The following is a 557,681-nucleotide window of genomic DNA, read 5'->3' as shown; positions in this document are numbered from 1 at the left end:
CAAGTCATCCTGAAGAGCAACTATGAAGGCGTCTTATGACTTCACTACTGAAATTATTGCATTTTATTACTTTCCTCATCTTGCTGTCGTTAAATATGGTTGTAAACTATTTCTACACTCACATTTTGTTGTGCTTTCTTGCTGCCGCATGCTCCTCCTGAGCAGTGTCATACAGAGACTCCCATTCAAGGCCAGTCTAATGCAAGTCAAATGCTTTCTGTCTGAAAATAGCACTTCGTAGACAGTGTAATTGTCTACTTACATATGACTTGGGTTTGTGGAAGCAAGAAACTAAATAAATACACAGAATTGCACTTCACTAAGAGCTTTAGTATCTCTTACTTTGCGTTTATTTCCTTGTCGTCTTTTTGTTCTAGAAATGACTCAAGTGACTTTATCAGCCACTGCTGTCCTCTCAATACCAAGCAAGGTAACAACTAAAAATAAAGCAACATTATTTTTCTACCCAGGTCTCCTCTATCTGCTCGTTTGATACGGTTTTAGTAAGTGTTTGGATTGTAACGGAACACCATGTGTGTGCTGACCCGGCCTGATCTTCCCACAGCAGTGTCTGGATGAGGCCAAGCGATGTGCTCAGAAACGCAGGACCAAAACAAAACAAACGAGTCTAAGGGAACAAGTCTGTGGATCCTGGGTTCAGCACAGCCACACAGGGCTCAGGGAGGACTCCTATCTAGATGGAGAAAGAGCCACATTCCCCTGAAATGAGCTTCTATGGGATGAAAGCCTTGTGTGAGCTCCCCAGATGACCCACGACCTCGTCTGTATTTGTGCAGGGGGGAGCCCTGATCCTGGACTCTCTGCCTCCCTGCCAGGATCCTGGGGAGTCGGGTTGGGGTGGCCAGACAAGCCCACCATTCTGCCCTCGGGTGTTTTGCTTTTGGGGTAAAGAGAGACCCTCAGATGAGCCGACACTGTCACAGCAGTAACCTTTCACCCAAGGAGTTTCAGAGGTGGACCGTAGGAGGCTGTTCCTGGAGCGTCGTGCTATCCTGTGTCAGAGTTTTCACCACGCTAATATTTCAATAAATCTTCAGATCTGCTCTCACTGTTTTGATTCAAAACACAGTTTGAGATTTTAATATTGGCTGAAAATCATATGTATCTGATTTCAAATCAGTTATGTAATTTTAGCATATTGCAGGCAGCATGATGTCCACGTCGTGTACTTGCCAGTAGCTGAGGAGAGCCTGGCATGTCTCGGCAAAATGGAGGCCAGCCCTAGAAAATGAAATCACTGCGAGGAGGCGAGGAAAGAAGCTGTCAACGGAAACCTGTTTGCTCCTTTTATCTCCGCCAGTGACAGAGTGCTGACATCTTCACACCCAACAGGATTTTGAATACTCGTCCAAGGGATAAGAGGAGAAGAGAAGCAGGTTCAAAGATCAGAAGAAGTCACTTTTCCACCCAAACTTGTTGGTAATACCTTTCAAAACTAAGGGATGCTCAAAGTTCAACGACAGCAGGACTTTTTAGACATGGGTCCAAAAACTGTCCGTTGATGCACCGGGGTGCTCACTGGGGCTGTGATGACTAACCTCTGCCCTACCCCTTAGGCTTTTCAGGATGTTAGACTCAGCCCCAAACATACCCAATTACAAACAAACACAGATGCCCGAAATTCCACTTTCACTTGAAACAGTTGGCTGACCCCCTTTTCCCCTCTGTTCAGGTTACCTCTACTCACTCACTCCCTCAGGCCAACATTAATCCAATAGAGAGCTGCCTTGAAAGGAGGTTGAATAGGAAGATAATGTGGGTGACTGTGTAACTAACCCAGTCACCTCCCCCTCCTCCCCCACCAGCCTGTGGATGTTCAAGGGGAGACACAAGGACAGAGTGCATCTTCACCCAATCATCTTTACAAGTAAACATCTAGTTTAAAAGCCTTTTCATAAATGGGACACGTGACATTGCCGGCTTCATCTGTTGAAGTGAAAGCATTCTGCGGTCACTTTTTCATTAATGTTCCTCATGGTTTCATTTAGATGTACCCACTAAAGTGACGAGAGAGTCACATTACATGCAAGGATTGGGCAACACATTAAGGTTCAAGAAGCTACTAATAAAACACTAAGCAACAAATGATAGCAAGCTTATCAATCTGCTACGCCTTTAGCCATGCTGCCTCCTAAATGAGCCAACACTTCTGTCAGCACAGATGCTTCACGCTGACTTTTATTTCATTACTGAGGGACTAAGACCTTTCACAGCTAAGGATTACAACATTTTTTATATTTCCATTAAAGCCAATTTCTGTTTGCGACCTTTATTTGTTGCGCCTCAGAGAGGAAGGAGGTGCAGATCGAGTCTCGCTGTCGGGAGCTGAAAACAGTTAGAGACAGGAAATGGGTTCAATAGATTTGCATACAGTTGGATGGGGCTGGACAGGATGTACGAATGCATGTTTCTTCACTTCAGACAGGTGAAATGTCACATACAGTAACAGTTGATAGCTGCAGTTAAACCATTTGTTGTATAATGGGTATAAGTTCTGAACTCGTCAGTTGTCAGGCAAATAACTGTGAAAGTCTCATGTTTATGAAAGTCAGAATAGTTTAGTCATGTCAAGTGTTATTTAAGAGACATTTTTTAGTTTCACTTTCTCACAAAATATTTGCTGCATTAGCCAAATTATTGAGTATGACCTCCCCAGTTAATAGAGTAACTACCACCAGCATGTTGCTCATCTAATGTGTGTGTCTATCCAGTAATCTGACTACATGTAGTACAGACTTGTACCGTGACGAAAGTGATGTAAAAATATTACAAAGACCAACCAAATCTGGCTTACCGGATGTAGGATGCGACAATAAGCCTCCCACTTCACACAGCTTTCTCCTCTCCTTCCGCTATCTACATGTTATTGTTCAAAATGTAATTTGCCACCAAAAACGATTACTTCCATGCAGCAACCTACACAATGAAAATATTCGAGGTTTTGTTGAGGATTTGTGCATGTCTGAAAGCGACTTAGAAGTCTACATTCCTGCTAGTCTGACTTATTGGATGTAGACAGTAGGCATAAATCTGTCATTTCCACTGTGCCTTTCCTGTAGTATTCTCCTCTCCTTCAGCTATCTGCATGCTACCGTTTTCAAAGTACCCTACACTATGAGAAACAACCGCCTCAACAAGCTCCATGCTTCAACCTAAATGCTTAAAATGGCAAGTTTTGATAAAAATGTAAATCGTGCAATAGAGCAGCTCTGCTCGGCTTTCAATCTCAGATTTGTTACTTCAATGTTCGTGCTCACCTCCCTGCATGCAAATGTTCTCTATCGCTGCTTTGTAGAGGCACTGTCACTGCATACTGGGCTTACAACAACCTAACTAACAACTGTGATTGGTTTAAAGAAGTACCAACAAACCAGAACTTTAATTATCCCTCCTTTGACAGAGTGATAATGACCTTTCTCCAGCCCTGACAGCACTGTGGACTCACTCTGCAAGACTACATTTGACAACTTTGTGAGCTTGTGTTTAGGAATAGCCAAGAGCTAAAGCTGGTGTTGGCATGCTAGCATTCCCGCAATGATAATGTTAGGCTCTGGTTTTGCAGGTTTAATGTTTACCATCTTCATCATTGTAGTTTTTCTTGTTACCATTAGAATTTTTGCATATAAGCCGGTACGGTTTTGACTGATGTTGCAAATCAAATTTTATGCCATTCCATTTCACTGGAAACCAAAAACAAACTTCATGTTGGCACTAGAGACAAAGTCAGAGTTTTAACAAAATCATCAGGATTCATTCTTCGGGGACCAAGAACATCTGCATGAACAGCTTTACAAGCTTTTAAGAAATCCGTCAAGTGATTGAGATATTTCAGTCTGATCCAGAGTGGTGAACAGGCAGACTGTCATTGCCATCTGTATAAGGTCATGTTGCTTGCATGGCTCAACGGGAGATGTGTTGCCTAATTGTGATCTAAAGAATATTGATGACTTGCTTTGAATGTGCTCCATTAATTTCTCATTTCCTCATAAATTTCCATTTTGAAAGAACCACTGCCCTCCAGTTCTACGTTGGGCCCACAACATTTTTATTAGGTTGTATGTCTTCTTTGTTTTTGCCTTCTTCATTTTCTCTTTTTTTCCCCCATCTGGAAAGAAACTTAATTTTTCTCAACTCAAGCCACTGTTATTTTCTCAGACTTTTTTCTTTTGACACTTCATTGTTCTCATTCTTTCTCTTACTTCTATTTCCAGAGTTCGGCATTTTGGTTTTATGGCTGTACCATAAAGTATCCAAACCAAATGACATTCTTGTTTATGCTCTCATTGGCTCTAAAGCTGAGCATTAGACTTCTATGTCTACTTGTATTGAAAGCTGTATTGGCTCAGTCAATATTTCTATCACAAGGAAGCAAAAAATTAAAATACACAAAGTTTCTTCCAGTCAGAAGCAGTCTTCTCTGAAGCTCATCATTTGTAACTAGTATCAACAATACTAAAAATATTTGTTGTTTTAATTGTAACTGTTTGCTATTTGTGATTGGTAACCTGATTTAGCTCTGCTAGTGGCTCCTCACCTGCCATTTGTTAATGCTGGCACTGCAGATGCATCACATGGTCTCTGTGACTCCCAGGTAGTGTCTGACCCAACAGACAAGGTTGCCTCCGAGAGACAAACAGAGCTGTACTCATCCTCCTAATTGTCAGGAATGTTCTCATTGAGAAGAGAAAGAGGCTCTTTCACATGGAGTCTAATCAGAGTCATGCTCCCTGTATTTAATTTTGGAGGACACTTGTTGAACAACTGCCTTGTCCTCTTTCAAACGGCTGCAGAGACTTGGAGTCCGACCCACGCCTGCAAGACCACCACAGAACAATGTTAGTTCACAGCCTGGCCCATGTCACCATTCCTCTGAGTGCCACATCCGTTCAGTGACACTTTAAAAAATGCATCACCTTTTTCTGTTGTGCTGCTTTATGTCTGGGGAAAAACTCATGGAGAACTTACAGATCTGCAAGAATAACTTAATCAGGGTTGCGCTGGGGCTAAAATCGTGGCCATATGTTGGCAAACTGATTGTGGAATTTGCACCCAATCTATTAATTCATTTATTGGAGATTCATAAAATTGACGTTTTGTGTTGTTGTTGTTTTTTACAGTATTTCTTGTGTACAGTTTTGAAAATTATTAGACCACTTATTTTCTTTACAAAACTGACACAACAAGGCATGAACATTAATCATTTAGTTAGAATTTTATCGTAGTGGTTAAATAATTACAGCATCTTCTGTAGGATGCGAAAAATTCTTAGAGCAGTCTTAAAAAAATGTAGTGTGGCTCCACTAAGAACCACACATGAAAAGGTATAAAACAGTGGTCAGCAGGGTCTTTATTGTATAACTGAAATGGTGTTGTTTTAGCAATCATTTTTGAAAAAACACACCCTTAAAGGTAGAGTATGCAATTCTAATCCAATACAGTTATGGTCAAACTGAGAGAGTATCTCCTCACGGTTTACTTGCTATGTGCTTCTAAAAAAATCGGCACTGGTACACAGGCTTTGCAAATGCAAAGAAAGTGGCTCAGACTGATCCACACAAAACTATTCCATCATTTCCTGTGCACATTAAAGCTGGTGCACATTTATGCCTGTGCAGGGGGAAGCAAGAGGGATGCCACACCTGACATAAGCTAACAAGCTAAGTAACAATCCTTTTTCAAAATAGTAGACAGCACCTCTAGATTTGACGCATAGAAGAATCCACAATTTGCGTCGGGGAATTAAGAATGTATTTAAAAGAGAGTCCCTTATTTAACAAGAGAACTAATATAACGTTAATATCGGAGTGTCAATTGCAGCATAATTTTCCTTTTGCTCATACAAACACACCGCATGATTTAACTGTGATTTGTGGGTTCAGATGTGATCCGAGTCAGCTGCAGTAGTCATCATCGCATCCAGGAGTCTGTAACAATTATAGTAACAAAGCTTTACAACATATAACTTGGGCCTCTGGCTGCCCCGCAGGCCTCTGCTCTCACTATTGTGCCGCAGGGTATTACTGTAAATCTGTGGGCCTTCTTGGCACAAGCCAAGAGTGTGCAGTCTATCTTTAACAATATGACAGTTGGCATGTGGGCTGATCAAGCATTAAAGACACATGTTGGATAATACACTTGTCTGCGCACACATTTGCCAAGATTGCTTCCACAAGTCAGCTTCTCAAATGGTGGCGAGAATTTTCTGACATTTCTACAATCCTGGATTTAAAATTAACATTTTCTTTTATATTTTATAACCAGTCTTGGCTTTCTAATCCCACTGAGGGCTCGTGTCCCTTTGGTTTAGTAATGAGCCATATTTTACAGACTTCAGCTCCTCTGGGGACTTTGATTTACTCTGAGAATTAGCAGACTTGAGGTAATTTATGGAACTATTTTACTGCATCATAGCAAAGCTTTGGAATGGGCCGTTTTCATTTTCTTTCTTATAATGCCAGCCATTTCCTGCCAAATTTGCATGAGCCGGTGCAGATTGACAGTAAACAGCTGTGCGAACGTGGGGATAATGGGTCCACATGCAGGGGTAATATTTCAAGCTGGGATGAGTTGTCACAATTCAGAGTAATTTCACAATCTTGTGTTACTGATGTTTTCTGAATTTAAAGCTTTCTTCTTTCATTTGTTGAAAACCGTCAAGTCGATGTGCTTAGCGTGATGCCTTTGGATTGAATGTTGGCCATCAGAGTTAGCCGATGGTATACATTCCTGTAACTTGATGTATAACAGCAAAGGGATTGTGGAGATTCTGCTGATAGATGGTAATAATTGGGAGTTTTTATTGTCATTGATTCTCGTCTAAAGATAGTGACTCACATGGCAAACACAAGACATGGGAAGTCTAAGAACTAAACCTGTAAACTGCGTGGTTACTGAAATTGGTGGCCGAGAAAATTAAAGTGAAGGGGTCGACACAGGGATGCTGGCCAGAGGCCGAAAAGGCCGCGTGATTCACCCTGAAAGGTAGCAGAGATGACGAAGGATCATGGACAAAGGGGCCTCTCACCAGTTGCTCTTTTGCTTTACGCCTCAAACTCACGCGCCCTGCCCTTCGATTGCTTATTGAATTACATCTAATCACTCAATTAAAGTCACATGGAGGAGCAGCGTACATTGTCTGAACTGAATGGTGGATAACAGGCGCTGTGTTGTTGTTCGTGGGAAGTTTCAAAACAAAATGTCTGAAATGTTAGCGCTATGACCGGCGTCTAAATCCTAGGCTTCAGCTTGGGAAAGCACCGTCATGAGTCCGGATCAAACCCTGTCATTTTCCTCATCCCGTTAATTCAAAAGCTTAAAGTTCACATTGTACACACTGGCATACATGGTTAGAGATTTTTTTAATCTGTAAATGCTGATGAATGTTACAGTAGATACAGAAGTGTGCAGAAGACTCCTATTAGATAAGATGAAGTTTCACTGATAAGCTGTAAACTAAACTGAAGAATTTGAGAATCTTTTGTGGCCAATAAATCAAATGTTTCTGTTGCAACATGAAGATCAGAAGGATTAGAGGTTGGCATGAACAACATAATATGGATTAACTCAGTATATCCTCATCACCTTATTGAATCCATCCCTCACAGAGCTCTGCTTGTTTCAAACTAACAGGAGACCTGACATGATTTACTACATAAAGCTACATGGACACTTAGAGCACATGTGCAAGTCGTATTAACTATTCCCTGATAAATTAGCATGATAAATTAAATGTGTCTATTTAAATTATGACTACTTCAACAATCATTTTAAGTATTTTTCATTGTTTGGTCTGATAAAGAAAAGTTAAGATTGCTTGTGACAGTTTTAACAGCATATGTTGACATATTCAGAGTCTTGCTTTGTCCAATTAACAATGCAAAAGCAATGTTGCTATATATAAAAACAAGAAAATGCACATTTTATATTTAAGATGTATGAGTTAATGATTTTTTTCTTATTTTTACAAAAAAAATGATTGTATGTGTCTTGTCAGCTAATGAATGAATAAGCTAATTCATTAATTACAAGCAGTCAATAAATTGAATATAGGCAATTTCAACTTAAATTTGAAGTATCATAAATCAAGCATGTGAAATTACTCTCCGTGTTGGGTTATCTACAGAATCTGGTCATTTTTCTTGATCAAACCAAAACTTCTTAATCATACTGCGTGCTGCATTGTCAAATGACACAATTGCAGCAAAGTGAATGGCTTCATTTTTCAAAGAAATTAGGTGTTAGCCTCAACTGACGTGGTTCCCCATGTGTATCTAAGGCCTTAAGCAGGGTCACTTCCAAGGTTTTCTCAATCTATTCAAGTTCCATGTGGAGATCTGCCGTGGCTGCAGCGGGCAGGGTGTTGAGAGGCAGCAGTGAGTGAGGAGGAAATGGGGTCTGGCATGTTGACTCAGGAGTAAATCCCCCCGGACTTCTCAAAAGGCTGCTATTAGAGTTTAATCACCCTGCGATCCTGGACACACTCTGTAGCTGAGAGGGAAGACTGATGAGCAGGCAGCATACAAACTGTAGGCATCAACTCATCCAGAAGCTGCAATCAACGCTTTGGATGGATGAGTGCGATTCAATGATGAGGAAACAGAAAAGGCTCAGAAGAAAGTAACATTACACTCTTGCCTCCACTTTTCACGCTTCCTACTTTATTAAAGAATCAGTCTCTTTCCAGCGTTTGAACAATTGGTGTGTGAAACCACTAGATTATACTTGTAAATGATACTTGGATGGCTTGCGCAAGTTATTTGTCCTCCTAGTTATATTTCCTTACCTCAGATTTCTCAAGGCCTTCACAGCAGTGTTCTCAATTTCTCAACAAGCGGGGCTCTTCGTTTTCATTATGCACTGCTTATTTTTAGACAAAGGGACCATTCTGTTGTCTGCAGAAGAAAAAAGCAGCGCACCAGTGAATTGTTTCAAGGAAATTTGCATAATCCTTAGTGACGGAGTCTCTATTTTAAGCTGAATTTTTTCCAGACATGGCTGTTAGCGCTACCAGAGAAAAGAGAAAAGAACAAGTGTGGAGAGAAATGGACTATCAAAGGAAGGAACTGAGCTTTCATGTTAGGACACTTTGATTGTGTTACAGATTGGTTCCAGGTGAGGCAGCTCTGGAAGAGAAGAAATCCGAGGGAAGAGAGAATTTTTTAACTAAGGATGGCATTGCCAGGATTTAGGCATTAGGCTAAGATGTAGAACAGCAGGTGTAGAGAATGAAGGAGGATCAAATATTCTATATTGTGGTGGGTGGCATCACTGTGGAGAATCTCAACTGCTGGGGAAAATGCAATTTTCAGAAATGAAAGCCAGTGATGGAAGTAAGTGCATACATTTACTAAAGCACATATTTAACATATTTCTTCTGTACTTGAGACATGTGCTGTTTTTACTTCTATACTAACATTTCAGAGTGAAACAGTTTGCATTTTTCCCCACAACATTTATTTGGAACCTACTTTGGAAATTACAAGTGTTGGGAGTAAAATTTTAATCAACTTTAAAACTGCAGCTTGTTTTCATAATTAATTAGTCATTTGGCCTTTGAAAAATCCAAATAGCCTCTAACATAGGATAATCACAGGTTAATAAATTATTTTATTTAGTCCAACCAAACACATTAATGCCAAAATATTCAGTTTAATATAATCACAAACCAAGAAACAAAGCCAATAGTTGTATTTGACAGTTGAAACTGTCAGATATTTGGCATGTTGTCTTGTAATTTTCTTAAAGGATTAATTAATCTGAAAATACTTAGAGTAATTATGAATTATAGGAATCTATTAATCATTGTGCCTCTTATCAGCTTGTAAAATATGAAGCATTATGAAGCTTCCCAGAATACAAAAGAGGTAAAATTGGCCACATCTTGACCAACTACAACACATAGATGATGCTTACAGACACATCTACATGCATTCATTTACATATTTCTGACAATACTGTACTTTCAGTAAAGGTAAAATCTGAATGCACAGCTTTTACTTAAAGTGGTTCATTCTTACTTTGCTCACAACTGGCAAAAGCAGCCCAAAGTCTGTTAAAAGTGTAATTTAAAATCCCTACCCATTCATTTTATTGTTCTTCACAATCGGTCCAGCTGTGGTAAACCGTCTTGCCAATGTGCCTGCCTGTGCTGGCTCTCTGCAGTGATTGGAAGCAGGCATTGCGTGGGAAGTCCAATTAGAGACGGAAATTGCACTGAGGCCGGCGCTGTGTAGCCAAGGATTGCCGCATGTTCACTTACCTGCACATCTGCAGTGATTTTTTTAAAAGCAGTAGCCACCTTTTTCCACCACCTTAATTGGAGTTTCCATCGCTGATTGCTTGAAAGAGAAATACACTGCCACGGTCTGCTTCCTGGTAACGGTCTGGCTTTTCACTGATGTCTGATGAGAAGGAGGTGTGTGTCAGATTTAGATTTATACCAGGAGGTCTTTTTTATGCTCATCGAAATAGAGCTAGTCTAAACTTATGGGGTCCCCGCAATGTGTGGTGCAAGAGGTCACCTACTGTCACTGGAATAATGTGTCTTTATGAAATATTACATGCCTGATGGTGTTGCCTTTTAATGAGAAAATGGAGCTAGTTGGCTGAATGAAAAGAACCCGCAGCAATCAATCACTAGAATGTTAATAACTGTGAGATTACCTACGTATTCACATGTAAAAGAGAATAAATCACACATGTTATATGAGATTCTTAGTAATTAAAATCATTTTTCTTCTTTACGCGACATGTTTACTCTTTTTTTAACATCCAGCCTCTCTGTGTGCAGCACAGACCACAGGCCACCATTGACCTGTGTCACTGTGCCCGCTCACTCATTGTCATACTGAACCCTCGAGAACGTTTTCATCTGTCACGTCGGTTCATTTTCTTGACTATTCATCCGTGAAAACACAAGTCAGTGGTTTTGCAGTTATAAAGCACGTAATTCCTATGGCTGTAGTTTCTAATCCTCATTATGTGGTCTCAACATGCAGCTACATTTATTATTCTACAATATCGCTGCTTGTCCATCACAATCGAGCTGGACTTTCCCCACAGCATGTTTGATGCACGTTTTGGGACATAGCTGGTTCATCAGAAGCCAGGAACGTTGCTCAACATATGGGGATCATTGTCGGGGGAAAAATGACTTATGGCCAAAGAAACATATGTAAAAAACATACGGTAGATTGTCTCGAAACAGATTTACTATCCCTTCATCACATATTTCTGCAGATCAAAAGAATTTTGGCCATGATAAACTTCAAATTGAGTCTGTGGGACATCTCAGTCAAATCAATAAGATTCGAAAAAGGAAAACATTTGGACAAAACCGAGGTAGCTGTTTCCCACGGGTTGCAGTTTTTGTGCAAAGCTGTGCTAACCAGCTGCGAGATAGCTTTGTTTTTAATGTACAGACATAAGAGTGGGACTGGTCTTGTCATGTCACTGTCGCAAAAATACAAATTAACATTGTTTTCCCAAATCTTAAACTTTTCCTTTGCTAATAAATTAGAGGTATTATTCTTGAGAACTGTCATTTTGTGCTACTTCACACTTTGACTAGAGTTCAGGGGTAAATCCTGTACCTTTTGTATGGATACAAAACATCAGAAAATCTTTAAAAATATATAGATGCTACCTTCGACTTAAAAAAAAATTCATAAGTAATATTTGTCATTTAAGAGACACCATTTGTTTTTTGCACTGAGTACTTTGACTTTTGATAAGTTCAGTTCATTTTGCTGTTTATGCCTACATTGTACTTGAATAATGTTTTGAATGCAGGACGTACTTATGTTACTGTGCTGTGGTGCTTGACTTGATTTGCCTGACTTGAAGGCCTCCAGACCGAAGCAGTAAACATCATAATAATCAGAATCCATCACGTCACACGTCCATACACATGGCTGGCTGAGAGGACAATGAAGGGGAGGAAAGCTTGAAAGACCCTCGTACTACTGGGAGTAAAAATGGATGGGAAGGTAGATGAGAACAGGTGAAACGGATTGTGTAAGGTAAACTAGAGAGAACATATAAGGTGGGAGAAAAGTCAAGATGGAGGCAGCACAGTTGAGGAGTTTTCTGGGGCCTCAGAGGTTTTCTACTCAATAAATCCTCAACACATATTTAATCCAGTCGGAGGGATATGCCCGACGAGAGTTAAAAGATGCACGCTTATTACTTACCTTTCCAATTCTGAATGTGCTGCCATACCAAACATCCACAACCCCACCCCCAAACTGTACTCCCACAGCCTGTCCTCCGTCCAGACTGCAGGCGCTACGAGCTATCAGACAATCGGAGCAGGAATGTGACTCCTGACAGACACATCTCTCAGGACCTCAGACTGAATATGTTCTCAATTAGCTCCATCTGATAAAGTGTGAGTGCAAGTGAAACCCAAGGCGGGCATGATCAATAGCACTTGACTCATTTTGTCAGATGGGCTTGACATTGACAGGCCGCACTGTGATTAATCGCCACGGTGCAGCAGATAATTGTCCGACCACATCTTCCTTTGTAGGTGTCGCTGAACTCTCAGTCATGTCCACGGTGCTTTAAATATGGTTCGTCACTTTCAGTTCATTTCCAATTAATCTCCTCTTGAGCTGGCATCCATATGAAAGCCAGCTTTCCCCGTAATCTGCCTGTCAGTTATTTCACACATCACGCTCACCCAGAAATTTCTCTCATGCATCGCCCAAGGTCCATGTATCTGGACAAGAAGTGCCATCTGCTGTTCACACTGCACAGTGCACCAGAGTGAGGTCGATGTGTGGCGGTTTGCTTCAGTGGGGTGAGCTGTTTGATAAAAACAAGCTGCAAGCCGCTGCGGTTTCATCCTCAGAAAGTCTCCTTGGTTTCCATGCGCGCACAGCTGGATGTTTTTAGGTTTACCCGTATGGGACTGCTGTGACATGGGCACTGGAGATGAAACAGGCCTCTCTCGGCACACAAACACGGCACTACACTCCCGGCCTTGTGTACAGCTGGTAGGGATGACACAAGAGGCACAGGGCTTTATTGAGTCCTGCTGAGGCTGCTGTGCAAGTCAGCGCAGTGCTCTGGCAAAGCTCAGCCTGCAGGGCAACAGAGGAGAGTGGGCCGATGGAACGCAGGCCGCTTGGCCGACGCTGAGGGTCTCTGTAGGCCAGTGTGCTGTGTGTGAATGCTGTGAGATGAGACCTGCCGCCCTCTCGGCTCCAGTCTTAGTACACTCTGTGAACCGTCCTTAGAACAACAGACAAAGAGTACAACACCTTTATTTGATCCCAATGTTCTATTTAGGATGCTGAAAACTCGCTTGCATTTTTCAGTCCACAAAATACTTTATTTGATCACCTTCGTATGTGATCCATTCCGATTTCAACACTTTTCTCACTAAGAGGTAGTTAAAGGGTATTCAATAGAGGCTCTATATACCTAAACAAATATACTATGAACTGTGCTTATCTTTGACCTGTTAAACTCTATTATTGCTTTTGCTATATGACCACCATATAAACCCTGATGGCCCCGATTCCATAAGAGAAGTATTACTTTACAGGTTGGTCTCAATAGGCTTGAAGGGGAGTTAAAGGAATCAATCCATATTACAGGCAATAGACTTTTCAACAGAGAATTCAGTGAGAAGATCAACACTACTCTCAAATCTGCACACTAAACATGCTTCTAGATTGGAAAAAATGGGAAATAATGTAGCCAACCTCTGACTGACTGCTTTAAAAGACAGCTTTCCAGCAATTCTGAAATCATCCAGATGCCAAAGTGTAAAAATGACAATTCACCATTTCACTGGGAGTGTTTTGCCACGTCATTTTGTGGCTGGGAGCAGCAGCCCAGCCACCAGAGAGGTTCCAACAACTTACTGCCCCAGTAGCTAAACTAACGAGCTGCTAGACTGTATGTAAAGATGGACAAATCATTCATGGCATCACACATAGATGTCCTAAACAGCAGTTTTAAAAAACAGTGCGGTGACAACAATTTCAAACTAATTAACAAATGAGCAAAGAGTGGAGTTGAGGCAGGACTGTCCTACGAAGCACCCAAAGCTGTCACACTCTTAATTATGCAAACTTTTAAGAGTTAATACAATTTAAATGAAAGAGTAAAAAAGAAAATAAATAAATCCACCCTTGCATAGTTCTCATGAACAGGGAAATTAGCTAAGGAGACCAAAGGCGTGTCTTGTAGCAGGCTGTAAATATGTTTATTTTGGTTGTAAGGTTGTTCATTTTTAACATGGAGGGCTATGCGGACTGTTTCACTTTTAGAGCCACCCCCAAGTGGTTGTTGGAAGAACTGCAGTTTTTGACACTTGTGTATTGGCTTCATTTTTTCAGCCCCAGAGGTTGTAGCTCACTGTTCACACTAAGAACAACTTTACAAATTCCACTCTGGCTAAATTATATGAATGCATTTGTTCATCTTTTGCCCAAATAACATAAACACATAATTTCCTTATGCCAGGCCCGGGGTGGCTAATCGGAAGGACCGGGACAATTCCCGGTGAGCCGGTCTGATGTTTGGGTCGCGAGGGCCGGTGTTCAATCATGGCACTGGGTTGATCTTTATGCTGCTACCGCTGTTCCTGGGCCGCCTCCACTGACAGCTTTTTTTTTTTTTGCAGACGCACTGTGACGTAGCAAGTCTGTGCACACGGTCAGAGGTGTTTGAAAGATGAAAACAGGAAGAGCAAGGGTGATTGTTTTCTCCAATAACTCATTTCTTGTTTTGGTTTATAAAATGTCAAACCCAAATATATTCAGTTTACTCTCATAAAAACCAAAAAGATTTATATTCATGATGCAGGAGTCAGGCAGTTTTTCACTTTTTATCTTAGTTTAGTCAGAAAGATAGTTGATAATGTGTGAACTGTTGCAGCTTGAGAGCCATAAAAAGTTTTAATCTTTGGGGCCGAGTGTCAGAAAACAAACATCAACAAAACACTCAACAAAGCTTTGAACATCATTAAAGGGAAATCCAACTTTTGCATGACAATGTCTAATAAAAGGACATTTATTTCCAAAGTAAATGTGTGATATTCATCCTCTGGAGCTTCTCTTCACATCGTTTTCCACCTGGACTGGTTTGGTCGGGAGCATGTGCAACAAACGTGAAAAACTGCACTTTAACATCAATGAATGACACTGAAGTTTAATCTCTACATAAATGAGACTGAGTCTGGATGCTCAAGAGATCCACAAGTTGGAGAGAGTTAGCTTTAGCTGAGCCAAAGAAGATGTGGGACGCTAACCTAGCAAACATTTCAGACTTTTCTCTGTGAATTCTGAGAAATAATTTTCCTATTTAATGACAGAGCTACATATCATTAAAACAGACTCTAAGTCATTCATCCATATTAAAGTGCAGTTACCCAAAATGTTTGTTGCATGAGCTCCAACAAAACCTGTCCAGGTGGAAGGCCACTTTGACAAACAGGAAGTGGAAGATTCCAAGCAGATTTATATAGACCCTCCAGAAAAACGTGGGCAAAAATCCTTGCTTATGCAGGCTAAAATCCTTGATCATGCGAATAAATATGCAGGGTTTTTATGCCATTTTATGCGGGGAAATTGCGGAAAGTTGCAAAGCATGCGAATAGATGTGAAATATGCAAAAATATGCGCAATTCATCTGCCGTCTGGCCGCGGAGGGATGTTTCCTCTAATTAGACACTGGGACTGCTGCGGGGTTACTGGACTGACAGCCAGCACCTGCTGAACCTGGCAATAGCCAGATTAATAATTGTGTAGTACTTGATAGTACTCCACAATATCAATCTGGGACCGCTCCATGGAAATCCGTTCGGAGGAAAGAGGCACGGATTGGACAATGCAACAGTATGTCCCGCCTCTGACAGGTTTGTTTTTAGCCAGTCGCGGGATCTTCACAACGAGCGGAGCCAATTGTAGATTAAACTCTTACCAAAACCCGTAGGTAAAAAAGCACAAACATCTTTACCATCCAGAAATGCGCAAAGCACCTCTCGTTGTTCTTCCTTCAAAGAAACGATAGGAGATTCAGCTAAAACTGACTTAATAGCAGCATCTACACGATCGTTGTCCTCCATTGCCATGTTTGTTTTGATCTACTGGCGCTTGGTGTTGTCGTCACACCCGGATATCCCGCCCCACACACGAATACTGCTGCGTGATTGGCCCGTGCCAACTTGGCTCTGTATGAACAGTGAATGCGGGAGCGGTGCAAGATGGTTTCTTGAGAGATTTGTGAACTCACAAATATTGCGAGAAATCCACTTGCTGGCAAGGTTAGCACCTGCTGCTTGTTGAGGACAGTAACTGCAGAACGATCCGAGTTTTCATATCAGACTCCAAAACGGCAGAAAAGTCGCTAGATTTGTGGCGAGTCGTTTTTGACAAAAATGTCGCTAGGACGCTTTGGAAAGTTGCTAGATTTAGCGAGAAAGTCGCTAAGTTGGCAACACTGGCGCCGCGCTCCACATCAGCTCGTGCTTCTAGTGTGTGTGTGTGAATGCGCGAACGGATGACGTCAGGCCGGGCGTCACATAAAAAGTCACTCACAACTCCATTTATATTGGTTATAGTTTTCTCATTTTATGCGGAAATTGTGAAATCAAGCGGGACCCGCATATTTCTCTTTTTTTTCGTGTAAATGTGAGATTCTTGCGGGAATTATGCGCTGTTTTGCAGGGATTATGCGGCCTTTTGGGAAATAATTGACCCCCGCATAATCAGCGGCATTTTGGTGATTAATGCGGGAATTCATGCAATCGCATAATCGTGTTTTTCTGGAGGGTCTATTTATCCCTATAAGGTGCAGTCAATTCCAGCCATTTTCAGTACAAAAAATCGCTAATATTTTATTTGTAAATAAAAATATGACAAGAAATACAGGGAATATTGGACGCGCATCGCGAGGTGCATTTCCTCGAAAATGACCTATTCGTGGAGTATATACCAACTTCAAGACATGTTTTGGACAAAATATTTTACTGGCTTGTTTCGTCTGGATGTCCAAGGTTGGATTATGGCCATTTTTTTGTGGAATATTTTCATCTGTGTGTAATAATGAACCCGCAAATGTGAGTCGCGCTGTGTACGTTAAAGCCGTGTATAGAGAACGGATGGATGGATATTCGTTGTTTGTTGGACAAATGTGTTTATATTACCCGCTGTGGTAATCACATCTGAAAGTGGTTTATACCGGCAGATTCATGAGAATCTAAGCTTTCCATTAGGGATGTGCGGACTAGTCGTTTAATCGTTTAACCGCCTACTCATTTATTAAACATTTAGTATTTTACTAGTCGGTTAAACGCCGAAAAAGTTTAAAATATCCAATAAATTTCGTTCCACTTCACGATTGTGTCCCACTTGTTGTTGATTCTTGACAAAAAATTACAATTTTATATCTTTATGTTTGAAGCCTGAAATGTGGCAAAAGGTTGAAAAGTTCAAGGGGGACGAATACTTTCACAAGGCACTGTATATTTTATGCTATACTATTATGTTTGTTTCCTCCTCTGCTGTTTTCTGGATTGTACTCAGCTGCATACCTTCGTCCACCCGGCCTCCGTTGACTCGTCCCGCCTGCCGTCTCTGGAGCTGAAGCTAGTTTGGATCAGACCAAAGTACTGTCCAATCATGATGCCAGCTACCTCTCAAAAGGCTCCTTCATCTGGCAGCACTTCTTCTGAAGGGAAGCTGAGCTTCAGCAGAACTTTGGAGATGTGTTCCAGTGGTTGGTGGATGTGTGGGGAGATAGAGAGGGACCTTTGAACTGTTCAGAAAGGAAAACAGTGAACCAATTGGTAATTTTAGTTTAGGGTGGCGTGTTTTGGGGTTTTAAGAGGTGAACAGGAAGAGTTTTTTTCATATTGATGATCTTTTACTTTGTTCCTGGTTGGAATGCCCATCAATGTCAACGTGAAGTTCACTTTTAGTTCTGTTTATTTTTATTTTACTACCACCGATTTGCTTTTAACCCCCTCACGTGTTGTGTTGTTGTAAACTTACTATTTCAAATAAGTACTCGTCTAACCCTCTGGAAACTAGCGTTTGGACTGTCTTTGTGTTGCTCCTCATCTACTTCAGACAGCTGGGACAGAACAACGTTTTGTGGACCAAAGGCTAAACTGACATTTTTAGAGCGACATGGTACACTATAGGCTTTTTTAATTGACATATTACTATGACGTTTTTTTGTTTTAGTTTTTTTGGTATTTTCGCAACATATAAGAATTTGAACAGTTTTAAAAATGACTATACTTTTACTTGTGTAATGAAATATTATTCTATGGCATTTTTTAGACCACATATTATACTCTGATGTTTTCTTGAATAACATACTATTTTGACAATATACTGCACTATGACATTTTTTGAATCACATATCATACATGACAATTTTTGGCAACATCCAAACTTTTTGTGCTTTTTGAACCACATAATAATTATGTTTGTTTGTTTTTTTGCCGACATGCTATACTATGACCTACAGGCCATACTATGTTATTCTTGAAAAGTATACTATACTTTGACATTTTCTGAACTACATCCTATACTATGGCGTTATACACAGAGTGCTTTGGTTACATGTTGATTTATAATCTAGGTTTTTTTCTGTTTTGTTTTTTGACAGGATTACCACGGACCTGACTGTCAACACCATTGACACCCACCTGAGGGAGACGCTGCCTAAGATCTTCAGGCTGCTTGGTCGTGGTTTTTCTGGCTGTGCTGGAGAACGCCTTCATCAACTACATCTTCTTTTGAAGAGGCCCTCAGATGCTGCAATCTCAGACTTTAAGGAGGAACTGCTACTTTCACTCTGTAACGAGACGGTGGTTATTTTAAAGACCCAGCTCCTGGCGGCTTTGAGTGAAAATTGAACATCCATCAAAACAGAACTACAGACAGTTAAATCTGAGCTGTCGGTCAGTATTTCAAACATCAAATCCGACCCGGGTGCCCTACACCATCTAAGGAATGCTGAGTGCATCTTTCCAAAGACAAAAACCTTTTAGGGTGAACATATCTTCTCTGATTGGCCTCAAACCTGTTGAACCCTTAGGTAACTCTTCCATAATTAAGCTTAGCTACAAAGATACAAGCAAATAAAATGAAAAAAAGTTTGCATTTCTGGAAATTTAAGGATCACAGAGGGCTAACAAGTAGAGAACTTTATTGTCCAGTTGAACCTCTGCTGGTTTACACATCCAATGACTCTACTTTTAACATGAAGAAACACCTTGGGGTATGTTTTGTTTTTGTGTGGCTAAAGGGAAATGCTTGCAGGTCTAGTAGGGAGCTACCTACTAAGCCAAACTGCCAGCTGACTGCAGATCAGCCTGTTAGCGTTAGCGGCATTGTAGCTTGCTTGCAAAGGAGGGCTAACCAACAAACCAGTGGAAAGTTTCGAATATAACTTTAACTGCTGTGGAAATTGAAGGAAAAAAACTGGTGTTTACTGTTGTTGCCAAACAAACTATCACTTTGCTTTTGTCTTTACACAGAATTACAACTTGCATCTCTTTTGCAGTTAATATGTTTAGAGTGTTTAGAGTGAGTTCATTGTACCTTCAGTAGAAGTATTGTGTGAATGCAAAATCCATTCACTCTGCATGCATTTATAATGTAATCCAAAATGTTCAAAATAGGTGGCATGCTTTGATTATTTTAACAGAATATGTTGCAAATTAAAGTGCAATCTGCAGTGAAATGCATTTTAAAACTGTTCATAATAATACACTAGGTTTGAGTTCTTTTGTTCAGACAAATAAAGATTAGATAGATGTTGATTACCTTGCTTGACAGTTTCCGCGAGCACTGTCACCTTCCTGAGAAGCATCTCGCCAGCAGCCCGTGACGTGTCAGCCGGCAGATTTCGACAGCCGGCATCTGCGGCACGCCCAGCAGAGTCGCCAGATCCCAGATCCCCCGTAGTGCTCTCCCGCACTGGGGACACCTGACGGCGAGACGCTTCTGAGGAAGGTGACAGTGCTCGCAGAAACTGTCAAGCAAGGTAATCAACATCTATCTAATTGTGAGAATATAAGTAAATGGAAATAAGAAAACTACAACCTAGTGTATTAATTATGGACAGTTTTAAAATATGATGGTAAAGAAAATGTGTTACTGCAGTAAAGAATCCACTGAATTATTATTACACTCTGTGTAGATATGCCTGGATGTAATCTGAAGTAACTGGAGCTCATAATTAATAAAAAAACATTTGTCTTTCCAAGAACACTTAGTGATACACACACACACTGTTATAAGATCATTACAGTAACAAATGCAACAACAAGAGATGATAAATCCTATTGAACTAAATAAAATCTGTTGCTTTACTTCTGACCTTTCTACACCTATGTTCTGCTTCTCCTGCCATTATGTTGTGATTTTAGATGAACATACACTGACAATAATGGTAGTTATATTTATAGGTATTTATATTGCTGAAAACATATCTTGGGGGATATTTGGTAACTAATCGATCACCAAATCTCCTTGTTTTACAGATAAACAAAAAAGCAACTCGTAGGAAGCTCTGCTCTGACATTCAGCCGTGTCATCTGCTTTGAACAAAATCAAAGAAAAACAAACATGAAGAAGCTAATCGAATGGATCGAAGTAATCATGCTGGGCTGGATTCAACATCGTCACACTCCAAAGCAGAGCACCTGTCTGCTGAACAAAGAATAATAAACTGCTGAAACAGTTGGGCTGAATCCCAAACCGCCCCCTACACACTATCCCTACACACTACCCCTCCGTTTGCGCGTTCCCGTGGAGGGTCCTCCATATTAAGGGCCATCCCAAACCGCGTAGTGCGGAGGGGGAGTGGACTGTTCAGCCCTTAAATAGCGAGTCTGCATTGATGCTCACTCCGGACAACTTTTTCAGGAAGTGCAACGTCGAAATGGAGGAGGAAACAAACATATCGATGTAAGTTCCATATACGTTTATTTCTCCCACGCCTTTTTCACACTGACAGAACATCACAAAGAGTGGTGTAAAAAGATAAAACAAAAGAAAAAAAATCTTCTTCTCTGCTGACGTTTGATTTAATTGTGCACCCCCTGACACCTTAAAATTTGAACACAACTGACAGAATTCATTTGTTGGATCTGAAATGCCAGATAATAGGATTGGAAAAAATGTGAGTGAAAAAAGTGGGATGCTTTCGGCTTCTGGAAGCAGCAGCGATCCTTGTTAGTTGCAACCTGTGCCACAGCACTACAGCCATGCACAGTAGGCGTCTTTCTGTTACCATGGCGATGACGTCTTCCGTTTTCCGGTGAGGCAACAGGGCGTCCCATTCCTGCCGATCGTATTTATACCCTCCCCCTTCAGTAATAGGTGCCCTCCACAGCTGCGAGTGTGACTTCTTTTGGAGTGACACTCGGTAGTGGAGGGGGAGTGTGTAGGGGGCGGTTTGGGATTCAGCCTCGGTCTGTCCTTCTGTAAGTGAAAGGTAAACAGGAAGTGATTCACTGACGATGTCATCCATTCAGTCTCCTCCTTCACATCCAGATGAGGTTTTCCTTCTGTTGGCTCCACTCAGAAGATCCTCGCAGTGAACATGACACCTGAGATGAAGACAGACGTCACAGCATCAGTATCAACAGCAGAGGTTCATTTTAAAGTATCCCTGGAAAGATTTCCTCTGTCATATAGTATTCCAAGCACTGAAAGACAGAAAGGCCTGTAGTCAGTTTAGCTTTAGAGGAGAGGATTTTATTATCCATATTATCTGTGGTGCAATTTAAATGTAATAACTGTAGCGTTCATCATTACTTTGGTCACATTCTGGGAGGTTATTTTTCCAATCTACACTGCAGGAATACGTACTACAACATGTGAATCAGTCAATGAACAATGTTAACGACTAGAGAGTAGATTTACTGTTTTCTCCGCTTTAACTTCAGAGTCTCAGCAGATATTCAGGACTACTGACAACACAGAACCTTAACCTTACTGTTTTAATCACATTTAGGTTTTCTAAATGTTACATTAATGTAAATCAGCGTCTCCACTGACAGTTTTATTAACTAAATGCACCACATTACACAAACACAACACACTTCAGCTGTTTACATGAAACAACACAAACATCGTTAGCTTAATGCTACATTAGCTTTAATCAGGTTACGACTGAGCAGCCAGCTCAGTTAGCATCGCTAACATTAAAGCTAATATTTACTGGATGCTAACTTTCTTCTCTGGTCAACACACACGGAAATAAACTCCACCAACATCTGGAGTACACAGCACACATTATATCTGACACTACAGTTGTATATAAAGTGCATTAAAAGCGGCACCAATAAGAAAATAAACACCGACCAATCAGAGTCCTTTCAGTGTCTGCTGGTAGAATTGGACGAAGGTAGAAAACTGGTTAAAACAAGCCAACAGGCAGAAAAACTGTTTGTGGAAGATGTTCTGCTGCTCTACCGATAAATAAACCAACAGTTATTATAGTAGAATTGATCCATACAAGGAGAACAGAGTCTGGGCTGTCTCCTCCATAGGGCCTGTCAATTGACCCTACGCTAAGCCCCGCCCCCCTTGGTTACTGTTGCTACGCCTGTCAAGCTGTCCCCCCCGGCATGAAATATGGAGTTTTTAGCGGTACCGGTGAGTGATATTTCTCAGGAGATATGTGCAAATTTCTGGACATATTCTACAGCGATATCAGAGAGAAGCAGACAGAAGGGTCTCCAATATGCTTTTGAAAACAACATTCACCAAATTAAATGTTGGCGGAGTGAAAATGAAGAGGATGTTAAAATGGAGGGAAAAGCGCACAGATCTCGAGAGACAGCAGGTCCGATTTGTGGCACTGGCAGCGAGCAGTGACACTTTTTGTGGCACCGCCGCAGTGCCACGGTTAATGCCACTGTGCAGTGACACTTTTTGTGGCACCGCTGCAGTGCCACGGTTAATGCCACTGTGCAGTAACACTTTTTGTGGCACCGCCGCGGTGCCACGGTTAATGCCACTGTTTGGGCGAGATGCCACTGCCACAGCGGCATTTCCAGAAACTCGCGTGGTCGGCTGCTGCCGGGCATTTCCGCGTTTGCGCTACTGGTACCAGCCAGATTTCACTGAGCAACAGTGTGTGCAAAACGTGTGTGTGTCTCGGGAGTCATTTTTAATACATCTGTGATAAGAATTGAGTCGTGTGTCCCAAGCAGCAGCGATCAGCTGTAGAAGCTCCGCTGCTCGCGGTATCGCCCCCCGCTCGCGGAATCGGAGCGTACCCCCTCGTAGGTTGGCCCGCTGTTCGATTGTTTGCAAACATTTTGTCCCAAGCCACATCTACTTGCCGACCTCTGCCCTAAACAGTGACATTAACCGTGGCACCTCTGCTGGCATCTCCAGAGGCCACTGGAAATGCCGCTGCGGCAGTGGCATCTCGCCCAAACAGTGGCATTAACCGTGGCACGGCAGCGGTGCCACAAAAAGTGTCACTGCTGGCTGCCAGTGCCACAATCGGTCTTGCCCCTACTGTGGCATTAACCGTGGCACGGCAGCGGTGCCACATAAAGTGTCACTGCACAGTGGCATTAACCGTGGCACCGCGGCGGTGCCATAAAAAGTGTCATTGCACAGTGGCATTAACCGTGGCACCGCGGCGGTGCCATAAAAAGTGTCACTGCTAGCTGCCAGTGCCACAAATCGGTCTTGCCCCTACTGTGGCATTAACTGTGGCACTGCGGCGGTGCCACAAAAAGTGTCACTGCACAGTGGCATTAACCGTGGCACTGCGGCGGTGCCACAAAAAGTGTCACTGCTAGCTGCCAGTGCCACAAATCGGTCTTGCCCCTACTGGAGATCTCAGTGTAAGCGCCAAACACCCCATGTATTGTCACTTCACGTCAAAAATAATCATATAGAAGAACAACAATGTTCTTGTACAGCAGGGTAAGCCGATATGTATTATATACATTTAAATTAATGTTATGTCAACTGTCATTATCATGTGTCTGCCTATTTCGTGCTAAGCTAAATTTGTGTTTGTTTACAGCGTGCCAGGACATTGCTCACATATAGTGGGGCTGATCTACACACGTGGACAAAATTGTTGGTACCCCTCAGTTAAAGAAGGAAAAACCCACAATTCTCACTGAAATCACTTGAAACTCACAAAAGTAACAATAAATAAAAATTTATTGAAAATTAAATAATCAAAAACAGCCATTACTTTTGAATTGTTGATTAACATCATTATTTAAAAAAACAAACTAATGAAACAGGCCTGGACAAAAATGATGGTACCTCTATAAAAGATTGAAAACTATTTGACCAGAGTGACATGATTAACTCAGGTGTGTCATTTAATTGACATCACAGGTGTTTCCAAACTCATAATCAGTCAGTCTGCCTATTTAAAGGGAGACAAGTAGTCACCCTGCTGTTTGGTGAAAAGGTGTGTACCACACTGAACATGGACAACAGAAAACGGAGAGAATTGTCCCAGGACATCCGAAAAAAAATTATAGACAAACATCTTAAAGGTAAAGGCTATAAGACCATCTCTAAACAGCTTGAAGTTCCTGTGACAACAGTGGCTCATATTATTCAGAAGTTCAAGACCCACGGGACAGTAGCCAACCTCCCTGGACGTGGCCGCAAGAGGAAAATTGATGACAAATTGAAGAGACGTTAAGGCACAGCAAAGCCCAGCAATATCTTGCACAAGTTTGCCACAACAGTGGCACAAACCAAGGGGTTACAACATTAATGGTGTACCGATCTCATCTGTTGTCGCCAAAGCCAGACGCGTAGGCAGGGACCCATAGCTAGTATATATATGCTATACCAGTATGTCAAAACTTGTCTCTCTATATCACCAGTATTTATTTTGCTCAAATAATACACAGTAGCTCAAGTTTTAAGAGAAGTAACCTTCCATTGAGATGTCATTCTTTGCTAATGTTATCTGACCTAACACACAGAGCTACGGTTAGCTAATGTTAGCTAGCAACTTACCTTAGAACAGACGTATGTGTTCTTATTGATTTTGGAGGGATTCAGCTGATCATGCGGTCTCCCACACTGCTTAATTCACACGCGGCATCTTTCTTCTTGTGTCTTTGGCTTGGGGATGCAAAAAACTCAACACCACCCTCCAAGCTTTGCGGATAACGAGTATCGGACTTGCAAGTACCGTAGGCACACCGCTTCGACATATTGTCTTCTGCTGAAAGCTTGACAGACCTCTCGTGCCTAGTTACAGTTGCTAAGGTAGGATTGGACAGTAGCCATTTGTGGGAGGGACTTAGCAAAGGGTCAATTATTCCAGACCAGATTGTCAAATCAAGTAGCCCCGCCCCCTAGCTTTGCAAAAACTAACGCTGTATAAAAAATTCAATATTGATTTATTTTAAGATCGGCCACCTGATCTCTCATTTTGACCATGAAAACTAACAGCAAAAAATTATATCCAGTCTATGCACTGTACTCTGTTTGGCTCCACACTTGCTGATGACCGCTTCCAGTCTCAGAAAATGAAAAAACAGACCTTTATTTGTTTCTGCCTCTTACTGATTTTATTCTCTTGTTATTGTAAATATAAAATGAAAATCAAATCATTTTTAAAATTTCATTAGGAAGTTATGTTATACTGTGAATAACAAACTTGCAGACAACAGTGCAATCATTATTCTTTATTCATGAGGATTAGATATCTGTGAACACTAATTGCTTGATATTTGATATTGCAAAAAAGGACATTGTGATGTTGTAAAGAAAAGTGTTGGAGATTAGCTCTTTAACTGATGTTCTCATATTTGTGAAATTTAAGTTGTGATGGAACTGTTTCCTTGCAGAGGATAAAGAGATGATAGTGTTATTAGAAAGTGCAACACATTTTATTTTATTTTATTTTTATTTTATATTTTTATTTCTTCTTTTATTTAATTTTTAAGGTTTGGATATCCTTGAACACAATATAGATTCTGATACTGTTGTAAAGAACAATGTTGGAGATGTGCACTCATGTTGGAATAAATCCTCATTGTGAAGCAACCCTTACTTGCACTGAATTGCAAATATTTTAGAAAAACACGCTGAATTACAAGACAAGGCTAGAATTACATGACTTATTAGTAATGGGTAAGGCCGGTCTGAGGCATGAAAGTCCAGGGCTGAAAATGGGTCCCACTCCGGCCCTGCCTTATGCTGTATATATATATGTTGCTTTTTGGTCATCACTGTGTTTTGTCACCTTCAGCAAACATGTAAGTTGAGTTAAGTAGTAAAGGGCTATCACCTCAGTGTTTTCCTATATGTTAAGTTTTGAAGCAATCAGAATGACAGATTTGAATACAAGAAGGAAAAAATGGCTGGTTTTGCAATTCGCATTGTTTTTATGCACACAGTTTTGAGGTTGATTGCACATTTCAACAAAACAGAAGGGTTAAGTGTCCCATGTCACCAGGACTGTAGATATTTTAGTCTACTCAGCTGCTGCCAAATTCTATTTGCTCATGTAGTTAAAATGTTATTTATCCACACATATCTTAAGCCTGGTGTTCAATATGGAGCTGATTTGTTGGTGAGACCACCGCATAGTAGTTTTTTGTTTTTTCTTCTATACCGCCATTCCTCAAGCATTGCTTAATGCCACACTGAAGATTCTGAAGACCTCCAAATGAGCACAGGCCCAGTATCCCTCTGTGTGCCTATACAGTATATTCCCATCTCTGTTGTGGGAAAACTCGTTAGTTTCCCCCACAAGTATCTCTTTCAGCAGGAACATAATCTCAGCCTGGGTGGGTTTTGTCTGTTTCTTCATTCCTCCCTTGTCTATGAATAAACTCCTGTCACACTCAGCTAATCATGCTGCAGCTTCTGTGCCCTGCCCTTTCCCTTTACCCACCTCTCCCTTTTTTTCCTTCTTCTTTGTCTTTGCTGTAAATTGTTTCCCGATCACGTTTTTCAACTACTTCTTAAAGTTAAAGCTGTTCCTCTCACTTGCTAATGTGGTCAGGCGCCTTCATTCCCGACCTCAGAGGCAAGAGCTGCTCATGGACTCAATTAATGACGTTACGCCTGTAAAGATAACTGGGGATGGCAGGAGGTTGTTGGATGGCACTGGAGGAGCACGCATCGTGGCCAGTTCAGAGTAACTTGACAGCTGGCAGTCATGAAGAAGAGAGCAGAAACACTCTGTGTCAGCTTTGAAGACAGACAGTGAAGGGAAAAAGAGACAGTGAATGTTACAGGCCAAACATCATGACTTTATTAACAACTTCTGCTGTTTCTGTTGCTAGGATTTATTCTCACAAGACTCTTTTGTAAGGAGCAGCATCCCATAAAAGATAATAAATCGAGTTCTCATTTTACTGCTCTTCTTCTCCTGGCAAAACTTTACTGAGTTGTCTTTCACTGAATGGTTGGAATTTATAGAGCTTTTAGTGACCTCTTGTGGCTAAAAACAGGCCTTTATTCTCCCTCTTTTTTTACTGCCACTCAGAAGCTTATGAATAAAACCTATTTATTCCATTTATTGGAATTTTGATATTGCAGTTTAAGTGAATTGTTTGCATTTGATTTAATGATTTAAAACAATATTTGGTATCTTTACCATGTTATTGTATTCATCAAGGATACAAGCTGCACAAAAAATTGGGAAGTGATTTTGTTTGCAGCCATTCTCTATGGATCATCACTGTCTGCACCATTTATGTGCACAGTTTTCCTTATGATTTCACTGATACATATGACAGCAATAGAATGTATTTTCTGTAGTTTCCTGTAGTTTTCTTATTTCCATTTACTTACTTATATTCTCACAAATTATAGTGTGTAGTGTGTGTGTGTGTGTACGTGTTTATCTATACCGGTGGGGACTTGGTGGGGACTTTGACCTGACTCCACACTATCTCGGTGGTGACTCACGTCATGGTGGGGACCAAAAATGAGGTCCCCACGGGGGGAAACAGTGTTTTCTTGGCCATGTTGTTGTTACTGAAAAAAGTAAAAGTGCAAAAAAAATTTCTTTAGTGTAAGGCATTGTTTTGGTGTTGGTTAAGGTTAGGGTAAGGGTTAGGAGTTAGGTATGAATGGGAGTCAATGGTAAGTCCCCACAGGGATATAAGAACCGTGTGTGTGTGTGTGTGTGTGTGTGTGTGTGTGTGTGTGTGTGTGTGTGTGTGTGTGTGTGTGTGTGTGTGTGTGTGTGTGTGTGTGTGTGTGTGTGTGTGTGTGTGTGTGTGTGTGTGTGTGTGTGTGTGTGTGTGTGTGTGTGTGTGTGTGTGTGTGTGTGTGTGTATACACTTGTTTCTGCTATACCGGTGGGGACTTTGACCTGACTATTTGCTATAAAGGTGGGGACTTGTCTTACGGTGGGGACCTAAAATGAGGTCCCCACGGGTGGCAACACCGTTTTCTTGGCCATATTGTTTGTTTAGGGTTAGGCATTGATTTGGTGATGGTTAGGGTTAGGGTAAGGGTTAGGAGTTAGATATGAATGGGAGTCAATGGTAAGTCCCCACCGGTATAGAAAAACAAACATGTGTGTGTGTGTGTGTGTGTGTGCTATTGTTAATTTGTAAAACAAACAAAACAAAAAAAACACTTCCACATTACTTTCTCTAAACCATACATGATTATTTTTGAACAGGCTTCATGACTTTTTCTTTGTGACTCCCAAGAAGACACTCATGCCAAAGATTGTCAGTGTTTCTCTAAATTGTCATTTATTAAATAAACTTACAAGCAAATATCCAAAAAGTGTTGGGTGCATGTCCAAAGAGTTGTTAAAATGACATGAAACACTGAAAACTTCTTCAAAGTCAGTCAAATAAGTATTGCATGGGTTCAATCCACTAGAGGGCGCCACCAGTTCAACCTGGCAATACAGAGCAATCATTCTGATGATGACTTTTCAAAATGGATATTGTATTCCATTTATGATATGACAATATGGAAATGTTCCATTTACAGGTTCATAGTTTCCTAATAAATTCTTTCCCAGAGAAGTTTCATGGATAAGTAAGCAGGATATAGAGGCAGGTAAACATCTCATTAATAAATTCCAAGTAATTCCCAACTTAAGAACACAGTCTTTAAGTCAGCAGGTCAACTGAACATTAAAATGTGAGACTTGTTCGCAGGCAATAACACTTGAACATACAGAAAACATTTCCAGTAATTAATAAAGAACGCATTACTATTAAGATATAAATTGATCGGCTGCAAAGTTCTCATTTGTTCATAATTAATAATAAGAAAATATCAGGAAATTACACACACGCATAACTGTATAGTTGCTGATCTTATTGAACATTTTAGAGCAGACTGAAGTGATGCAGCAATGTTTGACTACAATAAAATTCACAAAGATTTAGTTTTTGATCATTTCTAATATTCCAGTGTATAACAAATGACTAATACTGCATGTATTTTCAGTATTTAAGAATTTTTTGCTTTTAGAATGAAGCCTTAGATAAAAATCTCTGTTATTGCTGGTATAGTCTTCATTAGTCTCCAGCAGGGACAACTGCAGAGATCAAGCCTGTCCTTTTATGTTAAAATCCTTCCATATGAATTTTAGATGTATAATGATGCCTGCACAGGCATTACAAACTGTCTATCAGTGGTCCGTTCCCTTTCAAGGAAGAGGAAAAAGGCAGCTCCATTGTGTTGAGCAAGAGATCCTCCTAAACCATATTGTTATTGTTGATCTTGGTCCACTCAAAGATGTCCTGCTCACACACAATATCTGAGTTGATGAGAAGGTAGCGATCACCCACACAGAAGTGCTTCTGGCAGGCAGCACACTTGAAGCACTCTAGATGGTAAACCTTGTCTCGCACACGCATTGTCATCTCAAACGCCCGGATCCTCTTCTCACAGGAAGCGCAGAGACCGTCCTGACCAAACAGCCTGAGTGGATGAGAGAGCATCAGCATGTTACTGAGAGCAACATGGAAAACATTTACCTACTCATAATAGCATCAAAACGGAGAGCACAATCACCACCATCTCTATTACACAACTCTAAAGCTTTCCTCTTACCCTTTTAACCTCCCTTCCAACTTCTGCAATAACTGTTAATTTCCCCAAGGTTCCGGTGTTACAGTTGGATTAGAGTGGGTACATTATTAATTAAAGTAATAACTGGCTTTAAAGTTCCTCTCCAGTCATTGATTTAACCCGTAAAAATTCATCTCTGCATATCCAAGTTTGTTTTTCATCAGAATAATCCCTTTGTGTCTTAACCGTCCTGTTCACGGGCACCAAAAAATGTTGTTACCTTGTCTGAAAAAAATCAAAAAATTCAGCAAAAAAATCTCCAAATTTCTGAAAAATTGCAAAACCTTCAGGAAGAAAATTCCAATAATTCATTAAAAGTTTCCCTTAAAAATTTTACATCAAAAAAATCCCCCAAAATTTGGCGAGAAAATTCTTGTCACTATTTTCAAAAAAACATGAGCAAAAATCTTCCCAAAAAAATCCTAAAAATATCTAAAGTGATTACATATATATCAGTAAAACTTCCAATGTTTTCTTTAAGAATGTTCAGAAAAAAAATCTACATTTTTTCTGAATGTTTTTAAAGAAACATTTTTTTAACATTTCTTTTTTTTCCCACCAAGAGCTTTAACATTTTGACAGTGTTGATAAGTGTAGTTTAGCAGAGTAGATCTTCTACTGAATCCATTTATCTTTATGTTCACTGATTATATAACAAAAATGTCCAAACCGTGTCCACTTGTCCCTTTAAAACATGAAAATGCGCTTGTTCATTAAATAATTTCAAATCCAGCATGAGAAAAGTTTGTCAAAATTATATGCACGATTCTGTATTTCCTTTATTGTCGCCAAAATCATGAAAAAGCCCCAAACCGATCATGTGTTCATCTCTCAATCCTTCTTTTACCTGTCTGTAGCACTCACTAAGTTTAATTTAAAGAGAGTGCAAAATAATTTAGTAGAAGAGGTTTGCAGTGTAGTTTTTAACAAAGGTCCCTCAAACAGAAGTTAATGGTGCAGTTGTTAGGAACCATTTCAACTGAGGACTGACATTCTTTCAGAGCAGTGCTTTTCCCATATACAGTTATGACACCTAAACATGTTGACCAGTGTTTTCTGACGAGATGAGGGACCAATCTGCTTGATTAAATCAGGATGTACCAACATCACACCACCAGACCGACCTGAGGTAATCTCTCCGACACAATTTTCTTCCCAGCTTGTAGTAGAGCCGGCGGCCCACCTCCCCCAGCCGGCAGCCACACAGGTCGCAGCTCAGACAGTCCTCGTGCCAGTACTGCTCGATGGCCTTCAGGAAGAATCTGTCTCCGATGCTCTGCTGACAGCCGCCACATGTCAGCAGAGACGGCGGCATCTGGAGGACCTCATCCACCGGCTCCCTGAAGAGGAAAACACAACAGTTGCCGGTGTTTTGATCAGCTGTTTGGTGCATAAGATGCCTGACAGTGGTGACCCCGAGTGGCATCTTTGATTGAATTATTTTTTCCAACCAACACAGCTTGTTTTCCTTATTTTTCTTTTGAACTTCATTTTCTGTTGAGAGACTTTTCACATATTTGACTAATAAATACTAATAAAGTCTAGATTTCCAAAATGACTGGCTAGCATTTGGTGATCTATGTGTGTAGCTCGTCTGTCAGGTTCTGATGCTCCTGTTTCTTGCAGCTTTTTATGAATTATGATTGTTTTTGCCTTCTTTTTAGTTCTAACACTTTTTCATCTGTCTTTGATGCATTGCTACAATATGTTATGTTCCTGTCCACCTGAGGGAGCCTTTGGATATTGTTAAATACAGCACTGGATGAACAAAACAGAAAGGCTACTTTATTTAAGTGAAATATCACATACTCTATGTGACACTAGAGACTAGTGAGTTAGTGAGTTTAATTACACTTGGACAGCTTTACCTACGTGTCACTTCAATTGTTTAAGAAAAAAAATACTTTTTCCTGTCAAGTGCAATTTCTACATTAAAATAAAACTCCACTCTTGGTGATAAACTTGAATATTTTTCTGCTTCACAGCAGGGGACTTCTGGCTATCAGTTACATGCAGTTGTTTCACATGGGACGGTTTGGCTCAATCATGCTGCGTCCTTCCCTGTCTTAGAAATAACATAATTTCAAGTTTATAAGTCATGTACTCACTCATTGGCTTCCAGTGTCTTCCTCTCTATAGTGGATGTCATTCTTCTAATATGAAGTCCAGATCAGATATGAGAGTCCAGAGCCAGCAGATCAGCGGATACCTGTGAAGCTGCCTGCACCTGCTTCAACAGCATCCAACCTGCCGCTTACAGTCTTTGTGTGTGTGTTAAATCAAAAAAAGGCAACTGAGTCCAGTCGAAATGGCCGCAAGACGAGAACTGTGCGCTCTGAGCAGCTAAGCGATGATGGAGGACACTGTCATCATTTCCTGAGGCAACGACCCGAGGTGACACTTCCATGTGTGCATTCTCTCATCCCGTAGCCACTTTACCCACTGTCCGCTGCTTTATTCGGTCCGGACACCATCCAGCCGATCAGAAGGTCACTGGCGTGGATCTGCGTGTCCGTGCGTCCCTGTCAAAGTGCGCTCCTCTCCTCCACACGAAGCCGTTATTGTGCGGCAGCATCGTGTTTAAATACGTCGGGCCCCCTCGGTGTCTGCTTTCGTTTCCCTCTTCCTGCTCACGACTGTTTGACAATGGGGGGAAATCGGTCTTAAAGCGACAGCTAAACACCGCACAGCTCCTCGGCCGGGCGCGCAGCTCCGTCGTGACAGAGACTAATGAGTTCATTATTTGCTGCGCTTGGCCAAAGTGCCGATTGGACCAAAGATAAAGAGTGGCGCGATATAATTAGCTCATGAGTTGCGTGTTTGCTCTGATAATTAGGCGACAGCAGGCTCATTAGACCCTGTATGAAAAGAGAGTGTTTAAATGTGTTGTATCGTGACTTCTGTAGGGGTTTTGGAACCACTAGTTGTGAACAGTGACCTAATTAACGGTCAATGAAGCATTTACTAGTGTTGTACAGGTCAATTATAAGACATCAGTCCAAATCTGTTATTAAAAGTTATGAAAAACATCTCATTCTTGTTAACAGTTGTGCATTTAACTAAAGTAGCCAACTCAATAATGCAACTTTTGGAGATCTTGCATCTGAATATTAGATTAGATTAGATTAGATTAGATTAGATTAGATTAGATTCAACTTTAATGTCACTGCACAGACTACAAGTAGTATGGCAACAAAATGCATTTTAGCATCTCACCAGAAGTTCCAAACAATCAGTTAAAGTGCACGACAATGTAAAATGTCTAAGTGGAATAAATTTAATTGCAGTATGGCCATCCAGACATATAATGGTTAAGAAGTATTAACAGTCTAAACAGTGCATGTAAGAATGCAAAATATTGAATATGCAAGATGCATAAGTTATATATATATATATATATATATATATATATATATATATATATATATATATATATATGTATATATATATATATATATATATATATATATATATATATATATATATATATACAGAGACACAGTATGTGTGCATACAGTAAGATATTTCTTATTATTGCTACGTTATGCTTCTTTCCAAGTATAATAGAGAGATAAATATTGTGTTTTCCTCTAATTTTATTGCATTTATTTGTCATACTACCTACTTTGTTTCATTTTACTTCCAAATGCATTATTGTTATTTAAATGCTTTTCATACCCACACAGGTGCCTTAAGTCAGGTGGTTAGGTCTTTTCAGACTAACAGAAACCCCTCCAAAGATACATCAAAACTATTGTATAATATTTTGCTGTATAAGATCCTAATCTGTGAGCACAAAATACTATGTTACACATGAGAGATTAAAGAACCTTGATAATGCACAATCACCTCTTTCACCCTGTCAGATTTTGGTATTAATTTAAAATATGTTTTTGAACACAAAATATTTATTTTAAATACTATTTTAGCACCATACAATATACTGTAAGCTTTAACATTGCATTTCAAACTGATCATATGCTGAATCTCCTCCATTAGAAATGATAGTTTTCAGACAAATGTAGTGAAATCAAGTGTACTGCACGTCCCTCAGAGATTTCATCGACTACAGGGTGAAACTACGAAGGAAATACTTCGAGTTTCTCCTACATACATATTTGTCTTCGGTACTGAGTCCCTGGATAAGTTGCTACACTAAGACATATTTCAAAGTAAGTTCCTTTGAAGGTTGTCTCCGTGAGGAATGAATGCAATGATATTTCTACATAGTTGGTGTCTTCACAGCCTTTCCTTTTCAAACCGGAGCTGCTATGGGCCCTTCTCTTATCTGCTGCCAGTGCTTCAGGGCTGCCTGCAGGAGGGAGGGACGCAGACAGCAGTTGGACTGGGCAGCGAGATAAAGCACCTCAACTCCGGCAGCCAGAGTCAGCTCCTCCGCCAGATGTAGCGGAGGAAGATCGCAGGCAAGCTGTAGATGTAGGCTGAAAGCGTCCCTGGGCTACACAATTGTTGGACTGTGTAGATACCAAGCAGAGCAGGCCCAGGAGCAAGGTGAGCATGGCACTGCTGTGTGCCAGCTACACAGAAAGCAGAGCAGCTTGACAGAGATAAAACTCAAGCTGAAAATCCATCAAATGGAAACCATTTTCAGCATGAGATTTCTGCCTACTGCCTTTGTACAACGCAGCGGCATACAGTAGCTTAGTTAGTCTTCACTGAATAGGAATGTCACACATTTTAACCCTAATAATCACATTTATTATCCTTCAGGTATGTTGTAAAAACAATCTCAGCACCACAACAGCCGATCTGCAGCTTCTCATCATATCATATTAAAAGTTAGCTCGGTTGTTTTGTAAATGTAGATGTTCACGTTGCTATTATTTAAGCACATTAATGACTTCACATGCACAGTCTGTCAGGGCAGCACACCACAAAGTAACACATTACTAAAATTACATACATTTGTCTGTCTGTATTGTAAATTTCTTCACTGAGTATTCACGCTACAAATACTAATCAATGACACTCACTGCTTCTTTTCTTTTGAGTCAACACAGCCACCTGACAGAGCCAGCTTAATTCTCTTAGACACGCAGCTGAACCTTGCTCTTGCCATGGCGTGTTTGTGTGAGATGCTCTTTGGGCAAGTTTTCACCAACATTGCTGTTGGATTTTAGGTAACACCTTACTAAAGAACATCAAAGAAAGATCTTGTTTATTTCTTACTTATAAGGATTGGGATTTGTGCTGATTTGTGGAGAAATGGATGGTTTATTGTTATATTATTCACTGGCAATTACATGACACTGCATCTCAGGCAAAGTTGCAAAGTAATGCAAAAGTAATTTAACAAGTATTGTAAAAAAAAATAAAAATGCAGGGAGGAAACTGCGCTTCGGCTTCCCCCCACAGTCCAAAGACATGCTGAGGTTAACTGATGATTCTAAATTGTCTGTAGGTGTGAATGTGAGAGTGCTTGCTTGACTGTCTCACTGTGTAGCCCTGTGAGACTGATGACCTGTCCAAGGTGAACTCTGCCTTAAACCCAAGTCAACTGGGGTATGCTCCAGCCCCCCACTCTGACCCTATAGAGGCTAAAGTGGTTTATAGATAATAGATGGATGAGTTATGTGTGATCATTTACTTTTTTGAAATCATGGTTTGAACACCCATGATAATCTCCCCATGTGGTCCATTCAGTAGCTGCTCTGGAGGTTTCAGTTGTAACACTTAACCCATAAGAACCCACAGTGACACCAGTGTAACAAGCACTTTGAGTGCCCCAGTCTCTTCCTTGTAAAGCTTTATGTCTGACCTTAACTCGTTAAGTCCTTTAAGGAAAAATGGGTCTGGGTTCTTATGGGTTAATGCAACATAGATGAGATGTAAGCCAAAATATTTCTATGATAAATTCCATCTGCTGAGGCTCTGGTGGTGCGAATCATTGTAAAGAGCTTTTTCCAAGGTCAGTGATGAACTTTAGATTTCAAGTAGTTACAAAATCTGGTACATGTTTTCTTTGATATTCAGTCCGATATATTTGGCATGATTAAAATGTTGAACAGAAATAACAGGAGAACCCAACCCAAGGTTTTGAGGATCTTAATCGATACTGCACATAGATATACATACAAAACAACATATGGCAGATGAGACACAGGCAGAGAGAAAGTCATTACTGACATTGCACAAATCATCTACTTCTTCCTGTGGAGTTGACTGAAAAGGCCCAGAGGATGTGCAACTGGCAAGCAGACATGGAGCTTTCCTGGTGGGGGTTGGTGCACGTTGCATTCACTTCCTACCCCCTCCACGTATGATGGCACCCTGCTCATGGCTTCTTAGATAGACAGGTTGACTCCAGATGGTTCAGCATGATACAAGAAACAAGGCCCACAGCGCAAAGTGAAAACTCTAGCATGCTGTCATTAGGCAGTGAAACCCTTATCAGTGCTTTTAAAGCTTCCTAAATGTCAGCAGAAAGGAGACGCACTCAACTGTAGGCATGACATCAGCTTGTCTGTCTAATGGAAATGGACTGAGGAGTTTCAAGCTTCATGTTATGATTTAAATTTTACAGCATTTTGCGTTATCTAAATTTTCCATGCAACATTGGGTTCTACATTTTCAGCTTTCACTCTTGTCTAAGGTTGAATTTGGGGAGCAAACAGTTAAAAAGCATTGAAAACCTTGAAGGAAGTGGTGTTACTCATGTCCAGCTTCCTGTTTTGCCTGTTTGGTACTGAGAGCATTATGGAGCTGAAAGCTGTTTGGAATTTCAGGGCAGTTGGAAAAATCGTCAGCACTGAGCAAGCAATTTAACAAACAATATGAGTTTAGAACTATTTCCATTACCAAAAGGCAAAAATGTTGGCTATTGCAAGGCTATTGCAGGACATGCGACTAATATACCAATTTAACCTCAACTTACAATATAATGAGAGGTTTTCTTCTAGTTACTGTATAAGTGGAACAACAACGGTTATCCACACATCACCAATAGACACATGCTTGCAGACCTATTTCCTGGAATAAGGGGCTCCGGACATTGTGTTGACTCTGTGATAGCACCAACTCAAAATTCACCATTTCCTGCCCAATCTGAAGTGAACTGGTTGCTGTTTTAGAGCTGTCCTCCTGAACTGCCACTGGTCTAGAAATGTTGTATTGTTCTGTAAAAGCTGAAGAGCGTGGCTTTTAACCTTAAAGATTTTGCTGTAAAGGTCAAAGGTCAGATGAAGACCCACCCTGGAATTTTTCCTTGAAAATGGCTGTTGCTTGACTGAAACACAGCAGGCTGCGGAAATGAGTCACTCGTTGAAAGGGAGCTTCACTTACCCTTGGGATCCTCCCATAATCAGTATTATCCTGAAAAGAAAACACGTTCAGTGGAACAGTGCAATCAAAGAGCTGTGCAGCCATGTTAACTGCTTCCTGTATTTGGCAAAACAAAAGAAAGCTGGTTACACATTCTTTCGAGCAGTTCTGTGGTCAGTTTGTTCCCCTTTAGATACTGATGCAAACTGTGGTCAAGGGTGAAGTAAAAACAGAAGAACATAGAAGAGCAGTTCTTGGGTCTCAGAACAGTTTGCTAATCAAACAGTCCACTTGTGTTCCATCAGAGTTGGTCACTTTTTTTTTGCCATTTATTATCATACATAATAAGAAATAGTTATAGTTTTAAAAGTTAAGTTTTGTACATTTGTTTAAAACAGGTCTACATATTTCTAAGTCAGAGTAAACTCATTAAGGGAACTCTTTTTTTGTCAAGCCAGTCATCAGCCAGTATTTTGTTGCTGCTCTTCCTGCTGAGCTTTACTGCCATCTACTGATGTAAATTACACAAACCATGTTGGGTTGAAGCAATAACATGAGCTCTGGAACCCATGTTATACTTGCACATGTGAATCTTTACATTTACTTAAGTTCTGGTAAAGCTTATTATATGCTAGAATTATTTAACAAATTGTGAACATGGGGAACATTAGAAATGCAATACTAAATAATCTGATATTATAGAAATGATAAAAATTTGACAAGTTGTACGTCAAAGCAACAGGGATGCTTGAGAGGCAGATGGGTTGGTGGTTGTAAAACTGCCAGACTGAAATTTGATGTGTTCTAAATTAGAAAAAATACTACGATTATGTTTTTGGAAATATAATGCAAACACATTCTACATATTTCAATGGCAACTGTCTACTTGCTGGATTGACAAAGACGTCAAATCAGGCAGATGAGCCAGAAAATGTGGTGGAACCCTGTTTTTAATGCTAAGTATAAGTATATATAATATGTTTTCAACATATACATACATATATGTTTTACTGCAATTGTTATAGATGTGGTCTGTGTTACTCTAGTACATATTAGAGGGGTTGTGACATATCACTAATGATAAATGTGGTAATAAAAATACAGTTTTGATTATAAATAACACACATATGACCATAATGAACAATTTGGCAGCTGTCTTGTTAACACTTTAATGTAATCGGTGATCTCAGCCAACATGGTCTTGATTGCAGATGTTTGGCCTTCATAATCTTTTGTTTATCAGCTCATGTCGTTGCCTTTTCACTATCCATTAATTCTAATTGTTCTTTTTATATGCTTTTCTACAGTTGTGATTACTAACCCTCTCTTTCTCTCTCTGTGCCGCTGCACTTGTACTTTGAATGTAAATCATTTACTAAGAAAGAGATAAAACACAATAGACAAAGCTGAAGATCTGAAGATAAATTTCAGTGACGGCATGTTTTTCCCCCAGTTTTCCTGTTGAAATCACAATAATACTGTCACTAGGAATTCTTTTGGCCATCAGAATCATGTAATAAAAATCTAATTCATAACTGCTATGGTACATATGCCATGTGTATGTATTAGCATGTTCACTTTCACAGCTCTGACAGAGATTTACAAGGTGGAGTTTTTATCTTTCCATCTCGTAGACTTGCCACCTTTTCTCTTTGAGAAAGACAGAAAGAGCTTATCTGTTCAATTGCTAATTAGGTTTTCACATACAAAGCTTTTGACTTGGTGTTTGGTATGTATGTAACAGTAAGCACAGTGTAAATCATGAGTCTTTGGCCATGTTGATGAGGCCAGTTGCTGTTAGGAAAAAGCTGATCAGGTGGCATAAGTTCTGGTTGTTTATCTTAGTTTAGAGGAAAAGAATGCATTTCACCAATCAGATTCGATCACATGAGAAGCACTCAACAAGATGTGTTATTTAAAAAAATGAAATACTAAAACGTCCGAAAATGACCTTTGCCAACTCAATCCTTAGACCATGGGAGGTGGTTAAAAGCCTTGAAAAAGACTTGTTTACTTTTAACACAAACTAATTTAGCTGTAGAATAAACATTATTATTGTCGTTTTTGTTTTTCCTGTTGTCATTGTTTTATTGTAAAACATTTCATATTTTTGTAAAGTGAAATATGAATATAAGTTCAACTTAATTGAATTTCTAAAGGTCCCACAATCTAGTAAGTCATCTCAGCTATTTTTAAATACCTACTTCCACATTGAACTTGAACTTCAAACTGCTGCAAAAGATTGCAGTCATATATTGCCATGCGTGATGGGTTGTGTGATGACACAGGTGTGATCCAACACATGGCAGGGTTACAGTGAGATGGGACAGCTGCAGAAACACACTGTATATGGCAGAGGGACAGAGAGACAGGATAGCCTAATCAAAGCTAATGATTGTGCAGATTTTCTGCCAAGAAGCTTTGCACATTTATGCCTGAGCATAAATAGTAAGTTTAAAAGTTTGAATTGCGGAAAGATTCTTTAGGTGCTAAGCAATCGTAATAGTATTTTTGAGTGGTGGATGTAAATTTTGCTATATTTACAAAAATTATTAATTATGGTCTGTTTCTGTAGTTTATTTATGCAGGCATATTTTGGGACAGCTAAAAACGGACCTTCGCCTTTATAAAGAGTTTCTCCGTCTTTCGAACCGTCTCAGTTGTCGGTGAGGCCGGCGGGGCGGATCCCACACTAGAGTGAAAGAGAAAATAAAGCAACACAACAATAATAACAACTCGGCCTTTTCGTACATTTCGCTAGCAAGCTCCCCTGTGGATATATCACATCAAGGTGGGTGAATCCGGAGTTGTGCTGTCCAGGTAACGGGTCTCCCGGCCGGCTGTTGGCTCGCACGCGTCGGTGTAGCTATCAGACAGGCAAGCTAGCAGTACGCGAGGATGCTAAGTCAACGGTCTGTGCTAACGGTAGTGTGGCCAAGGCCATTTTACCAAACCGAGAGACACACCGGCGAACCGGTCGCATTGCTGGGCCAAGCCCGGGCCACAGACCTGGTAGCGGGAGGTACAGATTTATAGTTTGAGTAACAGCGGAAACAATTTGGCGAGTAGGGAATGTCGGGTCCAAAAACGTCCTCCCTTCGGTTCGCACTCAGTTTGAACTAAAGTTAGCCAGATTATTTGAAAGAATAGTTTTATGGCTCATAGATGTGGTCTGACTGACACAGATATTGTATAAGCAAATTGTTACTGCACCATGTTTCCGCATTGTGTACACCTCATTAGCACCTGTGCTACATAGCCGCACTGTTTTTCTTGTACTAGCAAATCACAACTCAGCCGCGTACACCTCTGTTGTTATTTCATATGCCACTAGCTACAGGTTTTTCTTTTGTGAAGTAAAATATGTGACTGTGAAAAGTCAGCTATATTTCTACAGCTCCAAGTCGCTTTGCAGTCTGTACAGCAGACCCACTGTAGCGTGTAACCTGATGATATGCCAGATAGAGATAAGTTATTAGATTCATTTGGTTTGTCAGCTGAGACTTCCAGAAACAGTTTTGGTAGACACATCGTGTGAGTCTTTATTGAAGCTATGGTGGGAAATTGACAGCAAACTGTCAATGTTTGGGCCGTAGTTTTGTTTTTTTTTTTTTTTGGATCATTTCCATATTGAGACTGAGTACACTTTGCTTCTAGAAATGTATCTGAATTACTTTTACATAAGGTAACATGAGGCCAGGGAACGCTGTGGCAGTAATAGCTGAGTCAGGGACCTGCTGTGGTTGAATTAGTGTAATATGTAATGGCGCTGATGTGGAAACTTTATCTGTACTGACACTGATTCAAGAATCTAATCAGCGCATTTTCCCACAGATTATTGTCAAAATGATTAATTTGACCCAGATAATTGACTTAACATAATTAGTAATTAATAATGAAGAGAAGCATTAGCTGCAGCCCCGATCTAATGGCACAGACCCCAGTGGTCACCATGTAGCAGTTATTGGCTTTTTATAGTCTGAGTTGGTTTCAGCACATGCTGATGAGCGATTTTCAAATACTCCTTTTGATTATGTACTTGTATTACTTTCATTGATTAAAGGATCTCTTTACGGTCACCAAAAGTTAAACTTTTCCACTTTGATTTCTAGATGCCCTCAGCAATGAATGCAAATAGGACAGTGCAATCTGCCAGCCCAGATGTGGGATCCGCTCCAGGGTCAATGGGCAATTTTTCACTCTGTGGACACTCTGAAGTCTTGAAGCAAGTGCTGTGTGTTATTGACAAGAAGGTCCGCAACATGGAAAAGAAAAAGGTGAAGACTTTAAACAACCATTTCTTCCAGATCTTTTTCCCCATTAATAACATGCAGCTAAACCTCATACTTCAAAGCAGTTGATACTTGAAGTGTCCTAAGTAAACTGGAGCCAGGACAAGAAGATGTCGTGTCAAAATTTAGAGCTGTTTTTTTTAAATGTTCTATTACAGAGCAAACTGGATGATTATCAAGTCAGGAAGAACAAAGGGGAGGGTCTCAACCAGGACCAGCTGGTGGGTGCACATACGTATTCATGATTCTGCACACATAATTCTGTAATTCTTAGAAAGACTTTGCAACTTACCAATGTGTAAAATATCTGTTTCTTCTTCATCTTTTTAGGAAGCACTCGCCAAATACCAGGAAGTCATGAATAACTTGGAGTTTGCCCGAGAATTGCAGAAGACGTTTATTGCTTTGGGACAAGATGTAAGAATGACTTTGGTTTTGTAGAAATGTTCACTCAGATTTGCGTCCACCTTGGCCTGTGCTAACCTGCCTTAATGTTGTTCGTCTATCCCATCATCAGATCCAGAAGGTGGTGAAGAAGTCTGCACGGCGGGAGCAGCTGCAGCGGGAGGAGGCAGAGCAGAGGAGGTTGAAGACAGTCCTGGAACTACAGTTCCTCCTGGACCGGCTGGGCGAAGACACTGTGAGACAGGACCTGAAGCAGGGAGTCGCCGGCATACCGCTGCTGACAGACGGAGACCTCGCAGCTTTTGATGAGTTCTACAAGTTAGTGGGGCCAGACCGTGACCAAAACGTCAGGTTAGTCTAAGCTGATATCTGAATCAATTACAGATGCAGAAAAGCCTCTTTTATCGCTTTTTAACAACAGGATCCCAAAACTTTATTGTTGCACACACAGGTTGACTGACCAGTATGAAGATGCATCTGTGCACCTCTGGGACCTGCTAGAAGGGAAGGACATGGTTGTGGTTGGAACAACATGTAAGTCAAATTTAAATTCTTGATGATTTCAAGCTGTAGAAATCAACAGAGGATCTGTGAATGTATCTCTTTGCTTTGGCTAATTGTCGTCAGTAAAAGCTTACCAAGGTTAGATGTTGAAATCATTAGTCACTCAACAGAAAAATAATGTACTTTATTTGATTATTAGTTCAACATTTAAGTTATTTTTTATCAAATACGTTCTGAAAATTCACCATTCCCTCCTAGAAAATTGTGAATCTTTGAAATTATTAATGATACTTAGCATATCATTCAGTTTCTGATGTTTGCCCTTTAAAACAAGAAACTTGTAGACATTACTTTGGGCTATGTGAAACAGTGATTTTCGTTTGTTGCTATTTAACCTTTTTTTTTTTTTTTTAGACAAACTGCAGTAAAACATTTCATGGAGAAAGTAACTGGTGAAATAATCAATACTGAAAATAGCTGTTAGCTACAACTGTTCTGCAGTTTACAGCAAATTAAAGTTTAGATACAAGGCGATTCATTATTCAACCCAAACTGGCTTTATTTAGATGCCCAGCTGGTGGTGAAAATTGTTGGCAGGACATTTTATCAGATGGTTGGTGACACAGCAGTCATCAGCAAGCTTTGTGTCATGTTGAAGCTGGCCATAAGTAATCTGTCACATTCTTTTGATTAGTCTAAAGGCAAGGTAGATCGACATGACAGAAGTTCTAAACAGTACCTTCTGGTCAAAAGGTGCTGCTTCCTTTGGCCAGTCTTAATATGTTAATGTAAAACGTGCATTGTGTTTTGTTAACGCAGCATGCATGCAGTGCTGTGATGTGAATAATCAGGGCTTGGGGATATTGGAGTACTGCATTCTCAGCGGTCTGGCCTCGGGCTTTGCGCTGCTGCATTCTGCTCGGGGGCTGAGAGCTGTGGGCTTATCCTGACTCAGCAGTGAGGCAGGGTGCCAGTGGCCCTGTCGCCTGTGGTTCCACTGGTCAGAATTTCTGGAGCCACATTAGGATACTGGTGACCCAGTTCACTGCTGTGATACCAGTCAACCCTTTCACCTCAGTAAGAAGGTCTCATTTTGGGAATCACAGTGATATTTATTCAGGCAGCAGCAGACCTTTTGACCTGAGGCATAAGGAAATGAAGGAAATAACATTGAGCTGCTTTGTCTGTACAGCCAGAAGTGTAAATGCATGAGCTATCCTGCGGGCTTTTCTCCTGAATTACATGTCATGATTGTGACATTAGCAGATTTAAATCTATTTAAACTTTAGCTGCAGTCTGTGCTTGGGTTTGTCAAATCATGTTTTAATGCCCACATTACTGTAGTTTTCAGTTCTTCCTGTAGCTGTTACAGTGAGGCAGTTTGACGTTTAAGGGACCAAATTGTTCTGCCAGATGAGATTTCTGTGTTGTTTTTTCTTAGAAGACAAAATGCATATTTTAGTGTATTGAATAGGCTTAAACAACATTTGAAATAGAAAGTGTTGATAGTTGTGGGCTTCCTTCTTTATGTTTTCTTCTAAATCTGGTCAAACTACAAACCAAAGATTTTTTTTTGTGCTGAACAGTGGCTTACACATTGTGGAGTTAAATGAAGAATTGACTTTTGCATTTTTTTAAGGTGGACGTTTAAATTTGGTGCATCACAGGCATGTTGAGTTCAGAACCAAAAAAACTTCTGCAGAAGATGCAGCAAGTATTGATATTTTAGAGGCTATAATCAGTATGTTTTTGGCTTTTGTTGCTTAGGAGATTACTTAAATGACAGATTAATAAAATCATTGTCAACATTGGTGTATTTCACAGCAGTCCAAAAATACCAGCAGAGATTTTAGTTTGATTATAAGGATGGTATGATTGTTTGAGTATTTTAACACCCAAGGATTTTACAAGTTAAATTGTAAAATCCTTGTTCAGTGCATCAGAGGTTTTCCACACTGGATGATCTGCAAACATTCACTGCTCACTCATGATTGTTTGATAATTGTGACCTTGTCAATATGATGGCCGAATGTGTGCTTTCTTGACTTTCCACTGATATGCTGACCATGTTATTCCTCTGCTAGACAAGGCACTGAAAGAGACTTTGGACCAGGTTCTGCTGAGCGGGTACTTTGACCGGATTCCATCTCACCAAAATGGAGTGTGCGAGGACGAAGAAGAGGAAGAGCCAACCGCAGCAGCAGCAGTAGCTGAATCGTCAGAAGCAGAAGAGCAGACTGTTGATCCAGGTTCTGGCTGTTTTCCGTGGTCATGCTGCATGAAACTTGCTATTTTAAAAATGCTAATGTAATCAAACGATAAATAAATAAGCCCTGTATTCTCTCTCAATTGTGTTTTCTCTTTACAGAAACTGAAATAATTGAGGAATTCACAGAACCCATTGCGGTGGAAACAACAGAGGTGAGCGGAATGTATCCCTTGCCAGCAAAATCGTTGCATCTTGGCATTCTGTTATTTTTTTTTTAGCTTTGTGCTGATGTTTGCTTTGTTCCTTCCAGTTTGTAAACAGACAGTTCATTCCAGACGGCACATATAGCGGCAGTGAGAAGGAGCAGGGGGATGAGTGGACCAGGGAAGCAGAGGTATGCTGCAGGGATGTTCAGATGAACTTCTCCTTTTTTATGCTGCTGATTATTTGCCATTTTTTTCTGACTTGATGTTTTTTTTGTTGTTGTTTTTAATTTTACTGCATCCTAAAGGCAGCCTATCCTTGAGAACCCCTTTGAGTCCAGAACTAGCTGGTTTGGACATGAATCTGTATTATTTTCAAGGAAAGTTTACTCTAATCTACCAAGAAATAATCCAAGACGGTTTCATATCATGGAATACTGTGCAAAATATCCAGTCAGATCCTTTTCTTGTGTGACTTGGTCATATGATAGATTTGGAGTTTAGTGAGACACAGAGCATGTCTCTATGATGCATAAGATGGTGTGGTTAACAAATTATGTGATCTATTAATTGAAACCATTTGGAACATGAGTGCAAGTGGAACACTTCTCTTTCCCAGACAATATTTGCTGTATGTAAAATACTTTTTGTTTCTGTAAACGCTGCCACAACAATATGAAAGAAGCCGTGAATGCACTTTGTCAAAAAAAGCAGTGCATAGCTGAGTGACTGCTGCTGCCATCATATCACACCTGTTTCTTCTCTCTGTCATGTGAAAACTGCCGATGTGATATTCAGATTAGATTTGTCAGTGCATGATTGGATTTTGCCTTTGTTTGATAGCGACAGCAGAGACAAATATTTTCAAGGCGGCCGAGTGTTACTTACAATCGTTTTGGCACAGTCCTGTGATGGCAGCAGCCAAATGATCAGCAAGCGGCTAAGGCTATGAAGTCCCTGAAAGAAATGCACTGCATGCTGTTTTATAGTGCACACAGTACGCAACTAACGTTAGATAAAATTGGGAACATTTGATGGCAACAGTGGCACCATGCATTGTCAACATTTACATTTATTTCTTGGATCACACACTTTGGTTTTTGTGTGCTCATCCTGCAGCCAGTAGCTCATTTCTTCTCTCACTGTTGTGATCATTGTCAGCATTAAATATTCAGCTGCCCATTGCGAAAGATGATATATTCAGCTATTGTGATTCAAAGTTTCAAAACAAACATAGAAAAAAAAAAGTAAAAGTCCTTCAGGGACTGGTGAATGCAATTTACAGGCAGGTTACAGGATATACAGGCTCCTTCTCTGGTGAGGGCTGTCAGGCAGATGTCTGAGCACCACACTGCAATGGTATGGTTCCATGTGATAACTGCAGCATATGATCTGCTCCGACTAGTGCAGGTTTTTGTGCCGAGCATGTTCTCTCTGTCATACTGTTCAGACTGTTACTCATAATAATAAATTTAATTTGTAATGCACTTTCCATTATGCAAAATGTCAGAGTGCTAATATTATGCTAAACAGTTAGTCATTAATACCAACTATCGCTAGCGCAAGATTTAGCATGCACATTCTGGCACGGAAGACAGACAAGCTGAACTAATTCTCACCAAGTTTAAATATTGCTGTTTAGATGTAAGCCAGCCAAGTTGGACCAAAGCTAAGCCGCTAGCTATCTCTCATATGTCTCATTTCCAGTGCTAGCATCCATGAATGCAAAATGTGCCACCTCCAAAAATTGAGACTAAATGTTTGAATGATTATTCTTTCTGACCTAGATCATGCTAAATTTGACCTTCTGTCCATCCACTTGTTCTGCCCTTTTTCCACTCTCAGGCCGTTGGTGCCTTGCAGCAGCAGCAGCAGCAGCAGCAGGCGGTGCAGCCTGCAGCTCCCCCCGTCGCCCTGGAAACCCACCCCATGAACCTAACGTCTCCTGCACCACCTACTGACCCCATGGTCAGGAAGCAGGTGGTGCAGGACTTAATGGCACAGATGCAGGGAACTTACAACTTCATGCAGGTGAGTGCGGATGTTAGAGGTGTGAATGGACTCGTTTAAGATGAACTAGGGTCTGAGCAGAATCTTTCACCAGCGCTTGATGCACAATGCATGCCTGTTAGGTTTGTGTCTGACTTGATCCTGACTCATTCTGGCGTCTTGCAAACATAGACACTGATAATCTCACAAGATCATGGAGGCTGCGGCTTCTGGAGCCAGGTGCCACAGTTGCTTTCCACAGACAGCATGGCCTCAGGGCACGTTGGGAAATTCTTTACACTCACTAGGCTAACAGCTGATTGATTCAGATATTGGCTCAGCAATCTAATTGTTTGTTAGGATGCCCTAATTTGAAGGTTTGTTTTGTTGAGGAAGACGTGTGGTTCATGGTGACTTTTATCAGTCAAGGAGGCTGAAAACATTCATGTTACAGATCACAAGCTGCACCCAGTATATCGCAGTTCTAGAAAAGTGTATCTTAGCTTGGACTGATTTCATTCATGAAGTATTTAACAACACAAACCTTTCTTGTATGGGAATGTGAGCATTGTTAAAATAGTGTTTTTACAGATGGTCTGATTGCATTAGTAATAACAGCTGTTGTCTTTGTATTTGTTTCTATTTGCCTATTAAGGTTTTCAGTGTATGTTTATGTAGTTGAAGGACAAGTCTGCTCTGTTGATTTATATGAGAAAGCATGTCAGAAGAAGGTTGAATCCTGAAGAGAGATCACAAGTCTAACTTGTATAGCTCTTTAATAGACTAACCTGTCATAATGATATATAGGCCTGAATGCATTTTATTACATCAGAATCAGATCTAGCAGGATGTGAGCTGTAAGTTCTTGTAGAGAATGAAGGCTGCTGGAAACAGTCCGACTTTACTGCAGCTTTTTGGCTCTGCAGCCCCACTGCTGCCGCCTGCTTTCGCCCGCTTTCCAGGCGAGGCACAGTTCATCTCAAGCGAGCCAAATGACTGTTTTCTATAGATTTTGCAGCATGATACTAATTATTTCTGTTCTCAGGACTCCATGTTGGAGTTTGATGGACAGGCCATTGATCCAGCAATTGTATCAGCGCAGCCCATGAAACCTGCTCAGAGCATGGACGTACCGCAGATGGTGTGTTCTCCAGGTAAGTTTTACAAGGACAAGCACTCCTCTAATGTCATTTGATGTGCAAATATGACAGTTACCAGACTTCAAGGAGAATTTTGCTTGACTGATGTGCAATGCTTACATTTTTTTTAAGTTCTCCCTGAGTCCCGGTTATCGCAACCCAACTCCGTTCCTGTCCAGCCTGAGCCCACACAAGTGAGTATTTATTCATGATCAGACAATACTGATGGTGTAGACACCAGTAAGAAATCACTTGGAGGATGTGTTTAACTTCTGCTCTCTACATTTACAGGTCCCCATCGTCTCCCCGACACCGCCCCCCATGTATCAGACCTCACACACGCCAGACCCTCGACCGTCAACAGAACCCATTGACACTATTCAGGTAGACATACTGTGCTTTTTGTCTGGAGATTTCTTTTTTTTTTCCGATGAAACTATAAATATTAATTATCAATACAAACAACATGAGTTGCAGATCTTTTTTTTTTTAAACTTGCACTAATTGTTAGTTTGTATTCAGGATTATGTATTACAAGCTAGCAGAAAGTAATCAAATTGCTATCAGCATACGTGGCATTTATTTAAGGACTTGCTTCTTTTAATCTTGCCAATAAAACTTACAGTTGTGTCAATGCAACTTGTGTCTTCCCTCTTCAACAGACCTCCATGTCCTTGTCGTCAGAACAGCCTCCTCCCTCCACAGCTCTCCCTCCTGCCTCTCAGACGCAGGTTTTCCAGCCAGTTTCCAAAGCTCCTCACAGCAGTGGCATCAATGTCAACGCAGCACCATTCCAGTCAATGCAGACAGTAAGGCTCTGATGGCAGCGATTTAAAAAAAAATTCCTGTTTTTTTTCAATTGGACTGATTAACGCTTTAAACCCCGAGCAGTATCTGGATGTTTTTGTGTCTCACTATTTAACTTACCGTGGGTCATTTTTCACTGCAATATAAAATCCTGCACCTTAATGAAACACTACCATGCCTAGAAGCACAGAGAAGTCAAAAGTGTCTCTGTGCACTATAACAAAGTTGGAAATTATTGAATGGCTGTAGTTGAATTTCTTTAGGTTGTTTTAATTTCTGCAACAATTGAGAAATGTAATCAGCATGTGCATCACTTTTTGAAATGCCTGGAAAAAAAATACACACTAGATGTTTTACTACTTACTGTTTCCCTCTTTGTCTCCTACCAGCTCTGTGTAAACACATCCAGCAGCTCAGATTGATTCTTTTGGTTTTTCCATTTTCTTCTTATCACAAATGTTGAAATTTTATTGATTTTTATATTGTTTATTTTTTTTTTTGTGATTTAAAAATTGCCCTACCTGCAAAGCTGCAGTGGGTTTTAGGTTTCAGAGAGTTAAACAGTTTCTTTAATGAGAAGATAAACCTGTTAATCAATAACTGCTAACTCATGGTGTCCTCATCTGTGTCTGACTTGGCTAACTGTATGCTCTATAAGTATTCTACTGTGCATTTGCAGGAAAAGTAAACCGGATGCTTGTTTTCGCCATTGTACACTAATGCTGTATTCACTATTTCTGGTCCAATTGAAGTTTTCATACACATCGTTTCCTACTGGTGTCAAAAGTCCGACATGTTTACTAGCATTCATGTGAGAAACATATTTGCATAGTCATCATTGCAGTATTCAGACTGCTGTATAGATGAAACAGCTGTTTGCAGCACACAGTGTGCATCTCTGCCAGTGGAGTGCAAGCAGAATTGCATTAATGACTTCAATTAGGAATTTCTGGTTAGGTCCTCTCACATTGCAGTCGTGTGGATTTGTAGTAGAGAGGCTGTATCCAGGAAATAGTGCGTAATGGACTTTACTACTAATGAGCATGTGACCTTTCCTCTGGTTTTGCCTTCATCACAATGTGGCCTTTGTTCGTCCCTCAGGTGTTCAACCTTAATGCCCCAGTCCCGCCGGCTAATGAGACCGAGGCTTTGAACCCGGCCAGCCAGTACCAGAACAGCTACAACCAGGCCTTCAGCGGCCAGTCACAGCATCCTGTGGAGCAGACGGAGATGCAGTCAGAACAACTGCAGTCTGGTGGGCACATTTTCAATATTTCTGCATTGCTTACTGGATTCAGTGTTTCTGCTTTGTTTTCTGGAAGCTGCGCTCTTATTAAACTCCACTTTTATAAATGCAGTATGATTTTGACTGGAGATTGACTTGTCTGTTTTGGGGCACTCTACCTCATCTTTTTTAGTGGTTGGTGCCTTCCATTCCCAAGACCCATCGGGAGGCCATCAGCAGCCTTCCCAGCAGGGCCCAGGGTTTGGCAGGCAGACTCAGTCCTTCTATAACAGCAGAGGCATGTCTCGTGGTGGACCTCGCAACGCCAGGGGCATGATCAATGGCTACAGAGGCTCGTCGAATGGATTCAGAGGTACACTGTTCATTATTTTTAGTGGTGGGACGTGATTAAAAAAAAAATCTAATTAATTACAGGCTTTGTAATTAATTAATTGCAATTAGTCGCACTTTTGTCAAATAGCAATATTTGACACAATAAGTGAAGTTTTTCAATTCAAATAAAATTGTGGGTGACAGTTGAGTCAATGAATGGACATATATGGCTTTACAATTTAAAATTTATAAAAATTGTAAAATGGGGGGGGGGAGTGGTTTTGATTATTTAAAGCCTGGATTTAGTTTTTTTTTTTCCCACTGTATGGCACATAGCATCAGCATAAGTAGTTCAAAAAGTCAAAAATTCAGAAATTCATTCTGTTTTCATAGTTTCTGGATCTGACAATTGGTGTCATTTTGATGTTTTTTGTTTTTTTTAGGAATATAAATTTTTATTTATGTAATTTTTTTACAAACAAAAAGTTTATAATTAAGTTATTAAAAGACAGATGTTTATGTTATTACTCCTTCAAAGAGGCAGAGCCTCAATGGAGTAAAAACTAAAACAACAAAATTGTTTTATTTATATTTATTTATCTGCATTTTTCATCCGTCTACTACATTCACAGATTACTGCAAAATCAAAGTGCATTTATAGCGATTATATTCAACATTTTAAAACTTTTTGTAAACTCAAGCACTGTCTTGAAAGGTGGGCTACGATGGGATGGCTACATGTTAGCCATTAGTAGGACTGTTGAAGCTAACGTTAGCTTTGGTGCTAACACCAACATGTTCTACCGTTGGCTTGAAGTGCTGCAGTGATCAGAAAACTCATTGTTGCACAATTTGCACATAACCACGCTTTAATCTGGCCAAGCTCAGTCTCATCTTCCTTCACTGTTCACCAGTGCACTGAAGTCACTCAGTGCTTCCTATGTTTCTTCATCGCAGCTGGCAGACAGACTTTAGGTTCGTTACCGCCACCTACTGACTGGAGTGTTAGTCAGTGTTACTGGTGTGCCAGAAATTAGGGAACTGAGAAAGGTGCGATTAAATGCGTTGTTATTTAACGCGTTATTTTAGGTGTAATTAATTAATCAGAATTAACGCATTAAAGTCCCAGCCCTATTATTTTTATTTAATCCCGTTTCGAACATTGAATATGTAACATTACTGGATTTATCAGTCTCTTATAGTGCTGTTTTTAGTTATGTTAATATCTGGACAGGACAGAATGCTTTTACAGAAAAGTCCAACATGGTTGCACAATATTTATTAATGTTTGTCAGTGCACAAGTTGTTGTCCATCAGCTTTAGCATACCAGCAGGGTTAGCTATGAAAGCTGCTCATTGTGGCAGTATTTAATTGAACTTCATTTGATGTGTTAACTTGCACTACATGTTGAGTTTGAGCTTTAGTCTGCCTTCCTGCACAACCAGGACCTGCAGCTTCTCTGCTCACACTGTAATTCAGGATGTACCGTTTCAAGTGTAATATTTAGTATCTGATATGTAAAGGGAGTGTGTGTTGAGTTGGAGAAGTGTTTGAAATTGAGGAAGGAAAGTTTTTCTGTTGTCACAGAGGAACCAGATGTCATGTTGGGATGCAGTTCTTTTTTGTTTCACGCTGAATGTAAAGCATTTTCGAGAGTTTGTAATATCGCACAAGTTGTGTTGCAGAGCTAGAAAAGGGGACAAAGTAAAAATGAATTGGACATGGGAAGAATTACTCTGCAATTTAATTGATGAAATAGGTTTGTTTTTGTCCTATAAAAAAATGAATTTGGCATGTACTGCATCATTCTCCCTCGACAGTGAAATGAGATGTAATCCTGTACATCTAGCATAGGCGGTGCAGTACAATATTTATTTATTCATATGTTATTTTGTCTTACCTGTTATCGTTTTATCCCACAAAGGAGAGGCATCCAAAATTTTGTTGTACATGTCAGTGACAATAAAGGCATTTGATTTGATTTGATGATGATTTCATCTTTTTTTTTTTTTTTGCATATTTTACCTCAGTTTAGACTTGTTGCTTTGGAAGTGTTGGAAACATGCTGTGCTTGTTGATGCATAGAATTGCTTTCACATTTACAGAATATGTTGCAGCCTTAAACAGGCCTCTGAGTTTATTTTAGTGTTTCCCTGAGGAAGACCATTCCAAGTTTAAATCTTTGTATTTCCAGGTGGCTATGAGGGTTATCGTCCTCCTTTCGCCAACACTTCAAACTCTGGATATGGACAAACTCAGTTCAACACACCTCGGGATTATTCAAACGGGAACTACCAGAGGGTATGACAGAAGCATTCAGACTCCCCACTGGATTTGTTGATGTAATTTTTGCCGTTTGTCAAAATAGTTTCTCAATTGTCTTTGTTTTCTCTGTTGCTTAAGGACGGTTACCAACAGAACTACAAGCGCGGTGCTGGCCAGGGCCCCAGAGGAGTGTCAAGAGGCAGCACTCAAGCAATGCGATCCTGAAAAGGCCTTTCATAATGACTGTGACTGATTTACTTGCACCACACGGAAAATTCAAGAATGCATTTGCCCCTGCTCACTCATGCTCTCTTTTGTTTGTTCTTCATCAGTGGTATTTTTCCAGTCTCTTCAATCAAAGTAATGCTTGCTTTGATAATTGGAAATATTGAATCATTTAAAGTTTAAAACACAAGCTAAGCTGTACATCCAATCATTGATTACACAAGCCATGTGTTTCAATATTCCTGTAAACTTGAAAGATTTCATAAGTTATTTTTTTGTATAAAAAAAATGCACCTGCCACTGCTGGTCCAATCCTTGGGAGTTTTTTTCCCCCTTTCTCAGTTCTTTTCTGTCATTTTGGTTCTAAAAAACGTTTTATGTTCGACGAGCTCCCGTTTCCTTGTTTGTAAATTGATGTTGCTTCAAGAGTTTCAATAAAGTTGTGTTGCATACCCGTGTTTCAGCCTGGAGTTTTTGCTGTACAGTTAAGTGTTATTCTCAAGGCAGAACATGTGAACCGTTACTTGCTGTACAGTTTTAAACAGTTTACTGTTGTGTTTAATTTACTGTTGTCACTGTGCTTTGAAATTCAGTTATGTTTCTAGAAGGCCTTGTGAGAGTGTTTAGGTTTTGCCACGCAGCCACTATTGAATAGGTCAAAGAACTATTCTCCAAATATCAACATTTCATGATGGTTACAAAGCCACATCTTTTTCACCATAAAGCAGTCGTTCTTTATCTGTGACCAAAGTTTAAGTAGATCTGATCAGAGTACAGATGGATCAAATAATTACAATATTCTTACAATTTTCTGGTGTAGGAATTGTGCAAAAAAAAAATGCTGTTCTTAGTTAAAGCTTGTTTTGTTTGTCATCATGGTCCATTTGTGTTGCTTTTAAGCATAATTTATCAGTTACAAAACTTTGTTTAAAAGTTAATAACTGACAAACATGCTGATTTGGAATACACTAAATTAAAGTGTTATATGTAGTGCACAAATCGGAACAGCAGTGAATGCTTTTGCTTTCCGAGGCTGACTCTTACAGCTGGGATTATCAGTCCTAAAACATACATCTCCATTTGTTTACCAGGAGGAGTAAAGAACTGCATCTTACGTTAACTTTCACTGTTAATTCTCTCATTTTCAAAAAAATTACTGTATCTTCAAAATGATATTTCCCATCACACTTTTCAGTTTCATCTAAAGGTTCAAACCCCAATGGTACAATTATAAGATTGAAATTGTTTACAATGACAAAACAGTTTTAAATGACCCAAACAATAAGCGTAACTAAAAAGTCCCATTATTTTTCTCTCCATTTTGGATTGTTGTGGAGTTTGGGGAGACTGAGAAGAACAAACCGGTTTCCATGCGAGAAACTTTTTGCGGCTCGTCGCACAGTGTTGACGTCAACAGGGGTCCTCCATGAACTGCAGTCTCCACGTGAGTATCAACAGCGTGATGGCTGGCGTGTAAACTCAACACTGAAGTTGTTGGGTTTTCACCAAGATTTAATACTACGCGGTTTATTTGTAACAGAAGGTAACCGGAAGATTTACGTTTTTGATTCTGTAGTTTGTTTTGTGCTGTGCCAAAATAAGCAATTTGTTGTTGTGAGTTAGCTCCACTGACAGAACCGTTTTTGTCGCACTGTATCACTGATTTTCGCTATCTTGCTATGGTGGTTCTGATATCTTTCAGTAATACAAAGACGATGGCAACCGTCCGCAAGAAGGTAGATAACCGGATCCGGGTCCAAATCGAGAATGGAGTCGCTTTGCAGCATCGGACCATGTTTGTGGTGGTGGGGGATCGTGGAAGAGATCAGGTAAATCCACAAGTTCCTGTTAACTGAAGCACATGATATGTGGCAGCAACCATAGGCTTGTTTTTAATGTTTCATGTCACTCCCCTGTTCATCTCCCTTCACTGGCTTCCAGTTGCAGCCAGAATCAAATTCAAAACTCTCCTCCTGGCTTACAAAACATTTACAAGAACGGCCCAGCCTACCTGGATTCCGTGATCCAGGTCTACTCCCCTTCACGCCCACTTCGCTCTGCGTGTGAGAGACGCCTGGTGCTTCCAGCCCAGCACTGCTCGAAATCTCGAGCCAGACTCTTCTCCTCTGTTGTTCTCAAATGGTGGAACAAACTACCAAACTCTGTGCGTTCTGCTAAGTCCCTTTCTAGTTTTAAGAGACAATTGAAGACTCAATTGTTCAGAGAACACCTAGGCACTTAATCCGACTCCACCTTATGGGTAGAATAAGTCAGGTGGTCCAAAACCCAGCACTTCTTTAGTGCTGACAAAGTTGCAACAAAAAAAAAAAAGGGGGGGGGGGGGGGGGGGCAATTCTTCTGCAGCTTGATGGCAACACCTTTGACCAATCGCACTTGAAGTACTTTTGCACTTACTACAGGTTTTTCCTTATGTCTGAATTCTTGCTTGTGTTGTACGTCCCTTTGGACAAAAGCGTCTGCTAAATGAAATTGTAGAATTGTTTTTACTGCAGCGGTCTGTCACAAGAATGTCTTTGCATCTAGCATCAAAACAATTAAATCTGTCTCTGATCCAGGTTGTCATCCTACATCATATGTTGTCTAAAGCTGCTGTCAGAGCTCGACCCTCTGTTCTCTGGTGCTACAAAAAAGACCTGGGATTCAGTAGGTACGTATCTTTTATTGTATCAGAAAGGAGAAGAGGGGATATGCTTGTAGATTTGTCTTTTGTGTTAGTTTAAAATGCATATTCTCCAGCTTTGGGAGTAGTTATTAGACCCCCCTGCTGTTTTGTTTGCAAAGTCAACACAACAAACCACTGACTTATGATTTAGATTAAATTTCATGACAGTGGTTTATTTACGATAGCGTTCTTTAAAGCACATGAGAAAATAAAATATAATTCAATACATGCAATAAATTATGTTTAATATGTATTGACACAAAATTTAAAATTTGTATGCAATAGCTTTTGTGCAAAAACTCTCAGGATTAAAGAACTATCTACACTCAACAAAAATATAAATGCAAAACTTTTGTTTTTGCTCCCATTTTTTATGAGATGAACTCAAAGATCTAGAACTTTTTCCACATACACAATATCACCATTTCTCTCAAATATTGTTCACAAATCTGTCTAAATCTGTGATAGTGAGCACTTCTTTGCTGAGATAATCCATCCCACCTCACAGGTGTGCCATATCAAGATGCTGATTAGACACCATGATTAGTACACAGGTGTGCCTTAGACTGCCCACAATAAAAGGACACTCTGAAAGGTGCAGTTTTATCTCACAGCACAATGCCACAGATGTGGCAAGATTTGAGGGAGCGTGCAATTGGCATGCTGACAGCAGGAATGTCAACCAGAGCTGTTGCTGGTGTATTGAATGTTCACTTCTCTACCATAAGCCGTCTCCAAAGGTGTTTCAGAGAATTTGGCAGTACATCCAACCAGTCTCACAACCACAGACCACGTGTAACCACACCAGCCCAGGACCTCCACATCCAGCATGTTCACCTCCAAGATGGTCTGAGACCAGCCACTCGGACAGCTGCTGAAACAATCGGTTTGCAAAACCAAAGAATTTCTGCAGAAACAGTCTCAGGGAAGCTCATCTGCATGCTCGTCGTCCTCATCGGGGTCTCAGCCTGACTCCAGTTTGTCGTCGTAACAGACTTGAGCGGGCAAATGCTCACATTTGATGGCGTCTGGCACGTTGGAGAGGTGTTCTCTTCACGGATGAATCCCAGTTTACACTGTTCAGGGCAGATGGCAGACAGTGTGTGTGGCATCGTGTGGGTGAGCGGTTTTCTGATGTCAGTGTTGTGGATGGAGTGGTCCATGGTGGTGGTGGGGTTATGGTATGGGCAGGCGTCTGTTATGGACGAAGAACACAGGTGCATTTTATTGATGGCATTTTGAATGCACAGAGCTACCGTGACAAGATCCTGAGGCCCATTGTTGTGCCATACATCCAAGAACATCACCTCATGTTGCAGCAGGATAATGCACGGCCCCATGTTGCAAGAATCTGTACACAGTTCTTGGAAGCTGAAAACGTCCCAGTTCTTGCTTGGCCAGCGTACTCACCGGACATGTCACCCATGGAGCATGTTTGGGATGCTCTGGATCGGCGTATACGACAGCGTGTACCAGTATCCAGCAACTTCGCACAGCCATTGAAGAGGAGTGGACCCCCCCCCCAAAACAAAACTGCACCTTTCAGAGTGTCCTTTTATTGTGGGCAGTCTAAGGCACACCTGTGCACTAATCATGGTGTCTAATCAGCATCTTGATATGACACACCTGTGAGGTGGGATGGATTATCTCAGCAAAGGAGAAGTGCTCACTATCACAGATTTAGACAGATTTGTGAACAATATTTGAGAGAAATGGTGATATTGTGTATGTGGAAAAAGTTTTAGATCTTTGAGTTCATCTCATAAAAATGGGAGCAAAAACAAAAGTGTTACGTTTATATTTTTGTTGAGTGTATCTATCTATAGTGCAAAATCGAATTGAAAATGAATAAAATTTGTCAACTATGTCTGAAACAGCAATCGGAAGAAGCGCATGAGACAACTGCAGAAGAAGATTAAAACTGGCACACTGAACCTGAATCAGGACGACCCGTTTGAGCTCTTCATTGCTGCAACCAACATCCGCTACTGTTACTACAACGAGACACACAAGATTCTGGGAAACACCTACGGCATGTGTGTCTTACAGGTGAGCGGCAGAAAGTGTGTGCACATAGAATGTCTCAAAAATGTATCTTCTGTCTAATGTCTGTATACCAGGCAGGGTTTTTCTTGCATTACTATACACAACAGTGTATACACTGAAGTCATAGATAAACATATAGTTGAGTTCACTAGAATAGGTGTATTCAGGCTTTGTTTCTGCCACTTTTCATGCAGGATTTTGAAGCTCTCACTCCCAACCTGTTAGCAAGAACTGTTGAGACGGTAGAAGGAGGTGGTATTGTGGTCATACTGCTGAGGACAATGAACTCTCTCAAGCAGCTGTACACTATGACTATGGTAGGTCTTAACCCTTTTCATCCCTTACACATTAGATACACTTGGTCAGATGATGGAGGACCGTTGTGACTTGTTCTCTTCCAGGACGTTCACTCTCGATACAGGACTGAGGCCCACCAGGATGTGGTGGGAAGGTTCAACGAGAGGTTGGTGCTTCTCAGATATTCACTGAGTTTGGAATATATTTGGTCAATGGAATGGAATTTAGAAATTTAATTTTAATATGGAGTTTGTTGTTTCAGGTTCATTCTGTCTCTTGCATCCTGCAAAAACTGTGTTGCCATTGACGACCAGCTCAACATCCTGCCGATCTCCAGCCACATGGCAAACATCAAGCCCATCCCCCCAAAGACTCAGGTAACTAGTTAGAGTAGAAAACAATCTGTTGATTAAGTACTCAGCAAATTAACAGAAAATAACTCAGAAATAACTTTTATAATGGAGTATGAGTCTAAAGCAATTAATGAGCTGAAATAAGGTTCTGAAAATATTCTGCTTTTGTAAATAATATAATTTTAAAATTACTTTTGGTGGGATAAAAACAGCATCTGAGGAAGAAGAAGGTCAATTCACAGCTTACTTATTTTTTTTCTCTGCTGGCTCCCTATTCTTTTTAGGTTGATGCTAAGGGAAAGTGCCGTATCCGTAGGCCACAGGCTACGGGTACGGGTCCGTATCTGTAGACACTACCTTCTTTTTATGATTGATTTAAAACCTATACTCTTATCATATCAGCCATAGGCACACATTAACCCTTTAAGCTTCAGTCAATTCCAGCCGTTTTCAGTACAAAAAATCGCTAATATTCTATTTTTAAATTTAAAAAAATTACGAAAAATACGGGGAATATTGGACGGGCATCGCGAGGTGCATTTCCTTGAAAATGACCGATTCGGGGATTTTATACCGACTTCAGGACATGTTTTGTACAAAATAGTTTACTGGCTTGTGTCATCTGGATGTAAAAGGTTGGATTATGGCCGTTTTTTGTGGAATCTTTTTTTTTGTGTGTAATAATAAACCCGGAAATGTGAGTCGCGCTGTGTACGTTGAAGCCGTGTATAGAGAACGGATGGATGGATATTCGTTTTTGTCGGACAAATGTGTTTATATTACCCGCTGTGGTAATCGCATCTGAAAGTGGTTTATACCGGCGGATTCATGAGAATCTAAGCTTTCCATCGGCGTGTAGTGTTTGTATAATCGTGTTTGCAGCCGTCGGACATTCTTGAAATTCCTATGCAAATTAGTAGGTGTACCGCCGGCGGTACACTGAAGCTTAAGGGGTGAAATGTACCCTAATTTCATAACTTATTAGTTTGCACTTTGACTGCTGTTTTGAATTCATTGTCGTATTGTCTAAATAATGTTTGCTTGCTTGCTTGTGGGCTAAATGCTCCCATCTGACCGTGTGCCATCCTCTGCAGGAGGACGGGTTGTCTCCTCGAGAACAGGAGCTAAAGGACCTGAAGGAGTCTCTCCAGGACACTCAGCCAGTCGGTGTGTTGGTGGATTCCTGCAGGACCATGGACCAGGTCGGGTCCTTTGAAATGACACAGACAACAGTCACATCTGATGTTTTGTGAATGCACCAGTTACATGAATCCTCGCAAGTCACCTAAACTTTAAAGTGCAAAGATTATGACACCGTCCTGCAAATACCACATTATTAGGCATCCCCGATTTTTAAACCTGTGCTGTCTCGTAGGCTAAAGCAGTGCTGAAGTTTATTGAAGCGATCTCAGAGAAGACCCTGAGGAGCACCGTGGCTCTGACTGCTGCCCGAGGTCGAGGCAAGTCTGCTGCTCTGGGGCTGGCAGTCGCTGGAGCTGTGGCTTTCGGGTACAGATTGCTTTTCTAATGTCATAAAAGTATCAGCTTTGTCTCTTATTTTTTGTTTGCTGTTACTAATCACTGTCTGACTTTTTTCACAGCTACTCCAACATCTTTGTCACCTCACCGAGCCCAGACAACCTTCACACCATGTTTGAATTCATCTTCAAAGGCTTCGATGCTCTGCAGTACCAGGTAGACTGTGTTAGCGTCTTCTCTGTATCGATGATTATTATGTTCGTGCTGTGAGAACAAATCGCTTCATGTTCCCGTTTGCATGTGTAGGAGCATCTTGACTATGAGATCATCCAGTCTTTGAATCCAGAGTTCAACAAAGCCGTGGTGCGGGTGAACATTTTCAAAGAGCATCGGCAGACGATTCAGGTACGAAACATTGGAATACTTGTCTTTATTAACTGTCATTTACAATAAAAAGCAGCAGATGTTTGTCTGACCTCCGTTCCTGTGACCAACAGTACATCCACCCAGGTGATGCAGTGAAGCTGGGTCAGGCTGAGCTGCTGGTCATCGATGAGGCTGCAGCCATCCCTCTGCCTCTAGTTAAGAACCTGCTGGGGCCTTATCTGGTCTTCATGGCCTCCACCATCAACGGGTCAGTAATAAAACCGAACGACATTCATGTTATCAAATGCCACATTAAATTTGTGTGAAAATCGTTACACACACAGAGAGACATTATAAGAGACAGTTTGAGTAATATGGCTTTAATGACAACTAAAGTTTAAAAAAAATGTAATGGATATCATTTGTAGCTCTGAAATGTGGGATTTTTGTTATTGATTACTTAGTAGAGTCTTCAAATTATTGTTCTGTACATAAAATATCCCCCCCCAAAAATCACATGAAATATACCTGTAGTAGGTAAATCTCTATACAGTGATCCCTTGCCATATCGCGGTTCACTTGTCGCAGTCTCACTGTATCGCAGATTTTTAAATTACATTTGGTATTGTGGATTTTTTGCTACATCGTGGGACTTTGTGGTGTATAGGCATTTATATATATTTATTATTGTGGAGAACTGTGTTTAAGACCAACACTAGAGAAAGGATATCTGCATTTTATGCACGCTGCAACTTGCCGATGCTTTTATTTTGATGCACCCAACAAACAGTGCCATTGTGGCAGGAAGTGCCAGATGACACTTCACACTCACGGTCCTACGGAGCCCCTCTGGTGACATGGTAAAAAAAAAAAAAATGTGGCTACGATATAGCTATAATACTATTTAGTTTCCTCGAAATATTAATTTGTGGCCACGAATTAGGTACAACCTGCACACGAAATACTAACTAATACTATTAATATCATTCCTGGACAGCTGGGTAAGCAAATCGAGCGCACCTTCTCTACATCCTGCAATAATCTGTGTAAAGTAAAATACTAGATTGTTCAAACATATCAGTGTTGAAATTGAACTTATTTTTCTTCAGAAACTCCAGGTTTTTCATCATGTTTTGCAAAAAGATAAGCTCTTAAATGTGAACATTTTCAGAATGTGCTGTTTTGCACTAAAACAAAGGAGAAATTTGGAGTTGTGGTGATTTCTAAGTTAATATTCTGTGATTTTGCTGCTGCAGTCCACTTGAGATCAAATTGGGCTGAATGTGGCCCCAGAATTAAAATGAATTTGACTGACAAAATTCATTAAGAATATGCAGATTTATCACTGTTTCCCTCCATCTGCGCAGGTACGAAGGCACCGGACGCTCTCTTTCCCTCAAACTGATCCAGCAGTTGAGGCAGCAGAGTGCAGACAGTCAGCAGAGCACGTCAGCTGAGAACAGGACCACCAACACGGCGAGACTAGCAGCAGGTCGGTATCTCACTCTTTTACGACGTGCATGTTGAGTGTCTATCGTCTGACTGCTTTCCTCTCTCCGTGCACAGCTCGCTCTCTCCATGAGGTTTCCCTGCACGAGTCCATTCGATACGCTCCAGGAGACGCCGTGGAGAAATGGCTGAATGAGCTGCTCTGTCTCGACTGTCTCAACATTCCCAGGCTCATCTCTGGCTGCCCACTTCCACAGAGCTGCGACCTGTATCCTTCATTTTATTCAAGCTTTTTTTCGTTTCTTTCTGCAGCATCGTAATGTAGCATCCAACGCTACACGTGTGATTTAGGTGAGCGAGTATCAAGCCGATACACACAGCAACACTGGCTAAAGCAGAGTTTCTATTTTTCTGAAATGGTTTTTGATCATAAAATATCAGAGCACCGAATTTTTGTCTGTTATAAATTCTTTCACATCTTCAGATCTCACATTTGGACCAGCCAGCATTCCAAAAGTTAAACATAACTATTTCACTGTCACGTAACTCAACAGAAATCAGCAAATCTGCACATATTAGATGCTGCACCTGAAGAAACTTCATTTTTGCTTCAGCTTAAAGTCTTTATTTAAGCTTGTGTGGGTGGACAAACCTGTATTGATGTGGTTGAAAGCTATTTTAAAGTCAAATATGCATCAACATTGATACAGAATCATTGGTCCAAGCCTTGTGAAAAATGCCTGAAAGTCAACATAACTTTCATAAATATTTAGGATCATGGCCCAGATAGCAAAATATGGGTGAATCAATGTTGAATCTATGTTGAGACCTAAAGTAGAAATTATACAGAAAGCGCAAGGTTGATAAAATGTTGAGTCAACGTTTGCTTTTCAACCATAAATCACACTTTACCTAGATAGCAAAATATGTTAAATCAGTGTTGAATTAGGGTTAAGAAGGTTGAATTTTGGTTATGGTTGAAGACTGATGGTTGGATCAACGTTGATTCAACAACATTTTGTCAACATTGAAGTTTGTGTTTAAAAGATGCCATTGAATCTACATTGTATTTTGGTTTAATTACAATGTTTGACAGGTCAATGTTTAATTAATGTTGAATCTATGTTTGCAAACATGTAATCTATGTAAGCAAACGTTGACTCAACATTTTATCAACCTTGTGCTTTCTGTATAATTTCTACTTTAGGTCTCAACATAGATTCAACATTGATTCACCCATAGTTTGCTATCTGGGGCATGATCCTAAATATTTATGAAAGTTGACCTTGGGGATCGCCCAGAATGTTTTCAGCCTCTGAATTCTGTCAGATCAGAACAAGTTTTAACTGCAGCATCTCAGATTCTTTACTGTAATAAATCTAATGATTATGTTTCTCTCACCACCATTTGTCTGCTCCGTTTAATTCTCGAGCCTGAGGGGAAACAAGTTCTCAGTTTTGTCCTTAACTCACACTGTGCAGATACTATGTGAACAGAGACACGCTCTTCTGCTACCATAAGGCATCTGAGGCTTTCCTGCAGAGGCTGATGGCTCTCTATGTGGCATCACACTACAAGGTAATATTAGTTTATCGTCACTCAACTTCACATGTCATACACACAGTGTTGTGGTGTTTGTTTGTTTTTTTTTTCCCTTTTTGTTGACTCTTCGTCGTCTTTGGCACCAGAATTCGCCGAACGACCTGCAGATGTTGTCCGATGCTCCGGCTCACCACCTCTTCTGCCTGTTGCCGCCTGTTCCTCCGACACAGAACTCGCTGCCTGAGGTCCTTGCCGTGGTGCAGGTATTCTAAGAAGCTCAGGACGCCATTAAATAGTTGCCGTTTCTTGTATAAGAAAGAAATCTGTTCCATGACATCTTAAGTTGCACTAAATTCTTTGTCTGTCATTCATTTCAATCATAAACACACATAAACTCCAGCCCATCACTTCGAGTTTGTTTGATCTTTGGTTTGACTCATGCAGCTTTTTGTTCCTCAGGTTTGTCTAGAGGGGGAAATCTCAAGACAGTCGATCCTCAACAGTCTGTCCAGAGGGAAGAAGGCGTCCGGTGACCTCATCCCCTGGACTGTGTCAGAACAGGTACACACAGCTTTCCACAAAACCCAGTACAGCTCACCTCTTTACAATACAATGAGGATTTAATTTCTTTTCTCATCACAGTTCCAAGACCCAGAGTTTGGCGGCCTCTCGGGAGGAAGAGTGGTGCGAATAGCTGTCAATCCAGACTACCAAGGGGTGAGAACAAGCAGAGGTTTTAGAATGTTTGTCCCCGTTTCGTCCCAGGAACAGAAACACAAGTCTTTTTAGGAATCCTACTAATGTTTCTACTGGAGGAACAAGAGTCTAAATTAAGTTTTGTGGAGATGGTTTTTATGGTGATTGAATACTGAAGCTTTGAGGACTTGAAGCGCTTTGTTGTTGACGTATAAGTACACGTTTCAGTAGCATTGTTTTACACTGCATTTTTTTTACTAATTATAAGGAGGTTTTGATACATCAGCTGACCAATTTGCTTAACATCCACAGCTTTGTCCCTGCTGTGGAAATGGAAATGTGAAATATTTACCCATAGCAAACTTTCTAAACATTAGTTCGTGGGAAGTCTGTGGAACTTTTGGTTTAGTAGCATCGCGTGTAATTGTTGAACCTGTCCAACAGATGGGTTATGGCTCCAGAGCTCTCCAGCTGCTCCAGATGTACTATGAAGGCAAGTTTCCCACCATGGATGAGAGCACAAACTCCAACCACAATGAAATCACTTCCATCAGCAGTGAGGTAAGACATAAACTGTTTTCAGCAACATCTGATTGACATTATTTCCCCACTCGAAGTGTAACTAGAATAGGAATTCAAGTCTTTGCCAAGTAAACACAGATCTGTTGTTTGTCGCTTTTTTTTTTTGTCCAGGCTGTCGGTCTGCTGGAGGAGGTGATCACTCCTCGGAAAGAGCTCCCTCCTCTGCTGCTGAAGCTGAGCGAGAGGAGAGCAGAGAGGCTGGACTATTTAGGAGTTTCTTATGGCCTTACTGCACAACTGCTCAAGTGAGTTCAATATAGAGCAGCTTTGAAACGCTCCTGTTGTCTTCACTTACGGGCACCCACAAAAATATTGTTTTTGTCTGAAAAAAATCCAAAAATTCAGCAAAAAAGAAAAATCACCAAATTTCTGAAAATTTGCAAAACCTTCAGGAAGAAACATGTCTGAAGGTTCTCATTCATCCAGGTCATCTTAAGGTGAAGGGTTTAGTTCAAGCAACTGGGCTTACTTTTGTGGTGTTGAAGACACCTCTCATCAGTTCTTCTTCAGGAAGAAAATTCAAATAATTCCTTAAAAGTTTTCCTTAAAAGTTTTATTTTTTAAAAATCCCCCAAATTTGGCAAGAAAACTCTTACAAATATTTTCAAAAAATGAGCAAAAATCTTCCAAAAATATCCTAAAAATATCTAAAGTGATACTTTCTTTCAGAACATTCACATAAAAATCGAGCGAAATTTGCTGGATTTTGGTTGATTTTTTTTTAATTTTTTTGATTTTAACATTTTTAACATTTCTTTTTTCCACCAAAAAATGTTCCAAAATCTCCCAAAAATGGTGAAAATGTGGACATCAGAAGTTTCACTGTGAAAATATATTTTGTTTCCCCACATTTTCAAACTTTAAAACCGGTCACTTTAGACCCGCAGGACAACACGAGGGTTGAATGTTTTTAATTTGTTTGGGAAACTTGAGGTGTCAAAAACTGTTTATAACCCGACAGATTCTGGAAGAAAGCGGGTTATACTCCAGTCTACTTGAGACAAACTCCTGTAAGTAAAATAATTTTCTCACTTCTGTGTTTTTAAGTTTGTTTTTTCTGCTGTCAGCTTCTGTAATAAGTGCTGTGTGTGGTTGTGTCTAGAATGACCTGACGGGAGAGCACTCCTGTGTGATGCTGAAGGAGCTGAATACAGATGAAGCCCCGGAGCAGAGCCAGTGGCTGTCTGCCTTCTGGAAAGGTGAACCTGCCTGCAACACCTCAGGAGAACTCGCTTGTTTAATCCCATTACGCTGCCTCGTTACGCTCTTTTTGTTTTTCGTCAGATTTCCGCCGGCGCTTCCTGTCTCTGCTCTCCTATCAGTTCAGCAGCTTCCATCCGAGCCTGGCTCTCAACATTTTGCAGAATAAAAAGTCAAAGGAGGAGACGAGCAGTAAGTACCTACACATTGATCAGATTTCTCCCGTCTGTTACCAAACCTAAGCTGACTTGTTTCTTGTCTCAACAGCTCTCAGTAACTCCGAGCTGGCTGCTCACTTCAGCCCTTACGACCTCAAACGTCTGGAGTTGTATTCACGTAGCATGGTGGACTATCACCTCATCATGGACCTGATCCCATCCGTGGCGCGCATGTTCTTCCTCAAGCAGCTCGGTGACGTCTCCCTTTCAGCAGCCCAGTGTGTAAGTGTCCTCCGAGTTTTTCTTAATCACTGATGCTCCTTCACTGAGGCTGTGCTGTTGCTGATTAGCTGATGACTGTTCTTTTGTAGGCGCTACTGCTGGGAATAGGATTGCAGCACAAGTCTGTGGACAAGCTGGAAAAGGAAATCGATCTCCCAAGCTCGCAGCTCATGGGCCTCTTCAACCGTCTTATCCGTAAATTTGTGCAAGTGAGTTGAAAAAGCGTGAATAAAGATGTTGGACAGCCTCCAGTTAAAACGGCTTCGATAATACTTCTGTTGTGTTCACCCTCTTATCAGGTCTTCACCAGCGTCCAAGAAAAAGCGATTGAAGCACAGATGGTAACTACAAAAGAGGTTTCCATGGAGCCAACGGTCAAGAGCCTTAATGAAGATCTGGTAGGTGCACTTGATTATATGTAACGCTGTGGCAATTGGTCAACTCATTGCTTCTTTGATTACCAGTAGTTTTGATAAATAAAGATGTAGATTTTTACTTTGACAGTTTCAGCAAGCTTTTTTTTTTTTTTTTTTTAGCTAAAAATGCCAAACATTCATCTCTCAAGTCTGAAAACATGCTCATCTTTTCTGTTTTATATAATTTCAATTTGATTTGTTTCTAATTAGGAGTGTTGGTTAAAATAGAGTTTTATGAGATTGTGGCAAGCATTTTTCACCGTTTCCGACTTGCATATTTTATAGAACATTACTAAAAGTAGAAAATGTGTCTGTAAGAATGGATCTGTTTTAAAACAAAAGCCCATTGTTTTTCTATTCACAGACTGAAGCAGCTAAAGAGTTTGAAGAGAGGCACAAGCAGGACTTGGAGAAAGTAAAGGCAATGGACCTGGAGGAGTAAGTGTCAGATAAAGAGGGTGGCTTTGGTCATTGTTTTTCGGTTTTTCTTTTTAAATTAGGGTGATATTTATTGTAGTTGTAATAGTTTCCTTTGAATTTTCAGGTACAAGATTCGTGGAGATGATGAGGAGTGGGACCAGGTGTTGAAGAAAGCAGGGAGCACAGCTGTTGTCAGCATCAAAAGGTGCAGTGACACCCAGGATCGTTGTGGAGGGAAAGAACGCAGTGTTTGGTTGTTATAGAAACGTGATTCTAATGACGTCCTTCTTTCGACAGTGACAAGAAGAGGAAATGGGAAGGGGGAAACGCAATAGCAAGCAACGGGGCTCCGCAGCACGGGAAACTAAAAAAGAAGGAAATGCAACATGGAAAATTCAAGAAGAACAAGGACAAGCATGGGAAATTTGGAAAGAAGGCATGACCGCAAAGAGAAGACCTTGAACAGGACTGTTTGTGTAATTTAGAGAAGTCTGGGTATGTTGGACTGATTGGAACCAGCTGATGTGTGCCCACAAGACTGGATGTCCATTGTTTTTCCTATTCGTCATTCAATTCACTGGCATTCTGCATGTCAAAACAGGTTTGTTCCTATGTGTGTAACTGCATACTGTAAATCAGCAGGAAATAACACACTTTAGCCTCATGTGCTAAATAAGTATAATTTACTTATGTCAAACAATTCACTTTTAGAGTTCAGTTTGTCATTCTTTTTATAAATACTTTAAAAAGCTTCATGTAAACTGATTCTTTTTATGAAATAAAAACCTGAGGTATATGACAGACTTCAAGCTTCACTGCACAGATCACTTAAACACCTGAGGATATAACTCCTTCCACTTGTGTTTGAGCTGCTGTTTCACATCCTCTGGTGCGAAGATGCAGTCTATGGCCTGCTGGGATAGCTTCCATATGTCTTCCTTACTGAGACCAAATGTGGAAGCTGCCAGCTGATACTCTTGAGACAAATCCGTACAAAAGACTCCTTTATCGTCGGTCTGTAAAGTGCAAACAACAAAAATCAGAGTTGATATTTGATTTTGTCACAGGTCTTCATAGAACCGTTTCACACGTAAACATCAGTTTATTTATCCGTCAGTAATTGTACCTGACAGAAAACCTGAGATATAATAGGAGCATTTAACAGGCAGGGTGGGTCTAATAATAGATACTGAGTTGCGTCATGGGAGTTCTAAGATACTTGAAAGTGCCTGATTGAAGGCACAGTTTCATGACGTATTAACCCTTTCAACCCGAAGTAGTTTCTGGGAGAGGCTACAGTTGTGTCACATTTTTACTGCAATATAACTTCCTGCTCTACTATGGAAACAGCACAACCACAACTACAAGCAGAGTGAACTCAAAAATGTCTTTTGTGAAGTATAACTAAGGCCTAATGCCGTAAATCATAAAAAAAGAGATTAATGTAGGTTGTTCCTTGATTATTTTAAAGAAAACTGAACATTTTAGAAATTTTTTTTAAATCATCCTTTTAAACTCTGGGGTTCAGAGGATAAAGACAAGATTAAGTGGTTCAACAAACAAACAAAAAAAATCATTCTTCATACAAAGATACCAAACAAGTTATATTTTTGGCACCAGTGCTTATATTCTTATCATACTGACATGCAAACGTTTTAAATGCTACTCAGCCCCAATTAAAAATGTGTCTCAGCTTTAAAAGCTCTATTGGCTGTGAGGAACACAAAGAGGAAACTTACACAAATTACACTCGGGTGTCCCAGCTGGTACCAGTAGTTGAAGTGATGTTGGGAGTAACAAGGCACAGTTTGTCCTTTGACATTTGATGTCAGGCACAGCTCTACAAAAAAAGTAAAAACAAAAGATTAGCAAGTCAGAACTATGCCAGCTCGGTAATGCTCACGCCACACAATGTTTATTTGACCAAAGTCTTACCCAGAGGTATGTTGTTTTTCACCACTTTGTCAACAAGGCTTTGAGATCCACCAACTTCAGGATGTAAAAAGGTGCCGTGACCAATTCGGTCTGGAGGAAGATTCAACAGCAAATCTGACTCCTCCAGCTGGGATGGAACCTGTAACACGTGTCATTGTACTGACATTGCATTTGGGCATATTGTGACTAAAATCATATTTTAAAAAATGTGATGGTCATACTTCTGAAAGGTGCAGTGACAACTTCAGTCCACAGTTTTTGCCCTTCTCTAGGGCAGGTAGGAGGTATTTGCCATTGCCCACCTTAAAATAAAAGTTACATCAACATATGAAATATTATTACAAAATAAAACAACACATTACACTTCCTCTGTGACATTTCCATTTAGACAGATAATCATTGATGTTGGATTTGAAAAGCACAAACTGCACTGGAGTTCTCCATATGTCTATCAAAATGGCCAAAAATACATTAGGATAATAAGATATTTTCTTTTTTAGCTACTTTGAAAACAAACAGAACATCCTTTTTGAGATAAGTTGCAAGTTTTGCCCCAAAACCTTTGAAATTAAATGTAAAAACGTGTTTTACATTCAAAGTGATACATGAATAAAAAGTAATAGCCAAACAGCTGTACAGAAAATATGACCAATACTCAAGAAAACCTCCAAAAATACTCAAGAAATGTGCCAGAACTGTGTAATGGCATATTAGTACAAGACCAAATAGAATATTATTTGTCACTTTCACCTCAGCACCAAACTGTCTGACTAACCGTTGGATCTCCACTGAGGTCGAGTCCCACCACCAAACCATCAGACGAAAGCATAAAGTCCTCTGCCAACTTCACCGTCTCCATGGCAACTTCAGTCCCATTCCTACGGTCAATTGCCACCAGAAACCTTCAGGGTAAATGACATTCAGGATCATGTTGCGACCAGCCATGAAGTTGCTGTATCATTACAGTAAAAATATTTTGCACAATGTTGATGACTTGATGATCAGAAGCCAAACGCTGCAAAGACATTCCTGTGGTTGTTGTACACTATGGCAATAAAAACTTATGCCTACCTGACATCAATGTCCACTCCCTCATTTTTACACTGCTGAATGGCTTTAATGACCGTTTCAATATAATTCTTCTTTGTCAATCCTGACAAAAAGATAATAAAAGATAATTAAAAGTCTAATTGATCCTGACAGGACAATGTGCCACCAAAATATTAGGCTCTATTACATCCTTACCTGTGTCTTTCTCTTCCCTTGGTGTACTTCTTAGCTCTAAATATTTGACACCATCAGCTGCAAACTCCTTGATAACATCTGTAGCCACCTGGAAAATTAAAAAACACTGTTGCTGCAATGCTTCAAAAGAAGGCAACTGACTATCTCTTTATTGGTTCTTGAAAACATTTCACTTCTCATCCAAGGGGCTTATTCACTTTTTCAGCTCTAACTGACTGGTGAGGAGTCACTTATCTCCCCACCTAGTTATGTTGCATTGACTTTCAGTGATACAAAACTTCATATTTGTAAAAGGTTTTAATCTGAAAAAATAATTATTTTGTCACCAGTCCTCTTGTGATGTCAGTCATAAACTGGGCACAGGCTAAATGCTTAACATCTGCTTATCGACAAATACTACATTTTACTGATGTTCTCTAAACGCCTCACATGTGGTTAAGAGGGCGAACTATAAACAGGATGACATGTCACAGATGCAGGTTCTTTGCTGCATTCCTGTCTTCCTCTCTACTTACCTATTGAGAAAACAACAACAAAAGCGCTCAAAAAACAACTTAAAATAAAACGTCATAGTTTAGTATGTCGTCCAAAATGTGGAAAAAACGTCATAGTTTAGTACGTCATACAAAATGCCACTAAAACGTCAAGTTTAGTACGTTATCCAAAATGTGACCAAAACGTCATACTTTAGTATGTCGTCCAAAATGTCACTAAAACGTCATAGTTTAGTATGTTGTCCAAATTATGACCAAAAACGTCATATGTCGTCCAAACTGGGGTAAAAATGTCACAGTTTAGAATCTCTTCCAAAATGCGAAAAAAAACAACATAATTTAGTATGTCGTTCAAAATGTCACTAAAACGTCATAGTTTAGTATGTTGTCCAAAATATGACCAAAAACGTCATAGTTTAGTATGTCTTCCAAAATATGACCAAAAACCTCATAGTTTACTATGTCTTCCAAAATATGACCAAAAACGTCATAGTTTAGTATGTCGTCCAAAATATGACCCAAAACGTCATAGTTTAGTATGTCGTCCAAAATGTCACTAAAACGTCATAGTTTAGTATGTCTTCCAAAATATGACCAAAAACCTCATAGTTTAGTATGTCTTCCAAAATATGACCAAAAATGTCATAGTTTAGTATGTCGTTCAAAATGTGAAAAAAAGATAATTTAGTATGTCGTCCAAAATGTGACAAAAACGTCATAGTTTAGTATTTTGTCCAAAATGGGGTAAAAATGTCATAGTTTAGTATGTCGTCCAAAATGTCACTGAGACGTCATAGTTTAGTATGTCGTTCAAAATATGACCCAAAACGTCATAGTTTAGTATGTCGTCCAAAATGTCACTAAAACGTCATAGTTTAGTATGTCGTCCAAACTGGGGTAAAAATGTCACAGTTTGGTATCTCGTCCAAAATGTGACCAAAACGTCATAGGTATGTCGTCCAACGTCATATTTTAGTATGTCATCCGAAATGTCACTAAAACGTCATAGTTTAGTATGTCGTCCAAAATGTGGAAAAACATCATATTTTAGTATGTCGTCCAAAATGTAAAAAAAAGTCATAGTTTAGTATGTCTTCCAAAATATGACCAAAAAACTCATAGTTTAGTATGTCTTCCAAAATACGACCAAAAACGTCATAGTTGAGTATGTTGTCCAAAATGTCACTAAAACGTCATAGTTTAGTATGTTGTCCAAAATATGACCAAAAATGTCATAGTTTAGTATGTTGTCCAAAATGTCACTAAAACGTCATAGTTTAGTATGTCTTCCAAAATATGACCAAAAACCTCATAGTTTAGTATGTCTTCCAAAATATGACCAAAAACGTCATAGTTTAGTATGTCTTCCAAAATATGACCAAAAACGTCATAGTTGAGTATGTTGTCCAAAATGTCACTAAAACGTCATAGTTTAGTATGTTGTCCAAAATATGACCAAAAATGTCATAGTTTAGTATGTTGTCCAAAATGTCACTAAAACGTCATAGTTTAGTATGTCTTCCAAAATATGACCAAAAACCTCATAGTTTAGTATGTCTTCCAAAATATGACCAAAAACGTCATAGTTTAGTATGTCTTCCAAAATATGACCAAAAATGTCATAGTTTAGTATGTCTTCCAAAATATGACCAAAAACGTCATAGTTTAGTATGTCTTCCAAAATATGACCAAAAATGTCATAGTTTAGTATGTCGTTCAAAATGTGAAAAAAAGATAATTTAGTATGTCGTCCAAAATGTGACAAAAACGTCATAGTTTAGTATTTTGTCCAAAATGGGGTAAAAATGTCATAGTTTAGTATGTCGACCAAAATGTCACTGAGACGTCATAGTTTAGTATGTCGTTCAAAATATGACCCAAAACGTCATAGTTTAGTATGTCGTCCAAAATGTCACTAAAACGTCATAGTTTAGTATGTCGTCCAAACTGGGGTAAAAATGTCACAGTTTGGTATCTCGTCAAAAATGTGACCAAAACGTCATAGGTATGTCGTCCAACGTCATATTTTAGTATGTCATCCGAAATGTCACTAAAACGTCATAGTTTAGTATGTCGTCCAAAATGTGGAAAAACATCATATTTTAGTATGTCGTCCAAAATGTAAAAAAAAGTCATAGTTTAGTATGTCTTCCAAAATATGACCAAAAACCTCATAGTTTAGTATGTCTTCCAAAATATGACCAAAAACCTCATAGTTTAGTATGTCTTCCAAAATATGACCAAAAATGTCATAGTTTAGTATGTCGTTCAAAATGTGAAAAAAAGATAATTTAGTATGTCGTCCAAAATGTGACAAAAACGTCATAGTTTAGTATTTTGTCCAAAATGGGGTAAAAATGTCATAGTTTAGTATGTCGTCCAAAATGTCACTGAGACGTCATAGTTTAGTATGTCGTTCAAAATATGACCCAAAACGTCATAGTTTAGTATGTCGTCCAAAATGTCACTAAAACGTCATAGTTTAGTATGTCGTCCAAACTGGGGTAAAAATGTCACAGTTTGGTATCTCGTCCAAAATGTGACCAAAACGTCATAGGTGTGTCGTCCAACGTCATATTTTAGTATGTCATCCGAAATGTCACTAAAACCTCATAGTTTAGTATGTTGTCCAAAATATGACCAAAAATGTCATAGTTTAGTATGTCGTCCAAACTGGAGTAAAAATGTCAGTTTCGTATCTCGTCCATAATGTGACCAAAACGTCATAGTTTCGTATGTCGTCCAACATGTGAAAAAAACATCATACTTTAGTATGTTGTCCAAAATGTCACTAAAACGTCATAGTATGTCATCCAAAATGTGACCAAAAGTCATAGTTTAGTATGTCGTTCAAAATGTAAAAAAAAACATTATAATTTAGTATGTCGTCCAAAATGTCACTGAGACGTCATAGTTTAGTATGTCGTTCAAAATATGACCCAAAACGTCATAGTTTAGTATGTCGTCCAAAATGTCACTAAAACGTCATAGTTTAGTATGTCGTCCAAACTGGGGTAAAAATGTCACAGTTTGGTATCTCGTCCAAAATGTGACCAAAACGTCATAGGTGTGTCGTCCAACGTCATATTTTAGTATGTCATCCGAAATGTCACTAAAACCTCATAGTTTAGTATGTTGTCCAAAATATGACCAAAAATGTCATAGTTTAGTATGTCGTCCAAACTGGAGTAAAAATGTCAGTTTCGTATCTCGTCCATAATGTGACCAAAACGTCATAGTTTCGTATGTCGTCCAACATGTGAAAAAAACATCATACTTTAGTATGTTGTCCAAAATGTCACTAAAACGTCATAGTATGTCATCCAAAATGTGACCAAAAGTCTTTGTTTAGTATGTCGTTCAAAATGTAAAAAAAAACATTATAATTTAGTATGTCGTCCAAAATGTCACTGAGACGTCATAGTTTAGTATGTCGTTCAAAATATGACCCAAAACGTCATAGTTTAGTATGTCGTCCAAAATGTCACTAAAACGTCATAGTTTAGTATGTCGTCCAAACTGGGGTAAAAATGTCACAGTTTGGTATCTCGTTCAAAATGTGACCAAAACGTCATAGGTGTGTCGTCCAACGTCATATTTTAGTATGTCATCCGAAATGTCACTAAAACGTCATAGTTTAGTATGTCGTCCAAAATGTGGAAAAACATCATATTTTAGTATGTTGTCCAAAATGTAAAAAAAAGTCATAGTTTAGTATGTCATCCAAAATGTGACCAAAACGTCATAGTTTAGTATGTCGTTCAAAATGTGAAAAAAACATAATTTAGTATTTCGTCCAAAATGTGACAAAAACGTCATAGTTTAATATTTTGTCCAAAATGGGGTAAAAATGTCATAGTTTAGTATGTCTTCCAAAATATGACCAAAAATGTCATAGTTTAGTATGTCGTTCAAAATGTGAAAAAAACGTCATAGTTTAGTATGTCTTCCAAAATATGACCAAAAATGTCATAGTTTAGTATGTCGTCCAAAATGTGACAAAAACGTCATAGTTTAGTATTTTGTCCAAAATGGGGTAAAAATGTCATAGTTTAGTATGTCGTCCAAAATGTCACTGAGACGTCATAGTTTAGTATGTCTTCCAAAATATGACCAAAAATGTCATAGTTTAGTATGTCGTTCAAAATGTGAAAAAAAGATAATTTAGTATGTCGTCCAAAATGTGACAAAAACGTCATAGTTTAGTATTTTGTCCAAAATGGGGTAAAAATGTCATAGTTTAGTATGTCGTCCAAAATGTCACTGAGACGTCATAGTTTAGTATGTCGTTCAAAATATGACCCAAAACGTCATAGTTTAGTATGTCGTCCAAAATGTCACTAAAACGTCATAGTTTAGTATGTCGTCCAAACTGGGGTAAAAATGTCACAGTTTGGTATCTCGTCCAAAATGTGACCAAAACGTCATAGGTGTGTCGTCCAACGTCATATTTTAGTATGTCATCCGAAATGTCACTAAAACCTCATAGTTTAGTATGTTGTCCAAAATATGACCAAAAATGTCATAGTTTAGTATGTCGTCCAAACTGGAGTAAAAATGTCAGTTTCGTATCTCGTCCATAATGTGACCAAAACGTCATAGTTTCGTATGTCGTCCAACATGTGAAAAAAACATCATACTTTAGTATGTTGTCCAAAATGTCACTAAAACGTCATAGTATGTCATCCAAAATGTGACCAAAAGTCATAGTTTAGTATGTCGTTCAAAATGTAAAAAAAAACATTATAATTTAGTATGTCGTCCAAAATGTCACTGAGACGTCATAGTTTAGTATGTCGTTCAAAATATGACCCAAAACGTCATAGTTTAGTATGTCGTCCAAAATGTCACTAAAACGTCATAGTTTAGTATGTCGTCCAAACTGGGGTAAAAATGTCACAGTTTGGTATCTCGTCCAAAATGTGACCAAAACGTCATAGGTGTGTCGTCCAACGTCATATTTTAGTATGTCATCCGAAATGTCACTAAAACCTCATAGTTTAGTATGTTGTCCAAAATATGACCAAAAATGTCATAGTTTAGTATGTCGTCCAAACTGGAGTAAAAATGTCAGTTTCGTATCTCGTCCATAATGTGACCAAAACGTCATAGTTTCGTATGTCGTCCAACATGTGAAAAAAACATCATACTTTAGTATGTTGTCCAAAATGTCACTAAAACGTCATAGTATGTCATCCAAAATGTGACCAAAAGTCATAGTTTAGTATGTCGTTCAAAATGTAAAAAAAACATTATAATTTAGTATGTCGTCCAAAATGTCACTGAGACGTCATAGTTTAGTATGTCGTTCAAAATATGACCCAAAACGTCATAGTTTAGTATGTCGTCCAAAATGTCACTAAAACGTCATAGTTTAGTATGTCGTCCAAACTGGGGTAAAAATGTCACAGTTTGGTATCTCGTTCAAAATGTGACCAAAACGTCATAGGTGTGTCGTCCAACGTCATATTTTAGTATGTCATCCGAAATGTCACTAAAACGTCATAGTTTAGTATGTCGTCCAAAATGTGGAAAAACATCATATTTTAGTATGTTGTCCAAAATGTAAAAAAAAGTCATAGTTTAGTATGTCATCCAAAATGTGACCAAAACGTCATAGTTTAGTATGTCGTTCAAAATGTGAAAAAAACATAATTTAGTATTTCGTCCAAAATGTGACAAAAACGTCATAGTTTAATATTTTGTCCAAAATGGGGTAAAAATGTCATACTTTAGTATGTCTTCCAAAATGTCACTAAAACGTCATAGTATGTCGTCCAAAGTGTGAAAAAAGGTCATAGTTTAGTATGTCATCCAAAATTTGACCAAAACATCATAGTTTAGTATGTTGTTCAAAAAAATCACTAAAACATCATAGTTTAGTATGTCGTCCAAAATGTTAAAAAAAAGTCATACTTTAGTATGTCGTCCAAAATGGGGTAAAAATGGCATAGTTTAGTACGCTGACAGTCATTAAAAACTTTGAAACCATATTTTTCAACATAATTTTTATTTTGAAGCCCGAAACCGGATTTTCTTCATATGAATCATTTGTTTAGCATATTGCCATACAGAAACAAACATCTAAAGTTTCAAGAATGATTTAAAAATTAAGAATTTCACAAAAGAAAACGGCACCTGCCAAACACAAAGTCACAACAGTCAATACCGAGTATGGCCTCCATTTGCTTCGATGCAGGCAGCAATCCGTCGGCGCATGCTTTGGACCAGGATTCTGATTGTGGGTTGGGAATATCCCATACGCCTGGCTACATCACTGTAGCTCAAACCGGCCTCCACCATACCCAGTGCCCGGAGATGTTGTTCATGTGATAGACACGGCCTGATGCTGTTCACTGGACTAACAATGGTGGCCTTTTTTGGGCCTTTATATAGGCCTTCAAAACCCATTCTCAAATTGTGCAGATACTCACTGAGTATTGCTTGGTGTGTATTTGGTTCACTTTTGCAAAGTGACCAACCCATGGGCAATGAATCATGACAAAATGACAACTCATCATTATCTCAACTACTAAGGCACTAGATCATCAGTAAATCCACAATGAATAATTACAACCCCCCTACAAGTAGAATTCTGCGTACATTTCTACCTCGAGGTTTCTATTGACTGTCAGTATATGTCATCCAAAATGGGGTAAAAGATAAGATAAGATAAGATAAGATAAGATAAGATAAGATAAGATAATCCTTTATTACTCCCTGTGTCCGGGGAAATTTCCCATGTTACAGCAGCATACATCATACAGTATAACAACAATAGCAAGAGTAAAAGACAATATAATGATAATCATAATCACAATATGTCCAGGAGTGTCATAGTTTAGTATGTCGTCCAAAATGTGAAAAAAAAAATCATTGTTTAGTATGTCGTCCAAAATGTCACTAAAACGTCATAGTTTAGTATGTCGTCCAAAATGTGGAAAAAATGTCACAGTTCAGTATGTCGTCCAAAATGGGGTAAAAAAAATCATACTTTAGCATGTCATCCAAAAATCACTAAAATGTCATAGTTTAGTATGTTGTCCAAAATGTCACGAAAACGTCATATTTTAGTATGTCATCCAAAATGTCACTAAAATGTCATAGTTTAGTATGTCGTCCAAAATGTCACTAAAATGTCATAGTTTAGTATGTCTTCCAAAATGTCACTAAAACTTCAGTTTAGTATGTCATCCAAAATGTGAAAAAAACATCATATTTTAGTATGTCATCCAAAATGGGGTAAAAACATCATAGTTTAGTATGTCGTTAAAAATGTCACTAAAACGCCATAGTTTAGTACGTTGTCCAAAATGTGGTAAAAATGGCATAGTTTAGTATGTCCTCCAAAATGTCATTAAAACGTCATAGTTTAGTATGTCATCTAAAATGGGGTAAAAACGTCATAGTTTAGTATGTCGTCCAAAGCGGAACAAAAACGTCATAGTATAGTATGTCGTCCAAAATGTCACCAAAACGTGATAGTTTAGTATGTTGTCGAAAATATGATCAAAAATGTCATAGTTTAGTATGTGTTACAAAATGCCACTAAAACGTCATAGTTTAGTATGTCGTCCAAAATGTCACTAAAATGCCATAGTTTAGTATGTCATCCAAAGCGGAACAAAAACATCATAGTTCAGTATGTCATTCAAAATGTCACTAAAACATCATAGTTTAGTATGTCGTCCAAAATGTGAAAAAACTTCATATTTGAGAATGTCATCCCAAAAAAAAAAATCACGAAGACGTTATAATTTAATGTGTCGTCGAAATGTCACTTAAACATCATAGTTTAGTATGTCATCCAAAATGTCACTAAAATGCCATAGTTTAGTATGTCGTCCAAAATGGGGTAAAAACATAGGCGTCAGTTTAGGGGGGAACCACTTTTTGTCAGGGGTCATTTTGTCTCCAACACGTTCAAATTCTTCACATGTAAGCCGTTGTAAACCCAGTTATTTTCAGCAGTATAGAAAATTCCGACGCTCCTGAACGCACCATCCGCACTCGGCTGAGAGTTGCACAGACATGCAGCACACCTTCGTGAGGTTAAAAAAAAACGTGCAGATGCTAAATTTGCGCCCGTGCCAAGTGGAAGCTCGGACCAGAGGCGTGCAGGGACAAAATTTCGGCCCGGGAGAATTAGTATTATAGCAGCCCACAGACCTTTCTACCTGTATGTACCGATAGCTCAACAGGTTGAGCCTCCACTTTTGGTGCGGTGGTTGTGAGTTCGAGCCCAGCTTGTAGCATTTTGCCGCCGTTCTTCGACATTTTCTCAAAGTGCTGTGGTCTCCATCCCCCCACTTTTAAAAACAAACTGACGCCCTTGGGTAAAAATATCATACTTTAGTATGTCATTCAAAGAAAATTAAAATCACTAAAACTTCATAGTTTAGTATGTCGTCCAAAATGTGAAAAAAATTACAGTTTAGTATATCGTCCAAAGTGAGACAAAATAACATCATAGTTTAGTACTTTTTCCAAAATGGGGTAAAAACATCATAGTTTAGTATTTCATCCAAAACTCTCATATAATTACTCTAAAATTCCAGGAAATTTCCATAAAAATTTCATAAGAATTTCCACAAAATTCCAGAAAATTTTCATAAAATTCCAGGATTTTTTTGTATAAATTTCCAGGAAAATGTTGTAGAATTTCTGGAAATTTTTCACAAAATTTCCATAAAATTCCCACAAAATTGAAGGAAAATTCCCATAAAATGGAAGCAAAATTCCTGAAAAACTACCGTAAAATTTCAGTAAAATTTCCATAAAATTTCAGGAAAACTTAACCAAAATTCCAGGAAATTTTCCAATAAAATTCCTGTAAAATTCCCAGAAAACTGCTCTAGAATTCCTGAAAATTTTAGGAGAAATCCTGTAGAATTCCTGGAAATTTGGCACAAAAATCCAGGAAGATTTCCATAAAATTCCATGAAAATTGAGACCTGCCTTCTTTATCTAGGATGTGGACTTGTTGTTAGAGGAGTGCCCCTTTGAGATACAGGTGGACTGCTGAGTCATGTCCTAAGGAAGTGACACTCCTGAGCTGTGTCATGTGTGGACATATATTTTGATTTGGGGATGACATGATGAGACTCCACATCAGATAGTTAAAACAGAATAAACCTCTTGAATGACAGGCTAGACATCTTAAAGAACCAAGAAGAAGTCCAGGATTACTATGACCTGGATGACAAGGAATCTACAAAGACATATCTGGTGCTAATATTCAGGGAAACACAGACCTAAAAACATGCACTTTATAACAGTAAGTTAGTCCTTACCATCAGGATATCTTCCTCTGTGTCCACCAACTTGTGGATAACCTTAAAGACCTCAAAACACCTGTGGACATGCAAACCATGTTGTAATGTTGAGTTTCCTTCATTAATCTCTACTTCTGTCTACTTAAATCAAGACAATTTGCTTTCCATAGAACATATAGCAACAATATTTTCCGATAGTTTAAGGAATTGTTTCAATATTACTAAAGTAAAAAAAAAAAATCAAATAAATTCAATTAATGAACACTTTGACACCTGTAGGATTTCTAATTACATTTTGAAAGAATTCAAATATACCTCCTACATAGTTGTATCAATCCAATAAAAATATATCACACATATCTCCTAAGTCCACAGACATCAAAGGTACATTGTTTCACTGCATTTGGCAGTGTAGAAAGACCAAAGTATTTTTGGAAGAGGTCAGACTAACGTGTGAGAAAGGGAAAATTAATTTGTGCTTGCACTGATCCAACAGAAGCTATGACAAAATGAACAAATACTGACGGACCTCAGTTTTCTAAATGACAATAATTTGCAAGCCCACAGATCAACTATTACATACTGATTAAGACAAATGATGACAAACCTTCCATTAGAAAGAGTAACTTCAGTATTGAAAGATAAACAAAACATATCTGAAGCTTGAGGAACCTTTATGAACTATGTGAAAGATCAGGATGCATGAGAAAAGTCAACAGAAGAATAACTGTTTGATTGATTATTAAATTAGTTTTTATTTTTTTAATAATAAAACTACTTTTATTAACAATATTTTGTTATTTATACTAAATGTCTTTCCACCCCTTCTTTCTATATATCATTGTAGGAAATAGTAGGCTTTAAAGACATATTAAGGATAACAGATTTGGATTACAATGTTTTAGTTAAAAGAAGCAATTGGCTTTTCATTTCTTCTTCATATCTGTACAAGTTTTTTTTTATTCCTACTGATTGTTATGTACAGTATACACTGGTTGAGCCGCTACGTGCTCTCTGGCTGTACAGGGCCAAAAATGTGGTGAGCTATAGTCAGGTTGTTATACAATAAACAAAGTGTTGACATTAAATACTGAGTGAATGAATGACAGAGTTACACGTACTCGTCCAGAGTCCTCCTCTGTCCTTTGCCGATGGCCGTCATGCTGTGTTCAATGTTTAGTTGCGGTTTCCGGCTGATGAGCTTCTCGATGGTTTGGAAGCTGACAGAGCCGTTGAGGTGAGCATGAAGCTCCTGGTGACAGTAAAACGCTGACGTTAGCATGTAGTTAGCTAATACAAACTCTAACTTCATTTATATATAAACCCTATAAACTTCACAGTGTTTATCTTCTAAATATTCGTCATTAAAGTTCCTCTCCCGACTCACCACTTTCGGCAGCTCCTGGTAAAAAACAGCCGCATGATCCATCACAAAGTAAAAGAAAAGTCTGAGCTGGTCTGTGAGTCCTGCTCTGTTTCTGCCCTAAAACTCGCCTTTGTGTTCAGTCCACATATTCGTGCAGCACCAGAAAGTGCAACAAAATTTAAGCTCCTCTGCTGCAGAGGGTTCCCGCGGTGAGGTTCCGCTACGCTACAACTTTTGTTACTACATGATAAAACAGCGACATTTATGTATTAACTTTCTTATTTATTTCTTTTCAGAAAAAAATTCTAATTAACAAATTAACAAAAACATACATTGTTATATTTATCTAACACCTCCCCCCCCATGATAAAAAAACATTTATGTTGTTTTAAAATGTGTTTTGTTGCCTTGTTTTGATCAACGTTAGTTTTATAACTTTTAAAGGGAGACATTAAAGGTGAATAGGATAAAAAAAATTGATTGATTGATTGATAGCAGATTGCTTGCAGTTTGATAATGCCATTTTTCTTACAAATTTTGAACAAACAAGGTATTACGCATCTAAAAGCATTACATTATTTCCAGACACAAAATTGTACACTTGATTAAACCAGCTTCAAAATTTTTGCTTCCTCTCTCTGAAATATTAGTGTCAAAGGTTTGTACAGAAGGAATTTTATCTTTTTTTTTTACTAATCCATAAATCAGAAAATACTGTCAGTGGCAAGAGAAAAAAAATGCATAATAGGTATTATCTCAAATATGCTTCAGTTTGCATGAATCGGCAATAAAAAAGGAAAATTAGTAAGAAAATAAACATCTAAATGCATGTATGGAGACAACGTATGGAATCAAAATGTCATAAAATTGTAAAATTGACTCATATTAAATACAAAAGACAAGTCCATGAAAGTGTATATAAAGTATTCAGATCCTAAAAGTAGTAATAGGAAATGATAAAAGCGAAAGGGAAATTCGTACATTTAAATTTTCACTGTAAGAAACAGTATTGCTACATAAAGGTGATCTGCAAATACGCAGAATAAAAACTAAAGCGTACAGTGTCATTTGTAACAATTAAGTACAGTATTTGTATAATATTATAGGCTTCTTCTTTTAGGTACTATGGAAAAAAAAAGTCCTTTATGGATGGCAAAATGTTAACTCACAAAAATCAGATGTCAAAAAGGATGCTTAAAAAATGACTCTTGAAGCAAAACATTTTCAAAATATTTTTATTGTCAAAAATGGCAGCACACTACATTTATTAACATTCTCTTTTTCTCCTGCATACAAAATTCCCCATAGTTTGATTAGATCAAAAGATTTGCATTGCAAGACACTTTATGATGGTTGGGAAAAGTTTGGCCATGAAAATTCCATCTACCAAATTGAACAGTGTTGTTATAACAGTACTGGTGGTTCCTTGTTTACTTACAGAGGGATAAGAGAGTAGGAATTACACATTTAATATTATTCAACGATGAAAAATAAAGTTGCATAATTACAGTTATTTTAATTTAGTCTTTTCAACAAAATAATCCCACATTCATGCAAAAAGGTGTACCTGGAAACTTTAAAAAAACTAAAAAAAAAATAACAGCGAGCAATGACGTATCAAAACTGTATTCCTACTTTTGAAGCATCTTTCCTGTTTAAACGGATACTGTGGATTCAGTCAGCTGAGTCAAATGATGGTACTTTATACAAGTTTCTAAAATTAAAGGATGTACTCAATATGACAAAAGATATCAGTGTAAAGGACATAAAAGATATGGAAACCTGTCAAGGCACTACGGCTCTGAGGCAGCACTGTGTCTAAGGAAAGACGCGTCGATATGACAGTTAATCATTCACTCTTAATAACAGAGTGCAGGAAGACACGATGAACCTGATGCCCATTAAGAGTGGCTGCCGTGTGAACAGCCTGACGTGAAGGACGTCACTAAGAAGGATACAGTTGATGAAAATACTATTTGTTGTGAAATTTGCCAAATAATACAGATCTTGAGACTTTTTTTTTTTCCATCCCAGACGATGGTCCCAGTGGTCAAAATGAAGGAAGAGGAAAGTCACTCTCGTTGTCTGTTCTGTCAGATCTCTCATTGTTTTTTCCCCATCCCTTGGCTGATGTGCTGTAGCCACTCCTTCAGCATTTGAAAGCTCGGTCGAGCAGCGGGATCCAGGTTCCAGCACTGTTTCATGATGTTATACACGACTTCAGGGCAGCCATCTGGACAGTCCATTTTGTAGCCTTTCTCCACTCGAGGCACTACATCTTTTAATGGCTGCAGAAAAAAGCAAAGTATTCACACACTGATGACACAGACCATAGCTAAATTTGATCACAGAATGTGAAACTGTTCTTTGTCTAACATTTTGCAATGTCAGGAAAACTGTGAAACTGGTTGAACAGTAATTTAATATGTTAAAGAATAGCTTATTTAACTTTTTTTTAAAAAAATAAAAGGACTAAAGTTTTTCTTGTCAAAAACATACAGTAACCAAGAAATTATCTGTCAGGTATGTACATTATGAAAAATGTAAAAAATAACTAAAAACTCTTACACCATATACACAATGTACATTAGAATCTTCTAGAAAGTCAGAAAGCCATAGTACTATTAGTCCATTAGTATCTTAAAGATTAGTGAGAATGCATTGCTTTTCAATAATTCTTTCCCTTTATTCAGGGTGCTTCATATTATTTACTACATGCCACTGTCCTGAAAAACATTGATACTTACAATTCTTGGGTAGGGGACTCGGCCAAAGGAGTAGATTTCCCAAAGCAAAATACCGTAGCTCCAAACGTCTGATTTGGTGGAAAATTTCTATTGATAAAGAAGGAAAAAAAGGTCAGAGTATCTTTCACATATACAGGGCAGCTCTTGCTGCTCAAAATAGTCCTACATCTGTGTACCTTTTCTCTCAGGGCTTCAGGTGATGTCCACTTCACAGGCAGCTTGGCTGTATCCTGAGTGGATGACGCCTCTTTGGTCAAACCAAAGTCACTGACTTTGGCGATGTTGTCCTCTGACACGAGAACGTTTCGGGCTGCTAAGTCTCGGTGCACGAAGTTATTTGCCTCCAGATACGCCATGGCTTCACAGACGTCTCTGTTAAAGAGAAGTAATGTGGATGAGCTCAGGTATGTGAAGAACACATTCTTTGGTGATGCTGCTGCTAAACATGGGTATTTTATAGCTGTATTGTAAAGCTGTCTTTCAAAAAAGAACGTTTAGTGGTTCTCTTAAATGTGTTCATCCTGCAAACAGGCCGAACACATTTCCAGCTTCTTGAGGTATGCACCAACTGGTTTCCTTTGTAATTTTTCCTTAATTTACTGGTTTACTGCTGCTTTTTGGGCTGCAAAATCAGCACCAATCAATGTGTGGACTAGCAAGAAACTGAAAAATATCCTGCTGCTTGTCTTGACATGCGTCTTGTTTAAATATGGTCATTTTTAGCTTAATCAATGAAAATGTTAAGATTTAATACATAAATACATAATAAGCTGAGCATGGAAGTGGGAAGCCAACTCAATTTAAGTCACTGATCTGTAGATTCATAAGACAAAACATGAAAACAATATTTTGCAGAGTCATCATGCTGTAGCTGTATGTACAGAAACCTAACAGCAGGATTTATTTTTTCTGCAGATATAAGAGAATCTCGTCATGCCCATCCTAATGAGCATGCTGATACAGCAGAAAATGCTCATGATTTATTGCTCCACAGCATCACTGCATGTACTACACAGTGTAAAAGTACACATTACAGACCACTGCAGAAATACCCACAATGCAAAATTTAGGAGAGCGTCTCCACCAAGTACTGTCCGGCCTCTGGAACGTAAGTAGTCAACCAGACAACCCTATAAACAAAAAACATGCATGTTATATATTCATGACAGTATTCTGGATGTTACAAATGATCAGGCAGTCAGAAGCCTACCTTGGCCATATACTCAGTAACTATAAACAGACTCCCGTTCTCCTCCACAATCACACCAAGCAGCTGTACCAGGTTATCATGTCGTAGTTGTCTAAAGAAGAACAGCAGTCAGACCGGTTAGTTTGGATGCATTTGTGTTTCTAAAAAGCAAGGACAAGATATTTCATTTGCTTACGTCATGACGGAAGCCTCTGCAATAAAAGCCTGTGCTGTGGCATCATTTTTGATGCACTTCACAGCTACTTTGGTCCCTCTGTAGTCTCCCACCATCACATCTGGAAGGATCACAAACAGTGAACCCATTAGGAACTATTAGTGAAGCTGCATTTACATGATCATGAGCTGAAAACACGAAGAATGCAGCAGGTACAACACATAATAGCAAGTCCAGTTAAATGTCAACAGTTAACTGTCAATTTTTTGTGCTTACATTAAAAAAAAACCTGTATTTATACTAAACGGGACCTTCCAATGTAAAGATTTTACTAAACAAGGTTCATCAGACAAAAATTTGACTACAGCTCTTTATATATATTTTTTAAACTCCAACATCCACAATAGATCCCGCCTCTGATTTCTGCCATAAACAACCTTTACAATGCAGTGTAAACACACTTGCCTCCAAATTCTCCTTTTCCAATAACCTGCTGCAGCTTGAGGTCCTTTCTGTTCATTGACCAGCCACCTGTTGGTTATTTAAAGGGAATATAAGAAGGTGAGGAAAATTCATGTTTATGATAAACCAAAAAATTAAAAAAAAAAAAAAAATGCAGTGTTGAAGCTGCATAGAAACAGAAAGAACTGACTCACCTTTGGAAAACTCATCCTGAGCTGCCACTGTTCCCTCCTCCAGCTTTGGCTTGATTAGTTTGGTGCACAGACCATCAGCGTCTTTGGTGTAGTGCTAAAAACAATGAAAGAGACAAGACACCAGGGCTGAATAATTTGGAGATAATATATCATTACAAAACAGCTATTTTGATTTCAGCATATTTTACAAACTTCAATATTTATTATGTAATACATTAAAAATATGTGATACATTTTTACCACATAAGAAAGCATCACAATCAGAAATAGATTTCTTCAAGCACAGGCACAGGAGAAAGAGCAATTATGGTCAAAACTGTGACTGCGGTAAGATAAATAAAGTATTCGCAACAAAAATAAATAAATAATTCTGCTTGTTCAGCCCTGCAAAACACATGAAAATACAGTGGAAAGATCGCATTTGCATCCCTTTGACGGTGTCCAATGTTGTTTACTGCTAACGGCCTTACAAAAGATTTTAAAAGTGACACTGCAGCACCAGAAACCCCCAGAACCACATTCAGAACATCATTATCTAAATGCCCTGTCACATATTTAGGCAATCTGAAGATTTTATTGAAATCTGGTCCCCCTTTACTGCTTCATGGAAAGAAGCGGATAAATAATCTTTACTTTTTATTGGACATCTGTCAGAGGATCAGTCTTGCGTGTCTAAAGGCTGTGGTTTTATTTTTGTTTTGTTCTCGTTTTCTTCCTTTTGATTTTCTGCTTGGTCTGTCAACTTGATGTTCTGGCTTTAATTTAAAGAAAGACCTTTGTGAACAATAAAAAAGTTTCAGTCAAAATACATGTCAAGAAACACATCAGCCTTAAATAAAACTGAGTACGCAGTACTTCACGGTGGCCAACAGAGGGCTGTCTGGTCAAACTGAGCATAACGTGTTGTAAAATGGATGACTGACAAACTTCAGTAGGTCATTCTGAACTTCTTCACACAAATGGACTTTCTTCTAAACAATATGTAATACACTGCAGCTCAAAATAAGCATTTCATACTGGAATAGTAGTCACTTTCGGAGTAGCGGCTGGGTGTCTTTTTGAGGTTAGAACTCTGAACCTCAGCATACTGTTCGCTTCCTCTTTGGCACTTCCTGTTCATTACATGTTCCAGGAACTGTACGTCGACTCTGCAGCGGCGCAGTTACATGAGGACTTTATTAATTACTAGTTAATTTCATCCTCTTCTGCTCACAATATGGACGAATATGATCTGTTACCCATATGGTTGTAATACTCCCTTTATATGACTCTTTGTGTTTACACTGTAATATGAATAAGTTGTTGTTTCCATTTTGTGTTATTCTCTATGACCATTCTCAGTAAACACCCTGTACAACCTCTTTGTGTTAAATAAAAGGGAAAAAAAAGTTACACGAGGACTCTGAAACTCAGCGCCCACAGTAGGCCGATGCTCCATGCAGCAGATGTTCAAAAGTTCGTCTGATGTTTTACCTCGACCAGCTGCATGAGGTTTTCAAAGTAGCCCTCCTCATCGATGGTGAGCTTGCCGTTGTGGTAGATGATGCGGTAGTGCTCCACCTTACCATCGCAGCTCACACACAGCGTGTAGTCGCCGGGGAAGTTGGTGCTCTCTCGCACCAAGAACATACCCGTCTCTGGGGGGTTCAGCAGCCGCTCTGCCTGATCCCGAGTTATCTTCCCATGAAACCATCTGCAAGCAGAAGAGCCACTGATCAGGACAAAAAACAGACCAGTAAAACATTTCATATTTACACGTTAAGCTATAGGAAACTCATGAAATCACTGTGAATGAAACACAGTATGAATGGCGATGATACATGGGCCCAGAAGAGGTTTCTGCTGACTCTAGCAGAACATTTATGCTATTAGGTCATTTTACTTCCTACTGTTTTACCCAGTTCTTTCTATATTTCATTGATGATTATTGACTCATTTTCATTCTTACTTACTCTTGTCACTTTTTCAGTTTTTATGTTGTAGTGCAACTTTGGTCTTAAAAATCCCTGCTTATATAATAAGTGCTATGTAATCTTACCATTGTATCGTGCTTAATGGAAGCTGGTCTCCTGGCAAAAAGGAGGACACTTTGTGATCTTAAAGTCCAATTTTCACGTTGTCCAATCTTCAAGTTGTCCTACCTTGACTGTTTATATATTTTCCTTTCTTGTCATTTTTTAATTCTTGCAAGTTTCTGTGAGAGTGTGTGCTGGATGGATTTTTGCTCTATTTATTGTCAGTTTGAGAGGTAAGGTTTTTCTGTGCTGATTTTACTAATTACTGTAACACTTCATGGTTCGTTCTTTAGATAATATTTGTTAAATCTCCTGTTTGGGCAATTTCTGACCTGCTTGACATTTTTGTAGCATAGAACATGAACATTTAGATATTTGTGAAATTTTACTTAATATATTAAAAACTTTCAGAGATAACTGCCCATGAACCCACATTCAAGATGTTTTCACACATTGAACCTCTAGTCTGTGTTTGAACAACAAAATCTTACGAACTAATGAAGACAAAAGCATGAAAGTTTCACCGCTATTTCTCACAATATCACTGATTTAGAATGTGCAATATTGAACAAGTAGATCAAATAATCTGCGATACTGGGTGAAGTCGAAATATTTTAAATGATAAATAAATAAATCAAGCCAACATGAAAAGTTTCATGTTTGAGCACAAATTAACAGAAAAATTAATGACGCGTAAGCCAACAGATGACCAGGACTAATCCTAGTATAACGAAGTTCTGGAGTCTTAAAATTGTTCTTCAAGCACAGTAAAGAAAATGATTTCTTTAAAAAATGGGCATATTTTTCATTTTTGGATCTCACTTTGTAGACATACACCTTGGCTTGGAGAAGATTTGTTTTGTGGTTTTGTGTTGGGATATTTTTAAACGGGAAATTTTTATGCTTTGACACATATTCATTGGTACTGTGACGTAATTATGTGAACAAGACTTTAGTGGTCAGTTTATTGTCATGATCATTAGGGAAACTGTTTGATTGGATCCAAATAGATTCTTTTGCTTTTTGTTCTGCTGGAAATAAACTTGATTTTTAAGATCTAAGTCACAAGTAAACACGGTACAGAAAGTCAAAGTGTGAGTACGTGTATGTTCTTAAAAACTGCGTAAGACTTTACCTACAAGAATCTCTTCCAATATGTAGCAGAGTCATGCTTTTGGCTGGATATGTGATGTCTGAAGTGACTGAACACTTTGTTATATGCTCGTATTCAAAATCATTTTCTTAGTATATATATAAATGTTATGAAGCTTTAGAACTCTGTTTGGACTAGATTAGCAACCAGTACTTTTGCTTTTGTCTTACAACCTGCCATACCTGCGCAATCAGTTAAGAAAGTTCAGCGAAAAACAGTCTTTAAAATTTTTGTATTTTATCTGTTTATATAATATTGCAGATTCTAAATCAAAAGCACAATAAGACATAACTGTGAAAAACATGGCCTCAAATTCCAACAAGTGAAAAAACATGCTGGAAGTAGAGCACCAAACATTTTTTGAAACTATATTGGTATGTATATATATATATATATATATATATATATACACACACACACACATATATGATATATCAAGCCAGGATTTCACAAATATCTTTACACATACCCAGATTTTATGTTCAAAAAAGTTTCATGTAAATCGGAGATGATCGAGCAGAGATAGTTTGGGATGGAACAACCCTTTTATTCTAAAATTATGCAGCTAATATTTAACGCTTTCTGGAAGCTCATTGTATGAACAACTGCTTTTAAGTTTTACTTTGTAATGTGGGAAGAAATGATTCTTGTTTCTTGGTTCCAAGAAATGACCAGTTTTACTGTGTGTGCATATATGTATGCGCAGCATTAGCGTCATTTTTGTATGAAATGCAAAGTTATTTGATAGAATTATCTTCACAATGCTGAAGCTAAACAAACCGCCTGTAAAGATATTCTATTACTTTTTTAGACCATCACAGCTTCTAGATTTGATTAGGAATTTCAACAGTAGCAAACACTATACTTTCATTGTTGGAGATTTATCATCAGCCTTTACTAGAGGTTGTCATTCCATATTTGTCCAAAGATAATCCCCTGGAAGCTTTGGAAGAAAGAGCTACACCTGTTTTAGGGGCTATGAGTCTAGCTAACGGTTCCTAATGGTTCATAAAAGTTTACTGCCAAATTGGACTTGTGTGGCTGATTTGTGTCTGTAAGTCTTTTCATCTTCATTAATCACCCCTGTGTGTTATCATAGCCCTTTAATAGGCCTCGAATGGAAATAAAACAAATACTGTGTTCAGCACCCAGGTATATGTATTACACTGATTTGCATATCCACTGTGACCAGTTTTATTATTGAAAAGGTCACATATTTAAATGTAGCTTCAGAATGTGCAGAAAATGCATTTGCATGTGGCTCCATAAATATGATTTAAATATCGCACAGAAAAACCTTGTTGGAAAGCTGAGACAAGAAACAAAAGCAGCTTCCCTCTTAACTGTAAGAGGAGTACTGTTGAAGGGGTTTCCTTTTTGGTTTTCTATTATGGGATGTCATTTTGCAGACATAAAGCTGCCTGTTCCATGAAGCCCCTAGATGCCCTTAAAAATTTGGCTCTCGTATTCTTTACTGGTGACATTTACCGTACTGAGAACTGCATGTGATGTGATAAAATCAGTTTCTTCAACTTGCAACTGTTCTTTTAATGTTTTTCTTGAAGTTAAACTGTAAAAAAGTTCTTACTATACATGAGGAACTTGCTCAGCCACGTTTTTCTGTATCTATAAATCAGACACCATATGTCTATAAACATACATACACACATGAAGTTAGATTGTGCTGCAGGTAGCTCATGCAGCGCTGCACTAGGTCCCTATAGGATATGTTTTGTCATATCCTGAAAGAACCCAGTGTCACGTCATTCATTTTTTTTGTATGAACTGTGTGCCTGTGTTTTTGTCACTGGCTGTGGGTATTTTTGCCCCCATGAAGTCATTCAGGACTAAATTTTGTGATCATGTGCACTAAAAATAAACACATCATTCACACGTATGCGCGAACCCGGAAACTGATCACGTGGACAAACGGTGAGATTTTTGAGATTACTTCAGTCTGAAATAGAAAAGAAACAACAGGAAACAGTGCAGAGTACATGCAAAGCTGAGGTGGAAGCAGACACAACTGCACTGCAATTACAACACAGACCGACCAAACTGTGGTCTCCATTCAGACAACTACAGCGCCACTGCCACGACAAATAGGCCATCTGCCCTCTGTGACCACATAGCCATAGGAAAAGGGCGAAGTCAGGCTATTTTAGCCGTCGCTGCAAACACCATACAAAGCTGGTGTGGTGCAGGAGATTTACACAGCAGATACATTAGCCTAATCCTGATCGCTTTGAAAAGAAAAGACTACAATAGCTATAAGGACGACATAAACCGTGATAATCTGTGTACTCACGGCATTAGACTCAGCTTGCCTCCAGATTTCACACCTTCCCTTTTCTGAACATAGTTGGCTGGAATTGTTCCCTCACGACCAGCAGCATTTTTAGCTTTGTACCAGTTTGGATCCTGAAATAAAATATAAATAACATAGTAACTCGGTCCGTCTGTACTTTGTCCTCACCAGAAATAATACAGAAATGTAACATATAAGGCAATACCTTTGTGACAACAATGATAGTCAGCAGATCTCCTTTATTAAACGGCAGGTCCTGCTCTGATGTGCCTTTGAAGTTGTACCTGGCAACACACTCGGTGCCCTGCGGCCACGGAATCTACAGCCCAGTGGACAGATCACACATTAGCAAAAGAAAATAATTTTTGTTGGTGTATCCAAATTAGAAACTGCACCACTGGTCAGTCTTACCTGGACCTCTGTCATGGTGAGGTGGTTGGATCCTCTCACAGGCGAGGTTTTCTAGCTGCTACCATTAGAGCTGGTAAACACACACGCATGTACAGCACAGTACCTATGAAGAGAAACAGAGTAAGTGAGTAGGAAGCTCTGACTTCAAAAACATTCACTTCACCACAAACAAATTCTCAGGAAAGACAATGCATTAATGGTTTTCACTGTGCAGAGGTGCATAGCAAACAGACCAGCCATCATCAGAGCGCACTAGAGTAGACTCAGCACAGTCAGTGATGGTAAAAATAACTCCCTCATACAGAAAGCAGAAATAACAAGTCTTCTTTTTTTAATCACACTTTCACAACTGGTGCAGAAGGTTTCCATGACGTAGGGCAACTGTATTTATGAAGAGAAACTTTCAGTGTCTTAACAAATCAAGAGCATCAGATGCAAAGTTAGAAATCTGAATTTTGAAATAAGACAATCAATAAAAAGAGGAAACCTTAATGTACTTTGCATTTCTTATTGAAATCTGCTTCATTTTGAACTAAAAAAGCCACATACTGGTTCTCCATCTTAGCCCCAGCGATGGGGCCTTGTAGGAATCAAGATAGCTCTCTTCCAACGCTGGAATGCAAACTTGTGGTGAGATCTGACCAGGCCCAAGGGACTCATCCAGCCCAGAGTTTCTTTATGTCAATAAAGCAGCCACTGCGACAGTAACCGTAGGATTGAGTCACCCTGGGGACTCTGTTTCCATAATACATTCACAATAGATGCGAGCAGAGGCGTCATAGTTAAATGATGACCTGTGGATTAAGTCATGCTCAACATCTCCGCTCCCTCCACCCCCAGAAAACCCCACTTCCTCTCGTCCTCTATCAGTTCCCAGGGAGAAGTGGCAGGGCTCAGTGGTCAGAGCTCAGGGAAAATCCTGGCTCTGATAAACTCACTTTACATGAGGTCACATCCTTCGACATGTGCAGTCAACTTCCTATACGACATCCCAGATTTAGAATATTCCAACGTTAGGGCGGGGCGCTTTCAAACATGAGAGACACAACACATTCTCTGCTTTTAACCTTTAAAAAAAGCAGCTGTCTTCATTCAAAAACATAATCTGACATTCTATGCCTTTTCACAGAGAGCAAATGTGAGACTCTAATGTGTCCCAGAGAGAACTCTCGTCACCGAGTATGATGAGGATGTGACCGATGTCGTCCCCTACAGAGCACTGCAGCTGTCCTCTGCATCGAGGGACAAAATTATCTGGACACATTTCTCACAGCCATCAGCCCAGCAAGAGCAGTCCCTCTCTGCTCATCCCAGCCCTTCTCCTCTATGTTACATTTCACATGGTGCAGGGGGTCAAGAAGAAAAACAAGAACACAAGTCCACAGCAGCCTTCTGAGACTGTAGAAAATACTGGAAAGAAAATCTAACTGGATACACCAGAGTAATTCTGGCTTGTGGCATGAGTAGCTCCAGGAAAGTGAGTCCTGAAAGTCTAAGACTATCCAGTACTACACAAGAAAAAACAGTATGCAAAGAAATCTGAAAAAAATCAAAAACATTTTGTGTAGATATAATATTTTTAGCCATGCCAGAGGTGTGGCTCTGAGGATGGCTCTTTTGGTTTGTTGGTCAGGCCATCGCATTCAGACTGACATAACTTAACTAACCATTGCACGTGTTGCTATGTAATATTGTACATGTGTTCATGGTGCCCGGAGGGTGATTTCTGAACAGATATGGTGACCCCCTGATTTTCCCTTTAACGTCACCGTCAAGAAAAACTTTCTTTCGGTCCAATACTGTGGTTGACAACTAAATACCCACGAAGCAAATGACACTCCCTTCAGCTTCTGCTATACATGGTTCAGTGCTGGTTTGTTTTCAGTGTCGTCTGTCAGCCTGACTATTTGTCTGAATACAAGATTATGCAAAAATGCTCTGGCTAAATTTCATGAAACGTGGTGAAGAGGTGGCGTATGCTCAAACAAAGAATCCATTTCATCCATTCATACATTTTGGTGCTGATCTGGATCATCTTCTTCAGCAATGTGACACGAGGAATTGACCTCAGAGGACTGTGCTCCTCGACTGCTCTTCTGGTTAGCATGTAAACTATCCGAACTATACATTCTTAGCATTGGAATGCTGCAAGTGTGACTAAATTTCACAAAAGAATCCAATGTCCAGTGTTGAGACATTTCACTAAAAATGTAAATCTGCTGGTGGCACTAGAAGTGAAGTCCCAGGTTCACTAAAGTCAGAAAGATTCATTGTTTGTAGACCATGAAAATCTGAATAAAAGTTCCTCACAAAAGCATCTAATAGCTGATGAGATCCAGCCCAGACTGAGATGTTTTCTTCTTTGGGCTCTGTGCTTCATCACACTCAAATTAAAATAGAATGATGGCTGTTACATTAAAGTGCCAAATGTCTGTGTTAATGTGAGTGGTTTACATCATCGTAGAGAGCTGTGTATAAGATATATATCTTTTCACAAATAGTGCCAAAAATGAAAGAGGTCAAAAGTGATTGGACATTTTTGGCTACTAAATGAGTTCAAAGCAGCTTTGTTTTCTTTTAATGTTATTTCATGCACAAAAGAGCCCATAAGTGCCTCAGGATGAATGCCATTAAATACAGAGGGATTCTGTGAGCCCAGATTCAGTCAAACACATCAAAATTCACTGGACCACATTCCATCTTTCAGCAGGACAATGATCCTGAACATACAGCCAGATCAACTAAAGGCTTTTCAAAGTGAGGAGGTGAAATATCCTGGGCTGCCGGATTCAATCGCCTAATCTCAATATGATTGGCCAACAAGCACGAGCTGAAGGTGGCTGCAGTGAAGACCTGAAAGAGCATCACCAGAGAAGACATAAAGCATCTTCTGATGTCAGTGGGCTGCAGCCTTCAGTCAGTTACTGGAAAGGATTTTCCACAATGTATCAGATGTAAGGATTTTTTGACTTTTCATTTCAAGTCTGGACACTGTGTTTAAGCCAAAAATGACATGCCTACAGTCATGTTGCTACTTGCTACAAATACGACTGACATTTCATCTACGTCAGTGTGAGTTACACCTTGAAACAGGAAAGCCTGCTCATGATATTCTGCAACTAGCAAAGCCATCAGAATTTGCTGATTGTGACAGAATATGTCAGAGGCCCTGGTGAAAGATCTCACCAAGAGAGGAATGGATCAGCGGGGCCAAAGCTGCCACACAAGAGCACTTCCAAATTAATCTGTGCTGGGACACTGAATGCATCTCAGCAACAGGCCACCGGCAGCCGAGTGAACGGGACTGAACTCAGTCTGTCAAAGAGTCACACTGCCATTTCCAGAGAGCTCCACATGGAACCACAGCTTGCTCTTTTCAGGAAGCACACAAGGACTGTCATTGTGAGTCGGTCAAGTTTCTACTGACCTCGGTCTCACTGAGAAGTCCATCATCATCAGTCTGCTCAGTGAGCAGCTTTAAGGGCAGCGATGGCTCGATTCAGCTCAAAGTGTGAATTTTACTCTCCAAGTTCTGCACAGTCAACTTGTTTTTACTGCTCCATTATCACCAAGTGAATTCTACTTTGAATATGGATAAACAAAACCTCACAAATACTTAACAATGGCATGACTGTGTGCACGCAAAGCACAAATTAGTACATCCGAGTGAGAGATAGTGTCTGTTAGAGAAGTGATGCAGGAAATTAACTCCTGAAAGCAACAGGAAACCAACAAACTCACTGACACAATGAACCTAAATGGAGTCAGGAAAGAGCACAAACAGCACAATCTATTAGTCCAAACTTAAAAGCTGATAAGGACTGACAAATCACTTCAAAGTTCTCACAGCTACGACAGTATAATCCTACATATTTTAGTCTGCCATAACAATACCATTGTTCAAACCAAACCTGTTGATCCACAGCTGACTCTTGTCTTATGCAAGTCAGTCGCAGTCTGAACAACACAAAGCAAGATGGGACAGGAATGCAGAAATATCTTCTCTGGCCTTGTTTGAATCTGCCACTCCCTCCTCTACCTGCAGACAGGATCTGTGAAAGCACAGTGCTGCAAAAGTCATACAATCAAGTGACGTTTTCCACCTCAAAACAACCATCATGTGCGATTTTGATACTTGAACAACAACAAAGATAGACAGACCGCCATAGATATCCTCTGTGGTGGAAAGTATTGTACTTTACTTAGGTTTTGGGAATGTAAACCTTGGAAAATTGTTTCTTTTTATGCGACATGTCCATCATTTTAACGTGTAGTCTTTTTGCATTACTGTACTCTCAATTTTCCCAAAGTAAAGGATCTGAATATACTACTTAGCCCTTGTGTCGTCCTGCGGGTCAAAATTGATACATTTTAAAGTTTGAAAATGTGGGGAAAAATATATATATATTTTTGCAGTGAAACTTCTGATGTCCACATTTTCAACATTTTTGGGAAATCTTTGAACTTTATTTGGTGGAATAAAGAAATGTTAAAAATGCTTCTTAAGAACATTCATTAAAAAAATCAACCAAAATCCAGCAAAATCTGCTGGATTTTGGTTGATTTTTTGTGTGAATCTCCTTAAAGAAAATATTAGAAGTTTTACTGATATATATGTAATCCCTTTAGATAATTTTGGAAGACTTTTACTCATTTTTTGAAAATATTTAAAAGAATTTTCTTGCCAAATTTGGGGGATTTTTAAAAATAAAACTTTTAAGGGAAACTTTTAAGGAATTATTGTCATTTTCTCCCTGAAGGTTTTGCAAATTTTCAAAAATTTGGGGTATTTTTTTGCTGAATTTTTGGATTTTTTTCAGGCAAGGAAACAATATTTTTTGGTGCCCGTAAATGAGGACAAGAGGAAGGTTAAACCAGTGAGCGACACACTGAGCATTGTGTGTCTGTTTCTGTGCTCCGGTTCCTTCAGTACATGCAGCAGGATGATCCGGGCCTCATCCTGACCCTCCAGCCTCAGGATACCGAGTAGCTGCTTTGATGCTGCTGCCCTGTTATCACCACTATTACAGCAGCAGGGTGGCAGAACAAGGGGACAGACGAGGAAATGACGATTTCTGTCCATATCCACTGAGCTTTCATCTCGCAGGTACACAAACAGACACAATGAGTGGCAAGAATGGAAGGACAGCGAGAAGGCGTGCATGCCAACAGTTCCCCCAGCTGGGCCCTACAGCCGGCAGATGTTTTCCTCAGAGAAGGAAATCACCTCTGCCTCCAGGACAACAGCTGGACTCCGGTGCAACAGTGCGGTTCACTGAAACAACTGTCTGCAGAATCTGAGAGAGGAAGTACAAGTCCAGTGGTTGGCCCTGCAATACAAGCTATCATTGTATCACTTTAATGACTGACACTTTTTTCCAGCAAGACTCTGTAATACAGGCATGAAAACAAATTACACGGTCCACCTAAAATAGCACCTGTTTATCATAAATAAACACAAAGCTTAACTCTGTGAAACAAAGTTGTTTTCAGAGCAGCAGGAAGAGAAAAATCAATGACTGCTAGTCAGGGCAATCCCCTTTAATTTGGCATCCAGCCATCACAGTGAACTTTGAATTTTACTGCCAACCAAAGTTCAAATGACGCCATGAGCCTCCTCACACTGATGGTACTTTTGAGAGTGTTGCTTTTATGGAGTAAACACACAAAAAAGGCACCATATAAGTCAAAGCTGCTGTGTGTGAGCAGCAGACAGACGGACACTTCCTTGCAGCAGAACTATGCACACTATGCAGTGCAAAGCTGCTCTGCTGATGCAGCCACGCATGACACATTACAGAGAAGCTGCTACGCTTTGCTGTGGTTTCACTAGCTCTCTTCACCTCGTTTCTGCAGCTTTCTTCACAGTTTTGTCACACTGTAAGAGAAAAATCCTTGGTGGGAAAAGCTCTATGGCTGTGCAGCTTTTTCAGAAAAGGAGGGAAGTCCTGTTTCATCCAGAGGGGCATCACCCTGAAGAAGACCCTGGAGGTTCCTGGGTTTCTCCCTAGCTGCTTTAGTGGATTTTTTTTCTGTTTGGCACTTTCTTTTAATGCACTGGTTGCTTTGGCAGATTTAACAATGTCTACCGAAAATAATAGAGTAAATAAGGAGCGGCATTATCATTTAATAACACCACTCTGCTGCAATTGTGCACATTTCTGTAGGGGCAGATGGCATTAGAAAGCCAGCAGCAGCTTCAAATATTGAGCGTAAAGGTCCCAAACTCCATGACATCTGTGATTAATGCTCCCCAAGCAGATAAGCTTCATTATCAGCACCTTTATCTAGCATGTTCTGACAGAACAATGTTTTTTGGAGCTGCATGATGCAGCTTCTTCACCCCAGGAAGTCAGAGGCAGTAGCAGAAACTTGAAGGAGGAGGAAGGCCTTGTCTGTCTAGAAATCACCCAATCTGTGTTAGCTTTCCTGTGAATAAATTTGAGATGCAACCACTGGATGAAATTTTGTCTGGATAGATCAGTATGTACCTCGCACTCCAGTGCATTCTGATAAAAGTTATCTTCATCAGAGCTGTCATTCTGGTTAAAATAACAAAAACTGATCCCGCTGATTGGCCCATATGTTATATGTTAGACAGATTTACTTCATGGCACATTGTCAAACTCCAGATCTTACCTGTTCGCAGGTAAAAACAAGCGATTTGAGGCGATAACAGGTGATCCAGCTACTTCCCGACGTCTGCTTTCATCTGAACCACTGCACGCAAAGTCCCATTCACGGAATAAAACACCGACAGTCGAGGCTGAGAAACATCAAATCCTGATGAGTAGGAAGTGAAACGTGTCTCAGGTGAAGCTTCAGAAGTCCAAAAGCAGATCAACACAACCAGCTGAGACTGTCTGCTGGTGCGTCTCCTTTCAGCATTATTTACAAAGCAGACTGATAAATGGAATAAGAAGCTCAGTGCAGGTTTGTCTCTGCCGCCTCGATGATGGTTCAGCTTCAAGAGGAGAATCAAACAAACTTTCAGCTACAAAATGATTCGCAGCGGTTCACTAAAAGCGCCTCAGACTGATTTGAGTCTGCTCCAGGCTGCTCTGCTCCTTTTCCCCGTCAGAAACATTCAAGTTTCTTTGCCCCACCTTGATTTCGCATTGCACATGCGCGTTAATGACAGTCCGGCTAAAAATAGGCGATCAAACGATCCATTTCAACCAAGTTGAAGGAATATGATCATCAATCAGGCAAAGTTTACAAAAATTCCACAAAAGGGGACAAACAGTGGTGATTGTTCTTTTTTATTATTATTATTGGTTCAATCTGCAGATATAACACATGAGGACTGCACAGTATTTTTTGCACAAGAACCCTGACAGTGAACTTCGATCCCAAAACAAAGAGCCGTCCTGTGGAGACTAAACCTCACAGAGTTTATTTACTGGCATTTTTCTGAACTGTAAAGTGATGGTGCAAAGACTTGACACCCACTTGCAGAAACACTGAACATGTAAACTAATTTAATCCATCTGAAGTGGCATTAGTGACTTTTAAAGAGCAGGTGTTTCCCTGCCAAAAAGTCAAATCCAACCCTGCCTCCTGACTGTTCACATTCTGGAAAGTTAGAACACCATTATTTCAGAAAACAGCGTCAAGTACACATAGCTACCGTTGCAGCAGAATAAGGAAGAGCCACCAAACTCTTGATTTCGTTGCCTCCTGGTGGCCAAACACGAACAAAACTCGCTTTATTCACATTCAGTAACACTGGCTGATGTTTCCAAGCCAGACTTGTCTCAACAGATGTGACATTACACATCAGGCCAGAGGAATGTTGGAGAAAGGACAAAACCATTGTGCATGAAAGCAAGTTTCACTGAATCAGTGAGTGGACCCTGCGCAGATTCATGTGCACAGAGGAAATACAGAAAATGTATTGAAGGTTTTAATCCTCAGATGTTAACATGTGGACCAAACACATGGAATAAAGAGTGCTTCACTTTCAGTTAAGTGCTTGAATTTAGCCTTTTCAGGACAACACTGACTTAACAATGCACAATCTATCTTCAAATTAAGGATGTGTTGGTGAGGAAAAAAAAAAATCCATTGACGTTTGCTGTACTCGAAAAACAATATGGTCCCAGTTGTGGATACATATTAAAGTAGCGTGATCCGAAAGCAGAATGTTTGACTTCTTCAAACAGCAGCACAACATGAGCAGCTCTTCTTGAGTTGTATTTTACAGTCCATGCTGTACTGGGAAATACCAGCAAAACATCCAAAAAGAAACCCACAGGAACAGAATAGATTGTCATTTCAGAATCGTTTTCAGCACTTTCTCAACAACCAAATCTTATTGGTAGGAACACAGTGCATCTTGTGTGGAGACTAGAGCAAATCAACACGTATTTGAACTCCACATAGAAACTGCTCACCCTATTTCCGTCGGTTATGACTTTCCTTTACAAAAAAAAAAGACATTTTAACCTGCATGGTTAAAATGTGTAAACACGAAGGGTCATATCAGTGTTTTTAGGTCATATCACTAATATTTTACCTCACTGTTGGGTGCATTCTGTCAACTTTTCAGGCTTCTATTAACTTCTGTACAACAGAAAAAAAAACTGTTTACTGCAAAATGTGTTTCCGCTCTAGTTGTGTAATCAAGCCCACGTCAAGTCTGCATCACTTCTTGGTAATGTAATGCAACACAGGCTTCTGAACAGTTTAAGCTGCACTACCAAGCAACAATGATGCAACATGGTTAAAAACTAACAGACTTGATGTTCCTGTGAGAGATTACACAACGCAACTGATTGAGTGCTAATTAATTTTTATGTTTTACAGAAATGAATGAAAAACAATGTCGATATAGAACTGTAGGAAAATCTACAACCTGCATCCTGTAAGGCTACATATTTTTGAATGAGCTGTACTTCACTTTCAAACACACTGGTGTGACCCTTCCTCTGGCAGCACTGAACCAAAAAGAAGTGAGCAAAGTTATCTTGCACCAAAATATCACTGAACAATAAGATGCAGTAGATGTTACATGCTGTGCCATATTATGAGAGCCCTTATCACAGCCTAGTTCACCACAGTTGTCTGGATCTCCATCCAGTAGCTGCCCCATTCAACAAAGATTTAACTTGAAGACCTATTATGTTTATAAATGACAAATTCTTCACATTAGCTTAGATATATTTTTTCTTTTTTTCAAAAAACATCAGACAACAGTAACTGAGTGCTGCAAAGTATGGCAGGCTATAAACAAAGACATTAGCAATGGAAACACCAGTGTAAACTGGATTTCTGCATGTGCCTGTATTATATGGCGGATCTGTTACTTTACCTGATGGCTTTGAAACTCAATTAGATTTGAAAGATATTTAGAACTTTTCTGTTACAAGTCAGAGATTGTCCTACTCAATTTAAAACTGAATTTTATATCACATAATCTTTGACACTTCAGTTGTACATTTCAATAACTGATTTTAATCTATCTACACTATCTGCTATTGCCTCCAGTAATCAAGACATCCGTCTTTCAATAAAGATTTGAGATCTTCTCCATCAACATGCACGAAATCCTTGTACAATGAATTTACCAAACAGTGGTGCTGCAGTATGAAGGAAAAGTCCCATTCAGATGCTGAGTTAGAAACTGAAAAACAGCTGATGCTGTGGAATATAAGGCATCAAAACCCAAAAGGTTGAGGAGGGTGAAAGATTTGATCTGCCATGACGACCAGTGGACCCTTTACGCAGAGTGCAGGGGGATGACGAATTTGCAGCCAAAGGGAGAATGGTATTTGATTCCAACTTCCTGGAACACCTGGCGAGGAACACCTATGTCACACAGGTAAACCCTGCCAGCCCCCTCAGCCAGAGGGAGCGGGAGGCAAAGTGAGAGGGACCATTTGGCCTCGACTGCCTGCCCCTGTCCACTAACAGGAGGGTCTAAGCTGAGCACCGGCGCTCTGTTCTGGTTAGCCCAGTCTGCAGCGGCCCGGTACCAAGGTTGATCCATCAGGAATGTGTTCTCATGGCAGTCCAGACAATTAATGATTAGATCCACTGGGGTGTCCGGGAGGTCTGGTGAGTCAGAGGAGGGGAAAAAGTCAGGGTATTGAGTAACCAACTGCAAAATACGCATAAGTCAAAAACAACAAGTTGAAATCAATCAAATAACAAAGCAAACCCACCTTTGATACTGGACACCTGTTTGCCACTTGTCTTGTTAAACAGTGTGAGCTCACTGGTCACAGAGTCAAGCATCTTGACAAAGTTTGGCAGAAATAAGATGACCTCCACCTCATGATTGGCCAGGTGGCGACCACAGCTGATGCCCTGAGCGCCCTGAACATGAGGGCCGCACAGCAGCGCCACTGTGGGACGCTGGTGTAAATTTTTTGGAGTGAATCTGGAAGAAATATGAATAAAGAAAGTTGAATTTTGTGCTCTTCACATAAAAAATGGCTTAGGTTGATCAGTTTGGAAATGAAATGAATGAGACATTAATTATCACATGATTAAATATTGACAAAATATGTAAGATAATTACAAAGTTGTGAAATTATGTCATATCTCAGCTTCATTTATCCATCACTTTGGTAACGTTATTTGACATTTGAAGCCTGAGCATAAAACCATCACTACATGTTTACCTGTTGGGCCCTCCTAGCAGTGTAAGTGCCATCTGACTGGCACAAACTCCAGTCATCTCAAGTCTTCTCTCCAGTGAGAGACCGTAACGCTCAGCAACAGACAACAGACGCTTGTGCAGTTCGTAGGATATACTCGGTACAACAAGTCCAGAGTCTGTATGGAGTCAAAGAGCACAAGTATAAACAATTCTGCATCGATTCTTCTGCTTTGTGTATTCATTACAAAGTTAAACACTCACCAGTGCAGTATTCTTTGGCCCCAGGCTGTGGTACAGTAATCTGTCTATACACAATAGGTTTGGCCTCCAGGATGTTTTCATCGTGACGGTACCGTGAAGGAGTCTGCTCTTGAGGAGTCCCACGTGACCTCGCACCATTACGGCGCTCTGATATGTCGATTTCTGAGAAAACTGCTGCTTTATCAAAAAGAGCAAGGTTTCCTTCAAAATCAAAGTCTGTATCAAGGCCATCATCCACGCCGTCTCCAAAACACTCATCGTCTCTGTGCTTCATCTGACCATTCTTCACCCCATTCTTCTTCGGTGTCACTTGGTTTGGCCCTTTACTACTAGATGACCCTGATGTGACAATAAAAACATTGGTAATTGGAATGCCACTGCAATCAGCAGTTATGTTTTGCTTTATTCTTATAAAATAAACAGTACTGTTCTTACAGGAGTTATGTCTTCGACGAAATCCTTTAGGCTGGCCAGGTACATCCAGATGACGATCTCCATAACTTTTAGAGCAGTGCTGTGGAGAGTTCAGTTTTTCCACAGACCTGGGGTCACCTTTTGGGACAGCAACTGGCACACTGTTTATCTTTGTAGATGCAGTAGAGCTTGTCCTACCATTGCCATTTCTGATGTCTAGAATCTTTAGCTCCTTTATGTCAATGGCACTGCAGAAAAAAAAAGTTAAAATGATTTTAAATAACTATAACAAACAGTCACTTTGTATATTAACAATAGCAAGAAAAACAACAAGTATAATAATAAAGAGCAATCTTTATTTATAGAGCATTTAAAAAATCAAAGCTACAAATTGCCTCACAAGGCAGCAAAATAAATCAGAAAATCATCACAATATAAAATGAAAGATAAAAAAGCAAAAGTTAACAAACCAACAGTGTTTCAAAAGGTAAAAATATGAAAAGACAAAAGAAAGGTGAAAGGAAATGAATAAAATATCAGGAAAGACTATGGGACAAAAGTATGTTTTAAGAAATTATTTAAAAAAAGATCACTGCACTGACTGCAAACAAACTATCCCCCTTAATTTTTACCCCAGCTCTGATTGCCACCCAAGGATTTCTAAGAGCGTAATGCTGCTTAAGGTACTAAGAAGTCTGGGTATAGCTGGGAAAAACACCATGAAGGCCCTTAAAAGTAAAATCCTGGCACCCTAAAGGTTGAAAATCCTAAATACTATGACAAACATACTAGCAGCCAGTATACAGAGGCTGAAACAGGACTGATGTAATCACTTCCTCGTTCTGGTTGAAAGCCTGGAAGATGAGTTCCGTAAATATTGAAGTCAATCACTACCTTCGTTATTCAGTCAGGTAAAAACATTACCATGTATAAATGCCCCTTCGTACGAGAAGCAACAACAGCCTATGAGAAGCAACCTACCACTTTGACAAATTGACGTTTTGCAGTGGCTTTTGCAGTACTAGTAGTGTTTTGCCAATGAATTATTCATTTTACCGGCAGCGCTCACCTTCCTGTGAGCACGTGTTGCATCAAAACAATTCCCCCATCACTATTTAGAGAGGACACCATTCACTTTAGTCAGCTGCGCCCAACACGACTGTGATTTGCTAGAAATAATTTAAACGAGCCGGGTTTTTCCCCCCTATAGCAGACTGAACATGAGGAGCAGACATACCATACAGGGCTGCCGAAAGATGTGACTTTACGAGACTTACCTGAATGTGACCTCAGGGACGGGACACTTGACTCCGTTATGGAAAGGCTGTTTTAGGGAGATGGTCTGGCTGGACTGATCCACGGATGAGACTTCTCCTTGATAGACTCCCAGTGTTGGCCCACAGTTAATAGACACCAAACTACCCAACCAATCAGTGGCCATGTCTATCAAAGAACACAGTTTTACATGACTGATTGTTAGAGAAGATTAGTAGCAACTGCAAACTTCGTGTCAAACCAATAAACCAACTTTCTGACAACAGGACAACAGAAACTCAAACGGTCTGGCGTTAAGCTTAGCGAATACTAAGAAGCGTTAGCTTCGGCCTGCTGTCAAGCTAAGTTACTATCAAGTGGTAATTTAAAAGCAAAAATGCTTGACGTAAAGACCTGACGTAAAAAAAATGGTACCTTTCGGAATTAATGTGATGTAGAACTCTTGAAGAACACAAGTAAATAACTGTAATGTTAAGTGCTGAGAGGAAAATCGTTCTTCTCTCCAACTGTTAGCTCTTTAGCTTTTTGAACCGTCTGCTGCTACTTCAAGATTACCACTTCCGGTTCTCTTCTTCTTCGGCTGTTTCATTAGCGTTTGGCCAATCAGTTTAATAGCGCAATACCGCTACCTACTGGTTGGAGTGTGAATCAGAACGTCTAGCATTTATTAAGCATTTAAAAAACGAAAAACTCATATTCCCGCCATAGAATTAGTTTGTCGAAGATACTGAGACATGGTTTGATACCCTGCATTTCTTAGGTTCTTTGGTAGAAAGTTATTATAGAATAGAAAAATATTTTATTAGTCCCAAATTCATATCAAAATGTTCTTATTCATTCTACACTTTTTGTCTTTCAGTGCATCATAACATGCTCTACTGTTTATTGTTCCCCACAGCAGTCACATGTTGTGCCTGTGTTGTGTTTCCTTACTTTCAATAATCTACTTTTAAATCCTTTGTGTCTAATTTTAAGTTGATGTCATTAATCTGTCTCCTGTCCAGCCTGCACACCTCATTTGTCTTCCTTCCATCCTTCACTTTTGTCTCCTTTCCTATAGTCTCAGCTTAATAGGGCTCTTTATTTCTGTTCTGCTGAAGGTAACTTCCAAGTCAGTGTGTGTACTTTTGTGGGTTTCTGTATAGTCTTTTCAATTTTCGTTAATTCCATTATGTGCCATTATCCACGAAAATGTTACTTTAGGACCCATCTTTGAATTCTGCGTCATGTTCGGTGTGTTTGTCTGGACTGCTATCTGAGTGGCTGTCATGTAAACTGACTAGTGATGAGCTTGAAACTGGAGAAATTATTGTTTTCAATTATCTTCAGTCTTTTACCTACTGTACTGCTATTACTGGTATTATATTCGGTGATAATCCCTTCCAGCTACTTTTAAATACTTTTAGTTGAAGTACTTTAAGCTTAATCTTTAGAACAATAAATGTTGCTTTGATTGAATTATACAGACTTGTTGGTGCATCTCTGACTTGAATGTAGCTCAGCTAACTAACAATATATGCCTGTACGGTATGTGGGTTAGAATTAAACTCTTTATCCTTGTTCTTCTTTTCTAATCACGTAAAATCTACTGTGGCATCAGGAAGTATCCATAGTTACACTGCTGGTAATCAGATGTTCTGAATTGGTCTCAGCTCACGACAATTTGAGTTTTCATTGGTATGTACAATATTTATTAAAAGACAGAGCACTGCTGCTGAATAATGGTCTGACTTGCTGACGCAGAGAAAGGACATTAGATTTAATCAGTAACATGCAATATTTCACACCAATCTGCAGAGGCCTACTTAGGATTTTGAAAAGTCGAGGACTTAGACCAGGCCAAAACCTGAAACTTGCACCATTTTCAAGTTACAGCTCATACGTTTTAAGTCAAGTTGCAAAATAAGTAAAGTGTGAGACACCGTGCGGTAGGCTAAGAAAGGTCATCCCAGTTTCCTTCCATAATTTGCCCATGTTCCACTTTAATACTAGCCTAGCTGCGCTAGACCCAGCTCTTAAGACACAAGGGTCTAGGAATGCTCGACAGGGAGGGAGGCGGGCTAAAAGGTTGTCTTTCAAATCACTCTGCAGCAGTTGGGTAGGTATACAACCAATCAGAGCAACGGATAGGCTGACGTAGTTCCGAGAACGCCGGATTGTGGCTAAGTCCTATTAGCTTCTCAACCAGCGGAGCCAACTGGTATGTTAAGGATTTGCCATATCCCGATTGGCATAAGTCCAAATACGTCTTTCTTCTCAATTAAACACTTCAGTGCCGTCCTTTGTTTATCTTTCAAGTTGAATTTTAGCTTCAAATCTTTAAGGGCTGTGGCCAAAGCAGAGTCGAAAGATAACTGTTTATTGTGCGCCGGTTGTTTCTGTCAGCATCGTCGCGCCTCTGTCGTCACTTAGTTACGCCCGCCTTCTGACTCTACACTTCATGGTGATTCGTCCGGCCAGTTTTAGGAGCATCCAACCTTGAGCCTTATGGAGGGTAACTAGACCCACCCTGGCAGAGAATTAAATTCATTGCCGCGGGTTGTCTAGTGCGGCTAGGCTACTTTAATACCACAATGAGTGCAAAAACTACTGGTGATTAAACTGTGTGCCTTAAAATTAGTCTGATTTATGATGATTTACGGCTATAATCTATGTAATCATATAATGATACATGCCTTGTGACAATGACTATTGACTATTGAGCAAGAACAGGGTTGCTATTTTTTTAGCTACTGGAGTAAGAAGGATATATATGTTATTATTAATGTTGATTTCAAATTTTAATGAAACATTTTAATCAGAATAACTTGGGTGAACAACAATTAAGAAAGTCCAGGACAACAGCTGCAGGTGCTGGTGAGGGGAAAAAAAAGTTAAACAATAAAGTTTAATTTAAAAAAAAAAACAGAACAGGTAGCAGCAAAATATTCACAGCTTATCTGTGTGACATTAGCCTCAAACTGCTTATCCCCTGAGCCAAAATATAATCCTAAAAAAACACCTATCTAAGAACATCAAATATTTCTTTCTCTCTCTGTGCTTAAGGCAATCCAGATCAATTCTGACACATTTACTGTCTTAAATAATTATTCAGAGGAAAACTATGTGTATATCATCGCGGTTGGGGAGAGGTTCTTAACAACTCATGTCAACAAACAGCCCCGTCAGCAGGCTGAGTGAGATCATGTGGAGACAATCCCTGGAGTGTTGTACTTCCAATGCTGACCTAACTGTGTGTTGTGTATAGAGGTTACCATGGATAGCCAGTTCAAGGGCTGTATGATGAAAAGCTTGTGATCAAAGCTGTGTGAAGCTGACAAGCAGAGGAGGTGTTCAGTGTCAGTGGACAGAGGAGGATCTCTGAAATAGGTACTGTCAGTGAAAGTGTACTTAGTGCAGGCTACAAAAATCTGTTATTTGTTGTTGTCTCTCATTATGACGCATTTCGACCAGGCGTACCAGAAGAATGTGACAAACAAATCAATAATAAACCATCATTCCATCTAATGACCCTGCAGTGTTAAAATTAGTTGTTGACCATCAAGCAAGCAGTGGAAATATCAAGACACACGATCCAGGAATAGCTGCACGCTTCCAGCTGCCACCTTTGTGTGAAAATCTGTCCTGGACACATGAGCAGCCGTGTAGGGAGATGAGATCTGCAGCCTCTCCCATACAGAGGGAAGAGATAGCTGGGATCTACAAGGACATTCCAGGATGTGTAGTCCTTCTTGCAGAAGTTCGAGTCCATTCTCTCTCACAGACCTCGACATGTGGGACGCCAAATCTCGCATCACAGCCCAGGTAAGACACAGATAATCATTTTTTGTAAACTTTTTTGTCAGCTTTGTGGGCTTTTTCCTCACGCTTGCTGTTGTTATTTTAATCTCCACACCATTAGTGACAGTGCTGCCATGAGCCGGGGCCGATAAACCATCTGGCCGGGCTCCTGAAACAGATAGCAGTCTCTTAATGGAGCGAAAAAGTAAAAGCAATTAAAGCTGCAAGCAGCATTGGACGGGTTCTCGCATCCTTGCTGGTCGGCGATTCCATGCATGTCCAGCAGGTGGCGTTTTGACCGAGAGTGTATGTCGGCCTGTGTTTGTCATCAGGATTGGACTCCGATCACACATGTTAAATTTCAGACAAATTGGAGCATGTACAGGCTAGTCATAGAGCTTTTCCTATCCATCCACCAGGTGGCGCTGCGACCGAGAGTGTATTTTGGCCTATGGATGTGATCAGGATTGGTCTCTGATCACACATGTACAGTTTCAAGCAGATCGGAGCATGTACAGGCTAGTTTTAGAGCATTTCCTTCCATCCAGCAGGCCGCACTATGACTATGGCTTTAAATCAGCATGTGAATGTGATCAGGGCAGGACATTGATCATACATGTAAAGTTTGAGACAGATTGGAGCATGTTCAAGGCAGTTACACAGCATTTCCTGGTTCATGGCAAATTGTAAATTTCCAGGGGTCGCCATTTCTACGCCCTCTGACTTTTGCGGAGCATTTTGATAGCTTTTGATCAGCCATGCCTGCTGTACATCCTGGCCAAATTTCAGCTCTCTCAGTGTTATCCTGTTTAGAATATAGCTTTTGAAAATATGTAAAAATGACCGAAAATCGTCGAAAATATGACACATAATTCAAAATGACCGACTTCCTGTTGGTTTTTGGGCATGGGTGTCACAATTACATTTTTGTGTCACTTGACCAGTTACATATGCCTACCAAATTTCATAACTCTGGACATGTACTGGCCGTAGTAAATGTTTGAAATGTTCCAGGTGGCGCTGTGGAGCCATTTTGCCACAATCAGGTGAAATTCCCCTAAAACATGAAATGGTTTACCTATCCAGATGTGTGTTAATTTTGGAGAGCTTTTGAGCATTTTTAACCTGTCAAAAAGTACTTTGTTTGTCACGGCAACAGCGTTTTATAAATTGTCAAACTCTTCACAGGTGTGAACACAGAGCTGTCAACTTTCTAGAATGATATGACAAAGTATCGGGCAATAGCATGTGCAAATGTAATGACAAGAACTCCCTGTTGCCAGTAGGTGGCGCTATGAGTATTTCTAAATTCATGAGTGTGGATGTGTTCTGACCCGGACTGATGTCCATCATATGAAGTTTGGTCCAGATTGGACCACGTGCAGCTGAGATATAAATAATTCGATTTTCATGGCAAAACATCGAAATTTGCCGCGCTGCCACAGATACGCCCTTTGATGACGAGTCACCATTTTCTCTGGGAATCATCATCAACGTGTTTAGGCTTCACCAAATTTAAGGTGAATCTATCAAAATGCTGACAATAGTACATCAAAGTGTAAAAACATGTGTATTTCCTGATAACACAAGGTGGCGCTATGACTGTGAATGTCTATAACTACATGGATGTTGTCAGGGCAGGACTCTGATCATACATGTAAAATTTCAGGCAGATTGGAGCATGTTCAGGCAAGTTAGACAACACTGCCTGTTTGACGGCAAAGGATCAATATTTTGGGGGGTAGCCATGACCACACCCTTTGACTTCTGCGGAGCATTTTGATAACTTTTCATCAGGAAGGACTGTTACATATACTGGCCAAATTTGAGATCTGTCGGACTTACCCCCGATGATGTTTTAGGGAAAAAATTTACAGCTAATTTAAAATGGCTGACTTCCTATTGGGATTCTGATGTACTGCATATGCACCCCAAATATTGTAGCTGTAGATGAAACGTCGTTGCAGTTGGCCTAATGACCACATTTTCAATTTTACAGGGGGCGCTATGGAGCCATTTTTCCACACGTGCACAACTCCCATCAAATATCAAATTTTTCACCAGTCCTGATGTGCATGCAAAGTTTGACGTGCTTTTGGGTATGATAAAGCCGCCAAAGTGGAGTTTGAAAAGACGAGAAAAAGAGAAGAAGAAGAAAAAGAAACCCTAGGGTTTCAATAGGGTCCTTCGGCACCGTTGGTGCTCGGACCCCAATAATAAAATGTATGTTTTTCTTTTCAGACATCAGCATGGTGCGGTATGGCAACTGTGTCTGGATCAGGGTTTATGTCCAAAGTGAACACAAGGTGAGGGGAAATGTCATTTTTAATCAGCAGAGACATAGTAAGAGTTAATATAAAGTGTATTCTGGTTATTGTTTGTGTTTCTATGCATCCAGTAGCACTGGTGGCTTTAGATCGAACGAGCTGGGTCTACGGAGGTGGCAGTCGTTGTCCCACCTGGCTCCTGAGAGTCCACGATCCTTTCCTCCACTGGGGGCTGAATTAAGAGCTGCCCGAGGTGAAAGCAGCTTTAGACAGGCTGAAGCAGCGGAATGGCTGCAGGGTGCTCATGAGCGAATAGACACTCATCTAGACAGGCTGAAGACCAGAGACACACAGCTGAGCTACAACATCAGTACTGCACAGCTGCTTGGCATGAAACACAAGGTCAGGAGATTTTACAGGAAGTTTTAAATGTCAAAAATGTAGGATATGGTATTTTTGTTTTGTAGGTGTTGCATTTATCTTTCTCTGTACTTGGTGGTTTTGGTTTGTTTTCCTGCTCTGTACAGGTTTTTGGTATGTGTTTCACTTACACTCAGCGTCCTCTCACATCTACTAATGTGTCACACAGCAGCTCTCAGAGGTGATGAGCACTCTTGAGCAGGAGAAGGAGGCAGCTGAATTACCCCGGTTTGAAAAGAGCCAACAGTATGGAGGGCTCCATGAGAAGTAAGTGCAGCAAGAGACTATAAAGGAAAATGTGAATGATCAAAGAAACATCTGGCATTCCTCAATTAATATTCTATCTCAAGGGTCCTAAAGCTGGAGAAGGACCTGCTGCAAATGAGGTCTAGTTTGAACAACAACCAGCCAACTGAACGAGCTCCTGGCTCCAGCAGAGGATTACCAGTGGGTCAAGACTCTAACAGGCAGGTGTGTATTATATCATGAAAATACATTCATGTTGTAAATATTGTATACATTTGCATTTCTGTTGGCCAAACTTTTAAGCAGACAGTTGACCCAGAACTTTACAAGCTGAGAGAAGCTCTGAGAGAGGCTGAGACAAGAGCAAAGGCACAAGAAGAAGAGAGAAGTAAGGCACTCCAACATCTCCAGACTTCTACAGAGGTGAGTTTTAACATATGTAAGAGAATTGCGGTCTGTTGTACTGCTATACTCATCTCTCTTCATATCTAGAACCTTAGTATTCTTTCTCTGTGTGTCTAGACACAGAAGACGCTACTTAATCAAATAGAGGAGATGAACAAGAAGCTTTGCCAGACTGTACAGAATCACTCTGAAGTGCAAGAACAGCTGAGCGAAGCCAACAACAAGATCAGTCAAGCCTGTCTGGTCAGTTCTCTGCCTGGGATTCAATAGTTTATTATACAACACGTGCAATAACTGTTGATTTTGATCTGCTGGTCTATATTAGCTCATTGCAGGTATATAAATAAAGCTGTGTTTGAGAGTTAGAGTCTCTTCTCTTAGAGTAGAGAAAAGTTTATTTTTCAGCTGTATAATATTCAATGCAGCACATTTCTTGTTACTATCAAAACTGCTTAGTTTAGTTGTTATGGGTTGTGTGAAGACAGTTTACCCTTGCAGACATCTCTATCAGATTTTTTTAAAATACAGCATTGGTTAGTGTATATTCCACTGTCCTACAGATACACACAATAATTAATACTTCTCATTCTGCTCAGGACAAAGCCATCTTATCAACCCAAGTGTTAAAGCAAGAGGACAACATAAAGGAACTGAAAGCCAAACTGACAGCAGCTCTGTCTGACAAAGATCGCCTGATTCAGGTATTATATATAGTTTTTAATGATATTTTTATTTATATCTGAGGCATCTAAAATATTGTGTTTTAGAATTGTGACAAATTTTCACGTGTGTGTTCTTGTGTAGGAGAAAGCAGATCTTCTCCAGAAGGCTCAGCTGCTGGAGATGCAGCTGAAGAGGACTCAACATGGTTCATGTTCGCTTCATGACCATCTGACTAATGAAGAGCCTCCCAACAATAATCAGGACAAAAACTGTGTCCTAATGAATGAAGAGTCAAGAACTCTCAGAGAGGTTGGAAGCTTTTCGTGAACATCTTTTTAATAAGGTGAGTTGTGGGTTCTGAATTAATACATCCCTGTTATATCATTGCTTTAGGTTAATGAGAAGCTGAGAGGAGAGCTTGAAATGATCAAGCAGATGCTGGAGATATCAAAGCATCAGCTACGGGAGCTAACAGAAGAGAAAATCCTGAACAACAAACAGATCACAGATCTGGAGGCAGAAGAGGAACGAACAAAGTTGAAGGAGAAGTACTGCCAGAGCAGGTGAGACAGTGATCAGGCACCTTCTACTACAGGTGGATGTGATTTTTTTTTTAAATCAGTTTTGCATTGATACAATTAACTGTCTCTTCACTAAAATTCTCAAATTACTTCTCCAGGGAATCTGCCAAAGTGTTGGAATTAGAAAACCAGAAACTACAGGATCAGTGCCTGCGATTGGAGGCTGAGGTGCTTGAGAAGGAGAAGATGCTTCACCTGCAGGATGAAGAGTATTGTAAACAAGATGTAGTGAGAGTCCAGAGCATCGAGGAGCTGAAAGCCATGACGTCACACTGGACTGAAAAATGGCAAAAGGCAGCTTTGACCCTGCAGTCCACACAAGAGGAGTTAGAGGAGTTAAAGAAGAGCAGCTCCAGAAATGAAGTAAGACTGTCCCTTTAGCTCTGACTTAAAGATGTTTTTCAATACATTTTTTGTCAATCAGCTATTTCTCAGATCTGCTTCTTCTAATTTGGCAAAAAAAATCTAAACTCTATGAATATACAAAGATTATTCAGCTCATTCATTGTTCAACTATTAGACACAGCTTCAGCTTTTAAGTCAGTTTCCTGTGAATGTGCACTGGAGGTTTCAGGTTTCCTCACTGCAGCTGTGTAAGTCGCCCACTGAACCACAACTGGCTTCCAGACTAGTTGTCATGTCAGACAATTCTGCTTGTACACACACGTCTTCAAGTCAAACTGAGTGCAGAGAAACTTTGCCTACAGATGAACTCTGTACATACATCATTCTGTACAGGGAACACACAAAGTGAACATCCAAGTAATGTTTGTCATGTTTTAAAAAAAACTCTTTAAGAGAAGGGAGTCTTCTGACATTGCATTTAGATGCATCTAAATTTAAAATGAGCAAATATAATTTTAGCTCAATGCAACTGAAAAAACTACAAATCAATACACAGTACATACAGCTATTTTTTAATGACTGTATCCTGTCTAATTAATCACTGTCTATGTCACACATTTAGTTTTGAATATTTTCTCATTTAAAAGAGAAACTGTGAATCTGCTGCAGCACAAAGATAATATATAATGATAATACTGACAGATCCAGAACAGTGTAAAAAGAACTAGTGCTATAGAGCCGTTTGTTTTAGGAACTGAGATGATGTAGTTGTCAAAGATGTCGTGGATATATAGGTATGTAACTAAATGCTTACATCATGCAGAAGGAATGTGACTCACTGCTGATGGAAGAGCTTGATGCCTGTAAACAGGAGCTGCAGCTGGAAAGAAGCAGGATCCAGGCACTGCTACATAAATATGAGGACAAAGGTAAAGACAAATGTGCTTCTCAATAGTCTGTGGCAGCTGAAAATATTCTTAAAAAGTTCACTGTTCAAGTATCCAACTTTCATGAATGAGTGTTGTTTTAATGATTAATCACAAGGGGGCATAAAAATGCAGCGACTCTGTGTTTGTAGGTGGTGACGCTGTGCAGACTCAGGATAAACAGACAGGGACAGAGTGAGTGGATTTTGATGAGATTTTCATTTTCGAAATGCAATGTCAACAAACGCTCAAAATGAAATTCTGTGGCCTGCCTCTTCGCCCTGGTCTCTGTTTATCAGCTTATCAGAATCCTCTTTGTCATGGGAGTCACCATGGGACACCCAGACGAGCCAGAACACGTCCCCTCAGGTAACAGGATGAATAGAGAAGGGGCAAAGCATGCAGTGAAGTAGTTTTTAAGCAAAAATGCATGTCAAGTAAGTATTTGAAGCATTGAATATTGGCTGCTTGTCTGTTATGAATGCTTGATAGGCATGTATACAAAACAGAGAGGTTCAAAGGCTGAAGCAAAAACTTGCAGACAGAGAGAAGGACCTCAGCGAAAAGTAAGATTTATTTCTTATGAGAATGATGAACAGAGACTTGCTTCAAAGGCTGTAACAGGTTTCTGCTTGTTGTTGTAGAGAACATGCTTTAAAGACTCTGGAGAGGCTGAGAGAGATGGAAAAAACCGAGGCTCATGCCAAGATTTCTGCTCTGGAGCACAAGATACAGGCACTAAAACATGATCACATTATGAATCAACACATATTTAAGCACATGTGGCCTGGCAGATACGCTCTCCTGACTTTATCATTTCTGTTTCCCATCACAGCTCATGAAAAAGATCTCTGAAGATGGAGACGTAGATGTGAGCCTCCAAGCTGACATCTCGAACACTGACTCTCTATGTGTCCAGCCAATTGGTATGAACCTGCCTTTAGAGGAAGGTACTGAGGATAACACATCTTTACAGCTCTGTTTTTTTTGCATAATGTTTGCAGAGAGCAGGAGAACAGAGAAGCAGCTGCAGCAGGAGGAATCGCTGGCAGTCCAGAAGCTTCAAGCACTCAGGCAGCTTTACTCGGTACAGCTCATAAAAGCAACACACTGCAAAGCCTCCTGTGTTGTAGAATAGAAATGACACACACAGTTTGTCTGCAGGTTAAAGATGAGAAACCATCTGTTGAAGACAGGAAGGATAAAGCTGTCTGTCCGGTTAATCTAGAGGCGGATCAGCAAAGGAGAATGGTCACTGAGCAGGTACTGTATGATGCCAACATGATTTCAGTTTCCTTTTTGTACACTGTACAGTATGTCTGTATGATTTTAACCCTCGTGTCGTCCTGCGGGTCAAAATTGACCCATTTTAAAGTTTGAAAATGTGTGTGTGTGTGTGTGTGTGTGTGTGTGTGTGTGTGTGTGTGTGTGTGTGTGTGTGTGTGTGTGTGTGTTTGTGTTTGTGTGTTTGTGTGTGTGTGGGGGGGGGGGGGGGAGTATTTTCACAGTGAAACTTCTGATGCCCACATTTTCAATATTCTTGGGAAATCTTTGAACATTTTTTGGTGGAAAAAAAGAAATGTTAAAAGTGTTTCTTAAGAACATTGACAAAAAAATCAACCAAAATCCAGCGAATTTCGCTGGATTTTGGTTGATTTTTTGTGAATGTTCTTAAAGAAAATATTAGAAATTTTATTAATATACATGGAATCCCTTTAGATATTTTTAAGACTTTTTTTTGGAAGATTTTTAATTGTTGTTTGAAAATATTTCCAAGAATTTGGGGGATTTTTTTCAAAATAAAACTTTTAAAGGAAGCTTTTAAGGAATTATTGGAACTTTCTTCCTAAAGGTTTTGCAAATTTTCTGAAATTTTGGTGATTTTTTTTGCTGAATTTTTGGATTTTTTCACACAAAGAAACAGTGTTGTTTTGGGTGCACAAAAATGAAGACAACAGGAGGATTACACAGACTTTCATAGTTCACACACAATGAATCCTGCAGTTGACTTTTGAGCTGACATTTGTGATTTTAAGTACAATTTTTCAACAAATGTTGGCATGAAATTTTGTGCAGTTTGACAGTGAATTAACTGTAACAACTTCAAGATTTTAATTCATCCAGTACTTAAGCTTATGATTAACTATGACATTTCCATGAACATCCTAACAAAATGTTGTGTTTTGTGCTAATGAACAAATGCTGGCATGTTCACACATTAAACTAAGAAGGTGACAAAGGTGGACATCACATTATGAACATCCTCATATTACTATTGTCAGTGTGAGCATGTTAGCTTTCTGATGACAGCATTTAGCTATAAGCTCCACGGAGACTAATTACAGCCTCGTAAGATTTGTAAATGACAACAAGCCTAATTGGCCGAATACCTCACTGTGTCTGTAGTTAAAGAGCTTGTTTAAGGAGCGTGAAGGAAAGGAGGGAGGAAAGGTTGGCAACACATCAGCAGCAGCTCAGACTGGAGCCTCCTCACCTCAAGACAGAGCTTCCACCTCTAAGGCTGTTAGGGTAAGAGGTCATAGCAATTAAAAATAACAAGAATCCAGACTGACATTACGCTCCTAACCATGGATAATGCGGAAACAACTCAGCATGTGTTGTATGTTTTCGTTCAGCCTGCAGCGAACAGGAGAACCTGGCCGCAGTGCTCGGGTTTGATGCCCGTGTTCGAGGAGGATGAAGAGACCAGCGACGGTACAGGAGACGAGGAGGCAACAGAAGAGACCGATGAAGAGGAAAGCCTCCCCAACTAGAGACACCAGGTTATAAATGCTTTAAAGTCTGACCAAAGTCCATAAAAGATCACCCTAAACATGCATGCTGGAGTCTGGTTTGTCCACATCAACTGTTGTCTATCAGTCTTATTGATAGGAACACAAAGACTTCAGTCAACTCAGAAGATCATCTTCCCTGTATAATGGCCAAGCTCTATCATAAACGACAGATTAGAATCTGCAACTGATTCAGCTGAATATGATTAGCAGTGTAATTGTGACATGTAGGCTATCTCATGAAATTAAGAGAACTAACCCTGCTTTCATTCCATGTACACACACATATGTGCAGACTGCACTAATCCCAGCTTCTGCTTTAATCAAAGAGCATCCAGTAGATGAGGAGGGGTGTCAGTCTGGCTGTGTAACCGTTTTAATGTCTATGTGAAACGCATTTCAGCAATAGTCTTAAATATGACTTTGTAACTAATCGGATATGAAACTGAGAAGAGAAGCGCTTTGTTGGACACATCTGACTCAGCCGTAAGAGAACAGGAATGAGTTATAGTATGTTACTGTTATACTAAAGGTTTTTGACTGCAGCAATATCACAAGAGAAACCAATAGCCAGTAATCAGTAGCATTACTGTAGCATTTGAATTTAAAATGACATTAATGTTGTGCTATTGCTGCTGGTAGGAAGGATAGGCAAAACTGAACTAAGATAGTACAGGTACAAAACTACAGTACTATATGTCTGAGACCTACAGCACGCAGTAGCAAATATGAAGTCAGAGATCTGAAGCTGTTCTCTCCTCTGTCAGATGTCAGCTATGACTGTAGAAATCAGCAATCTGAACGAAACAAAAGACAGTCTGCTGCAAGGTGAATTTCAAAAGAGTGTCATCAGTAGTGTAGATCTGTCTGTGCTGTGAGTTGTGGTTATAGTTTGAGAAGACTCTGGGGTTGCTTTCTTTCTCTTAGATAAGGACATTTCCACAAATGGTGATGCCTTAACAGACTAACAGATATGGAGCATGTTATTTGACCCTCATGTTGTCCTGCAGGTCAAATTGACCTGTTATAAAGTTTAAAAATGTGGGAAAAAATATACATTTTCACAGTGAAACTTCTGATGTCCACATTTTAAACATTTAGGGGAAATTTTTGAACATTTTTTGGTGGAAAAAAGAAATGCTAAAAAAAATTTCTTTAGAACATTCACAAAAAAAAAATCAACCAAAATCCAGCAAATTTCACTGGATTTTGGTTGATTTTTTTAATGAATGTTCTTAAAGAAAATATTAGAAATTTTACTGATATATATATGTAATCACTCTAGATATTTTAAAGATTTTTTTGAGATTTTTATAAATTTTTTTGAAAATATTTACAAGAATTTTCTTGTCAAATTTGGGGATTTTTTTTTAATTTTTAAGGAAAACTTTTAAGGAATTACTGGAATTTTCTTCCTTAAAGTTTTGCAAATTTTTAAAAATTTGGGGAATTTCTTTTGCTTTTTTTTTTTTTTTTTTTTTTTTTTCAGACAAGCAAACTATATTTTTTGGTGCCCGTAAATGAAAACAATAGGAGGGTTAATAAAAATAGCAAGCTACTTTAATACTGATAATCATCATGGAAGGAGAAATCCCTGGTTTGATTCATTTTTCCTTCTGAATCTTTATTTGCTTCCTATCTTCAGTATGTGTAGTGCACTTGATAGATTTCCCATTTGGAAATGTCATCAGTGTTCTAATTGTCTTTGTTCGTCTTGATGAAGCTTTAAGGTTTAAGCAGCCAATCCAGAACACTGCAGAAAAAGCAGCAAAGTCTTCTTCCTATTCAGATGAGTGTGACCTGCAGTGGAGGCAGATACCTCCCCTCTATCCTGATGGTCTATTCCTGGCTGAGGTTGTTGATATCTGCAGCCCTGATGAAGATGAAGAGGAGGTCAGGGTGTTAAATGCTGAGTTGTGTAAAGACCTCTGAACTGGCTATAAATAAATCTTGACATGAACTGGTCATTACACAGAGCTGCACCTGCCAGATGTGTGACTGTTAGTTTATAACGTGCTTTTTCACTCAAATGAATCACAATGACTAATTTACTTGCCTATGCTTTGACCCTTGAATAAAAAGCCTGTGATGTTTTGGAAGTCAATCTAACAGAAAATTATTAAATGAAGTAAAGTCAAGCACAACAGCAGCAATTTATACTTCAAACATGATATTAATAAATGCCACCAAGCTACCCGAGGCAAAACTGTGTTTCATTTATATAAATATTATGATTCCTCACATCATTTAAAAGAACAAGATATTTTAAGTGTATCCCTTGAGAACTGTGAAATTAATTGCATTTTTGTGTGCAGCACATTGCTCACTCATTAAATGAATGGCAAAGGATATTTTAGTCACAATAACTGAGTAACTTCTCAGTATTTCTAGATTAAGACCTCGTGTTCAGTTCAGTTCAGTCACCTTCATGCTTATACTTTTTTATTTTACTAAAATACCAAATAGATACAAGAGATGATTGATAATTCCTTCAGTCATTTAAAAAGTCATTTGGTGCACGTTCAATAGAGAAATTCAGTGGCTGTTACACTGCAATAAGGCCATGTTTAAAGATTTGATTTCTCGTACAATCATTTCATGTATCTCAACATCACTTTCACATCACACCTTATTCTAGACGCCTCAGTGAGTTCAACAGTACATCTGGTCCACTGTTAGTGGTTTTGAGGCTGTATGTCAGATCTCTACAGTAGTTCTGGTTGAACAGTGTGCCAGCGAGCTTGCTCCACCTTCCGGCTGCACACGTCCCTCCAGTGAGCTCGTCCTGCATCTGCAGTCGCTGCTCCGATGAGGACTCGACCGACAACTTTGCGCTCTGACAGGACCGGAACCTGTGCCATTGCAAAAGAGAGGAACTGTTGAGTTACGTTGTATTTGCTTCACATGGTAGTTAAAGTCCAAATAAAATGCAGTTACTCGTGTTTGTTTACATGACTAATAATCAGGAAATAAAATCCTGATCCGGTATTGTAGCTCCCACAGCAGTAGCTACCTGCATGATGAGGAACTCGAGCAATAAGGGCAGCTGACTGATGTCTCCTGGAGGCAGATCAAACAGGAAAGAAGCATTCCACACAGTGCTGGACTCTTCTTTAGTTTCTCTGCTGCTGATCAAAACTCCGTCATTGTGCAAATTAATCACCACCTGGTAATCTGAATACAGATATGCAAGCATTATTATGTATGAAAAAACCCTTCAAATTAAGAATTAAACATGAAGACTAAGATTGAAATTGGAACTGGGAAGAAAATTCCTTTCACAGTTCTTAGAGATTGATAGAATTAGAAACAATAATTACCAGGAAACATTATGTGACCATATGACAATGTCAAACCTTACTTGAGCAGACGCCACACAAAGACAAAAACATTTTTTTTGGTTGTTTTTCCGTTTCAAATCTTTCTTTTCCTGCTGTTTAAGTACACTCAGTCCCACTGCCATTAACAAATCAGATGTATTTTTATGATTTATGTCTAAAAGTTGCCTAGCAAAGGTTGTAATCATTTCATAAATTTGATAACACAAATCTGATAGAACACAAACCACTCAGCTGTTGCATATTGTCTCAGTATTCGTGAGGAAATACTTTCAGGATCGGATATAAAACAAAAAGAGATTATCCAAGTCATGCTTATGTGACATACTGTCCATGAAACAGATATCATAAAATCTAATGGCTCCACATACAGGATGTGCTTGTCTGCAATAAAAGTAATGCCTAGACAGGCTAATGCAAACAAAGATTAGATCTGTCAGATCAGAGCTGCAGTGGAGATTGGAACATTTTCCTGAGGATTGTGAATAGTGAAGGATTAAACCACAATGTCATTAAAAACAGGGATGATCTCCTGCTGCATTCGGGCTCTGTAAGACATCATTTAATCCCCTAAACATTAAAAGCAAACATAGGGAATTACTTTACCTCTGCCCCTGAAAGGCAAAAGATAGTTCTAACCACGCATGCTTACATAAGGCAGCCATGTATGTCAAACACACGTTCTGTCAATTTCAAGTGTCATCAGGCTCTACCTGCAGCTGTGGGCATGGGAGCGAGGCTGTCGAGGTTATCACCTCTGAGGACTGTAGCCTTGACCTGGTGAGTCAGAGACTGATACTGGAGCAAAATGAAGACCTGCGGAGGACAGCTAAGCCCCTTACATGTCAGTACATCCTGGGAGATCAGACTCTGCAGCAAAAGGGTAAAAGTTCACAGAGCAGAGAGGGAAATCACATTCAGCAGGAAACACACCATGCACAGCATAAATCAAACATCATCAGACAAAACAAATACTCAAAGTACGGCTAACTTTCTCCCAAAAAATAACTTAAACTGATCAATAACCTCTAGATTTTCTGCATATTATTATATTATAAATAACGCTCAGATGTTGATTCTTCACTTTGGAATCTTCATTTTTCATGTTGAAAGTGCTGAAGAGAGAAGAAGTTAAAGTGAACCCAAGGTCTTCCTTTAAAAATAAGTGTGGCCAGATGTCAAACATATACATATACTCCACTACCTGATTTATTTTCTCTTTGTTTGGATGAAGCTCTTTGGTGAAGTGAAATGGATGCTCTGGCCTCCAGTCTCTTCCTTCACACTCGGCCTGCACTTCACCCAGAGCGGTGCCTCTTAGGCTCTGCGGCTCCCGTGCATAAACAGCTATTCTCAGGACACATTTCTGGAGCTCCTTCACAGACCTCACCTTGAGCAGCAGCACCAGGCTGTGGGCTTCAGGGCTGAAGCTGCTCTGGACAGAGGCCTGTATGGGGCCGGGGTACAGAGGCGGCAGACAGCCCAGCAAAGAAACATCCTCCAGCCTGTAAGGTGTCCCAGTGAGGTTGAGTACAGTGACTGCTAGGACTTGCTGCTCTGAAGAAAAGGCCATAGTGAAATGGAGATAAGGTTTTGATAATATTGGCTCCTTGCAGCTTGCACTTGAGCCATAGTTCAGCAGAGCCAGCGGGATTGGTCTTTCAGGCAGAGAAGGAGAAACAGCACCAGGGCTGGTGAGTCTGCTGTGTTCACTGTAGGATACGGTATCACCAGTCATAGTGCAGCGCCTCTGCAGAGCCTTACGTGTTCGGGTAAACAACCCCAGTTTGGGAAATGAAGGCAGGGAAGCATGGCCAGGGTCTATGGGCTTATAAAGAGGTGACGTTAGCAGTGGGGTGCTGAGGCGACGAAAAGAAAAAATGGACTTTGGTTGCTCCCTTTGCTCAGAGGCAGCTTGATTAGATAATGGCAGAGAGGTAAATTCACCCTGTGAAGGGGCAGGACTGGTGAACGTGGACGGGTACTCCAACACATCTCCATCCAGCTCCTCGTACTGCTGCCTGGATGACGCTGCTGCTGAGGCAGGTTGGTTCTGGGACAAGGTCACAGGTTCAGCAGGAGCTTCTGACGTCACAGGAGCTTTGTCTGCCGGTAGGCAAAGGTTACTGCTCCTCCAACACATAATACATCCCAGGACTAAACTCAGACAGAAAACAATCAGTCCAACCAAAAGAAGAATCTGGAGATGAACTGTAGACATAAGAGAAAAGAATAAGTTCAATCAGATAACATAACACAGTTCATGTACTTTGACCCATTTGCAAGTAAACATGGGCCAAATGTCTCATATTAAAGTAGGAAAAAATGACTGGATTGTATTGTAAGACAACACTGATTTACCCATGTGTATACTCAGGAAAAAATGGTGACTGAAATCATTCCTCCTGTCAATATTGATCATAAAGATGTATCTTCCTAATCTGATGTCAAAAAGGGTAGATGTATAATTCTTGATCTTGGAAAAAATGCAGCATAAACCGAGTCAGGAGTTGAATTTAGTCAAAACAAGGGATCATCTTCCAGATTAATTCCCTGTTTTACCCTGAATGTCTTTGCTAAGCTGGTGAGGAGTGATAGCAACACAAAGAGTGACTACTGTACTAGAATTACAATACTCAGGATGTAATGAAGTTACACTGATGACACATGGTATTAGCTTTAGTTGCATGCATTTTTGAACAGAGAAAAGACAAGGGAATGTCAGGATAAGATTGCTGGATGAGTGTTTACAACAACCAGCAACTCTTAATATAGATTTCTAAACATCAGAAAGAATGGATTCCTTTACCTTCTAATTGTTTGGTGAAGAGGACCTGCACCAGGAGCCACAAGAAGAGGATGACCATGATGACCTCAATCATTCCCTTGCAGCAGAAGAGCAGCACAGACTGCCAGAGAGGCTGGCCTGGGTACTCCTCATCGTGGTAAGGCATGGTGTCAACTGTATGTTGAAGGTTTGTTAGAGGCTATTTTAAATCATTCACAAGTAGAAGCCAAAGGTCCCAGTCCAGATCATCATTTGCTTGATTTATGAAAAAGCATTTCTGTTTTCAGTCCTGGAAGTATCTACCCGCATATGTCTGCTTCAGAGGATCAACCAAAACCATTATTTTGGAGTTCATAAGCCACAAAAGCATTCACAGTGTTCTGCATTAAAACATCTTGGTTATTCAGGATTACATGATTTTGGTGTGAGGCACAAGAAATGTTTAAAAAAAAAAAAGTCCCTTGCATAGGATGGGGTTTGTTTCAGAAGTTGTTATTCAGCAGTTCTCTGCAGCTGTGGATCTATTTTCCTGTTCAACGCTGTAAAATCCTCATTCTCTTCAGACTGTCTTCATACAGAACAATCCGGTCCCGGGACGGTGATCCCCTCATCTGCTGAGTGACTTCACCAGTGTTACTACTCACTAGTGGGTGGGGACTGTGGGCGGAGATATCCAGCTCATAATACCTCTGTAGCATCTTTCTTCTTCAGTGTTCCAGATGCCACTATAGGATAACTATCCAACACTAAATCCTGCAGCCCATCCCCCACCCTCATCCCCTGACCTATGAGCTCGTGTCTCCATCAGTACTGACACCGTTATAGGTCTGCTGCAGAGTTAAGGAATAATCGCTTCAGCCAGACTCTTTCTGCACTTTCTCCTCCATATGCAATATATAGATTTTGACTTAATGAACCCTGTCTGATGATACATATCATAAAAAAAGACAATACATGAATCTGGTTTGTGAAAATGCAACAATTAGAAATTCTAAAGTGTGATTTTTTTTCAACTGGCACAAATAAGCTATTACTCACTTAAATGCCACTCTATTTGTGTGATGTAAGAGTTACAATAACAGAATCATTAAAATACAAGTAATAATCTTGAAAATATTAATTAAGAAATATGTGTGAGTATTATTGGCAAAATCTACTTAAATTCCCTCCATCAGTAACTAAAGTTTTTCTGTGAAAATAATCCCTTCCTGCCATACAACGGCTGAGACAATTTTCCACAGTTGTTTCCTCTAGAATCCACAGATATATTGCTTGACTGTTTTTAACCGACTCATCACAAACTTATCTGGTGCTGAACAGGGAGGTTTTTTGTTGTGCCTGCTGCAGCCAAGAACAACTATATCTACTGATGACATAAGATATGGACCAGATGGCAAAACAGTGAGCTGAAACCCAGTTCAAATAATATACGCATGCAGGATGAATCTAAGAGCAGCTTCTGTCAACTGCCTTATCACCATAAATGCAACAGCAGTTAGTTCAAAAACAAACCACTGATTTTATGTTTAAAAAAAAAGATAAAAGACCAGAGTCTTTCCAGCACACAGGATTATTTAATTCCTTATGGCTACATATCCAAGCAATACGTTAACACACAGACCAGAACAGACCCAAACGTCGCCTCATTATCAACCGTTCCATTTGTTAAGTTCACAGTGGCATTTGTTTTCAGTGACATGTCTACTTGATTGTCCACATACAGACTGATATTAGCTGATGACCAGCTGAACACATGCTGCAGTAAGCATTGCATATTTTTATAGCAGAGTGAGGTAGCACAGAGAGTTCATCAATGACACATTCTCTGCATTTATACAAATATAACAGCAATATATTATGAGATATAGTCTAACAGTAGTAAGTCCAGAGGACATTCCTGAGTCCAAAAGTAAGAAGTCTGAGAAACTTACCGCCGTGGGAAGTCAATTGAGGTAAATGTTGCATCACTTCAGCTGTACATATGGCTCCCAGCAGAAACAAAATGTCGCCTCTCAAATTCTGCCTTTGATTCACAGCTGACATTAAATAAATGTGTAATTTTGAGGCCAAGCCAAATGACACAAAAACATGAAAAAGCAATATAAAGCACAACAATAAACAATTCCAACAAATATGTGTCCAGTTTCGATTAAATTCCAATTGATTCTTTAGGAGACGTAACGTTTCTGTGGAAACTGATGGCATCCACACTCCCTGAAAGCTGCTATTTAAAGTATAACCAAATGTTTACCAAAGGAAATACAAAATGGCTTCAGCAAACGGTTACAGACAGTAGCTACGACACTGCACTAAGGCTTTTTGGTCTTCATTAGCTGCACTTCAGAAACTACATTGTTCTACTGATGACTACTGAAAGGCAGCTATATATTGGATGATTAGCTGTAAATGTAACTGACGCCTACAGAGGAGCAGCACTGATTCTCATCATGCACTTTTCTGTTCTAAAGACACTTCTGAACAAACCCGGTAAAGCCCTTTAGACAAGAACACCACTACATTTAAAAAGTCTTCTAACAGGCACTATGGTAAACTGTGATCTGAATCTATGTTGTGGTCGGTGTGGAAGCTTTGAGGTCAAACATCATTTCAAGCACAAAAATCATTTCAAGCACATTAAAGTAACAGAAGGACGATGCTCAAGAAATTACGTAGCTTCAGTTTTGCAGCAGATTTTCCCTTGAGTTGATACAATTCTTGTCTGACAAGAGAGGTATATTGTGTGTCATTCTTTTAACCAGATTTAAAAGCCAGTGAACCTTAATTTGGTCCTTTTGAGGATGAGGAAGATGAAGACGAGGGGCTGTGTGAGGAGGAAAGGCCACCGAAACCACTTGTTCCTGCTCGAGTCACGGTTTGTGACGGCACAGGAGCAGATGACTTCTGGGCAAGCAGAGTTCCTGCAACGGAGAAACCAGAGAAGAAGAAATTAAACAGAAATAAGAAACCGACTTTCTCTATATATCTCTGTCTCTCATGAAAAATCCCATCTGCGAGCATACTTTAAAAAAACATGATAACGCAGAAGTCAGCTAGCGATATTTACACACACAGTAACACAATGCAAAATGTAGAATGCTTTTCAATATGAAATAGCAGGTCACAAAAATGAAAAAGTTATTTTTCAACTTTACTAACTGAGCAGGTATGACAAGCTGTACCACAAAAACAAATATTGCTGGACATCCAAGTAGAACAGAATTTCAAAATGGTTCTCAAAATATAACCAAGAAGACTTTTTTTTTTTTTTTTTACTATGGGTGTACATTTGTATTGCTGGACCCCATTTTGTAGGCTGCAGGAACAGAGCAGACAATCATGTATCTTAAAATATGGTGGCAATATCTGAAAAAATGATGGCTCTACATACTATGAATATTTTACTACTTACATTTTTACTTTGTTTGAATGTTTATCATGCAACTGTTGATCACAGCCGAGTCACTAATGGTTTCCTGGTTATGTGGTTTGTTTATAAGAAAGAATTTAGTTAGTGCAAAATGTTTTAAAAATTAGACATTATGGTAATTTAAGCAATTTTGATCAAATATCCAGTTTTCTGCTTTGAATTAGTTGAGTTTTCTGACTGAATGATATGACAAAGTAGTAGTTTAGGGACTCTACTATTGGCTCTAATAAACGTTTTTTCTAAAAGATATCATACCTTTTAAACCCACTAGAGAAAATGAACTACTGTCACAAGAAACAATATGGTTCATCTAATAAATAATGATGTGCACCAGTTCTTCCAATTGAATATTCACCAAAAAAACCCCAAAACAAAACACAATAAAGTCAAAAACAGGCTTTCCTTTCCAAATTTCACATCTCACCTGAGTAAATGGTGCCATTGACCTCCACAGAAACGCTGATACTGGCAGGTCCGTTAGTAGAGATGTTCAATGATAAATCCTGTTTGTTTTCTGTGAGAGACAAGAAAAAGCCACAATTAAAGGGCATTTCTTTTTTTAAAAGTAGTTTTTTGCCCTTTTGCTGGCTTTGTTGAATAGATAAGTAGAGAGGTAGACAGTAAAGCAGGGAGAAGAATGGTGAAAGGACCGGCAGCAAAGTGCCATGAGCTGGAATCGAACTCAGGCCTCTGCATCAGGGAATATAGCCCCTGTTCATGGGTCACCCACTCAATCTGTTGAGCTATCTGGGTGCCCATTAATGGACATTTCTACATTTACCATCCCATAATGTCATGTAATGGTAAGGTATCATAGAACAGAAGCAACCCACCGTGCCCATTCTTAAGTTTGAGGTTCATGGGGTTAAAGTGTGAGGCCATAGCCAGGAGGTTCTGCTGAAGAGCCTGCTGCATGAGGCGCTGCTGCTCCTCTGCCAGTCGCATCATTTTCTTGTCTGGACCGTCAGCTGAAGCTGCAGCTGCTCCTCGCTCCAGTCTCTCTCTGAGATGCTCCAGTGTGGCAGCTTGTGCCAGCTGCTGCTGCTGCTGCTGCTGCCCCAGTGCCAGAGCCATCGGCAGCCGGGGAAGTCCAGGGCTGGAGGTCTCCTCTGAACAGAAAAAAAAAATCTAAGTGAAATTCATTTTAATACACTATAATAGTTTTTTTTTTGTTGTTTGTTTGTTTTTTAAAAAAAGCACCCAGAGAAAGAGACAAAAAATCTGCAAAATTAAAAATTCCTCTTAGATGAAATGGTGGACATTTATATTATATCCAAAAAGTAATGACGTCTGTTTAACCTTCAGTTATACTAGGAGAAAGTCAATGCCCTTATGAAGCTGCTAAATGTGTGGAAATATCAAAACTACTTGATGTTACACTTATCCTGCAAAGTCAAGTACTTTGTTTATGACTATTTATGTGATTAAATCATAAATGGCCGTGGTCATGTTTCATTATTTTTTAGTTAGGAGGATGAATGGTACCAATCGCCACTCAAACTTAAACAAATTTAAAGCACAACAATCCTGTAAGTATCACTTGTGGCCACAGAGGCTGCTGTTGCCTCTGCTCAGAAAAAGTTGCATAGTGTTGCTTAAAACAGCAAAATAGGTCAAAACTGTCACAACATGCTTTAAGAATCAAGTCCTTTAATAGACTGGTATGAATCAATATAGAATCCAAGCTGGATCAAAGTGATTTTTATCGAATCGTGCCAAATTAGTGGCACTTTTATTACAAATACAACACATAAGACAGTCTGGTATACCTGCACTTCTCTTTAAGTTTGGACTAGCGGATGTATTCAGGCCGTTGTGTGTGGTTGGGGTGGTTTGCATCGTGGGTGAAGACAGCAGTGCACGCGGAGCAGAGCTCGGGGAGGAAGAGTAGCGGTACAGGCTGTTAGCGTAACCGGGACGACGACCTTCTCTGCGGTTGCTGTCGACGGCTGCCTGCAGCTCACCTGGAGAACTCAGACCTTTCTTCTCACACTCAAACGGGTACAAGTACTTCATGTACCTACAAGGAGAGTTTCTAGTGAGTCAGTAACCAAAACATGCAAATCAGTAAAACCTTTCTTGAAAAAAAAATGCCCAGAGCTCTTGTTTTCTGGCTTCAACAGACTGTTAAAGTGACACCATTCTGTCAGACAGATGTGACTTTCCCATTAATAGTAAGTGATATTTGTCATTCACACAAGTTTAGACGATACACCAAGTGAAGTGTAATATGTAATAATAACAAAAAGAAGACTAAATCTAAACTAGTAGCAGCTTGTCAAAGTGTCGAAATAGCCAACAGCCAGGGTTATTTATGATTAAACAGAATAAGTGAAAGCTCAGCACTGAGAATGACCCTGATTTAACTTCAGCTCATCTGAGGTGAAGGGAAGTTCACAGTGTGATCTGCTGTTAGATCCTGATCCATCTTGTCTCAGTTATAACTATTTAATGAAGCTAGCGTCTTTTTCAATGCGTAAATGCGTGCATCTCCTTTGCTATGGAGCCACTTGTGTATCCTACTGTTGACTGATACTGTAGTTCTCAATACACTCAGAAAATAGAACTAGAAATAGCTGATTCAAAGATACGTACTAGATCCTGTCTGGACTGATGTGCTCTCTATGTCAGAGATCATTTTTAATCATGGGAATTTATTAAAGTTACCAGTACCGTTGTTCAAATAAACTCAAATGTACTCCGCTCTCTTGCTTTAGAGATGCACGCATAAACTCTGCTGCTGGTTGATGTTGCAGGTGTTAAACAAACTCAGAGGAAAACTCTTTCAAGCAACTTCAGCTCTTGTAAACGTCTTGTGGGAGAAAACTGATTCAATTCATCATTAGTCAGCATCATTAATCTAACATGCTGGTCTGTGTTTAAATGTTTAAATTGTTGGAAAATGTAATGATTTTTGACATTTATTTTATAGCCTAATAGATTTGAAATTGTAAAGACAAGTGTGTTGTGATTTTGGCACATAAACTGTCTTTTGCTCTCTGAGGTGTTTTTGGATGATTACTGATGCTGAAATTTGCAAAAATCCTTTTCTAAATCACTTTACACAACAAAGTCGTGCATGTTCACCCATTACCACGATGGTGCAGTTCAGACTTACGCTGTGTTCAAAGTGATGCAGAAATGTTTCTACGTCTGACTCAGTAAGACTGTTGGCACAACACCTATTAGCTGGTAAACTATCATTTCATTTAAGCTTCATTATAACCTCTGTGTTAAGGGGCTGTTTAAGCATGTTTTTCTGAATATCTTCAAATTACAACTGATCAATCTGGGCAACGTTCAGGTTAAAATCCCAAAATATTTTAGTTATGGTGCAGATGTGGGAATGTACCAGTGCATAGTAGGTCGGCATCTCTCTGGTAAATTGCATTTTATTTACAGAAACCTGCTTGACAACCTCATTAAACAGCTATTCCACTATCAGCTACTCCACATCCTCATACTGGAACTCATTTTGGTCTCTCTTTCAGGGCTATAACTTTTTTTTGATCGTCTTAGTTATAAGAAAGGCACCTACTGGGTACGGAGGGTGAAGGCTGCGCTGGTGATGGATGTGGGGAGATTGAGACCTTTGGTGATCTCCCTCCAGATCTTCTTGTTAATAACCTCCACCAGGCCTCCTTTCTCTGTCACAAGCTTGAAAAGCCGGTACAAGTCCAGCACCTGTTTTGCCATGATGGGGATGCGGTTCACAGGAGTTCCTGCATGAATAAATGCAACACAAAGTGAACTCCTTTATTGTGCACTGCTACAAAGCAAGAGGGGACCTGTTGATGCACTACTACAGGAGGAAGGGGAGGATGAGAACATATTCTGAGGGCTATAGGTTAAGGTCGGATAAATGGCTTAGCATGCATAATCTGTGTGGACGGATGTTTCCAATGAAGCTCATTTCAGATGGCGGGGGGGTGGGGATAATTCTACAGCCACAGCTTCATTTCTGCACTGATCGAGGGGGAGGGGTGATTTTAGAGCCAGCAGCGTCTGCCAATCACAGCATTGACAACTAACCCTTCCAATCCTGATTTGGAGAAAAGCCAATTAATGAAGGAGGTCAAAAAGCAGTTGCAGAAATAAGATTAGTTTGCGCTTAAGATGAACGTATGCCACAGACACACTTTTTCCGTCGCCATGACGCTCGCCCACACAGATAAAGATTGGAGATGATGTCCAGTTGCATCTCCTTCACTTGGGATTGGGATTTGTTGTCATTGGGCCAAACTACGTTGCAAGAGTGTCTTCAACATACAGCACTAATAAGATTTGGGGGTTTGTTGTTGGATGCTAATTGTTGGACTACGAGTCCAAAATTTTAAACCAACTAGACAACTAATTGGCTTTGAGATCCAACTTTAATTTGCCCTTATAACCTTCCTGTGCACTTTATCGCCCAGCATCCAGACAAAGCGTCCTACCACGCTATCAATGCTAAAAGCAAGTATTGCTTTCACTATAATAATAATAATAATGTGTCCCCTGTTTTAAATAAACATCTCATCATGGAAACAAACAAAACATTTTAATTTGAAAACATTTCCTTTCTTTGTTAGCAACATTTTAACTCTTTATTTCTTTAATGTTTGCCACCAATTAATCAGCTTCAGTAATTGGTATCAGATCAGTCACTGCATTTAGAGCCAGAAACTATAACAAAAACCGTCAGATTTTCAACTTTCTGATGGTCCTTGAACTACTCATCTATGAGGCACCATTCCATCAGAATAAAATTGCATTTTTCACCAAAATAAGTTTCTATCCGTTCTACGTGTGTCTTTAAAAAAAAAAAAAAGTGTTTGCTCAAACCAGATTCTGTAAAATACAAATAATTTGGTGTTTCTTGGCCCCACTTTGAAGTATTTAGCAACTCAGCTGCAACCAACAGTCACACAACAAAAACTCAAGAACTTTAAGGCTGAACTGTCAGCTGCGGATACATGAAGCACATCAGAGACCAGAAAGGAAATAAAAGAAAAAATGCAAGTAGTAAAATATATATAGTATGTAGAGCAAGCATTTTTTCGAACATTTGTAACATGTGGAGAACTGTTGAACATTTTAGTTGCACTTTTTAAAATCTTTGTAAAAAATTTTAAAAAAATCTGAGAAATTCAAGTTTTGCCAATTCTCTTTTTCATAATTCACAGAACTATAATTTTGCTCTACTGCAAGGAGGACATTTTTGAGTTCTCTCTACTGCAAGCCTTCATTATTCTGTTGCTACTGAGGTGCTGGACTTCATATACATATAATCATACCTCGTTTTTGCATAAAGACAAAGAGTTCATCAAGAAATTCCTTCCGCTGTGGGTCATTATCCAGTTCATAAAGCTGTAAAGTGAAAAAAAAAACTGAACATCAGCAACAAACCAGTAAACTGTTACGCTGTAGTAATTTCAGACATTGTTCATGTTTACGTTGAACACATGGACTGACCTTGGCAAAGTCTCTGGAAGGTTCTCCTCTGACTTTTCCTCCGTCACTCTCGTCGGCCCAGACTGCACCTCCTCTCTACAAGAGTGTGTCAACAACAAAGAAAACATTACACTAGGAGTTCACTTGGGTTGCTGCAGATTAAAAACAAGAAAAGAACTCGGAGAGCGCAGTACTCCGCCAAAGCTGCTCAGTCGTGTGATTTTCTACCGGTGAAATTCTGAAAAAATCTGTGGCAGATACGACACTGTCAAATGTGGCTGTTTAATATCAATCAATCAATTTATTCTCGGAAGGACATTGAGGTTTCCCTCATTTCCAATGCCGTCAAGATTACAGACACATTAAAACCACAGCGCAATAAAACAAGCACAGAATAATCACTGTGAACAATAATCTCATTGGCGACAAGGTAGATAAAATAGAATACATTTTCTTCATTCTTGTATATATGGTACATATTATTGTTATGATAGTTATCATTACTGTACAAATGGTGCTGCTCTGAAATCTGTTTGCTGCTGTCACACTGGAAATTTCCCCTGACGTAGGGAATAATAAAGGATCATCTTATTTTTTTCACATTTTCTTACAGGTTTCTGGACCTCTTGCTATTCATTTTCAGCTACTAATCCTGCTTTTCCCTCAAGCCCAGCATCACCATGTCCTGCTTTAAACAGCTGGTAATTGCCAACACCTGGCTGCCTGTACGGCTTTCTCACATATTTATGTATATAGCAGCATATTTTTTTTAAAAGTTAAGCATATTTTTAAAAAGAAGATAAAAGTAACTTAATGCCACATGTTATTCCTTCATTGCCTCCCTCAACATGACAGTTTAAGGTTAAAAATGTGAGTGGAGTACCGTGTTTGTGCTACAGCGTGGAAGAGCCTGCTGTGAGCTTATTGTCCTACTAAGGCGCACTCAGAGCTGCATAATGACGCAAGTATGAAAATTAAACCTTATTAGTAGGGAACAGCCTAGAGAATTGTCTCTTTACATTTACATTCATTTGAATATGTTTTCCCCCCCATTATCCCTGCTGACAGACTTTCTACATCATTTATTTTAATACCATTGCTGGCTAAATGCCATTACACGTTTGTTTTCTGTTGACTACTGCAGGCTCGTGTTACACATTAACATGTTTTAGATTAAAACAAGCCTGTGTGTTTTAGACAACAAAGCACATTACTGTATTTAACAAGATCAAATGCTTCAATTATCATGGTGGTGGTTCATCAAAATAATGTTTTAGTTTTTGCTTTATCTCAAATTGACTTTAGTTCATATCTGTGTGTCATTTATAATAACATTTCACCTTTTGGGAACCAATAATCAGTTGGCTTCTGTTCCAACAATAACTCTCCTTGTGTTTACAGTAAAAACATCAAACTGCAAATGCTAACACATTATCAGTGGCTGTGTGAAAGTAGAAGGCAGCGGCTCCCTTTGTTTTGAGATAAACGCTTACAGCTCTGATTTTGAACAGGACATTATTCAATACTGTACTAAATGGGATATTGTCATAGAACTACATTTTAAACACTTAAAGGCTAAATGTTAGATCATTTTGTATGAGCCCTACCCGCATTAAACACTGAACAGTTAGATAATTTATTCACTACTTGCAGCTTTGGGATCACATATCAGTTATTTCAACTCTTATCTATTGACTATTTAGCAAAATCTTGCAATAAACTACAGCCATCATTCATCCTTTACCTTCAGCCCACTGTTTATCCAGTTATTTTATTGCAGCATTTTAATCATTAATCCATTACTTTAAGCAAAAACATTTATTCTAACCATTCTTCTATTACAGTCATTCCATTGCTTTTACACACACTGAAGCTGATTCAAATTGAAGATCCATATTTCTAAAATCTAACTGAAACTTCCATTTTTTTCACCTTCGTCGAACTACAGAAGTGAAATAGACCTTGGAGATGGTAATCCGGCCTTTTAAATGTCAACCCATCCGCTGGTTCACCATTTTGTAATTCTCATTCCCCAAATTGTCTCTCGTGGCAGCAGAGCTGTTGACACATCAAATAGCTTCAGCTTAGAATTTCCAATAAAGCACCTCTTCTCCTCCAGCAGAAAGCCTGTTGAAGGTAAGTAAACGTCACAGTCTTTTCACCATCAGATCGAAATAAAACCCTTCCCCCCTTATTGCTGAGCAACTGAGACCTACTGTGGATCTATTAACAAAGAGCTTTCAATTAATTGCTCACAGAGCTTTCACACATCCAGGCCTGGGGATCCTGATAGTATTCAGTATGTAGGTCAGGAAAAGGTTTCTATTGTTTTGCTAAAAAGGCTACTTTTTTTTTCTCCAAGGTTTTATGTCATTTTATATATTTAAACTGCATATTATCAAGTTAATGCATCTAGCTACAAAGCGTTATTTAAAGTTTCTCCTCAACTATTCATGATAAAAATTACATTAAACTTTAAAATATTTGTGTTTATACTAACCAATTACCCCCTGTAATGAGCTTTATAAGGAGGGCAAAAGTGACAATAGAACCGTGTCCTGATTTCACTGGTAACCGCAGGGGGGGGACCAAAGTTTTAATCCAAATCAATCTATTAGGCTTAGCAAGTCAAGATCATTTATCTGACCCCTCACTGTGCTGTGAGCTTGAGTGAACAGGGGCTCCTTATCCCTCGCTCATGGTGCATTTAAGCGCTTACAGTGAGACCGCACACAAGCAGCAAAGAACAGCTGTCCAGCATGGTGAGGCCCGAAGAGCACGTCAAGATGTTTCATTATTTAAACAAACAAAAAGGAGACTAAGGAAGTTATGGGCAGGGAAGCAAATTTAGGATGAAAAGAGCAACCATTTCAACCATAACTTCCCAAAGTCCTCATTTCCAACCCTTTTACATGCATGTTAGGTGACATAGCTTCAGACAAAGTAGAAATCATTTGTAGCTGCATATATGGCTGCATTCCTCCTGTGTTCACATATGAGGACGCTCACAAACCCAGACACAAATGGGTCACAGCAAATGCCTCATTTTGGTTTCTTTTAATTATCAATTAGGATTCTGAGACATTTCTTCTGCCTCAAGCAATAGAAAAACACCAACCAACCCAATTCACAGACACGCAATTAAGTTGTTTCCACAACAGTCTGTCTTCCCTAATTACTGTGCTTTAATTAAAAGAGAAATGTGCTTCGTTGCTCCAGGTTCAGCGAGCTGCTCTGTAGAAAGGAAACACATTCTCACTGCAGTGGCCATATAATGTATTGATTGCTTGGAATGGAATTAAGCTGCCATTTAGTGTTGCCAAGCGACGGCTAAATTATGCAAAGCTATCCACCGAGCTACAGTAACGTCAGCGCTGAGACCTCTGGGCTTCTCCACATTTGAATGCACGTTTAACTTTGTAAATAATCAGAGATTGTTCATGTAGGAAGACAACCACAATCAGTCTTTACAAAAAAAATTGGCAAAGTGGGGGGAGAGAAGTGCAAGAAAATCAAAAAATCTAATCAAAAACTAAATAATTCCAAAAAGGTGTGTAAAACCCACTGATAACCAAACAAAAGCCCATTCTGCTACAATGAAACTACTTTTAAGTAAACTTTACTGGTAGCTGTTTGCATGCTGTGAGGCACGAACCCAGCTGTCCCTCTACCCACAGGCCTCATTAATCACAATGTATTATATTGACATGGGGCCTTTTCAAAGGAAACGCACACAGAAGAACCAATCAGATCGGCCCCCATAAAGAAGCAAAGAAATCCATAAGGAGATCCTTGTTCCTTAGGCACCGTCCCCTAGAAAGCATACACATAAACACTATCTTTGGATCTCCTATTTAATACAATCCTTATTCAGGTTTTAAAGGAAACCTGGATGGTACAGATTTACAGTAGTTAACCCTTGCAGCCAACCCTTTCCATAAATACACACTTGAGGCTATTTCGTTAATCCTCTGCTCTCATTTCGGCTCCATCTTCTCAGGCCTGAACTGCCCTCAGTCAGGACAAGATTGGACCGCAGCCAAGACCAATTAGCTCGGCCAGTGACAAGCACTTCTTTTTTTTTCCCCTTCCAAAGTGTGAGACATGAAGTGAAATATGGCAGAAGGAAAGATGTCTGACTCGACCACTAATTAAACACTGTCAAGTCTGGGCACCTTGCCAGAGTAATGTGAGAAAATAGGAGGCAGAGCGGGCAGCAGAGCCCCGCTCTCAGTGGGAAGAAGTCAGCGATTCATAACAAGTAGCTGACCCCAACACAAATTAAAAGAGATGTAGGTTTTCTCTCTGTGGGGACTAAATAATGTCCTGACACCTTTAAAAATAAGTCTAGGAATCAAAGGAGATATTAAAATGGATTCACAAATACTCCAAAATTCACCCTAGAAAAAGCACCATACCTGTTTGAAATGCTCATCATAGCTCCAGTCAGCAAAGTCACCGGGTGATGTGACGCCATGCTGGCCTGCACGAGACATCAGGTTCTTCTCCTCGCGCTCCTCCTTTATCGCTGAAGGTGGAAATTCAGGCATTCGCTCCACAGCAGCTGTTGGAGACGTAGAAGAACGCTGGAGGGGGAAGCCTGAACTCTGCTGCAGTTTAGGCCTTTTTGCCTGCTCCTCATCCTCTTCCTCTTTGTTGTCTTGGGGGTCTAACAACTCCTCGTCTGAGTCTTCATTATCTTCGTCCTCCTCTGGATCCATTCTGCTCAGATGATTGGCCAAAGCTTGTTGGGCTTTCCCAAACAACGCCGAGTCCTGTCTGGATCCGGAGGCTCTCGCTGCAGCGGCGGCTTGTTGAGCAAACAGCAGCTGAGCTTGAAGCAGATGTTTCTCCTGCAGGTTCATCTCCATCTTGGCTTCTTGTTGTCTCTGCAGATGCTCCATCACCGCCTCCAGCTTCACCCCAGCAGCACTGGACGGTGGACATCCGGCTGCCTCCTCTGATAGGCTGGACTATAGACCAAGCACAGAAAATCACAATCAGTGTTTGGAAATTTTAATACACCACTGAGGTTTTTTTTTCACATGCAGCAGCAAATAAACCAAAGGTGACAACAGTGGAAACTGTATTCAACATGAAAAGAAAGATGAAGGCATGAAAATTAAACTTTTATCGGTTATTTAAATACAGGTCTGAATAAAGTTAGATGCATTTATTCTTGGGTCCAAAGAATTCTCGATAACGTGAATTTAAAGATCGATTCAGGGAGTATTTGAGATGGATTAAACAAAGTGGGATTATTCAAAACACAAAATAAAACAACTGAAGGGACAAGTAATTCGCAGCATGATCCACATAGGATAGAGAATTAACTTCACAGAGGAGGTAAATGCAAACACAAATGTTGCATCAAAACACACCTTCACCGAAAACTTCACTGTAACCGAGCAAATGCGTTTAGAAACGTCTCCATTAATCATCGTTTGCTTTGTTACTGTAACGGACACGAGTGGAAACGCCACCAAACAGTCGTCGACACTCACCATTTGTCCCTTCAAGTAATTCATCATCGCCAACAGGTCTTATCTAGTTTCCCTTCGATCCTCCAGCAGAAACAAATCGCATCTCATGTCCAGTTTTCTGTCTTTTTTGTTTCTTGCAGAAAAGATTCTTCTTTGTGAATCAAAACAAACAAACAAAACAAAAAAACACCCCTGCACCCTGGAGGTCGTGGTGATCGGAGCTGGAGGAAGAGGGGTAATTACGCTCCGTGCTTTACCTTCCTGGTCACTGCGCATGGAAACTCAAACATCTTTGATTGTCTAAGTGGCCCACATTTAATGAATGAAAGGCCCGCCCCGTGCGTAAAGCTGGTAAAGTGTTTTGCAGCTCAGTGGAATTTCCCACCCACTCCGCGAGGAAATCCCACCCCAAAGCACAGCCCACTGCTGTTGTCCTCTACGGTTACTGAGGGACGTGACCTCTTCTGTAAAAAAAATAATAACACAAGAAAAGCACATCTAGGGCTGTTTTTACGATGCCTATTGTAAAATACACAATCCATAACCATTATATGAAATATTTGTTATTATTATATTATCTTATTTTATATATAATCTTTCATTTTATTTTCTCTTAATTTTCTTGGGACCTAAATGAAACAATCAGTTTTTTTAAATCAAACAAAATTTTAATACATTGTAAATAACAGAAGTGAGTACATCCCTGTGCAATTTCACTTAAATGTTAAATAATTAAAAAGCAGATCACCTCTCAACAACTGCATCGTTTCTAAATCGACAAGTAGAACATTTCTTAATATGAGCAATCAAAAACAAATATTTTCAGAAAGACAACATTGGAAGTACAGGCTTTAAAGTAGAAACTCTGTGCAATAAACATCCATCCATCCATCCATCCATTCATTTTCTATGCACCGCTTTATCTTCACTAGTGTCGCGGGGGGTGCTGGAGCCTATCCCAGCTGACTCGGGCGAAGGCAGGGGACACCCTGGACAGGTCGCCAGTCTGTCACAGGGCCACATATACAGACAAACAATCACTCTCTCATTCATACCTACGGGCAATTTGGAGTAACCAATTAACCTCAGCATATTTTTGGACTGTGGGAGGAAGCCAGAGTGCCCGGAGAAAACCCACGCATGCACAGGGAGAACATGCAAAATCCATGCAGAAAGATCCCAGGCCCAGGCTGGGATTTGAACCGAGGATCTTCTTGCCGCTAGGCGAAAGTGCTAACCACTATTACACTGTGCAGCCCTAGAGTAATCCTGAAGACATCAAAACTATTTTGACAAAATAGATACAGAATTATGATAATCTGAAGTGTTAATCTTCAGTATTAATCTACAAGGTAGAAAATAATACAAATAAAAACCACTGAATGAGAAGGTGTGTCCAAACTTTTGACTGGTGGAATAAGTCAGAAAACCTGAGATCACTGAAGCAAAATGATGAGTTCCTGTGAGCCTAATTGCACCGACATGGTGTAAAAATATTCTGTCAGAATCATAGTAATTTTCTTAGTTTCATCCTTTGAACGGTGTCCGTCTGCATCGTAGTTCTACATGTAAAGAAATTTCCAACGGAACTGAAAAAAATCTTTACAAAAGTCTTTACAAAGAAGAAAGGATACAGGAAGATGAACTAAAAACCAACTAAAACGTAGAAACACAGACAAACAGCAAGCATTGAATCAGAATCAGCTTCACTCTTTGAGCATGTGAACACGTACAAGTAACTTGACTCCAGCGTTGACTTTGCTCTCAAAGTGCTTACACAAAATAAAACATGGGTGCATTTAAAAAGAAGCAACAGGTTACAGAAGGAAAATGAGTGCTGGGCACAACTACAGGTATGTGAAAAAGAACCAGAGTTTCAGCGAAAAATTAAAGTGATCCAAAGAGCTGAACAAGCTGTAGTAACATCAAATATCTGTCCCTCCTAAAATGGCTCCACAACCAGTGTTTGCACTATTTACCTCTAAAAACACAAGGACAAGACCTTCAGACTTGGCATGGGGGTTAGTAAAAGAAATCAGAGTTTTTGTGGCTAGTGTAGACAGTACAGAGGATGGGTTTTTTCACATAAAACTCCAAGATTAACCTTTCCTAAAGGAGATACAGGTGCATGGTCAATATGTGGAATGTATTCTTTGGTCAGATGACACCAAGATAAAGTGACTCAGATGGGGTCCTGCATGATTAGCATGAGCCTGGCCAGGAGAACCGCAGTGCATAGTCCTGACAATGAGGCACTGTGATGATATGGGTGTTGTGGAGATAATTTACAAATGGCGCCGTGAATGCCTGTGGAAACACCAAAACACTGGCTGAAAAGATGACTCCCCGTCTTCAGAAGCAGAAGATAAGATCAGAGTCTATTAATCATAGCATAAACCGACAGAACTAAGAAACGCATTGCCTAAAAAGTATAAAATCAATAAAGTGTAAGTAAAATCAAATATTAAAACAAAACAAGTGAGAAAAAAATAAAAAAAATAATGCTGGAAATAATGGATAATGATTCGCACACTGCCAAAATCACACGAGTTTCTAAAGAAGAATACGGTGAAAACTACAGGGTGGGCTATAAGTTTCCATAAAAAAAGGTACAATGCATATGTTTTTATGTTTCAGATACCCTAGAAGATGCGTTTGATGCTATCTTTGGGGGCACTTGAAGGCCATGGTGTATCAGGTGAAGACACGAGACAGTAATCATCTCAAGGAACGAATCACCAACACCATTACAAACATAACATAAACTGTGCTAATGCAACTTCATCAGCAGTGGGAAACGTGTATTAATATGAATTTTCAAAACAATGGTAATCATATAGAGCACATTACAGAAATAAAAAGTTGTCCAAAATAAAATGTTTATTTTTCCTATGTATGGAAACCTATGGCCCATCCTGTATAACCTGGACGAGTAAATCCCCCAACATCCCCTGTAGAACACCTTTGAAGGTTTTTTTAAACAGAACAGGAGAGAAACACAATCCCTTTAGCAAGAGCAGCTGAAGAAAAAAATCTCCCAAAAATGACAGAATGTCAACAGAAATCTGGCATCTTCCATTTTGAGGAGGATTGAGACCCTCATCAAAAATAAATGTGGGCATATTAAGTGTTAAAGAAATTGGATTTGCAGTATTGAAAAGTGTACTGACTTCAGCTGGAGTGCATCTGTAATTTTAATATAATAAATTTAAAGTGCAGTTCAGTTTTCAATTGTACATAAAAGGGAACAAAACCCTACTGTTCAATGTGGAAGTAACGATTTACTGTAAACTTGTACAGTCTGGAATAATTTCACATTCAGGCAGAGTATTACAAACATGCCATTTTGCAAGAACTAGCATAAAGCAGTTTCCAGTGAACTTAGCTTAACAGTTATTTGTCAACAAGGATGGGGACTAAAGAAATTGGTTTGTTCTGACAACTTGTCTGCCAATGAGCCGACATTAACTACAGCTTCAGCTCCTGAGTTTACATCTGATGTGCTCTATTCTCATCAGCAGCATCCTACATGTGGTAGCTCTGCTCGCTTGGGAATCTGTGCTTATAGTTCCTCCCACCAATCTATAAAAAGCCCACGGAAGATGCTGCTGACATGAGCTGATTGATTCCAGGATACAAGGACAAATCTGTCATGAATTTGCACTCTCACAATCCAGCAGTCACCTCCAAGCATACAGAAGGTGTTTGACTTTAAATCCAGAACAAGAGATTAAAGGTACAGTTCTTTGCAGTATGTTCTTGTTGGTATTTGGATTGCAGGCTGCAACATTAAGAGGCTCGCTATGGTAGTAAATCAGTAATTTCATGTTCTTAGAAAAATTCCTGTGCTAGATTCTCTAAAATCTGATGTGCTCACACAGATACAGTTCAACCTTTATCAGATATCAGCAGTCACTTAATTTTGCCTTGTAAACCACAAATTTACTCGTTTGGAAGGTATCTTCTTTATGTTTTAAGCCGTCTGAGAGTCCCAGGAATCATCAAAACTAGGAAGACCCAATTCTAAAAAGTCATTTTTCAAATATTTTATAAAACCACCATTTCATAAAGGGCACGTTTGGTTATCTCTTTTCTCAAAGTAACACATCAAAATATCCTGAAAAAAGCACAGCAGAGAAATGACACCTCCAATGCCTTTAAAAGTTTAATAAAGACCCTGAAATGCATTTGACTTGTTGCTACACCTGTAACTTCTCTGCACTATCCATCTAACATCTAAAAATGACGGAGGGGTGCATTAAGTCACAGCATTTAACTGTTTAAGGGAGGGGGAAAAAAATCAATCTGTGACCATTTTGAAACGTTATAACCATTTCTTAAAGCTACAGTAGTCTCATTTGAATGTCTTATATTGGCACACTGGAGGTATTTAGTATTTACATTAGCAATAATGCTAGAAGTCACTGCAAACGACTGATAACATACAGGTATTGGACTACTTGAAAATGATCATATTGGACCCACAACAATTAAGTTTTTCTTAGAAGGTCCATGGACTGTAACAGTCTCATACACCAGTCCCTAAAAAATAGTCATCCTGCCTACTTTGGTAATAATATATAATGATTGAAGTCAACTGTCTGTTCATAATGACTTTAGACCATTTGCCATTTGGACAAGTTTATTTAACCAGCAAGTAAATTCTCCCTGAAATGAAAGCAGATGCATTGCCGATTGAATACAGTAGGATGATTTTTACATTCAAGTGAAAACGCTGCTCCCTTGTGGCCAAACGTGACTCTTACAAGAATGTCTGCACACACAACTTGTACCAGCTTGAGATGCTCCCTATCAAAGCAATTTGTCATGAAATACTGCGCCAATAAGCACTTGTACTATTAAAAATATCCCAATATACTTGTGACACTCAAAGATAAATTCTCCTTTATTATGTTCATGAATATTTTACAAGCAAAAGAACATAATAAAGGCCAAATTAAATATCACACACAGTAAATGAGGCAAACATTTAAGTACAAGGGTTCTGTGTCCTGGGTAGATTCACTGTCGTTGGATCTGAAACACAAAAGCAAAATGTCGGTTAGATTGGCATCTTTTACACACCTAGGAGGAGGAAAAAAAATCACAAATGATGAGAGAACTTTAGCACCTGCTCAGCTAGATTTTGTCGATGCCGAGCTCTTCGGGTGTAGAGATGCCGAGCTCGTTTAATGTTGGCCGCAGCTCCTGGATCAGGTAGGGGTAGATATCTTTATGAGGGCCGGCTTTATCCTGAGGAAATAAATAGTAAAACTCATTAATCATTAACTCAGGACAAACACCTACAAAGATGCCGGCTGGCAACATTCCCTGACGTTTTTCTTCTCTCACCTTCACGGCTTCCAAAATTCGGATAGCGCTGGCCAAGTCGTTTAACCTCCGACAGGCTCTCAGTGCCGCCTCAAGAATCTTTGGCTCAGGTACCAGATCATACCCGATCAACGTGTTCATCCCTGAAACATGGAATCAACACTTTAATTGGAGAACAGAGTGAGAATCAGCGTTTTTAGAATCAACCACATTTCATAGGTTCTTTTACTTTATTTCATTAAACATGAAAACCTAAAATGAAGCAATCCCACGAAAATGCACTTTGTCGCCAAAGTCTAATATATTGTATCGTATCCCTCTGTAACAAAGACCTCTCTAAATCAGACAGGATACATTTCCCTTTGTTACAGTTAATGAGACCATAGCAGTCTATTCTGAGTTGCCACACATACCATCTTGCAGCTAAAAATACCCCCTAGTGCATCAAATGTTTATTAATCCACTGCTGAAAACAGTCCCCAATAATTGCATTATTCACTTGAGCAATGTCTGCTAAAACTGTTTAACTTACCTCTTTATAAATTTGAAACTAAATATTTGTGAATTGTCTCTTCTTAAAGATTCAGATCTTTACCAGAAGCCAGTGGATCTAGGAGACATTTACAGTGTAGGAGAATCGCATAATAATGAGAGATGGATTAAAACAAGTGATCATTTAGTCTTTTCTTTGTTGAAATAAAATAAAAAAGCAAAGCAACAATCCAACTGTGTCACGTATACAAGACGAGTTTACAAACATTTTTGTTAAAACTGCAAGCCACATTTGCAAAACGAGGCCAAGATTCAACCACAAGAACTGCTGACTGAGCCACTTCCTGAGTTCTGGTCTTATCAGTTCTCACCTGATAAAGAGCCTTTCTCTACTTTCCTGCCACTCAAAACACCTCCTGTTACAACCAATTTATACTTCCGTATAGAATCTGTGCATAAGCATAAATCAACAAGTAGCCTACACTGTCGTCAGCATTTATATTTGTGCACTGGTGTGTCGGCGTCACGCAAACACACCAAAACACTCATTAGCAAGAGAGTTACTCCACCACTGTGTTGAGTTTCTTTGTGTTCTTCACACAATAGTGACTGAAATTGAGCTGATCATGTTGGAGATTAAGCTAATAAATGTTGAATAACAGTTATTTTTACCAGAAATGACTGCAACAGAGAAAAGACAACACATCAGAGAAAGCAATGTGCAAAACCACTGAACTGATTCAGTCTCTGCAGATGGACAGAATGAGAAAAACAAAGATATGGCTGCACTGGCACATTAATGGCTCTTGCTTTTGCATTATGAGCTAATACAGTCACAACCTGTTTCATATCAGTATTCCATGTTTACACAGACCAAGCACACCAGTCACAGCTATGGAGGTCTGTGCCATTGCAACATGCAGTTACATCTCTGTCAGGCTACACATATGATGTTTTAGTTACCAATGACCTGATAAAACAACAAACCCAAAAATATGCATAATAGCCTAAGGCGGAATTCTGTTATTCTAGAAAGTTACCATATTTGGTCACGATTGCATCTTCTGTACCAATAATATTGGCCTAAACTAGAAACACAGTATTCAGGTTACAAATTTATTACCAGGAATTTGCTCTTGCACATGTTTAATTGGTGGTGTGTGCGTTTCTGTTGCTGCTGTGCTGTCCTGCAGTAATGTTGAGCTATGTCAACTGCATCAACCAAGTGTTCCCAATCAAATGACTGAAGAGGCAACACTTATTCAAAATGACTGTTTTTTGCCTCAGTCTCTCTGAGCGAATCCTTCAGGTGAGAAGGTGCATGAACTCTGGCTCAGTATCAAATCTCAATGGTTTTTGGAAATGCCTACAAAGTACTATAAGCTGAATGGTGACCCAGACTGATATTACTGCATACTTATTCTTTGAATAATGGCACAGGGAAGCTGAAGTTTGACCTTTTGTCATCACTTTATCACTTTGTCCTATTAGACCTCTATGTAAGGTTTGGTCATAACTAGTGTGTGAATTCTTGTGTAATGGCATAGAGCATGTTCAGAGAGCTTTGACCATCAAATTCTAACCACTCCAAGTGAATGTTTGTGTCAAATTTAAAGAAATTCCCTCAAGGCTCTCCTACGATATTACGTTCTTTAGAATGGGAAACACAGATGATCAACCAAAGACATAATATAAACAATAGGAACATGCCTTAAATCCTTAAAATAAAATAATAAAAGGATTGTTTTGCTATTTTCTCTTGAAATTCTGGACGTCTCAGGTGACAAATTAGCACTAGCATTGAAAATTTGGCCTTATCATTACACAATATGTACATAGATGGTGTTAGTCAAAATTGTAAAAACAAAAATCATCTTGGAAATGGTGTAAAATTTCTGTAGAACCCGTTAAGTGGCTCTATCAAACATGCCACGTACAGTGAAATATGCTTATTTGTTCTAAACATATTGTTCTGTTTACACCTTTGCAATCTTTATAGCAAATTCTGTGCATGTTTAATAAATTCTTGAGAATAAATGACAAATCAAACCATTTCATCAGAGTATTGTATCGACCCTTAAACCAAAACTGTTCTAGTTTCTCATCACAACTATGGTGAAACCTCAGGTAAGGCCAAAACTATGACATGTAATAAACAACTATTTATAATCCAAAATGACCCATAAGTTTAGGTGATTCAGCATCAGCATCTTTCATAAACATACCTTTTCTCAGCTCCCATGCGTCAATGTCTGGCTTGTTAAAATAGGTGACCCAGCGAGCATCAAACTCCTCATCTGTCTCCTGCTTCCCATGTGAATAGCACCTTGAGGCCAAAAGAACTGCACAATAAAAACACAATGTATTTCTGCAGTCTCTCACCAGTGCAATAAAGCATCTGAAGTGGCATGTAGTGTCAGGTAAGGTGGAAGAGCAGACACAGTCAAGGACATTCACACTGAGGGAAGTATAAAAGCAGAAATGCTGTCTAGTAATGTAATGCAGCTGGGTTACTGCCAAAGTCCTGATATGAACTCTGGCACGTACGGAGCGGGTACACACTGGCATAACGTAATGGAAACGTCTGTTATATAGTGCATATGCTGTATTTAAGTCCGTGTGAAAATTAAACAATATTCATACACTTAATGTTAACACTAAACACATGTAAGTAAATCTGTATCTGTTGTATTTACATTTCCTGCAGCTAAAGACCTAGTTACTGCAGCAGCATTTTAGCTTCACCATCTTTACTGAGTAGTTTGGTTTCCTTGGTTGTCAGAGTCAAATCATGCCTTGATGGTAACTACTTGTGACTAGCTGAGCACGGCTACAGTCGACTAACCTAGTTAGCATGTTAGCAACGAGCATCAGCGGCACAATCACAGGGCCCCACGCCAAGCCTTCAAACCGGGTCATGGCAAGGACACCGACACCACCGAATTGAGCACCGGGATATTTTTAGAGCAGCAAACCCTTAGATAATGAGGGTAATGGTTGTATTAAACGAAATCCTGCATAACTTAACTGAAACGTTAGCTCGTACTACTGTGCGGACTGTATTAATGAGTGATAGTTACACCGGCTTAGCTAACAGCAGCGAGCTAGCTTAGCTTTGCGGGTACCGCAATGTGCCGACAGTCACACTTGGTTTCCGCTAAACTTCGCCTTAACAGTTTCACATGCGACCGCATTTAAACATTAATATTCAGAGATGATAGAAGAATGAGCAAATACCTTGGCATTGTGGTTGCGTACGGGTTAAACTCCGTACACCGGAGACCGAGAGTCGGACGGCGGCTCTGAACATGATGCGGGACAGCCAGTTACACGGACCGGTCAGGTTTGGCAGGAGGAAGCTAATGCTAACTGGGTTAGCCCGGCACGTATACCAGTTCCTGCTGCGCATGCGCAAACTGTACCTGATTGATAATATTTTATAACCTTGACCTGAATTCATTTTTGCTTTATTGTAATGAATATCATGTTAACAGTATTAATAAAGCATCTGTTACAGTGTAATCAAAAAAGAAAAAATATGAAAGTATGATAAGTGGACTAAAGAAATTGAATAAAACAATAAATATTAGAAGAAAGAAAAGAAAAAAGAAGAATATACACATCTTGTACAACTGGGTCTCTACTCTCTCCTAATGCAATCTATTGTTTTCCATTGTTTTATGGTTTTGTGATGCTTAGGATTAACAAGTTAAAGTTTTGAAAGTATTCCTGTTTTATATCAATCAGTGACTCTCACTGTAAGAGGAAGTTCGTCTGTCTCACCCTCATATGCCAGGCTCTGACCACAGACTCTTTCTGCTGTTGATATGTGCCTTCTTGTGTTGTCCTTTCTCTGTGGATAGACTGTGATCACCAAGTCTGTGTTTTATCAGGCTCTGTCTCTGCTATGCAGCTCTGACAGTGAATAGATTTTCTGTCAGTTTATGTTCATGGATTAGGGTCAGATAGCATTTTTTTAAAAAAATTGTGGTTTGAATGTTCCAGATCAGCATCTTTTGCTTGTGAAATAATTTAATTGACTCTGATCAGTGGTTGGAGAGCAGTGCTGGTCTATGGTCTGTTGATTAGTATTATCTGTCATCTGATCTGGAAGTCTCAGGACCAGCTGACAGAAGGGACGTTTTGTGGGCTTCAGTTTTTATGGGTTGCTTGAAATATCAGTCTGTCTTGGGAGATTGATTCGATATTTCATCACTTTGTTTTAATGGTATTAATCAACAGGTAATAGCCTAGTATTGCCTTGCATGCCCTGGGTGGTGTCTTTCCTTGGATGTTTAACATGGACCTGCAGAATTCTGAATGCAGAACCTCTAAACTTGTTCCATCTTGTGTCATCAAATATTCTATCTCACTATTTCTATTTATTTCACTTCAAAGTGGTGCAGTTATAGCATTCAAATCTAAATACTTTACTGGAATAAAATTTATGTACTTGGGATTTTGTTTGTCTGATAAGGTCGCTCATGTGGCCTTCATGAAAATAGAGGTTTGTATAGAATGAAATTCCAGTATTAGAAGTTTAAACTACTTCTCCTCTGTAAGACTATTTCTGCTTTTCTTCAACTGAAATGGACGTGTATACTCTTCTTCACAGCTGAAAACAGCAAAGTTGAAATGCATTTCCAAAATAATATGTTGCAGTGATGTTATATTCTTAAAAAAGAAGGACAACATCATCATGAAAGTCAAACAATGGCCCAAACTTTATGGTTTTATGATCTATTATCATGTATGCAAAAGTGAAGATAACAGAATAAAGCTTACTGGCACAGACTCTGTTTATAATTACAATGAGTGCGACCAACATTGTGTACTTTTGCAGTGCTTCGTTGACATTTTGCATCAGAATAAGCTCCAGTATAACCAATATGTAACTACTAATGTGACTATTTATATTTCTGATGATAAAAGTCTATGTACATGTATTTCTTTGCATATAACAGAGTTACAAAGTGTTGCAGAAGAGAATACCTCGACATGCAGTAATTTTGCTCCAAGTTATTTTTACCTTCCTATGTGCAGTTTACCTGTATACTGATACAACATAGATGATTATTGATTGAGAAAGTAATATTGTTTTCAGCCATCAGAGTCAGAGACAATTCTTCACTTGTGGTAAACTGTGTCACATAAACTGAAATGCAGAGGATCTACTTTCTTTATAAAACATGCTAGAGTAATTTCTTGTCAAGCTACCTGCAAATGTTCATTTTCTGATATTTCTCATAATGTTTCAGATCAGGGAGGACCTACGCTCCAGTCATTCAGACAGAGTCTCTTGGCCATCTGCTGTGAGGTGGGACTCTGAGCCGTCCTCAGCAGACCTCCACGTCTCTCTGCGTCCTCTGTGGATGGACTGAGAGTTTGTGGGGGTTGGTATCCAGGCTCCCGGGGATCCAGAGGGTCTTTAGAGAGCAGGATGCAGATGGCAGGGACTGTCCTCTCCATGGTTATGCCTGGTGCTCCCTGTTGTGGACTCTCCCAAACCTCATTTACTGTCTTGTAGTAGAGTTTGGACACTTGATGCAGGCCTCCCACTTTACGTTTCATGATCTCCACACAGGTGATGGTCTTGGTTACTCCCCTACCTGAACCACTGAAGACCACTTGTCTCAGTGATGTCCCATTGCTGCCTCTTGCCTCTGCTTGCATGCGAGCCGTTGCAAACCGAAGTAAATTTCGGATCTTGCTTCCCTCTTTTACTCGCATGTGCAGGATGTCTGCTGCGAGGCCGGGAATCGGAAAGGGGCTGCAGTCCTCTGTGCGGCTGATCCTCCTGAAGTTGCTCTGAGCAGGTTTTGGAGATGAAGACGATAAAGGGACAGAAGGACTGAATGAAGTGGATTGATTCTCCATTGCTGTGTGCAGCATTTGAACTCTTCGTGTGACCCTGGGGTTAAGCCATTTTCTAGACAGCTACAAAACAACAGGCAGGATGCTGTTTCTGTTTCTGTGCCTGCAGCTTCGGATTATTGGCATATCTCCCTTGAGATCTGAAGCACGTTTCTTGTTCATTTAAGAAACTAAAAGCTGATCAGCTTTGTAATCCAAACTTGTCACTTAAATTGCTGTTCTCTCAGTCCCGTGTCCATGCTGCATTTCCATTCTGTCTTGTGAGCACCGAGATGACAGCCAGCAGAATGAAGAGGGCATTTCTTCCTCTAATCCCATTGACGTGAAGGAAAAGATGTCCTTGCTCTATTCAGCTCTGAGGACAGCTGATGCCAACAAACACATATGAGGCTCAGAGAGAGACATGTAGAGTGGGACATAGTGCTCTTAAAGGCACACGCTACATTTTGCCTCATTTAATAATGTCTGTCACATTCTAGTTAGTTGGGGTTTTTGTTAAAGGCTTAAGGGCTCAGAGATTTTATTTGTCTGTGTGGTTGCTTTAATTATATGGATGAATACACATGAGTTAATGAGATTTAACAAGGCATGTAGTTGAAACAATTCTTTGTTTAACTGAATTGCACTTGATTTTGCCATTTTGTTAACATTCTTATTGTGCAGTTCTGCAGATATTGCATCCAACTACAATCTCACTGAGATAAAGATATGAAGCAATATTAGCAACAGTTATTTGAACATACAGTAAATTCTGGTTTTCAAAGCAATTTTTCCCTCTGCATTATTATCACAGAGCCATATGGACCTCGAGAAATGCCTTCCTTTGGGCTATTACAACAACTTCACAGTTGTCCTCCCTTCAGTCCATCGCCTGCTGGGTTGACCCAGAAAATGCTTGCTGCACAAGTTGTGCCCCGTTTTGAACTAAATGACAAGTACATGTACAATCATACCTTGGAGCAGCTTCTTTTTGCCAAAGCTGCAGGAAACCATAAAACCAGAAATCATAAAAAAAAAAAAAAATTCACATGACAACAGAGGGCTTTTTCAGAGCTGTTCTCTTTAGCGATGTGAGGCAGGAGGTCAGGAGGCAGCTGCTGGGCTCATATGGAACCAATATACTGTTATAATGGTGTTATAATGCCTCGCAGGATGGTATGCATCCCATATTATCCACTGACAATGAGCACAAACAAATTATGATTCGCTGCCGTGAGGATGATCCACTGTCCATGACTGACAATTAACTATCCATCTGTGAATACTGTATATTCCCATCCTGAGAATATTAGCTAAACATTTGGATAATAGTTCTTTGGAACCACTACAGGCATAATAGAAGCTCTCTCTGTGTGAGCTTTTTCTTCAATATGTGGTCAAGTGATGATTGCTTGTGTTTCTCCAGTGATACATGTGGTGTGATGAGTGTTTCTGATAGGAGACAAGCTCATATTACACATTACGCATGTCCCACCAATATAATCCAATTTGAAAATGTAACTGTCTCCAATTATAAGCATCTGGTTTATGATTGTCATGAGGTAATAGTTACTTGGTTTTATTGGCTCTGTGTTAAAACTGAGAATGCCCTCAGAGTAGTTATTGGTTCCACTGCCATCTTGTGGTAGGACACACATATTACACAAATAATAAGCAAATACAGTAAGACTAAAGGTTGAAGGAAATCTGGATTAGCAGGAAAGACACACACATCATTTGTACAAATTTATTTAAAATGTATGCTTATAAATAGTTATAAAATGACATTTATAAAATATATCCTTACAGTACAGACTTATGACGCTGGACAGACATAAATTAAGATTACAAAAGACTGCAAGATAGGATATAAGGCACAAAGCTTTTACATGATAAAGGAAACACGTTTTATGATTCTGCTGATGATGATAGAAAGACGCTCTGTTCAGTTTGGGGGTGATCTTTTTTTCTTTTCAGCGAGTTTGTTTTTCACTCAAACAAAAGCTGATGAATTTAATATTAAGCAGCTCATTGTTTCATGTTCACCTTTAAAACCAGTAAAAATATGTTTCATCACCAATAAGCAAGCAGAGACTGATTCTCAGTCAGTGCTTTTTCATGTTAAATAGTAAAATAAATGTGTGAATCTACTGTATGCGTATGAATCCTGGTTTTCTCAGCTTGGCTTTGAAGCAATTACTTGTAAAATTTCCCTCTGGATTGTGGCTTCCTGAGTGTTGATGTGGACGTCTCCTATCTGACCATTTTCATACCTGTGAAAGGCAAAAGCAGGCAGTGATGAAAAACAAAATATAGCCTGGTAACGTGTGGTTGAACTGACAAGCAGAAAGGTGTTTCCACGGTTGCTTCTCTGCTGTTTTACTCACACAAAGAGGAAACGTGTGCAGACATGGTCGGGTATTGGACAAACCCAAATGTTCCCGTGTTTTTGAAGGTCTTTTGAAGTTATCACTGTTAACACATGTAGACAAATTCTTATGAAACGTCACAAATGTCACATCTTACTTTTAAAATAATCTTCTGCTTTCTCATATTTACCTTCACAGAGTGCAATACAGTTTAGGTTACTGCTTTGCAGAAACCTGTTTTCTCTGAGCGGCTCCTAAAACACGCACAGAGAACAGAGGATGAGATACTAAAAACAAGAGATGTTCTTGTGCAGAGTGAATCTATACAGAGCTTAGATGAATGTGAGCCTGACCTGTTTGATTTTATTTATTCGGTTGTATTTCTCTAGGAGTTCTTCTTTGGTTGGCATTTTGTGTTGACCTTTACCCATCTCTGGATAAAGAAGAGCGATATATTCAAAAATAGAATCAATATGCACAGGTAATTTACACGGTTATTATGTAGTTTTTTTATACATAAAATGTGTGTATTCTTACCAGAATATCCAAAAGATATGCTTGAAATGGGACTCAAATAGATGCCTTTTCCATAAGCAGCTCCATGAAGCTGAAAAAGAAGAGTACAAAATATGTCTCAAATAGGTTTTAGTGCTCGAAATGTACACATAATACATTTATGTACAAAAAATGTACTTTACTATCTAATTTCTTATATAAAAGAGTTCAGAAATATGTATAAAAATGTATGAGAGCTTTAGTATTCTCATATTCTACCTGCAGTTTGGTATAAGAGGCATTAACCAGCCCGTTTCTTAAAATAGAGTGCCAGTTTTCGATGTGGGAACCACTGAAAGAAGAGAAAATAGGGTCTAAGAATATGAAGCTCGGATTGTGTTCTACATGTAAATGATGATATGGCAGTTTTGTATTAAATTTTATTGGATTTTACTCACTGGAAAGCAAAAGTGCTGCCATAAAATTTCCTGGCAGTTTGAAAGCGAGCCTCTTTGGATGGAGGGCTGCTGATCAGCAGGAACTGATGAGGCGTGTGCATGAACTTCAGTTGCTATCGAGCATCAAGCAGCAACAATAAATAGGACAGCAAAAGAAGGAAAACATAAAGACCAGCATGTAGTTTCTAACGATTACTGCTTTAACACTTGCAAACACACGGTTAAGAAATCAGACTCTGACAGTGAACTGCTCTTGCACACCTTATTCAGTGGAAGCTTGACAAGATGAGATCTGTTGCTCGCTAAAATCCTGTCAAACACACAAACACACACCTGGATATGAATCTCAACACGCTTAGATTTGTGACAGTTTATAAAACAGAACAGAACTCTAAGTGTGATGCTAGTTTGGACTGAGTCTCTCACCACTGCAGTAGTGGATGAGCGAGAGGGTCAGCCTTGTCCATCTGCTTCTTTATCTCAGAATAAGAACCCTGAATATGACAAAACACAATTTCATCATCTATCTGACTTAATGCAGCTGTCAGTGAAACATTCATCAGCTTTTATGTTATTCTCAGGCAAAAGAATCAGATTTGAATCCTAAAAATGGGATCAGGAAAGTGTTTTGAGACGGGTCACCTGTGCCATCCTTCTGATTAACAAGACGCTGTCCAGAGCTTTCTGCAGTCTGTCATAGCTCTTCCTCTGTTGCAAAAGAATACACAATTTATTTAATTAAAAATGAAACACCATACCGAATAGGCCGTTACAAATCAGGCCAGTAATAGCTGTATTTCCATGGATACCTTTGGGCTGAAGGCCAGAGTTTTGGGGTTGTACGGATCAACAACAGAAGGGTACGGCTGAAATATGATGCTCTTGCGTGAAGACTGAAGAGCAGCTTTGCACATGGCTACCAACAGGTCGATCACCTGCAAGAGCAGAGATTGCTGGAACACTGACCTATATCACTCACACTATACAGAATGTAAGCATGTCACCAACCTCTGCACCGGTGGCAACCTCCTCTGTAGCTCCAGACATAACTCCCAGCGTATGAAAGGAGAACACGCACAGCTCTCTGGTGCAAACTGCAGGCTGAAAACACACAAAGCAGACATGTATTTACAGTCATGTGTTTTTCAATTTTTAATCCACTCATAAGCCACTGAACTGTGCACTAATTTCTTTGTAAGAGCTTGTACCTTAAGCATAGGGCCGTTTTGAAACACATGCCGCTCATCACAGACAACACAGTATTCATTCAGGTTTGGGATTCTCTGCTCAGCGTACCTCATTACCTGTGTACACATGGAAAAACAAATGAAACCAAATACTTGCATTCTGTCATACAAGCTACTTCATGTGAGCCAAACTAAATAGTAAATTTAAAACTGATGGATTTATCTAGACGTCGTTCAATACTGAAAATATTTGTTCCATTAGACGTCTCCTTCAAAAGCTATGTGAAATTCTTTGTAGTTCATGACCCTTAGAAGAATGAATTTTTTCAAGTATTTTTACAGAAAAACACATTTTAGTTTCCTCATCATATCAGGACAAGGCCTTACCTGTACTAAGAAGCCGTGCTGCAGGCTTGGTGTGTTCTTACAGTGACCAATGGCGTTGGAGGTGAAGAGCAGCTCTATCAGCTGTTTGGTGCTGAGCTGAGCAGATGATTTGACCGCTGAGACCACCACCCTCTGTAGAGGAAGAAACACAAACTACACTCTTGGAACTAATAATGGAGGAGACATAAAACCTTGGAAAGATTATTGCAAACACGGCCGACGCGATAAACTATTTACACCGAAATGTATTTTGAAGTATATCTGATTTAACTGAGAGGGAGTCCTCACCTTTCCACTGGGCGTGTAGGTGAAGAGTTCTCCAGTTGGATTCTTGATGGTGTAGGAATTTGGACGATTTGTGAAACGGTTCAGCTTTATTGCTGGTAAAATGATTTTACTCCTTACAGTTGATTCCTGGAGCCCATTTGATCTGTTCATAGTAAAGAAAAGGTGAATGGATACATCCGAGGACAGATTCAGTCATCGGTGAAACATGTTATTAAACTGCCTCATACTTTGACTGTGGTAACCAGACGTTGAACCTCGCACGAAACTTCTTGATGGTTCCACTCGGCTTGAACCAGCTGTGTCTGCTCTTCTGTCGGACTACGATGCTCTCATTCGTCAAGTGCTTCCACTCTTGAGATATGAAGACTGTGAGAATACTGCGGGACACAACTGCATTTTTGGTCTTTACAGAATCAGCAGATGCACCACGAGTCACACAAACTGTGCAGATCTCACAGCATGCAGTGGGCGATCTAATTATCACTGATGTAAAAGTTAAAGTGTGAATACTCACTTCTGCAGCTGTTTCCCGACACTGAAACGATCAGGGCTTGATGGCTGAAAGACCTCCACTGTAGGTGCTGTGGTGAGAAACATCACTTATTATTCAGGGGCCACATGGATTCAGAGTAAATTCTGTTTGCAGAAGTTGTTTGTTGGTTCCTCACCAGGTCCATCCAGATACTGAGACACAGAGAAGTGAAGACGGATAACAATGGGCTCTGATGGATTTACTCTCCAGGCTTTGGCGGCTTCTGCCTGTGGACACCAAATGATGAATATTATACTCAACAGGTCCAGAAGTCATGACAGCAAATGTACAAGAAATGCTTCTAAAGTTGTGGTCAGAAATTTAGAAATAGGACGTGCAGCAAATGTATTTTTTAAAAACTTACATATTGAGAACACAGATATTAAAAAAAAAGTCTAAACTTAATGATATTGCCACCTAACTTTATGCCAGTTGACTATGATTTACTGCACTCAGTCACTTCTCTGTGCCTGATAAAGAGAGCTTGTTTGACAGCATGTACCGGACGGATTTGGCAACAATGGCAAGAAGTATGTTTGAGAATACAGGACAGTCAACTATGGTGCTGCTGGTATCACAGTGACAAAGGTAAATTACCTCAGAAGTCTTCAGGTCAACATCAAAATACCAGCTTGAGAGTTAAATCTTGGACGTAACAATGTGCATCAGCAGGATAACAACACAAAACAGATCAGAAGTGGAAAATTTAAGCTAAAATGAAGTGCTTAGGATGGCCGTTCCAAAGTCCAGACCTCAAGTGTGCTTAAATTTATGTGGTCTTCCCTTACAAGAGTTGATGTGAGATAACTGCACCATTTCTGCCAAGAATTGTTGTCAAAGTTCCAACATGAAATCTGGCAGAATCTGATTGTTAATGTGGCTGATTTAGATGAAAAGAGCGAAAGGAGATCTGATTACACACTAGCTGTCCTCTGTTTGTAGTTTTGACTCATCATCTTGTTCCGTTTTCACAAGAGATACACTTAATTAGATAAATAAAGCAAATTGGTGAATGTGTTTTTGAAAAATGAAAACTATAGCCCCAATACAGACATTATATATTCTGTCAGTGATTTGCACAAATATAACCACCAATTTGACTCAAATGTGAGTAATGTAAATTGAACTTACATCCAAAAAGTTGGCATTAATGTTTAAGTCAACATCCACGTCGTCAATGGATCCGTACTCCCTGCCAGAACAAAACGTCAGACAACCTGACAATGCAGAAAAGCTAACAGAGATCGCTTCATTTTAAGGCCACGAATAAGAGAAGACTTCAGACGTTCACCTGACAGAGACTGCAGAGTCTGAAAACAAAGTCCTGGCTGCCTCGATGTCTGTTCCCAGCTGGGGGTGGTGGTGTAGGTCAGTGGCGCAGCTCTCCTGCAGAGACAAACACTAATACACTTAGCTTCTGCTCAAAACAGCTCAACACCGGCTGCAGGGGGCTGAAGGATTAAAGCTCTCACCAAATTTCTATGACAACAGCTGAGAAAAGGACTATTATTCTCAAGGTAACAGCCACTAGAAGGTTTTAAGATATAAAGTACAGATAACACTTTATTGCGCTCTATCTCACATCAATAAACAGTATGCAAAATATATATAAAGGCTTTCTAACTTACTATAACACACTGCAGTGAAGCTGCAAAGGCGTGTGTATTAATGTGTTTATCAACTCTATTTGCATGACTCTCCATGTGAAGCATCCTACTTTTCCAACATTCACAAAAATGACATCCGATATTTTGTGTTTTTATATCCTAATTACTTATGCAACAATTTCTACAGTTGTCTTTACTGTGTTGCTGAAATATGATTTAAAACACAGCCAAGTCTCATAAGGAGACACTGAAGTGGATGTTTACTTGGATTCCACACAGGATATCATCGGTGTCGCTGTCCTCGTCCCCGTTGCTCTCCGTCCACTGCTGGCACTCTGTCTCCTGTCGAGTTAATGGGAGAAGCTGTCAGTCAAAAGATCCTCTTATTTACACTGTTAATTTGACCCGTCTGTTCACCCAAACAAAGTCAGACAACATGATGCAAAGACTATCACTGATGTCAACACATTTGTAGGCCATTTGTAGGTAAGATGCCACATTTTTTCATGATAGAAGATAACTGCTATGACGGTGGCTCCAAAAAAGAATAGGACTGCTTAATCTGCTAATTACATCCTGAGAAAGATGTCCGTCACAGTTACAAAGAGGACAAGGTGGCAGAGTTCACTGCGTAAAAGCTTAAATTCCTGTAAAAGATATCCGTTATACTGAAAATTGTACAGTAATCAGAGAAGAGAGAAATCTGGAGCTTTTAGACTCACCATGTGTTGAATTCGTTGGCTCTTATTCACCAGCATTCAACAATGTGTTTGCTCCACTGTGGCAGACACAATTAAGCATTATGTTGGAAAAACACATGCAGCTTAATTAGTTCAGCTACGCCTGCCACATACAGACATTAACAGACTGCTGTCAGTATTTTCTTCACATTTTAAAGTATAGTTCCATCACACATTTCATTTTATCACTGTGATAAAAGCTATGTTTGTCTCAATGTAATTTGTCATGTTAATGTTATCCCTGACACAAAATGAAGTTCTTACCTTTCCTTAAGCAGAAAAACAAAGAGTTCCCACATATTTCAAGTGAGCAAATAATCTTAAAGTGATCACATTTTTAAAACAATTCCTCATCTGTGACCCTGACACGAGCAAAACCAAAGAATATTCCTGTATGATGGCTGGACTGGCTGTCTGGGCTTGGTCGTCCTCACACCCTCTGCTCTGAACAGCAGGAAGTCCCACATGTTCAGCTTGACTTCTGGGTCACATGACTGGCTGCAGCTACTGATCAGCTGAACCGGGTCCAGGTCGAGGAGAGGCGGAGGACGAGACCCGTGCAGCCCCAGGGTTTTTGCTGCACGACTTGTTTGCACATTTAGTATCTCTGTACAAATACCATCCATCACTTTTTATTATGTTTTCTGTTATAAAATGACAGAGGTAAAAAAAAATTTAAAAAGAAGAAACCCAGTCCATGTATCACACTGTACTCCAGGCTCATGAATCAGCTTCAAGCTCGTGATGAGAACAAAGCTCCCTGGTGGCTTATTTGAAGGATGACTATACAGGTGATGTTTGGCATTTATTAGTCTTCCTGTCTGTCTGCTGTGGAGCAGCCTGACCTTAATCGGCAGTTACCCTTGTTAGCAGTCACCTGCTGCTCTGCAGTCTAGCCAGATTAGACACTTGTAGGACTGCATACATCTGTGCAGATCTTCTCTCAACAAGTGCTTTTCTCAGGGTAATCCACTTAGACGTGAGTGGGTGTTTGTAGGGGAAGGCCACAATATCATGAATCCCCGTACTTTATACTATACGCTGCCATTTTTAAGGCCAAAAAGCAATCAGAGACGACTCAGAAAGAGTCGACAAACCTTTATTATCTGCACAAAGGCGGGAGGACTATTGATTTATATTGTGCTATATAGTGCAGTTTTCATGTTGTGTTATCCCCCACCCCCATCTAATTTTACACACCTCCTGTTGTATCATAACTTCCAGGTCTTATCTGTCAGCCCCACAAGGTAGATGACCAACAGGGTCACAGTGAAAATCTAATTTCCACTGCAAACTATTCTATTCAATTTCTACTGCATCTGTTGTAGAGACCAAACATTCAACATGGAGAGTTAATAAAGGAAATATAAAGTTGGTGAATTCCATCCATCCTCTATACACCACTTTATCCTCACTAGGGTCGCTGGAGCCTATCCCAGCTGACTCGGGCGAAGGCAGGGGACACCCTGGACAGGTTGCCAGTCTGTCGCAGGGCTACATACATCGGTGAACAATCACACTCACATTCACACCTACGGACAATTTAGAGTAACCAATTAGCCTCAGCATGTTTGTGGACTGTGGGAGGAAGCCGGAGTGCCCGGAGGAAACCCACGCATGCACAGGGAGAACATGCAAACTCCATGCAGAAAGATCCCAGGCCCACCCCGGGATTCGAACCAGGGAGCTTCTTGCTGCAAGGCAAAAGTGCTAACCACTATTCCACTGAGCAGCCAAGTCGGTGAATTAACTGTCTCTTTTTAGACCTTGTCTTTTTGAGTGTATAATAACAAATGTGATGGAGAAGGAAAAATAAGAGAGAGTAGAAGGAAAACGTGTGCATGATGCATGAAAAAGGTCACAAATTAAACTTGACCCAGGGGCAGTGGAGTAATACAATGAGTTTAAACACCTTAACACTGCAGAGAGCCAGACCTCTTTACATGTACAGTATAAAATCACACTGACAAACATAGTTTACAGACACAACATCCAAATTACACAGAATAAAAATATAAACACAGCAAGAAAAGGTTTTTAAAAATCTAATTTCTATTGTTGTGGTTATAAAAGGCTTCAGTTGTCCAGTTGTATTCTCAAGCACTGAATTAATTCACCGCCTAGTCAGGTGTAGCTTTAAAGGACAATGATCAGAGAGTGTGACCAGTACACAGACACTCCTTTGATCAGTAACTATAAAAAAATACACCTTAAAATACAGCTTCACTTAAGACTAGAATGAGCCGTTAACATGCTGAATGCTGGATGTCAGCCAGGGCTTTAGCCAGAAACTTGAATGTCCACAACTCCAACATTTATCTTCTCAAGACAGCATGATACAGCAGACAATCAGCCACATGATGCTCTAGATGTCTGCACCTTTTAGGTGTTCTGCTAGTCAACACTTCATCCAACAGACATGTGAAAAAAAGATTTTTAAAAAAGCTCAAGATAATTCAGCCGGTCGTCCACAAGAGAGAGCTGCTGCAGAGCTGTTGAGAGTCAGAGAACCACAGTGCCCTAAATCCATACTTTACTCTGCCTGTAAGCACACAGTCTGTGCAAAATGCTAAAATCTAACTGCAGTTTGTTACTGCTCTGCAGATATGGTTTCTATGAATGAAAAACACTTTTTTGAGGAAACTTAGTTTTATTTTGCAGTGTGACACACTTGCAAGATATGTCCAAAAATATGTAGTATGGATTTTGGACACCAAGAGGGTTTTGACACACAGAAATATTCAGTAGATGTAATGAATGCACAAATTACTTTGTTAAAATCATCAAAAATACGAAAGGAGACAATTATGGCTTGCATTATATCAAAATCTGCTGAACTGTTTCACAATGTCAAGCTCAGGCTCAGTTTGTTAATTTTGATGTCAAATCAGCACAGTTACTTACAGTTTGTGTTACTTTGGTTTTTAGTGTTGCAAAAAGTCTAAAAAAAACACATGCAGGCTGCTGAAATCAAGCAGAATGAAGAGCTGTGATGACAACATTGGATGTCAGTACAACATTTTTATTATTTTATCTCAAGCTTTTAATCTGTCTTTAAACAATGAATTATTACTACTGCAGATATTTTGGCTCCACTTGCTTCAAGCCTTACATAGACAGGATGCCGGTGAAAGTTTGGAGTCAGATTTCTCCATGTTTAAGTTATACAGCTTTTACATGTTGCATGTTGTGAGAATATGTTGGGGTCATAAGTGACAAAAATGTTCACAGGCACTATTCTTACCTTCTACAAATTTACATGATTTTATGATGTGTGTGAAGTCATTTCAGCTCTCGTGACTTACTACAGATTTCTGCTCAGTTTAAAGTCGTCTTTTTGTTTTTTGTTGTTTTTTTTTCATTGTAACTTTAAAATGATTAGCCAACAAGTTAAGAGTGAAACTTTGTGGCTACTTCAGAGCTTTATAAAATGTAATTGTAACAAAAAATAAAATGAAGAAATACAATAAATGAGCAAACCTAAACCATCCCATTCAATCTGTACAAAGCAACAAATACTTTTTCTCAATTAGTGGCATAAAGATGGCAGCTAAGAACGGAAGAACGTAAAAATTATATGCATGTCTAAACAAATGACACACCCACATCCTAAAGGGAAGAACCTTTTTCAGGAAATAGAAATGGTTGTAATACTGAGCAGGGCTAAGACAGCGTACCTGGACTGTATTAAATAACATTGAACATATATGTTGAACACCACATGGGTTCGATTTTTATGGTGTGAAACACTGTGTACCTATTCACAAGACATCAAACATGGCTATATTATATATATATATATATATATATATATATATATATATATACACACACACACACACTCACACACTAAACATACTTTACTCTGACAGATTGACATCCAGATATATGGTGGGGTTGCACCTAAAATTTGTCCGCTGCACTCTATTTCTGGTAAAGCTGCATCATGTGTTACTGACTGAGAGTAAGACATGCATTTGTGCTGTTCTGTAAAAAATGGAAACAGCCTGATTTGAAGTTTTCACATCTGCAGGCATCTGCTGGTGCGTTTCACTCCATCAGCTGTTATAATCTTCATGGTGTGTAATTGTAAGCGTGGTATCGCCGTTCCTATCATGTTGCTGTTGCCAGTGCATGTGAAGCTCTCAAGTGGATGCAGTGGGAGTATGATATAGCATTGTGTTGTAGGAATGTCGATGCTCCTGCTCGCATAATAAGAGCCTGAATAAAGAAATTCAGAAGTGAGTAAAGTGAATGATTCAAAATGAGAGGTGATGGTGCATCATCATTAATGACAGGGTTATTATAAGTTGTCACATATGAGGAACTCGGCTTAGTGTTTTGGTGCATAACAGTAAACGCTGAAGTACAGAAAAATTTGAAGAAGTATCAATAATTAATCAAATGCATGTGCAAGTGTTGCAAGTCAAATAAGCAGTAAATACTGCAAGACAAAAAAAATGAGACAGCTGTACAGATTGTGCAGGAATGTTCAAACAATTAACAAGGAAATGTGCAAAATCTCACAGCAAGCGGTGTAAAAAAATAATCAAAAGTGAAAAAATAAGAAGTGTTGACATACAGTGCACAAACCCACCTACAAGCCTTATTTAATGTTCAGTGTGGGACAGTATGTATTTGAATACATTGCAGAGAGATATCAGAGAGCCATCTGAAGCTTTCTGTGTTTCCAAATGTAGGAGTGATTACATATATGCCAGTATACTCATATAAGAAGCTCAAACAGATTTAGAGATTTTACTTAGAGTTAAAAGTAAAGAGTAAAAAAGTAGGACCAGACTTTTGCATTATAATTATGTTAAAGCTCATGTAGCATGAATTCTGGTGGTCAATGGTCAAAAGTCATAAGAAGCTCAATGCCATTGTTAGAAAACAAAAGAAATAAAAGAGACAAGAGCAAAAAAAAAATACTAAAAAATAGAGGTAAAAGAACAGAAGATAGAGGGTGAATCATGAAGAATAAACATCTATCAAGGCAGCACAGTTTAAATTCACAACCTGATAGCTTCCTGAAATGCATCCTAACGCTATTAAATATGAACTAATGAATAACTACTATAAGTGATTGATGATTTAATCTTGATCTGATGACAGGCTCATGTTTAATATTGGTTCACACCTGCGCTCGACACCTGACCAACTTCTGCGCTTTAATTTGAAAATTTGACGCTAAAACTACTTAGTTTGAGTAGAATGAGTAGAAAACTGCCTGCTTGTTAAAAGTACTCATAGAACTGGCTGTCCAAACTGTGATTTTTACCCGCCCTATATCGTGTGGCGGCGGGTGTTGCTCCCACAGCAAAGTAGTTCCGGTCAGTGGGGCTAATATAAGCGGCGGGTCCACCAGCTTCTGTGGCGTCTTTGGTCCCTGCAAAGTTCACCCAGGAGGTGAGTAACAACAGCACGTCGGTCAGACTGTGTGTCACAGAGAAGAGAGGGGATTTAAAATGCACAGATATGCTACTTCTGCTGTCTCACTTTTATGTGCAACATCAAGGAGCTGCGCACACGTAGTTCCTTTATGCACCCTGGACAAACTCAGGTGTCAACTTCGGGTTGTTGTTTTTTTAATTGCATGCACTTAATCTGATTATTGTTGCTTCATTGGGATCGATAAAGCCGTATTTTATCTTACATCAGTAACACCATAAGAAGTCAGTGGGTGTCCTGAGAAGATAATTAGGTGTATAAATAAGTGGGCAAATTCATTTTCTACTGTTTCAAGAAAGCTTTTTTCTTATAATCAACTAAATAACACATCACTAATCACTCTAATCTGTGTGATCTCAGTCATTTATTGCACTGTAGCAAGTATGCAACCATTACATTCATTTATTTTTAGTGTTGAGCCTTTGCACACTGTGTTATTCACATTATAATATATAGCACATATATTTATATACCGGTATATATAAAAATCTGTTCAATTTTCTGTGATCAAATGTGATGTCATGTTTCTGTTTCTTTATAAATACCCCCAGCTGTCATTTTAGTTGAATACTCAGAGCATGACACACACACCATACATCCATGCACTGACTGACAACACATATCTGTCATGCATGTTGAATTCCTCCATTGTTACCAAGCTGGATCGTAACACTAAGTCCCTTTACTTTGTCCTCTTTGGATTTCCAACCAGCATTGCATTTGAGGCAGTATAAATAACATTTTTCAGCTCCATCCTCTAGTCCAGGAGTTATTTTTTTGTGTCCACGAATCACTTTTAGCTTCTGTCAGAACGGCCAGCTCCTCTTCTTCAGCTGCACATAAAGTCCAGCTGGAATGTGGGAGAGCTCACATACTCCCCATTCAGCCTCATACTGTTGTTGTGGCCTTCAGCGCCGCTTACAGACACTCAGCGCTGCAAGAGACTTGAAGTAATCCACAGCGAGGTCTCACTTTTATGATATCTTCATATTTCTATTCAGATAGTTAATACATTTTTATTCTCTCCTTCTTCTTAGCTGCTGATTTGGTTTCCACGCTCTTCTCTTGATATTTTGCTGTCAGTGTAGCTTGTTCCCTATCTTTTTGGTTGTATGTGTGGAAGCTCTTTAGCTTTACTTGGACTCTTTATTGCCCAAGAGAAAGAGTATTCCAATATAACGTGTAACAAATGTCATAGATGGAGTAATAAAGGCACTAATTGAGCATCTCTCTTTTTCTTCCTCTGTCCCTGTAGGATTGTACCTGCAGACACAGATCCAGCCATGTCGAAGGCAAAGGATAGCGGCTCTAGCATCATCCACACCCAGCAGATGCATGCTGCCATGGCCGACACCTTCATTGAGCACATGTGCCTTCTGGACATCGACTCTGAACCTGCCGTGTCTCGCAACACTGGCATCATCTGCACAATCGGTCAGACTGGTTGAATTATTCTGGTTACATGAATATTTAAATGACTATCTGAATGTATCTGGGTCTGAAACTGTGTTCACTGACTGCCCCGATGCAGGACCTGCCTCCCGATCTGTGGATATGGCCAAGGAAATGGTCAAGGCTGGGATGAACATTGCAAGAATGAACTTCTCTCATGGCACACATGAGGTGAGCGCAGGATGAGAACTACTTTATGTGTCTGCCTTTGAGCTCCTATTTGCATTCACTAAAGCTTCACTTAGATTTCTAACCTGCTGAAGTTCTGATTCTTTAATCCTAAATGATCATGTCACGACAGATGCGTCAGCAGCCGATATTAAATGCAAAACACCTGCTGTAACATCACCGATGAGGACATTTTCTATAACGCAACACATTTAAGAGCTTGAATCCAGACAGAGCAGTGCAGCAGCAGTTTCATTGCCCTCTGCAAGCGATTCAGTGAGGATTTACCCTTTACAGCTGCGGCAGTCAGTGTGACATTACTCTTGTGGCCTGGTAACCGTCTGTAATGTGATCTATGAGCTTGTACTTGCCCCTTCAGATCCGTGGCTGTGTTGTAGCTTGCAAGCCAACTGTATCACAGCCAACTCTTTGGCCGACCTTATACTACTGACCCCTCGCCTTTAAAAGCCATGCCTCCTTCACTTTTTCCCTGTCGTCTGAGTGGATGAGCCATCAAATATCACCGGAGTTAATATTTGGATCTTGAAAGGTTAAGTGTAGTGTTTTTTTTTTTCAATGTAACTCAAGTCTCAGCTGCAAGTGCAACACGGTTGTAAGTCAGCACTGGTAAATAAATGAAATGAAGCAATTTTAGCTCATAACTCGAGAAAATCACAATAAAGTGATCATTTGATTTACTATGAGAAGGGCAAAATAAATTTGACCGCTGTCTCATTGGTGTGTCAGTTGTCGGTACAGCTATAAATAGGAACCCCCCTCACAGCAACAGTGTGAGCAGAAGGCATGTAGACAAGCCACAGCGAGGCGTCACTATTGACCCAGGACTGTAGCCACTATTGATATTGGAGTTTTAATATCTGAGTTAGGATTTTCTCTATTACTTTATTACATGTGATATGCGTGTGCTCCATCTGTGTATATTTCAGGCAGCTTTACTGATATGGGAAGTTCAATAGAAAATGAATTTTGCTTTTATTTTATTTCTTGAGGCACCCTGATGTACAGGCTGCAGCTCAAATGATTTGGAAAGTAGTCATGTAATACCTGATAATCTGGGTTGGTTATTTATATACAGTGAAACTGAACAATGTCATGTGTTGCCTCTATGTTTATACATGTTTATGTAACCAGTGGCTTGCTGTGTTTGTGATAAAGTTTGTCCACTTGTTGGGGTTCTGACTCCATTTTACATTTTGGAGATAATCCTTCATCTGCTCGATTAAAACAAGGCATCATGACTAAGTGCTAACTACCTGGTGTAATTCACTTCTATCAATCTATGTGCTGTGCTGGATTTACAGAGACATTTAGAGTATGGCAACATTTGTTTATTTTACAGTACCATGCTGAGACCATCAAGAATATCCGTGAGGCAGCTGAGAGCTTTGGACAAGGATCTGTCGAGTATAGACCAGTGGCCATCGCTTTGGACACCAAGGGACCAGAAATCAGGACCGGACTCATCAAGGGAGTGAGTTCATGCTAAATTACCGAGCGTCAGATGAGGCCATTTTTCATTTACAGAGAACAAATAGCTGTATGAAAGTTTCCTGGAGCAGCTCTCCTGTCTTCTTTTTTTAGAGTGGCACCGCTGAGGTTGAGCTGAAGAAAGGTGAGACCATCAAGCTCACCCTCGACGACCAGTACCAGGAGAATTGTGATGAGAAAGTTCTGTGGCTCGACTACAAGAACATCACCAAGGTTGTGCAGAGTGGAAGCCACGTCTTCATTGATGATGGTCTGATTTCCCTGAAGGTCAAGGAAATCGGTAAACAAACTGTCACCTGTTTGTTCCATGTTGTCTGTCTGTCTTTCTTTCTTGTTGCCCATTCATGGAAGTATCTCTCTGCTTTTTTGTGTCTCCAAAGGCAACGACTACCTGATGTGTGAGATTGAGAATGGTGGTATGCTGGGCAGCAAGAAGGGTGTCAACCTGCCTGGAGCTGCTGTCGACCTGCCTGCCCTGTCTGAGAAAGACATTCAGGACCTGCAGTTTGGTGTGGAGCAGGGTGTCGACATGGTCTTCGCTTCTTTCATCCGTAAGGCTGCTGATGTTCAGGCTGTCAGGAAGGCGCTGGGCGAGAAGGGCAAGGACATCAAGATCATCAGCAAGCTGGAGAACCACGAGGGTGTGCGCAGGTGGGTGGACTCCCAGCTATCACATTTAAACCTACATGTATTTGAGTGTTTATAATTGTTTAGCGTGCCTATATGTATACTATTTGCTCTGCTAGATTTGATGAGATCCTGGAGGCCAGCGATGGCATCATGGTTGCCCGTGGAGACCTGGGTATTGAAATCCCAACAGAGAAGGTCTTCATCGCCCAGAAGATGATGACCGGCAAGTGCAACAGGATCGGCAAGCCCGTCATCTGCGCCACACAGGTCTGTGACGCCATACATGTGCCTTCTTTCACAGAGAAAAGTGTTTCTGCAGATGCAAAATGACACAGTGTGCTATATTGTTCACATTAAGATGCTGGAGAGTATGACCAAGAAGCCTCGCCCTACTCGCGCTGAGGCCAGCGATGTTGCCAATGCCGTGCTGGACGGCAATGACTGCATCATGCTGAGTGGGGAGACTGCCAAGGGAGATTACCCCCTGGAGGCTGTGCGCACCCAGCACATGGTAAGACTGCCTCTCTCCCCTTGGAGCTGTATCAGATTCAATGTAGACATATTTAACAGCAATTCTACCAAGACCGCTGCAGTGTTTTTGCATGTTTTGTCATGTTGATGTGAGAAGTGCTAATGTGGGTTTTGATGCAACTGCAGCAGCGTTGTTAAGTCAAATCTGTCAGTGTGCTCTGTGAGGAAGCCTTCAGTATTGGTCACGAAGCCTCCAACACTTGGGCATTTAACATGTCAGTGCCGAGAGAATGAAGGCTACCACATTCAAATGATCAAGGCTTGTTGCACTTACGTTAGTGTAAAAATCCTTCTGAAGAGGAATTCTGCTCTTGTATTTGTTATATCAGTCTTATTTTATTGAGTTTTGATAATGAAACCTACGCAAAACACATGGCTTTCACAAGAGCTGTGCATCTTAATGTGTCCTGCAATCCAGAACCTTCATTATTGATCCCAACAGATCACAGGTTCCATAATGGAGCATCATCAGTTTACTGATTATCAATAAACAAACATGAATATACATATTGTGTGTGAATATGTGGAAAAATATGACAAATTACTTGCAGCAGCAGATATGAATACTTCGGTTGAAGATAGTAGTTCCTTTGTTTTGTGAGCTCCATTTTCAGGATCATGTAGAATGAAGAGAAAATGAGCTTCCTCACTGTGAGCACATCCCTGGTATCAGACCGGGTTTTATTAACAGCTTGTTTTGTATTTGTTCAACTTGCTTTGTGTCTCCCTGTTGCACCAGTCCTCCCTCCATCCATCTGCTACCAAACAACATCCCTCCTTATATTCTGCTTCTTGCTTGAACTGTGTGGTGATGTTGTTTAATTAGCATGTGTCTGAGAATCTGCAGTGCACAGCGTCAGTCCCTGGAGATCGCGGCCGCTGCTGTTGTTTAGCTTCATGTCTCAGTGTGCTCTCAGGTATGAAGAACTTTGCATTAAAGTTAGCTGCTCATTTCTGTTGTCTTTTAAAATACAAACTAACTTGTGCCGTTAAAAGTAGCCATGTGACCGCGGCCTGACACCACTGTCATCTGTTTTCTATTGTCACATGCTCAGATTGCCCGTGAAGCCGAGGCAGCCATGTTCCACAGGCAGATGTTCGAGGAGCTGCGTCGCACCTCTCATCTGACCCGTGACCCCACAGAGTCCGTCGCTATCGGTGCTGTTGAGACTTCCTTCAAGTGCTGCGCCAGCGCCATCATTGTGCTAACCAAGTCTGGCAGGTGAGCCTCCAGAAACTTGCCCTTCCTGTAAATCTCCTCGGTAAAGCTCTGAGTCATATTATCCTCCATGGCGCCCACTGCGAGCAAAGAAACTGCTGCATTATAATATCTCTCTGCTCCTTCACTTACACAAGCCCCCAGCTTGCATGAAGTGTGCCAACTTTCACTGTACTCGCAATCTGTGCTCCACTAGCGACCTTTCCAAATATGAACCCTGACATTTTAGAAGTTAATTTTAACTCCCTGTTCGTTCCTCTCTATTTAGCAGTTCATCCTCACAACACATGACACAGAACACATGCCACTGTCAGCTGGGCTGGTTGCATAATCATAATGACTTCAAAAAAGTAACTAGAATGAATATTTCCATAAAATCAGTGTGTCACTAGACTACCTGTATGCAAAAGGAGGCTCAGTGGCTCAGTCTGTTGTTGATGTCAGCTCTCTGAAGCTTTGTAGCCTGTTGTCGCTCACTGTTGTCATTTTGTCACTTTGTGCTTCAGTCTCACTGATTTATCAATTCTTGTTTTTGGCCACAGCAGGCAGCAATGTTCACAGGACACAACCTGCCAACACCAGACAGACACAGTTAGTAACTATCAGGTGAAGACGGGAGCATTTAACAACTAAAGAGCCAAATATTTTCATCAGGAGTTGATGGAGACCAAAGAAGTTATTAGGAGAGTGAATGTTAGATTCATCAGGTTCATGCAAGCACAACTTCAAATGAATGACAATATTATTCCATAGCTGCTAAAGTTTACTGTAAATAACCAGCTGTTGTATTATTTTCAAATGTTGCTGTTCTGCATCTCAGTCCTACGTCTTTTTAATAGCTCGTCTCCGTTACCTGCAGGTCTGCTCACATGCTGTCAAGGTACAGGCCCCGTGCTCCCATCATCGCCGTGACCCGCTGTGGTCAGACCGCCCGCCAGGCTCACCTGTACCGCGGCATCTACCCCGTTCTCTACACCAAGCCCGCCAACGATGTCTGGGCTGAGGACGTTGACCTGCGTGTGAACTTTGCCCTGGAAGTTGGTAAGTGGCCATGTTTTGTTTTTTTTGTTAAATTTAGTCTCAATTAAGAGGATTTTATGACAGTTGAGCAAAAGTTTTAGGGCAGTGAGAGGTTTTTACTCATTGCCAGGGGTCAAAAGGTTTAATTATTTTATTCCACTAACACTTCTCCTGTCTCACCACTCTGCACTATTCATAGGCAAGCACCATAAATTCTTCAAGTCTGGTGACATGGCCATCGTTGTGACTGGCTGGCGCCCAGGCACCGGTTACACCAACACCATGAGGGTTGTGTTGGTACCTTGAACTTCATCAAAGGACATTAGTAACTGCTCCCCCTCCCCTCTTTTGTAACACGCCTTTCCTCCGTATTGGACTCTGACGGTCGTCATAACAGAGTCACAACCAGGCTGCTCCCTCAAAGGACTTTTGATGGTGTTGGCCACAGACTGTAACTCCATTATTCCAGTCATCATTATATCCAGTTTATTGTCTAAATCCTGCTGCCAGAGACTGAACTTGATTCAAAACATTTTAGTGGCAACCCCTCTGTTATGTGAGCGCCTGACTCTGCATGGGGAACAAAGTGGAGATCAGAGTTCCTCTACATATACTGTAAAATAAATTCATGCAATTTGTTATTTCCTCGGTTTTCAGTTCTTTAGCTGTCCAGGGATAAACACAAATATATGCTGTTGTTAACCTGTCCCCTGTTTCATGCTGACAGTTGGCACCATGTGGCTTTGTAAAGTGAACTTGCATAACTGACTTTCCATTAAAAGAACCTTTGGATCAACTCTCATCATCACTATCACTGTGTCAATTCAAATAAAAACCAAAGGAGACAATGAACTGCAACAACCTTTCCCTCAATAAATATGCTTATAAGGCACCCAGATAGCTCAGGTGATTGAGTGGGCGACCCATAAACGGGCTAGTCCGGGTTCGATTCCAGCTCACGGGCCTTCCCCCTTTTCTTCTTTCTACTTTCATGTCTGCCTCTCTACTAACCTGTCTAAGAAGGCCAAGAAATAACTTATAAACACACTTATTTTCATGCAGTAAGCTTATGTTAGAAGGCTCAAATCCAAGGGCGATGAGTGCAACACAAAGCCTTGTGCTACAAAGTAAAAGCTCCTAGCAACAGTAATAAATATTCTATAAATAAGATGATGTGAAATCTTATGAAAAATACAGAGAAATGGGGTAAAATTAAGTTGAAATTTAAAAATACCTCTTGCAATTTCATGATAGCAACAATAAGAATTTACTGCAGGTTGATTTTATTTCATTCTAGCAGTTTTTATTTGTAAAACTGATGTGATGTCTTTTGAAATCTAAAAAAGTCCATGCATGTCAGTCGCCTTCTGTCTCTTCACCGTTCCCGTCAAACAATACTAAAAAGCCACAAAAAGTAAAATAAATCTTATTTTACATCTTTAAAAGTCCATTCTCAATTTACAGCACTTTCCAGTAAATCTAGCATCAGAGCCAAAGACATAAGTGGCATTTTCTTGCATATTTTGCAAAAAGGATAGGTTAATATAAAAGCTTCTGGAACTACATATGAAATAACCACAGAGTACAATAGAATTACAACAGCTATATTTCTTATTTAATTACTTAATAATGCCCAAACTATAGGCCTCCAGAGAAAAGTCAGACATCCAGAAATCTTCAGTGACTTGTCTTTTCACTGTTTTAAACCTCTGATTATAAGTCCTTGATGTGCATCGAAATATTTAGAAAATTAGACTTTAAAATGTAGATGTAGACTCTAAATGTAGGTCATTATTATATCACAGTCGACTTAATTTTCCAAGTTGCCAGTGATATAACAATGCTATCCTCAAAAACCTCGCTCTTCTAGTGGAACATTACGGAACATCAGGTTTGTCCTGGACGACCTGCAAGTTTTGTCTGCTGTGAATCGACCTGGCAGCTTCATCTCAAAAGAAAAAAAGAAGCTTATCTTAATCAAACTTTGCACAAGCACTGAATTAAATGTCTATATTTGCTCACTAATCCAGCAGTTATCACTCTGTGAACACGGCAGATAATTTTCTTTGTATTGAATATCTGGCAGATTATAATCCTGGCTATTTTGAATGTTGGCACCAAACAACACCACGCAGTCCTCAATTTATAATCCGGCTTAAAGTCTGAAACTTCACCATCATTTTTTTTTTTTATCAGATTCCCCTTCATGCCACAGTGTGCTCTTGAAAAGAAAGCAACATCTTGGACCAGCTTCATTGATCATATGTTATTTTATTGCATTGAATTCAGTAGCTAAAATAAAATATGCCTATAACATACAGGTGATTAAATCATCAGATTTGGTGGCAAAAAGGCAGCAAAATGAGAAATAAATATATAAATAGATGAATGACTGACACCTTGTCTCCTGCACACACCTTCAAGTTGAATGCACTCAAAGTAACCTTAAACTCAGTCTGAGCAGATGCCGCTGGCAGGTGGTCGGAGCAGAATAGCAATGAAGGATTGATCGAGCCCATTGGCAGTGACTGGCTAGTGACTGATCATATCTCGCTTCCTCGGGGTGTTCGGAGTCACGGCCGAGCTCAGGTTCAGTAACCAGGCAGCTAAAGCCACTGGACAGGATCCTCGGATGGTTTTGACCTGCTGACCGGCTAGCTGCTCACGGTTTGTCGCCGGCTACAGGTCCGGAAAGAGAGATGTATCGTCAAAACACATGGACGTATTAACAAGTAGAAGGATTCAAGAGTCCGGTTTTAAAAAGCAGGTCAGTGATACACGTCTTATTGATTCAGCATAGCATCACAAAGCAGCAATTGTTCAACAACGGATGTCAAATTTTACAATCAAATATTGTACAATGAAAGAGGTAAATATGCAGCAATATGACCCATCAGGGTTTCTTGTTAATCGTGTGTCCAAGTAACTGCTTTTAGCCCTTTGACTGGTGCAAGACACATTCACATCAATCTTAGTGCATCGCTGGTTTCAGGATGTTTGATTATCCACAATTGCTTTTTTTTAAATTCAGTTTCCTTGTTTTAATAACTAAAATCAGAAACTCATTCATTGACACAAGTGCTTCGATTCACAGTACCTTTGTATAGCCATAAAAAAACAGATTATTGCATACTATGCTAGTAGCACACCAACCTTGGCTCAGCTGGATGTTCTGTACCAAAGTTACCGCCAGACTGAAGCGAGTTGGCGTCTGTTGTGTGGCTTGCCTGGTTATTCTACAGAAAACCATCATCACCTTCATGTTCAACACATTCAAACTGAGTCCCACTCCTCCCACTCAGACAAACATTACATTCATTACTTCATGTGAACTGATTTGTGTGACCCATTTGGGTGTGCAATATTGCTGAAAAGCTATCTTGGAAGACATGCCAACGCTAAACCTTTACGTTAGGTGATCTCTGAAATGAGCAAAGTGCACAGTCTGTCTCTCTTCACATCTTTTTAGGGGGAACCCTGCATTCACACGATACTCTCAGCAGTGGGAAAGGATATAAACAGAGGAGAGCAATTTTTGGTTTCAGTCAGAACTGAATACAGTTGTGGACAATTCTCCAACTAAACAGGTGAAGCTAAAAGGTTACACAAAATTGCCTGGACAATGAGGGTTTTAAACAAATACAACAAATCACAGAGTGTGGCTAGAATATAATACACAGAACAGTTGATATTTTCATGAGGTGTTATATATACTCATCAGTACATGTTCGGTTTATTACCATATTCAAAGACGCAATAACCTGTAGAAAAAAATGATCCGTCATTGTCCATTATCATCCATTTTCCATTCACTCTGATTAAAAATGAAACCACTGAACTCCAATCTGATTAAAATAACACACCCTCCTACCGTAAAATTTGACAAAGTAGTGGTTAAAACGATGCCAAGAAGGAGATGACATCTCCTTTTGTTCAGGCATTCAAGGAGGGTGTGTCTGAACCTCACAAGTTGGAGGGAAGTTTGGACTGTTTGTGTTCGTTCTCTAGCGTTTTAGGAGATCTAGTGGGAGGAGGCTGAACACCGACGGGCTGGTTCTGTGGTTCTGGTCCTGAATGTGTCCGACTGACAGGAGTGGCTTGACCGGGGATGGGGGTGTAGGGTTTATTGACAGCCATGGGGGAGGAGAAGGGGCTCAGCGCCCCTGCTACCCTTTCAGAGGAGCCGCTAATGGCCAAAGGCCTTTCCTGGTGTATAGAGCTGTGAGAGCCTGAGATAGTCTTTATTTCCTGGGTAAAGAGCTCCACCGAGGACTCGGCCCTCTCTTTGAGGGTACAAGCCACCCTGGCAGGGCATGAGGTCTGAGGGGTGACAGGGCTGTGAGAGCTCTTGGTGCTGGGGAGCTCGCTGCGGTGAACTGTCCTTCCCCTCGCAGGGCTCTGTATACTCGGACTGTGGACTGGAGGCGTGTAGCAAGGCGAGGCCTCCGCAGACCCATACTGGGCCAGGGAGGCAAGGGCAGAGTGTTCAGGGAGAACCTGGGGAAGGAAAACAGACTGGAGTCCTGCCAGGCTGTGCTGGGCCAGAGAGGCTGCAGCCCCGGCTCCGACTGCAGACACCGGCTGAATAAACCCAGAGGAGGAGTGAGTGTTGGTGATGAAGGGGAAATGTGGCAGACTCAGACCGCTGGATGTCCTGCCGACTCTTTCATGACTGGACCCCATCTGCTGCATGGTGGCGTGAGGGGTCTGCTGCAGCTGGCTTAGTATTGGACTGACTGAGCTGGAGATCAGAGGGCTTATGGCGGAGACTGAGGGGGCTGGGAATCTCCCAGCTAGCCTCCCTGGCGCCCCCTGTTGGAGTAAACCTAACGGAAGTGGTGGGGTGGTCATAGCACCGTGGAAGGGCTGAGAGTGGAGCTGAGCGGAGCAGGTGTAGGAGACAGTGGCCTGGCTGATGGGGAACACTGAGGCGATGCCAGAGTGGGGAGGATGGGGCAGAGGCTGGTGGGCGGGCAGAGGGGCCAGGGGCTGCAGGCTGCTGGTGAAGATGGGCTGTGATGACAGTGCGGGGGACATGGGGACCGTGGAGAGATGCTGGGGCTTGGAGAACATCAGAGTGGGAATCTCAATCCCAGATCCGAGCTTGGCAGAGATGGCAGGAGAAACGGGCCCCGACCCACAGCTACTGGAGGTGTTCGCTCCAACGTGGACTCGCTTTAGATGGCTGGCGGGGTCCTTCCCAGAGCCAGAGGTTTGTGGCGCCAGAGGATGGTGGAAGAGGATGGGAGGCAGCTGAGAGTGGTGGGCCAAGGCCAGAGCCAGCGGGGTGGTGGCAGCAGCAGCCTGGAGCGGAGCCTGAACCAGCGGGGCCCAGATGACTGGGGTGGGCGACGGAGGAGCAGCAGGAGTGTTTATATTTTGTGCAGCGCTGCTCTGGATCAGCTGTGTGCACTGGGCCATGTCACGGTCATGCTGCACTATTCTTTGGATGATCTCACTCTCATGAATATTTAGAGTTCCAGAACTTTGGTGATGCTGGACTTTATGCTGAAGAACAGAGTTCCTCTTCCCTGTTAAGAAAAGAGAAATAAAGCCCTGCTATTTTCACCAAACTGACATTTTTTTCCACAACTGAGCATGTCTACTTATGAGAGCAGGTGTCTAACAACCCAGAGCAACGCAAACACGAAAGACATCAGCTTCAAAAATCTTAATGTTTCTTATTCCGCACACGCAGCTCCTGTTGTAGATGAAAGCAGATGGCTTCATTAACTATCACCTATCAAGTCACTTTTCACTGCAAAAAACTAATTCTATAAAAAGACAGATTATATTCTAGAAATCTATGATAGTATAGTATATTATGGATAAATTAGAAGTTTTCTTGTTGAGTTTTACCTTAAACTAGTGGTGTTGTGACCGTTACTTAAAAATGAATAACTGATGTCATGTTAACGATTCACAAACGATAATATCACAAATAATCTGGTGTCACTAACAATCTGGCTGACATTCCAACGGGAACAACACACAGTACAGTTATATGCACAGATTGTGCATCTCCCTACACTCTTAAAAGGCTAAAAACAAAGTCAAAGATGAATCTGACAGCATTATTTTTCTATATATGTCCCTATATTATAGTGACTTCTTTTGGACAAGATAATAGCGTACTGAAAACATGACATTGTGACAGCCCCACACCTTGATTCCCCAATTATGCTGCAATTCGAAATCAGAGCTGCATGATACTGCAAGAAACTGGGACTACAACATTTTTGTTGTATCTGCACGTATTGTGATATTAAAGCAGACTGGAATTTGTACCACATGACTTGAAAAACTCTGTTTGGGAAGAGCTATTAATTCTAAAACGATGTGGTGATTTGTAGGATAATGCATCTGCAGAGAAAATTTAAAAAAAAAAGATTTTTTTTTAAAAGCTGTAAGGAACCTTTCGCTTATGGTGCAACACTGGCAAAACCATTCAAAAATAGCCTTCCGCTTTGGATGGCACTCACAAAGAGCTTTCTGGTGCTACTTGACACAAAACTAGTTGTGCTTCCTTGTGTGTCGGCAACAATTTGCAAGACAGGTACCTGTTGTTGGCCAGCATCAGGTACTAGCTGATGTTACGTTTCTTTTGCAACCAAATCTTTCATTTCAGTGTCTCTCACTAGCTCCTCATTTATTTTGCTGTGCATCCAAGAACCTTTAAATCAGACTCAGTTATGTTCTATCAGAAAAATAAAAAAATCTTGTCCATTAGTCATGCAAAATGAGAACTGTGCAAGTTTTCTTTTTCTATCAAGCAGCAAAGAAAGTGAACATGGCGTGTTTGAGTTCATGTGTGCACACTGCAGCACAGATGCTCAAACAATACATTGTGCAGTCCTACTCCAGAATAGACAATAAGGAACTTTTACCCTCTCATATTTTATCACTGGCTTATAATGTGGATTTCTTCACACACACTCAAATAACTACATCACACTACAGATTCCAGCTTATTACTGCGCACCTGCAACCTGGAATTACCTGCAGAACAGTCCAAAGCCGACTCGACTTTTATCCTTTGGGTGTTTAATTTCATCTTATTTCACTTCTAGCTGCACTTACTTGTGTTAATTTATTAGTTTCTTACTTGTTGTGATTATTATATTGATTATTTTAGCAACTTTGACTTTTAGTAATTTATTGTCATTGTTCTCCAAGATTCTTATATGTGTGCCTGGATTCACTGTACATTATAAATGAGGCCTCCATACCTTCACGTATTCCAAGTTTACAAAAATGTTGAATGGACTGCAAAACCATTAAAATGCCACACTTTTGTTTTGCCACCTTATTAAGTTTATCAATAATCAAGTGAGTTAATATTTCACGTATTTCTTGACGTGTACATAAATGATCTTGACTTGCATTCATATGAGATTCCGATGTTCAATAAAGTCAGAGGAAGCTCCGATTTGATCTGATTTGCTTCGCATCATTTAATGGGAGTGCTCCGATTTGTAATAGTTACTTTTTATTCCCTGGGAAAAAAAAAACATCCATTCATCCTTGTTTGTTGCTACTAAATTGTTGGAATGGCTTTGCTGGATGCTGTGCTTAAATATGTGTCAGTCAGTCAGTGCTGCTACCATCACTGGAGTTTTGTTTCCCTCCACCAGTAGCACTTATTTATGAAACCGCTACGGGTGAAATAACCACTGATTTGAATTCAGTATGAGTTGATTGAAAGCAAAAATATAATTAAGTGTAAAAATCTAAGGAATTAAAATGGGTCCTGCAAACAGATTTTATTTTTTCAATAATTACTCACCGATGCGGTCCAGGCGGTCCAGGGCCACAGTCTCAAACGCCCTCCTCATCATGGGATACTCCTCCAGCACCTCGTTGAAGTTGTCCACGGACAGAGAGTAAAGCCGGCAGTAGTTATCAGCTCGCACGCTGGCTGTCCTCCTGCCCCGGGTCAGAAGGCAGATCTCTGCAGGGAGAAAGGCAAAAAAAAGTTCAACTGTTGGCTCATCTACTTTAAAGGACTCCCTGCAGAGTCCAAGACAGGTATTAACACCCCAGATTAAAAAAATGGGTCACAGTTATTTCGTCTTATATAATGACTTCCTTCCTTCTTACACAAGTTTTATGATGCACCAAAACAGAAATCGTATCTTCTTTAGATCCATTCACAAAAGAAAAGTCTAAAATAGTATTATTAATGTGAGACGATAACGCACGAAAAGACCGATGCCTCTGAAGCTCACAGATGGAGCACTTAATGCAATTTCTGCAGCTTACAGTTCGTTCTGACCTCGTCTGCCGTGCCAGATCAAAAAAATAAAATAATGCGCCATTAAAAGAGAGAGAGAGAGAGAGAGAAAAAAAAAAAAAGAGTAGACATATTTTTCAGGACAGACATATTGAGGATATAGACACAAGCACACACACAGACTCACACGCTCGCTTTCCTGTCCCGTTTATCGATTTAATCCATTTATTACACATGACAAAACAGGATTTCTGACATATTCATCTTGTGTGTTGGTTTGGACGTTTTCTGTCCTCATTTACCATTTTCACATCTGTTTGTATTTGGCTGTGCTAAATAAATTCATGTTTCAGGATTAATACAATGATATTTTTACCTGCTGTGTGAATAAATATTAAAATGCGGTCAGAAATAACCTCTACCCTTGGTTTCTGAGGTTGGGCGTTGACACTTTCACTTAAAAATGCAAACTAATTTATATATTTATACTTCCTAGTTGACATTTGATGACATTTCACTTTGCTGCACACCTAGATACAAACGACCGGTTGGGCTGACGTAAGCAAGGAGGCAACAAATAGAAAGTTCTGGATTTTAGCTTTAAATATGGTGCTAACAAAGGGGAAAACCCCACAGATGGAATCAAAGATCACAAAGCTTTGCTCCTCTTAGTCCGGAGCCCTTTTAAGAAGATGATGTGGACAATTTTTCCCAGCTGCAATAGTCAGGGAAGTTAATCTGCTGAGTGCCTGAACAAAATAAATCAAAACAAATCATACAATCACTACTCCTTTACACACATTCAGCTGACCCACTCCATGCTGCAGGATACATTAGCATGCAGTGCAGCAGGCTGTGTGCACATTTTACCTCCAAAGTAAGAGCCGTCGGACAGCTTGGTGTCTTTGCTGCTCTTGGTCAGGACACTGACGACCCCGTGCTGGATGAAATACATTTTCTTGCCGATGGTTCCTTCTCTGATGATGTAGTCGCCCGGTTGGAAGACCTCAAAGCGCAGTTTGGTCAGCATGGACGTGACAAAGTTGGGATCGGCGTTGGCGAACAGGGGCATGGAGGCCACCAGTTTACGACAGTTAAAGTTAATGATCTCCTGCAGAAGACATGGTGGGTAAAAAAAAAAAAAAACGTGTTTTAATGTTCTGCTGAGGCCTTCCCGTCGCTGCGCACGGGGCTGTGTTGCTACATGTGTACATTTCAATCATTATAAAAGCAGGGTGGTTAACAGCTTAGTGCTCTGTTAATGAGGTTCTCTGTCCTCTTACAGTCTACAGCCATTACTAATCAGATTACATGACTATTAACATTATCGTGCAAACTAAGACAGCCATATTAGATGAAATCAATAATACACTGCACTCCATTTAGAATAAGGATGCTCCCTTAATTTATTCACATCTGTATGACTGAGAGCCTGACTAACACTTCAGACATATTCAGAAACATTCTACCTTAAATCTCGCTTCTAACAGTATAATGCAGCTGTAAATATTAGCATAGTCTTTGTTTATTTAGACGCAGCGTTTGGAAAAAAAATTAAAATTCTCCTATGAAAAATTATGTATAATATATAACTGTGCTTTCCTATATTGTCATTATCTTTTTGACACTGGCAAAGATGTTCACAAATACATCATGAACATACATCTACGACCGTGTTTGCATCCTTAAAGAGTCGTCTACTTATTCTTTTCTTGTGAAAATGTGAAGACAACACGACGAATAATCAGAGTCGTTATAAATCACACAGCAGCATCAACGGGGATGACAGCTGACCTCTCGCAGCGGTTCGTTGAGCTCCTCCAAAATGCTCTCCTCGTCAAACATCTTGCCCTGGTAGCGGTGCTCGTAGTAGTCGTGGATCCTCTGGCGCATGTCGGCAGGGAGCTTGTGGAAGGACATGTACTGCTCCACTTGTTTGTACTGCAACAACGGTGCAGTTAATGAAAATGACAAAATTAATGATGTTAATTAATTAGCGAAACACTGCGATCAACCTTCAAGAAAGCACTCGTGACTGCAGCTGCAACGTAGCTGCATTTGCATCCAAGACATGCAAAGTCATGTCAAAATGGATATATTAAAGTGATTGATGTGTTGGCTCAGAGGTGGACTATAATGTGTCTCATTATGTTAACAGTCAACTGTCAGGCCATCTGTGAAACCTGCCCACAGTGCAATGTTGTGACTCTGCCCCATCTGACAATTAGAGTTGCGCTCTGCAGGCTACGGCTAATAACATTAACTACTGTGCCCTTCAGCAGTGTACTCTAACGGCAACGCATCAGAAATGGTCAGCGGAATCAGAACATGTATGTATGACATTTTGTGCTGCTTCACTCCTATTAGCTCTCTATTTATGTGTCAGAAAGTAACCATGACTTTTTCTGTTTCTCTCTCTTTTCCCACTTACCAACACTCTCAGATCACTTTATGTGCACTGTTAAGATTTATGTCGGGGTGTGAAAGATGTTTTTTGCAAACAAAAAGGTGGATTTACTTGTTGCTTCATTATTGGATTAAAATTTGGCATTTTTCAACATTTAAACCTGTGGCTAAAACAAGTAACTCAATACTTAAATGGAAGAACTTGTAAATATTGTTCTAATACTATATAACATTATAATATCATGCATTATACTATTGAATTTTTAATACGAATCCATTAATATGAGTAACATCTCACTATTGTATTTTCTCTTTCTTTAATATCACATCATATTCCATAAACTGATTGTGTGTTTTGTATATAATCATAATCTGTAAAGTAACAATTAAAGCTGCTAAACAGTATTCCTTTCTGAAAGGTAGAGGAATAGAAGTGAAATGTGGCATAAAATATTCATAAAGTGCAACTAAAGTTAATCAAAAATACCTCAAAACTGTACAGTACTTATGTGAATGCTTTATCCTTAGTTATATTCCACAGCTGACTTCTCCCTTGGATCTAAAAAAAATGTTGATTTTCTAGGACAACTATGAGTCATGCCTGGAACAAACACCCACCTTTTCCTGGTACTGCCTCCTGGAGGAGTCCAGAGACTGAATGAGTGCAGTCGCATGCCCCACAAACATGGCAAAGCAGGTAGCGCCCACGATCATGCTGAGGATGGTGAGCCACACGTCAGCCATGCCGATGGGGGGATACAGGCCGTAGCCGATGCACAGCATGTGACTCATGGCCTTGAACAGGGCATAGGAGTACTGCTGACCCCAAGTGTCGTTCTGTGAGGGACGTGGAGGAGGAAAGAGAAAGTTTATCAAGATCTCCACAGCATTAATGCTGCATCATGCCTGTGTGAGTTTATGTTCATGAACACCGATGATGACCTTTATTCTCCAGGTTTGTCTGCTATCTTAACATGTTTGCTCCTATTCTTATAGAGTCGGTGTAATTTTTGGGAATTCTATTTCAGTTTCAGCTCTAAGTAGTGACACTTTTTCATATATATGCAGCACATAACCAAAAAATACATTGTTTAAAATCAAAGTATGAGCAAGTATGAGGATGTTTTAGGTACTTATTGATATACAATCTGTCCAGTTATTACAATGTCATGTTTTTGTAATGTTTTATATGTCACAGTATATTGGCATTCATTTTCTGTTTATATACCAGGATCCAAATATGGATTCTTCACACAAGGAGTTACAATAAACTCTTAATAAAGTCTTATATCTATGAAAAAGTTGAGTGTCTGTAGCTGCAAGATAACTTTGCTGCAATCTATATGGTCAAGCTAGTAACTACTGAAACTTAAACATAAAGATGGTGAAATGATCCCCATGTGCTTTTGACAGGAATACATTTGGATGCTGTCTGACTCATAAATAATCCACCTACCACCATCTTGTTTCTGGTGACCCAGCAGTCAGCAGGGAAGTCTTGCAGCATTGGAACCAGGAACTGCAGACATCCGTCCCAGTGACACAGCAGCAGCATCATACCAATCAGGTTCATGATTCGCACCATGGCGCTGGCCAGGTCATACGTCATGTGGAAAATCTATGACACAGAGTGTCAGCATTAAGTGAAATGAAACAATGAAACGCACGTCTCTTTGTAAATAAATCTATGGAATTTCAACTCTCCCTCTTGCAATCAGAGGATTTGAGCTATACAGTAGGTGCGTTGTGTGTCCAATACCAGACCGCACTTAATCTTCTAGAGACCACCAGAGGCTGTTTCAGTGTTGAGCAACCATCTGCAACATTCATGCCCAGTGGGGATGGAATTATAAAAATAAGATAATGCATTCAAATATCTGTTATTAAGAAAGTTGCTTGTGTTTGAGTGAGTGCGTCTTAAAGGCAGGTGAAAAAATTAACTCGACGGCAGGATCATGTGATTTTTTCTTGGTATAGAAAGTTGAAAGGTATTTGCACAGGCTGGGTCATGATCTAAGAGAAGTCTGCCAGTATGAGAGAAATCTAAAGCAACAAAAGAATTACAGAATAAAACTGCAGCTAACCATCTACATTAGCAACTAATCTGCTCGAAATAATAGGAAAAATTCACATATTCTCACAGAAACTATTGTAAAAGACTTCAAATGTTCACATTAACAGACAGAAGAAAAGGATTTGGGGAAAAAAAAAAGCTAAAATGATCATGAAGCTTTTTGCAATTAATTTTCTGTAGACTAATTGCTTCAGTTCTTTCTTCAGACTCTCCTAAAACACTTTAATCATCCAAGCAGCTGTTCACAGTTAGCGGGTATGACATCTTAAATGAAGCTCTAAAGTGCCTGTCCTCGTCTACCTCTTCCCACTGGTGGATGTAGCGGATGAGTCTGGAGAGTCGCAGCAGCCGCAGCAGACTAAGGATCTTTGTGAATCGGACGATTCTCAAGGCTCTGGCCGTCTTGTAAAAGTCCGAGTCGATGCGCGTCTCTACGATAAGAAAGATGTAGTCCACGGGTATGGAGGAGACGAAGTCCACCACGAACCAGCTCTTCAGGTACTTGACCTTGATCTGATGCGGGTCCAGGATGATCTCCGTGTTGTCCTCCTTCACGATGCCTGTGCGGAAGTTGAGCACCAGGTCCAGTAGGAAGAAGGTGTCCGACACCACGTTGAAGACGATCCAGGGCGGCGTGTGCTCGTCCTTGAAGAAGGTGATGCCCACAGGGATGATGATGAGGTTCCCCACCATCAGCAGCAGCATAGTCAGATCCCAGTAGAACCTGAAACACACAGAGATGGAGACAACTCAGTCAGCTAGGCTCAGAAATGGGCTCTCGATGTTTTTTTTTTTGCGTTTGTGACACAATAAAAGAAAGAACACACGTCTACATAATGTCAACAACACAATAAATCAGACACTTATTTCCAGACAGCACTGATGCGTGCCAAATACAGCAAAAGAACATACAATATAGCTGAGAACATGAGCCAGCACTTCAAAGTTTCCCCTAAGCTACATTCTAATTTTTTAAAACTGATTTGGCTACTTTTTTTATATATATGAAAAGTTAAGGTGTTTCTGGCACAAATGAATCAAAAGACACAAACATTCACATTAGTATTGAACCTCAGCATTTTCAGCAACAGACTCATAACTTCACTCACACATTTGACAAAATAACCGAGTCGAACACTTTGTGTCAGTTTGCATTAGTGACCTCCATGAGACTGCAGGCATCACTGCACCTCCAGTCGCACAAATGTTTTGAAGTAATTTGTTTTGTCACTTCTGTGCCTTCATTAGAAGTTTGAAGTGCAGGGATTAAGAGAAATGAGGGTGGAGAGAAATTGGGAAATGTGCAATAAAGGTCGATATCAAGCCTGCAGCTAAGGATTATTTTTATTCTCTATTAATCCTTTTCTTGATTTCTAGAATATGGTGAAAATGTTGATGAGACAAAATGATGCTCTCAAATCAAAGATGTTCAGCTTAAGAAGTGAACAATATCGAAAATATTTACATTTAAGAGGCTGGAATGAAAGAATTTCAGCTTTTTTCTTTTAAAAATCCTCATGCTATTAAACAATTATCAAAAGAGCTACAATTAATTTAGTAGCCAACAACTAATTGATGAATCATGTCAGGGCCACGGTGGTCACCACAAAACAAACCGCTGAGGGGCCCGGTTAGCAGCTGGTTTTGTAATTAATTAATCATTATTTTTTCACAAAAATGTCAAAAGTTTGCTGGTTTCAGCTTCTGAAATATGCGACACTAATGTTTTCTTTATCAGACAGTTCAATAAATACCTCTTGGTGTTGGACTATGAGCCAGTGAATAAAACTAATAAGATCATGTCACGTTTGATTCCAGGAATATTTACAGATTTTATGTCAATTAAGAAAATAATGAGCCAATGAATTAATAATGAAATACTTGCATCCCTTTTAAAAGCACTGGGTTTTAACTTTTTGCTCTGTTGTCTTTAAGAGAAGTTATAAAAAAAACAAAAAGAGACACTGGAACAGATCATGAATAGAAAACAAATTTTATCAAAGGCTGCTGTTCGGTTCACACAACACTTTAAAAGCAAGAGTCTGACTCGGCTGTGTCCGTGCGCATACTGAGTGTGTGCTGCATATTCAAAGCAAATCCGGACGTGTAGAAACTTCAAATGGAAATTAATCTCTGTGCAACTCGCAGTCTCACGCTGTAACTCAAAACCCAGTAGATTTATGTTCAAATGAGCGGAAACACTCCAAACAAACTCACTGAGCACAAACACGCACAAAGCAAGAAATGGGGTGACTCTAGACAATAACAGTGGCTCTCTAATTCAGCTCAATATCAGACCTCAGGCCACAGGGAGAAAGAAGAAAATGGGTTATTGGAATTCATCTGAATTGCTCATGAGGAAATATTGATTTTCACAAGTTTCAGAAGCACTGTGGTCAATTCCATTTATAGTCGAATGATAAAAGCGGCTGCTATTAGTTGTTTACAGTAAAATTGGCACTTTAAGTGCACTCAAAACTATTTTTGATCAAATTTATAGTCTCATTAGGTATATGACTAATAAGAGCCCCATTTTAGGTTGAAATGCAGTCGCATAATCTGACACCATCTCCAGCTCTTTACATTTCACTTCTTACTGTTGGATATTGTAGCTATTTGAAACCTTTATCCCCTTGATTTCACATACTGACGGCATTATCTGAATTCTATAAAGCACCACAGGAGACATACAGTCCTGTACAGCTCATTCACACAGTGCATAAGATGTGTTTGTTTTCCAAATGTGTATGTGAATGCAGGAACAGAAAACTTGTGTGTGTGATTACAGGTCTGATCAATTTCAGTGACCTAATTATCAGTTGATCGATTCAACAGGAGCATGACACACCTAAAGGGTCAGGAAAGCTCCACAAGGATCCACACATTACAACACTTCAGGCTACTTGTGTGATGGATACACTTCAAGAGAAGAGATGGAAAATCATGTCATCAACAGGTATGGTTCCAAACTTTAGACTGAGAGAGGAAGGTGAAGTATCTGCATGCGATGACGGTGTTTATGGGTGTTGCAAACTATAGTAGCATTTGATAGAGAAACAGCTCGGAGCCACAGAGAGCAGCTCTCTGTTACTGACATCGTAACACTTGCTGGGCGTGCATGAGTCATATGTACAAGACAGCGCAAAGAGGCTAGTTAACACTTCAACATTCACCCCTTTTCCATTTCAAAAATGCTAAAAGCTTGAAAGAATATTGTTGGTTGAACCGTTAGAGAGGAAAGTTGGCAGCACAGAGTGACTTAAGTATGTGGCCCCAGAGAATGAAAGTGTGAACTCTCATTACAAATTTAGGAAATATTATTGCTGCAGTATTAGCATCTTAAAAATCACAGTCTGAATCGTGACTCTTTGTGCTTCCGAACGTTCAGAAATATGCAGAAGTGACCAGGCGATCTTCCACTTCTACCATTCAGAGTTTACTTAGACCCAACCTTCACAGGAGAACATCACAAAAAGCAGCAACCAGCGAGAACAGGGTGGCCATTTGTTCTAATCAGCTTTCTGTTGTTCTCTGCCAAACAAAGCATTTGCATTTCGCTCTGCATCTGCCCGTTGTCTCTACAGTGACACACTGGTCCTAATTGCACTTCCCCTCTCAGGCTAAATCCACCGTTATCTCCTGGGAATCCATGTCATCTCCAGAAGTCAGCTCCCATCAGCCAGATGTTGAGTAGTTAGCATTACTGCTCGGCACACGTCACAGTGCTGCAGAACACTGGAACAGCTGGATAAAAAATAAATAAATTAGAAAAAATAAAAGGTCTGCAGAGGACAGTACATTACTGCCATCCCCTGCAGACCACCCTGTTGGCTCATCAGCTGACTGTGCACGCAGCATTCTGCCCAACATCTTGCTGGAGTAATCTGGTGTTACCATCAAACTAAAGCTGACAGTCATGGGGTCTGTGGACCTAGACTGTTGCAAAGAGGAATCTTGCACTATTTGGGTCAGAGTGCAAATACGTTAAAGAGCATGAGAACACAAAGAGAGGGGAGTTATGAGCCAAGTGAACACAAAAAGGCTTAAAATTGTGAAAGGAGCTTAGATCAATCAGGACAGCTGAAAAAGGGATCACATTTGTACTAGAGATACTTATCTCTTGTTGCCAGAGCACAGCTGAAGCACAACAGCCTGCATGCAGCTCAGTGGCTTAACACACACCTGTACTGTGGCTCAGGCCCACCAGCAATCATATTAACCATATTTACGCAGCGTGCCAGTTCAGTGTGTCTGCTGCTGTATCCACAGACGGCTGTAATTAAGGACAGCAGTTACTGATGGCATAAATACCAGAGACTGTATTTCTAAAAAGATACAAGGCGAGAACATGGGTTATAGTATAAGGAGCTGATGCACAGTGGTCATGGAAACACTCAGCATGGTAGCTTAGACATCAGGGAGCGGAGTCGCCCGTTTGCAGGATCAAAACCTGTAATGCTGGATTCGGCAGCGCCACAAAATCCTGGAATAATCTTTAGTGCTGCAAAGGTTCACATCTGTAACTTCAAATGCGATCTGCAGGATGAAGCATTCACCTTTAGAGGCCCGAACCACGCAGCAAAACCCAAAGTGTGGCCCAAACCGAGCAGGAAGTAATGACACCTCATAGCTCCAACAGAGTCAACAGCTGGGTGTCCTGATTCCTCGCAACATCATTTTCATTTCAATATCTCTTTCTGTCTCGCTCTCTCTGCTCCGTGTGTGTTTTGTGGTGTGTCCCCTCCCCGTCCACACCATCTCCGCTCCATTAGACTAATTGTACTGTAATAATCTCCACTGATGTGTGCTTCTAATATCTTGAATGGTCATGTTACCCTATTTTGATTACCCCATTTCCAAGCCCCTGCTGCACTCTCTGTAATCCACTGCCCTCGCTAAATGATAAAAAAAAAAAAAAAAAGTGTAATTCAGATGAGTGGAAAAAAAACTGCAGTAAAACACATCGGCATACAACTGACCAGTGAAAATATGATGACAGCGAGCCTCAAGGTTAAATGTCAGGAAAATCTCGACGGTGGCGATGAACAGAATTCTGCTTTGCATGCAGGGAGATGGTACAGCGTGGAAGGCAAATTAGGACATTACAGGCTGGCTTAGTTTGGTGCGCAAAATAAATTAACAGAAAACTACACAGAAATGTGGTTAGACAATTATATAGGCTGTTTCTGTGGGAATTTAACTGCACACACACACACACACACACACACACACACACACACACACACATCTGTAGGCCACACAAAAGCTGGGCCTATATCCTGCATATGTATAATATAAATCACAATGACGGCTAAATTATAAGAGGATTTTTAGATGCCAGTCAAGTTCTTTATGCTGCATCAAATGTTCCCTTGAAAGAATGACTTAAAACGATTATTTTCAGAAGTTAAGCCATTTATCTATTGAAGGTGCAGCTTAGGATACAACCTATCCTTCACTCATGATTGTCATGTTATTATCATCACAGTAAATAAAGGAAAACACTCATGATATTCTTTGTCTCACCAAGTTTCCAATCTCAGAATGATGTTTCTCTACCTCTGTAGGCCCAAAGAGCCTGAAACGTGTGACAGGATCACTGCAGCAGTAGGTACAGCCTGCAAAGAAAGGTTTTTGTGCACATCAATTACCTAAAATCACTGTAGGGGTGGATTATCCAGAAGCCTGCAGACTTTACTCGCTCCCTCTCATGCTCCACGGCCCTCTCACTCCCCAACATCCGCACGGAGAACTTGTTGACTCCCGGCTGGAGCATCGCTCCGAACTGCCGGTGCATGAAGCCGGCTTGGTACAGCCGGTCATCCTCGGGGATGATCTGCTCGGTGCCCTCCAACTTGATGAAACTTGACTGGTCAAACAGTGACGGTTGCCCGGCTGCGCAAATCAGTCCACCGGTTGCCGGCTGTTGGGCCCCGGGGCCGTACACGTCGGAGAAACTCTCGTTGACTCCGGCATCAGCCTCGGGGATGAGGCGCCGCTGCTCCGCCACATCTGACTCCGGAGGATGCCGCCCGGTGATGGAAGAGATGCTCCCCCTGAAAAAGCGACAGTCCCCGTTCAAGTTGGTCCTCACAGTAACGTCCCTGTCCAAGTCTTCGCTCCTGGCCTCGTCAATGCTCTTGCAACTGCTGGTAGGAGACGGAGAGGACAAATGTTTTAGCCGAATACTTTTCCTCTTAGTGTCCTTGTCGCCGCTGTCTCCTTCGTCAATCACAAAGGGTTTTTGCCCAATGTTTTGCGGCAAGCTGTAGAGCCGTTTGCGCATGGAAGACTGGAATCTTTCCATTTTTGTGCGGGAGAAGGAGAGGTGCGCTCTAAGGACAGCCCGTGAAAACACAGGGATGAATCATGAATCTCGTACACTTGGGGTGCCGCTGGAGGCAAAACAGTGACGGCGCATCCGCAGGACAGGTCGTATCTTATCTGACACTTGGGACGTGCCGCTCTCCACCGGTTCAAACATTGAGATGCGTCAACGAAACGCGGCCGCTTCCATCAGACAGTCATGTGAAAGCGGCGGACGAGAAAATGCATGTAAATCCAGGTAAGCTCAGTGAGTGCAGACGGGAGCGCATCAGGATGCAGCATGCTGAGCGTCGGACGTGCCGGAGTGGGAGAATGCTGCTGCTGCTGCTGAGCTCCTCAATGACAAAGCATGATCTCCACCTCCCCGAAATGTCTGAGCTCTCCCTCAGTGCAAGGTGAACACACGCGCACACGCACGGAGCTGGCACCAGCGTCCAAACAGCGCTCACATCACTGATCCATCAGCCTGCCGCTTTCTAATAACGTGAATATCGATGGGGCTAATCTATCGGGTTGCCATAGAAGCCAGGATGGCACATGCGCTCACCCCGCCCAGTCAGGACAACTGGAGAGGATGATTCAAGGATGCCATCCAGCCTTGGAGTTGATAGTTTAACTCTAGTTGAGAGACAGAGGAGAGATGTGTTGGGCTGAGCTGTGTTGAGCCTTAATGGATCAGGCCTGTTACTGGTGAACTACACTGATGTGGTGCCAAAATAATGAAGAAGTGACGCTTGCAACTTAAAGACTCATCTATGAACAACAGTTTGCTTACCTGCAGAATGTGTTTGCATGACAGATTATGATAGTATATTAAAGCAACAACCAAGACAACACAGGCTGCTAAAAGATGCAGAGAAAATGCCCAAGTCTGATTCCCACCATGCAGTCACAAAACAGACAAAAAGGTCACGCACCAACATGTCAATGTGCATTTGCAGCATCCATACAGCATTAGATATGGATACTGTAAGTTTACCAAGCTGCAAAATGTGCAAAAATCTTTCCAATAATACCTGTAATCCAGCTCCCCTCACCAATAGAAGCTGATGTACCACACTGAAATTGTGTTTTACATTTTCTGATCAACCTTAAACCCACAGCTTCACATGGTGGAGAAATTTTGCGTGTATAATACTCAATAATTCCCCTTCTAATGCTGGATTTATTGAATGTTACATACCTGCTGCAGGATTCACAACTAATATATTACACTGAGCTTCAACCTGTTTGGTCACCTATTCCCTGTCCCGCTGCAGTGTTTCATTTTAATGAACTCAAGACACTTTCACTCATACAGAAATGAAGGGACACTTTCCTCACACAGAACAACACGGCAAATTCATTTGGTGAAAGGTTGCTGACAGCTGATTGCATTGCGGTTGTGTGATTCAACGCAAATGTCACTAAATTGATTTAAACCATACAGCAGTTTCATATGGCGCACAGCCAGCTGACAAGGAGAACCGAACAGTTTGTTTCTGCCAAAATATTTCCTCGTGAGACAGTGACAAACTAATCCAAATGTTCATTTATCAGAGTTCAGCGCTGACAATGCACTACTTATACAACAGAGATGACTGTTCCTTCCCTTCAATCATTTCTTTTAATTTTCCTCATCAATGGTCAGATCGGGATGGAAAATAGCATGAATTAAACATAATACAAACAAGAAAAACAAAACTTTTTTTTCAGATTACCCTGTTGTATTTATTGCTGATTGTTATTTGTGGTTATTTCTTTCTGTAACCATTCTACACAGCCCTAAAACGGTGTGTTCTGGCATCCGCACTTCAACTTCGCAGCCTTTCAGATCAGGACTCCACCCTCTGGGCCTTATTTAGTCCACTCCAATAGTCACTCTTTGCTGACTGACTGTGTTATTTCTATCTCTTGCAACTTTGACACCATGGACTGACTTTAACTTGACTTTTTGGTCTGATCTTTAACAGGTGATTCAATTAGCTTTCACTGTTCCAGGTTTTCACGGCACAACTGTCATGACCACATGACTTCACAACAGTATATTTGTGACACTTATGTTTTTAAAGTAGAAATAAAAGAAAAAATAATAATTAAATAGCTTTTACTTTGTTGATTGCATGTTTTGTCTATTTTTTTAAAGATGAATTACACTAACAACACAACATGTATGTGGAGAGAGTCCATAACTGTATACGTTGAAGTGTCAGCTCGACAAATACTGATTCTGGATTATTCATAACATTTTTAAATGTCACAATTATGGTCAATACTGACTATATCACAACAACCCTTGCCTTAATATAACTACATTCATTTGAACACTACAGCAGATTACAACTTTAAGGAGCTTGTGTACTTTGGCAACTTTTAAAATGTGACTTTCTATTTAAGTCAGATGTGGTCATAGTTGGAAGCTACACTAGAGGGGAAAAAAACACCTAAAATGAATGTGAATTCTCTTTACTAACTAAAAAGTTACTGCTTTTGTGACTATTTGCGGTTTGCAGCCAAGATTGATTTCTGTCAGATAATGGCTTCTTCCCATATGTTGCATAAGGTTGATTTTCATGTTAAATGTATGTCATGTTGTGCTAAAATAGTTGCTTGATTGTGATTTGAAACATTATGCATCCTTTTTTAAGTTTATCTGTGGGGTATTGCATGTGTCACTTTTTTTTTTTACTGCTGTTATCAACTGTCAAATTTAAATGAATTTAGCACCTCATTGGAAAACAGTCACATAACATGAAATAAGAAGCAGATAAATATGTAAACACATGACAAACATTTTTCTGTCATTTTGATTAAACAGATTAGATTTTTAAGTTGATATGCACCTTGAGTCAGGCCATAGAAAAAAGGAGGATTTAAAATACAAGCTCATCTTTGAATAGCTTTTTTCTAACGGACAGCAATATGACATTTTGACAGTGTTCTCATAATTCTGATAATCACTTCTTGAGAAACATGGTCTGATCCTAATTTAAAGATCTTAAATTTAAAGTATTATCAGTATTGGATTTTGTGGTTGATGCAAACACCGATTTTAAGGGAATAAGAAATTTCAATATCAATATACATGTCAGAAAGAACAGTTACGAGGTCATTGTTTATTACCTTTGATAGAAATGTAGTCGAGACACTGATGGACTCCACAGCACCATCTGCTCAGCTGTGATATGGACTCAGCTACATGTGCTGCAGACAGTGGACAAACTGTATAATAACATCATTTCTAAATCGTCTCAACTGTTAAAAACACATTTTTTTCATATCAATAGATATCTGATGAGCCAATCTGACAGCATAATCTGACAAATATATCAGTTGGGCTCTAACTGAAATGCCTTAAAAACGCATTTCTGTAAAATAATCAGCTACTGAGGTAACAGTCTGACCTAAAAGAAAACTTGATTGGCTTATAAATGTATCAGAAATTTTTCAAATTGAAGTTTCAACTTTGTATTTTATTCATTCTCAAAGCTGACTCTCTTCTAAGAAGCACATACAGCATGAACTTTAGTTTCTCATTGGTTTGTCACGAGTCTCAGTAATAAAAAATAAAGGAAACTCTGTCTGTTTGACTCGGTCTGTAATTTGAAGTACTGACTGTGACATCTCCTTTTGCCTGTCACCTTATGCATGGCACTAGTTTTGCTCGTTTTTCTTTCATTTCACTGAGTTCTAGTTATTATCTGAAGCGGTACTGAATACGAACAATATGAATACACACTTTTAGGCAAAGAATAGGAGGGAAAGTGAAAACTACCTAAATCACTTCAAGATTTTAACACATTTTTCAGAAAGTTTCCACATTGCTTTAGTTTTCACTGACTGAAACAAAGTCATCAGTGCATAAATTACATATTCTATTTTTCCTTTCCATCGCTTAATCTTCCCATGATGTAAACATGTCATGAATCCCTAATACATCTATTTAACTTTCTATGTAGCTGTGGAGGTGATGTTCCTCGTGCGATGGTACATCAAAAGCTGAACAAATGCAGAGGAAACACTGTGGCTATAATTAGCACATAGCTATACTTTCCTAGCTATATTTAAATTCGTTTTACATTCATTATAAATATATGGTGCAATGGTTATCACTGTTTGCTCATGGCAAGAAGGTTTTTAATTCAAACCTGTCAGAGCTTTTCTGTGTGTATGTTCTCCTTGTGTCACATGCATTAATGGTGGGTTAACTGACTGTGAGCTTGAATGTTTGTCTGTTTGTAATAGCCAAGCGATGGACTGGAGACTCTGCCTCTGGGATTTTCTCTTATTTATCTATTCATTCATCCATAAGGTTGCTAAGGAGAACAATCAGAGAAGTCTATTAGCACAGCAACAGAACCCTGCTTCCCTTGTGTTATCCTCAAACTGGACAGGACAATTTGTCTTCGATTGATTTATTCTTTACCTCCTTATTTCTCCAAAGAACGAAGTTCAAAAGAAACAAGTCCACATTTAGCAGTTTCCAAATAATTTAGATAATTTAGGTCTGATGAGACAAAATGCTTCTGAGCTACAAAATCTTCCACTGGAACATGGTGGATAAAATTGCTTACTAAATGCCATTAAATCCTTCACATCTGACAGATCACAGACCCACACTGCATTTCCATGGTGTTTATTGCACTAATCTTCAGCATCACATGTTTTGTTACAGCTAAAGTCCAAAATAGGCTACTGAGTAAAATTACAACATAAATCTCTCCATTAATTTCCGAGAAACCTTTAGATATGTTATTAAAACACCCCACTGCCCTGTTTTTGAACTAGTCCATCAGGGTGATTTAAATTTCACCTGACATCAGAGATTAACCCACAGAGAGAGAACAACAAATCATTTTGTCAAAAGTTGTGTTCTTTCCTTTCAGCAGTTTAGCTTTTTTTTAGGCTTCACAAAGTCACAGATGTCTCTTTTCTCTACAAGTGGACAGATTTTAGTACTGTTGAATCCTGCTGACAAATTAATCCCGAACACGGCATTATTATATCACCCTGAATTAGGTCCAAGCAATTAATACACCACTTTAAAAGGTAAAAACACACAAACATTGCAAAAGTTCATTATTCTCCAGCTGGTGATAGTTAGAAAATGCTGCAGAACCCATCAGCATCACTCTGACCTGGACTCAAACCAAACCTAAAATAAAACAGCGCCCTCCTCTGCTGTGATGCAGCAACTTCCTCAAATAATCTGCCAAATTTGCTGCCCACTAGTGTTAAGAGGAGGGAAATATACAGTGAGCTGAATCAACACTAGAACCACTGACAGGTGAAGTGAATAACATTGATATTGTGATCAAAATCCAAAGTTCTGCTGGTAAACTTTCGGTTGTGGCATTCATGTGGATGTCACTTCATCACCACCTAAACACAAACCAGATCAATGGTGGCCCCTCCACGCAATTCATTCACCCAAAGGATTCACTGCTGACATCCTAGTACCCAGAACCCCCAAGAGTTTCCATGTTTGTGGCCCAACAGAGCTGCTTGATTGCAAAAAATGGGGCAAAAACAATTTTAAACAGGTGGTTTCAAAGTCCCCCCACAACCCACTAAAAATCCAGTTCACCTTATTAACATGTCCATGTAGTGTCTTCTACATGCTAGAAGACAACTAAGTAAAACTGGCAGTTAACACCATTTATGAGCATTTCCGGTCTCAAAAATACAGATTCAGACCTCCAGGGTTTCACATACAACGCAAGTAAGAAACCATTTCTGTCAGCTTGGTGAGTGGGCTTTTTTCAGAATTATTTCCCTTTCATCGAGTCCAATTCTGATTGGAACATGTAGGACTGAATTACTACAATGTTACCATTTGCTTTTGTGTAGTGCAGAGTAGCACAGTCACAGGTGAGCTGGTGAGCAAGAGTTGCAGCGATTGGGGAGGTAGAGGCAGGGACTGGTGCAGAATTAAAACTAAGCTTCTTTAAGGCAGGAAAGGATTATTTTCAAGACAAAAATCAAAGTATTCAACTTTGACACACGGAGCTAAGGTTTTCTGGGTAAGAGCAATGGCTGGAGAGGAGCTGTAATGTTGTGGCTGATTGGTTTAAATAGTGTGTGTGTGTGTGTGTGTGTGTGTGTGTGTGTGTGTGTGTGTGTGTGTGTGTGTGTGTGTGTGTGTGTGTGTGTGTGTGTAGTAACTGCAAAGAAAATCCACTTCCTCTCCTCATATTTAGGAGTGGCGCAATGACATGGCTTCCTGTCTTTGCTGAGGAGATTAAGAACTTCTCATCTGTTCTCTGATAGTATGAAAAGACACAGCTGTAAATGGAAGTGCTGTAGATCAGCCACCATAAATAACTGAGGTTATGCCAATGATGCCTGTACCAGAGTTAAACATAAAAGCCTCTGATGGTTTTGTTGATAGGTAGGTTTATCACTTTGTGGTGGAGACCAGATGGTAGACGATTCCCCAGTGCAACCCCAAACATCAATAAACTGTTAAGTCGCCACCCAAAAAAAAAACCCATCAAGAATCCCCCCCCCCCCCCCCGCCCAACAGGTTGTATATTGATTATTGTACAATGGTGTAACGCTCTAATTCAAAGTATGTATTCAGCAAATTTTGCTTTCCCAACACATTTGTAAGAAGCTAAGTCAAAGCCTCCGCATAATGCCAAAAAAAGGGAGAATTATATCACTGTATTTTCATGTAGGTTTGTGTAAGAAAAAGATTAAATTACAGAATGGATTCTAAAATTAGGCTCTGTAAATATCTGAATGGTGCTGAAAAACTTTCAAATACAAAAAAGAAGAGCATATAGCCTCAGGGTCTTCATTAGTGTTGTTTAATATTCTCACTTATTAAAAGTTGTACCAATAAATTACCTTTCATCTGATGTATTTTTTAATGCTCACTTGTCTCATCTGAAGTTTGAAGCTCACAAAGGACAAAGAAAAAAAAATGTGGACAGCATCTGTAGAGTGATTCTTTTTGTTTTCCCTTGAGCTACTCTTAAATGGAGGCATGTGGTTTTTGAATATTATACTACTCTGTGTACAGAAATCACAGCTTAATTGATGTGGTCCACCTTGTAGGTTATTTTTGTATACATTTTGACTTTTGGTTTGCTGCTGCTTCATCTTCTGACCTGAACTTCATCATCATGTTCTCCTTTCTGCTGCCAGCCTCTGAAAATCTCACAAGATGGTGCTGTTCTCCTCAAGCTCTCATTTCTCTGCATCCCTGCAGGCCCTGTGCTGTGCATCGTCACTGCTGCAGATTAATGCGTTTTGCAAAGAAGCCAACTCGACAGACACAGTTTTCTTTTTTGAGATATTTATTCTTAAAAATGACTCGAGATCTTGGAATTGCTTCACATGTGTCAGCTCTGACGTGGGCTTTTCTTTCAACCGCCTCCCACGTAGCAGTAGAGAATTCATGCAGCTGTGTGGTATGCCATCAACGCTCTACGGTGATCCTACTAGTTTAAAGCTTTGTCACAGAGAAATCAAAAGCTGCAATGACTTTTCAATATATTGATATGGATAATAATTGCATAGGATAATAGCCATGCTGTACAATACACATAATTATAAAATATGTTAGAATGATTAGTACAGATTTCCTAAAGTAGGTTTATACAGTTTTTCATTATTGTCAACATTTAAGTGCATCATATAATATGAATAGTCTTTATATTAATGGTGATCTGATACATAGTTATAGTGATTTAATACATACAGTACATACAGTAAAGTAAATCTTAATCAAATTTAGAGGGACATTGCAAAGCCCTTAAAATGTAATAGATATAATCTGATAAAATGAATAAATGGTATGCAGCGGAATGATGAAACTGTACACACCTGTCATACCAGATTATGGTGATATTTTCTTTTACATTGCCGAGTTTTGTTTTTCCTCTAGAACACACAGTACAGATTTATCTACATGAAGCCACTCTCAGAAAAGAACAAAAAAAAAGCCATTTCTGTGTCAAACAGAAGGTCAACATCTTGCATGCATTACTTCAGAAGTAGTAAAAATGTTAAATTAGTGGATAAGAGGGGAAAAAAATCAGAAACGTCAACAACTGCATGCAGCAACAATGGATATAATGTTAACAATTCCATAATGATTCGAGTACCTCCTGACCTCACACCCTCACCAATAAAATCATAAGGCATGCCTCATCTAATTCCTCCACAACCATACTTTTAATGGCAGATACATCATGTTAACAACTGGTATGAAGTCCCTTCCTTTTTACCTTCATATGGTCAATACATGTGTAGTGAGACCTGAAAATAAAGAGAAAATTCAGCTCATTAACCCAGTTTGACAGTAGGCTCACGACATGCAGGTTTATTCTGGAGGACAAGAGCTTTCAGTGGCAATTTCATACAGCAGATGATCTTGTGCTTGTGGCCACAGGGTTGTAATACATATTTATTGTCAGGCTTCTTCTTAATAATTTAATACTTACTCAGCAGACAGGCTGCTCAGTTTGTATTCCTCTGGCGCAGATTCTTGTCTTTGTGGTTGTTGGTTGAATTAGTTTTCCTTTAGCAGGGAGAAAATGACACAATTAGTTCACATCTCAACTGTTGATTTACAAGAGCAGAGAGAGTTAATGCATTTAAATCGCCGATTAGTTGAAATAATCAGATTCCAATTAGTGTTAAATTATTATAACCATTTATCAAATAAAAACAAGTTTGTCTTTCTGTTTCATGACATTTTATTGCAAACACATCTGGCAGCTGATCAAGACAATTACCCAGTTTGAAGAAACCTTTTAGTATCTGCACTTTTGTGACGTAAAATGTTTTACTTTAAATGAAAGACTAATTCAATTTGAAAACACGAAGCGCAGTAGTTGATTGATGCCCTCATTACTGCGTCACGGTTACTGCTGAACAATCCATTAAATCAGTTATGAAAACAATATTAGTGTGCATTAAGCGGCTGATTGTATGTGCAAACATTTTGTATTATTATTGTGGAAGACCACAATACACTCGGGTCAACTTTAAAAATAGTTTTACTCGTTTTACTATAAGCTGCCTTTGTAGCAATCCTAAACATATCACAAATAATCAACACAGAATAATGTAGTTATATGCAGATATAAGGACATTATTGCTGTTTTTACTACTTGTCTTGTGAAGACATCTTATGATGACCAACATTTACTTTACTATCTGTATAGACAGCAGAGTTACAATTATTTACAAATACACAAATTTAAAAAAAAAAAAACTGCTTACAACTATAGTGTTCTAAACTATTTCTTCAAAGATTAAACAGTGCTCATAACTGTGAAATAGAAGGGCTAAAAGTAAGTGTGTTAGAACATCATGAGCAGAGCTTTCCTACTCAGAACAATGCAGCAGCCTGTCAGTCACAGCAGGAATGTCCTAACTTGACTTTTGGATATTTTTCTACGATGAATCTGACATCTAAACACTGCAGCACGACACTCACAGTTCTTGAGATTTGGGGACTAGCCCACAGTGAGTCCCACAGACTGTCAGGAGTAGATACAGCATCATAATCTACGACAAAACACTTTACCAACCTAAACAAAAAGAAGGTAGCGAAGCTGAAATATTACTTACATTGGTCCAGCTAGGTCATCATCTGAGGCAGCAAGGGAAAATATGGAGAAATGAAGACCAAAAAATAAAACAATCGCAAGGAAGTTGCACACGTTGATGAAGTGACAAGTGTTTAGGTGTAGCTGTGACTAACACATGGTACACTTGGCCATGAGGGTTTCTATGGTTCATCTGTATTATATGTGCAGACTGTAATGGAATGAAAACGCAGCCTGGATGAGGTAATAGTGAATAGGCTGCCATGCCGAAGGAAAACCACCTCATGAGATAACTCACAAACACACGGGATGCAGTTTAACATCACATTAAAAAGGCATGAACAAGTGAGAACACTTACAGGCAAAATTGAAATCTAAAAAATACTGTTGTCATGCACAGACAAGCAGCGCTCACAAAGAACATCTGTCCACTTAAAGAAATTACTGAGAAGCATCGTAATTAGCTCTCAACTGTGGGAAACAATTCAGTGAAGCAGTGTGTAACAGTAACAGTGAGGAAAGACTGATTAACACAACATTTTTAAGTCTTCACAGTGACTTGCATGCCAATCACTGCCGCTGTAACTATTAATGTGATGCAGTTACGTGGAGTTATTGTTTTGTAAAAGAAAACCATTAAAAAAACATTCTGGACTGCACTTGCACATGTTGAACATAGAGGGAAGCTTAAACAGAACTGTTTACTGAGCTGTGAACTGGAAGGAGATGAAGCTGAATGCTTATTGAAATTCACGAGACATGCAAAGTCTTACCACTTACCACAAACATGGTTTGGGTTATGCAATTTGGAAAAAGGGGAGGATGGGAGATATTACAACAAGCTGTTAAAATATTAAATAACCAAAGCTAACCCATTTCATAGAAACGCATATATATATATATATATATATATATATAATATGAATTATTAACAATGCACGCAAGCATTTGCTGTGTGAGTCACACAATCTACAGTCATTTAAATTGCATCTGAAATACTAAGAAGATTCTCAAGGTGACTTTAAACACCCTCGGATTCTGCAACAGTGCATTTCTGACAAAGTAATGAACCATAATGACATTATATTCCTGTACAGTGACTAAGTGTCGGTGAAAGTCACTGACGGCTCTGAGCTGTCAGTCATTCACTGCATGCTGCATCTAATCAGCGTGTGACGACATCAAAATTCTGTTTGAAAGGAAAAGGTTGCCCAAATACCATTAATGCATGATTTATGATAGAAGCTTGATTCTGGAAAATGAAGCACTCAGTAGTATCAGGAAATCGCAGGATAGCAAAACCCAGGTTGTGTCTCTAAATAACGGGTCTCATGGTTAAGCTTGCAGGAGCTCGGGGACGCCACAAGGTCCCTAGAAAGTCATTAATAATTGAAATTATTCACCTCCGCAACACTGCAGCATCATATTTCTCATTAATATTAAATGCATGAGACTGTCCTGACAAGGTGCGACCTCCTGCAACAGTGTCCGCCAATTGGGTCGACCTCCCCAGACTGAATTATTGAACGCAGGCACAGCACAGTGTCTGGTGACCCTGCTGGTGTTTCTGGTGAAGGAACTGTGCCTCCTTTGACATTCGGTGCCCAACTCCACACTAATTAGGGCTTTTTGGGTACAAAATGCAGGAATTTGTACAAAATCTTAAACCAATGCCTCCCTAAATAAATCAAAAGCAGTGGACTAATGAGGCAGTCATTGAACCATCGCTGGTGACTCACCGTCTTGTAAATCTTCGGGCTTCTTGCGCTTCTCATAAATGACGATGATGACAACCAGGATGATGATCTCAGCCAAAACCCCCAGCAGAGGCCACAGGGGGGCCAAGTGGCTGCGGACCCTCAACACGATCTTCTCGTCGCGGCTGCCGAGCATGTTGGTGGCGTTGCAGTGGTACTCGCCTGGATCCAAGCTGATGTCCAGGTTGGCGATGTGGAGCTCGGTGTAGTTGTCTCTGCTGCTGACGAAGAAGCGCCCGGTCGAGTTGTCGATTTCCTATCGGGAGAGGACAGACAAATCACTAAAATTATGCGGAAGACTTCACGGTGTAGCAGCGGTTACATGGACAGAGTGGCTCATGAAGTTTGAAAGCATCAGCATATAACATAGTTTAATATATAGGTCAAGCACTTTAACAGCTTATCTCTATTGTTTTGTTTTTTTTGCATATTTCACTGTTTTTTCAGTGTTTTCATTCTCTCTACTTAGGGTTTAACCTCATTTTAAACATTCAAAGCTGGTTGAAATATAGCACAGTCCATGCAAGATTTTAAATTTGGTGCAATCATGCAGGCGTAAAGAAATTTTCTGTTTGAGTTTGAGTATCTACAGTTAGTCAGCTTAAGTAAGGAATTGCAAAGGATCCCCAAGAACACACTGTGCATTACAATTACTGCTGTTAGATGTCAGCTTAAGCCAAAGTGGATTTTCACCTCTTTACCGTCGGTGCTCTCAACGTCTCCCTTCTGCTTTAGGCAGCTAGTGAATGAACTAGTAGATGGACCGAGATGAAATTTACTCATCAATGACCAGCTACTGTACATATCATCCTATTATGGTGAGATCAGACCCCTAAAGTTTTAACATTTTTCAACAGAATTCATGATATTTGAACAGCCAGAATAATGGTGAATGCAGTTTTGTATATCACAAAATTAGGTCAGCTTGTCTCACAGCGACTGCATCCCAAGGAGAAAACTTGTGAATATTAAACTGATAAAAAAAATCATACCCTAAAATTGCCATTGTCGAATTTGCGCCAGGTCCAGACAGGGTGAGGATAGCCGACAGACTTGCAGTAGAGTAAAGCACGCTGGCCCTCGTTCTTATTCTCACTGCGCTTGTGGCCTATAATCTCAGGAGCAGCTATAAAGAAAGAAGACATCAAAGATCCAGTGTTGAAATAGAAAGAAAAAGGTCTGTGCTAATTACTCAATATGACCTTTTCATTTTCAAGGAGTTTGCACAATAAAAGATGAAACTATAAATAAGCAAAGAACAAAAGAGCACAGTAACATGGAAATGCAACAGACTGGGGGTACCATTTCACTTATTGTATTTGAATACCGTCCCTTGTACAGCAGGTTAAGTCCTTCATCATTAATGTCAAATGCAGTTTTGACTTTCACATTGTCAGAAAACTGCATTTTAATTTTAACTAAGACTTAAATATTGCTGCCTTCAATGTAAAATAAAGCATACATTGTTACTAACAGTTTCCAAATGTAAACTCAAATTAACTTATATTTGAGAGCAGGTTCTGACTATGAAAACTAAATATAAAAAAAACAGCTTTTCCATTTTCTTTATATACTCACAGAACTCCCATAGTGGTATGCGTTTGCAGACTGGATTATTGCGTATACATTTGTGGAAAACGTTTGGAATTACATTTTAAAATTTACACCATCATATCATTTCAATATAGTCCCCTGCAGGCTTCCATGTAATACAGCACAGTGGATATATAAAAGAACTAAAGTCACAGTAAAAGAGCGAAACATACATAGAATTTTGTGCCTTTTTTGTGCCTATCCAATCCAAAAAATATGTGTTAGTAATACTGAGTAAAATCGGTGTGAACAGAAGTGAAAATGTGAACATCAAGTATTTATTCCAATCTATCAGGATGATGTGTTTCAATACAACATCAGGCTTTATGGATCATTCAGTGTATTTTTTATATGACAAAACCGCCTGTAACAGGAATAGATTGAAACGCTCCATAAAGTAAAAATCCAATTTGCCTCCATAGCTTTGCATGTGTGACAGCAGAAAAGGCTGACCAGATTTTACCGTTGAGACATAATCCCTTGCCATCACACAAACAAGACACCATCTGCTGCCACTGAGCCAGGCACTGGCTACATGGAGGTGTCAAGGGCGCCGGCTGCCCCTGAGCAGCCAGCAGAGCCGTTTGAAATCACAGGTCCTCACATGACAGGGATGCTACAGCTCAAGGCCGTTTTTATTGGTGGCGTCTCTAATGTGGCCTTGACACAGCAAACATGCCTGCAGCTCACAAATCAACACCTACATTTAACCTCGATGGTGGCGTTGGCCGGAGGAGCCACGTCGAAGGTGTAGACACACATGTACACACCAGCGTCATCTCCTCTTGGTCTGTGTAGCCTGCGGATCAGAAACACACCTCAAGTGAACCCATTCCAGGCTGCCAAGCTGCCACTCACTCACACACAAGTTGCACAGTTTTGCTGCTGCAGCTACGTACTTGTACTCGGTGTTCCTGTTGGTGCTGCGTGTCTCCGAGATCTCCTCCCCGTTCTTCATCCAGAAGCTCTCCTGGTGGGCACTGTGGGCGCTGGTCAGGTTGCACTGCAGCATGAGACTATCACCTTCCACAGGAAGCGTGGCGTGTTCAGAGGCAGTGATTGACGGCTCTGTAACAGAGACGTACCTTAGCTACAACTGAAGTAATGCTCGCCGGGTGTCGTGGGTGAGGGTGTGCTGGAAGATGTAAACAACAATTTGCAAAAGGTTCAGCCAGACATCACAGCCAACCACTCTTTATACAATATAACAGGAATAGAGTTGGAAAGTGGGTGGAACTATTTTGGGCATTCTGAAGAAGAAGTCCATTCATTTTCTGGCTCCGATGGACCAGAAACGCTCTCAATTTAGTTACAAATATAAAAGGTTTTATAATGCAACATGCAGATTAAATGAAGTAATTTACAGATGATTTCTGAAATCAGTATTGCGTTTTGTCTCAGATGGAACAATTTTGTGTTCTCAGTTTCCTGCACCTCTTCTCAGCATCTTTGGACTCCATTGTTCATGTTTACTGCTCTAATTAGAGCCACGCTGACTGGAGAAAAAAAAAAAAAAAAAAAAAAGATTTCTGAAACCAGAGTTGAATAATGTTCATAACACAAATTAATGGTTTGGGTACTTTAGCTGATGTTTTTCTGTTCAGGAACACTGAGGATTCTCCTTTTATTAAAAAAAGAGCCTCTGAATACAGTAAAATTAAAATGTTAACATTTCTATCACAGCCTCGCTTTACAATTATTTTTTCCCCCCCAATTAGTTTTCATAAAGCACATTAATTCAATTTATGCTAAACTCAATCTTCAAACTGTATTTTTACAGCAAAGAACAATAGAACTGATTTAAGTCAAGGTCCATCCTTGGCTCTCTTATAATTAAAGGAAACAAAATAGAGCAGAATGTGCTTGAGGTTGAAATGTAACCATATGTTTCACTTGAATTAGCTTTTAAATAATGCAGACCTTAATTGGAGAGCAGATACACGGTTTAATCCTGATTATCTACATCTTCTTTGCACATGTAGACATCAATGTGAACCTTTTAATCTGTAGTCACAGCCTTAAACACTGATTTGCCTAACACACATATACAGCTAAGTGTCCTATTTTTCTAATAATACAGGTGATACTGGCTCATGAGTTGGCCAAATATAAATAGTTTGACACCTTATGATAATGTTGTATAGTCAGCTTTATGAGTACATTATCCAAAATATCACCTAATTGGGCAAAATTTTTATCATAAATATGAATTTGGTCTTAACATAAGCAAGCACTAATATTACCAAACATCCGATGGCAGCTTTTGATACTCTGCTCCGTGCTGCAGAAACATTTGGTCAGAACTAACCAAAATATTAAGATTCAACACCCAAGCTCATTAGCAACAGGTTTGCATTTCCATTCAGATTCTTTACATTTCAGGTTCTTATTTGTAATAAATGATACACCTGTGTTGTAAGAACTCTGTGTCAAAAAGCACACACACAGGATTGTTTAGTTCTGGTGTGCAAGACGCAAATAAAGTCAGCACTGATATGAAATAATGATACAATATATTGACTATTAATTGAGGCGATACTGAATACTGGAAAACTTTCTGTAGGTTAGTGCAACTAGTGTGCAAAACTAAACATCTTAAAACACATGACAAAAAAAAGCTTATGACAAGAAGAAGAGAAATATTAAAATGAAACATTATGATTAATTCAGGGAAATGATAAGAAAAGGAAAAGAGAAATAAAATACAGAGGAAATGATGGAAACCTGGACTCTAAAAGGCGCTACAGCTCGAAGGATGCACTGAGCTAAGGGATGCCAAATACTACTCTGCCTGCAAAAGATAACATGAGGGCGAGATGATGGTGCGTTTCTTCATTTTCCAGGTCTGCAGGGGAGGATGGCACCTACGGAGGAAGCTAGCGGTCCTCTGGAGAGGTTTGGAGGGAGGCTGAATCACACTGGGGGAGGGACGCTCTACACCGACCACTCACTCTGCAGCACCGTTATAGTGGCCTGAGCACGGATCCAGGTGGTGGCCGGATTTTGGTGGAGGTCGTTGCGTCGCGGGTCATTGCTGGCTCTGCACTCGTAGGTCCCGGCATCGTCCAGTGTGAGGTACGACACCCCCAACACGCTCACCGCGTTCAGGCCGTACGCCGTGCTGATGGCCACCCGCCGCTTACGGGCGCCGTCCCACAGCTGCCTGAAAGAGTCGGCCCGGTTGATCTCAGAGTACCACCACTGGATCTCTGGCGTGGGGGTACCCACCACGTCACAGTACAGCTCAAAGGTGTCGCCTGTGAGTTTAGTCTCGGAAAGAGGCGACTTCACAAAACCCGCTGGTGGTGGTTTAAGAGGGCAGCACGTCCAGAGGCAAGAAGGGAAAAAAAAAGAAAGGAAAAGAGGTGCAGGATGGAAAGGCAAGAAAATAGCAGGTTAAATTAAAAAGGGAGCAGGATAGGAAAAGAAAAAAAACATTATGCAAAACAATGTAGACAGACAAATTATATTGAAATAAAACAAAAAGATGAAGCATCGATTCACCAATTGCTTATTTTTCGGTTAATTACGTTTTTGATCATTAAAAGATGTACTCAAGTTGACATATTCAAATTATGGCTGCAAATAATTAATATTTTATATCCTTAATTACTGCTGCAATAATTAATCAATTAGTTGCACTACTAGACAATTATTTGTCTAATTAATTGGTTTGGCAATGCTTTTTAAAAAGCAGCAATTCTCTGATTATAGCTTCTTCAATTTGAATATCTTCTTGTTTCTTTACTCCTCTCTGGCAGTAATTTGAATATCTTTGGGTTGAAGACTAAACAAGACATTTGAGGATATCATATCTGGCTTTGGGAAACACCGATCAACATTTTTTACCGTTTTCAGACAGATCATAGCTCAAAAAAAGAATTAAATAAGAGAATAATCTGGTTGCAGCCCTATTTTTATATACTGTACCATTTCTCAATTAATAGGCTGTTTTGGAATTTTTTTTTTTTTTTTTTTTTTTTTTAAACAATGTCCCAGAGCAAAATGTGTTGTCTTGAAATTGTCTGTCCAACCAACCTGCTGAAGAAGAAAGAAAGCAAGCAACAGATGTTCACAGGTGAGTAGCGTTAACTGGCAAATGACAACTGTCAACAGCTGCAGATGATATATATATATTTTTTGATTGGCATTTCACTTAATTGTCTAATCATTTCAGCTCTAATACACGACACAAAACCGTCTTATGTTGCATGATGTAAAACAAAAAAATGCTGAAATGAACACCAAACTGTGAGGAGCGATCTGATCGGTGATTTGGTGGGAGAAAGACGACCTCAGATCTGCCGGAGCCATTATTGCTGCTATTCCTGGGAAGCTTTAATTCAATTCTTCCGGGACGTCCCTGCAAGGCTGCTCTCACTTGGTTTTGTCCAATTAATGACATTCTATAAATTTGTGTCTGGCTCGTACAGCGATACCATCCAGAAGTCCTCCACGTGACCTTGTCATTCTCAGGATGTCTTTGTCTGTATAATGAAAACATCAATGTTGCTCGGAAAAGCTTGTTCACATAATGATTCAATAACGGGACAGCCGTGAAGTCTGCTGTTAATTTTCCCCGACTGAAATGTCTCCCTTTCTGAAATAAGTGGATGTGAAACAATTGATCATGGCGGCAGCGAGAGAGGCGGAGGAGGAGGACGGAGGGCTGTAGTCATAAGCGTGGTCTATAGGCACTGTGGAGAGCATGAGATCGAGGAGATTTATAGAAGCTGCAGCTCTGGTCTCTGGGGAGCGTGTGGGCGCATGGTGATAGACCCCCTCCGTTTCCATAGAAGCACTCCACGACAACAAAGTAGGAAGAGGAAGAGTCGGCCAACCAGATCAGGCAGACCACCACAACACAGACAATCACGTTTCTTTTATTTTTTCTTCTTAGCTGAGATCATAAATCCCTGCTGCTGTACAGCCCACAACCGACTCCTCATGATCAGCTCATACACGGTGGGAACATATAGATTCCTGCGCGCATAAGAACCAGTAAATAATATTACCGAAAACCAACACCTCAGCTTTTACCACAGAACTGCTGAGAGACAGAGCCTGCCACCTCCGGTACTCTGAATGCGTCCAAAGTGCTGAGCCACTGAAATGAACATGTCTGAACGACGTCATCCACGTCAAGCTGATGTTCAGTTTAGTCCTGGCATGTGGGGATGTGTGGCTCAAGGAGAAGAGGGATCTTAGAACAGTTTTTCTTTCAATTAATCATTTGGTCAGTGCCTGGTATGGTGACATAAAACATAAAGTGACATCTTTAAACTACGTGTTTGGTCAAAAAAATCCAAAGATATTCAGTTTATTAGAATAAAAGCAAATTCAATTTATTTATTTTATTTTCTGGTTTATTTAGTCGGGACAGTGCATACTAATGGACAGTACATACATGATGTAATGTAAATATGCCGGAATTAGCATGCATGCTAAATCATTTTAGCATCTGGACGGATACTGATTATAATTTTTTCTTTCCTTGACATTTTCTTTTGATGAACTATTCAATTAACTGAGTTCAGTTCTACAATCAGTGCTACACTTTTTCATTAATAATCAGTGCAGATCGTTAAACATATTCTGAATCTGAGCCATAAATAACAGCTATTTTCATCAACAGTGAATCATTTTTTATTAATAATTTTTAAAAACACAGCGTACATGCAGTATTAACCAATCTCTTGATTCATTCTCTATTAATGTGCCAACAGACCCCATTTAAAAGAAATAAAATCCTGCTCTTCTTATGATGATTGGGAATATTTGTAGTTTCTTATGACAGCATTTCCTCAGAATCTGAACACTTGGTTCATATTATGCAATCTTTCTGTTTCAAGTCTAAATATCTGTAAAGCCCCAGTTTGTTTTTCCTTGTTTTGTTTGTTTAAAGTTTTACCCCAGATCTGATCTGTGTGCTTTAGTTGTTTTCCTGGTAAATATGAGGGAAACTGTGCCATATGCAGGCCGTTTATCACTGAATAAAACCACACCAGTACGATACTGCATTTGAAATGTTCTGTGTAAATAGATCAGTCTTTTTCTATAATCAAACGATTATTTGGCGTCTAAAATATCAGAATACAATGAAACAACACACAAACAACGCATGTTTAAGCTCACAAACAGGCCAGGAGTAAGGGATGAGAGGCTAAATCTAGAACATTTTAACCACATAATTATAGTAAATAGGTAAACATCAACACTGCTGCTCCAGAATCACAGACTGCAACTTTAATCAGTCATCAGAACAGCTGGTGATCCATCATCCCTGCTCCAATGCGACCTTTTTTTAAAGTCCAATATGTCAGAAAGCTTCATCTAAAAGAAAAATGACTGTATAACTGCATCCTCATTTTAAAGTCTACATTTCTTTACTATCACGCCTCAAAGTTTCAGTGAGGCCCGTTCAGCATCCGCTTTTCACTCGCATCCTGTCAGAGCAGCTAACGTGATGTTTAAACCACAAAATGGAAAGTAAACGTGTCATTTCTAAAACCTCAGCAGTCCACTTTATAACACCACTGGAGGACCGATTCAAAATGTATGCCAATTTCTGGCTGATTAGTCAAACCGCACATCCAACAGCACAACCTGACAACAGATGGCCTCGAACAGTCATGAGTGTTTCCTTGCAGATATTTTCTCTGGATCTTCTGATGAATCCGTTTAAAATGAAGTAATTCTGGCCACGGTCCCAGTTAATGTACCAACACGTATAAAGCAGCTAGCGGGATGGTAAATTAATATTCAGAAAGCAGGAGAACAAGTACAGAAAGTCCACACAGCTCACATTTACACAAACAAAAAGGTTTCAGTATTTTAACACTCACAAGTTTAGCGATATTTTCACAAATTCATGTATTAAAATGAGTCAATCAATTCCTTCCCTGCAGTCAGATACATAAAAAATTATTTTATGAATTGATTTAAAAGACTGATTGTTCCAGGGGTTTGATGTTTTACATGCAGGTCACCTGGGAGCTTCAGGAAGAGCTGAGCGATAACGAATGACACTACTTTTACAAGAACAATTCCCAGCAGAGACCGTCTTTGATGTTAAATATAACCGAAATGCAAATTAGAGCGGGCATGATTTATCCATTAAATAACTGACAGAAAATAATGTGGATAATCAATCCTTTGTTTTATGTGCTCCTTAGCTCAATATCTTTGGGTTTTAGGGTTGTTTTCAAACACAATAAGCAACACAAGGATGTCATCTTGGGCCCTAGGAAACTGCGAAGAGCATTTTCTTTTCCTTTGAACCTTTTTCTGACCAAACAATGAATGACCAAACTGAGAAAATGGTTTTCAGTGCTGAACACAGCAATTAAAATCATTCATATTTATAGCCCTGCTGAAATTACACAGCCAAGATGATATTTAAAGCTCATTTCAAGCTTTATGTGTTTAATATGTCTCACTGGATGAACACCGACTGTATTACTTGCAATAAAATTCCCCAATACACATCTTTCCTTACCGTTCAATTTTACATACTGCGCTCAGTAAATCTTGAAACCTCTTTTCTGACAGATCTACAGTCTTGTCACTGTCAGTCTGTCAAACTAACCTAGCTGGGCAAAGAAATCAGAACAACCAGATGATATAATATACACACTAATCCAACGGCACACTATAGCGTCCTCTGAAACAGTCACTGAAAACCAGCAAAGGAAATAAGATCACACTTCATGCCTCCCTGTCAGATAAAAAGCCATTACTTCTAACCAAAACTCTGAGCTTTATTTGCTATAGCCGTGACTGAGGGAGAGCTGCTGTGAGTGGGTGTATAGGAGGAGACGTGTAATGCAGTCCTACACATGGTCCACTCCAGGGAAGGCCGGAGCTGAATACATTCTCACACAACGCTCGCAGGGATGCACAGTTGCAGTACCCACCAGCAGAAACAGCTGACGGAGGGGGGTCTAATCTGTGTCGGTGGGAGACCAGATTTATGAGCCGGGGGTCATCTGGACTAGTAGAAACTGGCGCTGAGGAATCAATGCCACTCTGCAGTGCGGTGCAGCACATCTCCAGCAAGGAGTTAACAGATCCAGTGTTGCAGGAGGAGGACAGTGAAGCCATGGTTCCCAGTGCAGCATCCCCGCTCTAAAAATAGAAGCATGCAGCAAAATGGACTGATGCTATTTACAGAGCCGCACTTCTGAGGTCCTACATCTAATTACACAGGCCTACATGTCTCCTGCAGGGAGAGCTCAGCCTCTAGGAGAGGAGCTGGAGATGCACTGCTGGATTCCTCAACCGGATCCTCACATATCTGAGCAGACCCGAGCGTGACAGCAGGTTGAGTGACTGAGTGTGTGTGTGTGGGCATCTCAGAGGAAAACACAGCACATTCTGAACTGAAATTTATGCATATTTCTGCCCGTCCTTGCCGACTGCGAGGCTCATGTTGCGACTCAGTATTCAGCTCCACACTTCAAAGGACATTTTAGGGACGTCGCACAGGCTCTCCGTGTGGCCCACTTCAGCTACACCGGCTGGAGCTTGTTAATAAACTGCTGAACCTTCATTTCCAAACGCTCTGCAAACAAATAAAACAGCTTCATTCGACGAGCAGGCGTCTCTAGTTACACTGAGGGATTATCTAATGAGGTTTGACTGCTGGAGAGCCACGGCGCTCTTAATAACACACGAGTCCTCAAATGTTTCATTTAAAAATGTCCCCAAATGCTTCAATTTAAAACCGCATTCTCTCTATGATGGTGTGTTTTTCTGTAAGGAGAGCCGCTGTTTCCTACCGTATTGGGAAGACACCGACTGCAGCATCAGCGCCCCGAGTATCGCCACCGAGAAGGACATGACTGCAGCTCTTCGTTTGCCAGGTATCATCTTCGGAGACGCCGGACGGAAAATGCCGGTGGGCGACGGCTAATGTGACCTGAGCGGGTTATGGTGGTGCTGCGGGGCGGATTGGCCGAGGCTGGCACCTCCAGACGCTCCGGTCGAGTCGCAGAGAGGCGGGGAAGTGTCGCTAGGTGGACCAGCGGGAGCCGACAGCGCTACTGCTGGATACCTGTACAGCTCTGCCGTCAGCCCGGTGCAGCGGGGGAACCACCTTTTTTTTTAACCATCAGTTCGCTCCCAAATCCCGCGAGATCTTGGAGGAGCTCAGCGACAAGCCGGCACATCAAACGGCGTCCAATCACAAAGTGGAGCACGAACCAATTATATGGAAACAATGGACAAGATGGACGCTATTAATTTTGTGAGGCAGGTTTTGTCAAAGACATTTAGAATTAGTATTGATTTACACCTAAATTAACCCATGGTTCAGGGACATAATTAAAAAAATATTGTATTGCTATACTGGGAGGGCACAAGTATTGGAATGCGCCCACCTCCCCAAAATATATTAACATCCATCCATCCATTATCTCCCATCTCCTCTGCAACATTTTCCACCTCCTGGGGATCCCTTGTTGTTCGAAGGCCAGATGAGATATCTAATCCTTTTCTAGCTCCCCTGTTCTAGTTTCCCTCCACTGGCTCCCTGTCCCTTTTAGAATTCATTTTAAGATTTTAGTGATTACTTTTAAAGCTTGTCAGGGCCTTGCCCCTGGCTATATTTTAGACATGCTAAGCCTGTACAGCCTTAGATTCTCAGGTGGGTCCCTGCTAGTTGTTCCAAAGTCGAGGCTTAAATCCAAGGGAGACCAGGCCTTCTCCATCAGCGCCCCTCGGCTTTGGAACGACCTGCCAAAGGAGATAAGGCTAATCAGTAGATTCTTTTAAATCACTTCTTAAAACCCACTATGTTTTACCAGTCAAAGCACTTTGTGAATGTTCTTCTGAAATGTGCTACACAAATAAAGTCATCATCATTATTATTATTATTATTATTATTATTATTGCATCTTCATGGTCTACCCTGGGGTGTTCCCCAAAAACCTCCAAAGACAGGCACTCAGGAGCCCATCTTTATCAGATACCTGAATCACCTCACCTCTAGTCACCATTTTGATGGGAAGTAGAACTGGACAGCTCAGGCATCCATAATGAGCTCCTCCTGGACATGCCACAGGGGAAACACATTTCATTTACCTTCATTCATTACCAAGAGCTCATGACTGTAGGTGAAGGTTGGAATGTAGATCAACTGGTAAATGTAACAGTCTACATTTAAATATACTGATAAAATATCAATCTTTTTTTTTTTAAATTGCCCAGTCACAACAAGTAACCACACACTGCCGTCCCAGATAATCCTTAGTCAATATTAAAATCATACCTAAAGAGAAATAAGTGTCGTTTTTATCACTGCAGGTTTCTGCGTGTGGTCTGTCCAGGTGGGGTTGAAAACCTGCAGAAACTGCTGCAGGTCATGTCAGTAACACCTCCAGGTTTATATTTCAGGGTAACAAAACCAGACTCCTATGAATGGAGAAAGAGCACCATTAGTGAAATGGAGATTATCCATTACAAAGCACCACAAAGCAGTGAATGTGTCACAAGGGATTGTAACATAAAGATACATGTATCTGGAAGGTCCAGTCACTTGTGAATCAATACTCTTGGCGATTACTTCACCACGAAAACAAAAGAGCACTGCAAGAGCTCTGTAGAACAAAACACAGAAAGTACTTTTATGCTAAATTACTGCAAGAGATTTGATTAGTGAACATTAATTAGCAAATTGACGATACCATCTAAACTTATTCCTCTTTGTAGCTTTGTGTAGAGAATGTGAAAAAAAAACCAAACATAGTAAAGTATTATAATACACAAGAATGTTGATCACATGTTAGTGAATTTTTTAAAATTTCAGAAAACTAAAATGCTGACTCCATCACTATAGCCGTGCTATGGCTAACCAATAAAGAATAAACCAACAGTTTTTGGTTATATATTCCAACATTATACTACTTAAACTGCCTAACAACAGACATGCTCAGAAAATAATAAAGCATTCAGATATATATAACAGCTGAAATGGATGAAGAACACAACTAGCTGCTGTAGATGTGAACAGGACATGGATGTGTGGTAGACATACAGTAACTGTGCTACTGTGACTTGTAGGTGTGAGCCTGCCATTAACCTATCTAAGTTCAAAGAGAATTAGGATTAAAAGTCTTCTTAAAGCCCCGAGTGCTTTTAAGGTCAGAGCTTAGTCAGCCTGAATGACAAACTGCATGACCCATGACACAAATAATGCCGGGCTCACAGAGAAGGATTCTGTGTCAGTACCTGAGAAACGCTCATTTCTGATTAGTTAGCAGATGTCAATTTAAAATGGTCCAAATGGTTCAAAGTTTTATCTGCCATTCCTATTTTGCTTCCTGGTCCTGAAATAACCCTCAGAACACGCTACTGCTTCACGACTTTGTCACTAATCAAAAAATAGGGAACTGAAGAATGCAACTGCTACTCCTCAACTGGATTTTATTTTGTGTGTCCTAGTCCGCTGGTTGTTCAAATGTGCTTTACTTTGTCTTCTGGCACTTGTGTCATGTTCAGTTTAATTACGTTTTAATTACGTTTATAACTTTACAGAGTTATGCCGACTTGTTCCACCAAAAATACATTTCAATTTCAAGAGACTTTATGGTTAAATAGAAGTTAAATAAATTTAAAAATAAGTCGGTACATTTTAAGTAACGATAGAAACAATAGTCAGTCTTACCATACAGTAACTAGCGTAATACAAAGCCAAACCTCTGTAAAGGACATCAGGACATTGTTTACAATTGTTCATTAAGACAGAAAAAAAAACAAGGAAAAAAAGGGAGCACAAAAAACTTTTTAGCTTAGTATGTTGCTCTAAGCTGTTAAACTTAAAATACTACATTTTTGGTTCATGTCCAATACTGTAAGGTGAAATTTACTTTTGTGGAGATTTGTTTTGAAGTTTATTTTGAAAGTGGTGTCATGTTTTACATGATTTTCATAGTGGTTCACTATTTATTAAATACAGCTTTCTTTTATATACAGTGTAATACAAGTTTGTTGTCAATGTTTTGGTAATTACAGCTGATGTGTGGTTTTAGTACAGACTTCCAATAAAATTTAAGACATTCCCAAGCTGAAGTTGTCCCTACACTGTTACTGACCCATGACCTGTGATAGATCCTGTAAAGTCATAGCTAATGCTGACAAATTGCAGGATTACAATTCCTTTCCAAAAATGATTTATTTTCTTGGACACACACATTTACACTCAACAAAAATAGAAACGCAACACTTTTGTTTTTGCTCCCATTTTTTATGACATGAACTCAAAGATCTAAAACTTTTTCCACATACACAATATCACCATTTCTCTCAAATATTGTTCACAAATCTGTCTAAATCTGTGATAGTGAGCACTTCCCCTTTGCTGAGATAATCCATCCCACCTCACAGGTGTGCCATATCAAGATGCTGATTAGACACCATGATTAGTGCACAGGTGTGCCTTAGACTGCCCACAGTAAAAGGCCACTCTGAAAGGTGCAGTTTTATCACAGCACAATGCCACAGATGTGGCAAGATTTGAGGGAGCGTGCAATTGGCATGCTGACAGCAGGAATGTCAACCAGAGCTGTTGCTGGTGTATTGAATGTTCACTTCTCTACCATAAGCCGTCTCCAAAGGTGTTTCAGAGAATTTGGCAGTACATCCAAGCAGCCTCACAACCGCAGACCACGTGTAACCACACCAGCCCAGGACCTCCACATCCAGTATGTTCACCTCCAAGATCGTCTGAGACCAGCCACTCGGACAGCTGCTGAAACAATCGGTTTGCATAACCAAAGAATTTCTGCACAAACTGTCAGAAACCGTCTCAGGGAAGCTCATCTGCATGCTCGTCGTCCTCATCGGGGTCTCGACCCGACTCCAGTTTGTCATCGTAACCGACTTGACTGGGCAAATGCTCACATTGGATGGCGTCTGGCACGTTGGAGAGGTGTTCTCTTCACGGATGAATCCCGGTTTACACTGTTCAGGGCAGATGGCAGACAGTGTGTGTAGCATCGTGTGGGTGAGCGGTTTTCTGATGTCAGTGTTGTGGATGGAGTGGCCCATGGTGGCGGTGGGGTTATGGTATGGTCAGGCATCTGTTATGGACAAAGAACACAGGTGTATTATATTGATGGCATTTTGAATGCACAGAGATACCGTGACGAGATCCTGAGGCCCATTGTTGTGCCATACATCCAAGAACATCACCTCATGTTGCAGCAGGATAATGCACAGCCCCATGTTACAAGGATCTGTACATAGTTCTTGGAAGCTGAAAACGTCCCAGTTCTTGCATGGCCAGCATACTCACCGGACATGTCACCCATGGAGCATGTTTGGGATGCTCTGGATCGGCGTATATGACAGTGTGTACCAGTTCCCGCCAATATCCAGCAACTTCACACAGTCATTGAAGAGGACAGGACTGGACCACCCCCCGCCCCAATAAAACAAAACTGCACATTTCAGAGTGGTCTTTTATTGTGGGCAGTCTAAGGCACACCTGTGCACTAATCATGGTGTCTAATCAGCATCTTGATATGGCACACCTGTGAGGTCGGATGGATTATCTCAACAAAGGAGAAGTGCTCACTGTCACAGATTTAGACAGACTTTTGAACAATATTTGAGAGAAATGGTGATATTGTGTATGTGAAAAAAGTTTTATATCTTTGAGTTCATCTCATAAAAAATGGGAGCAAAAACAAAAGTGTAGCGTTTATATTTTTGTTGAGTGTATTTATTTGTAGCATGTTTGTCTCCATGTGTAGCCCTGTGATAGAGTGGTGACCTGTCCAGGGTGTCCCCTGCCTTCACCCCAAGTCAACTGGGATATGCTCCAGCCCCCCACAACCCTAATAAGGATTATGCAGAGTAAAGAGGATGGATGGATGTTTGTTTTAACATAAACACATAACATAAATCAAAATTTTGGTGAGGATTAGCAGAGATTTTACTGAGTAAAAATCAACTTATCAATGTTCTCGAGGGAACAAGCCAAGTGAGAAAAATTACATGTCTAATTGAGGTTTTAAATCCTGTTTGAATTTCATTAATACTGTTTGGACATCTTTTATACTGATATATCAGCAATAAGTTCATGTGGATGGATAGATATATATATTGTATCAGCCCTGGCAGTTTTGGGCTTTAATCATCCTGCACTGGTTGCTAATTTATACAGCTTTTGGATTTGTCCTCTAATTTACAAATTTACATGTGTTCCACAGAAGATATAAATCTTCAGTGTGAAAACAGGGGAAAGGACTTGATTATACTGTGTAATGTTGACAATATAATGCTGATTAAATAAAGATTTTCCTCTAAATTAGGCAAATTAATAAACCTTAGACACCTCACTCACATGCTTTGATGAGACTCAGTTTAGTTATGCAGGTAGCAATCGGAATATCATACTCCTCCTCCTCAAAAAAAAAAAAATTCTAGGTGAACTCAAAGATTAAACCTTCACATAGTTTTACTTCAATACATTTTCTGACTGCCAAGCATTTGTGTAGAGCTCTTCACAGTCAGAGGATGTTACACAAGTGCAGCAGATAAATCAAATAAGAGAACATATTCACACTGTGCTCTCAGTCAAGTACAGGAAATACCTCATCAGACTCACTTCCAGCCATGTACACCTCAGATAGTTTTCACAGGTTGTGAAACTACTTTGTTAGCAAAAGACACTTCAAAAGAACCAAACCGCTGTTCTAACCAGCTACATCCAATGGTGTGGCTCGGGTCAGTTAATTAATCGATACGATTAACCAGTCAATACTAAAGTAACTACTTGCAACCACTCACAAAAAGCCCCATTTTATTTTTTAACTATAGTTAATGTGCCTTTGCCAATCAGTCAAGTTTACATTAGTATCTTCCCAGATTCACGTGATGAAAATTTTGAAGTGTGTAAGTTCACTGAGTCAGATTCTTTGACTGTGTTCACCTGTTCGGCCAAATAGACCTCAGCGTTGTAGCCATGACAACAGGCTTCACATATGGATGCTGCAAAGAAGCTACAAATGATAACACATATATACTTTACACCAACCCTAAGCCAAGTCTAGCAGCACAGAAGATCTACACAATCACCACAGTTTCATGGTAACACCCAAAATTTGTGTCATTAACTCACAAATCTTCAATATGGTCACACACTCCTCTTCTACTCCTGTGTTTTGTGTTAATAACATCCAGAAAAGTATTTTTACTGAACATTATGATGTCACTGAGAAGTTGACCTTCATCCTTTTGGATATAAGATGTCATCACTTCATCACAAGATCGTGTTCGACATTTGTGTCACAACCAATTAGCATCTTGTTGTAACAAGTGCTTTGGATCCTATTAGAGCCAAAAATGTGTCTTCTGAGGTCACAGAGCCTTTGATCACTGAATTTGAGTTCATCCTAGAGTTCAAGTGAACATTTGTGCCAAATTTGAAGGTAATCCTGAGATATAATTTTGATGAGATTTGGACTGATGCAACGTCACAGTGACTTTGACCTCTGACAACCAGTTTTCACTACATACACCGAGCTGGGAAACCTTGGATCCTACAGACGTTACTTACCACCTACCTAAGCATTGTTGCCATGTACAACCTTTCATGGAAACAATATTTCCTGATGACTGTGGCCTCTTTCAGCAGCACAAAGTAAAAATGGTTTAAAAATGGTTTGAAGAGCACAACAACAAGTTTGAGGTTTGGAGGGTAAGTCAACCCTTCAAATCCCCCAGATCTCAATCCAATCCAGCATCTGTGGGATGTGCTGGAAAACAGGTCTGGTCCATGGAGGCCTCACCTCGCAACTTCCAGGATTTAAAGGATCTGCTGCTAACATCTTGGTGCCAGATACCACAGCACACCTTCAAGGGTCTAGTAGAGTCCATGCTTCGACGGGTTAGGGCTGTTTTGGCAGCAAAGAAGGAACCAAGATAATGTTAGGGAGGTGGTCATAATGTTTTGAATGTTTTGTGTATATTACATGAGTCTGAGCAGACATGGACGTAAACGTTAACTGTGGTTGCTCGTCAGTTTGTGAGCCATAAAACTTCAAGGTGGTCATACTCGATGAAAACTCTGACATCAAGGGCTTGGTGTTTGCTACTGACGTGTGAAGTGCCATCATGCCAAGATCCAAAATGCTCCCCATGGCCACAAGAAAAAGGGCCTTGTCTATGAGTCCAGCAAGCAGTTCAAAAAGACTTTCAAATGATTTCGAAATCAGACATTTAAGGAACATCATCTACTGCAAGTAGTGTGGATTGCAAACAACTGTCAGTTTGCCTCCGAGTCCAGGAGTCCAGGAGCAGAATGTCTGATGCAACAAGAAGTCTCTTAGAACCCCAAAATTACAGGATTTGCAGGTAACTCTTGAAATTGATGGTATCAAAAAGCTGCCTACAGTGAGAAAGAGATGCCACAAATTTGACCTGCTTGGGAAGAATGCAAGGAAAAGCCTTAGCTGTCCAAAAACAAAATATGAGCAAAGCTACATGTTGTCAGTGGACATGCAGGCAAAGATCAGAACCTTTTGATTTATTGTGCTCTGGACAGAAAAATCAATGACAAAGTTGTCTGGCCACAGTAACAACAGATATGTTAGATGGAGACCAAAGACAGTTTTTCAGGAGAAGAAGCTCATTCAAACGATGAAGCATGGTGGTGGAAATGTTATGGTTTGGGGTTGTTTGGACTGGGCACCTTCCAGTCATTGATCCAATTTTGAATTCTGCATCATATCAAAGAGTGCTGGAAGATAAACATGCTGAAATTTTGAGAGGGAATTTGAAACTGGCAACGCATGCAAAAACCTCTATTGATATTTTACCTTGCCCTTGTGTACAAATATATCACTTTTATCTGTCACTACTATTTTAAAGAGAATGAATTATTTGTTTGACAAAGTATAACAAAAAAATAATTTTCATCCAGTGTATGCTGTTTTTTTTTTCATACATATATGTAGCAAGTATTATATCAACACCTGGTCGTATAGGGTAACTAAATAATACATTAACACAAGAATTGGACTAGTGTTCAGAAGATCTAAGAACGGCTACTGGAGAGCGGAAAACAGTAAATACAAGACACAAAGTAAGTTTTAAAGTGATGGTACCATATATTAAGGTGAATAGTTGATAACAGAAACAAAAAGAATAACCCAATTGTACAGTGAATATTTACATTAAAAATACACGCACTAATTCCAAATGTTCAACTTAAAATGAACAAACCAAAACCCAAAGTCCTTTTGTTGTAGTTTTTCCAGTTACACACGACAGTCCATTTAGGCACCGCAAAATGTTCAATAATTGTTATTAGGTTTCGGGGATTATGGAAAAAGCGCAATTGTCCAAAGGAAGGTGAGTAGTGGAGCGGGGCAAATGGAAGGTGAGTAAGGGGAGGGAGAGAGCAGGCTGCACCAGCCTCCTACCCGACAGGTGTTACAGAGACGGACTGAGGGTTCTTCTGGCTCCTGGCCGTGGATCACTAGCTCGCCATCGAATTAACCCATAAAGGGTAAAGGTACCTGGCCTGTAAAACAAGGCCAAAATGAAAACTCATAAAACCAGAGTTCAAGTTCCATAACTTAGTGTACACTATCCAAACCTTTTAAAATCACTAATACCATGGTGTATTTATTCAATTCATTCAAATAAATTCATTCCAATAAAACAGACTCAAAAACCAAAAGTCTGAAAAATGCTAAATGCTAAACTAATGTTAGCATTTAAGAACAATAGGCTAAACACATAGAAATCTATAATAGATCTTGGCCTAAGGCCTAGGACACCTGGGTTAGCATGTTAGCATTAGCTGCTAATGCTACCGCATGGCCCAGCAGAGCTAACTCATTGTTCACACAAAACAAGACATCAAACAATTCACACTCACCAATTCCAATGATCAGATTTGCACAAAATGGCATTGGGTCCCACCAATCCTCACATCCCAGAGTAAAGCTCTGTAATTTGGCATTTTATGTATTAGTTTAAACCAAAATGTTTCTTTTTGACTGTGTTTGTTTGGGAACTGACCTGTACAGCTGCTTCCTCAGCTCCTCTCCCCACACAACTGACTGGAGAGGAAGTGAGGCAGCATATATATTCCCTCCAAAACATGGGATTGGCTGGAGAAGCCAGGTGATCACTCAGGTGAATGTGATGCATTCAGGGACTTGAAAAAGGGGTGGGAATTTTAAATTCTTAACTAAAAGTGTGTTTAACCCAGGGTTACACCCTCCCCCCTTTAATCTATGCACGTCCCGTTGCATACTACGGTTGAGCTAATTAATTTATGTGCCCAAAGCGTCGGACAAACTGTGTAACAAAGTCTGGATGACTGAAATCAAGGGATTTCCAAATGAAACATAGTTTAGTCTCTTAGGTGGTTGTCTAGAACGATTTGAGCGTCTAAGACTGGGCTCAATCGGTTGGTCATTTATGCTTTCTTTATCATTATCAGGTAAGTCGTTTATGCTTTCAAGATTTGTCGGGTTTGCCAAATTAGATTCAAGATTGTTAACTTCTTCAGGTTCTTCTTCCACAGGTGCATTGGCAACATTTGGACCTTCAGAACTAGGTAAGTCAACAGATAGCATTTCAGGTAAGGTTTCCTCTACAGGATCAAAATCAACTGCAGGTAAGACATTTTCAGTAAAAGGTAAGGTTTTAGGTAAATCTCCTTCAGGGTCAGGTAAGGATTCAGGTGAGTTTATTTCCGGAATAGCTTCAGAAACCGGGAAGGTTACATTCTCTGGAGCTTGGAATTTCTCCACTGAAAACTGCACTGGACTCGGAATCAGATAGACAGATGTTTCCTCCAGTTGCTCTGCGTCCTCCTCAGACTCTTTAGAGTGGAGCAGGGCTCGAGTTTTCTGACGAGTTATTCTGGGTTCTACAACAGGAAGTAAGTCAGGACTTGCATCCAGATCTGCTTCCGGGAGAAAACCACATGGCAACAACAAATCACGATGTAAAGTACGTGTTGCACCATCTTTCCCTTCAGGTTTTACAGTATACACAGGTAAGTCTCCAGCTCTTTTCTCAACGATGTAGACATCTGGTTCCCATTTGTCACTGAGTTTGTGCTTCCCTCTTATCCGGACATTGCGAACGAGCACTCTGTCACCAACTTCAAGCTGAGACGGTCTGACATTTTTATCGAATCGAACCTTATTTCGGTCGTTGCTTTTTGCAACGTTTTTGGAGGCAATTTTGTAGCTTTCTTCAAGTCTTGACTTAAGGTCTTGTACATACTGAGTGTGTGGTTGGTACTTCTTTTTGTGCACAGGTAATCCGAAGGCCAGATCCACAGGAAGGCGAGGGGACCTCCCGAACATTAACTCATAGGGAGTGAATCCGGTAACTTCATTTCTCGTGCAGTTATAGGCATGCACCAACGGTTTGACAAACTCACGCCACTTGGATTTTTGTTTAGTCTCCAGAGTCCCCAGCATGTTTAACAAAGTCCTGTTAAATCTCTCAACAGGATTGCCTCGAGGATGGTAAGGTGTTGTTCGACACTTCTGAATTCCAACAACAGTACAAAGTTCATGAATCAACTTAGACTCAAAGTCTGGGCCTTGATCGGTATGTAACCTTTCCGGAATACCGTAGTAGATGATGAAATTGTCCATGAGGCATTTGGCCACAGTCTTCGCCTTCTGATTGGCTGTTGGAATTGCCACAGCGAACTTTGTAAAATGATCGGTAAGTACCAGAACATCTTTGGTGTTACTTGTGTCCGGTTCTATACTGAGGAAATCCATGCAAAGAAGTTCCAATGGGCGGGATGTTCGAATGCTGACAAGAGGGGCTGCTTTTTCTGGTAATGCCTTCCGACGCACACAACGTCCACAGGTCTTGACTTTACGCTCAACATCAGCGGCCATTTTGGGCCAGTAAAACCGGGTTCGAGCCAGATCGAGAGTACGCTCTATCCCCATGTGGCCCATATGGTCATGCAGGCTCTGGAGAACAGTTGAACGGAGTTCTTCAGGCAGAACAAGTTGGTAAGATGGCTGCTCATTGTCTTGCCGTTTGCGATATAAGATGCCATCGAGAATTTCTAACTTACTCAGTTCTCTCAGGAGAAATGAAAGCTCAGGCAACTCTTCTCTAGCTGTTGGAGGAATGTTCTCACCAGTTTCCAATTGATGGATTACCTCCCGAATGCTTGGATCAGCCCTTTGCTTATCTCGGAGTTCAGGGTGAGATAGTGCAGGGGCAACTGGAAGGCCTTGAAAATCTTCCGAAAAAGCATCAGAAACTGATTCAGCCATGATAGAAAGAGATTCGACCAGTGACGTGTCAGCCTGAGTTCGGAAAAGACTGCTCTGGCACACTGCTTCCACAACTTCAGGTGAGATGTTCTCATCACTATCTGGAAGATGTTGCTTGGTAAACTGGTGAAGGAGCTCGTCATCCTTTTGTACCGTCTCTGGACTGAGACTGCTGTGAGGCCTGCGGGAAAGCGCATCCGCATCCAAATTCTGCTTCCCAGCTCTGTACTGGATCTTAAATGAAAACGTCGATAGAGCAGCCAGCCAACGATGACTAGTGGCATCAAGCTTTGCGGATGTTAAGAGGTAAGTAAGAGGATTACTATCAGTAACTACCGTAAAGTTTGCTCCATATAGGTAATCCTGAAACTTTTCTGTTACGCTCCATTTAAGGGCCAGAAATTCCAGCTTGTGTGCTGGATAGCGACTTTCGCTTTGTGACAACCCTCTGCTGGCGAAGGCAATCACTCTCAGGGCTCCTTCCTGTTCCTGGTAAAGGGCTGCTCCAAGACCAGTCGTGCTAGCGTCTGTATGAAGAATGTATGGCAACGACGGATTAGCGAATCCCAATACAGGAGCAGTGGTGAGTTTATCGATGAGAGTGGTAAAGGCCTGCTGGCATTGAGGACTCCATCGAGCGCCGAAAGACTGTTTCGGATCGAAGAGTGGTTTAAAGGCGTTGTTCTTAGTAGACTTCCGAACAGGTGGGTAACCTCGGGTCAGGTTGTTGAGTGGCTTCACAATGGCAGCATAACCTTTTATGAAGCGCCGGTAATATCCTGCGAAGCCCAAGAATGAGCGCAAGGTTTTGAGATTGTATGGAATTGGCCAGGATTTCAGGGCGGCAACCTTGGCAGGATCCGTCTCAACACCTTTTTCGGAAACCACATGACCCAAGTACCGTACTGATGTCTGTAGAAACTTGCACTTATCTGGTGAGAGTTTGAGTCCGTACTCTTTGAGCCTGTCAAGCACTCGCAGTAAGCGGCGTTCATGCTCCTCAAGGGTGTCAGCAAAGATTATTAGATCGTCAATAAATACCAGAACCTCCTTCAAATGCATACTTCCCATGCACTTTTCCATCAGGCGTTGAAATGTTGAAGGCGCGTTGGTAACACCCTGGGGCATTCGATTGAATTCCCAAAACCCCAGGGGAGTGACAAAGGCGGTTTTAGCCTTATCTTCTTCACACATTTCAATCTGGTAATAGCCTGACTTGAGGTCAAGGACTGAGAACCATTTAGCGCCATTCAGCGCGGAAAAAGACTCTTCCAAATTTGGTAAGGGATAGGCATCTTTAATAGTTTGTAAATTCAATTTCCGGTAATCAATACACAACCGAATTTCTCCATTCTTCTTTTTCACAACTACAATAGGAGATGAAAATGAAGATTCAGATTCCCTTATCACACCAGCATTAAGAAGCTCTTGTAGATGTTTCCGTACTGCTTCAATGTCATTTGGGTGAATAGGGCGTGCACGATGCTTGAAAGGGGTATTATCATGGAGGTTAATGTGGTGTTTAACATGGCTGGTACACCCGAAGTCGAGATTATGATGTGCAAACACCTCCGGCATGGCATTCAATTTAGCAGTGATACGTTCTCGCCACTCAGCGGAGACTGGACTGTCACCAAAGTTGAAAGTCAATAGAGTCGATTGACTCTGTAATGGTTTATTGACTACATGGTGGTCAGAGATGGTACATTCATAAGTGTCAAGATCTGCAATCACGGAAGATGGAGGAATGCAGACATCTTGCTCAGACTCATTGGTCACCACAACCGGAACTTTGTGTGGTAAGTGAGAAGACAAGGAAACCAAGCAGCTGCTAACGCACAAGCCACCCGGCAGGCCTGAATCCGGGTGCTGAACGATTGCGGACTGACTGGTTGTAGGAGTTGACACCTTTGCTAAGCCTTCGAGTACCATTGTGCGACCAGCTGGAATGAACACAGGAGCCTTGCTACCCAGAATGACAAGTCCAATGTGATCTTCAACATTGCTTTGGTGCTTTAGCTGCAGAGTTTGTAAAACAACTTTGTAGCCTTGTGAACTTGGCTGGAAGGCGTGAGAATCACTGCTGCAAAACTGGTCGTAAAGGACTTCAAGAGTGTTCATGCCAATTAACACTGAATTCGGGAAACCGGGTCTAATATCTGGAACCACAAGTGCGAGTGTCTGAATGTCAAAATTTGTTCCAAGAAAATCTTCTGGAAATGTTATGGTTGTCTCAACATATCCAAGGTATGGAACATTCTGACCCGCTGCACCTTCGATATGGAGTAGCTCATTAAGTGAATAAATAGGCTGATCAAACAAATGTTCATTGTAGAATGACACGGGAATGGTGGTTACTTGCGAACCAGTATCGAGGAGACACAAGCAAGTTTGACCAGCGACAGTAATGTCCGCAGTACATCGGGAACCGACCAATCCTTTTGGCAATCTTCTCTTTGCTTTCATGTTTGACTGCATTTCAACACACTGGACAGTTTCTTTGCTTTCTTTGTTACGGGACAGGGTTGGTCCTGCACAGCTCCTGATAGTCCCTCAGCAGGAGCTGAAATTAGTTTAAATGCCCAGACTTGCTTGGTTTCTGCCACTTTTGTTGTTGTTTGCTGTTGAACTGTCTCCTTTTGGCATTCACAAGGGATGAATTTGGAACATTGTCACATTGTGGCTTAATGTGGCCATCTTCCCCGCAGCGGAAACAAAACCCTGGCTTTGGAGAAGATGACTTTGGATTGCCAGGCTTTGATTTATCAAATGTCTTTATGGTGGTATCTGGAGCAGTTCTGGTCTGACTTGCCGTGAGAATTGCAAGTTGCTTCTGAATGGCAGACATTTGTTCAGTAAGCTGCTTAGTGAATAAAGAGATTGTAGAACACAAATTGGGTTCCTCTTCAGCCCGTACAAGTTGTGCTTGATTTGAGATTTTATGTTTTGTCACGCCCAGATGCTGCTTCATTCTCATCGTCTTTGTTGCATCTTGATCTTCCTCTGTGCGAAGGAGTAGTAAAAGTTCTGCAAATGGAGGTGGGTCATTTTTCCGCTGCTTTAGCTGTAGTTCCACAATAAGATTATTGTCCCAACAACCTCTGCAGAATTGGGTTAACAGACGCTTATCAACATCTCTTGCAGGAACTCCTCCTCTCCTCACCGCATGCTGCAACGCCACCTGAAGACGCTGTAAGTAAGTAGATGGTTTTTCACCCACATCCTGGTAAGTATCGAGAAATTTTGCGTACAGTTCATCTCCATCTTGCACAGTTCCATATGCAGATTCGAGCTGTTGTAAGTACACCCCTGGCAAAGTGTCTGGACTGAGATGTTTAACAATATCAGCAGCAGGAGGCAACAGACTATCCCTGATCAGTCTGGTACGTTGCAGATCCGAAATGGCTGGATCTCTCAGGACTAATTCAACTCCAGACCTCCAGGTATCATAGTCTGTCTCATGCGCTGGCCTTGGCACCTTCCCAGAGAATGTCCGGAATCGATGGGATGAATGTGCACCATCTCCACTCCTCACAACATGTTCCACAACATAACGCTGCACCTCAGGAGGGGTGAGATCACTGGCAGCCATGTTTAGAGTGGATCGCCTTTCTCCCCTCTGGTTACTATCATCTGGAGGAACAAAACTGGACCTAGAGGCAGACGGGAAGTTGGTAACAGGAGAATCTGATTGCTTTACTGAAACAGGAGGGGTTAACTGCTCTTCTTCAGCATTGACATCTGCGGCAGGACGATTCAGCTCGACAATGGATTTGTTAATTTGTGACATCATTTCTTGAAGTATTTCTCCATATTCCTTTCCAGACAATTTAGCCATAGTCTTCACATCCATCATCAAATTTTCAGTTTTTGAAGCACAACCTTTTGAAGCATAAACCTCAGACAAACTTTCAATATAAAATTTGTTACCTTCATCTGAAGTGTAAGTATATGGCAAAGTTGGTAAAAGCCCAATAGCAGAACCAGACTTAAATTCAACAACATATCGGCCTACAAATTCAGAACTTATATCATTAACTGTGAAATTCTGATTTATTCCACCTATTGATTCAAAGTATCTGATAATATCTTCTCGCAAATCAGAATCTGTGGCCCCATTGATCAAAACAGCATTTGGAATTTTCACTCCAAGAGATTCAAAGAACTCCATGTTTATACTCAAGGACTGGTGAGTGTGAATGAACAAGTTGAAATTATTAAATTACTCAATTATTACTGTGCCTTCCACTCTCCTGGCTAGCTCGCCAAAATGTAGCAAGTATTATATCAACACCTGGTCGTATAGGGTAACTAAATAATACATTAACACAAGAATTGGACTAGTGTTCAGAAGATCTAAGAACGGCTACTGGAGAGCGGAAAACAGTAAATACAAGACACAAAGTAAGTTTTAAAGTGATGGTACCATATATTAAGGTGAATAGTTGATAACAGAAACAAAAAGAATAACCCAATTGTACAGTGAATATTTACATTAAAAATACACGCACTAATTCCAAATGTTCAACTTAAAATGAACAAACCAAAACCCAAAGTCCTTTTGTTGTAGTTTTTCCAGTTACACACGACAGTCCATTTAGGCACCGCAAAATGTTCAATAATTGTTATTAGGTTTCGGGGATTATGGAAAAAGCGCAATTGTCCAAAGGAAGGTGAGTAGTGGAGCGGGGCAAATGGAAGGTGAGTAAGGGGAGGGAGAGAGCAGGCTGCACCAGCCTCCTACCCGACAGGTGTTACAGAGACGGACTGAGGGTTCTTCTGGCTCCTGGCCGTGGATCACTAGCTCGCCATCGAATTAACCCATAAAGGGTAAAGGTACCTGGCCTGTAAAACAAGGCCAAAATGAAAACTCATAAAACCAGAGTTCAAGTTCCATAACTTAGTGTACACTATCCAAACCTTTTAAAATCACTAATACCATGGTGTATTTATTCAATTCATTCAAATAAATTCATTCCAATAAAACAGACTCAAAAACCAAAAGTCTGAAAAATGCTAAATGCTAAACTAATGTTAGCATTTAAGAACAATAGGCTAAACACATAGAAATCTATAATAGATCTTGGCCTAAGGCCTAGGACACCTGGGTTAGCATGTTAGCATTAGCTGCTAATGCTACCGCATGGCCCAGCAGAGCTAACTCATTGTTCACACAAAACAAGACATCAAACAATTCACACTCACCAATTCCAATGATCAGATTTGCACAAAATGGCATTGGGTCCCACCAATCCTCACATCCCAGAGTAAAGCTCTGTAATTTGGCATTTTATGTATTAGTTTAAACCAAAATGTTTCTTTTTGACTGTGTTTGTTTGGGAACTGACCTGTACAGCTGCTTCCTCAGCTCCTCTCCCCACACAACTGACTGGAGAGGAAGTGAGGCAGCATATATATTCCCTCCAAAACATGGGATTGGCTGGAGAAGCCAGGTGATCACTCAGGTGAATGTGATGCATTCAGGGACTTGAAAAAGGGGTGGGAATTTTAAATTCTTAACTAAAAGTGTGTTTAACCCAGGGTTACATATATATGCATGTTTTTAAAATATGAATATTTTATTGAAAATAAAGCTAAAGTTTGATTTGTCATTTGTCCCCCTGCAGATGTTTTTCATTATTTTGGCCACAAAGTGTTTAACTGTGTCTCAATTCATACGCTGAGTGTTAGGTGTGAATACACTGAATAGAAACAGAAGAAGTAAGGAGAATGTTTCTGTTTGTCATGAATGAGCCATGCTGTTTTAGTAGAATGTGATGCTTTTTATGTTTAATGGGGGAGTCACCAAAAATATGGACATAATATTATTTGACAACAATTCATGGTACAGAGTTACAGAGAAGATAATGTGCAACTGCAATGATAGCTGTAACAGTGTTGGGGGACAAGGCACTGGAGGCAGACAAAAGTCCAAAATCCCAAACTTTAATTTCAAGCTTAAATTCACATACATGAGGGCAGTAGACAGAACACACAGCACAAATGTGGAGCAGACAAAAGGGCAAAAAATATAAATGAACAGTTAAATATCCCAAAACACACAGAACAGACTTAATATAAATCTAGGAAACAAGCAAAAGGTCATTCAGTAGAAAATAAACTAGAGCCAGGAAAATATGGGGAATAAAAGAAAGAGCTGAGAGGATTTACTGCAAGAGGACAATAAAGCATTTTTCAGTTTTGCTGTTTATTCTTCTGTGCTTTAAAGTGTATGAATCCAGTAATTGAATATAATGTATTTGTGTGACATTGCTAGATGGTTTCTTTCCAGTTCTTGAGATTTTATGCAAAAAAAAGGATCTACTTCTTCCAAGACTGATGTGTAGTTTATTAAAACAAACCTGAGAATGTATGAAGTTATTTATGTTGTTTCTTGTCCGTACTCTGGGACAGTTTATTGTCACTTCAAGCTTTTTAAAGAACTTTTCTCAACAGAACTGACAGATATGGGCAACAGGAGCTGTCAATTGCCGAAACCACTTCCTCCACTTTTCTCTTTCTCCACAAGACTACATGAAGTGCATTTCCAGATAGTTAAAGAGTGACACTCGTACTAATACAAACCAGAATTCACACTTAACAAATGAGACATATTTACCTCAGCTTCTCAGGCATAATAACAGGACACCCTGTTTAGGTACAGTCTATCTTACTTACATTGCCATCTAGTGTCAAGTCAGTGAATGCAACAGTAAATGCTTTAGGAGTGCTAAACAGAGCAGCCCATACTGTTCTTCACTAAAATGTTTCTGTGAAATTGTAAGTAGAAAAGCCTTAAAGCCCACTATTTTAAAAAGCTAAACAGTAATGATCATTTTTACTTAAAAATCTAACGTCAAATATAAGTCCAATAACTGGAAAAGGTTACAATTGGTAGAAATGATCAGTTCCAGTAATAAATGTGTATTGTGCTTTCTTGCTAGAGACATCACTGTTTCAGCTGGTATAGGGTCATAGTATGTTTGTGTCATAGAATTAGCATCTCAATTTTACTAAAAACAAAAGTGAAAGTGCTATCTCTCCCAGTTTGAAAGGACAAATTGCATAATATATAATACAATAGTTAATATATTAATTACAGAACACATCGATTTTTTTGTAATTTAAAAAAAATACTGATGGTATCTGAGGGTTCTAATACTTCATCATGTTGACAAGCTACTTTTCAAACAAGAAACTGTCACTGCTTCACAGTTTTTATGTTTTCCTCTTCACACAGCATCATACAAAGCCATGTTGGGAAAACAAACATTTTATTCTTATGTCATTCATGTTTAACTTTTTCCCTCCTAAATATTATTCTCCAGAAGAATCTCAGAATGGAAACGCAGATGAATGTCGCAAGCAAAACAGCAATCAGCAAGACTGCGATGACATCAAGAGAGTTGTAAACAAACCAGGACATTTTGTGCGATTGAGACCGCAGATGAGGGGCTCCTTTGTGCCTCATCACATATTCTATCCAAAACACTGCCTGATCCAGGGGCTTCATGGGCTGATCTCGGTGCAGCCTCGAGAGCATCTGCATTTTTTCCCTGTAAGTTGAATTGTAAAGAACCGCCATCAGTGCCTCTTCAAAGATTTGTCTGTTGAGTGTGGCGATGTCCACAATCACAGCTGCTCCCTTTGCTCTGACTCTGGAGAGATTGTCAGGCTGATCAAAGAACAAGGGAAGTCCAACTACTGGAATCCCGTGGTAAATCGCTTCCTGAACTCCATTGGTGCCTCCATGGGTCACGAACACTCTGGTTTTGGGATGTCCTAAGAGGTCGTTCTGTGGCAGCCAGCTGACCAGTAATGTGTTGTTGCCCAGGTTGCTTGGCCTTTGTCCCATGTACCTCCAAATAACCTTTTGAGGCAGCTGAGCAAAGGCTGCGGCAATTTCTTCAGAGACAACTTGAGGAAGTTTCCCAAGTAAAGTTCCTAGAGTCATTATAACAACCCCATGATCTCCAGAACTCTGGACAAACTTCTCCAGGTCATCAGGGAGCGACTTTGAAGCCTTGCACTGAAATCCACCCATGTAGACTATATTTGGCATTGTTGGACGTGGGAATTCAAAAATAAAATCATTTCTCATGAGCCATATATCAGCATCCAGAAAAAAAGTAGAGTAGTCCACATCAGGGCCAAAGTACCGTTGAACTACTGGTTTGTAATGAGGTTCTGTGATCGTTGAATGTACGTACATACCAGCATTATACCTCAAAAAATTCTGTACTCTTTGAAGGAAAGTCATCTTATCAGTAAACTCTGTTGCAGTAAAAGGAATGTATGCCAGCGGTGAGGGAGCCAAGAGGAAGTGAGCTTCACCTTGAATGGTCCATCTGACGTTGTTAACAAGTGGAATTTGGAGCCAACGTGCCAGCATTGCCCCTCCGCCGATGCCAGGGTCAGTCAAAACCACATCATATTTGGCAGCATGGAGAGATTCCATCAGATTCTTATCTTCAAACATCTGAATAACTAGTTCACTCACTGCCTTATGAAACTTAAAGAACAGATCTAAAACCAACTTATCTACCTGACGCTGACCCCAGAAGCGAGACCAAAATGACTGAGGGTTACTCTGAAGTCGGATCTCCAACAGTTGAGGCAAATACACGTCAAAGTGGTCCTCAAATCCTCCAGGGTAGGGGATAGTTATGGAAGTGTAGACGGGAGATGCCTCGCTGATGTACCAGCTGTCGGACGCCCGAACCACAGTGACCTGGTGGCCTTTGGCATGCAGTTCCTCTATGAGTACTTTCATGTTCACCCAATGGCTTCCATCCAGGGGGAACACCAGAATTTTGCCCCCAGATGCAGAGGATAGCTGACTTAAGAGTAAAATAAAGACCAACCAAGACAAACTGGACATCTTCATGATGAGGCACCTGAAAAAAAATTTAAAAGTGAGTTTGTGCTATCTATTGTTTTTGTTATTGTCTGTGATTGGTACTCTGTGATACGATTGTTGTTGACTTGCTCTGCTGGCTGTATAGTGATTTGCCCCATGGGGACAATAAACATTCCTTGAACCTTGAACCTTGCAGGTGTTTGTGTACATATAACATGAAATGCACAGGTGGAAATGACTCTGGTGCGCTACGTAAATACAATCACTGCACTTGATACCACTTTGTACCTTTACCCCACTGTATTTTGAAGGCAAACATTGTACTGTTTACTCCCCTACGTTTTGTGACAACTGTTTACTTTTACCTCATTAGAGAAAAACATTTTGAAAATCATTGGGGTCCCTTGTCAGCAGTTCATTCACAGAGACATTTGTCCTTAATTGGTTTAACTAAAATAATTAAGGCCAAAATATGTCCAATTAGCAAACAATTTTAAAAGATAGAAGGCTCAAGTAAAAGCATATATATATATATATATCTTTGCTTTTCTCTCCCATTAATCATCTGACACCCCCTCAGATTTATCACGTATGTCATAGCTGTATTGAGAGTGGCAGATGCAATTGCAAAACACTGTTTACTTACACCATTTTGTCAGTCACAGGAAACATTTTACTGCTGTATGATAAGTGTTATGTAAGTATTGTCAAGCACCAAAAGTAAAAATACTTATAAAATACTTAACAATACCTATTATCTGATGCCTCACCAAGCAGGATTTTGTGTACAGGACTTTTAAAGAGCATTTTTATATAATTTTACTAGCACGTTTGCTGAAATAAATCATCTGAATACTTCTGTCACTGGTTATCAAATTGGACTGCAAATAACGCACTAGCTATGTAAAATCATTGATCCAAATGTAAACAGTGGAGTCACCCAAACATCAGAATTCAAACCACATCATTTTGTCATATCCAATATGATATAGTGGATCTTTAATCTAGCACAAACTGACAAAAACTATTTCATATTTTAATAGTATTCTAAAGTATGGACTGATTTCTGTTAACAACCTTTACAATCTCATTAACTCAAATAAAACACTTTAACACTGAGACTTGCACAGAAAACAGAATTTTTTAAAACAATATTTCAACATAAATTGTGCTTTTTAGATGGGTTTCATGTATCTGTGTTCATAAAAAGTCTGTATAATTTTTTTTGCTTGTTTGTTCTAAGTATTTTTCATTCTTACCTCAATCTGGTGCTTCAGGAAACACAACTTTTACGACTGCAGTTGAAGTGAACCTGTTGCTCAATGAGGCTTTGTGCTGCATTTAATCCACCTCCTGGTACGTCACGGCAATCTACACGAGATACGAGTCCTGTTGTAAAATGTGTGCCCTCCCCAATGAACTTTGGAAGCAAGAATTCATTTTTAGTTGTAAACAGATGATTTTTATCCACTGTGCCATCTGGTATCAAAAGAAGTCATAAATATAAATGTCTTTTGATTGTTTTCCCAAACTGGGCAACAACTGCTCCATACAATTTCTCACCTGTTGTACCTATGCCTTTAAGAAAGACTCAATTTCCCAAGAAGGTCTTAAAAATCTTATTTTTTATGTGCAAACATTATTGTGAAATTTTGTCCTGCAAAGCCTTATTGAAGAATAAAACAGCACTTCAGAGGTTATTGACTATTTCATCATTCAGTTTGTACTCCCTCAGTACAAACTGAATGCGTGTTGCCTTCACATGACACTTTAACCAAGTGTCTCGTCTTTATGACTTGTAAATACTTCAGGTTACACCGGATAGCATGTTTGTTTGCACTTAAATGAGCAGGGAGTTCACCACTAGCAGGACTTTGAACAATGGCCCTGAGAGTTCAACTTGTGAAAAAGTGCACAGTAAGACAAAACACAACAACACTAAAGGATATTAACCATTTGGCAGAACCTGTGCAGCAATAAAGAATGGGATGTTGGAAATGTTAGCAGTCACAACTTCGTGAAACAGCTTCAAAAAAACACCTTTAGAATTGCAGGCTCATTGCGCTGGATGAATTATACTGTGCATGTGTTGCTGCTAGAACTGTGAGCTCCTAATGTTAAAACAGGGACTTTATTTACAACCAGCATAGCATTCATCCAGGAGACTCACCTTATAATGCATGAGCACTGAATATGAAGGATAGAAGGACAAATTTATCCCTCTTCCTTCAGCTTTAAGCCGAGATAAGTTGCTATTTCAATAAACAGAAATGTTCACATTAACATTCAGGAAACATTCACTAACCCCTGAAGCTGTTTTGTGTTAACAATTGCCAGTTTTTTCTCACAACATTGGACATTTTTTAATCTATATGCTCCTAATTATGGCAACATCTCTTTTCTCACCCAGCACTGACATCAACACATGTTCACAGATTTAATTTCATCTTAGAACCTGTTCTGTAGCATCTACGACTAACAGCCAACCTCAAGCCATCCGACTGTTTGGAGATATTTGCAAGCAAAAAATACGCAACCGAATCAAGGACTTCTCCATTTACTCAAGTCATTAACATTCTCGACAGACTGGTGACCTGTCCAGGGTGTCCCCTGCCTTCGCCCGAGTCAGCTGAGATAGGCTCCAGCACTCCCAGCAACCCTAGTGAGGATAAAGCGGTGTATAGAGAGAATGGATGGATGGATGGATGGATGGATGGATGGATGGATGAACATTCTCCTACCAAACCTGTTCTTATTGTCAACACAAATAATCCAAGAATTATTATAGTCTGAATATTAGCCAAGGACACTTTGATCTTTCATCACTTGCCCTGTTCTTTCTAATAACTGAGAATGACTGTACACGTGACAACTGAATACACAAATTGACCTCAAGCATCATAACCACTAGGACTGATAATCATGTTTTAATACAAATATTAAAATATAGTATGAACGAGACTAGAGGTTCTGTCACACTTTAATACAGAATTAATTCATATCCAAGATTCAGAACAACAATATTCTGGAAATGTGGCTCCAGAAAGGAATTCGTTGTCTCTAAAACACTGCAATTAGAAAGGATCCTTGCAAAAACTGTATTTCTTACCCTTAACTAAGATCCTTAAACCCACTCTGGGATCTAAAATGACTGCACCTGATGATGAAAAGCTGTTTCATGAGAGTAATGTATTTGGAAAAAAGTGGTTAAAGATAGCATAATGCATTGCCAGGAAGCGTACAGCGACAACTAGAAAGTCTGATTATCCATCTACTCATAACTAGACAGCTTTGAAAATGAAAAGTTGCAAAAAAAGTTTTTAAATCACATATCCTCTGAGAAATGGATACAAGACTTTTCTAAAGCTATCTAATGGACACTTTGTCTGCACTTGTATTGATATTGGATTTGCAGAACTGATACACTACCAGTCGTCTTTATAAGCACAGACTGTTTACATTGACTGTTTGCATTGTATTAATCACACATGCATGCAAAGGATGATTATATATATTTAGTTTGCTTTTATTTGCCTTTTTTTTTTTTACCAGTACCTGCTCCATTTGTTTGAAATTTTTTTTGAAATCCTGTGTATATTCTGTATGCTTTAAATTTAGAATTTCAAAATAAAATGTTTCTTTAAAAAACAGGAGATTAAATTGATGTGAAAAAAACAACTTTCAATTCAAGAAATTATTTGGATTATCCACCAGGTCAAATATTTGCAGTTGGGTGTCTGTTTCCTGCAAGTATCCATCAGATACAGACAGCACACTGGTAGTCTTATTAAACTTTACACAAAGTCCTAGAAATCAACCAATTGAATATTAGCCCAGGTTTGTTGCATGTAGTTTACTTTAAGTCTTTTTATGATACACAACTTTATATCAGGTGATGTAAGGATAAGGTGATATTGTTCTTTTGTGGTGCAAACATCTCCCAACATTGGTTGCAATTAATTAGTTGACATTGTGACTTTTTGGGCCCCTGGAGGTCTCGTAGTAACTCAGTCCTCATTTGCTTTATCTTGAGTTAAATTATATATAAAAAAACACAACAATTGTAGATTATATCTAGCTCAATATTATATATTATGTATTCTATTTTTTAGGTTCCTGTAGTGACCACACCACTATTAGTGCCAAAAATAAATAAAAGTAAGATGACATAAAATGAGAGCAGTGTGGTGTACTAGCTGTTAACCGCCACCGGCTGTGTATACCATATATAGGTTTATATAAAGCTGTTCTCCAGCCCTTTGTTGTTGTTCTCACGCTAACATGCGAGATCCGTAGAGCCGACTCCACTGCGCGGTCGCATTCCGCCCCGACTTCCCCTCTGCCAGCGGCCTGGTGGTTTGAGATGAGTAGAAGATGTCGGTTTCGGGGCTGAAGGCCGAACTGAAGTTTTTGGAGTCAATTTTTGACCCAAATCACGAACGATTCAGAATAATAGATTGGAAACCCGATGAACTTAGTTGCCAGTTCAACGTGACGGGAGAGAAGCTGCTGATCATTCACTGCAACATCACGGTGAGTCCAGGCCAGCTCTGCGCACAAGCTAACCCAGCCACTGACTATCGACTGAAACCAAATCAGTCCGCGGAAGGCACCGTGTTTACAAATCAACTACGAATAAAGTGTCCGCATTCATTTTCATTAGGTGTTTAGCCATCAAGATTTTCGTCGCCCCTTATATTAAAGTAAGCAACACACGTCCAGTGTGAAATCCACTTTAGAAAAGTGTACGACAAAACGTCGATTAGTAACGACGCTGCGGTAGCTTTTGCTAGCCTGTTAACTGAAAGTAACGTTAGCTTGTTTTGTTAGCCAAAATAACTGCGTTACTGTCCGCAGGACTACATCTGCTAACTTTGTAACTACTGAACTGTATCCAGAATATTCCAAACGTCATTTACTTAGATATTTGGGGACTTTCACATCGTCACAGCTGCTTTTAAACAGTGTTTCAATGAATACGTTGTTCTAAATAGACGCGGTGGTTCACGTCTTTAACGTTAAAGAGAGGCGGTTTAATGGAATGTTGTTACACTGTTTTCTGCCTTTTCAGTAAATAGACTGATCCCTCTGACGAACTTAACTGACATGTACTGAAGCGGTGACGCCAGTGGCCCTTTTATCTGGACACCTGAACCGGTCAAAAGCCTACACATGAAATAGTCTGCACTGTACATCAGTTAGCGTTGTTTCTTTTGCAACCAACTAATAACGTGAGCTCAGCTGTAGAGGTACATATTTAGGTAACGTTGATGGGCCTGGTATTTGTATGCAGTTTAACACCAAATTCTCGACTCATGTTATTACATTTTTGTGAATTATTAGTGATGTAAAGTGATTTCCAAACATTGGTGAAACACACAGTCTTTACCATCACAACAGGAAGGTGAATGGTGTTCACATCTTGGGCTCGCTCTTCTGAAACACTTGTTTTTGTGCAGTTCAGGTGGCCCAGATGATCAACCTTCCTGACATCCTGACCACATCCTCCTCTCAGCAGAAGCTTGCATGCACGCAGTTCCACATATGCTCGGTTTTGGAGACACAGACGGGCCTGTTAATGTTCTGAACACTATGTCGTATTGAGACTGGAGCTGAGTCAGACTGCATCTCCTTTGAGTCAGTTTCCAACAAGCCAGAGTACACTCACACACATCCCAATCTAATTGCTGGAGTATGAGAGATGAGTTGGAAAATGCTGTTCTACCCAGAGATTTTTTATAAAAGACGAACTAGTGAAGCGAGACATCACTGATTGGTTTGATGCAAACCCCCCAGGAACAGTGCAGGGCTATGCTATGGTTTTGGCATAATGAACAAACTGTATGACATTCATCACGTGATGCACGCTGGACCAAATAGAAGTTCTGCATTCACAATCACTGGTAAAGAAGCAACTGTATAGCAGTGAAAAAAAATTGTGAGCATAATAACTGAATTTGATCCAACAACAATTGGAAAATGTAGAAGCAGCTCTAAGATGATCTAATTCTATGCAAGTGTGTCAATAGGAAGTTAGTCAATTTGGCTGGCAGATGCTTTGCTTTCAGTTTGTTTGATTCTATGTTTCTAGTAATGCAGAACCCCTCTAAAACATGGCATATGCTTTTTACTGTGTGTGCCAGTGAGCAACTTTCATTGGATTGAATTGGGCTTCATCTTTAAATTTGATGTCCAGTTCATCGATGGTTTGAGTAGCAGTGTATGGTTGGCGCCATCTTTTTGTGTTTACACAAACCCTCCTGTTGTCCTCATTTACTGGCACCAAAAAATGTTGTTCCTTCGTCTGAAAAAAATTCAGGAAAACAATTCCCAAAAAATTGCAAAATCTTCAGGAAGAAATTTCCCCAAAAATCCTTAAAAAATTCCCTTAAAAGTTTAATTAAAAAAAAAATAAAAAATTTGGCAAGAAATAATTTTTTTTAAAATTGTAAATATTTTCAAAAAATCATAAAAATCTTCCAAAAAATCCTATAAATATCTAAAATGATTACATATACAGTGAAAGTTCTTTAAAATGTGTCAGTTTGACCCACAGGACAACATGAGGGTTACACAAAAGCTTCAAAAGTCTGAGATGCTGCAAGTTCAGGTATCAGGGAGAGTAGCACACAAATGAACTGTCAATGAACAGTCAATACAGCATATCAGTCTTCAATAATTCTTCAGATGTTATTAGCAGAGCAAAAATTCCCAGATGAATACAAGTACACTTATTGAAGGCCAGAATTTATGTGATGAGTAAAAAAGTCATTTGGTATTGCTACAGAGAAGTTGATGCTTTTTAAATGGGAGTCAGTTGTAGCCACAGATTGTTTTGTAGCTAACATCTGGCAGCAGCTGGAGGTGTTGTACTTTAAGGTACTTTGACACTGACTTTAGCCTCACGATGTGATCGTTGCCACTTTGTCCCTTGGTATCAGATCCTAAAGAGTTGCTGCTTGTAACGGTGTTTTCATTCTTGATTAATTTGATGACTGTTTTCTTTAATCGTTCAATTAGTTGTTTTTCATATGTCCAGCACAGCTTCCTTGACTTTAAGGTGACTTCATGCCGACCAACACTCCAAAACCCACAGATATTCAGGTTGTAAAGACAAGCACCATAAATTCCTCGCCACGGAGGAGCATGAACAAGCACACTGATAGTATTTGTGCTTAAAATATGAATTCATTTAGTAACTAACTAATCACATCAGCTCTAGTATGGAGATAACTGAAATGCTGAGTGACAGCTTTGTTCCAGAATGCAAATTTTAGTGGCTCACACCACGTTCAGATGATATTGGAGTTACCATAATTGCAAGTTTGACTTGTAAAAAGCAGCCATGTCAACATCAAAGTTGTAGTTATGGTTAGGGAACTCCTACGTTTTTACAGCTGTGATATGTCCAGCTTAGTGCTGTGTATAGCACTGCTACAGTGCAGTATGCATTAGTATGCAGCACATTCATTCACCTATGTTATATTTCCCCTTTTAACATAAATGCAGTGTCATCATTGCTGTATAGAAGCGTGCAGTATTTTGTTTTGGTTACCTGGCTGCTCTACAGAACAGTTCAGGATGGTATATTTTAGCTATTTAGTTGAGACTTGTCTCTTGCATCTTCAGTTATGTAAACTGAAGTTCACTCATAATTTACTAGCTGTATTAAGACCTAATTGCAGACTAAGAGCAGCACTCATCACTTCTGCTCAGGATGCTCTTGTTCTACAGCTGGCAGAAGACAAATCATTTTGTTCAGTGGGTGGCTGTGTGGGCTCAGATATTTCCTTTGAAATTACTTGTAGCTCCGGAATAAACTTTGAACTTTTTATGTAAATGAGATTTCCAACCATAGGCAACATTTTGGTCTCTTTAATGCAGTAGCCTTGTCTGTTATGTGCTATGGAGACAACAAAGCCAGTAACACACAAGCATGAAGGGCTAAATTTCCTCCTTTTATTGTTACCTCTGTTGCAGGAATCCTATCCCTCCACATCACCAATATGGTTTGTTGACTCTGATGATCCTAGTCTGGCTGAAGTGTTGGAGCGTTTAGAGGATGTGAGAAAAGGCAGCACGTTGGTAAGTTTGCTGATATGGATTCACAGAGGATTGCACAAAATGATAATCTAACATACAGTCTGTGGACCATTTATTTGCTACATTTGTGCAGTCTATTGTAGTCTAATACGACAGCCCTGCTGCAACATCTGTTTTGACAAAAGCTTATAGTGTTCAGTTTTAGATGAAATGATTTGAAATGTGGAAATTTCAGTTACTGAAGTCATCGTCACAGATGGTGTTTTAGTTGACTAAATTATATTCAGAGGCATTTCAAAGTTTTTGTCTGTCGTTCTTACGTTGGTTTTTCATGTAGGTGCAGCACCCATAATTTTAACATACACAGTGGTATTTTCTTAACACATTATGTAAATGATTGCCAACAGGAACAAACATGCAGATAATGTTTTGTACATTTAACTCATTTATTCTCATAAGGATGGTCTGGGTCTTACATTTTTGGTTCTGTTTTTAGCAGTACTGAATTTTATTGTCATTTCTGACTCCTCACTGCTTTGTTTGCTGCTACCTGGCACTAAAATGCTTCAGGGACCAGCCATGCATCTGTTACAATGGAAAAAAGACAGTTTCTAGGAGACGTTGTGCGTTTTTAATGTTTTAGTTTTGAACTTCAATGCATAATGTTGCCTGTTATTGCAGTGTTTCCCATAGAATAAGAGTTAACTTCTGGTGCTGGCTGGTTAGACCGATGTTTATGCAGTGTCATGCAGTTTAGATGGGGAGGGTTTATAACTCAAGCTGTTTACTCTAGCTACTATTTTAAGTGTCTTCTAAACTCATCACATTCAATCTGTTGTAAGTGCTATAGTTTACCAATGTTCCCTGGATGGTCTTAGTGGACTGTAGTCAGGTGGGCACAGAGAAGCCTCTAGTCTAGTCTCTAGTCTGTGCTTAGTTGCTGTCATGTGCAACTCAGACAGGTATGTGACAGTGTGAGACTGAATGATTTTATCTACCTGGGCAGACCTGGTCAATGTCAGACACAACCAGGCGTGAACTAACCGTGATGTCACCCGATGGTTTCAACGCCAAGAAAATGAAGCCCGGATTTTGCTACTTCTTGGTGGCCATTTTGGATTTTTTGGAGCCAGTGATGTAAAAAGCGTCATCAAACAGGCTGGACCGGAGAGCAACTAGGGGCAGGCCCAGTCTATGGGCGGGCCAGAGTGAGAGCTGAAGACTCTCTTATCCCCACCACATTTTACTGCAGAGGCTTCTGTTGCTGCTTTCGGCATCATAGACTGGATATAAAGACGTCGGCTGAAGCTAGCACTCGGCGGATAGCTAGCGTAATTAGCAAGGTGCATCGATGCCAAATGTCTCTTTTTTTTTTTAGGCCACAACACCTCAGAAAAAAGACCAATTTTTGGGGTACACTGTAAGCATCATATTTAACGGTAAAATTGCATATGAAACATTTACTTACCGGAAAAACTGGATAACGGCATGCTTTGAGGGTCTGTTAGTGCAATTAACGGAGGAACAAGCCATGGCTACAGTGAACGACAACTAGTAATAACAAGTCAACAAACCGGAAACCTGTGGAAAATAACAATAATTAGAGGACAACTTAATCTAAATGTGGATGAAAGCCAAGTTCCACGGAATAAGCCTGCTGAAAGCCTCGCCCTAAAGGATCTGTCAATCATCCCAGACAAGACTGTCTATCAAGTATAGCCACGCCCCCTGGCTCCGCCAACTTTAATGATTTATTTAAAATTCAGTATTGATTTATTTTAAGATCGGCCACCTGATCTCTCATTTTGACCATGAAAACTAACGGGGAAAAAATCCTGAGCTGTAGAAAATCAGTCTATCAAATTTTATTTTTTCCGGTGATGAATTGGGGTCTATGGAGCAAAAGCTTTTTGAAGTCAACCCTAGCGGACGGCGTGATATTTGAAGTTTTTGACACTTCCGGGTGGGCTTCATTTTTGGAGCCAGATGCTACGTCCATCTTTATATACAGTCTATGGGCACAACCAATAAAAATGTTCAGTTCAGCCTGACTGATTATTGGTCACATTTACAGCCAACGACCGCAGTGTTTAAACAAAGTATTTAACACATTTTTGTCAACAGAAACTGAATATTATGAGGATCACAAAAGCAGACTTTACAGCCAAACATTTGTTGCATAATAAGCTAATAAAGAGGACACTTAGTGTATTTAGTGCTAGAACAGAGTAAACTGATGTATTGCTAGTATTTGCTTTTTCTCTTTATTGACATTTTATTCCCTTGATGTTGCTTAAAGCTTCTTCAGCAGCTGAAGCGCCTCATTTGCGATCTCTGCCGGCTTTACAACCTGCCACAACATCCAGATGTGGAAATGCTGGACCAGCCTCTCCCTGCTGGCCCAATTACCCAAGACCGAAAGGTATGCACAGTAAACAAGAGTAAAGCTCACTGTCTTTATACTGAATTCAGAAAACCATTCGTTTTCAACTTGCAACGTATCACCCCACTGCAGCATGGGCCATCAGATGAGGTGACATCTGAAGAGGAGGAGGAGGAAGAAATGGGAGAGGTACCTGTTTATGTATATTCCTGACAGTCCAGTGGATTGATATGATCAGTAACATCCAGCTTTTCTACATCCTGTCTCTAAACATAATTTATGCCCTGTGGCAGCAGGACATTGATCTGGACCAAGACCTGGACCATTATGACATGAAAGAAGAGGAGCCAGCGAGTGGGAAAAAGTCCGAAGATGATGGGATAGAAAAAGAAAATCTGGCCATCCTGGAGAAAATCCGTAAAAACCAGAGACAAGATCATTTGAATGTAAGTGCTCGCAGCATTCATGGTTCTCTTTACAGAGATTAGTGACTGTAATAGACTGGAAACGTTGAGGAGCTGCTTACCCCTATTATTCAACACAGAAGCTTGGATTTCTCTATGGTAGGATTGTTGTTCACAGCCTTGAAAACCTCTGGTGCGCTCTATCATCCTATTAATTTCTGCGTATTGCACCATTTTGTGATTTGTGTTTCAGGGTGCAGTCTCTGGCTCAGTGCAAGCCTCAGACCGCCTAATGAAGGAACTCAGGGAGATCTACAGGTCACAGAGTTACAAGACAGGTGATTACAAGGATACTTTTCTCTAGGGTTATTACTTTGATTCTTATATTCCATCAGCATATTAAAGTAAAACTCTGTTACTTATTTCACAGGTATTTATTCAGTCGAACTAGTCAATGACAGCCTTTATGAATGGCATGTCAAGTTAAGGACGTAAGTACTTGTGTTGAGTTGCTTTTACAGTTTTCCAGCTTTTACAGCATTGTGTGTTCTGTTATATCTGACTTGTGGTTCTTTGTAACAGGGTAGACCCAGATAGTCCATTACATAGCGACTTGCAGGTCTTAAAAGAAAAAGAAGGAGTGGACTACATTCTGCTCAATTTCTCTTATAAAGTGAGTCCTTTTGTTTTTATTTGTTGTTTTTTTGGGTGAAGAGTTTGCAGAACAATCACATTTCTTTTACCTCTGTTTGACAGGATAATTTTCCTTTCGACCCACCTTTTGTACGGGTCGTCTCACCTGTGCTCTCCGGAGGGTAAGTGTATAGTGGTGTCCCTATGCCCAGTTTATATATAAGGTATTTCAAAGTAGGACTGAAATGATTCCTCGAGGTATTCGATTACTAAAATTCCTCGAGGCAATATTCTCTGCATCAAGTCTTCGTTTAATCCACTACATATCTGACCCCAGGTCCTTAACTATTTGACGGGACGCTTCTAATTTAAGGGACGCAGCTTTTCTACTGTTTACGGCGTTGGTTTAGCAGATCAGAGCGCTGAACTGCGAAGACAGTTTAACATAGTCAGGCTTTCTTTGTGTGAGTCAGCCCCACAAAAACTAAAACCTCAGAGTTAACGGGTATGAAGGTTATTTTCAACTTTCTTTAACTTTCTGCTTCAAACTCGTCCACATAAACAGGAGAGTTTCATGCTTTATTTCACTCATTTTCCACACAAAATGAACCAATCACGAACAGGTTGTTTTAATGGAGAACAATGAGGAATCTAAAAATTTATGACGGTAAAAAGCGACTGGAAATCATGTCAGACAGGAATGCTAGTAGAAAACCGTTAAATGTGTGTAATATAATTGTTTTGCTGATCCATGCGGCTGATTATTTCTAACAGGCAGCTGCACAATAAAACTGTCAAACTTCATATGTTCAAACATAATCTGATCTGGCACTGTCTCATAATGAAGGAAATCACTTTAATTTGTGGCTAATTTTCAGTGAAACTAATTTTACTGACTGAATATTCTCAGTAATAAATACTGATAAACTAGTCAGTTTTCTTATTCGTGTTCCATCAGCTGCAGTACCAGCAGTTTAAATAGACCAAACATATTTACGCAATTTCTGCATTACCAACTCAATACATGTCGGGTTCCCATGGCTTTGAGTTTTAGTTGAAAACTAAAGTACACCACACCGCAGATGTTTCACCAGGACACCAAGCACGGAATCCGATTAATTACCAGAATATTCTATTCCTAAAATAATCGATAGCTGCATCCTTATTCCAAAGAAATCACAGTGACTTGGTCCACATTTGTTGTTCACACACTTTTTAAATAGATGTTACACTTTCTTGGAAGAGATTTACTCTCAGTATTATTTAGTTTCATTTTGTGAGGTGGAATAAAAGTATTAACTGCTCTCTTCAGGATGACTTTCACACCATACTTAGTGCTTGCAGCTGTTGCAAATGTGCTGATAATTTGCTAGCGTACAAGCAGATGTCTGATCATTTAATGAAAAGCTGTATGATTTTTAGGGCGCAGGGTTAATTTAGTTACATGCTACGTGACTGCTGCATAGTACAGTCTGCGTGGTTTGTTTAAGACCAGCTGCAGTTGGATCATTTGTCAAATATTACAAATATTCTGTCAAACAGTCTGATGTTGTGACAGCTAATTCAAAGCTTAAGCAAATCATAGATACTTTAAGGGATCTGATGAATTGAAAAATTATATGCCTCTAAATTACTATTTAAACTTACTGGTACCTTTTGAAATGTAAAAATTCTGATTTTACAACAGTCAAAAAACTCACTCTTGCACACGGCAAACAAACATATTTAGGTTGAATTATAGCAAATTTGCAAAAAGTGTCAGGTGAACACTATTTGCACCAAGCAGTCCTTCATATACTGTTTTTTTATTTCAGTTATGTTCTAGGGGGAGGAGCCTTGTGCATGGAACTTCTCACAAAACAGGTTGGTAAATAGCTTTGATACATCCCATGATATTCTTTCGTTCACCTCAGAAAATCAAGTAACTGGACTTGTTTTGTGTTTGTGTGTTTTCAGGGCTGGAGCAGTGCCTATTCCATAGAATCTGTCATTATGCAGATAAATGCAACTCTGGTGAAAGGAAAAGCCAGAGTGCAGTTTGGAGCCAATAAGGTAACAGATGTCATTATGTTCTGATGAATTGTTAATGTCTCATTCTGCTCAAAACAAACACGGTCATTCAGAAGGGGAATAGTTCCAGCTGCATAACAAACACCTCTGTTAATTAACAGAATATCTTTTTCTTTCAGAACCAGTACAATCTTGCCAGAGCACAACAGTCATACAAATCCCTGGTGCAGATACACGAAAAGAACGGTAAGTCAATATTTATGAATGACATGGACTCAGTAAAGACACAGTAGTATGAATCTGTTGGCAAAGGAGTTTCTCTCTGTGTTCTCCAGGCTGGTACACACCACCTAAAGAAGACGGATAAGGAGCTACTACCACTATGCACTGGGAACATGTCTTTGGGTCATCTTGTTTTCTTTGGAATATTTTCCCCTCTCTGACTCACTGGGAATTTATCAGCTTTCTCGCGGAAACCATCTCGTTGGCTCATCTGACAAGTATTCCTTCACCCCACTCCGGGAAAAGACTTTATTCTGGTCTCACTTTGCTTCTCCCCTTCAGTGTTTTAGTGAGGAGGAGGAGGAGGATGTGAGGGTATCACTAGTCCTGTTTTCTAAATATGCTCATTTGTCTTTTGAAAAAAAAAAAACAACAAAAAAAACTTTTCTCCCTTTAAATGTGGGGAAATGCTTTTTCTTTAGCTGCTTTGACAAAGTGGGCTTCACAGTCAGTTACCCCTCCTTAAAATGGAGATTTCAAAAGAAGATTGATACCGAAGGTCTTGAAGTGGCACTTCATCACGTTTTTATTGACTGCGACTTTGTTTCTTTTTTTGGAAATTAACTGGTACATAAAAGCAAATATTGTCTTTAGAAATATTATTTGGCTATTGTTTTTTCTTATTCGAGCATCCTAGACAATAAATGAGCCGATTTCACGTTTTGGAAACTTAAAATTAAGGTTACCTGCTACTCGGTATCTTTTAGCGCTTACTTTGTAAAATGTGTGACGAATATTGGGCCAAGCAGAATCAAAATGCTGCAGTGTTGTTGAACTAAGATCAGCTGTTGTTGAACAAATCCGACAGCGGTCAAAAAGAAAAGAAGGCCAATGGTTACATCTCAGAATCTGCACATTGTATATCTTAGGAAGAGGATATAAGATATATTTTTGCCAGAAGATGAGTGTTATGACATTTTGGAGGCCTAACAATGAAGCTGAAGGGCTCTTTTTGCCTTATTTCTGTTCACGGCCCTGCAACTGATTATCGCTGTAGAGGTTGACTGCTAGTTTGATGCTTGTGCAAAGTTAACAGCATGTTGTACAGGAGCCTCATCTCAACCGCCATTATAAAACAATAGTTGGACTTGATTGCAGTCACTTTGTTGAGCAGAAGTGCTGGGACGGGCTTTACAGGGGAAATAAATTGAGGTTCTCTTGGATGTTTGATCTTTCGTCATTCTGCCCATTTTTACAGCAGATTTGTTGCATCTTCCTGACACCGATCCATTTGCAGTGGTTTGCCCCTCCCCCCCCCCCCCCCCCCGCCCACCCGTTTAAAACTGCTGCCCTGTTACTTGACATCACTTGTAGGGCTTCCTTTGCCGCCACAGTCTACCACAGATGTGTTCCGACGTTGCTTTTGGAGACGGATCATTTTTAAGTGTGATGAAAACTGAACCTGGAACTCAGAATACCTGTATGAAACTGTATATTTTAACTTTGACCATGCAATATACTGTAGTACACAACCAGTACTGCTGTTCCCCATTCTACAGGACACACACTGTATCTATCAATCCGTCGGCTCTTTTGCAGTTTATTTGTTAACACTGTCTGCAAAAGTATGTTTGAATGGCAACTCAGGTAACAAACAATACTTATGAGGGGGATTTTTACATGGACATGCTGAGTTATGTGTGACTTTATGGGATTAATTAGCGCTCTGAACCACTGATGTTTTCGCTCTTTCGCCCACTGATCTTATGTCAGAAACAGGAAATGAAATAAGCTTTACAAATATGGGTCACATGGTTTTGTAATTAAAGCGATGAAAATTGGAGGACTGCAGTAGCGTGATGACCACCCTGTGTAATGATTCATCAATACCTGCTGTAGTACACATGGGATTTTGGTTTGTCTTCAAATTTTCCTGATTAAAAATGTTTGCACAACTGGTGACAGCATGCCTGGAGAGGTGTTGCAACAACAAAAAACGTGAGCTGAATGCTTTCAAATCAGGATAAATAGTTTTTTTTCTCAGCTCCACATCCTGTTGTTACATGTCTGAAGTATCTGAGGGGGGAGGAATTATCGACCTCTGACGGGGCTTCGCTGTCTGGTGGCACAGAGAAGTTACACCACAAACCTTCAGAAGTTTTAACTACGGTCTCTGCTACAGAGCCTTTACCCAGCCGTGTGAACGCCTCCATCCAAAATGCCAAAACTCTGGTCACAGAAGACATTAAGTGGTGAAGTTTGACAGTCATGCTGTGGTGGTTGGGACTTGCACGCTTCTCTAACTGGACTGTGTGTTGAAAAGATTCACTTATCTCAATTGTCAGTTCATTTTCCGGCACCAACGGGCTGATGATAGTCTGGCTCTGTTGGCTCGCTATGGTTTTCTTTTTTTCATTTTCCATTTGAAAAAAATTTTGACCATGTACAGTAATTTGTAAACTTGCATCAAGTTTATGAATAAAGAATTTTAAGATTATTGCGGTTTCTCTGTCTGTTATTGAAGTAACTGGATAGCAAAATAGTTTTATAATGTTACTAATGTCTTTAGTGTCAGTCAGGATTGCTGATATATTAAATTTATTATGCTGTTGATTTTATGATATAATAAATGTTAAGTAATTTTGTTTATTGCTGATACAACTTTCATTTGTTTGTTGCTCTGGATAAAAGAATCCAGAGCAACAAACAAGACAGCATCCTGGGAGATGAGAGAATTACCTGCAATTTGATCGTAATTTAACCTATTATATAGAATTTATGTACAATGTAAACTTCGCTGCAGAGAACAGTGTAATCTGGTACAAACTAGATGGAAAATAAGAATTTCTTTGAAGTGAATACTCAGTTTAATGATAACACTGGGGAACACTCATTTTTGTTGCATCTAAAAAAAGACTTTTCTACAGTCAATTTGAGTGTGCTGATTTCAAATCTGAAGTCGGTTTTTGTCTGCAAGCTACAGATTTTATGCAATTTGACATTTTTATTTATTTTTTTAATGTAAAAGAACACACTTTAGACGGTGTTTTGAACTCTCTAAAAAGAGTCTCCATTCAGCAGGACTATAGTAAGGTGCACCCAGTTCTTTGAGAAGCCCTGGGAAGTCATGGCAGTAAACAAACTGTTTGTCTTCTGAAAAGAAGGTCACAAAAAGCTGGTCACGCTTTCTGAAATATGATACTTTAACAGAGTGATCAACAAGATTTCTGCCTTGTAATCTTGATGCCAAAAACTCTGCTGCTTTCTTTGAAAGACCTAAATCCCGCACTAAATCATTCAGTTCAGCCTGGGGAAGAGGTTTACGCAAGTTCACATTTGTACAATTTCATTAACCTCAAACTGCATACAAACTAGAGCTTGTAGAGAAAAACTAATTTCAGATTTGAAATCAGCGCCTAAAACTCCTTCAGAATCAGTTAAAATATCCAATGCAATTCAAAGTTGCTGAAAAAGTGTTCCCCTGTGTAATCAAAATATAATTTGTTACTGTACATAATTTTCTTTGTTCACTGACCTCTAGCGTGAGTAGATTTGTGAGCATTGTTTGAAAACTGGTTTTAAATTGTTCACAATAACACTGTTCTACTTGTAAATTCTAAACTAGTATTTTAAATTCTTGCTTTTAAAAAGTAAAAGATTGGAAATATTACATTGAAATCTACAAAAAAAATGTAAATATTCCAATTGTGATGTCAAACAAATCTATTTGCATTGAAAGTAAAAGTTTAAATACTCATTCCACAAAGCAAAATTATTATTTTCAGAGACATCCAACTCTATTAGAGAGCTGAAAATGTTTCCAGTTAAATATAATCTGCATATTAACTCTTGTACAAGGACCTTAGCTGCACCTAATTACAGCATTGTGAGCAAATGTCATGAGTTCATGGCTACATGTTGTCAAACACACGGTGGCATTAAACATCCCTTTGGACTAAGGCATCAAAAGATTAATTACAAATCCATCAGATTCAGTTTGAGGAGAAATGTTCCAAGAATTTCAAAACTCATTGATCTTTCCTCAGAAAAGGGTTGATGTGTTTTTGAAGTGATTTACCTTGTTAAAAAAACACATTAGCATTCATGAAGAGTAGAAGCTGCTCTGTTCTGATTCAGCAGCTTACAATAAATGGATTTTCTGTGGGTTTTAACCAAGGGCAAAAAATGAATAATTTAAATTTTGCTGAAGGGCAGATGAATCTTGGAAACTTTGTTTTTTTAAACACAGGACAGCGTAAAGGTTAAGTGCCAATGAAAACTACAGCCTGTATCAACATTTCATGAAAACAGCCTTCTTTCATGCTTTGGTACCGTCCATTACTTAGTTAATTGAAAATGTTTTCACTGTTTTCTAACTAACTTCTTTCAAGTTATCCAAAAACTGTGTAGGAGAGATACTGGCATATGTGGAGAAATGCATAAAATAACAAAACAAGATGCAACAAGAACTATTTAATATCTATTATTGTAAGACCAAATAATACAAAAGTAATACACAAAAAATTCCTCGTTTACTCATGGAGACACAGCCCCCTCAAACGTTTCATTCCCCTAATTAGAGCACGTTCCTATTGAATGTGTTTATCCATGGCAAATATTTACCTCACCTCAAGTAGTTATATATATATATTCATATCTACTTATGATATAGTACAAGATAATACATTTCAAACAACATACAGTATGTGTGGGGGGCAGGGGGAGGTAATGGGAAATGGCTTTCAGAAGCTTTCATACAGCAACATGAAATGCAAATTATTTTGTCCGACGCGCTGCAGTTCCTGCTACACAATAACTACACAGCTGTAATTTCCATAATCCCATGAACTGTGCTGTATGTACATGTGGCAGAAAGTTTGGACTGATCCCAAAATTCACCAGGAGAACTCACTACACACACATAGGGAAGTAGCTTTAGTTTGTTCATTTTTGTGCAAAACTTCACAATTTATAGAAATGACCAGCTGTGCATTTACTAACAGATGAGCGGCTGTATAGTACAGTTTAGAGGGTTATACTTCATAACTACTGTCTGTGCATCTGCTGGTGAAAATGTTACGCGATTGTAAAATCATACTAGTGGTGTCCAGCTTGAGATCAGGCTCATTTTTCATTTCGTAACACTATATGTTGTTAATATTTGAAGCCTGCACAACAGGAAACCATTGGATTCTAATAACTCTACTGTTGAACATATATATGTTAGTATTGCTCCACTGTAAATTCACTGTGAATTTAGTTTGCACCGGTGTCAACCAGCACAAACGTTACTTAAAATATTCCCCAAAAAAATCATAATTAAAAAAACACTACCCACAGCCATGGAAAGACACAACGAACATGTGCTTCATACTCATCCACACATCATCCAGAATACACAGAAATAAAGAGGTCGGTACAAATAATAAATAACTAAAAAGTCAAACAACATACAGCCTATTGAATACCACATCGTCACAATCAGACAAGACGACTCACAGGTTTTGAAATAACGAGCATTCAGATACGTATCTTCACATCTGTTTCAAGTCTAATACTGTATTAAGGTAAATAACCATCTACTGAATGTTGAAGTTTTCAAAGAAGACTCGAAGTGACACGAGGCATTTTCACTGAAATCAACAGGACACCGTCTCTGACTCGAACACGTCCGGCCTCACTGGCGCTACACACAAATATCCTCTGGTGAAATTTCACTCCATACAGAAATAATTGGCTTGAATTTAATATTCTATTTTCTTTGTTATAAACATCATATTACACCGACTCATGGAATAACACCGACGGCCACAAAATTACACACTAAGGCCTGAAATCCAGAACTTCAGAAACAAGAAGTCATTGAAGCATTTACATGTAGGGGTAAGTGGGAGAATTTGCCAAAAGGGAGAAAACATCCATCACTCCATACAATGCTATGACCACCTACGACAATTATTACTTTTATTTACTGTACGTCTGACCTCCAAGTGTTTTGGTTTTCTTTCACTTTTAACCTGTACAACATTGATTTGGAATGTTTATCCAATAAATCCTTAAATACTATGTGTGCTTCACTTTAGCATGTAGTAAAAACTCATTAAGCTGATATCAGCCGGCTCAACGCAAAACCAGTAAGTAATGACACAACCAAAGTTTCTGAATGGTTTAAAAAGGAGACAAAAGCCCAACATGTTGACACTTTATGGGCTTTTACAGGTAGCATTTAAAAACAGCTAGCGCACCTTTCCTGAGAATGTAAAGATGTTAATCTAAACTGAATCATCAATTATTAATAAGGAGAAAAAAACTAAACAGGTCACCAAAACTAAAACTATCTTTGTATTCGATAGCTGAGAATTTAGGCAAGTTTATAACACAATTTTTTTTGACCAGTATTAAAGACAAACAAATGCCTAAATTTTAAGAAATACTTCGACATTTGCTTTCTGAATAAGAGTTAAAGGAGGACAATAACACCACTGTCATGTCTGTATGGCAAGTAGAAGCTAACAGCAGCCAGTTAGCTTCGCTTAGCTTAGCAAAAAGAATGGAGAAAATGGGGAAAAGCAGCTAGCGTAACTCTGTACAAACTTTAAAGTCTGCCTCAAACAACCTCTCAAGTGTAATATAACATGTTGGTTTGAGAAACAGAAGTACCAGAAGGTGTATTTTGGTATCTTTGGACACAGCTATGCTAACTGCTTCACCCCGTTTCCAGTATTCAGGCTAAGCGAAGCTAACTGGTGGCTAGTGGCAGCATTACACTTATTATACAAACATGAGAATGTTAATATATTCTTTGTGAGCTCAGGTAAAAGAAAGCAAATGAGTGTATTTCCCAAAAATGTCAAACTACTCCTTTTAATGGAAATCATTCTTCATTAAAGTTTTCTTCACATTTTTATGTAAAGTGTGTTAGCTAAACAGCTACCACAGTACATCTACTGAATAAAGGTTTTAGCATTTGGTGACCTCCAAGACTAAAAGAAATAAGTAAACATGATTAACAATATAGTTTTTACAGTACCTCAAAGAACGCATTAAAGGTTTAAAATTAAAGTGTGACACAGGCGGAGGCAGAGAAGTGGCTCTGAGCAAACCTACCTGAAGGAACTGATGAAGCTCAGGGGATTGGTTTTAGCTATGTGTCTCCGTTGAAAAGCAACATACACATTGACCAGCTAAAATTGAGCAGCATAAAACAACAGCAACAACAGTTGTTTTTTTAAAATAACCGTTTGTTGATTTATATGTGAACTGACTAAAATCATGAAATCCCATGTGTCCAAATTCAATAACATTTCCACTGAAAACATGACTTTTTTTCTCTACATTGTTCTGTTTGAATTCAGCTTGTACAGTGTTATAATGAAGGGCACCTAATTCTGAATTGTGTTCTTAATTGATCCCCTTTTTAGCTCTCCCACTCGGCGGCCCGGCCCCCTTGTCTGTCCTACATCGGGTCGTCGTAGTTGTAAGTGGGCGCTGCCGAGTACTGGTTCTGCTGCATGGCTCCCTGTGCAGCCCCCATGGCCGCCTGCTGGGCCGCCTGCTGGACATGGGGGTTCTTCCAGGCCCCTGTAGCCCACTCCTCCTGGGCTTTACCCAGGCTGCCTCCACTGCCGCGGTAGAAGTTATGAACCTGCAACAGACATTACAGTTGGGATTAAAAAGGCTTTTTATCACTGTGTTTCAAGAACAAACACATGTAATTTTTGCTCAGATATCTGTGCAGTTATAAACGCCACATACATGACTTTGACGTTTCTTTTGATTCTTATATGTATTTAGTCAGAGTTGACCGGACTACATTAGTGTCTTCTGGGTGGCATAATTCTTTCTTGTCACTAGCTGCAATTTGATTTGTGCAAGATCCATGCGAGGGCCACAACCAGTAAGTAGTCTGGCACTTCACCTCACCTATCAAACACATTAACCAGCCAGGTGAATGATGTTAGTCACTGCGTCCCATCTGTGATGTGAGCATTTCATATTTAACTCAATGACTGCGATGCCATGTCTATTGGCAATATAGGATAGAGGGTAGCCATGGCAACACAGAGCACTGGAATTACTAAGCACCTCTCATGTTTACTCCGCCAAGGAACACAGCAGAGTTATGTGACAATCGGCGTACGTGAATCCGTGAATCCATCCATCCATCCTTCATTCCTTCCTTCTGTTAGCCGCATTACTCAACAGCTGACCAACGGATTTGGATGACATTTTTAGGGAAGGTCAGAAATGGCACAAGGACCAAGTGATTAGATTTTGGCAGTGATGCAGCTTATAGTCTGGATCCACAGATTTGTTAAGGATTTCCCATTGCAACATAGCGGTCATCACAGCATCACTGTAACCATGACAACAAGCGAGCTCTACCTCAGCTGCCTGCTGACATGATTGCGATCCTACCACTGATTTATTGGGACTTATTTGTCGGAAATTATACAAGAAACAGTTGATTAAATTGCGGGGATGTTTCTGAGTGTAACCGTTTTCCTTCTATCCTTGCATTAATTTTTTCGGCAGTCTTCCTCATGTCAAGAAATCGCTTCTTAGATAAATACTTCCTGTGCCGCTGGAATGGTGTCAAAAATAAAAGCCCATAACATTAAAAGAACACCTTCAAAATAAAAATATGGAGGGAACGGTTGTTTTAACACGAGCAAAACAAAGCCTTGGAAAAAGTGACTAACTTTTCAACAAACCTTTATAAGAGTAATTTACACGTTTAGGTCACGCGATTCGACATCCGTACATAATGTACACATGCATAACACATGCCTGTCCTCACCGTAAGGTCATTTCATTTTGGTTGTGGGTACATTTAAATTAAATGGCCACATTCTACAGGGCGTGATTTCTGATCGTCAGTAACAATAATAATGGTAATGGTGCATTTATATAAAAATATGCTGCATTTCTGACAATGCCATACGGGGGAATGAACAGCCTTGGCAGAGTACTGTGCTCTCTGAGAGCTTGTTGCGTTTGTCTCATTCACGTCATGCTTCACAACTGCACAGCTATCACAAACTGAAATGTACAAATACAACTTCAACAATGACTATGAAGGTGAGTCGGGTCAGATTAACGACACCCACCAGCATAAAATGTAATCCAGGTTTTCATAAAATTTTAAGAGGAGCTGAAGTTCAGTTTGATGCTTCCAGTTCTTGGTAGGAATCTTTCCTCTGAGTTAATTAAATACCTGCAGCATCATCCATGGAAACGTCTCCAAAGAGAGAGAGTTGCACGCCTTTATGCATGTGACATTACAGCAGTAACTTCATTAATTACTTAGAATTACAAAACATCCCCAACATGGAGAAAGAGTCATCTAACAGTAAATGATGCTGAGTGCTTTTCTTCACTTCAAACAGGTGAGCTGTCACACACAGAGTCACAGTTTCTATCTACAGTTAAATCTGTCCTGGATCCTGGGCTGCATCTCACCTGGAAACTGTTTTACCGTGAAAGATCTAAAGTCTAAAATACTCACTTGCAGCAATGACATTGTAATTAATGTGTTACTGAATGGGACCTTGCTAATAATAATGTAAATACAAAACACATTTTTCATACTATGAGTTGCTGCAGTTTAACTAATGGTTAGTAGTTAAATTATTATCACACATGGAACAAATTTTTGGTGTTTAAATGATAAATAAATCATGAATGACATCGCTTATGGGTGAGCCTCTTTCCCCTGAAATACACTCCAGCATCTCTTCTCCAAAATTCAAACTGTACTAGTATTAGTCTATGCACATCAGCTTATAAGTAATATTATCTGTAAAGTATGAAATAACAAGACGACATGGTCATCAATATCCCCCGCCACATGTGATGTCTATGAGTCCATATCCAAAATAGTGATCAAGGGCCATAACTCTGTTAAATATTATCGCAAAGGTCTCATTTTCGATCAAGGTGTCCTTGGTGTGAAGCTACACTCTAAATTTTGTAATCCTAGCTGTAATAGTTTCCGAGAAAAGCTGTCCTCTTCATCTCGGACGGACGCACGGAGGCCAAACCTATATCCCCCTTTTCCACTTCGTGGAGGCGGGGGATAATAATATATAGAACATATGTATCATACTAGCAGCTTAGATTATTTCAAAATAGAATTCCTGAAATTGAATTATGGCTTTTGATTTCTGTCTGCCACCCTAAGACTTTTAGTGGCCCCATCTGGCCTGACTATGAAAAATGACTGGAAATGCTAGATGCTAGCTCCACAAATATGTGACTCCAGTATACTCCCAGCCTAAAAGCATCTCACTTCTCTCATTAAATACTACATTATTAAAGTAATTTAGATGGCATTAGCTGAATTCACACTGATCAGTGTGGTGGTAACTATTTTCAAAATACTTAATTAGTTCATTTCCCGGTGATCTCGAGTTACTTGCTCGATATTTGGAATCAGCGGTAATATAATGGTTGTTATTTAGTTCTTTAGTGTCGGTGGAGAACACTGTCTATCCCTCACACAGGATAATAGGACAGTTCTGCTGTTTGTAGTTAATCTGTTTTTGATTTACTGTAATTGCTTTAAAAATTTTGGTTAATTGAACTAACAGACCTGTGAAGGGATTCTGACATGGCTGTGTTTATTTTCTTGATGTTTTTAACTTTAATGCTTTTCCTATGCATGTTTATAATATGTACAAAGAATCCTGACCGTTAGCTAACACACCGTTGATACTGTACAGATTAATTATATGCTCTGATCAGGTTTAAAGTGTTGATCCCCTGTTCCACCCTGGCTCCAAAAAGAAAAGACTGCAATAAAGTAATTCTCTCAATTACCAGTTCAGCTCCATCTGTTTTTTTGATATGTTGATGTGATGTCAGAAATGTTTTCTATCACTATATCTAGATTACAGTAACATGAAATACACCACAGATCGAGAAAGAAGAAGCTGAGAAATCAACAGAGGTAGAAATTTCTGGGTCACCTTTGTGAGGGCGATGAAGGAGAGCACAGCCACCGCAGTGAACATGACGGTGGGAATCAGCATGACCACAGCTGAGCCGATGTTGGTGCTGAAGAAGGTGATGGTAGCCAGCCAGCCACTGAGGGGAACAACAGAAGAGTTCAAGAGATATGATACAATAAAGTGTCTAACAGCACCTTGCCCTTCTAACGAACATTACTTTCACTGTATAGCTTATATTTGTAACTGACTTTTTTGGAAACTTTGGCACATCATCATACCATAGAGTTCATGTTGTTGGCAAACATTTGCCTGTTTTTTGATTTTGAGTTGTGTTAGTGTCCATCTGATGAGTCCAATACTCTCTCTTCTGTATCCTCTTGTAACTCTGCGTCGCTGGCCTATACTTGTTTGATGTGACTGATTCTTAGTAAGAGTGAACCAAAACAATAAAGTCACAAGCCAGAGAACCAAAACTACGACTTCCATCACATTACACAGCCTTTATTCATTTATGTGTATTATTAGTTGAGCCTTTTCTTTCTGTTGCATTTTGCTATTGTTACATCTTTTTGTATAAATGTAAATGGACATATTGGTGTATATTTATTATAAATCATGTTCAGTATTATTATTGTTATTACTATTTTTATTGTTTGTAAATGATAGTATTTTGGAGAAGCAGGAAGGATAGATTTAAAGTCATGTGTGTAAGGAGAAGGGGTGGAATTAGATAAGCTTCTTCCCACTCCTTTTTGAGCAAATTTTTCATTTTCTTTTGCTGTTTTCTTTTTATCTTGAAATGTTCAGAATAAACTTTCAAAAATAAAAAAAAAAAATCTGTAATTTACTCTATTGATTATTTTTAAAATGATATAAAATACTTAAGGCAAAAACCTATTCTGGATATGTGGCTTTTATATTATTATTTCACTCCAGTATGTATAAATTATATAGAGGTTGCTGCAGTGAGAGTGCTGAAGGGAATTATGAACAGAGATTATATTTCTCCCACATTAGTTTCTTTTCTTTGGCTCCCTGTAAGATTCAGAATAGAATATAAAGTCCTTCCCAAAGCTCTTAACAACCAACCTCTACCTTATCTTAAAGACCTCGTAGCACATCATTATCCAGTTGGAGTGCTGCAGGTTTACTTGTGGTTCCTCCTGGAGTTTCCAAAAGCAGAATGAGAGGCAGAGCTTTCACCTATCAGGTTACTCTGCTGTGGAATCAGCTCCCAGTCTGGGTTTGGCCGGCAGACGCCCTCTCTGCTTTAAAGACTAAACTTCAAACTTTCCTTTTTGATAAAAAGTATAATTACAGCTGCTTAGGTGACCCTGAGCCGTTTCTTAGTTATGCATCTGTAGGCCTCGACTACTGCTGCCTCCACTCGTCTCTCTTTCACTCTCCATACATTTATATGCCACCACTGCATGTCATTATCTCTTTTATATTTCATAGTTGGAGCTTTTTCCCCTCCGTTTTCCATTTCCCTGTGAAGTTCTGCAAACATCCTTTGCTCTGGAGCTGCATATTTCTGATCTGAGGTTGCTCAGCTCACCACCCTGCCTGTACATATTTATATTGCTTGTCGTTTCTCGCTGCTCATATCTTCTCACTCCACTTTCCCCTCATCACAACCTGTCAAGGCAGATGGCCACCCTGCCTGAGCCTGGTTCTACCGGAGGTTTCTTCAGGCTAAAGGAGAGTGTTTTCTGTTGCCATAGTGCCCTCTATAATATAATATTGTAAGGTCTTGATCCTTCTATGTGAAGTGCCTTGAGATTACTGTATAAATAATACTGAATTGAGCTGATATTGGATGTAGTACACGACAGTACACTGAGGTGATAGAAAAATATATTCATGTGGGTAAAAATGTTGAAACTATGATATGTAAATGAGTGCAGAAAAACACCAAATGGAGAGGCTAGCATGTGTGAGTTGTAGGCTTCACACTCATCAGATCACAATCCAATTAAACACATATGGAGGAATTTAGACTGAGCTCTTCACCATCATTAAAACACCAAATGAGAGAATATGATGTTTTTGAACAAGGCTGTTCAGCGCTCCAATGAAACCTCTGTGAACCTTTGCCAACAGGCATCAATTCAGTCTAACTGAGACATGTTAGGTAGCTTTATCTTTCCATTTTTCACCCATTAATAAACATATTGCATACACTGGCAGGTGGATAACTCAGTGACTAGCACACCTGACTTTAGCACAGGAGGTTGGTGGTTCAAATCCTGGTCCAGGTGCAGCTGTCCACTGAGGACCGCAGGACCCCTACCTACCTTGTATCTACTCTCAGATATATGTTGCTTTGGATAAAAGTGTCTGCTAAATGAAATTGTATACTACCATTTAAAACTTTGGGATCACTTAGAAATGTCCTTATCTTTGAAAGAAAATCAGTTTCAAAGAAGATAACACCAAATTAATCGGAAATACTTTCTAGACATTGTTAATGTGGTAAATTACTATTCTAGCTGGATTTTTCTATTGGAATATCTATATAGAGGAAGATTTCCAGCAACCATCACTCCTGTCTTCTAATGCTACATTGTGTTAGCTAATGGTGCTGAAAGGCTAACTGATGATTAGAAAACCCTTGTGCAATTATGTTAGCACATGAATACAAGTGAATTTTCATGGAAAACATTAAATTGCCTGGATGACCCCAAACTTTTGAACGGTAGCGCACATTATATTTAATCAGCAACTGGAAGCTCTTACCACACTCCCCAGCCTGGAATACCAACGGTCTGGATAATACTGATCACCACCTGGGCCATGAAGACGAAGAAGAAAGCCATGAAGTTGAAGGAGCTGTCAGTCCTGCACGGAGAAAAACAATCGGTATCAGAAATGATCTGATTCAGCAGATAAAGATTTGTTCTGTTTGCTCGGGGGGAACCTGCTTACTTGAAGGCCTTGTAGATGGGCCTGAACCAGCACACGTAGGAACAAGGGGTAAAGAGGATGAGCCACAGGATGGCCATGCCAAAGTTGGTCGCTCCGCCGCCTCCACACATCCATGCCAGGCAGCCAATCAGATTTACGGCTAGTGTGGCAGTATTCACTGTCACAGAGAAGGGGCAAAGGATGACCAAAGGATGAAAGACGGAAGATGAAAACCTCTGTGGCACATATCCCACAGACTGCATTACTCATAAAGCAGCAGGATTTAGTCACTATGAATCCCTACTGTATACCATGTTTTTATTTCTACATTATAGCTACAATATTATATGAAGCCGACTGGAGCTACGGTTTGTTTAACACACACTGCACGCAATCTATACTCTACAAGTTCTAAACATTGTGTTTAGACTAAACAACTTCTTCACCAGACTTACATTCTTGTGTTCAAATGGCAGAACCTATGTGATAATGAAAAACATACCATGATGCTCATGAGAAAAAAACATTTTGACACGTTACTAACATCTACTTTAACAACTTGGAAATAAACTAACGATTATTTCTACTCTATACATCATAATATTAGTAGTATGTTATAGTATATGATTGTAAAAAATGTTAAAAACACAGGCATCACAGTTTCCTGGAGTCTAAGATGTTTTCAAATGCTTTGATTTGCAGACTATTTTGAATTTTGCTTGAAAAACATCTGGACTTCTGAATCAATAATCAAATAATTGCATAATTTTCTGCCAATCAGCTTGATTAACATCAGCCTGATTGTTTTGTTAGTCAAAGCAAATTACAAAATGTTCTACCCAAATATACTTCACAGTAAAAAAATATGCACAAGAAAATAGAAACGAGCAATAATTGAGCTCCGTGCCATGCAATCAGACCGGTCAGTCCGGTTGCCCAGCTGTACCGGAGCGCCTGTGGGGTTTGAATCTCATAATATTTAGGGTAAAACAAAACGACATGGCATAAGGAGGAGTGGAGAGCTTAACTGTTCTGCGATACACAAGTTTTCTCAGCAGAGACACTCACAGATCCAGAGGTAGTAGAGCCTCTTGCACATGGTCCGCCGCTGGTCTGGGATCTCATTGAAGTCTTGGTAAAAACACGGCTTGAGGGGGATGAACCGAGGCAGGGGAGGGAAGTTGTTTTCTAGGATGCAAAGACACACATCAAACTCTTGAAGGAACCAAACTGAGACAGCTGCATGACGGATTCAGCTCTTGTAAATGGGCTGACTTTGCATTAGTTGCATGAGAAGGAAAGTGAAGCTCACCTGCCATGATTACCGCTCAGTGTTTTATTCTCCACTTGCAAACAGACACACAGACTTCAATCTCAGTCGCCTTGAAAACCAAACTGCAAAGAACACATCAGTCTTATTAAGTGCAACATCACTCCTAACACAAACACTCCTTGTAAGCAACAGGCCACAACCCTCCATAGGCCTTCCTGAGGAGCACTTCAATAAAAAGACTTTCCATCCTGATATGATTTAAAGGTGCCACAAAGGCCTTCCCAAAATCAAATCTACAGACACGATCCTATTTTCTTAAGCACACATTACAGCTGTGTAATGCGCGCTGATGTGGGAAACAGCGCGGCCTTGTCGCCTTCCCTATTATGTGGCATCATCCTATGGGCGCTAAATAGGCGTGTTACAGGCCTATTGTGTACTCACACTGGGCTGTATTTATTAAAGATGTTTGTTTAACCGCTTATCACTGCCATAAGGCTACAATCAAACACCTTCCAGAGGATCTGGCTGTGTTTGTCCACCACATTTGCAGAGCACATCGTGGTGGATGTATGAAGGGCATCATTCTGGCATAAATAAAGCAATCTGTAGCTTCAAAAACGGCCTGGTCGTGGTTGATTTTATGCATTCTGATGGTCAGACTGACTTAAATGTGCATTTCTGTGAGCGGATGGCAGTGATGCTGCAGAAGGACACAGTGCATCGTGATCACAGGCGATGGAGAGGCGTCCTTCAGCCTGTGCGACACGGTGCATCGCTGCTTCTTCTCTGTCCGGACACCCAGCAGGTCGAGCACCGAACTCCTCGCAATAAGCAAACTCTCCTGCTACAGATTTCGAGGTTTTTTCCGAAGCCAGATAAATTTTGGTGCGTTCATTTCCCTCCTCCTTCCCCCCGGGCTGGAGTGTAATGAATGAGAAAACAGTGATTAAAGCCGCCTTACCTCCCGTGTTAGTCCGAGAACGTCGCTAGAATCCCTCCGGTCGTTTAAATAGCATCCTATGGTTTAATCTGCACTGAAACGCGGCGGAAGCGGCCTGGTCCGGCGCCGTTCACACAGATCTGTGGCGTTATTATTCCGCAAATGATGGCTTTGGGAGTAAGAGGCGGTCACGTGACGTAAGGTCTTTTCTTTACGCACATCCCTCCCTCCTCTGGGACGAACCTGTCCGAACCCGCCCGAACAGAACCGAAGAGCGACGGAATTTGTTGCCGGCCTGAACCGACCAATCAGAAAGCAGGAATATTTGAACAAGCACCGCCTCCTCCTAGATGCTGTCCACAGCATAGACATATACACTCAACAAAAATATAAACGCAACGCTTTTGTTTTTGCTCCCATTTTTTATGAGATGAACTCAAAGATCTAAAACTTTTTCCAGATTCACAATATCACCATTTCTCTCAAATGGAACTGGAGTCAGGTCGAGACCCCGATGAGGACGACGAGCATGAAGATGAGCTTCCCTGAGACGATGTCTGACAGTTTGTGCAGAAATTCTTTGGTTATGCAATTCAATTGTTTCAGCAGCTGTCCAATTGGCTGGTCTCAGACGATCTAAGTTGGAGGTGAACATGCTGGATGTGGAGGTCCTGGGCTGGTGTGGTTACACGTGGTCTGCGGTTGTGAGGCTACTTGGATGTACTGCCAAATTCTCTGAAATACCTTTGGAGACGGCTTACGGTAGAGAAATGAACATTCAATACACGAGCAACAGCTCTGGTTGACATTCCTGCTGTCAGCATGCCAATTGCACGCTCCCTCAAGTCTTGCCACATCTGTGGCATTGTGCTGTGACATAAAACTGCACATTTCAGAGTGGCCTTTCATTGTGGGCAGTCTAAGGCACACCTGTGTACTAATCATGGTGTCTAATCAGCATCTTGATATGGCACACCTGTGAGGTGGGATGGATTATCTCAGCAAAGAAGTGCTCACTGTCACACATTTTGACAGACTTGTCAACAATATTTGAGAGAAATGGTGATATTGTGTATGTGGAAAAACTTTTAGATCTTTGAGTTCATGTCATTAAAAAATGGGAGCAGAAACAAAAGTGTTGCATTTCTATTTTTGTTGAGTGTATATGTCTATGGTCCACAGTGCTGAAAACAGAAATCCACAAATTCATCTGATTGGCTGTCTGTGAGTATGGCACAGATACTGATCCCACCCAAATCACATACATTTACGTACATGTAAAGACTACATAGAATATTACACATTCACAAATAATCTCTCACTTGCAGAATAGCCTTGTGCAATGTCAATATTTTGCACATTCAGGGGAATCTGTGGATATCTGAATTTCTACACATGAAAGAATCTGTAAAAAATCATCAGTATATATTTCATGTATATTTATTTAAAATGTTCTATTATATATATATATACACACACACACCCCAAATTTGGCAAGAGAATCCGTGTAAATATTTTTTTAAAAATGAATAAAAATCTTCCAACAAGAATCCTAAAAATATCTTCAGTGATTACATATATATCAGTAAAGCATTCTCAAAAAATCAACCAAAATTCCCCGAAATTCACTGCATGGATTTTGGTTGATTTTTTTTTGTCAATGTTCTAAAGAAGCAATTTTTCCACCAAAATATTTTCAGAAATTGCCTAGAAATGTTAAAAACGTGGAAATCAGAAGTTTCACTGTGAAAATACATTTTGAAATCACACTTCCAAACTGTAAAACGAGTCAATTTGACCCGCAGGACGACACGAGGATTAATAAAAACCTGCAGCATCCCGCAGCATCACTGCTTCTCTGCGCATTTACACACGAGGTTGGCACAGCAGCGGTGCCTTCATTAAGATGTGAAGATCAATAATATTCAATCTCTGTTCCACACAGATTCTAGGTTCAATGATTTGTATTAAATCTTTTGTGGGTGAATCCTGAGTTCCATCAGAGCTGTCAGGAGACTTTTCTATTAAGGTAAATGGCCATAAAATTATGCAGCACTGCTGGAACTGTGTTATTAGAAGGACTAGAAGATGATTTTAGTCCAATAATTTGCTTTTCAGGTTGTTTGTTCCCACTGAGATGCTTCAATCAGGGGCTGATCTTGTCAGAAAAGGTTCAGGTAGCTTTGAGGCTATTTCTGACAGGTGATGGAAGCTCATGCACATAGGTGGAAAAACGAAAGACAGAAATGGGCAATATGGATTGTAGATTTACCTCCGGATCAGAACAGATCAAGCGCGTAAATCATTTAAGTCATGGCAACAGAAGGTGACGCGCACCTATAAAAGGCCTGCTGACCTTCAGACATTCCCTTTTTGCATTTGGACATACCCTTGCAAATCTGCAAGCCCGCTGGAAAGCTAGCTATTTGGAAACTCAGACAACTTGGAAGACTTTGGACACCTGGCAGAAGAAGGACCTCATCAGATTCACGAAGCTCACCTTGCCGAAGAAGCCACAAAACATCCAAAGAAACACCTGAAGTTGGCCAGATCGACTATCACCATGAAGGTAAGAAAATTCACTTCATGCTTTTCTCTTCAGCTGATCTTCTCTGAGCACTGCGTTTTATTGTCGTTTTGAAACAGTAACTGGACAAAGGTCGCAGAACGTGTAGGACGCTACGTCATCGCTATGTGAGGAGCCAAGCATATGCAGAATGACCGGAATTAACTAAAGCGGAATTAACTGTATACATGCATAGAACATACACAGGAATTAGTTTATTCGGAATTCACATCGGAATAAACCAGGTAGCTTATTCGGAATGAAGCTTATTCGGAATGAGGTTTTAAATTTGGAATTAAGTGTTTTCAAGGACATTTTAAAGCGGAATCAACTTTTATTCAGAATGAAAGAGGAATAACAGGTCCCATGTAAACGGGCTACATGGAAAGTTTGGTGGAAAATGGCTGCTGGTCCTTTTTTCATAAAATGCTCTAAAAATAGTCAGCGGTTTATTAGACATTGAAGATCCTAAGAGCTTTTTTTTTTGACTTTCCCATTTAAAGTTCAGTTTATTATGATGTGGATACTGATTTAGCTATCTACAATATGGTGACAGACCCTCCGGTCTACACTGATTTTTGCCTTGAATACTTAAAACTGTGATATGCCTGTGACAAGTCAATGGAGCCTCTCTGTCTGGGAAAGTATGTCCATGGCTCTGACCAGCTGCTGAATCAAGACAATGAGTGATATTTAGTTTCTGCTGTGGCACATGAGATGACTCTCTGAATATCAGAGCAGTAACGTGTTATGAATGCTGCCTTCCTGTATCCTCGTAAATTTCTCTTTTATGCTGCTTCAGAGCCGACGTTACAATTACGATTTCAAAGCCCCAAACCAAACACTTAATGGTGTGCTGTGTATTTTTTTGCTAAATATTACTGTGTGCTCTGTCTTTATGTTAAACTGCTGACACGGCTCCCACGCTTCTCTATTTGCTCATTCGTCTGCCACATTTGTGTTTACACAAACTGGAATGTTGTGTTTCTTTTACTGCACCTGAACGCAGCAGTTCCTGAAGCTAACATTAGCTCTTCCTGCAGTGTTATGAGTTGAGCAGGACTGAAGGTAAGAGCAATTAATTATTAAAAAAAAAATAGTGACTGTCAAGTAAAATATATCCGGGTGCCTCAGTGGTGTATTCGTAGCACAAACAGGAAGCTACAGTAGTCCGACAGTGTTGTATTTGTGATGAGTAACGTTGCGGGACGACGGATATGTTCACTTGTAGTGGCTCTGCTAGCGTTAGCTTTGTTAACAATAGCTTCCTCACACACTCCTGTGCTAATTAAAAGGCACAGCGTTACTAACCAACCAAATACAGTCAGTAAACAGTAAGACAAGACAAAAATCTGCACTGAACTTTAGTTATGAAGTGTCACGTTTTGCTCTTGACGTTGGGTATTAAAGCTACAATAAACGTTAACTGTTGATTTAAGTAAAAGAGGCTGTAACTTCGCACTAGCTAAAGTATCTAACTGCTAAATTAGTAAATGAGCTAAACTTAGCCAGTGACCTGATTTACAAAACGGTGTAATGTAAGGTTTTGTATCCCGAACAAAAACTGTCTCCTCCTCAGAGAAAGAGAAGAAGAGTAGGGGAAGGACTGCACTATGAAAACATGCATCAAAAGTCACACGTTTAATGGTAGTTTATTCTTACATGTGAGAATGTGATGCTTTTACTTTGAATAAACTAAATTAATATTTGGTGGATTTAAAACATGGGGAGGAAAAAACAAGCAATTTCACAGTACCCTTTTGGTCTTTATGATATAATGAGGGGCATCTGTCACTGTTTTTTTTGTTTGTTTGTTTGTTTTGTTTTCAAGACCAAGCAGTTCACTTGTACAAAATCTGAAGAATAATCAGTAATGAAAAAGCAAAGATTAGGGGAACCATTAATGGGATTAAACAGTTTGACACAACACAGCAGTTTCTTTATCCACTTATCGAGAGCTATAGCAATGAGTTGATTAACTGATCCGTTGGCTGACTGACAACTGGTTGGCATCAACTGTGACACTGAAAAAAGCCTAATGTTGGCTGTCTTTAGTTTCTCAGATAAAAGCATTTGAAGCTTGTTGTTGTCACACATGACAGTAATGCTGAATATCTTTGCATTTTGAGTTGAGAATTGGATAAAACAACTCATCTTAAAGATGTAAGTTTGGAAATACATAAATAAACCAAGGTAAAAATCATTAGGCAAGGCAAGTTTATTTGTATAGCACCCGTCATGTCCAAGACAATTTAAAGTGCTTTACATAAAACATTAAGAGCATTACAGTGAGGTGCAGATAAAGCATTAAAAAGAATATAAGACATTGCAAAAATTATAATAAAGTCACGTACATTAACTAAATTGAATTAACATGATTACAAGCAAGCAACAGTCTAGTTTTGTTAAGAGATACTGCGCAGATTTCATGTGCAGCCTTTCGTTTCTGTTATGGTGCTCTGATGGGTGGAGCTGACCTAGTCCACTTCTACCTCTGAATGCACATCAACAATAAACAGTTTATTGTTGATGTGCAGAGGTCAAGGTCACAATAAATCTTGTATGGAAGTGGGCATAACTAATATTATTTCATGTTTCTTAAAGATACAATCAACATGTTCCGCATCATTTCTGTGACAATCAGCATGACTAGACTTACAAGTAGTACGTGAGCGATAACAGTGTGTGCATGCCTTCTTTTGTCCCTCTTTTTAGAAATGTTGGCTATTAGAGAAGTAATCTTTATCATATCTGAATGATTAATGTAAGCAAATTTGAACACGGTTACCTAAAATGCAAAACATGTTCTTAATAGATTCTGTGCACTTTGCTCTGTCTCTGTCTGCCTCCTTTCCACAAGTGGTGCTGCAGTGCTCAGCCTCTTGTCATATTTGTTTACATGAGATGTTTATTGATCTGGAAACACATGGCTGAATTATGTGGATGAGCTCACTGGTGTGTTATCTTATCGCTTCTGTTTGCAGTGCTGGGAATGCAGCCGCCGCTGCCACCTGAAGCCGTCAGAGAGCTGGTGTGCTCCTGTCTGCACAGAGACCCGGTAGCAGCAGACCTCCGCTGCAGCCTGTTTGTTGCTGCTGCACAGAACTACAAGAGGGACTCTCTGCTCAGACCCTTCCCTCCTCGATACATAAGCGGTGACAATAAGGACTTTGAGGAGTTGGTAAGAGCTATAGTGACGATCAGACCTCTTATTGTAGCAGCTATGCTTACATGTCAAACATAATCACTATTATAGGTGCCTTAGTTATAGACATTATCACCTCCTGTTTAGAAAGAATGCACATGCACACCTTGAGTTTGGAGTTGGCAATGTACGCATACACTTGGTGGCAGTAAAGCACTGTTAAAGATCGCTGTGAGTTAGTTAAGAAAACAGAATGACAACACTGTGAGACATTATAAATAATACAGATTCAGAGTATTACCATGTCTTTACAGATTGTGTAATAGGTAGGTGAAGTAGCCACACAAATGGTTTCAAGATATAGTCAGTACATTTAGATGAGGAGTGTCTAAAATACATGCAAACCCAACTGTATTTACATTAGCAATGCAGATACAGACTGGAAGAGCACTAGGAGAACACAGTCGTCTGCCAAAGCCAACCTGATATGTTGATGCTTTAAAGAAAGGGATCCAGATCTGCAGCAGAATTTCATGAGTTTTTCCTTTGCCCATGCTCCATCTCCTCATCAGTTTCATGTACATCTGCTTGCTAATTTTTTTGTAGTCTTGCAGATAGACAAATGACACCAAAACCATACGACCGTCTTTGCTCTTGCTTTGGCAGAAGATTAGGAGTCATACAATGAGTCGAGATTTTATTATGTCTTGGTGGCTCACTTTAACAACTCATCAGTCATGATGAGGTGCTGTTGTCAGCTTTATCAACCCCAAGCTGTTATTACTGTGAGAAATTAAAGGCAGAATCTGGTTATCATATTGTAATTTCAGGGAAAATTTGATCAAAAAAATGTCAGAGCTAAATGTGGTGACTACGTTTTTATTGACATTGTACAGAGTTGTATCTTTGGGTGTTTTGGTAAATAAAGTCATTCCAAAATTGTGATGGCATAGATTAAGAAATGACAACTTCCTGTCAGAGACACTTGGTCCAAGGAGTAAAAGAGAAAACAAGAAGCACTCCTGTCAGGTGTGACCGTGGTTGTGTAAATATGATTTTAATAAATTGTGTTGTTATGTAGTTGGCAGATGTGAGCTCATTGCCTGGTGTGAGAGAGTTGGTGAGGCTACGACCCAGAGAAGGAGATCAGCATTTGGCTCTCACACACTGGATTCTGTCTTCAAAGAGCTTTGCTGTGAAGACGCTACAGAAAGATGAGGTACACTGCTACAGACATAAATACATAAACCACACTGTCTTCTTTTGCTTGCTTTTTTTTGTTTACGGTGTGTTTTTTTTAATCTTCTTTAGTATGCCAAGCTCTGTAACCTGACAGAAAATGAAGGGATCTCTGCGCCGGTGCCCAACTTCCTTTTTGAGCTGGAGTACTCAGATCAGATGAATGCCAGGTTTGAGAGGACGAGAGAAGGACGAGATGTTTTCTATGCATTCCACGGGAGCCGTCTGGAGAACTTTCACTCAATCATTCACAACGGGCTGCACTGTCACCTCAACAAGGTCATCAGCAGCTTTGTCAGTACACTGAAAAATAAAGATGCTGCTCTTTGTCGACCTGATATAATAGATTTTTAAAAAAAATCTTGTTAAAGGTTGTTACCGTTTATCGATGGTGACTGGAGTGGAAATCAGAGCTGCCCACTTGGTTTGTCTGACATGAAAACTAACATCTGATTGCATTTTTTGCCTGTGTAGACCTCAGTGTTTGGAGAGGGGACCTACCTCACCAGCGACCTCAGCATGGCTGTCCTCTACAGTCCTCACAGCAGCAGCTGGCGAGAAAGTATCCTGGGTCCACAACTCAGCTGTGTGGCCTTGTGTGAAGTCATAGATCATCCAGATGTGAAGTGCCAGGTGAAGAAAAAAGGTGGGTTTAACCGGGTGACTCTCTGGACACACGGAGTCCCACAGATTATGAATCCTGTGACACTGAGGCTTATATCATATTACTAAAGCGCTCATTTTTCATTTCAGATTCTGAAATCATCGACCGGCAGCGCTCAAGGGCAAAGAACAGTGAAGGAGGAGATGTACCACAGAAATACTTTATAGTCACCAACAATCAGCTTTTAAGAGTCAAGTACCTGCTTGTTTACTCTCAGAGGAGGAACCTGTCCAGGTAAGACTCCCCTCGGTGGGACCTTAGCTGTGTTCAGATTTTTTGCTCGCCCACTCTACAGCCCACTACACTGTGAATCAGCGGGTTTTTAGCACTGTACAATTTCTCAACTGTAAATTTTACACTACACTATATAGTACTGTAACAAAGGCGAACAATTCTTGACTGTTGCACCCCTCCATTTGGAGTGATACATTCCACCCCGTCTAAGTTGGTATGCTCCAGCCCTGGTGCAGTTGAGAAGACGGTGTTCAACTCGTTAGCTTCTCGTCGCTCTGTGTACATGCTGTTGTGTGCGTCAATTGAAAGAATACGGTCCGCGATACAAACTCTCCGCCTCTTGTCGCTGTTGTCTCCTGCCGTGTGTGTGTGCGTGCGGAGAAAGCCAGCCAAAAAGGACTAAAAATGGCGCTTACTTCCCAAGGAACAAAGAAAAAAGTTTGCTACTACTATGACGGTGATGTTGGAAATTATTACTATGGACAGGGGCATCCCATGAAGCCCCACAGGATCCGTATGACACACACATACGGCATTCTGTACACCTAGTTGGACTTTGTCAATAAAGTCTCTGAAGCGGAACACGTGGACAGTCTGTGATTTGATCGTTCACACCAGTGGTGGTTGGTGAATTCCGAACCATAAGAATTAGAAAGGAGCCGTTGTGCTATACTTTCTTTTAAGTACACTATAAAATTACCAAAATATAGACTACAAAAACTGTACATTACATGGACTGATACAGACCATCAAACGGTGTGGCCTGTCTGGTTTTTCTCAAAAGAAAAATGAAAATGTTGAGGATAATACCCCTTAAATGTCCCAACTGAACAGTAACCCATCCCCCACTCTGAACAGCAGCGGTTATTGTTAAAACACCAAAAGTAACCATATTGAGACTTGAGCTGCTCTGTCTAAACTGTAAATGTATTAGCACAGCGTTTATCTGTATTGTTAGAAATAAAATGAAGTTCCGTTCACATAGGTTCTTCTTATGCAGCTTTGTTTTCTTTTTGTGGACAGATATGGCAGTTAAAATTAAGTGTACAGTGGTTCCTCGCCATATCGCAGTTCCTGTTTCGCGGTCTCACTATGTCACAAATTTTTCGCTATACAGCAGAATTTTGAGGTATATAGGTACTTTTATAGATGTATTATTTTAATTATTTTGCGGTAAAAGAAGCATTTTCAGGCCTAAAGATGAAAAATAATATAAAAATATAAAAAAACAATAATGAAAACATATTGAAAGAATATTAAATCAAAATAAAAGTGACCGTAACATCAGTCTCTTCCATCTCTCATATATAACAGCGTTCAGCATCTCGTCTTGTCTGTTCTCACTGTGCAGTACATTCATGTCATCGTCATCACTGCTGCACAGCTAATTCATCATCATCTTCATCATTTAAGTTGTAGTATATTCTCTAGTGAATACCCATATAGAATTGTGTATGTTGTTAAAATTACCTAGGTTTTAGAATGTAGAAAATGTTTAAGAGCATAGGAAGTGTTTTTACGAGTGTGGGAACGTTTTATAAGAGTGTTGCGAGGGTTTATAAAGTCTTAAAATATATATAAATCCTAAAATAAATGTGGTTGCTACTTTGCAGATTTTCGTCTATCATAGGATCTGGAGTGTAACCTCAGAGATAGACGAGGAGCCACTGTACTTATCCTAAAATCGTAGCTTTTTGGTGTCCATAGCCTCAAATGTGGTGCAGGTTTTTAGCCGTTTGTTTGACGTAGATAATTAAAAATATCCAGCGCATGATTATGTGTCAGTGATTCATCCGAATCGTGTCTGAAACGCATCAACAGATGTCTGTCCTTGTCTTCTAGTGAGTCTTTTATGTATCAAACATTAAATAGTGAGTGAAAACATGGACAATCTTATGCAGCTGCTGTTGTGTAGCTGACTTGTGTGTAAAGGATGGAAATGATGAAAAAGCTGCAGCCAAGTACATGCTAAAACACTGAGGAGCTTCAGGCTTTTGTGAACCCGTCTGGTAGGAACTGTGCACACACCTTTTATCAGCCAATTGATTATTTGTAAGATTTTTGTATATTGCAGGAACTTAAATGGACTTCAGCAAAACACAGTTATAACGAAAATCAGTAATAAAGACTTTACATAAGCACCGATGCATTTAAGGACCATTACAATAATAATATAATACCATATAAAAGAAATAATTTATACAATGAACATAAAAAGCATTACACAACAGAAAACATCACAATCACTCATTAAATAATCTCATCAGTACTTATCTACTGGCACAAATGCCGCAGATGTCATACAGCTTTAATACAAATAAATCAAACTTATTTCAGAATACAAAAAAGGTTTATGTAATGATATAGTATCATCTTAATTCCATATTTTATTCCAGCATATACTAAACGTGAAATAGCAGTGTTAAACTATGGCTCTGTTTTCACATTCAGTTCTGTGCGTGTAATCGTGGCTCTTCTGTGTTTTTCTCCATCAGACATTCCCGCACACATTTTGCCGTCATGATGAGCCTCTACCTTCTGCTGCTCGTACTCATCGGTGCCTTGAACTCCACCACCTTCGTCTCCTTTTGGAACCGATTATTCAGGTGACAACACGACAGACGGCCTGGATGTTTCTTATCCACGGTGCCTTCCTGATCACTGATTGACTGGAGGCCCGAGCAAAAACACACTTTTATGCACCTTTATACTGTTTTCTCTCACTGTAGTTCTTTTCTTTGTTTGTATAATTACCGTTATTCCGTGATAGCGTATCTTTTCAATCCTGTTTTCATTTAGTTGAGATGTATAACACGACCTTTGTGCGTTTTAAGAATGTTATGCAACGTTTTCTCGGTAAACGCCGTGTTTTGCGGCTAATCTCTGCTGCTGTGTGGTTTTAGTCCTCTGGGGATACAGTTTTACTAACCAAAGTGGGAGAAATAAAAGCTGCACATCACAATCGTCTTGTTTAAATAGTTGCACGGCGTCGATTTGCTGGATCGAGCATCTGCTTGATTTCCTTTTGTGGTGCATTCACTGACTGTACTGACTCGTTAATATCAGCGACTAAGTAAGTATCAGCAGACACTAAGCTAAAATTCCACTTTGAATGCTTCTTTTTTTAATTGTATCACTTAGTGTTTTTTTGGAAAAAATAAATAAATCAGGACCTTTTTCAACCTCATGATTTAATTTGTTTCATGTTTGCTTTATTTTTTTAAATTCTTTTAGGAAATACAGGAAGAAAGAGGCGCTGTGAAATGCAAATAAATGAAAAGAAATGCCATTAACATCCTTATTTGTTGTCTACAATTCTACAATTTCATTTAGCAGATGCTTTTGTCCAAAGCGACGTACAACACAAGCAAGAGTTCAGACATAAGGAAAAACCTTTAGTAAGTGCAAAAAGTGTAATTTCAGGTATACTTTAATTTGTTCACAGCAGTAAAGGGAAAAATAAGAGGTGAATCCTCTTATTGACAAAAACTTTGTAACATTTATGAGAATTTTTCAACACAAATAAAATAACACTCTTTAAAAGATACACTTTCATGCATGTGAGGGAGGTCACTCTTTTGTAGTATTCTCTTGTACTTTTCTATTGTTCTCGGGTTTTGTGTTTTATTCAAACGTTAACGTGGGTTACCTCAGTCAGGGGCACATTTATTACAGCTGGCACACAGACGGTCCTCTGTTATCTGCTGTTTTTATCAGTAAAAAAAAAAGTCAGACGGATATATGGATTGATAACCGAGGCGGCCCGCTTTGGTGACAGATCTTGTCGTCCTAATAGTTAGCTGATATGCTGATGTGTATTCACAGTTACCAGCTCATGAAATGTGCAAAAGCAGGAGAATTTGGGTATTTTTTTCTGTTGTGGCTGCAATGTAACAGGAGATATTTACATGAATGAAAGAGTGGTTGATTTAGATTTCACACAAACAAGAAAAAATATGAAATTAAAAATCTAAATTTGATGGTGCATGTCATCAAAGTACGCATTTTAGACAGATTTTTCTTTTTTTTAAACTGGGATTTCATTTCCCCCCAATTAAATTATTGTCCAACACTGTCAGCAAAGTCAGTTCTTTACAAATTATTCTCCAGTGGGTTTGTCTACTTAAAAACGTTCTTTACTTCTCTGTAGTTTGGTTAAACACCTGGCGTTATTTAATATTCACAGACCGACAAGTTAAAATAAGATGAAAGAACATGCAGGCCTTGGTTTGGTTTAAAAACAAATTCCATCTTGCGAAATCTGCCAGATAAACAGCTTCTGTTCTTCAGAAAGGACTGGCATTTGAAGGCCAGAGAACAAACTGCCCATTGTTGCTTTATTCCCTTTCTGTACAAGCTTCATTATTGCTGCCTCATAAACTGTCTGTTATTCAATAACCATCAACTGTCAGAGGGGCAGCGATGGTAGAGGGGACTCACTTGCCAACCAGAAAAGTGACCAAATTGAATCAGAAAAGACGGCGGCAGCTCCGATTTCACACTTTAATTCACTACATTCTTCGCCTGCATTATTCCACTTCCTTGCTCTGCCTAAAGCTACATTTGCTTTTTAAAATCTTGCTTCTGCAGCAATTCATTCATGATCCAGTGCTCGCTATAAAGACAGTGGGCTAAACTTAAGAGAAGTCTGCAGTCAGAGATAATGTTTACCGTCTTAATTTTGTGCGTTTACATGCAAATATATGCACCGACTCTAAGCTGTAAACGAGAAGCACGGCAGAGGTTAATGGAAATGCTACCAGATTTTGGTCACGAGCCAAAGTATTACAAACATTAACGTGTGTCTGGACTGCATTTATCAGCAACCCATCCAGTAGTTGCTGAGTGATTTCAGTGTCAGCCGAAGCGGCGGAAGGATCAAAGATGCAGCATCTGTAGAGCCTCACCTCAGGTTTGACAAAAAACTGGATCCGACATCATGCTGGTCATTAGTGAAATTGTTTTATGAATGACCTTTAACTGACTCCCAATACAACATGGGATTAGTTTAAATAGGTGTTAGTACAGTGGGTACAGAAAGTATTCAGACCCCTTCAGTTTTTTCACTCTGTCATTGCAGCCATTTGCCAAAATCAAAAAAGTTCGTTTTATTTCTCATTAATGTACACTCAGCACCCCATCTTGACAGAAAAAAAACAGAAATGTAGAATTTTTTGCATATTAATTAAAAAAGAAAAACTGAAATATCACATGGTCAGAAGTATTCAGACCCTTTGCAGCCACATTCATATTTAACTCACATGCTGTCCATTTCTTCTGATCCTCCTCGAGATGGTTCTGCTTCTTTATTGGAGTCCAGCTGTGTTTAATTAAACTGATTGGACTTGATTAGGAAAGGCACACACCTGTCTATATAAGACCTTACAGCTCACAGTGCATGTCAGAGCAAATGAGAATCATGAGGTGGAAGGAACTGCCCTAGGAGCTCAGAGACAGAATTGTGGCAAGGCACAGATCTGGTCAAGGTTACAAAAGAATTTCTGCAGCACTCAAGGTTCCTAAGAGCACAGTGGCCTCCATAATGCTCAAATGGAAGAAGTTTGGGACCACCACAACTCTTCCTAGACCTGGCCGTCCAGCCAAACTGAGCAATGGTGGGAGAAGAGCCTTGGTGAGAGAGGTAAAGAAGAACCCAAAGATCACTGTGGCTGAGCTCCAGAGATGCAGTCGGGAGATAGGAGAAAGTTCCACAAAGTCAGCTATCACTGCAGCCCTCCACCAGTCGGGGCTTTATGGCAGAGTGGCCCGATGGAAGCCTCTCCTCAGTGCAAGACACATGAAAGCCCGCATAGAGTTTGCCAAAAAACACACGAATGACTCCCAGACTATGAGAAATAAGATTCTCTGGTCTGATGAGACCAAGACTGAACTTTTTGGTGTTAGTTCTAAGCGGTATGTGTGGAGAAAACCAGGCACTGCTCATCACCTGCCCAATACAATCCCTACAGTGAAACATGGTGGTGGGAGCATCATGTTGTGGGGGTGTTTTTCAGCTGCAGGGACAGGACGACTGGTTGCAATTGAAGGAAGGATGAATGCGGCCAAGTACAGAGATATCCTGGAGGAAAACCTCTTCCAGAGTGCTCAGGACCTCAGACTGGGCCGAAGGTTCACCTTTCAACAGGACAATGATCCTAAGCACACAGCTAAAATAACAAAGGAGTGGCTTCAGAACAACTCTGTGACCGTTCTTGACTGGCCCAGCCAGAGCCCTGACCTAAACCCAATTGAGCATCTCTGGGGAGACCTCAAAATGTCTGTCCACCAACGTTCACCATCCAACCTGACAGAACTGGAGAGGATCAGCAAGGAAGAATGGCAGAGGATCCCCAAATCCAGGTGTGAAAAACTTGCTGCATCAATCCCAAGAAGACTCATGGCTGTACCAGCTGAAAAGGGTGCTTCTACTCAATACTGAGCACAGGGTCTGAATACTTTTGACCATGTGATATTTCAGTTTTTCTTTTTTAATAAATTTGCAAAAATTTCTACATTTCTGTTTTTTTCTGTCAAGATGGGGTGCTGAGTGTACATTAATGAGAAATAAAATGAACTTTTTAATTTTGGCAAATGGCTGCAATGACAGAGAGTGAAAATTTCAAGGGGTCTGAATACTTTCTGTACCCACTGTACATCTGTAGTGAGACTTTAAAGTCAAACTAATTAACCCGCCTGTTGTCCTCATTTACGGGCACCAAAAAAATATTGTTTCCTCGTCCGAAAAAAATTCAAAAATTCAGCAAAAAAATTCCCCCCAAATTTCTGAAAATTTGCAAAACCTTCAGGAAGAAAATTCCAATAATTCCTTAAAAGTTTTATTTAAAAAAAAAATTGGTAAGAAAATTATTGATTTTTTTTAAATGAGTAAAAAATCCTTAAAATATCGAGTGATTACATATATCACTGAAACTTTTAATATTTTCTTTAAGAACATTCGCATAAATTTTGACCCGCAGGACAATACGAGGGTTAAGAGCAGGTTGGTTACACATGTTGACATCATATCAACTAACTCGAAATCATTTCACATAAAACAGGAAAGAGCAGCATGAACTGAAACGTAAAAATCCTGCAAATCCAACCTGATCATCCCCACTAAATAAATGCAAACAGACAGTGTAGTTTACAGAATTTTATTTCTCAAAAATTTCAAAATACAATTAATTTCACGTTCTTATTCAACTTCACACTGCATAGAAAATGTGATTGTCAGATAAAGTATTTAAGATATTCACAAAGTCCAAAAATAGCTGCCTTTTGACATTTTGCTACATGAGCTCCTCTTGGTTTCTGCTCCTCACACAACAAGGAATTACTTTGCTGAGTTTGGACAGTCTGGGACCAAACACCGAAAATGTCCCTCGCTGTGACTCTGCAGACACAAAAGACGTACGGCGTTGGATTGGAAGAGCAGTAATTAAAGCAATGTGTGTATTTGTTGGTCATAGTTGGTCGTACCTGCAGGCTGCTGTTACACACATGGTTGGGAGCTGCTTTCAGGTGGTTGTGGACACACTTCCCAAACTGCTGCAGGCAGGTAGAGTCGGACGGGCTGCAGGTTTGTGGGCACGACGGGGGCTTCAGCAGCAAACAGCTTGAACAGGAGGTGTGCTGGCAGGAGCCCTGGCAGGCTTTCCCCTCCAGAGACACGGATCTGAACAGCAAAGGAAATTCAGATTGCTGTAAAAATGCCACACACAAGGTATGAAGACAGAAAAAGTGAGCTTTAGTAAATGTACTCACCTGGCAGAGCAGATTTCAGTGGGGTTGGCCTGACAGTACTCCCTGGTGCACTCTGGCTGGCAGCTTTCTGGATTCAGCGTCTCGATCACTGCATCAAACACAAGTTAAAGGATTTTTCTGTGCACATCTCCTGAGCAGCAGCAAAACCTGTCGTAGGACGTCAGATACCGTATCAACAACGGCGACACGTCTCTTCGTCACGGACAGATAAGAGGGGTAATCGTGGCTTAACTGCGAGCAGAAACCTTTGAATCAAAGGAAGCCTTGACCACGCTATCAGTCTTCACAGCTCATAAACTACATTTACCACATTGGCACCGTTCCCACTACAGCGCGCAGCCGTGATGAAATGCAGCTAAGTAAATTTGTTCAGAATCAGCTTTAATGGACAAATACGTTCACAACATGCAAGGAATTTGGTTTCGGCCGTTGTTGTCACCCTAGGAATATGGAAAAGAATAATAAGAAATAAACTATGGAAAAAGGAACATAAATAAATAAATATAACAAAATATATACAGAAATTTGCAGCTAGGAAGGAATATATAAAGACAGTAGTGCAAATGATAATTGCATTCTGTTTTGAAGAGAGTTCCACCACATTGTAGACTGAAATATTGCTTCTTTTTGTTATTTTGCAGATCAAAATTTAACTGAGAAAACCTACAATGCATTGCTTCAAGTCTTTAGAAATCAGTTAAGTCATACAGAATTCTGACACAGTTATTTCTCATCATACATTTTGGACTTATTGACTTTTTAATGCAAAATTCAAACATTGCTGCATGCATTTCCACGTTTTTCAAGACAGATGATTTTTTACTATGAGAGTTATTAAATCAGTGAATTAACACAAAATGACTAAATTATTTCTGACAGTATTTATAATGTGCACTACCAGTCAAAGGTTTGGACACACCCTCTCATTCAGTGCTTTTTATTTATCTGCATTATTTTCTACATTGCAGATTAACACTTTGTTTACAACATAATTCCATTATTTTATAGTTTGGATGTCTTCAGGGTGAATCTAAAAATGTATAAAATGTGTTCACACTTTTGACTGGTAGTGCACATTAATATATTTCTGAATGCAAACGTAGGACATTGCTGCATCTTTTCCCAAGTTTTTAAGACATTTTCCTGACTCCGATGCATCATGTTCATCAGTGATAAGATGCCATCTGGTGTTTTTAATTGAGGGTGTAAACTCTAATCTCACCCGCTTTGCAGGTCCCTTTGCGCTCTGCGTCTGGTTTGTCATCTGCTGAGTCCTCATGAACACACACCAGCCCCTCGTCACACTTCCCCAGGTAGTCCCAGGTTCCTCCGCAGGTCTCCCCCTCGGTCCTGGCACACACCGGGCAGCAGCCGCAGACGCCCGTCGTGACGCCGCCTTTACACCGGAGCTTCAGCACCCTCCTGGAGGAGCAGTGGATCCTCTCGCAGGGCGGGCAGTGGAGGGCCTGAAGCTGCGGAGAGCTCCTCGTGGTGGGCGTCTCCTCCGAGGCCACCGCCCCCAGCAAGGCACCCAAGACGAAGAGCATCCACATCCTTGATCAGCCTGATGCTTTTCCTGGAGGGAGAGCACCTGTCGGCACCTTTTATACAGGTGGGCCCCTCAGATATCACGCCAGCAAGGCTTCATAGTTTACGAGCCACAACCTCCACCCCCCACCAGCAGCCAATAGATGAGGGCAGGGGGGGTTCAGGCTGGGTGGATTTTTGACTAAATACACAGTTAATTATCCCCTCGTCTTATCTTCACACTATCAACAGTGTGCGTTTGTTTTGAAACAATCCTTCCTCCTGGGCAGCCTTAGATAAGTGTGATGGAGCTGGAAAGACTGGCCCCCTTTGTATTTGGAGTCACATGACCTCTGCAAGGGGCAATTCAGTGTACACCTGCAATCAGGTAATGACCTATTTCTCCAAAGAACAAAAGGATTAAGACATCAGCAGCTTATCTGATCAGGACATCTCGTAAGTTCTCGTATCTCCGAATGAAAACTGCGGTGTGGAACAATAAAAGATGGACACTGTCACTGAGGTTACACTGTCAGGACATTTCTGCTCTCTTTGTGGAGGGTCATGCTGCTGTTATCACACAATCTCCTTATTCCGTATTTAAAAAAAAAAAGACCAAACGCATCATTTAAAGTTAAACTACCTGATTTGCACACCAACGCTAATTTTGCACAATTTTATATGTACTATGTAGGTATTCCATTAAAATCTGCCGTTTCCAGCTAGAATAGTCATTTACCACATTAATAATGTCTAGACTGTATTTCTGATTCGTTTAATGTTATCTTCATTGGAAAAAAAACGACTTTTCTTTCAAAAATAAGGACATTTATAAGTGATCCCAAACTTTTAGGTTGTTGCTAGAAGTACGGACCCGTATCTGTAGACACTACCAAACTTTTAAGTGGTAATGTAAGAATAGTGCTTGTATTGAGATGTAGCAAACTGTCAAAAATGAGTTTTTAAGCTTCATATATTTATGTCACTCATTCATATATCTATGGACTAAGATTATAAGGGTTAAAAAAATAAGAAAACTATTCATCATCAGTGCTTAGGATTGAGGAAGTTAACCACATTAGAGACGTAATGACCAGCAGGAAGCTCGGAGTCGTATAAAAATGGATTTATTTTCAAGGAAACCATTGAGTAACACTGAATACACCAGGAGTGATCATTCAATAGTCAATAAAACTCGTGACTCCTACATCATCAAAGATCCCCACATACAAGACGTCTTGGAAAACAAGATTTCAAAGCAAACATGTTGGCAATTTGCTGGTGCTACAATTTCATCCCCCCCCCCCCCCCCCCGCCCACATAACAAATCTCGGTGATGCACACCTGTGTAGAAAAGTGACAAGATTTTACATCAACTTACAAAGGGCTGGATGTCAAAGTGCAAGATGCCTCACCCCTCCCCTCCCCCATCAAAGAGGACGATCAAAGTGTCGCAATCAGAAATGGACTCTCAAATACAAATCTTTAAAATTATTCTTCGGCCATTATGGCTTTGTATTCATTTGAGACCCTATTCTAGCTTACATTTCATCGCTTTAAAATATTATTTCAGAAACATTTTCCTCCCAAAGATACGTTTTGTTGTTTTTTTTTGTTTAAACTGCACCTTATTACAGACAACTGCATGTAATGGAGTAAAGCATCACAGGAATAATGCAGGCATACAACAGAAAAGCAGCTGCTCATCAACAACTTCAAACAAAACACAATGACATTTTGTTGGTTTATAAAAGCAACCAAATCAAAGAAGACATACTAAAATCTGAAGTGAAAATAAAATGACTTAAAAACCTCGAAGAAAAAAAAAACAATTATGTACATTATATTTACAAGTAAATAGAGTGAATATTATACAGGTTTGACTGGCCCTTCGAGGTCAGGCTGAAACCAACGAGGTCCTTATAATCCCACACTGTGTGACATTCAGTCTCGTCAATCCAAAACGGCCGTTAAAGACAAAATACCTTCCATGAGGCCGTCGTCAAGCTCGCGCCGAAAAGAACTGAGCGGAGATTGAAGAACCTGCTGCAGCGAGAGCGTCCGTTTGTTCCGAGTACGTATGAAAAACAGCCAGGACGTTTTGACTCAAACATAGCTTTCAATTTTTTTTGTGTGTGGTTTTAAAAATAATAATAATAATGGCAATGTTGCGTATGCAAAGAGAAATCCACTGAATGTGTCCTTTGACTTTTTTCCCCCAATGTTGGTTCGATGTTCAACGGCGAGACGAAGGCGAGCGTTTCAGTCTGGAGGAAGGAGGTCGTGCAAACGAAACCGCTCTCGGATGTGCGGCCTGACGTCTTCATTCTGTGACAAGATGCAATATTTAAAAAATGACAACGAGCCTTAACCCTCCTGTTGTCCTCATTTACAGGCACCAAAAAATATTGTTTCCTTGTCTGAAAAAAAATCCAAAAATTTAGCAAAAAAAAATTCCCCACATTTCTGAAAATTTGCAAAACCTTCAGGAAGAAAATTCCAATAATTCCTTAAGTTTCCCCTGAAAGTTTTATTTAAAAAAAAAATGGTAAGAAAATTCTTGCAAATATTTTAAAAAAATGAGTAAAAATCTTTCAAAAAAGTCCTAAAAATATCAAAAGTGATTACATTAATATCAGTAAAACTTGTGATTTTTTCTTGAATAACATTCACAAAAAATTATGTGAATCTTCTTAAGAAACATTTTTAACATTTCTTTTTTGTATCAAAAAATGTTCAAAGATTTCCCAAAAATGTTAAAAATGTGGACATCAGAAGTTTCACTATGAAAATATATATTATTTTTTCCACATTTTCAAACTTTAAAACGGGTCAATTTTGTAATAACTTGTTGTTATTTGCAGGTTATTGTGCTGTTATTTCTCTGGTCCGGCCCAGTTCAGATCAAACTGGGCTGAATGTGGCCCCTGAACTAAAATGAGTTTGACACCACTGGTCTACAAGAAAGAGTAGGTAAAAACAGTATTTCTGCTTGTCTAACTAGTCAGAGATTAAATGCAAAAAAGTGGGAGTACATACCAACTCCACGAGTTTCTCGAGGAAAGGAACAAGCTTTAGAAGCTCGTTGTCATTTCTATCCACAAACCAGCTCTCAATCGGGATTCCATTGGAAAGCTGAAAGAGACAGAAACATTGCTTCAGTATTGCAATGACACAGAAACATGATTAATAATACAAGTCTTTTCTTAAACTTCTGTTGTCAAAGTCTTACCTGATAAGCAAAGGCCTGGGGTGAGTTGTCGATTATTATCGTCTTGGAAAGATCCCGTCCAAGAATGTTTAAGTCTTTAATGTAATTTCCTTGAACGCACACACAGTGCTCACGAAAAAGTCTATGCCTGAAAAAAATAACACAATGAGAGAATCCTCCTGTTAAAACATGCAACAATACATCATTTCAGGTTCCTACTTGGATCAACAAGTTAGGTCACCAGCATTGTAAAGCATGCTGGCAGCTAGAAACTAACTTCCCAAATACTTTGTGCAAATAACAAGCAGCTTTGACACACAGCACAGGATGGATGTCTGCTAGTAAAACAGGTTCTTCTTCTAATTTGCTCATTTGTAAGAAGGAAGACGATGCATTCAACTTGAGTATTACACGTAATGTATTTATGGGTCAGAGGGCCAAATCAGAAATCACTGCTGGGCGTAAACAAGCAACAAAAACCGCATGTCGATGCTTTTTATGAGATGCAAACTTCATAAACTTCAAAGCTGGCAACGGCACTGAGGAAACAACTATTAGAAAGCAAGTGTCAACAAACAAAGAGGCATTTCCCGTTTATCTGTGAATTTATGGGTAAGGAAACAGCAGCTCCGACAAGCCTCACACGTTTATCTTTAATTATCTCCCACAGCTGAGTGCAGAATAAAACCAGCTTTCCTGCTTCAATCACAGCAGACAGATCATTTTCTATGGCTTCATTGCAGGTGTACGTCCTTGTTAAATCTAGACAGACTCCTTCATTTCCTCTTTGTCCCTGCAGCTAACTTAAACAGAGTATGAATCACAATCATATCTCGTTAAAGCCGCTTTGCAGTCATACTTTTACTGACCTTACTAACTGCTTTTTCGGGTCCAGGATGTTGAGCAACTTGTCGGCGTAGACTTTCTTTGAAGCCGTAAAGAGAATAATCTGAAATTTGAATGGGACAGCCATAAATGAGTAATATTTAATCTGGGAGCAGGTCGGATTAAGCGAAGGCTGGCTGGAATCTCTGGGTAACGAAAAAGACCTCTCACCTCATACATCTGAGACATGCGCTCGAGAAACTCTCGGAAAAAGGGCCTCAATCGAACATACACCTTTAGAGGAAGAAAACGTTTTAGGGCCGCAACAATAAAAGCGAAGGCTTTCAATCAGTGAGTGGATTTTCAACATTTCGTACCTGGTATATTACATCTTGAAAGAGCACTGGGAATGTCAGAGCTGCATCTTCTAGCTCATTCAAACTACAGTGAACCAGAGTTTCATCCTGGCAGCAAAAAAAAAAGAGTAAATAAAATAAATCAGCATCACAAACTAAATCAACTCAGTACACTTATAATATAAACTAAAGGTGTAAGAAACCTTTAACAGCTTACCAGGTCCAGGACGAGAGAAAACTCCGGCGTGCTGCGTGTTTTCAAAGGTAACGCTGGTTTGCGTGTTAACTGCTCTTCTGTCAGTGGAGGCACGTGCTTGATGAAGAAGTACCTTGAAGCAGAAAGACCAAAAAAGATTCACAAAACTCACAACTGTTGATTTAAATGTAATGTTTGTCATCCAGGCTTCGGTGTAAATGTCAACCCTTTAATACACTGAAAATATCTGATCGAATGTTTATGCTTCTGAGTGAATCAAGAGTAAAGAAAATATCCAGTGAAGTGCAGCACTGGTGTAAACATGGTGTCACATGCCATCACAGTGATCCAACACAGGCTCAAAATATGTGTTTGCTGCCATCTGGTGGATGATAATTTCACATTACAGCCAGCTCTGCTCTCCCACTGATATGCAATGTGACCTTGGATGCGATTTCAAGTCGATCGCCTCGCAAACAGTGTAAACTTAAATCCAAACATCAGAGCAACAACACTTCTTCACGTACATCTTGTAATGTCTACTTCACTCAATGACACATGTCCATATATAACCGGCTCTGATTTTTTTAAGTCATTAATAAAATACATGGATTTTGATCAACTCACGGGTCAAAAACTTCCCAGTCCTCATCGTACGAGGTTTCTGCAGGAGCTGAGGGTAACGTGTGGGGGTAGCTGCCATCTGGCATACAACCAGGAGCTGATGGAGACATAAAGATAGAAAAGCAATTAAAGCGTGATGCTGTTGAGAAATAAAGAGGCTCTATTGTTAAATTCTAAAGCACAGGTTAGAGTTCACATAAGCTGTTCTTGCTTATCAACGCTTGTGTCAATAAAGTTGAGCCTGAGGCTGAGCGTGAGAGTGGTCGCACCTGTTAACGGGGGCATGTCAGTCTCAGTGACGATCTCTCCTTCTTCTATGGTCGCATCGGAGGAAATCTGAAGCCTCTGCGGTAATATCGGGGCAGCGTGACACGGGGTGATGCCCTCTGTGGACGTGAGAGTGCTGCTCGGCATTTCTTCCGCTGGCTCGATGTCCAGCTGCTTCATGATCTCCTCTGCCTCCATCGCCTGGCCGGGAGAGTCTGAGCCAGGAGTGGCTTCAAAGAGGGAATCCAAACGACAAGAAATGTCAGTGCAGAGTGGTCGGTGGAGGTTTGGTCACACGTCGCAAAGGTTAATTTAAAAACCAGCTTTGAACTAAAGCTATGTTGTTAATGTATCAAATGCTAAATGTCCGAGGACCTTAGTGTTTGTTTTCTTACCAGTTTTAGTTGCTGGTGAGAAAAAGTTGAAGACTGGTGAGAATATAGTTCCGAGTAGGGTGGTTCGTGGCGGGCTGCTCGCTGAGTCGACGGGGGCCTCCAGTTTACCGTTGGGTTTTATCGGTTTACTGTTGCATGTCATTGTGTCTAAAAAAAAACCACGACAAATCTCTATCAATAACCTACAAACAAAACACCTGAATGGTTTTCCGTCTATCCATGAGATACATCAGGGTTTCTGCAGAATCGTACCTTTATTTGGACTTTTCCGGCAAACTCTGGAGACAGATTTGTTGGACAGACCTCGAGTCTGTGGCGATGAAGTAATTAGTTCACTTTCAGAATTACAATCAATACGACTCCTCTTAGCGGGGATATCTTGCTCCACCTGAGGAAAACATAGACAAAGGCGCCAACACGTTACAAGTTGTTCGAATGATTTCAGTGCATTTTTACTCATCAAATCTGAAAAAAATAAAAATGTCATATTGAGAAATAAACTGGTAACACTGTGAAGTAGTATGATTTACACTAAAAAACAAACTTATGTAACTTTCTTCTGTGACTTGTAGATAATATGTTTGCCAGAAATGCAGACAACAAGGCGTGTGTTTAATCTCTCTCAGTACAGCTTTTACATGCATGTGACGGCATCATTTCAAAGGGCTGTGACAAGATTCTTTTATTTTTTTTTTTTTTTAGTTTAACCTTTATTTTACCAGAAAGTTTCTTGAGATTAAAAATCTCTTTTCCCAAAGGAGAGCTGGCCAAGACAGCACACCATTTAAAAGAATGTAAAATGTTCACAGTACATAAAAACAATAAGACAATTCAGATATACTTCTATAAATAAGAAATACTGAAACGGGTTCAAACAAAAACAAAAAAAAGGAAAAATACAGATTAGGAAAAGAGGTTACACACATGGATTAATTTTCCTTTATCAAGTTTTTGAATTGATTCAGGCAGACAGCACTGTTGGTCTGACTTTTACAGAAATCGATCAAGGTTCTTATGAAGACATGACACTGTTCTGTACAGTTAGCGTGACGTGATGCAGTAAGGTGGTGTGTGTTCATGAGGGGCTTCAGACAAAGCAATGAGGAAAATGTTTTTAAAGCGTGTGTACAACTTACACGGCTATTTGCTGTTAAACTCAAACAAATACATCATGTACTATTTACTACAGCTGTCAGAGTGAATATAGAGGAAGTTCATGGAGACTTAAAAAATGATCCCACCTTAAAATGACAGTCAGGATCCCACATGAAAACTGAAACATGCTTTGTTTGATGCCATCATCCCTCTTTGCTCACACTGGGCTGAAGAAATCCCTTCTCTTTCTTTCAGTGGATGTGCTCAGGGACTAAATCTACAGCATTCTTTGCAAAAGGCTTCAGTAAGTTGACACACATCAAGTGGGTATCTTTCAAGGTAACACATATTTCAGTCCAAATTTTCCACCTCTGTGTTGCTCTCCTTCCCTCTGGGCATCCAGGGTAACACAGGTGTTCATGTGCACATCACACTGTCGCGAACACAGGCTTTCAGAATTGTGGATCTACCACTTAAGTGTCTAGAAACACTACTAGCCATTATGTGTGAGTCATTGTTTCACACTGTCAGCCCAAAGTGCAGCTGAGGGTTTTTTTCCTTTTGTGTTTAGAGCGTGTGCTCCTCCAGCGGACCATCACAGCAGAGCAGACAAAACTAAAATTACATAAGAGCAGCAGTGACTTCCAATCTGTGCCTACCTTGACAGCATTTCCACGGATGAATTTCTTTATTGTGGAGAGCAGGCCAGTTTCATTCTTTTGCATTTTGCCTCGACCTCTCACCGGTGATGGCTCCACTTCACAGTGTTTCCGTTTGGCCTGGGATGAGTGTGTTCGATGGCCTAGGTTGGGCTGCTGAGGAGCTTTACGCACTCTCAGCCTCATCATGCCCCAACGTCACATAGAAAATCTGAGAAGGGAAACGACAAAAGGAGAGAATTAGATAAGCTAAACCTTCATTTCCTCCCACACCAGGGCAAATTCACATTATTACAGCAAGCTTATTTAGCAATGAACATGGTAATAGTTACAAAATAACAATAAAATAGTAACAATATGTATAGGGATCAGAAATGAAAAATTAATAGGTACAGTATTGGCACACTGTAAACAACATAATATAAAGTGGCTTGCAAAAATCACCATGGAACTTGAGGACAATATTTTTTTATTTTTATTGCTTGCTAAATAATTTATTACTGCTAATTCTGAGAACTTTTGCAAAAACAAAAAAAGGCTTCTCATACTCAGTTCAAGACATAAATCAAGTTAATTAGGCTGCTAAATCAGAAATATGCTAATGAAAAGATCTTCATCCAACTAATTAATTTGCATTAATGTTATTTCACCTTCATTATTTAAAATGCTCAATCTTACATCTGACAGATGACCAAGTAATAGTTTAAATTGCAAACTGGGCAATAGTCGGCACTCTAATTTCACAAGTTTCATACAAAGCATTGCTCAACCAAGGGCTTTTTTGGGATGTCTGTTAAATTATTCTCAATCGGCACATACTTTTCTCTTCCTATTTCTATGAACTTACACACAGATGCTTAATATGTTAGAAGCTCACCATTTACAGTTTTAATCGTGACCAAAACCAAACAGATTATATGTCATGCTCTCTGGTATACAAATTCTGTAATGGAGACACGGTTTCTAAATTAACTCACACAGTATCAACAGTGTTTATGGAATGCTGTTTCATGTTATAGATATAGAGAATATGTGAAAAGAGGTCCAGTATATGGTTTCGGACTCCTGAGCTCAAATATATAAATTCCCCAACTAATATCGTTTTACCATGTCATCACATGATATGATCATCTATAAATGTTTACAGTTTTTCAGTTCCCCTTTCTGTCTCTCTTCACAACAGATAACAATCAAAGATGAAGCCTGCTTCTTTATAGTCACACTGCACAACAAAAGGCACATAATAATAATAATAATAATAATAATAATAAATTCTGTATTTCTATGCCTTCAGTCGTGAATCAGGGTGACAGAAGCTTGAAGGGCTAATAGTTCACGTCAACAGTTAGTCTGGATCACAGTCACAGCTACACTTCTCCATCAGTCCAGTCAGACTTGTGCACAGAACAGTCTGTATCTGCAATTAAGTTAAGATAAATCATACATTCCCTTTAGCTATTACGGCCATTAAACAGGATTATGTAAAAGCTGAGACCGAAAGTAGTTTCCAAAAGAAGATGCATGTCAGCAGACCGGTCAGCTGAGTGGGTGGTGAAAGCGATAAGCATGAGAGGTAATCGGAAATATGAAGCCTTCAGTTATTGTGTTCGCTTGTGTTTAGCAGAAACGCTCTCAGTGTGCATGTTTGGTCAGTCGTTGCTAAATTAGATGTGACAGCAGGCAGCACCACTGACTGTGGTTATGTAACATCGGACAGGCTGTATTAACGCCAACGACGTCAGCTATCGCTAACGTTAGCCAGCTGCTGGTGTTTAGCAGCAACAGCCCGGTAAACACACAACACTGCTTTGACGCTGACGTCCTGTATATGTTCCAGTAACACATAGCTCGTGTGGTCACAATCAACTCTCATCGGTTTTGTGGAGCTGCTGTTAATCACAGTTAATCTTAACATAAACCAGATGCTGGCGGTGGGTTGTGTAGCTAACATTTACAGGCTACAGTTAGCTTTCAGGCTAACAAAACGCCAAAGGCAGCAAAAGCAATGCAGTGACATTATTCGCTTCACTTCCCAAAGCGCATCTTACATGTCTCCAGTAACATATCTGTGTTGAACATGAGAACACTCCGTTAATTCTTTGCCGAAATAAAGCAAATTCTAGCTAGCCGCGCTGTGGCTAACGCGTCATTTTGTTCCATAACTATGTACAGCCATTAGACTACGCCCCCTTCGCTGACTAACGTTAGCCGCTAGCTAGCAGCAGTCAGCCTTTCGCGGGGACAAACCTTTTTGTTTACATGTTGACGTGGTTCGTTACCTACCGATGATCTAGGAAGCTCTTCGAAACTTGCCGCAGCGTTGTCAGCTCTCTGCCGTGACCGTAGCGGCCACCGATAGAGGTCGGGCCGTGGTCGTTGCTGCCAGCTGTGTCCGTCGCTCGGTAGCTAGTCACAGATCAACCATGTCTGCGGACGCCATTTCCCGCCTCATCACAAACATAACGTTGGTGCTGCGCAGGAGAATGCGACACACACGTAGGAAACCAACGTGGCGGAGCGCGGAGGCAACAGGAAAATGGCTATAGTGTGTGCGCAGCTGGACTCGGGCTCTCTACCACACGTTATCCCTGCTGGTACTGTTGTGGGACTACAAGAAAGCTTTAGAGAATGCACAAACTGCTGCAGACATTAACCACAGCACTCATTTGTTGCGCTGTCTCTTGTTACAGAAAGATCTCACAGAAGCTTGGCATCTTTTTGCAAGCCTTTTCTGAAGTTTTTGCAATTTAAAAATAGTCTTAGCAGTCATGTTCATTCAGTGTGATATGCACCTTCCAGAAAAACCTGAGAAAAACAATGCATCACAATAAATCTATGTTGCATTTTCAGACAGTTTTAACTAATAGTTATGTTTCTGATAGCTTACTGCTGAAAAAAATTGAATCTTTTTGTAACTGTTCAAAAACGTGTCATGAAGTGTGCTGGAAACACACGTTGCACTCAGCCACATCAACACTGACAAAAAATAATTCATTTAAACTAGCTTTCAAGTAAGTTTTACAGTCTTAAGAGGTTTACTTTGACAGCTCAGTGAAATGGTGGCTGACTTGAAAGTAGGAACACTAAAATGATTTATTCTTGCACTGTCTAAAGTTTACATGAAGAAGTATTGTCCTGATTATGACTATTCATCGAGGGCACAGCAAATGCAATCTTCAATCTGAAAGCAATGTTAAAGATTCCTGTAGGTTCCAGTGTAAACACATGGAAAATTTGTGTCTGACCTCCCAGTAACTCTTTCTGCTACAGCATGATACAGTGACTGACTTTCATTTAGATGAGTACAGATTCATATTGGAACGTGGATCATGACAGCTTCACAGAGAGAGCACACAAACCAAACCAAAGCCATATACAACATTTAATAATGTAGCCTCATTATTTAATGACAACGAAGTCCCCCAAGATAGAAACTATGCTGCATTTATATTAGATTTTTCATTAACAATTTCCCTTTTTACTTCAGGATTGCAGTCAAAGCAGGTTTATGAACTTACAGTCATTTAAATGATTAAAGAGTAATGAAGCTTGCTGTTAAAAAATACAATAGCACTGATTGTGTTGTTCATAAGATATCATAATTCAGTTTAGCAATGATAATAGAAAAGACAAATGATCACTATGTACAAAAAACTATCCCATGACAGTGACATTTAAATGTGAGCAAAAGCACTTGTGGTAGTTTACATGTTAATGGTCAAGGATCCCCAAAGTAGCATGAATGATTGTAGTGTGAACACAGGTGTTTTCAACAAATGAACAATTTAGTTTTTAAGCTATATGGAGCTGAAATCTGTTAAAATCACAACAAGATGGAACATTTGATACAGAATGACATACTTCCATTATTATACATAATTTTATGTATAGTAATCTTGAAACTAGTATATTTGTAGAATATATGTAGTGACTACTCTCAAAGCATTGCAATAGTCCACCTCGAGTTTGATGTTGGTTTTTGATGGTACATGGTCTCAAAGAGTTGGATCATCCAGAAGTACAAATCAACATATTATTATAATTATCAACAGCGTTTTGTTTTCAGCTCCTATAAATATTTCATTGCTTGTTGGAATGTGTACTTGATAAAAGCAGCAAGACCTGCTATTCAATATGCAATAATAAGAATCACAAGATTGACCTATAAGCAGCTATGACCAGTTCCGTCACTGCACTCATTTATTTATAAGATAAAATCTCAAGGTTTGTCTAGAGTCTTGATATTTTAACATTTTCTATGTTGATTAAACTTGTTGTGATTAATCATGATGTCCAAGATACAAATAATACCACTCTATCCACACGTGTACATCCTGTAGGGATTATGACATGATGAATTTCATGAACTAGTTTTTCCTAAAGGGTGAATAACTTGAAATATGCAAACTGATGGTGATGTTTCATTTCATTCCCAGATGAAAGACTTTCCTGTAAGGTCCTGGTCCACCCCACAGGCCCCTGATGGAAGACAAATAAAGAGAAATGTAGCAGCTGCTGTGGAGTGACTCCACTGTCAACTATCAACATGTTGGTAATGGACTATATACATACCGAAGAAGCCCATGCCAGTAGAGGTGAGGCATCATATCAGCCTTCAAGTGGTACATTAGTCTCCTTTCTTTGGCTTGGTTGATGGGGAATGTTTCTAGTGGTTGTCCATTGTAGTCAAACTCTGCCAGAATTACTGTGTTGTAGCTTGTGACCAATGGACACGACGTGTACCCATCGTACTATAAACAAGAAAATTACTCATTAAGCATTTGCAGGTTTTCAACAGACATCTAAGAGAGAAGTTCCAGCAGTCTTCATAATTAATGATATAAGTTATAGTTGTCGTTCATGTGACATTTACCTTCTTATCAGGCTTCTCATTTTTCAGTACTTTGCTGATTGTTCTGTTCAAGATAGCAGACTGTGCCGCTAAGAAGAGAAAACACAGTTTAAGTTCTTTCCAAAGTGTTATTAGTCTTTGTTAACAGCTGGTTGAAGTACACTGATGTCTTTATCCTTCTGAGTCAGCTGGACACACACACTGAACAGGTTGGTGTTCTGTCACTGAGCTGAAACACACTTACTGACAACAGCATCTACTGCCAAGTCTAAGTATCTAAGTGAGCTAATAAGTATTGTTCGGCTGACTATTTCCTGTATATGCACACCCAAGCCAGAGTCCAAACATACAGTTGATGTGTACTTTACTATTCTACTTAATTTTTGAATGTTTACTAAAAACTCTCTTCTCCAGTTCAAAAGACGGTACACTTCTTTTGTAAAACTTTCAATGTCCCTCAGCCAAGAACTCAGCCATGTGTAAGATAGATAACATCCCTGAGAAGTTACAGATGTGCCGTCCAGTCTCCATAGCTTCAAAGAAATTTGACAAGCCGGCAGCCTGCTAAAACATTTGATCCAATCAGAAGCTGGAGATGATATTTACTGCCCCAAATTAATCACACTGCAATGAAACTACGGACCTCTTACTTTTTGCAAGCCTACAGCAAAATTTGAATTATTTATAGCTATTTGCCAGTTGTATAAGTGGCTCTAGCAGGTATGTCTTTGAACTGGAAACTTAAAGAAGAGCAAGGAGTGCATGCAAACTCTACACATAAAAATCCCTGGTTGGTCTGTGGGTCTGAATGAAATACTTCAGTGAGGCCTGTACAGGTCAATCTGTCCTGCATTTTACAGCCGTTCACTCCATAATCTATTATATATTTCCCTCTGGATCAAAGCTGATCAATGCACAGACTGCTAATGAGGCTAAAAACAGCTATATCCACACTGAAAAAAAAACACAGTCAGCAATACATTCAGCGTGCTATAGAATCACTTCAAAAAGTATTTAGGCCTCTTTAAATTTTGCACACATTATAATGGTGTGGATTTCATTTTAAATGGGTAAAATTGAGGATTTCCCATCACTCTACACTCAACAACTCATAATTACAAAGTGAAAAATGTCTCGAAAAAAAGTGAGTTATTTAGCCCTCTGCTGTAGCACTCCATACTGTAGTCAGGCACAATATGCTGCTTTCATAATCCTTGATGTGATTAGAAATTGACTGAAAACTAAATGGAGTGGAAAGGGTTTAGAACGACATACACACGTGTATATAAGATCCCACAATTGTCAATGCAAGTCAAGACAAAAATTAAATGAGGAAATCAAGGGAACGATGTGTCTTTTGAACTGTGGTGAGGCATGGATCATGGCAAAAGTTTAACACCACCTCTGAAGCTTTGAGTTTTGACAGGTGCATAGTGGCTTCAATAGCTGTGAAATGGAAGAAGTTTAAAACCACCAGGAGTTTTCATGGAGTTGGTCACTCGACCAACTGAATACCTACAAGGTAGGTAGGTATCCAAGAGTCACTCTGACAGAATTTTAGGAATTATCTCCAGCACTGGAAGAACCTGCTGGAGGCTTGACTGTCTTAGCAGCCCTGCATCAACCAGGGCTTCATTGTAGAAAAACGCCATTCTGAGTAAAGGGTTCCTAACAGTCCGCTTGGAGTTTGTCAAATGACATTTAAAAGCCTCTCTAATCTGATGAATCAAAAAATTGAATGAGGAAAATGCATCAAATCATGCTTCAGCATGCTTCTCAATGGCAGGTACAACAGACTGGTCTGACATGAAGGAAGAATAAATGTTTTTTGGGGATTTTTAAGGGGATTTTTAAAGCATTTGCAAAAAAATCATTAAAAATTGTTAAATCATGTTTTCACTTTGTCATTATGGGTTACTGAGTGTGGAGGGACAGGCAAAAAATTTTGCAATTTACCCATGTAATAATCTACAACCTGATAGAGTGTGCAGAAAGTGGCCTTCCTGCACTGAATGTAAATATGATGGCATGATAAGGTGATAGTGTTGACTTTATTACACTAAGCTGCCAGGAATTTTTGGTCAATTACTTAACAACTGCCAGAGAGGAAATGGCACAAACCAAAGAAACATTGAGGCACACAGGGGTAAACTTTTTAAACATGTGTTTGTGTCAAATATCTCTCTGTGAATTGTAATGTTACAATCAAACACAGACATAAAAATAACTGAAGTGATGGCAGAACCTATCAGATACTAAGTGAAGTGTCCCTACATTACCTGAAGTACAGGGTGTGGTGTCTGTTTTGATATTCTTGAGTGAAATTGGTCATTGTGCAATACAGTCATGCAGGATACTTGCTTTGAAATCACAGGAAGTACAACAGTCAACATAAAATAAAAGTTAGAACTATATGTAGCAATAGCATGCTTTCCAGCATTGTGTAATATAACAGTCACTTACCGACAGCTGCAGCAGTTTTTGCTGTGGGCAGGTTAGCGCAGTCACCAATCCCAAACACATTGGGATACTTGTTATGTTGTAGGGTGTCTTTGTTGAGGTCCAACCATCCAGCCTCATCAGCCAGTGGACTTCCTTTAAGCACCAAATGGGGTCCCATTGGTGGCGTAACGTGAAGCATTTCATACTAATTAAGAAAATAGCAGAGAGGAGTTATTTACTGGAGTCTCTTCCTAATGTGTCATACATTGAGGTACAAAGGGATAAAATGTCAGTGTGTTTGGTTGTTTATATCATCACATTATCATCAAACTATGAGTGAAAATTACCGTTACTGTTAGACAATTACCTCAAACACTTTGGTTTCACCTGGTTTATCAAGATTTTCAAACACAGCCTCTTGCTTGTCTGCCCGCACTTCAATCAGGTTCTGCCTGAGGTTCACTTGTAGGTCACGACATTTCACGACGTCCCACAGTGAGTCAGCATATTTCTTGACCCCAAAAAGCACAGGTAGGGAAGTGTTGTATATTACTTTGGCCTTTTCCCTTTTTCCTGTCTTAGATAGAAGCACAAAAATATCCTCAGCAAATCTGGAAAGCCACATTGGACTTTACAAACTGTACAACATTATCATTAAATCCCAGAGTTCAAGTACCTTTCTGAGAAAGGCATCTGATAGATACATGATCTTCTGTGGTGCTCCGGCGCATTTCACAGGAGTATTTGGGAAAGTGAACACAGCATTGCCCTCTTTGAAATTCTGTAAGGCTTTCCATGTTTTCTCCACAGTTTGGACTGAGTAGTTTGACCCTATCTTTGGATGTTCAAACCCCTCTGGCAGTCCTTTGATCTGCATATAAGAAGAATGTAAATTGTTGGAATGCAGTTGATTTTATAGACACTACAGGCCAAAACTTTGGAAGCAACTTTGAGTTTCTCTTCACATGGTCTTTCTTAAAAACCAGTATAAATTCTATGGATTTTGGGATGTATTTACGTCATGATCAGACTTTGCTTACATTGATATGCAAAATTTCCCTCAGTTCACCTTTAGGTATACATTGAAGTTACCAGACAATTGCTGAATAAACCTCAACAAAAGAAAAGAAGGGCTTAGCTTTAGGGTTGAGAAGATTTCCAAGAGTCACAACTTTAGTGCAAAACTAAAACACAAATCACAGTTTGAAATTTTCACTTTAGTTCTTTGGCTTTTGAGAGTTTGCACACAAAAATCCCAATAAATCTCAACTGTGTCCATATCTCTGACAAACTACCACAAGAAATGGCTAGAAAGAAACAGCTGAGTAAAGAAACAAGAGTACAGATTTGTACATTGAGGAAAAAAGGATCCACTGAAAGAGAAATTGCAAAACACCTAATAGTGTCCAACAAAGGAGTTTACCACACGATGAAGTAACTAGAAGAAACTGGAAGTTATGATGAAAGAAAAAGGTCTGGGAGAGAGAGGGTTACTACAAAAGCACAGGATAAACATATCATTGTCACCAGAGAGATCGCCAGAAAACAGCACCACAAATAAGGAAGGAAATCAGCATGACGAGGTCAAAACCCATATCTGTGACAACTGTAAAAAGACATTTGAGAAAAGCTGGTCTGAAGGGTTGTGTATCTGCAAAAAAATGCTATTTTGTTCAAAGAACAAGAAAAAGAGATATGAGCGGGTTAAAGTGCACAAAATTGGATCCATGTTGACTGGAAACAAGTTCTCTGGACAACAAAAGCAAGTTTGAACTATTTGGTTCAAATTGCAGAGTCTATGTTCGCAGACAAATTGGTGAACGTTTTACACACGTGGACAAAATTGTTGGTACCCCTCAGTTAAAGAAGGAAAAACCCACAATTCTCACTGAAATCACTTGAAACTCACAAAAGTAACAATAAATAAAAATTTATTGAAAATTAAATAATCAAAAACAGCCATCACTTTTGAATTGTTGATTAACATAATTATTTAAAAAAACAAACTAATGAAACAGGCCTGGACAAAAATGATGGTACCTCTATAAAAGATTGAAAACTATTTGACCAGAGTGACATGATTAACTCAGGTGTGTCATTTAATTGACATCACAGGTGTTTCCAAACTCATAATCAGTCAGTCTGCCTATTTAAAGGGAGACAAGTAGTCACCCTGCTGTTTGGTGAAAAGGTGTGTACCACACTGAACATGGACAACAGAAAGCGAAGGAGAGAATTGTCCCAGGACATCCGAAAAAAAATTATAGACAAACATCTTAAAGGTAAAGGCTATAAGACCATCTCTAAACAGCTTGAAGTTCCTGTGACAACAGTGGCTCATATTATTCAGAAGTTCAAGACCCACGGGACAGTAGCCAACCTCCCTGGACGTGGCCGCAAGAGGAAAATTGATGACAAATTGAAGAGACGGATCGTTGGAATTGTATCCAAAGAGCCCAGAGCAACCTCCAAAGAAATTAAAGGTGAACTCCAAGGCCAAGGTACATCAGTGTCAGATCGCACCATTCGTCGTTGTTTGAGCCAAAGTGGACTTCATGGGAGACGACCAAGGAGGACACCACTGCTGAAAAAAACTCATAAAAAAGCCAGACTGGAATTTGCAAAAATGCATGTTGACAAGCCACAAAGCTTCTGGGAGAATGTCCTTTGGACAGATGAGACCAAACTGGAGCTTTTTGGTAAGGCACATCAACTCTATGTTCATAGACTCAAAAACCAAGCATACGAAGAAAAGAACACTGTCCCTATGGTGAAACATGGAGGAGGCTCAGTAATGTTTTGGGGCTGCTTTGCTGCATCTGGCACAGGGTGTCTTGAAAGTGTGCAAGGTACGATGAAATCTGAAGACTATCAAGGCATTCTGGAGAGAAATGTGCTGCCTCGTGTCAGAAAGCTTGGTCTTGGTGGTGGGGTGTGGGGGTTTGGTGGGGGCTGGGGCGGGCGGGGTTGGGGTTTGGGTGGCGGGTGGGTCCGCTTGCCCCGGGCTGCCTGGGCCGGTTCCGGCGTGCTGGGGGTGTTGGTAGCTTCGCCCTCTTGTCTTCGGGGTCCGTGTGGTACATGGTGGCCCCGGTTGCTCTCTGGGGGCGCTGCCCCGTGGCTCCTCGGCCTGTGGGGGGGTGCCCTGTCGGCTTGGCACTGCACTGCTGTGATGGCTGTTCTGGGCTTCGGGGTCTTTCACACTTGCATGTGCATGTTTGCTCAGGTCCCACCAGCTCCTGTCGAGTTCCGCTGTTGAGCAGTGATGGGACCCGCCGGAATGTGCTGAGACTCTCTCCAGAGTCTAATCTCAAACTAAACCCTCTCTCCTTTTCTCTAGTATCTTCCTCTAGTATCATCTGGCCTATTCCACTCTATACTAACATGACACCCACAACTATGGTGTTTAGTACTGTCTGGCTAATTATTCTTTCATTTATTTATTTATTTATTGTTTGTTTGGTTTTCTGTTCTCTTGTGTATGTGTTTGCTTTTTTGTCTTATTGATGGGTAATTATTAGTTGGGAATAGCACAACACCTGATATTCTTCAGATGTAATAGCATTGCTTGCTAGACCCTGTCCCTGTCCATCCCCTCTCGTCCTGTCCACCCCTTTGTTTCCCCTCACATCACCACTGAGGTGTAGCACTGCCCTCCCTGGCTCTTAAACAGGGTAATGTAATAAAAAGTGTCAGCTTAGCTTTCAGGGAGGGCTGGTGATGGTCACACGCATGCACCAAATAATAAGATATTTGGCTGCAAGACTAAAATATGCATTAATCTCATAAAGTGTTGACACCCCTTTCATGGAGTTAAACAATGAGAATAAATGCAGACAAAAAAGAAAAGAAGAAAGAAAAAAAAAAAAAAGAAAGCTTGGTCTCAGTCGCAGGTCATGGGTCTTCCAACAGGACAACGATCCAAAACACACAGCCAAAAACACCCAAGAATGGCTGAGAGAAAAGCGTTGGACTATTCTAAAGTGGCCTTCTATGAGCCCAGATCTGAATCCCATTGAACATATGTGGAAGGAGCTGAAACATGCCATTTGGAGAAGACACCCATCAAACCTGAGACAACTGGAGCTGTTTGCTCATGAGGAGTGGGCCAAAATACCTGTTGACAGCTGCAGAACGCTCATTGACAAATACAGAAATCGTTTAATTGCAGTGATTGCCTCAAAAGGTTGTGCAACAAAATATTAAGTTATGGGTACCATCATTTTTGTCCAGCCCTATTTCATTAGTTTGTTTTTTTAAATAATTATGTTAATCAACAATTCAAAAGTGATGGCTGATTTTGATTATTTAATTTTCAATAAATTTTTATTTATTGTTACTTTTGTGAGTTTCAAGTGATTTCAGTGAGAATTGTGGGTTTTTCCTTCTTTAACTGAGGGGTACCAACAATTTTGTCCACGTGTGTAAATGACCATGCCTAACACCCACAAAACAGCACGAAAGTGGTTGTGCCATGGTATGGGGATGTTTTCCAGGTGATAAGAGTAGGAGATGTGTTTGAAGTAAAGGGTATCATGAAGAAGGAACAGTACCACTCCATCCTTCAGGTTCATACAGTTCCATCTGGACTAAGGCTTATGGGTCAACAGTTTGTTTTGCAGCAAGATTATTACCCTCAACATTCTTCCAAGCTCTGCCAGGGGTACCTGGACAAAAAAGAAGAGGAAGGTGTTCTTCGAAACATGGTTTGGACCCCTCAGTCTCAAGACCTCTGTCCAACTGAGCTTGTGTGGGACGAATTGGATCGATCAGTCAGAAAAGTGCATCCCACAAATCAGCAGTCTCTCATTGATGAACGTAAAAAAGCTTGGAATTCAATTCCTTGAGAAAACTTGTGGAACGAATGCCTCATATAACCAGAGGAGGTTATTTTGAAGAAAGAAAAGTCTAAGCAGGAAAAACCCAAACACCTGATAATTATAATAAAAATGTATTCTGATGAGTGGCTCTTAATCATCATGTTCATTTTGTTGCAAAGTATGTCAATGAAATTATGATCTTTTTTTTAGTACAAATTTGATCTCGCTTTCAAACTTTTGGCCTGTAGTGTATAATGGAAACATTTTACTAGGTAACAGCAGAAAAAAATAATGAAGCATGACCTCACCTTCTCATAATGGAGTTGTAAACCAAGACCCACAATCAGATATTCATAGGAGATCTGTTGAGTGAAAATAAAGTTTACATAAGAATAGACACACAGCAATCATCATACCTTTACACGCTTCATGCAAACTTCCGCTCCATGACATTGTTAAATAATGTTACAACTTCAGTAAACACTCTTCTAGACAAAGCAAACTTACTTCAGTCCCGTCATCTGTCCGGACAGTATTTGTGTCCGGGTTTATTTCCTGAACTTTGGATTTCACCCACTTCACTCCAGACGGCATAACACTTGCAGTGGGACGACCTGATGAGGCGACAGTTTTTGCACCGGCACCAACCAGGGTCCATATTGGCTGGTAGTAGTGCATCTGAAAGAGATGAAAGAGAAGATGTTGGATACTAACTTTGTATGACAGTTCTGAGTCACTACTTTTTAGAATTTCCAGTGCAAGCTGTGTTATAGTGATAGATTAAAAGCAGGATGGAAAATATACGGTTCTTGCCTCACTGGGCTCCACAACGGCCACATTCTCAGCTCCCATCATCCTCTTCATCCGTGCACTCATTGTAATGCCCCCACTTCCTCCTCCAAGAACAAGCATTTTGTAATGTTGTTTGGCAGAGGCACGGCTGCTCGTGTGAAGCTGAGAGATAAGGATGCCCGTGGAGGGGCATTGCCCCAGACGACGTAGCGCAGCCATTCTGGGCCTGAACCATAGGACACAGTTCTTACACATACAAAAGGTCATACTCAGTTATGTTGTGTAGGGCTCAGACACAATCAACATCTGTCAACATGATGCACTTTCTAATTGCATTTTGTTTTCCCACATTTACACTTTGTTCGTCAGAGTTAGAAAATCAATAGTTTAGCTCATTACTGTAATGGGCATTATAAAAAACCCAAGGGGGGCTTCAGATTCAGATTCACCGCTCTGACTTCTTTCTCACCAACTAATATTTATTCTGTTAACATACAATAATAAGAAAACAATGAAGTCATGAATTTGATTGTGGTTTTAGCAACAACAGCTATTGTGTCAAGGAACCACACCCAAAACACAACAAAGCACACACAAATTTTCAACTTTCAACAGTTCTTTAAGCTTGTATTACTTAACATGTTTTTAAAAGTTACCATAGACAGAGGAACAAGTTAAGGGAGTGTTATGTATATACTGTACCATGTATGACTTAGTTTAAGAGGAAATTTACAGCTGGAGCACAAACAACTAACGTGTAATGACAAAGGCTGCTTTTGTTAAGATAAAATCAGTGAAGCCCGATCTGAGCTAAACCACTGCTGCTGCATGCTGCGTAACGAGCTGTTTCCATTACAACCATTCCTGTACAGACACATACACCTGATAGCATTATGTCAGGGTACAGCTGTGTCTAAAAAAGGAGACTTACCTCGACCAGCGGTACTGTTAACCGTCCGTTTTGCAGTGAATTAATCCAAAAAATGCTTCAGAAGGGCGACGGGAACTCGGTATGCCCTGTTTACTCGTCTGCTGAAGCCGGACTGTTACTTTACCTTCACTTGTCAAGCCTTTTACCCAACGTGAACTTGCAGTTGCTTGCCTCGCAGGACGGACAGAGCTGCTGTCCAATTAGAATCGAGATCTGGAGTGGTTGTCCCGCCCCTCACCGTCAGACCAATCAGAAGCGACCTTGTTTAATTGTCAGTTTAATATAGCTTTAGCAAAACTTCAGTTAGCTAAACTAAACCCTGTGAAACTAAATAGCTAATGTAGGCTGTCTCTGGAAGGATTTCGGCAATGTACGTGTGTTTTTGTGCGTTTCTGTTGTTGAAAGGTTAACACATAGATATACAGTTGTGCTCCTCATAAATAACCGTGAAGGTACATTTTAGGTGGGCGTGTTTAGACGTGTGTTTAGAGGAGAAACATGAACTTACAGCTCCGGTAATGTCCTTCATGCACCAACGTTAGATTGTGTTGGCAAGCTTTAAAACTGTACCTGTAGTGTATGTTTATTGCTTATATGTCTAAAGTTTATCATACATTTGTCTGTACACATGCCCACATAGGTATTTCACAGATTGCTCAATAGACTAATCCTCACATATACACTGAGCAAAAATGTAAACGCAGCATGCAAACTGTCTTCTTTTCTGGCTTAGAGACAACGTTAGAAATCTCATCTCTATTGTTAGGCTTAGAAAAGGGTCAAAAATAGCCAATTGTGCACAACTGGCTCCATTTGAGCTGTTCAACTGATGGCAAATTCTGGATCACTGAGTTCATCCACACCCTTATCAGGTGTGGCTTTAAAGCACAATGATCAGATAGTGAGATGAGCACACACACTACTTTGACCTGTGACTGTAAAAAGCTACCCTAAAATGAAGTTTTGTTTAAATGACACAATGCCACAGACGATAAGAGAAAGAATGGGCTGGTTGGTGCTGGATGCAGGTAGAGCAGTCAGGCTGTACCTGTAACCAGGTACAATGTCCACCACTCCAACATTTGTCTTTAAGAAATGTTTTTACACAGCATGGTACATGAACAGACAATCTGCTACATGATGCTCGGGCTGGATGTGTCTGACAATATGTTCCTGTCACCCAAAATCACCAAGCCCTGCAGGAAAAAGTGGCACAACATGCCACAAGCAGCATCGACAACTTCCTTAACTCTTTGCATTGCAGCTATGTGTTGCTACAAATAGCCGACACAATGACTTGTCATTTCTAGTCTTTGATCCCACTCTTCAGGTGCCCATTATCATTCCCAGTATAGTGTATTATTGATTGTTTCATGAAGTCTGTTCTGTCGTAGAGATGACGTGTTGAAACAACAAATACTTATTCCCCAATGTTGAAAGCAATGAATACAATTTAATAAAATATTTAATGTTGCATTTATATTTTTGTTCAGATTAAGTAAAGTGAATGTTCTTTATCCTTTTGCCATTTGGTGCACATTAATGATCCATCCTTAAAGAAGACTTCCCAGAGACTACAAGCAGATGTTTTCATCATGGTGGCTCTGCTTAACTGTATTTATCAAACTGGTTTTACAGGTTGAGACAGTAGCATCTGCATGTGAGCTATCATGTTCTGATCATTTTATACAAATATGTCTACATTATAATATGATAGGCTTTCACTTTCTCTCACAGAATGCAGTGTTACTGCAGAACGAGTCACTGTGCCATAAAGAATAAATGGTCATGTCCTTTGAAGTGATTAATTCAGTTGTAACTACAGCGTTAGATCATTTTATATTCCCTACAGGCTGGACCTTGCCTTCTGCACATCTGATTATGTATTACACAGTAAACAGACACTTGTGTTTTGAGCTTTGACTATGAGATTAAGCATAAATACATACAATATGCATAGTACTCATTTACATGATAAGAACACTGCTTTTCTCTTCAACCTCCTGGGATTGAACTGATAAAACGTTTGGTCTTACAAGTAGTTTAACATTTAGAAATTCATGTTGATAACTTACTCAGTAATTTACCATTTAGTCAAGCTTGTGCTTTCTAACAGTCATTTTGTTATATGGAAGGTCAGTACTGTCAAAGAGAGCCTGATTTGGGTCCATTATAACAAATCAAATCACAAATCAAGATACAATTCCATGTCGCCCATATCGTTATTCAGTTTATCTGTAAGGTGTAACTTAACAGAGATGACTGGGTAGCTTTAAAACAGCTGGGTGGGGAGCCCGGTGTCATCCTAGTTTACAGCTTTTGGATGATTACCTGGTGTGAGAATAAATGGAGTCTGTTTCCTTGTGCCTTTTTATTGACAAATTACTGGTAACGTTGTCTCTGTAGGACTCTTGACCTGCCCAACCCTGTCTCCTAAATTAAAAAGAAAACGATTGAGTTTTAGCACAGTCTCAGTCAGTTGTTCAGTTACTTTTATTTAAATCAGAAACAGCATGAACTAAAAAACTAAAGAAAATAGTAACTAAATAGTACAAAAATATTAATGACAATGGACTGCATGCAGTTGAGTTCATTAAGACTTTCTTATGAGAAACCTGTTCAATTTCTACCACGGTTATTGCCACTGTGAGGTACCACGGTTAATGCCACGGTCTGGTAGAGAGGCCACATTGTAGGCCAGTAGGCTACTTTTACCGCTGTTTGGACGAGATGCTACGGTTAATGTCACTCTTTTGGGGAGATGCCACTACTACTACTACTATCTGGATGGGGTTATCCGATTCTGTGGTTTGTCCGGTGACCGTATTAACCTGAACGAACTAGTGGTCGTTGCCCCTAGGGGCGCTAAAGACACTAGTTATTTGAGGGAAGAAACTGCTCCCAAATGCTGGCAGACTGGAGTAATGTGAAACAAATTCATCCTCAGATGACCCCTGTCAAAGCCACAGTGACAGATCTTTGTCACCGCCTAAGGATTTCCAGATATGAACAGTCAAAATCAGCAATTATGAACATAGACGATAGAAATTGCAGCATACTTTGACATTAATTTTCTCTAAAATTTTACAGTAAAATCAGGTGATATTGTACGTGGTGGTAGCTGGGATGACCCCTGACAAGGCCACAGTGACAGATCTTTGTCACCGCCTAAGGATTTGGAGATATGGACAGTCAAAATCAGCAATTATGAACATAGATGATTGAAATTGCAGCACACTTTGACATTAATTTTCTCCAGAATTCTACAGTAAAATCAGGTGATATTGTGCATGGTGGTAGCTGGGATGGCCCCTGACAAGGCCACAGTGAGAGATCTTTGTCACCGCCTAAGGATTTCCAGATATGAACAGTCAAAATCTGTATAACAGCATGTATTTGCAGCGGACGTCTCTCAGCCTGGCTCCTCAGCGCCTGTAATCGCATTACCGTATTACACGGAATAGTTGCGCAACGCCCAGAGTGCGGGCGGCTCACTTGACCGCAGTTAATAGGCTATTTTATTTCCATTTTCATTCAGTTGTTACACGTGTTGTGTGGATTGTCACCAGAAAATATGTTTACTAAAACTGTTTGAAATAACTTGTCTGTGTGCTTTCTTGATTATTGCAGCCTTTACCAGGCGTGGGTTACAACTGCCACAAAGATGCCACAGCTGATGTTGCTTTTTGGGAAAGATGCCAGGGATGTAAACATGATACATGAATAAAAGTATATAAACAATTGTGCTACAATTTTGAGGAACAATTTTACAATTTATATATTCTACATATCTAAGTCTACTTCTGTAGACTTTGACTTGGTCTGACTGTACCGTTACTGGACTGTCATGTCTTATACTGTTTATCTTTCAGTTACATCTTTCAATCATGCATTTTGCCTCAGGTTTTGAAAGTAATATGTTGCCAAAATATGTTTCTTGTAGAGACCACAGATCCAGACATGTCATGCTCACAGTGTCAGTACATTAAACCAATCAGCTTTGAAACCAGCCTTCTGGTTTTTCTGGTATATTGCACAAAGAAGAAGGTATTTTAGGTGTTAATTAGCCTAGTCTTAACAGGTGATAGAGATCACAACATGCTTGATTTTTCAAACCAGGAAAAAGGATTATAAAATCCAGACTAATGAAACTGCTGCATCTTAACAATAATACCAGGCCCACACGTTCAAACTGTTTAAATTCTGGTAAATAGTTGCCAAATCATGTAGGCCTACATCGACCACTTTGTTACTGGATTGACGCTTCAAACCGGACCTGGCAACCCAGCAGGTCGTCAAAAAGGTAATCACACAGCTCACGTCAGCCACTCTGGATTTGGAGAGACAGGAGCAATGGTCTTGTGGCATTGAATTAGCAAGCCTTCCACGACACACTGGCTACTGGCGAGGCCTTGCTAGGTAAGTAAGTGTTGCTAAATGATTTTACTAATGATTTTTACTATGTCACTTTTTTCCGAGTGAAATGATAGTTAAGTAGGATACAAATTTCAACCACACTTGAAGCAAGCAAACCCCCCCCCCCACCGCCTTAACCTGTTACAAGGTAGTTACGGTTTTGCCCGTAATTTCTTATGCAAATACTCCATTTAACTCCGTGCGAACCCCATACGGTAGGTCTATCCTTATTAATGAGTCGGGATATAGTAAGGCTGGGCAGTTCCTAGGTTATTTACCTCCGCCAAGAAGGTTGTGTTTTCGGGAGAGTTTGTCTGTTTGTTTGTTTGTTTGTTTGGCTGTGAACACGATAACTCGAAAAGTTATGGACCGATTTTCATTAAATTCTCAGGAAACTTTCAAAATGGGACAAGGAACAAATGATTAAATTTTTGATTGGATTAAAGGATAAACGGGTATACCTTGGCAGAGGTCTGTGCTCTCTGAGTGCTTTTCTAGTATAACACTGCTGAACAGCAGGCCACAGGGGTGTCTAGTTCCAGTACTGGTCCCAAAATCTAGCAAGATTTTTTGTAGGCCCTACTCCCATACAAAATGTGTTTACCAAGCAAAGTAGATCCAACGCGAATATTTTGTGTTTTATTAACACAATGTTAGCAATTTAAATGTTTACAGTCAAATTTAATTAACACATTACACTAACAAACATAAAAAAACTAAAACAAAATTCCCTCTCCACATTTATAGCTACTTTTACATTGTGATATACAAGCATAAGTGATATTCATTTACTATCATTCCTTGTTGACCATTCAATTCAATATTTCCACAGAGTTTTGAGTTGGTGAGAAATAGCAAATGGAAACGGAAGGTGAGAAAAGCCACTTTCACAAGTACCTAAAATAACTTCCACCTTGACTTCCACCTAGCATGTCATGGTAGAACGTGCTGTTATAACCAACATTGTTACTGTTCTTCACAGGTTCTCATCAGGTGTTCTGTGATACGGAGTCATTGTTGGCCTGTGTTGGTTCACAGTGCGTTTTCTGCACTGGAAAAGAACTAGCCAACAGAAGTCATCTTAGTAAAAAGCATCTTAAGGCTTAAACCACAGTGACAGAGGAAAATACAGAACCGGTAAGAAATTATTCTATTTCTGCACTAACCAACAACTTAATATCTACTTCTCAGAAAGTAAAGTATGTGATAATATTTCCTTGAAACTCTATGCTCTGTGTTGCTTGAAACTTATACAGAGATCTGTACATTGTCATATTCATTATTTTATGTTCTTATAATGGCATAACATTGCAGCTGAATAAAAACCTGGGAGATGAAGTTTGTCAGTCTTCTGCTGCTTGTCTGTAAACAGATTTGTAAACAGACACAGACATCCTTCACCTAAGCAACACCATTCTGCTTCTTCTAAGGGATCCTGTAAATACATTAAAAAAAAAATAGAAAATACAAAAACTTTAACATTAACCTAATTAATCCCATAAAGTTTTTCACATTAGATATATGTTGCATAATAATGAAATACAGCAATACTTAACTACGTGGCATGAGGCAGATTTTATTTCCTGCCAGTATGCATTAACTGGGACAAATATAATATAGTTTTAATATGTACCAAGTGTGATCTCTTTAAGAGTGTATAGCAAAGACTCTAACTTTAAAAACTAGTTGTGAATGATGTATACACAAAATACCTTGATGAGGTTTTTCTCTTTACTGCAGGGAACAGTGCTTCTAATGCATGCCATAGCTGCAGCTGACTGGTGCAAAAATTCCAAATTTGGGGGAGCCTTGAAGCTGCCAGCTGTCATTTCAATGGACAAAGGGGAACAAATGGAAGTCCTCAAAGAACTGCAGAGCTGGGAGGGTGAATTTTTTTTTTTTTTTCTCTTTACAGAGAACATTTACAATGCTTAACAGCTTCAAACATGATTTAGCAGCAGGTTCATCAAGACTTTCTAAAAAGTTTCTAGACAATTTCTGCCTGATAGTTGACAGCAGATATACAGCATTGCTAGATTAAAATTGCGAGGGGTTAAGTAAAAGAAAAAAAAGAGAGAAGAGAGAAAAAAAAAAAAAAACTGGGAGGGTGAATTTGATGAGTCCTCTCCAATGGAAATGATGTCATTTGTTTTTGAAAAACATGATGACCTGGCTGGTCCTGGGGCTTGGGGTGGGTCGACCCCTCCGTTGCTCCCCTGTCCCTTCCTGCTCCGCTTCCCTCCTCCTCCCTCCTCTCCTGCCTGCCCGCCCCTCCTCGCCCCTCTCCCGTGGGGGGCCGATGGCCCTCTGTGGGCGGGCGGTCTGGCGCGGGGGCTGGGTGTTCTCTCTTCAGGGGTGGCTCTGGCCCACCTGGGCACAGGCCTTGATCCTGGCCTGCGTGCCCCCACTGGAGTCCAGTTTCTGCTGGCTGGGGGCCTCCGTCCGGGCCTGGTGCTGTCCTGGGGTGTGGTGGGGTGGGTGGGGTCTCGGGGGCGCTGCGGGGTGGGCGCCCTGCGTCCTTAGCGTACTGGCTTCTGGGTGGGCGTGGCGGCTTGCGGCCCTCGCTTCCTTGTGGCGCGGCCTGGTCCCCCCTTCGGGGTGGGTGCCGCATGCAGCTGACCTGTGTTGGGGCTATGGTGCCTGCCGTGGCGCTGCTCTGATCTGCAGCTCCCGGGGGGTTCTTGTGCCGGCTGGGCCAGTTGGTTCGTGTGGGCCCTCCCCGGTCCCTTGCTTCTTGGCTCTGGGGGCCCTCTGCGTCGGTACCGGTGGTCTTGCTACCTGCCTCCCCCACTGCTTTGTCCTCTTGGGCCGGATCCACACCAGACTGCCTCTGATTGTGCACTTCACATTTTTCACACCTCACTGTAAATAGCAACCTTTAGGCACATATAGGGACACAACATTTAGGGCCCCGAGGGCAGGTGGGGGTGGGAACGATGGGCACCGTGGTGGGGCGGGTGGCAGGGCTATACGGCCCTGTCTCCCCCTCATCACCCTCTTGCCTGCCTCCCCTGCTCTCCAATCTTTTTTTTAATGCACCACACACACTCACCTTGGGGGTAGGTCTGGGTTGGCTGACGCCCCCCCAGCCTCCCCACTTTTAATGCACCACATGTCACTCAGGGTTACACTACCACGGTGCTGGGATAATGTTTCCCGTTAGGGATTGGGAGACATATTAATAGGAGAGTAATGGGTGGGTTTCACAGTTATGGCCTCTCTGGTGGGATCTGGCCCCCCATACGGCTATGGGGCGGCGGGGTGCACCATCATCCGTGTCGCTGTGGCTGGGGGTCCCCGGGGCCGGGGGGCCGTGGCCTGTGGGGGTTCTCCTGCGTGTCCGACTGGTCCCGGCTGTTACGGTGGCTCTTGCTGGGCTGCGGGATCTGGATTGGCTGTCCCGGTGGGTGCTGTGGCTGTGGCGCGGGCTGGTTGTGTGTGGTGGCTCTGTCCTGGTGGGGGGGTTGGTTCGCGTCGCGGGATGTGGGGGCCTTGGGTGTGCTGTGCTCGCCCGGGGGCTGGTGCGGGTGGGTATGCGGGGTGCCCCACAATTGGCGTTGCCGGGCCCCACCGCTCTGTCCATTTTTGCCCTCTGGACTCGCATTGGGTCCCGGCTCCGGTTCCCTCTGGCCGGCCTCCGGTGGCGGCCTGCTTGCCGTCCCTTCGGTGGGGCGCTCTGCCCCTGTGTCTGGCTTCCTGGCTGCTTGGGGCCGTCGGCCCCCCCTGGGGGTGGGTGGGTGGGGGCTGGGGCGGGCGGGGTTGGGGTTTGGGTGGCGGGTGGGTTCACTTGCCCCGGGCTGCCTGGGTTGGTTCTGGCGTGCTGGGGGTGTCGGTAGCTGCACCCTCTTGTCTTTGGGGTCCGTGTGGTACACGGTGGCCCCGGTTGCTCTCTGGGGGCGCTGCCCCGTGGCTCCTCGGCCTGTGGGGGGGTGCCCTGTCGGCTTGACACTGCATTGCTGTGATGGCTGTTCTGGGCTTCGGGGTCTTTCACACTTGCATGTGCATGTTTGCTCAGGTCCCACCAGCTCCTGTCGAGTTCCGCTGTTGAGCAGTGATGGGACCCGCCGGAATGTGCTGAGACTCTCTCCAGAGTCTAATCTCACACTAAACCCTCTCTCCTTTTCTCTAGTATCTTCATCTAGTATCTTCTGGCCTATTCCACTCTATACTAACATGACACCCACAACTATGGTGTTTAGTACTGTCTGGCTAATTATTCATTTATTTATTTATTGTTTGGTTGGTTTTCTGTTCTCTTGTGTATGTGTTTGCTTGTTTGTCTTATTGATGGGTAATTATTAGTTGGGAATAACACAACACCTGATATTCTTCAGATGTAATAGCACCGCTTGCTAGTCCCTATCCCTGTCCGTCCCCTTTCGTCCTGTCCACCCCTTTGTTTCCCCTCACATCACCACTGAGGTGTAGCACTGCCCTCCCTGGCTCTTAAACAGGGAAATGTAATAAAAAGTGTCAGCTTAGCTTTCAGGGAGGGCTGGTGATGGTCACACACATGCACTAAATAATAAGATATTTGACTGCAAGACTAAAATATGCATTAATCTCATAAAGTGTTGACACCCCTTCCATGGAGTTAAACAATGAGAATAAATGCAGACAAAAAAAAAAAACATGATGACTATGAGAACTTCATTAAAGAAATAGTCGACAAAAAAACCCCTGAAAATATTTGCCAGGTTTGAGGAGGTTATGAACCTGAGTAAATAAATTAATCCAGGAAAACACCCCCTCCCACCCACACCCCATATATGTTGTATTTACTATTTTACTTTATTTTGTATTCTGTATTGTATTTATAGTGTATTAAAATGGTTGAGTTGTTCAAGACAAATATGATACACACACCTCATATTTTGTATTTTATTACTGTATTTACTAATCTACTTTTTTGTATTCTGTATTGTATTTAAATTTTGATAGTAACTAATATTTACTTTCAATTTAATCAGTTTAAATTTCATCTGCTTTTAATTGCACAACTTTGTTTCTGTGCGAGTGTCAGGAGTGTAGGATGTAGTGAACCCAAGTGCAGACATAGTTGACAAAACGCCAGGCATAATGGTAAAAGGTTTATTAACCCAAACTACACCAAACTGAAAACAAGACTGAGGTGGCAAAACTAACTGATCAGTGACAAACAACAGGGCTGAGGAAAAAATACTCACACATGAGGAAACTAAATGGAAGGTGAAAACAAACTGAAATCCAGGTCCAAAACAACTGAGTCCAAAAGGAATAATCCATAAACAGGGAAGCAGTATAATCCAGTGAGCGGGCGCAGTCCAGAGGAAAGGAGGGGACGGAGACAGAAACAGGATGAGTCCAAGATGATGAGCCAGCAATGACTGAAGGAAAAGACAGGGCTTAAATATTAGCAAGGGGAACCAGGTGGAATGAATTGGCTTGATTGCATCAGCTGAAAACAATCAGAGGCCAGGTGTAGAATGGGTAGGGAGCAGCAGACAGAGGGAGACAGAGAGACCAGACAATACAAGAGGAAAACAGAAACAGGAACAAAAGGCAGAATCCTGACAGCGAGGCTCTGATGAGAATTCTTCAAAACAGCATGGAGACGAGGGAGGGGGCTAAACGCTGATTGCCATTCATAACAGAGTTGCTGGAGTGCTGGTAAAAAAACAAAAAAAAACCTTTAAGATCCCAATGCACCGTGGCATGAACCGTGGCATCCAGGGGTGAAAGTAGTTTTAAATTCTTGCCGGAACTATTAGTAATAGTTCCGGACCGTTCCAGCTTACTTTCATCCCATTCCGTCGATGCTAACCATTGTAAATCCTGTTGAAAGTTTTTCAGCCAATCACAAGAACGTGTGGAATTTCACGTGTAATTTATTGCTCGTCCCAGTGCAATAAATCAAGCACACCTATTTGCTATTGGCTGCTACTGGCCATAACAATCGCTGTGTTACGGAAGTAGACACGCATGCGCACTCACGTACTGCTGAGTGAACTCCAGTCGATATCGATGGATAGCAGGCAGGCCGGGCGGCGTACCCATAGATACCGGTGGAAGAGCGGCGTACCGCCAGCAGATCTTTTCCCGGAATTGCTTTCCGCCACCAGATCTTTTGCCGGTACGCAGTTCCGGACCGTTCCGGCTTACTTTCACCCCTGGTGGCAACTCCCTCAGACAGCGGAATAAACCATGGCATCTCGCCCAAACAGCGGTAAAAGTACTGGCATTAACCATGGCATGTTCCCTAAACAGTGGCATTAACCGTGGAATCTCTGCTGGCATCTCCAGAGGCCACTGGAAATGCCGCTGCAGCAGTGGCATCTCGCCCAAACAGTGGCATTAACCGTGGCACTGCGGTGGTGCCACAAAAAGTGTCACTGCTCGCTGCCAGTGCCACAAATTGGACCTGCTGTCTCTCAAATTTTGAGCTGCATAAAATATTGCGAGCGGTGAGGAGGGGGCAATTTTCCGGCCCGGCAAAGTTCACCCCCGCTCCACCAACGCCCAGTCAAAGTTTGGCACCGCTAGACGCAAGTTCGTGGACGCTTGGGTCCGCTAGGCCAACGCAGAAATCTTGAATACTGGACCACCGCTGCTTCGCCAGCGTTGCCCAGGTGGCGATTAAACGTTGCACAAACTTCGGCGGAGCGGTTGTAAGCGTTTTACGAGCGGACACGGGGTTGCTGGAACGGTGTCGGGCGTTGAAGCAGCGATCCATGGCGGCGATGAACTTTGGTTTGGCGTTGGTATAGAGGTGTCGGAGCGGGACCAGAATTTGGCTATAAATACGGGGAGAAATGGACCAGGAGCACATTTGGAATCGAGCTGCCGTTGAGTTCAGACCTCATCTATATCGAATTTGCTCAAAGTTACAGTAAAACTGTATCACCATGGATGCTGAGAGACTTGCTATGATTGGTGCACTAGTCCAGCAGCAGAATCAGAACCTCCTCAGATTGCAACAAGCTGTTGACAGAAGGAGAAGAGAGAGAAGAAGGAGAGACAGAGTTGTGTGGGTCAGACAGTGGATACTGAGAAGGCCTGAACATGGACTGTTTGACAAGCTGATGGTGGAGCTGAGGAATGAGGATCCACGAGCCTCCCAGCACTTCTATCAAAAATCTATCAGAACTTGTATCAAAATGATCCGTTCAGCTCCGTAGTCACAAGCGGTATGCCGCTAAACCAACTTTATACCTCCGCCTCCGCCGAGCCAACGCCCGCATGCGCAGAACGCCGCTATACCAACGCTCGCGTCACCGCTAAACCAACGCTTGCTACCGCTCGCTACCGCTCAACCAACGCTCACTACCGCTAAACCAACGCTAAAGCAACGCCGGCTTCAGCGGTGCACCGCTAATCCAACGTCCCTGCTTTCGATTTTTTTCCCATTTTGTGCGCGGTGACGAGCGTTGTCGAAATTCGGCCCCCCTCCCTCCTGTTCAAGGAACGCTCCAGCAAAGTTCGGGTGGTGTGACCGGGCCTGAACATCTCATTTGTTACACTTGTTTGTGCTGCTGTAAAATCAGTGCAGCTGAACATTCTTTAGATCAAACAACCTCTTTAGTACCATCCAACCAGCCAAGCAAATCAAGCAAAATCTGTCAATGGACAAGAAAATGCAATAAGAAGAAAAGTTTGCAACCACTGATAAAAGAAAAATCATGTGGAGTGACACGATTGACAAACATGGCCTTCCTGTTACACGCACACATAAATATACTGAGACTGTGCCTGAAGCTTGTGATTGTAAAGAATGTCTATTTTTTTATTTTCTGGATCTGTGAACTGTATTGACATTTTGTCTCTGTTAACACACACAGGGGAATTTACAATGGCTCAGTTCCATGAAGTGTGTCAGTCACCACTTCCTCTAAGTGGAATGCAGCCACCAGTGATACACCTGTGCTTTTTCTACGGTCGTAGGTCAAACTGTCTGCTTAGAAAAACGTCTATAAATAGCTGTTGCTCGGGATCAACTTACAAACTTTATTCCCACAACAACCCGCATGCATATTTTCCAGTACAAACAAGGACAAATCACAGTATTGTGCTGTGAAAAGGTTTTTCTAATATATTGAACTGTAGGAGTGTGTTCGTCTGAGTGCATCATAGACGCTACATGTCTTCTTCTGTGGTGCCATAGGAGCTTTAAAACAGGAGTTGACCATTTTATATTCAGTCACCTATTTGTATGTTTAAAAACCTCTGTTTGCACTGAAGAGGATTTATCTCCATGAAACACATCTGAATGGCTTATCAAAATGTATGAGCACATAATTTTGTCACACTATTGATCTTAAGCTAACATCATAATACTGTTAAAGATAACTGGCACTCAGAGCTAGTTTATTAACCTCCACTTATTACACCTAAACTTTGAAGTATTAAGAAAAGTAATGCAGTAAATGCATTTGACATGAATCACTTTTGATGAAACAGTTGTTTATTTTTTGTCTTTTTGGAGGCTGTTGCCTGTTGTGCTACATTATATTAAATTATTACAAAATGTTTATGCTCCATTTATATCCATGAGGGTATAAATAATAGTTTTAGCTGGATATACAATAAACCAAGTGCCTATATGATTTTCAGTACTCAGTTAATATTCAAAGACCTAATTGTAAATAGATTCTTTAAAAAAAAAAGCAGTTAAATTTTAATTAACTTGACACTAATAATGATAACTAATTTTCTTAGTGCTTGATGAGTCCAATACAGGACTTATTTAATTTTAGATGTAAACCTTTCCTTTGAAATTAGTGTTTGTGCATCTGAAACTGCACTTATGTTTATCTTAATTTTCCATAATAGAGATGGAACCGTACATTTACGTTATCAGATCAAATTATCATTTATGTCACTGACTACCAAATCAAGCAAAACGTCCACCTGGCATATTTGTCTTTTTACAAATACGCCACATGGGGGAGCTAAAATGATAAAGATGATACTCGGTGTGAAATAGGAAAACTGCAAATGAAAACATTAAAATATAGAAGATGATAAAATTACGACTTCCTTCTCCTTATTATTAAGCCTTATAATAACATGGATACATTCTGCATCCTAAATCAATTTTAGCATATTTTCAAAAGTGATGACATCAGTGAAATAGTAAATCAATCAAAAAGCACTTATGAAGAAACAAGGGCTGGAATTGTGTTCAGGATTATGAATAGTGTATACTGGACCTTTTTATAAGGGATTTAGAGCAAGATTTTAATCCAAGAAACTGTTCTTTCAGAGTAATTTTTGTCAGTTTTTGTTTCAAGTACAATTCAAAGAAGCATAATTAGAGCCTACACATGTGAACCAGGAATCTTGTAGCTCATCTTTAACTCTTCAAACATTTATGAGTCGATGGTGCTCACCACCGAGCCACTGTGCATCCCTCAACATTTTCCATAGCTCCTAAATTTAATCAATACATTGATCCTGAGAAGAACAACATCAACTGTCTCATTGTGTTTGATGAGATTGAGAGAGAGAGAGAGAGAATCCCTCATGCAGAACTCTGCAGATCAATATTAAACATCTAAAACTCTCAAATTGAGCCCCTAAGACCACACTGAGATTTCAGGCTAGCAAAACATCCCTTCTGTCAGCTGGTTCTGAGACTCACTGATCAGATAACATCTATTGATCAACCGCTGACCAGCTCTGTTCTCCAACCACTGATCTGAGTCAACCACATTGATACACGAACAAAAGATGCTGAAGGAACAGCGAAGGAATCAAACCAAAACTCAAAACAAATTCCATTGCTATCTGGGGTTTACCAATGAAAATAAATTGGAATAATTTCTCTCTATTGTCAGAGTTGCAAAGCAGATACAGATCCTGAACACACTGTGGCCACAGAAATAAGACGTCATGAAAACCAACAGAGGAAAGAGTCTGTGGTCTCTGCATGACAAGTGAGGTGGAGACAGAGACGCACTTCTTAACATGAGGCTAATATAAAAATATTAAGGAGGAACCATTTAAATGAGTGCGATTCAATGTGATTGTTTTTATATTTTATAGCTTTTAATTGCTTCATCTGCTTCCTATTTGTCCTATAACATTATTTATTTGACTTGATGAGGAACCCTTTAAATGAGTGAGATTCAATGAGATTAGGCAGATTCCTGCACAACTGGCTCACTTAAATAACATTGTAAACAATCTTATAACTTACAGTTTTGATTTGCTTCATCTGCTTCCTGCTTGTCCTAAAACATTATTTATTTGGCTTGCAGCCCTTGCTTTTTATAATCTTTCGTTGTTATTTACATGTTTCTTCTTGTCACTGTTTACTGTGAAGCACCATAACATCAAGTCACGTTTCTCATATGGGAAAACCTCCCTTGCAATAAAATGGATTTTCTGATTATGACTTTGATTTTGAAATCTGACTTACAATTAACAGTTAATTACAAACTGCACAGAACTAAATGACGGTGAAACACAACAGACTATATTAGTAGAGGGACTGTTTGTCACAAACTAAGGGAGACACCATTAGAACATCACTGAATATGACTAAAAATTACCCATCCCATTATACAAATGGCACAAACGAAACCCAGTTGATGTTTTCTTATTGTTATCGACCTATTCATTTTAGTCTGATTAGTAAAATCGTTTTCTTATTCTTTATATCATCTAATAAATAGTATTTTTATTGTTTAATTGTATACAATAAATAGGGCTATTGTATTATCACTGCATTTTTTTTCTCACTTCATTTTTGTTGCATAAGTTTAAATATGCAAACTGATAGTGATGTTTCATTTCATTCCCAGATGAAAGACTTTCCTGTAAGGTCCTGGTCCACCCCACAGGCCCCTGATGGAAGACAAATAAAGAGAAATGTATCAGCTGCTGTGGAGCGACTTCACTATCAACTATCAACATGTTGGTAATGAACTTTATACATACCGAAGAAGCCCATGCCAGTAGAGGTGAGGCATCACATCAGCCTTCAAGTGGTACATTAGTCTCCTTTCTTTGGCTTGGTTGATGGGGAATGTTTCCAGTGGTTGTAAATTGTAGTCAAACTCTGCCAGAATTACTGTGTTGTAGCTTGTGACCAATGGACACGACGTGTACCCATCGTACTATAAACAAGAAAATTACTCATTAAGCATTTGCAGGTTTTTAAACAGGGATACATCTAAGAGAGAAGTTCCAGCAGTCTTCATACTTAAAGATACAAGTTACAGTTGATGTTCATGTGACATTTACCTTCTTATCAGGCTTCTCATTTTTCAGTACTTTGCTGATCGTTCTGTTCAAGATAGCAGACTGTGCCGCTAAGAAGAGAAAACACAGTTTAAGTTCTTTCCAAAGTGACCCAATCTGGACACTATCCAGCTATTTGATAAACAATAGGGTTGAAGTACACTGATGTCATTATCCTTTTCAGTTGGCTGGACACACACACACACGCATCCTTAAAGCTGCTGTCCGGAGTTTGAATCGCAGCATCTCCCGAAACACTGTTGGTCCCTCCCTCCCTCTGATTTCGCCCCTTTATTTGTGCACGCGCGCAGTACCTGACAGAAGTGCCCGGAGTGCTGCAGCATCTTGCCTGTTTTGCTGTTTTCCACTCTTCTACATTTAGTACATTTAGTAAATAATAAAGGAATTACGTTAGAATTCTGTATTGAGTCTAACTTGTCCTAATACCAAAATAACATGAATCTGCTAGGACGAACGAGTAAAGTTTCAATATGTGATTACACTCGTGTATCCCTCTCGATGATGTTGTTTATCAAACTTAGTGCATTTACGCGTGTATATGTGTTACATTGTTTATTTATTTCTATCTAGAGTTCAGAATTGCATGACTCCTCTGACGAAGAGTATGTCCCAGACGCCCCAACATCTTCCTCCAGAGGTCGGGCATCTAAACGAAGCCGTCAGGCGGGCTATGGAGGCCGTGGTCGGGGAGCGACGCGAGCACCCCGAGCCAAAAAACGTCCTGCAGTCTCTTGGCCTGACAAGCCGTGGGATTGGTAACTTTTCTGGAAGTTGCTGAGCCCCGATGCTCTCTCCTCCACAAGCAAAACAAATGTGCGCGCGGTTGCGTAGTGCGTAGCTCGCCCACCTCTGCATGGGCTTGCTTGCTCTGCGCGTAACCGTTGATTGACAGCATGACAAAGCTGAAGCTCGAACTTGATTGGTCGGCAGCGACCGGCGCTTTTTGGAATAACATGGGGGTCTATGAGAGGAAGGCGGAGCTCAGGAATAAATTTTCATATCGCGTTATACTAACTTTATATTATAGCAGGGGTGTCAAGATCCGTTCCTGGAGGGCCACTATCCTGCATGTTTTAGATGTTTCCCTCTTCCAACACACCTGATTCAAATGATCAGGCTCGTTATCAGGCTTCTGCTGAGCTTGATGATAAGCTGATCATTTGAATCAGGTGTGTTGGAAGAGGGAAACATCTAAAACATGCAGGATAGTGGCCCTCCAGGAACTGAGTTTGACACCCCTGTATTATAGTATCGAACTAGACTAACACATTTAAGCTTTGTTAAAAAATGATACATAAATTGAAAACAAACGGAAACTCCGGACAGCAGCTTTAACAGGTTGGTGTTCTGTCACTGAGCTGAAACACACTTACTGACAACAGCATCTACTGCCAATTTTAAGTAGCTAATTGACCTATTAAGTATTTTTTGGCTGACTCTGTTTCCTGAATATCCACGCCACAGAGTCCAAACATACAGTTGATGTGTGCTTCACTATTCTACTTCATTTTTAAATGTTTACTAAAAACTCTCTTCTCAAGTCCAAACGATGGCACACAGCTTTTATAAAAAAAACTACTTATAATGTCCCTCAGCCAAGAACTCAGCCATGCGTAACAGCCATCTGTTTCCATAGCTTCATAAAAATGTGACAACAAGCCAGTAGCCTGCTAAAACATTTGATCTAATCAGTAGTTGGAGATAATATTTACTGCCCCAAATTAATCACACTATGGACCTCTGACTTTGTGCAAGCCCACAATAAAATCTGATTTATAGTTTTTTGTCAGTTGTATTATGGCTGTTATGGCTTATAACAGGCATGTCTTTGAACTGGAAACTTACAGAAGAACAAAGAGTGCATGCAAACTCTAAAAACCCCTGGCTGGTCTACGGATCTGGATGAAATAGTTCACTGATGCAACAGTTCTAACCACTTACCTAATTAAAGTGTTTATTCTCTATATAGCAGCTGTTGTATGATTTCTCCAACACACTGTCATCACCTCTGAACATCATTTTCCCTAAATTTGTTGTCAGGACAAGTGAATCTAGACTGTAATCTGTAATTTTTCGATGTCTGAATTATTAGACGTTCCCTTTGGCAACACTTACACACTGGTAGTGATCGCAGTTTGATTCTACCTTCAACTGATTTATAAGGAACTAGTTACCTCAGTGCTAACATGACATTTGACTTTAGTACATTAGTAGCTTTTTGCATGTACAGGCCAATACGATGACATGATAAGGTGATAGTGTTGACTTTATTACACTAAGATTGCCAGGAATTTTCAGTCAGTTACTTAACAACTGCCAGAGAGGAAATCATACAAACCCAAGAAACATCTAGGCACACAGAGGTAAACTTTTTAAACATGTGTTTGTGTCAAATATCTCTCTGTGAAATGTAATGTTACAATCAAACACAGACATAAAGATAACTGAAGTGATGGCAGAACCTATCAGATACTAAGTGAAGTGTCCCTACATTACCTGAAGTACAGGGTGTGGTGTCCGTTTTCATATTTTTGAACGAAACAGGCTATTTTTCAATACAGTCATGCAGGACACTTGCTTTGAAATCACAGGATGTGCAACAGTCAACATGAAATAAAAGTTAGAACTATATGTAGCAACAGCATGCTTTCATCATTGTGTAACACAACGACAGTCACTTACCGACAGCTGCAGCAGTTTTTGGTGTGGGCAGGTTAGAGCAGTCACCAATCCCAAACACATTGGGATACTTGTTATGTTGTAGGGTCTCTTTGTTGAGATCCAACCATCCAGCCTCATCAGCCAGTGGACTTCCTTTAATCACCAAATGGGGTCCCATTGGTGGTGCAACATGAAGCATTTCATACTAATTGAGAAAATAGCAGAGAGGAGTTATTTACTGGAGTGTCTTGTCCTAATGTGTCATACGTTGAGGTACAAAGGGATAAAGTGTCAGTGTGTTTGGTTGTTTATATCACAACATCATCATGTTTCTAGCTGTTCTTTGAATACAGCAGTCAGTAGTAAACTATGAGTGATAACTGTTGTCACTGTTAGACAATTACCTTAATCACTTTGGTTTCACCTGGTTTATCAAGATTTTCAAACACAGCCTCTTGCTTGTCTGCCCGCACTTCAATCAGGTTCTGCCTGAGGTTCACTTGTAGGTCACGACGTTTCACGACGTCCCACAGTGAGTCAGCATATTTCTTGACCCCAAAAAGCACAGGTAGGGAAGTGTTGTATATTACTTTGGCCTTTTCCCTTTTTCCTGTCTTAGATAGAAGCACAAAAATATCCTCAGCAAATCTGGAAAGCCACATTGGACTTTACAAACTGTACAACATTATCATTAAATCCCAGAGTTCAAGTACCTTTCTGAGAAAGGCATCTGATAGATACATGATCTTCTGTGGAGCTCCAGGACATTTCACAGGAGAATTTGGGAAAGTGAACACAGCATTGCCCTCTTTGAAATTCTGCAAGGCTTTCCATGTTTTCTCCACAGTTTGGACTGAGTAGTTTGACCCTATCTTTGGATGTTCAAACCCCTCTGGCAGTCCTTTGATCTGCATATAAGAAGAATGTAAATTTATTGGAATGTAGGTGACTTAACATATAATGGCAACATTTTACTAGGTAACAGCAGAATAAATTAATGAAGCATGACCTCACCTTCTCATAATGGAGTTGTAAACCAAGACCCACAATCAGATATTCATAGGAGATCTGTTGAGTGAAAATAAAGTTTACATAAGAATAGACACACAGCAATCATCATACCTTTACACGCTTCATGCAAACTTCCGCTCCATGACATTGTTAAATAATGTTACAACTTCAGTAAACACTCTTCTAGACAAAGCAAACTTACTTCAGTCCCGTCATCTGTCCGGACAGTATTTGTGTCTGGGTTTATTTCCTGAACTTTGGATTTCACCCACTTCACTCCAGACGGCATAACACTTGCAGTGGGACGACCTGATGAGGCGACAGTTTTTGCACCGGCACCAACCAGGGTCCATATTGGCTGGTAGTAGTGCATCTGAAAGAGATGAAAGAGAAGATGTTGGATACTAACTTTGTATGACAGTTCTGAGTCACTACTTTTTAGAATTTCCAGTGCAAGCTGTGTTATAGTGATAGATTAAAAGCAGGATGGAAAATATACGGTTCTTGCCTCACTGGGCTCCACAACGGCCACATTCTCAGCTCCCATCATCCTCTTCATCCGTGCACTCATTGTAATGCCCCCACTTCCTCCTCCAAGAACAAGCATTTTGTAATGTTGTTTGGCAGAGGCACGGCTGCTCGTGTGAAGCTGGGAGATAAGGATGCCCGTGGAGGGGCATTGCCCCAGACGACGTAGCGCAGCCATTCTGGGCCTGAACCATAGGACACGGTTCTTGCACATACATAAGGTCATACTCAGTTATATTGTGTAGGGCTCAGACACAATCAACATCTGTCAACACGATGCACTTTCAAATTTGTTTCTCCACATTTACACTTTGTTCATCAGAGTTAGAAAATAATTAATTTAGCTGATGACCATAAAGGGCATTATAAAATACCCAAGTGAGGCTTCAGATTCAGATCACCTCTTTGACTTCTTTCTCACCAACTCAGATATTTATTCTGTTAACATTCAAAACAATGAAGTCTTGAATTTGATTGTGGTTTTAGCAACAACAGCTATTGTGTCAAGGAACCATACCTGACCTGATAAAAACACAGCAAAGCACACACAAATTTTCCCCTTTCAACAGTTATTTAAGCTTGTATTTCTTAACATGTTGTTTTTAAAAGTTAGAATAGAAAGGGGACCAAGTTAAGGCAGTGTTATGTATATACTGTACCATGTATGACTTAGTTTAACAGGAAATTTACAGCTGAGCACAAACAACTAACGTGTAATGACAAAGGTGGTTTTTTTTAAGATAAAATCTGTGACGCCTGATCTGAGCTAAACCACTGCTGCTGCATGCTGCGTAATTTCCATTACAACCATGTCTGTCCAGACATATACACCTGATAACATTACATCAGGGTACAGTTGCGTCTAAAAAAAAGACACTTACCTCGACCACCTGCACTGTTTTGCTGTTAATTAATCCAAAATGCTTGAGAGGGCTGAGAGGAATTCAGTCCCACCTGTTTTTTCTTCTGTACTGACGCTGGACTAGTACTTTGACCTCACTTATCAAGCCTTTTTCTCAACTTGAACTTGCAGTTGCTCGCCCCTCTGCCATTAGACCAATCAGGAATGACCTTGTTTAACTGCCAGTTTAATATTTTAGCTTTAGCATAACTTCAGATAGCACAACTGGCCTCTGTGAAACTACAGAGCTAACATCAGCTGTCTCTGTCTGGAAACACCTCTATTCACGCTATCAAGTCAGATTAGCTGTGATGACATATACGAGGCTCGCCTGCACACATAAATGCCTGTCATCACAGTGATCCCTCAGTTCTTATGCTTGTCACCCTAAAAACACCTTTTAGAGATGGACTAGCTAGCTACTGCTAGTTAGTGCTGTTTTCTCTTGGCTACTGCTGGCCTGAAATTAGTTTCATCTTAACCTTGATGTAGAGCGAACCACTGTCCCCTTGCATCACCGTTATACACAGCCTTTGGATTTGGACAGCGCTAAAAAAGCTGGCCTGGTTAATCCACTGCCTATAGAGCTGTCCAACCTTAGAGATAGGATGAGAAGCTTGGACATCCAGATGGAGCTCAGAGTAGAGTTGCTGCTTCTTCACATCAAAAGGAGACAGTTGAGGTGATTTGGACATCTGATATGAATGTCTCTAGGGGGACTTCCTATGGAAGTATTCCAAGCATGTCTGCATGGGAGGAGACCCTGGTGTAGACCCAGTACCCACTGGAGGGATTAAGTATCTTGTCTAGCCTGGGAACGCCTTGAGATTACCCAGAAAGAGCTGGAAAGCATTGCCTCCATGATGGATGGATGGATGGATGGATGGATGGATGGATGGATGGATGGATGGACGGACGGACGGACGGACGGACGGATGGATGCTGCTGGATGCTGGCAGGACAGCTAGGGCTGTAACCAGGTACTTGAAGGTCCACACCTTCCCAGTTTGTCTTTAAAGAAATCTGTTCTTACAGAAAGATAAATAAACAGATGATCTGCTACATGATGCCCTGAATGGATTTGTCTGATAATGTGTTCCTATCCGCCAAAATGTCCGCCAGCCCTTCAGGAAGAGTGGGACAACACTCCACAAGCATCTTCATTAACTCTTTACATTGCAGCTGTGTGTTACTATAAAAGGTCGACACAATGACTTGTCATTTCTAGTCTTTGACCTCACTCTCTATGCACCCATTATTCCCAACAGCTCTTGTTCATCTTGTTCTTTTGAAAGGTCAATACTGTAGTCAAAGAGAGTTGAGTGAAGCATTGAAAGAGAACCAGATCTGTGTCTATTATAGCCAATCAAAACCCAAATCAAGATGCAACTCCATATCGCCGACATTGTTATTCAGTCTATCCGTAAGGTGTAAGTTAACAGAGATGACAGGTAGCTGTAAAACAGCTGAGCAAGGAGTCCAGTGTCAGTCTAGTTTACAGCTTTTGGATGACTACCAGGTCTGAACATGTTTCCTTGTACCGAGAAATCTGTCACCGCTAATGATGTGGCTGCACAACTCTATTTTAATTTATATGTAAAGATTTCTTTGTGTGAAATTAGTATTTATTACTTTGAGATTGTGCTTGTGTTTTTCTTTATATTATACAATGCAAATGCAAACATGTATGTTGCTTCGTCAGATGCATAACAGATGATCATTAGTATTCCAGTTTGTGGTATTGATCAACCAAAAAAAACAAAAAAACAAGCACTACTAACTTAGATGTGTCATTTAAATAGTGCAACATGGTCTAAATACTCATCTCTTGTCTGTTTATTAACTTGGGTTTGCTCCAGATGGCAGCTGCAACACAAATAGAACAGCACCAACTAGTGTCAGTGCTGACAGAAATACTGCAACAAAGAATAAGATCAGCTGAAATGCAGGAGTTTCAATCTAGGCAGTGTATTTGGGTTTTTACAAATACACCAGGTGGGGGAGCTATAATGATAAAGATGATACTTGGTGTGAAACAAGAAAACTGCAAATGAAAACATTAAAATATAGAAGATGATAAAATTACGACTTCCTTCTCCTTATTATTAAGCCTTATAATAACATGGATACATTCTGCATCCTAAATCAATTTTAGCATATTTTCAAAAGTGATGACATCACATCAGTTTTATTTGTTGTTATATATCGTCCTCCTGCTCCTTATTCTGAGTTTTTATCTCAATTCTCAGACTTTTTATCTGAATTAGTGCTCAGTTCAGACAAAGTTATTATTGTGGGTGACTTTAACATTCATGTTGACATAGACAGCGACAGCCTTACAACAGCTTTTAATTCATTATTAGACTCAATTGGGTTTTCTCAACATGTAAATAAACCAACTCATAGTTTTAATCACACTCTTGACCTTGTCCTGACTTATGGCATAGAAATTGAAGAGTTAACAGTATTTCCCCAGAACCCTCTTCTTTCTGACCATTTTATGATAACATTTCAATTTAAAGTAAAGGATTGTATAGCAGCTGAGAACAAATATCATTACAGTAGGTGTTTGTCTGACAATTCAGTATCTAAATTTAAGGAAATAATACCCTCACTGTTTACTTCAGCAACATTTACTGATAAATCAGAAGGCAATTATTATTATTTTACCCCCACAGAAGTGGATTATTTTGTTAATAATGCTTCAGCCTCACTGCGTACAACTCTTGATAGTGTTGCACCTGTAAAAAAGAAAGTTATATCTCAGAGAAGACTTGCTCCTTGGTATAATTCCCAGCTGCGGACTTTAAAGCAGGCATCCCGAAAGCTGGAAAGAAAGTGGTATTCCACTAATTCAGAGGAAGTGTATGTGGCTTGGAAAAATAGTCTAGTAATCTATAAAAAAGCTCTTCGTAATGCCAGGACAACTTATTATTCATCTTTAATAGATGAGAACAAGAACAACCCTAGGTTTCTCTTTAGCACTGTAGCCAGGCTGACAAAGAGTCAGAGCTCTGTTGAACCTTGTATTCCTTTAGCTTTAACCAGTAACGACTTCATGAGCTTCTTTACACATAAATTAGTTATGATTAGAGATAAAATTAATCTGGCCCTTCCTACAAATGTCACAGATGCTTTTGAATTGGCTGTTAGACCTGATGAATCTTTAGAATTCTTCACTCCTATATGTCTCTCTGAACTAATTTCAACAGTTTCTACATCCAAACCATCAACATGTCTTTTAGATCCTATCCCAACTAGACTCTTCAAGGAGATTTTACCTTTAATTAATTCTTCAATGTTAGATCTGATTAATCTCTCTCTAGTAACAGGCTATGTACCACAGGCTTTTAAGGTTGCTGTCATCAAACCTTTGCTTAAAAAGCCCACTTTAGATCCAGATGTGTTAGCTAACTATAGACCGATATCCAACCTACCATTTCTCTCTAAAATTCTGGAAAGAACAGTTGCAAATCAATTATGTGAACACTTACAAAGGAATAATTTGTTTGAAATGTTTCAGTCAGGCTTCAGAGTGCATCATAGCACAGAAACAGCTCTAGTGAAAGTTACTAATGACCTTCTCATAGCATCAGATAATGGACTAGTCTCTATACTTGTTTTGTTAGATCTTAGTGCAGCGTTTGACACAATCGACCACAACATTTTATTACAGCGTCTAGAACATTCAATTGGCATTAAAGGGACAGCACTGGACTGGTTTAAATCCTACTTATCAGATAGGTTCCAGTTTGTGCATGTCAACAATAACTCTTCTGAGCATACTAAAGTTAATCATGGAGTTCCTCAGGGTTCTGTCTTAGGACCGATACTTTTCACATTATACATGCTTCCTTTAGGCAATATTATTAGGAAGCATTGTATTAACTTCCATTGTTATGCAGATGACACACAATTGTATTTATCTATGAAGCCAGATGAAACTGATCAGTTAGCTAGACTGCAAGATTGTCTTAAGGACATTAAAACCTGGATGACTTTTAACTTCCTACTGCTAAATTCAGACAAAACTGAAGTCATTGTATTTGGCCCCAAACATCTTAGAAACTCGCTTTCAAAGCAAATAGTTACTCTGGATGGCATCACATTGGCCTCCAGTACTACTGTGAGGAATCTTGGAGTTATTTTTGACCAGGACATGTCCTTTAACTCACACATAAAGCAAGTCTGTAGGACTTCCTTTTTTCACCTGCGTAATATTGTAAAAATCAGGAACATTCTGTCTCAGAGTGATGCAGAAAAATTAGTTCATGCTTTTGTTACTTCCAGGCTTGACTATTGCAATTCCTTATTATTGGGTTGTCCAAATAGCTCTCTCAAACATCTACAGTTGATCCAAAACGCTGCTGCGAGAGTACTGACAGGAGTTAGCAAAAGAGATCATATTTCCCCTATACTTGCCTCTCTTCACTGGCTTCCTGTTAAATCCAGAATAGAATTTAAAATCCTTCTTCTGACATATAAAGCTCTTAATAACCAATCTCCATCATATCTTAAAGATCTGATAGTACCTTATTATCCTAGTAGAACTCTTCGCTCTCAAGCTGCAGGCTTACTTGTTGTTCCTAGAATTTCTAAAAGTAGAATGGGAGGCAGAGCCTTCAGTTATCAGGCGCCTCTCCTGTGGAACCTGCTCCCAGTTTGGGTTCGGGAGGCAGACACCCTCTCTATTTTTAAGACCAGGCTTAAAACGTTCCTTTTTGACAAATCTTATAGTTGGGGCTGACTGGGTGACCCACAGGGGTTCGGCTTGTGTCTTCATTTGCACAGCTGACTCCTTCTTGGACGTCCCTTCGTTCTGCCTCTAGTCATGCTGCTATAGGCCTATAGGCTGCTGGGGGACTTTTCTTGACGCACTGAGCCCTTCTCTATCTACCTTTACATTTAATATGTATACCGTTATTGCAGTACATTCACTCTGTTTCCCCCTGTGCTATTTCTCCGAGTGTCCCTGGTCCCAGAGCTGGATGCTTCAGATCTGCGGTTGATGTTCCACCAGCTGGTCCAGTCTCCACCATGTCCACTGTGGGATGCTGTTGCTGACCTTCCTCCAGCCCTCTGCTTCCAACTCCCTTTTTCCACCAGTCAACTCTGCATTGCCTTCACTATACTGTTATGCTAACTTACATACTGTTTGAATTTTACTGCTAGCTATATATGGAGTATGTTTAATGTCAGAGCCGTACATCATAAGAGTAAATTATGAGTCAGTTTTCAATGTTAGCTTATACTTTGTCTGTGTCACATATCCTGTCATGCATGTATCCAAATGTGTGTTGTGTTTTCCTTGCTTTCCCACCCCTCCCTCTTCTCCCATCCCTCCCCTTTGCCCTCTTCTGTCCTTCTCAACCCGCCCGGCCAGCAGGCAGATGGGTCCCCCCTATATAGAGCCGGGTTCTGCTCGAGGTTTCTTCCCTGTTAAAAGGGTGTTTTTCCTTGCCACTGTCGCCTTTGGGCTTGCTCTGGGGGTCAGGCATTTGGGTTCTGTAAAGCGTCTTGAGACGAGTTGACTGTAATTGACGCTATATAAATAAAATTGAATTGAATTGAATTGAATCAGTGAAATAGTAAATCAATCAAAAAGCACTTATGAAGAAAGAAGGGCTAGAATTGTGTTCAGGATTATGAATAGTGTATACTGAAAGCCTTTGTAAGGGACTTAGAGCAAGTTTTTAAACCAGGAAACTGTTCTTTCAGAGTTGTCTTTGTCAGTTTTTGTTTCAAGGGCAATTCAGAGAAGCATAATTAGAGCCTACTCAACATTTTCCACAGCTCATAAATTTAATCAACACATTGATGCTGAGAAGAACAACATCAACTGTCTGTGTGTGTTTGATGAGATTGAGAGAGAAAGAGAATCCTTATATCGAACTCTGCAGGCCAGTATTAAACATCTAAAATGCTGAAATTGATCCCTCAAGACCACATAGATTTTAGGCCACCTGCAAGCTCAACTACCAAAAATCATCCCTTCTGTCAGCTGGGACTCACTGATCAGATAACATCTAATACTGATCAACCTCTGACCAGCTCTGCTCTCCAACCACTGATCCCAGTCAACCACATTATTACATTAACAAAAGGCGCTGGAGGAACACCGAAGGAATCAAACCAAAACTCAAAACAAATTCCATTGCTATCTGGGGCCGAACAATGAACATAGATTGACAGAATTTCTCTCCGTTGTCAGAGTTACAAAGCAGATACAGATCCTGAACACACTGTGGCCACAGAAATAAGATGTCATGAAAACCAACAGAGGAAAGAGTCTGTGGTCTCTGCATGACAAGTGAGGTGGAGACAGAGATGCACGTCCTCTTAGCATGAGGCTAATATAAAAATATTAATGAGGAACCATTTAAATGAGTGAGATTCAATGTGATTTTTTTATAATTTATAGCTTGTAATTGCTTCATCTGCTTCCTATTTGTCCTATAACATTATTTATTTGACTTGCAGCATATGCTGTTTATAATCTTTGATTTTGATTTAAATGTTTGAAAATGCCAGTGTTTACTGCTATGCATACTGGTGTTTCACTTGTTAATTACAAACTTCACAGAGCTTGAGGACAATGAGACACAACAGACTGTATGAGTAGAGGGACTACGTGTCATAAACTGAGGGAGACACCATTAAAACATAACTGAATATGACTAAAAATCACCGATCCTATTATACACCAGTCAGGCATAACATTGTGATCACTGGCAGGTGAAGTGAATAACACTGATTATCTCTTCATCACGGCATCTGTTAGTGGGTTGGATATATCAGGCAGCAAGTGAACATTTTGTCCTGAAAGTTGATGTGTTAGAAGCAGGAAAAATGGGCAAGTGTAAGGATTTGACTGAGTCTGACAAGGACCAAATAGTGATGGCTCGATAACTTGGTCAGAGCATCTCCACAACTGCAGCTCTTGTGGGGTGTTCCTGGTCTGCAGTGGTCAGTATCTATCAAAAGTGATTCAACAGTGGTGAACCGGCAACAAAGCCATGTGTGGCCAAGACGAATTGATGCATGTGGTGAGTGAATGATGACCTGTGTGGTCTAGTCCAAGAGCAGAGCCACTGTAACTGAAATTACTGAAGAAGTTAATGCTGGTCCTGACAGAAAGTTGTCCGAATAAACAGTACATTGCAGTGTGTTGCCTGGGGAGCACATGACACCCGAACCTTGCGTCCTGCCATCCAAATGGATCTTACTTTAACACGTACCACCTACCTAAGCATTGCTGCAGACCATGTACACCCTTTCATGGAAATGGTATTCCCTGATAACTGTGGCCCAGTTGGATAATGTGCTGTGCTACAAAGCAAAAATGGTTCAGGAATGATTTGAGGAGCACAACGATGAGTTTGAGTTGTTTACTTGGCCTCCAAATATCCCAGATCTCCAAAGCAGCAAGGCTGGAAGGTAAGGGTCTGACCAGTTGAAGTAGGCTGCAGAGGATTTGTAGCCACTTCGACATCCAGGCTTCTCCGGGAGATGGGAATACGTGGGAAGGCCCACCAGCAGACAATCAAGGACCTCTCCAGAGTGGACAAAGAGAAGGGACTCCACCTGGGCCTTCAGGTGAGTAGACAGCTTATAGGGGGTGAAACTGTGATGCTGGGATTCACTGCTGAACCCTCCGGAGGTGTCGCGCCCACTTGATAACCCACAGGATGTCCTCAGTCACTTGACCATCCCACAGAGTCTTAGGTATCTCATGTATGCAAGAAGGGATATCGTCACCTAGTCCTGCACAACAGATCCAATCCAGCATCTGTGGGATGCGCTGGACAAACAGGTCCAATCCATAGAGGCCCCACCTCACAACTTACAGGACATAAAGGATCTGCTGCTAACATCTTTGTGCCAGATACCACAGCACACCTTCAGGGGTCTAGTGGAGTCCATGTCTGGAAAGGTCACGGTTGTTGTGGCAGCAAAAGGGGGACAAAGATAATATTAAGGAGGTGATCATAATGTTTTGCCTGATCGGTGTACATAATGCACAAACAAAACACAGTTGTAGTTATTTTATTTACTTATTCGTTTTTATTTTACTTAACCCTCATGTCGTCCTGCAGGCCAGAATTGATCAGTTTTAAAGTTTGAAAATGTGGGAAAAAATATATATTTTCACACTGAAACTTCTGATGTCCACATTTTCAACATTTTTGGGAAATCTTTGAACATTTTTTGGTGGAAAAAATAAATGTTAAAATGTTTCTTTAAAAACATTCACAAAAAATCAACCAAAATCCAACGAATTTCACTGGTTTTGGTTGATTTTTATGTGAATGTTGTTAAAGAAAATGTTAGAAGTTCTACTAATATACATGTAATCACTTTAGATATTTTAGGATTTTTTGGAAGATTTTTACAAATTTTTTGAAAATATTTACAAGAATTTTCTTGCCAAATTTGGGGGATTTTTTTTCAAATAAAACTTTAAAGGGAAACTCTTAAGGAATTTTTGGAATTTTCTTCCTGAAGGTTTTGCAAATTTTCAGAAATTTGGGGAATTTTTTTTGCTGAAATTTTCAGACAAGGAAACAATAATTTTGGTGCCCATAAATGAAGACCACAAGAGGGTTAATAAAGACATTTTCTTTTTTATCAACTAATAAAATGTATTTTAAATTTATTCTATCTAACTATTCATTTTAGTATGCTTAATAAAACAATTTTCGCATTATTTTTATCCAGTGAAATTGCAATTATTTTGTACTGTAAATGATAGATAATACTATTGTACTACCGTTGTATTTATGTTGCTTCTTTGTCAGTATCCTTCTTATGACATACACGCTCACCAGTAGGGTGTCATGAATTGAGCTGAACTGAAAATAGAGTGAGAGATGCTCGTCACACACACGCACGCACACCTCCAGCCTCAGCTGCGTGTGTCTCTGTGTGAGTGATGATCGTCAGTCGGTGGATTTCTGCTCCTCCTCAGTCTCGCGGTTTCTCCCCATGTCGGTCTCAGAATAGCGGCTCTGATGATCGTCTCCTGCTGCAGCATTTCTCCCGGTCCGCAGTCCTCCTCTCCTCATTACTCACCGCAGCTCCACACCGGCAGCCTCCACCGCTCCGTCCGCGTCTGGAGGTTCTGATTGAGCGGCTCCGACTGCGAACAAATGTGCGGAATGCGGAGCTGGAGATGAACGGTCGCCTCTGACTGACAGGATACATGGAGACAACACAAGACTGCGCCTGTGACAAACTTGTGCAAGGTAAGAACAAGGAAGATGAAGGCGCACTTTTGATGCATCTGCGACCATTTTGTACCCACTATTTATTCCACACACTGATCCATCCAGGCAACAATCTGTATGTGTGCACCTTGTTCAGGGGCTTCACTGCTCACCTGGGGTCTTTGCTAAGGAGACAGCTCTCTGAGGATTTTCCTGCTGCTGCTGCTTATGCAACACTTTTAAAGTTGCTTGTCTGAACAGAAAAAGGAACCACTTTTCTTTGTTGTGTCACCTCATGTGTTGCGTTGTGGGGTTTCCACTTTTGGTAAATGTGAGCTCTCCATGTGTGTTTCAGGGAAATCCTTTGGAGGTCCCAGGAGAAGATGGCATTCTGGAGGAGAAATCCTCACATTGGTAAGAGGAAAATTGAATCTCTTTTCTCTTATTTTTGTTAGTTGTTGACATTATAATCTTTTAATTCAGCATAAAAACACAACAAATGACACACTGTATTACCTAGTTAAGATGCAGTAAAGGTGCACAGACAAAAGCAATTAAAGCACCGTATCTCCAGGTTTAAGGTGAGCAAATTGGTATAAAACTAGTAAAAATTTCAGTTTCTATTCAAAGCAGGAGACAGATCTAGTGTGAGGCAGACATCCTCCTTATCCTCTTCTGGTGCAGTGATGAAATGAAACTTTATACAGCAGCCTCTATCCCTCTCTGGGCGTGTGCGCCTATGTGGACTGCGTTTTTCACATGTGGTGTGCATCTGTACAGCATCCTGTGATCAGTATAACACACACAGAGCGAGGTGACCTTGTAGGTTTGCAGCCGCGTATTTCCATTATTTCCATGTGATTTTGGAGCCGGATTTCAGGTACGCCGTGTGTGTTATCATCCTTTTAGGAAGAAAGACGTCTCGCAGCCACAGAGGCTGATCATCTAAATGTTTCCTGTGTCAAAATGGGACTCAGGAGATATGTGGTTTCAAATATTACCGGAAGCTTTTGTGAATCATCTCACTGTATGATCTCATTGTACACTGCCTGGACTTGCACTTGTACTAGAGAGCCTGCTGCTGCAATTCTCAAGAAAAGAAAAGAGAAATGAGCCTGTTAGAAATAACTTTGTGCTTGCTGAAAAATGGCTTTGAAAGATCTCCTAATTAAATGCTTAAGCAGACCAAAGCCTTTGAACAATAATAGCTTGTCTTAATTATTAATTGTCATAGTAACTGATAGCAGGAGGATGTCTGTTGTTGTGTGAGATCGTGTGTCTCGTTGCAGCTCCGTGCAGGTGTGTTATGCATAATTCAGCAGCGATTAAAGCTCGTCTGGAAACAACAGATCTATGCCTGCTGTGTGAAAAGTTAAGAGTGCTCTGATAAACGGTTCCACAGCGCTGCAGCTGACTGGCGTTGTGTTGTTTGGGAGTGAATGTATTTCCTCCTGAGACTCATCAGACGGCATGACCAGGCATGATAATGAGCCTTAAAGCATCGGCTTGAAGTACGAGCCATGAGATGAATGTCAAAGATGTAACTGCAGGTGAAGCGTTCAGGTGTTGAATAAGAAGGACAAGCTGAGACGGAGTGAATGCGCTGCCTTATCAAACCCGCGATCGCCCACGGAGAGTCATTTGAAGCTTAAAGCCGACCATATTCAGATGTCATGGTTTATTCATGTCACACAGACAACGGCTCATCCATCAGAAGCATAGAGGATGATATGAGTGATACTGTGAAACACGTAGTAAGATGTTACTACTAATGAGCATTTTAGCTGGTGGAGAAGTTTTAAATGTGCGTATTTGTGACATTAAGCTTGACCTAAAGCTTCTGGAAACAGGGTTCACACTTTGATTTTGGTACACGGTAAACAAAGAGCTTAAAATGTGTTAATTTCTGAGTTTTAGAGATGCTGGTAGGCGCATTTTGTTTCCATCAGTGACAGCCAAACTTGCTTTTCCTCCTTGTCTCCAGTCTTTATACTGAGCTAAGTCAACCAGCTCCATGTACAGATATAAAGGTGGCATCAATCTTCTTGCTCTGTTCTTACCAAAACTGTACTTTTGCGAACATTTTCTGAGCAATAAATCTGAAGAAGGCACTCTGTTGTTCTACCCATGAGGTTCAGTTTGCTGTCGAGTGTGAGTCATCCTGTGAATACTGACAAAAATGTGAGTTTGGTGCTTGACCCACACTAGGGACTAAAAATCAGGATATCTGCTTCAGTGCTGCTCCAGTTTTGACACTTATGAGTACCATCCTTTTATGAGACCGTGAAACATGCTTCCAGCACAATGAGGTAATGAGTCCGTCTGTAGTAATTGTTTTAACTGGGTAACAGAATGCAGGTTAAGAGTTTGCTCGTTTTGACAGTAAGTTTTACTTTGCTGCAGTATGTCTAAAGGTTGTGGATTTAAATTCACATAAGGCAAAGGTCATTTTAACTATGTTTTTTCTCAGAGGAAGGTTTGGTTATAGGCTCACAGCGGGAAAACCAAAAGGGCAAAACCAGCAGGCAAGAAGTCCAAAAAGAGAGTTCACAAGAAGTCAGGCAAGGCTGCCACAAAAACACAAAAGGTTGGGAACTGGGAGCAGGTGTGCAGGTGGGAGGAACATACTGAGTGATACTGAAGAATGCAGAGGCTTTTTCTCACAGCAGACAGGTTGACCTGTAGTAGCAAAAGCAGAGGTGTTTCCATAACCAATAACTCTGCTCTGTTCAAGTGTGACAGTGAAGCAGCTTCAGCAGGATCCTGTGATAGAAACAACTAAACTGTATTGTTTCCACCTCCACCTTTGCTGTGTGAAATGTCAAGATGAATGAAATCTGACCAGAGATGTCGGTGGAGAGTTTAATGAATTCATTGTCACCACGACAAACGCTTCATAGATGACAGCAAACACTTCAGTTTCTCAGTGAGCAGCTCCAATGTCAGTCTCAACACTGTGGGCTTAATTTCATCACAGGAAGTGGTCCATTCTGTTGGTGTCATTAAAAGACACTGGGAGGGTAAACGATAAAATGAGCTCAATGCGTCTCTGAATATGGAAATTAAAAATCAACATGAATTGTTTCTGTTGAGACTGAGATTATACCTGGACACAGTACAGCCTTTAATGGAAAAGCTGCTGCTTTAGAGACGTTCTGCTTCAGTGGGCTAAAGAAAAGCCTCTCTGCTGTACTGCAGAGTCCACAAAAATGTATAGAGATCTCCGACTGGAAAGTCTCGTTCACTTCATTTCATGATGTCTGGCCCCCAGTCTTAGCTACAATAATAATAACAGTTTTATTTGTGTGGCAAAGTGCTGCTAAAAGTGCTTTATATCAATAAAACCCAGGACACGAAAGAGAGACACCAATGAAATGGAATGAGAGCAAATAAAAGTATAAACACAATAAAACATAATGAAACAAAAACCTCTTAAGTAACATTTCATGAAAGCAACACTAAAAAATACATTTTAACCCTCTGAAGTAGTTTCTAAGAGTTTTCTCACATCACGTTTTTACTCACTGTGGGCTCATTTTTCCTGCACTTCGATGGAAACAGCGCAGCTATGGCTAGAAGTAAAACATCGCCATGAATCACAAAAAAGTTTAATATGTTTGTTTATTTATTTAGCAGAATTGACTAGAAAAAAAAGAGTGGCTGTACATGCAATAGAGGTTTTACTACTCACATTTTAAATTTGTGTCCATACCTACAGTCTCCTATCTGCTCTGTGTAAACACAGCCTGCAGTTCTGCTGAAAAGTCTTTTTGTCACATGACTGTTGGTTGCAGCTGAGTTGCTTCATAGTTGAGGAGTGCAGAATATTTGTTTTTTTTTCACAGATTCTGGTCAGAGGAAATGGTAGAATAAGCTTATTTTAATAAAATTACAATTGTAACCTTGTTTTTGGATCATTTTCCATATAGAATTCTATATCGTGCATGATTTGTTAAATGGACAGTTGGAAAGCTCAAAATCTGATCTCTTTTTTTACAGTTTCTTGCTCTGATAAGTGTTATTTTGGCAATTAAAAAAAATGGCGAAGGGTTAAAGTTGAGTTTTAAACCATTAACTGTGACCTCCTCTATTCCACAGTTGAGGGTTTATAGCACAAAATGTAGCATAACTGGGGTAAACATAAACAGTATGATGGAAATATAGTCTGGAGTTAATCTGTCACAAGCTTTAAAAATTAAAAACACTTTTAAAATGAACAAGGAGCTGTTGAAGAGCCTTTGAAACAGATCTAATATGTTTCCTACGGAGGAGACGTGGTGCTGAATTTTTAATCATCTGTATTTATTTAAAGATTGAAAAGAAGACCTTACAATAATTCAGGCTGCTACAGATAAAGCCTTTCTGTGTGTTCAGAGATGGATGGTTGCACACAGGCAGTAATTCTGAGATGGTAAAGTGATTGTTTGCTTCATATTTCATCTTCACAGTCAGTCTGTTTGAGAACTAAACCAGAGCCCTGACAACAATCACTGCAGTTTTGTCCCCGTTTAGTTCTAGAGAACTACGAGGCATTCACGTATTTGGGATCATGAGTGTCATCGGCACATTTCCCAGATGTAGCCTGTAAAGGTTCAAAAGTGCTGGTCCCAGAATAAACCTGGAGTGGCTCCACAGATAACCCTTCTTTTAAATGACACCCAGGGGCACAGCATAGTCTCTTCCTGTGAGATGCTAATGATAAAATGCTCAGTTATGTTGAACACAACGCTTCAGTCCAAAAGTGTTTTTTTTTCTTGCCCAGATTGATTCTAGGAATGGATTGGAATTTCTCTGACACACAGATTGTGAGTTATATAAATATCTGCTTTTCTAGAGTTTTGCTCAGGAACGCTATATTTGTGATTGGTCTAAAATTGCCCAGTCAAGCTTCAGGGCTGGTTTTAGACACGGGGTTTAACTGAGCAGAGACTAATCGACCATTTCTAGCACATTATTCTAAAAATGGCTACATGCTCTTTGTATTGAAAGAAACAAGTGCTGATGGGTCCACTTTTAGCATGGAATGCCATTTTTTGTTATCTTTTGTTTTATGATCTCAGAAATAATCCTCACACTTTAAAGCTGCTGTCCGGAGTTTGAATCGCAGCGTCTCCCGAAACACTGTTGGTCCCTCCCTCCCTCTGATTTTGGCCCTTTATTTGTGCACGCGCGCAGTACATGACAGGAGTGCCCGGAGTGCTGCAGCATCTCGCCTGTTTTGCTGTTTTCCACTCTTCTACATTTAGTACATTTAGTAAATAATAAAGGAATTACGTTAGAATGCTGTATTGAGTCTAACTTGTCCTAATACCAAAATAACATGAATCTGCTAGGACGAACGAGTAAAGTTTCAATATGTGATTACACTCGTGTATCCCTCTCGATGACGTTGTTTATCAAACTTAGTGCATTTACGCGTGTATATGTGTTACATTGTTTATTTATTTCTATCTAGAGTTCAGAATTGCATGACTCCTCTGACGAAGAGTATGTCCCAGACGCCCCAGCATCTTCCTCCAGAGGTCGGGCATCTAAACGAAGCAGTCAGGCGGACTATGGAGGCCATGGTCGGGGAGCGACGCGAGCACCCCGAGCCAAAAAACGTCCTGCAGTCTCTTGGCCTGACAACCCGTGGGATTGGTAATTTTTCTGGAAGTTGCTGAGCCCCGATGCTCTCTCCTCCACAAGCAAAACAAATGTGCGCGCGGTTGCGTAGTGCGTAGCTCGCCCACCTCTGCATGGGCTTGCTTGCTGTGCGCGTAACCGTTGATTGACAGCATGACAAAGCTGAAGCTCGAACTTGATTGGTCGGCAGCGACCGGCGCTTTTTGGAATAACATGGGGGTCTATGAGATGAAGGCGGAGCTCATGAATAAATTTTCATATCCCGTTATACTAACTTTATATTATAGTATCGAACTAGACTAACACATTTAAGCTTTGTTAAAAAATGATACATAAATTGAAAACAAACGGAAACTCCGGACAGCAGCTTTAATGTGGAACCAGGCACCAGTTACTGACTAAGATGACACGTGATGGTAAAGAAAAGAGTTGTTTTTGTGATCGGTAATCCATTTGGGAAATTGTGAGCATTGCAGCTTTCTTTAAGTGCGCTGAGCGGATCTCTAAATTTAGCTTGATGCACTTTTTCGCTGAGAGGTGTCTGCCATTTTCCAAAGTGGTTTTTGCTCAGAGGAGATGAGGCTAATTTTATTTGGAGCTTGAAAGTCCCTCCGTTTATTGCTGCAGTCTTTACTTGAGATGGAGCAGGTAGAAGAGGCAGACGTCCTCATCTTAGCGAACGAGTTTGTCAACAGGATCCTACCCAAGAAACCCAAATAAAAAGGCAACTTTAACCCTTATGTTGTCCTGCGGGTCAAAATTGACCCATTTTAAAGTTTGAAAATATGGAAAAAATATATATTTTCTCAGTGAAACTTCTGATGTCCACATTTTCAACATTTGTGGGAAATCTTTGAACATTTTTTGGTGGAAAAAAGAAATATTAAAAATGTTTCTTAAGAACATTCACATAAAAATCAACCAAAATCCAGCCAATGTAACTGGATTTTGGTAGTTTTTTTTGTGTGAATGTTCTTAAAGTAAATATTAGAAGTTTTACTGATATATATGTAATCACTTTAGATATGTTTAGGATTTTTTTTGGAAGATTTTTATGCATTTTTTGAAAATATTTCCAAGAATTTTCTTCCCAAATTAGGGGGATTTTTTAAAAGGGAAACTTGTCAGGAATTATTTGGAATTTTCTTTCTGAAGGTTTTGCAAATTTTCAGAAATTTGGGGAAATTTTTTTCTGAATTTTGGATTTATTTTTAGACAAGGAAACAGTATTTTTTGTTGCCTGAAAATGAAGACAACAGGAGGCATTATAGATCTTCTTCACATTTTTTAAAATCATAATTTATTCATTCTACTTCTTTTGATAGTAAATGATGTTTAGTTTGGACCTTCGATAATGACCGTGTGCTCTTTGTTTGTAGAGAAGGAACGCCGTGTGAAAGCCAACGCACGAGACTACAACGATAAGTTCTCTTATGTCGTAAGTAGACCTCAGAATTGCATTAAGTTGGCTTTACCCGCAAGTATGGCCTGAAGTATTTCATCAGTACTGGTTCTAAATGTGTGGCTCTTCAGGACAATCGCATCAAAACCTCAAAGTACAACATCTTCACCTTCCTGCCCATCAACTTGTTTGAACAGTTCCAGCGGGTGGCGAACGCTTACTTCCTAGTGCTGCTGATCCTGCAGGTAAGAGAGTTTTCTACTGTTTGTGGGTAAAATCTGCTTTAGTGTCTGTCTCAGGATGCGTAGATGAAAACAAGACTTCTAATGTGGAGTCTCTTCGCAGGTGATTCCAGAAATATCCTCCCTCTCCTGGTTCACAACCATCGTGCCTTTGGTTTTAGTGCTGGTGATCACAGCTGTCAAGGACGCCACAGATGACTACGTTAGTCACATTGTTGACATTTTACAAGTCTTCTGAATGCTCCTCTCATATCTCCATTGGTTAAACTGTTGCCCACTTTTTTTTAAAATTTCAGTTCCGACATAAGAGCGACCGGCAAGTAAACAACCGTCAGTCTCAGGTTCTCATCAGAGGGAGGTACTTCATCACTTTTCTCTGGCTTTTTTTATGTTAAAACACACATTCACATATTGTTCAGCGACTTTTATCTGGTCTAATTGTAAGCTTGTGTGCTTCTTGTTTCCTAGTTTGCAGAACGAGAAGTGGATGAACGTCAGAGTGGGCGATATAATCAGACTAGAGAATAATCAGTTTGTTGCTGTGAGTAAATGAAGCTGCTTTGTGTTGGAACTGTTCTGTTTACTGGATGATTTGTTGTTCCTCTTTCATTTCGGTGCCATATTCACCGGAGGATGTTGAAGTCTGTGGTGTATATTCTAATATAATAAGGGAAATAGTTTGCACTGGTTAACAATATAGGCTTCTTTTGGGAGATTCAGGGGCTGCTGAGTGCAGGTTCAGTGATGCAGAGGATGATTTATTGGCTTTTTCACCTCTAAGTGATTCATATTGGATTTACACACAGGCAGACATCCTCCTCCTCTGTAGCAGTGAGCCTTATGGACTGTGCTATATCGAGACTGCAGAGCTGGATGGGTAAGTATTGCTTTAGTTACGTAAAGTAGAAGCGTAACATTGTGTGATTCCTTCAAGTGTAAAATGAGCAGACTGTTTGACAAAAATAGACTACTACATTTGTGCATTTCTATGTCAGAACTCAGACTTGTCTTTTCTATTTTTCCCCAAACAGAGAGACGAATCTGAAAGTTCGCCAAGCTTTAACCGTCACCTCAGATTTGGGATCTATTTCAAAACTGATGGACTTTGATGGTGAGATGATGCCAAGTTTATTTATTGTCACATCCCTGTAACAAATCATTTGTTGATTTATTTGGATTTCTAGACTTGAGACTGGACTTTCTTTTCACTGTTCTTGCAGCGAGGATTGGTGCTGTATGAATCTTTGGTCTGCTTTTTCCTTGTCTCTCAGGAGAAGTGATTTGTGAGCCTCCAAACAACAAGCTGGATAAATTTACTGGAACATTATACTGGAGAGACAACAAATACCCACTGGATAATGAAAAAATGCTCCTGCGAGGCTGTGTTCTCAGAAACACAGAGTGGTGCTTTGGAATAGTCATCTTTGCTGGTATTAGTTTCTTTTTTTGCTTTTTGTTCTGATGCTTTTATTCCCCACATCCATTAGCTCTGCTTTATTTTCCTCTTTTTATAACACATTTGTTAATGTTCTCTCAGCGCTAATGGTTATTTTTTGCCTCCATTTAACAGGGTTGCAAACCAAACTGATGCAAAATTGTGGAAGGACGAAATTTAAAAGGACCAGTATTGACAAGCTGATGAACACGCTGGTTTTGTGGGTAAGAGATTTTTGTTAACCAAACTGCACGTAAGCCAAAACTTTAAAGGATAAACTAAAAAATGTTATACTAATGCATGTACACTACCAGTCAAAAGTTTGAAGACACATTCTCATTCAGTGGTTTTTATTTTATTATTATTTATTTTATTGTTTTATGCATCATAGATTAATATTGAAGACTTCAAAACTATAAAAGAATACATATGGGATTATGTTGCAAACAAAAAAGTGTTAATCTTCAGTATTAATCTACTATGTAGAAAATAATACAAATAAATAAAAGGCATTGAATGAGAGGGTGTGTCCAAACTTTTGACTGGTAGTGTAACTGTACAGGTTATGTCCATTCTAGTCACAAAGCAAAGCGTCCAGTTTCCTGTAAACATACCAAGATGTTTGAACATCCAGATTGTTACTTACCTACAGTCGTGGAAAAAAATATCAGACCACCCTTGCTTTCTTCAAATTGTTGTTCATTCCAATGCCTGGTACCACAAAAGGTATATTACCAAAATAATACAATGAACACGACAAAAAATGCAGCTGATTTTATAACGTTTTGTCCTCTTTGACATGCTTCAGCTTAATTGTATTCCCAGAGTTTATAAGAGGTCATTTCATGTCATAAGCAGCACTGCACATGCAAAGGCCTAGAGTGGTTTCCTGCTTAAATTCAAGCCGTAGCACAACTCAGAAGTTGTCATTCCTAAAACTAAAGAATTATGTCTGAAGTTACACAGGACACGGAAGAAGCCCTTCATCAATGAAAGACAGAGGAAAGTCTGGTTACTCTTTGCTGGGGATCACAAGGATTGGACTGTTGAGGATTGGGCTATGGTTCTCTCCAGTGATGAATCCAGTTTTCAGTTGATGCCCACTTCAGTCAACTTAGTGGTTAGGAGGAAGCCTGGAGAAGCTACAAACCAGACTGTCTTGCCCCTACAGTAAACCATGGGGTGGATCAGTGACGATCTGGGGTTGTTTCAGTTTGGGTGGAACAGGACAAACGCAGTTGTGTGAAGGGTGAATGAACCAGGTCATGTTCAGCGCTGCTCTCAAAAACAGTCTTCTTCCATCAGCTGGAAAACTCTTTCTTGCCTCCACTGACTGGATTTTCCAACAAGAAAATACCCCTTGCCACACAGCAACGCCAATTAAAGCCTTAATGGAGAACCGGAACATTGTAACCATGCCTTGGCTGCTCAATCGGCAGATCTAAATCCAACTGAAAACCTGTGGAAAATCATCAAAGACAAAATAGAGAACCACAAGTCCAAAAACAAAGCAAATTTGTTTGAATTTGTACAACAAGAATGGGCTGCTGAGATGCATGGCTGCAGTCATGGTCATGCAATCAAGTACTAACTCCTGTGTGTATCACGTGACTAAAACAGACGAAAAGCACTGTTTTTGGCAGTACAATGCCATAGCTATTGATGTAAGAATTTAAATGATTTTTGTTATTATCAAGAAAAACATGGAAAATGGCTACAAATCAGGTCTTAAATTAAACTCTTATGAGCTATTTTTGTTGCTATCATTGTATTTGTCCAAACAAATGTACCATTCATTGTGCTAGGGATTAAAATGAACAAGAAATTGAAGAAAACAACGGTGGTCTAATAATTTTTCAATGACTGTAGATGCCAGTGTTCTGCATATAGCTACTGATTTACCACACTATCTGTCTGAAATTATGGATGAAGTTCAGTCAGTCAGAACACTGCAATGCACAATAAAAACAATTTGCTTCAAGATGCTGGTGCTCTGGTGTGCATTTTCACTTATTTTGGGTAATGTTCAGGAGTCATCAAATAACTTGTACTGATATGTACTGATAAGAAAGAGAATAGTCTGTATACTCCCCTCTGTCCTAATAGTTAACAGTGAGCAGCAGCCCGAGGATACCGTGAGGGTGCAGGAGCTTTAAATGGAAGATGCTTGAAACACAAAAATCCTCTTACTTTTAATAAAGAGTAGCTGAAATGATCAATTCCTGTGTTTGCCACATTAAATTAAAACAATCCTTTTTTAAAATATATTTCAGATCTTTGCCTTCCTCATATGCATGGGGGTTATTTTGGCGATTGGAAACACGATTTGGGAGAACTGGATTGGCAGAAACTTTGAGGTGTTTTTGCCGTGGGATGAGTTTCAGAGCAGCGCTGTTTTCTCTGGCTTCCTCACCTTCTGGTCCTACATCATCATCCTCAACACCGTTGTGCCCATCTCACTATATGTCAGGTAAAAGCATCTTGATTTTTAGCATCTTAGGTTTATTTCATAATAGAATTTGGTCTTACAAGTTGCTATCCTGTTTTGCCTTGTTCTAGTGTTTTATACGGTTTTGTTTTATTTTACAAACTGATTTCCTAAGTTTTCTTTCTGATTTTTCTTTGCACGTGCTTTTTCTAAGTAACAGAATTTCCAAAATAGTTACTTTGGTGCTGAAAGTGTCCCTTTTAACTAAATGGTCAAACCCAAATCTCCCCTCAGTGTGGAGGTTCTACGTCTGGGTCACAGTTTCTTCATTAACTGGGACCGGAAGATGTACTACAGTCAGATGGACACAGCAGCTGAAGCTCGAACCACCACCCTGAATGAGGAGCTGGGCCAGGTGGAGTTCATCTTCTCCGACAAGACAGGCACCCTCACCCAGAACATCATGGTCTTCAGCAAGTGCTCCATTAATGGACGGACCTACGGTACGGGGCTTATTGAAAATGCTGAGCATCGAAGCACCGGGCTAATGAGCCTCTCATTTAATTTGCGATCACGTTTAAACACACAGATTATTCAAAATCAAAAGAAATGGACAAGAAAACAAATTTCTTCCTAAAATATGCAGTGGACATTAAGTTTTCTTAAGTAGGTTTAACACAGCAGGAGCCTCCAATGATCCACTGAATTAGGACACTGAGGGGCTCCTATCCATGAATGCATGTCAGGCTCAACCACAGAGCAGCTGTTTCTGAGTATTTAAACCCATCTGGAGAGCAGGAAGAAAGTGTCACACACTCCATGTGTGCATTTCTCTTTTATTTGGATGACGTTTCGACCCTCAAGCCTTCTTCAAGATCAACATCATCCCAATTAAAGAAAAATGCAATTGGAGCCAGAGTGTGCAACATGTTTGTCCTGATCTCAAGTTTATTCCAGTCAACAACATCTCGCTACAATGACTGCTCTTGTAGTAGCATAAGTGGACAGTTTTAGCATTTGTTGGCCTGTAATGAGTTAACCTCTGTTTTAGTTGTTTATTTGTTCTTAAAGGAAATTATAATTGTGGCTCTGCAAGAATACTGTAATTGTTTGGCCTGACCGTGCAAGATTTTAGAAATAACTGTCATATTCAACCTAAAAAAAAATTTGACCCCTGTTGTACAACTAATAACCAATCACATAAAATCATAGGGGCAAAGCTGTATTTCTGCTATCTTTAATGAACAATAAATGATCTTACCTTCCTTCTCTAGGTGATGTCTATGATGAATTTGACCAGAAGGTGGAAATTACAGAGGTTGGTAGATCTAAACAAACAGAACGTCTTTGCTCTCTATCAAGTCTAGTGCCACACAGTCACCTTCTTGATGTTCACATTCCCTCAGAAAACAGCCTGTGTGGATTTTTCCTTCAACCCCCTCTGCGACAGAAGGTTTAAATTTTACGACTGCAGCCTGGTCGAAGCCATCAAGCTGGAGGATCCGGCGGTGCAGGAGTTTTTCAGGCTGCTGGCTCTGTGCCACACTGTCATGCCAGAAGAGAAGAGTGAAGGTAAGCTTGATCAAATATTTATAGCAGAAAAAAGGCAAAAAATAATACATTTTTTGAAGGGTTTTCTCATTGATGTTTCTGTTAAACTGAAGGACATTTGGTGTACCAGGCCCAGTCACCTGATGAGGGAGCGTTGGTCACCGCAGCACGAAACTTTGGGTTTGTCTTCCGGGCTCGAACCCCAGAAACCATCACACTGTGTGAGATGGGACGAGCTGTCACCTACCAGCTGCTGGCCATTCTGGACTTCAACAACGTGCGCAAGAGAATGAGTGTCATTGGTTAGGTCTTCACTTATAACTTAGGTCTTCACTTATGCTCCGACTATTTCATAGTAGCCGACATGACGTAATTTAAAAAAGAACAACATGCATCAAAATCCACAGCAAATTCCTTTTCATAATTCCTTCTTCTGCCATTTTTAAACATCAATCAAATAAAACTCTGTGCACATTCTTCTATTTCCAGTCTGTAATCCATACTTTGGTTGTATATGTGCTAATAGGGTTTGTTAAAAAAAAGTAATAGTTTGTTTTCTTGTTGTTTTGTTTTGTTACAGTGAGAAATCCACAGGGACAGATCAAACTGTACTCCAAAGGTGCTGACACCATTATCTTTGAGCGTTTGGATCCATCAAGTGAAGACCTCATGTGCACTACCTCAGAACACCTCAGTGTAAGGGTCATTGAGCTGGATAGTATTACAATAATTGCACTGTGAGCCTTGTTCAATGAACCAGAAAAGGTAAACAAAACTCTAATAATGCTAAAAAAAAATTCCTGCAGCAGGTGGACCTGAGTGTATCTCCTCCATCAGGTAGTATGTTTGCTTTATAGATTAAAGAGAGATAAATTCAGATTGTTTGCATTTCCACTTAAAAATAATGTTTATATTTCTGGAATATGTCTGTCCTTTTCATGAAAACTGTTTCTTCTCTTCACTAATTCATCACACTTCTTCAATCATTTTGCAGGAATTTGCAGGAGAAGGACTTCGAACATTGGCTCTGGCCTACAAAGAGCTTGATGAAGATTATTTTGAAGTTTGGACGAAGAAACTTCTCTTTGCGAGCACCGTGATCGAGAACCGTGAAGATCAGCTGGCTGATCTCTATGAGGAGATCGAGCAAGGCATGAAGGTAACATTGATATCCATTACTTTACTCTCTCCCACTCAGCCACTCTCAATTAGTGACTGCAGCCTCACTGCTGACTGGTTGAAGCTTCTAGGAGCCACAGCAATCGAGGACAAACTTCAGGAAGGCGTTCCAGAGACTATCGCGTGTCTGAGTTTGGCCGACATCAAGATTTGGGTCCTCACAGGTGACAAACTAGGTAACCAAATGATCTGAACGGTGCTTTTGTTTAGAAAGACTGCTGCTTTATTAGCTGCCTGTCTGTGGAAAGCTGCTGTACATCGCTTTAAACTCTCTGTGTGATGTTTTAGAAACAGCGATGAACATCGGCTACTCCTGCAACATGCTGCGTGATGACATGAACGAGGTGTTTGTTGTCTCTGGACACACACTGCTGGAAGTGCAGCAGCAGCTCAGGTGAACACATTATACATTTTAATTTTATTTCTGCGCACACAAATAGTTGACATTGACAATAACTGTAAGTCCAACAGAAACGCTGCTAAGCTGCTGTGTTTAGTTGCCCATCTGTGGAAAATCTATGTCTAAAACATGGTATTTCAGTGCCTTTAAGAATTCAGAGGAATCACCAGAGACCCCTCACACCAGGACACTCCCTTTTCTCTCCCCTCAGGTAGACGTTACAGGACACTTGGAGCCAAAGCTAACAAAAACAGCTTTTGTCCCCAAGCTGTCAAATGTCTGCTCCCTCCCCCCGAATCACAACATCACATGCCTACAAGTGCAATATTCATGATTAAGTGCAATTCCTACCATGTGTAATAATTAGGTGGAGAGCAGGTCTCTAACCACAAACTGGTTCCACACCGTATATTTTGCTCTTATATTTTGCTTGTATATATTTTTAGTGTGTGTTAGTATTGCCTTATATAGTTTATTTTTAATGCTGCTATACAGAGGGTGCTAAACTGATTTTCATTGTTTTCTGTAACAGTGACGATAAATACCTATTCTATTCTATTGGATTCTTTAAATATACTGATAGGGCATGTTTACTGTCTTTGCTCTGTCCTCAGGAGTGCTAAGGAGCACATCCTGGGCCTGAGTCGGGTCGGTAGTGCAGGAGATGTTGAGAAGATGTTTACAGAAGATTCTGTGTTTGAAGAAACTATAATTGCAGAGTATGCCTTAGTCATCAATGGACACAGTCTGGTAAGACAGTAAACGGTTTTATCATAGAGCATTCAGTAGTGTCTTTAATGAAATGCTAATTCTATGCTCTGTTGTGCTCGTGTTTTTTGCCATGCTTGTTTTAATTTTACTCCTGATGCCTGCAGGTTTTACACTGTTTGTTAAATGGTGGTTGTTGTTGTCTGCTGACTCTGCCCTCTCTATGTGCTGCTGAGTGAACAAAGTGTGTAATGAGCAGAGAGCTGCTGTGCTGCTGAGGGCCCTCCGCTCTATTACAGGTTTCATTAGCATCCATTTCCTCGCAGAAGAGCTGCTCCCTCGCTGAGCCCTGGGCAGTGCGCATGATGTGGGCTGGAAATGTTACACTGAGATGTTGCCTCCACAGGGGGCTGGTGTTACAGGATGGTAATAATATGTTTAACAGGTGTGCTGCATGTGTCCGCCTGCAGGCTCATGCTCTGGAGCCACAGCTGGAGCACATCCTGCTGGATCTGGCCTGTTTGTGCAAAACAGTCATCTGCTGCCGGGTCACTCCGATGCAGAAAGCTCAGGTGGTGGAGCTGGTGAAGAGGCACAAGAGAGCCGTGACTCTGGCCATAGGAGACGGAGCCAACGATGTCAGCATGATCAAGAGTAAGTGTCAGAACGGCATCATAAACAAGCTTCTTATGTATTACTGCTACATTCTAGTCCCAAAGCAAAGCATCCAGATTCCTGTAAATGTACCAAGATGTTTGAGCGTCCAGATTGTTATTTACCTAGATGTCAGTGTTCTGTATATAGCTTCAGAATCTCCACAGACTCTCCTAACCATCTGTCTGAAATTATGGATGGAGTTCAGTCAGTCAGAACACTACACTGCACAATAAAAACTATTTGCTACAAGATGCTGGTGCTCTGCTGTGTAGCAACAGCCACACACAAGATTTGTTTTCCCTTGTTTCCCTGTTGTAGTCATGGGCTTTGTGCTCACTAGAGCTCCACAGATATTTAGTTTTTGGGGTCGATTCCAGTTTTAGGGAGAAAGAAATTGTGATACTGATAATCCTGATATATGTTAGCGTTAATCCTAAAAAGGGAGATGATTGTAAATGGTCTGTATTTATATAGCACATTACTATACCTGATACAATACCCAAAGTGCTTTGCATTATACATCTCATTCACTCATTGATGGCGGAAGCTGCCATGCAAGGCGCTAACCACGACCCATAAGGATTAAGCAGTTAGGGGTTCGGTGTCTCATGGACACCTCAACATGAGCTCTGTAGGCCAGGATTGAACCGGCAACCCTCCAGTTACAAGACGGCCACTCTACCCACTGAGCCATGCCACCCCTTGATGGGGTTGTTGTTGATTATGAACTTTCCAGCAATGTATTTCCAAAACTAGTTAACAAAATGCCATGAAGAAAACTTAACAAGGCACCATCATCTCTTCAGCTGAGATGTTCTGCTACGTGTGCTGCAGGCAGTTCTGAGAGTGTTGTAGACTTATTATCGGAGCGGACTCTGTTAGACAATCTATGCCATGACACAGTTTCTGAGTTTGTCCCAAACATCTTTTCTGTTTTATGTTCTGTAAAAGAAAGTTTTGTGCAAAAACTATGACCAGGGCAATATCGGTATATATTGATTATCAGTCAGGCTCTACTGCCTAATTTCACAGAGCTTCTCCTTTCTGTTCAAGGAGTGAGTACAAGCTTCAGGTTTTTTTTACTATATAAATCTGAAGTATATTTAAATGAATGTTTAAAGAGTCAGAGATGAACTAGAAGAGTCCCGATTTGCGTCCCAGCCTGGGTCTGGGGTCTTTCTGTGTGGAGGTTGAATGTTCTTCCTGTGCAGCGTGGGTTCTCACCAGGTTCTTAAGCTTCCTCCTACATATCAAAAACATGCTGAGGTTAATTGGTGAATCTAAATTGTCTGTAGGTATGAATATGAGTGTGATTGTTTCTCTGTGTAGCCCTGTAAGAGGCTGGTGACCTGTCCAGGATGTTCCCTTTCTTCATCCTGAGTTAGACGGGATAGACCCAGTCGCCCCTCTGACCCTACAGAGGATTAAGTGTAGTATGGATGGATGGAGTTAGCTACAGCAATTTCTTCAGTTTGGGACCTAAACTTTACATTTCTTACTCAGCTGCTCACATCGGTGTTGGTATCAGCGGACAGGAGGGGATGCAGGCTGTTCTGGCCTCAGATTACTCCTTCGCTCAGTTCCGGTACCTGCAGAGGCTCCTGCTGGTACACGGACGCTGGTCCTACTTCCGCATGTGTAATTTCCTGGGATACTTCTTCTACAAAAACTTTGCCTTCACCCTGGTACACTTCTGGTACGGCTTCTTCTGTGGTTTCTCAGCACAGGTGAGAAGACCCTGATTACTGTGAAGTTCGTGAATGCTTTTTTTTTTTTGCATTAAAGCAGTGATGTTGATGCAATAAGTGTCCTCTTTCCACAGACTGTGTATGACCAGTGGTTCATTACTCTCTTCAACATAGTCTACACATCCTTACCAGTGCTGGCAATGGGACTTTTTGATCAGGTAATATGTGATGATAATAAAGCACTGACCTAAATAGAAAATGACCTAGATCTTATTTCAAGATACTCCTCATTTCAAAATGGAACATTATTTATTTCACTAGTTTCCATTGGCAACCTCCTGAGTATACTTTTATTTTTGCTTTTCTTTTCAAGATACTGTGAAGTCAAAAAGGTGAATATGATGTTAATGAAGACCTCTTTTACTGTCATAATTATTAAATAATAAACCTCATGAATGTACCTAAAATCTAACCCTACAGTAGGCGCTACATTACATTTAACTTACATGTAACTAGAACCACTAATCCCATATAAACATACGACTATCCTCTGCGCTCATCATCCATTATTTTTAATTTACTCATACAGCTGCCACAGACCTTCTCTTAGCACCCTAATCATAATATATATGTTCTTTTTCTTATTAAATAGCACATTGTATTTATGCTGCTTCTCTTTCCTCCAGGACGTCAATGACCAGAACAGCCTTCGCCATCCGAGTCTGTACAAACCCGGCCAGCAAAACCTTCTCTTCAACAAACGTCAGTTCTTCTTGTGCACGCTGCAGGGGATGGCCACGTCCTTCCTGCTTTTCTTTATTCCCTACGGAGCTTTTTCTCTCATGGTGAAAGAAGATGGCTCACACTTTTCTGATCAACAAGCATTTGCTGTCACCATAGCGACATCCTTGGTCATAGTCGTAAGTGTCCAGGTGAGAGAATAAACAGAACATGGCAGACTGAAATACCCTTGTTAAATCAAAAAGGTCAACACTGTGATCATGTTTGTGATGTGTCTGTTCCTAGATTGGACTCGATACTCACTACTGGACGGCAGTCAATCATTTCTTCATATGGGGGAGTCTGACGGTTTACTTTGCCATATTGTTTGCAATGCAAAGTGACGGCATATTTGGCATTTTTCCAAGTAATTTCCCATATATTGGTGAGTTTGAGTCACTGTCAGTCAGAGTGATCGGGAATAAAATTGCTCCAGGGAAATTGAGTACAAATAAATTTCTGTTTCCTCAGGCACGGCCCGCAACTGTCTGTCAGAGAAGAGTGTGTGGTTGGTTATTCTGCTCACCACTGTGGTTTGTGTTGTGCCTGGATTAGTGGTCAGCTTCCTGAGAGTCGACCTCTTCCCAACTCTCACAGACAAGGTACAGTAACACTTACTACCTAATGAAGTACTGTGCCTATGTACGGTTTAGTACTTGTGCTAACTTGTTTCAATTTCATGCTTCTTCTTTTATGCTTGTTGTCACGTCACAAATCCGATTTGCGTATGAATTGTTAACATCTGCACCAAAATAATAATTTGTCTTCTAAATTTCTTACATGGTTTTATGTAAATAATATTCTGTGACCATGAAAACGTTATGGAGAGGTCAGATTATCCAATATTTTATCAAGAGCAAAAATTAAAGCAAGTCTAAATAGGGAGCACACCCTCACAAAGTAGGATTTTTATCTTGTTTCTTACACTATTAATCATCTCAAGACTCCTCCAATTTACCCTGTGACCTTCTGGATGGGGCCCGACCCTGATGTTGGGAACAAATAGATTAATAATAAATTGTGTGTAAAGTATTTAAAAATCAGCTTAATATTATTCAGCTGTAATAAAATCTTGATTACACAATGATGCATCACTTTTACCAATTTTTACTTTTCCTTCTTCTACATTTTTCCAATAGTATTTCTGTACTCCTATTTTAGTTGGGCACTTATTCTTATAACGTAATGCTTTCCTGTATCAAATGATCTGAAATAACAGTATATAAATACATAAACAGACTCATTTCCTTCACTGTATTCAGAATGATCAGCATTCTAAACCAGAAATAATCAAAAAATCCCACTTGTCACTGTTGTGTTTCGACAGGTCCGTCATCTCCAACAGTCCAGAAGGAAACAGGGGCCTCAGGAGCAGAACCTGAGGCGAGTACGCAGGACGAGCTCCCGCCGCTCTGCCTATGCCTTCTCCCACCAGCAGGGCTACGGAGAGCTGATTACCTCAGGCAAAAACATGAGGATGAGCGCAGTGTCCTCTGCTCGCTCCCCTGGAAGGACGCCACACAGCTCCAACTGGATAGAAAACATGTTAAAGAGAAAGAACGAAGTTTCTTGCGCCTCCTTTGAGAGCAAGGGGTCACCAGAGGAGCAGCAAGAAAGCAATACAGAGTCTAAAACAACAGCTCACAGACTGACAGACTGAGATACTGCACACAGAACAGGATACCATAAGCATGGATCCCACAGACCAAGCACAAACAGTGAGTGTCCTTCATTTGGGTGAATTTTCGCTCAAATCAACAACACAAACGTACCTCATTTTTTTTATCAGTGTGAATCATGTTTGCTCTGAATGTTGAAGGCCAGTGAAAACATGATCGAATGGAGGAACCATTTTCAAAAAAATCCAGCTGTTCGAAGATAAAAACTTTTTCATCTTCACCGCGCTGGAGATTTGTTGAATTTGAAAACTCTCACTTTGACAGCAGTGAGTACATTTTATGAAAATATTATGCATGAGTTGCCAAACTTAAAGACATATTTACCATTGTGCGGGAAAATAATCCAATTTAATCCAATCGCAGTCATTGCATTTATTTTGTATAACTTCAATGGCATGGCCTTCTCTAATTAATGAAGAAAGATGAGCACATTTTGGTACCTTTAGCTGTCAAAAACAAACTTTTGTATTCTACATCAGTGTATGTAAGGTAGCCCTGATCATCAGAACAAAAAGCATCTGTAAAAAAAAAAAGATCCATCTGTAAAAACTATGCACAGAAACTTCTCAACCAATATCCAAAGTGCTAAAATACAAGTATTCTGTAAATACTGAAGTGAAGCTGCTGAATGTGACGGTAAGCACAATTTAAACAACGATTTCCAACTTTTATTACCGACTTTTGCCAGTATATACAGTACACCATTAACCCAGCTGGAAATATGGAACTCATAATGCTAAGATGAACTCTGAGATCTATTTTCCCTGTGCTGTGCCTTGTAAGGGTCCTGTTAAAGACAAGTCTCTTTTTTATTTTATATTTAATGGTTGTTTGGCTCAAGTGTATTCAAAGAAATGTGAAACTAGAATGCATGGCTTGAATGTGATATCCTCTTTAAAATAGTGATTTAATCCTAATTTTAAACACTGCACAGCTGCTGTTCAAAATCTGAATGTCCTTTGATCAAACCCCAAACATAATTTCAATTGAAAACACCAAAAAAAAAAAAAAAAAAAAAAAACACCAGCGGAAATTAACTGTCTAATTTAAATCGAGAAAATGGTGTATGTTCTTTCATCCGGCAGATAGTTGACCAGCAAGAGTAACAGGGAAAGGGATGAGGATCTATGTGATGAATGTTCCTGAGCAGATTTAAATGCAGAATGCTGCAGGTCCTGAATGCAGTACAGCAGAGTGGCATGTGCCTTAGACCACCGAGCCTCCACCACCACTGCTCTCTAATGAATTGAAAATCGATCCTGTGCAGAAGCCCAGAGTGTGAGCCCATAGTCAGGACTTTCTTTAACACACCACAAACCCGACTCACTGTAACAGCCCAATAAAAGTTGTGTAAAGGCCGCTGCTGCAACGGTGCACACACGTAAAGCCTGAAAACATTCACAATATTTAAGAAATAACTTCAGTAAACGTTAATAAAGGATGAATGGATTTTATACAACACAAACTGGTTGCCGTTTTATTTGTTATCTTTTCTGTTTAGATGAAAATCGTGTGAATTAGCTCACCAAAATATTACATATTTGTGATTTTATAAAAACAAAACATGATTTAATGCGCCACTCAGTACATTTTTTGGCCCTTATATTCCAGCATAAACTGTATAGCGGTAAAATGCTACACAGAAATTAACGAATCTTCAAGTGTCTTCTTCCTTAATTGTTTGAAAATATAGAAAATGTCCCTTTATTTCCCTTCATCAGTGTATTTGATATTGGCTGACTGTGGTCTAAGCAGGCACAGATGATGTATTTCACTCCTCAAGGAAAATCGCAGCTCCGCCACCCGGCTTTGACACAAACAAACTTTGTTTTTCCATGGCTGCTCTGCGCGGATCGGGGAGGTAGTAGGCGGCTCTGACAGCTTGTAAGAAAGACTCCACCTTCTCAGTGGGCACCATGGAGACGGCACAGCCTCCCCAGCCTGCTCCTGTCAGCCGGGAACCCACAGCCCCCGCCTTCCTGCAAGCCGCACAAACAACAAGAAGCGAATGTTTCAGTGCAGTGTAACAACACGAGCCTTCAATGCTGCTACTCCTGATCATCAGTAGTACTGTAGGTGGTAAAGAGAAAAAAAATGTGACTTTATTATGCTGAAGTCAGGCCAGTGTGTAATGTTGAACATTCAACACTAACGATACAAAGAATAGCATGTCTGTATTTTATGTTGAAGTTTCTCCTTCATTTAACTTATCTTGCTTTTCAGTTCCACAAGGCTAATGTACAATTAGTACATAGTATGAATTGGGACACATCATTTTTATATTCTCTAAAACTTCATTGGCTAATATCCAGTATCCTGAGTGTAGATCTGTGATGGCATTAAGTGAAGAGACACTTTGCTTTACTCACAGACAGATGTCCACCAGCTGGTCCAGTTCAGGGCAGCTGCACTCATAGAGGTCTCTGCAGCTCGCATGACTCTGGTTCATCAAATCTCCGAGTAGCTGGATGGATTCAGCAGGTTCAGAGTCGCAGACGCTCTTAAACTGCAGCACTCGAGCAGCTTCACCGTACACGTGTTTGGCTCGCTGGTGAAGCCAAAACTGCGTCACTGGAAGAGAAGCGAAAAAGTTAAAGTACCGTTTTTCAAGTCTGTCAAGTTATTCATCTGTATGGAGACATGAATGAAGCAGATTTGATGCTAGGTTATGATAGCATAGGACCAGTTATTACTAAAAATTCAAATATGATGGCATAGTTCACCATATATCTCAAAGGTTATTATTTTTAACTGGATATTTACATAGAAGAAAAATCTGAAGAATAAAAGGTTTGTTGGCAACTTAAGTAAACAACTTAAATATAATGCAATTAAATACAGACAAACAGACTTCACTATATAAAATAAATAAAATCCCAGACAAAATGCAACCTAATATCACAATATGAATATAAAACTCTGTGACCCATTTCAGTGTTGACATATGATGCTTAGATCTGCACTTAAATCTTATTTTAATTATCAATTATCCGTTAAGGATTTAATCTGTCATACTGACTGATGCTAATGATGTGTCACACCTCCTCATATTTCAGATTTTGGAAGATAAATTGGCAAATTTTACAAGATACAGTAGTATGCAAAAGTTTGGGCACCCCTGATAATTTTCAAGATTTTCCTTTATAAATCACTGGTTGTTCAGATCATTAATTTCAGTTAAATATATCATATAGCAGACGAGCAAGGTGATATATGAGAAGTGAAATGAAGTTTATAGGATTTACAGAAAGTGTGCAATAATTATTTTTAAAAAGTAGGCAGGTGCATAAATTTGGGTACCCTTGTTGTTTTATTGATTTGAATACCTTTAGCACTAATTACTGGAACACAAAATTTGTTTAGAGCAGATATCTCAACTCTTTTGACTTCCATCTTGATACTACTTCACCGGAGAACAAATTTGTGTTAATGACACCTGCCTATAAGGTAGAACTTTCAGTTTATTTAATGGAATTTCTCACTCCGACATTTAAACGTCTCTAAAGATCATGAAACCATGTAACAGAACTTTTGCAAAGCCTGGTATTCAACTGAAATTATTGATCCGAACAACCAGTGATTTATAAAGGAAAATCTTGAAAATTATCAGGGGTGCCCAAACTTTTGCATACCACTGTATCTGACCTTAAACATCCAATCAATTATCAAAATTACTGCTTTCCTCACAATCTAGCAACAGACTGAATCCGTTCTGCTACGTAAACACACACAGATGTTACTCACTGTGCTGAGTGTTGGCGCTCAGCAGGTCTGCTGAAAACTGCTCCAAGGTGATGTCCAGCACCTTGCAGATCTCCTCCCGGCTGTACGGCTCAGGATGCAGCACCTCGTCCACCAGAGTCAGCATCTCCTCCAGGGAGGCCTTCAGCTCCGTCTGAGCCTGAGCCAGCTTCAGCAACCTGCTCGACTCCAGACCCTTCGCCTTCGCCAGCATCTGAGTTCACATCCACCACTTATTACACACATAAGCTATTTAATGTCCTTATACTGAATATGATGCTGTTTGGTTAAATGTTGTTATTCCTACAAAATCTAGCACACCTTCTAAACACTCAGCTACTCATCACAGTTGCAGATCATTTAATTAGTCAAGTGCAGTACAGAAACAAAGCAACAGTCTGAGGTCTTTGGAATCACTGCACCTTTGTGGCGATGCGACACTCCACCACACGGATGTTGTAGTGGGAAGTAGAAGCTTTGTTCATCTCCACACAGCAGTTGGAAATCACAAACACGGCCCCATCTGGCAGCTTGACATCAGTGGCCCGCAGAGGCTGGAACTCTATCAGCTTTGCCTAGCAGAGAATTCAAAAGGTTTCAAAAAACAAATTAAACATGCTCAATTTTTGCAACGACTGATTTTTGTATAATTCTAGACAAGTATTTAGTGTATTAATGCTCCAATCCTCGTGTTGTCCTGCAGGTCAAAATTGACACATTTTAAAGTTTGAAGAAGTGGGGGAAAAAAAAGTCACAGTGAAACTTCTGATGTCCACATTTTGGGATTTTATTTTACATTTTTGTTGAAAAGAGAAATGTTAGAAATGTTTCTTAAAAGCATTCACATAAAAAATTAGTGAAATTCACTGGATTTTGGTTGATTTTTATGTGAATGTTCTTAAGAGAACATAAGAATCTTTACCGATATATGCAAATGCTTTAGATATTTTTTGGATTTTTTTTGAAGATATTTACTAATTTTTTTGAAAATATTTACAAGAATTTTCTTGCTAAATTTGGGGGATTTTTTTTTAAAAAATAAAACTTTTATGGAATTATTGAAATTTTCTTTCTGAAGGTTTTGCAAATTTTCGAAAATTTGGGAATTTTTTTTTGCAGAATTTTTAGATTTTTTTTCTGACAAGGAAACAATATTTTTGGTGCCCGTAAATGAGGACAAGAGGGTTAATGTTTGTAACACTTTTTTGCCTAATAAGTGAGTCTACAGTAGGTCATCACTGAGGCAATGAAAGGAAAAGCTCCATACTGTTCCTCTCTCTGCCAGGAATGATATGGACTGGTCCATGCCGCCTCCCTCTGTACCAATGTAGCGCTCACATTTGGCACAGATCTCTGCAAGAGCCACCTGCACGAATGTAGAGTAAACGGATCAAACAGAAAAACAAAGGGCATTTAGGAAGCAAAAACGGAAGAATTGTACATCTAATAAAGATGCCTATCAGGTGAAAATGACAAACACTCTTTGATAGCGACAGCTGGGATACAAGTGAAGCACCATCAGGTTTATTTTAATGTTACGAATCATCTTCTTTTTGAGTTAATACTTAATTTCTTGCCGACTGAATCCTCATCCCCTAATTTGTCCTCAAAATGGATACACAGATCTTCACATTAAATGTTTTAATTACATAGGCTTTTACCTTTGACAGGGACTTCTGATTTGCCTCCATTGTTAGGAGTCCAGAACAACACACTAAGGCGCTGGAGCTGGACAGACCGGAGCTCGGAGGGATGGTTCCATCAACGACACATGACATCCCTACTAAACGAGGGATCTCAAACGTCTCCTGAAGATAAAAACATGCCAAAAATGTAGCACAATATTTGTAAGTGCAATTTTACCACTTTGTAAGCAGCATTACATCTCAGATTATATGTTGTAGCCACTACATTAGTTGAGAATATAGAACTCAATACACATCTTACCTGAATCCCTTTGACTCCACAGAGAAAATAATAGAACCACTTTGGATTGTCTCTGTCTATAGCGATGACCTCTGAGCAAGACACTGTGAAATCCCTGCAAAAAGACAAATCACAGACGTTACGAAAACATGTAAAGATACTGCACAGACATTTAAGCAGCGATCACGAGTGTTCTCATCTCACTGGTACAGAGGATTTGTGTTGGCCAGCTGGATTGTTCCTGAGTTGTTCACTGACACGGCAGCCAGGATGTTCTGCTCAATGGCCATTGGTAGCACAGAATAGCCACAGTAATCAATGTGCTCACCTGTGACGAATAATGACAAAAAGATATGTGAGAGGGAGCTTATAAGTGATTAGACTGAAATAATTCAACTGATACTGTTTAAAAGATTCAAACAGCAAATATCCTGCAGGTTTAAATCTGAATATAAAATAACATTTCCCTAAATGGGTTACTGTGTCTAAACTTTAGCCACTAGCACAATTAACTTCATTGGTTGAATTGAATAGCATACTATTAAATTTGGTACACAATGCATAGTGTGAGAAAATTCATAAAAAGTGAAGGAAAACTATTTCACTGCAGGTTTGAGCAACCTATCAGCTGATCTTGCTGAGTTAAAATGAACTATTTCAGGCTCTATGGATAAAGGACAGGTGGGAGAATTAGAAATACGACAGGTCATCTTGTACTTATCACCACTCAAGAAGGAGATCTGAAGAAATTTTGGTCTTATTCAAACAGCGAGTCAGTGACAATTATGCTGTTGAACTTGTTCTAAAATCAATCAACTGCAACTCCACCTAATTTAATGCAGAAGAGGACTGAGGCATGGTAATGTTTTCTTGGTTTTATAATACTAATTCCAGGCAGCATTTCCATTTTAGCCTTTTGGAGAGAAAGACTGACACAATTTTAAAAAAAACAATGATGCGACATATTTCCAAACACTACTACTAGTGTGTAGACGTCAATTAAACCTGCTAAACCTGCATAAAATGGCATTACCTATTAGATTTACCCTTCCAGGTGCACATGCATAGAAGAGAGGAGATTCTCCATGCTTTGTTTCAAAAGTATTTTTCAAGTTTTTCAGCCTGTAAATGACAAAAACAGCCAATGAATTATCGGACAGATGATACACCCTCTCTACCTCCGTGACAACCAGCATGTGTCGTTGTTTCTCACCTTTCATCAGCAGTGATCTCGGTCTTTAACCAGGGAGGGTTTGAGGCCATTTCTACCTGTTTTGAAATGATTCTGAATGGAGTTGTTGCTGTCAGACAGTGAAGCTCAAAACTTCCACATAACCAGCCGAGATCAGCTGACTGTCACAAGGAGATCCGGATATGTATTCTGGCTGAACTGCGGTCAGTCCTGAGCAAACTCTGCTCGATGTAGAGGCTGCCAGCTGATTCTGGAACAGCGGGGAAACAAGGAAGTGACTGCAGGACAGGGGGCGGAGCCAACACACGCCCTACACCGGCCACCGTAGGCAGCTGAATTAAATGTACTGGCTGGTAAGTTTAATTATAATACTGAATAGACTGAACCTAAAGCCCTGTTCTCATCACTTTCAGGTTGAAAACACATTTATTAACTGGAACACTCCAGCTGGTAGTAAAGTAAATTACTAAACTTAAACTTAATGATAAAAAAACAGTAATGCCAGTAATGCCTGCAATGTAATGTAATCATTTGATATGATAATGGCCCACTTTAAAAGACAGTAATGAAGTAAGACAAGGCAGCAATGCTTAATTTATTTAGGTGTAATAGATGTCTACATTGCATTTGTAAATTGGTAATGTTAATGTTTTTCATTTTTATTACATTACATTTACATTTACATTAGTCAACTAACACATTAAAGGGCAGCTCTTTTGACAACTGACTACTCGATTTGGGTCATTAATGTCAGTAAAGTTTTCTGATTGCCACTCTCTTTTCTTTACCCAACTAAATGGTTTTGGGTTATGGACAAAACTATTTGCATGTTTGTTTACAACACAACAGCAGTCATGTGAAAATATGTTAAAACAGATAAATGACATAGTTTACTGTGTTATAATACCACTGAAAGGTACTGTTTGTGCTTTACTACAGAACGTTGCCACCACAAGATGGAGACATAAGATTATATATTTTCAGACACCTCAGAATTTCTCATTTATAAATCACCAATGTGTTGTATCTTAGACAAATGTGATAACTACTGCATCAGTGTCCCTGAGTTTCACGAGAAAACCAAAAATGGTGTATTAGATATCTCTCTGACCGTCTCACTAGATGCCCACATGCTGCTTCTCTAATTGCTTTTAGAGTCTGTTTTATCCAGTAATCTTTGTTTGTGGCCTGTTTCTATTTTTTGTATGAGAAACACACAGAATTTCACTTTTTAAAAAATGACATAGTCAAACTTGGGAATTTAATATGTATTTCTGTAAATCCCGTGGTCAAAACTTCTTACAAAAGCAATGTGTAGTCAGGTTACTGATCAGATGTCAATTAGCTTTTAACAGCTCCAAGAAATAGTGATTTTACATCCTATACTTTTCATGTGGTTTCATTTCAGTAAATTTATACATTATTTATTACCTCCCCTTATGAAAGAATAGAGGGGGGAAAACAATTCAATGGATTGGTGATCTGAACTTATTTTTTCTTATTAACTGTCTCAATAATCATCTGACAACCCCACACAGATTTATTTAATGTACTGTACATAAAGCTGTATACAAAGTAGTTCAAACCAGCTTCCCCTGTAGTAACTACAACATGTTGTCTACACACTGATGCTTTACTGTTTATACTCCAATTATATATAATATCAACAAGTGGAACTAAATCAGTGCATTAATAATTCAACAAAAAATTGCTGCTAATATTTTTATTTAAATATGGTCTTTATGCAGGACTTTTAATTGTAGTGGAGTCATTTTACACTGCTTTTCTTGGAATTAGGTAAAGGATCTGAGTACTTCTTCATCTGCTGTTCACATCGCTAATAATTTTCTTTTAGACTTGAGAATCTGCTCAGGATTATTTCCAGTAAACACAACTACAATACCCACAATTCTCTGTACGCTGTTACTATAGAGACGTGTTTAGCTAACTTCTTAGTTCCGGGGTTTGTAAAAAACAACGGTAATGAAATAGCTTCTAGCATGTATGTTTCGTTACGGAGACTGTATTTTTATCTGCCAGGTGTGTGTTAGTGACATGTTGTCGGTTGTGTTGATACTTGTCTCTGTTTACGGTCAGTTTGTGAAAGTTTTCTTCCACAAATATCCACAGTGGTTTCGCGCTGCAAGTACGCGCGACTTTTCAAAGTGGGCGAGTCTGCTTAAAGAGGACGTTCAGCCGGTTAGCAACAGTTAGCTTAGAGCTTTACGAAGTTCACCACAAGTAAAATGTACACTTGCGTTAAGCTCTTTGTTAGCAGACGAGCTTTCTGTTCGGATGTATTCGGCACAGGTTTTTAAAGCATGACGAGCACCTCTTTTTGAACGTGGCCGGGGTCAACACTAGCTAGCTGGTGTCCCTGCTCTGTAATATAAATGGCAACGTGGCTAGCAATGAAAGCTAATACGCACCACCATTACTCAAATAAAGGAATAAACGGCTCAGCGAAGGTCACTTCTGTCATATTTTGCCAGTAGGTAAGCAGTAAGTATGTTTTACTGGATGATATCAATGCGCTGGTGACCGACTGTTTTAGCTAACTTGTGTGTTTAGCGACTGTGAGCTAACGTTTAACATTAATCATAGCATCTGTTGCCTTTTTGTGACAGCACCCCATTAAATTTGCTGTACCTCTTTCCCCTAGCTCTGTCTACACCAGCAGGCTGTGCATCATGTCTATTGACTTTGACAGTGCTGCTCTTCAAACCCAGCATGATGAAGAGGAATACGACCAAGAGGACTACGCAAGAGAGCAAGAGGTGCAACACATACAGCTACGAATGTTATTCAGATGTTATCCCAAAAAAACTGTTGGGAGAACATTTGTGTTGCAGTTACATTAGTTTTCAGTTGTTTGCCTGTTGTGTGCCATTGTTATGTTGTTAAATGAGGTTTGTCTCTTGACTGTATGTGTTGCTGAACATCCTCTTTTCAACACATACCACAAGAATATGTTCAGAACATGCTAAAACTACAGAGATAAATAAAATATGTGGTCTGTGCACCTCCAAAGGCATTACTAGTCACAATTTATATCACCATCACTCTGGCTGTGTATGTCATTTTTTTTATATGCGCACACACACACATAAAATATGGCTAAAGGCATAGTAAAGTGATAAGCAAGTGCGTGTTTGTACCAGTGGGTTTCTAAAAGCTTTTTAAACTGAGGCACTGACTGATCTGTTCTGACTGTAAAGGAGAGCTTGTTCAAGAGCATTCAGGCTATAACAGTGAAAATATGGTTTTACAGTACACCTGGATTCTCGGACTTTAAACAGCAGCTGATTCTCTTATCTTAGGGGTCTGGGTGTAGAAAAAGGGAGTTAAAAGTTCTGACATGTAGCCCAGCCGGACCATGACCAGATTTAAAATTAAACTGTGCTGCTCATTTTAAGGACTTAAAATTTGTCATGGGTTTTTTTTCGTGTTTGGAGATTGTGGTGTTGTTGAAGCTGTGACGTGCACATTGTTTGAATTTCACAATCACTGCCAGCTTCACAGCTACACATGCATGTTGTGTTATTGCTCACACCTACAATCTGTTCCTCCACAAGCCTGAGCTATTATTGGTTAAAGGAAAATGAGTCCTTCCAGGTGTGTCACACTGAAACTCGTTCTGCCCTGTGGCTTCCCTCCTTTCTCTCTGTAGGCTGCTTTGCTTCTGTGTTTCACCTCACTTGTGCAGAGTGAGGATGAAGGAACAGATAGGCTTCAAAACTTAACAGAATAGGATCTCTAATTAATTTTTTTTCCTTTGGCGTAGCCTACTTATTATACACAAGCTGCTCACATGGAGAATGTTTGCCTCCAATAACTGGAATGTTTCTGCTCCAGTTAACCTTGCTATATGTTTTGTTTAAACAATGGAGTTCTTTGGGAGCAAAATACAGCAATACCACAGGGAGCCGACAACATGCCACGCACATTTTGGATGTTTCATTCAGAAGGTCTTCTCTGCAGATAGAATAGACTAGGAGGTTATCTTGTGGCTTCGCAGCTGAAGCAGAAGAGTGTCTTCAGTCTTTCTTAATGTGTCAGTGGGATAATATGGGTCCTTTGGTTGTGGACACAGTGGACGATCTGAGGAATATTCAGCGGTCCTTGTGGGAAGTAAGTCCAGCTGGCTTTGCTTGTTTTATCACACATGGCTGGTTGCAAAGCAAGCCTGGTCAGTCTGTTACTGACATAGAGGAGAATTTGTTGTTTTTGTGGCATTAAGAGCTAACATGTTTTAACTAGACCTTGCTGTTTGCCAGTGTCAAATAGAACTATATTTTAAACTGCGGTGATTTGTGATAAATGTAAATGAATAAGATCCTTACATCTGAGAATTCTTCTCCAGGGAATGTTTGGAATTGTTTCTTCAAAAATTACTGACATGATTAGTCAGTTACACTTGCATATATTAACTTTTAAAAATAACAAAATGAAAATGTTTTTATCAGCTAAACTGACCTATATTCTACTCAAAACAATTTGTTTGGTTTAACCTGTTATAAGTATTGTGTGATTAATTTTAATGTAGCAGCTTTTCTTAAAATTTATTTTTTTTGGATTACTTTTTAGCAGACTTCTACAGATATACCCCCTAACAGGCTGTCATTTATTGCCTCTGTGTTTTTTTTCTCCCCGTCTGTGTTACTTTATAACTCGGTTGCGCAGCAACGTTGATGACTCATTTCCATGTGCTATTTCTCTGCAGCTGCACAAACTGCTCACAGACCTGCCTGATGACATGCTGGAGGACAGCAGAGACTCCTCCTCCCCCGAGTTGGAGTGCTCTACCTGTAGCAATAAAAACACTGGCAACAGGTACCACACGCTGTTGACTCAGTCTAATCCCAGCAGTAATCTCAGTTTTGGAGAACTGTTTTTGAGACAAGCAAATTTGCGTTGACTGCAATGTAACAGTCATACATTTTTGTCTTCTTTATACAGCCCACAGGCCAAGTGGACTCAGCAATGGTCTGATCATCCAGGGCCCACCTCTCATGCACAGGTAGAGTGTTTGTTTGTGTTGATAATGCACATTTCTCTTTATGTGGTTCTTAAAGAAAAAGAAAAATATTCTTATTCTTAACGTCTGTGTGAAGAACTATGATCAAGGCTCTCACAATGAGTACGCTTATGAGGATGGAGCTGTTCACATGAATGGACATCAAATTCAACCTCCGAGGGAACATCTGCCTCACATCTGGAACCAGGATCATCAGTTTGCACAAGGAGATTATACGTGCACAAGCATGGGCACAGAAAAATCTACAGAGACTTGTGATTTTTCTGCTGAATTTGAATCTAAATCATACCCTCAAAACACCAACAACCATGTGGAATACAATGGAGAAGGAGGATACATGGACCAGCAAAGCCATTTTCAAGTGAGTGGATTATTTCATCATCACAAACTACCAAATAACTCCAGGGTCCAAGGGATTGTTTCAAGATTAGAAATTTTACATTATTTGATAGTCTGTTCTAGTGATGGCTATTCTTGCCCTTTAAAGACATTCTCTAAATAAGCACAATGTCTAGCACAACTACTTTAAGTTATTATGGCCATAGCAATTTGAATAAAGAAAAATGAAGATATAAGTGAACCTCTAACCCTTGAAAATCCAATTCTCCACATTTTATCATTTATATATTTCAATTCTAAATGAACCAGACTAAGTCCTTTTACTTGCAGTTAATGATATATGCCTTTTTCTTAAATGTGTATTTCCATTTTTATTTGTTATTTGGCAGTCTGGATTGTGTGTATTGTGTTTTATTGTGTGTCAGAGAAAGATACAGTAGTTGAATTGTTTAGTGCTTTCAAATATTCTGTGTTTTGTGTTTTGATCTTCAGACTTTAAAGTCAGGAGCAGATGACAGAGCAGTAAATCAGTACAAGGCCAGCTACAATCCTCATCATCCTGCTCATCAGCCAAAGATGTTTAACGCACAGGCCGCTCAGCAAGAAAGGCAATTTGACCACCTGCAAAGAGAATTCCTTGACTCAACACAACGTGAGTCTTACAGTACTGATTTAGCTGATGGATTAATAGTACAGGAGTACAGTGACATACCCGTCACAATATTATGACGCTCCAAAAATGATAATGTTACCTGCATCGTTAATCTAGGAAATCTCTGAACTGGCAGAGTAAAATCTGATTTTAAAATGTAGTTTTATTGTTTACAACAGCTGCAGTCAAAGTGTGGCTGAGCAATACACTGAGGGCTCAACTCTTCATTTTCAGTGGTATCTCCAAAAATACAGTGTCTTGACTGGATAAGGTTGACAAGATGGGATGAGTCTAATATTGTGTGGTGTAAATTCCAGATATCATTAACCATACCCGTGTTTATAGTATTTTTTCAGATTATTAAATTTTTAGTTTCCTACTGAGATAAATAACTTGAACTCTTGTGCGGTAATTTGATGGGAAACATTATGTTATCAAGTGTTTTATTTCATAAGTGTAGTATTAGCCAAAGTATTTTATTTTATTTTTTTATCGATTTATAATATATTTCTGTCATAAAGACATCTAATCAGCCATTGTGGATTCTCCTGTCCATCCAGAATGTAAAGACATGTAGGTATCTAAGGATTACATCATATTACCAGCAGGTGCTATCCAAAAGTGCTATTGTATAAACTACACCTGTTCAAGTGATGCTGCTAAAAATTAAAAATATCCTCACACTGTTTAAATAAGGGGGAAGTGATGATGATGGTGTGTTGAATAAAGACAAATCTGGGTTTCAGAAAATGCTGACAGGGAGCAGCTCGCCCAGCTGCAGATTCTGAACAAAGCTCAACAGAGACAAATTGAAGACTTGGAGCGAAAACTGGAGGATTCTCGGCGTAATTTGAGATATCTTGAACATCAGTTTGCAATTGTGAAAGGTATGTTTCACACACGTTTTACTTTTAAAATTAGGTGTGTCATTGTCTTCCTGTGCATAAACCTTTGTAGATTAATATAATACTCCTTTTGTCATAGCTTAAGGATTAAAATGTAATGTTGTTGCATTTTTTGCATATATTGAAACATGAAATTGAAATTGTGGAAATTAAATAAGTCCCTTGAATCTGAAATTAGCACCTGACTCAAAGCCTTTAAGGGGGAGAAGGAGAGTCTTTGAGAGTAGTGTTTCACTTTGTCTGATCTTTGTTTTGTACTAATGCTTTCTAGATATCTTATATATTTGTGGGTATACTTTTTTGTTTAGGCAAATACACCATTTAAAGCCAATGAATAAAATAGGATGGTTTTCACTCAGTTACATGTCTGCCCTCTTGTGTCTGTCAAGAGTGTTTGTGCTATTTATGGAAACAGAAAGTCCTGCCCTGGCTTGTTTCCTTTCTGGATGTGCTGCTTGTGGAAATATAATGTTTTTTTTTTTTTTAAATGATCAATAGATGAAAAGGATGGCCTAGCTGTAAGTCTAAAGGAATCAAGTCGATTGATTGAAGAGGCCAAGGAGAGAGAAGTTCAAATGCAAAACAAGCTGAGGACAATGGAGGAGCAAGTACAGATTCTCAATGAGCGAGACCAAGAGGTGAGTCCTGTGCTGACACACTTCAGTGCTTTCTGTCTTCTAAATTATTTAAAGCTAAACACAAACCCGTCTGCAATACATGACATAATCTATAATTAACAAACAAACTTATTAAAAAAGTGTTTTTTGTTTTTGTAGCATTATGTATTTATTTCATTCGAAAGCAGTGGTAGTTTTACAAAGTTAAAAATCTGACATGAAAAACATGCAGACAAATGTATGCAAAGCAATGCTGTTTCTGTTGCTTCATGTTTGCCGTTTACCTTCATTGGCACCTTTGGATAGGAATGTTTATGTTTTTTAGAGTATACAGTAGTTTTTGTTTGTTTGCAGAACATGAAGAAACAGAGAGTGGCAGATGCTGCAGTGGACAGCATGAAGCAGCAGATGTTGGAGCTCTGTCGCTCTGACACCCTGTCCAGAGCACGAGAGCAGCACGACAGAGACCTTGTCATCATCAAGGAGCAGCATGAGGCTGCACTGTTGGCCTTACAGCAGAAGCTAGATTCTACCTCCCAGGCTTTGAATGAACAGGTCTGCAGTTTTATTGTCGCAAGCTGCAGCACCTAATGCTTTTGAAATGTGGCAAGTGTAGCGATAATAGTATGTGTCAGTCGGCTGCAGACATCGTCATCACCTATATTGTTTCTGCTGTTGTTGCTACTTCTAGATTGATGTTGGTCAGAGGTTACGAGAGCATGTGAGACAGTTGGAGCGCCAAAGAGAAGAAGAGCAACTGGAGAGAGCCAGAGTTGTCAACGCCCTCACTCAGCGTCTGGAGGAGAGTCAGCAGCAGTGTGCCAAGCTGCTGCAGACAAGTGAGCAAAGTTGTCTGCACTTGCACTGAGACTACATTTTTGGAAATCACAGAAAACTATTAAGCAACCTATTTGCACCTGAAGGCAAATATTCTTACATCTAATTTACTTTCATCTCTTGTGCTTATTTTCTTCAGATTCAGTGCAAGAGATGAGTCAAATGCAGATCAAACTACAACAGGCTCAGTCCGCGAAGGCACTGAGTGAAAACATGAACAAGGTTTTACAGGTTTGCACTCAGATTTTTCTGCCCCAGAACAGAAATACTCTCAAAATGTTATTGCTGAAGAAGAGACTGCTTAAATGTAGGAACTTAAACTTTAAATCTTTTTATTTTTATCCCAAAGGAAGATATGGCTGATCTGAAGGAGCAGATAACACTGTATGAATCCGCTGTGAAACATGGTGTTATCACATTAGAGCTTAGCAGTGACTGGGAGAACCAGCTGTCTGAATCCTGTGTGGATCTAGGATTGAAGAAAACAAACAGGAAAAATGGCACACTTCACAGGTACACTATAACTATAGAGCAGTCATTGTGATCAGTTACATGTCTCTGAATCTGCATCCTTGATTTTTCACCATTAGTGCTAGCACACACTGTCAAACTTTGTCATCTAGCTCCATTTGTAACCGTTGGAATTACGTTTTTCCCCTTCATTTCTCAGCACTGCTCTGGCTCACCTGTCAGACGCCAAGCTGCCAAAGGATGAGGCGTTAAGGCTGCTGCGTGTTGAGATGCAGCGCTGCCTGGGTGGTTTAAAGGGGAAGCGACAGAAGATCAGTCAGCTGCAGGAGGAGCTCCAGCGCTGTCAGTGTCGAGCAAACGAGCTACAGACTGAGTTAGACGAAGCCAAGCTCAGCATTTCGGTGAGGACTCGCCCTGATAGCTGTTATTCAGGTTTAAGTTGAAATTACTAATTTGGTTTCTTGATGATAGAAACAAAAAAGGAAAAATCATCAAATTGTTCAATTGAGAGAATAAATCTGAATCTGAATAGATTAAAAGCCCCGCTGTACAAATATGCTGGCATAAGGCATCTATGTTAAAACATAAAAAACAATAAAGATCTAAAAATTAGATAAAAATGGCGCTTAAATGGTTGTGATGCAGATCACGAGCTTAAAATTGTATTTTTACTTCACATCTCCAGGCCAGAGAAACCAGCCAGATGACACATTTGGACATAACTGGAGACTCTCACAAAGAGTTGATGAGATTACAGAAGGACAAACAACACTTGCAGGAACAACTGGAGGTAGGTTGTAGTTTATATTCAGATTTAAATATGTTCTTAGTTTTTTATTTCCAGTAAATCATGAACAATTGTTGTTCTGTTTCAACTCTAGTTGCTAGAAAAGAGAAACCAGGAGCTGCAACAGAAGGAGGAAAAGCTGAAGTCTGCTAATTCTGAGCTGTGCACCAAAATGAGGGAGATGATCCAGGACATGGACCAAGAAAAACAGGAAACTGCAGAGAGGTAGGATACTGAGAGGAGATATAGATGACATGTAGCCTTTTTGCCTACCTTATTCAGAGTTGTTGGTATATTTATGCATTTGTGTGTATATTTGTTGTATTTGTTTTTTTTTTTAGATCTGAGAGGATTAATCAGCAGTATAGGGATGACGTGGTGAACCGGGTCAGAACAGAGCTCATGTTGGAACACGATGGTCAGGTTGAACAGCTGACTGCACAGCACCAGCAGCAGCTTCAACACTTACAGTGAGTCTTCTGCACTTAATGTGGAAAATGTTAGTCATCTGGAAGCCTTTACAGGTCATACAAACTCCCTTTACTACCTTCACAGATCCCAGCTGTCTGAAGCCAATGACAAGGTGTTGGCTGTTCAAGAATGTTACATATCTGTCTGCAAGGAGAAGGACTTGCTTGAAGAAAGGATTCGCAACACAGAGAAGGAGGAGGCTGAGATCAGAGAGGAGAGTGGTACAGCTGTGGAAAAGCTTCGAACTGAACTTGAGGCTCAGCATCAGGCCTCCATAAAGCAGCTCAAAGCTCTCTGGTCCAAAGAGAAGGAGGCTGAGATCCAGGAGCAAGTGAAATGTCATGTAGCCTCAAGCGAGGCTATGTGGAAGGAAGAACTGCAAAAGGTACAACCTCTGGGAAAGACTGTCCAGCTCACTTATCTTACTAACAGTGAGGTCATGCTCAACTGGTCTTTTTTTCTCTACTTTCAGATGGAGAAGACATGGGTCCAGAGGCTTGAGGAGGCCAGCAGAGAGAAACACAGAGAGACTGCGGAGGCGATCTGTCAGGCAAATGAGATTGAGGCCAGCAGTCCTACAATTACTGCTGAGGAGCTGGACTTCAGGCTCAGTGCCCAGAAAGAGCAGCTGCAACTGGAAGCTGACAAAGTCCGATGGAAAGCTGTGGAGGAAGCCAGGAAACAAACCCAGAGAGAGTTACAAGAGAAGCACCTGGAGGACATGGCCAAGCAGGTCAGTGGGCTTTTTATACTGCATATGCTACTTAGCAAATGAGCTTCACTCTACAAGACTGCACCAGTTAGAAATATGTCTCGTACTAAAGCCTCTACACTTGCTAAATCTATTGTCTGCCCATTTATATTCACTCTATTATGTTTTGATATTTTTTCTTTCCACATTCTTTCACAGCTCGATAATGATTCTTTGAATATATGGCACCATTATTTGAAATGGTCAAACTTAGTAGTGAACATAAATATGTGTTTCTTCAGGTTGAAGGTGCAGTAACCAGGGCCTATAATCGCTGGATTGAAGATCTGATTTCATTACCTGAATACCAAACCTCTCTCCAAACAGAGAAACAAAAATGGGAAAAACTACAAGAAAAGCAAACACAACAGCGGGTATGAGAGGGTTTTATTTTTGTGATTACAAAGGTGTCACTTCTGTCAGCTGGGCTCGCTTTTCTGACCATGTATCTTTATTCAAACATTTCAGGTGTCCCAGGCCCTGAGGGAGGCCGAGGAGCATTGGCACAAGAAGCACAAGAACCAGCTGGAGGAGCACTGCTCTGGAGCTCAGAGGGTGGAGGAGCTTCAAGAGGAGCTGGCAGCTCTCCAGAGCCAGCTGGAGCAAATGACCAGAGAGCAAGCTGCCTTGTTGAAAGCAGAGCTGGCCGGAGCCAGAGCAGCCTGGAACAGAGACAAGCAGCAGGAGATCTCCATCATCCAGGTCCGCAGTGAGCAGGTGTACCAAACCAAGCTGCAAGAGCAGAGCAAAAAGCTGGAGCAGACTTTGCAGCAAACCAGAGAGGATGCTGACCTTCAGAAGAAGGAAATGCTGCTGCAGATGGAGGCCAAGCTTCATGAGACTGTGAGGGCTCGAGAGGAGGAGTGGAGACGCAAGCATGAGGAGAAGGATCTGATCCAGAGACAGCAAATGAGAGACGAGTTACTAGCAGAGCTTCAGACTGGACTGGCTGAGGTCCAGACTCAGCTTCTCAGAGATCCCAAAACAGATCAGCAGGGCACTGAAGACACCAGGAGGACCAGCGGGGCGACATCAGATGCTGCAACAACACAAATCATCCAGACTTCATGCAGAGACATGATCAGCAGAGCAGTTTCCCAGGCTAAGAAGGAGTGGAAGAAAGTGAGTTACATGGTCTATTTAGGATTAGGAGGGTTCATGTAGCTCTGTTCATTGATTAACTTAGAGATGGAAAAGGAAAACATGATACGAGAGACAAAGGTTCACAAAGCAGAGAAGGGGAGTGCAGCGCAAAAGAGTGAAGAAACAAAAGGAAAAGGAGAGGTTGTTCCGAGCTACTGAGTTTTTGTTAATTTAATGCTTCAACTTCAAGTCTTCATTATGCAAAAAACTGACGACGACCTTGGAGGTTAAAACATGGTAATAATAAAAACTAATTAGCAGCTTGCAAATGTCAGTGTACACACAGCCTCCCATTTTCTGATAACACAAGTACTGTTAAATGTAGCACTTGGTTATGATTTGTTTTAACTTGTTTGCCTTTTTTCTGACACAGTCAAACAGTGTTGAATTGTTTTTGCCTTTAAAGTTTCATTTATGCTTCCACAGACAAGTGAAGAGAGGCTGAACTCTGTGTTAAAAGAAACTCAGGAACGGCACGAGAGAGAACTCAACAAAATCCAAAGTATGCAGTGCACTCGTCTCTTCATTAAATAAGCCACTGTTAATACATTCTACTTATATCAATATGATATACGCTATTAATTTTCTGCTAATCACCAGTTTACAACATATCATTGTCTATTATTGTCAGGCTCTTTGCCCCAGAGGAAGGATCAGCAGCGTTGTAGGAAAGAGTGTGCAGAGACTGTGAGTAAGCTGCAGAAGAAGAACCAGGAGCTCCAGAAACATTTAGAGAAAGCCTGCCGTCAGCTCCAACACAGCATTCGAGAGCACAAAACAGCCATGCAGCATCTCAAAGGTATATTTATGTTCTACATGTCAAATTTTTCTCTTGACAGCTGACATTGTATCTGTGCTAATGGGATAAACCTCTGTTTATTGTAGATGAACATGAAAGCAACTTAAAAAGGGTGAAGGAAGAACATCTGCAGCAATTAGACGAAGTGAAGAAAACCAAAGAATCCTCAGGGTTTGTGTATTTTATTACCATTTCTTTAAAGCACAATGAAATGAAATATTGTTGTAACTGTTGCATTACTGCGTGTCCGCTATGTCTAAAAGATCTGCTTGATTAACTAATGAAAATGCTAAACTCCCTTTTATTTGATTGAACTGAACCACATGACAAGCTTTTTCCATTTTATACAATTTTTCAGTCTGCCTCCATCGTTGCTAGCAGGGCTTTTAATAAAAATGTGTAATAATACTTAACAAACCAGTAATAAATGAAGTCCTTCAAGGCCTTAAGCCCTTAACTGCTTAATTAAGATACAGAACAGCATTGGTAGTCTTACTATGTTTCTATTAATATTTATTTGATTGTGACTGAGTTTGCTCTTTATTTACATACTGAATCAAGATAAGGAAAACTGAGAGTCAAAAGAATAGGAAAACTAAAAATGCTAATTGACTAAAAATAGCACATATAATTACAAACCTTATTGTTGATTGCTTTTGTTACAGAAATTCTGATCAACAAAATCTTCAGCATGGCCTGGAGGAGATGAAGCAGCAGTATCTGATGACTGTGGAAAAGATCAGAGGTTGGTGTTAGAGCTGAAATGTCAAGTTGTGTCTACATTAACTCTTTCTTCTGACCTTACCAAGTCACCTCCTCTTGTGTGTACCTGGGGAACAAACACATTGTCGTTGTTTTTTGTCAGGAGACATGCTGCGTTACCTTCAGGAGAGCCGGGAGCGTGCAGCAGAGATGATCCGCATGGAGGTGCAGAGGGAGAGGCAGGATACTGCCAGAAAGATGCGCCGCTATTATCTGACCTGTCTGCAGGAGTTGCTGGAAGACGGAGGAAAGACTGCAGGGCAAGAGGCCATAATTGTCCTAAACTTGTTTGCTTGCTTCATCATTGCTCCTCAGGCTAATTGTATTGATCTTCCTGTCTTCTGCAGTGCCGAAAAGAAAATAATGAATGCTGCAAGCAAGCTGGCGGCCATGGCTAAAGTGCTGGAGACACCTATCAAAAGTAAATCCGGGAAGAACTACAGCTTACCAAGTGAGTGTTATTGTACAGAACTGCTGTGCATAGATATTAAAAGTTTTTAATTATATTGCTGAAGTTATTTTAATAAAGCGTATTGCGAACCTTTAATGAGTAACTCATCTGTTGTCATCTTAAATATGTTGAAAATTAATCTGAAAATGTAACTCATTGCAAAGTCTGTAAAGTTTATTGGGCAAAACAGTTATTTGTCTTCTTTCTGCTGCCTTTCATTCTAGTTTGGAGACTGTATTCACATAAAACGTTTTTTATTTTACAAATGAATGAAATAAAGAATAAATGAAATGAACAATTACAGATTAAACAGAGGTACATAATTGCTAATATGTAGTGCAGACAACTAGCTCAGTAGTGAGAAGTAGTTGATTAATTATCTTTTTCTTATACCTACACTACCAATCAAAAGTTTGGGATCACTTAGAAATGTCCTTATTTTTGAAAGAAAAGCTTTTTTATCAATGAATATAACATTAAATTAATCAAAAATCCAGTCTAGACATTACTAATGTGGTAAATGACTATTCTAGCTGGAAATGGCTGATTTTTAATGGAATATCTCCATAGGGGTACAGAGGAACATTTCCAGCAACCATCACTCCTGTGTTCTAATGCTACATTGTGTTAGCTAATTGATGATTAGAAAACATTTGTGCAGTTATGTTAGCACATGAATAAAGGTGTGAGTATTCATGGAAAACATGAAATTGCCTGGGTGACTATGGTTTTTATTCTCAATATTAAGGTATTTTTAATGTGTGTTTTGCATTGGCAGGTTGCTCAGCGGCTTTGTCCACCGCTGGCTGCCCTCCAGGGAAAAATGCAGCTTTCAGTAAGACCCCGTCAAACCTAACCGAGCCGCTTGACGTCCGGCCAGAGGAGAGATCCCTCAGAGAAAATACTTTTGCTGATTCAGAGCACAAACCAGCCGCTGCAGTGAGAACTAAACTTTTGAGCCACCGGGACATGAGTGCATCTGGAAAGGAGGAGGCCTCAGTGGATGCAGGGATGAAGCCTCAAACCGCTCACACAAACCTCCACTCTCACAAACCAGCTCCTCAGATAGCTGCTTCTTCCCGTGTCGATTTAGTCAATGTGTCTGTTAGGAGTAAAAGGAGGGAGCTGTACCTACAGGGAGGAGAATCCAGCAAACCAGAGAGCCGGCTGGAGTCGCAGCGACAAAGCAAACCTTTCCTCATCCAGGAGGCTCCGGTCAGAGATGAGAAACAGACAGACTGGAGCATGACCAGTAGTGACTCGGACTTCCACGTCCCCAGGTTGTCCTACTCAGGAAGGAAAGTTGAACCAGTGAAGCCCTTTACTCTGTCTGCAGCATCTGTGAGAGAGTTTGGTGGCCTCACCCCGGACGCTTCCGACATGACTGTTTATAATGAGATCACCAAGAAGACACCTCACACCGAGACGTTTGCCCAGGCTAAGATGAGCACTCGCAGAGAGCCTACTCCTGGCTCTGAATGTGAGAAGCAGCAGGGAGTTTGTTCCAGACCTCTGTTCTCTGAGTTGAGACAGTGCCGACAGGACAGCGGCTTTGACAGCCCGTTTTACCAACAGAAGTGACAAAGGAAGAGCAGGTATGAAGGTGAAGTACAGAGACGAGCATGGAGCAGTTAAATTACCACATAGTGCCTTGAATAAAGTGTCTCATGTTTACTCAATATAAACTCTGTCCCGTCATAGTTGCTTGCAGTGTTCAGGAATAGTTTAACATACTTGGAATTACAGTTATTTACTTTCTTGTGGTGCGTTAAATTAGAAGATGGGGACGATTGATGCCACTCTCGTGTGCGCTTGTTGTCTGAAGCTACAGTCAGCACCTTGTTAGATTAGGCCCCGTCCAGCTGTAACAAACTCTGCATTCCAGCATTATTTAAACTCGCAAATGAACACGTTGTGTCTTGTTCAATTTGCACAGAGCCAACGTGCAAAAATGACAAATCACCTGCAGGAGAAAGCAGTTATGATGGACTTCACCATCAACCCCCCCAAAAAAGATTTAAGACGAGACCAAAGGAAGATCACCAGCAGGAAAATGATAAGAACTGAGATCTTTTTTTAACTAGTTTTGTCAGTTTTTCAAGCATATTAGACATTTTTGTTTACAAATCAGTCAGAAATTACAGGGAAATGCATGTATTTCCTGTTAAATAAGATTACACACAGTCAAAGCTCTAAATGTGTGCTGAGGGATCATGTTACTATTAGGTGTAGTTTCCCTCCCAGAAGCCTATTAGGAGCAAAGATAAGCTCCCCCTCTACAGCGTTTGTGCTAAACTAAGCTGCTGGCTGTAGCTTCATAATTACTAAACAGATATGAGAGGGGTGTTGATGTTTTTATTGAATCCATCAAAAGGAAGTGAAGAAGCTTATTTCCCTAAAATGTCCAACTATGGCAGAGTTTATTCCAGTGTAGAAGGAAAATGCTCGTTGGATTTCATAGATCTGATTTGGTAAAAACAAGGGTGCATTGGCTTTTAGAAAACCTGCCGCTGTATGGAAAACTTTTGCACTGAGCAGGAACTTAATAATTACAGCGCTCCGTTAGGACTTTGTATTCAACCCACCTTTGCCCTGACAAGTTTACTAGCCTGAATTAAGTTGGTACTTGCTGTTCCTTCTGTATTTTTATCCGTGTTCATTGGTGCTACATCTGTGATAAGTGCAGTTTGAGGAGGTGTTGAGTGGATATGACACCTCATAAACCTTCCCCATCAGCTCCCAATATAAAGGTTCAGAGTTCCTATCACTGTGCCCCACTTTCCGCCTCTGACATCGGGAGGATTTCACATTCCAGTGTGTTTGTGTTTTTATATTTTAAAATATTTTATATAAACGTAATAAGATATGCTGTGCATAGATATTAAATGTTTTTTTATATATTGCTTGAAGTTAGTTTAATAAATCTTTTTGCAAACCTTAAATGAATAACTCATCTATTGTTGTCTTAAACATGTTTGAAAATTAATTTTCAGAAAGTAGCTCATTTCAAAGAGGTTAGTCAGTAATGTGTAACGGCCAAAACAGTCACTTTTCTACTACAATTACAGATTAAACTGAGATGCATATTTGGTACTCTCTGGTGCAGACATCTAGCTCAGTAGTTGAGAAAACAGAGAAGTAGTTGATTAATTATCTTTTTCTTACACCGACACTACCCTTCAAAAGTTTAGGGTCATTTAAAAATGTCCTTTTTTTTTTGAAAGAAAAGCTTCTTTTTTTTTTCAATGAAGATAACATGAAATTAATCAGAAATACAGTCTAGACATTGTTAATGTGGTCAATGACTATTCTAGCTGGAAAAGGCTCATTTTTAATAGAATATCTACATAGAGGTACAGAGGAACATTTCCAGCAACCATCACTCCTGTGTTCTAAAGCTGTAATGTGATGAAAGGCTCATTGATGGTTAGAAAACGTTTGTGCAGTTATGTTAGCACATGAATAAAAGTGTGAGTTTTCATGGAAAACATGAAACTTTTGAACGGTGGTGTAAATTGCCCAGAAATGTGAAGTTTCGGGGCCCGTTGTGGAATTTTACCTCTTTTTTTCCTGCTAATTATCTTTGGGGGTTGGCCTAGTAAAGTTTGACGGAACAAGATTGAAAAGCTCCATCAAGTAATCCGGTTCTAATCTGGAAAAAAAAAGAGGCACAGACAGAAATCACGGTCTGTTTTGTGTGGTAAACTGCTGATTGTGAAATCTTTGTGTTCTCTGCGTTTGATCAAGTCGGTAAACATTTTCCAACTCTTACTTTGGTATCTCTGCTCCGCCTCCTCCTCCCCCTCCTCAGTACACCTCTATTTCTCGACCACTTTTTCTCCAGTTGCGTAAAGCTGGGACTTGCTCACCAGTAGAGGAAACATGCTGCTCTATTTGGGGTGTGCAGCCCTAGTTTTACTCGGGCTTTTATTCCGGCATTCTTACTTTCTACAAGACCTCAAATATGTGATCGATAAACTCAACGTAAGGCGCCGAGTGTTTAAGTACATGCAGACTAACTACCTGATCGTGGATCTGTTTTTGGAGAGGGTCAAGACGCAGCCGCACAAGCCGTTTCTTCGTTTCAAAGAAGAGACCTTCACCTACCAGGATGCAGACGTGCAGAGCAACAAAACTGCCCGGGCTTTCCTGCAGTCCGGGGCGGTCAAAAGGGGAGACACGGTCGCGCTGTTTCTGGCCAACGAGCCGCTATTCCTGTGGCTCTACATGGGCTTGGTGAAGATCGGATGTTCCGCTGCTTTCCTCAACTACAACATAAGATCCAAGTCCATGTTGCACTGCTTCAACTGCTCCGGAGCCAAGACTCTGGTCGCCGGTGAAGGTAAGACTCGGTCAGTTTAATTAGAATTTGTAGACAATGGAAATTGATCGTAGGAGTTTTCAAAGGGACACACATGGATGAGCAGAAAAAATCAGAACACAAACAGCATTGTTCCAGAAGATTTTTAATTAATGTGTTTAAATAGGATTTTTGGACAGAGAACAGTGACTAATCAGCAGATCTGAGAGTTCTGGAGGTAGAGTCAGTGTGGTGAAGAATCTTAAAAATCTGTTCTAAACTTCACTAGTGAGTAGGACAGAGCAGTAAGTAATCTCTGCTGTATTTTAGATCAGCTGCAGATATGACTGATTCCTATGTGGTGAAAAAAGTAACTGTAAAACACACTCTGAGTAAAAGTCCCAAATGCAAATCTTATTCATGTAAAAGAACAAATACAGATTGTCAACCTCATTGTAGTTCAGAGGCCACGTGCAGCCCAATTTGATCTCAAATGAGCCGGTGCAGTAATTCACAGCATAATTACTTATAAATAACAACAACTCACAGTTTTTGCTTTTGTTTCAGTCCAAAAATGTTCACATTTATTGAATTTTTTTTTTATTTGCAAAGCATGAACAACCTGAAATTTTTTTAAAGAAAAATAAGTTCAATTTTAACAATACTATGCCTCAATTACAGCTTACAGCTCACAGTGTCTACAGTGATGCAAAACATTTAGTCAAAGGTATCTGGAACTGAATGATATAGTATTTTACTTTATGATCAAGTGACAATAGTCAGACAAAAAAAACAGCAAAAATATTAAGACAAAATATTACAAAAATGAGACAAATGACACGAAACAAAAAAGAAAAATTAGCCCAAAAAATTTCAAAGCAACTAAAAAAAATGGACAACACAAGTGAAACAAATCACAAAATGACTAAAACGACACACAAAATTAGACAAAATGCACAAACCAGATATAAAGGAAAGACAAAATGGCTAAAACATGAGACAGACGACAAAAAACACTCAAAAACAAGACAAAATATTATAAAAATGAGGCAGAAAACGACAAAAGAACGATGAAGAATCTAGTATTTTACTTTATGATGAAAACAACTTGTCACTGTCGAGAATTTATTTAAAATTTACAGTTTTACAAATTTATGACCTGAAGTTAATGTCTCCTCCGTAATTTTTACATTTAAAGTCGTCCCACGGGCCGGATTGGACCTTCTGGACGGCCAGCTTTGACCCGCGGGCCACATGTTTGACACCCCTGTAGTGGGCTGTTTTTTAGTGTTCTGGTATACGGTGGGCTTACAAACACAGAGTGTGAGTCTGTGAAGGTAAGCCGACCCGGAACATTTAGTTCTGGAATTAAACGTTTTACACAACTGGTCCAACAGCTGGGTAGGAACGGTATGTAAATAGAGAAAAGAGGTCAGTTTACTTTGCATGAAGTTGAGAAATGGTGATAGAATCAAGGTTTCTGGTAGATAATTAAAAGTAAGAGACGTTGCCAATAGCAACCGGTGACTGACTCAGGAGGACTGACGGACTACAAATGATAAGTATCAATGACAAAGATGATGGACACCCCCTACCCTTAGTGACACTAAAGGTAGGGGGTGTCTGTGGCTAAAAGATGTGCTGTTTTCTTCATCAAGGCCTAATCAGATGCTGAACTTCAGCCATCTATGCTGTTGTGCTTCGTTCCAGTGTTTTGTGAGGCTTTACACTCCACTAGCAAAGACGAGAAATATTGTACTTTGTGTCCAACTGCTTTTCAGATTGTTTTACATGGCTGCTTTCCATGCACTACCATTTACACAGACTATTTCATGTTTTCCATGAAAACTCACACTTTTATTCTTGTGCTAACACAATTGCACAAGGGTTTTCTAATCATCAATGAGCCTTTCAACAGCGTTAGCTAACACAATGTAGCATTAGAACACAGGAGTGATGGTTGCTGGAAATGTTCCTCTGTACCCCTATGGAGATATTTCATTGAAAATCAGCTGTTTCCAGGTAGAATAGTCATTTACCACATTAACAATGTCTAGACTGTATTTCTGATTAATTTAATGTCAAACGAGACAGAAAATGACAAAAAAAAACAGAAAATGACACAAATAAGAAACAAAATGACACTAATGAGACACAATATGGCAAAAACAAGACATAAAATGTTAATAAATATGTAGCTAATTTAAGCTGCTTCATGTTTTTATTGCAGCCTAATCTGTAACAATGTGTGTTTTTTTTATGTAAAATCTCTGTATGTTAACTATAATTGTCAGAATAGCGGAGTACAGTATCTACTCGGATATGTAATAAAGCAGAGGTTTAGTAACATTAGAACACAGTACATCATGTCCTTTGCCCTCTACCACTGGGTGTCTCCCCAAAAGCTTAAGAGAAAAATACTGAATTGTGTGACTGAACACAAAGGTCTGTACTTTTTGTTTGCCCTGTTCCAGGAGTTCAGTGCTGGACTTAAGCTGTTATGCAACCTGAATGTAACTTCAGCTCCCTGTGAAGTTTACTGTCGTTTTATGACACAGCCTTTAAAGAAACTGCTCGTTCTGTTATCGTTTGAGTTGTTGTCTGTGACTGTAAACTTTGACAGCTACAAACACATTTTGAAAAAAATGTCATTGTGTAATATCAGCCTGTCTGGTTGAGTCCTGGCCACTGAAAACTCACCTGAAGTGAAGAGTTTGTTGTTTCTACCTAAAAATGCACATCCGTCCTCATAACAGGATGAACTGTAGTAAATGTAGAATTATCTTATTAGTGACTTTAAATAAAATAGGCTGGATTTCACACAGATTTTGGTTCGTGATCTCCCACAAAAGATGTACAAATATTAAGTATTTCACAAAGTGAAACAAGATTGAGTAGATTTATTACTTTGCATGTTGAGAAAAGTCCACAAAATACAAATCTTAAACAGAATGTTCTATTTTCTTTCATACACCACTGATCAACTCATGACCCTCAGACTTGTCTTGTAACCCTCTAGGAGACCTCCATGTTGGAAACTAAACCACTGAAACTGTGTGAAGTAGTTTAAAAAAACTGTATAATGCTGCTTACACCGGTCAATATATAATTGAGGGACTTTTGAACTCCATGGGATATATCTTGCATACATTTTAATTAAAAGTTCAAAGAAAAAAAAATGTTTTTAAGTTCATTATGATCATGTCTTTGCAAATTCCATCGTTGTTTATAATGGAAACAATCACTTACTAATAAAAATTGACTGGATATCACTAAAATGTCAACTAAATAACCGTCCCAGTTTAATAACAACCACCTTTTAATTAGCTAAACAATAATAAAATGAGCTTATTCAAACAATATTTTGATTGTGTTCTTTTTATTAAGATAATCATGACGGATATTTATTTTTTGGCAAAATACCAAGTTGTGTCCGTGTCCGAGAAATCACTTTCAACTAAGTTACTCATTACAAAAACACCTCAAGGAAGATGTCTCTGTAGGTTCTCATTCATCCAGGTCATGGTTATCCAAAATAGTTTAAATAAATCCACTGGACTTTAAGAAAGTTCCTTGAAGATGTTTCACCTCTCATCCAAGAGGCTTCTTCAGTTCTGGTGGTGGTTGGTGTTGCCTCAGTTTTTAACCTCTGTGAGGTGTGTTCAGTGCTATTGTTATTCCAACGACCATCGCCCAGACCCGTCTGGCTCCTCAACGATGGTCATTGGAAGTGCCAGGGAGTGTCAATGGGGGTCGTTGAAATGCGAATTTCACACAGACGTCACTAAGCCCTCGTATGCCAATGGTGGTCTTAGCATGAGCCACTTCACATGAGTCAATCTGCTGAGCAGTTCTTTTGGGGAGTTTTGAAAAGCTGATTGTAAATTGGCAAAAGCTGATGTCACAGACCACCCCCTCCGTGTAATAAGTCACAATAAGTCACAATAAAAGGCCGGTAGATCTCAATAAAAGGACATTACAAAGTGTGCTCTTTCGATTTCAATTTTACTCGATTGTATATAAAATATTTAGAAGAATCTTTCTGTAAAAATCCCATGTTGTTTGGTTACAGGCGGCCATGTTGATTTTAGGTCTGAAAACAGCAAATATGTCAACTATGATACAAAAAGTCCTACAATTATATACTGACCCACATGTTGATGAGTGTTAATCTATTAAAGTCATAAATGTATCACATAAGATCATTTTTCTACAGAACGAGAGCTTGATACTTCAAGTCTGTTTTAAATTTTAAATCCAGGACTTTTACATGAATTTCAGTATTTTTACAAAATGTTTTCATCGATTTTCACCACTGATTTACTGTAAAACTCTGCTTCAGCTGCAAAGATAACAAACATTGCTGTTAATCTTTGGAGTTCTTCATGTGCTTTCTTTTGATTGTATTTATAGAGTTGCTGGATGCTGTGGAGGAGGTCCTGCCCATTCTGCAGGAGCAGCAGGTCACTGTTTTCATCTTAACTGACAAATGCAAGATTGCAGGTGTGCAGAGCTTCCTAGACAAAATGCAGCAGGCCTCCTCTGAGCCTTTATCCAAGGAGTTAAGGTCGAATTTAACCTTACGGGGTCCAGCGGTCTACATATACACATCCGGCACAACAGGTGAGCTGCTAGAGGTGTTGATGTTCAAGATTCAGCCGTGAAACAAACAGTAGATGTGCTAACTACAGCTGTGGGTTTTCTTTCACAGGTCTCCCTAAAGCAGTAACAGTCAGTCATGCCAAACTGTGGGCCTACTGTTTAATAATGGCGATGACAGGAGTGACTTCTGAAGATGTCGTTTACAACAGCCTCCCTCTCTATCACAGTGCTGGCTTCCTCGGAGTAATGGCAGGCATTGAGAGAGGTATGCACACATATATTTAACGCTCCTGTTGTCCTCATTTACGGGCACCCAAAAATATTGTTTCCTTGCCTGAAAAAAATCTAAATATTCAGCAAAAAAAATTCCCCAAATTTCTGAAAATTCGCAAAACCTTCAGGAAGAAAATTCCAATAATTCCTTAAGTTTATCTTAAAAGTTTTATTTAAAAAAAAAAACAAATTTGGCAAGAAAATTCTTGTAAATATTTTCAAAACATTAATAAAAGTCTTCCAAAAAACTTAAAAATATCTGGTGATTACATCAGTAAAACTTATAATATTTTCGTTAAGAACATTCACATAAAAATCAACCAAAATCCAGCAAAATTCGCTGGATTTTGGTTGATACCAGGCATGAACTAACCGTGACGTCACCCGTTGGTTTCAACGCCGAGAAAATAAAGCCCGGATTTTGCTACTTCCTGGTCGCCATTTTGGATTTTTTGGAGCCAGTGACGTAAAAAGGCTGGACCAGAGAGCAACTCGGGGCAGGACCAGTCAATGGGACTGTCAATCAAGTATAGCCACGCCCCCTGGCTCCGCCAACTTTAACGATTTATTTAAAATTCAGTATTGATTTATTTTAAGATCGGCCACCTGATCTCTCATTTTGACCATGAAAACTAACATTAAAAAAATCCTGAGTTGTAGAAAATCAGTCTATCAAATTTTATTTTTTCCAAAAATGAATTGGGGTCTATGGAGCAAAAGCTTTTTGGAGCCAACCCTAGCGGACGGCGTGATATTGCAAGTTTTTGACACTTCCTGGTGGGCTTTAATTTTGGAGCCAGATGCTATGTCCACTTTGTATACAGTCTATGGTTGATACCAAAAAATGTTCAAAGATTTCCCAAAAATGTTGAAAATGTGGACATCAGAAGTTTCACTGTGAAAATATATTTTTTCCCACATTTTCAAGCTTTAAAACGAGTCAATTTTGACCCGCAGGATGACACAAGAATTAATTATCTGTGACAGAAAAGAAAAATGAGCATTGCAATGGATTAAGATTTTGTTAAAATCCAACAATTTTTCTTGTTATAAGCAAATCTAAAGAAAATACCAAAACCAAAAATGCATTGACTTTGTAGCTTCCCTGCTTAACATCTGACATCTTTTGCTGTGTGCAGGTATGACTGTTGTTTTGAGAAGTAAGTTTTCTGCCTCTCAGTTCTGGGATGACTGCAGAAAGTATGACGTCACTGTCGTACAGTACATTGGTGAAATTATGCGTTATCTCTGCAACCAGCCGCAGGTTTGTACTGACACAGCATCAGTGCTACGGTCACATCAAAGCTCACCAGGAACGTTAAAAAACTGTTGTTGCCTCCAATTTTCTTCCTCAACAGAAACCCAACGATCGAAACCACAAAGTAAGACTTGCGCTAGGCAACGGACTCAGAGCAGACATTTGGAAGGAGTTCACACGAAGGTTTGGGAACATTGACTTCAAAGAGTTTTATGGAGCAACAGAGGGGAATCTTGCTATTCTGAATTACAGCGGAAAGATGGGAGCAGTTGGGCGAGACTTCTTCCTGCACAAGGTATGTTTCTGTGTGCACTGTTCAGTAAAAGCTGTTAGTCGATAATCGATGTAATGGCATTTTTCTGTTGCTTTGCAGTGGCTGTTTCCGTACGCTCTGATCAAATTCGACATAGAAAAAGGAGAACCTGTGAGAGATTCATCTGGTTTCTGCATCGAAGTTGCCAAAGGTGTGTTAATAGTGCTGTGGGAGCCTCTGAAGACAGAGACCAGAAGTGCAGGCACAACAGTTCTTAAAAAGACTTTCTTTAAACTCGGTGTCTTTAAATATGATTATTTTTAGGTCTAGGATAATTATAAAGCACAAAATAAATTTGACACCATCAGAATTTATCCTTGATGGAGTAAAGATTGAACTTATAAACATTTATGATTCACTTTGTAGCAGAACTCTGAAACAACTGTTTTTGGATAAACGATGAATTTTGACAAGAGAAAAAATAGAATGAACTAAACATGGAAAAATATTCAGAGTCACTGAAGGAGCTCTAAAAACAAATCAGCTCTTTAAGACAGATTTTATTGTTGTAATACGCCTGCATCCCTGTCCACTCTACATGTTCAGAGGCAAGAGATGAGCTTATCAGGATCCACACATAAAGAAAAAGTAAAGCTTTCAGGGATGAAACCCATTCCCAGTGGTATAAGTAGAAGAAGCTACCTGGTTTTCCAAGAAATAACATCACTGTCAGAAGCCAAGATCACGTCATCGTGTTCTGACTTTGCATGATGATGATTAGAAAAATAAAGCAGCTCTTTCTCAGTCAGATGTGCAACATGGAACTGCTTCAGAGCATTGTGGAGACTAAATGATAAAACATCAGGCACTTGTAACTGCTTGGAAAAACTGTCCTAATATCTGTCTGAGCTGCAAAAAGGTGACTTGTGTGTTTTTGGTCAGACCAAGTGATGTCACAGTAAATATTACTGTCATAAGTTGAGCAAAAGAACAAATTTCCTCTACTGACCAAAATTATTAGAAATTCTCCATGAACGTGCTTACCATATTTCACAGCAAAGCATCCAAAAATTGTCAAGAAATTTCAATAAAGAGCTAAAACGGAGAAAGAATCTGAGGATCAGTGAAGGCAGCCAGGCTCATCCTCTGGACTGCAAATGTCCGAACAAAATTCCATGTTGAAGTTGTTTCGATATTTTAATGTGGACCACACTGGTGAGCCAGTGATCCAGGAGTAGAGGGGCTGCTGGGGTTATTAACAGTTCTAAAATCCAGGCCACAGCTCTACCTGTAGCTGTTTGATAGCCATTCTTATATCCTCCTAAATCCTTTAAATGTGGATTCTTTCACTCTGAAACCCTGCAAACGGTTTGCAAATCTTTACCATTCATGACCCCCAGAGTTGACTTCTCCTGTTTTAACTTTGCTCAGGTGAACCTGGGCTTATGGTCACTCAGATATTAGCCAGTGCTCCGTTCTCTGGTTATGCTGGAGACCTCGGGCAGACAGAGAAGAAGAAGCTGCGTGATGTCTTCACGAAAGGAGACGTGTACTTCAACACCGGCGACCTGCTGCGCATCGACAAAGACAATTTCATCTACTTTCAGGATCGCACTGGAGACACGTTCAGGTGAGGTCATCTTCTGAGCTGAAGCTTGTAAACCTACATTCACACAGTCTGCACTTTTTGGAAAAAGCCATCGTGAAGCCTTTTTGACTGGCCTGCCTTAGAGAAAAACTGGCTGATATAGAAGATCAGCTAAAGGTAAAGACTGCATATAAAGATGGACATAGCCTCAAGCCAATGAGGAAATGTCTTAAACCTGCATTCTTCCTAACAGCCACCAGGGGGCGACTCCTCTGGTTGCAAGAAGAAGCCTGATTATATTAACTTATCACCTCAGTGAACACTTTCCAAAGAGCTGTATGGTCTCAATCACTGGTTTCAAGACTTTTTTCTAATAGAGTATGATGTTTATTTCGTAAATCATGATCCCATTTAGAGGGAAAAGATGATAAAGCAAAGTATACTTTAAGGCAGGGCTACCTTATGATTGACAGGAGGCTACTATCACCTTGCATATTGTCCTTGGGTTCTCCAATCAGATCCACCTCTCACTCTTTATGTCCAGTTTGAAAAGACTAAGATAGTGAGGGCCAAATTCCAGAAGAGCGGTCCACAAAACAAGAAGTGACATCATGGTGGCTGCTTCCATCTCTTCTATACAGTTGATGGTTACAGTAAGATTTCTGTTCTCTTCATACACAGAAAGAAGAATTACTGTCATGCTATGCATGGGTTGGATTCTGACTGGTTTAACGGTTGGCTTGAACTACGAAGGGTGAACAATACATGTGTTTTTCAGCCCTCTTTGTGAATCCTGCTACAAGCCTGCCAGTTGCGCTCTCTGACATCAGTCTGCTGTTTTCACCGCTCACTTTCACTCCAGTATATTTTTTCACCTGCATGGACTCTTGTACAAGTCCAAACTAGAGTAGCCCACATTTCCAGTTCTACAGGAGTCTGACACTTCTGCCATTGGCAGCAGACAGATACAACAGTGTGTCTACAATTCTACAGTTTCATTTAGCAGACGCTTTTGTCCAAAGTGACGTACATCTGAGAGTAGATACAACACAAGCAAGGATCTAGTCAGGAGAAAATGGCCTGGATAAGAGCAATAAAGCAGAGTCAAGTGTGATAGTAGGAGCGTGTTGCCTTCAGGCAGTGCAGACATAATAGGACTTTTTTTTGCAGTCTGCCAAGTTCAAAGGTGTTCGGTGAATAGCTGGTTTTTAGTCTTTCCTAAAAGACTGAGAGGGACTCTGCAGATGTTTGGTAACTCCTTTCACCACCGGGGAACCACAGAGCAGAAGAGTCTAGCTATGCACCGACCCTGTTTTGGTGGTTGTATCAGGTGCCTTTTATTGGCCGAACATAGAGAGCAGGATGGATGGAGTGTAGAAGAGAATGAGAGAGTTCTGTTAGGAAAGAGCTGTTTTCATTGTAGTTGTGAATGCAAGTGTCAGAGTTTTGAATTTTATGTAGGCAGCAACTAGAAGCCAGTGAAGCGATCGCTTCAGGTGACGTGCTGTTTTTGGTTGGTTGGAAACCAGATGTGCTGCTACATTCTGGATCATCTGCAGAGGTTTGACCGTGCATGGCGGGAGGCCGGCCAGTAAGGAGCTGCAGCAGTCGATACGTGATCCTACGAGAGCAGGAGTTGTGCTGCATGGTCAGACAGGAAGGGTCTGATCTTCCTGATGTTGTACAGGGAGAATCGACTGAGCAACAGAGGCCACATGTGTCTGCAAAGCTCTGCATAACACTGACACATCACCATGCCGGAGCCTTAATGCAACTCACCTGGCTGTAAACGCTGGTATTTGAGTTCACGCTGACTCTCTCTGCTTTTAACCTGAAATCTTTTGTGTCAGACCTTCAACAATTCCACAGTATACCTGTTCTGTTTGCATTGCTGATAAAGGTGACCGCCACTTTAAGCACAGGATTTGTGTCGTTTGTTATAAAAGCTGTTCCTGTCTGTTCCTTTAGGTGTGTTGCTCTTTGTGTTCTGCCACTAAATCTCTCTGACGTGTTCTGATTAAGTTGTAATTTATTGTACTTTTAACAGTGTTATTTTTTTTAATGAATGCAATTTCCTTAGTTGTCACTTATTGAGCCTCTTTGTGACCATCCGCAGATGGAAAGGAGAGAACGTGGCTACAAATGAAGTGGCTGATGTCGTCTCTGGGGCCGAATCCATTGAAGAGGCCAATGTTTATGGAGTTGAAGTGCCAGGTAACCGTCACAACGCACCTTCTCTTTGCTGCTTCACTCGGGACAAAAACCAAAATGTGCCAGCTGGAACAGTGTGGCAGCATAGAGCTCACATTCATTTTCATTAGTGATTATGAGAACATCGAGTCTATGAAATGTTGCAAAAAAAGCAAAAGATGATCATTTTTTTTAGAAAATGATCAAGCAAAAAGAAGTAATTATTGTTTAATTAATTTAATTTAGTTAGATGTTACTTTAGGACTACAAATAATCTCAACCAGCTTTTAGGATTTTAATAAAATGTTGTCTTTGGTAGAAAAAAAAACTAAAATGTTGGTTTTTATTCGATTTCTCTTAATATATATCTGAATATATATTTGTGTCATAGCTACAAATAGATTTTTAATAGAGACTTAATTTTATATCATCCTTCAGAAAACAAAACAGCAAAACAAGTCAAAACTGACATAATTATTTTATGACCAAAATCAGCAGATATCTTGTGGCTGCATCATGTTTGCTGCATTTCAGTGTATTTAAGCAGAGCTTCACATGCTTTCTTTCAGCGTATTGAGAGTTACAAGGAGCTAAAAGCCACATCGACACATTTTTACCAGGAATCCGCTGCACTGTTTTCCAGTCATTTGTGGTTTTCCTAAACAAATAGGCACACATAATACTTTAAACTCAGGGATCACTGACCTTACCTCAGTTTCTCGGTGGTGTTTACACTTTCTAGGTCTGCTCAGGTTGCTGTCCCGGTCGTAAACTTTGACTGATATATTCAATGTTACGGCAAGACAAGGTCGTTGGCTTTAGACTCAGTGACACCAGAGAGGTCAGGAAGAGCGGGTTCATCCTGCGGCTCAAGGTAGTTCAGCTTCATCTAGTGTCCTCATCGTGTTCAGTTTACTGACGCTGATATCTGCTCATCAAGCTCCAAAGTTATAAGGCGAGAAAAGAATAATCGTGATCTGTTCAGTGGAGACCAAAAGTCTTCATTCAATCAGTAACGCTCAGCTCCAGCCAACAAGTGCTTTCTGATTTGACTGTTTCCAGGTCATGAGGGGAGAATTGGGATGGCTGCTGTTATTTTAAGAGCTGGACAGAAGTTTGAGTCTGCAGCTGTTTTTCACCAAGTTCAACACTTTCTGCCGTCCTACGCCAGGCCACGTTTTATCAGGATTCAGGTACGTCCGCTGCAGTTCTCTTAACACACAGTCTTCTTGTTGGGGTCATGGTTACATTTCTCGTACGGTTGCAGGATTCCATGGAGGTTACGGGAACATTCAAGTACCAGAAGGTGAAGCTGGTGAAGGAGGGATTCAACCCGAATGAAATAAAGGACCCCCTGTACATTCTGGATGAAAAAGAAAAGAATTACGTCCCACTTATACCGGACGTGTTTGATTCGATTTTAGCAGGAAGGATCAAAATTTAAAGAAACTTTAAAATTCCAAGGAACTTTAAATTCACAGTAGAAATCCACCTTTTCACACTACATACATCAGCTGCTCTCAGTGCTTTAGACAACGTGTCTGAGCTTGTCGCACTGAGCAGTGAGAGCAGCGATGGTTTCACTGATAGCAAGTTTTTCTGGTTGAGAGAGCCGACTGCCGGCCTTCTTATTTAAACAGTGACTTCTTGCTGCATTAGATTTGATTTTGTTTAAGTCCTTGTCCGTATAGGAGCTGCATCTGTCTTCCATGCAGCAGAACTTTCGTTCTTTTTGATAACTGTTACGCTCTATTTAGGTTTGAACGATTTGAGTAAACTAAAATGTAACTATTTTTTCAGGTTAGTCTAACAATTTAGATAGCATTTTTACGATAAATAAAACTCAAACTTTTCTTTGTAGTTTTGCATGATAGATGATTGCAGAAAATATTTTTACAAATTTATCCTTTCTTTATCTACTTAAAGTGAAACTCTATAGGCAAAAACAATGTTCATAGTTTAATGGAGGGAAACATCCTCAATGCACATTTAGATGTTTAATTTACAACATTTTGCAAATTAGTGCTGATTAGATCTAATAATACATCATTCATGTATTTAAACATACATTTCCAGAGAACTTGTACTTCAAAAAAAAAACTTTGCCTGCAAGCATTCTAACAGTCATTTCCTTAGTAATAATAATAAGAAAAACACCCAGAGAGCACAGTAATTTCCACTTGAGTAGCAGTTTTTGTACGAATTTTACAGTTTTATTCTGATCTATATTTTGGGGGGTTTGTTAATATAAAAAATGAATCCTATAAAATCCTCCCTATAAAACCTCAGCAAATAAAAACAAAAACTAATTGTCTTAATGTAAATAATCAACTGAAGAAGTTTCACCTTGATGCCAGTTATTAAAAATGTTTTTAATGAAAAATCAAAAGAATTTAAAGCTTCTATTTTTGAATGTTAAATAACTGCAGCTGAAGGTTTTTATTAGAGCCAGTTGTCAGGATTTCTGGTGAGATCGGTAGTTTCCATTGTAATCTACAGCTTCTCAAAGCTGTAATGTGTAACATTTCCACAATAAAATGTTTAGATTACTTCACCGGTGTTTTTTTTTTTTTTACTTGTTTATTTACATGACCTAAAATGTTTCCAACAACTTTTAAACACATTATTTTGTTGAATTCAGTTAATTTTAGTCACCTGTCTGTGGCATCTTTCCCCTTTTTACTCACTGTAGTCCGGGAAAGATGTCTATTAAAGGGAGAAGATGTTAGCAGGCTCCACTGGGTCAGAGGAGTTTTAGAAGCATAAACAACATGATAGATAGACAGATAGTTAGATACTTTATTAATCCTGAGGGAAATTAAAGTATTCAATATTAGGCAGGTGGTTATAATGTTGTGCCTGATTGGTATGTATGAACACGATCACATCAGTTAGATTTTTATATTTTATTTTTGGACAGTTCCACAGTCTCGTGCTACTTCACAGCATCTTCTGTTTTTGTCTTGATTGAGAAAACCCCAGCAGCAATGATTACATTCTGTGCATTAAACCTTTAAAGAGCACTCATTGGAATACACTGAAATTCTAAATTTCAACCCTAGAGTGTTATTGGAGGACATAAGACTTTTATTTTTGTGACATTTTTAAAATGTTTTAATTTTCTTATTGAAATTCAATGTCAGTGAAGTTACCATATATGGTTCCTTGCCCATTAGTAGTAAAAAAAAAAAAAATTCTAAGAAATGTATATGTCATCACAACTACTCAACTGTAAAATGTGTGAGTTCCATCAACTGGAAGTATGGAAGAGGGCCGAGCTTCAAGTCCGTCTTTTTCCGACTTCGGAGAAGAGAGAATATTTGATACATTCCAGGCCTCTGCTGATTGGTGAAATGCCCCGATGTAGAGTGCTATAACAGAATGATCTTCGAAGATCTTCTGGGTGAAAACCACATGCTTCTCGACCTCACTGAGAGGCAGATGTTGAATGTGTGTGGAAGCTACCAAATACGATCACTTGCCTCATAAAGGGTTAAGATACTCTTAATCATGCACTGATCAGCCGCAGCATTAAAACCACACTGAGATTTGAAATGTAAAACAGTGACTGTCTCATTACAATCCAGTGTTCTGCAGGAAATGATTGGTTCCTGGCATTCATGTGGATGCTACTTTATCACATACGACTCGCCTAAACACTGTCAACACAAAGCGCCTCACCACACCCCAGAACTGATCAGGAGTGATCGAGGAACACGACAAAGAGCACAAAGCATCCAAACTCCCCTGAATGTGTTGTATGAAATCCAATCAATGTAGGCCTTATCCCCTAAACTACAGAATCAAAAGATCTGCTGCCAGTGTTCCAGTGTCAGACACTAGAAACCCAGTGTTCTTGGCCCAGCAGGTCACAACCGTTCTGACGTGGGTTTTATGTAATATTAGACAGTTGGTTTTAATGTTGCTGATCAGTGTATAAGTTAAAAGTAAAATTGTAGCTTTCGATATAAAAATTCATTACTCATCCCAAATGTGTACAAAACTCGTACATTTTCAGTTAAAATTCTATTAAAAAATAAGCCAAGTTTACTTTGAATACTATTTATGGGATCATTTTGTTGAATGAGATCCTCTAACATTACAACATACTAAATATAAACGACACTTGTCCTTATAGCTGCTGTTAATCTGAACCCTTCACTTTGCTGTAAAGACATTAGTAGTGGACTTTGTTGACAGGATGTATTTTGATGACAGGAGCTGTGAGGAAACGGAGCACAGGAGTGAGATTCAGGAGAGGTCTGGCTGGCAGAGTTAAACCAGGACCTCGGCTGCTTGTTTACCCAACACTCCTCCAGTGGGTGGTCCCAGGTTGAACTCTGCTGAGTTTTAACAGCTTCAGGGCTCTTTAATGTGCATGCTGAGTCACAGGCATGGCTGCTCAGCTCTCACATGGTCAGCTGGATGACTCCCAGAATGAGTTATTCAGACGTAAAAACATGAATTGTTCAGCTCTGCAGGACTTTCAGGTATTACTTCCCTCTGGAGGCTGCAGTGGTCTTTCCTTTTGTATTTTTCACTTCATTTTTAATCCTCCTGTTGTCTTCATTTAGGGACACCAAAAAATATTGTTTCCTTGTCTGAAAAAATCCCAAAATTCAGCGAAGAATTCCCCAAATTTCAGAAAATTTGCAAAACCTTCAGGAAGGAAATTCCAATAATTCCTTAAAAGTTTTATTTAAAAAAAAAAAAACAATTTGGCAAGAAAATTCTTGTAAATATTTTCAAAAATTGAGTAAAAATCTTTGAAAAAAATCCTAAAAATATCTAAAGTGATGACAGATATATCAGTAAAACTTCGGATATTTTCTAATACATTCACAAAAAAATCAACCAAAATCCAGCGAATTTTGTGGATTTTGGTTGATTTTTAAATCTGCTTGTTGCTGAAACTTTTTTGTCTGTGTTGGATGATGGAGATTTTTTGTATATGAATGCTTCTGCTCACTGTCTTTGAATGGTTGACACCGTTTACCATGCTTCCTTATTAACTGTAAAGGGTTGATGTACCACTGCGAGTTATACTCTCGGGTGGGATGACCTGCTTTAGCCTCCAGAAGGATCCATCATTGGTAGACTTTCATATTCAAGGCGATACTTGGACTGCTGCCCATCTACATTTGTTCTCTAACTGCGCAGAAAAGTTCTCATTTGTTGCTGATCATTTGTTGCTTTTTGTTCCATATGTTTGTACTGAACTGGGTAAAAAGGTTTTTGTTTACTCTGCACCTTCTGCAGGGAAGATGTTGCAGAAAGACTGGAAATTAACCGAGTTAATCTCATTGAGTGCTTTTAAATCTAAACTGCGAGTTTTTGAGACCGATTCCACAACATGCACTTGTTTTTCATAACTTGTTCATGAATTTAATTTTGTTTGTTCTTATTTTAATTATGTTTTAACTGTGTAAGTTTATAACTGTGTTTTGTATTTGCTGCTGCCTATCTTGGCCAGGTCTCCCTTGCAAAAGAGGTTCTTAATTTCAACGGGATTTCTCCTGGTTAAATAGTGGTTAAATAAAAAAAAATTGTCTGAGGTGATGGAACCTCATAAGCCTTCATCAGACCTGTAGTCACCTTAGGGTGGGATCTACATCTGCAGGCTTTAACCCTTGTGTCGTCCGGCAGGTCAAAATTGACCCATTTTAAAGTTTAAAAATGTGTGGGGAAAAAAAAAAAAAAAAAATCACTGTGAAACTTCTGATGTCCACATTTTCAACATTTTTGGGAAATTTTTTGAAGATTTTTTGGGTGGAAAAAAGAAATGTTAAAACTTTCTTAAGATGGATTTTGGTTGATTTTTTTGTGAATATTCTTAAAGAAAATATTAGAAGTTTTACTGATATATATGTCATCACTTTAGATATATATTTTTTTTTTTGGGAAGATTTTTACTCATTTTTTTGAAAGTATTTACAAGATTTTTCTTGCCAAATTTGGGGGATTTTTTAAAAAATAAAACTTTTTAGGAATTATTGGAATTTTTTCTGAAGGTTTTGCAAATTTTCAAAAATTTGGAGAATTTCTTTTGCTGAATTTTTTATTTATTTTTTTAAAGACAAGGAAACAATATTTTTTGGTGCCTGTAGATGAGGACAACAGGGAGGGTTCAGACTCACTTCTCTTTCCTTCACTCTACTCATGCAACAAACCTCCCCGCCTCAAGCTTATACTTGTATGTCTGATTATTAATTTAAATAACTCACTGACACATTCAGCATTGGTCTAACTATGATTTGTGTCAATCCCCAAACTATGTTCCAAAAGAGGTTTTGATCAGTTTTCTCACTCTGACTTTGTAGCAGTTGTATTTAGCTACTCAAGTATGGTTTATAGCAATACATAATTTAACTCTCAATCTTTGTCCATTTATACATCCCAGAGTTTTTCACTATGACTCAGCTTCTCCTAGTGTAGGTGGCGTCCTTTCTCCCTCTGGTTGGGTGGAGGGTGTGGGAGGTTTCGGTGCCCCTGAGCCAACGGGGGGCCGACAGCATCGAGGAGACCTTGACGGGTAAAGACAGACACAGCGGGACTAAAGGCCGGCAGCTCAGCCAGAGAACGACCTCATTAACCGAAGGGTCACTGGTGTTAACAAGGGGATCAGAAATAGTGTAATTTTATTAAAGACTCCCTCCAGTGACAAATCAAGTGTTTTTTTTTTTACCTTATTAACATGTTCATATGGTTTCATTTTTTAGTAGTCAACACCATCGCTGAGGAAGTTCCACCTTGAAACAGCAGTGTAGTGATGATAAAAACACAGTGTCAGACCTCCAGGGTTTCATATGTAACAAACCTAAAGGAACAATTCTGTCAGATTGCATGGAGGGACTTTCTATATCATTATTATTCAGAAACGGGTTCTGGTTTGAACACAAAAGGCTGAAAAATTCCAATATTACAGCTGGCCATGGTGTGGCGTAGAGCAGTTTTATAGTGTTTAAATGGAGTTGTAGGTGAGCTGGAGTGCTCAAGCTGCAGTAAGAGGAGAAGACCGGTGGAGACTTCATAGATCTGCACTTTCTAGAGCAGAGGTGTCAAACTCGTTTTAGTTCAGGCCCAATGTGATCTCAAGTGCTCCAGACCATTAAAATCACAGCATAACCTATGAATAACCAGAACTTCACATTTTTCCTTTGTTTTAGTGCAAAAAAGTACATTTTCAAAGTGTCCACATTCAATTAACTCTCTTTTTACAAAACATAACGAACAACCTGAAATTTGCTCAGAAAATATATTCAGTTTCAGCAACTTTATGTCTCAGTTCATGATTTATAGATTACGACTTACAGATCACAGAGTATCGACAAAGTCACAGGTATTGGGAACTGAGTGATGCAGCATTTTACTTAAAAACAACAAACACATGGCATATGATTACAAAAATGAGACAAAATAACAAAAATGAGACAAAATGACAAATGACACAAGCGACACAAAACAAAACAAGAAAGAGAAAAAAACACAAAATGATAAAAATAAGACAAAAAACACAAGCGAGACAAAAAGGAAACACAAAACGACAAAAACGAGAAACAGAATGACCAAAATATGAGACAAATGGCAAAAGTCAGACAAAAAAACAACGAAAACGAGACAAAATATTACAAAAATGAGGCACAAAATGACAAAAGAACAATGTGGCATTTTATGATCAAAACAACTTGTCATGGTCTAAAAATTCTTGTCAATTTATAGTTTTACAAATTTACAATTTGCATTTGATGTCTTCTCTGTAATTTTGCACGGAAACTCGTCCCATGGCCAGACTGGACCCTCTGGAGGGCCGGTTTTGACCCGGGGACCGCATGTTTGACACCCCTGTTCTACAAGAAGCGACAGTGTAGAGCTACTTCTAAGTCATTTTATGGAAAGTAATGGTTATTTTCATGGGGGGGAAATGTTATAAAATGTGGCTTTGATACACAGAGGTGAGTATTTAGAGATTTAATCAATGATAAGAAAGAGACTTTAAAAGATATTTCTCTGGATTGCATAAGTCTTCATGACTCTTAACCTCATTAGTGCAGATGTGCTTCCAGTCAGTGCTTCTCTGTAAAACAGACTCAGATAAGATGCGCACTAATCATGGTGTAATGCAATGATTCTCAGTACATAATGTGTCAGAGTTTGAAATTCCCTGTTTTTTTGTATTTTTCATTTCAAAGCAGCTGACAACTACAGAAAAGCCTGCCCATTCAGACTTTAATGTTGTGTAAGGTGGAAAGAGGAAATGAAATTATCAGTTACTTGAGACTGCCAGATGACAGTTTTGATTAAGAAAATGCCCACATTTGTTGTCTTCAGTCAGTTAAGTTAATCAAGACTCAACATGCTGGAAGCAGCAAGTCTCATGTCAAGTGACCATTCAGCGACAAATCACAGGTCTTTTAGAAGTTTTACTGAAGAATATTAAAGTTACACTGAACATTTTGTTGTCAGGTCTCTGGTAAGTGGTTTCATATTACAGACACTAAAGGCTAATTAGGTTTTGTAATGAAATTGAAGTTGCATGTAGCTGTTTTGTGCCTATATTTTCCTGCCTCATTTACAAAGTTTCGTGAAATTTACCATGTCAGGACTCGAAGCATATGTGTTCTCTTTGAAATTGTCACATCACAATAGTCAATTTCAAATCAAGTCTTAGCTAATGATTTTTGTACCTTTAAGGTCCCAGATTGTGCTCCTTCTCAGCAAATTATTGTGGCTCTCACATGTCTCCAGAACGTCTCTTTCAGGATTTTTTTTTTAGGTCAAAATAGTGAAATAACATGACTGTAATAAAACACAGCAGTTTGGGGTCATTCCATCTCAAGTCACTAAACTATTTCTGGATTTCTGCTTGACTTTCTCTAATTTGCCTGAAATCTTAATACCGTAAAATAAGGATCCTTATAAAGGTACTTCTGCAATTTCAGTTTGACTTATCAAACACTTTCTGGAATTATTAAAAGCTTGAAAACTGCCTGTCAACTCCCTTTCTCGAAATTGATGTATTTCTGCAACAGTGGGTTAAAGCTGCCACCCTGAATAAAGGAGAACTCAAAGAGGCATTTTGCACAATGCTGCAGCTTTAACATACAAGTTTAAACACTTTATTGGTAGGGGAAACAACCATTATTTCCAGCCATGCTTGTTCTAGTTAACAGGACGCTGACATGAGGGGTGTGGGGAGCATCTTTGCATACAGTCTACAGTGGTTTGCTGTTTGTTACCTCTGCCAAGGAGGTTATGTGACACCCAGCGTTTGTGTGTCCGTCTGTCTGTCAGCAAGATAACTCAAAAACACCTGGGCAGATTCACATGAAATTTTGAGGGGATGTAGATGGTAAGAGGAAGAGCTGATTTAATTTTGGTGGCAATCCGGAAAGGATCCTGGATTCCGGATCACTTTGAATTTTTTAGTATGTGGTCCAAAATATGACAAAAACATGATAGGTTAGTATATCATCTAACAAGGTGTCCAGATAGCTCAACTGCTTAAGAAGGTGATTTGTAAACAGAACTGTGTCAGAGACGCAGGTTTGATTCCAGCTCATGATCCTTTACTGCATGGGTTTCCTGTTTTCCTCTCTATCCTTGGCGGAGGTCTGCACTCTCTGAGTGCTTTTCTAGATATTTCTGAACTCCTCCCATCCATCAGCAGAGTTCAGCAGCCTCCTCCTCCGCTCAGATTGCAGATTTATGAGGAGTGTTGCCATTTGCTGAATGCCTGTAATGGTTTATGGCTTTTTCTATTAATGTGCACTAACAGATGTCAGTCTTCTGCTGCTACTCGGAGTTACAGACGGATTAACTGCAGTTAATTATCAGAACCTGGAGGTGTCGCAGCAGAAGTGAACGTGGCTTCATGTTTGTCACTTTTTCACTTGTGTGGCTGTTTTACGTGTTACGCAGGAGCAGTGGTTTATAGATGATGAGTATAATATGAGACTTTAGAGCCTCTGAGTGGAAATGAAGGCTGAAGCAGCAGTGTGGATGTGGAAACAGCATATCTGTCGACTGGAAAACATTCCCCAGAATGAAGGAGGGGTCAGCGGGCCAGAGCTGAGCACCGCCCCGGACGGGTTGAACTTTTGCACAAATACTCCTCAGCTGCTCCACTTCTACCTCCTCCGACTCTCTTCGGCTGCTTTTCGGGCGCTCTGGCAGCATGTATTTGTGGCTCACAGCGTTGGCCGGACTGGCGATCCTGTGTTTCTTCTACATCAGGGCGCATTTCCCCTACTTTAGCGCAGATTTCTGGACCGTCCTGAGAAGCGTCAGACTTGGCCTCAGGCTGCTCAAATACAAGAGGATCAAACCTTTCTACAGCATCTTGGACTGCTTCTTGGATGCAGTGAAGAGTCACCCCGATAAGGTCTTCCTGCACTTCGAGGGTCGCTCCTACACCTATGGAGAAGTGGACAAGCAGAGCAACAAGGTGTCCAGAGCCCTGCAGGCTGAAATCGGGCTGAAGGAGGGGGATGTGGTGGCTCTGTTCATGGCCAACGAGCCCAGCTTCGTGTGGACTTGGCTCGGTTTGGCCAAACTGGGCTGTCCGGCTGCTCTGCTCAACTTCAACATCAGGTCCAAGTCTCTGCTGCACTGTTTCTCCTGCTGCGGAGCCAAAGTGATCATCGCCTCTCCAGGTGAGACTGAGGTCTTCATATATCCTCCAGGGACCTCAAAACTCTGTTTCATCAACCTGCTGCTCACAAGTGCAAAGTTTATTGATTGTACATTGGTCCAATCACCTGCCACAGGTATTTACATTATAGGTGAGAAGTTACTGGAAAGTGCTTTGACTTTAGTGTATTTGAGTGCCACAGTTTGTCTGTTTCACAACATTTTTTTTTTGTTCATTCATGGGAGGCTTATAAAACCCTGTGGATGAAACCTTTTACCATGTGGCCTCTTACAAAAAGAGGAGTGTCTCGATGGGGCCAATAGTTGCAAGAAACTCCCTCCAAATATCTGACTGTTGAGAAGAAGTGAACATATTCTCAAAATGTGTGCATGTCTGTGCAGCACATTTGTTACTGCATGTGTTAGGAACCACTGGACTTGGCTACATTGCCAGCAGGTTATAAAATTATTAAAACTTGCTTCACCCCCTCTGGCTGTTACTTTAACCCTCTGATGCACAGAATGGGTCAAAAGTGACCCTTATTCATTGGAAAATGGGCATCTCTTGATCCATGCTGTCTGTCAAAGGGTTGAAATAATGATGCATGATGGCAGGAGGTAGTTTACATCCATTTAGTTAATGCTAATTTCATGCTTAATAAGGAAACACGACTTGTAATATTTGTCCCTTACTGTTTTATTGATGCTTTTTCTCTAGCAAAGGTTGGAAATTAAATATGCCTTGGTCCAGCCAAGCGGTAATTTCTGAAATAATGAAGGTTGTCTTCAACAACAGAGAAAAGTCAAGCAGGTGCAACAGAGCACTCAGGTGACCAAAATAAGAAAGCGCACTGAACTTTTAAAGGAGGACAAAAGAAAGGGAGTGGGTTTAGGCCTATCAGGGGGTCATTAGTGCATACTGTTTGAGCTGGGGTTGTCAGATATCATCTTCCATTTCCTTAAAACTATCACTCCCTGATGCTAGCAGGACGTGGTAGTTATGGTTATGACTTTGTAGAGAGAAGTCTGCTAAAACCCTTTCACTGGATGGACTATGCTGTTCAGTAATTTTGTATACCTTCATTCCACACTATGTTTCAGATAAACAGCTTTGTTTTCCCTGCAGGCCTCCATAAACAGTAACCTGACAGTTGGATACATTAGATTAGATTTTAGCAGAGCACCTCGAGATTAATAGCACCGACCCTTCTCGTTTGAAGTTTTTTTATACTGCTTTTTGTGGTACATATTGGCAAACAAATGTCACCACAGTCTTGTTGCCACACAGTGAACCTTGGTCCTCCGACTCGACTGTTAACTCAGACTCAGCTGCTGCTGATTAAACTAACAAGTGTAATTAAAATAGTGCCATAGGTTGAATGTGCTGCTTACAGGTTAACGCAATAAAACGGAGGGCCGTTTTATCAACAGGCCATTGAGCAGCGGGGATTAGAACAGAAACGAAAAGACAGACAGTTTTACTTAATCAACCATTAACAACTTTAACCTCAGTACTAAGGCTGCTGCTAAGTTTGATGCTAGAGGTGAGAAGAATGTGCAGAATCAAAAGAATAACTGAGTTGCATGTTCATTGCACTTACTGAAATGGTTTGCTTCTAACAGCAAACCAGGGCAGTGTGACTTTAAAGTAATGAGGATTTCTTTTATTCAAAACCAGAAATGCTACTTTGCACTTTGATTGAAATGTATTCATGGATCAATGAACAAAGGTTTCAGTATTTGTGCCCCACAACTCGTTTCTCTACTTTTTCATTGTGCTGCTAAAGAGTCTCTACAAAGAAAAGCATCCATCTGAGCTGAACTTCCTGCACCATGTGCTCGTATCCCACTGGGGTCTGGTAACATGATACGGGCCTACGTGTGCAGCATTACGCAACAGAGGCCTCTGTCATATTGCGTGGAGCTGAATTCTTTACTGTATTTGCAGAGCTGCAGGGCGCTGTGGAGGAGGTCCTGCCGACGCTGAGGGAGCAGGGGATCAGTGTGTACCTGCTGTCTGAGAGCTGCAGCGTCCCGGGCATCAACGCCTTTTCGGACAAGATCTCCCAGGCCTCCGATCAGCCGATGTCCAGGGACCTCAGGGCCAACATCCACATCAGGAGCACCGCTATATACATCTACACATCGGGCACCACAGGTACAGCAGCAAGCTCTGCGAAACAGCACTGACAGCTGTGGGAAAACACACCCGTTCATAAGCTACACTGTAATACAAACTAATGTAACGGCTATTTTGGGTGGAGTAATTTGTCGTACTGTAACGCTGAGATGTATTTAAAATATTTATCCACTGCAGTGAGGGAAGACATTTGATTCTTCCACGTTGATTTATCTTCTTAACCAGGACACTGAAACTAAGCAGCAAGTTCACCATACTAAGAATACTTATTTGCTATCTGGCTGCACTAAACTGAACAACTGCAGTCACTTTAAGCCATGAGTTCAGGGTTTCTGAATCCAGTTATGAAGGCATTTGGGTCAATATATAATTGAGGGACTTTTGAAAATTTTTTTTATAAAGTTCATTATGATCATGTCTTTACAAATTCCACAATTATTTACTATGGGAACAATGACTTATTAATGAAAAATGACTGGATATCACTAAGATGCCAGCCAAACGGTCTGAATTTAATAACAACCACCTTCTAATTATCCATCCATCCATTCTCTATACACCGCTTTATCCTCACTAGGGTTGCGGGGGGGGGGGGGGGGGGGGGGCTGGAACCTACCCCCGCTGACCTTCTAATTAGCTAAACAATAATAAAATGGGCTTATTCAAAAATAGTTTTGATTGTGTTCTTTTTATTAAGTTGAGATCATCATGACAGATATTTCTTTTTTGGCAATATATCAAATTTTATATGGAAAATAGCACATTGTATCTGTAGCCAAGAAATCATTTTCAACTAAATTACTCATTACAAAAACACCTCTGGAGGAAGTGTGTTTTTTCCAGATCAAATGACCTGCTCCACATGATGTCATTTCCTCCTGAAGAAAAGACTGGCAAGACTCCAAGGCTTTCTGAGTTATTTAATAGAAAGTAGTGTGTGAGTCAAGCGTGGATTTATTGCATGTCAACAGGTTTACTACAATATCTTTGTAAACAACATTCAATTATACTCAATTGTATATAGAATGTTTTAGAAGAATCTTTCTCTAAAAATGCCATGTGGTGTTTGGTTATAGGTCGCCTTGTTGATTTTTAGGCCTGAAAACAGCAAAAATATCAACTATGTTACAAAAAGTCCCACAATTATATATTGACCCATTTACAGAAAAGGTGCAGTGTTCACCTCAGACATTATCTAGAGTCACACATTCTCACAAAAGAGAGCAAACTTTAATCTTAAACAAATACAAGGAGTTTAAAAGTATAACGCAGGCTAAACCCACACAGCTGCTACAGCCAAAGCAGAAAAGAAAGCTGCTAAAAAAAAACACAACTGTGTGACTGCACAAGTTATAGACTTATCAGTATCCCTGCCCCATCATTGAGGCATGTGTAGGTCTGAATGTATTTACAGTTGTGTAGCTTTAAAACATTTAATGTAATGCTCGGATGTAGCTGGTTTTTAGGTTATGAAAGACATTTTTAGCCGTATTCTTTCAGCTGCAACCCTGGCAGTGTAAAGCAAGTAAAGAACAAAAAATAAATACAAGATAAGTAGGCTTTCTGCAAAGTCTTATTAGAATAATAAAATTACTTGGAGTCAACAGAAAAAAATATCAAGCAAATAAAACTACCGTTTCCTACATATTTATGCTCATCAGACAAAGAAAAGAGTTCTGCATGGTGACACAGTAACCACAGTTAAACAAGTCAAACCTGAAGCTCCAGGACAACCCCAAATATTGCTTCATAGTACAGACGTCTGGAGTCTCTTTGGAAACAAGCAAAAGATGGAGTTATAGCCAGCGTTAAAAATTAGTCCGCTTCTTGTTCATTTCAGAATTTTTAGGAAATTTAAACACTAAGATAGAGCTCCTCTGTAGATTTGGGCAAGATGCTTTTGTAGTAGTAGTAGTAACCGTAACAGTAGTAGTAGTAGTGATGCTAGTAGTAGTAGTAGTAGTAGTAGTAGTAGTAGTAGTAGTAGTAGTAGTAGTGATGCTAACAGTAGTAGTAGTAGTAGTGATGCTAACAGTACTAGTAGTAGTGAAGCTAACAGTAGTAGTAGTAGTAGTGATGCTAACAGTAGTAGTAGTAGTAGTGATGCTAACAGTAGTAGTAGTAGTAGTGATGCTAACAGTAGTAGTAGTAGTGATGCTAACAGTAGTAGTGATGCTAACAGTGGTAGTAGTAGTAGTGATGCTAACAGTAGTAGTAGTAGTGATGCTAACAGTAGTAGTGATGCTAACAGTGGTAGTAGTAGTAGTGATGCTAACAGTAGTAGTAGTAGTGAAGCTAACAGTAGTAGTAGTAGTGATGCTAACAGTAGTAGTAGTGATGCTAGTAGTAGTAGTAGTCACCCACAATCAAGCAGAACCACTGATGCTAATACAGCCTAGTTTTTACTAAGCAGCAACACAAACATGGTGAAAATCACTTTCACAGTAAAACTCCACAGTTCACTGTAGCTCAGAATCTGAGTTTTAAGCATCTATTTTCTGATGCATAATTTATTTAATTTACACCAGCTTAAAATCCCACTGTTATGTCCCCGAAAACTAGGGGATGAGGGGAGTAACGAGTGTAAAGAAAGAACCGGGTAAAGAGGCAAGAAAACTGATCATTTGGAAAAAAATATTAGTTATTTACAAAAAATAGCAAAGAAAATGATTCTAAATTCAACACAAGGTGAGCTTATTAACACAAAGCCGCTCCAAAATCAAAACACCACACTGCTGGCTTTTAGCAGAACATGAGAAACCAGCACAGCGTATGAGCCGTTGATCTGGCCACGAGGATCAGGTTGGTTTGGCTTTTAACCATCTCTACTGAATGTGAGGTAGCTGCAGGTGCTCCTGGCCACTCCCACCGGGTGTAACCTGAGGGAAAAGAAGGGGAGAGAACAGAAACTAAAATCTACCTTACCTACACACAAACACACCAGGGAACGTAACACCCACATATTCATCAAAAGTCTGCTGAATTTGAAATTTTTGTGGCCAACAAGCAACAATCACTAACATATTCTCAGCTTATTTTAAATATGGTAAATTAGACAACAACTGGCAAAGTTGGACCTTATTAGGAGTCTCATCTCTGGTCACCTACAGCAATTAATGCGAGTTAAAGCGGCAGCCATAACACCTGACCAGTGAACTAAAAGATGAGACATGATTTCATACATTGCTGATAGAAAATCATTGACGAGAAAATACACATATTAGAAGACAGACAATGAGAGAGTGAGTGAATGCACAGCAGAGAACTGGATCGTACTGCAGGAGTGAGTTTTGAGGCTTCAAGTAGAGCACAGGATGATTTATTATTCTCTGACCGTGGTAGGTTTGCCTAAAGCAGCCGTCGTCACCCATGAGAGGGTCTGGGCCTCCTCCTTCCTCCAGACGGCGTGTGGAGTCACAACAGACGACGTGGTCTACATCAATCTGCCCCTCTATCACAGCGCAGGCTTCCTGATCGGCCTGATCGGAGGCATCGAGAGAGGTAATGGTCCTCTTTATCCTCAGGAACAAAAGCGTTTGCACACTCGGTTTGGTGGCTGAGCGAGATAAAGGTTGTGTAATGTGATGCTAATTGCAGGTATAACCATCGTTCTGAGGAGAAAGTTTTCTGCCTCCCAGTTCTGGGACGACTGCAGGAAGCATGATGTGACAGTGATGCAGTACATCGGTGAAACAATGCGCTACCTCTGCAACACGCCCAAGGTAAAAGGGATCAGGAGCTGTTTTCAGCTGCCTCACTGAGTTATTTTCACGCCGTCTCTGAATGGGCCTCGATCTCAATCTTTGCAGAAAGAAAATGAGAAAAACCACAAAGTGAGGATTGCAATCGGCAACGGAGTCCGACCTGATGTTTGGTCCGAGTTCCTGCATCGCTTCGGGGACATTAAAGTCAAAGAGCTGTACGCCGCCACAGAGGGAAACATCGGCTTCATCAATTACACGTCCAAGATCGGTGCAGTGGGACGAGTCAATTTTGTGCACAAGGTAGGAGGAGGAAGCACGTCGGCTGTTTTAACCACGTGAGCAAAAACGCATCCAGGGACGACACTGTTGGCCTGCTTTCAGCAACTTTGGTCCAACTGAAATATGTCAAAAGCTACTGATACACTGCAGCGTTAGTGAGTTCACCTTTAATTTGGCTAAATTGAGCCACTATAAAACCACATTTGTTCACAACTACAACTATGCAGCATTTTCAGTTCGCTGCTGCTCTCACTGGATTCTTCTCCATAGCAACAGCAGCAGAGGATCATGGGTAGTGAAGTATTTAGAGCTACCTGCAGTGACAAAATGATGGATGGTGTCTCAGAACAAAGCTGAAACTAGGGGACAGTTTATCTGTAATTTTGAAATGTACACTGCCAGTCAAATGTTTGGACACACCTTCTCATTCAGTGGTTTTTATTTAATTATTTTCTACATCATAGGTTAATACTGAAGACACCAAAGCTATAAAAGAATACATATGGAATTATATTGTAAACAAAAAAGTGTTAATCTTCAGTATTAATCTGCAATGTAGAAAATAATACAAATAAATAAAACACACTGAATGAGAAGGTGTGTCCAAACGTTGGACTGGTTTGTATGCAAAATAGTAAAACATTCCAGTGATGTCCCTGGACTGTGTGCTCAGTGTTTTCCCAGTTGTACATACTAAATGCTGCTGAATTTTATTTTTGAAGAAGTCACAATACACTCTGATATTTAAAAAACCAAACATTTATTACTTTCATAGAACAATAACTTCAATATTCCAACACAAGTAGCCATTTAAATGAGTAACTCCAACATAAAACATAAAGTACTGTATGCTGCCACAGCTCTGGAAAAGGTCCTAAGTGGACCAAGCTAACATCTTCAAAGAACAGGATGTGATTAAAATCCAGTGTTAAGTTGTCCAGCATAAACCGGGAACTAAAGACAAATTTGTGGATTTTCACCAACAGTCACCTTTTTCCCCTTAAATAGCACAGTTTTGTTTGAAGAGGATTCTAGTTGAAACTGATTTACTGACGTATGCGTCACCAGTGGAAATAAAAAAAACTGTCTAAAGTAGCTTTGTAGGAAAATAAATGCAGTTAAAGTACGATGAAAAAGGTGGGCTGTGGTGGAAACACAAATTGTGCTTTCATTTGATGACATATATTTAAAAAAACTATTACTACTGGAGCCATTTCTGCTTAGTGGATAAAAGATAAGCATACATTTACAAGTCAGAACATAAACAATGACGTTTTCCAATGAAACTGACCTTAATAGACTAAGAATAAACAAAACAGCAGCTCAGCGGCTTTTAAAACTACAGACGCAGAAACAGCCCGTTTAGAACAGGACTACAGTTGTGTTGAAATAAACCATCTTTTCAGTTTTATGAGATGAAAAATGAAGACGCATTCTGGAGACGTGACACTTAAATTAGCTGAAAATGGGCACAATATGGAATCTAGACGGTTTAACTGATGTACTTTTTCTTCATCCTTCTCAGTTTTTCTTCCCCTTCACTGTGATCAAGTTTGACATTGAGAAGGAGGAGCCTGTCAGGAACTCTGCGGGTCTCTGCATCAAAGCAGCTGTAGGTGAGTCAATAAAGCTCCTTATAAATATTGAGCTACCGTCCCTTAATCTGAGGGCAGCAGAACGTGTCGGAATCCAGGCCACTGTTTTGTAAAATTGCACCACCAATCTTACAACGTCAGATTTAGTAACGTTCGCCTATCACTGTCAACACGGCAAAAGTGTGAAATGTGAACAGAAACGTCATTATTTAGTTTTCACTGTTTAGAAAGTCATAAATAAAGTCGACTGTTTGTTATTTGGACACTTTGACAAGGTGCTATTAGTTTAGATTTGTCTTTGCATTAGTAAAGCAGTACTTCAAGTTACAGAATGTGATCGTTTTAATGGACTGATGAAACCAATAAGGTTATGTATCTCACATAGGGTTTAAACATCTGTAATATGGATGTTTACTTATTACTCTGCTGTTTCTTTTACACATGAACGCCTTTTTATTCTCTTTAGTGTTTTAAGGAATAATTTATTAATCAAAGGAAAACAAACAGCAATTTCATAATCAGTTTATAGTATAGGTCATTTTCAAGGCCCAACTCGTTAAATATGAAAATATGCGGCTCGTCTGTCGATATTTTTATATTATAGTAGACATCTTTGGATTTTTGGACAGTTTTTCACTGTTTTCTTATGTTTTCATCAGGCGAGACGGGACTTTTAGTGGGAAAGGTAACTCAGAGGTCTCCCTTTGTTGGCTACGCTGGTAACAAGGAACAGACGGAGAAGAAGAGGCTTCGTGACGTCATGAAGAAAGGCGACCTGTACTTCAACAGCGGCGATTTGCTTCGGATCGACAGCGACAACTTTGTGTACTTCCAGGACCGAGTTGGTGACACTTTTAGGCAAGTTGTGACTCTTTTTGTGTTTGTCCGTCACTTGGGTTGTTTACATTTTTCTCTCCAAGGATGATGGAGTTGATTCAGTTTTATTCTGATGAAGATAGAAAAATGTGTCCAAGTAGAAACACAGAGAGGAAATTTTTTTTTTTTTAATTTTGTTTTTCTTTTGTTGTTTTAACTGTGGCTCTATTGTAGAAATATTTGTGATCCACTAATCACACTTTTTTTTCCATTTTGCTAATCTTTGCTCTTTTTCTTGGCTGTTGCAGGTGGAAAGGAGAGAACGTCGCCACGTCGGAGGTTGCAGACATTCTCACGATGGCTTATTGCATTTTAGAGGCAAATGTTTACGGCGTTAAAGTCGAAGGTAAAAACCCAGTACAAATATTTCACCAATCTGTCGGTATGGAAAATGAAAATGAAGTTCAATGCTCCGTCTTTCCGTTTTAATGCATCTGTATGTGTTGGATCGCCCTGATAAGGTCATGAGGGACGGATCGGCATGGCAGCTCTCACTTTGAAAGAAGGACAAGACTTTGACTGTTCAGACGCCTACAAGCAGGTCGCCACCTATCTCCCAGCGTACGCAAGACCCAGATTCATCAGGATTCAGGTAAAATAAATATCATAAGATCTACATTTGTAAGATGGAAGATGAGGCTTCAGTCTACTCTGACTTCAGTCCTCATGTGGTTTTATTGTAATCTCTGCACTGTAAAAAAAAAAAAAGTGTTTTTTTACAGTAAAATTCCAGCAGCTGTTGTTGCCAAAATGCTACCGTAAAATTATGCAAAACATTTTCTACATTTACAGTAAAGAAATGTATCAATATTGTTGATTTTAGGGTTAAAAAAAATGTGCTTCATTCCATATTTTACTGTGGAGAAAAGACTTAACCTTTAAAAATTTTAAAATTTACATGAAAATACTATATAAAATAAAGTTTGTGTAACTTATTGTAAATATTACAGCATTTTTCCATTATCAGCACAACAGTTAGTGTATTTAACATTAAATGTATATATTTTTAGCAAAAATTGCAGTTAAAGCTGTCATAAATATTAAAGCACATGTTCGTTATTAGTTTGAATGGTAAAAAACTGTATTTTTTATATGTAATAAACGCAGAAATTGTCATGTTACTTGTTGTAAATATTGCAGCATTTTTGCATTACCGATACAACAATATGTAGATTTAACTGGGAAAAACTGTATTCTTTTTGAGAATTAAATGCAAAAATTACAGTATTGTTATACATGTTAAGACATTTTGACATTCAAAACTGTGCAGGAGTCGGGCAATGTACACTTTCCTCCTGATTAGCCTATTTACAGTGATTTCCTGTTATATAAACTGCATCAAACTGTTCCGATTTTTACCGTCATGGTTAGACATTTTTTACAGTGTGTGTGTGTGGTCAGAATGTGTTGAAGGGATGTACCGATCCTACATTTTTTTTCTAGATACCTTAAAGACATGCCTTCCTCATTTCATTGTTTAAGTCACTGTCACAACACTAAACTACATGCCAGAATCAAAACAGAAGAAGTTTGCTATGACGTGATTAAAGATGCTTTTTTTAGGGTTTTCCTTTTCCTTTAGTGTGTTATATAACATGTTAAAAGTCTGCAAGCTAACAGCCCAAAGTTCACACAAAAGGGAGTTATTCTGTGACACAGAAATCGCTGATCTTTATCTCCCTGAAATGCCTCGTTCATAGTCCAGGTTTGTCTGCTGTTACTTATTTATGTCATCATGTCTCATATTTAAAGCAGGGTTTACTTTGGCACGCCATTAAACATTAAAAAACCGCTCCCTTGCCGTCGTCTAGCATTATTTTTGCACTAGAGCTACACACGTGGACAAAATTGTTGGTACCCCTCAGTTAAAGAAGGAAAAACCCACAATTCTCACTGAAATCACTTGAAACTCACAAAAGTAACAATAAATAAAAATGTATTGAAAATTAAATAATCAAAATCAGCCATTACTTTTGAATTGTTGATTAACATAATTATTTAAAAAAAACAAACTAATGAAATAGGGCTGGACAAAAATGATGGTACCCATAACTTAATATTTTGTTGCACAACCTTTTGAGGCAATCACTGCAATTAAACGATTTCTGTATTTGTCAATGAGCGTTCTGCAGCTGTCAACAGGTATTTTGGCCCACTCCTCATGAGCAAACAGCTCCAGTTGTCTCAGGTTTGATGGGTGTCTTCTCCAAATGGCATGTTTCAGCTCCTTCCACATATGTTCAATGGGATTCAGATCTGGGCTCATAGAAGGCCACTTTAGAATAGTCCAACGCTTTTCTCTCAGCCATTCTTGGGTGTTTTTGGCTGTGTGTTTTGGATCGTTGTCCTGTTGGAAGACCCATGACCTGCGACTGAGACCAAGCTTTCTGACACTAGGCAGCACATTTCTCTCCAGAATGCCTTGATAGTCTTCAGATTTCATCGTACCTTGCACACTTTCAAGACACCCTGTGCCAGATGCAGCAAAGCAGCCCCAAAACATTACTGAGCCTCCTCCATGTTTCACCGTAGGGACAGTGTTCTTTTCTTCGTATGCTTGGTTTTTGAGTCTATGAACATAGAGTTGATGTGCCTTACCAAAAAGCTCCAGTTTGGTCTCATCTGTCCAAAGGACATTCTCCCAGAAGCTTTGTGGCTTGTCAACATGCATTTTTGCAAATTCCAGTCTTGCTTTTTTATGAGTTTTTTTTCAGCAGTGGTGTCCTCCTTGGTCGTCTCCCATGAAGTCCACTTTGGCTCAAACAACGACGAATGGTGCGATCTGACACTGATGTACCTTGGCCTTGGAGTTCACCTTTAATTTCTTTGGAGGTTGCTCTGGGCTCTTTGGATACAATTCCAACGATCCGTCTCTTCAATTTGTCATCAATTTTCCTCTTGCGGCCACGTCCAGGGAGGTTGGCTACTGTCCCGTGGGTCTTGAACTTCTGAATAATATGAGCCACTGTTGTCACAGGAACTTCAAGCTGTTTAGAGATGGTCTTATAGCCTTTACCTTTAAGATGTTTGTCTATAATTTTTTTTCGGATGTCCTGGGACAATTCTCTCCTTCGCTTTCTGTTGTCCATGTTCAGTGTGGTACACACCTTTTCACCAAACAGCAGGGTGACTACTTGTCTCCCTTTAAATAGGCAGACTGACTGATTATGAGTTTGGAAACACCTGTGATGTCAATTAAATGACACACCTGAGTTAATCATGTCACTCTGGTCAAATAGTTTTCAATCTTTTATAGAGGTACCATCATTTTTGTCCAGGCCTGTTTCATTAGTTTGTTTTTTTTAAATAATTATGTTAATCAACAATTCAAAAGTAATGGCTGTTTTTGATTATTTAATTTTCAATACATTTTTATTTATTGTTACTTTTGTGAGTTTCAAGTGATTTCAGTGAGAATTGTGGGTTTTTCCTTCTTTAACTGAGGGGTACCAACAATTTTGTCCGCGTGTGTACATTCCTACACTCAAAGATTTGTGTTTACTAACCAACACTACCTTGCTTTCTTCGGGCCAGCTGACCAATCAGAGCAGATTGGGCTTTTCAGGATGGAGGCCTTGAAGACACAGGAGATAAAATGGAGCACATGATGAGAAAAATAATCTCTTTGAACATTAAAGCATGTAAACACACTCTACTAGACCCTAAAATCAAAAATGATGAATGTGTAAATGTGCATACTATGGACTCTTTAATGTCATTTCTGTGTGCTTCACAAGCAGTAGTGAGTAACTTGGACATTTTTGCACCATATTTTTCCCATTGAGGCAACAAGGGAAGGCGGGTTTATTCACATATCACCATTCAGACACAACACAAGGCAAAGTTCTTCAGAGGAATAGAAATGCATTAAAAATAAGACATTAAAATTGCATTAAAAAGACGAAAGAGGGGGGAAAAAGGTGAGTCATAGTTAAAATATTGAATTGTAGCCACATATTTAATTAATTGGAAAGCAGCAATAAGATGCCATCTTATGAGCTGCCGGTTTTAGCTTTTCTACAGGTGGGAGCCTTAGAAACTAAAAGCTGCTTCACCTTGCTTGGTTTTATTCTGGGAGACATTAAATCTCTCCCAAGTGCCCCGAAAGGCCTGGATGCTTTGTAATGTAGAAGTAAATCAGACGTTTTTAGGCCAGAGACCCTTGGGCGTTTTACAGTCAAGTGGTAGATTTCAAAATGAATCCTTTGACACACAGGAATCCAATGGAGTGATTTAAGCAGAGCTGCAACGTGCTCCACTTTTCCCAGTGTTAGTTAAGAGTCAGCACAGCGACCTTCTTGTTGCTGAAAATCTTTTTGATGGATGTTGTCAAGACTGAAATCGACGTGAGGAAAAAGTAGAGACACTACTCATATGAAAAAGTGCTGCTGGATAAAATCGTTTATCTGCCATAAAGCCTAACCAAAACAGATTATTGAAGATGATGCAGGAACAGACACTTTCTGTAGCTGAGACTGCAGTTAAAACCTTAAGTTTAAAGGTTTATTTACATTGGAAATGGTAGTTTAAATGATTAAAGATTGGTAGTTATGACATACAGTCAAGCCCAAAATGATTCATTATAGCAAATTTTAACTTAAAGTTACTTTTAGTCAACCAGCAATCATAATCATTAAATGAAGTATCACAATTTTAAGCTTAGATTTTATCAGTTTTCACAATGGAACCACATGTTGCTCATTATTTTGAAGCTCAGTGTAAAATCTAATGCTTCTTTCTGTTTCTATAGTTCCTGGCTCTGTTGGATTCTTTTAACTTTTTTTTTTCCCAAACTGTGTTTCGTAGCCCGCGCTGGAGATGACGGGAACATTCAAGATGAGGAAAGTGAAACTGGTGGAGGAGGGATTCAACCCAGCTCAGATCAAAGATCCTTTGTATTTCCTCGATCCTGAGAAAAAGACTTATATTCCTATGACTGAGGAGATCTACAGAGCGATCGCTTCGATGGAAATCAAACTCTAACACAGAAACTAATGCAGTCAGTGATGCAACTGCTCATTAATGGACTTTAACAGTGAACTAATCTCAGGGAAACACTTTATCATGATTGAATATAAATTGTTTTTTAATTAACACAACTACTTCACAGCTACAGTTTTTAAAAAAAAAAGTATTCCATTATGCAGACAGTAAGTGATATACAGGTATGTCTCACTGCCACTGTTGTGTTTTTAATAATTGTGTTTTAATTAATAAAATTCTGGTTGTCTTATTCCCCTGAATTGGCATTTAAAATGGGTTCTTAATTAGAGACTTGTTTTTCTATTAGTCTAAAGATTTTAAAAACCGACTGAGGTCAGTTATTACCTCGATGCATGTTGACCTGTCACACTGTTCAACTTGTGAGTCTGACTGGACCTTTGTACAGACTTTTCTACTTTATCAAGCAGTGAGTGTACTCATGGCACACGCTGAAACAACAGATTTGCTATTTCACTGTGTGCCCTAGTAGCCTCAAAGGGTCAGTGTGTGCTTTGGTGTGGGGTAACAACCCTTAAAGACACAAACACATATTTAGACTTTATTTGGCAACAGGGAAACTCTGGATTCTCTTTTTTATGAAGCTGTTCAGACTTGTTGCTGTGGCACTACATACTGTGGTCAGCATCATCTTGTTTCATATTAATCTGTGAGATGTGACTAGAATGTGATTATAGTCAACCTTCAGTAAAGTGACTGGAAAGGAGAGAGTTCAGAAAGGCAGACACTTGTATATGATATCCCAATTATACTGAAAGTCAGGACAAAACACAAGTCATGAAGTCCAGAAACTCTCATGTCAGCATGAGAAAGAAAAAAATTCTGATCTGATGACTCAAAAACTCAACTACCTGGGTGCCCAGATAGCTCAGCAAACTCCTTGCAGAAAGATCCCAGGATTTGAACCAGGGATCTTCTTGCTGCAAGGTGAAAGTGCTAACCACTATTACACTGTGCAGCCCCAGATTACTCCCAATAAGTCAAATTAATGGTGGATTTATAGTCAATCACAATCGTGATTGACAGCAGGCAGCTGACGTAGCGTTTACTTGTCATAGATACAGTGACACCGTGTCATTATCTCACAATGATACAGGAATCTTAAACAAATCCGTGGTTGCAGACTAAAAGCTACACCACCGCCAAAATCTAATCAGTTGGTCCTTGTGTCATTTCTGACTTTCCCTGAAAATTTAATCCAAATCCTGTTTTTGGTTATGTTTTTGGAAATGTCTGTTTTTGAGTATTGTTGTACACAGAAAGACAGACAGACAAACATATGCCGATCATCACATAACTCTGAATGGTCACCCCGTGTGCTCAAAGAGACCTGAGGGGCTGGTTAAAAGGAATATTCCACCTAAAACCTCAATTAGGGCAGTATGTGTAGCAGCGACAGCAGAAAGAGGTCCTCTTTGGGTGGAAGAACTGCGTCCGAGTGGCAGCTCCCTTTCTGCTCTTACCTTACCAACTAAACTCAGTGCCACGGAGGACTCAAGTAGTTGACATTTCCTGCTGCAACCTTCTCTTTTTCAGCTTTCTTCCACGTCCGATCACGTAATCAATGGAGGGAAAACCACCCTCACCAACCGCCTGATCAAGAACCTGCCCAACTGCTGTGTGGTCCATCAGGATGACTTCTTCAAGCCCCAAGATCAGATTGAAGTTGGTGAAGATGGCTTTAAGCAGTACAATGTCATCACTGCTCTGGACATGAACGCCATGATGAGTACGATCTTTGCGTGGCTGGAGAACCCGGTGAGGTTTTAGAAGTCTCATGGCATTAACAACACCCTGGACACAGAGATCGTCCCAAAGTCCGACCACGAGGAGGAGGAGACTCACATCCTCATTGTGGAGGGCTTCCTGCTTTACACCTACAGGCCTCTGATGGACGTGCTAAACCAACGTTACTTTATTTCCATCCCATATGAAGAATGCAAAAAGAGGAGGTGCTCTAGGAAGTACACGGTGCTCCCCCCCAGAATACCAACACAAATTATTATTTTGTGGCCACGAATAGCTAGTATTTCGTGCACACATTATAGCTATATTGTGGCCACAATTTATTTATTTTTTGACTGTCACCAGAGGGGCTCCATAGGAAGCAGCTGTTCATGGTAGAAAACTTACATCAATTCCTACATTACTGTCAATACAACCGTCTACTTCTGAACCCTCTAAGGCATCTTTGGAGCTGTTTGGCAGTGAATCAGTCTGGGTGTGTCCGTGTATCAAACATCTGGAAACCTGGAGCAGCAACACAACACTCAAATCCAAGGAGCGCTTACTTTATAAATGAATTTATTTAGTAATACAGTGGTATACTTAGAAATGTGTTGCAAAGGAAAAAAAATTGAACCAAAGTAAAATAAAAATAAATAAAAAGAATGTCAGCCACACGGGAAAATAAACTAGTGTTGGGTTGAAGCAGTGTTATCATATCAAAAGAAAAATAGTACTGATGTGCCATAATAAATTGTCTATTAGTACAAAAATACATTTCAGGGCACACAATACAGCATCCAGTATCACAAATAAAGGAAGGGACCACTCTTCACAGCAGCCCCCCTCAAGTACATCTTTTAAAATCATTTAAACCAAGCACTTCTCTAGTTTGTAAATAAGAATAAAAAGTTTTCTGACAGTTAAAAATGCCTTAAGTAGTGTGTGTATATGTTGGTAGAAAAGTCGGACTTATTACTGCTTATGTCAGTTCCAAGGCTCAGGGGTATAACCAGAATACAAACATAACCAATGTAACCGCTTTCTCTTTTTTAACAAACGTTTTCTCTTTTATACAAAATAACAAAGATGTACAAAAGTTCATTTACAGAGAACCAAGGCCATATGCTAGCAATATGTACAGCCACAATTTAAACATCTTCTAGCTTTTTGTATTTCCTCAGACTTCATATGCATAGCAGTAAAAGAAAGCATACCTTTTCATCAGCCTCAATTATTCTCGTGTGCTAAATCCATGTTCAGAAAATGCAGAGACAACTTTTTCTTCCGTAGTGATCGCTCTACAACTGATGTTTTAAAGTTTCACTGAAAAGTTAATATGCAGATAAGGCATCACTGCTTGCAGTGTACGATGGGATTTTCATGTGTTGAACTTAGTAGTAGCAGGCTTCTGGACCTGAGTCATAGCACATGCATAGATCTCTAGACAGCAGGAGTTTGTAAAATCAAGTCAGTATATTTATCTACGGTAAAACATTTCTACAAAACATCAGTTTTAAACAGAGAGCGCCTCGTCAGAACAAACGGGCCTCCGATACTAATACTTAACTTTCATTCTTCATTATTTTTTTTGAATCTTTATGATGCCTACGTCTTCCTTCATGAGTCAGGCTCAGCATTTCTCAAGTCCTCAGAGATCCTTCATGAGTGAAACGCATGACCACAGAACTCACAAACAAAAGTTTTGCATATACCAACTTTGTTGTTTGTGAGTGTATTTTTTGTTGTTTTTTTGTCGATTTTTCTTTACAGTACGCAAAAATCCCCACTGCAATATTAAACAAGTTTCCAAAATTCTCCTTTTTTCTTGCACTGCTCTGACCTTTTACAAAATTAGCTAAAAATGTCAAAATGAGATTATTCAGTCTGTGGCACTGGTCATGCATTCCAACTTCAGTTCCTTTTGTTTAAATAACGTGTTTTAATCATTATTTTTTGCAAGCCTTGAAAGCACCGAAAAAAACGAAAGAAAAGAACAAGAGTACAGCTTCGGGGGTGCTGGACTCCTCCGACTCTCCTTGTGTGTGTATGTGTGGTGGTTTTTTTCTTCTTTTTTTTTTAGATTTTGGGCACAGTAAACAACGTGAGAGTATCAAGTTCATACTTCATCGAGCATCGTGCACCCCGCCACAGTGGAGGGAGCACAGCAGGGGCCGCTGAGGCGCCCCGTTTATCACATTCAGTAACAGGCCAGCTGTCGCCCTCTTCAGAAGTGGTCAATGAGCACAGACACACAGTTTGCACCCACCAGGTAGTTTGGATCTCCAGGGAGAGATTTGTTCTGCCAGGTTTTGGGATCACCTGAAAGAAAAAAAAAAAAAGGAGACAAGAGGTGAGCTACTGAAGAGCTTTGATTCATCTTCAAAATTCAGAAAACAAACACACAGCAGCATGAATCTATGTTACTAGTGACTGCTTATTTGGTTTTACCAGAGTTTCAGAGTTTTTCCTGGCTCAGAATGTACCTCTGGGGGATGACAGTAAGCATGACTGGTCCGGATACAGTTAAAGTCATGACTCTTATTCTCAAGTAAATGAAACCCTAATTAAGAAAACTGTTTGATTTTTTTGGCACCCGCTAGAACCTCTTTGGGGGGGCGCCAAAAACTGCTCTATGGAGGAAAAACCCTGGATCATTAATTTAATGAATGTCAAGTTAGTTTATACGGCAATTTATATGCTACATAATTAGCAGGAATCCAGTTACACAGAAAAGGAAATTTCAGTCCAATACACTTAAACAGCCTCTATGAAAGCACATCAATACCTCTGCAAGTTGTCGCTTTAACCCTCGTGTTGTCCTGCGGGTCAAAACTGATCCGCTTTAAAGTTTGAAAATGTGGAAAAATATATATTTTTATATATTTTTCCACAGTGAAACTTCTGATGTCCACATTTTCAACATTTTTTGGACATCTTTGAACATTTCTATGGTGGAAAAAAAGATAGGTTAAAAATGTTTCTTAAGAGCATTCACCAAAAAAAATCAACCAAAATCCAGCAAATTTCGCTGGATTTTGGTTGATTTTGGTTGATTTTTTGTTAATGTTCTTAAAGAAAATATTAGAAGTTTTACTGATATATATATGGAATCATTTTAGATATTTTTAGGATTCTTTTGGAAGATTTTTACTCATTTTTTGAAAATATTTACAAGAACTTTTTTGCACATTTTTTAAAATAAAACTTTTACGGGAAACGTTTAAGGAATTACTGGAATTTTCTTCCTACAGATTTAGCAAATTTTCTGAAATTTGGGGATTTTTTTTAACTGAATTTTTTTTATTTTTTTCAGACAAGGAAACATTATTTTTCAGTGCCTGTAAATGAGGATAACAGGAGGGTTAAAATAAAAACCAAAAACTCTGAACATGTGGCAGCTGACAAATCATTAGGGAACATACAGATACGATAAAGAGCCTCTGCACCAATTTTACACAATAAAATGTGTTCATAGGCCTCATGGAGTCTGACTGCATGTATGAAAGAAGCTGTATGAAGCTTATTGTGCAGATAACCTGATAAATCAATCAGCATTAGGGCTGAAGAATACAAGCTTTAAAAATGTGGACTGAAAAAACACAAGCCCATCAAACTGGTGGTCCAGTGCATTGGGAGGAATTTAAGCGGCAGGTTTTGACAAAGAGAAAAAATAATTTATGGAATAAAAATTGGCGTCTGTGCTGGATTCATTTTGATTCCTTTCCATCGTGTTATTGGAGGGCAACGCTAAACTGGTGCAGAGTTGCTTCACAGAACCAGATTTTCCATATGTTGACTCAATAATGAGAGTCACAGATGGTATGTTTATCATTCCTTCACACCTGAAAGCTCCATCAAACTTGGGATGCAAAATCGTGCTGTGATACCAACTCGCAAATAACTGCTCAGCAAACATCAACTAAAAATAAATACTGCATAAATAGGTACTGAATAAACACTGCTGTGCTTTCAGAGAGGCTGATAAAACACATCCGTCTCTGTAACTGGATTCCAGCTAATTTGGAGGCCTATAAATTAATGCATGAGGTAAATGAGAGCTGACGTTCATTAACTGATGATTCACTAAGTGCCAACTAATCACATAAACTCAGAGCGACTTAATCATCCACAGGAATTTACAGTACAGTCTGCACTAATTCATACATTATATCCTTAAAATTAAAATCATGTACAAACATTAAGTTTTGTTAGCCTATTAAAGGGGACATATTACGCTATGTTTTCATTCTGATACCACTAAATTAGCTTTACATGATTCACAGCTCTAAATATTCTCATCTATCTGCCTGTTATGTAGCCCTTCAGTTCAGCCTCAGCCTGCAAAACAGCCCATATTATTGTAGCTTTGGGCCCTTTGAGGCACCCAGTCCCTAAACTTCACTTTCTTCTGATTGGTCAACTCCTGGAGGCGTGTTGAAGGGTTCAGGAAGAAAACTGGAAACCTACTGAGTAAATTACTCTTCAAAACCATGCATACATGTTGGAGCCTGAATCCAATCAAGAACACAAGGGTGGACATTATAAACATCTGCAGCCACACAGATTACAGCAGGATGTTGGATAAATGTTGTGCTCATTCCCTGCTTATTGTGTAACATAATGGTGGATTTAGTCTTTTGGTCACAAGCCATTTTCCCATATATGTCCCTATAAATAAGTGCAAGCGTGGAAAATGTGTTAAAGTGCTGATGGAATGGAACGCTGCATCGCTTCACCTCAGTTATTTGTGCACCAAATGTGCATAATACTGTAATGTTACTATTTTGCAAGAACATGTACATGCATTGACGTCAGCTCATCACTAACGTAGAATAAACTGTTTAAATGTTCAGAGCTGTCTGAAGTTTTGGGCCGGGGGATTGCTTTAACATCCATTAATTGCTATAATTTAAAAGTTTGACGACCTTATATGTGAACATCTAACTCTGTAACGTTACATACATGATAGGAAATTAACGTATAATAGGTCCTCTTTGATTAAAAGTTAAAAGAATTGTTTTCTGAAAATTGAACTCTTCAGAAGCAAAATAAAACATTTTATGCCCTCTGTAAGGCAGCTTACTGGTCAAAACACTGGACTGGTCTGTGAAACAATCGCGACAACAAACAAACTCAAACATATCAGATTCTAACTTAGTAGGAGTTTGTTCAACAGTTGTCGGAAAATACAGATGATGTGAAAATTCCTAAAATATTCAGGTTAATTAAGAAGCTACAAATCATCACAACTAAGAAGCTGGATTGTTTTTGGCATTTTTGCTTGAAAAATGACTGAAATGAGCTATTTAACAGCATTAATTTTTCAATCAACTTAATCAATTACACTGGTGTTCAAAGGAAGCCATCAATCCTTACTCCTATTATCACTGCTACTGATAGCATCAGACTGGACCGACATCACACCAGCTCTGACTTTTACAAGCAAACTGTCAGGAAGGTGTCTGCTGAGGTTTTCATTTTGTGTTCAATTTGAAATGCTAAATTGAAGCAACTTGAAGATACGACAAGATTTCATCCATTTATGTCATGTTTATCAAAATTGTTGAATAAAGCTTGCAAATCAATTTTAGAATATTTTGACAGCAGCTGTAAAATATTAGCCAGCTTTTAACTATTGATTCTGATAAATATTTAGCCATTTTCTTATTCCAAAAGGTTAGAAATGTGACATTTTCAAGTGATGCACTTTTTTGAGCACGAGTGTAATTCTAATTGTAAGATATCCCAATATTTGAAGTTTATATAAAGCATGAAAATAATAAATCACCAAACAGCACATGCATGATGAAAAAGCAAGGGGAATGTGGAAAATGGATGATTCAGAACACCAATAAACGCTTCTCTTTAATCACTAATATCAGCCCAAAGACCCCCAAAAAGGACAGAGAGAGGACAGCGTACCCGACGAGGAGTCGGAGGATTTTAGAGCAAAAGACCAACCATCAGGGGTCATAGACGCACAGTGAGGTAAGCGCAGCTCCACCGGCTTCAGAAACTTGAGTCCATGAGGGCCACACATCACCAGCGGACTTAGCAGCGTTTCTCCTGCACGGATAAACAACAAGATTTGTATTCCACAAGTTCAACACAGGAATTTATCAGCACAAAGGATTATGCATTACCCAATCAAGGGGAAAAGTCTGTCGCCTGGCTTTCATCATGAGAGAGAATTAACTGTTTAACTGACCGGCCACGTTAATTAAATAAGTACACTCCCTTGATGCTGAATTTTAATTTTAAAAAAAACTCTCCATAGAACTGCTAGCATGGACTTAATTCTGCTTAATGGCAGATTTTTACCAGTTTGACCTCTGTCAGAGGGCTTATATAGCCCCTAAACTGTGAATTGTAGTGAGTCACAAATGCTGAAAATATTTGGTAATGCGAGTGCTAAAACACAAAGTCACAAACTTCCTTAATTACTACGGTTACTTTTTATCTAAAGTACAACAACACTTTAAAGTTTACCAGAGGTTTTCTTAGATGCTGTAACTTCCTGTTCTTGACATATTTGGGACACCGAGGATCTCTGTACAGCAGCTAAGGACTGACCTTTCTCCTTGTCGAGGGGGGGCAGGATGCTGTTGTCCCGGCACACCTTGAAGTAAATCTCCTGCTCCACGCTCTCTGGGATGGCACCCTGGGGGATGATGATGCTGACGCCCGTCTCAATGGAGCTCAGGACCCCTCCGTTACAGTTGAAGATCCCCCGAGCGGTGGCCACCACTGTGTGCCCTTCGTCCTCGTCGTCGTCATCCAGCGCACTGGGGCTGAGGGACGGAGGCACAGGAGTCAGCATCATCAGTCACATCAGTGCAGGCAGAGAATAATGCATAGCAGAGGACACCAGAGCACAGCCCCTGAGAGCAAACGAGTCTCTTTCTGTCTTTCGGCAGCTCAGTAAATACCCTCAAAGACGTCACTGGCTGCTGATGTGAAAATTTATGAGTGTCTCTTACCTTACGGGGATGGCCTTGGGGATGGCGTTGATGTTGTTGTGCTGGTATTTGGGCCTGTTGTCCATAGTGCGCGTGAAGGTGTCCAGGCCGCTGTCGTGGTCGAGGGGCTGCGGGGACAGCTGAGGCTTCCCGCTACTGTTGCTCACCACGCCGGGCTTACTGAGGAGGTCAGTCTTCACCTGTGTGTCGTTGGGCAGCAGGTTGTGGTTGAACTTGGGGCTCTCAAACTTGCGCTCAAAGGGCCGAGCTGCGCTGGTGTAAGGCTTGGGGACGTAGCGGTTATAGCTGGTCGGAGCAGGAGCAGACAGCGTTTTTGTGGGTGCTGTATCAGTGCCATTGACAGGGGATTTGTCCGGGAGGCCTCTCGGGGGAAGGTAACCGCCTGGGGTGGGTTCGTCCCTGCTCACCGGCCTGAGAGCTGCCAGCTCAGGTTTAGGATTGGGAGAGGTCAATGGTTCAGGTACAGAGTTAGCTGGAAACACGTGGGAAAAAAAGGATGCTATTACTTAAAGTCTTGATTAAATGATTACATACTGGCACTTGGAGGTTGCCCTTACTGTATCTCTGATGGGGATCACAAACAAACAAAGATTGTTTTTCTAATTACACTAATGTGCACAAAGTTAGGCACTCCACATGTTTTGATTCTTATTCCCTGTGCAATCCCATCATAGAGGTGTCTGATCAATACTAAAGTCATTCTACAGCGACCTCAAACATACAGCCAGTAACAAAGTATATTCAGCAACAAGAACAACAAAGAATCCTGAAACTCACAGCATGACTTACTTTTAGTACCTATTACATTTGGACTGTCCTATACAAAACTATACACATACTAATAGAAATATGCAACTGTAAGTTGGTGTGTTTACATGCACTGAGGTAACGTGGCAGTGCTTATTAATCTTCACCATGCATGTGTGTATTATATATAAAAAAAGGCGAATTAGAAATCTGGTTACCTACACAACTTTAGAGCTGATTTTCAGGTGCCTCTAATCTACTTCTTATGTCCGTGTTCCTAACAAGTTCTGTTACTTGTATGGAAACCAAATTCTCATTTACAGAACATTTAGGAAACGTAATTATGTGAGAAAGAAAGCGATTACATAAAATATTTTACAAAGCAGTGGTGAATAGTAGAAAATCTGTCAAGAAAATATCAAGAAAAATGAAGAACTGAGTCTATTGGAGGAAGCAGAGTCTAACTTGGTTACTAAAGCATACATCAACAACAGGGGAACATATTTCCTGGAACTGAGAATGTGATAAAGTGAGTATTTGGAGAACTTACCATCATTGGGGCTGAGTTTGGGCAGCGTGGTGGGTGTGATGGCGGTGGCTGGGGGCCCATACTGTGAGGAGGGGCTGATCTGGGGCAGAGGTTCATATCTTTTCTCTACTGGACTCACCTTCTCCACAGACTCAACTCTGCAGGAGGTAGACACAAACAATACAAACAATTGCGGTTCAACAACTGCTGTGACTAAGGAGCACAGGAATTCAGAAGAAAAACAAGAAGCACTGCTGGCATTTGGTGTGGTTTTTACCTGCTGTAGGGGTAGGACAGCTGCGCTGGTTTGGGCAGATCATGGAAGCGATTGATGCCAGGACTGGGCTGGCCCATGGCCTTACTGTCAAAGCTACGGCGATCAAAGTAGGACAACTGCTTCCTGTAGTACTCCTCATCCTCATCTGGGTCATAGTGGTTGGAACGCACTACATCATCAAGGGGTTTAGGATGGGGCTTCTGTGGCTCAGGAGCTCTGCAGAGGAAGCCAAAGAAAACAAGTAAAACAGCTGCACTAATTTACACAGCAGGAGCAGACAGTATGACTGACCTGAAACCTGCTGGACAGAGTGTTAATCTGAGACATCTGATGAACCCGAGTTGTCATTTCAGTTGTGATGAAACAAGCACTAAAGGACAGTCAGTGACATTAATTTATCAAATATTTCACAACAATGTGGATATCTCAGAAAGAGTGTGGAGTTCAGGAATGTAACGAGACTAGAGTTGACTTTCTCACAGCAGGAAGTAATGAGGTGCCTAATTACCCTGCTAACATGCACAAACGCCTGACGCGCTGCACAGTGACTTAACTCCACTAGGTGGAGCTCAGACAACAATGAATGAATTCAAAGACGTCTTTGTGAGGATCTTACAAGTTGTCCTTCACTCACCTACTCTGCAGCCTGGGGTTCTGTAATGAGGACTACGTACCTATATGAGGACTTCTCCTGCTCCAGGTTGCTGAGGGAATTGGCTTTGAGGACCGGGCCAGGTGCACTCACAGGTTTAGGAACATCTGCAGGCTGAAAAAGAAACACGCGGCTCATCTTTAGTGCTTCTCGCATCAAATCTAAATTTTTGTTCACATGAGCAGATAGCATGCATACAGAGGCTTATGTGTTCTATTGTGCCTGATGATTATTAAACACTCATTTCACAGAAAACAAGCTCGCAGTTTCAGGTTGTGTAGTTCATTCGTGGCCACATCCAGCAGATGATTTGACCTTTCAGTAAGTTTATTATTGTTATACATATTTGTCATACTGGTTAACAGCCAATAAAGACTCCTACCTGACATCTAACCAAACATGACGCACCCTGACAACAGACATTATGGTTGGATACATTTTTGTTCCAGTTAATTATAATTCAGTTTCTAGGCAAGTTCTTAGTCATCTGTGTTTGTATTCACACCAGACCTCTCTCTATTGTTAGCAATGTTTATGACTACAAATATATATCTGAAATGTGAAAGCAGACTTTGATATTTTGACTAATGAGGCATTGACAACCTCCGTGAGGAACATACCCTGAGTGCTGACGACTCTCCTCCCTCTTTAGCCCTATCCATGGACACAGACCGTTTATTCTCAAACATTTTGACTCTGTTCAGCACCGACTGCGGCTTCATGGCTGGGTCTTCTTCCAGGTCTTCCCGGGGTGGAGGAGGAAGGGGTTTGGAGCCTGGAGTGATTGCTGGCTCACCTGGGGAGGGCAGGGTCTCTGGTTTGGGTGGAGGAATGGTGGGTTCAGAGTTGATCATAGGATCATGCATCCCTGGCTTGTAACCCCGGTTTGGAGGCCCAGGCATGTAGGTGGGCCTCAGACCAGAGTCGCCGTAATACTGCTTTGGAGGCTCTGGTGATCGAGGTGAATTGATGGGGAAGCTGTGGGATTCGGCCTCATACGGGGAGCGAGCATCGTAGCCTGCTGGAGGTGGCGGAGGAGGTTCATCGTAACGAATCGGTCCAGGTTTACTGTGACGTGGTCGGCCATCGTAGCCCACCGGTGGGGCCTCATCATAGCGCGGCTGAGGGGGGCTGTAGTCCCTCCCTGGTCCATCCTCGTAGGGGGACCGGGGGCTGTAGCCCATGGGTTGCTGGTGGCCCGGCTGGTACCCTGCGGGCTGAGAGGATGAGGTCTGCTGGTCGTAGGGGGGCCACTGTTCGTTATAATGAGGCACACGGTTGTCGTAGTGCAGGTGAGAGTCAGTGTTGTGAGGCTTTGGTTCTGCGTAGCCGCCTCCATCGTATCCGTAAGGCGGGTGGTCGTATTCGCGGTATGGCTGTTTGTCCTGGTACGGCGGCTGGTGACTGTAGCTCATAGACTGCTTCAGGCCATGGTTGATTCGCACAGGGTCCTCCATATTGTACAGATCTTTCTTGTACATCTGTAAAGAAACAGAATGAAATGAATACATCTACTGCATTATCCTGAGTTTGAGTTTTTAACAAACCATCATGTTTAAGGACAAAAAGCAGCCAGTATTTTCCCAACACCAGATTAAGATAAAATTCATTACTTGGAAAAAATAAATCAAACTTTGAGGAACTTAACAGATACAAGTTTATGCAAATTATTAGAAAACCCCTCAACCAATTAAACAAAGATCAAGTCAAAGTGCAATTATACAAGCAAACCTTTGTTCATTATTCAAAAACAGTTCTGAATGCCTCTGTTTGACAAGATGCCTTTCAAGAATGATGATCCATATGAACAGAATTGCATTTTACACGTTAACATGGCTCATAAATAGCGCATTAACAAGCAATTTGCAAATTTATGAAAGGCCTCATTTCAAACATATGATGTGTAGCCTGTAGACAGCAAATCTAGTTACAGTACTTCCTATGGAAGAAGGTTGATTGGTTGGTATCTACTCACGACAGAACTACCCAACAGAAGACATAATGCAGTGTGCTGATGTAGGTTTGTTTTTCCATAGGGAGAATTGCTCAGTGGAAGTTATTATCAAGAGTACTGTCTGCAGGTTAGCTTTCATCATGCAATAAACATTCAGTTTGCATCTGATGCAACGTCAAACTACTGGCACTACAACAGACAACACATCTACCCACTACGATGCCACTGTAAGTGCTACTATCGTTCATCTACAGAAGAGAGTTAAAGCTGAAAGGAACCCAAAAACATTAGGAGCCATGCAAAGGAAGTAATAGGCAACAGTTAGGGCTGGTTGTGGATGTCTTCACCCTGGTCAAAGACTCAGATGTACCAGTCCTTCTGGTCTCCCAGCCCACTGTGGTGCATGTGGACTAGTCTGTCACACATTTTCTCTGGGAGCCAGAGGCACACAGTGGGCTCAGTGAGTCACACAGTGTGGGCATGTCATGCAGAGAGCAAGTGGAAAGCGTGTGTGAGAAGACAGGCAGTTAAAACAGCAGGCTGGGGCCCAGGCCCGGTCCGAGTGGCTGGTGAAACAGCGGGTACCTTTGGTTCTGGACCGGGCGGTCCAGACGGGTGGGGTTCATGTGGTGGTGGTGGGGGCGGAATAAGCTCAGGGGCAGGGCTGGGGCTGCTAAGTGAGTCAGCCTGAGGAGCTGCGGCTGCAGCAGGCGGCTCCTCTAGGTGCACACCCTCTAGCTGTACAGGCTGCTCAACAGCAGGGGTTGCTATCGCCGTCGGAGGCAACGAGGGCATGGGCAGAGCAGCCTCACCTTGCTGTGAAGTATCGTTAAAAGACATTTATAATACAGCCTGCCAAGGGCACACAAAGTACAGCTTACCCCAACACCATGATCTTCTTCCTTACACTGAATCAGTTTTACACCAGGCAGAGAATGCAAAATGTGGTAAGAATAGATAACGTACCCGTAGCTTCTAAAACATGTTTATTACTTAGCAAAGGACAATTAATCTAAACAAAGGTCAGAACACAACACCGAATACAAAGGAGCTATTCCTCTGCTCTGCAGTCAAATACTTTAACCATACATCCATCTTTGACAAGCACAGCCTGTAGTGGCCTGCCTGCAATGCTAGATATGAACTTTACCTGCTGCGGCGCGGCCATCTTGAACCCAGCAGGGTCTATGCGACTGGCTGGGTCAGGTTGCACTGGGTGCTGGTATCCAGGGTAACCAGGGGTGTCCTGAATTACAGGGGGGTCTTCTCGTACAGGCTCTGAAGAGCGGGTGATGGCAGGCTCCGTGGGCAGACCCACCTCATCATTCAAAGTCTCATCTAATTCCTGGTCTGTGTACGCTCCACCCTCTGTGTCCGTATCCTCATAGTCAGAAGTGTGGCGGCTGTCAGTGCTATACATGGAGTATTCACTACCTGGCGCCGACAGGTAGGACAGACGGTCATCATGGATATCCAAGTCATCCTCTGTGGTGCCATCCGCCTGAGCAGATGAGAGAAACTGTTACCTCATGGCTCACAAAGTCACACTAAAAGGACTCAGCTAATGCTGTTCAGTGCGGTGGAATGGATCGACTAACTGGCCAGTTGCCTCACCTTGCCCTCTGACACCCACACCAGCTGGTTCTGCTGTTGCTGGATGGTTTCTTTCAGAGCTCCATACCAGCCATCATTCATATTGTTCAAGTTGATGGTCGCTAAGAGAGAATAGTTTGCATTACAATCTCTTCATAAAGAATAAAACACATAAAAGAGTCATTTTACACTTTTAATTTACAGGACTTTAATACACTTTGTCCACTTACTGGTGAACAGGTGGTGATTATTCTTCCTCAGTTTAATCGCTCGCTCATAGAGCTTCCTGGCGCTTTTCCTGGACTCTGGACACAGTCTGGTCCTCATGTTCTTCACTCCCTGCTTATTATCGGGATTTAGGAAGACTACAATTGGATACCACTGGGCATAGTTCAGCCTGTCCACAGCATTTGGGGTGATGTCCAGCACAGCATGTTTGTCCTTCATTTGATAGAGGCAGAAAAGAGGAATGATTAAAAGTTTATTTGTGAAGAAATTATTTCAAACACACAATAGGAGGAGGTATGCTCACTCTGTCAATGATCTGCTTGATGGTGTGAAGACGAATGATTCCTGAACTACGCTGATCTGTTCCTGCATCCCTCGGTTCACTCTCTGGAAAGCAACATAGATGATTTTATACAAAATATATAATAGTTTTCAAAAAATATCATAATTAAGAATATTTAAAAAAAAAATACTAATATCCTGTTTTCCAAAATGTAATTTCAGACATACTTGCAAGCTCAAAAAGATCTGGCTCTTCTCTGGAGAGTTTTTCTCGAGCCACATCAGCTATAGGTCCAAATATCACAACTGGTCTAAGGAAACCAGCTGCACAGAAAGACAACAAAACATTAACGGATTCAAAAAATGCATCGCTGGTCTGACTTTGACACTTTATCCCAACAGACACGGTCAGATTCCTCACCCTCTCTGAGTACAACTCTTTCATAAGCTGGGAACTTTGTTTGGACGGGCTGGGAAGACAGGTCCTCTCTGCTCTTTCTCAGGTTCCTCTTTGAACTGCGAAGACCACGGAACCTCCAGAAGTCGGCCCTGTCGCCGCCTGCTGTCTTGGGGAGAGTGTATTGCACACTGGAGAGCTGTTCAGCTCTGTTGACAAATGGCAGAAAGACGGACAGTTCTTTATGTCACACAAGCTAATGGATGTGTCATAAACTTGGCACAGCTGATCTCAACATCACCAGTACTCAAAGATAACAACAACAACAACACATTTAACACAAATATGGGGACCGACTACAAATCAAGACAAAGCAGACACACGTCAGTCAGTATGCTGTCACCTGTTTTTGTTGGGGATGATGCCCCTCTCCACCTCCTGATGGTTCTTGCCGATGCGAATAGCCAACCAGGAGCCCAGCTTGCCATTGTAAAGGGTGTCCACCACACGGAACACCTCGCCCTTGTTAAAGCTTAGCCCATACGGAGATTCCTTCTCATACTCAAAGTGTGTCCGGATGTAGAAGGAGTCGCCAACATCTGATTCCACGATCCGCCGATACACTGAACAGGACAGAGCAGAAAGTTAGAAACAAAGTATCTATCATACCAGCAGAATTTAATCTCATGTCGCAATCTCATGCACGCTATTTACCATCTTTCTTCTTCTGGGCCAGAATGGTGACCTCCTCACCCTTGGGAAGGTCCAGGAGGAATAGCACCGCCTCCTCTCGGATTATGTTTGCAAAATCAACATTATTTACCTAGAATTTGGGAAAACATGTTTCAATTTAATGATTTCCATGCAATAATTTCACTATTATCTTGGTCATTACTAAAGTTCAAGCTAAGGAGTAGCCTTCATTGTTCAAAGAGTGCATGAAAAAGTGTAAATCTCTATTTAGATAAAGCTTGACATAGCTCTTCCTGTTCTCCGAATTGCCCGGGTAACGGCAGGTTTTATTGCACTGCAAGAACTCAAGCCATTCCTCAATATGCTTGGAGAAAAGGAGGAGGAGGTACAAACAGCGAGATATACGACTGTGAGGGAACGGGACAAACACAGCGAAAGGAAACAGTGTTTTTGTGTGTGCTCCCTCGGGGCCATTGCTAAGAGACAAGCTTGAAGATATAGGAATTTTTGGAGCAGCTAGTGTGTAAAACCATGAATAAAAAAGAGAAAGCTACAGGACACATTCCCTATAAAGCATGGCAGTTTACTGACACCATCAGCCCCATTGTTAAAATAAAGAGAATGAAAAAGTACCCTGCTCACCTACTTCCTCTTTTCTTCCTCATCTACACAATTCTTGGATTAACAGCTCTAGATTTAGACATAAAAATGATTTGCTCTTGTTTCACATCAGCTTGCGTTAAAAATACAGTATCTCACCCTGAGAATTTGGTCGCCCTCCTCCAGGCCCTCCTTAGCAGCTGGACTATCCTCCAGTACTCCGGCTACAAAGATGCCCACGTCGTTCCCCCCTGCCAGCCGCAGACCCACGCTCTCCCCTTTCTTGAACTTCACCAACTTCATGCTTGGCCTGAGGATAAAAACAATTGTTCAGCTGTTTTTTTTTGAAGTGACACCATTTGGTATTTCCTTCTTACAAATACTAACAGCAGTTCAGAAACAGTTTAAGGACTTTTGGATGTCAGTCAGAGACTTTTGTTCCTTTTTTTTAATGCAATGGTAGGTTGCTATACTGTTAATATTACCGTAAAATACTGTCGTCATGGGCAGCGCTTGGCACAGGGGCATCAGAGGGACTGACTGGCAGGTCTACATCTGGCTGTCCAGGCTGAGCATACACTGGCTTTGGCTCTGAATAAAGACACGTGCAAACTCATCTTATTAATGCAGACAGATGATGAACACCTAAACCAGACTGTAGATATTTTTGAAAACAAAGAAAACTGTCACAGCCTAACAATAGCGCAGATGTATATGTATGACTAAGAACAAGAACACTAATGGAAAAACTACTGTTCAAAACCACACACAAGCAAAGCATTATCCCACAGACGCTTGTGCACACACATACACACTAAAGGCACACAGCGTCCTGAGCAGGGAGGTCGAACAGAAAGGCAGCAGAGTGCTGCAGGCTGGGGAGGAACGTCAGACTCAATCAGCTCATATGGTTTATTTTCACTTGGCTCCCGGCAAACTGAGCCAGGCTCAGCAGGCGTCTGGATCTAACTTTTTTGGTGGTTGTGTTTCTAAAAAGGGCAAAAAAAAACTGATTCAAACAAGAATTTGTTTTACTATCATGAAGCCATTTAAAATTCTGTTGCAAATGACAGGCAGTGAAACACGCTCTTCTTCATATGCTTACAAGTTTCATGAGGATTGATGTAAGAGATTAAAGCTTGACATACGACGATTTCTATTAAAGAACACACAAATATAAGATTTACTGGCTGATTTTATTTCTCTGACCTGGGAGGGGTGGGAGTTGTTTGTCCTCTCTTGCAATGGCGGACTCCTTCGGTTTGGGCAGAGGAACCTCCTCCGGCAGCTTCGCTGGTGTCGAAGCCGGCTTTGACATCCGTTCGTCGTCACGACTTCTGTGGCTACAAACAGAAGCAGATGTTTTAGTAGAATTTATCTTTAGAAAATGAAGCCATAGGATCATAAATAGTGCATTTTGCTGATGTAGAGCCTGAAGGCAGCATATGAAATGTTCTCCTGAGCAGACACACACCGGCTGAGCACAGGTAAAAAATAACAGCTAGATTCTCAGGACGCATCTCAGTCTTGAAGGTCATCACTTTGTCTTTCCGCTCTTTTGTGCTCTATTTTTAGAGCAGCTTATCTAAGGTGTCAGAGTGAATTCTGTCCTCTAGGTGAATTTCACTGTGTGGCTCTGGCTTTACACCAGCTCGGTTTGACTGCTCTGCCAGTTTTAAAACATTATAGCCGTGGAAACGGATACACAGTGACCCCAGCCAATTACGAGGCAGATAATTATAAATGATGTCAAAATCTCCCTGTGTTTTGGGGCAAACCAGTAGGCAAGTGGTTAGGAGGCATACCATGTGGGCACAAAGGGCCTGTTCAATTCCCAGCCAGACCATTTGCTGGATGTCACTTCTCTGCGCTCTCTCAAGCATTTTGCATCTGTCTACTGTGTCCAATTGACTAAAGACGATTAGCCAGAAAAAATACATGTGTTTTTATAAATGCTCACATTTCCAATATGTTTCTTCAGAACTCCTGGGAAAAGGAGGAATATCAGCAGGCTGCACAGTGTTATGGTTCAGTGCCTCTGCTGGTCACATGTCCTACAAACTGGCACAACTTTAATGGCAGAGCGCTGCTTTATTCACTAACTAAGTGGCAAAGTAAACACAAAGAATCCTGTTTGAACTGGCTGCTGTGGAACAAACTTCTTTTCAGCCCGTCCTGGAGGCGGACTTACTTTTAATTGCAAACTTCCTGAACTGAGAGAAAAGGTTGCAGGTCACAGATCAGGTTTAGATAAACAATAACAGCCTCTCAAGAATCCTTCCTGTTAAAATAAAAATAAAACTTAAAATACTGAAATAAATTCCAAGTGTTATTGTGGCCTACACGTGTCACACTAAAGCTGATTATTACATTTTTGCATCTAAAAACAATCAGAAAAATTTAGCCAGACATCATGTTATATTTTGTTATAAGTTGATACAAAACCACAATTAAAAGGGGAACCAGCTAACACTGGCAGCTGGTGATGGCCTGTTGTTAATTCATTGTTGCAGTCATATTGCCCTTGTGCCAAACATGCGGTTTTGCCCCCAAAAGATTCAAGTGACACGGAGATCCAGTGACACATTCACAGGACCGTGTCATCTCAAGAAGAAGCAGCACTGAATAATTGATGTCATAAAACATCACTTCAGCAACATTCATCAAGTAATAACTTGCTGTTACACAAAACACTGCTCTTTTCGACACAAATTCATCATTTCTCCATTAGAATGACGGATGTGAGCTTACTGTACTCTGTCAATGTCAAAACATCTCTATTGAACTACACTAAATCTATTTAGGATTTACTATCAGTTCTACTAGCAGGGGTTCACACAGGGGAAAGTTGCCAAACTTACGGTATCCTCCAGCTGTTGAAGTACAAAAAGGAATAAAAAAGCAGACACATTCCATGAAGTGACAGTGTTGGCATACAGCACTTTGTACCAAGTGTAAAAGCAATGAAATTTTACACCAAGCACTGCAGAGTTTTGGCCTGGCTCTCAAGTGTAATTTTGACCGAGACTGACTCTTTTGCTGCTTAACAGTTGACTTTTATCTTTTCTCGGGTCAATAAGCAGTGTGAAAGGGGGACAACTGTGGTGCTCTATTGAGTTTAAATGAAGAATTAATGAGGTACTTTCAAACAAGGTTAGAGTCAAAGAAGTGCTGAATGCGGTAATGGCTGGTAATAACGCAAACATTAAATCAAAGGTCCTTCACCACCAAAAAGAGGAAAAAAAGAGTCCGTCTTAAACGAGAGCTAAGAGGTTATGACTACATCAATTATGGTCATGCTTGAGGTATTTTAATCTTCATATTTGGCTAAAACTAATGATTATTTTAATTACTGATGATGTGCCAAATATTTTGTCAATTATTAAATAAATCATTTGGACTAAAAAGCATTAGACAGTAGTAAACAGGCAAACTCAGTAGCTGAGCTCACATAGGTGGCAATGGCCTCAGTGGTGACTCCCTAGTTCGGTTTACTGCATTTTACTGCTCTCTTTCTCTCTTTCATCTGCCTGTCTCTATGGTGACCATCTCCGAAACGTCAAAAACAGGAAGCAGCATCAATCACAATTTCCCAAAGCCTTCTACAGAAATGGGAAATGATTAACATGTATGTCAGAAACATTACAATTACAGATTATTTATGCTGTTTACTTTTCAGTTAACTGGCTAATTAATCAACTGTCTTAGCTCGACAATAAGATTTAAAATTATTGCCATTTCAGTCTCAAAGCTGTGACTGAATGTGGATTGTGAAAAAGGTAATCTGTCATCCTACTCGCATCTTGATAATTAAGATGCAGATTTTCTTTTGTTGAAATCTGAATTACTGAAAGACCTGATTGTTAATCTTTTATACCAAAAGTAGCGAAGACCAGCAGAAGTACGTATATTTACAGAAAACCCCACTACTGCTTATTTCATGCCCTTAATGGATACATGATCTTTACCTGCCATTGCTGATTTGCGGGGGCGAGTGTCTGGAGTGGTCTGAGGGTTCAGATCGTCTGTCCGGAGAGCGGGAGCGGCTGCTACGATGTCTGTCATGCGATCGATTGGAATGGTCAGATGCCAGAGAATGGATATCTGAAATGTCTGATCAAACAAGAGCCACTGTTCAGCAGCTGCAGTCTGAAATACTCTGATAAGTGTGGCTTTGAATCTGCGCCGATTTCAGCTGAATCCAACACTTCACACCACTCTCACCATCTCTGTCAGAGGCGTTGGCTGAAGGAATGCTGTCATCGAGGTCGGGGATGTTCAGCAGGGTTGCCCTCTCGTCTCTCTGAACAACCATTTTTAGCTTGCCCTTTGACCTTTCTATCAGCTTCTTGGCATCTATCAAGGAGAGGTTCTCTGTCACTGTGCCATTAATCTGGGAGAATCAGAAAAAGAGGCGATTAGCCATGACATGGCAAAGAACATTTTTCAGACAGCCAAAGAATTTGAAGAAAAATTAAGCAAAATAATATAACACTGCCTTTGTTTCGCTGTTTTATCCAATAAAACTTCCATACATTTGGGCTGCAGATACATTACTGCAAGAGCATTAGATCAAATGCAACTTAACTGCAACACCAATTTTGTTTGTCAGGGGCAATTGGTTGGCAAAGCTAAGTAAAATGAGATGCAGTCACCACTTAGTTTGAATGGTGTTAACACATCATAGTGCATTTCACTCTCTGTGATAGGTGAAAAGGTATGAAAAAGTGGCTGAATTGAAGGAGAATTTCCTGTGAAAAAAAAAATATGTAAAGGACCCATTATGGATATCAAACTACATTATATGTTCTGAAAAGAAATTATGAGCTACAGAAAGCAGATTTGACCAGCTACAACACAACACATCAGAAAATACACAGTACAGTAGTACAGTAAATCACATAAATCACACATCATCAATTAACATCAAGCAATAAACACAGTAATAAGCAATAAACATAAAGTATAAAATAAAAGTTATCTAACATTTCCAGTTGTTCCAGTCGTCTTAAATGTTTAATAAGGACTCTCTCCCTCTCCTGCCCCTCTCACCTTCAGTACAACATCCCCTTCCTGGATGTTGCCATCCCTGGCTGCCAGGCTCTCAGGGGAAATGTCCTTGACAAAGATGTGGCTGGCCAGGCGCAGGCCATATTCTGCTTACAAAGTGAACGACAGCAACAAAGACAATGTTAGCACAGAGTTCACGTGACCACGCCACGCTGACCACACTTTGCTGACAGCTGCTGCTCCCACTGGGATTAACAGTACTGATTAAAGAAGATTAATTGCTCTTTTACTTAGATTTACTTGAGTTAACTTGGATTTTGCTGTGGCTGGCAAGTTTTGTTTGCCCTGGCAGTTAACCAAATGCTGATTTGGAGGTTTGATTCTCCTCTAATAATAAGGTTGTCTGGTAATACTCAAGTAAATAAAATGGCAAGGGATGTCCTTGTTTACCAGCCACAGTTACTGGTTCAAAACACTGAACACCTGCCTGACAGCCTCGTTCATCCCCGACTTTGTGAGCCTCACCTTCATTTTTGCGGGACTTGACAAGCGTGACCTTGGCAGGGCGTGGGGGCAGGTTGTGCGAGCGGCGGTCCGAGCGTGGGGAGAGGCTCCTCTCTCGTGACCCGCTGCGTTCACGTTCCCTGTCCCTCCGCCCACTGCTCCGCCCACTGCGCCTGCCCATAGCCCCGCCCACACCGCTGTAAGCGCCACTGCGTCCACTCCGCGTTTCATATATCTCTTCATCATAGCTGTCCTCCTCCTCGTCATGCTCTGACATAGTTTCCCTCTCCCCTAGGCGGCCCATTGGGACATGCACCTTCCTCTTCCGTCTGATTGTCTGTCGAGAGAATGCGAGATGAGATGAGCCTTACAACCGCTCACTTAAGATGAATCAATCGATCCCTTCAACATGTACATGTCTCCTACTGGTCAAGTGTCAAACGCATGAACACCTAAATGCATTACATGTTAACATACAAATGACATTGCAGCTTCCAACACTTTGCACTGCTAAACATCTGACAATAAATAAGAATTCAAGAGGAATTCATAATGGGATGCTGACACTCACAATTTTGGCAATTTTCCCACTTTTACGAAGCTGCTGCACAGCGTATGCATGCTCCACATTGTCCATGGAGACAGCATTGACCATGACCACTCTGTCATTTTCCCTAGAGAGAGGAGACACCAAGAACAGACACACTGGAGTCATTTTGGAATAGCAGAGTAATCGGATACTAAAAACTTGTAATCTACCCAGGCTGCCAATAATGCAACAATATCTTACTGCAGTAGGCCTTCTGCTGGGCCTCCTTTCAGCACATCTGAGATGACAATGGAGGTCTCGCCACTCTGAAAATGAGGGTTATCCCGACCTCCTGATATGGCTATCCCAAAGCCAAACCCTGGTGCCTGGAAACAGATAAACACAGATTATGTTTCTGGTTTAGCTGTCTGAGTGGACCAAAATACAAGACTGTGTGGACAAAGACAGAAGGAACAAAGTTAACATCTGTTTGTACGAATGTCACTGAACCACTGTTTGTAAGGCAAATCTACAGCATTATAAAACATTCAGCAGTCAAACACAGCTGCATCTACTCTCAACAGACTCTACAGCAAAATAAGTATTTTATCGCTGACAGCCAGCACGTACACTTGTAGCTTAACGGCTATGCTGTCTGTGTGCAAAATCAGCATTGTGTGCACATTATTTGGTCTCCACAGGCAAAAACGTGGGAGAGAATCATGTAGAAGAGAAGCCGTGTGATAACTCGGCTGTTTTGTCTGTTCCAGCTGCAACTATGTACACTGTGAGCACACTGCTTACAAGATGTGATCCTGAAAATAGGAGGGAAGAAAAACGCAGCAAAAAAGGCAGAGTAAAGAGATTTTGAAATAAGGAGAAATTTCAACATAGATGGATATAAAGAACAAAGGGAGAATGACAGACACCTACCCTGTGTAGTGTTACTGTGTGCTGTTCCCAAATGACTGTCTCCTCCATTGCTGCACTCTGCAAGACAGAAATGCGGCACATTTAACGCAAAAGGTGACATCCAAAGAGGTAAAATAAGGTATGAGAGCATACTGTTGGCCTAACTGTCTTGTATGAAAAATGACCCGAGCGGGACAAATGCTTCCCTGAGCAAAATACCAACCTCAGTGATTTTACACGTTCAATACAGGTCGAAAACGCATGGGTTAAAAACATACCTTGTTAAATTGACCCACTGCTTTACAAGATTTCAAGTCCACAAACCATGCAAAAATATTTCTTCTGACTAATAAAAGATGTAATTGAATAGTTTCTGTGTTTGAGCCAGTTTGCTCCAACATTTAACTGCAACTAACATCTATTTTCATTGTTGATTTATCTGTGATTTTTCTTCTCGCGTAATCAATTACTTGTCTGTTTCATATGATGTCAAAAAATGGTGAAAAATGTCAAACAGTGATTCCCAAAGCTCAAATGTATTTTAACCCAAACCAAAACATATTCAGTTACTGTCATAGAAGAATCAAGCAATAAAATCTTGAATCAGACAGTTTGACTTGCTTCTTTTAAAAAAAATAACCAAGACTGATCGATTTTCGAAATAGTTTGATGACTACTTCAGTTCGTCTTTGCAGCTCTATTTGCATAACAGATGAAAACAGCATCTCTGACAAATGTGTATTAAATCTCTGCTTGAGCTTGCAAAACAGCCAACTGTATTTTTAATGACTGGGAACGGTGTTATCTGTGCAATCTAATCTAATCCTTTAAAATGTGTGAAATGGTGCTTCCAGGCACATACGTCCATTCAGCACATTTGCGGAACGCGTAACAAAAACTAATTTCACTGGGTTGAGAACATAAGAGTGTAAAGAATTAGACTGTTCCTGTTTGGGTAAAAAATAGCTACCTGAGGGATTTTGGTTGTATTATATTCTTTAAATAATTCCAAAAAAGGAAGTTAGGAACATGCTGAGCTACATAAACCGTCAAAGTGCACAGTAATTAAGTAAAATGTTGCAAAGTGAACACTCCTAACATTCTGTTAGACAATAATAATATTGACTTTTACATTTCATTTCCTCTACTGAGTTCAGAGTTAGTAGCAGAAGGAGCAGACAGCGTTCTCTGTGTTTCTGGGCTCTAATTTAATTAGGACACAAACTGTCACAAACACTATACATTAAAGGGCTGCACCCAGCAGCACAGGTTGTTTCACACTGTTGCTGATTTACAGTGATACAAATAGCACTTTGTTGTGCTTGGTTTCAGTAGCCAATCAAACAGACCACACACACTATCAACATACTGGTGTCAGACAGAAGACAGTCTCCTTTCTAGTAGGTCCACAGTGTGAGGTCACATGTTTACACTACACTGAATAGAATAGGAACAATGCAAAACACCCTGCAAGTGAAACCACACCGACTGGAAGTCTTTGAAATTAAAGCACAGCCTCAGTCCCATTAGCCAGCACAGAGGAGAAGATGAAGGTCGACTCCTTCAGCTGCTGGTGAACACCGTCCTCTGCGCCCCACAGCTGGCTTCTTATCTTATCTCTGCTTCTGTATCATTTCACCTCCACTACAATCTCACGACACATTAGACATTCAATGACTGCATATAAAATACTATCAGGTTCATTCCTTTGGGGCAAATTACAACCAACATCACAGCAGCTAACGCAATAACCAGCATTTGTCATGTAAATTGGTCCTAAGTCTGTGACCTTAATAGGTGAGACTGTCACACATTTCCCTCCTGCTTTGCTGGTAATTTCTTTGACACCTGAAACACCACCTATGCATAAAATGAAGATCTCATGTTGCGGTACATTAAAGTGTGATGAAAGATGAACGAAAGGAGATGAATCTCACACTAAGCGGCATCAGTTCCAGTGCTTGGACTAGCCACTGACATTACTGTCGCTGTGTTGGCAGCTTCAAACCCTAAACATCTAGCAAGTGTCAGAACAGTGTCACACTGAAGATGAATATGCACCACATCAGCATGACAAGCAGCTAATGGTCAGGCTATCAAATCTGCAAAAGTGATAACAATGGCCAAATCTTGGATGGGCCAACGGCAAAATACTGAAAACGTGTTTCAAGCTTTAAGAAAACAGAGCCCGGTTTAGTTTTTGTACAGCAGAAATCAAAGTCAGAGGTGGAAACTTAGCTGACTGACTCCGCTGCTGTTGTGTTTATTGTTTTACCACCCAGGCTCCCTTCAGCACATCATCCTTATATCTTTTGCGACCTGTCGGCCAAGTGCCAAACATTAGCTGGCGTCTGGGAATACAGGCAGCTGAATAAATCGCCACAAGTGGCCCCAGACGTTCTCAGCTTGGCAGCAACAGTCACAAACTCCTCAAGCAGCTTATGGTGAGACTCACAAGGAGGATGAACAAAAGTTTGAGAAAGGGAACTCCCCCTGCCCTTTTACATTGAATACACTGCACTTGAGAGAGGAGGAGGGGGAAGACATCTGAATATTAACAAGTCTGCTGAACAGAGGCATGATTTCTCACAGAAGTTTGCTCTTAAGGAAGGATTTATGCCACCGTTTTCTTGATCGACAGCATGAAAGTGCTGATGCAAAGAACTCAAACATGTTGACTAAATTCATAGACTGTTGGCCTCTCGTTGACCTCCTGACTTTCAAAAATTATTTTAAGATATTCTTACAGTGTGACACAAACATGCACACAAATGAATGTGTTACCAGAAATGTGATTTTTCTGCTTGGAAAGTATGATTAGATACAAATAAATGACCTTAAAATTAATCAAAGAGAAAATCCCACATGGGACAAAACAGGAGGAATCTAAAATTGAGTGGAAAACTGAACAGAACTGTGGAGTAAGAAACAGAAACAGATTGAGCAGAGTCCTGCAGTCCCTCTAACCCTCTTTGTTTCTTTCTTTCTCCCTCTCTCACCCGCACACACACCTTTCACTTTGAAGGGATGTAATTTTGCTTTCTCCTCCTGCAGAGCTTGTTGCTCTGGTAACAAAGAGGGAACAGTGTGGTGTTGTTCAAGGGGCCTGACATTTTCAGGACATGTCTGAAGGTTCCTCTCAACTGTGGGAGGTTTAAAGAAGACACGGCTGAATTAAATCTGAAACTGAAGCACATGAGCGCTACGTATTTGTTGCTACATGTACATCTAAACACAGTCTGCTCTAATGACATGGCATTTGTTGAAAACAAGCATTGCTTTTCTTTTGTAGGAATCAACAAAGACACACAAAAAAACTTCACTGTTTGCATTGCATTTTGTCCCACAACCAAACCAACATCTCCGTGCCCCATCCAAAGCCAAAGACACGAATCTCCACAGGCAAGTAACATTAAGAGGAATAAAGACAATGCCGGTGTCCCAAGGTTTCAGTGAACCGTGAGGACTCTACACTGCTCCTGTGTACAGTTTGTAATAAACTTGCATCAGCACCCAGTGATGGATGAATTTTAGTGGCACTCTTGTGTACGTCCTTTATGGTCACAAACAAATGGTGCCAAGAGAAGCTTCATGCCACAAGCCAGAGCCAGGGCTGGCAGCCGTTCCACCACGGAGACACACCATGTTGGTTGGGTCATGCTTGGGGGATTACAACCGGGCAACTTGGGAGCCAGCACTACAACACAGATGGATAACACAGCTGAGAATGGAGGAAGGACAGGAAAGCTCTGGTCAAAAGGGACTGCTTAGAGTCAATACACAAATGGTAAACAACATAATCATCAATAAGCCCGCTGTGGGTTCATTCCTCTGCAGAACAAACAGCTACTAATAGCATGTATGTCAAATAATGCTCTAACGGTCTTTCCAGCTTTTAATTTTCACTTGTAAATCAATTAAAGGCTGCAATTAATGATTATTTGCATTATCGATTACACATTATCCTCTTGATTACTCCATTTATTATTTGCTCTACGAACTGAAAACAGCACACTCAACATCACATTTTGCAAACTGGCTGTCAAAAACATCAAAAAATTCAGTTTTAGCATACAAGAAGAAAACAGAATATATTTGCACTGTCGAAGCTTGGCGTGAAGTATGACTTCAATAATTAAACCGCAATTAAAATAGCTGTAAATGAATCAATCTACCAATAATTTATTCAGCTAAGTGTTTCAGCTGTAGGAAACACAATTATTTATTACCATACGTAATCCTCTACATAATTAAGTCCAGAATGGTCCATCAACAACCTTACAAGGTATTCATTTCTATATGCATATATTTTATTTCCAAGTTCAGGGACATGTATTCTTCAAATCACTAGTATGTGAGGAGAATGTTTGTAATCAGAAGTTATCTGTGAGCCAGTGTCAATAAAATAGAGCAACTGCAAACGCACAAATACGTCAGTGAGGTGGTGGGCTACTCTCATGCCAGTACAACAGCAAATTTTGGCTATTGTTTGCAATTATTAACAGCCTCTTGGGCAGGGTGTTCTGACACTTTTTTATCAATATCAATTTGGCTGGAAAAACAGCAACAGAGGCTGAATTTTGGGGTTGTATTTCAATTCAGGCCTCACATGTCTGAGTTCCTTTTTCCATTCTAGATAATGTAGTTATCACAAAACCAGAAACCAGTCGATCCACCTGAATCATTAATTTAATACCTGGTGAAAGCAACCACTTGAGTAGACTACAAATAGAAAAGCATCTATCGGTGAGATTTGTTAAATAAAGTCTGAGGCAAATAACAGAAAAGATGTGCATCTGTGCCTCTACTCGGATGCAAAAATCCTTCCGAATACAAGCGTCGTCACAATACTAACCTGACACGACCCATAAAAAAGGAAGCTGAGACAGAGTTCATTTTGTATTCAGTTTGGAGCATCATTAAAATTAAAGAGAGCAGGCTCCTCTCTGTTCAGCAGAAAAACAAATCATATTTCGTCTGAAGCGGAAACCGAGGCAAGATGGTGGAGTGTTCAATTCTCTGACAAACACAATAGATTTTGTGCTGTAGTATGGTTTAGGGGTGAGGCAGAACCTTATTCAATTCTGACCGCTCTGGGACCAGAGGAGCTAAAAATAGCTCTCATTAATTCTGCCGTTGTGATGCTGCAACAGAGTGTTTGAGAGAAACTTGCACCATGAACACTGTAGAACGTTTAATAACCTCTTGTTAGATTAAATGCCACGGCTCTACTGAAACAAATGATGCAATACTGCAAAGAAAATATATTGCCTTTCTCTCTAGAGCCCGTTTGTTGGATTTGTCTGTAAGGCCAGCGGAAAACAAAGAAAGGTGGATTACTTTTACAATGCTGTATAGTGTCAGGGCAGGAAAATGTGGCTATTCAAATGTTAAACGATTAGAATAGTGGACACTGAATGCTGATGAGAGAATACTCCTGTACTAAACTACATATTACTCAATTTAGCTAACTCTTTTGCTGATTATGAGAAATGAAGCCAACTTAAAAGAACACATTTTTAATAATTTAATAAAATAGAATAATGATAAATACACACCATTCTTTAGCATCTGAAAAAAAAACCATGTCACTGCAACTTCGAGCCTCATATCAGCAGCTGTACTAAAACTACATAAGGCTGGGTCTCCTGCAGGTAATTCAACATTTGCTTCACAAAAAAACAAACAAATGAAATGAAATGCCATGAGAAATGACACTGACAAAGAGTGCCATGCCAGCAATGAGCAAATTGCTAAGTCAAAACAAGGATTTGTTGCACTGCGGCCAAAGACACAAACTAACAACAGGATCACAGTCCACTGTGGCCGCTGGCAGTGAAGCAGCAAAGAAGTAGAATAAGATGATTGATCACTTCAGAAATTGAAATCGATGTGCTGAAGAGTGCTGACAACTGCTAAACCTCCGCTGCCTCTGAGAACATAGTCCAATGCTAATGAGCGCCCATGTCTTAGCATCAGTCGTGGGTCCCCTGAGAGATAAGTGACACTCTACACATACAACATGGACAGACACTGTACTGCAGATTCCTGTTAGACGGGAGATAGTGGGAGAGATGCAGCATTGCATAAGTGATACGAAGGTCAAGAGACGAAACCTATTAAGTCTGACATAAAAGTTAATCACCAGCGGTTACAGCCATGAAAGACAAGCGCTATCTAAAGGCTACAGTGAAACAGACTTCACTTCCACTTGATTCCCCTTTTCTGTTTGGGTTGTTGTTCAAGTATTCAGATAATGATGGATGCATGGAAGATAAGAGGTACTTACATCAGTTCATCCTGGTCACTACCGAGGACTCAGACAAAAGCGTCTCCGACCTCCAGCTAGTCCTCAGTAAATCCAGCAGGAGATTCCTGCAGACGCACATCAGCAGCCTCAGTGCATGACCGCACCAATCAGTGCTGGGAGGAACTTGCCCCCACCTTCCTCTCTCTTTTCTTAGTTCTGATACCACAGAAATTACGACCAGAGGTGAGGGGTTACGAAACACACCCCGCAGTCACACTCTAAGGCTTCCTCTGCCCTGCACGGGTCTGTATCCTCTCCAAACATCTTTCTCCAAAATGTAGTCCTCCCTCTAACTCTCTCCTTACACGCTCATGGGATCGAAGCAAATCCCCTCCGGCTTGGCAGCGATCTGTGTGGGATCTGCAGTTCCGCTACAGCATGGGACTCCTCTATACTAGCGAACATCCATCCGCAGTGTAAACTGCTGTATCGGACTTAACCCTCACACTGCTGGGTTAAAACAGAGCAGAATCTACCACTTCGTTCAGCATGTGGGACATTATCGCTGCCCTCCTCCTCAGGTGTGCTGCATTGCATGCATAAATTATGCTCATTGTGTCAGTGACATCCCACAGAAGATTAGCTGTCAGTTTGATGCTCAGTGGTTGCAGAGAGTACATGAGGACAACGTGATCGGTATTTTTAGAACGCAGCGCAAGAAAACAGAAAAACAAAACCGTCATTAAATCTGATCTTTTACCAAATTTCTGCTAAAATTAAGAGGTTGTTAACAAAGCAGGCAAAACTAAGAACCAGAACGGGTGACATGAGACCTGGAGGTGCGCTAAGACACAAGCAGAGAAAGGTTGCTTAGGAACATGTCTCACAGCCATTCAAAATAAATCACTTGATTCCATTTTCACTCTATAACACAGCTAAAATAGCCCTTTAATTTGTTGGCATATCTTTCAAAGTACTTCACGAAAACCAATTTTTTTAAATTGAAAATTTATCTCACCAGCCTTTAAAAGGAGAATCGGAAATTTCAGTATTATTCATATATTATTATTGTCAAAACAATAATTACAACACTGCAGTTTGCAACGAAAAGGCAAACTGAACTAAGGACACTGCTCCATGCAGTGAACACTAAGTTTGTCAGTGTCAGTCAGATACTTCTGCCTGGCATTGTGTGTGTTTGTTGTCATCAGTGGTTCAAACCTGCATCCTGACAGGTGTTAAATCAACCATCAGCTTGTTCAACATGCTGGTACTGCTCTATGGTTAATCTAATCACAGTTGCAGTCGCTGTGCCAGTCTGTGCAATTATATAACCGATTATAATGCGATATAATTAGATAAAGAGAAAAAAAAAAGTGCTACATGAATATATGCGACTATGACAATCTATTCACTGCTTGTGTGCAATCTGCTCGGCCTCTACACTCATAACAAAGAGATAACCAGCCAGTCTGGAGTGTGTCCTGTGCACGGTCACAACTAGCCCCTGCTGTGACCAGCTGGAAACGGATGCCAACGAGCAACCTGCCACTGAATTGGTACTCCACAATGCAACCTCTGCAGGGCTCTGCAGTGTGAGCATTATGCTTTCATGTATGTGTTATTGTGTAGTGTGCAAATGTGACAAATGACTGATTCTCTAAGCGCTGAAACTCTTGCTAGTAAAAATCAGTGCACAAAACATTCAGGCAGCAGCTACCCACTTTTAGTCAGCGCTACAGTTTCTATGTGCTGTGCGTACATTTTAGTTGAAAAACAGTTATTTTAAAATTGTCAATAACCTGTGAAATTTCTTGTATTATATAGCTATCACAATTGCAAAATTTACACTAACTGCATTATGACTTTTTGATTAAATTGTGCAGATCTAATACGCGCAACAAGCCGCTGCAACCTGTGGTTAGCCATAAAGCGCTGCTGTGGACTGGTCTGTGGAGGCATTTCTAAAATTCTTTTGCATTTCTTTGCACTTTATTAGATATTTGCAGTAGAGATGGAGAAGAAATGTGGGGAAGAGAGCATGAGAATGACATGCAGCCAAGCTTCAAACAGGATGAACATAATACAAAACAAGTATTTTGGTTTAGTGGGGTATGTTGAGCCTAGAGCCAGAGTTGCCAGTGTCACAAAGGTGGCTCTCTTTTAACCTCCTACATCGCCATGTTAGCTTATGCTGCACAGCTAACCTGCTCTGGAGGAGGTTACGTTAAATCTGTTTTTGTGTTTGGTCCTGATTTGCTGCCAAGTCTTATTTTACACTGCAGGTATTGCAGCTCATAAATGACAGAATGGAAAGTGTAAAATATACGATCAATGACACCAATTTTACTTTGATTTGCCCAAAACATTTCCTATATTATGGGACAGTGTCAGACCTAAATGCCAGATGTCAGACTTTAGGGAACCACGTAGTCGCTTTGCCCCCAGTGAAGATATTCATGTCCATCTTTAGAGAAGTGCAATCGAGCGTTTGTGTCTCACATACAATCAAACAGCTTTTACAAGACACTGTCAGACAACTGGTCAGGACTGTGTACGCTTGTTTTAGTAGCTGAGTCATTTTATGCTGCTTGGGCTAGCATGCTTCCTTTATAGGGGCATATCGCATGGCTGCACAAGCATGCGAATTCACCCTTAGGCAAATTCAAGCATCTGCGCTATATCTATCTATCCATCCATCCGTAGATAAAGATACATATATATTATACAGATAGATATATATAGAAAAAGACAGACATTTTGTTCAAGGATGGGGCTACCTGTTTTGTTATAATACAAGTTCTGTTGTAGTCATGGTGAGGAAACATGTGAGACCACTGCAACAGAAACTACTGTACGCTGCTGTACTTTCATTCTGTATCAGATTAAAGCGGCAACATTTCATTGTTCGCTCCATTCTAGTGGACATGAATGGAAGGTTACCCACATAAAGTTCTGGGTGCCTTACTTTGACATCACACTATAAACCAACTATTCAACTTCATGCACTTAAAACCTCCTTTACTGCCTGTCACAGACTGCTCGTTTCTTATCTAATTCCTGACATTTATGAGACTGTTATTACAGACTGCTGTAACGGCATCATTTGCAAACCGCTTCTGCGTCCTGCTCGGTCTGAGCAGGTTTAGCAGCAGCGACCACTGACACAGACGCTCTGTGCATCCAGACAAAGTAAACGGACGACTCAGCTGTGAACGGATTTATATGGTATTATCGCAGATTTGTTTGAGTGTGAAAGATGAAATGCATTACACTGAGAGCATACAACAAATACACAAAAAAGACAGAGAAAAATTCACAAATAAACAAAAACCTGATCCAGGTTTGCCAGGCAGTGATACTGTAAAAACACAATCTTACAGAGAGAAGCATTCGAAGCTGAACAGAATTCAGGACAAAAAAAAACTGTTGCACAGTTGGACAAATATTACAGATACCATTCATCAGCACTGTAGGATTTGGAGTAACACCAAATCAAAGCCATGCGGGTCACGAAATCCCACATATCAGTTGGGATAATGATCAAGTTGGAAAAGCCCGACAGATACCAAGTCATTGATAGCCAAGGGGACATGTTAAATTTACATCCCTCTCAGCAGAGCCTGAGACGGGTGACAGATACCACACATAGTTTGCTCTCTCCACTAGCTTCTGCTTCCCAGCTTCCAAATTAATTATTTCCACATCAACCAAAAGAGGCATGCGAAGAACCTGAGCTGCTAATCGCTACAAGTCAGCAGTTCTGCCACTGCCATGTCTTCTTCTACACTACATTCATGACTAAAGGATGCAAATGTGTGGTGGCATGCTATAAACTCATTTCCTTGTAGCTCAGCATTCCCTACATTTCCCAGCACCGTTTCTTGCTTAAATCTCACACTTGTCTCATTCTACCGTTTTAATGTTTATCATGTTAAAGTCCACAAACGTTTCTGTACGAAGTTTAATTGCTCAGTAGCACTTGGGTAACAAATGTTGCAAAAATTTTACTTTTATAATTCAAATCAACCACAGCTCTATGTCCATGTGATTAGTGGACCTAAAACATGTAAGAAAATGCCTCTGTGTTGTCTTAAACACTTTGGTGTTGCTTTGGACAGGCACGAAAGCTAAGACTGTCAACGCTGCAGTACATTTAACTAACAATGATTGGGTTTCACATTCAAAAATAGAGGCAGTCTGCAGGCGAATCCTATTTAATGTGCTAAACAATAAGGCTGACTGTCAACGCTGCAATTAACAAGTATTCTGATTGGTGTTTAGACACTATGATAATGAGCTGTTATTACAGCACTGGCTGTCATAATATTGATGCAGTCAGGAGTTGTGTATTTTTTGTCCAGCACTGCTGTCCTTGTACAAATTCTTCGGATGGGACAAGACACACATTGTTTTGTCAGAGACATGTTTTGTGTTCCTTCTCTATATCGGTCGCTCCTTGCACCTTTTCTCAAAACACACGACACAAGCCTAGCTGTCCTGTCGAAAATAGTAAAGCTTGAAAATAAGAGTGAGAAGTCAAGCCGCGGTAGACCACTATACATTATAACATTTTATATTTCATCCATCTAACTGTTTTAAATTCAACCTTCCGTATGTTATTTTGCTTCACCCATTTGCCATTTTGAGGGCAGTGGAAGCGACCGACATGTTATTACTGTTACAGTCCAATAATATAATCCTTCAAACTTCAATTTTCAACCTTTTAATAGCCGTTAAGCTGCTGGATCCTCCACTATGTTCACCACATATGCACTATCTGAGTTCACTGGATATTTGGTGCTGAACAGGTACGATGCAGTGGATTTTTACAGCTTTTTAGCTCAAATCAACTGCCTGCTGCAGCCTAAAGGGACTATTAGAGTGCTGAGACTAAACCAAAACCGTAAGGATGCAGACCGGCTCCAGTGACAGAATAAGCAATAAGCTAAAAATCACCTTTTACATTACTACACTTAATGGTCATTTGATAGTTTATTAACACAGTTGGTTTTAGTAGAAACATTCATTACTTTCTTTAAACTATTCAATGTACACCCTCAAACATTTTTGAATTTTCTGTAAAACAACACATGTCCAATAAAAATGCAAGCTTTGATACTCACTCTCAGGGACAGTGGCTCGGTGTGAGTTAAGTCTATTTCCAGACACCACAGCTGGAGTCAGTGATCATAGCCAGCGCTGGAGTGTCCTGAACACATGGACCAGGAAATCAGCTCCTGAACTCAATCAGCCCAGTGGAAGTTATCAGTGCCCCACACCGAGCACACAAGAGGGCAGGAATGTGCTGATAAGCTGAGCCACTGACCTGCACCCCGCCTCCTCTCCATCACAGAGATTGAAATGAGGACAACGGAGCCAAAGAAAAACAGTAATGATAAGAGATCTTTCTACGCTATACAAAAAGGGAGGTTCATTTTGAAATGTGACTGATGAAAGACCCTGCAAGCCTCTTCATCCTGAAAATTCCACACCCCTTTCACACAGGGATTTATGCTGGACTTGATTTATACAAGGATGCTTCTGTATAACTGGAGCGGCAGCCGTAATGTAAAGGCGCCATTTGTTCACACAGAGGTTTCCTGTACTATGGAATCATGGATTTTAATGTCAAAGGTCTTGGCCGTGTATCAAATCAATGACCTTTCAATGTCCATGGCACCGATCAATCAACACTTCGTATCATCTTAAAATTGTAACGTAAAGCTGAGGTAAAATAAAGTATCAGAGGAACAGGGGATTCAGATTCTTTAGTCTGGTGCATAAGCTGTAACTGATCAGGTCTATCAGCACGTGCAATACAATCACATTTGAGTCATGTTTTGTCATGCACACAGTTGAGAAAATGGACAGAATATGCAAACACTGTAACAGTACATGCCTTCTGCATGCTGAGATACATGGGAGTAGTCCAGGCTAGCTCTTTGAATCTTTTTCCTTTGTTGTTCCAGTGGCACCTCTAGGCTACCTCTAACCCTAAAATACATGGTACGTACAGCACCAAACGTTTTTTCGGCACCGTTTTCCAGTACAAGTTCTCTATGCAGTTAGATCGCTAATTACCTCAAAAGAGGCCATCCATGCTGATCTATTTTATCTTAACAAAATAATTAGTTTTGGCATGAAATTCGGTTTAAAAATACAGAAAGCTTAGCTTCTACAAGGTACACCATTTGACAACACACCATAAAAAATGGTAAATGGATAAGCCTCTAAAACTAGACAGCTTCTATAAATACACAGGACTATAAAGCTGCTGTCAAATTTAACAAACAGGCAAAATATCAGTTAAACTTGTCCTTCCAAAACCACAATGGCTCGGATGACAGCGATTCCCATGACAGCGTAGGGCAGTATGATTTACAGGCCAACATGTATGGCTGCCCTTGAGCAGCTAGATATTTTCTTCTTCACAGGTGACATGTTTTCCAAACTCATTCCCAGCACAGCTCCAAAATATGAGTTATTTGGAGAGGGGGGAAAAGTAAATTTAATTGTGTATGTAATTAAACATCAATTGGCTGCCACAAGAATCATCTGTATTGTGCTTCTCCCACCTTATTTGACAAATTTATTTCTCTACCTCGCTGTAGTTTCATGTAACACTGCTATGTGCAGTAATGAATCGTCCTACTTCCACTTAAAGATATACCAGTCATATATGTTATAGTGTGACATCACTGCAGTCATTACTTGCAAGTGTGAGCTGCCTTTAAAATCAAAGCAGGTTTTTAAAAAGTGAAAACAAGACAACAAAAAGCCACTGGAGTGTATGTCAGGATCATATCTGCCTCACATTATTTCCCAAAAAACATGAACACAACCTGAATGGAGGGGCCAGTGAGGCATGACAATATTATATACATATCTATTATCTGATATCTTGGTCACAGGAGGGAATCTAAACCAAAATTATGATACATGTTGGCCCACCAGGCACATATTTATTCATTCATTCATTCATTCATTCATGTTAGTGGAAAACTGTATTACTTGCATTTTTGAAGCCCAAGATAAATAAATTCAAGCAGAATCATAATATTATGACTGGGATCTGTGATAACATCAAGTCAGGAACTAAATCTGATATTTCTATCATCAGGTTTTACATACTATATTTTAACATGCCCCCTTCAAGTTAACGTCACCTGTCCGTTTCAGAGCTAGTCATGACTACTTCACAACAAATGAAAAAATGTGACAAAACAACAAACAAAACCACAATTCATCTCTATCAATATTCAACAGGTGACAGCTGGTGAATTCAGTCCACGTTAGCAGCAGTCCTTCCGTTGGTGTGGAAATGAACACAGTAAATGCAGTTAGCATGTGTGAGGTACTTCAAACTGCGACTGCTGTCCACAGTAACCCCCTCCCCCCCTGCCCCCGACACAGCTGACATGACAGTGCGTTATTATGACAGCTGGTTACACTGTACAGACACCGGGACAGGCGAGCAAATATTTCAGTGCCACCAAACTAAAACCAGCAAACAAGCTCATATTAGCCAACTTCTACCTAGCTTCAGTAAAGATCGGTTTTATTAACGGAACATCAAAACAAGGTGAGCCACGGCATGACCTTCCCTTTCATTTAGTAAAAGCGATGCCGTATTTCTAGCAGCTGACTTCATGTTACCACTCCCTCTTTGCCCCTCGCAGCCTGACACTTAATAAATCTTATGCCCCCTTTATACCCTCTTGGTCAAATCAACCCCCTAGCTGGCCGACATTTTGTTCCAGCGGCTAGGCTAGCTCCTCGTAGCTAATGTTACCTGGACGCACTTAACAGCCCGTCCGCCAGATGACAGCTTTAACGCGGGGCTAAGTGTGACTTAAAATCACCGCTTATGGCAGCCCCACGAAGAATAGAGCAATAAACCACCTCTTTTATGATTTCAATTACAAGATAACGTTAGCATGCTGGGCAACTAGCTAATCACTTAGCATAGCGCGCAGATGCAATTTGCTAGCAGTGAGGTAGCTCGCTCGGCTTGCACCGTTATCGCTCGCTTGTACCCGCAGGGGGACACATCCAGTCAGCTCCCGTGGCCACAGCGACAAAACACGCTCCTTAATAAACGTGGATAAATCAAGAAAGCCATTCACCTTGGGGAGAGCAATGGTCCTCACGGCGTGCTTGTGGATATCTTACAGAAAAGGGAAAAGATCTTCCTGGTGTGGCTCCAGAGCAGCAGCAGCCGCCGCACTGCAATGGCAGGCAGTGGATGAAGCCTTCCTTCTCCCCCCCCTCTGCGCTTACACTTCGGCTGCTTTCTCCGCCGCGGCGACAGTGACAGGTTCGCCTGGAAGAAACCATTCCGGTTTGTCCGCGGGGGGCGGAGGGAGAGCAGGGATGCAGAGAGGCTGCCCACAACAGCAGCAGCAGCATCTATCCAGCAGCATCAAGCGCCATTCCAGCGTGAGAGCAAGAGGAAGAAAATGCACCGACGAAGCTTTCTCGGTTCCCGCTGAACACGTTAATGCCCGCAATAAATAGAGGAATGGATGCGACTGTTCATTATGTCATCCGTTTCAAACAGAGCCGCATCGATTAATAGAAAAAATAAACAAAAAAAATACTCATTTTGAAATACTCCAAAACTGCTTTTCATTCACCTCACAGAAAGTTATATCAATAGCCTATTATAAAAAATATTATAGTGCAATCTTAACACCTTTCTATAATTTAAACGAACGACTTTGAATTTTAAATTTATGGACAAATGGCATTTAAATTTTACATCAACTACAGGCCTACTACAGATACAAAAAAGGTGATTTTTATTTGTCTTTTTCAAGGAGGTATTTACGTAGAAAACATCTACAGTGTAGACAGCTGTATCTATGTTGGTGTTGGCTGATCAAAAATTTGACTAAATGACAGCTGAATCTAGATTTTATTATCAAAATGACACTTTTCAAATGTCCATAAAAACCTCCTAAGGATGTATTTAACAGAACAAGATAACCACTCTGCAGTATATTCATGACACCCTAAAAATAACCTCCTTTTCCAGGTAATATAATTTCCCTCTTCCACCAGCTGTACAGTAGAAGGTAAACTGCAGGAGGCCTGACAGACCTTTCTGTACAGGAAAAACTGTGCATAGGAAGCTTTTGCTGCATTTTATGCGAAGAATTACATATAGAGCTAGGAAATCATGGGAGGAAGAAAAAGCTACCGACACCAGGGTTTCATAGAGTATTTAAAACACTTCTTTTTATGATCATTTTACCTTCACTTGATTATGTTAATAGATCTTTTACACAACACATTTCATTCAAATGCTGCACTACCTGCTTCACAGTGTTCAAACTCAGACTTTTCAGGATATTTTTGCAACGCATACAATAATAAAGATTGTTTTTTAACATCTGTAAGCATTCAACAGCAAGCTACAACAGATATTCTGTTGTAAATACCTCTACTCCTGGAACACTACCTTAAGATCCATTTTATCTAAACGGCAACATAGAATAGAAAACGTATAATATAAGAACATTCTCATGTTAAACAGGTCTTCATATTGATTGCAGAGATTGAATTTCCCCCCCAAAAATGTGGTTTGATTGATTAGATGTCCTTCAAAAACGAAGTACTGGACAAGGACAAAGCGGTTGCCTTTCTGCACATGTGCATAATTAGTAAAAGCAAGTACTTACTTCAAAATTCTGCTACACTGTTTTCATATTTTTTAAAATGCAAAATATGCTATCAAGAATTCTATTTGGATCTCACATTTAACAACAGCAAACAAAGTTTTTATGAGGAAAGCTGAGGTAGGTTGCTTAAGTAGTAATGACATGCTGCAGAAAGCCATTTAAAATGCAGAGGATAGAATTAAAATCCACCCTACAGTCACGATGCTCAATACTCCTTCCCATGGGGCATCCAGATTTAATCAATATACAGTAGAATGTAAATTGTGCACTGCAGCAAACCCCACTCTTAAGACTCTATCGCATGCATTTCAGTTTTTGTGCTGGCTTTTCCAGAAGTAGCTAATTCTCTGCAGCACCTTTCTGTTGTGTATTTTATCACTTTGAGATTGCGTGACCGTTCTTGTCACCTCTACCTCTGGCACTAATGAGTGCAGGAGAAGATAGGGGCTGAATATAATGCTGGAAGGAGCATAGAGGTCCTGCAATGTTGCTGACGTAGGGAGATTGCTGCAGATTCCATTGGAGGATCGGGAGGAAAAGGGGGCGGGGGCATCTTGAATGGAAGAATGCGAGTTGGCCAAGGTCATAAGAATAAAATAAATAAGGACAGTCACAGATATCCTATGGAAAACAACATGTGATGAACAGCAGTCGTAAATGGTGAAAATATAAAGAAAACTCAAAGAAAAGTGACCTGTACTTCTTCAGGCTTCTTGGGTGCAATAATAGCCAAACCTTTAGCAGTATGCCAGGATAGTATGTGTCACAGAGCATGAATGATGACTAGATGATGAACATTGTCACTATACCTTATCATCATGCACTGCAATATTAAAATTGGCTTAAGTATAAATCATAATTGAACTATCAAACCCTATGTGAAATGCACAAACATCAACTTTTTGATTTTTTTTTTTAACCATCGTGCATTTAAGATGGAAGTGGCTTTGATGTGAGAGCTCATGCTCCTTCGTGTGTTTCCGTTGAAGCCCTTGAAATACCCTCTGTTATTGCTACGACAGTGTTTGCTTCACTGGCTCCAACTGCACAGAGGGAGTTTCACATGCCGTGCAACAGAATAATGCAGCTCCTCTCTCCCATCAGCACATTTAGAAGCACAGACAGGATCCAAACCAGAGTATGACTGCAGGAACAAATCACATGAGTGGAGAAGCAAATTAGAAATTCACAGCAGGTTGGCTTTTAGAGTGCGCTGCCCCTGACGGCGAGTGAGTCACCTCTTAGCTGTACAGGTCAAGAAAACAGCCTAGTAAGCAAAGGTTGGCGTGGCTATCTGTGATGTTTAATGACTGCAGCTATCGAATGACATGACAGACGTTAAACATAGCACTGCAGCAGAGGGAAATGAATGCATTTGTCCAATAGTGGTGTGAGATACAACATGATATTGTGTGGCACCGTGTTGCCAAAAGCTGCAAGACGATATGCAAAACTTTGTGCTTCTTATCTTGTTATCCAGCGGTTGGTTTTACGAATTGGAGTACATCAGTGTAATCCCATAATGGAGTTAGCTGGCGACTGTACAGATGCTCGTATTTCTGTGATTTCTGTGTTGTCCTCTGTCAGTATCACTGACCTCCAGCACGAGAAAGCAGCACACTGACTTGACAGCCAGCCCATTAATTCAGAACAGAAAGGTTTCATAATGCCACGCGATTACGGAGTGCAGCACAGTCAGAGCTGAAGAGAGAGACAGGGGTTCACGATCTAGCAAGCATGAGACATCTTGTAAAGTCAGCAGTTAAAAAAATACCCATCAAATAGTGCTTTGTAGAAGAATGGTGTGACCTCGGCGAAGCAGAATGTACAGCAGTAAAATCCAGCTGAAACATGCAGGAGATAAAATTTGACCGCAGTCTCCTGATTTCTGTTCAGCTCATTAGCAGCTGATTTTACAGTTTGCGCTTGTACCAACCATCCCACATCATGAGATATATTTAATCTTTCATCTACTGTATATCACCTAGAGTGTTCATTTAAATACAGATATCAGTTATGATGATAATGATGCAGCCGGCTCTGCTGCTGAGGCTTTTGTGAACTCAGCTTTATATAAGGGCCACCTAGAGCAATTAAACAGCAGAATTTGCAGAAGACTCATTTTGTTCTTTGTGGTTTGTTTTCCTTGTAGCTCAAATGCAATGAATAGTTTATATATTTTTAACAACAATTTTATTGCCCACTGGCTGCCAGGAGATGTTTTTGTGTATCTGCAGAAACTGCTGCAATGTTGAAATCGAAAAAAACCTGTTTACACAAAGGTTTCCGAGTCATTTCAGTCACCTAATTATGTGTCAATATCATATATATTGGGGGGGAAATGCCCTTAGGTTCATGTATGTTATTAAACTGTGTCAAAAATGCTATCACAGTAAACACACTTTTATGCATGTCTTATTATTATTTCCAAAATAAAATCCCACTTTAAAAGCAAGTCATAATAAAAGATAAGACACCACCTGACATGGTGAGCATGGAGGATGTGACTGACAAAGCTCAAAATCTGGATTTACTGCTTCATAAATTTCAAGCCTAAAATCATCACTCGTGTACATGGAGGAGATACATATTTTTAAGATTCCCCAAATGAACCTATAATCTGTCTCATTTTTCCACCAACAGCTGAGAGCTCAGACATATCAGGTGACATGAAATGGCCTCACATCCCCAGGCCTGCGGATCATGTGACAACAGGCCACCAACATCCAAATCCTCTCTGGATCAAACTACGGCATCATGTACAGTAGCAAAGAAGCAATCACCTAAGTATGTTTATCCCAGGAGGGAGCACAAATGCTAATAAAGATGAACAATTCCAATCAGTTAATGTGGATGCATGTTATGACCGAGAGGTTTTTAGCAGTGAACCGGTGACTTAAATTATTTTGCCTTTGAGCACGTGTCCAGATCATGGATTGTGATATGAACCGTGAAGCTCCATTCCTGGAGGAGAATAAAAGCCTTTAAAGCAGTTGATTCCTGATCAATCAAGCTGTGATTCTGCAGACAGCTGGAAATGGCTCGGGCAGATTAATTTTCTATGTTAACGAACAAAAAATATCCTCTTCTAGCATAAGCTCAGGGGATCTAAAACCTGCAATGTCGTTCAAAAACGTGTTATATAAAATACTAGCTAATTAATTTATTCACAGTGTAGCCCCTGACACTTAAGCCTAAATTAATGAGGTGGCTGTAATTCTTTATTTTCCATCAACTGGACCTTTAAATTATTTTGGATTCATAGGAGGTTGTCTATTCATGGTTCGCTCCTCTGAGAGAAACCTAGCTCAGGATGAGAGTAAAGCAATTAGAGGTCTTGGTGGTCTGGGATCAGATGCTCCCTTTGGACCAATATGAAGGGGTACTGTGGAGGGCAGTTGATAGGGGTAACAGAGACAGGAAGAGAAAGGGAGAAAAATCACCCAGGGGTAATTTACCGCACTGCGGAAACAAGCCAGACAATACTATAAATCTCCTCTGCTTCTCAATTCAACTGGAAATTAATTTTTATAGCAACCACAGGTTGACTCATTGATAAATCCCATGAGAAAGAAAATACCAAGGCACAGTTGTATTTTACACAGTAAATAGTACAAGGATGCCCCTTGTGCAATACATCAAATGAGCGCAGGCTTAAACTACATGTTCTTCTGCTTAGTTTTGCCAACCGCATGAGCTTTAATAGACATTAAATAAACCACTCTTCCCATTTTTGCTGCTCTGCTGCCCACTGCTTGTGACAATAATCTGTATCTTCAAATTTCTATCAACACACATGAAGGCAAACCACTCATCCAAACCCAACATCTCAAGTGCACATCCAACCCTCCTGTCTCTATTGCGTCAGCTATGCAAAAATGCTCGTTTCACTGTGTTCCTGCATGTTTAGGTAGTAAAACTCTGCCCTCTGCAGGACTTGAGCTGCACACTATCTATCTGTGTCGAGCCTGTCTGTGTGAAGCCATGCAAGAGGAAATCTATATGGAGAATTACTTATGGTGGCGTGAATAAAAGCGTGAGGACAGTGCGTGATTTCAACCCCAGCTGGCGGATGGTGCTCGCACGAGCTGATGTAGGGAGACACAAGAAGGAGTTGGGGTAGTTCACCCACGGGTCTGCCGTGATGGGATGCTCCTGAGTCTAAACAGCATATGGTGCCTCCCTGGGCGTCCACACACATCCTACATGTCCAGCAACATGGCAGGCTGCATGACACACACACACACACACACACACACACACACACACACACACACACACACACACACACACACACACACACTTCTAAATACAGAAAACGAACACACACTTTTCCCTTTAATTCATTATCCAACACAGCATATATTGGAAATGAGATGTTTTGCAAAAAACAAAAGGTTGCATTTATTATGTTTCTGTGTTTTTTGCATTGATCAAAGTAGTACTCGACTGTGACGCGGGAAATCTTGCAATATTTAAAATGGTTGTGAATGATTTCACACAAACAATGTGCTTTTATAAATCACAGAGTGAGGTGCTTGTTCAGATGAATGAAGAAAAGGCTGCCACTGAATTACAGCACTGTAAAAGTAAAGCTGAATATTCTGCCTTTGAACAGAAAATGCAAGAGAAACTACTCTGACAACCGATTACTGATGTCCTTTGAAAACAAAAATAGCCAAACATTTATTGGAACCACTTTCTTAATTCTGGGTCTTTGTTTTATTTTTTTTCCTTTAATGCTAACCTAATATGTTTGGATTTTGAACTGTGGATCAGTCAATAATTAATATTTTCTACCCTTTTGTAGCACTGTAGAAAATAAACATGCATTTAACAAAAACATTCATACTCATATTCCTGAAAAATAAATGTTTTGTCAGCTCAGTTCTTCTATAAATGTCAGACTCCATACTCTGTCATTAGAATTAAGATCTGAAGTGTTAAACAGCAGCAGATAAATTACCAAATCCAATGCATTTGATGTCTTTAAATCTACATTTTCTTTCTGTAGATAAATACAAAATATTGCCTCTGGAAAAACAGCATGTGCTCCTCAAATGATACTCGATCAGCAGACAATGCACTCTATAGAGCGTACACAAATGTGAGCATCAAACCTTGTGATTGATTAAGTTGTCTTAGGACAACCTTCTCAGTGTTTCATTCTTCATGCTTGACTTCCCCACCATGGCCACCATCTTGGTTCCTACAAACATTACATCATCCTGCTGGTTGTCCTTCACTTGACCCCACACTCAAATGGGGGGAATAACATGAACATCAAGCCCTCCTTGAAGATAGGCCGAAATTATAATGAAAGGTTGTTATTGTGATATTAATAGATCGAGACTCTGTCTTTGGAACGGAAAGTATTGTTTGTGATGTTGGTTTAGCGCTACAGTTTCACTAATCCTCTGCTGCAAATGGTGCTTACTATCCAGGTCTCCGTTCCTGTCATAAATCATGTGGGAAAGTCAATAGAGTTGTTGGGATTTATGTGGGTTTGAGGCTCCTCTCTTGAGATGATTTGTTGTAGATGAGGGACGCGAGCCTTGCCATAAAAACAATTCAGAGGCACGAGTCATTTTCTTCAAATTGTGCGCTGACAACCAAGGACTCTGCTTTCTTTCTCCTGCATCCTTTAAAGAATAAACGAGTATATTTGATCAGATTATGTAAGTGAGTTAATATTAACTCTATTGGCCAAAAGACACAATTATAAATCTTTGCAATTACCATTAAACCTGCAATAATCGGCCATAAAATGGTGATAAATGCATAATTATTAGTATTACGCTGGAACGTTTCATTGTTTTTGTGAAAGAAAACAAGAAGAAATGTTACAAAGCACCATTGCAGACATAACATATTGCTACAAGATGTGTGACATGATGGTGCTAAATACATACAGCACAAAGGGCCCACAGTGACCCACCATATGTCCCATCAGAGGACACATGGGCAGACCTGACTCCTGAGTCACAGCCCCGAGAAATACACTCAACATCTGCCATCCCCTCCACGCAGCCTGTGGGATCACACATGCAACCTTCACACAGGCGCCACGCATGACCAGCTCCACCTCAGTGACACACCTCCAACCACCCCCCTCAGTGCTTATCACCTAAAGGACAAAATATGATAATCCATTCAGCTCTGTTCTTACATAACAGCCCCGTCTCACTTGGAGAAAATCAGCTGCTCCAATCACAGCGCCCCCCGTTCATCCCCACCTCTCCGCTCTTTCCAATAAGGCCTCCTACGGTGCTGGTCTTGATAAATCTCCTTTGCCCACCCCATGTGCTCTGCTCCTTCTCTTCCTTTTCGCACAGCCCTCGTGGTGTGTCCTGCTCAGGTGCAGCCCTCCTCTCCCACCTCCATGCCTTCAGCACACGGGAACAATCTCCCTCTAACAGGCCCTGAATATGCAGATTGGTTAATTCAGCTGCAGTTGCTCTCTCCGTAAATGCATCTGCAGCACTTTCCTAAGACTGAGCAGCGAATAAATGCTTACGCTGGGGCTTTTTTTGGTGGTGGTTAGGGGCGAGTGCCTCTGTCCATGGCAGATTGCAGCCAAGGATGGGTTTTTAAGAGTGGAATGGGGCGAGCAGAACTAATAAGAGATTAAGACTTTGACCAGTGCAAACCTGAGGCCCAGCTGGTGACTGATCCTGATCTGTTAAGGAGTAATTAATTTAATTGTGCTTTTCATCTTGGCTTAGTTGCATCTGCTCCTGCTGATACAGTTTTAGCTTCTCTGCAGCTCACCTGGTTATAGCCTCTGCAGCAAACATTCCTTCAACATTTTCCAAAACAGCTGAGAGGGCAGGAAAAACACTGCATTAAAAACAGATCTTTCCCAAAATCAAGGCACATGAAACCGCAATCTGAGTTTAGCATCTACACTGCACCAGGAATACAAGGTGTGAATGTTTCCTATTGTCACGATGAAACATAATGCACAAAAAAGATCAGCGACACATTCAGAAACATTTCAACACTGATCCGTACAAAAACGCACACAGCAAAGAAGACACATCTTGCTTTTTCAGACCATTAATCCCTCAGGTTGTTTCTTTAGAGCAACAAAGAAATGTCACATAGTGGCTGTATATCAGAGATTGTTGGTGTAAATGATGAAGGCAGTCAGAGTTCCTGTGATCCGAGAACAGATGGACTAAAGCTTCTCCCTAAAGCAGAGAAAAATACTGTAAACGCTGCTGCTTTGATGAACACAGAAAAAATAACTCCTGCTATACACAAAGGCACTGGGTGCATAAAAGACTGTAGTTAACCCCCCTCTCCATCTCTGTTGTGCTTTCTGCAGCCTTAGCACTAAAATCTGATTCAAGCTTTCTGTGAACAAGTGCGCTGCTTGCCAACACAAATGACAGTGGGAGTGGGCCAGGCGCCAAAGTCCTCCCCTGACTATCAAGAGAGAAAAGCAATCAAAGAAGCAATCGATATAAACAAAGTCTTAACTACTATTGATTATTTAGCTCTACACTGATGGGCAATGATAGTTATGGACCTAAATTCATACACTCAGTTGATTAATATCTTCACTTGTGCATGGAAACGGCCAATCAGGCAGGATTTTTGGGGGGTTAGGGAAGCACTGCGGACCGTGCGGTGGCTCGGTGGCACTGTTGTGTCTGTTGTGACATTTCAGCAGGATGCAATGGAAACTGCTCCTCAGCTCAGCATCCTGCAGTCTCATCACTCACTGTAAGGCGGACCGTTACTTCCATCAGCTGCATTTGAGTTCGGGCAAGTCAGCAAGTTTTCCTCCAGTGCACACACGGCCTGCACAAAAGAAATATACCGTGGAAAGGCTGGGAGCCCTTAGCTGAGCGCTCATTCTCTGCTGAGATAGTGGCCTTGAGTCATTTGAAGCATCGTCTGAGTGGCAGGCCATAAAGACAAATGACCGCGATGTGGGGAGACGCTCGCTGTGACTCACTGAGCGGGACGGGATATGAGAATACAGTGACAGTTTTCCGTTCGGATGTAAGCTTAGGTTGGTTGTGTGTGGCTCAAAATCAAGGCCACCACTAATCTGTCAATTACAGCCTAAAAGCTTCCACCAAATCACAGCCAGGTGTACTAAATGAAAACTGAACATTGATTTTTGTAATTACTTTTCCAAATGTAGGTCTTTTGTGCAGACAAGACAATTCATTCATTTTGACTGAGAAAACAACTGTGTGTTGTGATGTTTCACTGCTTTAACAGTGGATTTAGGGATTTCAGTGTCAGTTTGTTGGTGAGTCGGTCCACCGTTTACACCAAATACATCAACTACTGCTGGATGGAGTGACTTGAAATATCATACAGACGTAATGATATTTTCCGTAAGATGAATGCTTGAGAATTTTTGTATCTGTCAAGAGCAGCAAGTTGGCAATTTTGGAGAAGTAAAATCTCTCAATGACAAGTAGATGGATTCATACAAGAGGGAAATTTAATACATACATACAAAAAGATTAATCTGGATCGGAATTATCAACATTTGGAAATCCCATGTTCTGCAAGCCAGGACTAGGTAGTCTATTGCATATTTGAGGCAGCTTTTAAAAGCAGCATCAGACTGTATCACTCAGACTTTTAAAGAATTCAGATTAGCGGGCCTCTAAATGGGACTAAACACCGTATTATATGCTGCTAGTTATGTGCTGAACAATAACAAACACTGGGTCACTTTTCGTGTTTTTATTTGAAGAGGCAGAAAACAGAACAATTTAACAATTCAAACATCCTATTTTCATTTCCTTTAACCAGTCAGACCCCTCATCTTACCCACAGCAAAAAACACAAGCAAACAATCATACATTATTTATAAAAAGGGTTCAGATGAGGAGTTTGACTGTTTAAAGAAATAAAAATGGAAGTGAAAATGGAGGGGCACGCTTGTGTTGTTTTATTGTGCTGTTTTCGGTCTCCTGAAATGAAAACACTTACGATGGCCCCAGGCTGGCTATAACACTTTCTGCTCTTTACATAGCAATCTGCCCACACTGTGATATGTAGTCCCATTTAAAGCACTGCTAATCTGATTTTGTGTTCTTGAAAAGCTTGTATCTGGATCAGTTGTTTTGAAACTGGCACAAAAGTAAGATGGATTACTTGATCCTTGATAGCAAAAAAATGTGATACCTAAATGGGGATTATTTTGATTCAGATTCAACTTTTTGAACAACTGGACCCAGAGGATAAATTAAGATAAATCCATTTTTTGGGGGTGATCTGCTGACATTTACACTTGTTCCACCATGTGGATGACATTTGTCGCTTTGGGTGAAATATCTCAACAATTATAGGATTGACTGCTGTGAACTTTGGTTCAGATGCCGCTGCCAGCCTCAGAAAGAATTATAATTACTTTGGTGATCGTCTGACTTTTCATGTAGCACCGTTCTCAAGTCAAAATGTAACATGTCTGATACTTTATAACCAAATGCCTGCAGAGCTAATGACATTTCCATCACCCTGAGCTGTGCTGTGTGTTTACTGTTGAGAAGGGAAAGTAAAAACATTAACATGATAAACTAACCCTGAATATACTTGGCATATTACCTGAAGATCTGACAGACAGAGATAGTAGATACCTATTGAGAGTCCTGCTCTTGATAGCAAAGAAAATGATCACAATCAGTTGGTTGAAGCCACATCCCAGCAACATAATGCAATGACAGACAGAGTAAAAGAAAAAAGGTTTAAATTATGGGAAAAAACTACAGCAAGACTACAACTGAAAGTAGAAAAAATTGAGGAAAGATGGAAACTGATAATACAAGCAATACCACAGCTCTGAATATTGCTTTTTTTGTTTTGTTTTGTTTAAAAAAATGTATTTATTTTATTTATATAGGTTGCTTTTGGGTTATTTACTTACCCATACTAGTGAATATTAAAGAAAAGTCATAATATAAGATTGTTGCTGGTATCTGTGTAAAATATGTGAGCTTGATTTATGTTTGACTTGTACAGAAAGGACATATTATGTGCATTTATGACTGAAGGTAACATGATTTGGAACGAGTGGGTTGTAAACTGGCAGTGTGATTTTTGTACATCTTCGTCTGTTGTACCTATGTGGAATAAAGAGTCTCACTTAAAAACACGGAACCACTAAGCTGTACTTACACTGCAGTTAAAGACAAACTGTCAAGATACACTCAAAGGTATTTTTGCAACATTTTTATGCTTTTTGAGCACTGAGTTTAACGTGGCTTCAAGCAGCAAAAACATTTAACGCACGTTTCCCAGCGGCATTAAAAGCTCCCATGTTCTCAAAAGCATATATTACTATTGCCGACCAACTCTTATATCAATAATTCAAAAAGCTCAGGGGTTTTGTGGTATCCTTTAATGAGATGGAGCATTTGAGCTGAATTCATAGCCAGGTCATAGCTGAGCTGTCAGCACGCTATAATTCCCCCGAGGCCGAGGCCCTCCAGCAGTCTACCGCTCTGTCTGGAAACAACAAGGTACAGTAGGCTACATATGTGTATTCCAACTGTGTCTGCTTTGATTTATGCACATCAGAGCTCTGGATCTCTGCTTTCAGACTTATTGTGCGTCATGTATCAGAAAACACCAACCCAAGAGTATTTCATGATAATTTAATGTGACTTTAAATATTCAAATATCAGAAATGTGAGAGTTTCACCTTGAGCATTTAGGAACAGTTTGAAGTATTTACCTGCTTTTTGAATGTGTATATGCACATAAGATATGTGTATGTGTGTGTCGATGCAATTACAAGTTTGATGCTCAAACTTCATGTCTTTTTAGTGGCTACTACACTGAAACTGGAATCTGAACAGAAATTATTTAAACACATCTGGCATCACATTAAGTGCAAAATTTCACCAGCCTGTTGGTCTTTTTTTCCATCTACAAACAGATCAGATATGTTATTATAAGACTGATAACACTCTGTTTACACGGTCGTTGTGATGCTACATCCTGCGGCTGATTAGCTTAGCATAAAGACTGAAAACAGGAGGAGACACTGTGCCTGGCATAGCTTAGTCCAAATCTAACTAAATTTGACTTGCAGCACTGATAAAGCTAATCATTTATGTGTTCTAACTCACTTGTTTAATATGGAAATATGGGAAATTCCCCCCATAAAACCACAACATATAATGTCTACACATCAGCTTTAGTATGGATTAAATAAGGGCCGGACAGCTGTTGCCCTCCGTTTGCAGCCTGTTGCGATAATTTCATATTTATGGTACAGAGATGAGAGTAGCTTGATTCAGCTAATTCTTTTTTAAAGCAAATAAGGATATTTCTCAAATGTCAAACAGTTGCTTCAGTTGTGGATCTCACGGTGTTGTACTGACATGACAATGGAGCAGCAAAGATTCCACAGATGGGGACAAATTAAAGGAAAAACCCAAACACTGACCCCTACAGTGAGGTGATACCGCTCTGCTATGCTGTGGGGAGGATTTTGCTGGCATGGTTTGGTTCGCCTTGTCATTTTAGAGGGTAGGTCACTGGAAATCAATACAAAGTTGTTGTGAGTGATCACTTTTATCCTGTTGTGAGTAGTCTCTTCCAGGATGGCAAATGTCCCCATCCACAGGGCACGAGGGGTCACTGACTGATTTGATGAGTATAAAAATGATGTAAATCATACGCTGTGACCGTTTCAACCCGGCTTAACACCTGTGAGAGATTTTGGAGAAACGTATTAGATAGCTCTCCCCCCACTACCATCATCAAACACTCAAAGCAGGACTATCTTTTGGACGAATAATGTTTCATCCCTTCAGTAGAGTTCTAGAGACTTGAAGAATCAATGCCAAGGAGGACTGAAGCTGTTCTAGCAGCATATGGTGGCTCAGTGTCCTTCTAAAGCATTTTATTATGTAGGTTTTTACTGTGATTTGTCATCCATCTGTACCAAGCTCCTATAATAGAAATCCTTGATAGTGGTGCAACAAAACTGCAACAGAAAGATCACTTGTCTGTCATCATCATCCTTCCTCTTGCTTTAATTTCATCCAGTTTTACTAATAGTACTACCACTAGTAGTATTCCCAACCCTTGTATGGGAATGTGACAGCCTTGCAAAACTTCCAAGTCTATTTGTAAATGGCAACAAACAATTATTTGAGAAAGACTATTCTTTGAAAAAGGGGTCTTTATATTTTGTCTTTTGTGCTTTTTCTGGGACCAACAGGATTGTGCTGCAGTAAGGTTTAGCTTTAGATTACCTTTTAGCGATTGTAACATGCGTGCCTGGAGATTTTAAATAAAAAGTTCCTGTGTGTGGTGTATTATTATGCAATTTTTGGATGGAAAATGACATTTCTGTCTGTTTGTTTTATAGTCTGATCGGTGTTTAACCAATCAGACACTTTATCAGTCAGTATTTTGTGCTTTCATCCATAACTCTGTCTATTTCACATGAAGTTTCTGGCTGGTGAAGCCTGCACATTTTGTTCATACATTTCGGTGTCTGTATTTAGTTGATACACTTTATTGATACATTGTGTGTCAGTCAGTTTACTTACATTGGAGTCAAGGAGATCAATGCTGTCCAGGCTCTTGCTCCTGTGAATGCGGCCCTTAATGCGGCGGAGTGATGGCTTGCCCTGACTGGTGCTCACAGAAGAGGCTGCTGTGACGGAGCCAGCGGTTGGGCTGGGGTGTATCCTGAGGTCAGCACAGAGGGAGCAGGAGGAGGAGGACAAAGACAAACAACAGCACTGCATCAGGGCAAGCTAGTTCACATCAAGCATGGCTGTGTCACAGCAGGACAAAGTCCCACGAGCAAGACTGAAGAAGACGAAGACGAGCGCTATGGTCACGTTTCTGCTTTTCAAAAGGCCACAGTCCCCCTGCTGGATAAAATGGCATTTAAAGAAATCTATAATTGGATTTAGTTTCACAGAGGCCCTGCAGGGGAGTCGGTTCGAGCTCAGGAAGCACTGCAGCTTCAGACACAGAAGGCCTGTGCAGCTCTGTAGGCCACAGCAGCCTCACTGTAGCTGGGTCATGGTGAGATGTGGGGAGGAGGCACACTTGGCTGACCTATCACCAATACTCCCAGGAAATGTTGTACCCTTCACAAATGACACACTTAAGCGGCACTACTGGAACCCTGCTGACCACATTAAACCCTCTGCCTCTCATTCCCTTTGTGTTTGCCATGTTCGTTTCTTAATTGCGGTGTAATGTGATGTGGTTGCCACAAAACTAATCGACCCCGTGGGGGGAGAATAAATGTGAACTGAACTGAAAATTTCCTTTTCAGCCCATCTCAGACAGACTTCCATATCTAGCTGCTATATTTTAATTCTACACTGTATGTCATTTCAGAAGCATTTCCTAATAAGGCACCTTTTACATAAAGGATCACATAAGTTGTAAACCTTTTAGAAAACAACCGTTAATAACAGCTTTATTAATGGTTCATTAACCAGTTAGTAATGTTTTGTAAATCAGCTGTAGGCTAATCATAAGACCAACTTTTGGATTGTCAGCTTGTAAAAATATCTCTCTGTCTGAATGTCTGTTTGGAAATGGTGCAGCTGTCAATTCCAGAAATCTATTTACAAATCCTTCTGGACTTCTCACTTTCAGAACCATCAAGTAAACAGTCATAAATGTTGGTAGAGGGTTGGTACACAGATTTTGGTGTAGATATTCCCAAAAATTATCCATGAGGCCTCATTAGAACTCATAAACACATTAGAAGGACAAAGCAAGTGTCTTAATAAAAAAGCAAATTAATTTTAATAATGACTTATTAGTACATGAGTTATTAATGATGATGTATTCACTTGCATTAGTAACTTTCTCTGTCATTAAAAAAGATTGTAGCTCTTCTGTTTTACGTCACTGAAAAAAAGCTATTAGAAAAGGACTACTTGTATAAGATTTTTCATATTTTCTGACATTTTCTAGACTAAATTGCTGCGTGACTAAGAAAATAATCTGCAGATTAATCTACAATAAAAATAATTAGCTGTGTGAATCCTCCAGAACTTTCAAATTAGCACAGAAAAGCTCATAAATATACAAAGCTCATACAGCATATTGTCGCTCTTATTGCTGCTGCCTCCTCTCTCCTCTCTCAGCAGCTCCTAATGAGGATTTAGCTAACACAATATTCAATGAGGTAAAATCCTGTCTACACAGTGTGGCTCGGAGACAGTAGATATCTATTAGTGTGCTCAGCAGCAGGCCCGAGGAGCTCCCGATGGTTTGGAGGCACAGCAAGGGAAATTATGAGCGAAAGGAACGAACAGAGATGGGAGGAAAGAGAACATCACCTTCCACTATCTATCTGCATTATTTCAATACTCGCCTGAAGCGGAATAAGGTGCTTACTGGTCGGAAATGCGGGGTAGAAGCATTTGACAATATGTGCACTCAATTACAGCTGACCTCGGATTGTTCTTATAAACAATACAATAAACATGACTAATGAGAAAAGCTGCTCGGACTGTATCACGGGCCTGGTGCAGTCCTGCGCATTCAGAGCCTCATTTCTTGGATGTTGATTCTGAAATGGATTTCAGCCAAAACACTTCAGGCCACAAAGGCACAACGTAACATGGTGCCAGCAACTGTGCCGACTCAGATATAACGTGCAGTGAATTATTTCCTCTCCTCTAACAAATATGCAGGTATAATGTGTTTCACTTGAGATTTGAGGCGATATATAACCGTGAGATTTAATGTGAGCGTCTCCGTTTCACTTCTCACGCTTATGGGAACAGTTTAAACTACGCATGGATGAATCGCATTTGGCACACGGCATCCTGGAAATACTGCCGAAAATATGTAAAGTCAAAAGACCGGTTCATCATTTTAAGACGCGTGCTAATGATGAGACCCATAGGGGCGGAAACATTAATGTGATCAACGAATTGTGATGCTGAGCAGGAGCCGTGTGCAGGATCTTTCTTTTAGACGCTGAAGTGACATCTTTCGGTGCACCTGCGCCTGAGACAGGTGTGAATACTGCATGCTCATGAATTTTATAGGAATAGTCCGACATTTTGGGTGCTACGGTCATGTTTGATTGGCTGTCACTCGTAAAGCACAGGGTCTCACCTTTTATGAGGCTGCTGGAGGGCAATGAGGGCGTTCACTGTCGGCTAGGTGAGGTCAGGTGACCTTTGACCCCCTATAGACTGAGATATTTTTCATATATACATTCTGTCAGTAGCTGGAGCAGCTATAAGTCACAATGATACTTAAACTCTCAGTCTGAAATCGTTTAACCAGAGCTGCATGTGCCACGTTAATGCACTCTTTAGCTTTCATGCAAAAGTTAGATGAATGAATCAATACCTCTTCATATCACGGCCATTAAATGTTAAGCTGCAGCCAGGAGATGGTTAGCTTAGTTTAGCCTTGCATCAATACTGGGAGCAGATGGGAAAAAATTTATTAGCTTGGATCTGTCCAAAAGTACAAAACAAACAAGAACTCCTACCAGCATCACTAATTACCATGTTATCTTGTCTGTGTGATTTGTACAGAGAACAAAGCGTAAAAACAACAAGCTGTGCTGGAGGTTGATTTTCCTTTCAGGAGCTTCCTGGATCATCTGAAACCGGCCAAGAAATACTTCAAGCAGTAGTGTTGTCCTGTTTTTGTACAGATTAAACAAACTAGATGTAAGGTGGTTATCAGCTTCAGACAGTGTATGTTTTATTTCCTTCTCTGTGGACTCTAATAACACATGATCTTTACGAATAACAGGCAAAAATAGTGACCTCAGTCCTTTTTTGCATTTTTATTTGTAGCACAAACAGATGGAGTGCTTTGTGGTGTAGCAGTTCACAAAACAGTAAGTGTCAGCTCGGCCCTTATATGATAAGTGTATTAGAGTCTTGGACCATTTGCAGCTTCTGTGAGCAAAGAAAATCCACTTCAAAGGTTAATGGAATAAGATCAATGCCAAGACCCCTGATGGCCCGATGACCACAACAGACTATAGTAGTGTAGTTCACAGATAAGGCCAAGCAGATGCCTGCTGCTGCTACAAAGAAAGGACGTGAAACACACACACATTAATCAGCTGCTGGACTTTATGCCATCCCTCTGTTCCCTCTCCCTCAGTCTGCCTGAAGGAGCCATCAGGTACGATTAGTTCAAGCAATAACGGCTACTGCTTAATCAGCAGGTCAATAGGCAATGTTACGCTTCATTCCTCCCATCTTGGCCGACGCTAATATAACACTTAACAAGAAGAGCAGCCCTGACCATTGTATACTACCCGCAAAGTCACAATAAAACACATAAAGGTGCACACAGTGTAAAAGAAACACGATAATACTCCTAATGTATTAGTTATCTCAGCGCTGCATCTGCGTGCTTCCATTGTGTTTTGGAGAGAAAACATGCAGGTAAAAATAAGCTGCAGCATTACATAAACACAGTAGACTTGTTGTATTATCCCTGCAGGCTTGCAACAGAGTGTAAAGTTCATCAAGTCAGGTTAATGCTAATCTTTAGCTGTGTGCAAGTAGGGAATGGGTTTTTAAGACTGCAGGCAAGGGGAACATCTGTTTGCAAAGACTAATCCCAATTTAGAGAGCTGCTGCTGCTGCTGTTGCTATTCAGTCTGCATAAAAGGCAGGAGGAGCTGCACCTCCTTTAAACCCAGCGCCGAGTGGGCGAATGGCACACACCGTCCACGGTCGCTCGGTGGACGGCGTTCAGGCGGAGAGGTGTGTAATCTCACCGCCACACGCTGTGAGATGAACAGAACGGAAAGCTGCTCTGACCGTCTGACCAGAAACGTGACAGAATTAACGCCGCAATTACAGGAAGAGCAAAGCAAAAGAGGGTCCTTGAATGACATAGTGAGCTGTTTCCTCATACAAATGCAAATTCATTTTTTCTTCCCTTTAAACTTGAGTCACATCCTGTCAGACATTTGTGCACTGAATTAATTTGTGAATGACAGAAATATAACCCACAGTGCCTTTTCCAAATCCTTAACGGGCTGATTTGTGTAAATGACGGCATCATAATCATGTTATTTAGGGGTTCGGCTAATTCTTCTTTGCGACTTAATCCTAATCTGTTGATTTTAATTCAAGCCGTTTATCATAGGAAGCAAAAGCTAATGCTACTTTAGCACAAGTCACCACAGCTCAGGGATGTCTTCAAATTGAATACAGTTACCAATTATATCAGAGCAAACCTGCAAATCCACACATTTTAGTTTCTACACATTTCCACACATTCTTCAGAGTATTTAGAATATTGTTGTGCCTTTCTGAGCTTGCGGTGTTAATGAGTATAGAACAGCATTGATCGAAAGGGTAGCTTTAATCAACCTATCAATATCATTTCTGGATAAAAGGTTAAACCAGAAGAACATCTTTCACCAAACTCCTTGTACAGAGAAGACGAGGTGTAAGTGTTTGAATTCAAGATGAAAAACACAGCTACACCACACATTTTAACATTTATAGCAATGAGCTTCACATCTACTAACAATCAGAGAATGCCACATGTGCTCATCTAATTTGATCAAATGTGACGCAGGAGATGATTCATGAGGTGTCAAAACGTCCACTTGACCTGAAACTCTCCTGCTCTTCTGTCCATGTTTAGATATTTAGTTGACAGTGTCGCTGGGCTGCGTTTCACTCAGACTCCACATGTTTTACATGGTCTGAAAAGCCAAACTAATCAAATAAGGGCAGCTGCACACTACATCACATTACAGCACATTCATTTGACACATATAGAGGAGATGATCTGTACACACTTGTGTGTTTGTCACATTTTGCTTGTACAATATCTAGGACAAAGGATGAGAAAAAAGTGGAATAACTACAAACCACATTCACATAAATGGTAAATGGCAGCTCGGGCCATGAGGAGGGCAATTTAATAGTATTACTGTCACGGTTACTGCCACTACTACTACTACTACTATATTAGCTATTTCTGAATCTACAACTATTGATTCTACTGCTGACTAATTATGTTGATAATGATTAAAAAAAAGATGAGGGTGCATTTAGATATCCTTCCCTACCTATGTGTTATCGATTTTTATTTATCAGGATTTTCCAAAACACGTAGGAGAGTTTCTGATTTCTTGATTTATTTTCAACCTATTACCTTTCTGGCAACATTGTGGTGAATTAGTGAATTAGCACCAATACAAATGAGCAGAGTCTTGAAACTTGCCACAGAGAGGCAATTCATCACAGCGGCCATCAAGGTTAAGTATTTATTTAGTCAAAGATCAGTTATCTTTAAGTGATAATTAAGTTTAAATTGGTTTGAGAAGTCTTCTCTGCGTTGCCTTGAGAGTTTTGCCGATGTCCAATATGTTGACATTTTGGCCAGTTGATGATTCCGCTACAGATATAAGGACATTATTTTCCATATAACTGCACTTCCATGCAGTGGAATTAATATCTTATTATTCCTGTTTGTGTTGGAATGGCCAATTGGAACATGCAGACATAAAACACAATCCTTTTCAACTGTACACATTCATGGGAAAAATAAGAAAACTACATCAACTTACAGATAAAACACTTCATATTTTTTGTGATGTAATATTTCCAAGCCAAATCCCAAGACTTTTAGCCTGTCTGATGCCAATATTTTAATTTAAATCCATTATCCGCTGAAACTGACATACCACACATGCAGACATCGTGTGATGAAACGTGATGAATTACACAGAAAACACAAACTTCAAGCATGTGACCATTACTAAAAAAACAACAGATGCTTGAAAAGTATTTAAAAATCAACACCAAGTTGACATGATTTGGTTAGTTGTAACCAAACGTGAGAGTGTAGCAAAATGACCAGTGTGGTACTTCTATCGACAACCAGTGAACTAAAGTTTAAAACAACATGCTAGTGATGAATCAGTTGGCTTTCTAAATGGTGCATTACATGAAGATGCATCTCAGGATATCTGAGGCTCCTGCTCTTCACTCAAACTGTAAAATATATTCAGTTTAACAGGGTCAGATCTTGCGCTAAGAGTTACATAACTGCTTTAGCCTGTTGTATCAGTGAGTTGCTGGAGATGAGACGAGGAGCTTCTTGTGAAATCTGCTTTAAAGTGGAGATGTAACGGAAAAAAATACAAGAAGAAATGTGAACCTCAGTCTCAGTGAAATCCCTCATCTTCTCCTGGGGGGGGCAATTAAGCTAATAAGAGCATGACTAAGGAATATGATTAGCCGAAGAGACGGGCAAATAATAAGCTGCATGTGATAAGCATCTGACCCCGGCTGAGGTTACAGCAGCATTCTGTCTTTAGTGGCATCACTGCTCTCAGTGCTGGAAAGGATGGCGGTCAGGCTGTGGTAAATATCTGAGTGAGGATGCTTATTACACCACATTAGCAGCTGCTATATCTAAACACATCTTGTCACACACATGCCATTTACATTATGAGATTTTAACTCTAAAATTCCGGCCATGGTTGCGTGATTGTCTGCAAATCTCCTCTGATCTGTATAATCTACCTCCATTGACAATATAATGCTGAGAGATTTATAGCATCTGCGTTTTGTTCTTGCTTTCGCTCACAGGAATGGTTTAGGTTGGGTTTCAAGAGGTGGTGATAATAGTTAAGCCTCTCTCACACACACTGGAGCCACGCCAGCACGATCCACACTGTGCGATGCATTTTGAGTTTGTGTAAGATGCAATCAGAGTGCCATTGAGCCCATTGACTCCTAATTAACCATCTTTGCTTTCAAACAAGATGGTAATCCCGCTGTAATTAGGGATACTGTGTCACACACGTTGCAGCAATCTGCTTACAGTGAGGAAAAAGGAGGGGAACGAAAGGGAGACTCTGCCTTGAAGTAAACAAATGAGCAAGGCCGCAGAGAGGAGAAAGGAAAGAGAGTGAGAGGTGGACACTGCGATATAGTGTGGCGAACAGGCACACGGAGTAATGAGGACACTGGATAAGGTGGACAGACGAGACACCAAACACATGCTGAGAGCAGAAGTATGGGTTTAAAATGTTTAATGAAGAAGAGGTGCACAGAGGCCCCGGCTGGAGCACGGGAAATAAAAACAGGAGAGAGGACCATGTTTCATGCTGTACGTTTTATTAATTAGTTACAGCAGAGCAGTGAGGGAAAGGGGGGGGGGGGGGGGGGGGGGCAGAGAGGAGGAGGAGGAGAAGAAAAGAGGTGGTTAGCTTGATGGGTTCCAGTGAGAGCAGCGGTGCAGTGGAGGAGGCCTGAGAGTAACACCAAAAAGCACATGAAGTTGGAAGGCAAAGGAAGAAACAGTGATGGGGCTATGACATCATCCTGCACGCATTCAACTTTACAAACTAACTGAGGAGGAAGGACGCGCTCCTCACACGCTCGCACGCACGCGCACAGGCACGCACGCAAAACTCCCCAGCATGCGGAGTGTAGTTGTGTGTATGTGTGTGTGTGTGTCTGTGTGGGCCACAGTAGGTTTGTGATAATTGCAACATGGTGCAGACAGGGCTGCAGTGGCTGACAGGAATATTATGTCATTTTGGAGAGTGAGCCGGGCGCATTTTGGCTCCGTGTCCCGCTCATCATTTGACGAGATGTGGGAGGCGACGGTTCGACTCATCGCGGTGGCTACCCCCTGTTTTTTCTTTTCCCTTTTTTTCTCCCCTTTCTTTCTCTGTTTTTCCCCCCTGTCTCCCAACCTGCATCACATCACCATCATCATCCGCACCGAGATTGATACTCACCACATTCGCTTCCTGGGTGGAAGACAATGTTCTTTGTTGACGGCGGTCACCCCCAGAGCCAGCTGCATAACAGTAATGTATTTCTGGTAATTCACCATGGTACTGTCCACCGCTACTAAAAATCCAACCCAAAGAAAAGCACAGGTGATCATATATTTCTTTATTCCCTGGCATCCGCCTCCGCTGCGTCTTCCATGCTCAGCATCACAACGCCATTTCCAGCGCTGAAGGACTGACAGTGAAAACACTCCCCAAGGAGCTGAGCGAAAGGTGCCGTACCGCTGCGACCCATGTCTGCAATGACACTCTGACCGTGTTTCAGCGCCCGCAAACACACCTCCGATCCATCCGATTGCTGTTTTTTTTGTGTGTGTTTTTTCTTTTTCTTCTTGTTCTTTTCTTATAATTAACACGGTCAGGATGTAGACATTATCTCCGTCCTCCTGCCTCCTCCCTCCTATCCGGGGTTGGAAACACTCTCTTTAAAAACGCTGCAGCGTCCAGGCGTCCGTGTGTGTGAGGTAGGGGAGAGAGTGTGTGTACAGTGTAGTCAGAGGGGAGAGACTGGAAGGGAGGGAGGAGAGGAGAGGAGAGCAGAGGGGGAGGAGGGACCGATTCATTTAGAGGTGCTCGGTTGTAGCATCTGTTAGGAAGTGGAAAGTTTGGGTTTAATTACTTGTTTAGCGTTTTTTTCCTCTCTTTTTTGTGTTGGAAGTAGAGTATTATGCAATACTTCCGGGAAGCAGGAAGGAGAACCAGGGGCGGAACTAGAAATTCACCCCCCCCCCCCCCCCCCCCACACACACACACACACATCTCCCCTAATAAATGAATGATGGTTGATTTTCATTCAACTGCTCGCTTCAGGGTCCCGATATGCCGGATCACAGTTTGTCTTTCCACCAGATGGAATGGAAATACGAAAAAATAGAGAAAATATCTGAATGTTAATAATAGCAAAATCAAACATACTGCAATGGAACAGAGTTTGGGTGGTTTCATGTTTTCTGCATCCATGTGCGCAGACCAATTTGGACTTTGAAAGCAGATAGCGAATACGAGGTTCTACTCATACTACAACAGGTGTGCATTGGTTTGTTATGCAGACGGCCACATTTCCTTTCATATTGAAGACAGAAACACACTGGGATATACGTAGTAGCAGATAACAGACCAAGCTATAGCACCATGTTATTCCTGACATATAGTGGACGGACATAACACGGGATAACAGAAGAAATCACTACTTTGAACTCCATTTAACCCTTTTAGCTGCAGTCAATTCCAGCCATTTTCAGTACAAAAAAATCGCTAATATTCTATTTGTAAATAAAAATATGAGGAGAAATACAGGGAATATTGGACACGCATCGCGAGGTGCATTTCCTTGAAAACGACCTATTCGTGGATTATATACCGACTTCAAGACATGTTTTGGACAAAATATGTTACTGGCTTGTTTTGTCTGGATGTCCAAGGTTGGATTATGGCTGTTTTTTGTGGAATATTTTCATCTGTGTGTAATAATGAACCCGGAAATGTGAGTCGCGCTGTGTGCGTTGAAGCCGTGTACAGAGAACGGATGGATGGATATTCGTTGTTTGTCGGACAAATGTGTTTATATTACCCGCTGTGGTAATCACATCTGAAAGTGGTTTATACCGGCGGATTCATGAGAATTTAAGCTTTCCATCGGCGGATAGTGTTTGTATAATCACGTTTGCAGTTTGAGACATTTAGCAAATTGCTTATGCAGATCTCAAAGTGTACCGCGGGCGGGACACTGAAGCGCAACGGGTTAAGCTCCATCGATGAAAAACATGTTCACATCAAAGATCCTCCAAAGTGCGACAGCAACTACTGCAACCTTTGTTCCACAAAAAGGTCTACACAGACCATCACTGGCCTTCCGTCACTGATTTGGGTGAATGCCGAAATTCACGTCACGTCTACCCATGCAGACACGGAAAGCATCAGTTGGCCTTTATGAATAAATTATGATGAACATGAAACATCCAGAGAGCTTCCGTCTCAGCAAAGTGATCTTAAACAGAACCAGATAAAAATCTTTATGCCAGTTAAAACAAAATCAAGTTAAATGCAATAGAACAGAGTCAGGGCTTTCTGCATCTATGTGTCCAGGCCGTTTTGAACCTTGAAAGCAGAGAATACAAGGGTCTATTCATACTTCAACAGGTGTGCATCAGTTTGTTATACAGTCACATTACAAAGGCAAAGAAGCACACATGGGTATAGTAGCTGGTTACAGACTGAGCTATAGCACCATGTTAGCCTCTCACAGTGGACGGACATAACATGGCATAACTGGAGAAATTGCTCCTGTTTCTGCTATGACTGGGTTCCATTGATGGAAGGCACATTTGCATCAAAGCTCCTCCAAACTGTGACAACAACTACTTAAATTAGACGTATGCAAAAGGTTCCGCACAGACCATCGCAGGTCTTCACTGATTTCGGAGGATAATGAAATTTACATCATATGTGCCCTTCAAGGCTCAGAAAACATTAATTGGCCTTTAATGAATAAATTATGACAAACATGAAACATGAGGCATCAGACAGCTTCCATCCCTCGAAAGTGATGGAAAACAGCACCAGATCAAAACCAGACTGAGTTCAAAAGCAGAGAGAAATATTCTTTGAATATCAGTTAAAGCAAAATTAAGTAAATTGCAGTGGGATAGAGTTTTGGTCAATTCATTCTTTCTGTATCACATTCACAGACCAGTACAGACTTCAAACGCAAATATCATGCATGCACATGGTTCTATTCAAATAAAACAGGTGTGCATGAGTCTACTACACAGACAGACACATTTCCCTCCACATCAATGACAGAAAAGCACACAGGGACATCATAGCTGCTTGCTAATTGGGCTTTAGCACTGCTTTTATGTGATTATTTCTAAGGTGTATTAAGCACAGTGAATGGACATAGTATAGGATGACTGGAGAAATTACTACTTCGACTGTGTTTGGGTTCTGTTGATGAAAAGTTCCTCCAAAGTCTAGGAGACACTACTTCACAGAACCTCACAGGCCTTTGCCACTTAGGGTTGATGATGAAAATTTATGTCAAGTGTATCCATGCAGACACAAAAAGCATCAACATCTTCTGAATATCAATTAAAGCAAAATCAAGCAAACTGCAGTGGAACAGCCCCATTTATGCGTTCTGCATCCATGTGAACAGAAAAATACACATTTTGATACTACAGTAGGTCTGTATTGGTTTGCTACACAGACAGTAACATTGTCCCTCATATCAAAGACAGAAAAACACACTGGGATAATAGTAGCTAGTTACAAATTGAGCTAAAGCACCATGTTATTCCTAAAGTGTACCAAATACAGTGGGCAACGTAGCACAGGATAACTGGAGCGATCACCCATTTCCCCGTTTCCAACAGGATGAAGAAAACTTTAATTGGTCTTAAGTGAGTAAATTATGACAAACAGCACTTGTGGCATCCAAACAAGTCTCCATCCCACTGAAGTGACAAAACATCAACAGATGTGTGAATGGACTGTGCTTAGATGAAAGCAGGAGCAAACACTAACACACAGATGGTTTGGTAGATTACTACATTTTTATGAACAAGCTACATGTGCATCTATTACATATGAGCATTAGAAGGTTGTTTTGATACTGACCTTTCTTGTACAATTCCACTGAAAGTAGTGGAAGACATATTTTACAACTAAACCCATGGTCAGGTCACTCTCGAATTGTCAGACTGTTTTGCAGCACAGAACATTCTGGCTGCACCTCATAATCAGCATTCTGCTAGTAGGAAAACAAAGCTCTTGTTTGGCTGTTTTCTTTAAGCCTATCATAATTATACTGGGCAGAGCTACGGCAAGATGAAGATATGGTGTAACCTCAAAATAGTGTTGGTGGAACATTTTAAACAAGGTGAGAAGACTGTCTAAGTTAAACTAGCTGGGGCTGCTTTACTGCATGATGCAAATCTTCAGCAAACTGTCTAATTTTTACTGTGGTAGGTTGCTGTCTGGGTGATGTTATTGCCATTTTCCGTAATGAGAGGGTTTTGACAATGGTAACACGAGATAGAAGAATGGAAAGAGAAAGCCCCATGAAATGAGCAGCCAGTGGCAGGCCTTTACTCACAGTCTACATCCGATGAGTAAGACTAACTGTAACATCTGTATCTGTAAGCTGTATGTGGAGACTGTTTGTGTATTTTTCTATGATTGGTCAACACATCCTCATCTGACTATCCAAACTATTGGATGGATAGATGTATGTGGACATCAGTGTATTCACAAATTCACAGCATAACAACCTATAAATCATCACAACTCCAACTTTTTCCCTTTGTTTTAGTTAAAAAAAATACATTCTGAAAATGTTCACACTTAATGAATTATCGTTTTACAAAAGAATATGAAAACCTAAAATTTCTAAAGAAAAACAAGTTCAGTTTCAACAATATTATGCCTCAGTTGGTCATTTACACATACATTACAACTGACTGATTACATTTTATCTATAAAAGGCACAAAACATTGAGTCACAGCTATCTGGAACTGAACAATCTAGTATTTTACTTTATGATCAAAACTATTTGTCAAGGTCTAGAAATTATTTTAAATTTACAGTTTTACAAATTTACAGTTATTGTCTTCTCTTAGCCTAGCCGCGCTAGACCCAGCTCTTACGACGCAAGGGTCTAGTTACCCTCGGCAGGGAGGGAGGCGGGCTAAAAGGTTGTCTTTCAAATCACTCTGCAGCAATTGAGTAGGTATACAACCAATCAGCACAACGAATAGGCTGACGTAGTTCCTAGAGCGCCGGAAATCAGAGGATGCGGGAGTTCGGTGAAGCCTTATTTACACAGTCAATGGGTGAAGCTCAAGTATATTACAGACATGTTAACAGAAAGATTATTCAGAGTCGGTGCTAATGGAGCTCAACGACTGTTGTCATTTTTGTTGTCGACCCTGGCAGAGAATTAAATCCGTTACCGTGGGTTGTCTAGCGCGGCTAGGCTAGTTGTTTCCGGTTGTTTCTGTCAGAATTGTCGCGCCTCTGTCGTCACTTAGTTACGCCCGCCTTCTGACTCTACACTTCATGGTGATTCGTCAGCCAGTTTTAGGAGCATCCAACCTCGAGGCTTACCGAGGGTAACTACACCCTTGCGTCATCAGAGCTGGGTCTAGCGCGGCTAGGCTAGTCTTCTCTGCAATTTTTACACTTTGTAAAGTCGCCCCACAGGCCGAATGTTTGACATCCCTGCTTTAGATGGTTATCAAGATAATATAAAGTTGATTCTGTACCTTACACACAAATGAAAAAAGTATGGCAAAGAAATACACAATCAAAATACCTTTTGCCATAGATCTCCTTTAAACTTATTCAAAAATGTGTGGGGGATTGTATTGATAATCTGACCAGAAACACACAGTGCTCCAACCTGCATAACTACAAAAAAGGTCCATGTTAGATTTAACCCCACGTTAGGACATTTGCTGTGCACCTCTACTCACTACATTTCTTCCCTAATGGACAAATCGCTTTATAATTTGCCTCTCATGACCCCTTGAACGCACACTCACACACTAATGGTGACACAACGTGAAGCTGGGTATCTCATCCAGACACTCTCTGACACATGGACAGGAGGAGCTGGGATTCCTACCCCTGCAATTACTGGTCCCATTTTGCCTCTTGAGCCTCATGGAGCAATGAGGGCACTCAAATGTCATATAACCATCGTGTTTGACAAAAAAATAAATCCGTAAGATCTATAAATGGCAGTAAAATGTGTTTATTATTAACAAAAAATCAACAAAAAGCAATGTTCAACTGCATCATCAAACCAGCAAAAACTGGAGAATATGCACACTGCACATTCTGTATGAGACATCAGGTCAGCAGCGTCTAGTGTGTGTGATGCAAAAAGATATTTAAAACTGAAACTGCACCAGAGGAATGTACATCTGAGGTAGAATCTGCCCATCTCAAATCTGATGCCTCGACAAATGTAGTAAGGGCTGAAGTTACGCTTTGCATATTAATAGCATCTGCAGATGGTTGCAGCGACCGTCTGACTGAATGTTTACCACACATGATTTAATGTATACATTCATAGGCAGTTAAAATAGGGAAATCTGTATAATTCTTGCACATTTTATTTGAGATGACATGCAGAGTTTACTGGTACCTGCCTGAACAATAAGGATTCTCAAATGTTGAACCCACTCCTAATATTCACATAGAAGCAGTAGCAACACGAAATTTGAATTAGCTTTTCTTTTTCTTGCAATGGTTTTCTAAGGATTTGAGTTCAATTAGAGGCCTGTGCCTTTGTGTGTGTTCAGAAAAAAAGTAAGCGTTCTAGACTACCTAACTCTGTACTGCCCTTAAAAAACTGCTAATTGTTTAAATTCTGAGCAGAAGCAGCATTTCTGCCCTCTGGATGTGCTTGTCAAACATCGCCATCTTCGACATAAAAGCCATCATATCAACTAACAAACTCTCCACTGCTCTATTTCCTATGAGCTCATAGAAGTGGAGTTACAACCAGCAGCTACTGTTTGTTTTGGTGCACTTGGAGCTCTTGGATGCTGCACACGATGGAAACTGAAAAGCTGGAACGCCAATTACAAGACCATTCCTGAAAATGTTTGCACCACTTGAGTTTCTGCAATGAAAAGGCCACATAGTGTGTTTACAGCACATCTACTCTGTCAAACCCAGTGAAATGTGAATGTGAAGTGAAATTACTGTGAATGTAAACACTAGAGATATTTTAATGGGCATTGCTGATTACTAGTAACTTGCAAAGACAAAAAAGTTGTACAACAATACACTAATAAAAAAAAATCAGTCCAAACACCCACAGTATACTCAGAGATAGTAAACCTTATGTAGCCTGTCTGTTGGCTTTGTACTGATGACCATATATGTATGTATAGTAAATAGTGGTAACAAGATACAGCCGGTGATTGATTAAACTTGGCAGTCTGTGGCAAGGCTGAAACATAGCAGACAAACACCAGTTCACACTTAGAGCAATGTAGCAATGAGTCTCTAGTACCGGTGGGAGGAGACTGAGCATCCAGAAGAAACCCAACCAAAAAAAACTCCACACAGAAAGGCTGCACTTTTAAAAATGCAGTTTGTTTCAAGTTTGCTTAGAAATGAGCACATTGAATACTGTTGATGTGTGATGACAGGGTGTGATTATTTTGTAGCTTGTGTAAAATGTGAACACACTGAGATTGTAGCATTTTTGCACTTAGCTTGGTCACAAATGTAACAGACTTATAGTTGACTCAATGAAAAAAAGTAAATTCCTGCACACGCACGTCACCACTGAACTGATCATATCACCCATAAAGTGGCAAACTGCTTAATTACAGCCCATAATACTGCTCAACACATCCCCCAAAGTATGCAAAACCTCCAGTCCTCTACTAAACACCCCATTAAATCAGCTGTGTTTATGCGTATTACTAGACAGATTACAGGTTCACAGTTGCTCATCAATCAAAGCACAGTTGGATTTAAGAGCAGGGATTAAAAAGATGTGTCTGTGTGTCCCCTAATCTTCACCTGAACCCTCCCCCTACTTTAGACACAGTAACAGACTTATTCAGCTGAGCTAATTTTACTGGGCTATTTCACTCGAGACACTTCTAGTATTCAAGTGAATTATTACATTAATATTGGACTTGGATTTATATTAGATTTCCGTCAGTGGATTGTAAAGCCCCTGAACGCCTCACTGTTACAACCATATTTTTTAATGATGCAAGTCACATCCAGCTTTATAAGGATATTTATGTGCATTTGGTCTTTCTGACTTTCTGATCCTACTGAAAAATAATGAAATTACTGCTATTATGGGGCTCAAATATGATTTAGGAGTTGTGTTTTTTGCTAGTTTTAATAGTGATGGATATTTCTCCCTATACCTGTAATAATAAAATAGTTTATCTTGGCAGAACTGTTTACTTCTAAGTTTATGACTTCTAACTCATCTACAGCTAAACTGACAATTTTTAATGTTTTACACAGAGAATATGATTTTCAGAGCATCTGTTCATGATTCGGTCACTTAGAGTTTGTTGAATTCATGGAGGTGTGGAAACAGCAGCTCTGCCTCGTTGGACTTTGCCCACTCCAGCTGTCATTAGCAGCAAACAGAGGCCGGTGTGGGTTGTTTTTCAGTCAATAGACTGACACACTGGTGCCTTTCTAAGCTTCACACTCGGTCGATTAGTCTTGTCTTTGAAGTCTTAGAGGAGAGAGCTGCTTCTATTACCTGAGTTTGAGGAGTGTGCTTTTCGCCCTCATTAGATCAGACAGACTTAAACAAAGATGCTGAGCAACAAAGAGAGGCCAGATGAGTAGATTTATCTGCTGACCGTAATACAGTGTTACAACACGGGAAAGTAAAGGATGCAAGCATTTTGTCATAAAAGGACTATGTCGTTTGCTAATTAGGAAAAATCTGAATGAAGCAGATACTGAAAATCAACTTCAGTATTTGTGTCCTCTAACAGATTTCCACTGTACAGCTAAACAGACAGACGATGAACTGACACCGCCGGGGTCACGGGAGCAAATCCCTCTGTGGCCGATGTTGCTAAAAATGTATTCAGTCATGATGGTGTAGTGCTCTGTGGATGGAAGCATCCTAACCTAGTATAGTACTGCCTTTGTCAAATGCAGAGTATATACAGAGAACTGTCTGTGCAAATACAGTCTGTGGATACATACAATTAATATTTGAAAAGAGTTAAAACAAGTATAAATGTCCCTATTTATAAAATACTAAATACCCACAATTATAGGGGCTTAGTTATTTTAAAAAAAAAAAAATCATAGTAGTTATAGGAAAGCTGATAAACACTGAAAATGAACATCAGGCCTATTCTGAAATGTACAACAGCCCTTTTTGTTGTTGCCAGCAAGTTATTTCTGGGTGAATGGAGGCAGAAAAGCCTTCTGGGCATTAAAGGAACCTAAATTCATCCAGTGTTCATTTGCAATCATCCATCCAGTACCTGCTCATGAGAAGGATTTTAACATGTTCTGTGTACAGAAATTAAAACTACAATTAAAATCATTAAAAAAGAAAACAATGATACACTTGTATGAATTTTAAACATATCTTTGAAACGAGCCTGCTTTCCCACAGGGTTCAGGGGTTGAGAGAGTACACTGGGGAATTAGTGCAGTTCAAAAAACCCACAATATCAATTTAAAACGCACATATTTGCTCTATTGTTTAGGCTGATTTGTGTTCTTTAGAGTCAGTATATTTCAGTTGAGTTGCTTTTGCCAGCAGAATAAATGTATGAAAACCTAATTAGAATTGCATTTAGGGTATTAAAAAACAATTTATCTCAAATGCACAAAATTTCCCAATAAAAGTGTGTATAACTGATATTTCATAAAGGTTTCAATTGATAATTTTTGGTGTTAGTGGGACTTCAAGAGGTGATAATGACAATTACACCCTGAAACAAAACCATGGGGTCATAGGGTTTATGCTGAAAAGACTCAGTTGTGTTGCTCCAGCAGGATAAAATTGCCTCACTGTCGGTTTATACTGTGTAGGATAATTCAGTTTTATCATACAGGAAAGCATCTATATTGAATCCTGGCTGCATGCTGGCAGTAATATCACTGCTTCCTATTAGTAGCATCTTGGATCCTATCAACAGTCAGCTAATACTCCGCTAATGGAATCCCCGGAGCAGAGTTGCGCTCCAACAAACCTACGAGCAAAGCACTGTGTCATCTCCCATCGACCAGGACGCCGTTCAGATAACGGACTAATCAGACACCACACATCATCATTATCAGGCATGTACGACACAGCGGCCATTAGCGGATGAGAAAACTGCTAAGGACACACACAGCCACACATCACCACGGCTTCTCTACCCGTCTCGCTCCTCCGTGTCCACAGACACATTATGGAAACCAGTGGTAGTGTGTCAGTGGGGAAGCACAGACACAGCAGTGGGTCAGTGGCTGTGCTGCAGTATGAGGCCCACTGCATTTCCACGCACACTCCACTGCAGCACTTTGATTTCACATTGGCATCCCCCCCTCTGGATCTCCACAGTAATGGCTCCGAGCAGCCTGCCCCATCATTACCCTTCTCACATGAGAACCCACCGCTGACATCTTTTATTGTACCGCACACACACACACACACACACACCTGCAAGCTCACACAGACACGCTCAGGCACACGTGTGCGCCAATAACACACTAAAGTACTTTTTTTATCGTGAGTAAATAGGACAGACGGGGCTGCCCTTCTTTCTCGTGTCCTTAGACTTGCTTGTCCATTTTCTACTGCACGGCACAATCCGAGCTGGTTTGTAGGACTCGGAGGCTGCTCCCAGAGGAGACAAACCTGGACGAAAGCCCTAAGAACCACTACCGCTGTAACGCCGTGATTTATTACTTTTGCACCAAACAAAGAGGAGTTCACAGAGAAAGTCCTCTTCACATGAATGCACTGCACCAAGAAGATCAAGAGTAATGAAAGGCGCGCACACACACACAGTCACACCTCGGCGCTGTCGCAGTGCTTTCTCTCTATGTGCTGTGAGGTGAGTCATCAGCACAGAGAAGCATAACCTCACAGCTCCAGCTAATCTCTCCTCTCCTCCTCCTCCTCCTCTTCAACCTGCCAGCATCTCATTTTCTCCACTTATGGATGAAGGCACGGTGACTTACATCATCGCTGCAGGCTCACATATACATATAAGGCCTCAGATCCAAACACACGGCCAACGCATCCTGGTGCATCACGCACACACCTCCTGCAAGGTAACGTGATATATACTATGGAGTTTTTTAAAAAAAAATAGCCAGACACCACATCAGCATTTCTGCAAAAATTGTGCATTTATTACTTTAACTTATGCTCTGCACCCGAGGAGTGCTCAAGAGGTTTTAAATGTCACTTTCTGCCAAGAACATGTAAACAATCAGGCAACCAGTGGCCTGTAAACTGGATTCAGTGAGCTTCACAGCGCTGTCCTTACAGTGCTACACAAGTTCTTTGTGCCCTTTAAGACAGAAGCCCAGAGATGTGATTAAATGCTGCATGTTCACTCTCAGTCAGCAGGATACTGACCAGAGGCGGACACGAAAAGCCAAACTAATAAACACAGTGCCTCTTTGAACTCACGCAGCTGACAATCAATCTGCTCTTCTGCTGTGGATCAGAGAAAGTGTGCAGAGCATCAGGGTGAAAAAAAAACCAAAACATCACGCACAACCATGACTCCACGTGAAGATAGAGTTCAAACAAGTAGAAGATTTTCCCAGGTCACCTCCACATTTGTAACAAGCGCAGCAGCAGCAGCAGACATGCTTCTCTGTCACGCAGGGACACATGCTGGCACACAATTTTTGAAGCCGAGCATCCATTACTTGAGGCAGTTTCTGTCCTACTTCTCCTAGGAGTGAATAAACAAAAGATTATGACGCTTTTATCTGGATATACATGCAGTTAACGTTGCCCGACACTTGACTCGTCCGCTGCATCTGAATCACGGCGTGTATTACACGAGCAGCATTTCAAGGATACACTTAAAAAAACACAAGAGCAGCAGAAATAATCCCTCACAAGTTCTGCCTTTCCCTTAAAAAAACCTGCAGAGACGTGTGAGAGACGTCAGAGTCGGAGAAGCATCACTTACAGCTACACTGAAGAGTCTTTGGTGTATGTACATAGAAGTGGAATGAAATTGGAAGCAGACTTACATTGCCTCGTTAGCGTACTGCATCTCCTGTGGAGGCTCTGTGACCATTCAGGCTGTGTGTGCTGCTAAGCCGTGTTGTGTGTTGGTTTGTTTCTGTCAGCCTGTGTGTGTGTGTGTGTGTGTGTGTGTGTGTGTGTGTGTGTGTGTGTGTGTGTGTGTGCTTGTGTGTAAATGTGTGTGTCAGTGCCCAGGGCCAGACCACTGGGAGAGCTGCCTCTGTGCTGACTTAGCTGTCATACATTAAAAAAGGCTTCCTTAACGGTCTAGGGAGCAGATCAGCTTGTCTGTCCCGTCACTTGAGGCATGACATCCAAGCAAACACATACAGACACACACACAATCAAGTGTTTCCTGCCCCGCCTCCCGCACTGTTAGCTGGGCCAAGGGTACTCTCCAGAGGTCCACACACACACACACCCAGAAACACACCATCGCTCAGTCGTGACGCATTCAGGAGGCCTGACACGCAGTGACAAAAGCAGCCTCGCAGGACTCTGCATCATCAACGGCTCCGGTCACTCTTACACACAAATACAAACATACAGAGTGCAGCAGATTTCATCATGTGCATCTCTTTCCTGCTATTGCACACATAGTGGTGCGTGACCTTAACAGAGCTGTATGGCACAAATAATTCCAAAGATGTTCCATTATTTGGTGTTACATCTTAAGCTGAGGGCGTTATCTAACACGCATGGATGAAATCTGCCAGAGGTGCTCAGTTTGGATGAGATCTGGTGGCTACAAATACCAAAACATATAGCTCACCGTCTTTTTATACACTTTAAACAGCCCATACTGAAGCAGCTGCACTTGTTATGTTTCTCTGCTCCCTTTAATTTGTCATCTGTCTGTATGTTTTAAATAATTAATTAGAAAATAAGCAAGCAGAAATGAAAGTCTGGAAACCGCTGAGCAGATGTAGATGATGAAATCACAGTATTTCAAAGAAAAGTGTGAACTGAATTTGAGATTGAAGTTATTAGGAAAAGAAAAAACAATTTGCTTGTCATAATGTGTCATCCTAAGAAGACCCTGCACCTTTTTGTTGTCATTGTAGGGCTCATTAATGTCAGTAAAGACTCTTTAAAAGTATTACAGACAGGTTTGAGGTCTAAATTGAACTTTTTCATGCTCTTTGACAAAACTTTAACTGAGTGTTTTAGACTTAAAGGACTTGGATTTTTCTTGACCATCAAGTTTTTCAGTAGGGTCTTTTAGCAAATAAGGATGATTTAATTCAGCAAAAATAAAAGTCTTCATAACCCGACTCTTTCATGTGAATTATATATGTAGTGCTTCTCACCTGGAGTCAAACATGGGGTCGGTGTACATGGGAGGGGAGCACAGAGGAGGTTCTCCTGGACTGTTTGGGGCCACAGTGAGGCCTCCTTTCCTGCCCCGTCCTGGGACACCATCTGGAGGAACAGATTTACATTTTAGCCAATTTTTTTCTTATGGTTCTGTTAATTTAAACCTCTTCCTCTCTGTCTGGATGAGTAAGCAGGAGGATTCACAAGTTCTCTATCACAGGGTGTTAGCCGCACACAAAGGAGACGCTCACTCAGCTGTAAATCATTTTCTTCAGCGTGCTCAGTTTTATGTAAATGTGAGTAAAGCATATTGATCTGGACCAGCGCAGCACAGACGAGGTGGGCTGCAGCCACGTTGAGGCCATATGTTGTCAGAGGCTAGTTAGGAACGCTGGCGGCTCAGTAATCCCCTCAGCCACTCAGATTTAAGAGGCTATTTTTGCTGGCTCTTAGTCTGTGGCGCTGGCTTACTGCAAAGTAGTTTCCTTGTCTTTACATTGTTTGCTTTTTTTTGGTCTTTTTTCAATTTCTCACAGAAAATTAAACGTAACCCGATATAAGTGAAAATATTGAACATATAAATGGGAAGCTGGCGCAGATCAATGAGCTGTAACCCCTGTGTGTGCTCTGAAATACACACTGTAATGTTTTTCATAGAGAGCGCAGCCCAGGAACACGCAGCCCTCTACGACCTTTTGTTTTTGTGCTTGTCATTAATGTAATTAGTGGCTAATTAATGGATGTACCTTCTCCATCCAACAGAAAGCAGGTTAGCAGGTGGGGACACACTTCTTCCAAAACAGAGCAGAAAGAGCAGAATGCAGCAGGGCCCTTTGAGGACAGCTGGTCCAGGAATATCTCTGTCCGCCTCTTGTTGGACTCCTGTCCCAGTATTTCCTTGTACTCCCCCAGTGAGAAAACCTTGTCGTACACCAGGTAGGGAAGCACGGCGTTGACATCCAGCTCGCTCAGGATCTTCTGTCGGTGCTGTTTGAGGATCTTAGCCGCCCATCTCTTCTTCTTCCTGGTGCATGGCCTCCTGCCAGACCTCTGCTGCCTCTTTTGCCTCTTCATGAACCACTTCTTGGTGCCGCTGCCAAACATCTTCAAGTTGAGGAAACCCACCAAAACTTCTCCCACAGCTCTGTCAACACAGTTCCCGACTGAGGGGAGGCGCATATTTCATGCCAATGAAGACACCATGCCACATATTTTCTCCGAGGCTCCCTTTGTTGTTGTCTGAGTGGTTTATCTGGGGCAGGAGGAGACAATCTGGACAGTAGCTGATTTCTAGCTGGGTGCTTACCGTCACTAAGAAGATTAACAGACTCTTTAAGTACACCAGCGCACACAGCTCACCACTGCTCAGACATCCTCAACATATTTTGCATTATTTCTCCTGTCTGGATGAGATCAAACATTTGCTAAAGTAGTCGTTTAATCGCCACGTGCCCCACTTAATTAAACATGTGTCTAACTAGTGTCTCTTCACTGCTACTTACTTGAAGATAATTTAGGACAACCATGTCAGAGACTCCACGGTTATTTTGGGTAGCGCTGACTAGCCTAAAAATCACCAGGGAGGTACAAAACAAGGCTGGGGAGATTCAAATCCTCCACCCTATCGTGGAAAATCAGCGTAAAGCGAACGAGACATACTTTTAAACTGCCTCAAGAGCAAAACGTAGGAGATGCCCAGCCTTCCACCGATCAGCTCTCCAGCTACTCACCTTCCTGGTTATTGCTACGAATGTGAAACCTGATTAAAATAAGATTAAGACATTTAGTCGTGACCGTTGACCCGTTGAGTTTCGATGTCAGGCCAGCCATGAGGAGAAGCATTAACATATAATGGGATGGAACAAGGGCGTTTTAAAGGAGAGCTTAATGTATTGTACTGAAAATCTATAAAAAAAAAAAAAAAAAAGCGTAATGCAGCACAAACCAATATGACCTTGAATCACATTTGATCCAGCTGCTGTACTGTATGAAAGAGTGGAGGATGGCCTTCACTTTACCAGAAGAGGGTGCTGTTTGATCAGTGAGCTTCACATATACAGTAAATTATGCTGGGGATAGTTTTAGAAATATGTCAGGAGAGTGAATCAACCAGGACAACCAGCGATTACAGGTGTAATATATGATAGTGTAGAGGTGCTGACCACATTTATTTTGATTTTACTACTTAAAATGTCACACTTTGTTTAGGTTTCAGTTTCTTTTCTCCTTTTTCTGCTTTCAAAATGTCTTTACATGAAAATATAGGCAATCAAAACTGAAAATGTTGAAATGCTGTATAGTGAACAAAGCACTAAGTTTACTGCTTTTTCCCTGTTTAAACTGCTTCTTTAAGCAGAACTATTTCAAGATTTCAAGAAACTAAAAATAGTCTGTTATAATAATAATAATCATATATGGTCATTAAGATTAGATAATTCTATGACGCAAATACATACGACAGACAGTATAGGTTAGTCTCAATGAAAGGGGAAAAACAAGGAAATTATTAACTAAAAAGGCTTTAACTGCTTGATTTGACTAACTGCTGCAGTGCTGTATTAATTTTGTGTGCTCAGTTTTACACAATCAAAACAAAGACAATGGACCCCATCTGTTCTGAAGCAGTGCCTTAAACAGGAATCCCTTCAGGGTCATTATGAGCAGGAGGAATGTTAACAGCAACCAAAATATCCTTCTTTGAACCCATTCGTGAACCGCTAAATCTTGCTAAAATAATATGCTGTTATTGTCTATCATGTCTGTCATGGTGAAGCAGTGGTTGGTGCTGTTACCTTCTCTGTGGAGCAATGTTGATTTAAAAAAAAGTAATGTAATACTCATGACTTGTATGCATTACTGTATTTATTCAGTGCATGTATGATTAATTTGTGGCACAACTCGTTACCCTAATTTTGCATTACTCTGTGACATCACCTGATTGCAGTTAACATAATATTAAACCTTCCATTTGTCCACATATCAGCATAAATCCTGAACAAAAAAATGTTTCTTCAGAATATTCGCACAAAAAAAATCAACCAAAATCCAGTGAGTTTTGCTGGATTTTGGTTGATTTTTTGTGTGAATGTTCTTAAAGTAAATATTAGAAGTTTATGTGTGTAATTACTTCAGATATTTTTAAGATTTTTTTGGGAAGATTTTTACTCATTTTTTGAAAATATTTACAGGAATTTTCTTGCCAAAACTTTGAATAAAACTTTAAGGGAAACTTTTAAAGAATTACTGGAATTTTCTTCCTGAAGGGTTTGCAAATTTTCAGAAATTTGGGGAATTTTTTTGCTGAATTTCTAGATTTTTTTCAGACGCGGAAACAATATTTTTTTGGTGTCCAGAAATGAAGACAACAGAAGGATTAATAAAGTTACCACAAAGCCAGCAGCAAAGTGGGTGAAATGCACCCCAAAGAGCATTTAACGGAATCAGGGTGGCACTAACAAAAGGCTGTGCATCAAAGAAACTAACTGAGCAGTTAAGATAACGTGACTGCTGACTTCAGGAACTGAAAAGAGAAATTTACTGTTGATTATAGTAATTGTGCATTTGTTAGGAAACACGAGCTTCCTACCTGACCACAAGCAAGCCTTCTGTGTGTCTAAATGGACATGAATAGCACACCGTTTTGCTTTTCTTTTCATTTTACTTAGTCTGGCGGGCACAGAAAAAAGGGGCTTTTGAAAGTGAAGTTTACATGTCTGATTAAAGCAAGCAGCCTGTTAATAAAAGGGCATTAATTTAACAGAAGACATCACCTGAGATTCTTCCTGGAGGCCATCTTGTTTTGGAGGTTAAAGAGGGACACACGTTCAAAGAAGCTCTTTTATAGGTTCCCTGAGTAGGTGGGATCTCAAATATGACTGGATTGTAGATGTGTCCTGATTGGCCAGTTTAAACCGATAAAGCAAGCCCCCTACCCTATCAGAAAGGCAGCACCCAGAACTACAAATTTTACTCTTGCTATTTTTGTTAATTTTTCTTACTTTCAGAGATGTACTGCTTGTTTTAACACTTGGCTAATAAACTGATGAATTCTCATTATCATTAAAGATTTGTTTTTACAGGTCAGTTGCCTTTGACTTTTGTCTTAGTTTCAGTCACACTTTCAAAATATTCTTTGCAATATTTAAGAGCGATAGGGCAATAAGATAAGAAACTTTGTTAAAACTGGGACATCAGATAAACTCTGACTTTCTGTATTTGGTTTTTTGTGTTTGACTTCAGAGGAACAGACCGATAAAAATGCTGTGGCCACAAATGAGACAAGAAGGAATTTTCAACAACCACAAGAATGTGTTTAAAGAGCCAAGATCAACTTTTGAAGTCACAGTGAAGTTGACTGTTGATATAAAATGGTATTGGTTCAGGAAAAACACAGAAAGCATTGTTGTGTTTCTTTAGACATTTTTTTTTCTTCCAGATGCTGAGAGGATTTTCAGGCCTTCATCATGGTTTTCTCTCTTCCTCCACCTGACAAATTTATAAAAAGTAATAAAATAGTGGAACTTTTTAAAACTTTTTTTTCGTACTTATCTACATATAAACATTCAACTAATCAGCTTCTAGTTTTCAAATGAACAAACATTGAAAAAAAAATGTTTACACATTTACAACCAGATTCCTTAAAACCAGCGGGAAGATCAGCCACCAGTGACATCATCACAGGTGAGAGCCGAACTAACCAATCAGACGAGCCGACAAGGACCAACAAGGTGACCAAGAGTAACTGTTTAAAAGAATAAAATAGGGAACTGAATTTGAGAGGTACAGTGTCTATCATAAGTATTCACCCCCTTTGATGTTTTACCCTTTCATTGCTTTCATAAATCAATCATGGTCAATAAAATTTAGCTCTTTTAACAAAAAAATATTGGAAAAAACTCTTTAATGTCAAAGTGAAAACAGATTTCTACAAAGTAATGTTAATGAAAGAAAATTATATAAATGAAAATAATTGTTTGCATAATTATTCACCCCCTTCAAGTCAGTATTTAGTAGATGCACCTTTGGCTGCAATCACAGCAGTGAGTCTGTGTGGATAGGTCTCAATCAGTCTTGCACATCTGCCCACTGCAATTTTGCTCCATTCTTCTTTGCAAAACCGCTCAAGCTCTGTCAGGTTGCGCAGGTATCAGGCATGAACTGCCCTTTTCAAGTCCAGCCACAAATTCTCTATAGGATTGAGGTCTGGGCTTTGACTCGGCCACTCCAGAACATTTACCTGGTTCTTTTTTAACCATTCCTGTGTAGCTTTTGCAGTATGTTTTGGATCATTGTCTTGCTGGAAAATAAATCTTCTTCCAAGACGTAGTTCTCTTGCAGACTGAAAAAGATTGTCCCCCAGGATTTCAGTGTATTTTGCAGCATTCATTCTGCCTTCTATCTTTACAAGCCTTCCAGGTCCAGTTGCTGAGAAACATCCCCACAGCATGATGCTGCCACCACCATGCTTCACAGTGGGGATGGTGTGTTTTTGGTGATGTGCAGTGTTTGGTTTCCGCCAAACATGACGTCTTGTCTGATGGCCAAAAAGCTCAATTTTGGTCTCATCAGACCAAAGAATCTTCTTCCATTTGACCATGGAGTCTTCCACGTGCTTTTTGGCAAACTCTAGTCGAGATCTAATATGACTTTTCTTCAACAGTGGCTTTCTCATTGCCACTCTCCCATAAAGCTTTGACCGGTGAAGAACCCGGGCAACAGTTGCTACATGCACAGTCTCTCCCATCTCAGCAGCTGAAGCTTGTAGCTCCTTCAGAGTAGTTGTAGGGGTCTTGGTGGCTTCTCTCACTAGTCTCCTACTTGCACGGTCACTCAGTTTACAAGGGCGGCCTGATCTAGGCAGATTCACACAAGTGCCATATTCCTTCCATTTCTTGATAATTGATTTCACTGAACTCCGGAGGATGTTCAGTGCATTTTTTTTGTAACCATCCCTTGAATTGTACTTCTCAATAACCCTTTCCCTGAGTTGCTTAGAGTGTTCTTCGGTCTTCATGGTGTAATGGTAGCCAGGAATACTGATCAACCACTCTCTGGACCCTTGAGACACAGGTGTTTTACAACTCAGTCACTTGAAACACACCCACACAACTCAGGTGATCTTCATTTCACTAGCTGTGAGACTATTGGCAACAATTTGATGGACCTCTATTGAATTAGACCATTAAATTAAAAAGGGGGTGAATAATTATGCAAACAATTATTTTTATTTATATAATTTTCTTTCATTAACATTACTTTATAGAAATCTGTTTTCACTTTGACATTAAAGAGTTTTTTCCAATAAATTATTTTGTTAAAAAAGCTAAATTTTATTGACCATGATTGATTTATGAAAGCAATAAAAGGGTAAAACATCAAAGGGGGTGAATACTTATGATAGGCACTGTAATCTCCATTTTCCACTGACCCCATGTGTTCGGCATCCAGCACAGTGGACAGTGCAATTGTCCGGTATTGATGAAGCACTTTCCAAAGGGCGTTTCAGTGACTTAGTGCTGCACTTTTTGGTCCCATTATCAGTTAAGTTCATGAACTGCTGAATCACAAAAGTTGATCTTGGCTCTTTAACACGCTCCTGTTATGTTTCATATTTATTGTTGTCTCTTTTGTGCTCACATAACTTCTATCAGTGTGTTCCCATGTGGGTAAATACAATTTAATCCGAGAGTCAGAGTTTGTCTGATGTGTCAGTTGGAACAAAGACTCGTATCTTGTTGCTTGGTCACGCTTCAATATTGCAAAGAACATTCTGAAAGCGTGATTGCATAAGACTCCATCATTTTATCTTATTAGACATTCATATGATGTTTTGTCATAGTTAACATGGCAGCTCTTGAGTTATGGCCAAAATGTGTTGACCTTTGGCTTACAAATTTGAATCAGTACTTCGTTGAGTCAAATTTATGTAATATTTGAAGATATTTCCTCGGTTTGTTCAGTGGATGTCATGCTCATGACAATGGGACACAACACAAAAAATATATAATGCTGTGTCATGCAGCATGAAGGTACAAAAAATCAGCACGCAAACTTCACAAGAGCGAGAAAACAGGTTAAAATATCAAATTTCACCAACTGCACTGCCAGTTAAGGCCGCCTTAACCGGCTAGGTAAGCTCACCTGCTCACATTTTCCCGTTACGTGGAATTGAAAAACACATTTTCAACACAAGTAATCACGTTATTACATAAGAGAGAGACTAAAGATAGCTATGTGGTATCTGTTGTTACAGATGGCCTTCTAAGTTAAAGGATGGGAATGTTAAAAATTCCTAAGTTAAATACCAGATTTCTTAAAATAAGTTAATTGCTTTATTGTTTTATTGCTATTTCTTGTCCAGACAATGCTGTACCAGTAACCATATGTTCAAGCACCTGCTGGGTTTATGTGAAGAACCCACCTACAGATATAAGCTAGGAGAAACAGTTGCTCTGCAGAGCAGTGGTGTAGTGGTCCCTGGAGAAGTGGGTATACTCTTAATTTTCACCTTTTTTTTAATTAGCCCAGAAAAACGCCATGTTTTAGAAACAGTGACATAGAAGACTAGTCTGTTCAATTTATTCAGTCATTTCTACTTGCCCACTATTATAAAATTATCATGACTTGATTAGGAGCAGTTTGTAGTTATTACTGGTCACACAAGCAAACTGGATTAATGTAACGTGTATTTATCATGAGGCAAACATGGTGTTTCAGTTACTTTTGAACATTTATTTAAATAAAATACTTCAAATATGAAGTTGACAGTGCATCCTTGTTCATATTTCATCATGAATAAAACCTCAATATTGTTTTAGGTTGAATCTTAAACTACCTGTCCCCATTCTTGTGTTTTTACTTACTTTAAAATCAACTACCAGCCTAGAGGTTTTCCCACATTATCCCAGTGTAGCTAGCTTCAGACTTACGTTAGAATAACGTTAGCCTTTCAAAACGTTAGTCAGACTTGGCCCGACACTCAGTTTAACCCGTTGCGCTTCAGTTGCGCTTCAGTGTCCCGCCCGCGGTACACTTTGAGATCTGCATAAGCAATATGCTAAATGTCTGAAACTGCAAACGCGATTATACAAACACTACACGCCGATGGAAAGCTTAGATTCTCATGAATCCGCCGGTATAAACCACTTTCAGATGTGATTACCACAGCGGGTAATATAAACACATTTGCCCGACAAACAACGAATATCCATCCATCCGTTCTCTATACACGGCTTCAACGTACACAGCACGACTCACATTTCCGGGTTCATTATTACACACAGATGAAAATATTATACAAAAAACGGCCATAATCCAACCTTAGACATCCAGACGACACAAGCCAGTAAACTATTTTGTCCAAAACATGTCTTGAAGACGGCATATACTCCACGAATAGGTCGTTTTCGAGGAAATGCACCTCGCGATGCGCGTCCAATATTCCCTGTATTTCTCTATGGAGCGATAGGAGTGCCAAATCAAAATATAAATAAATAAATAAATAAATGTGGAAATATAAAGAGAAATAAATAATTAAATAAATAAATGTGGAAATATAAAGAGAAATAAATAAATAAATAAATGTGGAAATATAAAGAGAAATAAATAAATAAATAAATAAATCTGGAAATATAAAGAGAAATAAATAAATAAATAAATAAAAAGGAAAATTTTGTCTTTGCTTTTACCTTTTCTGTTTTTCCTTTATTTATTTATTTATTTATTTATTTCTCTTTATATTTCCACATTTATTTATTTATTTATTTATTTCTCTTTATATTTCCACATTTATTTATTTATTTCTCTTTATATTTCCACATTTATTTATTTATTTATTTCTCTTTATATTTCCACATTTATTTATTTAATTATTTATTTCTCTTTATATTTCCACATTTATTTATTTAGTTATTTATTTCTCTTTATATTTCCACATTTATTTATTTATTTATTTATTTATTTATTTATATTTTGATTTGGCACTCCTATCGCTCCATATTTCTCGTCATATTTTTATTTACAAATAGAATATTAGCGATTTTTTGTACTGAAAATGGCTGGAATTGACTGCAGCTTTAACCACTGGTGACAAAATATCCTCTCCTTGAAATGTGCAGTCATGTTGCCAGTAGTTTAAAACAATTATTCATTTGGAAACCACCTTAAAACTTACCTGAGAATTATATCGTCCATGAAAGTAGGTTCGCTCCACACGTGCCACTCACTTGAAAGGTGTTTATTCCGCGCATTTTTCAAGCAGACCTGTCAATCAACTGGAGTGCCACAGAGGTGTTAGCAAAATTTTCCTCTGTATGACCCGCCCTACTCTGCCTCTGATTGGCTCATCCCTAAAGTTAACCAATCGAATCAGTGAAGGTAGCATGTACCAGCCAATTACAGGCAGAGGAGGGTTGTTCATGAGGGCTACCTGGCACACAGATATTACTGAATGATGCGCACCAGGGAGCATTAGAAGTGGGTATACACAATGCTAACTGAAAAATAAGTGGGTATACGCCGTATACCCTGGACTACACCACTGCTGCAGAGTGATTCTATCGGGCCTTGAATCCTCTCACAGGCATGCCATGGTGTCTGTGATGCTGTCTTTGTTTTAATAAACCTTTTAAATGTATAAACAAGACGGTGTCGGCAGAGAATTTCTTCACCATCTTCACATCATTGCTACACAGGCCTGGACTGGCAATCGGGAGAGGCGGGACTTTTCCCGGTGGCCTGCCTCCTTATTGGCCTGCCTGGACAGGCCAGCCACGGACTGGCAGGCCAATGAAAAAAAGTTGATCGGCTTTTTGGCAGACAGGCCAGAGACAGCAGCTCGAAGCCTTACAGAGTACACGCCCACCCTCCTGTCACTCACACAAAGCAAGTGCTCTGAGCTCTAAATCAGAAGGATAGGGATTGGTCAAAGTGACATTTTTTTAGAAGAACCGTGCCATGATTGGTTAGTTGCTTTATGGCCCGCCCCTTCATAGCGAGAACGGAGAAGGAGAAGCATGCACTGCAGAGCGGTGATATGAGAGTGAGGCCAGAGAGTGGAAGGAGCGAAGGTTATGGAGCACCCTCTTCAAGTAAGTTTGCAAACGGTCGGTTCTTCTCACAAATGCATCATCAGACTTCAAAGGCCAAAATATAATAAAAATGTCTGGCCCAAATAAGCTCCACAGGTGTCAGGTGGGTTGCAGGAAGCCTGAAAACGTTTGAGACCCCCTCTTCAGGTAGGATAGGCAGTTGACTTACAATTTTCAGTTATAAAATGAACATTGGTGTTTGCATATACTATTAGCTATGACCAGCTGACATCTAAATGATTTGCTGACAAAATAATATATATATATTTTAATTCCACATGTTATATAAATAATAGGAAAAGGAAAACATTGGAAAAATTGGTGAGGGTAGTGAAGAGATTACAGAAGAGAAAAGTTCTGGACTGTATGGAGCTGTCATTATGGTTGTGTTTAATAGACTTACTGTCTGTTTAGTAGTGTTGTAATTGCTATAACATAACTGTAAAAGGCATATTTTTGGAAGGAAAAAAAACAAAATTTTGGTGCATTATCACACGTGACACAACCCTTGCAGTGGCGGAAGTGGCCTGACTGATTGGAAATCTCCCGGCCTGAATTTCTTTCCCAGTCCGGCCCTGTTGCTACATAAGAAGACACAACAACTACTAACCACTACTACTGTTTAATCTAACTCAAAGTATTTTTTCTCAAACATTAAGTGAAGTTTAAAATTATATATAGCATAATATGTACGACTACTGTTCAAAAATTTTAGGTTACCTAGGCAATTTCATGTTTTCCATGGAAACACACTTTTATCCATGTGCTAGCATAATTATACAAGGGTTTTCTAATCAAAAACTAGCCTTTCAGGACAATTAGCTAACACAATATAGCATTAGAACACAGGAGTGATGGTTGTTGGAAATGTTCCTCTGTACCCCTATGTAGATATTCCACAATAGTAGTTGGATAGGTTCATTTTGTCGTTATATACTATATGAAAGTGTTACTTATTGAAACCGGCAATTCAGAAAAGGTTGGTTACCTTGCTCACATGTTTCGACAGCTTCTGCTGTCTTCTTCAGAGCGTCATCTTACGTTTGCTGACATGTCCTTTTTATCACGTGGTTGGTTTGACAGATCTGTCAGAATCTGTCAAACAGACCACGCCTCCCGCCGCCGACTGGTGGTCTCTGGAGGATGGTGTCCCAAGTATGCGAGAGGACGTAGACCATAGGCCCCCTCGTCATGGTGCAGCCCACCCACTTCCTGAAGAAGACAGCAGAGGCTGTCGAAACATGTCAGCAAGGTAACCAACCTTTTCTGAATTGTCGGTTTAAATAAGTAACACTTTCGTATTCCACAATAGTGATACAATAGACTGTATTTCTGAATAATTTAATGTTATTCTCATTTTTTTTAAAACTACTTTTCTTTGAAAAATAGGGACATTTCTAAGTGACCTCAAACTTTTAGACAGTAGTGTACATACACACAATGTTTAACAGATTTATTAGATCACCTGTTATAAAAACAAGAACGCACATATTTTGGAAATCTGTCAAAAAAAAACTATTGTTATTTATCAGACAAATAACAAACTGGAGTCTGAATTGTTTAAGATTTCTGTATCATTGTGAAATAGTGGCACAGCGTCACTGTAACCATGACAACAAATGAACACTACATCAGCTGCCTACTAACAATGACATGAGTGTGATCCTACTACAAATCGACCACTGCGGACCACAAATTTTAAAAGTTTCAAAATCATACGACTGAGCAGCCTTGGCGGAGTACTACTCTCTCTGAGTGCTTTTCTTGTCTCGCCTATCTTCAGATTTCCAGACCTTATTAATTATTAGTAGCATGTTCTATTATTTAATATCAGGACATCAAGGTCACGCTTGATACTTATGTGCAAACAAGGCTCTCCTATTTGCGCTCCTATTATACCGCTGGCAGAGAATGTGCTTTCTGCTCCACGTCTGTGCTTATCAGCTTTCCAGCGACAACCACATTTTTACTGTAGTCTCTATTTGGGTTTCATCCCTTTAAATTAGGTCATACAGTACTGCCAGCAACCGGCGGACTTCATGAGTCAACTTGTGTTTGACTTGTAATCACGTTGTCAGAACATTTGTACAACAGGTGTTCAAGTGTTGGCAAACGATGGAGAGTGATGAGACAAAAAAGACATTAAGTGGATGATTTGTCTTCATGAAGTAGTTCAGTGCAGTAAAGAGAAAGCAGGAGAGAAAAGAAAAAGAAACATATCACATGGTGCCACAGTAACCCCGGTATCGTCCTGTGGGTCAAAATTGACCCGTTTTAAAGCTTGAAAATGTGGGAAAAAATATGTTTTCACAGTGAAACTTCTGATGTCCACATTTTTAACATTTTGGGGAAATCTTTGAACATGTTTTGGTGGAAACAAGAAATGTTAAAAATGTTTCTTAAGAACATTCACAAAAAAATCAACCAAAATCCAGCAAAATTCGTTGGATTTTGGTTAATTTTTTCTGAATGTTTCTAAAGAAAATATGAGAACTTTTACTGATATATATGTAAACACTTTAGATATTTTTAGTATTTTTTGGAAGATTTTTACTCATTTTTTGAAAATATTTACAAGAATTTTCTTGCCAAATTTGGGAGATTTCTTAAAAATAAAACTTTCAAGGGAAACTTTTAAGGAATTACTGGAATTTTCTTCCTGAAGATTTTGCAAATTTCTAGACATTTGAGGAATTTTTTTGCTGAAATTTTGATTTTTTTTCAGACAAGGAAACAATATTTTTGGTTCCCGTAAATCAAGAAAACAGGAGAGTTAAGGACATCTACTTTCATAAACCATCGGCGACACCAGCCTGATTGAATTTTGACTCCATAATTCATTTTTGGTGATTCCTTTTTTTTTAGAAAACATAAAGTGATTGTATATTTGATTCATGTCAATTAGATTACAAATGAGTCCTTGCATAAGAAATTTAAATACGGATAAGAACAGACTTTAAAAAGACATGCTGAAGGTAATCCTGTAACGATGATAAATTACCGCCTCACGTAACATTAAGATTAGTTTTTCTTTTTGTTCTGTAGAGTAATCCAGATTGTTTTACAGATTCCTTTATGACGTCGAGTGATAACAACTCTGCAATGCTGTAATATTTGCATAACAATAGGTATGCAGATACTAACAAAGAAGTAAATGCACACCTCCGGGTTTTTGTATTAATCTTAACAGTTTTTCACAGAGGATTATTGTCAAACATATTACAAAGTCTTTACTGTCAAAGGAACATGTTCTTCCTGCCATCTTATTTCCACCAAAGAGTCCTGATTCCTTCCGCCACTGATCTTCTTCTGTTTCACAAAAAGCCAACTTTATTTGAAAACTGCACTACAAAACCATTTCTGTATCAGGCTGTAAATATGTTTATTTCTGCTGTAAAGTTGGACATCTTTACATTGGGGTCTATGGGAATTGACTCCCTTCTAGAAAGGTAGTGTCTACAGATACAGACCCGTACCCGTAGCCTGTGGCCTACGGATACGGCACTTTCCCTTAACATAAATATTAATGAGCCGAACATAAATATTAATGAGCCGGCTGATGAACGCGCTTCGTGATTGGCTGGTAATCCGACGTACATAAATATTAACGCGCTTCGTGATTGGCTGGTAATCCGACGTACATAAATATTAATGAGCAGGCGACGCTGATGAAGGCGCTTCCGTGATTCGAGGTCAATCTGCGGAATGAATGGCGGAACTAACAGCCAGCAAACTATAAGTATTTTTTACCTTCAAAAGTAGCGACAGACTATTACATATTAACAACCTAAACAAAACCCTGACGTATTATCTGCGTCTGTCAACACAGACCCTGTCACAGTCACTTTAATGTTAGCGGACTCTGTTGAATGGCTAAGTTACATAACCACAAACAAATCTCACAATATCACAGTAAATCGAGTTTGTGGGTTTTTTTTAATTCATGCCGAATTAAAGAGCTGCTCCTCACCATTCACGAGTGTTTGTTTCATATTCGACATCCTTAATTGTATCTTGTAAATTAGCGTCCGAAATTAAATGGGAACATTTGCAATGGAGTTCGTCAGCCGCTTCCACCACTGAACGCGGTAAACTAATTAATAGGAGCTGGACTTCAAACAATTTAGACACGGCGTCTAAAAGCGTAAAAACTACAATGTCTACGTAAAGTGTGAGAGGAGACGGTGTATTTTTAGTTAAATTATACAATGTTCGCCGTCAAAGTCATTCATATAAACTGCCTGTAATGGGCAGCAAATAGTAGTTAACCATCGCCAGCTCTTCAGTGACCTTAACACGTCCGTACCTCTAGTACAGATGCTACAGGTACAGGTCCGTACCTCTAGCATCAACCTTCTGGAAACAGCCTCAAGGTTCCATTTTAAGAACTGCGACTTATGCAGTTTATGGTATTTTCACAGTGGCTTCATTTTTTATTCCCAGATATTGCTGCTTGTTTGGGCCTGAAGACTACAAGTTTGAAAATGCAGAAAAATCTAAGGGGTGAGATGTATTTACCAAACATCTGCAGCTGGCTCCTCGTATGTGCTGGAGGCCAAAACTGACTGAGTCACAGCAGTGGTTTAGTCAGCCTTGTGACAAGAAGGGAATTTGATTCACAAACTGGCATGATATATCAGAGATGGGGGGAAAAGTCTCTCACTAGAGCTGCTGAAACACTTTAGATCGAGATCCTTAGCTGCTCAGTGACCAGCAGGTCAGAGAGGTTGAGCTGGACAGATGCCAGGCGTGAACATGTGTCACTGTGTGGGAAAGGAGCAGGGCGTTACTGAAAAGACACCATTGCTCTCAGTGAAATTTACCTAAATTATTAAAGCCAAAGAAGACAGCACCGTTTTACACCAGTTTGCAGGCTGCTTTGTGTAACTTCAAATGATCTAACTGTAATTAAAGTCATGTACATTTTAATTTTTCTTTCTTTTATTTGGTAAACAGAAAACCTTTATGGTGTCTCTGGAGCTGCCAGCAGTTCAATGCCGCACTCAAACATCATACAGGGAATGGCTTTGCTTGATAACACACGTTTAAATCTGTGTCCTCAGGCTGGCGTGCCGTCTCTCCACACGTGCCACTCATATGAAAATTAAACAGAAATACAAAAGCAAGAAACACTTCTGCGGCCGTGTAAGCTTGCTGCTGTCATCCTGCTCGGAAAGGCTGAATAGAACTTCATGGTGTTTGCTCAGTTCATTAAATCTGGGCATACACCCATGTTTCCTTATCTTGAGTGTATTTGACAAGCAAACAAACAAGTAGAGGGCATTCTTCGGGCAGCGAGGTGCCTCTGACTGCATTGTGCAAATATATTAATGTGAATCCATCTTGTTAGAATGATGGACAAGCTCATTTACTGACAAAAAGTAATCAGCATAATAATGCAGCAGACACACGAGTGAACTTCTTGTGGGAAATTGATGTTTTACTTGAGCTGTCAGGTTTTTCACTCAACCAGTGAATGAATTTTAGGAGTCTGGATTGATTGTAGTTTTAGACACAGGTCACTCACTTTTAGGACAGAGAGCCATGTCAAGTTTCATGTCCACATCCATCAGACTTATGAATGTCTGAGCTGTTTTATTGAACTACTACCTCTTCAGGATCTTTTATTATTTATGTATTTGGCACCTTGCACTTTTCTAAGGATTACATATACTTTTTTATTGACTATCTCTGGTACATTGCCTGCGTTTGTTCATATGTTGCTGGGTATGTGAATTGCATGTACAGTACACACACAAATGAAGTTCCAAACAGAAAAATTAAATTTGCTGAATTTGAATTGAATTTTTTTTTTCAACATTATGTTTATTGTGTTTTTGGGCAATAACATAAACAATAAACAATAACAAATCACGGGAACTCACCAAAGCCCTCCCTCCCTCCCACCCTCAATAATACAAGGTCACCAGCACAAAATAAATAAATTACAAAAAAAAAAAATATATATATATATATATATATATATATATATATACATACACATAAAATAACATTACACATATGAAATAAAATAAATAAATAAATTCCAATCTCCGTAAGATAATTAAGTAATAAGAGTAAATGATCATAGATAAAGAGGAGGAATGGCGGGAAAATAAATAAATTAATTAATTAACTTGCATTTAGAGCTAAAGTAGCAAATCAAGGGCCTTCTTGGTACCATAATGGTGGTGGCACCAGTCTAGTCGTGGGCAATTATACATTCAGGTCATCCATAAAGCGTAGAAAAGGAGTCCACATTTCATAAAATTCCTCAGTTTTACCTCTGACTATATAGGTCAGTTTCTCTAAAGCCAGATTGCAAGACATCTCCTTTACCCACTGACTGCAATTAGGTCCCTCAGTGTCTTTCCACTTTAAAGCGATCACACGTTTGGCTTGCAACAGACAAAAATTAATAAGCTTACAATTCTTTAAGTTTACAGAGAAGCCTTCAGGGTAAATATGAAGTAAACACAGACTTGCTTCCATTGGAACAGCACTATTTGTCACTTTAGAAATCAGTTTAAGTACCTCTCTCCAGAACACCTGGAGCTTTTGACAGTCCCACATGCAATGGAACAGGGTACCAATTTCCTCTGTGCATTTAATACAGGTATCCGGGATGTCTGGATTAAAACGGTGTAATTTAACTGGCGTAATATATGTCCTAAGCAACCACTTATACTGTAACAGTTTCCCTCTAGTGTTTACGGTTTGGGTTTGGGCCAGAAGGCATGTCTTCTCCCATTCCTCCACTGAGATGTCCTGCTGCAGGTCATTTTTCCATGCAGATAGATAGGAAAGGGAGTTGTCCTTAGAACCTGCTAGTAATAAATCACAAAACATGGACAACTGGCCCCTGTCATGTAAGTGTTTTAATACCAGTTGTTCAATGGCAGACAGTGGGGGTTCCTGTGTGGTTTTAATTTGGGAGTAAACAAAACTCCTAATTTGCAAGTATTTGAAAAAATGCTTCCTTGGAAGTCCATACTTTGTGACTAATTGCTGAAATGACATTAGAGTACCTTCGCTGTACAGATCCTTTATTTTGCTCAGTCCTCTCTCCATCCACTGTTTGAATCCCAAATCACGTCGCCCCGGTTTAAAGTTATTATTTCCCCAAATAGGTGCGAAACATGAAAGTTTAGGAGTTTCATTCAAAAAGGTGTGGACTTCATGCCAGACTGATATAGTGTTACTGAGGAATGGGTTTTGTGTGCGCTTTCTAAGTATTTTAATTTGTGATGAATAAAGGTACGAGCACAGTGGAAGTTCCAGATTACTATTTTCGATCTCTATCCAAGTCGGAACCTCTGTATCACAAAAATAATACGTGGCAGTCCGAAGTTGGGCTGCCCAGTAATAGAGTTTAATGTTAGGCAATCTAAGCCCTCCACGATCGTATGGTAGGTAAAGGAGAGAGAGACGCAGCCTTGGGCGTTTATTGTTCCATATAAAACAGGTGAAGTTTTTTTTTAGTGTGGAAAAGAAGGAGGCTGGGAGGGGGAGAGGTACAGACTGGAACAGATATAAAAATTTAGGTAGGATTGACATCTTGATAATATTGATACGACCTATCACAGAGATAGGCATTGTGCTCCATTTCTCTAAAGAGTCTGCTACTTCTCTCACCAGGGGATCATAGTTGAGTGGGACAATGTTGTCAATGTCAGGGGTTATTTTAATTCCTAAGTATGTAAATCCTTCTGATGCTATTGCAAACTGTGTATGAACCAGTGGACCCTCTCTCTCTTCCTTATTCAGCAGTAACAATGCGCTCTTATCACTGTTGGTTTTATAACCAGAGAACTTCCCAAAGGCTTCCAGAAGGTGACATAGCGCTTTTAGTGACGTTTCCAGATTCGTTAAAAACAAAACAATATCATCTGCGAAAAGAGACAAACGATGTTCCATCCTGCCTATAGTTATGCCTTTAATTTCCGCCGATTGACGAATTGCCATGGCCAGGGGCTCGATGGCAAACAAAAATAATAAAGGGGACATAGGACATCCCTGGCGCGTAGATCTGCTAAGACTAAAAGGTTTTGATATTTGGTTGTTAGTTATAACCTCTACGACTGGTTGGGTATATAATAATTGAATCCATTTAAGATATCTCTCCCCAAATCCAAATCTTTTTAGAGTAGCAAATAAATACCTCCATTCGATCCTGTCAAAAGCCTTTTCGGCGTCCAGTGACAGGATTGCATGGTCTCTGGCATTCTGTTTAACATATAAGACATTTAATAACCTACGTGTATTGTGAAATGCTTGTCTGCCCTGTACAAATCCATTTTGGTCGTTGGCGATCAGAGTGGGTATGACTTTTTCAAGTCGCTTAGCCAGGGCCTTGCACAGTATCTTGGTGTCACATGACATTAACGATATGGGTCGATAAGATGCTCTCTCTAAGGGAGATTTATCTGGTTTTAACAGAAGAGAAATTGTGGCACACCTTAATGATGGAGGTAGTATTCCTTTGTCATAGGATTCATTAAACATCTCTAGGAGGTGTGATAGCAGTTTTCCTGAGAATTTCTTATATATTTCTACAGGCAAGCCATCAGGCCCTGGTGCCTTCCCACTGCTCATACTGCTCAAAGCCTCTAGTAATTCTTCAATACATAAACTCCTCTCAATATTAATTCTGGCTTCCTCAACTAAAGTTGGGAACTGAAGTTGGTCAAGAAACTCATTTTGTTTTTCTGAGCTGTCTGGGTATTCAGATTTGTACAGCTCTTCATAGTATTGTGTAAATGCAGTGTTTATTTCAACTGGATTAACCAGATTTTTTCCATCAGCTTATTTAATAGAATTAATGGTTCTGTGTGTTTGTATCTTTTTGATTCTCCATGCTAACAATTTCCCTGCCTTCTCTCCCTGGTCATAATATGACTGTTTTAACCATAGCAAATTGGAAGCTATTTTTTCAGTAGTTAACTCGTTATATTGGGATTTCAATAAGAGAAGCTCCTGGTGTTTTTCTGGGATATCACTATTATAAAGTTCCTGTTCCAACTCCCTGATTTTTTTCTCAAGAATGTCTAGTTGTGTATAATATACTTTAGATTTATATTTAGTGTAACTTATGATTTGGCCCCTTAAGTACGCATTGAATGCCTCCCATTTTATTGAAGCACTAGTTTGATTTGTATTCAGAGAGAAGTATTCATCTATTTTGCCATCAAGAAATGTTACAAAATCTGGGTATTGCAGCCATTTAGATTGAAAGCGAAACCTAGGTGGTGAGGAGCTTATATTGGGTAGTTGCATTGTTAAAGAGATTGGAGCATGGTCCAACAGCAAAATACTATCATACCAGCATCTGTCAACTTTTGATAGTAAACTATTTGAGATTAAAAAATAATCTATTCTAGAGTATGATTTATATGTATTTGAGAAGCATGAATAGTCCTTTTTATTAGGGTGAAGGTGTCGCCAAATGTCAATTAAATTTAAATCAAGCATGAATTTTTTAATGGTCTTTCTCGTTTGCTGATGGGAAGTATCGATGCCAGTAGAACGATCATATGTCGGGTCCAGCACACAACTGAAATCGCCACCAATTACATACTGACCAGGGAGGGAATTTGAATTGAATTTTAGTGGAAAAAGCAGCAGGACCAAGAGGAGCTGAACGCAGATATTTGAGATCTTTCACTAAACAAAACCCTAACAGGTCCTTATTTAATATATTGCCCTGAACAAAGATGTAACATTTAAAGTTGTATTTATAGGTTCAACATATTGACATGACACTGTTAGAATTTTTGTTTTAACATGTTCATTTATTTATTTGTCACAGATTTTTAACACAAAAGCAGAAGAAACCAAGAACATTAAGTTAACATCCCCACAGGTCTGTACTCACATTTTAAAAGGTCAGAACTGTTCTGATGAGATGAGAGGACCTACACAATGTTAGGCAAAAGTTGTCACTGATGTGTGTATGTTAATACAACATTTGCAAACAATGACAGCTAAACTAGTATAGTACTATACTCAGGTGATGCATGATGGTTAAGAATCATTTGGCATAAATTAAGAAAAGAATCTGGTACTATAGGGATTATACTAGCAGAAATAAAATTCCCCATTCCTTATGTGAATGAGTTTAACAATAAAGTTCATGATTTAATCAATTATCTTTCACTTCAGTACAATGAATCAAAAATCAAAACCTGCTAAAGTGGCTCTATGATTGTGGTTTAAAAAATTGTGCTCATTGAAAGTGGCTTGTTGTTCTTTCTGGAACCTTCTGGTCCAAAGCTCAGGAGGACTTAAAAGTTCTCGTAGTGATGTAAGAAATGGGCCTGATCCTTCCTGTTCACCTGCTGGCAGGCTTTCTCCACAGTCTTGGTCATTCCGGGTGGTCCGCAGCTGAACACACCAAATTTACCCACCTACAGAAACAGCACACATTTTAAAGTTAGAAGCATTTACTCACTGTATGTTGTCAGGGCTGGTGTTCTGATTTAAACATAAAAAAGGAAGATGAGGATGGATGAAGGACTGACCTCAGGGTGAACCTCCTGCAGTGAGTTGAAAAAGGACACGAAGGGTGGACGACCGAAATGAGTGACGGACCGCAGGCCGGTGAACAGACTGCGGTTCCACACCTTCTGAAAGTGGCGCTCACAGACATACTGGCCACAAAGAAAAAGGTGAGGACTTCATTAGTGGTTTACATAACATTTCATTACATAACAATAATTGCATTTGACGTTTCAGTAAATAAGCTTATTTGCTCTCCTGTCAAGAGTGAGAAGATGGATGGCCCTCTTGTGTCGGTAAAGATAAGCTAGAAGAGTGGAAATAGCTCTGTCAGAAAGTAGCGAAATCCTCTAACTCAGAAATGTGTTACATTTTATTTGTTTGACCTGTAAAAAAACCAAAGCAACAAGATGTGGTGTAAAGGAGCATTTGTGTAGGATCTATCAGCCAGGAGGAGTGATTTCTTGGAGTCTAGTCATCAATGTGAGGTTGCCAAGAAATCAGCTAAGGAGGCGTTTTGTTTGGATTCAACAAATGAGATATAATGTGTTTATTAGTTCAGCACTCGAGATGCTGATAGTCAGACTTTACCTTTGGACTGAACACGGCCAGATATGAGTGTGGTATCAGTCTTATCATCTACGTCTCAGCAAGAAAACCAGGAAACGTGTTATCCAAAATGTCAAACTAATCTTTTGTTTTAGAACATTTTGAATATTTATCAGTGTTTCAGCCCGCTGTTTACTGGAAGAGACACTTTGAAATGGACTGCAGATCTCACCAGCATGGTAGTGCGGAGGTCGAACTTCTCAGCCACCTGGGTGATGTAGGTGTGGACAGAGACCAGCTCCTGGGTGTCCATCTCCTCCACCTCCCTGATGATGTCTGACACCCACTCAAACTGACGCTGTGTTCGTGTCACCCAGATGAAATACACCTGTGAATAACACACGAGCGTTAGCAAGAGGATTTCGAGACAAAAACACAGCACAGGTTGTTTGACTTTAAGACGCACCTTTTTACACTGAACCTTGGCCTTGATGGAGGACTTGAACACCAGGTCTTTGAGGATGGATGCGAACGGGGTGACTCCGATCCCTCCCCCCACCAGAACAGACACCTCGTAATCAATCCAATCCTGGTGGCCTTCACCAAACGGGCCGTCCAAGTACAGCTGAAGAGAAGATAAATATGAATATCGATGTCATGTAAATACAAGGAATGGAGAAGCAAAGAAAACTATTCAGAATAACTTAATGGCCTGCCTTTGGATAGGCTCCCAGCTCAAGCAGGCTTTCTTCAGTGTAGAGCTCTCTGAGCTGGCTGGTCCAAGGCCCCACGGCTCGGATGTGCAGGCTCAGGGTTTCTTCGTGAGGAGATGAAGTCAGTGTGAATGAGTGGTATTCATCTGTGCCCAACATCAAGCACGCTATGCGAACCCACTGGCCTGATCGATACATGAAGCCCTGTGGTCGCTTGAATTCCAGATGTGTCACACCTGCAGGTGGGACAGATGAGGGAGGTGTTAACTCGCATGCACACACATGTTACATGATTTCAGTGAAGATGATGGGAAAGTCACGTGGAATTAACAAAAACTAAAATTAAGGATGGACAAAATAATGACACATTTTAAAGTTGAATCTTCTAAAAGGGTCACCTGAAGGCAGCAGCTCTGCTCTGACAACAGGGATCTCCACCTTCTTCCTGCTCAGGCTAATTAGTTTGTCCAGCAGAAACAGCAGTGCAGGAGGGATTAGGTAGATGTAGAAACGAGGCTCTTGGAACAGAGCATAACTGCCATGAACAACTGTCTGTTGGATTAAAACAAAGCTGCCGTTACACCACTCTACACCTCCCTCAGGTTTGCTTCACTTAAAAGTAGGAAATTTACTTACTAGAAGGTACACTACAGAGTAGAGGTAATGAGTGACCCAGAATGCACGAAAACTGATGCGGCGGAAGTATTGTAAAGCAAAAACATACATAAATGCAAAAGTAAAGAGGAGCAAGACACCAGTCATTCCTAGGAAAAAAGCAGAGTGAAAAATGAATTACTGTATAATATATGAAGCAGTTCACATCCAGCTTAGTGTGTAAAATCAGGCTCATAATCTACCTGGAACTGACTGAAAGAACCAGAAGTACCACTTCTGAGGAAGTTCAGACCTGAGAGGAAAGCATACTAAATCAGACAAGAGAACTCCCAAAATATCTACTAATCTCAGGCAGACTCTTCAAACATTACCCGTTGTTGACGAAGACTCTGGGGAACAAACACGACAGGATGCTGAGGTCGCTGATGGAGAAGATGTAGAGGTTGACAATATGGCCCAAAGCGTGAACAACTGCAGTGAGAAGACAAACACCAGTGAACAATGAATTAAACATAAAAAGGCAAAGACTCGATCTAATTTAAAATCCCTCTTATTAACACCTGCTATCATTCCTTAGACCAACCTGATAGGATGATGGCAGTCATGGCCATGAAGCGATGGAAGTCAATGGCAGCATCAAAGGGGATGTATCGGTTGAGGAAGGTCTCTCGCAACATCGTGATGAGATTGCGGCACACGGTGAGAAGCATGTAGGGAAACAGAAAGGAGACGGCAGCCGCCGAGCCGCGGGACACGACGATGCCCACCGCTGTTGTCTCTGGGACGCCCGAAGCTTCATCCTGCACACCGTAATCTAGTCACGGGGTTTAACCGGATCATGCAAGAAAAGGATAATGATCAGAGTTAGTAAGAAATTAAAACTGATCAATAAGATCTAGTAAGAGGGTAGAAGAAGAATTTCTACTCACAGTAACATCTATCAAGTGTCACACCAGCTACAATCCCGTATACGACGATGAAGGACATAATATGACGGCGATAATTCTCAATGAAACGTTTGAACTGCTGGACTTTCTGCTGGACGGGGTTCCTAATATACTGCTCACGCCTGGCCTTCACATAGACATTTGGAGTCTTGGCATTTAACCTGAAAATATATACATCCAAGAGATTCTATTAAGGTAATATTCAGTGCTGTGTTGTACATAATGTAAATGGAAAAAGTGGGTAAAAAACAAGCTGGTTTTCTAAACAACAGAAATATTCAAAATGCTCACACAAATGGCACTTTTTGTACGTTGTTTGCTTTAATCCTAATATTCCTCTTTGTTTTCAGAAATTTATTTACTAGAGCAGAAATATTTAAAAAACACACAAGCATACATTTTCCGTCTGCGTAGCTCCGATCCTTCCATCTTGCTGCTGAAAACAAAAGTTGATCAATAGTAAGCAGAGAAACAGGGTCATTGGGGTTGCATGAATGAAATAAATATCAAACTATTACATTGTATGTCTTTGTCTATTGGATGAAGCAACATTTGGGATCTGAAAGAGTTAACAGTCCTGTCCTGTTTTCTAACCTGTTTCCAGGAGAGATGAAGGACACTCTCTGGTCTCGACTCAGCCGCTTCTTCCCCTGTTTCTCCATCCCTGAACACACAACGGACCAAATGATGCATCACACAAAGTCAGAGAAATACGGATATAAAAAAAAAACATCCTTCTATAACAAAACTTTCTCCAACCTTTGACATTGAGTTGGGCAAACTGCAGCTCCGTCTCGTGATCCCGTAAGAGGAAGTGAAAGTCCTTCCATGAGATTTTCTCCTTGTCATCAAAGCCCGCGGCCTGCATCATGGCCTTGATGCCGTCCTCTGCCTGGCTCTTTGACAGAGCACCGTTGGAGATTTCAAGGAAAGACCTGCAATTTATCAAAACGGTGAAGACGACCCAACAAACAGACAGAAAAGAACTCAGCGCAGTCATGTACAAACAGGAGTATTTGATCGATTAAACCTGAGCATCCTGGCAAACTCTTCTTTTGACAAGAAACCAGTTCCACCGATGTCATTCATGGAGAACATCAGCTTGGATTTTTCCTCTGGAGACCCTGGATGCATACAAAGACATAATGTAGAATCACATGTATTTTATTGCTTTCATCATTCTATAAAACCTGCAATAAAATGAATATTTCTGGTTCTATCAGAAGATTTCATATGATGTCTAAATATTGTTTTAGAGGCTTTAGCATCTTTTCATAAATCCTGGATTTGCTCAAAAGTTTTTACACGAATGGGGCAGATTGTTGCAGAAATTCTAAGCTAACAAAAAACCTTCACATACATGCACCAGTTTTGTTGTAGCCTTTATCTTACAAGTGGAAAAAGAAATCAAAGTTCGTATAAAAATTACCTATAATAGTATCTATAATAGTATAATAGTATTTTTAGATGTTGTAGCTAAATGAAAACACAATTAGGGACCACACATATTTTAGAGCCATTATTTTTACCTTTCATAAAAATAACCATCACATCCAGAAACTCTTGAAAGGAGAGGTAACCATTTCCATCTTTGTCTGCTAGTGTGAACATGGAGTCCACAAATAAGGAGTCAGGCTTGATGCCCAGTGCGTCAGCAAACTCTGACGCTGTCAGCTCACACTGGAGAACCTCTCTGGCTTTCTTGCGGGAGATGCCACTCATGTCTCCAGCGTCACGCTTCTCTATTTCCAAGACCTGTTCTCCAGAGGGATAGAGAGAGACAGTTATTATATGTCACCTTAGTGTAGTTACTAATATCACCAACGTCAGCAGAGGACATCATCACGGATGAGCTCACCATCAAGACCAACAATTAGTTCCTTTAGTTTGAGGTCAGGCCTAGTTTGACCTCCAACAAGAACTGATGACATTTTGCGGCAGAGCATGAATCTGCTGGTGCTGTAACAGTGCAGAGGATGAGGTAAACATCCAGAGGCTGACTGTACCTTAGAGAAAGCGTGTCGAATGAAAGTTTCCACAATCTGAGCCCTCTGGTCTCTGGTTAAAGCCTCCTTCAGCAGTTCCGTCTCTCTCATCTCCTTCACTCTAATCTCCTGCATGATGCGTGTCAGCTCTGAGCGCAGGTGCTTGACAAATTCTGCACGTTTGCTCTCATCATCGAAAAAAAGCACCTGGATGAGCACACAGGGAGCATCAGAAAAAGAGATAAACATGATTGTCGGGAGATGAAAGTGATGGAGATAAGGAATCACGCTTTCATCGACAACTGGATGAGGTGTGTGTGAGTGAGGAAGCTGGATGTGCATAAACTGCAAACAAGGATAAAAGTGTACAAAACCTGTCTGGCTATGCTTTCATAAAATGCAGCAGCAACAGCTTTAAAACATTTTCTTTCTTGTAGCATGAATTAGACTGCAGCTGCATTTCCAGATAAAAAAATCTGGATGTCCAAACCATTCAGTCCCTTCCTCAGACACTCACCAGGTCGTACTCTTTTGGTACTTTGAGCAGCAGAGCTTTACGTTGCCGGTCATTGGAGAGAAGAATGTTTAAGTTATCCTGGTTGCCCAGACTGAGGAAGCGGTGAGCAGATCCAAATCTGTCAAAGACCTGCAGCCTCCTCTTCTCATCGACCTCCACGCTGACAGGGTGCAGCTGTTTATTATGGCCCTGCCACTCATATGCTGGAGAGCAAAAACAGAATGAGAAGAGGCGTATGATGGATGCTGGAGAACGATAAGGACGAGTGTGAAATAACAAGAAACACTAAAAAACAGCGTAACGATTTTGGCTCATCAGTTGTTAGAATTTTGTCCAGGTTTCTCACCTGAGTTCTGCAGATAGCATAATTGTAAATATTTAACACACATTAACACTTTATAACCTATAATCGGCTCAGGCTTACAGTTGTGTTTGCACTTTTGTGATCGTGTTCAGCATTGCAGTAATTCTACAGCTGCTGACATTCAGCTGATGTTTGTTGTCAGCTATGAAACCTGACGTTGTATTTGTATTGACACTGGGTTTTCTGTTCGACCTCACAGATTTCATACCAATGATTCCCGCAGCTGGCTCCTCTGTTTTGCCACCAGCTTTTCTTCTTCTCTGGAACTTTCTGTACCGGTACCTCCGATGATACGCCACCATACAGGCCACGAGGAAACTCACTGTGGAGGTAAAATGTTTCACGCTGAAGATGCTGGTGAGTGACATCACTGTTGTTCATGTGCAAAAAGAGAGGGTGAGTGTAATACTGACCAACAGGAAAGAGGAACAGACAGATGACAAATATCCCAAAGCCAGCTTTGCTCCCATCAAAGTAATTAAGTTTTGTGGCATTAGTGCAGGGATGGAGCATCGATGCTTTCAGCTGAGTGGGCTGAGGACAGGGGTCACCTGAGGACAACAGGGAGAGACTTTCTATTTCAGAGAGGATCTTTTAAATAAAAAAAACATGCACTGCATTATACACATTGTATTTTTACCATTCAGCCAAAAGAACACATTATTTTGAATATCAGCAGCCTCTGCACTTGTGACTGCAAGAAGGACGTCATAATACGTTGTGTTGCGGATCGTCTGGATCTCCTCATCTGTAAACAAACTGGAAATGACCCCAAAGTCAGGACAAAGTGAGATTACTGAATAAATGTGCATGAATGAATGAAATGATCAAAAACAGTAAAGGCTGTTATGATTGCATTGCATCTATTTATACTGCATGTTAAAAGCCCTGAAGATTACCCATTCTGTTTGTTCTCAAACCAGAAGCGATCTCCATTTCGAATGCGCTCAAACTGGTCCAGGATAACAGCAGAGAAAACTGGACCTGGACCATCAAGAGACTCCAGCAGCCCCCCTGGGAAGAGCTCCAGTTTTGAGATGTCTCCGTTGTACAGTTCTGATACATCTTGGATCAACTGTGGTAGCAAGACAAAGTTTAAATTCACAGAATTACTGTTGAACTTTTTTAGGGAGTGTTTGATCTTTGTTTAAAGACGTTCAGATGGGAGACTGCAGCTTCTACCTGTGGGTTGGTGCTGTTGAGCTCAGGATTTAAATCTCCAAAGGTGTTTACAGGAGGCAGATCCAGAGCGTTTCTGATGTCAGTGTAACTACTCAGACCAAAGTCTCTGCCTCTCTGGATGGTTTTTGCCACCAGATCTGACCGGGTGAACCTTAGGGGTCCATACATGTAGTCTGTTAAAGTATAAATCAGAGGAAAGCAGTGTATCAGTTTCTACTGCATGAAGTGTTCATGAATGAGAAATTGAGTGATAGAGATAGCCATTAAGACCTCTCAGGTCCTCCACAACAATATTGTCTTCTCTTTCTGCAATCTGGGAGGCCATGCCCATGAGGAGGTCGTCTACATCCTGGCCTGTCTTCACATTGGCGCTCTGGAATGAAAAATCTATTTAACATTGAGGCTTATCTAGGGCCAGGCGTTACAAATTAGTTCAGGCTATAAATGCTGAGGCATCACTTCATGCTACATACCTGCCCCTGTACAAATAAACATTGAATAACTGCATAATATACAGATTGTTAATAATATAATTCCTCCATCATCATTCCTCACAGTGAGTATTTTCTCACCATATCCTTAAAGAACATTTAAAGTATCTGTATTCAGCTCTTTCTTAGGCCAATACCAACTAGAATAAAGACCAACATTACCTGTATGCTGACTGAGCATTTACCAAATAGAAGTGCATTTAGATTTAAATCTGAAATGGCATGTAAAAAATATTGACAGAAAATAGTGTGAATGCATGTAAAGTGGTTTGTATTTAAGAGAATGGCCCACAAATTTGTACTCACAAACAAAAGGGTGTATTTCTCTGTTTCTAAAGTCCTGGATCAAATTCAGCAAAGTTTTTCCTCGTGTTCTCCCTCTGTATGTAAAAGTGACTCCACAGCCTGCTCTCATTTTGAAAGACCTTTAACTACTACTTACAATGAAGAAAATGAAAGTAGGTTGGTGGAGTGTGCGGTGTAGAAGATAAGGTTGGTGTTGCAGTCTTATTCATACCTGTCATGTAACCCAACCCTTGTCACATATTTCACTGTGATAATAATAAAATGCATCAGTATAATAATTATATACCTGCCGCTTCCAAAAGTTGTTACAAAGGCGCATTGCTGGTGATGTGCTCCCATCTATGTTGATGACGCTCCGAAAGTGGCAGGTTCTGTTTCTGTAGCAAAAAGGAGTGTCAAAGCAATTAACTCTGCTTCTTACAGAATCCACATACTAGGTTTTAGATTGTGTCTGTCATTGTTCACAACGGGACAAAGTGAGCTTGAATTATGCCCCAAGAAAAAGAAATCACTACCTCATGTAAACACCAGGTGGGGCCATAGTGATGCCAAATCTTATAGCAGCAACCTCAAACTCAGGAGAGGTCCCTGGATCAACAAACTTCTGGTAACCTGTGAGAGCATAATGCACAACAACTGTTAAACAGTGACACCGAAAACAAAGTCAACAACATTCCTTCTGCATTCAAACCTCCTGCAAATGGTCACAGTGAGAGAATGAATGCAGTACAGACACAAAAATGAAAAGTGAGTTCAGGTGACGGGATCATCTGACCATTGTCCTTTAACTTTCTTCATCCGTGGGTGCTTATTCAGCAGAAGAAAGAGAGTCAGTGTGATGCTTTGCTGACGGAGCGCATGTTTTGCCAAACACCAGTGCCGATAGCTCACCTCACCGTGGCCTGTGGTCACTGGTGCATTACATTTCCTGTCCACTTGTACGCACACGCACTCTGGCTGAGTCTTACCTGGATAAGGGGAAAGCTTTTTGTTGAGGTATCCGGGCAGCCATTCATAGACAGCGATATTCTGCGTGAAAGCATTTTAGAAGAGAAAACGTCAGTGGAGATTTTTAATTTACACCTAAAGCATAACTGTCAGAACTGAATATAACACCACTGGATTAGGTGATAATAACTCCCAATGCTACTTCTTTCCTTCCTGTTTGAAGTAATTTTTTCATAAACTGCACAATAACATATTTTATGATTATAATTTCAATTTTGATTACATTAAAAGGGTTTGGGAATATTTCACCGACTACTCTCAATAGAAGAAAGAAAAAATATTAATATATGTGCATAGCTGCTGAACACAGCTTGAGGAGGACAGAACCGTGCTAATCAAACTAATGAGAGATGACACATTCGCCTTTAATGACCACCTGGCGCTGATGCAACCTCCTTCCTTCCAGAGTGCAAATTAAATCAGCATCTGTGTAGCGAGAGGATTACACGAAGACTTTTCCTTCTACCTGGAATGTGGCCACAACAGTTTTCCTGGCGTTTTGAAACAGCGTCTCATCTGACCAGTCTGGGTTTTCCTCATGCAGTTTGGAGGCGACATAATTGTGGTAGCGAAACCAGATAATCCCCTCTGCTACCGTGAACATGTTCTCATTGGCCCAGGCGTTTCCCAACTCTAAAAAACAGGAGATGGCACAAAATTGCAGGAATTTCTGCTATTTCACTGTGTGAGTAACATCACTACAGAAACAACAAGTCTGTGTGGATTCCCATCCATCCAGGTCATTGGAATCAATATATTGCCATATATAGAAATAGGCTGCATATTCAACATTTCTCATTAACAACCAATAATTCACAGATATTCTGCTCTTTTTCTGTATTGTCCAAGAATCCTATCAGGTTAATAGATGAATATGTGTGACCACTAATGGATGATAATTAGGCTGTTTGTCTTTAAGGTTGTGACACCATAAAGGTGACAACGGGGGAATATCCGCCGTCTCCGCCCCAGATAATAACTACACACCTTCAACAACAAGAGGAACAAAACACTGGTTTCATGACACCTGTGTGGCATCTTCTCTGCTATAGAGAAGGGGATTTACTGTGGTGAGGGTGACAGGCCATTTACACAATAATTAAAGAGTCACAGCCCACGTCAGGCTGGGTCTCTCTTGACTCAGCCTTGCAGGCTGCAACACTGTTTGAGGCTGACCTTGGTGAAATAATATTTGCAAGAATTTTTTGTTGTTTGTTATCAGCAGCTTGCAGTATTGATTGGGTAGGTGTTGCCACATTCAGTGCAGAAATACAAAACAGATTCGAGATTGGCTTAAGGTTTAGTTCACTAATAACATAGTGCAGCTCATTGAGATTTTGTAATATTTGGCCATCAGTTATGTGCAATCACAAGGAGTCTGTGATGGTAAAAATGCTAAAAAAAATAAAATAAAATAAAAAAAACAGATCTGAAAAACTCAAAGGTAACAACATTTTTCAAATAAAATGATTTCCTTTTTCTGGAAATTACTATTTTAAAGCAAGAAGATGTTCAGAGCCAGAGCTGTCAATGATTGTGTGTCCCACATCACTGCTGAGTTTGTGGGCTTTGGGGGATACATTAAATGTCACTGAGCTCAGCTGTTTTGGATGAGCTTCAAGCAATATTTCTTCAGTCACACCTGGCTGTTTGGATGGATGTCCTGCACTTTATTTAAGGAGAAATGTCTTTTTGAGTTTTTGAGTGAAAATAAAGTCAGTTTATTGCTTTTTTCCCTTCTAATCCTAACAGCTCCCCTGACATATTTATGAAATTAATTCTTTGTAAATAGTGTAGGATCTTCAGTTTCAAGTGTAAACTGTCTCACCATAAAGGCCCTGGGGTCCATGTTCTCCAGTAGAGGGATCAGCAGCACTCCACATGAGATTGGTTCCTCCTCCCTGAGGTGGCATGTTATACTCAGAGCCGAAAGTCAAGAGTCCTCCAGAGAAGCTTCTCAGGGTGTCGGACCAGGAAGTGGAGGGGCCATAGATGGAGCTGCCATCTATCCAGGCAGTCACCAGGTTGACCTGCATGTAACGTGTAGTTTTACTTAGATTTAATGATGCATAACACAATGTACTGCTCTGACCTGCTCTTTACATGCAGAGCTCACGTGTATTGTTGATTCTGAAGCCTGCAGAGGTAAATGCAACATTGATTTTATATTGGTAAGGATCAATAACCTGTGTGCGAGGGTTACTGGGACTCTGTCCAGACTCATGGTCCCATGGTCCTCTCTGGAAGGGCAGCAAGACATTTCCAGTTGAAGTGGGGTCAAAGATGGGGTCACCTTTTGGTATTGGGATGTTCATGAACTCAGGTGGGCATCCAGGAGTTCGTGAGTCAAAAATTTCAAATGCAACATGATAACCTGAAAAATGTAAGCACAATTAATAACTTCAAAAAACAATTAGACATGCTGCTACCCAGATAGCAAAAGATGTTAATTCAACATTGATTTGTGGTCACAATGGTTGATTTTTGGTTGAGGTTAAAAATTAATGGTAGCTCAATCTACAAGAAGTTTAAAACCTAGAAAGATGCCATTAAATCATGACATTTCACCAAAATTGTTTCAGTGCGCATATTTTGTAATGCAGAGAACTAGGTGAGACCATTTCTGGGGTGAGATGTGTTTCATAAATTTTAAATTAAGCACCCTTTGCTTGAATAATTTTAACATATAAATTTCAAATCTGCCTTTTACATAATCGTGGTTGCACTCTGTCACCAACATTGTTTCAATATTTGATCAGTCAAAACTGAGCTGAGACTGACTTTTAGCCGATGGTTGAATCAATATTGATTCAGTGTCATTAACAGTTGAAAATCCAACATATGTTCAACATAAATCATAACAAGCGCTTTTCATTTGGTTTTAATGTCAGTCATCAGCACACAGTCAATGCTTTTCAATGTTGTTTCAAAGTGATTTTCCTATTCTGGTATACCAGTCAACATAGAAAAGTTTTTTAAATCTTAATCCAGTTGGTAAGTATCAGTGAAGGTATTAATCTATTGTTCTCATCTACCTTATAAGTTTACACTTATGTGGCCTGAGTACATCGATTACAGGTTAAAGGCTAATATTCTGACAGTACAAATTGGATACTGGTCAACTCGTGCATATGCAAACTCGTGGGTATGCGAACTTGTGTGTATTGAGTGAATGTAAAATCAGTGTTTTATTGTTTATTTATGGTGCTCAGACATGGATTTATAAACCACTGGCAGTTGCTGAATTGTCGTCCCTAACCCTAACCCTAACCCTTGCATACGCACAAGTTTGCATACGCACGAGTTTGAACACGCACAAGTTTGAATACGCACGAGTTGACCAGGTACCTACAAATTAAGCTGTTGTGGTGTTTTATAGGAATATACATATGCATACTTTCCTTTACTGTTAAAATGTGAGTCATGTCAAAATCTATGCAGAAGTTTCAATAAAACATAACAATCTCCCTTTTAGTAATATGTGAAAATGTAAGAGTAGGACTTCTCAAGACATGGGGTAAGAAGCCCCTCACGGACATCAATGGCTTTCAATACTGTAACCTTGTGACTGTTAAATTTCTGATTAAATATATACACTATTACTGAGTTAAAGTAAAACAATAGTATCAGCAATTTTAAAAAGTGTATAACTATCTTCCTAAAAAGCTGACTATCTGAATTTAGCTAATCATGTTTCGCTACATTAGTTAGGTACTGCACCAGCTAGCTAGCTTGAATTGTTTGCTGCTGTTGGCTAAACGTCTGACCTAAATTTAAATATTAATAAAAATAAAGTAAATTTATACATTTTGTCCTCACCACCACAATTCAATTTATTTAAAAAATGAAATAATTCTTATGTGTTACCTAACAGCATAGTTTAAGTCAGAGTAAAATAAAAACATTTGAGAATATAGTTTATCTTACCAGAAGTGATGAGCTCACTTAGGCAGACATTTTACAATGATAATCAAAAATATAGATTTTAAAAGAGAATATCTAACATTGTTCTTAAGGAGACGTCTTCCACCAGTTTACCCTATGAGGATTACTGTAACCATAGTCACCACAGTTAACTCGTTAAAACTCCTGCTAGAACTGTTTCTATCACCGTTTGGCTCACTGTTGACGGTGACAGAACCCGTAACTAATATTTGGTTTATATTCACCAAAGAACAGGGACAGGACAGTCTGGTTCCGGGTTGACGGCAGGCCGGACGGGCCTCCGCTCAGGGCCGTGCTGAGTCTGCGCGGGTTCGGCAGCTGCGGCTCGTGCAGCGGCTGGTAAACTCCGTCCCAGTAGCGCGCGGGCAGAAGGCGCACGAGATGAGAACCTGCGTGCGCACACACACAAAGTAACCAGGTGTGTTGATGACAGAGAGACAGGCAGACGGTGTGTGACACTTACCGACTGCTCCTTTTTTAGGGTTTCCTAAACTGTTGTACCAGCCGTCAAAGCGCGGAACCTCCCAGCTGACTTCACCCTGAGAACCTGTTAATACACGAGGAGCTGAAAGTGAAGCGGCTCTCTACTTTTCTGCGCTAACTGACAGTGAACCGCTGTGTACTTACGTTCACTGACACTGAGCACCAGACCAACCAGTGCACACACACTCCACAGCCATTTACGCAAATCCATTGATGCGAGGAGATGCTCCTCAGCTCAGTCTTCAGCCAAGAGAAGAGAAGGACTCCTGAAAAGCGAAGGCGAGGTGAAGGTACATTTACTATTATATTCCTATTTTATTTCCACCTTGTTGCTTTATCACAGATAAGAAACTAAAATCTAAAAGTCTAACTCCACAGACTGAATAAATAGTTAAACTTTCCAAAACTTTGTTAATATTCCTTTAGACGTTGTTAGAAAACCTAATGCATACAAAAATAGTGTCATGTTCCCTAAATGTCTTTGTGTTTGATAGAAGAAGATGAAACAGTTGTAGTCTTACCCTCAGGAGAGGTTGAAATGTTGTGCTGAAGTAGTGCAGCAGCAGGAGGAGAATGCCACAATCGTAAAGCTGAGGTGTTGCTCAGCTTATCACAAACTGTATGTGACCTGTGTTTCCCAAATGGGAATGGCCACCATCTCTGGATCACACCTCTTTTCCACAGCATTCCACTTAATGCATCATCCTCCTCCTCGGTGACACAAAGGGGCCGCAGGTATAAAAGAAGTGTATGTTCCCTCAACGTTCACACTCCACTCTCTTCTTCAGTCCTCGTCCTTTGACGTCCTTTGAGGTAAGAAAGACTTTTTGGATTGAGCTTTTTTTTCTCACTTTTTATTTGATTGGTTTTCTTGAAAACTTCATACTTAGGTTTAAACAAACAGATTAAAGTCAGGAGCACTGATTTACCTTATAGTGACTGAAGTAGTACAGGATTGCATAGATGTTTTTTTTCTGTCTTTGCAGTAAAAAAAACAATGCAAGACCAAGTTAGATGCTGCTGCAAAACTTAGACATGCTTTTGCTTAATCGTCTGCCATGTTACATGGTGTTAGCAATGAAACATCCCTTATCAGTTGGAGGTAACAGGAGCTGCTATCTCTGCATCTGGAGGAACCTGAGAAGCCCACTGCTAACACTGTCTTCTCTGTTACACTGTCTAGTCTCAGCTGTGTCCGTGAGATCAGACGCTAAGATGACTTTCTACGATGACATTTACCCATTCTACGTCGTACAAAGGACTGCCTTCATCTTCAGTACCCGCTTGCTCACCATTATTCTGGTCTTCCTTGTGGTAGCAGTCGGTCTTCTCCTCATTCTGCCAGGGATACGAGGGAAGTCGGTGAGTGCAGATAACATATTGCTCACTGCAGACAGGTCACTAAACCTCAGAGTTTTTCTCTCCCTCTGTGTTTGTCGGGATGCTTACCGAAAGTGAAAAGTAACAGCATCATTTTATGGTGATTCTTTAGTTTGCCTGCACCTGAAATAATTGTATTCTGTTGTTTCCCTCCTATCAGCGTGTGCTGTGGATGTTCAGAATAATTATCAGCTTGTTCATAGGCGCGGTGATAGTGGGTGAGTTTTGTATTCTTATCATCGTTGTGTAATAAGCACCAGATCTTTTTCTTTTCTTGTCGTCACTGTTTACCTTTATGTAATTTCTCTGCAGCGCTCAACTTTACCAGCGACTGGGCTGAGGCTAGTGTGACCACAAACGCCACCTACAAGTCTTTCAGCAACGCGGTGATTAACGCTGACATCGGCCTGCATGTTGGACTGTACGGCATCAACGTTACTCTGAAAGGTGAGTCACTCCGTTGCTGCTGTTTTGTGTAGATCTGATGTACAAAACAACCATAAGCTGGCGGCCTTAATGATTTAAACAACTCAGATTTTTAGTTAAGATGTTCACTCAGAAGTCTTCTAAAAATTTACAACTTCATCTCGTGGATTCACGTGTCATTTTTATACTTTTGCAAATCAATTATAGGTGTATCTATGATTGCATATGTACATAATTCCCCTTCTTTCTCTCTCAGGGAATCCTGTTGTACAGTTCAATGAGACCATTAACTACAATGAGGTGTTCAGCTGGCATGACACCATGGCAAAAGTGTACGAGGATGCTCTGGAGAGAGGTTTGCCAAACCCCATCCTCTACATTGCTGAGAAATTCACCCTAAGCAGCCCATGTGGTCTTATCTTTCAGTACAGATACTCTGGACGATACGCTTCTGCAACTCTCTGGTGACTATAAACAGCTCAGTCACATTTTGTCAAATAGTGCATTTTCAGCTGGAACAGATGCTTATGTTAAAGTAGCAGAAATTAAAGCTGCTGCTCATTACTTGTTCCACAGGACAGCGTTTTGCTGCTGGTTGATCGCCAACATCCTCTTCTCCATGCCCGTCATTGTGTATGCCGGCTACATGATGCTAGCCACCGCTGCCTTCATTTTCTTCTCCATGGCCTCATTCTCCACCATCATGAATGTGCCTCAGTGTGTTTTCTCCATAGGAACTGCTTCCTTTGAAGCAGAATACAGCCATTCTTTCTGGCTGGCTCTGGCCACAGGTAAAGACTTGGAGCTTTACATATCATCATTTCATATGTTTTGCACTTGAAACTGGCAACCAAAGTGTTCGTTAGAGTAGTGAGTCCCACTAATTGAGATGATTTCCAGGTGTGCTTTGCACCATCATTGGGACTGCGGTGGTGATTTTTGACTTTCTGGTACCAGAGAAGATCAAAGAGGCTTTCAGTGTGGGTGTGGACAGCGATGAAGATGATGATGTTTCTTATGGAGAGGGCTACATGAATTCAGTTTTCATTGATGCAGTGACGATTTCTCCACTGCCAACAAAACTTCCAGCAGTAAGTTGATTGCATTAAGTTGCCGATACTCCTTTTTGGCACATTAGCAATCCTCAGTCATTTTTTTCTGTTTTTAAAAACTTCACTTATTTATTTACAGGCAGCAGCACTGCATGATTCATTGTCCTTGAAAAATGTGACTTAGTTCTACATCTATTGCTGCAAAATCAGCACTCAATCATACTGTTTTTGAGAGCTGGTAACGGTAAAAGCAGAAAGAATCATAGGATTCTCAACTTTCCAACAGTTCTTGAATTATTCATCTATATCAAATCATTCATTACATTTCATCTAAATTCCACTGCTCTACATATATTATTTCAAAATTTGCCACAAAATAAAGATTTCTTAGAACCAGAAATTGCAAAAAACAAACATTTCTGCGTTCTTTTGTACAACCAAAGAGCTATTAGTGATTCAGATGCAACCAACAGACTAGAATGAAAGTTACTATTTCCTCAGTGTTGGTTGCACCACTGGGCACTTAGAAAAAATATTGTACATGTTGAATTCCGATTTTAGATTTTTGTAAAATAAACAATCAGAAGAATCCAGCTTTGGTATTTTCTTTTGTAATTTATGGAATTATAACTATGCCACTGAAGGGAAGATGTTGTGTAATTCTCTCTACTTCTAGCCATGTTGTGCTGTTTTCTTAGAAATACAAGACGTTATATTGCAGTGAAAAATGAGTCCACAGTGAAAGTAAAGTAAAAATGTGACAAAAAAGGCACTGAAACCAAATTCAGAGCATAGATAAAGCTTAGCAGATTCAAATAAAGTTAATAATGCAGCTATTATGGCCACCACAGCGTGAGTTTATTCCCATCTTTGCTGCACACTGACTGTGTTCTTTTTGTTGCTGTTGCAGGACCATATATGATGCCGTCGAGATTTCCATCAGGGAGGTTCTCCAACTATTACTTGAAGATATTTGTGCTGAATGTGTTACAGATTAAGTCTGATTTCACACCTGTTTTAATTATCCATGTAAGTGTTCTGTGTTACACCTGAGATATCTGTAAATAGTTGAAGTTGTAAAGTACATTGTCATGTTGCAGTAGTTGTAAATATAATAAAATTGTATGAACTCCATACAATTTGTATATACACCAATCAATATGGATGATAGGAATGAGATAAACATGTTTAATATTGATTATATTTATGTTGGATAGCCTCATCAGGATTTCTCGCATCACATGCAGATTGTTTGGCACCAACAGGTTGTAATATGTGTATAGTTTCTGAGCAGTTTCACAACTTCTGAGATCCAAATAAATGTGAAAACACCAGAAGAATATTAAACTGCCCAGATAAGTGATTATTCTGTAATTCAGCCAAATGTATTTTATATCTTGTAAGCACCTTCTTTTTGACGTTGCACCTAAATAAAATAAAAACAAACAAGTGCTGAGCAGTGAAGTTGTATTTTCAGTGTGTTTTAACATTACATTCATCCAGCAATGTATATTTTGATACATTCTTGTAAGCTCTGGTAAAGGTAATGATCATCCATACTGTATGTCTTTGAATAGTAGGTGTGTCTTTGGCCTTCAGCGTCACCATAATACACAGAGTTTAGTGCCTTTGTACAGCATATTATTATCTTCTTTTAATACTTACCGTAATACATTATCATGTCCGATTGAGAATGAATCCCTGGTCAGTAATTTTTCATAATCACATGCATATACTGTAGGAGTAAAATGGCCTTTCCAACCAAGTCCTTGAGTAATCCAAAGTATTTACAGTAGAAGTACAATTTTAAACTCCATACACATTATAAAAATGACTAAATAAAAATAAATGTACTAATTTATCTCTTCATAAGAAAATAATCATGACCATAAAGCTACTTCTCTTCAACACCATAAACTCACGTACAGTACTACAGACAGAGTATTCACATTGTAAGGCCATTATGACAATGTAATTCAAGATAAAACCTGAAAATGAGAACCGGATGTTCTTTACAGCATCGCAACAAGAGCCCAGAAAATAAAATGATAGAAAAATAAATTTCCTCCTCCCACTGAGCCACCTGTCTATTGTCTTCACACAGCCAGACATGCAGAACTACAGTGGGCTGGATCCATGCAGGGTCTTCTAGATGTAGATAGGCGTCTCCTGGCCTGTCAGCAGTCTGAACATCACAGCAGGCATCGTCTTCATGTTGATCTGGCAGAGAGGCACAGAAGAGAGGAGCGGGCTGATTACACTGTCGTCTTAACAACCCCATTTATAGATGCACAGCCGTAATCACATCACTTGAATCCAGGCCTAATTTACTCCCTTCTGTGCTACAAGAGAGAAGAGATCTTGGATGCATTTCTGACAAATAACGAGCTCTTGTGGTTTTAATGGAAAAACTAAAAGTAATTCACAGCTGCGAATGCTTGATAAAGACTATTTGTCTGGACATAATTTGAGCAATTCGCAAGGTTATTTATAGTAAACTGTCAGCTCGAGGAAACTAATTTATTTCCTTGAGGCTGAATTCACAAATTTACAAAGCAATTGTTGGACATTTTGGCAAATAAGCTGATTCACTCGTTCGTGCCAAGAGTCAGATTAGAAGAGTGATAACGCTCTCATATCTGCATAATAAACATGAAGCAACAATGGGCAGTCGGTTAGCTTAGCCTGGGGAAAAAAAATTGTGAATAGCAAGGCCAACTCTTTCTAGAAGTAATAAAATACCCCTATCAGTTCCTGAAATGAAAACATGTTTATTTAATCCACCCAAATCAAAAATGAAAATCAACACGTGCTGGCTTTTTGTTGGTTAATGTGCTGGACTTAGGAGAGTATTAGTCTCTTTTATCTAACTCTCAACACGGAAGCAGTGAGTTTTCCATAATATTGAATAGTTCCTGTAAAGAAGAAAAGCGTTCCTTTTGTTCAAATAACAGCAGGTACGTTAAAAAGTAGATTTGCAGTCAAGAAAATGAATTATTTTCCATAAGTTAGCAATATACTGTAAATGGAATTAAACAATCCTCCTCTGCTGCATTACTTAGACTTTATTTTACCAGCTTTTCAGTAAAGATTTAAATATTTAACCATGCCCTTTTTCCAAGGCCTTTTATTGATTTGATTTATTGATTGAATGCATGCTGCAGTGAGTGTGTATCCAATAATATTTGGCCATCAACTAATCTCAAACTGATCCAGCCATGTGTGGCAGAGTGCTTCTGTGGTGCACTAATCAGTGAAAATTGCTGTCTTGTGTCATGACCAGTTCTTACCTCACCCACTGAGACAGACAGGGTTTGAACGATCTTCTCGTGTGCCATGGCAACAACGCTCTGACCATTTATTTCAATGATTCTGTGCCCAACACGAACGCCGCCTCGTTCAGCAATACCGCCTCGCATCAGGCTGCAGATCTGAGGATGCCAAACACACATTATATATGTAACTGCAAAGAAAATGGCACCAGCATCAATCTTCAGAAACCGTGGCACTCCTCAGAAGTTGGCAGCCTTTCATTTTGATACTCAGCCTGAAGTTTAGTGCCACGACGGACAAGGGCTCACTTACGATGCCGTTCTGAACACTGAATCCAAGCTGGAACTTGAGATCAGGTCTCTTGATGAGCACGGTGGTGACAGGAGGACAGCTCACGATGCTCAGCTTCACCTTCACCTGATTCTTCAGGCCCTGGAACAAGCCCAAAACATATTCAAGTTGCAGCCATTTTAAAGGATGACGGTTATTATCAAAATGGGCCATGAAAAGACCAGAACCAATGATGAAGTCTACCACAGAGTACTAACTAGTATTACCTGTAGCCACATTCTGATTTAATTTATTCCTCTCTGTTATAATGATCTGTCAGTGTCTAAGAAACCTTTATTGTTATTCAGTCTCACCTACATCACCCTGCTGAGTACTTGTGACCAATTTGAGAAAAACTTCAGTAGGAACCAATGGGCTTGGAGCTGTAGGCAGCAAACAGGCTGCAGAAGTCAAAAGCTTATGGACTAAAGATTATTGTCATCTTTGCGTTTCCGTGTTTTTTTGCAGGATTGTGTGGATAGAATAACTTGCTGAGGATGCTATGTATAGTTTCATGATTAAATTTGCATGCATTTATTATCTGTTTTGATGCTTAACTTCTGGCCTGTGGGGCCAATGAGGCCTCTAATAGGGTATCAACTCATCTGTTGGTGATTTTCTAAAGCACAATGAAAATAAATGGATTCCCTCTGCCTTTTTTTGTTTGTTTGTTTCTGCAGTAAATGTTCAGTTGTGTACCTTGACTGTTGCTCAGTTAATATGAAAATAAACTGTGCCAAAGATAGAGTTTTTTTTTATTTTATTTTTTTCATTTTATCTAATAAATGTTACTGTGTGTGCAATAACTGGCCTCTTCTCACTTTGCATAAGTGCCTCCCAGTCAAAGCAAATTTAGTATCCTTGCTGTAGCTCATCTCAGTATGCAATTAGCATGAAGGCAGGGGCAATCTGAAGAAGTCACCAGACTCCTAATAGTTTTTGACATTGACAGTCAAAGTCATACTACTGGCAATTGAGAGTCTCCTGTGGAGCTGACCAGAATGTCTTTGCAGTGCAGACAGAAGGAAGCCACCGTGCCATTCCCTGATTCAGTTCTTTCCTTTTGTATAAACACTAACTGGAACTACTCGATAATGATCTGTACCTTGATGATGCCCTGACAGGTGGCCAGTGGAAGCCCCACCAGACTGGTGTCATTGATGGACATGATCTGATCCCCCACGCTGAGTTTTCCAGAGCGAGCTGCAGGGCCACTGTTCAGCATGCTGGCCAGGATGACGGTGGGCAGGATGGAGCCCCAGCCAGACTCCACTATTACCACACCGAGGATCTCCCCTTTCTGCTTCTCCACGTAGAGCTGGAACACAGAAAAAAAGCATTCCCTAAATCTTTTCAAGCACATTTTAAACTGCCAGGCTTTAGAAGATTTGTGAGATTCTCGTGGAGTCATTTCCTTTAAGGGAAATCCATCAGTCATCATCCACAACTTCCCTGCAGCGAAATAAAAAATGCCGCACCTCTTTACAGTTGTCTGAGTTTGAGAAATGGACGAGGTCATCGTGGTACATTTCCTGGGAGTTGATGATGTCACTGTACTGTTTCTGGCTCAAGTCGGTCGGGTTGATGCCATTGGCTCGGAGGAACTCTCTGTAGGCCACACTGAAAGCCTGACCAATGGACTGTGCAATTAGCTGTGCCTATGGGAAGGGGAGCGTTTGGGGAAAACTACTCAGCAGAAAGGCTATCCCAGTTGACAACAGCAAGGAAGTAAGAAAGATCACATTGGTTTCAGGGACTACAGAAAACATATTTAAAACCAAAACTAAATTAAAAATTAAGAATATACGTGCAGTTAAACGGCAGCACTTACGTCCTCTGACTCAAACACATAGCAGATCATCCTGTACTGACTCTTCCCGTCACTAGCAGAGTCAGACGATTCAGAGAAATCCTCCGATGAGGCCTGAGACATGCGTCTCCGAGCCATCAGAACCACGATGCTACCAATGTCTGCGATGTAGGAGATGGTCCGCAAGGCACTGTCCATCATTGTCTCCTACAGAAAGCAAAAATAATGACAATCGTTACATGTGAAAATAAAAACAGAGGGTATAACAACACAGAGATGTAAGAGTTACTAACCTGTGTATCAGCGTTCAGCACTTTGACAGCTTTCGTGGAGATAAACAGGTCCACTTCTGTCATCATCTGAGAGTCTTCGTCTTGGCTCTTTGAAATAAACATCATTTTATTAAGCATTTTACATTTCAGTTCTTTAGTGTGATGTTTTATATTTGATATGCACATTTTCAGCTCATAATCAACGGACTGATATGGGTGGAGGTGAGAAAAAAACAGGAGTGCAACAGCTCCACTGTGTGGTAACTGAATCTACTGCACAGCAGATCTTCCACAAATAGGCCAGCTGACAACACACACTCACTCACACACACATACATTTATAAATGCCATTAATCCACTGCAACCCACAGTAAAGCTCTGCCAGTACTGAAGAACTATCTTCCATGCACCAAATTTGATTTTCAAAACCTGCAAACACACATTTGGCATAAAATGAAAGTCAGATAGTTTGATGTCCGAAGCTCAAAAAGCAACTTGTCAAGTCTTCATGGACCTGAATGCTCAAATTTTATTAAATTTCACTGCTACATTTTGAGGCAGGCTGATGAAATCAGAAAACAGCAGCCAATTTAAATATTTGTAAACCAAATCAAAGTGCCCTCTTGAGGGAAGTGTACCTTAATACGACTGACGGCTTCATGGGCCTGGGACATGCGGACAGACTTAGATGGATTTTTATCCGACAACACCTGAGTGCAGCCAAGGTAGTTAGCAGCAAAGATGATTCCATCAATGAGATCTTCTGGCTCACAGGGACCCGGGACTGTGCAGCAAAACAACAACAGATTGTAATGTGCTGCATAGGTTCACAAAAATGATGAAACTGAAGAATATTCTGAGATATTTACCATCCTCAAAGCTGGGGAAGGAAGCAGCCTCCTGTGTTTTCTTTGAAAATAAGTTCAAAAGTTAGACTTCGAGTGCAAACATTTCATGGAAATAACATTAGAAGTCAGTTATCACAGTAGACATGAGTCAGAACCATGGCCTCAATATGTCTCTCAGAATTTTAGCATGCACAATCAGGAATTTATTTAAATACAGATTCGTTAGCAAGAACTGCAAGAAATTGTACATTCTTATCTTTGAGATGTTTCATCGTGAAACAAATCTTCACCTTGGGAGTGTTACTGTCCCCCGCAGGGACGAGCTCTGGACACTGAGGCCTCATCGGCTCCTCTGGCACGTCCTCAGGCATCACGGTTGTGCTTGGCTTCTCCTCCTGCTGCACACAAACATCTGTTCTAACTGTCTTGTTTTAAAAGCTTCTTACTGTTCTGTGTACATGATGACTCCATATGCAAAAGGCAACAAAGACTCTTTCTAGCAAAGCATGTAATTAAAATCTTAGTTAATTCAGTCTGTGGCACAGTGTTGGTAGATTGGGTACAAATATTAACAATCACAAACCACAGGGGATGAGATGGGACAAAGACTTGGCCTATTTGGATTGGTTACCTGCTGGGGTTTCTCTGGCCGTCTCTGTCGCTCCTCTGGAGACTCTCTCTGTTGTTCCGGTGTGTGATGAGGAGCCAGGGATGGTTTGATAACCCTGGGCTCACTGTCCCGGCTGTTAGCAGCGGAGGGACTGGGTTTGGGAACAGGAGGAGTCTCTCTTTGTGGCTGGGCCTTCTGGCTGTCGGTAGGTGACTGAGCGTGGGTATGACGAGGCGGCGGAGGAGGATGTTGCTTACTGGAACCAGGCCTAGCTTTGGTACGCACAGCAGCCTTTTTGCAGTCCTTGGATGAAGTTTTTGGACGCTGCTCGGTGCTGCTGGTCGTGCATCCTTTTATCCCAGAAACAATGTGCTCAATGTCCTCTCCTGTTCCCCTTCGTCCTCGTCCTTTGCCCTGCCTCTCCTTCTCCTTAGGACCCATGTGAGATGAATCACACTTCCTCCCAGCTCCTGGGACATTGTGGTTCCTTGTGACTCGAGTGTCATCTTCTCGTTCTCTTTCATCACCTCCCTTTCTAATTCTCTCATTCTCGTTGCCCTGATATAGGCCAGTCTGCTTTTGAACACTATTCTCTGTCTCCTCTAAATCCTCTATAAATTTGGCACCGTCTAGCACTTCTTCTATCTCATCTCCATCGTTGAACAAGAACCTGTCCTCCTGGGCCTTTTTCATGCCACCCTCCGCTTCATCTCCTGTAATCGGGGCACAATGTGACCTAAAGCGATGGCTTGTCTTATACGGCTTAGTGTCTGACTGTGATCCCTCACGTATTTCTGTGCTGTGTCGAGGTCTGGGAGTGATCTGCTCAGCAGCGCTGGTGTTATCATTAATATTATCACCTGCTGCATGCTTTATATAGCCTCCATCTTCAGGACTGTACTGTTTGTAATACCTCATGTCCACAATGCCCTCCCTGTTCAAGTGCAGCACCTCATCATAGTCCTGCTCCACATCCGAGCCCACATTGTCGTACTCAGAGCAGGTGTCCTCCATGTCCTCTGGACTCGGGTCACAACTCATGTAATAGTGGTTTGCAGAAACAGTAGGAGTCAGCTGGTCGTTGTCATCATCCTTCAAGGTACAAGGTTGTTGCTCAGCCGCCTCCCTCACCAAACCTCGCTGCTCGTCTTGGCTGTGTTTCGCGAGTCCTGGACCGGGGCACGATGAAGGGCTTGCAGCCAATATTTTGGAAACAGTTCCTGGCTTTTTTCCATGAGCCATAGCTGGCCCCTCAAGCCAACTACCCTAAACCCTGTGAACATGAAAAAATAACCAAATTTGACATTTTTGACAAACCGGCATCATGATATCTGTAAAAAAAAAAAAAATGCAGGACCAATTTAGTCATCAAGATTCTAGATTCAGATAAAGGACAACCTTTTCCTTGTTCACTTTTCAAGCTGTTTGATTACAACCCAACAACACATTTCTCTGAAACTCTTAACACAGTACCAGATTTCAAAAACATATGGTCAAAAATCTTTATCTGTATTTACACCAAAATTTTGGGAAGAGATCTCCTCTTATGTTACAGTGAATATCTCTGTGTTACATTTTAAACACACAGCGACACAAATCCTGCTTTCGGAACAAACAAAAGTCACCTCTAAGTGATAAAGCTACATCCATCCATTACTTCTACACAATATCACACCCATGTTCACCATCTCACTCCTTTTGAATATGATGTTTGTTCTCTGTCATCTTGCCCGGCTGTGTCTGCTCTAATTTTGTCTTGACGTCCTGCAGAACAGGAAACCTGCAGTAAAACTGCTTTAAGTGAGTGAGTCCAGCAGCATATGATGTCTTTTCTGTAAAATCGCTGATATTTTTTGTAATCAATCCTTGAAAAATGGATGAAATGTGGTTAGTGTGGCTGTCATGTTTATGGCCCAGGACTTATGTCCTCTGAGGGAACTGTGGAATAGTAGATCATTCCTTTGACACCTGAATATAATCTCTGAATAGATATTTGCCCTGAACGAAGGAACAACACCCCATGAAATGGTAGATGAACAGATAAAACAAGAGTGTAATAAAAATGCACATTTGTTCACACTTTATGATGTGTCAGTAGTGTGAGGAAACAAAAAACAATTAGAACAAATCTGAATATGTCATTGTGGTTAAATGCTAAAATTCACTCACTCAAATGGGAATATTATGTACTGAATGCATTTAGTCTTTATGAATCTGTGAATGTGAAATATTTTTCAGTTTTAAAATGATCCCTTTGAGCTTGGGGAAGGTGCAATGTGCATTTTCCTCTATAACTATGTTCTGACATTCTATAGAGCAAATAATCATAATTGGCAGATTGATTGATTATAAAAAATAACAATTATTTGCAAACCTACAGTTACAAAGAATGCATCAATCCAATATAAAAATCTTATTAATTTTGCTTATAATTGCACATTTTGAAGAACCAATGCAGTGACTATGTTCTAAGAAAAACAATATAAATCCCTGTGGTCCATCAAATCCACTCTGTCATGATTTGAACCAAAGAAATATCAAAGTGCAAGTAATACAGGCTTTATGTGTGATTAGTAGTGACTGTGGTACACCCTGAGCAGTGGTTCTGCTACACGCCCAGTCTAAACATGTCACATCAACACCCTCATTAAACATGAAGCATCAGAGCTGAAAACACCTCACTGGGATGTTCGGGCTCAAGCTTCTGGATGCAGTTCAACAATCTCCACACAATGAAACGAATCCAACCGATCATAACGGAGCTCAGATTACGGCATCACCCCACTAAACCAATAATCCCAGCTCGCAGACCTAATCATGACCTCTCCATGGTGCTGAACTGCCACTTAAAACAATAAGGGTCATTATGGTCTTACGCTGAGGTGCGGTTTTCTGGCGTTTTCCCTGCCCTTGACGTGCTTGTGGTGATATTTTATAAACCTATTACGCCGAACTTCTGCCGCAGCTGCAGGGGTGGTTGTTGTGGTGGCTCCCCACAAGTGGACACCGCATTCCCATCTTCCCAAACGTCGATAAGATAATCGGATATATGGTTTTGCTGCGCGTATAGCACGCGGTGATGGAGCTGACTCCCTAAACACTCTGCTTTTACCATATGGAGGCATCCTGTTTTAATGCTGCTGCTGCTGCTGCTGCTGCTGCAATTCACATCGACCTTGATTTGAGGCTTCGAGACTGCACCATGCTGACATCCAGCTACAAAGCTGCTGCCTGCCACAGGAGCACATCCAGCTTTGTCTGCAGCTCTCCAGCCGAACAGGCCTACATGCATCACTATCACATTTTGCGTCTCTCTATATATAGATAATTCTGCGTGCCACTTACCGACATCAGTGCTGTGGGCGGCCCTGCTCGTGAAATGCCTGGGTGCTGATCAGATCAGATTGCTCTCCGGAATGGTGATTTTTGAATAAAAGCCGCACAGCAGCCCAGGAACCTGTGTAGAAAATACACACCCCATCATGTGCTCACTGGTGGCACTGGTGCTGCCCCAACATAAAACACCGCAAGAGACCAAACGAGTGCAAAATAACCGACACGTGGTGTTTTAGTTTAAATCATTTGGTTATTTGTATTTCATTTTTATTTATTTTTATTAGTATATCAGGGCTGTATCATTTAGGACTTTAAAAGGGTTATCAGTTTTGATTTTGTATTGTGTCACCATTATCTTTAATTAAAGATACATTTAAAAAATATATATAATAGACTTGGAATGTTTTCCTTATTTCATTTAAATTAAACTTTTGGGTTTCGAAAATATCGATTTTTCTGCGATCGATTTCGACACCCTGAAACGCGTTCTGCGCTCCGCTGGTTATGCCTGAGAAGCGGGACTGTTGTGTTACCAGATGCTACCGGTACGTTAGCTCATGTTTGTACCCCACTGACAGCCTGTATTTTATCGGCAATTTTCGTGTTTTTTGTTTTAGGAGTAGAACACCAAAAGCCGCAAATATGTAACCGTTTGAAATGAGTTAGCATTTAGCTTAACTAGCCTCAAACAGAGCGATAACAGTGTTAACTATTCATCCACGGATAGAGCATGCAGCGAAGAAAAGCTTTAAAAAAACATAGTATCCGTCGAGCAAAGCCGCTATCGCCTCCAACATGACCGAGAGAGCTAACAAAGACAAACTTAGGCGAAGTTTGTCTTTGTCCAAGACCAAGAAGAAAGGCGGTGATAAAGCTGGGATTTCTGCCAGTTCTGCCACCACAACTCCAATCACGTCTTTCTTCAGCAGCCAGCCTCCTCCTAAGCTCGCCTGCCCCCTGTGTGGCCAGCTGGTACCAAGATTCAGGATCAATGAGCACATTGATTTGCAATGTCAGAACTTTGAGAGAGGGGACAGCACTGTCGCCTCAGCAAGTAATAGTGTTGTGTCAAGCACCCAGCTGTCACCCACAAGGGATCTCCCAAAGTCCCCGGAGCTGGATCGAAAAGCAAAAGAAGACGACAAAGAGACCAAGACCAGTCCTTACTTTAAGAAGAGCAACTTTCAGCAGGCGCCACGGGAGATACACAGCAAGACTGTGGTGAGGACCATTGACCTGGGAAGTCTCTCCTCCAAGTTGTCTAGAAAATGTCACAAAGTGCATGAGAGGACACAGACAGAGGATAATGCAGCACTCAATGAGTTACATTCATCTGAGACACTCAATTGCTCACAGAAAGAAAATATTTTAATCCAGAGTGTAGAGGACAGGAATGAGTCTGCAGGGCTTCTAGACACAAGTACAGATGCTCCAACTGCAGTGGGGGATTCATTGTGCTCAGAAAAAGTGCATAACCCTGAGCACAAACCATCTAAATCGGATTCTGTACATGAATTGATTACTCCAAAGCTGCACTCTCCTCCCTCCAAACCAGCAAAGAGAAAGAAGGAAACTGCTACCACAGTTAAGCAGTCTGGCTTCCAAAAGAAAGCAAAATATGAGGAGAAGAGGAGAAAACCAGAGGAGACATTTAGTGAAAGTACAGCTGAGAAAACTGACATGGACCAGCAAAAAGCTGTGCTACCTTCTTCTCCTACTTCTGTTCCACGTTTGAGTGCAGTGGAAACAGATGAGAAAAATGTTGCAGCTATCAGTCATGATTCAGAGCCAGGATCTGGTGCTGAGAACACCAGTGACCAGAACTCTCATCCTCCATATCTTCCCTACTACCTCCGTAACTTCAGGACTGTCCTGCAGGCTGTGCTGGAGAATGAGGATGACAGGATGTTGTTCAACGAGGAGGATATGTCACTCGTACATTCATTTGAGAAGCTATCAGGTATGCTGAAATCTCACTCAGTTATTGCCATAAAAATAATTCAAAAATGACAATAAAATGAGGGCTACTTGCTCATGTGTGTTTTCTCTCTCAAAGTTATGGGGCAGAAGCTATATGTGAGGCTGTTTCAGAGGAAACTGAAATGGCTCCAAGTAAATAAACTGGATTATGAGGAGATAAGCAGTGATCTGGGACCTATTGCACAGGAGCTGGTTCAAAGTGGTTTTCTACAGACGGGTAACATCTCTTATTTTGAAAGGTCTCAGTAGCTCAGTGTTAAATATGTATATTCATATTTTTCCTGCTATTTCTTTACTATTATTGCTGCAGTTACATTTTATCATTGTATTAATTTCACCGTTAAGCTTTAGCTGAATAATACAACAAAATGTTTGGATGAAACTTTCAAGTTACTGAAATACAGACTACCCCAGAGATGTGTATTTCTCATTTTTCTCATTACCGCCTGCCTATGGGGTTTTTGCATTTCAAAGAGAACGAGCTTGAGGACCTATCGGAGGCTCTGGATCTCCTGCCGGCTCCTGAGCTTAAAGCTCTGGCTAAGACTTTCCATCTGGGCAGTTCTGGGACTCAAAAACAGCAGCTCCTCGATGGGCTTCTTCGCTTAAGCAGGCAAAAATCTCTCTTCTCTTTGTCTGCTGGTCAGAACAACATCGGAGCTGTCATCCTCAAAAGGTTAGATGATCATTTACGGTGTTCACGCACAGCACTGGTACTGCAGTTAGCATGACACCCCTGGCTTTTCTTTAAAGGGCAAAGCAGCTCGCAGGTTCCTGTGTGCGTCTGTGTCGTGGCCCTCGGGTCGTCTTTTCTCGCATCCTTCTGCTCTTCTCTCTGACGGACACCATGGACGAGGAGGAGATGGCGGCTGGAGGACAGAACCAGCTCTTTACCATCCTGTTGGTAAACTCAGGACGGCTGGCCTTCCCAGACTACACAGTGCAGCGTGCAGCCAAGGTGTTTCAGGACAGAGAGGACCTCATCAGGTGGGGTAGATCTGAAAGAACTTTTTTTTTTTGTATTTTATCCATGTAGGAAAAGTTATAAAAATACTGATGTTTTTATACGTTATACCAGATATGAAGCTTCCATGAGAGCCCTGCAAGAGGTGGTCCTAGCAATGCAGGCTGGTCAGTGGGAGAGAGCCCTGGAGCTTTACGCTGCTGCCAAAACTTCCTGGCAAGAGATGAGGAAAAACAGTGACCTCAGGTTAGAACTTGTATATCTGTTTATTTGTTTCAGTCCCTGCAAACACAGATAGGGACCTCCCGGTGATTGTGTAGTGTTAACCTTATCATTTATTGGGCAGTCACCAGGAGGAGCTGCCTGTGTTCCTGCGTAGCTTCACTACAGGATGGGCCTACACTCGTATTTTATCCAGAGGGGTGGAGATTTTGCAGAGACTACGTCGCTATGAGGTTTTGTGCACTTATCCATTCACTCTTCCATACAAATTTAAATGTTTATAAAGTTAAATGTGCCACAGTTAAGGGTGTCATGGGTTCACTTTTATGTTACAGGAAGCAGTAGAAGAGCTGCAGTCCTTGTTGTTGCAGTCTGTCTATTGTCCTGACAGCCGTGGACGATGGTGGGACAGATTGGCACTAAACCTTCATCAGCATCTCAAAAAACCTGAGCAAGTGAGCACCACTATCTGTGTTTCCATTCACCTCTTCAGACGTATTCTTGTTTATGTCAGTGTGGAACATTTTTCTTTTTTGCCTTTCACTCTTAGGCTATTAGTGCTATCAGAGAAGGGCTGTCAGACCCTCTGGTGCGCACAGGACATAAACTCTCCCTCTATCAGAGAGCTGTTAGGATGAAAGAATCTCCCAGCTGCAAGAAATATCGCCTACAACTCAGAGACCTGCCAACCATCCAAGTCCAAGACGTCAAGCATGTGAGTTTTTTTGACTGTATGTCAGGGTTTATGAGGGAAAAAAACGTAGTTTTAACTTTTGGCTGTATGTGAAGTAAACAATTTGTTCATTCATCTTTGCACTTTTACCTGGAGGTGACCATTCGAGGACAGCTGTTCCCACATGAGGGAGGCATGGGAAAATCTAGGTTTATTTTACCGTCGAATGATGAGGGGGAAGAGCATGCTCAGGCCACTGTAATATGCTCTGTGGAAGATCTGTCTTTAGCACATTACCGACAACAAGGTTTTGACCAAGGTAAGCAGCTTATTTTTGATCGACATATTTGGATATGCACTGGTTACAAAAAAATAGATGTATGTTTTCTGGGGTGTGTCAGGAATCCACGGAGAGGGCTCCACATTCTCTACATTGTTTGCTCTTCTGCTGTGGGACATCATTTTTATGGAGGGAATTCCAGATGTCTTCCGAAATCCATATCAGGTAATGTAAGCTCTATTTAAGTTTTGTTCAAAATGCTGTAAAAGTTTAACTCATATTTGTTTCCCCCTGCAGACGTGTCCGCTGGATCTTCACACTGACTGTTTCTATGAGAACAGAAAGGAGGCCATTGCGTCTCGTGTTCAGTTACTTACGGAGGCGTCTGTGGAAACGTTGAATAACATGTTGGAAGATGTGTGGATTTCTCAGGAGGGTAAAGTGTGTTCACTGGTTAACTGGGAACGTTTCTCCTCCGTTCAGCAGGCACAGGTATCTACTGTCATTTCTAATAATTAATATTGAGTGTTATCAGATGTACAGGCGTGTTTCTCACATAATGTGTAAATGCGGTGGAACAGATAATACCAAATATGTTTCGATACACTGGTATAAATGCCTAAATATGTTACTGCAGGTTTCCCAATGTTACTAATGTTTATGCACTAATATTTGCAGTCTCTTGTTGCATGCTTGGGCGGAGCCTTCTTGGGTGGAGTAATAGCACTAATGGCAAAAGACTACCGACACTGCCGAGCAGGTTTGCCTGATCTTGTCGTGTGGAACACCTCAGACAACAGCTACAAGGTGAGATCATCTGGAAGAAGATATTTAAGTTTTTTCTGTATATTCAGGTGCTCTGTGCTACCTGATCATTTTAAATGCGGTGATACTAGCTGTCATGTGGTTGTAGCTGGTGGAGGTGAAGGGACCCAATGACCGGCTGTCACAAAAACAGCAGATCTGGCTGGATGAGCTGCAGAAACTGGGCGCTGACGTGGAGGTGTGTCATGTGACGGCTACTGGAGCCAGAGGAGCTCGTCTGGAATAAACGGGCACAGAAGAATTGACTGCTAAAACTTTGCTGCCAATTAATCAGATTGCGGGTAAATTGAAACATCGGCGGATAGATTTTGGTAAAAGGATCTGATTGCTTTTTTCTGATTCGGATCATCAAGGGCAGATGTTAAGGCTGCATCTTATCATGCCTGCTGAGGATTACTGTGGCCTTGTAGCTTTAAGAGAACTGTGAAAATCTTAATCCCAAAAACCTAATTTATGTGCCCAAATAAAAAATGTCATCGTATCTGCACATAGGGTACACCATGTGCCTTGCGACATGTGGTGTTATCATCAGGAAAGCCACTGCCTTCAACAGGAAGAGGTGCATCACGAGATGAGGATCGTCACTGAGAACTGCCAGGATCAGAAATAGCTTGCTTACATTTAATCAGAGCTGAAGCATGACAGAAAATGGATCCAAAATACCACGCTAAACTGATGGTGTTTCCTTTTCTTTGGCAACACTTTATTTTCAGGATCCAGGGTTGCCAAGCAACCAAAACTCCTATTTAGTTGGCTGTTTTTAAATTGCATTACAGCTCCATGAGTTTGTCATGGAAAAAATGACTGTGATGCCTGTGAATATGCAGTTTTGACACAATTCATCAAATGCATCAGTTGATTGCCAAGAACGAAGTCACAGGGCTGCTATTGATGATTCATTATCAATTCACTTGCAGCTTGTTTTTTCCAGTAAATGATTAATCAGTTGGTCAATGAAATGCCATAAAATGAGGAATGTACCTTAACCCTAGATATCAGTTGCTTGTGTGATGTAACTGCAGTCACTCGGCTGCAAAAAATATTACACATGATAAAGATGAACAACAGAAGCCGGACCCTGGGAATGTTATAAGCATTTTTGTTTGACCCTCTGAACCCCAAACCCACTGGCAGATTTGAAAAGAATGTTACTGTATTTATTTAAAAACAATCGCCCAAATTATACCATTTATTCAAGCCAAACACTGAAAACAGAATCGCTGGATTTTCAGTTTTTATAGCTTTAGAACTACTCATCTGGGAAACTTGTGATGCAGTGCTTTATTCTACAGATCTCGCATAAAGAATTGCAAAAACGGCAGTGTTTGCACTCATCTTACTGTGTAAAAACAAAGAAGAGGTCTTCGTCAGTGCAGTCGAGAAGCTGTTCGCCATGACTTACCTTTAACCAATAGGCATGGCAAAAATGTATTGACTTTTTGGTTTAACTTGGCTGAACTGCTGTCTGCTTGTACACAGAGCAGAGAGAAGACAGGGATGGAAACGGAATTAAAGTTTAAGTAGTAAAATAGCAACAGTCTGGATAGTGCAATTTTCAGTACTTGTAACATGAGAGCACTTGGAGAAATGTACATTTTTGACTCAATTTTTACAAATTTTCTAAAATAATCAAAGAAATTCAACTTCCAGTTTTTTTGTGTGTTGTATCGCATTAGACCTGTGTGATGTTACACTGATTTTTGTGCTCTCTGCTTCTGGTAATGGCTGTGCTTCTTTCCATCAAGGTGCAGGACTGAAATGAGGCTACAATGAGTAAAAACCTGACAGGTGCAAAGAACAAAACAAAAAAACACCCAGAAACTGCTTGGGGTTCAGAGGGGTTAAAAGTGGTTATAAAATTAAAGTATTCTAAATTTGATTGCAATAAAATTTTGTGTTTTTCAATGCAACTTTTATACTATAAAATATGTAATGACACTAAAAGCTCTGTCAGTGAGTTCAATTTAAATGTAATATTTTGTATAATAGTAAAAATATTAAAAGATAGCTTTGGTACAATTCTGCTGTTTGCTTGTGTGTCTATAATGGTGGATGAAAAAGATGTATACATATACATATATTTGCACCCAGTCCATGACACCCCTGCACAGACTGCAGTAATGTATGCAGGCCTGAATCATGGACGCTCTGGGGGGAAGGGATGCCGAGCTGCCATGCGTCTGACGTCACGACGTAGGAGAGAGAGGAGGCGATGAGAGGAAGCTGCAACAAACACACAGGGCGTCTGCGCCTATCTAAGTAGGACAATAAAGTGAAAACGGCATCAATGCTCTAACAATGGATTTGTCACATATGCTTCTCCTTAAAGTTTTCCTCTTCGTGTACTTGCTAAACTACACCCAAGGTGAGTGGAGCATTTTGAGGGAAAACCCTCCAAGTTGTGCTGAATCCATGAAGCAGCGGCAGAGAGGAGCAGAAAGCTGGTAGCCCGTTAGCTAACAGAGGGGATCAGCAGGGCCTGCTTGTTATGAAGAGGACTGCACCCTTTTTGCCGTAACACTTCAAGCCAGCGAATGATACATAGCGGAAGAGCTGACTCGGATTCGCGCAGTTGATAGAAATACGCCGATACTGCTGAGTTATTCCTGCGTGTTGTCACCGTTTTTATTGTCAGGTTTGGCTCGGTTTTGTTGTTATCGTGCGAATAGCGCCGACAGCCATTGTTATGAGAAGATGGAGATGCCGACTGGGTGAACGGAGCGTTAGCTTGGTGCTAGCTAGCCTTTTAGCCGCAAACCGTTAGTTGTGTCAAAATAACAAACCCAACCGCTGTCATTTTGTCCGCTGCGTCGTGTCAGTGTGTTTAATTTAAATGCCACCAGTTTTCAAGTTTGCTGGCATAATTTTAGTTTTCGGTGTTGCCACTGGTCCCAGCTGTTTTGCTCTGCTATTCTTGCTATTTTTGTCATTTTAACTAACCTAAGTCAGGATTCGGTATTTTCAAAATAATTGTTCTGTTTGTTTTATTGCGGGGAACAAAATTGCCCTGGGTAAAATGCAGTATTGACGTGTAATATACCTCCCGACACAAGACTGTATCTGATAGTGTGCTTTTAAATTGTTCCACTGCAATGAAATTATCGACTTAAACTTTGTTTCTGTAAAAGTCTCATTTAGCTTTCAGCTCCATAATTATCTTCGGAATATTTGTAATCTGTAGCTGGGTCACTTGTCAAACTGTCAAAAGTAATAGTAAACTTTTACACAGAAACATTATTTTCGTATGTTTTAAAAAAATAGATTAGATTTTTTGTGTACGTTTCTAAGCATAATTTGGATTATTTTATTTTGTAGATGTTCAGGAATCACAAATCCATGCATGATTTTATCTAACATTTTGTTGGGCAAGAGAAATTAAGATATCTCAGAGTTACAGTCATGGCCCTCACTTCTCATAGTCACCTCAATGAAAAATTCAATGTTACCAGCTAAATATTTCATACTGCACATGAACAGAGAAGTAGCTCAAGCCTGGTCTACTTATCCATTTTTGTTACGTAGTTACACTGAATCCTGTAATTTAAGGCTCAACTGTCAGGCATAATTACCTGCCACACAGTCCTAATTACATATACTGTACTTACTGAAAATGGTTTCTTTTGGTTTATATGTTATAAACATATGTTAACGCAAAGCTCGAATCTCACGGATGCACTGACATGCTTGGTGTGCACAGAAAACATTCACGGGTAGAAATGCATTAGGCAAAAATAGTATGTTTTCTCAAGATTGTCAGACAGCCTTTGAGTGTGAAGCAGTTGGTGAAATGGGTGGAGATGCTTGAGAATCTTTTCCCTTCAAGCCCACCACCCACTCTTCTGGTGGCGAAATAATTATGCCGTGACGCTGGGGGCTGTTGTTGTGCACAGCTCCTAAACTGGCATTCATTTGACTAAATAGATTTAGCTGAATGTTAAAACACAGATCATACTGGGGTTGCTGTCATTTGCATCATTTTAATCCTGCTTGTCAAATATCTGCTGGATCATCCACCTTTTGGACACTTTCACCATCCTAGCACGTGCAATTTCTTAGCTGTTCACTCTGAAATGTAGTGAGTTTATTTCCAGTTTAACGATTTTGAGTAGTTGTGCAATAAATTTTTAGTCTAATGTGCCAAATGTATGTTTTAATGACAGCTAAGACTCATTGTAGTACTAAGGGTGCTACAAGCCTCATCATTTAATAGTCCTCAATATTTAATAGTTTACGTTTTATCCTTCATCTATTACCTTTTGTAATTTTCTTTATTTCATTTTCTGTGTAATGAGCTTTCTTAGGTCCAGCAGTTCTATATAGACTGCATACATATACTTAAAATCTGGAATGAATGGCAAAAATGAGGTATGCACATACTTGTGGTAACAGTACTCGTTTTCTCTAACTGGCGTCCTTCTCTTTTTCCACACAGGACATTATAGGAATCCCCTGAACAAGTACATCCGTCACTATGAAGGTCTGTCCTACAACACAGAGCTTGTGCACAGCAAGCATCAGAGGACCAAGAGGGCACTCTCTCATGAAGACAAGTTTCTTCATTTAGATTTTCATGCCCATGGAAGGTTTGTGCGCTTTTCTAAAGATATTAATCTGAAGTGAGAATCTGTCTGCATCTCCGTCTATTTTTATGTCTTTTCATCTATCTCTGTATTTGCCTGCCTCTTCATTTATTTGCAAAGCTGATCCCACATACCTATATTGTTTATGATTAAAAGCTGAGGTCTTCTGCAACAGGGATATGAAGTGTGATTAGAAGTTATTTACATGTAATCCTGTTTTATGAAATGTTAGAAGTGGTCAGGGACATCGCATTAGCTCTGTGATGAGGATGGATTTTGTCAGCCTTGGTTTTTTTTTTTCTTCTGTGTGGTTTCTTTGTCTCCATTGGAGCCAAGTGACTCATTCATTGGTCGAACAACAGAAAAAATAGCAGGCATTCCCTAGTTCCAGCTTTTCAACTGTGCACATTTGCTGCTTTTCTTTTTCTTATGTGATAACATGCTGATAATTTTGGGGCTTGTGACTGTTGATCAGATAAAACAAGCTATTTAAAGACACATATTTGGGCTTGAAACAATTATTAGCCATTTTTTAAAAGTCTTTTCTGACATTAAATAGCAGTTTAAGTGGTACATAATTAACAGTGAAAATTAATAATTATTAGTTGCAGCCCTGATGTAGGGCTGTTCTGAGTTCCTACTACAATCTAAATAAATGCAGATCAGTTGAGTTTGATGTGAATGTGTCTGTGTGTCTTGTGATGGATCAGGTGTTCCCACAGTGTCTCTGTGCACATGATACCTGTGTGGGAGACCCCTCCAAGTATAGATGATGGATGGATACATACAGTTCTCGTCACAGCTCTTTATACAGTGTTTTGAAGAGGTGGTGTTGTTTGATAGAAAGTGTCTACACTCTCCATGACAAAGTCATGACCATCTGGCTTGGAGCTTGGCAAGGCTGTTTTTCGTCCTGCCTGTAACAGGGGCCTGCTGTTCCCAAACTCTCAGGATGCTTAATAGGGAAGAGGATGATAAGAGCTGTGCAAACAAACACACGGAAGGAAGATGTCTTTTCCTCTGAAAAGCAGAATTGTGTCAAAGTCTCTTCCTTTTGAATCCCTGACAATGCTAGAGATACAACTCCAGATTGTTACATTTAATTTACAGCACACAATCCACCTTTTCTTTTTCTGATTTGAACAAAATGTCTAAATCCAGAGCTGTGCGAAAGTTTTAGGTGCTAAAAATGAGTTGAGGTTGCTTTTAGAAATACTGCCCTAAAATGGCTGTTATTCTGATTAACTTTCTTCATATTTTTTGGAGTGACCACATTTTGCCACAGCAGCAGTTCTCCTTGGTACACCTGCACAGTTTTTCAAGGTACTTGGCAGGCAGGTTATTTCACGCATCTTGGAGAATTACCGCAGTTCTTCTGTGGGTTCAGACTTCCAGTTGCTTCTGTCTCTTCATGCAATCCCATACTGACTCCATGATGTTAAGATCAGAGCTCTGTGGGGGCTGTGCCATCTGCTGAAGGACTCCTCATTCCTCTTGTTGCTGAACGTAGTTAGTTATAACTCTTGCTATATATTTGGTGTTGTCGACATGCTTTATAACTGATTTAAGACCAATTAGATGCCTTGCTGCTAGTTAAGAACATCTCGAGTGCCTCAGACTTTTGCACATTGCTTCATGTTTGATAAAGATGAGATTGTGTATCAGCATGTTCTTGGGTAGATTTTAGTGTCTTGTACATTTTCACTTTTAGATTGAATCACAAGCAACAACACTGACTCAGCTGGCATTGTAGACATACAAGGGTAGATTGTTTGCAGTCATTTTACATTTCGCCATATTTTTCAGATCTGAATTTTACAAAGACCTTGTGTTTTCTCACAGTTAGTTTCCGTGCTGTGTGCTGACATGGAGAACAGTAACTTACAAACAATACAAGCATACAATAAGAGCACTGTGTAGGTGTTACGTGAAACCCAGGGATTACTATAACATCTTTGTTTCCCTGCCATATGTTTAATCAACAAGAGCAGCATTGTTTCAAGCTGTCCTAATTTTCTGTTCGCTCTCTTACAAGTTAAAGACTCCAGTTTCTCCTCTGTGAAAGGAAACAGCTTAGATGTTTTCTCTTTGCAGTGCTCTTGCTTTGACCTTTTCCCCTTTTTCATCTGCATGTTCCTTTTTTTGCAGAGGCTGGGTAAATACTGCTTACTTCTAAAAGCGAGGCCAGATTTAGATTCACGCCTACATCTATAGGTTCATGCTCTGAGAGCGACAGTTTTCTGGCTCGCCTTGTAACCTGTATCGTCGCATTCAAATGTCTTTTGTTTTTGTGTTGTCTGTGCTTTTATGTATTTGATTTCAGGCATTTTAATTTACGAATGAAGAGAGACACCACCTTGTTTGCCCAAGATTTGAAGGTGGATGTTTCAGGAGAAGAGATTCCTTATGATACCTCTCATATCTACACTGGAGAAATCTATGGTAAGACTGCACACTTGTCTTATTGGTCACTGCAGTCCAGGACGTTTTTCAAAAATCGGTCATCATGTTTTTCTGAAATATATGTATCTAGTCATGTGAAACACGTCTTTAATTTGAATTCCAGGTGAGAAAGGTACCCTGACTCATGGCTCTATTGTGGATGGTAAATTTGAGGGCTTCATTCAGAGTTACCATGGCAATTACTACGTGGAGCCTGCTGAGAGATACCTGGAAGGCAAAGACGTGCCCTTCCACTCTGTGATCTACCACGAAGACGACATACGTGAGTATCTGGCAACTCAAGCTCCACGAATGCTTTGACAGGTTATTTCCTTGTAATCATCAAGTGTGTGCGTGTAATTGGACATACACATATGTAAATGTTAATGTGTGTGACTAGGAAAGTGCAAGGTTAAGGCACCCGAGCTGATGGAAGCAGACTGGTGTGTTCGCCCCCCTGGGGAGTGGAGATATCCAGAGTACTCATTAGCTGAGTAACACAATCTTGCTCTCAGGCTACTGGATCATTTAAGCAGTCTTTACTGTGTTGGTACTAATAGTGAGCACGGAGAACACTTCACTACACTAGCAGCCCCTAATTTCAAATCATCTGTGTACACATAGCTTGTGGCCAAGGGGCAAATTAAACAGAATTGTGAGAGGAATCACTAATGAGAGCGACAAGAAAGTAACAGCTCACACAGCAAAGCTAGGCTCAAGTGGCGTGTAAGTACATCCATTAGCTGATCATGAATAGCGCCCGAAATAGAGTGACTCACGGGGTTAAGTAGCTAACATTGTCTCCCATAATCCTAACGGTGTTGTGTCTGCCTCTCTCACACAGACTACCCGCACAAGTACGGCCCAGAGGGAGGCTGTGCTGATAGCTCCGTGTTTGAAAGGATGAAGAGGTACCAAGCCTCAGGCATGGAGGAGCCACCCAAGGTGAACTTCACCATAGTTACCCCTCCCAGGGTTTAGGGAAGGGATGTGAGGGATTTGAGAGCTGGCCATGGAGGCCTTTTGAAAAGTCTCATTTTTGAAATTTAAAACCAAGAGCGTGACCACTCAGCAACAAATAACTTATGTCAAATATTTTGTGTCAAATCTCTATGTGTTATTACACCTAAGGCAGCACGATATTGAGGAAAACTGACAACGGGATATTTTGTTTTGCAACGATATGAAAAAATACACAGATTTTCCCCAGATGACTTGAATATCTCTATGTGTTCAGTATTAATCATTCCAGGATAGCAAGGGTTGATTTTGTTGGAAAGTGCATCAGAAATAAAATATTTAGGAAAAGCTGAAGAAACTTTTCCGAACATTTCTCCTATGGTGTTACACTCATTTATTTGTGCACATGAGGAGCCTGCACGTCAACAAATTCTGTGTTGTGGATAAAGTTTCGAAACGAAAATACTTTTAAAGTCAACTTCTTATGTTGATTAGTCATAAAAATTGAGAAACTTTTTTGCATCAAGCGGCAAAACCTTGTAACGTGATGCCTTTGAGTTCATTTGCCTTATTTCACGTTATGGTTCCTGCTGTGTGAGTATCGCACATGTAATGAGTTGTCAACACCAAAGTGATATATTGTGCTGCCGTAATTACAACTCCGTCATGCACAATATTAAACCTGCATAATTAATCATGGATAATCAATTGCTAGTCTGACTAGTGACTGCAGCACAGTCACAGTTAACAGATGTCAGTGGTATATATTTTAGTTCTCAGTTGTATCTTTGACAAAATGTTATTTATTTGCAAATAGTGAAATCACATCCAGGTAGTGTAGATGACATTACGGCATGCAGTTTAGTTTGAACAGCTACTCTTTCAAAGAAGAATTTAATGATAAAATGGCTTCCTTTTAGAGCAGGTGTTACTGGTCTCATGTTACTCCATGAAATGAGAAAAGCTACTTCTAACTGTCCAGTAGGGACGCACAATTCATCAAATATTAATCACAATTTTGGCTTTCCACAATTAAATGAACAGCACCAGCTACAATGTGGACATTTAAAATGTATGCTTCATTCACAGAAAAATGTGAAAGACAAGTAGATATTCAGCAAGTGAGACGTTTAGGGGACAATTTTATTTATATTTTGCCTCAAAGAGAAGCTCTGAACTCAGGTAAAGGTCAAGCTAATTTTAAGCCTTGTTTTGATATGAAGATGAGCACATTAGCATGACTGCAACATGGATGTAAAATCACTGTTCTGTTTATTCAGATATGCAAGTGAAATTAAACTGTTTTGTATTTAAAATCTGTGAATAACCATGATCTGAAATATTGACGGAGTAATTGTGGCTGTAATTCTGTCCGGTGTACTCTACAACTAGCCCCTCTTCACATGTGTTATCATTTCATTTAAGTTGGACAACTAAGATTTTTTTAATAAGAATATTTCTCTAAAAATAAAGCCTCAGTCTTCTCACTTCTCTGACAATCTGGACCAGAACACTCAGTTCACTACATAACAAAAAAGATGAGCACATTTTCTCAAGTTTCTAATCCAAACACAGATGGTAGCCAGTAATAGCACATGTCTGTGTTTAGTTTGTACCACATGAACCAGAAACAAAACATTAAATATTAGTTTGATTAGTTTATGTTGCTTTTTCTTTCCCTTATATTTTGATATTGATTCATATTTTACTGTATGTCTGTGCTCAAGTCTGTGACTTTGAATGACTTAAAAGTCAACACTTTAGATAGGTAGCAAACAGTTGTCTGGTTGAATGGATAAAATAAGATCAATTTTGCCCAAAACCTTCCTGTAATTGACTATGCGGTGGGGTTTTGTTCCTTTTATTTCTGCCTTCCCTCCCACCGTAAAGTACATGTTCCTCTGTGGAAATCCAGTTCATGAACATACTGCAGCTTAAGAACCTGAGCCTAAAAATACCAGAAATTATTTATTTACTCACTGTTTAAAATGCCATATATATGTTTTATTTAACCGTCTACTTCCTGCTCTCCCTCTGCTGTGCCGCTCACACCAGGAGCTCCACACTGAGGCGGGCTCTGATGACCCGGTGTTGCTGAGGAAGAAGAGGATGGCCCAGGCTGAGAAAAACACCTGCCAGCTCTTTATTCAGACTGACCACCTCTTCTACAAGTACTACAAGACCAGAGAAGCTGTCATCGCTCAGGTAATGCAGTCACTCCTCTGATCCACGCTACTCGGGTACTTTAGTGTGCAGAATTTTTCTCTGATGTTGGTGCTGAGCCACTCTTTTAACCAACAGCCTAAACTAATTAAAGGCTAATTAGCGTTGGAATAATAATACCTTTTGTTCTGTGCAAGGGGTGAGTCATAACACGTTCAATAGGAGAACAAAAAACAAAAAAGATAATCACTCTGCATGAAGGTTGTACGCTGGCTTTCTTTTGAAATGTAAAACTCAGAGCCTTCAAATACGTAACAGATAGCACATTTCCATAAGGCGATAATTTCCATGGAAATGTGGTACGTTTAAAGAATAGTTTGATATTTTTAGAAACGCACATTCCCTTTCCTGAGAGAGTTATGTGAAAAAAGTCAGTGTCAAACAGAACGTGAGTTGCTGAAATAGTGGACTTTCCATGGTGAGAGCAAGTCAAGACCAGAGCCCCAGAGATAGTAAGAGTTGCGACACTCATGCTCCCGCAGCGGGGCGGTCACGTGGTTCATGTAAGCCTGAATAGTTCCAAACAGGCAGCGCTGTCATTTCCTTCTATGGGACTGAGAGCGGCGATTTCACGGCAAAAAAAGGAATAAAATCACACCTCCAAGTACTTGTTTGATTATTAATTCTTGGAGTATGTATGTAAATGTCAGTTTTACATTTTGAGCCGTAAGGTGACATATTAAAGACACTTTTGGAGTTTGGGAGGGAATGTTTCACATTCATGTTAGCATGGAAAATCGACTTTTACACAGAAATGTAAGATGATTGAAGATGTTAATTTTTGCCCAGCTGGATTATTGTATTTCCAGACAATGTCTATATTTCTCTGATTCACTTACCCGTAGTCTGGGAGTTATTGAAAAGCAGAGTAACAACAGTCCATTCAGCAGATAGTGTCCAGCCACTTCTGATGAGGCAGGAGTTGACTCACTATAACCATTTTAAGACATACACAAAATATATATATTCAAGAATAACAACTCATTATGCTTTGATGAATGAAATAGTATGTTTTATTGACAATGGGAGAAACAATGAGAGTCTTCGTGTCTTCAGTGAGGGCTCTCGGGATACTGGCGGATAGATAGATATGATAGATCTTAATAAATATATTTGTTAAATACTTACAAGTATAAGTTTATGCATTATAAAGGGTCTCATATAAAGGACGTAGTCTTGACAATTAAAAAGAGGTAGCGATGTAGCTAGGTAGCTTTCAAAGAAGAGCTAACAAGCACAAGGCAATGCCTGAAAGTCGGTCATCTGCCAGTATTCACAAATACAGATAAATGTATGCACCACAAAGGGCTTCTGATATAATATAAAGACGTTAAAATTAAAAAGAGGTAGCGACTCATCAACAATTAATCCGTCAATATATCTCTGGAGATAACTTCACAGCTAACAGCAGAGCCGAGCTAAAAAAAAGTAGCAGAAATTCGGTCGTCTACCAAGATAAAAAATATATATAATTACGCTGCGCAAATACAAATAAAGCTCAGCATATGCATCATAAAGAGCCTCTGATAAAATATAGGCAGTTGACAATTCAAAAGAGGTAGGCATTTCATCAACTTACCTCCACATATACACAACAACCTGCAGTGCAAATGAACGGTGACTGTCACTGTCGAAGCGGTGCTTGGAACTAAACAAGCCTCCACAACCCGGAAGTAGACCGAAAGAAAGCGTACAACGGCACCCTATGGGAGTGTCGCAACTCTTACTATCTCTAGGGCTCTGGTCAAGACGTTTCGTATTGTTTCCAGTCTGTATGCTAAGCTAAGCTAACTGGCTGCTAGCAGTCACTTCCCAATTAGACAACAGATAGAAGAGTGGTATCAGCGTAGTCATCTGTCAGCAAGTAAGCCAAATCCATGTTTCTCAAAATGTCAAACTACTGTTTTTGAAAGTCCCCCGACATTGCTTCAGATTTAATATGAAAAAATGGACTTTCATAATAATTTAGATGTTGTAACATTAGTTAACTCATTGAGTGTGTGAACAATACGCTGCCCAGGACACAGAGGAGGAAGTCCTCCTTTGTCCCTTGGGCTGTCCAGCTTCTTAATTCAGCTCAGTAGACTTTTATATTTATTTTAACACGCACATTCCTTTAATACAGTAATCAAGAGCACCTTTCTGTCCCAGACATCAGGAACAAAATGCACTTTAAAACTACAAGCACTTCCAATGTTCTTTTTAATGTTGTGTGTAATTGTGCGTCTTGCTTGGTTCTCTTTTTAAGCTGCTTGTATGCCTCCTTAAATTGCCCCTTGGGGACAAATGAAGTTATTTGAATTGAATAGAATTGAGACAAATTAAGAAAATCACAACTGTTTCAAATACTATTGCATTATAGTATTCTAGGAAAAAAAGGTATAATTTTAACTGGCTAGCTGGATATACAGAGGACCAGTAGAGGTAAATAACTTATTATTTACCTCTTTACTCTACATTCAGTATGCAGAACACACAGTATTAATTGAATCCAGCCTTGAGATGCATCCAGTTTAGTAAACAGGCTGTTAAAATTGTGCCCTCAAACTCAAACTGAAGCTTTTCGGTTTTGTCTTCCTCTGTCAGATCTCCAGTCATGTCAAGGCCATCGATGCCATCTATCAGGGCACTGACTTCATGGGCATTCGTAACATCAGCTTCATGGTGAAAAGGATCAGGGTGAGTATTGTGCAGTGAGGCTCCTTTGAAGTTTACGTTTTTCCATTTAGTCACTGTCTTTCCTCTGAATTCACGGCCCTCCTTCTGCACAGATAAACACCACCATTGATGAGAAGGACCGGTCCAACCCGTTCCGCTTTGCCAACATCGGAGTGGAGAAGTTTCTGGAGCTGAACTCAGAGCAGAACCATGATGATTACTGCTTGGCCTATGTTTTCACTGACCGTGATTTTGATGATGGAGTGTTGGGTTTGGCCTGGGTGGGAGCCCCGTCAGGTAATGAAAGGCCCTAAGCCAGCAGTGATGAGCAAACAGTCTGTTTTCAAAAAATGATTTGATGCAGATATACATGTTTTAAAACCAGTTTATAGCACGTCACATTCTTCAGTAGGTTGTAGGCACATTATCATTAAGTTAAAGCCTAGACAGGAAGTATTGTTTTGGTGCCACTGAGCATAAATTCCAGCAGGATATTGTTATTCAAGTGATCCGAGAGAAAAACAGGACTTGTGTATTGTTATTTTCAAGCTTTAAGGCTTTTGCAAATCCCGGTTCTTTTCACCCAGATTAGGTGAGACAGTGCAGGTTGAGTTGCTTAGCGGGTTAAACATGAGACTTCTACCCAAGAAAGTGGCAGTTAAAAGGTACATGTGAAACTAAATGTTTGGTGACTTTTGGTCCGATTATTTTGACACATTTGAAGTGTGTTCAAATGGCTGTGAGGAGCTTAGGACAGAGTAAAGAGACCTGCAGGAGGAGGGCTCTATTTTTTAAAATTCTAGCATGTTTGGAAAGCATCCACTAAATTAGCTGCTCATTGCAGCTGCAACGAGAACAACTGTCAGTGGGATTTGGGATTGCAAATGCTGACTCCACTGCAGCTTCAGACATCAACATATGCAGATGTGATGATTCCCAGAGGTTATCATTACGGGCCTAGCCATAGATTAGTTTCAGTGTTACTGATGTCTGTGCTGCACTTTACAAGTCAAGTTTGAACAGAGAGCATAGCATTGTTGAAATATTATACTGTGTGATGTTAGATGTGTGTTTTCTCCCAGCAATGGGAAACAGAAATTGAATTTAGCATGTGCTGTAAACATGTTGATAAGTTGTGTTGTAGGTAAGACATCTTGTGATTTGAATAACTTGTGAAATGAATCATTCCTTAATGAGCAGAAACCTTCATGTGTTTTCGCTGTGCTTTGGAAGAGGGTTCGTTGCAACTTGCACTTTTCCTTCTCAGGGAGCTCTGGAGGTATCTGTGAAAAAAGCAAGCTGTACTCAGATGGAAAAAAGAAGTCTCTCAACACGGGTATAATAACTGTACAGAACTACGCCTCCCACGTACCTCCAAAAGTCTCCCACATCACTTTTGCACATGAAGTAGGACACAACTTTGGCTCCCCGGTGAGTTACTTAGATGTGCCACATTTATGCGCCGCGAAAAGGAATTCATGAGGCTCGTACATTTTGTCCCTTCTTCTTTTAACCTTTGATTTTCTTTCTCTTCCTCTTTGCAAGCATGACTCTGGATCTGAGTGCACCCCAGGAGAATCCAAAAGCCAAGACAAGAAGGAGAAGGGCAATTATATCATGTATGCAAGAGCTACATCGGGAGACAAGCTCAACAACAATAAGTTCTCCATCTGTAGCGTTCGCAACATCAGCCAGGTGCTGGAGAAGAAGAGGAGCAACTGCTTTGTTGGTGTGTTTGACAGCTTTTGTCGTGCCTTCATCTTGTCTGTTCTTGAGGTTTTGTAAATTCAAACCACAATATTGTTTTGATTTCGCTTTGCCTGCACTGTCGAGTGAGAGATTCTTATCCTAAAGTCTTAATGAGTGAATTAATTCAGCCAAAGAGTGGCGCACAAGTTTACTGGCTGGTGTTAGCTTTGAAAAGCAATCTTGGCATTAATCCAGTATTGACGGTATTTGGCAGATTGTGGAAGTGTGCCTTATAATCTTCTTTGTTTTTGTTTTTATGCAAATGTAACACTTTCAAATCACAACTAAAACACATTTTAAAAGTCTTTTGATCATTTCACCATGTGATTGGCATGTCTGAAAATCTTAATCTTCTTTGCCCATGCTGTGTTTGAAGTCTTATGCACACTGGCTTGGCTGATTTGACTGGAAAACTGGTGTAAGCTTCCAGAAACCTTCCTGCTACACCCGTACTGCTTGATATTTCTGCTTTTCCACTAACAAACTGACCGAGAATTTGTTTGAAGTCTGCTTCTGTTTCAACATTTTTATTGCTTTTGCTGGTGTTGGAGCAAGTTATTCCCTTCAGAGCAATATTGGTTTGGTTTGGTTTTTCATAGCAAATGTCGGATTTATTGTAACTTCTTATCAGTCTGTACGAGTGCAACAAAACATTCTATATTTTGGGAACCGGACTCAATGTTTACTTTTCCTTTCCCTCCTTTAGAGTCTGGCCAGCCCATCTGTGGTAACGGCCTGGTGGAGCCTGGAGAGGAGTGTGACTGTGGCTACAGTGATCAGTGCAGGGACCAGTGCTGCTACGATGCCAACCAGCCTGATAACAAGAAGTGCAAGTTAAAGCCCAACAAAGTCTGCAGGTAGCTATAGTATTGTGTATTGTACCATTCTGACCCTTCATATGGAGCGTGTGACAACTCATTTGTGAGGAATCTGAACTCAACACTTCCCTGCATCCCTCCAGCCCCAGCCAGGGTCCCTGCTGTACTCCTGAGTGCTCTTACAAGGGTCGTAATGAGAAGTGCAGAGAGGAATCAGAGTGCGCTCACCAAGGCATGTGCAATGGAGTCAGTGCCCAGTGCCCCACATCCGAGCCCAAGGCCAACTTCACCGCCTGCCACGGAGAAACTCAAGTCTGCCTCAACGGGGTGAGTGGCCGAAGACGTTCACACCTTGGAGAACTGGCTGTTACAGCAGCTTCACATTCATACCAGTCGGTGTCTGATGACGCTTGTCCCCATGCTCCTCCCCCGCAGGGCTGCTCCGGCTCCATCTGTGAGAAGTATGGGCTCGAGGCGTGCACCTGTGCCAGCCAAGATGGCAAGGATGAGACTGAGCTTTGCCATGTGTGCTGCATGGAGAAGAGTGAGTCATTCACCTTTTCCCTTCGTTTGATGATGAAGGTATTATGAAGTGTTTGTCGCTGAATTGTGTTGACCATATGTATCTGTCTCCACAGTGAATCCCAACACATGCAGCAGCACAGGATCAGAGCGCCTGGCTCGTTTCTTCAACAAAAAAGTAACGACGCTGCCGGCAGGCTCGCCTTGCAACGATTTCAAGGGCTACTGTGACGTGTTCATGAAGTGCCGACTGGTTGACGCAGACGGACCGCTGGCCAGGCTAAAGAAGGCCATCTTCAACCCAGAGCTGTATGAGAACATCGCAGAGTGGATTGTGGTACGTGTCAGCTTCATCCTCGCGATCGGACAGTGACTTATCAGGAGGTGTTCTTGTACTGATCGCCTTTGGTTTGTGCTCCGTTCTCCTCCCAGGCTCACTGGTGGGCAGTGCTGTTGATGGGTATTGCCCTCATCATGCTCATGGCTGGTTTCATTAAGATCTGCAGTGTTCATACACCGAGCAGTAATCCCAAACTTCCTCCTCCCAAACCACTTCCAGGTGAGTCCGTAGATTCACAAAGGCCCTTAATTTTAGCAGAGAACACTAGATTTCATCGATATTTTTTCGTCAATACTTATTTTTGTGTAATTTATTGGACGAACCAGGTGTTTGAAATCATGTGTGTGTATCTACCTGCACCCATTTCAGTGCACGTTGTTCTTTTTATTAAAAAACATTAACACGTTAGGCACAAACCTAGACCCAGTTCAGCAGGTATTTGACCAAATACTCACATGACTGTAGCTAATGTTTTTCCCTCACTAGATTTATGAATGAATGATGAGGTGAAATAAGCTCAAGCTCTTACATTATGAATTACAAGCTTCCCTTAGTGGATTACTGTGGTCACAATTTTGTGAAAGCAGTTTCCTGAGAGCAGTTAAATGCTGAACAGTCAGCGCTGAAATGAGGCTCTTAATTTAGGTGCAAATTAAACTCAAATTGAGTTTGGCATGTTTGCAGAGGCTGAAAATTGAAATTGAAGTATCTTTAATTGCCACACTGTGGGCTCATACACAGTTCACTCACTCATACATGAGGGAATTTCAATAAGAATAGAGCCATGTGATTGATTTGTTTCTTTGTTTTTCTGTAGGATATTGTTTTCTCTTACTGGATCTTGCAGCCAAACTAATTCACTCTGTAAAACCCAAAACCCGATGGCAGGTTTCAACTAAATTCAAGCTTTACAGTTGGTATATTTCATCAAAATCACTTTATCATACATTTACCATTTAAAAAATGAAAGGTTCTGTGCTCTTTGGCTCTACTGTGAGGCCGTTAGATGTGACCAACAATCACCAAATGTAGAAACTTTTCAGCCAAACTGCAAATTATGTTTACACAGAGCAGATAGGAGGAAAAATGGAGACAAATGAAGAATGTAAGTAGTAAAATACACATAGTATATAGAGCCACCATTAATGTTTTTGCCTCATTTTGTAACGCCAGCAAGAAGTGGGGAATGTTGTATAAATTAATTCCATGTTTTTTTGTTTTTTTGTTACAAAAATTCTGCATAATTTTTTTCTTTTTCAAAAGTTTTGCTTCACTAAAGACATTTTTAAGCCTCTCTGCTTCTAAGCATTGCTCTGCTGTTTCCATAGAGATGCAGGACTTAACTTTGCAGTGAAAAATGAGCTGACATTGGGTAAAAACTTGACTGGAGCAGAAACTGCCCAGAGGCTGCTTCAGGTTCAAAGCTTTAACAGTAATTTCGGGCTGTGGCAAAGAGGTGTAAAAGAAACGACCCATTAAATAGAAGTGGCGGTCGACAGTGTGACTCCTTATACATTCTGCGTTTCCACACCAACCATTTTAAAGTAATGCTGCCGCTAAACCCACATTTATCAAGAGGGAAGCCCCACACTGTCTTTTAACCCTCCTGTTGTTTTCATTTACAGGCACCAAAAAAATATTGTTTCCTTGTCTGAAGAAAATCCAAATATTCAGCCAAAAAAATTCCCCGAATTTCTGAAAACTTGCAAAACCTTCAGGAAGAAAATTACAATAATTCCTGAAACATTTTATTTAAAAATAAAATCCCCCAAATTTGGCAAGAAAGTTCTTGTAAATATATATATATATTTTTAAATCTTTCAAAAAAAAATCTTTAAATATCTATAGTGATTACATCTACAGCGCCCTCCATAATTATTGGCACCCTTGGTTAAGATGTGTTCTTTAGCTTCTAATAAATTCTGTTTTTTTTCTAAATAATAAAGAACCACAATGGTTCTATATAAAACAATAAATAGAAGTTATATATCAAAGAAAATTAATATATATAAATCATAGATGGAGAATTAATATAATCAATATATCAGAGAAAATTATTATATAAATCATATATAGACTATCGATATAAGTCATACATATATATTAAAAAGATATATCAGAAAATGATAATATATATATATATATATATATATTGTTTTATATAGAAATGTGTTCATTAGTCAGTATTTTGTTTATATATGGCTAGAGCCAACAATGTACTCAGTAAGTTCTTAAATATATTTTTTTTTTGAGTCATGATGAATGGTATCTTCTTCATAGATTTTGAATTTCTGCTCCTTGTTAGTTTATCATATTACATATTGACTTGAATACATGTGTATGTGATGAATATAATGACTTGTTTCTTTTATGTTTACTTGCTATTTTAGTCCACTTTTGACACTTAAATAACACTAAAACCCAGGAGCTTCGGGGGGCTTTGCCCCCCTTGTCCCCCCACCGGGCACTGCCCTGGACCCACTGACCCCCAGACCCCCAGCTGAATTTTTCAGATAATTTCACTTTCCTCAAATCACATCCCTGTAATTATGGAGGGTGTTGTATATTTGGGTGTTGTCCCCAAATTTCTGAACATTTGCAAAAGCCTCAGAAGAAAATTCTAATATTTCCTTAAAAGTTTCCCTCAAAAATCTTATTTGAAAAAAATCCCCCAAATTTGGGAAGAAAATTCTTGTAAATATTTTCACAAAATGAGTAAAAATTTCCAAAAAATCCTAAAAATATCTAAAGTGATTAGATATATGTCAGTAAAACTTCTAATATTTTCTTTAAGAACATTCACAAAAAAAAATCAACCAAAATCCAGCGAATATCGCTGGATTTTGGTTGATTTTTTTGTGAATGTTCTCAAAGAATTTTTTTTAACATGCCACTTTTTTCCACCAAAAAATGTTTGAAAATTTCCCAAAAATGCTGAAAATGTTGACAATTTTGTTCATTTTCAAACTTTAAAACGGGCCAAATTGACCCGCAGGACGACACGAGGGTTAACGCACTTGGTTAATCGCCGTCTTTCATCTCGCAGGCACTTTGAAGCGGCGACGAGCGCAGCAGCACGCTAGCTCCCAGGTGCAGCACCAGTCCCAGCACCCGCACTCCCACCAGCACGGCGGCCACGGCGGCCACGGAGGCCACGGCGGCCAGCGGCAAGCCCAAAGGCAGCCCCAGCGGCAGGCGCAGCCCCAGCGGCACCACCGTCAGCCCAGAGAGAACTATCAGATGGGTCAGATGAGACGCTGAGACCCTGCACCCAGTCCCCTGCCCCCCCCCAATGCCTTGGCTCCTCCTTGTGCCTACAGTGGGAAACAAAAGCGTCACTCCATCCAAAGAAAAGCCTGACATGGTTGTTAGTCATCATCATATCCTCCATCGACAGACAAAACAGACACGTGAAAAAGAGAAAACACTTATCTAGCAACTCGATAGGCGCTTTGCGGAGTGGACTCGACCATCAGCCATTTCCAATGCAGTGCGATCTAGCATCTTTTTCCATCTTTTTTTTTTTTTCTCTTCTGTTTTTTTTTTTTTAAAGGAGTGCCAAGGAGTAAAGGAATCATGTGTAGCTTTAGTACATTGTGTGATGTGTTTTTCGTTCTATTGCAACGTCTTCTTGAGTGACAAGCCCGTGGCTGCTGGTGAATTGTTCTGTGCTTTTCTTTCGCCATTCTAGCCAGGAATGAGAGACGCTCAGTGGGGATTTTGCGGCACTTTTGTGATTTACACATGTCAAACGGCAAAAGACACAGGCTCCGGTCTCTCGTGCAGACAGTCCTCTGCATGTGACTGTAAATATTTAGTGTATCATAAGTGAAAACAAACTATTTCTTCTACTGTAAATGTGTAATTCTTCACTTTTTTTCTTTGATTTTTTCGGTTAGTGCTCTCAGGATTCTTAACACATAAATGAAGGAATGATGGTTGTGATGAGTTCCTTGGACGTTTGCTGTCGAGGATTCGACGCCATCGAGTTCTCTTCACAGTCCAATCAGGTGGATCTCTTTCACTTTCATTAGTTTGATAGGTTTTGATTTTGAACAACAAGGTCGCCATATCTCACTTTTTAGGCCTTCTCTGTTCAAGGTCCATTTTTTCATCCTTTTTTTAATGTTATTGTCTTGCTAACATCATGTTTTTGCCCATGTTGTGTAACAAGCTAGATGAGGTATACCGTCATTGGGAACAGAAAGGGAGGATCTCCTAGTTTGGTACAACATTTGCTGTCTTTACCTGATTTGTTTTTGATGATGAAGAATGAATAACCACTAACTGAAGCTGATGATGATTCTACCTGTTCAGATTTTGAAGACAAGGGAAAGTGAAGGCTGCTGTGGCTTAGTGTAGAAGTGAGAGTGTATCCTGTTACAGAGTTAGTTTACATGAGTGTGGAAATAAATTTTAAAAATGACTAAAAAAAAATGTAAGATTAAATCATTCTATTATTCTTCAGATAGCAAATCTAAGAACTTTTCAATGTGGGCATGCGCACATTTATTAAATGTGACTATTAATTGACCAAGGTCTGTAATATTTGTATGTCACTCAACACCGTTTACTTTGACAGCTATTAATGTTCGTTTTAAAGCGTCTGGAAGGAAGCAGCTGTATTGTCACGTTCTTCACTAACACATTCCTCAGTGTTCACTACTTCCACAGGAGACGAGCAGCTGTTTTATGTGCTTTTTTTTTTTTTTTTTTTTTAATTTTCCGAACTTCAGAAAACAACCTTCAGTTATCTCCTGGTCAGATCTCATCAAGGACTGAATCCCCTTAAGAGCTCATGAGTGCAGGCCTCAGTCAGAGTTTACATCAGCGTGCCATAAAACTTTATAAAGCTGACCTACAGGAAGCACCTGTGCGGTCTCCGGAGCCACTTTAAATGAACGGAAGGAAGTAGATGTGATTGTTTCTGGCGGGATTGTTTGACCTCAGGTGTTTTCTTCCTCCCTACGCAGCAGCACAGAGCCATTTTGGGAAATGATAACATAACACTTAACTGAGAGGATTTGATATATTGTGCTCAACTTTTCACCGTTCTGCGCACAACAACAGCAGCGATTTAGGGTTATATGTTGCGCGAGGAGAGGCTTTCCTGTTCTCCCTTTTTTTATTTTATCCTAGCATTATTCTTATTATTTTGAAATGCATGCAATACTAATCACAACTAATAACCTACAACACTGTCCTGATGGTCGTTATATTCGCACATGTGCTCTGGAGGGGACATGAACAGTTTATTTCACACGGCGGATGATGAATTCGGCAGGTCGGCAGTTGCTGTAACTTCTCTTGTCTGTACAAAATGGAGCTCTTTTTAAATTTCATCTCCCGGGCCGCGTCACACCTGTCAGGCCCGTGAGAGTTTACCTGTAAAATTGTACAGTACTACGAAAAATTTGCATTTCATTTGAAAATGAAAATTACATTTTGATACATCAGTTTCATTTTTTGTATTCTAATTCCAGAGTAAGTTGTTCAAAGATGTTCATATGTGACAAACTTTCCTCTCTTCTAAGTTATTTATGTTCTTGTATGTGCTAGTTGAACTGGAGTTTGCTTATGATACTTTTTCTCCACCATCATCAATGGTAAAAACAATTCAGTGTGATGGAGTTAATGTTACATTCTCATTTTTGTCTTTGTTATCCTGTGGCATGGTTTGGGTAGAAGAGCAGAAGAATAATGCCTGTAAATTTACTTTCTTTTTAATTTCGTAGTCTTGGTAAAGTTTTTAGATAAACGTGCACTGAAAATGTCCAAATTGAGTTGAAATGTCGTAGGTGATGTAGGCCGAAAGAACACAAGATTAAAAAGTAATACTACTGTCTGATTTTAATGTTCACTGTGTTTTATACAGTATCGGAAATTTTTGTTCACTTTGAACATTTTTACTAAAAAAAAAAAAATTTCAAATTGTATTGTGCAAAGAGATGTAATTTTTGGAGTACTTGAAATGCATTAATTAAAAGACTCGTTCAAAATAAAATAGACCCCTGTTTACTGTCTGTCATGTGTACGCTCTGTGGCTTTTTGTGTTCAGGCAGAGAGATGTTTAAAGGGCCTCATGTGATGCTTAGAAGATGTTTATGTTACACGGGTAAAATACACTATCAAGGTGCATCATGGGAAATGTAGGATTTCAGTGTGAGCATCTGCTGCAGCGATTCTGAGACTTTTTTGTCTCTCGCTCTAAAATGATGACTGTTCACCAGATAAAAGCTTGTTCGACGTTCTTTAGCAGGACAAAAACTCGACTGTCATATTCATTTGTGGAGGCAAAAACCTTGAAGCATCAACGTTGTCATTTTCTTTATTGTTGAGTTGCTGCTTCAAGGTTATTGGTCTCTGATTAATTATTTGCCTCATGAATTACTTTTTCCATGTACTGGATTTAACCTGAAAGCCTCAAAAAGATATTTTATGAAAAGGCACCTACAACTTCATTTTTATTTACATATTTCTTTCATCCTTTGTATCTGTTTAGTATGAAGGTGCAAAGACTTTTTTAAACTGTCTTAGTATGTAACACATTATAGCCAGATGACTTGATAAGTAGGGTAAAGGAGTGAAAAAAGTCAGATGTTTGCTTGTGATCCTCTACTCTTGATTCACGTTGACCAGGGGTGTCCAAACTTTTTGCAAAGAAGGCCAGATTTGATAAAGTGAAGATGCCTGGGGGCCAGTACTTCCTTCTGATGTTTTTTTAAGCACAAACGTTACATGCAAATGTACACCATTTTAAAAGAATTTTCATTGTCACAATTCTCTTTATTTTTCAAATGGCAGTGTAACCAAATATAAGCCACTCAAGCAGACATGAACAACTCTAAAAACACAAGTCTGCCTTTAATTCATATCTGGAGAGTCAGATAACATTGAACTGTATGGAATACCTTAAATTTCCATGAGTTTGATAAATATTTTTGCCTCATGAACATTTTAAACAGGAGTTATATGTAATGCAAAGTTGTCCATTATCATTAAAGTTTAAAAGAAGTGAATTTTGCTCTTGTCTTTTACAAGATCTTTCAGAGAGTAATAGTTTGTGTCACATCTACAGGTACACAACATCAACAGTTATAACCAAATCTTATTCAAGATGTGTAATAAAAAAAAGCGCCATAAGTCCAAGTGCATAAGTATGCTTTTGGCTTTTCACTGTTAATAGTGACAGATGTTACCGTTCAAAACATTCAGTTTCAGATTGAACAAGAAACCAATAACTTTCTGACACTTATGAGAAATGTGGTACTGAGATTTGGATTTCAGTAAAGAGGCCAGGTCTGGTTTGCGGGAAGTGGTTGAGATACGTAAAATGTCCCTTAAGTGGGAGTCACTTAGTCTTGACCTCAGTCTCTTCTTGTTTAAGTTCATGACGATGTCTGCTCACACAAATATGTGGAGCCGAATAGGCTCAGCATTTTCTTGGGAAATATTCGCATTTCTGGAAACCTGCCTTTATCCAGCTGCCCATAAAAGTCAACAAGAGAAAGCTGCTGGTGTTTACCGCACCGCTCATCATCACCCTGCAGCTCAATGAGCTCCAGCTGCAGCTGTGGAGGAGCATCATCAGAGTCCACGGAGAAGGGAGAAGAGAAAAGCCACATGTCCTTTTCAATAACTGCAAAATCCCGAAAGCGTTTGTTAAATTCCATAGAAAGCGATGCGATAGCTGTTGCATAACTCATCATTTGCGCACCGATGTTGTCCTGTGGGAAACTGTCGATGACCTCTTTCAAAGCTGGAATGTGCGCGGTACAGGGCTCCGTTTGGGACAAGTGTCTCTGGAAAAGTTGCAGCTTGGTTCCAAAGGCCTTGATGTGAGCGTACAGCTGGCTCACCACTGCATCTTGTCCTTGCAGATTAACATTCAGCGCATTCAGATGCTTCGCTATGTCAACTAAAAAAGCCAAATCTGCCAGCCATACAGGATCAGACAGTTCTTCCATCGGTTGCCCCTTTTCACCCAAAAAACGTCCAATTTCCTCTCTGAGAGAGAAAAATCGCTGCATTGCGGACCCCTGACTTAGCCACCTCACATCGTTGCGTCTCCGTATTCAGCCTGAATGTCAAGCAAGAACTGCTGAAACTGTCGGTGGTGTAGAGCTTTAGAGCGAATAGAATTGATTGCCTTTACCACTGATTTCATAACATGATCAAATTTGAGATGTTTGGCGCAGAGAGCCTGCTGGTGAATTATACAGTGAAGTTT

At 40.1% G+C, this 557,681-nt stretch overlaps 33 protein-coding genes and 2 long non-coding RNA genes across 58 annotated transcripts; 14 read left to right on the top strand and 21 right to left on the bottom strand.

The window, feature by feature from the left end:
• Positions 1-28,703: 28,703 nt before the first annotated feature.
• Positions 28,704-32,820, bottom strand: lmo2 (LIM domain only 2 (rhombotin-like 1)). The gene is made up of 3 exons (XM_022192957.2): positions 32,177-32,820; positions 31,193-31,408; positions 28,704-29,918 (listed from the first exon to the last, which is right to left on the bottom strand). Exons 1-3 carry the CDS (start codon positions 32,215-32,217, stop codon positions 29,693-29,695), a joined length of 483 nt encoding a protein of 160 aa, XP_022048649.1. The 5' UTR covers positions 32,218-32,820; the 3' UTR covers positions 28,704-29,692.
• Positions 32,821-39,984: 7,164 nt separating this feature from the next.
• Positions 39,985-53,398, top strand: caprin1b (cell cycle associated protein 1b). The gene is made up of 18 exons (XM_022192926.2): positions 39,985-40,140; positions 41,462-41,626; positions 41,800-41,862; positions 41,972-42,058; positions 42,159-42,397; positions 42,498-42,580; positions 44,635-44,799; positions 44,919-44,971; positions 45,070-45,153; positions 46,808-46,993; positions 47,997-48,105; positions 48,223-48,284; positions 48,382-48,474; positions 48,753-48,899; positions 49,999-50,152; positions 50,316-50,495; positions 52,651-52,757; positions 52,860-53,398. The coding sequence occupies exons 2-18, from the start codon at positions 41,462-41,464 to the stop codon at positions 52,944-52,946; spliced, it is 2,064 nt and encodes a 687-aa protein (XP_022048618.2). The 5' UTR covers positions 39,985-40,140; the 3' UTR covers positions 52,947-53,398.
• Positions 53,399-54,372: 974 nt separating this feature from the next.
• nat10 (N-acetyltransferase 10) lies at positions 54,373-67,718 on the top strand. The gene is made up of 29 exons (XM_022192919.2): positions 54,373-54,489; positions 54,649-54,775; positions 55,523-55,614; positions 57,507-57,678; positions 57,870-57,992; positions 58,077-58,138; positions 58,235-58,349; positions 59,420-59,527; positions 59,701-59,834; positions 59,927-60,020; positions 60,111-60,209; positions 60,302-60,438; positions 61,538-61,662; positions 61,737-61,887; positions 63,101-63,197; positions 63,308-63,424; positions 63,621-63,722; positions 63,804-63,878; positions 64,302-64,418; positions 64,551-64,684; positions 65,401-65,449; positions 65,542-65,638; positions 65,724-65,831; positions 65,907-66,079; positions 66,169-66,288; positions 66,379-66,477; positions 66,860-66,933; positions 67,040-67,120; positions 67,213-67,718. The coding sequence occupies exons 2-29, from the start codon at positions 54,662-54,664 to the stop codon at positions 67,355-67,357; spliced, it is 3,114 nt and encodes a 1,037-aa protein (XP_022048611.2). The 5' UTR covers positions 54,373-54,489; positions 54,649-54,661; the 3' UTR covers positions 67,358-67,718.
• Positions 67,582-81,383, bottom strand: adal (adenosine deaminase-like). Its single transcript, XM_022192944.2, has 10 exons — positions 81,252-81,383; positions 80,986-81,116; positions 79,883-79,943; positions 70,096-70,183; positions 69,922-70,003; positions 69,626-69,752; positions 69,072-69,152; positions 68,851-68,989; positions 68,655-68,755; positions 67,582-67,931 (listed from the first exon to the last, which is right to left on the bottom strand). Exons 1-10 carry the CDS (start codon positions 81,291-81,293, stop codon positions 67,740-67,742), a joined length of 1,044 nt encoding a protein of 347 aa, XP_022048636.1. The 5' UTR covers positions 81,294-81,383; the 3' UTR covers positions 67,582-67,739.
• A 1,066-nt stretch (positions 81,384-82,449) lies between these two features.
• On the bottom strand, positions 82,450-98,970 carry LOC110950379 (tyrosine-protein kinase CSK-like). Its single transcript, XM_022192939.2, has 13 exons — positions 98,524-98,970; positions 91,885-91,987; positions 91,679-91,792; positions 91,474-91,586; positions 87,471-87,690; positions 85,998-86,091; positions 85,807-85,872; positions 85,363-85,462; positions 85,188-85,278; positions 85,034-85,107; positions 84,154-84,349; positions 83,978-84,064; positions 82,450-83,518 (listed from the first exon to the last, which is right to left on the bottom strand). Exons 2-13 carry the CDS (start codon positions 91,897-91,899, stop codon positions 83,333-83,335), a joined length of 1,356 nt encoding a protein of 451 aa, XP_022048631.1. The 5' UTR covers positions 91,900-91,987; positions 98,524-98,970; the 3' UTR covers positions 82,450-83,332.
• Positions 98,971-99,130: 160 nt separating this feature from the next.
• edc3 (enhancer of mRNA decapping 3 homolog (S. cerevisiae)) lies at positions 99,131-105,014 on the bottom strand. Its single transcript, XM_022192936.2, has 7 exons — positions 104,855-105,014; positions 104,443-104,608; positions 103,187-103,413; positions 102,752-103,090; positions 102,513-102,666; positions 102,051-102,268; positions 99,131-101,940 (listed from the first exon to the last, which is right to left on the bottom strand). The coding sequence occupies exons 2-7, from the start codon at positions 104,604-104,606 to the stop codon at positions 101,606-101,608; spliced, it is 1,437 nt and encodes a 478-aa protein (XP_022048628.1). The 5' UTR covers positions 104,607-104,608; positions 104,855-105,014; the 3' UTR covers positions 99,131-101,605.
• A 2,690-nt stretch (positions 105,015-107,704) lies between these two features.
• On the top strand, positions 107,705-119,059 carry LOC110950366 (interaptin-like). 6 transcript variants are annotated; one of them, XM_051952012.1, is made up of 21 exons: positions 107,705-108,244; positions 110,462-110,526; positions 110,622-110,889; positions 111,077-111,174; positions 111,258-111,378; positions 111,457-111,576; positions 111,676-111,801; positions 112,155-112,259; positions 112,363-112,530; positions 112,615-112,784; positions 112,901-113,165; positions 113,971-114,076; positions 114,226-114,268; positions 114,373-114,442; positions 114,566-114,639; positions 114,718-114,808; positions 114,909-114,999; positions 115,078-115,160; positions 115,238-115,336; positions 116,480-116,602; positions 116,710-119,059. In XM_051952012.1, the coding sequence occupies exons 1-21, from the start codon at positions 108,158-108,160 to the stop codon at positions 116,845-116,847; spliced, it is 2,511 nt and encodes an 836-aa protein (XP_051807972.1). In that variant the 5' UTR covers positions 107,705-108,157; the 3' UTR covers positions 116,848-119,059. The 6 variants fall into 6 exon arrangements, with proteins under 6 accessions (XP_051807972.1, XP_051807973.1, XP_051807971.1 ...); XM_051952013.1 differs by having other exon boundaries at positions 110,619-110,889; positions 111,080-111,174; XM_051952011.1 differs by having other exon boundaries at positions 110,619-110,889; positions 111,460-111,576.
• A 7-nt stretch (positions 119,060-119,066) lies between these two features.
• LOC110950370 (AT-rich interactive domain-containing protein 3A-like) lies at positions 119,067-137,975 on the bottom strand. The gene is made up of 11 exons (XM_022192929.2): positions 137,356-137,975; positions 136,270-136,824; positions 131,873-131,947; positions 131,695-131,767; positions 129,957-130,140; positions 128,188-128,438; positions 127,252-127,527; positions 126,843-126,932; positions 120,917-125,909; positions 119,879-120,039; positions 119,067-119,717 (listed from the first exon to the last, which is right to left on the bottom strand). The coding sequence occupies exons 1-9, from the start codon at positions 137,380-137,382 to the stop codon at positions 125,770-125,772; spliced, it is 1,671 nt and encodes a 556-aa protein (XP_022048621.2). The 5' UTR covers positions 137,383-137,975; the 3' UTR covers positions 119,067-119,717; positions 119,879-120,039; positions 120,917-125,769.
• A 4,247-nt stretch (positions 137,976-142,222) lies between these two features.
• On the bottom strand, positions 142,223-146,560 carry LOC110950394 (cytochrome c oxidase subunit 5A, mitochondrial). Its single transcript, XM_022192958.2, has 5 exons — positions 146,395-146,560; positions 145,383-145,499; positions 142,687-142,808; positions 142,466-142,587; positions 142,223-142,371 (listed from the first exon to the last, which is right to left on the bottom strand). The coding sequence occupies exons 1-4, from the start codon at positions 146,465-146,467 to the stop codon at positions 142,474-142,476; spliced, it is 426 nt and encodes a 141-aa protein (XP_022048650.1). The 5' UTR covers positions 146,468-146,560; the 3' UTR covers positions 142,223-142,371; positions 142,466-142,473.
• A 1,294-nt stretch (positions 146,561-147,854) lies between these two features.
• LOC110950391 (ribonuclease P protein subunit p25-like protein) lies at positions 147,855-149,546 on the bottom strand. Its single transcript, XM_022192954.2, has one exon. It carries the CDS (start codon positions 149,047-149,049, stop codon positions 148,417-148,419), a length of 633 nt encoding a protein of 210 aa, XP_022048646.1. The 5' UTR covers positions 149,050-149,546; the 3' UTR covers positions 147,855-148,416.
• A 1,400-nt stretch (positions 149,547-150,946) lies between these two features.
• Positions 150,947-157,538, bottom strand: LOC110950380 (protein mono-ADP-ribosyltransferase PARP6-like). Its single transcript, XM_022192940.2, has 23 exons — positions 157,338-157,538; positions 157,056-157,111; positions 156,598-156,675; positions 156,018-156,112; positions 155,858-155,918; positions 154,863-154,953; positions 154,709-154,775; positions 154,422-154,571; positions 154,195-154,336; positions 153,907-154,038; positions 153,541-153,636; positions 153,341-153,433; positions 153,142-153,267; positions 152,975-153,040; positions 152,759-152,826; positions 152,594-152,642; positions 152,333-152,445; positions 152,154-152,226; positions 151,917-151,986; positions 151,733-151,812; positions 151,570-151,633; positions 151,398-151,482; positions 150,947-151,283 (listed from the first exon to the last, which is right to left on the bottom strand). Exons 2-23 carry the CDS (start codon positions 157,089-157,091, stop codon positions 151,187-151,189), a joined length of 1,932 nt encoding a protein of 643 aa, XP_022048632.2. The 5' UTR covers positions 157,092-157,111; positions 157,338-157,538; the 3' UTR covers positions 150,947-151,186.
• Positions 157,539-162,378: 4,840 nt separating this feature from the next.
• Positions 162,379-169,855, top strand: LOC110950372 (pyruvate kinase PKM-like). Its single transcript, XM_022192930.2, has 11 exons — positions 162,379-162,482; positions 163,780-163,958; positions 164,056-164,147; positions 165,505-165,636; positions 165,747-165,933; positions 166,034-166,304; positions 166,400-166,550; positions 166,642-166,794; positions 167,870-168,036; positions 168,893-169,074; positions 169,253-169,855. Exons 2-11 carry the CDS (start codon positions 163,808-163,810, stop codon positions 169,357-169,359), a joined length of 1,593 nt encoding a protein of 530 aa, XP_022048622.1. The 5' UTR covers positions 162,379-162,482; positions 163,780-163,807; the 3' UTR covers positions 169,360-169,855.
• Positions 169,856-171,304: 1,449 nt separating this feature from the next.
• On the bottom strand, positions 171,305-188,642 carry LOC110950358 (potassium/sodium hyperpolarization-activated cyclic nucleotide-gated channel 3-like). Its single transcript, XM_022192913.2, has 8 exons — positions 187,418-188,642; positions 182,067-182,490; positions 181,149-181,310; positions 180,311-180,529; positions 179,081-179,227; positions 178,157-178,397; positions 176,840-177,004; positions 171,305-174,584 (listed from the first exon to the last, which is right to left on the bottom strand). The coding sequence occupies exons 1-8, from the start codon at positions 188,071-188,073 to the stop codon at positions 173,017-173,019; spliced, it is 3,582 nt and encodes a 1,193-aa protein (XP_022048605.1). The 5' UTR covers positions 188,074-188,642; the 3' UTR covers positions 171,305-173,016.
• Positions 188,643-195,358: 6,716 nt separating this feature from the next.
• LOC110950387 (neuroplastin-like) lies at positions 195,359-210,119 on the bottom strand. 3 transcript variants are annotated; one of them, XM_051951941.1, is made up of 8 exons: positions 209,769-210,119; positions 201,888-202,056; positions 201,693-201,787; positions 200,388-200,521; positions 198,412-199,651; positions 197,661-197,682; positions 196,526-196,602; positions 195,359-196,340 (listed from the first exon to the last, which is right to left on the bottom strand). In XM_051951941.1, the coding sequence occupies exons 1-5, from the start codon at positions 209,857-209,859 to the stop codon at positions 199,352-199,354; spliced, it is 789 nt and encodes a 262-aa protein (XP_051807901.1). In that variant the 5' UTR covers positions 209,860-210,119; the 3' UTR covers positions 195,359-196,340; positions 196,526-196,602; positions 197,661-197,682; positions 198,412-199,351. The 3 variants fall into 3 exon arrangements, with proteins under 3 accessions (XP_051807901.1, XP_051807900.1, XP_051807899.1); XM_051951940.1 differs by having other exon boundaries at positions 198,419-199,651; XM_051951939.1 differs by having other exon boundaries at positions 197,661-199,651.
• Positions 210,120-227,197: 17,078 nt separating this feature from the next.
• On the bottom strand, positions 227,198-232,284 carry LOC110950371 (UDP-glucuronosyltransferase 2C1-like). Its single transcript, XM_051952633.1, has 2 exons — positions 231,387-232,284; positions 227,198-230,164 (listed from the first exon to the last, which is right to left on the bottom strand). The coding sequence occupies exon 2, from the start codon at positions 230,152-230,154 to the stop codon at positions 228,553-228,555; it is 1,602 nt and encodes a 533-aa protein (XP_051808593.1). The 5' UTR covers positions 230,155-230,164; positions 231,387-232,284; the 3' UTR covers positions 227,198-228,552.
• Positions 232,285-234,400: 2,116 nt separating this feature from the next.
• On the top strand, positions 234,401-246,319 carry LOC110950381 (ubiquitin-conjugating enzyme E2 Q2-like). 2 transcript variants are annotated; one of them, XM_022192942.2, is made up of 13 exons: positions 234,401-234,660; positions 238,108-238,212; positions 240,470-240,592; positions 240,686-240,742; positions 240,850-240,999; positions 241,211-241,295; positions 241,388-241,448; positions 241,540-241,630; positions 241,714-241,772; positions 243,405-243,453; positions 243,547-243,642; positions 243,780-243,846; positions 243,936-246,319. In XM_022192942.2, the coding sequence occupies exons 1-13, from the start codon at positions 234,502-234,504 to the stop codon at positions 243,965-243,967; spliced, it is 1,134 nt and encodes a 377-aa protein (XP_022048634.1). In that variant the 5' UTR covers positions 234,401-234,501; the 3' UTR covers positions 243,968-246,319. The 2 variants fall into 2 exon arrangements, with proteins under 2 accessions (XP_022048634.1, XP_022048633.1); XM_022192941.2 differs by having other exon boundaries at positions 234,402-234,660; positions 240,847-240,999.
• Positions 246,320-248,280: 1,961 nt separating this feature from the next.
• scamp5a (secretory carrier membrane protein 5a) lies at positions 248,281-260,111 on the bottom strand. The gene is made up of 7 exons (XM_022192952.2): positions 259,919-260,111; positions 258,994-259,076; positions 258,750-258,869; positions 257,703-257,859; positions 257,514-257,615; positions 254,793-254,910; positions 248,281-251,467 (listed from the first exon to the last, which is right to left on the bottom strand). Exons 2-7 carry the CDS (start codon positions 258,998-259,000, stop codon positions 251,279-251,281), a joined length of 693 nt encoding a protein of 230 aa, XP_022048644.1. The 5' UTR covers positions 259,001-259,076; positions 259,919-260,111; the 3' UTR covers positions 248,281-251,278.
• A 3,280-nt stretch (positions 260,112-263,391) lies between these two features.
• parp16 (poly (ADP-ribose) polymerase family, member 16) lies at positions 263,392-270,932 on the top strand. Its single transcript, XM_022192945.2, has 7 exons — positions 263,392-263,531; positions 265,448-265,644; positions 266,690-266,827; positions 266,920-267,126; positions 267,322-267,493; positions 267,601-267,745; positions 270,241-270,932. The coding sequence occupies exons 2-7, from the start codon at positions 265,456-265,458 to the stop codon at positions 270,353-270,355; spliced, it is 966 nt and encodes a 321-aa protein (XP_022048637.2). The 5' UTR covers positions 263,392-263,531; positions 265,448-265,455; the 3' UTR covers positions 270,356-270,932.
• Positions 270,933-274,883: 3,951 nt separating this feature from the next.
• On the bottom strand, positions 274,884-277,062 carry si:ch73-330k17.3 (IGFBP domain-containing protein). Its single transcript, XM_022192953.2, has 4 exons — positions 276,732-277,062; positions 275,510-275,597; positions 275,225-275,420; positions 274,884-275,138 (listed from the first exon to the last, which is right to left on the bottom strand). Exons 1-4 carry the CDS (start codon positions 277,060-277,062, stop codon positions 275,079-275,081), a joined length of 675 nt encoding a protein of 224 aa, XP_022048645.2. The 3' UTR covers positions 274,884-275,078.
• Positions 275,588-278,353, top strand: LOC127535028 (uncharacterized). The gene is made up of 2 exons (XR_007943666.1): positions 275,588-276,205; positions 276,743-278,353. It is a non-coding gene; the product is annotated as an uncharacterized LOC127535028 (long non-coding RNA).
• On the bottom strand, positions 278,148-287,222 carry ctdspl2a (CTD (carboxy-terminal domain, RNA polymerase II, polypeptide A) small phosphatase like 2a). Its single transcript, XM_022192937.2, has 13 exons — positions 286,948-287,222; positions 284,665-284,875; positions 283,163-283,298; positions 282,911-283,057; positions 282,518-282,745; positions 282,252-282,345; positions 281,646-281,757; positions 281,450-281,536; positions 281,304-281,366; positions 281,117-281,196; positions 280,269-280,395; positions 280,076-280,171; positions 278,148-279,364 (listed from the first exon to the last, which is right to left on the bottom strand). Exons 2-13 carry the CDS (start codon positions 284,851-284,853, stop codon positions 279,299-279,301), a joined length of 1,425 nt encoding a protein of 474 aa, XP_022048629.1. The 5' UTR covers positions 284,854-284,875; positions 286,948-287,222; the 3' UTR covers positions 278,148-279,298.
• An 810-nt stretch (positions 287,223-288,032) lies between these two features.
• LOC110950327 (sulfide:quinone oxidoreductase, mitochondrial) lies at positions 288,033-298,668 on the bottom strand. 2 transcript variants are annotated; one of them, XM_051951734.1, is made up of 10 exons: positions 298,499-298,668; positions 297,589-297,813; positions 297,283-297,453; positions 297,084-297,137; positions 292,635-292,829; positions 292,326-292,535; positions 291,980-292,163; positions 289,538-289,605; positions 289,237-289,415; positions 288,033-289,143 (listed from the first exon to the last, which is right to left on the bottom strand). In XM_051951734.1, the coding sequence occupies exons 2-10, from the start codon at positions 297,784-297,786 to the stop codon at positions 289,086-289,088; spliced, it is 1,317 nt and encodes a 438-aa protein (XP_051807694.1). In that variant the 5' UTR covers positions 297,787-297,813; positions 298,499-298,668; the 3' UTR covers positions 288,033-289,085. The 2 variants fall into 2 exon arrangements, with proteins under 2 accessions (XP_051807694.1, XP_051807693.1); XM_051951733.1 differs by having other exon boundaries at positions 297,589-297,793.
• Positions 298,669-313,602: 14,934 nt separating this feature from the next.
• Positions 313,603-318,676, bottom strand: LOC110946439 (sulfide:quinone oxidoreductase, mitochondrial-like). Its single transcript, XM_051951731.1, has 9 exons — positions 318,339-318,676; positions 318,033-318,203; positions 317,834-317,887; positions 317,533-317,727; positions 317,224-317,433; positions 316,841-317,024; positions 314,141-314,208; positions 313,835-314,013; positions 313,603-313,741 (listed from the first exon to the last, which is right to left on the bottom strand). The coding sequence occupies exons 1-9, from the start codon at positions 318,582-318,584 to the stop codon at positions 313,684-313,686; spliced, it is 1,365 nt and encodes a 454-aa protein (XP_051807691.1). The 5' UTR covers positions 318,585-318,676; the 3' UTR covers positions 313,603-313,683.
• Positions 318,677-328,077: 9,401 nt separating this feature from the next.
• atp8b4 (ATPase phospholipid transporting 8B4) lies at positions 328,078-349,704 on the top strand. The gene is made up of 28 exons (XM_022192911.2): positions 328,078-328,504; positions 328,821-328,879; positions 335,470-335,528; positions 335,624-335,737; positions 335,838-335,936; positions 336,031-336,092; positions 336,203-336,275; positions 336,541-336,611; positions 336,766-336,845; positions 337,006-337,164; positions 337,305-337,393; positions 339,443-339,639; positions 339,892-340,100; positions 340,872-340,915; positions 341,004-341,169; positions 341,262-341,450; positions 341,729-341,844; positions 342,143-342,307; positions 342,392-342,503; positions 342,616-342,721; positions 343,342-343,477; positions 343,906-344,089; positions 345,596-345,819; positions 345,915-345,998; positions 346,467-346,712; positions 346,807-346,945; positions 347,032-347,162; positions 347,888-349,704. The coding sequence occupies exons 2-28, from the start codon at positions 328,849-328,851 to the stop codon at positions 348,218-348,220; spliced, it is 3,618 nt and encodes a 1,205-aa protein (XP_022048603.2). The 5' UTR covers positions 328,078-328,504; positions 328,821-328,848; the 3' UTR covers positions 348,221-349,704.
• On the bottom strand, positions 349,674-355,344 carry galk2 (galactokinase 2). The gene is made up of 10 exons (XM_022192938.2): positions 355,120-355,344; positions 354,940-355,028; positions 354,111-354,234; positions 353,928-354,021; positions 353,642-353,788; positions 353,248-353,346; positions 352,403-352,555; positions 351,984-352,194; positions 350,609-350,810; positions 349,674-350,218 (listed from the first exon to the last, which is right to left on the bottom strand). Exons 1-10 carry the CDS (start codon positions 355,167-355,169, stop codon positions 350,011-350,013), a joined length of 1,377 nt encoding a protein of 458 aa, XP_022048630.2. The 5' UTR covers positions 355,170-355,344; the 3' UTR covers positions 349,674-350,010.
• A 1,717-nt stretch (positions 355,345-357,061) lies between these two features.
• cep152 (centrosomal protein 152) lies at positions 357,062-372,063 on the top strand. 2 transcript variants are annotated; one of them, XM_051952521.1, is made up of 27 exons: positions 357,062-357,138; positions 357,761-357,875; positions 359,822-359,931; positions 360,058-360,118; positions 360,213-360,497; positions 360,968-361,127; positions 361,874-362,014; positions 362,531-362,670; positions 363,004-363,204; positions 363,341-363,488; positions 363,626-363,717; positions 363,836-363,999; positions 364,157-364,358; positions 364,643-364,747; positions 364,839-364,969; positions 365,086-365,214; positions 365,300-365,600; positions 365,688-365,948; positions 366,209-366,340; positions 366,435-367,088; positions 367,536-367,611; positions 367,741-367,908; positions 367,995-368,079; positions 368,574-368,653; positions 368,774-368,930; positions 369,018-369,121; positions 369,900-372,063. In XM_051952521.1, the coding sequence occupies exons 2-27, from the start codon at positions 357,789-357,791 to the stop codon at positions 370,700-370,702; spliced, it is 4,977 nt and encodes a 1,658-aa protein (XP_051808481.1). In that variant the 5' UTR covers positions 357,062-357,138; positions 357,761-357,788; the 3' UTR covers positions 370,703-372,063. The 2 variants fall into 2 exon arrangements, with proteins under 2 accessions (XP_051808481.1, XP_022048596.2); XM_022192904.2 differs by lacking the exon at positions 357,062-357,138 and adding an exon at positions 357,146-357,593.
• An 891-nt stretch (positions 372,064-372,954) lies between these two features.
• On the top strand, positions 372,955-386,134 carry LOC110950369 (long-chain fatty acid transport protein 2-like). Its single transcript, XM_022192928.2, has 10 exons — positions 372,955-373,463; positions 377,835-378,044; positions 378,133-378,288; positions 379,436-379,560; positions 379,655-379,849; positions 379,928-380,018; positions 381,239-381,437; positions 383,512-383,609; positions 384,648-384,778; positions 384,853-386,134. The coding sequence occupies exons 1-10, from the start codon at positions 373,004-373,006 to the stop codon at positions 385,027-385,029; spliced, it is 1,842 nt and encodes a 613-aa protein (XP_022048620.1). The 5' UTR covers positions 372,955-373,003; the 3' UTR covers positions 385,030-386,134.
• A 7,556-nt stretch (positions 386,135-393,690) lies between these two features.
• On the top strand, positions 393,691-408,051 carry zgc:101540 (hsFATP2a_ACSVL_like domain-containing protein). The gene is made up of 10 exons (XM_022192927.2): positions 393,691-394,237; positions 396,163-396,372; positions 399,697-399,855; positions 399,952-400,076; positions 400,164-400,358; positions 401,863-401,953; positions 402,592-402,790; positions 403,057-403,154; positions 403,270-403,400; positions 407,615-408,051. Exons 1-10 carry the CDS (start codon positions 393,760-393,762, stop codon positions 407,789-407,791), a joined length of 1,863 nt encoding a protein of 620 aa, XP_022048619.1. The 5' UTR covers positions 393,691-393,759; the 3' UTR covers positions 407,792-408,051.
• On the bottom strand, positions 397,024-399,810 carry LOC127535268 (uncharacterized). Its single transcript, XR_007944118.1, has 2 exons — positions 399,689-399,810; positions 397,024-399,233 (listed from the first exon to the last, which is right to left on the bottom strand). It is a non-coding gene; the product is annotated as an uncharacterized LOC127535268 (long non-coding RNA).
• Positions 408,052-410,096: 2,045 nt separating the features above from the next.
• On the bottom strand, positions 410,097-479,938 carry tjp1b (tight junction protein 1b). 11 transcript variants are annotated; one of them, XM_051952814.1, is made up of 29 exons: positions 479,877-479,938; positions 459,900-460,041; positions 431,446-431,502; positions 430,774-430,898; positions 430,555-430,657; positions 430,005-430,320; positions 429,522-429,628; positions 428,694-428,862; positions 428,438-428,582; positions 425,679-425,812; positions 424,955-425,060; positions 424,629-424,779; positions 423,891-423,999; positions 423,580-423,799; positions 423,201-423,385; positions 423,008-423,103; positions 422,802-422,884; positions 422,500-422,710; positions 422,291-422,391; positions 421,827-422,177; positions 421,262-421,492; positions 419,343-420,203; positions 418,745-418,836; positions 418,071-418,286; positions 417,815-417,951; positions 416,518-416,989; positions 416,111-416,328; positions 415,460-415,603; positions 410,097-411,856 (listed from the first exon to the last, which is right to left on the bottom strand). In XM_051952814.1, the coding sequence occupies exons 1-29, from the start codon at positions 479,921-479,923 to the stop codon at positions 411,762-411,764; spliced, it is 5,424 nt and encodes a 1,807-aa protein (XP_051808774.1). In that variant the 5' UTR covers positions 479,924-479,938; the 3' UTR covers positions 410,097-411,761. The 11 variants fall into 11 exon arrangements, with proteins under 11 accessions (XP_051808774.1, XP_022048588.1, XP_022048590.1 ...); XM_022192896.2 differs by lacking the exon at positions 479,877-479,938 and adding an exon at positions 468,089-468,651; XM_022192898.2 differs by lacking the exon at positions 479,877-479,938 and adding an exon at positions 468,089-468,651 and having other exon boundaries at positions 415,499-415,603.
• Positions 479,939-501,046: 21,108 nt separating this feature from the next.
• duox (dual oxidase) lies at positions 501,047-515,089 on the bottom strand. The gene is made up of 33 exons (XM_022192909.2): positions 515,023-515,089; positions 514,859-514,942; positions 514,620-514,784; positions 512,637-512,824; positions 512,279-512,480; positions 510,917-511,083; positions 510,411-510,471; positions 509,958-510,054; positions 509,729-509,819; positions 508,916-509,018; positions 508,646-508,818; positions 508,363-508,538; positions 508,104-508,222; positions 507,877-508,014; positions 507,672-507,785; positions 507,100-507,302; positions 506,604-506,789; positions 506,127-506,352; positions 505,628-505,721; positions 505,357-505,532; positions 505,192-505,261; positions 504,995-505,033; positions 504,580-504,758; positions 504,234-504,464; positions 504,022-504,121; positions 503,893-503,942; positions 503,672-503,799; positions 503,434-503,587; positions 503,039-503,271; positions 502,789-502,947; positions 502,555-502,710; positions 501,797-501,925; positions 501,047-501,682 (listed from the first exon to the last, which is right to left on the bottom strand). The coding sequence occupies exons 1-33, from the start codon at positions 515,087-515,089 to the stop codon at positions 501,560-501,562; spliced, it is 4,581 nt and encodes a 1,526-aa protein (XP_022048601.1). The 3' UTR covers positions 501,047-501,559.
• Positions 515,052-519,200, top strand: duox2 (dual oxidase 2). Of its 2 annotated transcripts, XM_051951948.1 has the most exons (9): positions 515,052-515,168; positions 515,563-515,691; positions 516,062-516,240; positions 516,419-516,476; positions 516,571-516,705; positions 516,941-517,148; positions 517,261-517,475; positions 517,585-517,775; positions 518,647-519,200. In XM_051951948.1, exons 3-9 carry the CDS (start codon positions 516,094-516,096, stop codon positions 518,656-518,658), a joined length of 966 nt encoding a protein of 321 aa, XP_051807908.1. In that variant the 5' UTR covers positions 515,052-515,168; positions 515,563-515,691; positions 516,062-516,093; the 3' UTR covers positions 518,659-519,200. The 2 variants fall into 2 exon arrangements, with proteins under 2 accessions (XP_051807908.1, XP_022048638.1); XM_022192946.2 differs by lacking the exon at positions 515,052-515,168 and having other exon boundaries at positions 515,442-515,691.
• Positions 519,187-528,368, bottom strand: apba2a (amyloid beta (A4) precursor protein-binding, family A, member 2a). 3 transcript variants are annotated; one of them, XM_022192921.2, is made up of 12 exons: positions 528,225-528,368; positions 524,901-526,152; positions 524,560-524,667; positions 524,291-524,330; positions 524,060-524,205; positions 523,443-523,529; positions 523,171-523,356; positions 522,818-522,997; positions 522,445-522,657; positions 521,322-521,441; positions 521,027-521,167; positions 519,187-519,956 (listed from the first exon to the last, which is right to left on the bottom strand). In XM_022192921.2, the coding sequence occupies exons 2-12, from the start codon at positions 526,119-526,121 to the stop codon at positions 519,885-519,887; spliced, it is 2,514 nt and encodes an 837-aa protein (XP_022048613.1). In that variant the 5' UTR covers positions 526,122-526,152; positions 528,225-528,368; the 3' UTR covers positions 519,187-519,884. The 3 variants fall into 3 exon arrangements, with proteins under 3 accessions (XP_022048613.1, XP_051807907.1, XP_022048614.1); XM_051951947.1 differs by having other exon boundaries at positions 524,132-524,205; XM_022192922.2 differs by having other exon boundaries at positions 524,560-524,664.
• Positions 528,369-528,502: 134 nt separating this feature from the next.
• fan1 (FANCD2 and FANCI associated nuclease 1) lies at positions 528,503-535,178 on the top strand. Its single transcript, XM_022192920.2, has 13 exons — positions 528,503-530,175; positions 530,272-530,412; positions 530,670-530,871; positions 530,949-531,182; positions 531,274-531,405; positions 531,506-531,614; positions 531,717-531,836; positions 531,932-532,096; positions 532,211-532,373; positions 532,456-532,559; positions 532,632-532,826; positions 533,013-533,141; positions 533,248-535,178. The coding sequence occupies exons 1-13, from the start codon at positions 529,011-529,013 to the stop codon at positions 533,383-533,385; spliced, it is 2,997 nt and encodes a 998-aa protein (XP_022048612.1). The 5' UTR covers positions 528,503-529,010; the 3' UTR covers positions 533,386-535,178.
• A 176-nt stretch (positions 535,179-535,354) lies between these two features.
• Positions 535,355-555,474, top strand: LOC110950365 (disintegrin and metalloproteinase domain-containing protein 10-like). The gene is made up of 16 exons (XM_022192923.2): positions 535,355-535,524; positions 537,592-537,742; positions 540,063-540,181; positions 540,306-540,464; positions 541,026-541,126; positions 543,197-543,346; positions 545,951-546,043; positions 546,136-546,319; positions 547,290-547,453; positions 547,568-547,751; positions 548,478-548,628; positions 548,733-548,916; positions 549,025-549,133; positions 549,228-549,448; positions 549,544-549,670; positions 552,498-555,474. The coding sequence occupies exons 1-16, from the start codon at positions 535,458-535,460 to the stop codon at positions 552,710-552,712; spliced, it is 2,379 nt and encodes a 792-aa protein (XP_022048615.2). The 5' UTR covers positions 535,355-535,457; the 3' UTR covers positions 552,713-555,474.
• The last annotated feature ends 2,207 nt before the right edge of the window (positions 555,475-557,681 follow it).

This window comes from Acanthochromis polyacanthus, chromosome 8 (genome assembly GCF_021347895.1).
Source record: "Acanthochromis polyacanthus isolate Apoly-LR-REF ecotype Palm Island chromosome 8, KAUST_Apoly_ChrSc, whole genome shotgun sequence".
Classification (NCBI taxonomy): Eukaryota; Metazoa; Chordata; class Actinopteri; family Pomacentridae; genus Acanthochromis; species Acanthochromis polyacanthus.
The sequence above is the reverse complement of the archived record's forward strand: the minus strand, read 5'-3'. Positions and strand labels throughout refer to the sequence as shown.

What these genes read in the sequence shown, in the direction of transcription:
- lmo2 (XM_022192957.2), bottom strand. Translation starts at nt 32,217, where the DNA reads ATGACATCCACTATAGAGAGGAAGACACTGGAAGCCAATGA. An exon ending in AAGACACTGGAAGCCAATGA is followed by an intron (nt 31,409 to 32,176) that starts GTGAGTACATGA and finishes TTTCCTCTTCAG; the next exon opens with GGAGCCGGTGGATGAGGTCC. An exon ending in TGTCGGAGAGATTACCTCAG is followed by an intron (nt 29,919 to 31,192) that starts GTCGGTCTGGTG and finishes TCATCCACTCAG; the next exon opens with GCTGTTTGGTCAGGACGGTC.
- caprin1b (XM_022192926.2), top strand. Translation starts at nt 41,462, where the DNA reads ATGCCCTCAGCAATGAATGCAAATAGGACAGTGCAATCTGCCAGCCCA. An exon ending in TTATTGCTTTGGGACAAGAT is followed by an intron (nt 42,059 to 42,158) that starts GTAAGAATGACT and finishes TCCCATCATCAG; the next exon opens with ATCCAGAAGGTGGTGAAGAA. An exon ending in GTCAGAACAACTGCAGTCTG is followed by an intron (nt 50,153 to 50,315) that starts GTGGGCACATTT and finishes CATCTTTTTTAG; the next exon opens with TGGTTGGTGCCTTCCATTCC.
- nat10 (XM_022192919.2), top strand. Translation starts at nt 54,662, where the DNA reads ATGGCAACCGTCCGCAAGAAGGTAGATAACCGGATCCGGGTCCAAATC. An exon ending in ACGGCATGTGTGTCTTACAG is followed by an intron (nt 57,679 to 57,869) that starts GTGAGCGGCAGA and finishes CTTTTCATGCAG; the next exon opens with GATTTTGAAGCTCTCACTCC. An exon ending in AGGTCCTTGCCGTGGTGCAG is followed by an intron (nt 63,425 to 63,620) that starts GTATTCTAAGAA and finishes TTTGTTCCTCAG; the next exon opens with GTTTGTCTAGAGGGGGAAAT.
- adal (XM_022192944.2), bottom strand. Translation starts at nt 81,293, where the DNA reads ATGGATCATGCGGCTGTTTTTTACCAGGAGCTGCCGAAAGTG. An exon ending in GAAAAACAACATACCTCTGG is followed by an intron (nt 68,756 to 68,850) that starts GTAAGACTTTGG and finishes CTTTTTTTGTAG; the next exon opens with AGCTGTGCCTGACATCAAAT. An exon ending in GACACCCGAGTGTAATTTGT is followed by an intron (nt 67,932 to 68,654) that starts GTAAGTTTCCTC and finishes TGCACTTTACAG; the next exon opens with ACCGACGATAAAGGAGTCTT.
- LOC110950379 (XM_022192939.2), bottom strand. An exon ending in CTATCATTGTTGTCACAAAG is followed by an intron (nt 91,587 to 91,678) that starts GTATTGCCTTAT and finishes ATTTTATTTCAG; the next exon opens with GATCCAAACTGGTACAAAGC. An exon ending in TCAGGATGAGTTTTCCAAAG is followed by an intron (nt 85,873 to 85,997) that starts GTGAGTCAGTTC and finishes AATAACCAACAG; the next exon opens with GTGGCTGGTCAATGAACAGA.
- edc3 (XM_022192936.2), bottom strand. Translation starts at nt 104,606, where the DNA reads ATGGCCACTGATTGGTTGGGTAGTTTGGTGTCTATTAACTGTGGGCCA. An exon ending in TCGTCGAAGACATAACTCCT is followed by an intron (nt 103,091 to 103,186) that starts GTAAGAACAGTA and finishes TTGTCACATCAG; the next exon opens with GGTCATCTAGTAGTAAAGGG. An exon ending in GGCCAAAGAATACTGCACTG is followed by an intron (nt 102,667 to 102,751) that starts GTGAGTGTTTAA and finishes GACTCCATACAG; the next exon opens with ACTCTGGACTTGTTGTACCG.
- LOC110950366 (XM_051952010.1), top strand. Translation starts at nt 108,158, where the DNA reads ATGTGTAGTCCTTCTTGCAGAAGTTCGAGTCCATTCTCTCTCACAGAC. An exon ending in AATCTCGCATCACAGCCCAG is followed by an intron (nt 108,245 to 110,461) that starts GTAAGACACAGA and finishes TTTTCTTTTCAG; the next exon opens with ACATCAGCATGGTGCGGTAT. An exon ending in AGATCAGTCAAGCCTGTCTG is followed by an intron (nt 111,802 to 112,154) that starts GTCAGTTCTCTG and finishes CATTCTGCTCAG; the next exon opens with GACAAAGCCATCTTATCAAC.
- LOC110950370 (XM_022192929.2), bottom strand. Translation starts at nt 137,382, where the DNA reads ATGATGAATTACTTGAAGGGACAAATG. An exon ending in ATGATGAGCATTTCAAACAG is followed by an intron (nt 131,948 to 136,269) that starts GTATGGTGCTTT and finishes ACACTCTTGTAG; the next exon opens with AGAGGAGGTGCAGTCTGGGC. An exon ending in CAAACTTAAGAATGGGCACG is followed by an intron (nt 126,933 to 127,251) that starts GTGGGTTGCTTC and finishes TGTCTCTCACAG; the next exon opens with AAAACAAACAGGATTTATCA.
- LOC110950394 (XM_022192958.2), bottom strand. Translation starts at nt 146,467, where the DNA reads ATGTTCAGAGCCGCCGTCCGACTCTCGGTCTCCGGTGTACGGAGTTTA. An exon ending in TACGCAACCACAATGCCAAG is followed by an intron (nt 145,500 to 146,394) that starts GTATTTGCTCAT and finishes TTTATTGTGCAG; the next exon opens with TTCTTTTGGCCTCAAGGTGC. An exon ending in GAATTTTGGAAGCCGTGAAG is followed by an intron (nt 142,588 to 142,686) that starts GTGAGAGAAGAA and finishes TTATTTCCTCAG; the next exon opens with GATAAAGCCGGCCCTCATAA.
- LOC110950391 (XM_022192954.2), bottom strand. Translation starts at nt 149,049, where the DNA reads ATGCTGCACACAGCAATGGAGAATCAATCCACTTCATTCAGTCCTTCT.
- LOC110950380 (XM_022192940.2), bottom strand. Translation starts at nt 157,091, where the DNA reads ATGCTGGTGAATAAGAGCCAACGAATTCAACACATG. An exon ending in AAAACGGCCCTATGCTTAAG is followed by an intron (nt 153,434 to 153,540) that starts GTACAAGCTCTT and finishes GTGTGTTTTCAG; the next exon opens with CCTGCAGTTTGCACCAGAGA. An exon ending in TAATCAGAAGGATGGCACAG is followed by an intron (nt 152,827 to 152,974) that starts GTGACCCGTCTC and finishes TGTCATATTCAG; the next exon opens with GGTTCTTATTCTGAGATAAA.
- LOC110950372 (XM_022192930.2), top strand. Translation starts at nt 163,808, where the DNA reads ATGTCGAAGGCAAAGGATAGCGGCTCTAGCATCATCCACACCCAGCAG. An exon ending in GTGCTAACCAAGTCTGGCAG is followed by an intron (nt 168,037 to 168,892) that starts GTGAGCCTCCAG and finishes CGTTACCTGCAG; the next exon opens with GTCTGCTCACATGCTGTCAA. An exon ending in GAACTTTGCCCTGGAAGTTG is followed by an intron (nt 169,075 to 169,252) that starts GTAAGTGGCCAT and finishes CACTATTCATAG; the next exon opens with GCAAGCACCATAAATTCTTC.
- LOC110950358 (XM_022192913.2), bottom strand. Translation starts at nt 188,073, where the DNA reads ATGGAAAGATTCCAGTCTTCCATGCGCAAACGGCTCTACAGCTTGCCG. An exon ending in GGAGGCAGTACCAGGAAAAG is followed by an intron (nt 179,228 to 180,310) that starts GTGGGTGTTTGT and finishes CCGTTGTTGCAG; the next exon opens with TACAAACAAGTGGAGCAGTA. An exon ending in CGACGGCTCTTACTTTGGAG is followed by an intron (nt 177,005 to 178,156) that starts GTAAAATGTGCA and finishes TTCTCCCTGCAG; the next exon opens with AGATCTGCCTTCTGACCCGG.
- LOC110950387 (XM_051951939.1), bottom strand. Translation starts at nt 209,859, where the DNA reads ATGATACCTGGCAAACGAAGAGCTGCAGTCATGTCCTTCTCGGTGGCG. An exon ending in CGCCACCATCGAGGTTAAAT is followed by an intron (nt 200,522 to 201,692) that starts GTAGGTGTTGAT and finishes CTTTCTTTATAG; the next exon opens with CTGCTCCTGAGATTATAGGC. An exon ending in TCGACAATGGCAATTTTAGG is followed by an intron (nt 199,652 to 200,387) that starts GTATGATTTTTT and finishes CTCTCCCGATAG; the next exon opens with GAAATCGACAACTCGACCGG.
- LOC110950371 (XM_051952633.1), bottom strand. Translation starts at nt 230,154, where the DNA reads ATGAAGATGTCCAGTTTGTCTTGGTTGGTCTTTATTTTACTCTTAAGT.
- LOC110950381 (XM_022192941.2), top strand. Translation starts at nt 234,502, where the DNA reads ATGTCGGTTTCGGGGCTGAAGGCCGAACTGAAGTTTTTGGAGTCAATT. An exon ending in TCACCTGTGCTCTCCGGAGG is followed by an intron (nt 241,773 to 243,404) that starts GTAAGTGTATAG and finishes TTTTTATTTCAG; the next exon opens with TTATGTTCTAGGGGGAGGAG. An exon ending in TGCAGTTTGGAGCCAATAAG is followed by an intron (nt 243,643 to 243,779) that starts GTAACAGATGTC and finishes TTTTTCTTTCAG; the next exon opens with AACCAGTACAATCTTGCCAG.
- scamp5a (XM_022192952.2), bottom strand. An exon ending in ATTCCAGGCTGGGGAGTGTG is followed by an intron (nt 254,911 to 257,513) that starts GTAAGAGCTTCC and finishes TGTTCCCCTCAG; the next exon opens with TGGCTGGCTGGCTACCATCA. An exon ending in CCTTCATCGCCCTCACAAAG is followed by an intron (nt 251,468 to 254,792) that starts GTGACCCAGAAA and finishes TGTCTGTTGCAG; the next exon opens with GTTCATAACTTCTACCGCGG.
- parp16 (XM_022192945.2), top strand. Translation starts at nt 265,456, where the DNA reads ATGCAGCCGCCGCTGCCACCTGAAGCCGTCAGAGAGCTGGTGTGCTCC. An exon ending in AGACGCTACAGAAAGATGAG is followed by an intron (nt 266,828 to 266,919) that starts GTACACTGCTAC and finishes AATCTTCTTTAG; the next exon opens with TATGCCAAGCTCTGTAACCT. An exon ending in CAGAGGAGGAACCTGTCCAG is followed by an intron (nt 267,746 to 270,240) that starts GTAAGACTCCCC and finishes TTTCTCCATCAG; the next exon opens with ACATTCCCGCACACATTTTG.
- si:ch73-330k17.3 (XM_022192953.2), bottom strand. Translation starts at nt 277,062, where the DNA reads ATGTGGATGCTCTTCGTCTTGGGTGCCTTGCTGGGGGCGGTGGCCTCG. An exon ending in CAAAGGGACCTGCAAAGCGG is followed by an intron (nt 275,598 to 276,731) that starts GTGAGATTAGAG and finishes TGTTTGATGCAG; the next exon opens with TGATCGAGACGCTGAATCCA. An exon ending in TGTGTAACAGCAGCCTGCAG is followed by an intron (nt 275,139 to 275,224) that starts GTACGACCAACT and finishes TTGTGTCTGCAG; the next exon opens with AGTCACAGCGAGGGACATTT.
- ctdspl2a (XM_022192937.2), bottom strand. Translation starts at nt 284,853, where the DNA reads ATGATGAGGCTGAGAGTGCGTAAAGCTCCTCAGCAGCCCAACCTAGGC. An exon ending in GCATGTCTCAGATGTATGAG is followed by an intron (nt 281,197 to 281,303) that starts GTGAGAGGTCTT and finishes TTCAAATTTCAG; the next exon opens with ATTATTCTCTTTACGGCTTC. An exon ending in CCGAAAAAGCAGTTAGTAAG is followed by an intron (nt 280,396 to 281,116) that starts GTCAGTAAAAGT and finishes TATTTTTTTCAG; the next exon opens with GCATAGACTTTTTCGTGAGC.
- LOC110950327 (XM_051951734.1), bottom strand. Translation starts at nt 297,786, where the DNA reads ATGGCTGCGCTACGTCGTCTGGGGCAATGCCCCTCCACGGGCATCCTT. An exon ending in GGACAGATGACGGGACTGAA is followed by an intron (nt 297,138 to 297,282) that starts GTAAGTTTGCTT and finishes TTCACTCAACAG; the next exon opens with ATCTCCTATGAATATCTGAT. An exon ending in CAGATGCCTTTCTCAGAAAG is followed by an intron (nt 292,536 to 292,634) that starts GTACTTGAACTC and finishes CTTCTATCTAAG; the next exon opens with ACAGGAAAAAGGGAAAAGGC.
- LOC110946439 (XM_051951731.1), bottom strand. Translation starts at nt 318,584, where the DNA reads ATGACCTTATGTATGTGCAAGAACCGTGTCCTATGGTTCAGGCCCAGA. An exon ending in ATGAGAAGCCTGATAAGAAG is followed by an intron (nt 314,014 to 314,140) that starts GTAAATGTCACA and finishes TCTTGTTTATAG; the next exon opens with TACGATGGGTACACGTCGTG. An exon ending in TACTGGCATGGGCTTCTTCG is followed by an intron (nt 313,742 to 313,834) that starts GTATGTATAAAG and finishes GTCTTCCATCAG; the next exon opens with GGGCCTGTGGGGTGGACCAG.
- atp8b4 (XM_022192911.2), top strand. Translation starts at nt 328,849, where the DNA reads ATGGCATTCTGGAGGAGAAATCCTCACATTG. An exon ending in GAAGTGCAGCAGCAGCTCAG is followed by an intron (nt 342,722 to 343,341) that starts GTGAACACATTA and finishes CTCTGTCCTCAG; the next exon opens with GAGTGCTAAGGAGCACATCC. An exon ending in TCATAGTCGTAAGTGTCCAG is followed by an intron (nt 346,713 to 346,806) that starts GTGAGAGAATAA and finishes GTCTGTTCCTAG; the next exon opens with ATTGGACTCGATACTCACTA.
- galk2 (XM_022192938.2), bottom strand. Translation starts at nt 355,169, where the DNA reads ATGGCCTCAAACCCTCCCTGGTTAAAGACCGAGATCACTGCTGATGAA. An exon ending in AACACAAATCCTCTGTACCA is followed by an intron (nt 354,022 to 354,110) that starts GTGAGATGAGAA and finishes GTCTTTTTGCAG; the next exon opens with GGATTTCACAGTGTCTTGCT. An exon ending in AGTGTCGCATCGCCACAAAG is followed by an intron (nt 352,195 to 352,402) that starts GTGCAGTGATTC and finishes ATGTGAACTCAG; the next exon opens with ATGCTGGCGAAGGCGAAGGG.
- cep152 (XM_051952521.1), top strand. Translation starts at nt 357,789, where the DNA reads ATGTCTATTGACTTTGACAGTGCTGCTCTTCAAACCCAGCATGATGAA. An exon ending in AATAAAAACACTGGCAACAG is followed by an intron (nt 359,932 to 360,057) that starts GTACCACACGCT and finishes TTCTTTATACAG; the next exon opens with CCCACAGGCCAAGTGGACTC. An exon ending in AAGCCAAGCTCAGCATTTCG is followed by an intron (nt 364,359 to 364,642) that starts GTGAGGACTCGC and finishes TCACATCTCCAG; the next exon opens with GCCAGAGAAACCAGCCAGAT.
- LOC110950369 (XM_022192928.2), top strand. Translation starts at nt 373,004, where the DNA reads ATGCTGCTCTATTTGGGGTGTGCAGCCCTAGTTTTACTCGGGCTTTTA. An exon ending in CTGCATCGAAGTTGCCAAAG is followed by an intron (nt 380,019 to 381,238) that starts GTGTGTTAATAG and finishes AACTTTGCTCAG; the next exon opens with GTGAACCTGGGCTTATGGTC. An exon ending in CACGTTTTATCAGGATTCAG is followed by an intron (nt 384,779 to 384,852) that starts GTACGTCCGCTG and finishes GTACGGTTGCAG; the next exon opens with GATTCCATGGAGGTTACGGG.
- zgc:101540 (XM_022192927.2), top strand. Translation starts at nt 393,760, where the DNA reads ATGTATTTGTGGCTCACAGCGTTGGCCGGACTGGCGATCCTGTGTTTC. An exon ending in TTACGGCGTTAAAGTCGAAG is followed by an intron (nt 403,155 to 403,269) that starts GTAAAAACCCAG and finishes CGCCCTGATAAG; the next exon opens with GTCATGAGGGACGGATCGGC. An exon ending in CCAGATTCATCAGGATTCAG is followed by an intron (nt 403,401 to 407,614) that starts GTAAAATAAATA and finishes TGTGTTTCGTAG; the next exon opens with CCCGCGCTGGAGATGACGGG.
- tjp1b (XM_022192896.2), bottom strand. Translation starts at nt 468,240, where the DNA reads ATGATCACCTGTGCTTTTCTTTGGGTTGGATTTTTAGTAGCGGTGGAC. An exon ending in CCAGCAGAAGGCCTACTGCA is followed by an intron (nt 430,658 to 430,773) that starts GTAAGATATTGT and finishes TCCTCTCTCTAG; the next exon opens with GGAAAATGACAGAGTGGTCA. An exon ending in CTGTCCTACCCCTACAGCAG is followed by an intron (nt 417,952 to 418,070) that starts GTAAAAACCACA and finishes TACCTCCTGCAG; the next exon opens with AGTTGAGTCTGTGGAGAAGG.
- duox (XM_022192909.2), bottom strand. Translation starts at nt 515,089, where the DNA reads ATGGATTTGCGTAAATGGCTGTGGAGTGTGTGTGCACTGGTTGGTCTG. An exon ending in TCTGTTCCTCTTTCCTGTTG is followed by an intron (nt 507,786 to 507,876) that starts GTCAGTATTACA and finishes TTACCTCCACAG; the next exon opens with TGAGTTTCCTCGTGGCCTGT. An exon ending in GATGGTTATTTTTATGAAAG is followed by an intron (nt 505,722 to 506,126) that starts GTAAAAATAATG and finishes GTATGCATCCAG; the next exon opens with GGTCTCCAGAGGAAAAATCC.
- duox2 (XM_051951948.1), top strand. Translation starts at nt 516,094, where the DNA reads ATGACTTTCTACGATGACATTTACCCATTCTACGTCGTACAAAGGACT. An exon ending in CAGGGATACGAGGGAAGTCG is followed by an intron (nt 516,241 to 516,418) that starts GTGAGTGCAGAT and finishes CCCTCCTATCAG; the next exon opens with CGTGTGCTGTGGATGTTCAG. An exon ending in CTGGCTGGCTCTGGCCACAG is followed by an intron (nt 517,476 to 517,584) that starts GTAAAGACTTGG and finishes GATGATTTCCAG; the next exon opens with GTGTGCTTTGCACCATCATT.
- apba2a (XM_022192921.2), bottom strand. Translation starts at nt 526,121, where the DNA reads ATGGCTCATGGAAAAAAGCCAGGAACTGTTTCCAAAATATTGGCTGCA. An exon ending in GGCCAGAGAAACCCCAGCAG is followed by an intron (nt 524,668 to 524,900) that starts GTAACCAATCCA and finishes GTTTGTGTGCAG; the next exon opens with CAGGAGGAGAAGCCAAGCAC. An exon ending in TCAGTGTTCAGAACGGCATC is followed by an intron (nt 521,168 to 521,321) that starts GTAAGTGAGCCC and finishes TGGCATCCTCAG; the next exon opens with ATCTGCAGCCTGATGCGAGG.
- fan1 (XM_022192920.2), top strand. Translation starts at nt 529,011, where the DNA reads ATGACCGAGAGAGCTAACAAAGACAAACTTAGGCGAAGTTTGTCTTTG. An exon ending in GACAGAGAGGACCTCATCAG is followed by an intron (nt 531,183 to 531,273) that starts GTGGGGTAGATC and finishes ACGTTATACCAG; the next exon opens with ATATGAAGCTTCCATGAGAG. An exon ending in AGGAAAAACAGTGACCTCAG is followed by an intron (nt 531,406 to 531,505) that starts GTTAGAACTTGT and finishes TTTATTGGGCAG; the next exon opens with TCACCAGGAGGAGCTGCCTG.
- LOC110950365 (XM_022192923.2), top strand. Translation starts at nt 535,458, where the DNA reads ATGGATTTGTCACATATGCTTCTCCTTAAAGTTTTCCTCTTCGTGTAC. An exon ending in CTACACTGGAGAAATCTATG is followed by an intron (nt 540,182 to 540,305) that starts GTAAGACTGCAC and finishes TTTGAATTCCAG; the next exon opens with GTGAGAAAGGTACCCTGACT. An exon ending in AAGCCCAACAAAGTCTGCAG is followed by an intron (nt 548,629 to 548,732) that starts GTAGCTATAGTA and finishes GCATCCCTCCAG; the next exon opens with CCCCAGCCAGGGTCCCTGCT.